The sequence below is a fragment of the Schistocerca serialis genome, chromosome 3 (genome assembly GCF_023864345.2).
Source record: "Schistocerca serialis cubense isolate TAMUIC-IGC-003099 chromosome 3, iqSchSeri2.2, whole genome shotgun sequence".
In the NCBI taxonomy this organism is placed as follows: Eukaryota; Metazoa; Arthropoda; class Insecta; order Orthoptera; family Acrididae; genus Schistocerca; species Schistocerca serialis.
In genome coordinates this window covers 992,874,320-993,378,567 of record NC_064640.1, presented here as the reverse complement: position 1 = coordinate 993,378,567, position 504,248 = coordinate 992,874,320, and the positions used below count along the sequence as shown (strand labels likewise).

Here is a 504,248-nt window from a genome sequence, read left to right as displayed (position 1 = left end):
TTTTAAGGGGATACCCCTCTTGGAAGAATGGATTTGATGAAAAAAGGCAGTTCAGCAGTAGACAAGAAAATAGTACATTGCACTAAAATGTATCTGTTTCTTATAGAAACATGACTACAAACAAATATTCTATCAGTTCTGTCATCAGCAGATATAATTAAAGAATTAAGATGCATCCTAGTAAACAGCAAATAGGAAAAATTACATTATTAATCAATGCTCAAGGCAAACCTATAAGTAGGAATGTCATCATAGCCTGTGGTCTTCTGCTGGAGACAATGCCCACATAGTGCGTCTCACTGACAGTTTTCCATTCTGTTGGTGTTCTGCAGTGCTGCTACATCACCTGTCTACATACAATAAACTGTTGATCCATTTTTCATGTGTCATAATAGATGATGAATGGATTGCAAATGTGAATACAAATTTAGAGGCTCCTACATTAGTCCGTAGTTTTACATATTGTGTAGTGAGACAAACATAATCCTGAGGAAGAATATATCCTAATATTATGGTCTGACATAGAACGATAACTGTCATTGAAACTTCTAAATATTGACGCAGGCTGATGACAAATATACAAGACCTACTCTCTCTACCTCAGTGCTGTAGCATATGCTCCACATTCTAGTATTGGTACAGAACACATTTATGAAGTTTAGGATGAAAAAATCTCCTCTTTTGTGCAGATCCATGAACCTATACATGTCCTTTTCCCCAAATATCAACAAAAGTTTGTGACTTGTCATATTTGCAAATAACATCAGTTAAGAAGGAAGTAAATTCTTCACTGCATTTAAGGTAACAGGAATTCCAATATGTACTGATGACTTATTTCTTTTTGGAGCTTCAGTATATGTTTGTTAGAAACACATTATCATAGAGCCAAAAGAACTGTATATTACACTAACTGAGTGTGTGAAAAATTACTCTAAGAACTTTAAACAATAACCAAGCAACCTATGGGCAACATTATGTTTCAATTAATACAACAAATAAAAATTATAAATGGACTTTCGTCTGTAAAAGGAAACAAAACAGGCAAAAGCAAAATTGGAGTTAGACTACCAGCTGTGTGTTGTTCAGGCTAGATATTTTCCCAAGGAACAAAAAAGCCATTGAAATTTTCTGGCAGATTAAAACTGTGCTGTACTACGACACTAACCTCATTAAAACTATGCTGGACTGGGCCACTAACCTGTTCCAGTCCAGCACACTGTTTTAATATCCCAGGAAGATTCATAACAATGCAAACATGATAGAGAGAGAGAGAGAGAGAGAGAGAGAGAGAGAGAGAGAGAGTGAGTTTGTGGGGGTGGCTGGTTGTAATCTCTCCAGAGTTTCTGTGCAAATCAAGGTTTTAAATTCCCGTGCATAGTGCTTCTTGACTGCAGTTAGCGTTGAAAATGGCAGGTTAGTCTACATTGCTCACACACCTATCAAAAATTACAGTTTGGTGGGGAAAGATGACTCCATAATTTGTGTTGCAGTAACTCTACACCACATTCCTGTTTTCACAACATGTACAGGGTCTTGAGGATTTTCAGAACTCCCACAATGATTGTTGAGCTCAGATACCCTGATAAATGCAGCTGTGTAACATCAGAATAAAAAGAGCATTTCAGAATCAGTCTGTCCATCAAGCGCAGACTGCAACAGCCAATCACTGTACCGACATACAGCAACAGTACCTGCATTGATTAGACAATGCATTACCACTAACTTGTAAGGTTTCACTTTGAGTTTGTGTACACTTGTATTAGCAAATGCTACTGGAACTGTAGTCTGAAGTAATAAAAGGCACAATGATTTTCTCAGATTTTTTTCCAAGGCCACTCCTAATAGTTCTAGTCCATTCTTCATTAAAACACTTGGTTTTTTACACATTTTTCATCTAACATATGTTTCATATGTTTATTTATTAGCCATTCAGCATGTTTACCATGCAATTGGCTTTGTCAGAATACATTTTACATATTCATAAAATTATAGTTGTTACCAATTTTTACATTATACATTACGCATATATATATACATATATCTTTTCAGTAGTTAGTAATTTTTACATTTTACACTCATCATCATTTTACATATACATAAATACATATAAACACATAAACTTCTCACTAATCAGAAGATTTCACCAGTAATCACTATACAGTTTACACTCAAGAATTTATTACACAGTTTTACGCATTTAGTTAATAATAGTTACATAATTTCATTGTTTATACATTCCTCCCAAATTACTTCCAAGATATTCTTTAATTGAGTAGTATGCTTTATTTTTTAACCATGTGTATAATACTTCCTTAAATTTAGACAGGGTGAGGGTTTTGACTGATTGTGGCAGTTTATTATACACACATCAGAAAAAGTTTTGCATCACCTAGGTTCCCAGAACTCCTGAAGAGAAATGCTGACTGTGGATACTGTATCACAGACACCGTCCCTTTGACTGTTTAGAGATGTCACTAAACCCACCCAAAGATGTAAACAACCATGCATGAGCAGCACCTGTTAGACGCAGGGGGTCTGACAGCCGATCAGTTCCCGTCATACTACCAGGTAGGAGGTACACGGCTCATGTTGTCTGTAGTTCAACCACACCCAGATGGTCAATACCACAATTTGATCACATCCGCATTGTTACTTTGTGCCAGGAAGGGCTCTCAACAAGGGAAGTGTCCAGGAGTCTCGGAGTGAACCAAAGTGATGTTGTTCGGACATGGAGGAGATACAGAGAGACAGGAACTGTTGATGACATGCCTCACTCAGGCTGTCCAAGGACTACTACAGCAGTGGATGATCGCCACCTACAGATTATGGCTTGGAGGAACCCTGACAGCAATGCCACCATGTTGAATAATGCTTTTCATGCAGCCATAGGACGTTGTGTAGAGTGCAATAGGCTGCATGATGCGTAACTTCACTCCCGATGTCCACAGCGAGGTCCATCTTTGCAACCATGACAACACACAGCTTGGAACAGATGGGCCCAACAGTATGCTGAATAGACTGCTCAGGATTGGCATCACGTTTTCTTCTCCGATGAGTGTCGCATATGCTTTCAACCAGACAACCATCGGAGACGAGTTTGGAGGCAACCCGGTCAGGCTGAACACCTTAGACACACTGTTCATTGAGTGCAGCAAGGTGGAGGTTCCCTGCTGTTTTGGGGTGGCATTATGTGGGACCAACGTACATCCCTGGTGGTCATGGAAGGCACCGTAACGTCTGTACGATACGTGAATGTCATCCTCTGACTGATAGTGCAACCATATCGGCAGCATATTGGTGAGGCATTCATATTCATGGATGATAATTTACACCCCCACTGTGCACATCTTGTGAATGACTTCCTTCAGGATTATGACATCGCTCGACTAGAGTGGCCACATGTTCTCCAGACATGAATCCTATTGACATGCCTGAGATAGATTGAAAAGGGCTGTTTATGGACGATGTGACCCACCAACCACTCCTGAGGGATCTATGCCAAATCGCCATTGAGGAGTGGGACAATCTGGAGCAACAGTACCTTGATGAACTTGTGGATAGTATGCCATGATGAATACAGGCATGCATCAATGCAAGAGGATGTGCTACTGGGTATTAGAGGTACCGGTGTGTAAAGCAATCTGGACCACCACCTCTGAAGGTCTCACTGTATGGTGGTACAACATGCAATTTGTGGTTTTCATGAGCAATAAAAAGCGTGAAAATGATGTTTATGTTGAACTCTATTCCAATTTTCTGTACAGGTCCGGGAACTCTTGGAACCGAGGTGATGCAAAACTTTTTTTGATGTGTGTATAACTTTAGACTTAGATGTTTGTGACTGTTGTGTGTCAGTGACAGCCTAGAATACACTATATCAAGCATGCTGTTGCTTCTAGTGCTGTGAAAATGCAAATTCATTCTCTGTGTAAATTGTTGTATATTTTCTTTTACGTATATTAAGTAAGCAGTTATACGTATAGAGACTTGGGAGGGTCATTATGTTTAATAGGCTGAAGTGATCCTTACAGGTTTCTCTTGGACCCAATCCTTGTATACATCTAATTGCTTTTTTCTGCCATCTGAATACACAGTTTGTACCTGTTGAATTACTCCATAACAGAATCCCACATTGTAGCTGTGACTGAAGGAGTGCATAGTAACAAAGCATCAATACATTTTTACTGACAGAATATCTTAGTTTATACAACAGGAATATCACGTGTGCTAGTTTGCCTGTCAGATAGCTTATATGGTCATCTGACGAGAGCCTTTGGTCTAATTTCAGTCCCAATAGTTTGACACTGTGATTTTCTTCTTTTCCTACCTTCAGATTAAAATAAATTTCGTCCATTTTTGTGTTGTTCATACATAACTGGTTAGCAATAGACCATATCCTACATTTTTCAAAACGTTCATTATTTTTGTCTGCCACCTCTTGCATACTCTCACCTGGGGAGATTATGGTCATATCATCAGCATATAAAACATTTTTGCAGGCTGTATAGTTCGAGAAGTGATAACATAGATAATAAAGAGGAAGGGTCCAAGAACGGAATTCCTCTCTTAATTTTCATTAGTTCTGATCTCTCATTGTTCACATACACTAACTGTTACCTGTTATTTAGGTATGATTTAATAAAATTAAGTGGTTTGCCTGCAATACCATAATATTCTAATGTTTTAACAATTAACTCATACGATACTGAATCAAATGCTTTGCTTAAGTCTTAAGTGTCACAAAGGTGGACAGTTTCCTTTCAAAAGCATTGTGGATTACAGTTATAATAATAGTAGTAATAATAATAATAATAATAATAATAATAATAATAATAATAATTTTATTGTCTTTAAGCCATTACAGCAATAGACAAAGTCGTACACATAATACAATACAGTACATGCTATAAAAGAACAGAATTGTTATTAACATTACAGTTTAATATCACAGGTTATGAAATCCTTATTATTGTAGAAAGGGTTTACAACTGTCCAGTCATAAAGTGTTTGTTTGTATTGTTGCTCTGGTAAATTTTGTATAGCTTGTGGAAGTTTGTTAACTAATTTGTGGCCCATAAGTTCACAACTGTTAACTGATTTTGACAGTCTGTGGTCGGGTGTATAGTTACAGCTGTTTGTCCTAGTTTTGTAACAATGTATATTTGCCCTGCATTTTACTTTAGGAAAGTTCTTTTCTTTGTCTTTAAATATGTCTGCTTGTGTCTGTATGTGTGTGGATGGTTGTGTGTGTGTGTGTGTGTGTGTGTGTGTGTGTGTGTGTGTGTGTGTGTGCGCGAGTGTATACCCGTCCTTTTTTCCCCCTAAGGTAAGTCTTTCCGCTCCCGGGATTGGAATGACTCCTTACCCTCTCCCTTAAAACCCACTTCCTTTCGTCTTTCCCTCTCCTTCCCTCTTTCCTGATGAGGCAACAGTTTGTTGCGAAAGCTTGAATTTTGTGTGTATGTTTGTGGTTGTTCGTGTGTCTGTCGACCTGCCAGCACTTTCATTTGGTAAGTCAAATCATCTTTGTTTTTATATATATATATATATATATATATATATATATATATATATATATATATATAAAAAACAAAGATGAGGTGACTTACCGAACAAAAGCGCTGGCAGGTCGATAGACACACAAACAAACACAAACATACACACAAAATTCAAGCTTTCGCAACAAACTGTTGCCTCATCAGGAAAGAGGGAAGGACCTTAGGGGGAAAAAAGGACAGGTATACACTCGTACACACGCACATATCCATCCACACATACAGACACAAGCAGACATATTTTCATAGTTACAGCTGTATGTCTGCTTGTGTCTGTATGTGTGGATGGATATGTGCGTGTGTACGAGTGTATACCTGTCCTTTTTTCCCCCTAAGGTAAGTCTTTCCGCTCCCGGGATTGGAATGACTCCTTACCCTCTCCCTTAAAACCCACTTCCTTTCGTCTTCCCCTCTCCTTCCCTCTTTCCTGATGAGGCAACAGTTTGTTGCGAAAGCTTGAATTTTGTGTGTATGTTTGTGTTTGTTTGTGTGTCTATCGACCTGCCAGCGCTTTTGTTCGGTAAGTCACCTCATCTTTGTTTTTATATATAATTTTTCCCACGTGGAATGTTTCCTTCCATTATATATAAAAACAAAGATTCTGTAACTTACCAAATGAAAGTGTTGGTACATTGATAGAGACAATAAAAAACACACACACACACACACACACACATATTTCAAGCTTTTGCAACCCACGGTTGCTTCATCAGGAAAGAGGGAAGGAGAGGGAAAGACGAAAGGATTTGGGTTTTAAGGGAGAGTGTAAGGAGTCATTCCAATCCCGGGAGCAGATATACTTACCTTAGGGGGAAAAAGGGACAGGTATACACTCACACACACACACATAATAAATATATAGGCTTATTACTGTCACGATTTTTTACTGAGTAAACAAAGGTTTACAATGAGCCTTGTATGGCAAGCCTGTAATTATCCTAATAGCTTTCTTTTGCAGCAACAGTATATCATGCACACCAGTGGAGTTTCCCCATAAAATAATACCATAGGATATGATGCTTTGGAAAAATGAGTAGTAAGATATTCTAACATAATTTTTAGGTACACAGTGCATTAATCGCTTTAGCAAATAGATTACCCTAGACAATTTATCACTAATATACTTAATATGTGGATTCCAAGAAAGTTTATCATCCAAATATATCATCGAAATATACCCCCAAAAATTTAACACAACTAGGATCATCTGATGGAAACTTGTCTTTTTAACTAAATGCCATCTGCTGGGTTTTGCTTTCATTAAGCAAGAACCCATTTGCTTTAAACCAGAGTGAAGCTTGCTCAATTGGCATTAAATGTCTTTTATGGTTGACTGATTAGTTCTAAATACAAACTGGCTGTCATTAAGTAATTTATTGCTCTCAAAATACATGTAAATGTGTGTGTGTGTGAGCAACTGTCAGTGATTTTGGCCAGTATAGGGACAATTGATATTATTCTATAGTTATCTGGTATTTCTCTGTCACTTTTTTTGTCTATGGGGTGTGTAACCGTAATTTTAAGGCAATCATCATCAAGGATTTTATTTGCAAGGTAGAGGTTAGAGGACTTCTAATTTCCTTCATTATAGCCTTTATTACAATGTTACTGAATCCATAGTAGTCTTCTGTTCTAGAGTTGTTCAGCTTGTTTACAGAGTTACTTATGCCTGTAGCAGTTATTCTACTCCAGTTAAATCTTTTAGCTGTTTTATTCTGTGATCACAAAAGAAATGTTTCCGCATCAGTTAAATTGTCACTTTTTGGTACATGACAATTTACTGAATTTATGAAGTGTTCATTGAGATTATCACAATTAACTGGGTTACTGATTTCTACCTTTCCCATGTTTATCTCACTTTTAACTATGTTCCAGGCAGATTTACATTTGTGTTTAGAATTTAAACTATACTCTTCATTTGCTTTCATTTTTGTTGCTTTTATTTCAGATTCATATATTTTTCTAAAGTTTAAATATCTATTCTTGTTTTCTTGACTGCTTTCAGTTTTGTCCTTCATTACGAGTAGAAGGATTCTGTTTTTACTGAGGTGCAGGGGTGTACCACTACATAGATGTAGTCTCTTCAGTTTCTTTATTACTCTATATGTCATTGAATCACTGGGAACATATACACTGGTAAATTTTTGTATGAAGGCAACATGGCATTCCGCATATCACCGTTGTTACACAGTTTAACATAAGAGACATTCATTGACCTTTTATGTGTACTATAGTGAACAGAAAATAAACACAAGAAAGAAAAAAAAACTCAATTACAAAATAAATGAGGCACAGCACATGCTGTCATCACCATCTGAGTCATAGGCCAGTGGTGACTGGAGCTTGTCTGTAGGGGTATCCCCTCCTGCACAATGTCAAAGACAGCATATGTGAAACACCCTGCACATAATACAATGGCTTTCACATACTTTCTAATATACTGGAATGTACTAACAAAAGTTCTCTGTATTTATTGTTTATGTGACTTAAGACATGCAATAACAAGTTTTACACCAGTGTAATTTCTAAGAAACAGGTGGAACAAGCATAACGAATATAGTACACTGTCACTCGAAATGTTCAACACAGTTTTTCACATGCATTTCATTAAGTACTAGTGAGCCCAACAATGCCTTAAAATAGCTAAATATGAATCAGATATAGGTCCTAATCTGCGTTAGTCCTGGGAATTGTGCCAAAACATAAATTTCAGCTCCTCATTGCAACTTCACCCAATTTGAAAGTGTGGAACCCGTAATTGTAATAAATCATCAATAATATGAATGATAAAGGCTCCTTGGTTTTTTTTTTTTTTTGTATTTATCATTTTTGAGGCTTTTTTTTTTTAATTTTTTGTACACAATTCAATTACAAAACTTCAGAGTGTGCTATATTTGTTGTTTTTTTTGATACTGTGTGGTAAGTCTATGAACTGGATGTCTGAACTACCAGTTTGTGAAAAGGTAACATACAACTGAAAATGAGAAAAATTTTTCAATTTTTTTAAATTCCCTGCTATCATAGTTAAAACTGACAGCAAGAAAGAAACTGAAACCACATATTTTCACAGTAAAGCACAGCATTTACTTTCTCACAATCAGGTGTAATAGAAAAACAGTACATTATTATTTAAAAAATATACAGCCTACACCTGTTAGATTGTTTATTAGAATACTGTGTTAAACTTTGAAGTAAATTGGTGAAGACCTTTTTGAAATTTTTGGGAACAATGTTTCCCCTCTATGTATTAGTATAGATACGAGATTATTGATGAGATTATAAATAATATTTTCCCCCTCCAAAAAGAAAAAAAAAATCTTTTCATCTCTGGGCCAGATGTGAAAGGTGTTAATCTAGGTGCAGTGAGTCATTCAGACTAGTCCCATACATGGTCAATCAGATTCGAGACCAGGAAGAATGCTCGCCATGGAATTGTACAGGAAATCAGATATTTCAGCTCTTCTCACACACTTAAGTTCAGCAGTATTTGCTCAGTGTGTAAATAGCGCGTCAGGTGATGAAAACTATGGGAAGTTGGATTACTTGGCAAACTTCTATTCATCAGTTTTATATGGAATAATTTTCTGACACAATTCCACAATTAGACACAAAGTATTCATTGTACAGAAACACTTTGAAGGAGTAATATCTGGTATCCAGTCTCAAGCCACCAGTGTCAGCTGTAGGAGTACAGCTGTGTAGTATCACAATTCAAGAGTTTGAGATATAGCAAAGCAAGGGTCACTACTCTTGCTACAATTCTAGTCCTTAAGTGCATAGTTTTTTCTTTTTTCCATTAAGTACAAGGAATAGTCAAACTAAAGCAAGACAGGTGGAAAAAAAGTAAGTAAACTGTTTATTGGCTCAAAAGTAATCATCATACCTGCTAATACATTTACCCCACTGTGAGACAAGACAATCAATGCCTTCATGGAAATATGTGTGCAGTTGAAACTTCCTGGCAGATTAAAACTGTGTGCCCGACTGAGACTCGAACTCGGGACCTTTGTCTTTCGCGGGCAAGTGCTCTACCATCTGAGCTACCGAAGCACTACTCACGCCCGGTCCTCACAGCTTTACTTCTGCCAGTATCTCGTCTCCTGTTACCGACAAAGTCATGCACCTCTTTGTCTGGTGTAAATCAACAGCCATGAATGTCTTTCCTCAAGGACTCCAAAAATATGGACTTTGCATGAAGACAGATCGGAATTGTATGGAGGATGTGTAAGAGCTTCCCAGCAAAACTTCTGCAGTGTACTTGAAACAACCTCAGCAACAGGTTGGCAGGCCCACATGTTGCCAAGGTCATTTTTGACTGTGCTGGAGAAGTTTTGCTGTGTAGCCCTTACACATCTTCCATACAGTCCCAAATCTCCACTCACATGAGTCCATATTTTTGGAGTCCTGAAGAGAGATATTTGTGACTGTCGATTTGCTTCGGATGAAGAGGTGCACACCTGTATAAAATCATGGTTCTTTAGGCAACCACAAACATTTTTCCTTGATGGCTTTGACTATCTTACCTCACAGTCAGATAAATGTATTAACAGTTAGAGTGATTACTTTTGAAATAATGACCAGTTTACTTACTTTTCTTCCATCTGTTCAAAAAAAATTGTTGTTGACTGAGTAATTTTGTTATTTCTAACAACAAAGGAGTAATTAGTTTATCTGAAAAAATTTGTTTAAAAGATTATTCAGAATTTTAAATTCCTGCAGAACAAATTGAGTTGAGATTTCCAATGAGCAAACAGCAAGTTTTTTATAAAATGTTGTACCTCAGTCGAAAGCCCTTATGCTCCTCATACTAGCAGACATTTTACTCTTTCCAAAAACTCCTATTTCAGAAAGTATTCATAATCAAAATTCTCACTTTCTGGGGTAATCTTAACTAGAGTTTATTTCCCAAAATTCAATATAATAATTTTTCTGATCTTGAAAATGCACACTTCTACCAGAAAACCTTGTTATTTTTCATTTTTTAGGCATTTTTTGTGAGATATGTGAATCCCTGCAGAGGCAGAAACAGGTTTCACAAGAGGGTCCATATATTTTTTACAATTTTCTCATTATGTAACCCATAGTTAAATAAAGCTAATATTTTGTCCAATATAATATTTTATCCTCTGACTTTGCTCTGTTTCCAATTATAAATCAAAATATAGTAGCAAATTTTAATAATTATTCATATACACATCTATAAATTGTTGTTGTTATGACCAGATGAAACTACAGGTGTCTGGCCATAGCTGTGAGTTCCTTGATTCCTCTGGGAGATGGTTCACTGGATCACTGGAACTATAATATATGAAATATTAGTTCACTTTATTACATGACTGAATAAAAAGTGTTACTTAACATGATGCAGTCCTTTGCCACATGAGTGATTGATAATTTACAACTGTCATTGTCTATTGAAGCATCACTTGATGCACTAATTAACAAACTGTTCTCTTAAAGTAAAATGTTCAACATTTACAAAAGCACATTTCCATCTGAGACTTGAATAACTCCTTAGTACTACTTGAAGATGTTGACCGCTTCTGCTGAGGTCAGAAACTGGGCACAACACTTTCTTGCTCAGCTCTATATTGACCTTCTTGTGAAGGCACTGTTGTGCTGAGAGAAAGAGAATGGGTGTGTCTTCTTTAGCATCTCCCATTGATCATTGTGGACTGCAGCAGAACATCGCTAATTTCTGTCGTATAGATGTGCATTGCTGACTGTGGTGAGGCACTACAATCTATGGACAATACCACAGTTGTGGAGGATAATATGTTAGTTACTTGGCACATAATAGCTAAACTACTAACACATTTATGTTGCTAACCTGGTAGTTATACTGACAACTTATATCTTTGTGAAACTCCTTTAAGTGAGTCTGTGGTACTCATTCAAATCATTATCTTGTAGCTCTGGCATCTCTGTCAGTCAGCAACAGATATACACAAAGTGAACAAATCTGTGTTGTTTATTTTGCTAATATCAAACAGTCACTGTAAATGAACCTAACTTCATGTTACATTTCCATCAGAATTGGATAGTGAAATTTTACTTAAAATATGTTGCCACTGTCAAATCCTTCATCATGCAATGGAAGTGCTGTGATGGATATACTGTACAAATTATCGTATACAAACTGATCATTGTAATATTATGGGGTTTCAATAAATGTGAAAAGGTGTCAAGCTAACTACTGCAGTGTTGTGTTCATCCTTTAAAAACTAGCCATTAAAACTAATTACAGCAAGACACCAGAAAGCAGCAGTACTACCAATGAGGCAAATCCAGGTTAGTCACATTCCAAGTTGTCTCATATATTATTAGAGTCTCCATTTGATATGAGATTCATTAAATAATACTGTTTAAATGGCACTTTAGATTTTTTGATGAATAAGCAGCTACAGTCCACTTCCAGTTAATGTGACACATTGCACATATATTACAAGTGACAAGTGCAATAGGAACATCAGCAGAATAATAGCAGACAAATGATCTGCTTGGGAAAACTGAATACTGACCAAAATGCATCACTGATCTACTGCCATACTGATTAATGCTCCAGCTACAAGAGTACAGCCTCTCCCAACACAACTACAAGTATTGTTGCACATAAACTGGAATAAGAACATGGAAACTGCATTGTCCACAATAAGTAGCATTTGCCATTCACTGTAATTTCCTATGGATGTTTTTGTATTGAACTAATGAAAGAGAGTATAAAATCACAAAATTACACCTTGGGATACTCAAGTGACATTTACTTCCTTACCCTCGAACAGACCAGCACCTACCCTACCAATCATTCCTGTAAATCATGTTGCCAAGAAATTTCACTGTCTTTACAAGTATCAAAGTGAACATCAGTGCTAAGCACCAGCATGTCCTGGAACTTCAACATTTGTCCAATGCCCCACATGTTACAAACATATATAGCTAATACATTTATGCATGAGGGGTGGCATTTCACCTCTTCTGTAATAATAATGAGCAGTTGTACTCCATGATATACTGGACATAATAGTTGTCCCATTATGAATGAGTGTGGTTTGCAAAGTAATACACAAACTGTTTTCTCCACTATTATTACCACCAGGAAGGACTGAGTTGGCAAACAATCAACCCCAGTAACATATGACAGAACAAACCACCTCCTGGTGGCAGCACTGTGTAATAATGAGCAAAGATGGTACTTGTGATACAGCCATCTATGTGTAAGAGGCAAAGATCTTAAGTTTCTTTTTTGTGGGTGAAAGGACTCAGTTCAGTTGGAATGTGTAGGATGTATGAGGAAAAATAAATGGGCCTCACCAATGTTTCAAGCCAATGCCCATTCTTTGTTGTCAGCCATGTCAGGCTTGCTAATGCATCACATTACATGTGAGCATTAATTGTAATATCATACAGCAGCCAAGACAGTAATCAGGCAATATAGAAGCCCACAAGATTCAATTACAAACCTTGAGAGGTAACCCACATTTTGTATAGTTGGTTGACTGGATGATTAAAGAGGCCAATCAGTCACTTTTCCCTCGAATAGACAAGTCTATGTGACTGTGCATCAGAGATGGCCTACCATGCAGAACCCTGGGGAAGAAAACCCCAAGGTCTATCAAAGGCCAACAAAGGCTAGATAAGGGACAAAAAAGAATAAAAGGAGACATAGGAAGAAAAGTGGGTGAGGTGTCCCATCTAGGGAGCAGCTGGAAATCCTTGAAGGCAGAGTGCAATGAGGGGCCATATATCAACCACTGTCCGCCACTTGCCAGAGGCATCCCTCTCAGAAATTGCCTTGGTGTGATTAGCAACAAGGACAAGGCAAGAAAAGCACAGATAGACAAAAGATGAACAAGTTGAACAGACCATGGAGATGGGGAAGGAAGAGTAAAAGGACAGGTAGAGTGAGGGCTGGAGTGGACTACCAAGTCTCGACAGTTGCAGCTGAGTCTTGGCAGAGGAGACAACAGAGTGTTCTGCCAACCCTTCAATGGCCTAATAAGGTAAAAGCCCCCTTCATGAAGACAATGTAAAACTAAGTCAGCCACTGAAGCATTGTCTCCCAATATCAGGGAGAGTAAGAGTCTGCCACAAGGCAGCTAGATTGGGACAGTTCAGCACAATGTCGACCTCACAACAGAGGAGATGACCACGAGTCAGCCAAAAATGGCCAATGTGGAGCCAGCAGAGCATGGTACAGTCCTTGTGAGAGGCCCATATGGATTTACAGTCTCATTTATCACCCATAGTTTGTTTGGTAAAGTCAGAGTGAGCCATTCCATATTCCAGATCCCTAAAACTTGACACTGTAATGTGAATCATATACCAGACCCCCAAAATCAAGACAGTATTATATCAGGGCTTTGTATAGCTGCAGAAGGGTAGTGCGATCTGCACCCCAGCTCGTGTTACTCAGGCAGCGAAATGTATTAAGGTGCAGCCAGCACTTTCACTTAAGCAGATGGAGTTGGGAAAGCCATGTCAACAAAGAGTTAAAGACCAGTCCTGAAAATGGCACATTGAGTATTTGGTTGTTAAGGTAAAGTTCTTGTTGTGGGTGAATGGTACGATGTTGACAGAAGTGCACAACATGAGTCTTGGTGGCTGAAACCTGAAAGCTGTGGGTGAGGACCCGTGATTGCACCTTTCATATGGCACCTGAGCAGTAGAAGAGGCAAAAGTCATCAGCATACAAAGAGGGCAAGACTGAGGATCCCACTACTGCTGCTTGACCATTGATGGCTACTAGGAAGAGAGGGACCCTCAGTACAGAGCCCAGCATGATCCCATTCTCTTGGATACAGGGAGAGCTGTGGGAGTCACCAACTTGAATGAACACACACACACACACACACACACACACACACACACACACACACACACACACACACACACAAAACAATGAGACAAGACGTTGTGGACAAAAAATTGAAAGCAGACCCCAGAGATCTCACTCATGAAAAACTGTTTGAATGGCAGACTCCAGGTAAACCAGATTATCAGTAATGGAACAGCCTTGGCGAAAACCACCTTGGGATGGAGCCAGAAGACTGCAGGGCTCAAGAAGCAAATATAGCCACCAGCTCACCATGTCATCAAGTAACTTACAGAGAACATTGGTGAGAATAATTGAGTGATAACTGTCCATCTCTAGAGGGTGTTTACCCATTTTCAGTACTGGGATGATGATGCTTTCTCACCATTGCAATGGGAACTCACCCTCCCTCCAGATGTTCTTAAGGAAAGAACATGGTATGATGCTGACAGTTCACTGACAGGTTCTTAAGGATTTGGTTGTGGGTGCGGTCTGGCCCTGGGGCTGTATCGGGGTAGGGGCTATAACAGTGACAAATTCCTAGTCACTGAACGGAGCATTATATGGCTCCAGGTGACATGTACTAGAAGATAATTGCTTTCACTCCACCTGCTGTTTTAGGACATGAAAGGCAGGTTGATAATGCTGCCACAGAGACTAGAGTATAATGCAGAGCAAAATGTTTGGTGTAGTGTCTGGGTCAGTGTAGACAGTGCCATTTGAGGTAATACTGGGTACACCTGCAGGTGTCTGGTACCCATACAGACATCTGATCGTTGTCCAAGCTTGTGAAGGAGAGGTACATGGTCCAATGGCTCAAACATACCATTCCCAGTACTCCTGCTTCCATCATTTTATTAAGTGAGTTGCTTAAAGGCAATGAGGTGCTCCTTAGATGGGTGCTGCTTATAGCATAGGAGAGCCTGCCTATGATCTCTAATGGCCTCTGCGATTTCTGATGATCACAAAGGTACTGTCTTTCACTGGGGCAGTCCTGAGGAACAGGGGATCATTAAAGCAGCTGCTGAAAGACTGACTGTAGTTACATTCTTGACTACTTCATAGATGTCTCCATGCAGGGGGGAGCCAAGGGTGATAGAGGAGGCAAAAGTACCCCAGTCAACTCTATTGAGTTGGTGTCCATGGTTGTGATGCTGAGGGAGGAACAGGATGATTGGGAACTGGCCACTAGCGCACAGGTCACCGTGGGCTCTCCAGTGGATGGTTGAGGGAAGACAAGAGCTACAGATGGAAAGGTCAATGGCATAGAAAGTTTCGTGCACCACACTGAAGAGTGTGGGGCTACCAGTATTTAAGAAGCAAAGGTCAAGTTGTGCCAGTGAGTTTTTGTGGTCTTTACTGTGGCCAGTGATAATCGTTCCACCCCACAAAGGGTTATGGGCATTGCAATCAGCCACAATTAGGAAAGGTGGGGACAGCTGATAAACCAATGCAAACAATATGTTCTGAGACACTTCACCATCATGAGCGAGGTAAACATTGCAGATAGTAATATCCTGAAATGCCCTTACCCAAGCCAGAGCCTTCAATGGGATATTAAGAGTCAGGAGTTTGCTATATAGAGTGTCTACAATGCATGTGCAAACTCCGCCTGACACACTATCATTACAGAGTATCCATGAAGAGCTGGAGTCTGCTTTACTGGAAACTAAGTCTCCTGAGGGGTGGTGCAGAAGGCAGGAGAAGTGCTTAAAAGATATCATTGCTCAGCCAAGACATGGGAAAAACCACTACAAATCCACTGCAGAACAATGTTGTTGTTGAACTGTGAGACCACAAAGCAACCAATGAGGCAGGTTATTCCGTAGGGTCACCTGTTGCCACTGGTTGGGTGGTTATCGTGTCAACACACATCAGTGCTAGGTTCAGTTGTGTGGTGCAATATGGGACCTCAGAAGCTGCTGGAATCTCTGCCTCAGCCCCAGGAGTGAAACCGGCAGGATCCGGTGGCGTGGGGGGCAGCGGAATTTCCTTCTTCTTGGAGGACTTCTTCTTACGTTATCTCTTCTTAGAGGATTTGCATGATTGCAAGGGCTTCTCTGAATTAGTTTCAGATAATGATGATGATCACAAAGGCCTGTGCCCAGCAGCCTGCAGCTCCTTCAGCCAGTGGCTGGTGTCTGGTTGTAGACTGGCAGAAACCTCCGAAGGAAATATCCCAAGGGACCCCTTCCTGGTGTGAGAAGCTGGAGGAAGGTGATTTGTCTCTAGCTGGGAGGTGGGTTCAATGTCCCTGGAGGGTGGGAAACCAATTATCTCAAAGTAGGTATGGAGGAAGCAGCAAGAGGAGGGCCCCCAACCATCAAGGGGGCAGGCATGATTGAGCAACCCTGAGGGCTCACTGTAGGAGACATGATGGGCAGGAGTACTGTTGCCAAAAGGGGTAACATCATTGTAGCTGTAGCATATGGCACTGTTATACATGCTGGGTGCAACCGCTCCCAATTCTTCTTGGCCTCTTCATTAGTTAGTTTGTCCAGAGTTTTATATTCTTGCATTTTCTTCTCTCTCTGGAAAATGGTGCAATCTGGTAAGCAGGGAGTATGGTGATTTCCACAGTTGACACAGATGGGGGAGGGGGGCGAGGGGCACAAGAAGCATTCGAATGCAGTGGTCATCCACAATCTCTACAAATGGGGCTAGCGTTGCAACGTGAAGACATGTGCCCAAATTTCAAACACTTGAAACACTGCATAGGGAAGCCAGTAGGTGGAGAACATGTGGTTTGACATCACATCAGTATACCATCACCTTGACCTTTTCAGGCAATGAATTGCCCTCAAAGGCCAAGATGAAGGCAGTAGTAGTAACCCTATTGTCCTATGGACACAACAAACAAAGTGTACACCCTGTCACTCCAAGTTGGTGCCTAATTCATCATCAGATTGCAAGAGTAGGTCTCAGTGGAAAATTATGCCTTGAATCATATCCAGATTACAATAGGGAGTGACAGTCACCAGAAAGTCAGCCAGATTGTTGTAAGTGAGTAGTGACTGTGGATGGGCAAGGGATGCTGTTTTGATCAAAACTGACCCACTTTTTGCTTTAGAGATGGCTACCATTTCCTCAAACTTGTCTTGTATGTTCCCCACAAAGAATAAGGGCTTTGTGACCAAGAAGGAATCCCCCAACAGTTCCTGTGCAAACTAATTATTGGGTGGGGTGGGGGGGGGGAGGGGGGTAAGTATTTTTCTTCTTGTCAATTAGCCCTACATTCCTCCCATGGGTGCCACCCAATTTCAGTAATGGCTACTCTGAGTCCCCATGCCCCACTCATGACTGGCACATACTTCTTGGCTTACATGGGAAGTTTCCAGCTCAGGCACCAACAGTGCAATCCCTGCACTACCACTGTGCAAGTACTTGACAACCCCCTGCCCCCCTCCCCCACAACAGGATGGCTACTGTGCTGGGCTTTTGAGTACTACCTTATTAAAGGGAAGGGTACAAAGACAGAAAGGCACAAAGGTGGAGCGTACACCGCACTGGGTGACCCTCCCTGCATGATCTGCACTTCTGGAAAATTTTGAAAATTGGTGGCAGGTCAAACTCAACAATGGGAACTATGTGTTTATTAAATAAAAAGTTGTAGAAAATGCCAGAAGCAGAAATTCAAGTCCCAAATCATAAACCAGGTTCAAGCAGGGTGTACACAATGAAAACCATCTGATGGAGAGGCAGTGGGGGTAAAGGGATAGTGGAAGTATAAGACTGTAGCACAAAAAGGAAGTAAAGCTGCAAAAGCTTGAGCCCCATGGTAGTCAAGCACATCTTGTATGTACAGTGTTTTTTTAACAAAAAAGCTGTAGTTTTCAGTGCCTATGGCAAGCTAGAGTTATAGTATAGGAGAGAGAGGCAGGAAGAGAGGGATGGTGCTGGACGGCTAGTGGCTCAGAGGGAGGCAGCCAGTTTGCCAGCTAGGAATGTTTGAGGGAGGGATGGCAGGTGCACAGGCTAGGCATGTGATGCATGGGTGTCAGAGTTCGCACAGAATGGTGCCCACTGAATGTGATGTGGGGACATGAATTGGGAGGGGATACAGGATGGAGGACAGGGAAATTGTAGAGTGGAGGTGGTGGTGACAATGGGTTACCAGAAACGGAGGCCAGGACAGTCATGGGAATGAAGGATGTGTTGCAGGGAAAACTCACAACTGTGTGGCTCAGGGAAGATGGTAGAGGAGGGAAGGATACAGATAGCCTGGACTGTGAAGCAGCCACTGAAATTTAGAATGTTATGCTTAGCTGCATGTTGCACCACCAGGTGGTGAACTCTGTTCTTGGAAAGTTTGGTGATGGATCCTGGTGGATAGCTGTTTGGTAGTCATAAAATGATTCAAATGGCTCTGAGCACTACGGGACTTAACATCTGAGGTCATCAGTGCCCTAGAACATAGAACTACTTAAACGTAACTAACCTAAAGGCATCACACACATCCCTGCTCAAGGCAGTATTCAAACCTGCGACCGTAGCAGTCGTGCGGTTCCGACTGAAGTGTCTAGAACTGCTAGGCCACAGCGGCCAGCTTGGTAGTCATACTGACATAATAAGCTGTGCAATGTTTGCAGCAGAGTTGACATATGAAATGGCCGATTTCACTGGTAGCTTGGCCTCTGATGAGGCAGAATAAGCCTGTGACAGGACTGGGTTGGTGGGTTGGGCAGGTCTTGCACATGGGTCTTCCACATGATTATGATCCCTGTGGCAAAGGGTTGGTAATGGGAGCAGCACAGGGATGTACAAGGATGTGTTGCAGGTTAGGTGGGCAGTGGGAAACCACTTTAGGGGGGTTGGAAGGATCTGGCATTTAGGCCTACTTTACTTTTTTTCAGCTCATAAATAACAAAAAAATAGTGTAGTATAAAATGTGTTAAATGATTTAGCTATATTTTTAAGTGTTCTATCTGTGTTGCAATGTGTGATAGTGTGGATGTTGCTTTAGGGAGTTGTATGAAAAGATTGTGGGTTGGCTCACTGGGGCTCTCCTCTGGAAATAATGGCTGTGCAAAAAAGATACAAGAATCAGTGTACGGGAGGCAAAGATTGGTGCCCATCAGGCTGAATTAAATTATGCAAAATTTGAACTAGACCATCAGAACTGGGTAAAGGTAACAAGTAATTGGTGAAAGGAGAACAGATATTCCACTACATTTCAGATAGCAGGATCCAATAAGTTTAACTTGTTACCTCAAGTTGGAGAGGAAGGGCCTCGTCTAGCTGTAGGTCACAGTAGGGTGCAGCAGACTTCTAGCAAAGAAGCAAAGTGTAGACAGATAACAAAATAGATTAGGAAGATAAGTCTTGTTGTCAGGTTATAGCCATGGTAGGCGTGTAGGCCAGACAGTACAGGGTATCGTGTCACAAGTACTGTGAAACAAAGTGCTAACCTTTGTCATGTTACAGAGGACATAGGGATTTTGTGTCAGGATTCTGACAAACAGGATCAGGCTATCATAACAGGTGGAGCATGGCTGAAGACACAAATTACACAAATTAAAAACCATGGAAACAAGTAGATTTTGTAGTAATCAGCTTGTAGAGTTGCGTGCTTGTGACCTGAGTGGAATACTAACAGCAACTTCACACACAAGTGTGAGTTTTGTGGAAGTCCTACAGCATCATGACAAGCCTGGGTCAACACCCCTGTGAGCCATGTGAATACAGAGTTGAGCAGACTGCTGTTTACTGAAATGAAATCTCATATAATTGCTGTGCCTTTTGCTTACAAATGCAAGATGAGGATATATTAGACAAGGCCTACAACTGAATAAGAAATAGAAATATGGGTTGGCTGAGTTTCTTGAAGAATATTTATGGGGGTCACTGTCACACATAGTGTAATCCTTGTGGTTACTGGAGCCAGAGGGGTACCTATTATTAGGTTAGAATTAGGATTCAGGTACCCTATTGTGAGAGAAGTTAAAATGACAGAAGAGCCCCACAGAATGCTTAATAATGAACTGAAAAGTAAGGTTAGCATATTTCATCAGAGTATTTGAGGACTGAGTAATATAGTAGAAGAGATTCTGGTCTGCAAAATTTAGAGGGCTCTGAATAGATAGATACTCTGTGCCTATCTGAGCACCACATACTCACAGGGATAGAGAAGTAAAACATAAAAAAGTACACTCTAGTGTCTTACTCATGTATAACTAATATGGGGAAAGTAGGAGTTGTTACATATATTAAAACAGAACACAAGCTAAAAAGCATGTGAACAAATAGATTTTGTAGTGTTGTGTGCTTGGGAATAAACACTGGAAAGCAGTACACTTTTAATCATAGCTGTATATAGATTCCCAATGGCAAATTTTGAACTGTTTATGAGGCATATGGATTCCTTACTATGATAACTGTTAGACAGCAGCAAGCAGTTAATAGTCTGTGGTAATTTCAATGTAGATTTTCTGAAGAATTCTGATAGAAAAAATAATCTGGAAATCTTATATGGATCCCAATATTTGATCTCAGTAATTAAATTTCCAACACAATTGGATAAAGACAGTAGCACTGTAACTGATGATAATGTTTTCTTTGATAATGCTCAAAGCAAGCGAATATCTGTATGCCCAGTAACAAACGCACACACTGATTTTGTTCCACAGTTAGTTAGGTACAAAAGATACTGTCTTAAAGTATACATCATCCTCATTGTAAATCAGAATAAATAATGACTCCAGGACAAACATTTTTAAGAGTAGTTTACAAGAGATGACTTGGGATAAACCTTATAGTGAACCAAATTTTGACATAAAATTTAATATACTCCATGACAGGCGCAGCTCGTAATTAAAGGCTCTGAGGCGGAGCCGACCCAAAATATATGTTAAAGTAAATTTCGTAAGAACGTATTACATAATTTAAATTATCAGGACAAATTTCGCATATTTCCCATTCCGATTAGAATAACGATGGTCAATGTTTTTGGAACTGTTTGTATTGATAGATGTTTTCCGAACGGTTAGTAGTGGAAATCTCATTCTGTAAACATCCCCTAGGCTGTGGCTAAGCCATGTCTCCGCAATATCCTTTCTTTCGGGAGTGCTAGTTCTGCAAGGTTCGCAGGAGAGCTTCTGTAAAGTTTGGAAGGTAGGAGACGATGTACTGGCAGAAGTAAAGCTGTGAGGATGGGGCGTGAGTCGTGCTTGGGTAGCTCAGTTGGTAGAGCACTTGCCCGCGAAAGGCAAAGGTCCCGAGTTCGAGTCTCGGTCCGGCACACAGTTTTAATCTGTCAGGAAGTTTCATGGAATAAACATGTTTTGAATCTTCAGAAACAACTTAGTTCATTGTATTTGCACTTTAAATCATTACAAATCTGGGGGGGGGGGGGGGGAGACAATTCAGTTTGTTGTCATATTCAGCATATTTTTGTTATTATGGAACAATGTTCTGCAGTAACTCATCTGTAAGAAATAACATCTCCATTGCTAAAAATTGTGCCGTAAAAATTATATGTAGTGCTTACCCATGATCACTTTGTAGACATAAGTTGAAGCAGTTGTGACATTCAACTACTGCTTCACAGTAATTTATTCTCTCATGTAGTTTATTGAAAACAATCCACTGCAGTTAAAGATGAACAATGATGTACATAATTACAATACTAGAATAAATTTTGATCACTTATGCAATGATACAAAATGTCTGCCAGACAGCAAAGTTGATTTTGAAAACAAACTCAAGACTCCTTGATGACTCCTCCTATTCTGCACAAGAATTTCTATGTGAACAGAGTGTAAAAGGTGGTGGGTAGAGGCTATCAGCTCACATGTGTATCTTTTTAAATAAAATAAAATGAAACCTAACTAACTGTGCACAGACAACAGAGTACCACAACCAAAATATTTTTAAACTTTCGAATAGTGGCATGTTGCTCAAAGATTTTTTAAGTACTGGAACTCAGTAGATTGCCTTTGATAGAGGCAAGATGGTCCACAGCTGTTGCAACTGGTCTTCAATATCCTGGATACTAGCACTGGAATGGAGTTCACCTCAGTGTTGGTCCCATACATGTTCTATTGGAGACAGATTTGGGGATCTTGCTGATCAGCATAATGTTGACAGTTTGTAGATAGACGTGCCACATGTGGATGAGCATTGTCCAATTGAAAAATGGCAGCACAATACTGTGCTTGAGAGGTAACATATGAGAATGCAGAATGTTCATGACATACCCAATTTGGAACCAGCTCTGACCTGAAGTCATACCTCTGGCTCCACACACCATGACACCAGGAATAACACCACTGTACCTCTCAAAACTATTGGAAGAATGGGTCCTGTGCCCAGGTCACTACCATACTCACTGACGATGGTCATCCAGAGCAGTGCAGAACAGTGCATCATTGCTGAACACAATGTGATGTCAGTCATCAGCACTCTATGCTTACCAGTCACAGCACGTCTCCAAATGCAGCTGATAGTGTTGTGGTGTTAATGGCAGCCTATGCGTGGGGCAGTAATTCCTTAGTCCAGCTGTTGTCACTCTGCAACCACTGGGGTCGGATGATGTAGAATGTTGCAGGGAGTCTATAACTTGTGTTCAGATGGGAGGTGCAGATGTGAAGAAGTTATGAGGTGCTTGATGCCCAATATGGAGATCCTCTCTCTTGCAGAGATCAGACGTAGTTGGCTGTAACCTTGAATATCAGTGTACCTACACTTTCATTCCCATGCAGTACAACATCAAGTCACTATCATACCTGAATGCCCCGCAGATCTGGATATTGCACAATTCGATGAGCTAGCCAAATGGAGACCCATAATAAGGTCTCATTCAAACACCATTGGGTGCTGATAATATGATCTTACATGAGTGTATGGCATCTCCATGTCCTTCACAGTGATCACTCAACATATGATGCCACGTATGCCTCTTGTGTACCCTACAAGAGATGGTAACAACTAGAGGTTGGTTGTTCATGAATGAGTGGGCCAAAAGGAATAGTTCAGTAAAGTGAACAAAAAGACTAAGGAACAACTTCTAAGGAATGGTCACTTAAAATTCACTTTGACCAGTCTCAATCCCACCTTGGTCTAGTTCCTCCATTTCTCATCCCCAAATCAGTCTCACTCAGCCAGTTTCGTTCTATTGTTGTGTAGACACCCACTTCAATTTTTTTATAATAATATACAAATTAAGTTTTATGTAATACATGTGTATTTTCCAGGCAACAAAAAGGTAAATCTGCTTATTTCTTCATTGTTTTGATCAACTGTAGACCACACATTTATCACAAGGCAAGTTGTTTCTTTGTTTTACTATTTAAACAAGCAGCCATTGCTTTTTTTGGTTCATAGACTATGTTTTGACCTGCTCAATTTAATGACTAGTTTTTAGATAATTTTTACTATTTTTTTTTAAATTGTAGAGTAATAAAGTTTACACAAATGTTGCAATTTCCATATTTCTTCCAAAAATAAAACATGACACCTAGGGAGGCTCTTATTTTTCACATACTTTTTTTTCTTTGTGATACCTCTTAGTTTGGTTTCTTTGCAGAGGAAAAAAAAAGAGTTGTGCATGATTTCAGCAGAGTTGAAAAATGGAAAACTGTACATGTAAAAAAATTGTAGAATGGCGTGAAATCATGTTTACTGTTCTTTATCTATTCTCCCAGTGTTATCCAGAGTATCTGAAAAAAAAATACCTGCAGTCCAGATAACAAATTTTATCATGAAACATGTTATTCACAAAAACCAATACCGATTCCAAAAAGGGGAAACGCACCATGAGCATAATTAATGAATTCATTGAAAAAAATCAACTCATCACTGGTAAAAGCAATAAAGTGGCAGGTATTTTCTGTGACCTTACAAAGGCATTTGATTCAGTGAATCACTCCACACTGCTTCATAGTGTTACAGCACCAGACAAAATGTTTTGCAATGGCTCAGGTCTTATCTGACAAACAGGAAGAAAAGAGTAATCAGATGCATCTCATTGGGATACAATTTCACAAGGAGTCCCTCAAGGCTCAATCTTAAGGCCAATCTTGTTTCTCTTTTACATAAATGATTTGTCTCTCAATATCAGTGCCCAAGCAGTCATGTTTGGCAATGACACTTGAGTACTTATTGAAAAAGAAAATGTGAGGGAATTTCTGGATAGTGTAACAAAGACATTAAACTTCCTGGATACATCGCTTCAACAAAATGGTGTTCAACTTAACATTTCAAAAACTGTTTATACAATTTCAAATCAAAAATCAGTGTCACCAGTATCATACATAAAAATCAAGTTATGGAAGAAGCTCAGGCCATCAAACTTTTACAAAAATCTAAGCTCGCAAGCACACACAGGTTATTTAGCTACTAAATTGAACAGCCTTACTGTTGTAGTGGACATGCTATCTGGTGTAAGAAACAAACAGCATGAAAGTGGAGTACCACAGTTACTTTGAATATATAATTAGATGGTTCAATTTTGTTGGGGGGGGGGATTTGTGTCACATGCCATGAATCCTACTACTTCCAAAACACTGCTTAAATGCTTAAAACTCTACCAACCGATACCCCAGTAAATGCGAACGTAAGTCTACCGTAAACCTACAGATAGGGATGTACTGAGCATGAAGATAGGTTCACTGAAGATAAAATTACATGATCTAATGGTAAAAATCTATTATTCAGTTGAGGAATTTATGTATAGTAAGATGATCATTTGAACAGTGTTGTGTATAATGTATACAGTAACGTATGGAAAATTGAAACACTAAGTAATTTTACATCATAAGAAAAAAAATTCAATAATATTGTTGCATTCAACATAAACCTGTGTTGGTAAAAATAGTGTTTGAGAATTATGAAACTATACGTACTGTATGGCAAAAATTAACATGTCTCCTTACAATACAATCCGATTTTATGTAAAATGTATGTAATGAGGTGAATAAAATACAAATATTTTTAATGCCAAAAATTATGTTCAGAAGTACCTTTTTAATGATTTTTTTTTACTTTAAACTTAATTATTAATACCATATTGTTGCATTAACTTTAATATTACACCCTATAAACCTAGTACTGTTTACTAGCTGTATGAGGCAAATATGATGAGAAAAATCATATTTTACATTATGCATACTTACTCTTCAATAAAGGGTTTTTTGTCACGAAAATTTACAACCATTAGTCTAATAACTAGGTGCCAAGTGTTTATAATATTTTCATTTTCATGCCACTGTGAAGAATCTCTCTTCAAGATCTGTTTAAAGATACTCTTATTTTACTACAAAGGAACTGTTCAGTCACATTAGTCATCTTTTGGAATTTCACCCATTCCTACTTGAATCCTTATATTTTTTTGTCTGTTGGTTCTGCTTAATGATTCAGTGTAGTGACTTTTCATTTTTGGCTAAGAAGATTAATGTGAGAGAACAGGAGACAGAAACAAATAGTTTTTCAGTTTTTGTAATACCACATTGTTGGAGGGATAAGGTAAAAAATGAGGTGCTTCTGAGCAGAATCAGAGAGGAAAATGATATGTGGAAGAGACTGACAAGGAGGAGGGACAGGATGATAGGACATCTATTAAGAACTCCAGGAATGACTTCTATGGTACTAGAGGGAGATGTAGAGGGCTAAAACTGTAGAGGAAGACAGAGAGTGGAATACATTCAGCAAGTAATTGAGGACATAGGCTGCAAGTGCTGGTAGCTTTAATGATGATCTGACATACACAGATAAAGTTTTGAAGGAATTCTGAAACCCAAATATGGTACTTTGGTGTCTGAAGTGGCACAAGGTCATGCTTTTACTTACATAATGGTAAGCAAAAGCATAAACAGAACAAACTATGCTCTCTTCTTGTGGTCATAGTTCAACTTCATCATGGAACAAATGTTTTCAGTACATATATTGGGTCTGCCATCCACCTTGCATGATGGATCCCCTTGGAGCACAGAAAGATAATGCACAAGACAGTTCTTCAAGAGGAGAGTTTGCAGCTAACTCAAAACTATCAATATAATCTTCTCATACATCTTATACCTGCTAGGTATACCTTTTTCCAAGATGTTTTTCATTGAAAACACATGCCACAAGCCATTCAACTTGAGTTTCAAGGACAACTTTTCCCTGCCTTTTCCATAGGAAGTTAAATGACCAGAACACGTGTAAAATTATCAGCATTGAACTAATAGTGAACTTTAATTTTGCTATTTTGAAATTCATTTGTGTGTAAAATATATCTTTTAAGTACATTAATAGGTACTGGTATTTAATTAATTGTTGAACTTCGTAGTCATTTCACTCTCGTCTGTTAATGACTGCCTGTGGTCGCTCAGATGTTGTCTTTCTCAAATAACTGATGATTGATTCCATGTAAGGACCTTGGTGCCCCTTTTGACTGGTGACTGAACTAAAACTGGCTATCATTTTTCACTGTAAAGATCTTTGAAGTAATAATGCTTGCTGTGCCATCTAGGGTTTAAGGAATGTTTCTATCCACTCAAGAAGTTTCAATGATCTCCGAGCATATTTATGTAATTGATCCTGTTACTGAAACAAAACTACTAATTTGTCTTTACCTCTGTGTTGGGAGTCATGATTTTTCCACAGAAATCTTCACTTCCCCCTCTGGTAGTATGGCACTTTGATGTGTAATTAGTTTACACACCCACACATTGAAAAAAAGAAAACTGTTAATGTTGGACTGACAGATAACATTTACTATCTGTTATTTCACACTAGTAAAGCAGAGATGAGTATATACTATTTTCTGTAAATGAATGGAAAATAGAGACGCTGTATGTGCTACGATTATGAGCTTGCCTCAAAAGTGAATGACAGCTGTGGTGGTGCATGCTGGGTCTCAAACAGGTTCTGTGATCTGTACTTCCATTCAGCCTGCTCTGGTCTCTCTACTTGGCTTGCAGTCACTGGCCTATGTTCAGCTACAATATTAGTGGTGTGCTGCTTGACACAGTTATTTCTAATAGATATCTAGCCATAACACTGCAAATTGACATGAAATGGAATGAGCACACAAGGTCAATTGTAGGGAGGGTAAATGGTTGACTTCATTTATTGGGAGAATTCTAGGAAAGTGTAGTTCATCTACAAAGGAGACTGTGCGCAAAATACTTGTGTGACCCATTCTTGAGTACTGCTCAAATGTTTGGGATCCCCACCCAATCGGATCAAAGGAAGATACTGAAGCAATTCAGAGGATTGCTGCTAGATTTGTTACCAGTAGGTTTTATCAGCTTGCGAGTAATACGGAAATGCTCTGTGAAATCAAATAGGGATCTCTGGAGCGAAGAAGACATTCATTTTGTGAAACACTAATGAGAAAGTTTAGAGAACTGGCATTTGCGGAAGACTAGAGGACACTGTTATTTCCACCAAAATACATTCGTGTATGGACTCTCGGGATAAATCAGTATTCATACAGAAGCATAAAGGAATTCCATTTGCAAATGGTACAGGAAAGTAAAAGAATGAAAGTGGCAGAGGGTACCCTCCACCATACACCATTTGGTGGTTTGCAGAATGTGTGTGTAAATCTACATGTAAAATTTGTGAAATATTATGATAACCTACATCATCAGTCACTACAGTGTTACATGCACTATACAAATGGTAGGTAAACAACTTGTCATCTGCTTACGTCTTAACCTCAGCGTAGTCATAAACAACATTTCAGCAATCACATCATTTAGGGCAAACCTATAGATAGCTAGCAAAGTGATGAGTACATCAACACAAATATTAGTTGGTATAACAGATGCAGACACATAGGCCGATAGGTATACTACTCACCTTTGAATGCATTAGTTGAGGTATTGTAAGTGAAAGGATCTATTGCTGTGTTCTGATTTTACCATTCCAAGAGATCAGTCAGCATTAAAGTCATGAATATGCAAAAACTGTTGAAACTTTGGCATACAAATTAGTTTTGGCAACATATACTAACACAAACACAGTTTGATATTTTCCTGAGCAAAGTGGCCTGAAAAGATATATCCAAACCTGTAGTGGAAATGTTATCAATAAGTAGATGACTGCATAAACACACTCATGTGGTACTCACATAACGTTGCAATGCCAAGTGATGGTTGTGGTGGCGGTGTCGTCTTCAGTCCATAGACTAGTGTGATACAGCTCCCTATAGCAGTCTATCCTGAGCGGCTTCACACCACACCACCAGATTGCCCTCTCATCTCTCCATAACTATTGTAACCCACATCCAACTGATCCCTTATTTTAGTCAAGTTGTGAAATTCCTGTAGCACCATATTTCAAGAGCTTCCATTATCTTCTTGTATGAACTGCTGTGGTTCTGCAGGTTTTTACTATGTCAAAAACCATTTGCATATAGTGTTTTGGTACTCCTTTATAGTTGACACAGGGTCACTGCTTGAATGCTGCTATCTTATTGCAATATGTCCAATTTGGCACACAGAGTAATAACTTCTGTGGCCTTTTACTGGAGACCGTTCTCTCTGGAAGATGAAAAAGATCAGGAAGTGGTCACTTGAGTGTAGACTCTGTTATACAGAGCCAGCAAGAGGTAAGGAACAGACTGAAAGTTCAGTAACGGAGAAAGATCCCATGTAGCGCTAATGTGTTTCGCTCCCCTTCTATTAAGGAAGCATATATATTTTCATAGTAAGAGAGTAATATCTTTGTTACTGGGAAAGTAGAGTTTGAGACCCAAAATCATTTCATCTTTTCACTTTCCTCACTCAGGTCATCCTTTCTGTGATCATCAAAACCCATTAGCACAGGTACAATAAACAGTTAAAATGTGTCTCCTGATGATACAAGTTTAGTAGACTTGTCTTTTTTCCATGTGTGTACTAAATCCATCAGTGTTGCATGCTGATGTATGGAAAGCATCTAATAGTAAGGTATGTCTTTGCCCTTGTCTCTCTGTCTCAGTAGTCTTAATGGAGTCATTAGCACTTACTACTTACTGGTGCCACTTTGGCACTACCGAGAGAGATATTAGCAATTACGTTGTTGCAAACAGACTCTCAATTAAAATCTTCCATATTAGCATCATGACCTCACTCTGTGTTGAGATCATACTGGTAACCTAACATGCTGATTACTTGCTTTCTAAGCCAAACAGTAGGTTAAATATCTTAGACTGCATGGCTTTAAATGTTTCTTGGCTCTGAATAATAAACTCACCTCATAACTTTTATTTCTTAGTCCTTTCCTTGTTCCACAAATACTAGGCAGTCCCAACTGCAGAGCAGATGGTTTTTGGGAATCCTGATGCCCATTTGCAATGGGGAAAGAGCAGATACTGAATCATGTGCAGCTTTTCTACATTTACCTTATATAATGTAAAGTTTACACAGAATATTTTTGTGCCAGTACTATGCATATCTGAAGTCCAAAATTCGATTAGATTCATAAAATTGCATTTTTAAGTGAATAAAATATGCTTGGGAACTGTGGGTTTGATGAAGGGAACTATTAATAATAGTTTTAACTTGGTCACTGCAAACCTTTACAAAAATATTGTAACACTATGAGAAATGCATGCTTTAATATAAATGCAGATGGCAGCCAAGCCTGCAGATGGTGGTGCTGCTGTATCTGAACATGAGTGGCACCTATACAATGCCCTCAGTATGTTGCAAGTGTCAATCATGGTCACAAGTGTTCTGTGTAGTTGTGAGTGCATTACATTGGAGCTAAGTGAACCTGAATGTGGGCAAATTGTTAGTGAAGCTTCTGTAACCAAAGTAGCTGAAGTGTTTGGTGTTTCAAGAGGAACCGAATCTATGATATAGGGAAATCAGAAAATCATTATCCACTAAGCTGAATTGGAGATGAAAGTGTGTTTTAAGTAATCATGATAGATGGGCATTGAAAAGGATTTTGACAAAAAATAAGAGGATGACAAGCTGCAAAAGTTACTGCAGAACTGAATGTCACACTTGTGAATCCTGTCAGCACCAAAACAACGTGAAGGGAGCTCTGTACAATGAGAATCATAGTGAGAGCTGGAATTCCAAAATCACACATCAGTGATGCAAATACTGGTAACAATACCAGAGAAGAAAAGTTGCTACTCACCATATAGCAGAGATGCTGAGTCACGATAGGCACAACAAAAAGAGTCACACAATTATAGCTTTTGGCCATTAAGGCCTTTGTCAGCAGTAGACGCGCGCGCGCACACACACACACACACACACACACACACACACACACACACACACACACACACCCGCGTGCACGCAAATGCAATTTGCACGCACGTCTGTGGTTTCAGTTCTCTGAGACTGCAGATGTGCATGCAAGTTGCGTTTGCATGAGTGTGTGTGTGCGTGTGTGTACGTGTGTCTACTGCTGAAAAAGGCTTTAATGGCCGAAAGGTATAATTGTGTGAATCTTTTTGTTGTGCCTATCGTGACTCAGCATCTCCGCTATATGGTGAGTAACAACTTTCCTTCTCTGGTATTGTTACATTCTTTCCTGGATTTTCCATTGTTTGAAATACTGGTAACAAGAAAACATGGTGATGGAGCCATGAAACCTGGACTGTGGAGCGATGGAAGAAAGTCATATGGTCAGATAAGTCTTGATTCACAATGTCTCCAACTTCTGGCTGAGTTTACATCTGATTTACACTATCCCAAGCTTATGATTCAGACTGCTTGCTGCCAAGAAACATGGTGGGGATTTAGTGATTACTTGGGCAGCTACATAGCGGTATTCCATGGGCCCTGTGGTTACTCTGCAATATTGCATCACTGCCAAGTACTGTCTGACAATTTTGGCTGATCATGTCCATACCATAGTACAATGCTCATTCCCCAATTGATGATGCTATGTTCCAGACGACAGTGTGCCCATTCACACAACTCACATTATATAGGACTGGTTTAATGAGTAAACGATGAATTGTCTCATCTCACCTGGCCACTGCAGTCACCAGATCTCAATGTTACTGAGCCTTTCTCATCTACTTTGAAGAGATGGGTGCACGATTGCCATCCACCTCCATCATTGTTACCTGAACTGTGCACTATTGTGCAGGAAGAATGGTACAAAATTGCCCTGAAAACCATACAAGACATGTATTTATGAAGTCTGAGATGACTGAAAGCTGTTTGGAATGCCAACGGTTTTCTTACACTGTATGAGGTGCATTCAAGTTCTAAGGCCTCCGATTTTTTTTCTCCGGACTGGAAAGAGATAGAAACATGCGCATTGTTTTAAAATGAGGCCATGTTCATTGTCAATATGTCCCATATATGGCAGCACCGTACGGCAGATGGAATTTTACCGCCAGCGGCGATAATGAGAACTGTTTTAAATACTTAAAATGGCGACGTTTTCCTTACTTGAACAGCGTGCAATCATTCGTTTTCTGAATTTGCAAGGTGTGAAACCAATTGAAATTCATCGACAGTTGAAGGAGACATGTGGTGATGGAGTTATGGATGTGTCGAAAGTGCGTTTGTGGGTGCGACAGTTTAATGAAGGCAGAACATCGTGTGACAACAAACCGAAACAACTTCAGGCTTGCACAAGCCGGTCTGACGACATGATCGAGAAAGTGGAGAGAATTGTTTTGGGGGATCGCTGAATGACTGTTGAACAGATCGCCTCCAGAGTTGGCATTTCTGTGGGTTCTGTGCACACAGTCCTGCATGACGAGCTGAAAATGCGAAAAGTGTCATCCAGGTGGGTGCCATGAATGCTGACAGACGACCACATGGCTGCCCATGTGGCATGTTGCCAAGCAATGTTGATACGCAACGACAGCATGAATGGGACTTTCTTTTTGTCGGTTGTGACAATGGATGAGACGTGGATGCCATTTTTCAATCCAGAAACAAAGCGCCAGTCAGCTCAATGGAAGCACACAGATTCACCGCCACCAAAAAAATTTCGGGTAACCGCCAGTGCTGAAAAAATGATGGTGTCCATGTTCTGGGACAGCAAGGGCATAATCCCTACCCATTGTGTTCCAAAGGGCACTACGGTAACAGGTGCATCCTACGAAAATGTTTTGAAGAACAAATTCCTACCTGCACTGCAACAAAAAACGTCCGGGAAGGGCTGCGCATGTGCTTTTTCACCAAGACAACGCACCTGCACATCGAGCTAACGTTACGCAACAGTTTCTTCGTGATAGCAACTTTGAAGTGATTCCTAATGCTCCCTACTCACCTGACCTGGCTCCTAGTGACTTTTGGCTTTTTCCAACAATGAAAGACACTCTCCGTGGCCGCACATTCACCAGCCGTGCTGCTATTGCCTCAGCGATTTTACAGTGGTCAAAGCAGACTCCTAAAGAAGCCTTCACCGCTGCCATGGAATCATGGCGTCAGCGTTGTGAAAAATGCGTACGTCTGCAGGGCGATTATGTCGAGAAGTAACGCCAGTTTCATCGATTTCGGGTGAGTAGTTAATTAGAAAAAAAATCGGAGGCCTTAGAACTTGAATGCACCTCGTATTAGCTGTGGTACTGTGTTGTCTTTATGATGTTTCCATATTTTTGTCCACTCCCTGCAGATCGGTACAACATGAAAGTAATTGTTTTAAACGTAATTTTTGTCATTTTGCTTGAGATGATATCAGTGAATATTCAGATGCTTCTGATGTCTGGGAAAGTTGCAAAGTCTCATAGGTCATTTTGTTATTCTTCTTCTTCACCAATAAATAAGTTGTGGTTTAAATCTTTTAAATTCCTCAGTTATACACTTAGGCAATTAAATAACTGAAATAAAACTGAGACTCACAGATTCTCTCACAGCAACAAAATATTTATTATGATGCTTTGTTCTGTGTCACTGAAGTACAATAAAAACAACAACATAAAAATTCAATGTTAAATAAACAGTTAATGATGAGAAACGTTTATTTCTCATAATGTAAGAACACAAATTCATATTACACCTTTTATTTAATATACTATACACAAACAAATATAACAGAGACATTGACATACGCAACTGACATCAGGCATGTCCCTGAAGAAATACTGGTTCTTTTATCACAGGTATAATGTGATCTAGGCCATAGTTTTCTTTAGGAAATCTTTGTTCTTTCATCTTCATTTGTCATCTTAATGGAATTACTTATGGCATATGAAAATATCTTTTCATCTGTATAATGCATTATGGCAAGAAAAATTTCAAGTTGCATACTTATCTCACATACATCAATCAATCCTATTTCTAATCACACAATCCTTTTAACAAATTATTGTCAGCCAGATAATTGAATAAGCAACAGTTATAGTTATTATTATGCAGAATATATGGGAAATAGACTACAAAGAAAGAAATCCAGTCTGAGCATTAGCATCACACAAAGACAAGCACTGTGATCACATGAAGATGATTAATGTCCATCCACTTCTTGAGATTCATCTAACAGTTCTGTAAACTGAAAATAAATATAAGACTACCGACACAACTGCACCTAGGCAGTGCCCCTGACACACAAAAATTGCAAATGAAACGCAGAAAGAGACAGAAAAACATAAATGTAATGACTTACACACAGTATATCAGATAACAAAAACAATAAAACACTAACTGAAACCACATGCAGAGCACATAAAGATTGTGCTCATAGCAGAATATTCAGAATCATCTTCTGATTAAGTAGATTCATCCAATTGTGAGTAGAGTAACTATGCATCTTGGCAGTTCTTGGATAATGAGAAATGTCTAAAAACATGTATGAGGTTAGATTAAAAAGAAGTTAAATAATGTCCACATATGTACTGCAACTCATCTTCAGCAGATGCATATCTACCTTGCTACATGAAAGCACTAAATGTATGTCGTATCCCCTGTTTTACCTGAACAAGACACAGCAACAACATTGGAACTCCGGGCAAGTAAACTATTGAAGAGATGTAGGAAAATTAGTTGATTGTTGTGGAAGAATGGACTAAGCCACACAAAACATCCTTCAGAAATTAAAAAAATTGAAAGGTTAAGCAAACTACTGCTTAAAAGCAAAGCTGAGTGAGTTATGGGGCACCTGACATAAGTAATGAGCATATCTGTATATTGTACAAGCATTTAAATAGCACACCATTTTTAAAAGATGGATTCCCTGGTTATACAGATGGAATACAAATATTGAAATGAGTAAAAGTAACAGCCCACCATTTAAATGAAGGATTGTGTGGTAGATATGCACATAAACATAGAATATAAGTACTGGAAATATTGCTAAGCTTTCGACCATGTAGCTGTGTGTCTGTGTGTGTGTGTGTGTGTGTGTGTGTGTGTGTGTGTGTGAGTTTTTCTGGCTAGGGAAAAGGGGGGGGACGGCGGTGTGAGCACATCTGCCTATCAACTGCTCAACTATATGGGGCATTGTACCCTTTACTCCTTCCATTATTTGCTCAGTCACGTGTCACACAAACAATGGAGCTAATGACCGCATTGTGTGTGTGTGTGTGTGTGTGTGTGTGTGTGTGTGTGTGTGTGTTTGTGTGTGAGACAGAGAGAGAGAGAGAGAGAGAGAGAGGGGGGCGGGGAGGGGGAGGGGGGGGGGGGGCGGCATCGAGCGGGGCCTGTATGAAAAGTATGGAAGTACAAACACACAATTTTCTGACTTCTCAATGTAAGACTCAAGTAGATCATTTGTTGTTTAACAACGTCGTAACTAGATACTTCAACTTGTGTGAAGAGTAACTATTTGACTGCAAGATAAAATGGAAGAATGATCATGAAATATTTTGTCAAAAATATTAAAACTTCTAAAACATTAACAATATTTAAATAAACAAAAACATTCTTTAAAACAATTTCTTCAAGACAATAAAGTGTTCAACAATTGGATCACAGCATTAAGCATGTAAAAAAAATTGGAATGTATATATCTTACCCAGTACAAAAACCAGTAATGACAAAATAGTTTTCACGTCTTTTGAGATCAAAAACCCCAGAGATTACATTTACTGAAGTTAGAAAGAAAATTGTGTTTTACTGGTTTGGTCAAGGTAATTGCACACATTTTTAGAAACATAAATTTGTCATCAACTACTGACTAGAAAGTTCTGAAGTAGTCTCATCTGATGATTTCCTCGTGTTCAACTCAGACTGGAAAGAATGTATCTTGAAATGAAGGCGTGACTCCAGAGAATACCCAGTATAGTTCTTCCTACAAACATTAGAAGTCATTACCAAGAGAGTGGGCCACTCAGACTCACTTTTTGTGAATAAAAAAGAAATTCATACACTTTTACATTGACAACTTTTGAAATGCATCTGGCATATTCTGTAACTTACTTTGCATCTTCCAATAATTGGGCTGCTCTAGAGAGATCATTTTGACTCCTGTACAGTAGTGCCAGTTCAACCATAGCATACGGTATAAGATAAAGATCTTCTTTTATTTTTTTCTCCAATGAAAGCACAATATTTAGGGATTCCTCTGCTTGAAGTGGGGTATTCATCAGTCGCAAACATGTTCCTTTCAACAATAAAACTAATGCTTTGTTGTCTGCATGATATTCGCCTTCTTCTGAAATTGAAAATGCCACAGCAGTTAGCATCAGTATTTGTTCAACAGAGGTATCAGTATAAACACTGAAATCAGCTGTACAGGGTTGTCTTTCATGAGCAACAAATAATACTCTACACGAACAATAAATTCAACTTTGTTTGATCACAGAGTACATTCAATGCAACAAAAACTGTCGTGTGACTGCATACTCTGTGTTTCATTACCTGTTAAGTTCTTGTTTTTACCAATTGACTGTACATGGCATTTGCTATCTGTGAACATTTAATGTGTCATATATTTTTATAAAAAGACAGGTTGTGCAGTATAATATCTATGTTATGGTGACATTTACTGTTTTGTAACATATCAAAGCATAATTACAGTGAATACAAAAATAGGATACAGGATTACATTCTAAAAATAAAAAATTCTTACAACCTTGTCATTTACAGAGTGAACATGAAATACTATTGACTGGAGGAGAGGATGGGTGGTGTAGTAGCAGAAGAAGGAAAAGGGGAGAGGGAGGAAAGGTAGTTATTGCAAAAGTATGGCCTCAATTATTGATCATATGGTATACCAGCAAATGCAATTACTTGTACTGAAAGTCAAAGGTGGCCTCACACTCAATCATATGAACACTGCCAAGAATGAAAGAATCTTGCATTGCCGTTCTGGCCGAGATTCTGACAGAATTTGTTTGGCATTATTTTCTTCTGAAATGTCAAGCATTTATCTTTAGTATGTATATTACAGTTATGAGTGAGTGTGCAGTGTAGTGTTGTACTTGTAATTTTACAGATTAGCATGGAATGGAAGAATGAGACAAGATTAAACCAACTGCTAACACAAACCCTATTCTTTATGGATAGCAGTAAATGGTCCATCAAGTGTAACACTCTAATCCGAATGTGGCACACTGTCAATAATGTCATATGTTCTCACTACATAAAATCTTCTGAGAGGTTTGGCACCTACACTAGGATTTTGGTACACAGCCTTCTGATCACAAACTTCACACCTTCATACCCAGTTAGGTTAAATATCAGTGACAAAATTTACTCCCACACCAGCATTTGAAATGGCTACCTCTGATTCAAATTCTGTGGCACCACAATGCATTAGTGACCACAGCTACTGATGTGCACGATTTTACTTAAAACAGCAGGTATATGCTTATATTTTTATATCATGCTGAGTACCAACATACATTACAGGTTTTGCTCAATGTGACACACATCTTCATTCACTAAAATGTGGCCTATGGGTTATGACTAGAGCTCGGTGCAACGAAAAGTGTGCTTCTGTATGTGCAATTGCATAAGAAAATTATTGTGTCAGAAATTCTTCTTTTAGTGCATCTGGACTGGATTATGACACCTGAATCATCGGCACAGAAAACTATTTTTCCATTTGCCAGTAAAAGATGACAGCTTGTTTGCATATATCAGGAGCAGGAGCAGATTCAAGATCAGATTCTGTGGAATACCAGTATTTATTTGTTCCTATTTAGCATTTAAACTGAGCTATCTATGAATAAAATTGTAGTGCAACAATTACTTTGAGTACTCTGACAGACATAAGTTCAATATTTTTCCAAGCAGATGCACAAATGAATGTGTGAGGATTTGCAGTCAAATGCCCTAGACAGATCACAGAAGTACCTGTAGGTGACAATCTGACATTTAAACATTTAATATGCATTGCCTGACACAAAAAGGAAATTCAGTCAATCGACAGCCCCTTTTTATCATCCTTGAAGAACAAAGACTTTAAACAAAAACCCTAAATCTCATCAAATGCTTAACAAAACACCCAAAGTAAAATTAATGGGTGAAGTGTTAGAACCATTTCTGATCCAAACCAGTGTTCAGCAGGGCGACAATCCATGTCCTCTTCTCTCCTCTCCCCGTTAATCAGGTTTTGAACAAAGTCATCCAAGAGTGGGAAAAGAAAAACTATTGGACCCCTGTATCAACTGGAAGATCTAAAAGACATCCAAATTTCTTTCCAATCTTTCACAGCTGATCTGGCAATATTAGCAGACTATGAGAAAACAGCAGTTAAAGAGATAGAAACTCTCATGTAATGTGTTGAAGGAAAGAGTTTGCCTTGAAATATCCTTCCAAAAAACGAAGTACATCTGCCTTCTCAAGACATTTCTACCATCGTGGCACCAGTTTCAATATGCCCTGTTCATAGAGGTCCATTTGGTTGGAGTACAGCCATTTGCAGACTGTGGGTTTCACTTCTGCATCTGTCACAAAGTGTTGGCCAGCCAGGAATTTCTTTATGGGACAATACTGATGAAAGTACAACGGTTGCATGATCCGGACTGAATGATGGATGCTGGAGCACCTCCCACCCAAATATGATGATTTTCTCACTAATAAGACCACCAACAAGGGGCAACTATTGTCAGGAAGAAGTTTGACACAGTTAGAATTAATGTTGAGGCATTTGTCACAGAGGGCATAACGAAATTTAACCAAAGTTTAATGTATGCTGCAGCATTCACAGTGGTCCCATGTTCAGCACAGTCCACCAATAACACACCATGTATATCCCAGAACACTGTCACAAGCACTTTCCTATCAGACTGACTCATTTTGAATTTTTTTCGTACTGAAGAATCAGCATATTTCCACTCCATAGAGGCCTGCTTGATTTTGGACGTGTAGCAGTAGGCCTGTGACTCATCACAAGTGGCGATTCCTTCCAGAAAGTCATGCCCTTCTGTGACATAATGCATTAAGTGATCCAAGCTTGTCATAATTCGCTGGTCCTTATGGTTGCCTGTCAAGGTTTCAGGCACCAAGTGAGCACTAATTTTATGTAATTTCAATGTGACATGAACAATATCGTACACGTGATAAGGTTTGCAGTTGCACACATCGGTCATTCAAAATTGCTGACATTCTGTGAGGTTGCAGCTGTTAACTGCTGCCCAGAGTGATGCAAATAACAAAGGGTCACACAAACCTCTTGGAAGAATGCACACAACCTGGAGACATTGCTACAGTCCACACAGTCATCCCCATACCTGCCACGCATGTTCCTGTGAATTTCACTCAGTTTATGGCCTTTGGCCCACAAATGCTGAACAACACTTCATTGCTCTTCACAAGTCGATGACAGTAACATGCACTTCAAGTTTGTTTTTTGGTTCAGGCTTCTCTCGGTAGAGCAGCATGTGACAACAAAATACTATCTGTAGCGCAAACATGAAACTATCAAACAATATTGTCATGAAATTTCAACATTCTGGCTGCAATACCATGGGAAAAGCAAAATTGCTGTGCATTACTTTCCGATCTTCCCTCATATGTATAAAAAGCTACAAATACAAAATCTTACAGTGTTCAGAGGAGATTATATCTATATGATAGCTTTGATGCTAGTGATGTTCAGAGATGGCATTCAAACTGCTCTGTGAGGAATACTGTTTTGGAGACATTGCTGCCCATTTACATTAATGCACAACTGGCACCTGTATGCTAATGACTGTCTAGCACACTCAAAACAACCAGGGGTTCACAAATAATGACTGCAGCTCTAGCCATATAGGTAACCAGTGCTTCCGGAGTATCTGGGTCTTGTAACCAAATGCTCCATCCCCCCCCCCCCCCCCAAATAAATAAATAAATAAATAAATCTATGAGGCAGTATGCAACTTCTGCAAAAACAATGTTCATCACACAACAGTTTGTATGCCATCTCTGAACATCACTAGCAACAAAACCTTCTTGGACTCTTAGCATGGGAATAGTGTTTTTGTGACATTTTTATCAGATAAAAAGGAGTGTGCACTGAGAAAACAGTAAAGGAAACCAAAGAAAAATTTTGAACAGGAGATAAAGTTCAGGGAAAAGACATAAAAAATTTGAGGTTTGCCAATGACATTCTAATTCTGTCAGAGACAGCAAAGGACTTGGAAGAGCAGTTGATCAGAATGGCCAGTGTCTTGAAAGGAGGAAATAAGATGATGATCAACAAAAGCCACACAAAGATAATGGAATGTAGTCCAGTTAAATCTGGTGATGCTGAGGGAATTAGATTAGGAAATGAGACACTTGTAGTAGTACTAGTAGTAGTAGTAGTAGTAGTAGTTGTTGTTGTTGTTGTTGCTGCTGCTGCTGTTGTTATTCAGGCAGCATAATAACTGATGATGACCAAAGTAGGGAGGATATAAAATGTAGACTTCCAATGGCAGGAAAGGATTTCTGAAGAAGAGAAATTTTTTAAAATTGAATACACATGTAAGTGTTAGGAAGTCTTTTCGAAAAGTATTTGTATGGAGTGTATCCATGTACGGAAGTAAAACATGGATGATAAATAGTTAGGCAAGAAGAGAATAGAAGCTTTTGAAATGTGATGCCACAGAAGAATGCTGAAGATTAGATGGGTAGATCATGTGACTAATGAGGAGGTACTGAACAGAATTTGGGAGAAAAGAAATTTGTGGCAAAACCTGACAAGAAGAAGGGACTGGTTGATAGGACACATTCCAAGACATCAAGGGATAACCACTTTAGTACTGGAGGGAGGTGTGGAGGGGTGCAAATCACAGAGGAAGACCAAGAGATGAATACAGTATGCAGATTCAGACACATGTAGGTTGCAGAAGTTATTCAGAGATGATGAGGCTTGCACAGCATGGAGTAGCATGGATAGCTGCACCAAACCACATTGAAGGCCACAAAAACTACACCTACAACAAAGAGAGAGTTTCTTTTTGTCTCCTCTAAAGCTCTAAAATATTGTATAAATAGTCCTTTTTGCACTCTATACATCTTGGCTACATAATAACATATATAAATACCCATTCTTAATTTACAGTAGTAGCGTCACTCCAGTCCTCATGGGTCCTTTCAGATGAAGGGAATGGAACTGTCCACAATAGCACTATGGCAAAACGTTTTTGATAAGCTTTTGTTGCTCCCCTATTTCAACAGTGGCTGAAATTGTTGTTGCTTTTCAAGCTGTTGGTGCTCTGGCTGCCTCTGTTAATATTCCAAGTTTCAAAATGGACTGTTCCATAATGAAGGTGAATTCAACCTAATTTCAGTTTCACACAAATAACAATGCTGGTCAGTTCCCAAAACCTTATTGACAAACTGTTCTGAAATAAGAATCAGAAATTGGTTCTGTGAAATTTAAAATCAATGAATGCGGATGCTGTGAAAGGATACAGTTCAGTTAGTTCTACTATGACAATTGGCTTTGGCACTTTTGATGAGAAACGGCTCATACAAACACTGAGTAGGAAATAGTTTCCACAAATACAAAGCACATATGTGTAACCTTCTTGTCCAGTGATCTTTTTTATTTCAAAGTCCAAGAATACAATAATGACCGAATAATGAAATAGTTCCTGTTGAGGATAAACATTTGTGAGCAGATACAATTGTGTGCTGGACTGGGATTTGAGTCTAGGTCTGTACCTTTTGTGACCAAATACTACCCAGTGTACTTCCAAGCATGCCAGCTCAAAGATTCAACACTTGACTATCTAGTTCCATAATTGCCAAGCTTCACACAGAATTTCCTGCTAGGCTAACAGAATAGTTCCTCCCAAAGAAAAGATACTGACAAGAGTCTAGAGAAATATACACATTCCCATCTTTGTAATCCAAAACACATCCAGAATGAGAAACTTGAGAGAAATTTAAACAACGGAAGGAATATTAGGGATTAATATGGTTCAAATGGCTCTGAGCACTATGGGACTTAACGTCTATGGTCATTAGTCCCCTAGAACTTAGAACTACTTAAACCTGACTAACCTAAGGACATCACACACATCCATGCCCAAGGCAGGATTCGAACCTGCGACTGTAGCGGTCACGCGGTTCCAGACTGAAGCGCCTAGAACTGCACGGCCACACCGGCCGGCTAGGGATTTATATCCTGTTGATTATATTGTCATCAGGGATGGTGCACAAGTTCAGACTAGATAAGGATGGGGCAGGAAACTATGACTATGACTAAGAGTATGACTATTTCAAAAGGAACATCTAGCACCCATCTTATGTGATTAAATTATAAATAATTTAAATTTATAGAAACAAATGGAAATGGCAAACAGCTCCTCCTAAAAAACAATCCCGTGCCATGACTGCCATTTCACTGTGTTTCAAAAACTGCCAACAGACCTGCTCAGTGTATAAAAAAACAGACTTAAAGAATTAATCTTGCTGAAAATGAATCTTTCATTCTGCAGCAGAATGTGCACCATTTTCAAACTTCCTCGTAAATTAAAATTTAATGCTGGACCAGGATGCATTACCAAACATCTTGTTTTTCATTAAGAATGATCTTACTGACTGTATCCAAGCACAATTCATAACCTGTCATTACAGACTTACTTCTGCCAGTATACAGCAGCTATTTCCCAAAGGCTTGCTTGCTGAAAAACCTTATAAAACATAAGTAGCTTAAATCACTAACTATGTAACAGAAATTATAGTATAAAAATTAAATAATTTATTGCAAAATAAATGTCACTATGGTAACATTTCTTCAGATAGAACATTTGGGATAAATGTAGTTGTGAGTCTTCTAATGTATGCAACTAGTAAACATGAAAACAGTCAAAAGGATATGCAAGGTGACAAAATTGTGAATGACATGAGTGGCAAGAATTTCAATAATGCACTTATTTTGTTTTGCTGCATGCCTTATTCTAATACCTGGCCAACAGATTTTTATATCTTAAAATTGTAAATAAATGTGGACCTAGCATTTACATACTAAAGCCATAAAATGCATTTGTAGAAATAAGGTTTAGATTTTGAATAATTTTATGAAGACTTTATAAAATTTTTGAACATGATACATACTGTTACAATTTTAATGGTTTGCCATTTTCAAGCATATATACTGAATGTCATGGCACACATTACCAACACTACAGGAGGACAGCAGAAACAATAATTATCAATGAAAGAAAATACACATTTTGATTAAAGGTGCAGGAACTGGAAGGAAAATAAACACATATTCAATGAAGGTTTGTAACTGCTATATAGTATGAGGAAGCTGTAAGCAATGGTACCTAAATCTGAAAACCTTACAGAAGAAAGGAAAAGTCACATAAAATTTTAACAAATGTTATTAACTTACCACGTGTTGATTCCAACTTTCTGAGTACTTTTTCAACTCGTTTATACACTGAATCTAACATTTCCCATTTTTTCCCAATTTGTTTGAACAGGTTCCACACATACATTAGTTCATAACCTGGAAGAACCAAGCTTTTCCCTTGAGAAAAATAGCGTTCCGACTTTTTGACTGCAAACTTCTCCATTGGCAATGATTTTCCAGCTATCCTCTGCTTCCATTGAGGTGCATGCCTTTATTACAAATATAAAATGGCAGGTAGTGCTTTAGTTTATCAAATTTTATGGCTATTCTGTAGCTTTTCCAATTATCATCTTTCAAATACAAGCACTATGAGTTAGAAATAGAAGGCACCATTGACATTCTTACCTCATAAGATATTCAATTTCAGTCTGTTCATCATCAGTGAGGTCATCACCTAGCATACACAACATTGCAGCTTTTTGATAAGCATAAATAGTTTTTGACCATTTACTTTCTTCAAACAATCGTCCAGCAAATTCGCTAGCTTCATGCCAGTTCTGTTTAACACTTAAAAAAATAAAAACACTAGTCATATATTTGAAAACTGAGAGATTGCTAAAAATGTTGTGTTATCTAAATGAGGATTACATATGAAATACATATATTAGTGTCTATCCTAATCTTGATCTCAAAAGTCTCACTTTTTGTACACACTAAAAAAACAATAAAAGTTTGTAAATTTAAGTTTGAGGTGTAAATTTCTATCATAAACTGAAACTTTTAGCACAGCAAACAGGGAAATTTCTGTTTCATTATCTCTCTTTCCAGCATAACTAATTTGAGCTTTTCCCCTTATGTTCTGTAAATATGTACTAAGGTATGTATTTACAGAACACAGTCTAAATTTTAATTGTATTGGTAAAGCCAATTTTCCCAAGTCCTACTTTGATTGTGTATAGCCATATGGTGGATAAATGTTGTGAAACGGTTTCTCTTGTTTAATAAATTTACCAAATATGAAAAGTGCTTCACTTGGCATAGAATATTTAGTTCCAGGCTTCTGAGTGATGGTGGCAGTTTTTTCCATTGGGGTGAAGATAGTAGCATGGTATAATGAAAACTAATCATTTATGTCAATGATTATGTAAAATACACAGTAGAGGTATGGAGACTGTGGAGCAGGATAGGAAGATCACTGCCCTTCAGGCTAAATTCCATAAGGCAACCAAAGACCTGAACATGTTATGGAGGAAGTTGTGTAAAGAAAGGTGTGAAATGGTAACGGGAAATTGAGAAAATAAGCAAAGAATTTTTCAGTTTTGACAGAAATGTCAAAAATAAATTTGAACTCTTGCTTCAATTTGGAAAGGATGAGCCTGAGTCCAATAGTGTAGACAGGATACAAAAAAACTTCAGTATAGATTTGAAAAGGAAGACTATAGGAAAGTCAATAAAGAGAAGAAGTTTTTTTTCTTAGAAAGATCTCAAGTTGTAAGTGTACAGCAACTATTTCAGAATGAACTATGCTCCAGATACCAGGACATAACTTTTTTACAACCTATTGCCAGTGAGGGTCAGGTGAAAGAGCATATACAGTCATCAGGTAAAGATTTAATGAAGAAAGAAGCTATGATTGTAGTGGATGGGTTGGGCAACAGTACTGACATTGATCCTATACTTTCTATAAGGTGTGATCTGGTAAACATTGTGTCAGCAGTCAGCTATTCTTATTGCATTAGAGTATTCAAGGACTGGAGAATAGGTATAACTAACTACTTACAGTAAAACCCCATATTAAAGAAACCGATTTTAAGGAAATCCCGATTTTAAGGAATACTTTTGTTGGTCCCAGCGATAACGCCATAAAAACAGTGTTCCTTAAATTCGGTTTTAACAAATCGTGCTTTCTTTTAAATCCCACTTTTAAGGAATAAGTATGTTACAATTCACAAATTAAAATACAGTCTGCAGGTGCACTTCTTGTTTTTGGACATTAAATCGTAATGTTAGGCTTTGATCATTTGCATTCTTAAAATTGATGTCCATGTTCGCATTCGGATATTGGTCTCATATCGATAGTTGTGAAGTTATCGAGATTAGTGAATGTTAAACTGATCATTTGAAAACACAATTCTTCCACACTACCACGCGCCAGCTGTTGTGTCTGATGCTATAAAGTGAAAGCGTTAAGTGTATACAGTAGTTGTGTAGTCTACTTACAATAGTGTTTTTGTACGTGTAATATGGCCAGCAAACAAAGAAAACTGATGATACAGCAGAAGCTAACAATTATTCGGGATTTTGAAGAGAATCGCAATACCTGTATGAAATTATACGACATCGCAAAGAAGTACGATTTGGCGCCATCATCTTTGTGTGGAATAATAAAAAATAAGGAGGCTTTATTAAATTTAGAAGCACTTGGTTCATGTTCATCAAAAAGGAAGAATATTCGTGAGTTGTCTTTCAAAGCTGTAGAAACTACTCTTTTAGACTGATTTCAGGGAATAAGAGCTGCAAATATTCTCATAGGTGGCAATGTGTTGCGTGAGAAGGCGCAAGAAATTGCACTGAGGATGGGATATGAGAACTTCATTGCATCTAACAGCTGGCTAGATCATTTTAAAAAATGTCACAATCTCTCAACCCAAAATTTAAGTGGAGAAAGTGCATCTGTGGACAATGAAAGTGTGGAGCATTGGAAAAGTTATACTTTGCCACGTCTGATTCAAGGGTATGATTCCAAAAATATTTTTAATGCCAATGAGACTGGTGTATTTTATAACCTCCTTCCATCTAATACACTTTCAATTAAGGGTGAAAAATGTCATGGGGGACAAAAAAGTAGAGAGAGAATGACAACATTATTGTGCGTGAACATTACAATGTATTCTGGCATATATTGAAGGATGTAACTGACACATTGAAGGAGATGCATTACGAGAAGAAAATAGCAACCTCAGACTACAAAATAAAGATAATATGGAATACAATGGTGGAGAAGACATGTCAAACCATAACTGAAGAGGAATAGATAGTTTTATGAACAAATGATACATTGATAACAAATATGCGTAGTGTGGCAAACACTTTTAAGAAGCACTTTATAAATGTCACTGATAAGACAGGGTTGTTAGGCTCAATAAATTCAGCCCTGGAGTACTTGACACCAACCTTCACAAATAACTGGGATAACATCTATATTATTTCCATTATACCAGAAGAGATCTTGCTATTGCAAAATCTTTAAAATATTCTGCTTGTTATCACAAACATCAACAAATAATAATAATATTTTTCTGAGTGTAGTTAACTCCAAAGTTATTTGTTCAACTAGTCACTTTCCACTGGGCTATTTCCTGATCAGAAAAAAAGGCATCAAACTTCTGAGTTCCACTTTAGCCAGAATTTTCAAATTTAAAAAAATAATTGTGAAGGGTATTCAAACATAATGCAAGAATGTAATTATTTCATTACAATAAATTACAGGTCATGAGAATATTCTGTGATTTGTCAAGTAATTTTGAATGCGTAAGTCCCCTTTAGTTTTTACTGCGCATATTAAATGCATTTTCATCATTAACAATAGCAGGTAATACAGATGATACTAACATTACAGTAAATAGCAAATCAAGTATAATTTTAGTTACAGCAGTTTATAAATCTGTCAGGACATTAGTAAATGATTTCTAGCCAATTCATCATCATTAAACGTTGAAGATATATGCAGTTCAGAACCTGTAAGGGGATTTCTAGCCAACATGCAAATAGGAGAGGTTGATAGTGTTAACTCATTATAATGTTTTAATCCCAAGAATTTAAGTTGGAAGGAGCATGAAACAGAACTAATAAAACATCTAAGCAAGGCTCTGTTTGTACTAGCCCCGTGTTGTCACACACAGGTTATTTAAAAATAAAAAGTTGGCATAATTAATTTTCTTTCATTCTATGTTGTCATACGGTAATAACATTTTTGTGTAACTCATCCAACCATGCTCAATTTATACAAGTCCAAAAGCATGTGATGTGGTGTGAATTAAAAAATGTTCGACAAAATCCTGTTTAAAGAAATCTGCATGCAAACTACTGCTCCTTGGAATAGTTATTCCTTAATGAAATTTATCACAAACAATATAGCTTTCAGACCATTTGCTCAATTCTCTGAGTCTATATTAGGGCAGAGAACAGTCTACAATAAGACAGTAACTTACTTGAGTCTACAGGGTCTACAAAGGTGTAAAATATACAGGAATATAAGTTTTCAGTAACTTGCCAGTAACCGTTGTAAGCCTTCTTACCAATAATGTATAGTTTAAGAAGAGCTTACACGATTTATAAAAGCACTTGCATATTATTAACAATATCACACAAAATTGTACCATGTAATATAGGCCTTCTGTGCATCCTCAGGCCAGTACTAAACTCTGTGTAAGGAACCACTGTACCTTTGTTTTTCTTTATTTTTATTATGCTTGGTTACATCAAGTCTACAAATTATCTTTTTTTTTGTTTTTTTTATGTTTGTGATACATTTTGTATTATTTTGTACATAATTATTACTTATTCCACACCCTTGGGGACCATTTCACTTAGGATCTATTCAAAGAATAATAATATGTATAAGTGTTTTTTGTTAAAGTGCATTTTTTATATGTTCCACATCCTTGAGGATTTCCTTACTATGGGGAACTATGCAAGATTCATTGTAGTCACCCTAATAAGGAAACAGCCTCATGAATAGCATTAGTTTTATCAGTTACATTTTTCTCACTTCCTTTATAACTATAAGAAATCAGTACATACAGATAACTGTGTAATGGATGTAAAAGTAAATCTACTCTCAAAGAAGTTCAGTAGACAGTGACGTGTCTCAAAGTCATGAATGGGACAGTGCCACTTGTGTCTTTTCAGTTTGTCAATATGCCTCGAAGGGTCATTTCAAGCCTATATGGCAAGAAAGCTGTCAGCACGGGAATTTTTCTGCTGAATTAGTGTATATCACAGCAACTTAATTTCAACAACCAACCCCTACAGTGAGACACAAAACACTGAAGATCTGTCTTGTAGTGTTTGTTCATGATCAACAACACTAGTTGTACCATCATATTATGGTTCGTAGATATACCGAGGAGAATGCAACAAAACTGTACTCTGTCCTTTGGATGTGTGTTGTCCCAGGAAGTATGCAAATGTTCCCACACAATTTATCTGACTTGTACAGATCCATTACAGACAACACAACAAATATTCTTGCACCATTAAGTGTGAAGGCAAGAGAACACCTGTAATGAGACCTGGATCAATGGCATTGGGTTCTCTTCACTGATGAGTGCAAGACTGGTCCGGCAGTGGAAGATTGTCACAAAAGAATGTCAAGGCAGACAGGTACCAATATGTGCCTCTTGCATGCAGTTCCATGGGTTAAGCAGAGAGGTGACTCTGGGCCAGGATTATGTATTAATGTCTGAGAACTCTCATCATTATAGAGGGCAATTGGAGCACTGTGCAGTATCAATAAAGGATACAGTGATACAGTCAATATTTCAGCAATACTTCATCTTTGAGGATGATAATCCATTAGTACACTGCACCCATCATTTTAATTGCTTCCGCCAGGAGGCAGGAAACAGCTGAATGGATGATAGATATATAGTATCCGCTAAAATGAACCCAACTGAGCAAGCTTCAGATCAGTTGAAACTTGCAGTGTGTCGTAATTGGAGCCCTCACACAATGGATGACCTTAGGAAGGCTGCTTCCTCAGAGTAGCACATGCTTGAGCAGCAATGTGGACAGTGTGCCAAGGAGGATCAAAACATGTTACAAGATACCAGGAGGAGTAACAAGGTACTGAATGTTACCCAGCAGTACATTTGTATTTTACAGATGTGCAAAGTAGTCCACTTTTGAATAACCTTCTTTCATTTTAGTTATTGTTTTTCTGAAAGTGCAACCATTTTTAGCCTCACACCAGCCTCTTGTATCTCCTCTTCAAGAAGTTAAAATATCTAACTGCTCCATCACAACACGTATAGTGTGCCCCAGGACGAGTGCTCAATATCCAGGGATATGACAGGTATGCTCATCTGAAGCAAAAAAAAAAAATTCATATGGACATATGTCCTATTCCAAATGGTTTCTATGATAGAACACATTTAATGTAGATTTGTTTTTGACTAGTGATTCGTATTCATGTGTCTTATGTACCTAAACTCTTTGAAGTATTATTCTAGCCCAATGTACCTTGTTGCTTTCAACCTCATTGCTAGGGATGTCTTCCTTATATTAAACTAGCCCGTTGGACACACAATTGTTCATTGTTGTGAGTAAAGAAATCTGAGTGACAGAGTGTATCACAGAAAAGCATCAGTTAGCTGTGTTTTTGCACATGCAAGCTAAAATGCCACACATCTACACTAATGAGGAGAGTATGAAGATCTGGTGTATGTTTATGGCTTCTTTGATGTGAGTGCTCTTGCTGCTTTCGAAGAATACTGTCAACACTTTCTGACACATCAAATTCCTGATCATAGAATGTTTACCAGATTTTTCAGCACAGTGCATGTAGTAACCAAAACCAACCGCGGGAACGCCTTGGGCTGTGGATCGGAGCCGCCAGGTGGGGAAGCCGCCGGCGGTGGAGCACGCACCACCGGGTAAACGCAAGGACGAGTCGGACGACAGACCAACGACAACCGACAACGACCGACTATGACTGACACAACAAGGAAGAGACAAACAATGGAGGCTTGTAGAAACCACAACACCAGTAAATCCACTCGGAACCAGAGCCAGGCAAATGTCAACAACGAGAAACGACCAGAACGCAGTACCGCTGATATAGAGATGCAATTCAGAGCGAGTACCAGACTGACTGGACTAGGGCAGAGTGGGTCCCTATATACGAAACTGGAGGGAGCGGCTATTGGCCGTGGTCTGCACGTGGTGTAGCGGTGGTGCCCTCACTGCGTGAGAGCCACTGCGTGGAAGAGCCGCCGCGGACGCGGAGCCCTCTATGGGCTGGCCACGTCCATTTGTTCTGGCGTGTGTTCGACTTCCGCGGCGGAAGGTACTAGAGTGCATGAAGCAGGTATTCTTCCAAAGTTCCCATTCCTCTTCTGAATGTGTAGTTCAACAATCTGTGCAGGAACAGCAACACATTGTTGAAATGGTGGAGTGGAGTCCTACCACCAGCGCACAGTGACTTTCTGTGTTATTAACACCACACAAAGATGTGTAAAGCGAACACTACATGCGGAAAACTTTTACCCATTTCACATACACTGTGTCCATTACCTTCATATTGGCAAAAATACGTCAAATTTTGAATCTTATCATTGGTTAAAAGAAAATAATCATTTTCTTCCATTAATACTATTTACAGATGAAATCACATTTACACTGAGTAAAATCAAGAATACACACAATAATCATCAATGGTCACAGAGCAATCCACACCCAACAGAGGAAACCTATGTTCAAGTTCACTTTCTGATCAATGTTTGATAAGTCATTATCGGTAACATGTTGATAGATCCAGTCATTTTAGAAGAGCAAATGGCAGAAAAGAATTACTTGCATTTTTTGAAAAATTTGTTTGGTGAACACCTTGATGACATTCTTTTGGCCACGTGGACTGCAACATACTTCCTGTTTGATGGGGTTGCTCCACATTTCACCAGATGTGGGAGGGAACGTCTCAACTGCATTTACCCTCATCTATGGATTGGTCATTGTAGTACAATGAACTGGCCACCAAGAGTGCAAGACCTTCCACCATTAGATTTTTGTTTATGGGGGCTGGATGCAGTCTGAGGTGGGCAAACAAAAGGTGAATATGCAAGAGGAACTGCTTGGTAACAGCATGGATGCTGCTGCCCTCATTAGGGAACACACAGAAGTGCTGAGACAAGCAACACATGTTCTGCCAAGAGTGCACAAGTGCAGTAAAGTTGATGGTGGGACATTCGAAAATTTATTGTGAATCGCACAACAGCTATAATGTGATGTGTGTAATAATGCTTAGAGGAGAATCTGTTAAAAATATGTGTTTTTCAATTGATACTTTGTAAATGTTTATTAACTGTTGTACATGTGTAAACCTGATAATGTACTGAATAATACAGAAAATGAATAACAATTATATTAAATATGTTCTATCTCTGAAACCATTTGCAATATGGCATATGTCCATTCAAAGTTTTTTGCTTCTAATGATAATTCCTGTCATATTCCTGAATACTGACTATTCCTCCTAGGAAATTCATCGTAAACAACCCATCATAATTTGAAAGGAACAGTGACATCCACATCCACTACATGAAGAAAAAATGACCTTCATTTTCCATTGTTAAAGCTGTCAGTGGCTCAGAAAGAAGTTCAACATCCAGCAACAAAAAGTTTTCATTATTTGCCCATTAATGTAAAGTGGGTGACAAGCAGCAAAGGCAATTTTAAATCTAACCTAAAATTACTTCTAGATTACTCTTCCTCTATGGACAAACTTCTGTTTAAAATCTGGTAGCTTATAATCTAAAAACACCTTTTTTCGTGTAGTTGCATGAATAGGAATGCTGAAACCAATAATGAAAAAAAAAAAAACTGTAAAGTGTCTGGTTCCTCACTATTTTTATAAAACAATCATTCCAATCATATATGAAACATGTAGCTAACTAACCAAAAAAACTACCTACCTACCTAACTTACTAACTGACAAAGGCACCACCTCTTATCCAATGAATCACAGTAATATCCTGGAAGGTCATCACCAATTGGCGACAGCACTACCTAAACCCTTGCTATGTAGATTTCATTTCAGAAAAAGTCCAACAGCACTTTCAGTGCCTGCTTAAATCAGTCACCTACCCTAGAAACAGTTACCTGACTGCATATCCTTCATCTACATCTACATCATTACTCTGCAGTTCACAATCCAGTTCCTGGCAGAGAGTTTATTGTGCCACCTTCAAGCTATTTCTCTAACATTTCACACTCTGACAGTGCACAGGAAAAATTAACACTTAAATCTTTCCAGGGGGGCTCTGATTTCTCCAATTTTATGATGATCATCATTTCTCCTGCTGTAGGTGGCTGCCAACAAACTATTTTTGCATTCGGAGGAGAAAGTCATGGATCGAAATTTCACAAGGAGATCATGCAGCAATGAAAAACACCTTCCACCCCAACCCTTCCTTACTCTTACAACCTCATACAACCTTCTTTTATATGGTTGGAAAATATGCAAACTCAACTAACCTGGACATTGTATCATTGCCCATTCTATATAAACACTCCACAAGCCAGTGCACGGTGCATGGTGGAGGGTACCTTACACCACTACTAGCCTTTTTCTTTGACTCACAAACAGAGTTAGGGAAAAATGACCATTTATATGCCTCTATACAAGTCAACCTCAAATGCCAGTTCTCTAAATTTTGTCAATAGTGCCTCGCAAAAAGAATGTCATCTTCCCACCCGGGATTCCCATTTGAGTTCACAAAGTGTGAGGTCTTCCAGAGATCGATATCCAACGTCAAAGTAGGTACCAACCACAAGAAAGGACGAGCACTGCAACAAATGAGGGACATTGGTGTACACACACCCTCCAGAAGTTTCATATGCCACCACTGCTGGAAGATTACCTATGTCAGAGTGCAGTGCCACTCAGTTGCTCCTACAACAGCAGCATCATGTTACTTCAGATCTGGCTGCAACCTAACAAAACCATTAGTCAGAACTGTATGTCAAAGTTCGTAGTCAATTGTATACTGAGATGAGACCATCATTCTGTATTTGTATCACATTATAAGTGATAATGTTCTGTAAAAATAACAAATACATAGTGACTTCCCTGTGGACGTGGCCTGTTTCCAATTGAAGTATTTGATATTTTTCAAACTTAAGTAAAATGATCTAATATTCAGCTGCCTGCAGAAGTAAATCTAGGCTAGCTACACTGTCGACGAGGAGGTCTGAAGTGTGTTTTTTTTGCTTGTCACTATACAAAGCATCTTCATAATACTCGCGTCCTGACTGAACCGACCAATAACAAACCATACAGCACACACTTGAACTGCTTTTATGTCTACTTGTAATATCTAGCCACTCACCTGGCAAATATCACCACGGAACATATCCACATTAGGTGTCCTGTGCTCAGCCAGACACATGCAGCAATCCCGGTTCCAATCATACACACCACGTGTTTACAAACAGTGACAGATAACAACAGCAACATGTCAGTCCGTGTACACACCAAACTCCAGCGAGTTCCACAAGAGGCACCCACATCACCCCAAAGCAGCACACACAACCACACTGTGAACACAGAACTGTGTTTTGTCCACATACCACGTGACTCGTGTCCGCATGTTGGGTGACCCTCATGGAAATCCTTCTATCAGATTATTTAAGATGCTGCACAACCACTAGCTGACAGCACTCATGCTCCAGGTTCAATGCTGGCGGTGCCCTACACTCATCTGTTGGTAGGTCTTCTACAGCTGTCTTCAGTGCCACCAAGACCACCAGTCCAGGGAGGCACAAGACTCCTGCCGAGACATTGACCAGCCTGCATCTGACTGAGCTAGACACCAGGCAGACCACCTTCTAGGATGTCAACTGAATACCAACCAGACACCAACCAAAGACACAGAGCTGGACAACAGCGAGACATTTTATCATTCTACCAGAAGTGGATATTAATTCTTGTTTCAGCTCTGAACTTTGAAATGTTCATTTGTATGTTTACTACTGAAGTGTTTTTTTTCATTGCAAGCTGTGGACCAACATTGTTGTGTTTGTCCCTGCCTCCTTGTAAGACCAAATGCATAAGAATGGTAGTGGTAATTGTTCGGCCTTACAGTGAATGCACCCCTCTGCTGGAACTCTCATTCCCACAGCTTTGCTAATTATGGAGACAGCAGTTGCACCATTTAAACCAGGACACCACTCAGTATATTCAGCAGTGTTTGGTGACAATGCCCCCAACACACAACACGCAGGACGGCACAGCTTCTGCAACACGAACAGCACTTGCTGTGGACCTCTGAGCTTCTTCGACGGGAACTCTGCCATCACGGTGCACTCCATGCTCAGGACTCCACACCAGCAACTGGGTTTTATTTCTTTGATACATTTGACTATCTCCTTCCCAATGTTTGTCACCCAGTTGCCTCTCATCCCTCTGCCTATGGCACCTGACTCCTCAGTCCCTGTTGGCCTCTCTCGCTCTATTGCATCCTTGGACTCAGATGCTCTCTGCCTCTGATACCATCTCCAGTTCTGAGGCATCATCCAGCCCCACTGCCCTCTCTGGCCCTACTGTCACCTCTGGCTCTGCCACCTCCTCTGCACCGCCTACTCCTGCACTGCCCTCCATGCTAGCCCTGGCACCACTACGGGTTCCCACATCACCAGTGCCCTTGCCGCTGGCCCAGGTCTCTCTCCCATTTCCAGTGCTGCCTGCCACTTGACACTCCCCTTCATTGGCCATGCCCTAGGGCTTTCTGTGCCTTCACCTCCTGTTCTCTTTGTGACTACACCTCCAGTCCAACAGTGGCATCACTGCTCACTTCCACCTGCGATAATCTGGGCCCGTCACCTTCTGACACCTCTCCTACTGTTCCACCTGTTGCCAAAGCTCCATGTCCACTTCCGGTTCCCTTCTTCCCCTTCCAGACCTCCTCTCTTCTCAGTAGGGATCTCACCTGTCTCGTGTTGCTGCCTTTTTCTCTGACAAGCACTTCTGTGTTAAACTGCCCGGTGCCACCCCGAGCTGATTGCTGCCATTTCCTGTCTTTTATTGTGGTGATCAGATGCGGCCTCACAGGCTTTCCTGCAAGACCTGTCTGTACCAGGATTCGCCACTCTCAGAAACAAGGCTGCCCTTTCCTGATGATGGCTCTGCCGGCTATTGCTTTCCATGTCTGCATCTCAGCCTTTCTGTTCCACCGTTCTGCCCGGTGGCTGTCCTCCACCGTCTGAGCCTGATGCTATTATGCTGCTTCATCGAGACGATGAAGCCAGGTTCAGCTCTCTTCTCGAGGGTGGCGTCCCACTCGGATCTCCACTGCAGCCTCGTGACGAGGTGTTCGTCAACATTTATAGGGCACTCATTGCTGCAGCCCACCTCATCAGCCACCCGTTCACCTCTCTCCCGTCGATCGTGAGCCTGACATAACATCCGTCCTCCTCTCCCTTCACTGCGAGGATCCAGCCGTGGCTGATCTCACAAGAGTGGTGCACCATATCGGTGAGCACCACAGTCCTCACCTATGTTCCTTCTGCTGCACCCACTGCTGCTCCCATGCCCCAGCTTTGCCACGACGCCACAGCCGCGGCTCGCCCTCTACACACAACACCACGCCGGGGGCCTGCCGCGCCCTCGCCATGGGACCGCACTGGGGGCCTGCCGTCCTCTTGCCACAGGACTGTGCAAGAGCCAAGAGGTAAAGCTTCCTCTAATCCAATCTGGTGGGGATACTACATACTCTAGCGGTAATCGAGAATGGGATGCACTAGTGTTCTATACCCTATCTCTTTTATACAATAGTTACATTTCTCCAAAATTCTCCCACTAAGGCGAAGTTGACCATTCACCTTCCCTACTATCATCCTTACACACTTGTTCTATTTCATAATGCTGTATTCGAACATTACTGGATTGTTTTTCCTACTCATCTGTATTAACTTACATGCTTCTACACATAGAGCAAGCTGCCATTCATTACAGCAACTAGAAATTTTGACTATGTCATCCTATAACGTTCTGCAGTCACTGAACAATCATACCTTCCCATACACCATAGCATCAGTGGTAAACAGTCACTCAGTCTGTAAGATAATTTACGTATATAGAGAATTAGAATGGTCTTACTGCAGTTCTCTGGAGCGTACCTGATGATACCCTTGTCTCTGGCAAATAGGATTCTATTACTTGAGAAATTCTGGATTCTATTACTTGAGAAATCTCAGAGCCACTCACAGAATGGGTTATCTGGGAATATAGGATCTACCTGTTGTCCCTCATCCGAGGTCCACAGAAAGCGAGGACAGGGCAAGCTGAGGTTTGCGTGAGAGATGCTTTTTAATTTGGGGACAAAAGTGTTTTGGTCTCAAAGAAATTTATTATATTCAAATTCAGAATATGTTCTAGGCTTCTGCAGCAAACCAACGTTAAGAATATTGGTCTGTAATTATATGGGTCTGCTCTTCTACACTTCTCACGAATGGGAGTCACCTGTGTTTTCTTCCAGTTGCCTGGGACTTTGCGCAGGGTGAGAAATTCGTGATATATGCAGGCTCAGTATGGGACAACTGTCGTAGTGCGCACTCTGTAAAACCAAACTCGTATTCCATCCAGGCCTGGTGACTTATTTGTTTGCAACTCTTTCAGTTGCTTCTCTAGGCCAGGGATGCCTATAACTACATTCTCCATACAGGAGTCTGTGTGATATGTTTGTACTATCCTCCTGCATGAATGATTTCTTAAACACAAAATTTAAAACTTTTATGTACAACCACAATTTTCTCAGGTTCTTGGAAATATCTTTTCCTAAGGTACAAAGATGGAAGCAGCTGTATGCTATGCGCATAAATCTTGTTACAGACGCACAAATCTCTATTAACTTTCGCCTGTTGATATTTGTGAATTCTTTTTGAACCAAGAGTGCAACAGTGTCTGCTTCCTCAGCATTTTCCAAATTTTATTATTAATGTGGTTCCACAGAGATTATTTGACTTTTTCAGTTTGCACCTTCTGTCAGTTGCCCTAGCCTCCCATTCTAAAGACATAAGTGTGACACCTCCATAGACACTCACTTAACACGCATATTTGCCACATTGTTGCTAGTGGAATCCTGATACGCAAATCATAAACTCCTTGTTTAGTTCATATTCATGGGCAATAGTTTTATTGACCATGCTCAAGAAATGCTGTTTCTATTCCTCCACAACCCCAACACCAAACCCATCTGGCATTTCAGTTTCACAGGATTCTCTTTTGCTCAATGACACATTTCTGGAAGTCCTACTCCACTTTTCAAATGGCTTATGAGAATGTGTGTTATGCACTAAACAAAGACTTCTGCTTGAATAGCTGCCACTCTTTCCAGATCAAATTTGCTCCATTCACTTTTAGCCTACTCAGTTTACTGAGTTTGCTAGTCCATCCTTACAGCACTCTTACTTTCAAATGGGCTACATGCACAAAAAAGAAAGAAGGATGATTAACAATGATGTGGTCATTAGGGACAGAACAGGCTCAGACTGTGGGAAGTAAACTGGATATGCCATTCCAAAGGAACCATCACGCCATTTGCAACATTAAGCAATTTAGGTTTGTGCCACATCTGTGTGGAAGACTCAGCTGCAAGACCAGTTCTATACAGCATCCTCCTCTTGAAGCAGACATGTCATGTGGGCACGATCACCAATCAGTTGGCCATGTACATGAATGGCCCAGCTACAGAGGATGCTGCATGGCACAACATGGTCAACTGCAATTGCTGTGTAACAGTGTACATGACAACTCACTGCACAGCTTTAGTTCTCAAAATGTATGCATTATATGTACTCACTACCTAAAAGAAGTAATGTGGCCCTTCATATGCAGATACCAATGCTATTACTCACTGTTTAGTACAAAGTCAAAAAGGAGATAAAGTAAGAAACAACCAAAGAGCACTAGTTCTAGGGAAAATACCAATATCATGAGTGAAAAAAAAATAATGAATTACGTAAGTAAATATAAGAAATGTTTTGGTTTCGTAAGTGTTAGACATACAGCACCTACAGCAGTAGGATTTACAACAGTTCTACTTTATACAGTGAACAAAGGGACAACATAACAACAGTGAAATTAACAGGAAATTTGTTATAGGGGACCAATGTTTTGCACACAGCTTACTAGGAACAGAATTAAATACATTATAATAACGATCTTTGTTTCACTGGATGAAAAAATGAAATGGAATGATCAGAATGCATCAAATGTACTGTCCAGACACTGTCAGTATGAACAACTGTTTAAAGGGGTGTTTACAATAGTGTCTAGGCTGGGCACTGTGCGTTGTCCTTTTTATACACATCTTTGCACGACACATTTTCCTCAATGATAAGTTACTGCAGATGGTGATGTCATAAGAAATTAGTGAATGAAAATAGGAGAAGTAAGGCAACTTTTGACATTTGTATACATGAAATCTGATATCTGTGATGTGAAAGTTTTAAGTTAAGAAGATCTGAAACTTCACACAAGATATTATAAAAATACAAAAATTGATACCTGTTTGTCCACATCAGTTCCCAGAAACACATATGATGAAACTGCACCCACATATTTTGGGATTTCCACGAAGAAATGTACCATTTTATAGCATCATCAATATTTGCCTTCATAAACTCAAGTCGACCTTTGAAGAAGAGGAACCAAGCTCCTTCAGGATACATCTAAATCACAATACTGTTAATTACACAATGATGTCACTGTTAACACATGTAAGTGGGAATAACTGGGATGCAACCAACCTTGAGTTGTGTACTCAAAATCTCATCACAAAAATCGAGGTCTCCATCAGTATGGCTCAGTACATAGAGTACAATTAGGTGATATCCTAAGAGTGTCATGACACACAAAACTTGGCGAATACTGTTATGCAGCTGGTACCCAGCCTGCAGTTCCCTGAGGCCTACTTCCTGATAAATGAATCAAAAACATTAAAATATTACACCACTAATAATTCATCTTATAAATTTTTCATACATTTAATCATGCAAACAAGTTGCAGTAAGTCTTGACACACATTATTACCCACAATGAATGGTAGAGATACTCACTAAACAACAAACAAGTAACAACAATTAAAGAAATAACAAATAACAATAAAACATTAATTCTAATAAAGATGCAACAATTTTGCAATCACCAGTTATTAATGAAAATAATTGTGATATATTTCACATCAGTGAAAAGATGACAAACATTTCAGATTGAACTTTAAAATTCCTCATATATGACAGTCTGTTCCTCTCATGGTAAAAATATTAGTGTTTCAATTCGGCAGTTATAATTATTTTTGTGTACTTATTGGTCCAATTTGATTAGCTGAATTTACTATATGTTTCACTCAAGCATCTCAGATGATGGCAATACTTCACAATAGATGACCCCCCTTATAACTTCACCACACCTACACATATACTTCAAAAGTCACTCTAAACTATGTGATGAAGTGTACATGGTGTACTAACATCTCTGGACCATTCTTTGTAATGCTCAATGATTGTGTACAAGAGTATTGATCACCTTAATGATATGTCCTTATGCCCTTATGCCACTACCATCGTAGATAACTTCTCAATGGATAATTCTGTTCTTGTTCCATCCCTATCGAGATTTCTTTTTTTTTTAAAAAAAGAAAGAAAGAAAAGTGAATAATTACATTAATTAATACTTAACATTTCTTTAAATTTTGTTGCATTTCTATCCATTCAAAAATTATTCAAATACACTATGTGATCAAAAGTATCTGGACATCCCAAAAACATATTTTTTTCATATTAGGTGCATTTTGCTACCACCTACTGCCACGTACTCCACATCAGCAACCTCAGCAGTCATTAGACATCATGAGAGAGCAGAATGGGGCACTCCGCAGAACTCACAGACTTTGAACGTGATCGGGTGATTGGGTGTCACTTGCGTTATACGTCTGTATGCTAGATTTCCACACTCCTAAACATCCCTAGGTCCACTGTTTCTGATGTAATAGTGAAGTAGAAACGTGAAGGAACACATACAGCATGAAAGCATACAGGCCAACCTCATGTGTTGACTGACAGAGACTGACGACAGTTGAAGAGGGTGGTAATGTGTAATACGCAGACATCTATCCAGACCATCACACAGGAACTCCAAACTGCATCTGCATCCACTACTGCATCTGCATCCACTACAAGTACTATGACAGTTAGGGAGGTAAGAAAACTTGTATTTCATGGTTGAGCAGCTGCTCATGAACCACACATCATGCCGGTAAATGCCAAATGACACCTCGCTTGGTGTAAGGAGCGTAAACATTGGACGACTGAACAACGGAAAAACATTGGGTGGAGTGACAAATCACGGTACACAACGTGTTAATCTGATGTCAGGGTGTGGGTATGGCAAATGCCTGGTGAACGTCATGTGCCAGCGTGTGTAGTGCCAACATTAAAATTCAGAGGCGGTGGTGTTATGATGTGGTCATGTTTTTCATGGAGGGGGGCTTGCACCCCTTGTTGTTTTGTGCCGCAAAATTGCAGAAAACTGATCTTTTAAGCGCCTTCTTGCTTCCCACTGTTGAAGAGCAAAATTCGGGGATAGCGATTGCATCTTTCAACACTATCAAGCACCTGTTCATAATGCACGGCCTGTGGTGGAGTGGTTACATGACAATAACATCCCTGTAATGGACTGGCCTGCACAGCGTCCTGACCTGAATCCTATAGAACACCTTTGGGATGTTTTGGAATGCTGACTTAGTGCCAGGCCTCATCGACCAACAGTGATACCTCTCCTCAGTGCAGCACTCCATGAAGAATGGGTTGCCATTCCCCAAGAAACCTTCTAGCACCTGACTGGACGTACGCCTGCGAGAGTGGAAGCTGTCATCAAGGCTAAGGGTGTGTCAACACCATATTGAATTCCAGCATTACCAATGGAGGGCGCCATGAACTTTTAAGTCATTTTCAGCCAAGTGTCAGGGATACTTTTGATCACATAGTCTAACTCATTGTGATCTGCTTGTCGACAGACACATTTCCTTCTGAACTCCATTGTTTACTACTTAAGGAATAAAAATTTCAGCCCTTTGTTTGTGCTGTTTGTACATTTTTAAGTTCTACCCATTGTGTGTCATTTTTCAGATTGATTTCTGAGAATGGTACATCATTTACTTTTCAACAACAGAATTTAACGTCTCTCAAAACTGCCTGTACACTGTTTGAGCACCTCCTCTATTTGGTAATTAGTGTTTTATTCTCTTAATTTATTATCTTCTATCGTGGATTTTATACTATTCCATAAAGTAGGAGAAGACATATTTCAATAGTTCTTAATGGCACAGTAAAACATAGACATTATAAAACACACAAATAGTAGGAAACACAACTACGATGATAATGAAATTGCAATAGAAGTACCTACCTTGTTACCTGAAAATCCGATGAACTCTAGGAGCTTAATTACACGAGCAGGCAGTAGAGATATCATCTGGAAAGACAGTAATATTCAATGAAACAGAGTCTGAATGCCAGCTGGTCTTTTAACACTTAACTGAAGTCACAGTAAAACCTCCCAACAATGATATTAAAAAAATTAAGTTTCATAGAAAAAGCCGCATGATTATGACTGTAGTTTTAATACCGAAAGAACAAGCAATAAGGAAGTCGACTGTTAGATCACTGTAAGGAAACAAATAAATCAACAACAGAGAACTACATAAAACATATATCTGGACGCCTGGATGTGACTGAACCCTGGATCCATGTCAATTAACCTAAAACATTATGTAAGTCCTGAACAACTGCAATAAGTTCTCACTTTTTCATGTTCTATTATCATTAAAAATAGAATCAAACAATTTGTAACTGCCTTGATTTGCAACACACCAATGATAATTTATTTCATGACATTACAGTGACCATATTTACTACTTCATTGCCAAAATGCCACAGCACATTTCTTTTGACAGTTCCTAGTTTTCATATCCTCAGTTCTGTAAATACATTTGACTTATGTAATTATGAATGTCTGACACTTACTCAGTTCTCTTTTCACACCTTTATCCTAAACTCTATCTCACTGCCTGTAAGACTCTGTAGGAGAAAACTTACTTTCTTGGTTCTGAATACTGAAAAAGGTCATTTTGATGTTTTAAGAAATTCTTTTTCCACTCTATACAGTAGCTCTTTTGTAATGCTTATAGGGCACTGGGGAGCTGGAAATTTGATGACTTCTCAGTTGCTCCACTGCCTTCTGCAGTGTGCAGGGATATGGAGACACAATGATGAGAAAATGCAACATGGATGAAAACTACTATAGATTTCACCAACATATTTAGCGGATATGGAATTCAAGAATTCAATGTTTTTTCCTTGGTCTCTTTAACAATGTGCCCCACTTTTGCTCTCAAAATTCAAAGGGATGTAACATTTTCTGCTGATGGGCTACACTTAAATTTGTATGTAACCAGATGCCTGTCTCTCAATACCCAGAAGCATTCTCAACTCCATTACAGGACAGTCTGTTTTCTAGTGTGATGACAAGATTTTTGTATGGCGTTTTTACAACTTTGCTAAATTACAATGCTAATTATAAAGCAAATCCTGGTCAGCACTTTGTTGCTTAAACGGAGCCATCAGGCTGTACAATGTCCTGAATGGCTGAGTAATTTCTGTTGTTGCCTTTTGATGATTACTCTGTTCTATGGATTGGTCCCAATGGAAAGACGTCACTGAAATGGAAATCTATGACTACTTCCCATCAAACATTATCTGCAAGAACAAGAGGAAAGATTATGATTATGATGATGATGATGATGATGATGATTGGTTTGCGCGGTGCTCACAGCACGGTTATCAGTCCCCATACAAAGTGCCAATCTTTACACAGTCCAATCTTGCCACGTTCATGAATAATGATGATGAAATGATCAGGACATTACAAACACCCAGTCCCCGGGCAGAGAAAATCCCCAACCCGACCGGGATAGAGGAGATATAAGTAGCAGAGTATAGCTCTTGTGTGTCATCTGGTCAAAATCCTGTAGGCATATTTCTTCTAGCTGAATGAGTGTGTCCCTCACTCATTCCCTAAGTCATATGGTAGAAGAGCACACAGCACATCAGTTAAGATAGTGAAGTCTCTTACAAGGTGAAAGGGGTGAAGATAGCCTTGAGAAGATCTTGCTGTACTTCTTTACATGGGGGATAATATGGAGGCAGGTATAAAAAACATACTGTTGAGTGACTACTGGGATCTCTGTGCCATGTGGTATTGGGCAAGAAGTATGTAGCAATGACAAACACAGCCACCCTCCCCAACTCTGACAACCTTTCCCGTCGATGGCCAACCATCATGTAGATGATGTAGCACCTTTGCACAAGTATATCAATAGATACAACATCTTCACTGCAGACACAATTGTGTCCCGCAGAGGGATCATTATCATAAATTCCAAGGTTATGTACCCAGAACTGTTGCCTATAATAACCTACCCCTGTTGTTAACCCTGAGGCAGATAAACTTTTCTGCAAGTCAAACACAAATGCTTGCTCAATAAAGCTCCTGGACATCTCTTGGCCCTAGACTTTTCCCCCCTCCTTTCTCCTCCTTGCTGCAAGTGGACACCACATTGCCTTTTCAATTCTTGTTATATTTGTAACTTCTTGTGTTTGCAATGCAGTTCTACTAGCTCTTCGACAAGTATCGTCTGCCGAGTGATGGAAATGCAGATTTAACTTTGCATTACAAATGTGCTGGGATATATGCAAGTACATTGTCTGAATAGTTTTCTCGCTGGCCACGGTGGCCGAGCGGTTCTAGGCGCTTCAGTCTGGAACCGCGCGACTGCTACAGTCGCAGGTTCGAATCCTGCCTCGGGCATGGATATGTGTGATGTCCTTAGGTTAAGTTAGGTTTAAGTAGTTCTAAGTTCTAGGGGACTAATGACCTCAGATCTTAAGTCCCATAGTGCTCAGAGCCATTTGAACCATTTTCTCACTTTTATACACAGATTCCTATACATTTTATATGATTGGTCTGAGGTACTTTTCAGATGTATCTGTATGACAGTAGTGTGATTTGTATGTAGGGAATTACTTTATGAAATTACCAATTATATCTTCTTATTCTGTACTAGTCTTCTAATGATGAAGGAGGAGGGGGTGGGCGGGGAGGGCGACATTCAGATCTTTAGTCGACATGGTGATCACTTTCATCACATTTTTCATCTTAAAGCTATGGTTATAGCTCCACTAAGAATTTATAATGTGTTCTGAATGTATTTCTTACATACAGCATGGTCAGCCCCATTTTGTCATCTTGAAATAAGGAAGTTCTTGACATATTCCAATGAGATGGATTTTCTCTTAGTATAACATATTTATGTCTGTCTGTTTTATTTGATCAGTTACGAAGATCTTTTTCATTTTCCAAGCCATTTTGCAGAGATATGCTGTACACTACTTAGCTGGAATAAACTTATTAGTCACTCATATATACTTCTCATCTCTCGCACATTTCAATATCCCCATACACTTTTCTGAACATGAAACTTCACTGTTCTTTTGCATACTTTCTCTTCCTATAGAAGGAATTGTTTCTTACTGTAGTAACTGCTGTCCTCTGATGGTTCGTAATCACTGCCTGCAACCACTACTGCTGCCACTTGAGTTCATTTCTGAATTTGAAAATCCAGCACACAACAGTAAACAAGACCGCACCACATATGCTTATCCCATACGTTAGTTTATTTGGTTACATGATAAACTGCTTGGGGCTAGCAAATCTACTTTTAAATATTCAACATTTTGTGAAGTTTGGACTTAGTTTCTCTCAAATTTCAACATGTCTTTCATAGAAAATCCAACTTCAGTCAGCATTCTCTTGCCTACTACCTGTCTGCTTCCATTGAGGGTTAAGGCCTTGACGTGTGTACAGGTATCTACATTACATTGAAAGTGCATATTTTGTAGTAGTTTCAGTACTACCTTATGGTGGCAGACCTATACAATACCATGTGCACATGGCAGAACAAATTCAAAATTTTTAATTTTGGACATTGGGCACTTATGGCTGTTATCCATCGAACTGTTCACACATAAACAAATGAAACATAAGAGGTGGGGGACATTCAAGTATGTGCATGAACATTTTCCAGTCCATAGGTATGCAAGCGGTTTGTCTGCAAAGCACATAACATAGTGAACTACCGATCCTGTTATCAACTGCTGCAAAAAGCCACACAATTCTTTAACATCAATGCTGTATTAAATTTTACTAAGGCATGGTGGCAACCTAGTGGAAGTCATTCACAAAATTCAACAGATTTCCAGGGTTGCATTGATGAGCATATTACTGTAGTACTGATTCTTGAGAATCCAGAATCACAGTGCTATTGAACCAGTGTGAACTCTGATCATACCAGACAGTCATACAACAACTTCTTGTATGTTCATCCTTATGATTGATTCTCTGCAGGACTTCAGCTGTTCACTTAAGTAAGAAAATGAAACAAACACCTGTAGCCATCATTTCAATATTATTTTATTATATTGCAACCAGTTCCGGTGACTCGATACACCATCTTCAGGCCTTAATTGGTGCTGAAGAGATGAACTCATACACTAGATCCCATCAGTGGCAAACAACTATGAACTAGCTGCCATAGAATACTGTGGAAGTGGTGATGTGTCTGTTGGTTGTAGGCACAAGATTGCTTTTACTGTATTCTGGGAGAGCAATTTAACAGACATCGGCCACTGATGGGATCGTGTGTATGGTTGAAATGCTCCCCCTCAGTGTCATTTCAGGCATGAAGATGGTGCATTGAGTCACCAAAGGTGGTTGCAATATAATAAAATAGCAACAACATGACTGCAGGTGTTTTAATTTTATTACATATAATACAACAGTCTTATAACTTGTGAACAAGGTAGGGGTAAGCAGTGAATTGGTTTCTTCAATTTTGGCTGAGCATATGCACTTGTGAAGAATGAATGTGAAATTTTTACCATGGCTGTCAACAATGGTGCAACCAAAACCAAACGTCCACCTGCAAACTGCTCGAGAGAACAAACACAGGCACCAAATACCTGATTCTGGTGTTGCAGCTGGACACTGATTTAGACAGTCTGGCTGTTAATACAGTGCTGCCACCAAGGTACAGTGGCATCTGGTGGGTCTTTCCACTCTCAGCTACTTACAAGGCATATGACCACAACACAACACTTCTCACTTGTTTATGCCTGAGTGCTTCACTTAACTTTCATACCTGTACTTTGCTGTAACAATTCTGATTAAATTTCTCAACTGTTTTATTCTTTTTGGACATTGTTCTGGTTGTGATCAACTCACTCACTGTAGACCTGTTTGTACAGTAAACATTTACTGGCTATGAGACACTTTACCTAACACTGTTACTAGCTATTGCTAGTTATATTGCTGTGTGTGCTGTTATCAACATTCAAAGTTACACTTTGTTCAGTAAAACTGTATTCATATAGGAACAAAAAAGTAGTAATGAAGTCGTTTGTATTCCTTACGTTGTAATAAAGCAAGACTGATCAAGATGTACTAAACTTTTTTGAGGAGGAATTCCATTAATAAGAGTTGCATTGCCAGCTACTGATGCAATTGAACCATACACAAACACGACAGCTACAGCAGGAGAAACTGCTGCTTCTACCAAGGTTTTCTTCATTTAATGAGACCAACAAAGTCTGAGACTTACAGACACTCTTTTTGATAGTATTTTGCAGTGTTCAAGTATTAAGTTTTGAGCTATCACATGCCTTTTTCTTGGCTATGATTGACTCATGGAGCTATCACCTCTTAAGGATTTGTTTTTGTGATATAAACTGTCACAATCACGTCAGATAACTGTGATGAAGCAAGCATCTTGTAGAAACCAAGACTGATGCCAAGTCGAGGGCCAAAAATGTAGTAGGAAGCAGATGTTATGACTGCAAGTAATGTGAACCAGTACTAATAGCATAGTGAGGTACCTGCTGTATTTGAGGGTCTGTGTAGACAGGCTTCAGTAACAAGATACAAACTTCTGATCCATCTGCTGGGTCAGATAAGTATTTCCTGCACATATGCCAACAGGTGTCTCCATGTAACATGTTTGCTGCAATCCATGAAGCTGAATTATCTAGTACACATACACTATTGCAATAACACACTGAGTAGGTTTCCTATAAATCTGGAGGGGTGGGATATTCAATTTCTCCTACTCTGTTCAACCAGCCCATTTGGGTGATAGTGACTGGTGTGCACCAGGTCGGGGGGAGGGGGGGGGGGGGAGACAGGGACGGGGCAGGTGTGTATCTATTGGTAGAGCACTTGCCCGCGAAAGGCAAAGGTCCCGAGTTCGAGTCTCAGTCAGGCACACAGTTTTAATCTGCCAGGAAGTTTCATATCAGCGCACACTCCGCTGCAGAGTGAAAATCTCATTCTGGAGGTGTGTATCTGTCCCAACAGCTGGTGGGGAATGGGGCATCAATCAGGGACTTTATTTCATGTAATGATGGGATTTCCAAAGCTAGAGGCATCCATTTTGCCTTGTTATGTTCCATGTAGTGGTGTAGGCATGGCAGGCATACTGTGGAGGCAGAGGCTGCACTCATCTGGGAGGCAGTAGCCTTGATCTGGGCTGGCTGGGAGGCATAGTTGGCAGTTGTCTCCATCTCAGGTGGCTTTTTATGCCATGATGAGGTCATGCCATGAGCATCAGCAAGTTGTTGCAGCCAGAGCCAATTTTGATGCCACTCAAGGTGCTCTTCTCTGGCCATGCTTCTCCAACTCCCCTCCCAACTCATGAACAGTGACAACCCCCTTGAGTCCACAGCCCAGACTACAGACACTGTACAGTTGTAAGGGCATGGCTACCATGACGGAGCTCACATGGTCGTGTAAAAAAGATCAAAATTGGCATGGTGCTTGTGCTCATGCTGCAGCTTGGTTGGACTTCTGCCATACATGAGGGTGGATTGACACGTATCAGGGTAGCATGTCAGGATTTCCTCAGAGGTCACAATTTTTATACTGTTCATTTGAGTTTTAAAAGTTCTGACTAACCTCTCTGCTTCTGACATAAATGCAGGGTGAAAAGGAGCAGTGGTCAGATGTTTTATACTATTCTTTTGGAAAAAGGAGTGGAATTCAGTCTATGATATTATCAATGCCACTTTGTTTACATTTTCATGAAGAAGTGAGATATTAGATATGTCACTGCTGGTAGAGCCTTAAGTTGTCATTCTAATTCTTTAGAAACCCATTAAACACAGAAATTTTGCTAAACACTTTCTCCGAAAATTATTTTGAGCAGTTAGTTCAGGAGCCTATATCAAGTGTAAATGGTTGCAGTAACATACAAGATCTCTTGACAACAAACAATCCCGAACAAGTAGTGTGTGTCATGATGGATAAAAGGATTAGTGACAAAAAGGTCATTGTAGTGGGACTGAATACCACCACATCCATATCCATTAAAAATAATTGCGAAATGCTCCCTTTGTCAGAAAAGTTCCAGGATGGTTTTTTTATTTTTTTTATTTCTGAGTATGCAAGACTAAAAAGGAAATTTTTTTTAATGTTACCAGGTATGTGTGTGTCTTTGAAATGACCTTCGCCGTGATTCCACACAAACTCACTAGGTGGCAGGGCTGGGCTTAACAATACACTTTTTTTGGGTTCTTGGCACATTACTTACAGTGACACGATGGATTGGATGATGATTGTGAGCAATGAGTGAACATAGAGTTTTGTATTAAGTTCAGGAAAACCACTTGTGAAACATGGGCAATGACTAGGCAAGACTATGACGGTGAGGCACTTTCAAGAGGTCATTTTTTTGAGTGGCACAAAAGATTTTGTGAATGCAGAAATTCAGTGCAAGAGGATCCCAGAGCTGGCCGCCCATCTACAGCACATACTGATGTGAATGTTGAGTGTGTAAGGCACTTATTGCAAGAAGACCATCATGCAGCTGTGCGTGCAACATGGAAAGAACTTAATATGAATCATGATGTGTGTCATGAGATTTCATGCATAGATTTAGGGAAATGGAAACTTAATGCAAAACTCATCCTTCACACACTAACAGACAAACAGAACCACTGGATAGAGCCAGAAGTAATCACACATTTCAGTTGGTTGGTTGGTTTGTTTGGGGAAGGAGACCAGACAGCGAGGTCATCGGTCTCATCGGATTAGGGAAGGATGGGGAAAGAAGTCGGCCGTGCCCTTTGAAAGGAACTATCCCGGCATTTGCCTGGAGTGATTTAGGGAACTCACGGAAAACCTAAATCAGGATGGCCGGACGCGGGATTGAACTGTCGTCCTCCCGAATGTGAGTCCAGTGTCTAACCACTGCACCACCCCGCTCGGTACACATTTCAGTCAAAGATTATTGCTACAAGTACGGCCCTCACATGAAGCATCAAAGTGCTGAATGGCACAGCCCTGGATCACCAGTCTTGAAAAAAAGTCAGACGGCAATGTTCGAGAACAAGATATGTTGATCACATTCTTTGATAGTAAACGATTAATTCACCATGAGTATATTCCTCCATGTCACACAGTGAACCAAACTCTTTACAGCGAGGTCATGAAACGTTTGCAACAAGCAATTTGACATCACCGCCCTGATTTGTGGCATTCTCAGGACTGGGACTTACTGCATGCCACTGCAAGACCCCATACTGCTTTATCTGTTATTGAGTATCTGGCCAGACATTTTGTTATTGCCATCCCACGCCCATCATATTCACCTGAGCTCTTGCCTTGTGATTTTTTCTTGTTTCCATGAGTGAAAAGGTGACTGAAAGGAAAGCTTCATCAGGATATCACAGACATCCAACAGGCTGTGACAAATAATCTTATAAACATTGCAGCTGAAAATTTCTTTGCTTGTTTCCAATAACTTCAGAAACATTGGCAACTGTGTATAGATAGTCAAGGGGACTACTTTGATAGGAGCTAGGATCATTATTTGCGGTAAGTGCTACTTTCTATTTTTAAAAAACCTGTCCTGGAACTTTTCTGACAACTAGATTATATGTATTTAAAAAAAGCGATAAAATTTATTTGACATCTTCCTAAGAGACAGTCTTCATTATTTCCAAACTAACTATGTACGTTTAGATCAGACGTGGCTTAAATTCAAAGAATTAATATTGTTGGCAATTAAAAGAAATTAATAAGAAAAAGAACAGATCCTCCATAGTACAAAAAAAAAAAAAGTCAGGACGCTATTGCAGAAGCAGAGTTAAAAGAATGCGAAACATAAATTGATGACATATCAATTGATGATGTTTTACAGAAGCTCAAAATTTACCAATGGACTTCAATGTATGATGTCTTTAATAGGGTCAATAATGAAACACTGTCAAAATCAGGTAGAAAATCCAAAGAGATTCTGATCATATGTAAAGTACACCAGTGACAAGTCACAATCAATACCTTGACTGCACAGTAGCAGTGGCAACTACAGAGTCATTAAAGCAGTTACCAAACAAGATTTTCTGAAATTCTTTTATCAAAGATGATGCAGTAAATACTTCAGAATTCAAATCAAGAACAACAGTCAACACAAATAACTTGGATGTAGATACCCTTCGTGTAGCAAAACAACTTAAGTCAATAAAGGCAAGTCCTTTGGTCCAGACTGAATAATAATTAGGTTCCTTTCGAAATATGCTGATGTAATAGTTCCATATTTAACTATCTTATCCAATCACCCGCTTGAGGAACAATCCATGCCTAAGGACTGGCAACATGCACGGATCACACCAAATAGAAGTAATCCACTGAATTATACATCCACATCACTGACATCAATTTGCAGTAAGATTTTGGAACATAAAAAAATAATACAAAATAAAAAAATTTTAGAAAATCTATTCACACATAGTCTGCATGGATTCAGAAAAATATCATTCTTGTGGCAAAAAAAGAAAGAAACTGGCCCTTTATTCACATAAAGTGATTAGTGCTATTGACAGAGGTACTCAAGTTGATTCCATATTTTTAGATTTCCAGAAGACTTTTGACACTGTTCGTCACAGTCAATTCTAGTCAAATTGTGCACTCATGAAGTATCATCTCAGTTGTGTTACTGGATACATGATTTCCCATTAGAAAGGACATAATTCACAGCTATTGATGGGAAGTCACTGAGTAACATAGAAGTGATAACCGGCATTCTCAAGAAAGTGTTGTAGGTGCCCCTGCTGTTTCTAATCTACATAAACTATCTGGAAGACACTGTGAACAGTCCTCAGATTAGTTTAAAAGTGCTGCTGTTGTTTACCTCTAGCAAAGTCAGAATATCACTAAGAAATACAAAATGATTTAGACAAGATACATGTGCGGTATGTGAAGTGGCAGTTGCCCCTAAACAATAAAAAGTGTTAAGTCCTCCACATGACTATTGGAAAGAATCTGTTAAATTTCAGTTACATGATAAATAGTACAAATTTAAAGGTTGTTGAATCAACTAAATACCTAGGGATTACAATAATGAACAATTTAAATTGGAATTATCACAAAGAAAATGTTGCAGGGGAAGGCAAACCAAAGATTGTGTTTTACTGGCAGAACACTTGGAAGATGCAGCAGATCTACTAAAGTGACTGCCTACATTACATTTTTCCATCCTCTTCTGGAGTATTGCTGCATGGTGAGTATTGCTACATGGTGCAGGATCCTTACCACATAGGATTGACAGTGGACATCAAAAAAGTTCAATGAAGGGCAGCCCATTTTGTAACATTGTGAAATATTGGAGAGGGTCATGGATACAATATGCGAGCTAGGGTTATTCACTGCAGCAAGATCTTCTCACAAAACTTAAATCACAAACTTTCTCCACCGAATGTGAAAATATTTTGTTGATTCCCACCTACATAAGAATACGATAGTAATAAAATAAGAGAAATCTGAGCTCACAGAGAAAGAATTAGACATTCTTCTTTTCCCCCCATTTGCTATCTGAGAGTGGAATGGTTGAGAAATAGCCCAAAAGTGGTTCTGTAAACCCCCACGAAACACTTAGACATGAATTGTAAAGCAACAATGTAGATTCTTTCATGCCCTGTTCTCAACCCCCTCCATCAATTATATTACTGCCAAAGGAGATTGTAAAAATGGAGCTCCACATGTTACACATTCTAAGAGTGGTAGTACACATTCCATCGAATCAGAAAACAGCCCCAGTAACGTAAATAGAAAATGACACACCATGTGTGTGGCAATGTACATTCCACTGAATCCAAACAACCGCCATTTGTGACTTCAATGGCATCAAGTGAGAGCTCATTGGAGGGCCGGATCGAGTCTATTGTGTTTTCTGATGAAACTGGTCCTGCCTCGGTGTCAGTGATGGCAGTGTGTTGGTTAGGAGGAGGCCAATTTAGGGCCTGCAACCAACCTTCATGTGTGCTAAGTAAGACACACACTAGACCTATCCGTGGAGCTATGGTCTGGGGCGCAATTTCTTATGAAAGCAGGAGCACTCTTGAGGTTCTCCCAAGCACCCAGACTGCAAGTTTGTATGTCAATCTGGTGATTCAACCTGTTGTCCTACCATCCATCAACAGCATTCCAGGGGGTGCTTTCCAACAGGATAATGCTTACCCACATACTGCTGCTGTAAACTAACATGGCTCCACAGTGTGCCAAAATGCTACCTTGGCCTGCTTGATCACCAGATCTGTCTCCAGTTGAGCACATATGGGACATCATTGGACAACAACTCCAGCGTCATCCACAAATAGCATTAACCACCCCTGTATTGACCAAGTGCAACAAGTACGTTTACAATGGCCTATCTCGTGCTTACATTAACCTGTGATCTTGCAATGTTACTCACTTAAATATGTTACCTAGAGAGATGCAGTCCCAAAATTTTGTTTCTCTATGTTACTTATTTTTTCCCCCATAAGTGAACCTCAATAAAAAAGTTTTATCACTAAAAGAATCAAAGAGAATGAAAGTATGAAAATGAAGAAACACATCAAAAAATAAGGCATATGGAGTAAACATCAATTGGGACAAAAAAGTGAAGACTGATGGCTGGAAGGAAGATATGACAACAATATTTTCATTTGGCTTGAGTATTGGTATTAATTTAGGACATAAAACAAGACAGAGAAAACAAAAGGTTTAAAATACATCAGAATATGAATCCTGTGCTTGCCGCTATGCTTTCACTCAGTGAAAGCTGTAATTAATTTGACTGGAAAAACCAAGAGACTGCCAATGGCAACACTAAATGTCAATTATAATGGCAACACTGTCTATTACAATGAGAAAAATTCAGGAGTTGACAAAGCTCTATTCTTTGATATACACAGCTGTCTCTCAGTTTTAGAATAAGTTTGTTCTCAACCTGATGCAAAACTATTCTTTCAGTTCTGTCCAGTTCTCCCCTGAAGGTAACACTACATTTGATTTATATTACAAAATGAACTTTCAGTTGATTTAGTCATGGGAAACATCCTAAAACAATATTTGAGACATCCTTTAAATTTGAGTATAAACTAATGGCATATTTCCTGAATGCATATTTAATTTATGATGACAAACTGGAGGCTATGTTGCTTGCTGTTATATCATGTTTCAGTTCAATGAAGTTACAAATATAAAGCACAGTTTATGGTTAATGAACTATATCTCAAGGTTTTTGGAGGCTGAAAGTAATAATGTACCAGAAAGCTCTGGTTACATTCCTACAAAGTAGCAAAATGGAATTGTGTCCTGAAATAACTCATTTCCCAAGGAAAAGTGTCTAGATTCACCTATTTTATGCCATGCATTAAAATGTTTAGGTGACCACTGTCTGAAGGAAATTGGAAATAGCGGATTACAAAATTTTTGGTTCAGAAGATTTTTTCCCTCTGCTTGGTGGGAGACTGCTCCCACAGCAAGTCGCTCAGTACAGGCCTAGGTTGCTTCTTCTTCTTCTTCTTCTTCTTCTTCTTCTTCTCCTCCTCCTCTCTTCAGTAGTGCTACAGCCCTTGGTTATCTTTGGCTTCTTCAACCATCTTCCTAAACATTTATTGGTTATTTGCTGCTCTTTTCCACCCCGGACTCCCATACTGATGAGATCCACTATTATGTCATCAATCCATCTTCTTCTAAGTCTCCCTTTCTGCCTAGCTGAATGAATCCCACCTTTCATCATTTTCTTTGGAATTCTATCCTCTGCCATTCTTCTCATGAGTCTTAGCCATCATATTCACCATTATTTCACAAATTTTATTATGTCTCTACCTTGTATTAACACTTGTAATTCGGAATTGTAGCATATTCTCCAGCCTTCTTCCTCCCTTATTGGACCATAGATTTTGCATAGTATTTTCCACTCAAAGGTTCATAGTGCATTTTTATCATGTTCTGTCACTGTCCGTTCTTCTAACCTGTATGTGACAGCTGGGTGGGCTAGGAAGTTACCTGCATATATCAGCAGTTTTGTTTTTCTTGTAACAAGGCTATTTCTGAACTGTTGCATATTTACAAAGTAAGCTCTGCTTCCTGCTTGTATTCTTCCCATTATAGCCTTTCCAATACTGTTGTCATTTGTTATTAGGTCTACCAAGTAGTTAAAAGGGGACACTCCTTTGAAGCATTTCCCATTGATGTTTAGGTCTTTAGGGGTTCTTCTGGTCACAGATTGTGACATTATCATATATTTTGTTTTGTTTTTATTTATTATGAGGTCAGTTTTTAAGGATTCTGTTTCAATTGCCAAGTATGTTTCTTTGAGTGTATTGATATTGCTTCCTACTATAGGAATGTCATCAGCGTATGCATATCAGGCTAGTTTTCATAAATATGGTGCCTCTTTTGTTGATTTTATTTACTACACAATGCAAGGTTATACTGAATAGGACAATGGAGAGACTATCACCTTTCTTCAAGCCTTTATTAAAGTCAAAGCTTTCACTTGCTCTTGTCTCTGTCATTGTCATTCTGATAACTCTTGTTAGTTTAGCACATATACCAACTTCTTCCAGTACTCTGTATAGGCCTTGCCAGTTTATGCTGTCAAAGGCTTGTTTGAAGTCAATGAATAAGAAATGCAGGTCTACATCATATTCATAGAACTTTTCCATCATTTGTCTTTTCACAAATATTTGATCAGCTATTCCTCTGTTTGGTCGAAAGCCACACTAGTGTTCCCCTAGTATGTCTTCTGCATACTTCTGTATCCTTTCACTTAATATAGCTATGAAGATCTTATAAGCTGTGCTTAGGAGTGTTATACTCTATAGTTTTCACATGCTGTTCTGTCCCCATTCTTATAAATGGGGATTATTCCAGTTTTCTACTTATCTGGCATAGTTTCTGTTTCCCATATATCTGATATTAATGTGTGCAGTTTCTTTATTACAGCCTCACAACCAATTTTTATTAATTCAGGGATTATGCTGTCTTCCCGAGGGGCTCGATTGTTTTTTGACTCGTGCAAAGCCTGTGAGGTCTCTTGTAGAGTTGGCTTTCTTGCCTAATTGGCATCATTGGCTACTTCCAGCTCCACTCTTCCCTCCTGTGCAGCTGTCTCTTCGTATTCTAGGTTGATGCTTATTGTATCTTTGACATACTCTGCCCTTCTTCTCACTATCTGTTCTTCCTCTCTTATCATTTTCCCATCTTTACTGGTTTGGTACCGCGTGCCACGGAATTTGAATCCGCGCCAGACGTCATGGACGTCTCTGCACCATCGCGCCGTAAGCTGTGGCGGCACACGCCTCCTGGCCCGCTTTTAGTGTGAGGGCACCACAGTGGAACACGTGGTCCCAGCGGCCAATAGCGGCGCCCCCGATAGCATACTTAAGTGCTGGCCTCGCGCTCAGCCAGCAGTCTGAGATTGCGTTGCATCTCAGGACATATAGTCTCAGATAGCGTATTGACTTTGTGTTTCTATTCCAGTGGACGTGGTCGTCTTGTTTGGCTCGCTACTCTGTTGTCTGTTCTTGTTGTGTCGTAAGGTCCTCCGTTGGTCGTGTCCGTCCTCTCCCGTTGTGTTGCTGTTCGCGGGCCACTCCGTGGGTCCCGCCACGTTTCTGTCACTACTACCTACTACCCCGCGACCCTTCCGGTCGCCATTACAACAACTGGAATATGCCATTATTCTTGGCTAGAACCTATTCTTTATTTTGCCTGCAGCATGACAGAACTATCTTATTTCACTTTCTTCCTTTAACTCTTCTAGTTCTTGAAATTTCTTCTTAGTCCACTCTCTTTTCTTTCTCTTACACAGTCTGTTAGCTCTTCCCTTTAATTCTCTATATTGTTCCACATTATTTCTGGTTTCTCTCTGCAGCACTTTTGTTCTTGCCCTATTCTTTTCCTCTATTCCTGACTTGCAATCTTCGTCAAACCATTCCTGGGTTCTTCCGTTCCTTCTTATGCCTATTATTTCTTCTGCAGCATCTTTAATGGTTTTTTCAATCCTGCTCCAACTTCTGCCTACTCTTACTGTGGTCTCTTAATTGCTCAACTTTCCGCTTCATGTTACTTGGAATTTTTCTACTTCATCAGGGATTTTCAGTGTGTCAGTATTCCATTTCATCATCTTTCCTATTCTGTTGCCATTTGTTAGGCCTAAGTCGATGGCCTGGGAGATTTCCCACAGTGGAGAAATGCTGAGGAACAGGTGCCTAGCAAAGGTTCACCTACAGACCTCGACCAGTGGGAGTGTAGGAGGATGATCACTTGATGCCTCAGAGGATGGAAGCACTGTGACAGGCTGAGACAGAGTGTCTCTCTCTCTCTCTCCCTCTCTCTCTCTCTCTCTCTCTCTCTCTCTCTGGCAAAGACAGAGAGAGGAACCATTGGTGGCTTGTTGAAGAGCCCATCTTGAGCTCCATCTTGAGCCATAGGGAGATTGATAAACTTGTCACCTCACACAGTAGGTTTCCAGAAGAGATAACTATTTGTAACTTTTGAAGTCAGCAATCAAATGCTGTGCATTGTATAGGAGGCACTGATGAGCAGATCAGTGGCATACACTGTTAATTTTAATGTTGTGCAGTACTTACCAAATTAAAGGCTCCAATTCCCATACGAACACCACTCTCAAAATGAACTTTATAGGATTCACTATTCCACTTTCTAGTATGCAGAATGTTTGCACACTCTCTGAAAACAAAGAAAGAATTTAAAAAAATTAAAATGGAATGACATAATAAATACAGAGAACGGATTATGGCAATAAGTAATTTCCTCATAAGCACATAAACTTTTGGGCATGCTACAGAGAAATGTGACGGAACAATTACTGTTCATATTGTTCATTTAGGACTCAATGGAAAATAACTGTGTGATGATACTGTTGAGCATGAGAAAGCAACAACCAAGAAACAGTTGTGCAAATATAACATCAGATACTTACATAATACACTGGCTCATTTTTCAAGACTGTAGGAAAGTGTTCACGTAAAATTCTTGCACCATCAATACTGGAACTCTGTTCCAGAGTGTGGGGTTGCTTACCAGGTTGGTGTAACTAGAGACACTGTGTGTACATCAATAAGGGCAATGCACATGATAACAGGATTTTTTGGTTTATGGGAGTGTGTTTTCAAATTGACAAAGAATCTGAATTATGTGGCACTCAAAGGCAGATACTAAGAAGCAGTTTAACTGATACTATTACACTAGAATAGCTCACATGAAGATAAATAAACAGTCATTTCTCACACATACCATAAATGAATACAACAGAAAGATATCATGACATACACTAAGTGATCAAAAGTATCCGGACACATGGCTGAAAATAACTTACAAGTTCCTGGCATCCTCCATCGGTAATGCTGGAATTCAGTATGATGTCGGCCCATGCTTAGCCTTAATGACAGCTTCCACTCTTGCAGGCACACATTCAATCAGGTGCTGGAAGGTTTCTTGGGGAATGGCAGCCCGTTCTTCACAGAGTGCTGCACTGAGGAGAGGTATCAATGTCGGTTGGTGAGGCCTGGCATGAAGTCAGTGTTCCAAAACATCCCAAAGGTGTTCTATAGGATTCAGGTCAGGACTCTGTACAGGCCAGTCCATCACAGGGATGTTATTGTCACGTAGCCACTCCACCACAAACCGTGCTTTGTGAACAGGTGCTCGATCATGTTGAAAGATGCAACTGCCATCCCCGAATTGCTCTTCAAAAGTGGGAAGCAAGAAGGTGCTTAAAACATTGATGTAGGCCTGTGCTGTGATATTGCCACACAAAACAACAAGGGGTACAAGCCCCCTCCACGAAGAACATGACCACACCATAACACCACCTCCTCCGAATTTTTCTGTTGGCTCTACGCACGCTGGCAGATGACGTTCACTGGGCATTCGCCATACCCACACCCTATCATCAGATCACCACATTGAGACTGGCCAATCATCCAATGTTTATGCTCCTTACACCAAGTGATGTGTGGTTTGGCATTTACAGGTTGTGTGACGTATGAGTAGGCGATCAACCACGAAATACAAGTTTTCTCACCTCCTGACTAACTGTCATAGTACTTGCAGTGGATCCTGATGCAATTTGGAATTCCTATGTTATGGTCTGTATAGGTGCCTGCCTATTACACATTACAACCCTCTTCAATTGTCGGCGGTCTCTGGCAGTCAACAGACGAGGTTGGCCTGTATGCTTTTGTGCTGTACGTGTCCCTTCACATTTCCACTTCACCATCACATCAGAAACAGTGGACCTAGGGATGTTTAGCAGTGTGGAAATCTCGTGTACATGTGTATGACACAAATAACACCAAATCACCTGATCATGTTCGAAGTCCATGTCTTGGTACTTTTGATCACGTAGTGTATATGATACATGCTGTGAACAAGTTAAAATTATTAATTATGAGTACGAGGTTACAATGTTCCAGTTACAGCCAGTTAACAGGTTCCAGAAACATTTAAAAGGTTCCACGTAGGCTGGAAGTATACTACCAGAACAATGTTTGCATTAGTGTAGTAGCATTTTGTCCGTGAACTGAGAAAATTATTGTTGGATGGCTTTGCTCCGGATTTTTCTTAGGTTACACACAGTTGTTTCACTATATAATGTTTCACCATAAATATTGCTCTGTTGAGTCATGTTACTTTTACCTCGCACGGAAATATTTTGCCACATATAACTACATTTCTATCTTTTATTCACTGTTGAGAACCACACGTAACTATGTACTTAATACATCTTGAATGTACAATTTTTATGCTTCACTATCCTATATATCACGTTAGCATTATGTGAGAGTACAACACTGCAGTGAAGGATGTACAACACACTTGGAGCTTTAAATGTCAAAGTTCCCACATTGGAAAGGTGTGGTACTGGTTGTGAAGTAAAAGAATTCTACACTCAGTATCCCCAATACCAACACCACCACATTAACGTTTCTCATTCTAGCCCCAAGTCACACCTTGCCTGGGTGGAGCTATTACCGAGTCATGGCTGCTGCACACAATGGCTGTAAAGGAATGTTCCAAAGGAATGAAGGCTTGCAGCTGCATGAAAAACATCTAGCCTGAGTTTTGTAACCCCACCTGAAGATGATAGCAATATGAGTAACAAAATTTATGTGAAGGTACAGATTCACTCTACACTCTACTGCCATATAACCTTCCCGTGGGGCCATGTAATGCAGTTACTGAATCAGAAGTTCACCTAGGTTTTTTTCCTTTTTTCTTACGGCATGAGAACAACTGAGGTCATAAGTGCCCATGTCAGGACCTTACAACATTAATAAGAAAAAGAAGTTAAAAGTGACTATACATTACGCCCAACTAATAGAAGGAAAGAAAGCTAAAAACAAGGACTTCCTCTTGGAGAAAGGTCCACAAAAAAATGCCACACAGACAGCGGAGATTCCAAATCAAAGACTAAATGTTCTTCGCCATATTGCTACAATGGATAAAAAGTAAAACACGGTCAACAGCCAGCATGTTGTTTGCTCAAATGGCTGATAACTCAGACTGCAAACATACACTAGAACATAAGTGATTTAGAAAAGGGCATTCGGTCAGGAAATGGCAAACTGTTTAAGGTTCATGACAATGAGCACAAAGGGGTGGGGAATCACTGTTTCAAAAAAGGTGATGGCTAAAAGACAGTGCCCAGTACGCAACCCAACTAAAATGATCTCCTCAGGGCGAGGGGGCTGAGAGGAGGCTGGCCAAGGCACTGGGAGAGGTTTAATATCCTGGAGCTTATTCCTGTGAAGATAAGACCTGTGGTGATTCCTAAGTGACACCATCTGCTGACAGAAGGCAACACAAACATCCAAAGGAATGGAAGAGCAGGCAGGCCAAGGTAGGAGGACTGCAGCCTTGGCAGCAGCGTCAGCAGCTTCATTTACCGTCAGACTGATGTGACCAGGAACGTCAGAGTGGTTCCCTCAACAGCAACCAAGTAGAAGCTTTTTGGACCCCTTGGATTAAGGCATGGACTGAGTACAGCACACACAGGCTAAAAAGTGCACTGAGAGAATCGGAGCAAAGACAATTAAAAATCCTGTGCCACTGGATGGACTGTGTGGCCTGATGGAGGGCGAAGAGCTATGCTGTAAATACTGAGCAACGTTCTGGAAGCCAATATCAAAAATGCTCAGTGTCAATGACAAAGGCGAGCCCGACACCATCATCAGTATTAGAGCCATCAGAGTACACGGAGGTGCTATAGCTATGTTGTGTGTGAAGTTGAGAAATTACAGAGATAAATTGAATCCAAAGAAGTTTCCTAGGGAAGAGAATGAAGGCCAAGATGAACACAGGCTGCTGCACAAAGCCAAAATAGTGAAGGGTCCACACCCATCAGGAACATGGCATGAAGCGTAAAGTTAAGCTGCCAGAGCACTAGCTGAAAGCGAACTCTGGGAGGTAACAGAGAAGAATGACACACCCCGTACTGGTGGTCATTGGAGTAATCAGAAAAGAAAGCACAGAATAGGTGGCTGGGCATGGCAGGCAAATGGCATATGTATCCACTGAGGAGAACATTGTGCTGGTATGACAGTGGTAGTTCGGTAGCTTCTGCAAAGAGACTCTCAACCAGGCTAGTTTAAATGTGGCCAGTGACCAAACATATTCCACAATGGTGGATTGTATTGAGATGGCGTGAGGTGGACGGATATGCAGATGAATAAAGGAAACACCCATAGTCTAGTTTCAAATAGACAATGGATTCATACACACAGAAGAGCACGGTCTGATCCGCTTCCCACGAAGTACTGCTTAGGACACACAGGACAATGAGGGACCTGGTACAGCGTGTGGCCAGGTAAGACATGTAGGAGGGCCAAGAAAGTTTTCTATAAAGCATGAGCCCCAGAAGTTTTTCAGTTCCAGCAAATGGAAGAGCAACAGATCCTAGATGTAAAGACAGTGGAAGAAACCCACTGTGCTGCCAAAAATTCATACAAACAGTTTTGTCAGTGGAAAAGCGAAAGCCACTGTTGATGCCCCAGGAATAACAATTACCAAGACGTCACTGAAGATGCCGCTAAAGGAGACAAGTCTGTGGAGAACTGCAACAGATCGCAAAGTTGTTGGTGAAAAGGGAGCCAGAGATGCCTAGTAGGAGACAGGCCATAATAGGGTTAATGGCTATAGCTAAGATGACACTCAGGATGGAGCCTTGAAGCACTCAATTCTCCTGGATACAGGTGTCTGACAAGTTCGAATCCACACGTACCGTGAAAACTCTGTCTTTTAAAAATTCCTGAAGGAAATGGGGCAGGTGGCATCAGAAGCCCCACATGTATAGACTATAGAGGATATCAGTCCTTCAGCATGTGCCATAGGCTTTCTCCAAATCAAAACACATGGCCACTGTCTGGTGTTTTGCAGAAAACTGTTCATGACACGGGTTGACAAAGAGATGAGATGGTTAACTGCAGAACGACATGTTCGAAATCCACACTGTGCAGTGGTCAGTAGACTGCGAGACTCAAGCCACCATACCAGCTGGCCATGAATCGTATGTCCCATCAACTCTCAAACACAGTTGGTGAGAGAAATGGGGCAGTAGCTAGAATGAAGGTGTTTGTCCTTACTGCACTTAGGTGTGGGTATGACAGTGGCTTCACACCAGCATCAGAGATACATGCTATCTGCCCAAATGCAACTGTACGTATGAAGGAAAGATTTGGTGGCTGTAGGAGTAGGAGACTGTGATGCTACTGTGATACTTGGCAATTTTACAACTGCAGCGCTGAATTAGAGGTAACAAGTATGCATGGCCACGTCGTTCATGGAGCAAGGTGTAGCAAGAATGGTACTGTACGTGCTGGATGGGAAAATGCAGGCTTTTCGACAAGCCAACAACTTGTGAGTGACATGGTGAGGTATTTTTTACTTGACCCGGATCTCCTGGATGGCCTGCTCATTGAGATACTTGGGACATTCATGAGATGAGGTGGCACGGTCACCGTTACAATTGATACAGTGGGGAGGAGGTGGGAAATCGTCCTCATGAGCATCCCTACCACAATTAACACATTTGGCCATGTTTTGACAGGGCATGTGCGTGTGGCTGTAATGTTGGCAACAGTAAAAAATACATTGGGTTTGGAATATAAGGTCAGACCGTGATGACTTCATGGCCTGTTTTGATTTTCAAGGAACACATTACTCAATCAAACATCAAAAAAAGAGCGGATGTAGGCACTGAGGTTGCATCAACCTCTTTCATTATCCTACAGACAGCAGTAATGCCCTGATTAGAGAGAGAGATAAGTTTGGATTTCTCCCTTGGTCAGACCATCAAGCAGCTGAGTGTAAATAACACCATGCAGAGAATTCAGCATTTGATGGACGTTGATACAGATAGGACAGCTGTGGAGGAGAGAAACTGTAAGCAGTTGTTGGGCTTAAAAAATCACAATTGGGCTTCAGAAGAAAAGTCTCATTACGTAAGTGAGAGGAGGATTTCGCAGGGCCTGCAATTGTATCAACCCCTTTCTGAATAATAAATGGATAACCGTAGCAAGGGATTGATGTCCTTCAGTATGAAATACCATGAGGACCCAAGGTGCAGCTGGGAGAGTCTTTGAATCTTTCACCTCATTCCGCTTACATTTAGTAAACATGGGCTGAGATGGTGATTGGCTCATTGTGAAAAAGTCCATCATGATTGCCAGCATCTCTGATGGCATGCTCCTTCCAAGGGCCCCTCCTCCTCTCAGAGGGGACTCGCCCACCTTAGTTGTACACAACTCCTGACATTTAGACCAACCGGCAACTGGGAAGGTAATACCTCTGGCAGTCACCCTTCCCCGGGCCTGGTCTGAACCAGGGGGTATGTGCAAACCCTACCTGTTGACCTGGGGCTGGGAATTACATGTTACTCATTCACCTGTTATGTGTCAAACGCATGGGGTGGCCTTTGAGAGTGCACAGGAAGAAAGAAGAAACAAAGAGAAACCTCAAAAACTGAAGCAGACAAAGGGGAGGAGATGGAAGGTGAGGACAGAAGGGAAAACACGAGGGACTGTTCCAATGCTGGGCTATCGAAACTGCAACAGGCATTGCTGAAAATATCCAAGATATGTTATCCAAGGGAGGGGAAAAAGAATAGCAGGAGGATGGGCATGCAGAACTCACCACAGAGTGGTGAGGCCCCTGGAGGTGCTCACCTAGCTGATGACCTCCATTTGAGTATTTGTCATACACAGAAGTTTGATGGTTATGGTTCTATACTGTTTTGGTCACACTTTGGACTGTTTATGCTTTGCACATGACAACTTTGGCTTTTGACTTTGGATTTGATCACACTCAAAACTTGTACAATGCACTTGCTTGCTCTCTCCATTAGATGCCCTATGGGATCTACACAATAAGCTACACATTATACTCTTATGTATTCAGCTGAACAGTCAGCTGAACTCTGTTGTTTCTTTAATGTTGATTTAGAACAGTTGTAGATCCAAGTCCAGAAATTTTGTTTATAGCTAGCATCATTACTTTACCTGATACTATAGATACTGAATCTATTACATGGAGAAGGCTGGATATTTTGACTGCTTTACAATACCCCACCCTTCTGAATTACAATTTTTCCCCACATTTCACCAATATAATATCCAATAATTTGTTTGTTTAAATAAATAGGCTGGGACTAGTGTTAATAACAGTTTTTGACAAAATGTGAAGACCAACAGTCTGTCTGTATAATAACGACATCCATGCTAAAATGAACCACTCCTGAAAGATGTTACTAAAGAATCTTTTTCCATGGAAATAATCAATCAATCTCTTTATTCATCCACTAACAATATACATTGTATGGATGTAGTCAATTACAATATAGTTTCTTATCTTTAATTTGTTTCAAAAACTTGGATAATAAATACAAATATTTAATATCATTATATATAAATAATATTACTTTTCCATATTCAGATATTCTTCAATGCTATAAATACGTGTTAGTCAAAATTGTTTAAGATCTACCTCGAATTTATGAAATTCTTTAATTTTCTTTATTGTAGAAGGCAATGCACTAAAAAGTATTCTGGACTGGTAGTTTACACTTTGTTGGTAGAGTGCTCCTTTGTGGGTGTCTCTGTGAAAATCATGCCTGTTCCTTGTTTCATGGTTATGAACCTGATTATTTAATGTAGAAAATTCCTGGTGAATTTTCAGAAAGCAAACAAATTCGTAGATGTATAAGCTAGGAAGAGTTATTATTTTAAATTCTTTAAATACACTCTTGGAAATTGAAATAAGAACACCGTGAATTCATTGTCCCAGGAAGGGGAAACTTTATTGACACATTCCTGGGGTCAGATACATCACATGATCACACTGACAGAACCACAGGCACATAGCCACAGGCAACAGAGCATGCACAATGTCGGCACTAGTACAGTGTATATCCACCTTTCGCAGCTATGCAGGCTGCTATTCTCCCATGGAGACGATCGTAGAGATGCTGGATGTAGTCCTGTGGAACGGCTTGCCATGCCATTTCCACCTGGCGCCTCAGTTGGACCTGCGTTCGTGCTGGACGTGCAGACCGCGTGAGACGACGCTTCATCCAGTCCCAAACATGCTCAATGGGGGACAGATCCGGAGATCTTGCTGGCCAGGGTAGTTGACTTACACCTTCTAGAGCACATTGGGTGGCACGGGATACATGCGGACGTGCATTGTCCTGTTGGAACAGCAAGTTCCCTTGCCGGTCTAGGAATGGTAGAACGATGGGTTCGATGATGGTTTGGATGTACCGTGCACTATTCAGTGTCCCCTCGACGATCACCAGTGGTGTACGGCCAGTGTAGGAGATCGCTCCCCACACCATGATGCCGGGTGTTGGCCCTGTGTGCCTCGGTCGTATGCAGTCCTGATTGTGGCGCTCACCTGCACGGCGCCAAACACGCATACGACCATCATTGGCACCAAGGCAGAAGCGACTCTCATCGCTGAAGACGACACGTCTCCATTCGTCCCTCCATTTACGCCTGTCGCGACACCACTGGAGGCGGGCTGCACGATGTTGGGGCGTGAGCGGAAGACGGCCTAACGGTGTGCGGGACCGTATCCCAGCTTCATGGAGACGGTTGCGAATGGTCCTCGCCGATACCCCAGGAGCAACAGTGTCCCTAATTTGCTGGGAAGTGGCGGTGCGGTCCCCTACGGCACTGCGTAGGATCCTACGGTCTTGGCGTGCATCCGTGCGTCGCTGCGGTCCGGTCCCAGGTCGACGGGCACGTGCACCTTCCGCCGACCACTGGCGACAACATCGATGTACTGTGGAGACCTCACGCCCCACGTGTTGAGCAATTTGGCGGTACGTCCACCCGGCCTCCCGCATGCCCACTATACGCCCTCGCTCAAAGTCCGTCAACTGCACATACGGTTCACGTCCACGCTGTCGCGGCATGCTACCAGTGTTAAAGACTGCGATGGACCTCCGTATGCCATGGCAAACTGGCTGACACTGACGGCAGCGGTGCACAAATGCTGCGCAGCTAGCGCCGTTCGACAGCCAACACCGCGGTTCCTGGTGTGTCCGCTGTGCCGTGCGTGTGATCATTGCTTGTACAGCCCTCTCGCAGTGTCCGGAGCAAGTATGGTGGGTCTGACACACCGGTGTCAATGTGTTCTTTTTTCCATTTCCAGGAGTGTATTTCCCTGCATGGCACTCTGCAGGGAAGCCCTTTCATTAGTCTAATAGCCCTTTTTGAAGTTTGAAAGCTTGTTTTGCCGCACCTGTATTTTCCCAGAAGTTCACACCATATCTAAGCAAACTGTTCATGTAAGCATAATAGGCACACAGCAATGATTCAGTGTTGCAGTATTCCCAAAGTATTCTTAGCACATAGCAGCATTTACTTAATTTTTTTTACTCAAAACTTCTAGATGCTTTTTCCATCTCAACTGCTCAGCCATCCATATACTGAGGAATTTTGTGTATGGAGCTCATGCAGTAACGTAGTTCGCTAACTAAGCTTTTACTCTTCTTCTAATGTCATCAGCGAACATCATCGTTTCTGCAACTGTCAGATGGTTTGGAAAATTGTTTATGTACACCAAGAACAACAAAGGGCCTAACACAGAACCCTGGGGCACTCCATAGCTAGTTTTTTTGAAATCTGAAAGATACACTTTGCCTTCATGACATATTTGTACTTTCTGTTGTCTATCAGAGAGATAAAACTTGAACCATTTGATGGCAAGTCCCCAGACCCCATAACATTCTAGTTTCATAAGCACTAAGTCATGGCTGATTAAATCAAATGCTTTAGATAAATCTAAGAATATTCCACAGCTTAATTTGTTCTTGTCCAAGGCATTTAGAACTATTTTCATGAATTGGAAGACTGCCGTTTCTGTGGATCTGTTCTTTGTAAACCCATTTTGAGCATTAGTCAGTATTTTACTTTAGAGAAACCTGGCAATAATGACACTGACCTACAATTATTTATGTCAGTTATACTATCCTTTTTGTGAAATGGCTTTATTATGGAGAGTTTTAGTTTTGATGGGAACACCCCTGTCCTGAAAGAAGTATTAATAATGTCAGTTAGGTGAGTATCTATACTGGTAGAACTATGTTCGATTACCTTGTCTGGAATTCCATCAATACCACAAGACATTTTATTTTTTGGTTTATTAATAGCATTTGTAACTTCACATTCTGTTACTGGGTACAGAAACATTGTCTTTTCACAAGTTGGTACTTTTATGTATTTATTGTTTGAATTGCACAGACGTTTAATTAAGTTCGGTGCTATGTTCACATAATGTTCATTGAATATATTGGCTACCTGTTGAGCATCTTCTATCACTTTACTCTCACTTTTAATTTTGAAATTATGGGTCTTGGTTTTACATTTTCCTATGCTATTGTTTATAACCTTTCACATCGATTTTGATTTATTGTTTCCATTATTAATGTATGAATCATTGCTTAGCCTTTTTGCTGCCTGTAAAACTTTCCTATAGACCCTTCTATATTTCCTATGGTACGGTTTTATTGTTGTATTTATTTTAGCATGTTTGCTTAGGTTTCTGATTTTTTAATCCCTTGTGTTACCCATGTGTTTGTCTTCTCACTGACTTTAATTCTTTTTAACGGGAATGCTACATTGTAGCAATATTTATAATCAGTGAGAAAACTGTCATACTTTTTGTCTCCATCATCAGTTTGTTCTATGCCCCACTGCACTCTTTTTAGCGTACTATTAAATACCCTTATCTTGTTTGCATTAATAAGTCTTCTTTGTACATATTTTTCAGTGGCTGTATTTCTTATTGTTCTCATTCCTTATCATCATTTTTAAAGCCATATGGTCAGAAAAGCCTGTATCTGTTGCTTCAACACTGTACTCACAGCTTTGTTTGTTGGTAAATATCTGATCAAGTGTTGTTTCTGACTCATCCCCATATCTGGTAATTTCCTGCACTGTAGGTTGCATGTTGTATGTGTTAAACAGATTTAATAATTGTACCTTGTTCTTATTACTTTTGTTAAAATTAATGTTAAAGTCACCAAGAACTAGTGTGCATTTTGACTTGCCTCTCAATTCATTTAAAAGATCATCTATATAATATAAGAATTGGGTAAAGTCACCTGATGGGGACCTATAGATGCAAGCACTGATAGTTTGACAGTCTGTAAGTTCACAAATACAACATTCAAAATCTTTTTCTGTGCACTTCACCTTGCTAAGTTTTACCTCCTTAGATTTAACATTACTTCTAACATAGATGCATACACCTCCACATTCATAAGTTTCCCTGCAAAAGCTACTTACTAAATCAAAATCTGGTATATTTGCTGCACAGATCTGAGTGCCCTGAAGCCAGTGCTCACTGATACACAGCACAGAAACCTCCTTAAGGTTACAGTTTAAAATTAATTCGAGCTCACACATTTTGTTGCCTAGTCCTTGTACGTTCTGATACAGCAAAGTCAAGCCACCTACATTTGGTGCACAGTTCACTTTAGTGTCCCCTTCAGGTTTCGACCAAGTCTGACACATTTCAGGCTTGGTCAGCCTTATATGTTTCCCTGAACTGGTTCTGGAATTTTGAGACATAAGTTCCAAATTGCTGATACAAGATAATTTGTTATTTACCATGCTAAGTATTTTCTGGGCCAGCAATGTCTTTCCTATTCCACTTAGGCCTTGACCATGTCTTGTATGACAAGTTCTCGAGCAGTTACAATTGTCAGAGGGTTCATGGTTACAACTGATACATTCCTTAATATCTAAAAGCATTACATTTTTAAACTGTTTGCAAATTGTTTCAAAATATTTGTTAGCTTTGGTTATTTCTCTGTTTACACATGATGCTTCAATTAAATCGTAATGATGAGGTATTTTAAATAATATAACATTTGTGTTTGTTAACCTGCCCAGTGTAGTCTTCGGAGCTGCTGTTGCTGCAGCTGTTTCATTATGGTATACATAATTGGAACCACCTATAAGAATTGCAAAGTCACTCCTTGACAAATTACGGCGATCTTCAGTGTTGGTGAGGATCTGGTTGAATCTTGCTCCAGGTTTCACCATGCCTTAAATTTTAATGATTTTTTTGGGTTGTCAGGGTCTTCATTTTTGTAGCCATCCCTCTTCCAAAACCATCAGAGTAGATTCTGATGTGTGTTGTTTCTTCTCTTCTTATTTATTGAGTCTGTGCTCCATCTTGTTCTTTGTATGTTGCATCTGATACATTGTTTGTTTTATTCAATTTCAAAACAGGTACCATAAAATCTGTGTTGCTGCAAGATTTTTTGCTGTGTTTCTTTTTTGACGATTTAAATACATCTGCGCTTTTTGTGCCGCAGTCCATGTTTTTCTGCTTCATGTGTTTGGCTTCAGACGTGATTTTGTGGACTTCATTATCTTCAGGTCCATTATAATCAGGTATGTTACATACTTCAGGCCTAATAGTTTTCAACCTACAATCGTCACAGATCCAGTTTTTTATGATTACCTCCTGTCCCTTTAGTGAGGGATCTACTTTTCCACATCTAAAATGAAATATGTTTCCACATTCCGTGCATTCAAAACCACTTCTCACAGTTTTCTGGCATTTTCGACAATGGTTACTGGTCCTGTCGCCTGTATTTTTACTAGTCAAATTTTCCGTTACCACATCACTGTACAATGGAGATTCGCACTGTTGTTTAAGTTCATCATTTTTTAGTTTTAACCCACGAATTTCATCCAATTTTTATGCGTTTCATCTTTGCAGCAATTCAAACAGTACTAAGTCTTTTGTTTTGAACTTACATTTGCACATTTATAGTGGTAAACTGTTTCACATTTTAGACACATTATTCCTTTGTTGGCGCGCTTTACACAATAGCAGTGGGAAGACATCCCATTTTCTTGCAGATGTTCCATGTTGGTCGTTGATGCTACACACACAAGTTCATCTTCGAATTTTCAGGTGTTCGCACTTGTTCTTTTGTTTAACTTTTTAAATAATATAGCACACCAGACAAGTGTATTAATGAGTAAGGCAACTGACTTATTTTACATAAAAGTAAGATTCCAAGAATATAATTCATGTTATGTGCAACTACATAGTTAAGCAACATAGCAAAAGGCAGAAAGATCTTGGTTGCAATGTGGATGGTGATGACTAAGGTTTCTACAATGATTGTGACGTACTGACACTAATCCTCGTGATGTGATTTTGCATAGTTAGTAGTACTATTCTATTTTTTTTTGTGAAACCTAGAGTTAAAAACTAAGTAATTATAAGCTTCTTTATTGTGGGACCTGCAGCATATATTATGTCACACTAGGACATTATGCAGAGAAATAGTGAACAGTATGCTACCTGATATTTTATTTTTGTATGTAAGCTTATTTTGGCTTTATTGCCTTCACCAGTACTTTTGCAAACAATCACATGTATTTATATTGTACATAATATATAATTTATAATTGTTTTCTACATTAGATGTTGTACTCGCGTCCTGACATTGTAAATGGACATATGTCAACTTTGAGTAAACTATTACTGCTGTCCGTAGCTGTTGGATGTAATATTTTTTCAGTAACATTTTGAATGAATATCCGATTATTTGATGTTGTATATATACCTTATAATATGTTTTTTTATTACTTTGACAGCTGTAGAAATTCAAGTTTGTGATTAATTGTTTACTCAAAGATATTTATGTTGTTGCAAGGCATGCATCTATAGAAATGTTACTGATGTGTTTACATCTCTGGTGTTTTGGTTATCCGTTATCCCTACATAAAATTTCAATAAAAATTTAAAAAATTTTGAAATATACATAGACACTAAGCATTATCCTCATGACACACTAAATGAACAAATCTATTTCAAGCACACACAATTTTTTTACAAAATGATACTGAAATTTTATAGATGGATAACGGATAACCAAAATGCCAGAGATTACAAACACATCATACCGGTTGCATAGATACATGACCTGCAACAACGTAAATATCTTTGAGTAAACAACTAACTGTCAAACTTGAATTTCTACAACTGTCAAAATAATAAACATATTATATGTACAACATCAAATCACTGGATAGCTTTACAACATTACTGAAAAATTACTACAGAGAACAATTATGGACAGCAGCAATAGTTTACTCAAAGCTGACATAAGTCCATTTACAATGTCAGGCCATGATTATAGCATCCACAGTAGTAGCAGTAGTAGTAATTAAAAAAAAAACCACGGTATATTATGTAAAATATAAATAAATGTGATTGGTTGCATAAGTACTGATGAAGGCAATAAAGACAAAATAAAGCTTATATACAAAACTAAAACATCAAGCAGCATACTGTTCACTTATTCTCTGTGTAAGTACTTATAGTTTGAAAAACATCTATATTTTTTAATATATTGTTAAGTAATTTAAATGCCTTTTTGGTAAATTTAGCTACAGTTTTATGAAAACTATACACAGTAAGACAAGTTGCCTGCCACAGAGAGTGAACACCTATGTCAGAATTTTTAAGTATAAAGAATTTGTTCTAATTCAGTGCAGACTGTAAATATTGTATGAAGAAGTACAAGTAGCATTAGTCCGAAACAAAATATATAATCTTTGCAATCATTGTACTGAGTCTTTCATACTGGACAATAATTTCCATATTCCTAGTTTTTATTCTGAGAAGGGTATGAGCTACAACACAGAAGCGTTTTATGAGTGTATGCAGGCCAACAGAAACTTAAGAACATTTTTCAGGTGAGTTATGAATATAAAAAAAGAGGTAAGTGCATGAACAGCTGGATGCTAATGCTCAATGCAGATTGAAATAACCACAGAATATCACCCATGACTTATGACTGCAACACAGAACCAAGCCAAAAACATTGTTGAGGACCTTTGATTATTTCCATGCTATTAAAGTCATTTTAATTCTCCATGACACTGTTAATCTAGAAAACTAATGAAGTTTGGCAGCTGGCACTTCAGTACCTTCATAAGTTTTGAAAACCCAAAGAAAAATATTTTTGTAGAAATCCTTTGCAGTGGACAAGGAGAGATCCAGTTGGGTAAAATGATTGTTCTGTCATAGACTTCAGGAATTTCCTGAAAAGAAGGCACTTTGTACCTCCAGTAGTATAAATGCGTTGGAAGATTAGTGAAATAGTAAATCTACAATAGAATTCTTAAATGACTGGTCACTTTCACCCAAGTGCACTTAATACATGCTAATGGTTTCTGCCATTTTTCAGATAATCACTGAAAATTTAGAATACAATAGCTTCTTTGCCACTTTATAACGGTAATCACTTTTTAGAACTGTTGGTATCTTTGACTAGCCACTTTTTATTTGGCGTGCTGATAAGTGTTAAGTAATTACGCTTTTCTGCAGTATGTACTATTTTATTACTGTAAAGTTGCATCACATAATGCCTGTACCACATGCATTTGTTCATTATAGCACATCAACACAAATCAAAACTTTAAACTTCCACCCACCAAGCACTCTTTTTAAATAAAAGTGAAAGCTTATATCACAGTGATAGCTTCATTACCAGACGAAAGCTATGGAAATCACGATATATCACTCAATTGTAAATAAAGAAAGAAAATAATATGTGCAGTCAACACCCCGACATTTCTTGCAAGCATATTGCCATCTGCACAACACTGTTCAAGCTTGTATGCCCATGGTGGAGTGCACCCAGCACTACAGGTGGACAGGGGCAGACAACAACACAGGCACGGGCAGTGAGGCAAGTGAGTCATAGCGTATTTAATCCTACTGCATTGGCAGAGTGCACCCAGACAAGCACACCCACACACCTCGTGCATGTGCAGAATGTGCACAACTGGGTTCACCTGGTGAGTAGCGTATACTAACGCCTGCTCTAGGGTGAACCGAGAGGTGCTTGAGAGTGCCTGTGCTCTGATCTACACAGAGAAGACTACGATTATGCAGTTCTCGCAATTTTTTAAAACTAAACTGAGGAAAGGATTGACATCAACATGTATTTCTTAACTGCACATTTCATCCATTGATAAGTAACGGGCATAATCTAGAAAATCATAGTGTAACAACAGCACTTCTTGAGGCAGCACCAATAGATTCAGTGTCATATTTCCCGGGATGTAGCCCAAATATTGAAAGACCAATACACTGAACTATAATCTTAGTCTGTGGACAATAAAATATGGCATTAAGTAAGTCTAGGAAGCAGAGGTTACACCTTTTTCAGAAGAATATGCTAGAAATGCTATTGCCCAGTGAGTTGGAGTACCATATGTGAAGAAGTAATTAATTGTTTAGTGTTTTCCTTTTGGGCAACACCTAGTGAGTCCTCTTCCTGAGGCATTGATGATGAATACTGAAGTGAGCTCCAAGCCACTGGCCATTCAAGTTAGGAATTTATCAATGAAGAATGGGTGAGGGTGGAGGAGGGGAGAGGGAGGAGATAAATTTTAAATTTCCGTGAGCAAAAAAATTAAAAAAATTAAATTTGTTTGTTTTTCTCTAATAATTCTGATAAATCCTGACAATGTATCTCATTGTTAATCATATCTACCTTCCACTAGCCTCAAAGTCAGACAATGATCAACATTTATCTGTTACATTAATTCTGAAATGAATTTCTTCTGATGAGCAGAGGCTGCAAACATTCATTTCACTTTTGGACTAATTATATCCCTTCAGCATCTAGGCAAGTTATGGAAAGTTGGTATCATAGGTAGGTCCCTTAACTGCATAGATTTGGGCTGCATTTCATTTTGGCAGATATAGATCTTACTGTACGTGTCTGCTCCATATTGTGACATGACACTTACAGTTCATTCGTGGAGCATTGTATCAATGCCAAATTATGAATAAATTTAACCTTCTAAATTATGTACACTGTGTCATAGATAGAAGCACTATATTGGTTAAAAGGAAATCGCTATCATTCTATAACTGTGAGAGGGTATTAGGCTATACCACCAGTGATAATATATGCACTGCCTGACAAAAAGAGTGAAGCATCCAGAAGGGGAGGAAGAAATGAAATGAAACTTCACTCACTGAGAGCTTTTGTTGTTGTTGTGGTCTTCAGTCCTGAGACTGGTTTGATGCAGCTCTCCATGCTACTCTATCCTGTGCAAGCTTTTTCATCTCCCAGTACCTACTGCAACCTACATCCTTCTGAATCTGCTTAGTGTATTCATCTCTTGGTCTCCCTCTACGATTTTTACCCTCCACGCTGCCCTCCAATACTAAATTGGTGATCCCTTGATGCCTCAGAACATGTCCTACCAACCGATCCCTTCTTCTGGTCAAGTTGTGCCACAAACTTCTCTTCTCCCCAATCCTATTCAATACTTCCTCATTACTTATGTGATCTACCCATCTAATCTTCAGCATTCTTCTGTAGCACCACATTTCAAAAGCTTCTATTCTCTTCTTGTCCAAACTATTTATCGTCCATGTTTCACTTCCATACATGGCTACACTCCATACGAATACTTTCAGAAATGACTTCCTGACACTTAAATCAATACTGGATGTTAACAAATTTCTCTTCTTCAGAAACGCTTTCCTTGCCATTGCCAGCCTACATTTTATGTCCTCTCTACTTCGACCATCATCAGTTATTTTACTTCCTAAATAGCAAAACTCCTTTACTACTTTAAGTGCCTCATTTCCTAATCTAATTCCCTCAGCATCACCCGACTTAATTAGACTACATTCCATTATCCTTGTTTTGCTTTTGTTGATGTTCATCTTATATCCTCCTTTCAAGACACTGTCCATTCCATTCAACTGCTCTTCCAAGTCCTTTGCTGTCTCTGACAGAATTACAATGTCATCGGCGAACCTCAAAGTTTTTATTTCTTCTCCATGAATTTTAATACCTACTCCGAATTTTTCTTTTGTTTCCTTTACTGCTTGCTCAATATACAGATTGAACAACATCGGGGAGAGGCTACAACCCTGTCTTACTCCCTTCCCAACCACTGCTTCCCTTTCATGTCCCTCGACTCTTATAACTGCCATTTGCTTTCTGTACAAATTGTAAATAGCCTTTCGCTCCCTGTATTTTACCCCTGCCACCTTTAGAATTTGAAAGAGAGTATTCCAGTCAACGTTGTCAAAAGCTTTCTCTAAGTCTACAAATGCTAGAAACGTAGGTTTGCCTTTCCTTAATCTTTCTTCTAAGATAAGTCGTAAGGTCAGTATTGCCTCACGTGTTCCAGTGTTTCTACGGAATCCAAACTGATCTTCCCCGAGGTTGGCTTCTACTAGTTTTTCCATTCGTCTGTAAAGAATTCGTGTTAGTATTTTGCAGCTGTGACTTATTAAGCTGATAGTTCGGTAATTTTCACATCTGTCAACACCTGCTTTCTTTGGGATTGGAATTATTATATTCTTCTTGAAGTCTGAGGGTATTTCGCCTGTTTCATACATCTTGCTCACCAGATGGTAGAGTTTTGTCAGGACTGGCTCTCCCACGGCCGTCAGTAGTTCCAATGGAATATTGTCTACTCCGGGGGCCTTGTTTCGACTCAGGTCTTTCAGTGCTCTGTCAAACTCTTCACGCAGTATCATATCTCCCATTTCATCTTCATCTACATCCTCTTCCATTTCCATAATATTGTCCTCAAGTACATCGCCCTTGTATAGACCCTCTATATACTCCTTCCACCTTTCTGCTTTCCCTTCTTTGCTTAGAACTGGGTTTCCATCTGAGCTCTTGATATTCATACAAGTTGTTCTCTTATCTCCAAAAGTCTCTTTAATTTTCCTGTAGGCGGTATCTATCTTACCCCTAGTGAGATAGGCCTCTACATCCTTACATTTGTCCTCTAGCCATCCCTGCTTAGCCATTTTGCACTTCCTGTCGATCTCATTTTTGAGACGTTTGTATTCCTTTTTGCCTGTTTCACTTACTGCATTTTTATATTTTCTCCTTTCATCAATTAAATTCAATATTTCTTCTGTTACCCAAGGATTTCTACTAGCCCTCGTCTTTTTACCTACTTGATCCTCTGCTGCCTTCACTACTTCATCCCTCAAAGCTACCCATTCTTCTTCTACTGTATTTATTTCCCCCATTCCTGTCAATTGCTCCCTTATGCTCTCCCTGAATCTCTGTACAACCTCTGGTTCTTTTAGTTTATCCAGGTCCCATCTCCTTAAATTCCCACCTTTTTGCAGTTTCTTCAGTTTTAATCTACAGGTCATAACCAATAGATTGTGGTCAGAGTCCACATCTGCCCCTGGAAATGTCTTACAATTTAAAACCTGGTTCCTAAATCTCTGTCTTACCATTATATAATCTATCTGATACCTTTTAGTATCTCCAGGGTTCTTCCATGTATACAACCTTCTTTCATGATTCTTAAACCAAGTGTTAGTTATGATTATGTTGTGCTCTGTGCAAAATTCTACCAGGCGGCTTCCTCTTTCATTTCTGTCCCCCAATCCATATTCACCTACTATGTTTCCTTCCCTCCCTTTTCCTACACTCGAATTCCAGTCACCCATGACTATTAAATTTTCGTCTCCCTTCACAATCTGAATAATTTCTTTTATTTCATCATACATTTCTTCAATTTCTTCGTCATCTGCAGAGCTAGTTGGCATATAAACTTGTACTACTGTAGTAGGTGAGGGCTTCGTATCTATCTTGGCCACAATAATGCGTTCACTATGCTGTTTGTAGTAGCTTACCCGCATTCCTATTTTCCTATTCATTATTAATCCTACTCCTGCATTACCCCTATTTGATTTTGTGTTTATAACCCTGTATTCACCTGACCAGAAGTCTTGTTCCTCCTGCCACCGAACTTCACTAATTCCCATTATATCTAACTTCAACCTATCCATTTCCCTTTTTAAATTTTCTAACCTACCTGCCCGATTAAGGGATCTGACATTCCACGCTCCGATCCGTAGAACGCCAGTTTTCTTTCTCCTGATAACGACATCCTCTTGAGTAGTCCCCGCCCGGAGATCCGAATGGGGGACTATTTTACCTCCGGAATATTTTACCCAAGAGGACGCCATCATCATGTAATCATACAGTAAAGCTGCATGCCCTCGGGAAAAATTACGGCTGTAGTTTCCCCTTGCTTTCAGCCGTTCGCAGTACCAGCACAGCAAGGCCGTTTTGGTTATTGTTACAAGGCCAGATCAGTCAATCATCCAGACTGTTGCCCTTGCAACTACTGAAAAGGCTGCTGCCCCTCTTCAGGAACCACACGTTTGTCTGGCCTCTCAACAGATACCCCTCCGTTGTGGTTGCACCTACGGTACGGCTATCTGTATCGCTGAGGCACGCAAGCCTCCCCACCAACGGCAAGGTCCATGGTTCATGGGGGGCTTATGTGACATTATTTCAGTGCTCACAAAATCTGAGTCAAATTTAAAAAGAAAATGGCAGTATAAGCCCACTTATCAGTATGATGATGCACTCCCTCTTGTCTAGATACATACACTGATTTGATTGAAAAGAGTGTCACGAAGCTATAGCATCCCACAACTGTTGTACTGATCCTCAATATCCACAATACAGTGACTCCGGAAAGGAGCTGACCTCCATGACGGTGCCACACACATTCTATGATGGTCCCACACATATTCTATCAGGCACAGATTTGTGGACCCTGCTGGTCACAGGACTACCTCGACATCAGGCAGCCAGTTCATAGACACATATGCCACATGTGGATGAACACTGTCTTCTTGAAAAATGGCACCACAAAACTGTCACATGATAGGTAACACACGAGGATGCTGATTGTCCGTGACATACTGTTGTGCCGTCAGAGTTCCCTCAATCACTACCACCCCTGACCTGAGGTCCTATCCCAGGGCTACCCACACCATGACACCACGAATAACACAACTGTGCCTCACCAAAATATTGGAAGAAAGGGACCTCTCCTCAGGTTGTGGACATACCTACAGATGATGAGCATACAGGATAGTGCAGAGCTGTGTTTCATCGCTGAATACAATGTGACACCATTCCTCAGCAGTCCATGCTTCCCATTACATTACCACTCCAAATGTAGCAATTTGTGTTGAGGTGTCAACAGCAGCCTTGGCATGGGTCAGTTATTCCCTAGTCCGATTGCTGTAATGCTGTAACGTTTGGATACAGTATTACTAGTGTCCTGCTTGACACAGTCATATCTGGGCGTAATGTTGCAAAGCAATATGAGGTGGAACAAGCATGTGAGAATTGTGGTCAGGAAGGCAAATGGCTGACTTCGGTTTACTGGGAGAATTTTAGGAAAGAATGATTCACCTGTAAAGGAGACTGCATATAGGACACTGGTGCGACCTATTCTTGAGTACTGCTCAAGTGTTTGGGATCCACACCAGGCTGGGCGGAGATGTTTTAGGAGCTCAAATTGGAATCCCTGGAAGGAAGGCAATGTTCTTCTCAATAAGGACTACTGAGAAAATTTAGAGAGCCGGCATTTGAAGCTGGCTCCTGTAAAATTCTATTGCCACCAGCATACATTGTGCATAAGAATCACGAAGGCAAGATACAAGAAATTAGGGCTCTTACGGAGGTATATAGACAGTTGATCTATTTGTGAGTGGAATGGGAAATAAAACGACAAGTAGTGGTACAGAGTACCCTCTGCCACACACCATACAGTGACTTGGAGAGTACCGATGTAGATATAGATGCTGCTTGTCTCTGACCAATGGTGCAGGATGACACAGAATATTGCAGGGAGTCATTTACTTGTTCTTGGAGGGTACGCATTGGCATGAAGGAGTTACAATATGCTTGGTGCACAACATAGTGTTGCCCTTATATTCACTGAAACAAATAAATGTGGATAAAATCTCTAAAATTGTTGCACACTCATACACTCAAACTGACCACTCAATCATTATCTCACATAAGCCAAAACAATGGGGCAAAAGTAAAAGTAGCTATACATGAGACTAAAACACAAGTAAAACAACAAAGGAGCTAAAAGAAATGCACAGGGAAGTTTCATTGGCTGACCACTTGTAAAAAAAAAGAGGGTGAGCCAGTCACCCTGTTCATGCATTAAAACCATTTCCCTAAAATCCACAAAACTTTAAAACTTGAACCATATTTATTTTAACATTACCTAAAATAGAGGACAGATCAATCAGCAAATCCGCTGTGGCCCACTAGTCAGAAAATAAAATACAGTCCAATAAAATAAAATGTGGTGCACAATGATCTGTACACCGCAAGCGCCACTCATTGAAAGGTCCTCTCGGCAGAGAAAGAAAACCCACATCGTAGGGCTGTGGTCTATGAGAAGATGAGTAAGGATGACCTCGTCCTGTCAATGTGACTAAAAGGAGGTATGCCGTGGCCATGTTGTGGGCTTTACTAGAAAGAGCTTATTGTCTGTCTCTTCCAGCCACCCATCCTCCCACCAATGCAAGACTCTGGATCTCAACATGCAGAGGGATAACACGCTGAAATAACTAAGGATCACAACACACCACCCTGGCTGCTAGACCTGCCCTTTCATTCCCCGCAATACCCACGTGCCCTGGTACCCAGCAGAAAGATAGCCTCAGCACAGAGGCTGGGTATGGGCTGGTCCTGTAAACACCTACAGTTAGCCTAAGCCCCCTCATGGTGGATAGCATCAATAATCTTCAGGCAAGATGGCCTTGCTGACCCATACACTGTGCAGTCATAGTCTAGCAATAGATGCACAAAAGCCCTATAAAACTGGAGCAGACATGCCCTGTCTGCTCCCCAAGGCCTGTGGCTAATGAACTTGACGTTATTCAGTGCCTTCAGGGTTCCAGCTAATGTCCAGCAGGTGGTAACCACAACAGTTTGGAGTAGAATGGTGTCTCTCATATGCAACTCAGGTACATCAAAAATATGATGAGAATGATTAAAATGAAACACACACACACACACACACACACACACACACACACACACACACCCCAACCACTCTCACCCCCCCCCCCCCCCTCTCTCTCTCTCTCTCTCTCTCTCTCTCTCTCTTTTTCTCTGCAGAAAACCGAAAACCTGTCTTTGTCTTTGCAGCCCACTCTGCCACATTGTAGGTTGCAACTGACAGGACACTGTTGCAGCACTGTAGGAGGAACAAGAAACAGCAAAATTGTCCACAATTAAGGAGCAAGGTAGTGGACTCCTTACCATTGACATGGTACTGTTTATGGCTATGGAAAAGAGGGTAACACTTAAAACACCGCTCTGAGGAACATCATTCTCCCACTCAAAATGATCTGACAGTGTGTCACCAACTCAGGTCCTACAAAATCACTGAGACAGGAAAGAAGATGGAGAGGTGGCCATGAAAGCCCCACTGATGCAGTTGCATGAGATTACTTTGTCTCAAAGTTGTGTTATATGCCTTGTTGATATCTAAGAATATGCCAATACAGTGATGTTTATGTAGGAAAGCCTGCTGAACAGCCAATTCTAGCAGGATCTGATTGTTGACAGTGGAACAAAATCTCTGGAATGCACACTGAGACCGGCTAAGGAGACGCCTGGTCTCTAACAACCAGACCACATGACGGATAACCATTTGCTTTACGGTCTTTCCTACACAGCTCGTTAATGCAATACTCCAATAACTACTAGGACACATGCAGTCCTTTCCTAGTTTGAGAAGATGTATCAAAATTACCTCTCCACGAGTTGGGGAAGTGACCTTCCTGCCATGTCAAATTAAAACATTTGAGAAGAATTTCCTTTGACACTGTAGGCAAATGTCGAAGCACGAAGTGCCAGATTAAGTTGTGACTGAGTGTCAAGTGTCTCAGACAGGGCAGATTCCAGCTCCCACATGGAGAAAGGGGAGTTGTAGAACTCAGAAGTGTTGGATCCCAATTCCAGCTTTTCCCTCTCTACAGTCACATGGTAGCAGCAAAATGTCAGTAGTTTTTGCAAAATACTCTGCCAGTGTCTGAGCGATGTCTCTGGGCATTGTTGGGAGACACCCTCGTTTCAGCACTGCTGCTATTGGTAAACAACTGTTTACCAGAAATCCTCTGGATGGCTTCCCATACATTCGCAGAACAGGTGGAACCATCGATACTGTCTAGGAACGCTTACCACGACCTTTTCTCGCTCTCCTAATTACACATTGAGCCTCGGATCTCACGACTCGGAAGGCTATGAGGTTGTCTGCTGTTGGGCAGCATTTAAAACATTGAAGTGCCACATGCCTGTCCCGGATTGCTGAATGGCAATCATCTGTCCACCAAGGTACAGGTTGCCTCATAAGATGACCTGAGGACTTTGGGATGGAGAAGTCATGGGCATGATGGATCACTTGTGTGATGTGGTCCACCCGTTCCTGGACACTTTCATGGTGTTCAAACACAGCCAGCTGGCTGAACAGAGTCCATTTAGTTCTGCTGACCATCCATTTCAGTGGCTTCTGTTCAACCAATCCTCCATTAAGTAGGCGGATCCACAGTGGGAAGTTGTCACTGGAATGAAGGTCATCAGTTGCTTCCCCCTGTGCTGAGCCTGCAAGGGCTCGAGTGCAGAAAGAGAGGTCAATGCTGAGGATGACACAGTAGCAACTGAGAAATAAGTGGGACTGCCTGTGTTGAGGATGCACAGCTCCTGAGGCATCGTGAAGTTCTCCAAGACTCAACCCCACGGAAAAGTATAGTTTGAGCCTCATAATACATTATGGAAATTGAAATCACCCAGTAGGAGAAATGGGCTGGGAAGTTGCTTAATAACGCCTGTGAAAGCCTCACAGTCTATTGCATCCTGTAGAGGTAGGTAAACTGAGCAGATAGCGATCTTCTGACTCACATGAACTGTGCAGCTACTGCTTGTAGGCCAGCAACCAAGGAACAGCAGAGGAGTGGTGTGTGTTATTGACAAGCATAGCAACTCCTTCCTTGGCTCTTTCCCCAGTCAAGTGATCCTTTCAATGGAGGATATAATCCCTTAGCACAGGGGCATCAGTGGCCTTGAAATGTGTTTCCTGTAAACAAAAGCACAGGGGTTGTTCCTGTGCCAGAAGTTGCAGTTCCTCCACACGATTCCTGAAATCATTCATGTTCCACTGTAGTATGGGAGCCATTTATCACAGGGGTTGAACTTTCACCCTGTCCTTCCACCGCGGCGGTGACCCCACAGTGGGTGGAGTTTGAGGCTTGGGGCAAGATGGGTGCCCCAGGTAGACTTCGTAGTCCATTTGCTCTGAAGCACTGCAACAATAGTGGAGGCAGTGCTGGATTTTTTTACCAGGCTCTGTCTTTGGACATACTGAAAAGTCCACAGTGGTGGCAACTGTTGCTTTATCTTATATTCTCGGGAGAACTATGGGCTCTGAAACAACTGCAGCTTCACATGTGCACTGACAAACACAGGTATTAGTGAAGATACTAGCAACCTACATTTGCATAGGTGCACTGGCTGTTGAAAGATACTTTTTAAGGGCTGAAGCAAATGATGTAGTGAATGTGGGAGGCTGCATGGCCTTCTAGATCTTCTTGGCCTCACCATATGGGATGCATTTTAATGTCTTTATCTCCTGTATCTTTCATTCTTCAAGGAAAACACTGCAATCCCTTCTCCAGACAGGGTGCTCCCCAGATCAATTTACACACTTCAGAGGGGAGAAGCAACTAACTCCATCACTGGCGGCCTTGCCACATTTCCCCACAAGTGGCTTCACCCTTACATCCTATGGGGATGCACCCAAAGTGCTGGCATTGAAAACCGCACACTGGGTTGGGGAATATGGCCATACACTTAGACAAAGGAAATCTGCCTTGATATGCTCTGGGAGTTTCATGCTACTGATGGTACAGTTGGAGTAATATTTTATGAGATCCCCATCCACCCTTTTCAATATATTGTGTTGCACATAAGCAATCCCTCCCTGAGCCCACTCATCCTTCAATTCATCCTTAGGAATGTTGACCAGATCTCTTATAGGTCACAACCCCTTTGCTATGTTTCAAGGTGATGTGGAGCTCTGTTCCTACAGTACACTCTCCAAAGCACTTAGCTTTCTGAAGGTTGGTGACTAGTTGGGAACTAGCAGTTTCAACCAACAGTGTTCCGTTATGCAATCACTTAACTGATTTCAGAGTACCTGCAATGCTCTACAAACCTTCACAAATATAAAAAGGTAAAACCTTATCAAAGCTGCCCTCTTTTCACTCCACAATCAAAAACACATTCTGACCAGCAACATGCATTCTGTTACTGTTGTGTCGGTAGCTGGGCCGACACCGTGAAGTTGAGATGGCTGAAAATGCACGCTAGACTAAAGCTGTAGCCGATAGGGCACGCAAGGCTAACGCAGACGGGCGTGAAGTCTGGAACATGAGAACTTATAAATGAATAAGAAGAAAAGTATGTAGATGCTTATTACTTATCTTTTTATTAGTCCTTGGAATACATCTCTCTTGAATACTTGTAAGCTATAGGCACTGATACAAATGGCGCCTTGCTAGTTCGTAGCCATTAACTTAGCTGATGGCTATTCTGTCTCTCGGCTAATGAGAGAGAAAGGCTTCGTACATCTGGTCGGTAGCTAAGTTCTCGTACAACTGGGGCGAGTGCTCTCTCGTATCACGAGACCTGCCTTGGTGGTGGCGCTAGGTCTGCGAGTACACAGTGGCGACACGCGGGTCCGACATGTACTAAATGGACCGCGGCCGATTTAAGCTACCACCTAGCAAGTGTGGTGTCTGGCGGTGACACCACAGTTACTGTATACTGAAGAACTCTGTACAATCCCTGGATCAGGATGATTGGCTATATGAGCCCTCTTCTTAGACTGGGTGTTAGTTGGGTGTTAGTACCTACCAGCAGCCCACCCTTTCTGCTCAGAAGAGAAGTAGTTAATTTCGAGGGTTCCATCTCAGTCCCATAAGCAGCTAGGGAAATAAGGGTCCATTCAGACAGAGCCTCATGTGCCTGTGTAAGGCTTATACAACTGAGGTGTGGCAATGTTCCCCGAGGTTGCCCACTATGACTGTTCCACCTCAACAGCCACGCATCTCATTGGTCCACAGCACAACTCAAGATTCAGGTTTTTTTTAGAGAGGTTTTAACCATTCTCGCGATCCAGGAGGTCAAGCCAAGATCCCCATCACCTGTGCCATACAACATGCCACTGATATGCTACACAGTGGTCACTGAAGCAGGCCCAGAGCTTGTGGTAACAGTGGACTGGCGGCGCTTACCAGTCCTGAGCTCAGGAACCCCAGGGACATCGAGCCTGTATCCAGAAAATGAATGCCGAGTCCCTGAGGGACCTTGTGATTTTCAGACATGGTTGATCACACATTGACAACAAGTATGTTTGTCCTCAAGTCCCCATACAGTCCCACATGGGCAAATGGAGACCCGTAATGAAGACCCTTTCGAACCCTGTCACTTGCTGATAATGCTGTCTCGCATGTGTACGTGACACGTATGTCCTTCACGGTCATCACTCACCATCCGATGCCATTCATGCCTTTACATATCCTGTCATACTTTTTAGCAACACGAAGGTAACATTGCCACTGTTCTATTTATCACACAGAACTTCAACTCTAATCATTTACATACACAGCAATGGTGTATTAGCATAAGAAGCTGCATTGATATCTGACCATGTCTTCAGGGTGTTTCACTTTTTTTCCCAGGCAATGTGTTAAGTAACTGATGATGACTTGACAAAAAACAATAAATAATTCATCTGTAAAACACTGTTATTTTGATATGTTAATATGATTTGAAAATATGATAATGTAGTGGGACATAACTGGTTAATTATGGCTTCTACTTTCTCTACACAGCGCAGATTCTAGTGCTATGAAAAACATATCTATTCAGCAAAATCAAGAACCATATTAAAAAGCTGTTATGTTACCAAAGATTAAGACTTACTTGTATGAGTTATAACAGGATCTTATTTTAATGCCTGCTTTGATAAAACTAACTAATGTTTCATCTTCTACAAATGTAAGCAATGACTTCAGCAGTAAAGCTTCTGCGTAACATAATTCAGCATGGACCTCTTCTGAAAATACCACAAAAGGCAGAAAATGAGTATTATAGTTTAAAATTATACACTAAAATCAAACAACACTGATAAGAACTAATTTATTAAATGAAAAATTAAGCAAAGACACACACCTGCTGTGTATAAATCATAATTAGGTTTCTTCACCATCTTTCCAATTGATTCAGTTATAGTATTCTTCCTGCGATACCTATTACACACTGCCATACACTGTTTCAACGCTTCTGATGCTTTCTCAATGTGTTGCTAGAAACAGAAAACCAATATAATTTCCACAAATCATCTACATTAACATGCCAGGTGTTATGTTTGTGGACAAAAGTGAAGGGGAATAAACTGTTCAAGATGCTGTTTGTTGAACAGTGAATGAAAGGAAACTTATATTTAGCTAATAGATGCGGCAGTAATGGAGAAGTGACAGAAACAAGCAAATAAAAAAATTAATTAGCTATAAATACAGTCACAAAGACACCATTATACTACAGCACTCTCTAAATATTGTAGCAGAACATTCAGTTTTTCTTACTTTGGCTGAACAATCAAATTCATACTTTATTTTTTATCCATCACTATTTTTATTTGGAGTAAAGCTATGCATGACAATGCCTGCATCCACACATGACAATGGGTCTGCTATTGCAAATGATGTTTATGAGGAGTAAGAATGGATGAAGAGTTACACTAACTTGGGGATAATGAAAATTTCTTTCATTATTTTTAAAATCTGGACATTACATAAGAAAATAAAAATTTTAGTACAGAATGAAATGTATTATTCAAAGGAAGAAAGAGCCATGTGGTATTATTGGCTGAGAGAACCTGAAGGGTTCTTCACCCACATAATTGAAAACGATTTCCTAGTTCTGCTCACAATGGTCTTGTTCCACATGGTGTACGAGAATTGTGTCTTAAATCTGTATGATGAGGGTAGGTGACTAATTGGTGTGTGTGTATGGTGTGGTGATGTGTTTGTTTCGTATGATAAGTGAAGAATTAAAGAGTGTGTGACACTGGATTTATTTCTCTGTAATTGACTTACATTCTAGTTTGTGGATGTTGTGCATCAGAAGCATAGTATCCTTCAATGGTCAGGATACAAATGGTTTTAATTTATAAGATTTGTTTATACAAATGATCAGTTTCAATACCATAGCCTATTGTAGTTTTAGTAGCCCCTTGAATGTACCAAGAATATTTGGTGACAGCTGGCAGGAAGCAGACATTGTTCACACTTTGTCAGTCTGGAGTGTACAGTGGTTTTATCATGACATTCTGGGAAAAAAGTCAAGAAGTGCAATTTGTCACGAACAGGTTGTCCGAGTTAAGTGAGCTGTGGTAAAGAGCCAAGTAAAAACCTTCTGCAGACTATGCAGACAACACAATTACACCTTAATTCCACATGATGGAAATTACAATTTTGAGGAGAAAGTGCACTTTCCATAAGCAATACTTTGCGTCATGCTATATTGCAGCTCCATAAAAATTCTCAACATTTACTATTTTATTTTTAGTTCAGATGGAATAAATGTAATCCTAGCTAATCACTTTTCTTCTTCTTACTATTCCAAATTACTAAAATGGACTAGCACGTTCAGCATCCCAGTAGGGAAAAAACTTTTAAACTGCTAAAAATAAAGTTCTGCAGCACCGGGCTCATATTTAAGATCAGTAACCCCACAAGCTGAATCTGTGGTGAGGGTCTACCAGATGCTATTTTTTGAGAACTGATCTGCAGAAATAGCATTTCAGAGTAGTTTTCAAATTGAGACATGTAACACAATATTTAAAGTTTATTATTTAATTGTATGAAATTTTGTTATACAATTAACAATTTAATGAAGTGATGTGATTAATAAAATGATCAGAAATGACTTTATTAAGTTATTCAAAATGATATATTAATATGAACAACAACTTTTTGAGGTAAGAAAAATTCAAGATTAATGTCCCTGCAAAAATCAGTATTTCAGCTTTAAAAATAACTTATTGTACCTTTAAACAAAAGTGCTTGTTAGGCAACTGTGATGTAACAAAAGGACTGCATCTCTCATGCAAATTTTACCTATATGTAATACAAATGCAATAATTTCCTGAATAATCAGCCTTAGAAAGTAAGTTTTAAATAATGCTAATGGCTAATTGGTTTGCACCTACATTTCAAATTGATTATGTACCTTACAAGATAAATCAGTTGTCCAAAAATGTCACTTGTTGCCTTGAAAGCTGTAAATGACTGCTACAGTGCACTACATTTGTAGAAGTACCTCAGTGTACCACAAGATATCTGTCTCGCAATAGCATTAGTGGTTTCATGTGAAAGGCATTGGTACTTCAAAATAAAATTAATAAAATGCTGATTCGAGGCAGAAACCACTGGTGCTCAAAAGATTAATTTGTATCAGCTGTCCACTGAATTCAGTCTAGTAAGCCCATATAAAATAATTGCATATATGTTATGAGAAGAATAAATTGTTACTCACCGTATCACAGAGATGTTGAGAGTCACAGACAGGCACAACAAAAAGAGTACTAAACATGTAAGCTTTTGGCCAGAAGGCCTTCTTCTGAAATAAACACACACACACACACACACACACACACACACACACACACACACACACACACACACAGATATATAGTTCAATTCACAAACTTGTGATCACTTTGTCTGGCTATCGAGACCAGACTGCGCAACTGTGAATGATGGGAGAAGCCATCTGGGTGGTGGGGGTTAAGAGGAGGCTGGAGAGCAGGGAACAGCTGGGAGATGGTAAAGTGCTGTATGCTGGGATGAAGTGGACAGAGGGTAGGGCAGTTAGGTGCAGATGAAGGGTGGAGGGAGAGGGGGTGGTTGTTCGGCAGAGAGTGGAGTGAAAAGGAGAGAAGTAAAAAGAAAGTGGGTGCACTTGTGGAAAAGAAGGGGATAGGTGGGTGAAGGACAATAACTAATGATGGTTGAGGCCAGGAGGGCTACAGGAACACAGAATATAATGCAGGGCAGGTTTCCACTTGTGCAATTCAGAAAAGCTGGTGTTGGTAGAAAGGATCCATATGGCACAGGCTGTGAAGCAGTCATTAAAATGAAGAATGTTGCATTGGACAGTATGGTCTGCAACTGGGTGGTTCCGCTGTTTCTTGGCCACAGTTTCTGGGCAGTCATTCATGTGGACAGACAGCTTACTGCTTGTCATCCCCATGTAGAAAGAATCACAGTGGTTGCAGCTTAATTTGTAGATCACATGAATAGTTTCACACGTATCCCTGCCTTTGATGAGAGTTGTGACCAAACTAGAATAGGTATTGGTGGGGGGATCTATGGAGCAGTCTTGCAGCTCTCTCTATTACAGGGACACGATCCATGAGGTAAGGAGCTGGGAAAGGGGGTTGTGTAGGGATGCACGAGGATATTGTGTAGGTTCAGTGTGAGGGGGGGGGGGGGTGGAATAACACTGTGGGAAGGTGGGGAGGGTAGTGGGGAGGACATTCTTCATTTCAGGGCACAACAAGAGGTAGTCTAAACCCTGGCAGATAATGTGATGAGGGGAATGCTTCTCTGTGGCCATATGGTGGGACTTTGGGAGGTAGTGGGTGACTGGAAAGATAAGGCACAGGAAATCTGTTTCTGTACAAGGCTGGGAGGGTAATTACGATTTGTGAAGGCCTCAGTGACACCCTTGATATATTTCGAGAGGGACTGCTCATCACTACAGCTGCAACAGCCACAGGTGGCTAGGCTGTATGGAAGGGACTTCTTGGTACGAAATGGATGGCAGCAGTTGAAGTTGATATATTGTTGGTAGTTGTTTGGTTTTATATGGACAAAAGTACTGATGTGGCCATCTTTGAGGTGGAGATCATCATCGAGGAATGTTTCTTGTTGGGCTGAGGAAGACCAGGTGAAGTGAATTGGGGAGAAGGTGTTGGGGTTCTGGAGGAAAGTGGATAGTGTCCTCACCTTCAATCCAGATCATGAAGATGTCACAAATGAATCTGAACCAGGTGAGAGATTTGGGATTCAGGGTGGTTAAGAAGGATTCCTCTAGATGGTCCATCAATAGCTTGACATAGGATGGTGCCATGCAGGTGCCCACTGCCGCACCCTGGATATGTGTGCAGGTGATGCCTTCACAGGTGAAGTAATTGAGATGAGGATGTTGTTGGTCATGGCGACGAAGAAGGAGGTTCTAGGTTCAGAATCAATCAGGCATTAGGAAAGGTAATGTTCAATAGTGGCTAGGTCATGAGCATTGGGGATGCTAGTGTAAAGGGAGGCGGCATCAACAGTGACAAGCAGGACACCACATGATAAAGAGACAGGAACTGTGGAGAGTCAGTGGTGAAAATGGTTGGTATCTTTTACGTAGGAGGGCTGGGTGTGAGTAATAGGCTAAAGGTGTTGGTCTACAAGAGCAGAGATTCTTTCAGTGGGGGCACAGTAACAGGCCACAACAGGGTGTCCTGGGAGGTTGGGTTTATGGCCTTGAGAAAGCATGTAGAATGTAGGAACAAGGATAGAGATAGACTCTGCAGAGAAGTTCTGGGATGGGATTAAGGATTTGAGGAGAGATTGGAGATCCTGCTGGATTTCTGGAATGGGTTTCTGGAAGGGTTTTAAGTGGATGAATCTGACAGCTGGTGAAGTCCTTCAGCCAGGCAATACTTAAGGCTCAAAACCACAGTTGTGGAGCCTTTGTCAGCAGATAGGATAATAAGTTCAGGATCAGATTTTAGGTGGTGGAGTGCAGTCCTTTCAGCAGATGTAAGGTTAGCTTGCAGTTTGGGGAATAATGATTAAATAAGATTCAAGGTTAAGAAATTCTAGAAAGTTAAAAGGGGGTGATCTGGGGACAGTGGGGGGGGGGGGGGGGGAGTGGATCACAGTTGCACAGTTGGAAGGAGGAGTGCACTGAGTCAGGCAGGGTTCAACATTGGTCTTAGGTTGGGTCTGTTTGGTAGGGTTGGTGGTTAAAAAGTTTTTGCACTGTAGGGATCAGGAAAAAAAGAGAGATGGCCTTTAATAAACCCAGCATGACTGATTTTGGGAGTGGGGCAAAAGGTAAGGCTTTTGCAAAAGGACTTTTACTTCTGTGGGGTTAAGGCTTGGGCAAAAGGTTCACAATTGAGTTTCGGGTCTGTTTAGGTTCTGGTTTCTTTATGTTGGTGAGAGTTATGGACTGCCCAAATCTGAACAGGTGGAGGTCATTGTTGAAGGAAGGATTGCAGCCAGAGATAGGTAATTTGGTGGCAAGGCCATTTGGGGCGACTATGAGCCAAACAACAACATAGGAACAGTATATGGGACTGAGTGCTGGCTAGGGATAAGAAAACTTTTCGGTATTTGTGCAAATGGAAGGAGCAAGGATCCATGGTTGAGGACAAAAACGTGTAAAAATACATAAATAATATAAAAATACATGAGAAAAAAATGTACAAAAATATGTGGGAAAAATAAAAAAAAAGCAGAACAGATTAAATATGGGGACACAAGATAAACCTGTGGGAGTAGAAGTATAGGGAAAGGCAAAAATGAACTGAAATCGACATGATAACACAATGAGGTCAAAGACTAAATAAAAAGATTGTAATGTGGACTGCACGTACGTGGGCGGATATGAATGAAGAAGAGGGACAGCAGAAGTGTCTACATCAGGTTAGATTAATGAGCGTGAACTGAAATAAAACAGGAGGTAGAATGGGGGTGTGGGGAGGGGTTGGTAGCCATCTTCCTCAATGTTAACATCTACCTCAAAGATGGCTATATCAGTACCTTTGTCCATAAGAAACCTACAAAATACCAGCAATACCTCCACTCTGACAGCTGCCACTCATTCCATACCCAGACGTCCCTTCCATACAGCCTAGCCACCTATGGCCATCGCATCTGTAGTGATGAGCAGCCCCTCTCAAAATATACCAAGAGTCGCACTGAGGCCTTTGGAGTCCATAATTACCCTCCCAGAAAGAGATCTCCCATGTCTTAACTCTCCAGCCACCCACCACCTCCCAAGGTCCCACCATCCAGCCACAGAGGAGCATTCCCCTCATGACTCAGTACCACCAAAGACAGAAGCAACTGAATCACATTCTCTGCCAGGCTTTTGACTACATTTCATCATACCCTGAAATGAGGAATGTCCTACACACTATCCTGCCCCCCCCCCCCTACAGTGGTATTCTGCCACCCACTGAATCTATAAAAGTCTCTCATCCATCCCTACACAACCCCTGCTCCCAAAACCTTACCTCATGTCTAATATCCCTGTAATAGACAAAGATGCAAGAGCTGTCCCATACATTCTCCCATGACCTCCTACTCCAGTCCAGTCACAAGCATCACCTATCCCATCAAAGGCAGAGCTACCTGTGAAACCAGTCATGTGATCTACAATCATGCCCAGAAAGAAACAACACCTTCAATGACTAGAGAGAGGATGTTCATATTTACGGGACATGTACATTAGTATGTTCTACAGAAATGATTAGCATTTCAGTCACCTTGGTTCAGCATGTGTCCTGTTGCTGAGTACGCACTGGATCCCCCATGGGCCCTGATAACTTGTTCCGTGCATGATGGCATTGATGAGTATAGGGTGTGAATGGCATCCTGTGGTATAGCCATCCATGCTGCATTACATGGTTACAAAGTTCATCTGTGGTGGTTGGCATTGGGTTACAGTGCTGCACTGATCATTTCACCATATCCCAAACATTTCTGATTCATGACAAGTCTGGTGATCTGGCAGGCCAGGGCAAAAGGCTGACACCTTGTGACACCAAGAAGGCATGTGTTTGTGCATCAAATGTGGCCATGCACTGTATTGTTGAAAAATGGTGTCTGTGGTGTTGTGCAGAAATAGTCTGGCTAAGGGTTGCAAGATGTCATTCACTTAAACCATACTGGTCATAGTACCCAGCACATGCACCAACTGTGATTTGTGATTGTACCCAACAGAACCCCACATCAAAAGGCCTTTAGTTGGCACTGTATGTCTTGTGTGAATGAAGTCACTATGATGCTGTTCCCTGTCTGTGGTGAACCAAAATGTGGCCATCAGTGGTGAACCAAAATGTGGCAATCATTTTCACACCAAAATAACTTGGATTTCTCCTATTTGATGCCATTCCTGTGCCCAGCAATATCATTCCATCCACCACTGCTGTCTAGCACGTTTGTCCATATTCGTCAAAGGTAGATGGAGAAGTGGAGAGTGCGCATGTAACTCGTGCTATGATAGACGGCAACAGACTGTCACCCCTGATAGTGTATGATGTATTACACTGTTCCATTGTTACACCAGAGCTGGGGAGGATGTAGATCTGTCTCACAATGCCATTCGGATGAGATGTCGACCTTGTCAGTGGGTGGTGCGACCTGACCCATCCCTGTCACGTTTTACAGTCTTCCGTCAGCCTCGAGCATGCGGGCCGATGCGGTTCAAATGCTAATCATTTCTGCAGAATATACTAATGTACATGACCTGTGAATATGAACATCTTATCTCTAGTCATTCAAGGTGTCCTGTTTTTTCTTAACTTAAGTGTACACGCTAAGCTGCAACCACTGCGCTTCGTTCTATGTGGGCATAACAACCAACAAACTGTCTATCCCCATGAATGGCCACTGACAAACTGGCTAATAAACAGCTGGATCATGCAGTTGCTGGGCATACTGCCCAATACAATGTTCTTCATTTTAATGAATGCCGCACAGCCTGTGCCATACGGATTCTTTCTACTGATGCCAGTTCTTCTGAATTGTGCAATATATCCTACATTTCCATAACCCTCCTGGCCTCAACCTTCGTTAGTCATTGTCCTTCACCCACCTACCCCCTTCCCCATTCCCATTCCACAGCCTTCTATTCCATAAGTGCACCCACAGTCCTTTTACTTCTCTCGTTTTCTACTCGCCCCTCCCCGTGCCCCCAACACCCACTTTCCATCTAACCTACTGACTGCACCTAGCTGCCCTACCCTCTCTCCACCTCATCCCTGCATACAGCACTTTAACTGTCCCCCCACCCATACGCTGCTCTTCCTCTCCCTCCCCTTCCCCTTCGTGCCCCTACCTCCTCTTTACCCCCACCACCCATATTGATTCTCCCATAATGCGCAGTTGCTCGCAGTCTGGACTTGGCAGCCAGACACAGAGGTCACGTCTGTGAGAGCTGTGTTTGCATGAATGTGTGACTTTACATTGTCTACTTCAGAAGAAAGCCTTCTGGCCAAAAGATAACATTTTTAGTACTCTTTTTGTTGTGCCTGTCTGTGACTCAACACCTTCGCTTTATGGCGAGTAGCAATCTATCATTTTCATACTATTGTCATTATTCCATCTTGTATTTTCTATTGTTGATTTTGCTTGTATGTTATTAATAATAATAAGGGATCTTGTGCCATGGCATTAAAACAAAGACTGTTTTATTTTAAATTTTGTGGTGTGGGTCCTTAGGCTGCAGCCTAGATAGCTCGCGCATGAATGTGGGCCTGGGTATCACCCTCGTGACTCATTTACCTTCTATATCTACATTTACATCTACATCTATTTGGATCCTATACAAATCACACTTCAGTGGCTGGCAGAGGGTTCATCAAACCACCTTCACAATAATTATCTATTATTCCAATCTCAAACAGTGTGCAGAGAAAATGAACACCTATATATTTCTGTGCGAGCTCTGATTTACCTTATTTTGTTATGATCATCATTTCTCCTTATGTAGGCCAGCATCAACAAAATATTTTCGTATACAGAGCAGAAAGTTGGAGAGATTGAAATTTGATGAGAAGATTCCACCGCAACAAAAAACGCCTTTGTTTTAATGATCTCCACACAAATCCTGTATCATGTCGGTGACACTCTCTCCCCTATTTCTCAATAATACAAAATGTGCTGCTCTTCATTGAACTTTCTCAAAGTACTCTGTTAATCCCATCTGGTAAGGACCCCACACTGCACAGTAGTACTCCAAAAAGAGGACAGGCAGTCTCTTTAGTAGATCTGTTGCACCTTTAAGTGTTCTGAGAATAAAACACACACTTTGGTTTGCCTTCCCCGTAACATTTCCTGTGTGTTCTTTCCAATTTAAGTTGTTCGTAATTGTAATTCTGACATATTTAGCTGAACTTATGATCTATAGATATGACTGATTTTTCATGTAACTGAAGTTTAATGGATTCCTTTTAGCACCCATGTGGATGACCTCAGACTTTTCATTATTTAGGGTAAACTGCCAATTTTTGCACCATACACATACCTTTTCTAAATTGTTTTGCAATTTGTTTACGTCCCCTAATGACTTTACAAGACGATTAATGACAGCAATACCTACAAACAACTTAAGACAGCTGCTCAGATTGTTTCCTAAATCATTTATATAGATAAGGAACAGCAAAGGGCCTATAAGACTGCCTTGGGGAACACCAGAAATCACTTCTGTCTTACTCAATGACTTTTTGTCAGTTACTATGAACTGTGACCTCTCTGACAGGAAATCATGAATCTAGTCACATAACTGAGACAATATTCCATAAGCACACAATTTTACTACAAGCCACTTGTGAGGTACAGTGCCAAAAACCTTCTGGAAATCTAGAAATATGGAATCAATTTGAAATTCCTTGTCAATAGTACTCAACACTCCATGTGAGTAAAGTGCTAGGTGTGTTCACAAGAACAATGTTTTCTAAATCAGTGTTGACTGTGTGTCAATGGGCCATTCTCTTTGAGGTAATTCATAGTGTTCGAACACAGTATATGTTCCAGAATCCTGTTGCATATCAATGTTAATTATATGGACCTGTAATTTAGTGGATTACTCCTACTGCCTTTCTTGAATATTGGGTACAGATCTTTTGTCGAGCGTGCGGTTGTTAAGTATCGAGCTATTGCATCAACATACTCTGAAAGGAACCTGGTTGGTATACAGTCTGGACTGGAAGACTTGCTTTTATTAAGTGATTTAAGTTGCTTCACTACTCTGAGTATATTTACTTCTAAGTTGCTCATGTTGGCAGCTGTTCTTGATTTGAATTCTGGAATATTTACTTTGTCTTCTTTGGTGAAGGAATTTTGGAAGGCTGTCGTTTAGTAACACTGCTTTAACAACACTGTCATCAATAGTATTTTCATTGCTATCATACAGAGAAGGCATTGATTGTGTCTTGCCTCTATTATACTTTATGTATGAACAGAATCTCTCGGGGTTTCTGCCAGGTTTTGAGACAAAGTTTTGTTGTGCAAACTATTATAAGCTTCTAGTATTGAAATCTGTGCTACATTCTGAGCTTCTGGAGAAGATCGCCAATCATGGGCATTTTGTGTTCATTCAAACTTGGCATGCTTTTTTTATTGTTTCTGCAACAGTGTTCTGACCCACTTTGTGTACTAAGAGCTCCACTGTTTGTTAATTTATTTGTTATTAATCACTCAACTGCTGTTGATACTATTTCTTTGAATTCAAGCCACATCTGGTCTACACTTACTGGTACATTGTTGATTTCGAAGAACTAGAGATTGTCCCTCAAGATGGCTCCAAGTGAATTTTTATCTGCTTTTTTTTTTAATAGGCATATTTTTCCTTTATTTTTGGAGGATTTGAGAGTTAAAATATTCAGTCTCGCTAAGGTAACCCTGTGTTCACTGATCCCTGTATCCATTTTGATGCTCGTTATTAGCTCAGGATTATTTGTTGCTAAGAGATCAAGTGTGTTTTCACAACCATTTACTATTCCGGTGGGTTCATGAAGCAACTGCTGGGAATAATTTTCAGGGAATGCATTTAGCACAATAATTTTCCAGATGGCAACTCTCGATACAGATGCACAGAAAAGAAGATTATGCCCATTTCACTGATTACTATGGCTATAGTAGTCTACTAAATCCTTTAACTAGGAAAGTACTTAGGCTAATCTGAGAACAAATTTGGAGATTTATAAAATAACTTGTCATCAATCTACAACAAGAGATGCATACATGGAAACTAAGATTTACTCAATTTATTGCATTACTATGGAAATTTGAGCACGCATTGCTCCAACTAATCAATGATTACTGAACTTAGCTTTAATAATTTCCACTCATTTAAAATTAAAAGCAGTTCTGACAATTGCAAAAAGAGCATATAAGCCAGTGTATTAAGATTGTCATCAAACGTTCAATGAACTAATCTTTATAAATCCTGCAACACCCAGGAATTATAAATCAAATTAATCCAAACATGAATTATAAATCAAATTAAGTGATTACGACCGTAAAGAGAGAGCACTATGTGCAATCCCAGCTGCACCTTTTACTAGAGTGTCCCTCAAGTAAGTGGAAATGTGAAAGCAACAGTCAGGATTCCTTATGATGGTGAAAAATTCAGATATCAGCAGGTGAGTAAGCTTGAATCAGGTAGAATATGTCCTCTAGGAAACAGGTTTGTCATACTGTGATATTTCAGTTTCTACAATGATGACCACACAAGTTATATGCACCAGTGGTGATCACAATCTGGCAACCTACAATGATGAGTAGTGTAACAGAAACACATCAAGTGTATTGGTTTCAGGTATCACCAGATACAACAAATGATATCAACACCAGTGTACTGAGGACAAGTTGAACAACAACCACTATAACAGGAAAGTTGTAGAGGCCAAGGTACTGTCCTGCTTAAGACAATACCACGCATCATACGAGGGCGGTTCAGAAAGTAACCTCCAATTGGTCACAGTGCGGGTTGTGGGGGGAGTAGTGACGCCATCTGTGCGTTCACGCACTCAACAGGTCAGTCGGCATCAAGCCGTGGTCGAGTGAACGTCGTACCTGCGCTAGTTTAGTTTTTGTGGCAGTTTGAAATGTGTGCTGCAATAGAAAACCCCGCCAAATGTGAAGTGCGTGCTGTCATAAGGTTTTTTACAGCCAAGGATATTCTGCAGCAGCTATTCATCGTGAGCTTTGTGCCGTGTACGGACCAAGAGTTATGAGTGAAGGAGTTGTCCGTGAATGGGTACGTTTATTTAAAAGTGGACGAGAAAACGTTCATGATGAAGAGAGGAGTGGTAGACCATCATTGGTGACTGACGAGCTCATTCAGACAGTTGATGCAAAAGTTCGTGAAAATCGACGTTTCTCAATGTCGGAGTTGTCTACTGGTTTTCCACATATTTCTAAGACTCTCTTGTACGAGATAGTGACAGGAAGATTGAGGTACCGTAAGTTTTGTGCACGATGGGTGCCCAAAATTCTTACCGACCACCACAAAACTCAAAGAATGGCCTCTGCATTAGACTTTCTGTCACGTTATGAGGACGAAGGAGAACCATTGTTAAACAGAATCGTGACCGGTGACGAAACCCGGATTAAGTACGTGAACCCTGAGACAAAAGAACAATCAAAGATGTGGGCACATTCAAATTCGCCTACCAAACCAAGAAAAGCCTCGCAAGATTTTTCTGCCAGAAAACTGATGGCAACGGTGTTTTGGGATGCCAAAGGGGTGTTGTTGGTTGAATTCATGGAACGTGGTACAACCATTAATCAAGACGTGTACTGTGAAACAATAAAAAAGTTACGACGGGCTATACAGAACAAACGCCGTGGTATGCTGACTTCCGGTATCGTTTTTTTGCACGATAACGCCCGTCCTCACTCTGCTCGCAGAACAACGGCCCTTCTTGAGTCCTTCAAGTGGGACGTTATCAACCATCCACCTTACAGCCCAGACCTGGCGCCAAGTGATTATCACCTCTTCATGCATTTGAAGAAATGGCTTGGGTCACAGCGGTTTGATGACGACGAAGAGCTCAAAGATGCAGTCACAGGCTGGCTCCAGGCACAAGCGGGTGATTTTTATGCAGAAGGAATTTCAAAGCTTGTGAAGAGATACGATAAGTGCCTCAATCGCTATGGAGACTACGTAGAAAAATAGTGCAAAGATGTAGTTGTAAGACGTATATATTAAAATATTTTTATTTAACTTGGTGTATTTTTTTAAATCAACCGGAGGTTACTTTCTGAACGGCCCTCATATTTTATCATGACAAGCCAGGCTAACTGTGGTGAGACATGTCCAAATCATCTTTGGAGAGTAAATGGTACCATCACTTCTCTGGCATGCACTTTCACCTAAAACATTACACATCAATGATTCCTGGTTCATGGTTAGTCAGTAGCTTGTTTGTCACAATCTACCAGCAACCACTGTTGCCAATTTGAAGACTTTAATACCAAACACATGTAAGGAGGTTTCCCAGGAACAAATCCAGGCCTTCTTTGATTCTATAGCATGTCATTTAGAAGCTCTGATTGCAGCATGTAAGGGCTTCACACTACAATGAATTTTCAGAAGCAAAGATATGTATAGTACTGTAATCCTACACTTTTCTTCATGCACCTAATCTAGTACAAACTCCATTTCAGTTACATTAAGTTTCTTGGTGCTGCAGTTTTCATAAATGTTAAGTGCTGATACAATTGACTTACTTGATAAAGAAAAGTAACTGTTATGATCGGCTTGAACATTACATTAAAGGATATAGGTATCTGACAGCATCATCATAATCTTATCACAGTTTGCCAATTTTTTTTTTTTTTTTTAAACCACATGCTTTAGAAGACAAAGACAATATTGCTGATTATCAAAGTTGATGCTTCTTGAGCCCTACTCCCTATGGTTCACATCTCTGCTGATGCTATAAATGTGAAATTTTTCCTATTTAAAACTCACAACTCACTCATACTATGCTGTTGATCATAAGTTTTCTTTTTTACCCTCTAGTAATATGATGTTCACATCTGTCAGTGTGGGGAAAAGGGGGAAGGTAGAGTTTTCAAGCTACACCATGGATTATATTCCACATTAAGCTCTAAATTCTCATATGACTGGTAAGATTAGCCATTTCCCAGACTGGAAGAAAGCAAGACTATATCATCTTCAAGAACACCATGTACGATGAAGCACTGCTGTGTTCAAACCAGCCATCAGGTTGAGAACAGCTTTATGTTTATTTCCACCAGACCACTATCAGCATCTTCCTCGCATACTGAAGAAATGCCTTTGTAAGAGGTCAATCAAAATGGTGTTGCACTTTCTGCTCTACATTATACATACATCAGATTAGAAAAGAAAATTTTCGAAGTCAGAAGTAATGACATTTCTAGCAGTTGCACAGTTAAGGTGTTTTACTGTTGTAACCTTTTGGCTTCTTCCCTTAGAAACAAATCTTTGTGTGTGTCATACATATGCTTTACGTTACAAGTGACTGTATCATCTTAAGAAGACATTTAGACAATGATGACATGTAAGTGCATACAGAATGTATTGTTTGGAGTAAAATTTAGATCAAAAAAGTTACACTATGTTTTACAATATGAATCACAAAGAATATGGAGTACTAAAACCTTATGTAAAACAGTGTGACAGCAATGGTCAGAGCATACTGTTTCAAGTAATCTACAGGACAGTACTTGACAAAAAGCACAGATAAAACCTGGACCCCAAGGAAATTTAATGAGCAGAAATAGAAAATATTTGTATTATAACCGAAGCAAATGCCAGAAAAGGAAATTCTGTTTTGCCTTTTCTTTCTAATTTATCAAATGGATGAGCAATAACATAGCCAAAAAGACAGATACCATGAGTCAAAATTAATGGTACCTAAATTTCATGTACATAATTTCTACATTATATAGCAGTAGCTCAGAACCTTTGATCAAGGGATGCACAGGAGGAAAGTATTAAATTTCATCTCATCTTGTTCTGTTGTCTCCACTAATCCAGAGACGCATTTGATTTTCCAGTTTGATTTTGCATTATCTCATTTCTAACAAGTATCTTTTTTTTTTTTTTACCTCCCGTAATGATATACTTAGTTTCAAAACCTAACATTTAATGCTTTTTTAATTTTACCATAATCTGCCGCTGCTGATGCTTTATGAGCAGAAGCAATTTTTCTGTCTTTATTTGATTGTAGTTTTCAGTTTGAAAATTATTTCCCTCAAAGAATTATGTCAATATTGTAACCAAGAAAAAATGTCTCTGAAGACAACAGTTACAGAGAAGGTTAATGAGGACTTAACAGTATGTGACAGTAGGATGTTTAGTGAAGACCATTAAAGAAGAACATGTAAAAGAAATAACTGGACAGCTGCCCACACATTAGCACTTTCAGTGACAATTGGGTGATGGCTTACTCGATCCTGCATCACCCATGCTACATTACTAAACCACAAATTTATTTTATTTAAGTATAGATATTTAACAGTGAAATTTTAACTCACGTGTTCAAAGGTCAGCATAGCCTCCAAAAATGTGAACACACTGTGCCCAACAGCATGATACATGCTGCTGTTTGCCCTGCACACATGAGCACAAATCTATTAGAAAAGATCATAACTGGCAGTTCATCAGTGAATATTTTACTTCTCTCTCTCTCTCTCTCTCTCTCTCTCTCTCTCTCTCTCTCTCTCCCTCACACACACACACACACACACACACACACACACATGGGGTGTCTCTCCTAAGAATCATCAGGTGAAATTTCTTTGGTGTTTCAGAAGGTATTTGCAATTTTGTTACTGTGTTGTGTAGCTGGAGTCAGCCCAAACAAATAGTGCTCATCGTATCTTTCAAGTGACATCCAGCGTCAACAGAAAACAAAGGTTTGTTTCTCGTTACAAACAAAATTATTTTTAAAGTGAAATTTTACGTGCCCATTGAATAGAGCACTACCAGATTAGTCTAGTGTGATATCTGTTTTATCAATATGTATTAACCAGTGGACAGGAATACACAATCCATAAATGTAAACAAACATCACTTTCGACACATAGTTATGTGTTTTTAAATGGCACATGTATGTTTTTTCTACTGAAATGAAAACTAGAGGCACAATTAGTGATGGCAGGATTTTTTTCACTGCTCTAAACCCCATACCTTCTGGAACACTTAAACTTCAAATAATGGAAATGGTGCCACAGTTTCTGCCGTAGCCCTATAACAGCGTAAGTCAGGTTGGCTGCACTGTCCTGAAGCCAGCTGTAGGCAACACTTGTTCTGCACATTTCGGCACAAACTGTGGTGCCATTGCCATCGTTTAAAGTCTATGGATTTCAGAAGGTATGAGGTTTAGAATAGTGAAAACAAGTTGGCCATCACTAATTGTACCTCTAGTATTCACTTCAGTAGAAAAAACATATATCTGACATTAGTAGTTAACTTTGTGTTGAAAGTGATTTTTGTTTACATTTATAGAGTGAGCATTCCTGCTCACTGTGCAAGCCTCTGACATAGGTGCATACATGGTCAATTGCTTTTTTTCACATTTTGTTTTGTTTTGTTTTGCAAATATATGTGAGGTGGCAAAGTTATGTAGGACACCCTGTATATAGACACACATACAGGGTGAGCCAGGAGGAAAGGCGCATGCTTCGAGGGGTGATATTATTTGTAATTCTGAGCAAAAAATTGACTTATGAACAATTCCGAATGGTTTCGAGATGGAACACCTTTAATGTCAGTTTTGTATGTCTTTCTTGAATACTCAAAAATGGCAGCCCACAGTAAAAATGTGTCACAGCACAAAACTGAACTACATTAAATTTCCAATAAGCAACTTGCATGAAGATAGTGGGAGAATACTGAAAATCTTGCACGATGTGCACGCACTGTAGCTCAGGTAGTGTTTGCAGGTCAATTTGAGGTAGATTCCGACTTGACAGACCACAAGTGTCCTATATCAGATTGTTCATCTCAAAACCTTGAAAACTATGACAATGTAATGAATAATGTAGAAAATTAGTAATGATGTACAGTCTTAGACATAAAAACTGACCGCCGGCCGGCATACGGACTAAGTCCGAATCGTTCTCTAAAGGTGGCCAATAAAACCGACCGCCACTGACAATGCTAAGTCCGCCCATCTGCACAATCTGGCAACACGGTAAGATGTGGAGGTGTCAGAAGGAAGTGTTGGCTACTTCCGAGATGTTGCCGTGTTGTTTGAGCCCGTGGTCTAGGGGTAATGCTCATACATTCTAAACTTAAGAATCGCGTGTTCGCACCCGAGTGTATTTGTTTTTTTAAACAACATTTTGACCCTCGTCTAAAGTCCGATAGAACATCTAACATAATTCGCTTCACATTCTACGCACCAGTAATAACAAATACTTCCAGAAACAATTCCACACAACAGCTCATGGCTGTGTCTGATCAGAGCAGCTTACACTCGAGCGTTTCCTCGTGGTGCACCGGCTACCGGTCACCGGCCAACTGCCACCCAACGCCTGAAATTGGGGGCCACCCAGGTGAACGTGGCGCAATGCTGTCAGTGTGTGTATCAGCTGTCATTTTCGAATTTGATGTTCTAATTATCATCATGCAGTTAAAGATAGGAGATCACATACTTTAAAACCATGAACTATGGTTAAGCGTTGTAAAAGAAAGGTGTAACATCTGCAACACAATATTTACTTTTGGTATAATAGTAGGGTAAATGCAGAGGAGGCAGCTCGAAAGATTTGAACTGTGTGTAGTGCAAGCGCTTTTGGGGTAAAATACGCCAAGAAAAAGATATTCTTGTTTTAACAAAGATCGTTCTGGCATGAATAATTTTCCACATTAAGGAAGTCTCAACAACTGATATAACTGATGGATTACCATTTAACTATCATGCGACATTTGCATTCAACACGCAACTTTCAGAAGTCAGGTGTAGGAGTATTGCATGCTCTAATCCGAAACAACAAAAATGAATACAGCGATTATCACTGCAGCTTTGCTCAATGAGCATTTCTATGCAATACTGTCACTGGTGACGAGTTATGATGCCTTTATCGTTAATTTCCTAAGAAGAGCTACGGTCGCAGGTCTGAATCCTGCCTCGCACATGGACGTGTGTTATGTCCTTAGGTTAGTTAGGTTTAAGTAGTTTTAAGTTCTAGGGGACTGATGACCTCAGATGTTAAGTCCCATAGCGCTCAGAGCCATTAGAACCATTTTTTCCTAAGAAGAAATGATGGTCTGAGTGCTATCAGCAGACTAAACTCCAGCAAAGTGTAGTGTGAACCTAATATTTTCCAACTGATAGCTCCAAAAGTGTGTTTTGCACTAAGAATCCTTCTCCAAGGATGTGTCAATCACAGCTGGAATTTGATGCCAACAATTGAGACACCTTTTGGGTGCAGTGCAAGAAAATCGACTGACAAAACTACATCACGTGTGCTACTGCACGATAATGCAATCTGTTGATTTGAGAAACAAAAGTATCCAGAAGATTGATAGGGAAGTCATGTCTCAGGCATTTGTTCCTCTGATCGCATACTCATAAAATTTTACCTTTCCTGCTCCTGATCGATCAACCACCAAGGCAACTCATTTCTAGACGAAAATGCTCTTCAAACTGCGCTGGTTTAACGAGATCATTTGACCCTGTAGGTTTCTACAGGTGTAGAATTTGTAAACTACTTTAGCATTGTCAGATTGTTTTAGATATTGTGAAAGAATATACTGTTGCTGATTAATTTCTTTCTAATAATTACTATTGCATTCAATAAACTAATGGAAAATGCAATTAAAATATTCACTGTGCTAATACAAATTAAATTCAATTTACTATAGAAACATTATGACGGCAGTCTATCTAAATAAAGCATTAAGTGTCTGTAAGATGATTGTGCCTATTTTAACACGAATTAGTAGGATATTACCGACTTCTGACTTCGAGAAGGTCTGTATTTACTTCATGTCCTGCAACACACTCAAGTGTTATGAAAATGTGGCAGTTCATAGATAAAACTATGTATTCACAACAATGAAAAATATGTCGGCAGAAAACAAACGTGGCATTATGAATTTTGCAGTACCATTGGGTCTTCATTCTGACATTATGGGGTACTGAAAGCAGCAAGACGAATTTTGCTCGAGCGTTGTCTTACTATTCCCTTATCGAGTTTTTATCTGCCTGCTTGTAGCTGTGCTACAAAAGAATTAAAAACCTGATGTTCAGCGAGTCTCGAATTGCGAATGGAAGCAGCTTGTAGTTGGTAGGCTGACACATTACCTCTGGGCTAGCGAAGAGGTGCAGGATATGGGGCTTACTTATTGACACAATGGCCAGTATGGCATATAAATCGGCACATAAGAGACAAGTTGTATTTCCCGTGTCGGACGACTTTCGTGGATTCAAAAGCATTAACTGATATCCTTATATCACATCTCGAGAGAAAATCCTCACATTATCCAATTGAAATAACACGATAATATCAAGCAAATTTAGTAGGATAGTTCTGTGCCATCAAGGAAGTAACTCATCGGTCACAGAGTTGCCAAACATATTCTGCGTTGTTGACAAGTTTCAGTTATACTACCAGGAAGGATACTAGCTGGTAGCTGACGTGTTCTGTGAGTGACCTCCGAAGTGACTATAACTTCGTCTCAAAGCTGTGGGTGGCAAGGGCTGGAATATCCTAATTATACGTCAATGAGTCTTATTCGGATTTCTGTAACTAGGTTGAAGGGCTAGAGTGTAATTACTTGCAATACATCGATGCACTGAGTGCAAGCGAAATGTCATAAATTAATACCTGCAACTATTATTTGTGTTTTACTGTCTTAATCGGACTGAAACCTTGAAAGTGTATTCACCAGACGCGATTCAAAATTTTGGAGCTTCTCCAGTGGTGGGTGATTTGGCAGCTTATCTTTGCTATACAATATTGCTACTGAGATCACTGTTATTGTCACATCTGCAAGAAGACAGGCATGACCTGGCTTGGTGTTGTCAGCTTTTCTGATGGCTGTTCTGCTGTTGCTCGAAACATAAACATTTAAGGTGAATTCAAATATTCCATATGGCAAAAATCTGATGTTTCTATTCAACATTCAAAAAGTAGCTCCAATAAATGGCATAAAAGCTCATATAACCAACAATTAATAACGCAGTCATAATTAGTAGAAACTGATAACCTCCATATCTTGTCTGATAGTTGTGAAAAACTATATTTTTATCTGCACAGCACCGCAGTATTTTCAATGTGGATTTCAGATAGATAATTTGTTTGGTGCCAAATCTGTGTGGTCTGAATTCTGCTTGGTATTCACCTAGTAGGGTTTGACTTGTTCTTGTGCACTTTGTAAGAGACACGTGGAGATGATTTTATGGGGGACTGAAAGGAGGGAAATTCCTCGCTAGTTATTCACATAAGATTTGTTCGTTTTTTGTGGAGTGGTTGTCTGGGAGGTTTTTACTTCACCAGATATCCTGAATGGCCTGTGTGATTTCCTGTAGTGTTTGTGCTCCATGTTTTTTCAGTATTCCTTCTCCTTCTCCTTCTCCTGTCGACTTTCCGTTCTTGCGTTTTTTGATGTGGAGCTGAATTTCTTCTTGTGTCGGTGGATAGGCATATGGTTTTTTGTATTTTTGGGATGTGTGTGGGAATCGTTCAGGTGTTCAGGGCATTTAAGGAGATCGGAAAACTAGTATGCCAGTTCTTCACAGTTTTCTTGGTTGGTGAGTGCGAGTTTTCCATTTTTTTCTTGAAGGTCAAATTTTGTGGTGAGGAACCTTTAATTTTGTTTGCAAAAGTTGTATAGAAATTTCTGCTGCTGTAGTTTCCGAAGTTGCCTTCAATTGATTTCCGCTTTTTGGAGGTGTAGTTGTGTTTGGTTTTTCTGATGGTTCTGTTTGTCTTTTGTGGATGTTGAGGAAGTGTTATATGGTTCCTGCTGATTTGTTGCTGTTGTATTTTTGGAAGGCGAGTCAGCGATTGATGATAGCTTGATCATAGTTTGAGTCCCACCATGAGTGTTTTGCCTTTTTTTAAGTGAGATTAATTCTTTGGCTTTTCTGGTAATTTTACTGTAGAAGTCAGTCCAGTTGTTCGTCGGTCTTTTTTCCCATTCTTCTGTGATATTGGTTTCTTCAATTTTGGATGTGTCGATTTTTTGGATGCTGAGATTTTTAGGTGAACTCTTTTCAGAGAGAATTTCACTCGAACTCGTGTGAGGTACTGGTCTGAGTCAATGTTCGCGCCTCGTTGGACTTCAGTGTCGTGGATGACTCTGTAGTGGGCGTAGAAAATGGCAACGTGATGGATCTGGTATTCACCAAGACGCTGAATCGGGGATCGCCATGTTTTCTGTTTTTTTAAGTGGGTAGAAACTGTTTTGAGGTTGAATTGTTGGCAAATATCTATCAGACGTATGCCATTGGTGTTAGTGTTTTGGTGTGCTGAATTTTTAGCGATGATTTTCCTACATTTTTTGTCTCAAATTGAGCGGTGAAGTCTCCCATTAGGTTTTTCACATCATCTTGGTGAATTTTATTCATGATTCTTTCAAGTGTGTTCCAGAATTTTTTGACATTTTCGGGGTTTTTCTTATTTTCGATGTTGGTGAGGGGAATGTGCATTGATGAGTGTATATTTTTTATTGGCGCTCTGAATGCTCATAGCCATAAGTCGATTGTTGATGGGTGTGATTTCTTTGACAGAGCTGATGATGGATCTGTGTACAAGACATGTCATGCTGACGATTGGTGCGCCTTTCACTTCCTTTTGTTGTGTTTTGCTCTTTATGATTCGATAATTTTCACGATGCACGGATTCATTGTCAGTCATGTTTCTTGAAGAGCAAGGATGAGAATTTTTTGTCGGTCGATTTCTGACGTGAGATTATGTAGTTTTCCTGTTTGGATTAATGTACTGATATTTAGTGTTCCAATTAATGTTTTCTGCTTGTAGGGAAGTTTACCAGAGATCTCCTATATTCTCTGCTGTGCTAGCCTGGGCTCCCCAGAATCCAGAAGTCCAGTTGCCGTTTTTATGTTCACGCTCAATCTGAATCAATACTATTAACATTAGAGAGACAAGCAACAATAAATATTGCATCAAATATAATGTAAAGTACTTTAATGCAATGGCTAGTTACTACAAACTGAATATTTACCCACCCCACGTCCTGCATATTGTGTTGAGTAAGTAAGATGTATTAACTCCTTAATATCATTAGCAGAGACAATGCGTTCTTGTTGTCGCGGCTTCTACATCTACATCTACATCCATACTCTGCAAGCCACCTGACGGTGTGTGGCGGAGGGTACCTTGAGTACCTCTATCGGTTCTCCCTTCTATTCCAGTCTCATATTGTTCGTGGAAAGAAGAATTGTCGGTATGCCTCTGTGTGGGCTCTAATCTCTCTGATTTTATCCTCATGGTCTCTTCGCGAGATATACATAGGAGGGAGCAATATACTGCTTGATTCCTCGGTGAAGGTATGTTCTCGAAACTTCAACAAAAGCCCGTACCGAGCTACTGAGCGTCTTTCCTGCAGAGTCTTCCACTGGAGTTTATCTATCATCTCCGTAACGCTTTCGCGATTACTAAATGATCCTGTAACGAAGCGCGCTGCTCTCCGTTGGATCTTCTCTATCTCTTCTATCAACCCTATCTGGTACGGATCCCACACTGCTGAGCAGTATTCAAGCACTGGGCGAACAAGCGTACTGTAACCTACTTCCTTTGTTTTTGGATTGCTTTTCCTTAGGATTCTTCCAATGAATCTCTGTCTGGCATCTGCTTTACCGACGATCAACATTATATGATCATTCCATTTTAAATCACTCCTAATGCGTACTCCCAGATAATTTATGGTATTAACTGCTTCCAGTTGCTGACCTGCTATTTTGTAGCTAAGTGATAAAGGATCTCTCTTTCTATGCATTCGCAGCACACTACACTTGTCTACATTGAGATTCAATTACCACTCCCTGCACCATGTGTCAATTCGCTGCAGATCCTCCTGCATTTCAGTACAATTTTCCATTGTTACAATCTCTCGATACACCACAGCAGCATCTGCAAAAGCCTCAGTGAACTTCCGATGTCATCCATCAGGTCATTTATGTATATTGTGAATAGCAACGGTCCGATGACACTCCCCTGCGGCACACCTGAAATCACTCTTACTTCGGAAGACTTCTCTCCATTGAGAATGACATGCTGCGTCCTGTTATCTAGGAACTCCTCAATCCAATCACACAATTGGTCTGATAGTCCATATGCTCTTACTTTGTTCATTAAACGACTGTGGGGAACTGTATCGAACGCCTTGCGGAAGTCAAGAAACACGGCATCTACTTGTGAATCCGTGTCTATGGGCCTCCGAGTCTCGTGGACGAATAGCGCGAGCTGGGTTTCACATGACCGTCTTTTTCGAAACCCATGCTAATTCCTACAGAGTAGATTTCTAGTCTCCAGAAAAGTCATTATACTCGAACACAATATGTGTTCCAAAATTCTACAACTGATCGACGTTAGAGATATAGGTCTATAGTTCTGCAGATATGTTCGACGTCCCTTCTTGAAAACGGGGATCACCTGTGTCCTTTTCCAATCCTTTGGAACGCTACGCTCTTCTAGAGACCTACGGTACACCGCTGCAAGAAGGGGGGCAAGTTCCTTTGCATACTCTGTGTAAAATCGAACTGGTATCCCATCAGGTCCAGAGGCCTTTCCTCTTTTGAGCAATTTTAATTGTTTCTCTATCCCTCTGTCATCTATTTTGATATCTACCATTTTGTCATCTGTGCAACAATCTAGAGAAGGAACTACAGTGCAGTCTTCCTCTGTGAAACAACTTTGGAAAAAGACATTTAGTATTTCGGCCTTTAGTCTGTCATCCTCTGTTTCAGTACCATTTTGGTCACAGAGTGTCTGGACATTTTGTTTTGATCCACCTACCACTTTGACATAAGACCAAAATTTCTTAGAATTTTCTGCCCAGTCAGTACATAGAACTTTACTTTCGAATTCATTGAACGCCTTTCGCATAGCCCTCCTCACACTACATTTCGCTTCGCGTAATTTTTGTTTGTCTGCAAGGCTTTCGCTATGTTTATGTTTGCTGTGAAGTTCCCTTTGCTTCCGCAGCAGTTTTCTAACTCGGTTGTTGTACCACGGTGGGTCTTTTCCATCTCTTACGATCTTGCTTGGCACATACTCATCTAACGCATAATGTACGATGGTTTTGAACTTTGTCCACTGATCCTCAACACTATCTGTACTTGAGACAAAACTTTTGTGTTGAGCCATCAGGTACTCTGAAATCTGCTTTTTGTCACTTTTGCTAAACAGAAAAATCTTCCTACCCTTTTTAATATTTCTATTTACGGCTGAAATCATCGATGCAGTAACCGCTTTATGATTGCTGATTCCCTGTTCCGCGTTAACTGTTTCAAATAGTTCAGGTCTGTTTGTCACCAGAAGGTCTAATATGTTATCGCCACGAGTCGGTTCTCTGTTTAACTGCTCAAGGTAGTTTTCAGATAAAGCACTTTAAAAAATTTCACTGGATTCTTTGTCCCTGCCACCCGTTATGAACATTTGAATCTCCCAGCCTATATCCGGCAAATTAAAATCTCCACCCGGAACTACACTCCTGGAAATGGAAAAAAGAACACATTGACACCGGTGTGTCAGACCCACCATACTTGCTCCGGACACTGCGAGAGGGCTGTACAAGCAATGATCACACGCACGGCACAGCGGACACACCAGGAACCGCGGTGTTGGCCGTCGAATGGCGCTAGCTGTGCAGCATTTGTGCACCGCCGCCGTCAGTGTCAGCCAGTTTGCCGTGGCATACGGAGCTCCATCACAGTCTTTAACACTGGTAGCATGCCGCGACAGCGTGGACGTGAACCGTATGTGCAGTTGACGGACTTTGAACGAGGGCGTATAGTGGGCATGCGGGAGGCCAGGTGGACGTACCGTCGAATTGCTCAACACGTGGGGCGTGAGGTCTCCACAGTACATCGATGTTGTCGCCAGTGGTCGGCGGAAGGTGCACGTGCCCGTCGACCTGGGACCTGACCGCAGCGACGCACGGATGCACGCCAAGACCGTAGGATCCTACGCAGTGCCGTAGGGGACCGCACCGCCACTTCCCAGCAAATTAGGGACACTGTTGCTCCTGGGGTATCGGCGAGGACCATTCGCAACCGTCTCCATGAAGCTGGGCTACGGTCCCGCACACCGTTAGGCCGTCTTCCGCTCACGCCCCAACATCGTGCAGCCCGCCTCCAGTGGTGTCGCGACAGGCGTGAATGGAGGGACGAATGGAGACGTGTCGTCTTCAGCGATGAGAGTCGCTTCTGCCTTGGTGCCAATGATGGTCGTATGCGTGTTTGGCGCCGTGCAGGTGAGCGCCACAATCAGGACTGCATACGACCGAGGCACGCAGGGCCAACACCCGGCATCATGGTGTGGGGAGCAATCTCCTACACTGGCCGTACACCACTGGTGATCGTCGATGGGACACTGAATAGTGCACGGTACATCCAAACCGTTATCGAACCCATCGTTCTACCATTCCTAGACCGGCAAGGGAACTTGCTGTTCCAACGAGGGAACTTGCTGTTCCAACAGGACAATGCACGTCCGCATGTATCCCGTGCCATCCAACGTGCTCTAGAAAGTGTAAGTCAACTACCCTGGCCAGCAAGATCTCCGGATCTGTCCCCCATTGAGCATGTTTGGGACTGGATGAAGCGTCGTCTCACGCGGTCTGCACGTCCAGCATGAACGCTGGTCCAACTGAGGTGCCAGGTGGAAATGGCATGGCAAGCCGTTCCACAGGACTACATCCAGCATCTCTACGATCGTCTCCATGGGAGAATAGCAGCCTGCATTGCTGCGAAAGGTGGATATACACTGTACTAGTGCCGACATTGTGCATGCTCTGTTGCCTGTGGCTATGTGCCTGTGGTTCTGTCAGTGTGATCATGTGATGTATCTGACCCCAGGAATGTGTCAATAAAGTTTCCCCTTCCTGGGACAATGAATTCATGGTGTTCTTATTTCAATTTCCAGGAGTGTATAACATGGTGGGGAAATCTACTCAAAATATTTTCCAAATTATCCTTCAGGTGCTCAGCCACAACAGCTGCTGAGCCAGAGGGCCTATAGAGACATCCAATTACCATGTCTGAGCCTGCTTTAACCGTGACCTTCACCCAAATCATTTCACATTTCGGATCTCCGTCAATTTCCTTCGATACAATTGCACTTCTTATCACTATAAACACGCCTCCCCCTTCACTGTCCAGCCTGTCTCTGCGGTATACATTCCAATCTCAGTTTAGGATTTCATTACTGTTTACGTCTGGTTTCAGCCAACTTTCTGTCACTAGTACTATATGGGCATTGTGACTGTTTAATAATGAGAGCAGTTCTGGGGTCTTTCTATAGATGCTCCTGCAGATTACTATTAGCACATTAATGTTGTTATTCCCTGTTGCATTTTGCCTACTCCTACCTTGCCACGTCTCAGGAGGCATCTTGTCAGGCCTAGGGACGGAATTCTCTAACCTAAAAAACCCCCATGTGCACTCCACACGTACTCCACTACCCTTGTAGCCACTTCCGGCGTGTAGTGCACGCCTGATCTATTCAGGGCTTTCGACAAGTGCAGCAATTAGGGGGACTATTGCCGCCGCAGTTTGTTTATGTTGGCTAAGTGTGGACACTACAGCAGATGCTTTGCTATAAACAGGAAGAGATCACCTTGGCTCTGACTGCAGTGAGCGGACATTACTGCCTGCACGTTCTTGTAGTAACCAATGCCGGTCATGGTGGCAGACCAGTTCTAAGTGCTTCAGTCTGCAACCACGCGACCGCTACAGTTGCAGGTTCCAATCCTGCCTCGGGCATGGATGTGTGTCTGAAGTCCTTAGGTTAGTTAGGTTCAAGTAGTTCTAAGTTCTAGGGGACTGATGACCTCAGATGTTAAGTCCCATAGTGCTCAGAGCCATTTGTACCATTTTTGAGTAAAAAACATGAGACTCAACTCATAGGTGCCATGGAGGAATTGGAACGGGTATCAGAATATTAACCAGTGATGAAATGTCCATTCCATTTGAATCCCAAGAAAACAGGAACCTTCTCACAAAGTAATTTGAAGTGATATCAAAATTTATGCAACACACAAAAATTAACTGCAAAGCTTCCATGCTCATATTACTAGCATACAAGGAAATAATACATCTTGGAAGCGTGTACTTCATTTCCTTCTCTCATATCAACGCCCTTGTTTTAGTATGAAGTGAGAAAATAAGCACAAAAAACTAAAGTTTCTGAGAAGCATGTAAGTCATTTCCTCTCCTCATATCATAGCTTGTGTTTTAGTATGAAGTGAAAAAATAAACAGTTTAGAGTTATGAAGCATAATATGACACCAGATTCTTATCATAGGACCTATCGGAAACACAAAAACCAGGGAGCTCTCCATTCTTTTGTCCAACAGTCCGTTTCCTTTCATGCATTATTACCGCTTGCAGATTCTTATTTAAGGGCTTGCGGGCATCAAGTTCTTCAGCAGAATGGGCCTTATGTTATTGTGCTAATTACGGTATGGAAAAAATGGAACAAAGACGAGTTTCCCTACAGCAGTGAAGATATTTGCACATGTCTGTATTCAGCAATGGCTGCCAGCTGCCCTGACACTTTACGGAATTGATGCGGCAGGCAACACAACTGCGAGTGCACTTCAGACTTCATTCGGTAAGTCGTCAGAAGACGGACGGAAACATCAAATTAACGTCACTTTCCGAGTCATATTCAATCCAAAATGAGGTGTTGTTAAAAGAGCTGAGTGTTCTAGCAATTACACTTTGATAATTCCCATGTGAGTATTCCGATAGCCAAAAGAACCCGTTAGTGTGAAATCATCGGGAACTACATTAATATGAAACTGAAAGAACTGTAGACAGTACGTGGCCTCTTCCCTTCATTGGGTAACCTCTTACCATTATTTAGGATTCTCTCTGTCCTAGGTGTAATGCAAACGGAACTTGACATTCATGAGGTGCTTTCCACTATTCTTGACAAACATCAGCAGCTTGTATTCACCGCGTGTATGATAATAATGGTACAGGTTGTCAGTGGATGTTGTGGTGTTATGCAGTCAAACTGCTTACAGTAATGGTAATAGTGGCACACATAATCTAGCGCTGACTACCTAAGTAAAGATAGTGTGGTGGCGTCGTCACTTCTCTTTATTTGGCATCAGCTTCACTAATCTGAATTAATGAACATAGTATTCCATTCACGAGCTGCTAATGATACAGTATGACTACAGAGATCATTATGCGGATATTAAATTAATTCTGCAGTGAACTGCTTGACAAATATTATCATCAGCTACGCGGCTGAAATGACTCACTACACAGGTACTCTACTTTGCACTTGGTTAAGTGATCAGCTCGCTGCAATTCTAATTCTACTGTTCGTAAATACTTGTATACTGACACTGACCATTCGTTATTTGACTAAATATGCTCTACAATCTGATATGCATGCATATGACAGGGGATAGCGCCATCACAAAAGAATGACTAAGGAATGGACGCCGCTGAAGCCCCGTTACGTTGATGGCAAGACAAATGTTCGCATATCACCTGTATTGCCTCAAAAAACAATTGTATCTTAAATAACAAAGGACAGATGTCCACACTGTCACAGGGTGTTGAAACACAGCAACGGCAGCACATTAAAATTTGTGCCTGACGAGGGTTCGAACCTGGACCTTCTGCTTACTAGGCAGACGCGTTGAGTATTGGGCTACCAGGACACAACGGCCAACCTGCCTGCAGGACCTATTTACACACGCTCCTCGTCAGACGCAAATTCCCATGTTTGCCGCATACCACATACACTGTACCCCTCTGTCCATTATTCCACTCGCTTGCAGCCACACTGTATTTTCACGAGGGTTTGGACGTGACGTGCATCTAGCACTAAAAAGTTTCGATGGCCCGTCAAGACCTGAATAATTACACACGATGTTTCAGGAGGAATAGTAAATGATATAGGAGGTGGTAGTATAGACAAACTGCAGAAAAAATTCCATATAACATGTGTCCAATTTTTATTGAGTACATACAGCTGGGTTCAATGCATTTTCGTTTCGTTTGTTGGTCCTTACCAGACCCCGTTGTCTACACTTCCCTGAAAATGAGCTTCCAGCATTATTGGATAAGGTTCCTTTGTCTACAAGAATGCGTATGCTCCTCCAGCATGATGGGGCTCCTGCATATTCTAGCCGTCAGGTGACAAATCTTCCAAACATAACATTTCCCGGATGATGAATCAGTAGATATGGGCACTTTTCTTGGCTACCAAGGTCCCTGGACCTTATCCCTTTGGATTTTTGCCCGTGGAGATGGTTGAAAGGCAAAGTCTACAAAGAAAAAGTAAACCCAATGCCGATTTGATCGTTCGTATTACGAATAGTGCAGCACTCATAAAAGAATACAAAGACAACCTCAGAAGAGCTACACTTGGTTTTATCAAGAGAAGTGCATTGAAGTTGGTGGGGGAATTTTTGAAAATCATCTTTGAACGTCCTCATTTTCCTTAGCTTTGAGTTTGTTAGGGTTACGTACTGACAGCTGTATCTCTGTACTCAATAAAAAGTACACACATTTATATGCAATTTTTTTATGTAATTCGTCTATACTACCACCTGCAAAAATATCTACTGTTCCTCCTGAAACACCCTGTATATGCATATAGAGCCTGGTTAGGCACAAGTTTTCATCTGCCGCCATAGCTGTGTTTTAACGCCCTGTGACAGCCAGGACATCCGTCCTTTGATATTTAATTGATTAACAAGGCTCTCTGTTTTGAATCTTAGCGTCTATTCTTTCCGACATGTCCAAAAGACCAGACACCGCTCGTGTGTTCTCTCTCTCTCTCTCTCTCTCTCTCTCACTCACTCACTCACTCACTCACACACACACACACACACACACACACACACACACACGAGATTCTATCTTAAGTCCTACTCGGAAAATGTTTGGCAGCTCAGTAATAGTGACGGACTGAGCTGAATTAACCTACTCATTTCATAGTTGTAATTTTCTGAGCAATTCATGCTTAATTAGTCACAGCAATTTGGAAAATTTACGTTTTTGAGATGGTTACTTTAGGCGTTAATTACAGTGTATCTCATAGTTTACTTTGTGGGAAACCTGCTTCTTTGTGCCCTAGCCTATATTACTGGAACGAGTGAATGGTCACATTCTTGACAGCTCACTGGATGTGCTACTGCAACTGTAGCCAAAGATCCAAATCCGCTGGAAAATTATATTTCAAGTCAGCTGGCTTTGCTCCTCCCCTACTATCACTGGAAATGAACACAACGAAATTAAGTATAGGAATCCTACGAAACCCTTGAGTTCTTCATACTGTGGTGCAGTGCAGATAAAAAACGTAGTTTTTCACAACTATCAGACAAGATATGGAGGTTATCACTTTCTACTAATTATGAATGCGTTATTAATTGTTGGTTCATATGAGCTTTTATGCCATTTATTGGAGCTACTTTTTGAATGTTGGACTGGGAACAATAGAAACATCAGATTTTTGCCATATGGAATATTTGAATTCACCTTAAATGTTTATGTTTCGAGCAACAGCAGAACAGCCATCAGAAAAGCTGACAACAACAAGCCAGGTCATGCCTGTCTTCTTGCAGATGTGACAATAACAGTGATCTCAGTAGCAATATTGTATAGCAAAGATAAGCTGCCAAATCACCCACCACTGGAGAAGCTCCAAAATTTTGAATCGCGTCTGGTGAATACACTTTCAAGGTTTCAGTCCGATTAAGACAGTAAAACACAAATAATAGTTGCAGGTATTAATTTATGACATTTCGCTTGCACTCAGTGCATCGATGTATTGCAAGTAATTACACTCTAGCCCTTCAACCTAGTTACAGAAATCCGAATAAGACTCATTGACGTATAATTAGGATATTTCAGCCCTTGCCACCCACAGCTTTGAGACGAAGTTATAGTCACTTCGGAGGTCACTCACAGAACACGTCAGCTACCAGCTAGTATCCTTCCTGGTAGTATAACTGAAACTTGTCAACAACGCAGAATATGTTTGGCAACTCTGTGACCGATGAGTTACTTCCTTGATGGCACAGAACTATCCTACTAAATTCGCTTGATATTATCGTGTTATTTCAATTGGATAATGTGAGGATTTTCTCTCGAGATGTGATATAAGGATATCAGTTAATGCTTTTGAATCCACGAAAGTCGTCCGACACGGGAAATACAACTTGTCTCTTATGTGCCGATTTATATGCCATACTGGCCATTGTGTCAATAAGTAAGCCCCATATCCTGCACCTCTTCGCTAGCCCAGAGGTAATGTGTCAGCCTACCAACTACAAGCTGCTTCCATTCGCAATTCGAGACTCGCTGAACATCAGGTTTTTAATTCTTTTGTAGCACAGCTACAAGCAGGCAGATAAAAACTCGATAAGGGAATAGTAAGACAACGCTCGAGCAAAATTCGTCTTGCTGCTTTCAGTACCCCATAATGTCAGAATGAAGACCCAATGGTACTGCAAAATTCATAATGCCACGTTTGTTTTCTGCCGACATATTTTTCATTGTTGTGAATACATAGTTTTATCTATGAACTGCCACATTTTCATAACACTTGAGTGTGTTGCAGGACATGAAGTAAATACAGACCTTCTCGAAGTCAGAAGTCGGTAATATCCTACTAATTCGTGTTAAAATAGGCACAATCATCTTACAGACACTTTGTGCTTTATTATGCTAGATTGCCGTTGTAATGTTTCTATAGTAAATTGAATTTGATATGTATCAGTATAGTGAATATTTTAATTGCATCTTCCATTAGTTTATTGAATACAATAGTAATTATTAGAAAGAAATTAATCAGCTACAGTATATTCTTTCACAATATCTAAAACAATCTGACAATGCTGAAAGTAGTTTACAAATGCCGGCCGGTGTGGCCGAGCTGTTCTAGGCACTTCTGTCTGGAACCGCGTGACTGCTATGGTCGCAGGATCGAATCCTGCCTCCAGCATGGATGTTCGTGATGTCCTTAGGTTGGTTAGGTTTAAGTAGTTGTAAGTTCTAGGGCACTGATGACCTCAAATGTTGAGTCCCATAGTGCTCAGAGCCATTTTTAGTTCTCCAATTCTATGCTTGTAGAAACCTGCAGGGTCAAACGATGCCATTAAACCAGTGTAGTTTGAAGAGCATTTTCGTGCAGAAATGAGTTGCCTTGGTGGTTGATCGATCAGGAGCAGGAAAGGTAAAATTTTATGAGTATGCGTTCAGAGGAACAAATGCCTGATAGATGACTTCCCTATCAATCTCCTGGATAGTTTTGTTTCTCAAATCAACGGAGTGTGTTATCATGCAGTAGCACACGTGATGCAGTTTTGTCAGTTAATTTTCTTGTGCTGCGACCAAACAGTGTCTAAGTTGTTGGAATTAAATTTTCAGATGTGATGGACACATTCCTGGTGAAGAATTCTTAATGAAAAATATTGCAGCTATCAGATGGAAAATATTATGTTCACACTACTCTTTGCTTGAGTTTATGTCTTTTTGTAGGACTCAGCCTTTCATTTCTTGTTAGGAAATTAACAATAAAGGCATCATAACTCGGCACCAGCAACAGTATTGCATAGGAATGCTCAATGAGCAATAATAATCACTCTGTTGATTTTTGTTGTTTCGAATTAGAGTGTGCAGTACTCCTACACCTGACTTCTGAAAGTTGCATGTTGAATGCAAATGTCGCATGATAGTTAAATGGTAATTCATCAGTTATATCAGTAGTCGAGACTTCCTTAATGCAGAAAATCATTCATGACAGAACTATCTTTGTTAAAAAAAGATTATCTTTTCTTGGCGTATTTTTCTCAAAAGCACTCGCGCTATACACAGTTCATATTTTGCGATCTGTCACCTCTGCATTTACCCCTCTATTATACCAAAAGTAAATATTGTGTTGCAGATGTTACACTTTTCTTCACATGCGAGCCAATTTTAACACGCTTAACCATAGTTCATGATTTTAAAGTATGTGATCTCCAATCTTTAACTGTGAGATGATAATTAGAAGTTCAAATTCGAAAATGACAGCTGATACACACAGTGACAGCATCGCGCTGCGTTCACCTGGGCGGCACCAGATTTCAGGCGGTGGGTGGCATCTGGCCAGTGCCCAGTAGCTGGTGCACCACGAGGAAACGCTCGAGTGTAAGCTGTTCTGATCATGACGCAGCCACAAGCTGTCCTGCGGAATTCTTTCTGGAAGTTTTTATTATTTCTGGTGCGTAGAATGTAAAGCGCAAATTATGTTAGACGTTCTATCGGACTTTAGACGAGGGCTGAAATATGGTTAAAAAAAAAAAAAAAAAAAAAAAGGTACACTCAGATGTGAACACGCGACTCTTAAGTTTAGAATGAACGAGCATTACCCCTACACCACAGGCTCAAACAACACGGGAACATCTCGGAAGTAGCGAACACTTCCTCCTGACACCTCCACACTTACCGTGTTGCCAGATTATGCAGATGGGCAGACTTAGCATTGGCAGTGGCAGTCGGTTTTATTGGCCACCTTAAGAGAACGATTCGGACTTAGTCTCTGTGCCGGCCAGCAGTCAGTTTTTATGTCTAAGACTGTACATTAAAAATGTTATGTCTTGGAAAATCATACAGAACAGGGCATATGTTGATAGGAAGTTTTTAGTTCGGAATCACCAGTACTATCATCCCCCACAGTATATACTCTCAACTCACCCTGTATATACTAAAAAAAAGAAAGGAAGAAGAAGAATAAGAAGAAGAAGAAGAAGAAGAAGAAGGAGAAGAAGAAGTAGAAGAAGAAGAAGAAGAGGTGCAAAGAATGGGAGACTAAGTCATGGCCTATGACATTACACACAAAGATACAAGCAGTATATGAGCCATAATCACATTCTCATATGGATAGAAACAGGAAATGCCGCTCACAGACATGGGGAAAGGACTTGTAATTTCTATTACAACCCTGTTGGATTAAAAAGGCACGAGTTACACACAGTTTGATTATAAAATCAGTTTTACCCATTATATACGATCATCATCAGATTACTGTTGCTCTAGTGGCAACAGTATAGGGCAGGCTGTTCCACCTAGAGTACCTACCTGTGGGCCCACAGACAAAGATGGGCAGGGGGAAGACAAGGAGGTGGACAAACAGCTGATGCACAGACATCTTGCAGCAAGGCCGTAACCTACGTCATTGTACTCCACTCGCCAAGTGCACGTGGGCAGGGATGGCCGAGAGGCCTGCATGTGCACAGAATTTGTGCAACATGACGGTCTGGCAGGTAGCCTACGCTATCTCTACCTGCCTGTGGCAGTGCTGAGTGGTGTCAGGTGGGTGCCCTTCCTTGATGGTATCACACTGGAACAGCCTGCTTTAAAGGGTTTAAAGTACCATTGGTCACCACAATGAAACACAAAGTGGCATGTGTATGATCCAATGCACACAAACTGGGGTACATTGGATCCAACATGTGTCACTTTGTGCCTGACTGTGGAACTTAGTATTTTCAACCCCCTCCTGTAACTCGTTGCCACTACTGAAATGATAATCTAATGATGATTGTGTCTGATGGGCAAAACCAGTTATAAAATCAAACTGATTGTGACTATTTTATCTGAATATTATTCACAATGGTCACTGTGTCCCCAGTAAGCCATGTCTGCATTTAGTTAACATGATAAGATTAAAAATTAGTCTTAAGATCTTGTACAAAAGTATGTTCCTACAGAAGAGAGGGGACTCCATTGCAGTGGTGGCAGCAGCAGCAGCAGCAGCAGCAGCAGCAGCAGGTCAAATAAACAAGATAGTCAAATAAAAAAAAAGGAAGTAAAGAAAAATGACAAAAGATTATAATATTGACAGATAATACTGAGCAGGCAGTGAGCTGAGTAAATTTGTGCAGTCTAGTACTTGAAGAAGTAACAAAGTTATGAATTAAAAGTGATACAACAATAATGAAAATGTGAAGTTGCATGACAAGTATAATAAACAATGAGCAGGAGAAACCATCAAAAGAGACATGAAAGGAATGAGGGAGGCAAGAAAACATGGTTTAACACTAGAGACAGAAGGGTGGCTAGAGAAACTGCCTGAGAAGGTAGGCAAAGTTAGTAATACATAAGAGGAGAAGGAAGTGGAGGTGTAGTAAGAGAGTCGTTGATGACAGAGTGGATGGGGAAACAATTAGTGAAGGTTGACATCTGGCGTGTTGAAGCAGGAAAACAATATTAAATGGTTCAAAATGGCTCTAAGCACTATGGGACTTAACATCTGAGGTCATCAGTCCCCTAGACTTACAACTACTTAAACCTAACTAAACTAAGGACATCACACACATCTATGCCCGAGGCAGGATTCGAACCTGTGACCGTAGCAGATGCGTGGTTCCAGACTGAAGCACCTAGAACTGCTCAGCCACAGCGGCCGGCTATTAACTGGTAAGTTCTACTTTTTTTTGTAGAAAAATGGGCTGGGATACGGCAGCAATGCTCTGATCACAGCAGATTTTCTACCACTAGTTTTCTGAGAATTATCCACATAGAGATTTTTCCTGTGGCCTAGCAATGAAATGAACAATTATGCTGTGATCACCCATACAAAGAAAACTATACATTGTTCACCTGTAAGTGAATCGCATGTATTATTTGCAGAAATATTTTTAGTTTTCTCCAGAAAGGTCGAGAACACCAGCAGGACAATTTTTGCATAATATATCAAGTACATTTCCTCTTCAGGATGTCACCAATGTGACTGACAAAATGACATTGTGGTCAGCATTGAACAGGATTTAAAGGCTGGCTGCTGTGATTTCAGCCACCAATGTGTGTGTGTGTGTGTGTGTGTGTGTGTGTGTGTGTGTGTGTGTGTGTGTGTGTGTGTGTTTTTCAATACAGCAATCAATTACCCCTGTACTTTTTGACAGTGATATTAAAAGTTGTGTTTATATTGAGAGAGCAAATATCACTATCTTTTGACCCACATGGGTGCTGTCAGTTTTAATGTGTCCTTCAAACGTGTGTGAACAACATTTTGGAATTAGATAAAATCACCTTTGGTAACACTGTAATTATTTGCTAAGACCAATTTATAGATGTTCTCTCACTGCCTACTATTATTTACATTTAAAAATTAATTTTTTTGGCAGGGTTAACATTTTATCTATTATGTGCCATCTTATATCAGTTTTTGCCAATGCCATCTATAAGGTGTCATAATATCTACATTGTCTAGCCCAAAGCAATTATTTCAGGACAGCAAACTGAAAAGAACTTTACAAATATTATGAATTTGTTTAATCAATTGTTAAGCATGATAACATTGCACTGTTTTCTGCTATTTAGTTACACATGTTTCTTAACATGTGGTTATCCCATGATAAAGACACTGCACAACATACCAAGGTTCCAGCGTTCTTCGTGCCTCATCAAACTTGTTATTGAAAAAATAATTTACAGCTATTCTAGCTTCATTTAGGGCAGACTCCAAGTCCATGCTACTGGACCTAGAACAAAAATGAAACATGAGGCGCTGAATTGTAATTTCGTTTCAGTACTATGCTACAACTTATTGCTTATCATTGTATGCTAGAAAATTCAATAACTTTGTGTTATATGTCAAAATAACAGTGGCAATACCTAGAGCTACAGTCTGAAGGCAATTTTCATGCAAAATTTGACTATTGCTCAATCTATTTGTGACTGCTTTAATTTTACAGATGAGTCCAGATAAATAGTTATTTAGTCATACAGTTATAACTCTAAAATAAGGAATCTTTTTTCAATCGAATATTGCCCAGTAACTCAAAAGCCATTTGGTCCTCTGTCAACAAATCTTGCTGTAAGATGTTAAGCAATAGCACAAAAATGTATGCCCAGTTACAAAGAGTGTAAAATATATCTAAATAATGAACCAGTTTGTGATAATGAGACTCCACTCTGTTGTGTCAAAAAATAAAGGCTTTAAGAATAAAATTCAGACCAGCTTATACAAATTCTTTGAACAAAGCTATCACAGCTATAGTTTAAAACTTATAAAAGTGTCTTTGACTGAAATTTTCTTTTAATTTTATGACTGGTTTTAAATGATATGATCATCAGAAATGTCTGTCATTCTAAACTATTACTTAAAACATAAAAAACTTGTAGCCAATATAGGTATCACAAAGAAATGTAAAGGCATAATAAAAGTCTGCTAGAACCCCCAATGCAGGTATCGAGAGCATCCAAGCTATTGTGGCGCATCCACTGAAGGTGCAACTGCACCAGGATGTAACAAAGGGCTGCTAGGGCATGTTGAGTATGAAAAAACTTCTTTTAGTGTCTTGCTTTTGGACACACAGACACCAATGATAAACTGATGGTCTGCCACTGCAATACCAGGAAGCACTGCTCTCTGATCAAGACCTCAATCACTGTATGAAAGGGTCAACAAGTTATTTACTAGACAATGCCAGGGCTTCATATGCTGATTAGCATTGACGCTTTATCAAATTCCGTATGTATTCTCCTCATGGTCTAGAAGTTGGCAAGGATGTTTGCTATTCAGGAGCAGCCAGAGTTCATTGTTACAGTTAATAGGCCTTAACAACACATTCCAGAAGTTTTAATTACTTTCCACATGGGAAGATCAAGGAGCTACCTGTTACATCATTCCATTCATAGTCCAATAATAGTGCAGAATGGACAATGGATTTTTCAAGTACCTCATGATCACAGCACAACGCCAGTCAACAGCAGCATCCCTGTAGAGCTCTTACATAACACCATATGACCTACACCTTCCACATCCAGAGGACCACCATCAGGCTGCTGCCTAAATACCTTTTTCTTTCTCTGGAAAGATGATGCTTCCATTTCAGCCAACATACAACTCTATCTGATGTTCATTTATATCAATGAGATGCACATAAGATATCTTTTAGCAGTCAAAATTGCAATAAAGTGGCTACGAATTGTCGTATGGGTACCAAACGTTATAGGAATGATGTCAGACTGTGCACTGCAGGATTTGCATTTTTAGTGGTGTTAATATCATGACTTTCCATTAGGCGCTGGTATCAGTATGGCGACATAGGTTTGAAACACGGGCAGCAGTGTGAATTACAGTCACAGTCAGTCAACATAAATCTGGGCAACGTGCGCAGGGCTTTATACTTGCAAAGCTGTTTTATCGAAACAACAGCAATACTGCCATCGCTCTTTGCAAGGATTGACACATTAAAGGAATACAGAGAGAATTTCTTTCTGCACCAGGTTTGAAGAACATGACTCAGATGTTCAAATTAACAGGTGATTTGGGAATTCTCTTTGGAGAGACTGACAGCCAATTGCACCATAAATTGTTGAAGTTAATGCTGGCATGACTGAGAATGCTGGATGCAATGTGTGATCCTCAAGCAGTGGATGAGTTGTGTCACAATAGCTGAAAATTCCATGGTTCATCATTCAAAAAGTCCCATGAACAATCGTGAAATAGTATCTCTGGTGCAGGTCCAGGTTGTCATGGACGCAGATGGTTCTTACACTGAGCAACTTTTGTAACCTGGAATGTAAGCATGGTGTGCAGTTAACAAGTATTACCCTCTCATGTGGAAACTAAAATATGTTCCTTTAAATGATTTAGTCATTATTTCTCTTCTGAACTTCCTTACAAATGTTCCCACAAATTTTCATTTTCCTATGATCACTCATTTTTCATGGGGTTCCTCTCAAGTAATGAAAGTTTAATTATAACCACCCTGACATAATGCATGATGTCTTTATCAGCATACATTATTTCTTGTTTTAATCTTTATTAAATATGTATATGGCTTACATTCACTTAATATACCATATACTTCAAAAAGTATGGAAGGAAGGAGATATCAAAGTTTAACATACCCCTGATTACAGGATCACTAGAGACAGAGTACAAACTTGGATTAGAGATGGATCGAGAATGAATTGCGAGGAAATAAAACACCTACAGCCTACTCATGTTTTTATTTTATTTTGTTTTGCTTTCTTGGGACCAGTTCCGGTGCTTCAATGCGCCATCTTCAGATTGTAATTGATGCAGAATGGGTTGATACGATCCCTATATGTATTGCATCAGTTGCCAGCATAACTGGATATGCAGATAATCTGAAAAATTGTGTGTCAGCACTTTAACCATCGACAGGAATTGATGGAGTGCTGACACGTCAGATTATCTGCACACACACACACACACACACACACACACACACACACACACACACACACACATATATATATATATATATATATATATATATAGTTTATATTTACCCGTTCCGCATCAATTACAACCTGAAGAAGGCGCATTGAAGTGCCAAAACTGGTTCCAACAAAATAAAATAAAATCATAAGCACAGCTGTAGGTGCTTTATTTTGTCACAATAGTAAACAGCCATCATCCCAAAGACCTCCTGCCAAAAGGATGGACATACAGACACAAAAATGAATTGATCATGTCTTTTTTAAAGGAAACATCCCACCATTAGCTGTAGGTGATTTAGGGAAACCACGTGCAACTTAAATCTGATGGCAAGTCAGGGATTTGAAATGCCCTCCTCTCAAATTTGAGTCCAATGCACCACTTTCATTTTGGAGATTCAGATGGAATATTTGGGTTTAAATTGTGTAAGACACCAGTTCTGTTGTGTGTATGCTCGTAAATGGTTTCCTCAATTGAACATTAGAAAATGCCAAAGGAAAAGATAGGAATTCCCAAAACGAAAGGTTTCCAAGTTTTTCAGTTCATAAAGTATGCATCTGTACTTAAATTTCACTGTGTGTTCCTTATTGAGTTTGATTGTGATCACCTGAGTGATGATATCACTTTGAAAGCAATCACTTAGGGACTGATGACCTTAGCAGTTCAGTCCCATAAGATTTCACACACATTTGAACACAAAGCAATCACTGTCTTTGTAAAACAAAGAGTATGGGGGTAACCAAGAGTGTCTGAACTGAACATTGAACATGTATGTGTCTTTTGTACATACTAATAATATATCTGTTTAAACAGATAACTGTCAATTAACAGTGTCAACGATTTATCGGTAATAAGTTTCAAGGAAATGCTAGTGACGTTGGTATCATTTAGAGTTGCTCCAAAGCCCACAGTCCCGGACTTGCACAAGTACAAAAACAAAATGTTGGTGCACAGAGGAAATTACGTCATATTCAGTGATGAATCAGTGTTTTATAAAGATGGAAGATGAAAGATCTGAGGTCATAAAATCCACAACAGAATACTGTGTGCAATAGTGACTCTTCAAAATTCATTGTTTTCTATGCCCTATATGAAGGATAAACTTATGGTCTGTTGAAGTATCTGATCAGACTTGTTTATGCTGATATGCTACAGCTAAGGCTATTGCTGTTTTCTCAATTGTAAGATTGATCAGAGAATTTAATTTGGCAATAAGGCAGAATACTTTCACACCAGCAGAACACTGCACATTGCCCACAACTGGATTGGTCTCTGGAGAATGAATGACAGGGTTGGTTTGTCATGACTTCCACATTTACCCAATCTGATACCATGTTGTTTCTTTCTTTTAGTGTTTGTTGAGGGTATTTGACTACTACCACCAGATGACATATTTAACTTGAGAAACTGAATGGAAGCATCTGTTTTATCAACTGCTCTAGACATACTGTTCTAGACATTCTGCTCAAGGTAAGGGAAAAGAAACTCTCCCACAAACTGGATGTGGGCTATTTTCGAATGATAGTTACATTGCACACTTTTGGGGTAACATAGAAAAGCTTTAAAACCCTAGTTCTCTTTTTGAAAGAGACTGTAGTCTGCAAAAGTTCATCTCTGCTTTATGCAAGTTTTGTGATCTATGAACAGAAGTAGGCAAGAAAAACTTCTGTTACTAAATTATTTTATTGCCAAGTTATTTTTTCTGTCTATAATTTTGATGTTTGAATTCATGGAATAAAAGTTTGAATGCACCATTGACTGAACTTCACAATTACACGTGACATGGCTCTGCTTTGTATTAACGAGCATATTTTACAATGCCCTCTTTCAGATCCCAATAATCTATCTAGTAATGCCTCTGATATCATTAACATGTTTATAGTGAAATCTGCTAGAGAAAAGAAATGCTTGCCTTTTAAAACCACACTCATATTACATTTCTGAGTTACAAGGGAAACAGTAGACACCTAAAAACACACAACACATTGATGCCACATCATCTTTTTAGTTTTTATTTAATCTTTCATTGGCTGATATCTCAAAGGAGTCAACATATCCTCCATCTTACTTGTTGCTGGTACATAGCAAGCAGTTAAACTATTTGTAGCACTAAAAAGAATTTTATGCTTACTACAGAATCCACATATGTAACAATATTATTAACTTTACTTTTCAATGGCGAATCAACATTAAGATAATTGAAGTTGTGTGCCTGGTTTACAATATACTGAGACACTCCTAGTATGTAGTTAAAAACATTTCATTTTACCACCACACTTGGAATCATGCAGACTGAGTTGCAGCACTGGCAATTTGATCGAGTCTCTAGACTGGGTAATTATTACTTGGATTGGGAGGTACAATTACAATTAACAAAGCTCCCAAGCTAATTGCTAGCCCCAAGAATCAGTTTCTTGTTTCAACAACACGATAACTGTTGTTATTTCGTATAATTTTGCTCAAATAAAAATAAATGCTTACCTTGATGCATTTGATTTCTCAAATGTAGGCAGTATGGAATATATCTTGTGTATTGTTGTGTCCAGTGCCATTTTTCTCCGAGACAGCTGCAGACCTAATTAACTAAGTCTCAACACTTATGATCTTTACAATTCCTAAACAGCTCAGTTTAAACAAGATATCAAAACAAAATAGTATATAATATAAGTAAGATGTATGTAGCAGTGCTTCACTTCTGAATTTTGGAAAATTTTAAGTGTTCTGGACTGCAGTATTGTCGATACTGATTACCATCACATTTAAAGCTGATGTAGTGATGTTGCTTGATGTTCTAATATCACCAAAAACACAGCCTGTATCAATACTGCAACATCTGCTAACAGATTCGTTAATGTGATGCAAAATAAAATATGTAGCAGTGTTACTGGAACAACTGAACAGCAAACTAATATTGTAAAAACCAGTAAATTAATCCATGATCACCGAAGATCAATTAGCCACATTATAAATACAACACACACTAAGTTGAAGTAAATTTCCCTGATTGAATGCAGATAACTACAAACCACAATATGGAATCAATAACAGAAAAATCGCTAAACATGCGCTAAAAGAGCTCGGAAAAAAATGGCACAGCATTGGTAAAAATATCAATGGGAGTATTAAGATTAGATTAGATTAGATTATTTTCTCCTAAGGTATGTACACGAATCTAAAACGTTCATATGTAGTTTGGCTTTGTGATAACAACTGAGATAAGATTATGTAACAACTTTTAAAGTTAACTAGGTTATTCCACTCTAAAACTGATAGCAGACCAATATATTTTATTCACCTGGTTTGTACATTACAGTTCATTAACAAGCACTGAAATGCACAAGAAGTTTCTGCTTGCACACAAACATAATTACAAAATTATTTTGTATTTCTAAATTCACAGCTTTTGACAATCAAAATAGGCAGTATCTTGTTTGAATCCACTTACAAATCAATTTTGCAGTATTATATATTCTCTTTCTCCATCACACATCCATAATGGTGAAATTTTTTTGCAGCATTTGCAGACATTCCAATAGTTAGTTGGCTACATTCCACTCAGAGATGCAATGCTGTCAAATTATGTAGTTTCTGAAGTATCTTTGTAAATAGTAACACAATATTTTATACTTAATATTAGAAGTATGTACTTTATTAAAACAGATCTAGGTGACCTAAAAATATACGATTTGACCAAAAGTTTCCAGACATCCCATAGAATATGTACATGTCGTGATGCATATCTTGGGTATATGACTACAAAGGTTATACACTATCATTTTACATGTATTTTATATCAGACTATGACAATGTAGAGAACTGAATATGTTTCAATGGGACATTGCTGTAGGGATCTATAAGTTTGTAGACTCTGACAGAATTTTCACATTTGCTGACAATGCTCCTATAGTACTTTCTGGATGTTTCTTCTTCAAATCTAATCATTGCTCTGGTAGTCACAAGAAATTTCCACACAAGGATACCAAGACTAGAGCATACTGTTAGAATCTTTGAACATGTATCATTGTCAAGTACGTGGTCCAGTCACATTAATGGAACCACCACCTATGTTCGATGTCAATGTGCAATAACCACTCACAGTTGGCAAGTGGCAGCACTACCACTGGACGGTACAAGAAGTTTGTGGAGGGAGGAGGTGGGGTGGGGGGGGGGGGAGGGAAGGGGGAAGAAGTAATGTGGAAAACAGTGCAGTCATTGTCATAATGTGGAAATAAAGCAATTTATCTGATGCTCAAAAGGTTATGATCACTGGCTTTTGGGCCACTGCAAAGTTTGCAAACTGTGCTGCTGCAGTTAAAGTATATCATGCATAACAAAATGGTGCTACACGGGTCATAGGGTTGAATCACAGTTGCAGAGATGTGTATGGGTGAGTATACATGCAACTGTAGAACAACGTATTGCCCAGATGAACAAGGTGCTGCCAACAGTGGCTCCTCACCAACCGTTCAGCAAACATTGGTGCGTATGGGCCTCCACAGCAGGCACCTAGTTCATACACCGATGCTCACTGCCATTCAGTGGCGATGACGGCTGAAAACTGCAAGCCGGTATTGAAACTGGTCATTGAAGTCATGACAGGTGGCCTTTTCGGATGGCGAATGGTCATTGGAGTGTACGACGTAGAACATCTGAAAGCAAACACACTGCAACAATTGCTGGAAAAGTTGAGGCCAGAGGAGGGAGCATAATTGCCTGGAAAATGTTTTCATGACACTCCCTGGGCACTCACCATTCTGGAAGGCACACTGGATCAATAAGAGTACGTGTCTATCCTCGGGGACCGTGTCCACCCCCACATGCAGTTTGTTTTTCTTCGGCACAGTGGCACCTACTAGCAGGACAATGCAGCGTGTCACACAGCTCGCACTTCATGTGCACGGTTCACAGAACACCAGTATAAGTTTACCATACTCCCTCGGTCATCGGACTCACTGGATTTAAACCCAATCGAGAAACTGTGAGACTCCCCTCTATCAGTCTGTAAGCACCGTGGATCCTCAACTGAGAAACCTAGTGCAGCTGGCCACAGCAATGGAGTCAGCACGGCTCCACATTTCTGTCGATACCTTCGAGGACCTCACTGACTCTCTTCCTGCATGTCTTGCAGCAGTACAGACCGCAAAATGTGGTTCGTCAGGCTTTTGATAGGTGATCACATTAATGTGGCTGGACACTTTATTTCAAATGACAGCTGCCTCAGGTCAGTTACTGAAGTCAGTGGTGGAACAATCTCTTCAGATAGCACTTACTTTCATGGTTGTCAAGTTGCCCAGCTGCATCACAAGAAAGAATTGTAAAATCACTTAAAATGGTGCAAAGTAATCATATTATTGGACTGTGATGCAGTAGAAGTAGTTTTATGAAGTAGTGAGTTATAGTATGGGATTTAACATTAAGATGGACATGTTCAGACTTTGAACAAGCCTGCCTACTGAGATTTCCTTTTTTTAAAGTTTGGTTATTGAGTCTGGCATTTTATGTGTAAGCATGATAATATTTCTATTCACAAAGCAAGGAGAATTACATAATTGTTTGTAGGAAATTGGATTAGATTTGCTGGAATAACTTGTTCAAAGACTTTTTGTAGCAAAAGGACATAAGCTTATATATTATTGATTATACAGGTGGGTCTTTAAGAGGAACAGTAATAGGTGGCATCAAGCTACTGATACTGTTTGTTGGTTTCATCCCGCAACGTAATGACAACGTGATGTGTGACAACATATGAGTGAAAGCAGAAAGGGAACAATAACAGCAACAATATTTATTTTGTCTGTATTATTTACTGGAATGTATGTTGTGGTGTCAGTCTGAGTGTAGTCCATCCCAATGTCTACGTTAGGTTAGGAGGGGACAGCCTGGCTCTGAGTTGCAAAGCCAACAAATGTGAACACAGAATCTTAATGTGGTGACATGCTGATCTGTAGTGTGGCCCAAGGTCTATGTTAGGATGAACACTGCCAGTTAAGTTGTGAGTTGGTGAAGCAGTATTGAATGCTTCAGTTAATCCAAAAGGTGTGTGCAGAACTATGTCCAAATAGTGTACTTAAACATCACACAACACAATTCGTGCACTGTCTGTCACACACAAATGGTTTATGACATTCAAAATATTTTTCACTTAATGGCAAGTTCAGTGCAAATCGGTTTGAATGTAGCTACTTGGAGGAAAAAACAATGACTTGTCTAGTAACAATGGCACACAAAAAGATTGAAAACACTGGCACGAGTTCTGCATAATTTTTTCTACAGTGTAGTGCTAATTACACGTTTTGCTGGATTAGTATCTTTAGTACTTTATCGGCGAGATACCAGAGTCAGAACTGAATCCTAGATTATCATTAGAATTTTATCCAGCTAGCTTTTCTGACGTTCATCTGCCTTGTGTGAGAGATGTGTTATACGGCAGATGCTGCCTGTATTGTGAGAAAAAAGCATTGCAAATTAAAATAAAGGGATGTTGAAGTTTATTGCTTCCAAAGCAATGAGTTATTTAAAACATGTATTTAATGGTACAACCTATACAGCTTGTGTCTACATTATTTGCATGCACTTCAAGCAACACTGTATGAGGAAAAGAGTCACACTGTGCATCACATTCCACATTAAACTACAGGATGCATAATCACTGGCTGAAAAAGATGGTTTGAAGGCCAGAAGAAGAGCAGAGCCCGACAATCACAGTATAAGCAAGTCTAATAAAGCATTTCTGTGTTCATAAAACTACAGTGGATTGATAACTGCTTGTTAACACTATGGTGTCAAAACAGACAGACTAAAAACACTATTTGCATACAATAATTATTCCACCTATATATGAAGACACAATGTGAATTAACTACTTTTGTAGGAACATATCCTCTCTCTCTCTCTCTCTCTCTCTCTCTCTCTCTCTGTCTCTCTCAGGACAGGACATCGTTTTTTCATAATACATACAACACCTCAAACTTAGCATGAATTTAATGCATTTTACAATAAATTTGGTCTTCTGTATATAAAATATTGCTTCTTTATAACCAATGCATTTTCTTAACCTGCAAAGTAATTGGGTCTCTGATGTAATACCAAATGAAAAAAAAAAGAAAAATGTTTTAAATAACTCATTGCTCTGGAAGCAATAAACTTCAACAACCCTTTATTTTAATTTGCAATGCTTTTTCTCACAATACAGGCAGCATCCGCTATATAACACATCTCTCACACAAGGTAGATGAACATCAGAAAAGTAATATAGCACTTTCTGCTAGCTACTTTAAACTAGATGACCGCTTAACTCCCACCGACTGTCTCGGTTGCTGTTTATGAGAAGTCTAGCATTCTCCTGTTATGTACTTTTCCTACCACCTGTTATTCCTACATATGTTCAAAATACCAATTTGAACACACAGTATCTCTTCAGTCATAGTCCATGTTTATCAAAAGTTAAGTTGTACATCCGTTTCTCATTAGAGTCCTCTTTTTGAAATGCTACAATCTTTTTTATGTTCCCACCCATTATCTAATCATAGTTTTCAAATCAAAAGTGAAACATGTTGTTCATTCTCTCTGAAGGGCATTGTTTAAAGATGAGAGCTCAGTTAAAACATTCACATTAGTGTTACTGAGTGGAGCTGACTTCTCCATTATCCTGTTTAACCACAAATGTCATCTGCACACCAATAAACTACAAAATTCACTATCTTGTAAAATATTCTATGTTACTATACTACCAGTTAAACTCAACTACAAGGAACAGTTACCCACAAACGCGGCTAGTGGCTCCGCCCCCACATCAACTGGTAATGGTAAAAAAAAAAAAAAAGGTTCGCACACATTATATAAATTTTTCAGAAATGTTCAAAAACAAAATGTAAACAAAGAACTAAAGCTCGCTACCACATTTATTTACATGTGTGTGTACAGCTGCTTACAACATTAAGCTATTGGGAAATGAAGGCTTTCAAGTTATCTTTTAGAGCAGGCTTCCTATCACTTTGAATGTTTTCACTTAAATCTGTTGAGAATTATAGAAATTAAAACCACTATTCTAGCAAATTAGTAAGCATTTACATGTATAAAGTACTGAAGACTGCGAACACCCAAGTTCTATGGATGCATCTCGGTAACACAATAAAAATGGCTTAAACTTTTTGAGTAGGGTGTTTTTATAGCAGTAAGTTTGAATTTTTAATCCATACCTTTCTGTATCTTTGGAAATTACACAGCAGAACTACTATTTGTGTACTCCTTAAAGACACCTGATGTGGTGGCTGATGGGGGCTAGCTCAACTGATACAAACCAAAGGTACTCATTCGGCACTGACAGCTTTCCCTCACTGTCAACCTAGCCTGACTGGTTAGCAGTGAGAGCTGAGTTGAGTATATTGTCTGCTTTTGTACACTGAAGTGAATATGACACATGGAAATAAAGACAAATAAAAAATGAGGCACCATGAAGACAACACAGAATGGTGACAATAATGCTAGTGTACACTGCATTGTACACTGGGCTAAGGCTGGTAGTGACCTGAAACAAGTGAACCATCAATTTACAAAAATGTAGGTAAGTCACCTCCTTCCTGTGTTTTCAAAAATTGTTGAAAAGGTAGCTTACAACAGAACACTAAACCACTTTTCTAAACACAACCTTTTAACAACCACTGAGTTCGGCTTCCTTCAAGGATGCTCTATGGACAGAGCAATGTAACTTCACAAACTCAGCAATGGTAGAAAAAAATTAGCCTGTTGGCATTTAATATGATCTTGCTAAAATTCTCATAACATTTTACTAGGAAAACTATAACATTATGGTGCTAAATGCTTTCCTCTTGTGTGGATGGAGTCATGTCCACAGAAAACAAAGGTTCATAGTTAAACCTGACAACTGGATAAAAATTAATTTTGCAGTGAGAGAAAACAAATACTGATAGAGGAAATAGAAAAGATACAAAGATGAGCAGTGTGTTTCATTACAGGTTCATTTTGTAATGGTGAAAGCATCATGCTAACTCCAGTGGCAAATGCTGTAAGACAAGTGTTCTGTACGATGTTGTGGTTTATTGTTTAAGTTCCGAAAGCGTACATCCCTGGAAGTGTCAGCCAACGTATTGCTCCCTCATATGTGTATCTCGTGAGTATTTGAGGACTTTTTCAAAGAAGTGTGATGTTTGGTAACTGTACATATTGAAAAAGTGCACGAAAACATCCATACTAAACACAGCCACAAGAATGGTGCAATAGGCTTATAACAGGTTCACTTCAAATAACTTGACTCACAGTCTTTTTTAGAGAGAAAGGGAGGGAGGGAATTGTGCAAATCCAGAAAAAATACAAATACCTTACATGTCCCAAAAGTAGATAATAGGTGGGTGGTATTCCTAGGGATACAGAGGGATAAATCAAGTTAGCACTAGATGGATGCATTAATCAAAAGCTTTGTTCTGCATATTTAGTGTTTAAAAATCACTCTCGTTGGGCTGACCTACTGATGGGATTACTAGTATACGTTCCCTTAAATCTGTCCTATGGCACAGTTTTCTGGGGAAATGTAATTAAGATTAAAAGTTTTTTTTTATCCTATAGAAGGACGCAGTAAGCCTAGTTACCCAAAATCAGCTTCTATTCCTTTTTTAAAAAAATAAGAAAACATCGCAAAGCCAAGAAAATGAGTGCCAAACATCAAGGCTTCTGAAAAGAGCTCTGCTTGAAGTTTATGAACTGGAAATACTCTCAAGTCATGCTATTGTATATAGATGATTTATTTATTTTAATTTCATTACTTCTGAATTGATCAGACAAATATGTGTCAAAACATTCAAAATGTGTACGTATTCTGTATTTGTACGAGTGGCTTTGTAGCTCTGTGTGTAAGTGTGAAACTATTACAAAATTATTTTTCTGTTCTCTCACAAATTTCATTTGTGGGAATAGTCAGTTTAGTTTTACTATGGTTCACATGACACATTAAACTGTAGGTTCCCCCAAATTGACTAAATGTGCTGGTTCACTGGATGAAGGTTTTAGTAAGGCATTGAAGTTCTAACCACACAGGAACTGTGATATTTAAACCAATATTTGGCTATACTGTGTAAAGCATCCGGTCATCCACTAAGAGAGTCTTCCTTGTGCAAAGCTAGTTGAATCCACAGAAACTTTCTTCTCATTGTTTGTTTCACTTTCTGTCTCCATCTGTTAAAATGATTTGTCTTTAAGGTCTTTCCTCATTACTTGAGATGAGTTTTATGAGACTCATGGTTATGTTGTGGTAATAGTTTATTTGCATGCCAATCCAGTTACTGTACAGGTTGTCGTCGTTATCATCAAGTTCATATCTATATTAACCTTTCATGTCACTGACTAATTTTTTATCCAAAATATCACTTAATTTTCCAGTCAACAGTTTGCTTTGATTAAAAACTGTGTCTCAGGTCCTCTCAACATGCATACTGTGAAACATACTTCATTGATTTTATACTTATTAGTCAGTTAAGTCTTGACTCATGTTTTTAGACGCATGTAAGAAAGGAAGTAATGTTATGCAATTTTGAAAATAAATAAACCTTTTTTAATGTTCTGTGTCATCACATGCAGTTGAAAAGTCAGAGTAATGCTAATATAAATAATTTTTAGCCTGAAGGACAGAAAATTATGTTTCAAAAGGAAAAAAAAGAGAGTTAACAATTTGAATGTCTGGCATTGACATGTGCATTCAGTAGTTTATTTTTTCTACATACTATAAATCCTCAGACTCAGTGGATCACAACTGTGCAGGGAACATTGAGTACATACTTATATGAACGCAGAGGACTTTAACACAGGTTACTACAGATCTCAGAGTCTTAGTCAAATTATATTTTTAAATTAAAATGCTACTGGCAATTTTTTCCAAAATACTTCAACACTTTCACTTTATTCAGAAGCAAAATGCGCACGCACGCAGATATATATTGTATATAAACAAAAGTACAACAAAACTTTGATTTATGTCTATGAAAATTAAATTTATTGTAAGGACGGACTATTATTTGTATGATTCAAGGAGCACAATAACGAAAAAAATTAAATGAGCAAAAATATATCTATTAAAGAAATTATATATGTAGTATCAGTAAATACTTACATAGGTGGAGTTTCATAGGCATCTTGGAACTGAAACATAAAATTATTTTCTCCTCTTATACAAATACTAAAGTACTTTAAAATTATACAAAAACATTCAAAAATCATGAGCGAAGTATATAACTGTTTAAGATAACTGAACAAGGGGCAAGAGATACACACACATTGCAAGTTATATACTTTTCCCTTAGGTCCATAACAAATACCTGTATTTTAAAATGTAAACTTTCTATCCAATTGTTTTTCAGGATGATTGCTCTGGTAAATTGTTTTCTGATCAAGGTTCCCAGTGGAATTTAGTACTTGGGATGTCAAGCATGATATCTTACTTGAAATACTGTATTTCATGTGTGGTGTAAATCATACATGCCCAAAAGACCCATCTAAAAAACATTCCGTTGCTGCAAATTATGCACTGCGTGTGTTTCATACCATGCAACTTGAAAGAAAAAAGATTTACTTAGGCACATATGGGCATTAATTTTATTTCCGTTTTAACATGACACACATTTCAACACAGAATATCACATGCCAAACTGGCCATAAATAAAATGAATTTGTAGTTATGGCTAGAAAAAAATATGAAGGCAACAAAGAAAATATTGTATGGACACTTATTTACAGTATATTACTCAATAGAGCAGAAACATGGCATAGTGGTGGGGGAGTCTATGACGATTATCAACCATGGGAAATGATTTTATGAAGGGAAGTTTTTAAATATCTATGCTTAAACAGAAGATTATTGAAATTCTACTGGAGTAGATAACACCTCTAAATTTGTTGACACAGTGCTGTGGTTCTATAACTGATGTACTCTGCCACATCTTGCAGTGCACGGAACTGTGCCCGACAGACTCAAATATGCTGTTGTGAATCCCCTCTTCAAGCGGGAGGGGGGGGGGGGGGGGGGGGGGGAGAACAGACGCTACACACTACAGGCCAGTTCATCTCCCAACTTTTTTTCCAAAGAAAGTAGAAAAGCTTGAGCACACCAGAATTTTGGAACATCCTGATAGATTTAATATTCTCGGAAAAAGACAGTTTGGTTTCCAAAAGTGTCAGTCAACTGGACAAGCAATCAATACTTTTACAAATAAAGCTCTAGAGTCTCTAAATGACAAAATGGTGAGAACATGATTATTCTGTGGTTTGTCAAAAGTCTATGAAACACTGTAAAATATCAAATATTATCACAGAAAGTTAACCTTTTAGGGATAAATGATATATCAAATAAGTGGTTACAGTCATGCCTCAAAGATAGGAAGCAGAAACTAGTATTAGACAGTCTAGACGATTTTTGTGGTGGTCTGATTTCATCAGAAGGGAGAAGCATCAAATGTGGAGTGGCACAAGAATCCATTCTTAGAACCTTTGCTGTCTCTGATATTTATAAATGACTTGCCACAATGTACAAAGCTACAGTGCCACTTTACTATTTTAACTAACTATATTCCATTCACAGCAACCACCAAAACTAAGGAGGAACTAACTGTTAAGTATGCCACACAGGCAATAGAAGAGTTGAAACGATGAAGTTCCTGGGTTGACTGCAGAGTAAACTGGTTCCATCATATAATAAACCTTGACAAGAGACTCAGCTCATTGATTTTTGCCATACTTATTACCTCTGAGTGTGGAGACTTAAACACTATGAAAGCAGCATACTCTGGATACTTCCATTCTCTAATGTCATATGGAATTATATTTTGGGGAAATCAGTCACTGGCAAAGAAAATATTTTTGGTCCAAAAACATATTCTAAGAACAATGAGTGGTGTAGTCTGTAGATGTAGAAACCTATTCCGAACAGCAAAAATTCTTACTACTACTTCTCAATTTACAGTTTCACTTATGTGTTTCATCAGTAAAAATAACGGGTTGTATAAAAGAAATGGTGAATATCATGACTGCAAAACAAGGATAAGACACAATGATTGTAAATGTCTGACAATGATGGAGAAGGATGTGCAGTACACTGGCATAATTTTATAATGCTCTCCATCCACATATGAAATGTATGTCTGATAACAAATCCACATTTAGGGATCCTCTCACCCTGGAATGGTCACTTTACAGCCTGGATACATTTCCTAGTCACAGTGTAAAAACATCTGGAAACTATAAATATACATGCATGACATAATATAAATTAAGATTGAACAATTATGTAGACACCGATATTCTTTTTTTTTTTTTTTTTTTAAAAAAAACTTGCAGTGTGTAATTTATGTGTAATACAAATGTGATCTAGTATTACTGTCATCTTCTTTGTACCATTACTATCTTTGTGTTGATTGTTTAGAAAGGTTGCATAAATTTTCATAATATAAGAAAATATACGAATTGACACACACTATGTCCTTGTGAGCTTATGACAGACAGATTGAAAGAGTAAGAAACAAATAAAAAAACAATAAATAAAAGAAATAAAAAAGATAATAGTATTAGAAAAAAGATACCCTTGAAGCAACAGAGAAGTGTTGGTTGAAATGGCCACATGGAAAAAATTGGCAAAGATTGATGGCCGTAGAAAATATGGTTGGTTTGTTTGTTTGTTTTGTTATAGGGCGCAAAAACAATTGTGTTCATATGTGCCCGAGTCCACACTATAGAACACAAAGACAGAGGGGAGTTAAAAAAACGACTATACATCAATCCCAACTGACATAAGAGAAGACAGCTAAAAACAGGGACATGGAGAAAGGGCTACAAAAGACACCATACAGAAACGGAGGTCCAAAACTAAATGGCCTATGCCATATTGCTTTGTCAGGAAGTGATGGGCAGTAAAAACTTGGGAGCAATGTGTACGAAGTGGTGGAGGAAGCACCACTTATCAAATGACGATGGCTAAAAAGGCAGTATCCAATACTCAATCTAGTTAAAATGACCTCCACCCGGCAGGAGGGCCGAGAGGAGGTCACCCACGCCACTGGGAGACGCTTAATAATCCGGAGCATATTCCCATGAAGGGAGAACCAATAGCAATGCCAAAGGGACACCACCTCCCGACAGACAGCAACACAGAGATTATCGGAGAGAATATAGGAACTAGCGGGCTGAGGTACAAGGCCTGCAGCCTTGGCAGCAGCGTCAGCAGCATCGTTTCCTGCCAGACCCACATGACCGGGAACCAACATAAACATCACAGTGGCTCCACCAAGAGTGAGCAATTGACAGTTTTCCTGGACCTGTTGCACTAAGGGATGGGCGGTGTACAGATCACATAGACTTTGAAGGGCCCTGAGGGAGTCTCAGCAGAGGACACAACTGAAGAGTCTGTGTTGCCAGATATACTCTGCAGCCTGATACAGGGTGGAGAGCTCGGCTGTAAATACTGAGCAGTGGGCCAGAAACCGATATCTAAAGACATGGGTGATAACGACACGAAGGCACACCTGTCACCACAGTCGGTCCGAGAGCCATCAGTGTACACAAACATACTATCGCGAAGTTCTACACGAATGTTGTGAAACTGAAGGCGATAGAGCAAGGCTGGAGTAGTGTCCTTAGGAAGCAAATGAAGGCAAAGGTTAACACGGGCTGCTTCACGAAGCCAAGGCGGTGAAGGGTTCACACCCACCGGGAAAGTTGCAGGTAGTGTGAAGTTGAGCCGCCGGAGCAAGTGCCGAAATTGGACTCCAGGAGGTAACAGAGAAGAGGAATGCACCCAATACTAGTGATCAAAGGAATCATTGAAGAAGGAGGCATAGGATCGGTGGCCACACACGGCAGACAAACGCCATGCATACCTGCTGAGGAGAAAGTAACGGTAGTAGTTCAGCAACTTCAGCATCGTTCTAGTGGAGAAGGCACCAGTGGCCAAACGGATGCCACAATGGTGGATAGTGTTGAGATGGTGTGTAAGAGGGACAGACATTAAGATGCATAAACAAAGCACCCATAGTCTAGTTTCGAATGGACAAGGGACCGATACAAACAGAGGATGGTGGTTCAATGTGCACACCGGGAAGTACCATTGAGGACACATAGGACACTGAGGGACTGCATACAGTGGGCTGCCGGGTAAGACACATGAGAGGACCAAGAGCATTTCCTATCGAGCATGAGCCCCAGGAATTTCGTAGTTGCAACAAATGGAAGAGCAACAAGCCCAAGATGTAAGGATGGTGGAAGAAACCAACTGCACCGTCAGAAATTCATACAGACTGTTTTGTCAGTGGAAAAATGAAAGCCACTGTCAATGCTCCAGGAGTAAAGATGATCAAGACATCGCTGAAGATGGTTGGTGGTGCACACTGACGACACAGAGGCTGCACGGGTGACGGTATAATGTGGTGACACTGTCGAAGAGGATCTTCGAGTCGGCGAAGGAGAAGACCATTTGCCTTGGTTGGACTTCTTCGAGCCTATCCAGTTAGCAGAGGAAGAATTAGGTGTCGGTTGGCTGGAGGGACGTAGGAAATTTTCATGGGAGTATTCCTTCTGTCCTTTTCAGCATGTTGGTTTTGCAGCTGGTGACTTTGCGCCTTGAAGCGATAGTTTGATGATTTGTTCCACAGCTGGATGAAGGGACGATGATGTTACCACGACACTGGCCTGCTTCACAACCTCAGAGCTGAATTTGAGGTCGCATGTCTGCTTGGCCATGTCCTTCATGAAACAAGATGTAGCAAGAACAGAACTTTAGGTGCCAGATGGTAGAACACATGGTTTATGACTAGCCAATAACTTGCAAGTGACTGGGTAAGGCACTTTTTCATTTGCCCAGATCTCCTGTACAGCCCACTCATCAAGACACGGGACAGTCCCGACAGGAGGCGGTGTGGCCGCCATTGCAGTTGATACAGCAGGGAGACGGAGGCGGACAATCATTCTCATGCACATCCCTACCACAGGTTACACATTTGGATGGGTGTCTACAAGACATTCTAGTGTGGTTGAAACGATGACACTGGCAGCAGAACACTGGGTTTGGAATGTATGGTTGGACTGTGATAATTTCATAGCCTGCTTTGACCTTGGACGGAAGCACCACTCTATCAAAGGTCAGAAAAAGAGTGCGGGTGGGCACTCAGGAAGAATCTAGCTTTTCATCACCTGATGGATGGCAATGACACCCTGATCGGAGAGGTAAGATTGGATTTCTGCCTCAATCAGACTGTCGAGCAGCCTAGTGTAAATAACACCAAGAGAAGAATTCAGAGTTCTACGGGCCTCAACACGAACAGGATAGCTGTGGAGAAGTGAGGCGGCAAGCAGTTGCTGTGCTTGAGAATCAGAAGAAGTCTCCAAAAGCAAAGTGCCATCCCGTAAATGAGACCAGGATTTCACAGGGCCAGCAATGGCATCAACACCTTTCTGAATAATAAATGGATTTACCATTTCGAAGGACTGACCGTCTTCAGTATGTGAAACCACGAGGAACTGTGGTGCAGCTGGAAGCGTCTTTGAATCGTTGGCCTCATTCCATTTACATTTTGTATATGTTGAGTGTGAAGGTGATTGGCTCACTGTGAGAAAATCCCCCACGATTGCCAGCATCTCCAACGGTGCACTCCTTCCAACCGGGGGCCCCCTTCACAAGGGCGCGCACCCACCTTAGGTGATTGTCCACACCATAAGTCACACCTCCTGAACACCTGACAGAGGGACCAGTCAGCAATTTCGGAAGGTAGCAGCTCAGGCAATCACCCCTCCCGGGATCTGGCCTGTACCTGGGGGTATGTGCGAACCCTACCTGTCGACCCGGGGCTAGGAATTATGCATTACCCAGTCAGATGTTACACGTCAGATGCACAGGCCATCAGGAGTGCACAGGGAGGAAGATGAAAAAGAGGAACCTCAAATGCTGAAGCAGACGAATGAGAGGAGAAGAGAAACCACGAAAGGAAAAGGGAATGAAAAACAGTGGTGAGACTGTTCTTATGTCAGTGACAGACAATGCGGAACATTCCCAATAACACCCCTGACATGGTCCTCAAAGGAGGAGAAGAGGAATAGCAAGAGCACAGGCAAGCAGCACAGAATGGAAAAGGCTGGGGCCCTGTGGTAGCCAAGCACGAACCCGCCAAAGAGTGGCAACCCCCTGGGGTGATGGAAAATATGGTAAAAATAGGCACAGGAGATGAGGAGGAGACTAACAAGGAGACTAAGAGAGGACTGGAAAAAGCTAGTAATGGAAGGAAGAGAAATATGGGGAGATCTCTGGCAAAACAATGATGCTTGGAGAAAAAAGGAGGATGCAAGAAATGACCAATAAGTCTGTAACAAACTAAAACAACTTTCTATTTGAGAAATTTTAAAGCAAATACACTTCACAAAAGAAAAATGATATTTTTTTAGCGTTGTAGACTACTAAAGTCTACAGTTCAATGGGCAGTTATTTATATGGGAAGTTAACATGAAATACTCTTGTACTAACATACACATTAGATATGGTATTAGAGTGGACTTGTTTAGAATAAATCTAATCATATCACAATGATTCAGAACAGAGACCTTGATACTGGTTAACTTTACACTGATATGGGAGTCAGTTCCAGTGGGAATGAGAAAAGCAATCACCTATGATCTACTCCAAGAAACAACTGCAGCATCCACCTCAAGTTATTTAAAGTAGCCACTATAAACATGTAGCTTGATAACTGAACAGGGATTTGAACCATTCTCCCACGAGTTAATCAATATGACACACCACATGTAACTGTAAAACCAAACATATTATACAATAAAATATTTGTATTCACAGGTCAATGGATAGACACAACTGACTACACAACATCCGTCAGTCAATGAAGTACTTTTTCCATAAACCAGTAATTTTTGGGGAAACTGGTTTTTTGAAAAGCTTAAATTCCTATTTATATATTTTAGAAGTAAAGAAGCCCACTCACCAAATAGAAGACATGTCAAGTAGTCATGAAGCACATAGAGGAGACTGTTGGGTAGAGGTTGGTGATGCAGGGGGTTAATGGAAATTGAAGCCAGGAGGATTACGGGGGCAAAGGATATGCTGCAACAGTAACTCCCATCTGCGTAGCTCAGGAACTATTCTGGTCCTGTCACAAGTTTATCCTATCCCATCAGAAGCAAGGTCACCTGGTTTTGGTTTGGTTTTGTTTAGCTTTAGGGCACAAGAAACAACTGGGGTCATATGCGCCCAAGTCAAAACTATACAACACGAAGACAGAGATGAGTTAAAAAACGACTATACGTCAGTCCCAACTGACATAAGAGATGACAGCTAAAAAACAGGCATGTGGAGAAAGAGCTAAAAAAAGACACCATACAGAAACGGAGGTCCAAAACTAAAAATTAAATGGACTTCACCATATTGCTTTGGCAGATGAAGAGTAAAATGCGGTCGGCAGCTCAAGAGTCATTTGCTAAAACGGCCGATAACTCAGATGGCAAACCCAAGCAGGAATGGTTAAAAAATGGGCATTCCGTCAGGAAGTGGTGGGCAGTTAGAACTTGGGCGCAATGTGTACAAAGTGATGGGGTTGCGCCACTTATCAAATGACAATGGCTAAAAAGGAAGTGCCCAATACGCAGCCTAGTTAAAATGACCTCCTCCTAGTGGGAGGGCCGAGAGGTGGTCATCCGAGCCTCTGAGAGAGGCTTAATAAGCCAGAGTTTATTCCCGTGAAGGGAGGACCATTGGTGATGCCAAAGGGACACCACTTCCCGACAGACGGCAACACAGAGATAATTGGAAGGAATATAGGAACAAGTGGGCTGAGGTACGAGAACTGCAGCCTTTGAAGCAGCGTCAGCAGCCTCGTTTCCTGGCAGATCGACATGACCGCAAACTCACATCACACTGGCTCCACCAAGAGTGAGCAAGTGAGTTTTCCTGGCCCCACTGCACTAAGGGATGGGCAGAGTACAGTGCACAGAGACTTTGAAGTCACTGAGTGAGTCTGAGCAGAGGACACATTTGAAAAGGCTGTGTCGCTGGATATATTACGTGGCCTGATACAGGGCGGAGACCTCAGCTTTAAATACTGAGCAGTGTGCTGGAAGCTAACATTGAAAGACTTGGCTGCCAATGATGAAAGCACACCTGACCCCAAAGTCAGTCCGAGAGCCATCAGCGTATACAGAGGTACTATCGCAAAGGTCGTGAAACTGAAGGTGACAGAGTGAGGCTGGAGTAGTGTCCTTAGGAAGCAAATGAAGGCCAAGGTTAACATGGGCCGCTTCATGAAGTCGAGGCAGTGGAGGGTTCACAGCCACTGGGAAAGTTGCAGGTAGTGTGAAGTTAAACCACAGTAGCAAGTGGCGAAAGTGGACTCCAGGAGGTAACAGAGAAGAAGGACACATCCCATACTGGCAATCCTTCGAAGAAGGAGGCATAGGATTGGTGGCCACACATGGCAGACAAATGACATGCATACCTGCTGAGGAGAAAGTCACAGCAGTAGGACAGTGGTAGTTCAGCAGCTTCAGCACACAGACTCTCAACCGGGCCAGTGCAAAAGGTGCCAGTGGCCAAATGGAAGCCACAATGGTGGATAGTGTTGAGATGGCATAAGAGGGATGGACATGCAGACGCATAAACAAAGCACTCACAGTCTAGATTCAAACTGACAAAGGACCAGTACAAATGGAACAGGGTGGTTAGATCTGCACCCCAGGAAGTACCACTGAGAACATGTAGTACATTGAGGGACCGCATACAGTGGGCTGCCAGGTAAGACACACAAGGGACCAAGAGCATTTCCTATCGAGCATGAGCCCCAGGAATTTTGTAGTATAACAAATGGAAGAGCAACACGCCCAAGACGTAAAGATGTATTGTCAGTGGAAAAACGAAAGCCACTGTCGATGTTCGACGAGTATAAATGAGTGAGACATCGCTGAAGACGTCGCTCATTGAAACAGGTCCATGGTGAAATGCAATAGATGGCAAAATCGTCAACAAAAAGGGAGCTGGAGATGCCCGGCAGGAGACAGGCCATTATATGTTTAATTGCAATAGCAAAGAGGACGACGCTTGGGACGGAACCCTGAGGCACACCATTTTCCTGAGTAAAGGTGTCCAACACAGCAGAACCAACACGCACCTTGAAAACTCAGTCTTTTAAAAATTCCTGAAAGAAACAGAGCAGGTGGCCACGGAAGCCCCACGTGTAAAGAGTACGGAGGATGCCCGCTCTCCAGCAGGTGTCATGGGCCTTCTCCAAATCGGAAAACACGGCCACAGTCTGGGATTTCTGCAGAAACCATTCATGATATGAGTGGACAAAGTAACGAGATGGTCAACTGCAGAACACCACGTTAGAAATCCACACCGTGCGTTCGTCAGTAAATTGCGAGACTTGAGCCACCATACCAGCCGGGCATTAATCATACGTTCCATCACTTCGAAAATGCAACCAGTAAGAGAGATGGGGCAATAGCTAACCTCACCAGGCTTAGGTATGGGTACGACGGCGACTTCATGTTGACGTCAAGAAATGTGCCCTCTGCCAGATGTGGTTATAAAATATTAAGCAGAAAGTGCTCACCCACAAGAGAAAGGTGCTGCAACATCTGAATGTGGATGGCGTCTGGCCCTGGAGCAGAGGATCAGGATGGACTGAGACCATAATCTAGCTCCTTCATAATAAAGGTGGCAATGTAGCACTCACGATTCGGATCAGAGAAGGGTATTGCCTGAGCCTCCTTCACTCGTTTCTGATGGAGGAAAGCAGGCTGATAGTGGGAAGAGCTCAAAATGTCCGAAAAATGGCGGCCCGAGGTGTTGGAGATAGCAATAGGGTTCACGAATACATCATCTGTTATTGTCAGGCTGGAAATTGGCAAATAGATCTTGATCCCAGAGAGCTGTCTGAAGTTGGTCCACACAACAGAGAAATGTGTGAAACTGTTAAAAGAACTAGTGAATGAAATCCAGGTGGCTCTTTTGATATCCTGAAGATTGCAATGACACTTTGCATGCATCTGTTTATAACAAATGCAGTTTGCCATTGTAGGATGACAGTTAAAAACGTGGAGAGCACGTCTCCCTGTGCAAATTGTGTTGCAGCATGCCTCAGTCCACCAAGGGACTGGGACACGATGTGGTAAAGAGTAAGTGTGAGGAATGGAATATTATGCAGCAGTAAGGATAATGTTTGTGAGATATTCCACCTGTTCATCACAACTGGGGAAATCTTGTTCTTTGAAGGTCGCCAGGAAGGAGGAAAGCTGCCAGTCGGCCTTAGTAAGCTGCCATTTGGGGGTGCACACAAATGGGGTATGAGTCAGCAAATGGATAGCACTTGGGTAATGGTCGCTCGAGCAGGTGTCAGAAAGACTGGGCCACTCAAGACGATGGGCAGTTTTTCAGTTCAAAAGGATAGGTCCAAATGGGAATAGGTGTGTGAGGAGTCGGAAAGAAAAGTGGGTGCACCAGTGTTAAGGCAGAAGAGGTTAAGTTGGTTAAGAAGGTCAGCCAAGAGGCCACCTTTCTGACAAGTCCTAGGAGAACCCGAAAGGGGATGATGCGCATTGAAGTCACTGAGTAGCAGAAATGGGGGAAGTAGCTGCCCAATTAGCTGAAGGAAGTCTGCCCTGGTGACACTGAATGATGGAGGGACATAAATGGTACAGAGGGAAAAAATCAGGTGGGGAAGGAAAAGGCGAACTGCAACAGCTTAAGGTGGGTGGTCAGGGAGATGGGTTGACTATGAATGTCATCCCGTATGAGCAGCACGACGCTCTCATGAGATGGAAATTCTGACGTCAGGAGGAAGGTCAAAATGAATCAGTAAGAAATGTGTCAAAGCAGTAGAGGGCACAATTTCGTTTCCTGAAGGCAGAGTACAAGGGGACACTGCAATGCTAAAAGCAGCCATAAATCCTCATTGCGGGACCAAAGGCCGCGAACTTTCCATTGGAGGAAAGTCACGATGAGGAAGAGATGTTGGGGTGTCACCTCAGCGGCTGCTGAGTGACAGCCTGAGAAGAGTCGCTACTACAGGGCACAGAAGCAGGAGGATCCTGGTCCATGGGGTCCACAGAAACATCGGCTTGCTTGTGCGGTCAGTCTGTGGGGTCCAATATGGAAAAACGGTTGGTAGTGCGCACCGGCGACACTGAGGCCGGCCAGGCTAATGTATCGTGTGGCAACACCGTCGATGAGGATCTTTGAGTCGCGATGGAGAAGACTGTTTCCCTTGGGGGGACTTCTTCAAGCCTTTCTGGTTAGAGGAACACTCGAATGTTGGCTGGCTGGAGGGATGCAAGAAGTGTTCACGTGAGTATTCCTTCTGTCCTTCCCGGCCAACCGGTTGCATAGATGGTGGCTTCACCCCTGAGGCGAGAGTTTGATGGCTTGTTGCACAGCTGGACAGGGAGATGGCGATGCTAGCTTGGCACTAGGTGACTTCACAACCTCAGAGCTGAACTGGAGGTCACACATCTGCAGGTCCATGTCCTTCATAGAGCGACGGGTAACAAGAACAGAACTATAGGTGCCAACACAGGAGAACACAGGGTTTGAGGCTAGCTAATAACTTGTGAGTGACTGGTAAGGTACTTTTTCCTTTACCTGGATCTCTTGGACAGCCTGCTCATCAAGATACATGGCACAATCCTGAGAGCAGGCAGCATGGCTGCCATTGCAGCTGATACAGTGGGGAGGAGGTGCTGGACAATTGCCCTCGTGCGCGTCCCTACCACAGGTGACACATTTGGCTTAATGGTGACAAGGTGTTTTAGTGTGGTTGAAATGATAACACTGGTAGCAGCGCATCAGGTTTGGAATGTACAGCCAGACTGTGATAATTTCATAGCCTGCTTTGATCTTGGACGGAAGCACTACTCTATCAAAGGTCAGAAAAAGAGTGTGTGTGGATACTAAGGAGGAATCTACCTTTTGCATTACACGATGGACAGCAATGACACCCTGATCAGAGGGGTAAGATTGGATTTTGGCCTCAGTTAGACAGTCGAGCAGCCTAGTGTAAATGACACCACGGGAAGTATTCAAAGTTCTGTGGGCCACAACACGAACAGGGTAGCTGCAGAGAAGCGAGGTGGCAAGCAGTTGTTGTGCTTGAGAATCAGAAGTAATCTCCAAAAGCAAAGTGCCATTCTGTAAACGAGACCAGGATTTAACAGGGCCAGCAATTGCATCAACACATTTCAGAACAATAAACGGATTTACTGTGGTGAAAGACTGACAGTCTTCAGTACATGAAACCATGAGGAATTGTGGTGCAGCAAGAAGGGTCTTTGAATCATTAGCCTCATTATGTTTTCATTTTACAGACATTGATTGTGAAGACGATTGGCTCATTGTGGGAAAATCCTGCACGATTGCCAGCGTCTGCAATGTCACACTCCTTACAACTGGGGCACGCGCCCACCTTAGGTGATTGTTCACACCTCAGGTCACACCTCCCGAACCATGATAGAGGGACCAATCAGCAATTTGGGAAGGTTGCAGCTCAGGCAATCACCCCTCCCTGGACCTGGCCTGTACTAGGGGGTACATGTGAACCCTACCTGTCAAGCCAGGGCTGGGAATTACGCGTTATCCGGTCACACGTTATGCGTGGGCCAGCCGTCAGAAGCGTACAGGAAGGAAGAAGAAAAAGAGGAACATCAAATGCCGAAGTGGAGCAATGAGAGGAGAAGGGAAACAAAGAAAGAAAAAGGGAGCAAGAAACAATGGTGAGACCGTTCTTACATCAGCAACGGACAATGCAGAACATTCCCAATACTCCACAGACATGTTCTACAAGAGACATGAAGCACGGAAGGGAAAAAATGCTGCTGCATAGGCTGGGGGCCCATGGTAGCCAAGCACGAACCTGCCAAAGAGTGGCGAGCTGCCTGGGGGGAGGTCACCTGTGAAAGCAGCCAGTCTTATACCTTCTTTGCTTCTATTTCTGCACTGTATTTTGTGTGTGGTGATGACCACCAACCAAGTTCCCACTAGAATGAACGGTCACTGCCACACTGTGGCCAAAGACAGAGAAAGAGTGTGAGTGTGTGTGTGTGTGTGTGTGTGTGTGTGTGTGTGTGTGCGCGCGGGGGGGGGGGGGATATGGTGAATGGTTAAACAATTTACATTGTGTCAAAACTTTCCTTACTACATTAATTACAGTTTTTCTTCTCCCTGAATTTTAATTCCTTGTACAAATTTCTCCTTGATTTCTACTTGCTTTATGAACAGGCTGAATAACATCTGAAAGAAGCTACAACCCTACCACACTCCCTTCTCGGCCACTGCTTCCCTTTCACATCCTCTGATTCTTATAATTGCAGTATGGTTTCTGTACAAGTTGTAAATGACCTTTTGCTCCAGGTGTTTAATGCATGCTAGCTTCAGAATTTCAGAGGAAGTATTCCAGTCAACACTGTCCAGACCTCTTTAAATCAAAAAATGCTGTGTATGTAAGAGATTGTGTTTCTTCAGTCCATCTTCTAAGATAAGTCATAGGGTCAATATTGCCTACATTTCTCCAGAACACATACTTCTCTTCCATGAGTTTGGTTTCTACCAGTTTTGCAATTCTTCTGTAGTGTTTTGTGTCAGTCTTTTGCAACCACGGATTTTTGAACTGACAGTTCAGTAATATTCAGACCTGTCAGCACATGGCCTCTTTGGAAATGGAATTATTGCAGTCTTCTTGAAGACTGGGGGTATTTTGCCTGTCTCATATCTTGTGCACTAGGTGGAACAGTTTTGTTACGGGCAGCTTGCCCCCGAAGATCTCAGTAATTTTGAGGGAATACCGTCTTCTCCAGGGGCCTCGTTTTGACTTGTGTCTTTAAGTTCTCTGTCAAATTCTTCTCACAGTATCCTGTCTCCCATCTCACATCATTTACTTCCATCTTCATTTACTTCCTCTTCCCCTTCTATAACACCACCATGAAGTTAGTTTCCCTTTTGCATTTTCTGTCAATCACATTTTTTTAGACATTTGTATTCTGTTTTGTCTGCTTCATTTGCTACAGTTTTGTTTATTTTCTCCTTTTGTCAATTCAATTCAGTATCTCCTGTGTTATTCAAAGATTTGTGTACTTGGTCTTGCCTTTTCACCCATTTGATCCTCTGCTGCCTTTACTATTTCACCTCTTAAAGCTACCCGCTTGTCCTGTATTGCATCCCTTTCTGCTGTTTAAGTCAACTGTTGCCTAATGCTTACTGAGAGTGCATCTTCTACATTTCCTACCTTTCTGCCATATCTCAAGTTTTAATCTGCAATTCATAAAAAATAAATTATGGCCAGAGTCCACATCTGCCACTTAAAGTTCAAAATCTGGTTTCAAAATCACTGTCTTATTATAATCATTATATCGGAAATCTTCCGACGTCTCCAGGTCTCTTCCATGTATACAGGAATCTTCTTACCTGGTTCGCAAAACTAATATTAGGGATTAAATTACAATCACTACAAAATTCTACCATGTAAGTACCTCCTCTTCATTCCTTTCCCTCTGTCCATTTTCTCCTATTTTCTCTTCTCTTCCTTTTCCTACTATTGAATTCCAGTCCACAATCACAATGACATTTTCCTCTGCCTTAACTATTAGAATAATTTCTCTTGTCTTACCTACACTCTTCCAATTACATCATCATCTGTGGAGCTAGTTGGCATATCAGCTTTTAATGCTGTGATGGGCATTGACTTCGCGTCTGTCTTGGCTATGATGAAGTGTTCACTATGGTGTTCATATCAGCCTACTGGCATTCATATTTTCTTATTCATTATTAAACCTACTCCTGCATTATCCCTATTTGATTTTGTATTTATAATCCTGTTTTCACCTGATCAGGAGTTCTGTTTTTCCTACTATCGTACTTCACTAATTGCCACTACATCTAAATTTAACCTATTGGTTTTCCTTTTTAAATTATCTACCCTGCCTAAATCTCCCCCACACACCACCACCACCACCGCCACCACCACCACCACCACCACCACCACCACCACAGGAAGCATGCAAGGGATAAGTCCCTGCAGTCACGCTATTCATCAGTGTCCTTGGTGACTCAGATGGACAGAGTGTCTGCCATGTAAGCAGGAGATCCTGGGTATGAGTCCCGTTTGGGGCACACATTTTCAGCTGTCACCATCAAGGTCTATCAACAACACCTGTCGGCAGCTGAGGGTTTCATTAATTATCATTTACTCTAGAGAAGTTGCACAGTCATCAATGGTATCTGTTCTTTCGAGAACAGTTACTATCTACATATGTAGTTAAATGGCTACCCGGCCATTGACCTTCATCTGTGCGAATGGACACAGGTTACTCAAACTCTTACAGGAATCATCACCCTAGTGTGCACGAGTAATGAGTGGATGGGCAAATATCTATTAGGTACATTACGTATGTAAATTGTGGACAGTTGGGAGTGTGGGTCTCACGGGAAGCGTGCAAGAGATAAGTCCCTGCAGTCGCACTATTCATCTGTGTCCTCAGTGGCTCAGGTGGACAGAGTGTCTGCCATGTAAGCAGGAGATCCCGGGTTCGAGTCCCAGTCGGGACACACATTTTCAGCTGCCCCATCAAGGTCCAGGAACTCTCTCTTCAGATGCACCTGAAGCTCCTTTTACACCTGAGGATTTCTCTCCGTTAAGAATTACATGCTGTGTTCTTAACAAATAGAACTTCTCTGTCTAATCACAAATCTGGTCTGATATTTTATATGCTCATTTTTGTCCATTAGTTGACAGTGCTGAACTGTACAGAACACCTTCTGGAAGTCCATAGACACAATATCAACCTAGTCACCATTATCTACTGGGTTATTCCATCCCAAGTGATCATGGGCCTCTTGCTCTTTGGGCTTCAATTTTCCAGAAGATTGCTGTGGGTGTAGACCTGTCCCAGAAATGAATCTGCGCAAAATTTTAAATCATGAGCTTAAGTGTATGAGAAACAGTGGTCTTCTTTTAGGATGGCTTTTCGAGGAATGTGCATGAAAATAAACAAAACCCAATGTTTGAAGCTCTTGTATTACAAGAAAAAAGCAAGCAGCAAACGCTTATTTTTAGGTCTTTCATAACTTTTAACTGTGAATCAGAGAAATAAAGTGTGACAGAATGTTAAGCATTTTGTGAGCCAGTATAATGCATGAAAGTGGCTGAAAAAAACTGCAAAGAAAAATGCACAGATTTTTTGACCCTTTTTGGGATCAGATATATCAGGAAGAAAAAATGGAAAGGAACTACAACTTGGCACATGATTCTATTAGCATTTCTTCCTGCTTAGCCAATTATTTTCGATTATACTCAATCACAAACACGGCACTGAATTTAAAATTACAACGAGGCAAGTCCAGATTTAAATGTTGCAAAAGAGTCCTTTCAGAAATTTCCCTTTCCAGTTCCACGGAAAAGAGCACAATTTTCTGCACTGGAAGCATCCTGTTGGATCTTACAGTCAGCTCAGCAAAGGTGCCACATATGAGGTTGAACTTCAAGAAAAGTCATGTGTAATATGTTAGGATTGCAATACGGTACAGGTTTCTGAACCCATAACTTTAAGACACTCAAGAATGACATCTGGTAGATTAATGCTGGTGTTACAACTAGTAAAGAAAACCATGGAAATTTGATAACTCAACCAGTTGAAAAGCACTAGTTGAGTAAGTTTCTGCACCTATACTGGTAGTGACCATGTATGGTCGCAAAGGCAAGAGGGGTATTATGTTGTTATCAAACATTGCTTATTCTGTTACATGTAGATGGCAGTGTTTGTTGATTTCTTCATCAAGGTTCCAAAGTATCAGTCGGGTTTTTTGCCATGGTTCTCACGCCGATATGTGGGTCTCTTCATGTTGGTTCCCAAGCTTTTTTTTTTTTTTTTTTTTTTTTTTTTTTTTTTTTTTTTTGTGATTTTAAGGCGCACAACTTCAACGGTAATTAGTGCCCAGACTACGTTAGGAATGCACCGCGAGTCACAAGTTTAAAACAGCAACGAAACGGAAAACACGATAAAAGACAGACTGACAGGCATAGGATTAAAAAAACAGCATAATCAAATGTCCTTAGAGAGGGTTGTCAAGTTGATAAAACGAAGAACACGAGCAGCTGCTCGTGGGTCATCTGCTAAAATGGCATCTAGAGTACATGGCAGGCCAAGATCAAGACGGAGTGTGTTAAAATCCGGACAGGACGTTAAAATGTGGCGGACCGTCAGCAATTGCCCACATGGGCAGAACGGCGCCGGCGCAGCCGTCAGCAGATGGCGATGGCTGAACCGGCAGTGTCCAATTCGCAACCGGGCCAAAACGACCTCCTCCCGCCGAGAAGGGCGTGAGGAGGACGTCCAAGCCGCGGGAAGAGGTTTCAAGGCCCAAAGCTTGTTGTCTGTAAGCGCAGCCCAATCGGCATGCCACAGCGATAAAATGTGCCGACAAATGACCCTGCTACAATCTGATGAAGGGACACAACAAGAAGCTGTCCAAGGCTGGAGGACCGCAGCCTTGGCCGCGGCATCTGCAGCTTCGTTCCCAGGAATACCAGCATGGCCAGGAACCCACATAAAGCTAACCGGAGAACTGACGTCCACCAGCTACTGAAGAGAGCGTTGGATCCGGTGCACGAAAGGGTGAACCGGGTACAGATCACTGAGGCTCTGGATGGCGCTCAGGGAATCGGAGCAGATGACATAAGCAGAACGTCGGTGGCGGCAGATGTAAAGAACAGCCTGGTAGAGGGCAAAGAGCTCAGCTGTGAAGACCGAACAATGGCCATGGAGCCGGTATTTGAAACTTTGTGCCCCGACAATAAAAGAACACCCGATCCCGTCATTGGTCTTAGAGCCATCTGTATAAATGAAGGTCATATTAATGAACTTCGAACGAAGTTCGACAAAACGGGATTGGTAGACCGAACGGGGGGTAACCTCCTTTGGGAGCGAGCCGAGGTCAAGGTGAACGCGAACCTGAGCCTGGAGCCAGGGTGGCGTGTGGCTCTCGCCCACTCGAAAGGTTGCAGGGAGTGAAAAATTAAGGTGTTGAAGGAGGCAACGAAAGCGAACTCCAGGGGGTATCAGGGCAGAGACATACAACCCGTATTGACGGTCGAGAGAGTCGTCAAAAAAGGAATGATAAGACGGGTGGTCGGGCATTCCCAGTAGCCGACAGGCATACCGACAAAGCAGTATATCGCGCCAGTAGGTGAGTGGCAATTCACCAGCGTCAGCATGAAGACTCTCAACGGGACTAGTATAAAACGCTCCGATCGCAAGTCGTAAACCCCGATGTTGTATGGAGTTGAGGCGGCGTAAGATGGATGGCCGTGCAGAAGAGTATACGAAGCTCCCATAATCCAGCTTGGAGCGGACGATCGACCGATATAGGCGAAGTAGGACGGTTCGATCCGCTCCCCACGACATACCACTGAGAACACGGAGGACATTTAGAGAACGGGTACAATGGGCAGCCAAATATGACACATGTGGAGACCAGCTAAGTTTCCTGTCAAATATAAGACCTAAAAATTTTGTTGTCTCCATGAATGGGAGAGCAACGGGACCGAGTCGTAAGGACGGTGGGAGAAACTCTTTGTAGCGCCAGAAGTTAATACAGACTGTCTTCTCGGCAGAAAAACTGAAGCCATTGGCGACACTCCAGGAGTAAAGACGGTCAAGAGAACGTTGAAGACAGCACTCCAGGAAACATGTACGCTGCGCGTTGCAATAGATGGTAAAATCGTCCACGAAAAGGGAGCCTGAAACATCAGCTGGGAGGCAATCCATTATTGGATTGTTCGCGATGGCGAAGAGAGCGACGCTCAAAACTGAGCCCTGTGGCACCCCATTCTCCTGGCGAAAGGTGTCTGACAGGACAGAACCCACACGTACCCTGAACTGTCGATCCATTAAAAAGGAACGAATAAAAAGAGGGAGGCGACCGCGAAGGCCCCATGTATGCATGGTGCGGAGAATGCCCGCCCTCCAACAGGTGTCGTAAGCCTTCTCCAAATCAAAGAACACAGCCGCGGTCAGGCGCTTCCGCAAGAAGTTATTCATAATGAAGGTCGACAAGGTAACCAGATGGTCAACAGCAGAGCGGCGCCTATGAAATCCACATTGTACATTGGTAAGTAGGCGACGAGACTCGAGCAGCCAAACCAAACGAGAGTTAACCATTCGCTCCATCACTTTACAGACACAGCTGGTAAGCAAGATGGGTCGATAACTGGAAGGCAAGTGCTTGTCCTTTCCCGGCTTAGGGATCGGGACAACAATAGACTCGCGCCAGCATGCGGGAACATGTCCCTCAATCCAGATGCGATGGTAAGTACGAAGAAGAAAACCTTTACCCACAGGAGAAAGGTTCTTCAGCATCTGAATATGAATAGAATCAGGCCCTGGAGCGGAGGACCGTGACCGGCCAAGTGCGTTTTCGAGTTCCCGCATGATGAATGGGGCATTATAACTTTCACGATTCGAGGAGCGGAAGTTAGGTGGCCCAGCCTCCTCTGCCTGTTTGCGGAGGAGGAAGGCAGGGTGGTAATGAGCGGAGCTCGAAACCTCTGCGAAAAACCGGCCGAAGGCATTGGAGACATCCTCAGGGGCCACAAGGACGTCATTCGCGACCGTCAAGCCAGAAACTGGTGAGTGGACCTTAGTGCCAGATAGCCGGCGCAGGCTACCCCAGACAACAGAAGAAGGAGTAAAACTGTTGAAGGTGCTTGTGAAAGCAGCCCAGCTGGCTTTCTTGCTTTCTTTAATAATACGACGACACTGTGCACGTAATTGTTTATAATTCATACAATTCGCCACTGTAGGGTGGCGTTTAAAGGTGCGTAAAGCACGTCGACGAGCACGTAAAGCGTCTCTACATGCTGTGGTCCACCAGGGGACTGGTACGCGAAGTGGAGAAGAAGTAGGGTGAGATGTGCGACCTGACGATGGCGGCTTGTGAAGGTTCGATCCTGAAAGGTCGCCCTGGAAGAGAAGAGCCCCCAGTCTGCTTTGGAGATGGTCCAACTAGATGAGCACGGAGAGGGGGTATGCTGCAGGAGATGGATAACACACGGGAAGTGGTCGCTCGAATATGTATCAGAAAGTGCATACCACTCAAACCGGCGTGCAAGTTGGGTAGTAAGTATAGAGAGGTCTAAATGGGAATAGGTGTGAGATGTGTCCGAAAGAAAAGTAGGGTCGCCAGTATTGAGGCAGACAAGATTGAGCTGGTTGAAAAGGTCTGCTAACAGGGAGCCCCTCGGGCAGGATGCTGGAGAGCCCCAAAGGGGATGGTGGGCATTGAAGTCTCCAGTTAACAAAAATGGTGCAGGTAGCTGAGCAATAATCTGCATCATGTCTGCCCTGGTAACGGCAGACGACGATGGAGTGTAAACGGTACAAATGGAAAATGTAAAAGTCGGGAGAGTAATTTGGATGGCAACTGCCTGCAGGCCAGTGTGCAACGTGATGGGATTGTAGTAAATATCATCCCGGACCAGCAACATAACCCCTCCATGAGCTGAGATACCTACCACAGGGGGTAGGTCAAAACGCACAGAGGTGTAATGTGCCAAGGCAATTTGATCGCATGGGCGTAGCTTCGTTTCCTGGAGGGCTACGACGAGCGGACGGTGCAAGCGGAGCAGCAACTTCAAGTCCTCTCGGTTGGAGCAAATGCTGTGAATATTCCAGTGAATAAGTGCCATCGTAAGAAGAAAAGGAAGATGAAAGAAGGGGTCACCTCGAAGGCCGCTGAGGGCCTGGCTTCGAGCGAGCACTGCCGCCGCTATCAGTAGGCGGACAGTCATCGTCCATTGGTTCTATAGGTTCATCGGCCATCTTGGTAAGATGGCCGGGAGGGGGAGCTTCCTCCGCCGGTGAACGGCCAGATGTTCAGCTACCAGCGGTGCGGCCAGGCAAAACGGATGACGGCCTGGGGCGGCAACCGCTGGGTGGCGCAGGAGAAGAAATGCGCCGTGGCGGAGAAGGAGAACTGTGTTTCCTATGAGCCTTCTTGGAAGGTAGTTTGGTGGAAGTACCGGTCGATGGCTGGGAGTTTGAGGTACGTAGGAAGTCTGCATGGGACGGTTCCTTCGTGAAGGCCTGTGCATCTGACTTCTGCGTCTTCGTCTTGGCAGAAGCTGATGGGAGTGCTTGTGTCTGAGGGGTGACGGGAGGAAGAGGAGACGTTGACCGCACGATCTTAGCACTGGCCGAACGGACGACCGTGGTGCTGAAGGTCAGATCGCATGTCTGGGTTGCCACCTCCCTGGTAGTCTGAGGAGAGGCGAGGACAGTACTGTATTTCCCCACTGGGAGCAGCGTGGGCTTCCTACTAGTGAATAGCTTGCGAGCAGCCGAGGTGGACACTTTCTCTTTGACCCGAATTTCTTGGATACAGCGTTCTTCCTTATAGACAGGACAGTCGCGGGAGGATGCTGCATGGTCACCCTGACAGTTCACACAATGAGGAGACGGAGGTGGACAGTCACCCTCATGGGCATCCCTGCCACAAGTGACACATTTAGCCGCATTGGAACAAGACTGTCGAGTGTGATTGAAACGCTGACACTGGTAGCAGCACGTAGGTGTCGGGACATAGGGGCGAACAGAAATAACCTCGTAGCCTGCTTTGATGCGCGATGGCAGCTTAATACTATCAAAGGTCAAGAAAAGTGTCCGGGGCGGTACAAGGTCATTGTTGACCTTTTTCATGACCCTATGGACAGCCGTCATGCCCTGCTCAGCGAGGAAAGACTGAATCTCCTCGTCAGTCAATCCGTCGAGGGATCTAGTATAGACCACACCACGAGACGAATTCAAAGTTCGGTGAGCCTCCACCCGGACAGGGAACGTGTACAGGAGTGTGGCTCGAAGCAGTTTCTGTGCCTGAAAGGCGCTCTCAGTTTCTAGTAACAAGGTACCATTACGCAACCTCGTACAAGACTTAACAGTACCGGCTATGGCATCTACGCCCTTCTGGATAACGAAAGGGTTGACAGAGGAAAAATCCTTTCCATCCTCAGATCGAGAAATGATGAGGAACTGTGGGGTAGGCGGTAGTACTTTTGGCACTGGTGGCTGGTCATGTTTCCGTTTGTGGGCAGAAGTCGAGACAGAAGAAGAGAAATCCATTGCGGAGGAATCCCCCATGATTGCCAGCGTCTCCAATGGCGCGCTCCTTCCTTATGGGGACCCTCTCAGAGGGCACTCCCGCCTTAGGTGAATGTTTACACCTCAGGTCACACCTCCCGAGAAACAGACGGAGGGACCAATCGGCATGGTCAGAAGGTATCAGCTCAGGCAATCACCCCTCCCTGGGCTTGGCCTTTACCAGGGGGTACGTGCGTGACTTACTTGTCTACCCAGGGCGGGGAATTACGCGTTACCCCGTCACCGGCTACGCGTGCGAACGCGTGGGGCGGCCTTCAGGCGCGCACAGGGAGGAAGGAAGAGAGAGAGGACAGACTGACTCAAGCGCCGAAGTGGAGACCAGAGAAGGCAAGGAGAAGAAGGCAAGGAGAAGAAGGAAAGGAGAAGAAGGCAAGGAGAAGAAGGCAAGGAGAAGAAGGCAAGGAGAAGAGTAAGGAAGACAGTGAGATGGAGAAGAACAAAGAAAGGAACCAACCAAAGAAGGAAGAAACGAGAAGTGAAAAACCAAAAAGACCACAAATATAGGTCGTGGGACCATCCGTCTCCGGACGCAGGCGCTAACTACCCCCTTGAGAGGGATGGACTCCTTTTAGTCGCCTCTTACATCAGGCAGGAAGACCTCGGGCCATTTCTAACCCCCGGACCCGCAGGGGGGTGGGGGGTTCCCAAGCTGGTGCTGTTTAAAACTACTGCTTCATGGGATTAAATTTTTCTTCAGTATGGTTCAATATGGCTTCTGCAAATTTTACTGATGTCCCCTTCTAGTTCTGAGGGTGCTGCAGTATTCACAATGATGTGCTGTTCGGGAATCCAATATTTATCTTTCAGGCTAACAGAATGATAAGCTGGACCGTATGGGTGCATGAATTTGACCAGGGAATCATGTTCTTCAATATAAACTTCACTTGTTACCAATCCACCAGTGACAGTTGTAAATGCAGCTGATTTATTGACCAGGAATAAGGCTTAAAAATGACATGAAAGCCACATTGGTGTCAGTTGACTGATAAACTGAAGCATCAAAAGAAGTTGTATCACTTAACAGAAGACCAATGTCTCAGGATTTTTTGTCAGATTGGTAGGTACAATTTTACTTTCGAATCTGTTGAATGCATGTTTCTCCTTAAGATAATTTCGAATTCACTCAGATTTCAATTTCCAACAATGTTTTCGTTATGTTTAGATTTGTAGTGGAGCTCTTTTCATTTCCCAGGCATATTTGCCTGTTGAACCACAGTGAATATTTCCCAACTTGACACAGAACCTGTATGTCTAACGCATAGTTTTTAACTCTTAGAATGAAGATTTGAGCACAAATAGACAAATGTTTGATATTGGCTGCTCAGATAATCTGAAATCTGTTTCCTGTCATATTTACTATGTGGAAATATCTTCACACCTTTCTTAACATTCCTACTGACACAAATATTCAGTGTTGTTACAATGGTTTTAAAATCACCGATGTCCTGTTGTATGACAACAGAGTCAAAAAGTTTGGGGGCTGTTTGTAACAAGAAGATCTAAGATGTTAACCTAACTAGTCAGTTCGAGCCACATGTGCTTTCGATATATAATCGAAAATACAGTTTAGCCTCTCTACCTGTAGCTAAGGAATGTATGGTTTAGTGTCCTGTCAGGAGGGGGGTGTGGGAGTGGCACACACAGTCTGCTGCATTGACTTAATGCCATCCCAGATTAGATCAGCCACAGTCAGTGCCAACCAATAACAGCAGGATGGCCATCCAATGGCAGCAGCTGGCCGTATGGCGGGACATTGGTGCTGCAAGCAACTGCCAGAATTGAAAGTCTGCACTGTCAGCCTGTCAATTTACATGCCTGAAAAACATGACACTCTACTCCAACAGGAGACAGCCTCGGTATTACATCTGCCATTTGGTATCTACAGAAATTGGAGGCAAGGTGGCATGGCTGAGCCACATGAACTTACTTGGTGAGCATCTTGTTATGAAGGCTATGCAAAAAGCTATTTGGAGTTATCTGCAGTGCTGTGGTGTTCTTATACTGTGTGTTTTAGGCTTCAGTTAAACCCACTGTTGCCAAGAAGCATTTACCAGTAGCTACATTCATGAATTTTGTTTTAATTCATGTGTATTTTAGTCTTTTGCCTTTGTGATCTGGGGATAATTCGTGATTAGTATGAGTGGTGCCAGTAATGTGTACCAGCATAGATAGAGGCAAATGCAATTTTCCTGTCTTAACCGAAGCCACATCTGGTTCAAATTATATTTGTACACCTTTATTCAAATTTTAAAAAGCAAACTATGTTTGTCACTGAGGGTTTCTGTCTGTTTATGTTACAAATTTTCCAGTTTATTGGGTTTGAGCCCAATCTGTAATTGAGGAGTATTACTCAGGCTGGCTCGGCTTTCGAGCACAGCGTTAAATACATTACAATTAGTTGAAGCTAGCTGGGCATCACTTCTTAAATTTGTTTACACATCTTTTTGCTCATTTGTCATGTAGTTTTATTTAATAGTGGCTCATTGTCTGGTCTAAGCTGATAACTAAATGTCCACTCATATAGTTTATTGGTATGCAACTCTTCTAATGGAAATGTTTTTCTCCCTGTTTTGGTTAGTACCGTGCTTGTTAATCTAGGTTGGAATAGAATCACCAGATAAAGGTGAAGCGTTTTGCTAGCTTCAGTTAAATTGCTCAATTCCCAATTCTAAAAGTTTACTGTTCATTTGTTTGCATTTACTGAAATTTCTTAGGACAAATAAAGATGTGCTAAGAAATACATTAACATCTGTAGTACCACTTTTGATAAATAAATGGCCTTTTCTTGTTATTTTTTTTATTTTTTTTTTGGTAACCAGGCACCTTACCAGTCCCAGCTCCTCACTAGCTACAGGATTTCATGATTCTCTGAGGAACCATTCGGATAAGGCATTTAGAACAATAGTATGAATCCCTGTCCCTCCCACCTACCCTAATAACTTGACACTCCCAGTTTGACATGGTAAGATGAAATTTCTCCCCAATACTATAATAAGCTTGGGAAGTTTACATGCAATCTTCTCCAAATTTTCCCTGAAATGTTTTGCCACTATGGCTCCCTACACTGAGGATCTATAATAACACCCAATTACTACATTTGATTGACCCTAACTCTTCTCTACAGCCAAATTATTTTGCATTTGCTACTGTTACTAACATCACTAGGTGTAATTATGTTATTTGCTACTCTAAACATGTCTCCACCACGTTTGTTCAGCTTTCCTTTGCAAAATAAATTATAATGAGCATTTAAAATTTCACTGCTATTCAATTTCTGGTTTCAGTCAGGTTTCCATTCCTAGCACTGTGAGAGATGATTACCAACATTAGTTCAAATAACTAATAAAAAAATCAACATTTTCTTTCTTCAATCTGCTATGAAGAATGCTGCTCCTTGTGATTAATGGGGCTAATACTCTCCTCTCTCTGAAATCAGTATGCAATTTATTGGGCCTGTGGAAGCGTTTCGATATCCTTAGAATGCCATGTGTGCACATCACACGTACCCTCTTAGTCTTAGTAGCTTACTGTGTGTAGCGCACACCTGGCCAATTAAAATGTGTTCTACAATTCTTTACACAGTACCAAACTTCAAGCAATCTGCATCCAAGATAGTTACAGAATTGTGTCAATGATTTAAAACCTCCAATTTGAAACAAACAACAGGATTTGTTTGGACATTTCAGCAAGATCAGCCTCAGCCCCCAATAGAAAAGGTATCCTATGCTGGCTCAGATATAGTCTCAGCAATGGACAAGATCTAAAATCTATTTGTAAGGTGTAAGAAGACAGCCATGAAGCCAATACCCAATTTTGCCTTACATTTAGAAATTGCAAATTTCACTACTGTTCACCATTAAACCTCAGGTGAGTGTTAACCAACCAAGTCAGTTCTATCTAAAGGTTCTGTAACATCAATGTTCCCAGGCAATGTCACAGGCACCAGATGTGCTAAAGCTTGTAGCCCTGAGCAGGAGACTGATGCTGCCAACTGCATCCAGCACAGCTTACAACTGTCTCCATCAAGTGGCCAACTCCTCCTGCATTTATAAACAACAAGCACAGTCCCTATCCACCTTAACCTGCAGTCTGGTATAAAACATGAAATACACTAATAACCCAAGCATTCACAATTAGTAATGCTGCTATACTGCTATGAGCTATTGCTACACCACACAGTAACACCAATGTGATCAAAATGTGTAAACACTTACTAAAAAATCGCTCAACACTGATAAATACACACATCAAAAAAAGTTTTGCATCAGCACGGTTCCCAGAACTCCCGAAGATAGATGTTGACTTTGGATATTGTATCACAGACACAGTCCCTTTGACTGTTCAGAGATGTCACTAAACCCGGCCAAAGATGTAAACAACCACGCATGAGTAGTGCCTAATAGACGGAGGGGGTCTGACGGCCGATCAGTTCCAGTGATTCCATCAGGAAGGAGGTAGATGGCTCATGTTGTCTGTAGTTCAACCATGCCTAGACAGTCAATACCACAGTTCGATCACGTCCGCATTGTTACTTTGAGCCAGCAAGGGCTCTCAACAAGGGAAGCACCCAGCCATCTAAGAGCGAACCAAATTGATGTTGTTGAGACATGGAAGAGATACAGAGAGACAGCAACTGTCGATGACATGCCTCGCTCAGGCCCCCGAGGGCTACTACTGCAGTGGATGACCTCTACCTACGGATTATGGCTCGGAGGAACCCTGACAGCAAAGCCACCATGTTGAATAACACTTTTTGCACAGCTACAAGACGTCGTGTTACAACTCAAACTGTGCGCAACAGGCTACATGATGCGCAACTTCACTCCAGATATCCATGGTGAGGTCCGTCTTTGCAACCACGACATCGTGCAGCACGGTACAGATGGGCCCAACAACATGCCAAAAGGACCACTCAGTATTGGCATCATGTTTTCTTCACCGATGAGTGTCGCATATGCCTTCAACCAAACAATCGTTGGAGATGTGTTTGGAGGCAACTCGGTCAGGCTGAGCACCTTGAATACACTGTCCAGTGAGTGCAGCAAGGTGGAGGTTCCCCGCTGTCTTGGGGTGGCATTATGTGGGGAAGACGTACTCCGCTGGTGGTCATGAGAGGCGCCGTAATGGCTGTACAATACAGGGCTATTACAAATGATTGAAGCGATTTCATAAATTCACTGTAGCTCCATTCATTGTCATATGGTCACGACACACTACAGATACGTAGAAAAACTCATAAAGTTTTGTTCGGCTGAAGCCACACTTCAGGTTTCTGCCGCCAGAGCGCTCGAGAGCGCAGTGAGACAAAATGGCGACAGGAGCTGAGAAAGCGTATGTCGTGCTTGAAATGCACTCACATCAGTCAGTCATAACAGTGCAACGACACTTCAGGACGAAGTTCAACAAAGATCCACCAACTGCTAACTCCATTCGGCGATGGTATGCGCAGTTTAAAGCTTCTGGATGCCTCTGTAAGGAGAAATCAACGGGTCGGCCTGCAGTGAGCGAAGAAACGGTTGAACGCGTGCGGGCAAGTTTCACGCGTAGCCCGCGGAAGTCGACGAATAAAGCAAGCAGGGAGCTAAACGTACCACAGCCGACGATTTGGAAAATCTTACGGAAAAGGCTAAAGCAGATGCCTTACTGTTTACAATTGCTACAAGCCCTGACACCCGATGATAAAGTCAAACGCTTTGAATTTTCGGCGCGGTTGCAACAGCTCATGGAAGAGGATGCGTTCAGTGCGAAACTTGTTTTCAGTGATGAAGCAACATTTTTTTCTTAATGGTGAAGTGAACAGACACAATGTGTGAATCTGGGCGGTAGAGAATCCTCACGCATTTGTGCAGCAAATTCGCAATTCACCAAAAGTTAACGTGTTTTATGCAATCTCACGGTTTAAAGTTTACGGCCCCTTTTTCTTCTGCGAAAAAAACGTTACGGGACACGTGTATCTGGACATGCTGGAAAATTGGCTCATGCCACAACTGGAGACCGACAGCGCCGACTTCATCTTTCAACAGGATGGTGCTCCACCGCACTTCCATCATGATGTTCGGCATTTCTTAAACAGGAGATTGGAAAACCGATGGATCGGTCGTGGTGGAGATCATGATCAGCAATTCATGTCATGGCCTCCACGCTCTCCCAACTTAACCCCATGCGATTTCTTTCTGTGGGGTTATGTGAAAGATTCAGTGTTTAAACCTCCTCTACCAAGAAACGTGCCAGAACTGCGAGCTCGCACCAACGATGCTTTCGAACTCATTGATGGGGACATGCTGCGCCGAGTGTGGGAGGAACTTGATTATCGGCTTGATATCTGCCGAATCACTAAAGGGGCACATATCGAACAATTGTGAATGCCTAAAAAAACTTTTTGAGTTTTTGTATGTGTGTGCAAAGCATTGTGAAAATATCTCAAATAATAAAGTTATTGTAGAGCTGTGAAATCGCTTCAATCATTTGTAATAACCCTGTATATGAATGTCATCCTCTGACCGATAGTGCAACCATATCGGCAGCATATTGGCAAGGCATTTGTCTTCATGGATGACAATTCGCACCCCCATCGTGCATATCTTGTTAATGACTTCCTTCACGATAACGACATTGCTCGAATAGAGTGGCCAGAATATTCTCCAGACATGAACCCTATCGAACATGCCTGGGATGGACTGAAAAGGGCTGTTTATGGACGAAGTGACTCTCTAAGGGATCTATGCCGAATCATCGATTGAGATGTGGGAAAATCTGGACCAATAGTGCCCTGATGAACTTGTGGATAGTATGCCACGATGAATACAGGCAGGCATCAATGCAAAAGGTAGTGGGTATTAGAGACATTGGTGTGTACAGTAATCTGGACCACCATCTCTAAAGGTCGCGCAGTATTGTGGTACAACATGCAATGTGCGGTTTTCATGAGCAATAAAAAGGGCAGAGATGGTGTTTATGTTGATCTCTATTTCTATTTTCTGTACAGGTTCCGGAACTCTCAGAACCAAGGTGATGCAAAACTTTTTTTGATATGTGTAAATACTTATTGTTCACATAATTTTATTTTTGTTTCAGCCCAACATTGAACATATGAAACTTAATTATAAATCATTTTTACAAAACAAATAAACCGAATTCATAGCACCTGAAAGTAGAAATTAAATTGTTTGTTGTGAAAGTTCCAGGTTTGAGTGCACAGACAAATTCTCAGTAATTTCAGCTATCACAAAACATGTGATTTGCATTGCACAAGGTTTCACATTAAATTTACTTACTTACTTTCTGTTCTGGTAGGTTACTACAACGAAATTTCATAATTTACTACTTGCCTCATCATCTCCATCAATATTTTCCATGTTGTCTTCACTGATGTTATTCAGCCTGGGATGGAAGAATTACACGTATCTACATGGAGAAGTAAACCTGAAACAGAAAAAAATATGATGACAAATTTGTAATACATAATATAAAACACCATGGACATTACTAAATTGATTAATGAATTACTGCCATACATTCATTTGACCAATGAAGGACAGGAACATACATTCAAAACAAATTAATGATAATGCTGAATCATATATTATGGAGAGATTCGCACAGAAAAAAAATCAGTATCCCTCTCAATACTTTTGTCACACTTCAGGGAAAAGGGCCACACCACAACTTCTGGACAATACACAACAATAGCCAAACCTATCAACTATATTCATTATTTTGAGTCAAGATATATATATATATATATCAATTTACACCTCATTTCAAACATCAGTACTGGCACGATTGCCTTTATAATTAGCACATTTTTATCTCTTGCTCATTCAACAATTCTTGTTATCTTTCATAGGTTTTTCTTTTCATATTTTTTTTGTAGATGCAGACTTTTTGAAGATTTTGCTTGTAAGCAAAGCATGTATCAAACACAATAGTCATATTTGCTGAATTGAAAAACTAGTTTGGTTCTCAATCTTAAATAGCTTCTTTTCTACCTTAAAGAACTTCTCTTTAGCGGTACTGAGGCAATCATCTGGAGATATTGCAGTGTTTAAGGTATTAGACATAATTTTAAAGAAAAAGAATTCCAATCCCTGCCTTGCCATTCCAATTATAGGTTTTCTGTAATTGTACTAAATCATTCAATGTTAACGCTAGCATCATTACATCGATATACTTATGGCGAATTTCTGCCCGATTCCCCAGTGGGAGACCCAGCAGTCAGACAGAAGACCTTGCCCAGTATAAGAATGGTAAAAAAGTCACTTCATTATTGGAAACTATATGCAAGACATGCGCAAAATAAAGTTTGAAAGTAGCTCTCAAAAAATTATGATATCTGTCATTTCATTTTTGTGCTTATTTCTAGGGGAACTGAGTTTTTCTCCACAGTGGGATTGCTCAGTTTATAATGAAAAATGGGCTTCTGACGTTCGGCACACGGCCTTACAAACAGTGTGTCATTCAAATTGAACGGAGCCAAATTGATCAAACAAATACTACCTACAAATGAAATCTGAACAGCATTTTAGGAACATAAAGGTGTGGTTTGATGAACTTCACGGAACTGGGAACACCAATGACATCTGATGTGTACTACCAAACACTTTCAGAAATGACTAATTAACTTTACTTTCCCTGTGGCTCTCTGTCTACAGCAAGCCGTTTAGCAGTGTTTTATGGCATCACTCTGCAAGACACTGGAGATGCTCGGAAATTCTTCCAGGCAGGAAGGAGGAGGATTAGGGTTCAACATCCTTTTGGCAACAAGACTGTCAGAGAAAGAACACGAGTGCAGATCGGGGTACGAGAGACAAGAACTTTGACTATGTTCTTTTCAGAGAAACCTTCCCGCTCTTCTTTTTCCTTACAGAATTTAGGGTAACCACATAAAGCCAGAATCTTGATGACCAGATGGGGATTTGGATTGCTATTCTTCTGAAAGCACGTCCAGTAGCTTCACTTGATGCCGCTAGACGTAGTAAGTTCATAAAACACATTGGCACAAATGTCTGATAATCAAGAACTTGGACAAGGGTTCTAAATGGGTACCTCAGAGACGAGGTCCACCACACAAGAATGCAACTTGAGCTATGGAGGCAGATATTTTTGGATTGGAAAACTGTGACCTGGAATGGCCTCAGTTCACAACAATGCAGACCTACACCCTGCACCTTACACTGTCCAGCGACTATCTAAGAAATTATTGAACCCACCACACCCCTATTACTGTCACTATTATTTCACAAAATTACTTTTCTCTTGAGAGTATTTTGATAGTAGTTAAGTGCTGAAAACTTCCATTCTGGTACAGCTAAAACTTTATCCAAATTGTTTACGAGTTGTTTGGCACCGGAAGCGCTAAGGGAATAAAGGTGATCAGGTACCGAGCACCGTGGGTTTCGAATCCGTGCCAGACGACATGGACCTCAATTTCACTAGAGGTCTCTCCAGCCGTCGCGCTCCTGGCCCGCTTATAATGTGAGGGCGCCATGCGGCCAATAGCGACGTACTCTATCATGTATTTAAGTGCCTGCCTCTCGCTCAGCAGGCAGCCTGACATTTGCGTTAGTGTATCGACATCTCGCCTACAGATAGCGTGTTTACATTACTTTGTTTCCGTGTACGAGCGGACATTGTGGATTCGTTTGGTTTCGCTTGTGACCACGTTGCTATTTGCGTGTTGTTGTTCGTTAGGTCTTGCCCGGTCGTCCGTTGTTGTTCGTGTCTGTCCCTCCCCATTCGTTCCGTTTGTTCACGGGCCGCTCCCATTTGGTCCCACTACGCTTTCATTCTCGGCGAGAGAGAGAGAGAGAGAGAGAGAACTGCACAATAAATTTGTGAGCAGAATACTTACGGAACTTTTTTGGCCAAGACAAGTCTCATAAGCAGATTTAAATACAGTTTCATAAGCAGATTTATGCTTATAAACAAAACAGCTCTGTACATAATCATGAAACAAGGAATTGCAATAATATTCACCTCTCTCATATCAGAACATCTGTCTCCCAGAAAAGTGTCCTACACAGTGCAACACAATCGTCTAATAACCTTCCATCCAGAATAAAAATGATAAGTACGGAAAGCCTGTTAAAAGAGGCCACCACCACCACCAACAACAACAACAACTAGAGCTACTTCTGATGAAACACAATTTCTACTCTTAATGCAGATACCACTTCTGTCTGAGGAACATAAAATCGCAAACAGGTGTAGTAAATGAATAAATGCGATCAAATCTATGCAGTGTCTAACTGTATTGTCTATAGGAATCACTTGTAGGATAACAACTACATATGTAGTAAATGTTACTAAGATTTAATGTGTAATCATGATTAATTTCTGTATATTCTTAAAGCATAAATGTGTTCGTATGTATTATTATCTAACTGTATTGTCTCTAGGACTCATTTGTGGGATATCAATTATACATGTAGTAAATGTTATTCAGATTGAATGTGAAATTATGGTTAATTTTTGTATTGTCCTTATGTGAAAAATTTGTAATGTTTATCTCTGCATAACATTTTTACTTGTCCTATATCTACACAAGATGTCAAAGGACCAAATAAAAATAAATAAATAAATTTAAATACACAGTTTGTCTCGATTGAGTCGACAATATCTCTAATTCGGTACATAGAGGTTATGCAAAAATTGTACTTCTTGTGCTAAAACATTTCATTCCCTCCAAAAGACAGTTGGCTGGCTGTAAATGGAAGTATAAGCAGCACCAAACCTGAACTCGCTGAGTATACGAGAGTGCGATTTGCACGATCATCGGTTTGGGCTGAGCTTCAGATGTCAGCAGACGACAGGAGCAAAAAAGCTGACTCGTCGATGCGTCAAAGAACCAGCCACCCGCTGACGAGGAAATTTTGAAGGCCGCGCGCAGTGTTACATATGTCAGTGTGGCGACGGCCGTATGTTGACTAGTGGCATGACTTCCGCTGCAAACAGTGAGCGCGGCACGTTTCAGTCGACTGGCTACAGCTCACAAAGAACAGTTTAGACCTGTTCTGCTATTGAAACAATGGTGAAATGCTTGAGAACCGTATGTTGTACATTAAACGCATTCGGCTTATGTGATTAGTATAAGTTCAAAGAGAAAAAAAAAAGGGTCAGCCTAAAATGCATGTTTTATGACAATATATTTCAATGTATGTCATACTTACGGTGAAAATGAAAAATTAAGCCTGAAGTTAACTTGCAGCAAACGCATGTAGAAGAACTGAAAATTCACCGGAAGTAAATGGCGAATCTTTTCGAACTGTTTGAGTGCCTTTAAGATTAGATACAACGACACTTCATACGTTCATAATATAAGTTTCGCAAACATGCGCGTAACGAACGGTGCTTTGATTTATAAAACTGAGTCGTGGGGTGGCACTGGCCTCAGTAGGCAATGGGTATTGCCACTCGAGTGACAATGGCGTCACACGGACAAAGAGGCAGGTTCGTTATATTTAACAATTCAGAAATAATCGTGGAGAAACTAAACTGTTTTGTGTACCTATTCGAGAGCACTCGGTATTACGAAGGCTATATATGATGTGATTTTGAAAAGATAATCTTTGAAATAACGATAATCATAAAATTATGTCAATAAGAAGTTTTACTTTGTTTCTCCCAGTCAGATTTAACAGAAAACATGTAAACGGCAACGGCACACATTTAGAGACTTCTTCCGACATATATCGATCAGAGCTGGATGACAGCGCATTTGAAACATTACAGAGATTGTTTCCTTATACTGATCATGAATTGATGGATATCACACCCTTTGCCTGCTGACAATGACGTGTGGCAAGAGATTTACTATTACTGCAAGATTCTAGTCACATTCGAGGGAAGTCTTTTCACCTCATTATTTGCGATTGATAAATGAATATGAATATATTGCCATCCTGCATCATAAAAATTGAATACACAGGCTGCAGCACATCGCGTCCCGACAAGAACAGTGACAAGTGAAAAAAAACTGCAATTTTTTTTTATCACAAAACGTACGTGTGAAGTGCCCTAACGTGCACGAAAAACGTCAGTCACATATCTATCTCGCAATTTGTCCACTTCAAAGCAGAAATGCCAACCAGTCTTGTAGGCGACTTCACGATGCGCCACGGCAAGAACAATGTCATTTCAGCGTTACTACTGGCAGGTGTCACGAACAGCGGCACATTCTGAGTTGTGAAACTTTTCATGTATAAGGTAATTTGAATGTACTTGTTAATTTAATTGATTATTGCAATTCCAGTGTTTATACAGTGTCTGTACATTACATTACAATGCTCTTCACAAGCCCGCCTGGTTGGCCGTGCGGTCTAACGCACGGCTGAAGGGCGGGAAGGAGTGCCTGGTCCCCGGCACGAATCCGCCCGGTGGATTTGTGTCGAGGTCCGGTGAACCGGCGGTCAGTCTGTGGATGGTTTATAGGCGGTTTTCCATCTGCGTCGGCGAATGCGGGCTGGTTCCCCTTATGATAAACTACAATAACTTAAACCGTGAGTGGTGAATTAGTTCTGGGGACGGTTCACTTGCAACTGGCCAGTGTTCCTCATTTCTTCAAACTGATTATGAATTTATACGTCTAACTGTGTGGCGGGACATGGTACGAGAAGGAGGATACGCCCATGCACAGATGCTTTGCATTAACGATCCGTAATTTGACAGCAGCGTCTAAACTCACTTGCTTCATGTTATGTAAGTTGAAGATGTTGGGTACTTTGACGCTGCAACAGACATATAAAATACTTTTCCACGGTCCAGTTATCACTACCGGTACCCTTAAGTTCTCAGCGAAATCAATATTGCAACGTCCCATAGCTCAAAGTAGCATACATTAATGCTTATGTAAGCATATGTACGAAATTTATTCACAATTACGAATTATTTTGACATCAACTGTATTAGGTATGGAAATATTGCCTACTGATGACACACAAAATTTGTACCAGATCGGAATCGCAGTTACGAATAAATTTCGTAACAGTAATACAGCTGCACATCGTCACTACTGTCTGCTCCTTCCGATGTGTGTCCACTCGTATGTCTGAAGGAACAAACACTGTGAAATTAGTAAGCTATAACTACTTTTATTTGGACCTAATTATGTGAGTCGATCAAAAAGTTTCCGTTTGAAGTCGTTTCTGCAGCGTGTATGCAACGTAGAACGAATCCGACGCGCGTATACAAGCACTCACATGTACGCAAGGGATTAGTGTGGCATTCGTGCTTGCGGTAAATGCGTGAACGTCAACTATGGCGACGTTATTACCAAATGCGTCCAAACAGTACCGACGTGCAGTAATCCTTTTCTTGGCTGCCGAAGGACAAACAACGGTATACATCCACCGGAAATGAAAAATGTGTATGGGGCAGTGATGTCATCAATCATCCCCTCGTCCCAAGAAATTCAAGAGCAAGCCATCTGCTGGAAAGGTGATGCTTACACTGTTCACTGTCCTCTGATCACCACGGCTTATTGATTTTAAGAAACCTGGTGTCTCCATCACTGGGGGACGGTACCCATGCGATTATCACCCTTTCCGTCCCTTAAGAAAGGTTTGAAGTATCGACGATTCCTGCCGCACGAGCATGTGTAGCAGGCAGTTACGGACTTCTTCGCGCAGCAGGACACGGTGTTGCCAAAATGGTATATTCAACCTGGTGCGTCGGTGGGATGATTGCCTCAATGCTGACGGCGATTTTGCCTCAATGCTGACGGCGATTTTGCCTGATTGGCATACCGATTCTGGAGTGTATGGTCTTCGAACATGAGCTTTTTGATCGCCCCTTATCCCTAGCAATACCGACATATTTCTTATTTCCCGTATCGCATTACCAAGGTGGGGGGGGGGGGGGTACTTTATGCCCACCCTAAAAAAAGTTAAAAAACAAAGTTCGTCGATTGTAGTTGGCTTATGTTACATAATTTCTGTAGAGGTGCTGATGTGTAAGTAGGATCCTCAACCCGAAAATACTGAATATGACATTCACAGTGGAAAGTGACATCACTATTGAATACTTCCATTTTTGGGTTAAGTTTAACTGAAAATTTTAAAACAGTAATGGAATCTGATAGAAGAATTCTTCAAAAACAAATATTTTTCTTCAAAATTTTAAGATATAAAATTACTGATTAAATTACAATATTTTCAAAAGGTGGGCATAAAGTACCCCCTCCCCCCTGGTACTGCGAGGGTTATACAATATTTTATACGTTTCCCACAGCTTCAAAGCATCAAAGACTCTGAACCTAAACAAAATAACGCATGGTAGATGAAATTCTCAAACATTATTGCAAAGCAAGACTAAGCCAACTGATGGTAGTGGCGTTCTGTTGAAAAGCGTCGAACTAATTAAATCAATAAATAGTTACAACTGGACTTGCATTCGGAAAGACGACGGTTCAGATCCCCGTCCGGCCATCTAGATTTAGGTTTTCATAAATCGCTCAAGGCCAATGCCGTGATTGTTCCTTTGAAAATGGCACGGTCGATTTCCTTCCCCATTCTAACCTAGTCAGAGCTTGTGCTCCATCTCTAAAGACCTAGCTGTCGACGGGACGTTGAACACTAATCCTCTCCTCCCCCAAATAGTTACTGAAATATAGAAATGAGCTTAATTCACTGTACTCTTTCTAAAATGTTACAACAGCACCCAGTCAGTCCAAGACGACACCGAAATATGTCACGGAGAAGCTACATTCTATTACAGTGTGACACGCAGTCAGGGGTAAGCCACACAACAGCATACACAGAGGCGCGCCGTCCTGACGTAAGAGATAAGCATGAGAGGGCAAAGGGTCATACGGAAGCATCCGAGAAAGAAGTTATCATGCCTCAATGGTAACTGGGAGCAGCTGCCCAAGGCCGAACACTCGCCTTCACTTGGCAGTTTATTCTGCTTCCTGCTGCATGCTACGCCAATCACCGACCACAGTAAAATTCCACAAAGAGAAGAGACATAATCGAGTCTACCTTCACGCTGCTGCAGCCTTCAAGTTGCTTTTTTACGACATCCCACACGACTTCCCAACGCATCCCGCCGCCTATATCGTGTGTGTGTGTGTGTGTGTGTGTGTAGCTACTTTCAGGCATCACCTCTCACCACGGACAGCGCAATGGGTGGCAGCTTTTACTTAACGACAGAGATCAGCGGCGTTCGCGTAGAGTTGCCACTGCTAAAAGACAAGCAACACTGCGTGAAAAACCGCAGAATTCAATGTGGGACGTAAGACGGACGTATCCGTTACGCGAGTTTCTTTGCCAATAGCGTGATATCGCCTGCAGCGCCTTTCCTGGGCTCGTGACCATATCGGTTGGACCTTAGACGACTGGTCAGAGTCCGCATTTCAATTGGTAACAGCTGATGGTAGGGTTCGAGTGTGGTGCATGCCAAACGAAGCCGTGGACTCAAGTTGTCAACAAGGCACTGTGCGGTGGGGGCTCGATAATGGTGTGGGCTGTGTTTACGTGGAATGGACTGGGTCCTCTGGTCCAACTGACACGATCATTGTCTGGAATCGGTTATGTTCGGCTACTTAGAGACCACTCGTAGCGATTCGTGGACTTCGTGTTCCAAAACAACGATCTCACGTCACTGGGCCACAATTTTTCGCGACTGGTTTGAAGAAAATTCTGGACAATCGAGCAAATGATTTGGTCACCCTGATCGCCCGACATAAATTCCACTGAACATTTATGGGACATAATCGAGAGGTCAGTTCGTGCACAAAATTCTGCACCAGCAACATTTTCGCAGTTATAGACGGCTATAGAGGCAGCATGGCCCAATATTTCTGCAAGGGGCTTTCAACGACTTGTTGAGTCCGTGCCACGTCGAGTTGCTGCACTATATCAGGAGGTATCCCATGGCTTTGATATTTTGTTCCTTAAGTAGCCCGAGAAACTCGCCATGCACAAGCTTTAAGAAGTGTAAAACTCGCTTGCAGAAACATAATGCATCTGTCAACCGGTCTAGACTCGTCTGTGTGCATTAAAGAATATGAGTACGCCTAAACGAAGACTGAAATAACTGTTTGTTATAAATACAGAAAGAAAGAAAAAATCCAGTTTACCGCTCCAAATCCCGGGGCCTCCTCGTGCAAGTGATGAGAAAGGAGAAGGCAGAGGAGTAATAAAGTCGTTTAAAATGAATTAGCTTACCTGGCCCGAGTAGTAGACCCATAAGTGGGCCCCTTGCCGGGGGGCCAACAGCGAAGTGCTCAACGGTAGGGAAGGCGGAGAGAATGAATTTCGGTACGGCGGAACTAGCGGAGGAAACATATAGGGTAGCGTTTAACAAAATCCTTTGCGTCATTATGGGAGGAAGGATAATTGGCCCCCATTTATCGATGGCAATCTAAATGGTGCAATGTATGCTGATTTCCTACGTAATGTTCTACCGACGTTACTACAAGATGTTTCACTGCATGACAGAACGGCGATGTACTTCCAACATAATGGATGTCCGGCACATAGCTCGCGTGCGGTATTGAGTAGCATATTTCATGACAGGTGGATTGGTCGTCGAAGCACCATACCATGGCCCGCACGTTCACCGGATCTGACGTCTCCGGGTTTCTTTCTGTGGGGAAAGTTGAAGGATATTTGCATTAGTGATACACCGACAACGCCTGACAACATGCGTCAGCGGATTGTCAATGCATGTGCGAACATTATGGAAGGCGAACTACTCTCTGTTGAGAGGAATGTCGTTACACGTATTGCCAAATGCATTGAGGTTGACGGACCTCATTTATTGCATTAATGTGGTATTTACAGGTAATCACGACAACAGCATGCGTTCTCAGAAATGATAAGTTCACAAAGGTACAAGTATCACAGTGGAACAACCGAAATAGAATGCTCAAACGTACCCACGTTCTGTATTTTAATTTTAAAAACCTACCTGTTACCAACTGTTCGTCTAAAATTGTGAGCCATATGTTTGTGACTATTACAGCGCCATCTATCACACAGCGAAAAAAGTGGTCCAACTAAAACATTCATATTTCTTAACGTACTAAACGAATATGTAGTAAAAACGGCGGTTCCCATTAAAAAAAAAAAAAAAAACCGCAGTTGATATCCGTTTCATCTATGGCAGCGCCATCTAGTGGACCAACCATAGCGCCATCTGGGTTCCCCCTTCAAACTAGACAAGTTTCGTTCTTTGTAGTTTTTTCGTTTGACGCTTATTTCGCTTGGCCCGGTCACTATCAATGGACCACCCTATATATATATATATATATATATATATATATATAATAAAGGTATAACATTGTGAAACCCAGTTGTAATTTTCAATTAATATAACGACCTTGTAATTTGACAAGAAGAAGTAGCATAGTAATCTTCTACGGACATCGGTAGATAAACGAAAAAATAATAATAATAAATAAATAAAAACAATAATCAAGTTTTGAACACGGATCGCAAAAGTGAGAAGGCGCGACGCTACGCACTGTGCCACCGCCGCAGTTGAACTCACTCCCTGTTCGAAGTAATATGAATTCGCTTATTTTGACTCCTCTTCCACACTGAGCGAAGCTTCTGGAAAATCAGGAGATGGCTCTAGCCGTGTTCTTCTCGTGAGTTTTATTTACAAACTCAATCCTGCATTTACAAGTACAACAATGAAGAGTTTTAGTAATCACAAATTTACCTCAGGAGCAACTAAATCCTCCGCCATCGGTGGTGTGACTAGACCATCGGATTCTGGAGAGACTTGGTTGAGATGTTGTATCCTAAAATCAGAGGAAATCTGACTCATCTGGACACCTCAGGATCAAAATCAAAACTCTCTTTGGCACAATCAACATCAGTTCATTCCTAAGGCCAGAAGAGCTCTGTAAATTGGCAAAACGCTTAAAGAAAAAAAATAAGTTTTTGGCTATGCAAAAAACAGGACTGCCAGATATAACACCAAGGATTTTGGAAATTACAGACTGTTCTATAGCAAAACAGACAAAAGAATTCTCAAAAATACAACATTCGCAGTATCATAAGACATGCTTAGTTCCGTAACAGCAGCAAAGCTGTGAGCAACACATTAATGAAAATTTCATTGAAAATTGGAGATTATATTTACACAGTAATCAATGAACATCCGCCGATCAACTTCGGAAATAAAACAAACCAAGAATAAAATAAGTACGTCATGGATGGTGATAGAAAATACGATCTCTAAAATCCCAAAAATCACTGAAATTTCTAATGGGTGATGCTAATGAACAAACAGGAAAAGACAGAATATTTAGGTAAACAACTACTGATTTCCCTGCACGCAAATGGACCAATTGAAATGGAAACAAACTGGTAGAGCTGTGTAGACATTTCAATCTTAAAATTATGTCAAACCGTTTTAAGGAAAAAAGACGTTAAGGGGAAAAAATAGCGATCACCCAACAAGAATATAAATGAATACCATAACTAATTATACACCAATCTCGTATCGACGTCACGGGCAGATTTATACACTGCTGGCCATTAAAATTGCTGCACCAAGAAGAAATGCAGGTGATAAAGGGGTATTCATTGGACAAATATATTATACTAGAACTGACATGTGATTACATTTTCACGCAATTTGGGTGCATAGATCCTGAGAAATCAGTACCCAAAACAGCCACCTCTGGCAGTAATAACGGCCTTGATACGCTTGGCATTGAGTCAAACAGAGCTTGGTTGGCTCTGAGCACTATGGGACTCAACATTTTAGGTCATAAGTCCCCTTGAACTTAGAACTACTTAAACCTAACTAACCTAAGGACATCACAGACACCCATGCCCGAGGCAGGATTCGAACCTGCGACCGTAGCAGTCCCGCAATTCCGGACTGCAGCGCCAGAACCGCTAGACCACCGCGGCCGGCTAAACAGAGCTTGGTTGGCGTGTATAGGTACAGCAGCCCATGCAGCTTCAACATGATACCACAGTTCATCAAGAGTAGTGACTGGCGTATTGAGACGAGCCAGTTGCTCGGCCACCATTTACCAGACGTTTTCAATTGGTAAGAGATCTGAAAAATGTGCTGGCCAGGGCAGCAGTCGAACATTTTCTGTATCCAGAAAGGCCCGTACAGGACCTGCCACATGCGGTCGTGCATTATCCTGCTGAAATGTAGGGGTTCGCAGGAATCGAATGAAGTGTAGAGCCACGGGTCGTAACACATCTGAAATGTAACGCGCACTGTTCAAAGTGCCGTCAATGCGAACAAGAGGTGACCGAGACGTGTAACCAATGGCACCCCATACCATCACACTGGGTGATACGCCAGTATGGCGATGACGAATACACGCTTCCAATGTGCGTTCACAGCGATATCGCCAAACAAGGATGTGACCATCATGATGCTGTAAACAGAACCTGGCTGGATTCGTCCGAAAAAATTACATTTTGACATTCGTGTACCCAGGTTCGTCGTTGAGTACACCATCGCAGGCGCTCCTGTCTGTGATGCAGCGTCAAGGGTAACCGCAGCCATGGTCTCCGAGCTGATGGTCCATGCTGCTGCAAACGTCGTCGAACTGTTCGTGCAGACGGTTGTTGTCTTGCAAAAGTCCCCATCTGTTGACTCAGGGATCGAGACGTGGCTGCACGATCCGTTATAACCATGCGGGTAAGAAGTCAGTCATCTCGACTGCTAGTGATACGAGGCCGCCGGCCGAAGTGGCCGTGCGGTTCTAGGCGCTGCAGTCTGGAACCGCGAGACCGCTACGGTCGCAGGTTCGAATCCTGCCTCGGGCATGGATGTGTGTGATGTCCTTGGTTAGGTTTAACTAGTTCTAAGTTCTAGGGGACTAATGACCTCAGAAGTTGAGTCCCATAGTGCTCATAGCCATTTGAACCATTTGATACGAGGCCGTTGGGATCCAGCACGGCGTTCCGTATTACCCTCCTGAACCCACCGATTCCATATTCTGCTAACAGTCACTGGATCTCGACCAACGCGAGCAGTAATGTCGGGATACGATAAATCGCAATCGCGATAGGCTACAATCCGACCTTTATCAAAGTCGGATACGTGATGGTACGCATTTCTCCTCCTTACACGAGGCATCACAACAACGTTTCACCAGGCCGGTCAACTGCTGTTTGTGTATGAGAAATCGGTTGGAAACTTTCCTCATGTCAGAACGTTGTAGGCATCGCCACCGGCGCCAACCTCGTGCGAATCCTCTGAAAAGCTAATCATTTGCATATCACAGCATCTTCTTACTGTCGGTTAAATTTTGTGTCTGTAGCACGTCATATTCGTGGTGTAGCAATTTTAATGGCCAGTAGTGTATGTTCAAGTTCGCAAAGGAGCGAATACTGACACAGATCGCTACCTAACCCAAGTGAAAATAAACTCTATGTCCTAAAAATTACGCGAAAGATTGTCAGTAGGTTTCTAAATTAGATACAACCAACATCGAACAACTGTTATTAACAAATGAACTCGACAAAATGCAAACACAACATTGGAGATATTTGAAACGTATGTCTATCAAAACTGCTTTCTGTACAAAGGTGGAAAAAACACTCTTGGTGCAATGAACATTGTGAACGCGCAGTAAAATTGCGTTACAAGACATTCAAACACGAAAAATAGGAACAAATGAGAAAACACACATGACTTGTTCCTGACAACTAAAAAAGAAGCTTCATAATTAGACAATCAAAAAGACAGATTGAGAACAGTCACTCCGTGAAATTAAAAAAAAAAAAAGAAAGAAGAAGCATATAAACGAAATTCGTTGTCACAAAATGGTAACATCTTTCAGACTTACTACATACATCTGTCACACTCATTTTAAACTGATCGAGGGTCATCGAAGAAATCCGAAAGAGAGCACGAAAAGTAACTGGGCATAACTGTGAGGTCCAAATTGTACTCTAGAAGGAACACACAAAGTAAGAGCAAATGAAGAAATGGAAGTATACCAACATTTATTCGGATATGAAAAGAACGCAGGCTAATATTTTATGGGCATATTAAAATAATGGAACCAACCAAATTCACTAGACAGGTTGTAGAATTCTAGTAAACCAGCGGTAAAGTTAAAATAAACAAAGAAACAATAAATAGATCGTTGGAGTTAAACGAGACCTGAAGGAAGCAGGAATAAGACAACTTTATGTAGCTGACGGAAAAAAAATTTAGGTAGGAAATTCACGACTGGACAGCTGGTCTGGCAGAAAACCCAAAAAGACTGCGACGGCTTGGTTTGATGAGCGGAAGACCATTCTTAGAGAATGTAAGTAATATGGGCACAAAGAAAAGGTAAAACAAAACCTAGAAAACGCCTATTGTTCATCGCGTAGCCCAGTAGGACCAAAACGTAAATAGTATTAATAGACAGAAACATGATGAAACTCTGTCACTGTAGTGTAATTTATTCCTTTCACATCTAGTTACCGAAGGCTACCTTCCATCATTAGGCGCACACTATTATAACAGATACACTACTGCTCAAAACAACGGATTTGTGGTTAAAACAGGGATTTAGTTTGGAATATTCTGTCATATCCCCATTCTGGTGATAAAACAAGTATAAAAATGCATTTCGCTGGTCGTTCGCCTACAGGGCTCTGATCAGTATGCACAACTACACTGACGTGTCTTTATTTAAGAGGTTCTATTCGAATAGGTCTCATTCCTTCTGCTGTCTGTGTATCAGTCGATTTGCATTATTTTATAGAACATTGTATGCTTCTAGCAATCTGTTTGTATACCTGATCGGGTTCGTGTCATATTGTCCCTAAATGGGATAGATGTAGCAGATTGGAACTGAACAACATGCTGTCATTGTAGCTCTGCATCAGGAAGGCTCAGATGACGACGACGACGACGACGACGACGACGACGACGACGATTATGATGATGATGATGATGATGAGTTGAGGTGAGGGGCACTCGACATCATAGTCATCAGCGTCGTGACGAAAAGTCAGGATGCTAATCTCATGGGTCGGGACGAAAGATGTCCCCACAGGTGAAGCAGTTTATAATGTCTTTTAGTAAGAGAATAGCAACACAGTACAGTGGTTTAGACGTAGCAGCTTTCAAGCTAACTGGAGCCAATACAAGTGTTTCGGGATCAGGATGACCCCGAGTAACATTGTGCAGGGAAGTAAACGTTAGAAAACTCGTACTGCACTTGGAAATCACAAGGAAGTAAATAGTATGCAAGCAGCTCCAGTCTCTGTCTCAACAGTGCAACGCCGTCTCCGTGAAAAAGGTTAAAAGGGGTGCATAGTGGCCAAAAAACCATTATTGCGAAAACAAAATTCGGTGAAACGATTGCAAGGGCACAGAAACATAAAAACTGGAACGTGAAGTAATGGTCCAGCATGTAATTCACGGACGAATCTCAATGTGAAGTATTTGGCAACCATCGTCGAATGTTGGTTCGTTGACTTCGTGGAGAACATATGAAGAGTCAGTGCGTAACACCAGCGGTGAAGCATGGTGTAGGGATATTTTGTGGGTGATAAAGTCTGTGACCTAGTCAGAATTACTTGAACGTTAGAGAAGGAAGGACATCATAGGATACGGATCAACACTGCAGCTCCACCTAGCAAGAGACTTCTTAGCAGTGAGTTTGTTCTGCAGGAGGACAATGATCCCAAACATGCTTCTAAATTGTGCAGAGTGTATGTCAGTAGAAAACAGAAATGTGGGGAAAAAGATCCGACCAAGACAGTCACCTGACTTGAATCCCATTCAACTACTATGGGATGAACTTGATAGGATGGTCAGAAATCTGAGGTCATCTAACGTTGAGATCAACAGAACAATTTACAGACGTGTTGAACTGCAACATCTACAAACACACAACAAAACCTTATTTCTAGAATGTCAAGCATTAGTGCAGCTGTTCTTTCGGCAAAGGATGGAGACTCTGAAGAGGCTAAAACGTGAAACACATAACACTGTACTTAATGATAAAGAATATATTTATTTTGTTGGTCTATTTAGTTTGTTCGATGTGTTTGTACATGGAAATAAATGCGTATAAAGCTTTTTTCATGGGTGATCGAAAACTTTTGACCGGTAGTGTGTATATTTCAATTTTCCAGCTGTAAGATAGGAGATCCGCACGAGTAAAGGAGCTATCAGGACACGGATTCCTATGAGACTGTTCTGACGTGTTTCCTGAAAATTGGTTTGAGCAGTTTCTCAGAGACCGATCCGTGAGGACAAAGTGTTAGACCTCCTAATACGCAACTGACCTGAACTTTTCGATGGTTTACGTAGATGAAGGAATCACGTCGAACTCCTCAAATCAGTTAAGACAGAGGAAGGAGTTAGTTATCATAATGCTGTAACAGCAGTAACGACTACGGATGTTGAAAGAAAATTTACGAAACGAAGGAAAATACTTGCTCAGCAAGTGTGACAAGAAACAGACTGAGCAATCAACGTCATACATTAACTTCTGAGGACGAAGACATGGAGTATCAGTGGATAAAATTAAGAAGTAGCGTGCAACAGGTTTTAGACACGTCTGTGCTGAGCATGAAGAATGGGAGCACCTCGCCGTGACTCAATAGTTGTGTTGCAAAGCTTCTTGAAAAGCAAAGTGTTTTATCATGCATTTAAGCAAAGCCAAACCCTTGTAGGCAAATGAAAGTCGAAAAAATCTAAATAGTAACGAGATCAATGCGAGAAACGTTCACTGAATTCGAACGTAAAATTTTGACTATCGTTGATACTCAATACTCTACGACGTCTTTTCTTTTAAATTAAATTACCGGAAGATTACTGACAGAAGGCTAAAATACTGAATTCAGTTTTTCGGAATTGTTTCGCTGCAGAAGTTCGTAATGTTTGCTCCACTAAAATTTGTCGAAATGACATATATTCTGTTAAATGATAATTGAACAGAAAATGAACTAAAATCGCACAGAGGAATAACAACTTGATGAGATACATTTCAGATTCCTTGCACGTGTGAAAAAAAAAATCTCTCTCCTAGCAGAAGTTTATCACAGTCGCTGGAGCAACGAAGGGTTCCAAGCGATTGCAGGAAAAAAGCGCGAGCATTCACATTTGCAAGAAAGGTCATCGCACAGATGCCCATAATTTTAGGTCTACTTCGCTGACGTAAATGTTAAGATCATTCAAAAAGAAACGAGCCGGAGATTGGTGTGGTGTCCCAAACTCGCTGCAAGAGGGACACGGGCGACACGCGCGTCACTATAGAGAGAACACGTACACGCATCTACCGTCCCACTGCACTCAGTCGTCCCGAAATCGGACAAATGGAGGCGTCAAAAGACGAGCAAAGGAGCGGAAGGTATGCGGGGAACGCAAATTCACCGAAGAAAGGCACGAGTACACGGAGAGCACTGCAGTTCCGACGCCTGTCACTAACCCGCCGGGCATCCACCTGCCGGACAACGATACCAGTAATGCGGTGTGGCGCTCCAGGTAGTGCGTCATCACCCAAAACATTCTCTCTTTCCTGGAATCGCGGGTAGCAATGCCTTGGCCCTTGGAACGGACATGCAGTGCTCTTCGCACACTTGTCATTCTTTGGTGAATTCCTTCCCTCGCACTCCTACCGCCACCAGTACACTCACTACATCCCTTTGCTCTTCTTCTTTTGAAGCCTCCATATCTCTGTTTCCAGCACGACTGACTGTCGATGAGTGCACGTTCTCGCTCTGTCGTCAGGTGGGTGTTCCTCTAGCAGCGAGACTGGAGCCTCCACACGCTTATACGAACCTCACCTCCTTCCGTAGACAATGCCATTACGGTCCCTTTAGCGATTTTCATTTTACAGCTTCCAGCTCGTTTCGGTTTGAAAGACCCTAATATGCTGGTCAATTAAGAAACAAGTTTTATGCTCGCGTATTATGACGTTTCAGGAGAAAGAAAATCTCACAGTGGTCGTCAAACTGCGGCCCGCATGCAGTCCGAATCGAGCACTAGCGCGGCTCGCGATTCTCAGCTGTATTCTATAATACTATGCATTTAGCAACTAATAGCCAAATCCAAAAACATCGACTAAAGGCGCCCGTACACGATCAAACGTGTTTGACAAAATCGCTCTTATCTAGCTACGGATTTGCCAAGCAAGCCCGCACACGTTCAAACAATGTTCGTCAGTTTAACCTCACTAAAGAACACGCTATTGATTTTCGTGTGTATTTTGACAGCGAGAATGGCCACAAATGCAGACAAAGGAGTCCTGCCATTGACATTGGAAATATCTTTGAAGACGAAGACGAAGAAAACAAGAAACTGGTCCAGGGAATGGATTAAAATGAGACATTTATCCACGAAAATCTGCTACAGGAAATATTGCTCTTAGAACCCAATGATTACAACTTCCTACGACTGGACAATGACTTTTAAAAACTTGTTAAAGGCCTTCTAAATGAACAAACTGGCTACTCTATTTCACTCTTACGTAACCACGGATGTGCCAAACAAGCCAGTACACGTACCAAAGAAAGCTTGTCAATATAACCTTACTTTTGAAGCACGCGCTTTTCTGTGTATGCTGCATTTTGACACTAGTGGGAATGGCTATAAATGCAGATAAAGCAATTCTAATATTGCCTCCGGCACTGTGTTTAAAGAAGAAGAAAACAAGACGCTGGTCCAGGTAATGGCTTAAAACGAGTAATAAACAACCGAAAACCCGCTACTGGAAATGTTACATTCAGAACCTGATGATTACATAAACATTCTGTAGATGGACAGTGAAACGTTTAATAACTTGTTTAACGTTACTTCGCTCTCACATTGAAAAAGAAGACACAAGTACGCTAAAATTTATTTTCGTCTACTTGGTCCTCTAACAACAGTTCATTAAAATACCACAACATGGAAACGTATAGCACACATCATCCAAGGAAGAACCGGCCCACCTCGATTTCTTTTGTTTCATTCCACTCCGCTTGCATGTTACTGTATGCGTAAAATAGTTATTTTGTTCATAACCTCTTCATGCATAATACACTGCTGGCCAATAAAATTGCTACACTAAGAAGAAATGCAGATGATAAACGGCTATTCATTGGACAAATATATTATACTTGAACTGACATGTGATTACATTTTCACGCAATTTGGGTGCATAGATCTTGAGAAATCAGTACCCAAAACAGCCACCTCTGGCCGTAATAACGGCCTTGATATGCCTTGGCATTGAGTCAAACACAGCTTGGATGGCGTGTACAGGTACAGCTGCCCATGCAGCTTCAACACGATACCACAGTTCATCAAGAGTAGTGACTGGCGTATTGTAACGAGCCAGTTGCTCGGCCACCATTGACCAGAAGTTTTCAGTTGGTGAGAGATCTGGAGAATGTGCTGACCAGGGTAGCAGTCGAACATTTTGTGTGTCCAGAAAGGCCCGTACAGGACCTGCCACATGCGGTCGTGCATTATCCTGCTGAAATGTAGGGTTTCGCAGGAATCGAATGAAAGGTAGAGCCACGGGTCGTAACACATCTGAAATGTAACGTGCGCTGTTCAAAGTGCCGCCAATGCGAACAAGAGGTGGCCGAGACGTGTAACCAATGGCACCCCATACCATCACACTGGGTGATACGCCAGTATGGCGATGACGAATACAGGCTTCTAATGTGCGTTCACCGCGATGTCGCCGAACACGGATGCGACCATCATGATGCTGTAAACGGATCCTGGATTCATTCGAAAAAATGACATTTTGCCATTCGTGCCCCCCGATTCGTCGTTGAGTACACCATCGCAGGCGCTCCTGTCTGTGATGCAGCGTCAAGGGTAACCGCATCCATGGTCTCCGAGCTGATGGTCCATGCTGCTGCAAACGTCGTCGAACTGTTCGTGCAGATAGTTGTTGTCTTGCAAACGTCCCCATCTGTTGACTCAGGGATCGAGACGTGGCTGCACGATCCGTTACAGCTATGCGGATAAGATGCCTGTCATCACGACTGCTAGTGATACGAGGCCGTTGGGATCCAGCACGGCGTTCCGTATTACCCTCCTGAACTCACCGATTCCATATTCTGCTAACTGTCATTGGATCTCGACCAACGCGAGCAGCAATGTCACGATACGATAAACCGCAATCGCGATAGGCTACAATCCGACATTTATCAAAGTCGGAAACGTGATGGTACGCATTTCTCCTCCTTACACGAGGCATCACGACAACGTTTCACCAGGCAGCGCCGGTCGACTGCTGTTTGTGTATGAGAAATCGGTTGGAAACTTTCCTCATGTCAGCACGTTGTAGGTGTCGCCACCGGCGCCAACCTTGTGTGAATGCTCTGAAAAGCTAATCATTTGCATATCACAGCATCTTCTTACTGTCGGTTAAATTTCGCGTCTGTAGCACGTCATATTTGTGGTGTAGCAATTTTAATGGCCAGTAGTGTATATGGATCGCAAAGATGTGATACCTCTACCATTTTAGTAACAGGGTGCAGTTTTCTTGCTTAGTAACAAACAAAAATACTTACAGAGACAGTAACATTTTAAGACCTGTTTAATTTTAACTGAAGTCGGTGAATTTGGCCGTGAGCTAAGGAAAGTTGCCCGCTTACCTCGGGGCTGAGGGGAAACTAGCGCGGCTATTGCAGGGTTATTGTATGTGAGAGGGGAATGTTTTTGCTGTTCATCTTCCAGTACCGACAACTCACAGGCGTGTTTGCCTCGTACCAATCAGCTGCCGTTCAGTATGAATGTAAATGCGCATTATAGCAACGGCCATCTTCAAATGTGGTAGATAATTATAGCATGGAATATGAAATTACATTAAGGGTGAAAATGACATTGAAAACATTTCGTAAACATTTATGAGGCTGTCTGGTATTGCATAAATGCAATTAAATGTAAGTACAAATACTGTTATTAATGAGTTAATCATCTACACACACAGACAAAGACAAGAACACTTCGTGAAGCAATTACTGTGTCACAACTTTGGGACCGCCGAGGGTGGCAGCAATCAAACATAATACTAGGTCGGGGAAGGGGGTGGGAGGCGAACTTATCATGCTCTTACTATAGCTAGTCTATTGGGAGATCATAACATATTTTTTTGTAGGTTACCAAGTTATAATAAGATCAGTGCTGCCCCAAAATGTCAGTATTGTCTTTGTTTGGAAAGAAAAGATCGACGAACACTGCTCTACAGGAATCAACATCGACTGCACAAACACATTCAGTGTTACTCAGCTCACTCTGTTAACATCACGAAATACGAAGAGCCTTGAACAGAGGCGCCCAGGTTACCACTGCGTTGTTTGACTCCCCGAAGGCATTCGAAACAGTTTCACACTCTCGCTTACTCAACAAAACACGATTTTTGCTAAATACATCCTGAGATCTACGTTACGATTATTTAGAAAATTTAGTATCGGTATGCCACGTTTACTTCAATGTCATGTTATTGGAGCAGAACAGTTGTGTTCTTTCAAGTGCGTTGGTACGAACACAGGACGTGGGTTGATCTGGAGGGTGGGTTAAACGAGCACGCAAAGAGATATGCTAAGTGTCATGCAGTAAGGACATTATCATAGAATAGAACCAGTCAATGGTTTGGATTTTTGTCACGGAACTATCACAAAACACTACGTAACAGCAGCCCATACGGCCCCTTACGAGGCAGTAATTGTAGAACATACGGATACATTTTGAATATGTATGTTGATAAGAGCTAGAGTTGGAAATTTCATATTACAGGTTTTTTTACGTGCTTAGGTGAGAGAAAGAGTTCAATGTGACGTCGTCGGCGTGGTTACGAGACTTCCCATTCTTTCCATCGCATAACAATGGTGGGAGCAAATTGGGCATCGCCTATTCAAAAATAATAATACTTTTATTTGCTTGGAGCGAATATCTGCTTAAATGCTGTCACTTCCGACGCCATGTCGGTAACAGGTGGTGCGTATATTGAATCTTTTGCATAGATTTATTGAACTAATTGGGCTTACCACCCGTGCATACGTGAAAACGTTTAGGGAGTTCGTTGTTAGCTGTCATAATCTTATTTTTAAAGGACATCAACTCCAGTTTCGGCCTTTGGGCCACTTTCAAGTGCAACTACAAAAGAATTTGCTTCGGCACATGTCAAGACTTTAAAAACATCTATACATATCGGATGATTTTTTACAGTCTGGCATGTGATAAAGTAAAATCTTTTACAGTACCACTTGGAAATGGTCCAAAGGCCGAAACTGTGATTGTGCAATAAATAATTTCTACGGTCAACGGCGAATATGATGTCCTTTAAAAGAATTCTACACGACAGTGAATCCCAACCATGAGAAGGTTCAAATGGTTCAAATGGCTCTGAGCACTATGGGACTCAACATCTGTGGTCATAAGTCCCCTATAACTTAGAACTACTTAAACCTAACTAACCTAACTACATCACACACATCCATGCCCGAGGAGAGCACTTGCCCGCGAAAGGCAAAGGTCCCGAGTTAGAGTCTCGGTCGGGCACACAGTTTTAATCTGCCAGGAAGTTTCAATAATTTTTTTTTAAAATTGTGGTCACAAACTTAACACTAGGAGGGAAAACAACATTCACTGTTCATATTTAAGGTGATTCTAGTCTACGAAAGAGACAAAATACGGAGCCATGAAAATATTGTAGCCGACTGCTGGGGCCGAGCGGTTCTAGGCGCTTCAGTCTGGCACCGCGCGACCGCTACGGTCGCAGGTTGGAATCCTGCCTCGGGCATGGATGTGTGTGTGATGTCCTTAGTTTAGTTAGGTTTAAGTAGTTCTAAGTTCTAGGGGACTGATGACCTCAGATGTTAAGTCCCATAGTGCTCAGAGCCATTTGAACCATTTGAAAATATTGTACCACGTTGATTCTGAATAAAAGGTGCAGACTAATAATAAAAGCAATGTTAGAAACAGGTGTACAGTTTATTGATGAAGTGTGAAAATTTGTGCTGGACTGGGACTCGAAGCCGGATTTCCCGCTTAAGAGAGTGGTTGTCGTAACTTCGGCTATCCGAGACCACCTCCCGGACCGACCGAAAATAAGATGTCAGCTGTTCGACGAGTGTCTTCGCAGACGGTCCAGTTGTAGTCATAAATGCCGTATTACTAGGAAGCTGCCACGAAGCGAAGAACACCTACATAGTCGCCGCTTGGTACTATGACTGGCAGTTGGCCAATAACAGGGAAGGAGAGTTGGGGGGAGATGAAGATACGCAAAAGATTAATAAAAAGAATAAATGCGTTGGTAACCCAGGATACAGAAGCATCTTTCAAAACTCTCCGTGAAAGACGTTTTGCACCAAGCAAAGATTTACTGTTTAAAATTTCGAGAGCATAAACCTACAGAAGATTCAATTTCTTGCAACAAAATCCAAGCGGTGTACGGGCAGCCGTTCCTGCTGACCACAGGAGGCGAATGGAAGGAATATACCATCTGACTGTGCTCGAGGACTGCGTCATGCTCATCTGTTCCACTCGCGAATTGTGTGCGGGAACAAAGAGTGCCTCTAAGTTTCTACAAAGGCTCGAATTTCTCCAATTTCGTGAAATATGTGAAAGGAAATGTGTTGCTGTGATTCTTATTGGTAAACGCGCACACGAGATTTTAACAATCAGCAACGTCTCTCGAGTAGCGTTTGCTACTGGAGTTGGAGATCGCCTCCGTCACACTTTACTGCTGGCTAAACGAACACATAACAAAACGAGCAATTTCTTGGATCTCTCCTGTTAATCCCATCAGACCGAAGCACACAACTATATGAAAATCTCCTGAACGTGGGTTGTGTGAGTTACTTCCTTCGAGGACGGCTAACATTCCCACAGAATGTTGATGTTGAATCTTTCTGGTCATTATTGTTCCTAGACCTAGTTTTAGATGGCCTTTCCTGCACAAATCACTCCAGACCCATACTCCTATATGTTAAAATGTTCAAATGTGTGTGAAATCTTATGGGACTTAACTGCTAAGGTGATCAGTCCCTAAGCTTACACACTACTTAATCTAAATTATCCAAAGGACAAAGACACACACATCCATCCCCGAGGGAGGACTCGAACCTCCGCCGGGACCAGCCGCACAGTCCATTCCTGTATGTTCCACGAGTCTACACTGCTGTGGTTTGTCCATCTATTTACTGCAATATGTCACAGTATTATGTGGCAGGGGTAAACATGCCAGTCCTTGTACCAAGCGACAAACTTCTACAGGTCCTGCATTTTACTTCAGATTAATAGTGTTGCGTAACATTGTTCACCAACAGCCTTGCTGAGTTCCCTACGTTATATATTATGTAACTGCTAAATACAACTGTCCTACAACAAACTGTATGATTTCAGGAAACCACAGAACAGGGCGTCAACCTGTCACTGTTATTTAGTATTTGATGTAAATTGTGGACGAAGAGAGCGAGCTGAGTTTACGACTGCATCTTGTGGAATCCATGTTGATTTCAATTGAGATTTTCGGATTCCAGAAGAGCCATAACAGGAGGGCATAAAACATGTTATTCGACCACAGTTTACCTTCCCCTATACAGATCTGTAGTTATGTATGGATGTACGTGTGTTTGTATGACGACCCTTCTTAGAAACAGATGATCTTCGACATTTTTTTTTTCTAATCGCATGTTCGCTTCGTTGCCCATGCGACCTACAATTAGCTGCTGCTAGAAGATAATATGTGCGAATATATAATCTGAAAGGTATACTCACCGTTCCACTCACACTTACTCTTTTGAGTGATTTTAGTTTATTTCTACTCCGCGAGCCTTTGTCACAATATTTTGTGATTTCGGTGTTCAAGCAACTATTGAAAGGAAGAATTTTGGTAAGATCGTCTTCATGGAAATAATTAAAGACGGAATTCGTTATTCTCTTAGTCTTCATCCGTTTCGCTGGCAGTGCTTTTAGTGATTGGATAGGTGTCCTTGATAGTTTGCTGACTTCACATAATATCAAAACTTAGAGCGATACTTTGTCAGATCGTTGGCCATTTATTTTCGAATTAACTGAAAGCTTCTCGCAATGACCTCTTTGTGGCACAAATGTGGAATCACGATGGATCGTTTCCCACAATCAGAAACCTTGCTCGGGACCTACTTGTGAAAGCGTATTGTACCATATTTTTGAAATTTATCCGTCGGTACTCGGCATTTTCAGCATCATAAATATATGTGTGATGTTTGTTACCATGTAATTAGCAGTCCGTTTCTTGCGGCACCTGCAACACAGAAATATTTTCCTACCTTTCGTAACACCCTTCAATACACGTACTTTCTTTGACGCTATAACAAACTTATAGTCATTGATTTCCTCGGTTATATTAACTGAATCGAAATGTTGGACTCTGACATCAGATCTAAGAAGTTACTCTCATAAGTCGGTTTCCCGACCAACAGCCTAAGAAAGACTTCGGATTAGTAGTTTGTTACAATGCCCAAACCACCTGTTCTACGAACGAGAATCTCCCAGTTTATACTTGGTGGGTTCTTGTTATCTTCTTATAACAATAGCGTAAATTTTGGTGTGATTATCCATTTTCCCCCCTAATGCGTTGTACCACTTAAGGCACTACAGCTGATAATCTATAAAAGCAGCAGACACCAATGTTTGACCCACGTTCTCTTCCCTGCTATTCATATGCAAATTCAGTCAGCTTTCTGTACCTCCTGCTACTCTGGTATTATTTGCATCAAGAACTAAAATACAGTTTGAGATATTACTTTAGATGCTCCTTTAGTTTACTAATGCCAAACTTACATATACTTTATCTGATCTACAAGTACAAATGATATTCTCTACCAGGTCACCTCTTCCAGTAAGGCACATAATAGGTCATCGGGAATATGCAGTCTCCAATAACCCACATGTGCACGCAACACGTGCGCTGCTAGCTGAGTAGCCGCATTTTGTATATAAGGCGGACATGATTTATTCAAAAGGAACCTACTTTTCCAAGCCGATAGCGGAGATAAAGAAATCCGCATATGCGTCAGAACCTGTGACTTAAATCCGACACGTGGTTCCAAGCCACAAAACCACGATCGGTTCTGGGACCGATGCTGCGAATAGTGAGATACGTGTCCAGTCCACGATCGAAACCAGTTGCCCTCGCCACTTCCGGCACACGTCTGAAGGAAATGAAGGTGCAGGCTTGACTGGTTGTGAGAACTCATCCCACCTACATCTACATACATACTCCGCAAGGCACCATACGATACAAGGTGGAGGGTCCCTTGTTTCACTGTTAGTCCTTCCGTTTCCTGTTCGACTTGCCGTGGAGTGAGGGGAAAAACAATTATCTCTATGCGCCCGTACGAGCCCTGATTTCTCTGATCCTGTCTTCGTGGTCCTTGCGTGAGATGTACTTTGTATGTTGGTGGCGGTAGGATCATTCTGCAGTCTGTCGCAAGCGCTGGTTCACTAAACTTTCTCAATAGTTTGTAGCGAAAAGAACGTCTTCTTCCTTCGCGAATTCCGATTTGAGTTCACAGAGTATTTCCGTAACATGTGTTGATCGAACCTAGCAGCAACGAATCTAACAGCACGCCTCTGAATTGCTTCGAGGTCTTCGTATCACCCGACCTAGTGGGGTTCTCAAACGCTAGAGCAGACCCACGAATGGGTTGTTCAAGTGTTCTGCACGCTATCTTCATTGTAGACGAGCTACACTTTGCTAAAATTCTTCCAATAAACCCAACTCTATCGTTCGAGTTCCCTATGACCGACATTACGTGCTCGTTCCATTTCGTGTCGCTTTCCAACGTTACGTCTAAATATTTAATCGACTTGAATGTGTTAACACATCAGTAATACTGTATTCGAACATTGCAAGATTGTATAGGTTAATTGCTGTCTTTTGCAATTGTAATAAGAGTCTAGTAAGACCATACGGGTTTTACTTTATTTTAAAGCATCTTCGGTAGCCAGGTTTTTTTGTTGTTTACTGGATTCTTCTTCGTCTTCCACTTGTATTTGTTGCGTTTTTACACACAGTACTTTCACTGCAGCTGAATATATTCACTTTTCTGTGTTGGAAAGTATCACTATCCTCTTGACGTTTCGCGTGTTCTGCAATAGTAAAACAAGACACACCAAACTGCGAGAGAATAGCGATACTTCTCAACACAAAAATGTGAAAATATTATGTGCAATGAAAGTGCTATGTGGAAAAACTCAACACATACACGTGGAAGATAAAGAATGCAGTAAACAACGAAAAACCTGACCACTGAAGATGCTTTAAAATAACGTGAAAAGCATCTTGTCTTAATAAAACTTATTACAGTTGTAAAAGACGGCAATAAACCTATACCACTCGTACATGGGCAACTGCGGAAAAAAAGGACGAAAAGCAAAGAAGAAAATCTGTATTACATGACTGATTTTCCTATTTCTCTGCATCAGCTGCTTTTTTCACATTAAAGGACAAGCTGCCAGTCATCACACCAAATAAAAGTTGCATCCAAGACATCTGGTATCATCCTACAGTCACTCAAAGACGACATTTTCCCGTACACTATCGCGTCGTTTAGCAAACAGCCACAGACGGCTGCTCACCCGAACCGTCACATCGTCTATGGTTCAAATGGCGCTGAGCACTATGGGACTTAACATCTATGGTCATCAGTCCCCTAGAACTTACAACTACTTAAACCTAACTAACCTAAGGACAGCACACAACACCCAGCCATCACGAGGCAGAGAAAATCCCTGATCCCGCCGGGAATCGAATCCGGGAACCCGGGCGTGGGAAGCGAGAACGCTACCGCACGACCACGAGATGCGAGCACAACGTCTATGTATACAGAAAAACAGCTGTCCTATCACGCTTCCCTGGGACACTCCTGACGATTCCTTTGTCTCCGATGAACGGCCACTGTCCGGGTAAAAATACTGGGTTATATTATCTAAAAATATTGTAGCCACTCACATATTTGATTCCCTATTCCGTATGGTCAGACCTTCGTTAACAATCTGCAAAGTGAAACTGCGTTAAAAGCTTTCCGGAAATCTAGGAATATGAAGTTTGCCTGTTGCATTTCTTCCATAGTTCTAAGGATATTGTGGGAAACACTTAACACCCAGTTCAAAATAGACTTCCTACCCAACATAGCTGTTGTTTTTCTGGAAGGCTCCACAGTTCACCTAATGTAGGAGTTCTCAACAAGCAGCATGTTTACCATCTGAAATTAAGAAAATCTTTCACAGTCCCGACAGAGAAGACGTACCGTCACGGTTCAGATATACAGGGCTATTACAAATGATTGAAGCGATTTCATAAATTCACTGTAGCTCCATTCATTGTCATATGGTCACGACACACTACAGATACGTAGAAAAACTCATAAAGTTTTGTTCGGCTGAAGCCACACTTCAGGTTTCTGCCGCCAGAGCGCTCGAGAGCGCAGTGAGACAAAATGGCGACAGGAGCTGAGAAAGCGTATGTCGTGCTTGAAATGCGCTCACATCAGTCAGTCATAACAGTGCAACGACACTTCATGACGAAGTTCAACAAAGATCCACCAACTGCTAACTCCATTCGGCGATGGTATGCGCAGTTTAAAGCTTCTGGATGCCTCTGTAAGGGGAAATCAACGGGTCGGCCTGCAGTGAGCGAAGAAACGGTTGAACGCGTGCGGGCAAGTTTCACGCGTAACCCGCGGAAGTCGACGAATGAAGCAAGCAGGGAGCTAAACGTACCACAGCAGACGGTTTGGAAAATCTTACGGAAAAGGCTAAAGCAGAAGCCTTACCGTTTACAATTGCTACAAGCCCTGACACCCGATGATAAAGTCAAACGCTTTGAATTTTCGGCGCGGTTGCAACAGCTCATGGAAGAGGATGCGTTCAGTGCGAAACTTGTTTTCAGTGATGAAGCAACATTTTTTTCTTAATGGTGAAGTGAACAGACACAATGTGCGAATCTGGGCGGTAGAGAATCCTCACACATTCGTGCAGCAAATTCGCAATTCACCAAAAGTTAACGTGTTTTGTGCAATCTCACGGTTTAAAGTTTACGGCCCCTTTTTCTTCTGCGAAAAAAACGTTACAGGACACGTGTATCTGAACATGCTGGAAAATTGGCTCATGCCACAACTGGAGACCGACAGCGCCGACTTCATCTTTCAACAGGATGGTGCTCCACCGCACTTCCATCATGATGTTCGGCATTTCTTAAACAAGAGATTGGAAAACCAATGGATCGGTCGTGGTGATCATGATCAGCAATTCATGTCATGGCCTCCACGCTCTCCCGACTTAACCCCATGCGATTTCTTTCTGTGGGGTTATGTGAAAGATTCAGTGTTTAAACCTCCTCTACCAAGAAACGTGCCAGAACTGCGAGCTCGCATCAACGATGCTTTCGAACTCATTGATGGGGACATGCTGCGCCGAGTGTGGGAGGAACTTGACTATCGGCTTGATGTCTGCCGAATCACTAAAGGGGCACATATCGAACATTTGTGAATGCCAAAAAAAACTTTTTGAGTTTTTGTATGTGTGTGCAAAGCATTGTGAAAATATCTCAAATAATAAAGTTATTGTAGAGCTGTGAAATCGCTTCAATCATTTGTAATAACCCTGTACTTGGCGCAACAGGCAACAACGCTCAACAGTTTTAAAGCGTACATAGAGAGAGCCGCGTGGCTCCACCAGTAGTTGCCATCTGTGTAGAGATCTGCGATTTTGCCGCTGTCCGACATCAATGCTACGATCAGGACGAATCTGTCACGTCAAGAGCATCGGGCGGTACAAGAGCGTAAGGAATCCCAGATGGCGCACTAGCAACCAATTACGACAGCCGCTCCTAGTGTCCCACATGCCCTATCGTGAATGCACACCAGGGCAATAGCCCGAAGCCTGGCTATTTTGACTGACGCAGTTTCCTGCTATTCGTGAACAGAGCCCAATTTCCCCTGCATTCGCACACAACAAGCACAGTGCCAAGCATCTTTTAAGAAGCTAACAACTATACCGGGTTTATCATAATTAACAACGAAAATTGACACGGGTGTACGTATGCAACAATAGAAGCAAAAACATTACTATAAATTTGGATCCGCAAACGAGGCGTTTGCAAGATAAACGCGAATGTATGCTCAAGAGCTGTCAATGTCTTCAGTACCAATTGCTGTCCTACCTGGAATAATATACACTGGTGGAAAAAATCACAACATCGAAACTGATTAAAGAAGAGTAATGAAATTTCGGTAATACATTTGTCTAGGGCCGGCAGCTGTGCCAGAGCGGTTCTAGGGGCTTCAGTCAGGAAGGTTAATGCTGTTGTGGATGTTTCGTGCGATGATGTCCCATATGGGTTCGATTGGAGACAGATTTGGTTATCGGGCAGGCCAAGGCAACATGTGGACACATTGTAGATCACGTTGGGTTACAACAGCGGTATGTGGGCGAGCGTTATCCTGCTAGAAAACACCCCCATTCCCCCGGAATTCTGTTCACGAATGCCAGAACAAAAGGTCAAATCACCAGACTGACGTACAAATTTGCAGTCAGGGTGCGTGGGATAACCACGAAGGTGCTCCTCCTGCCATACGAAATAGCATCCCAAACCATAGCTGCAGGTTAAGTGCAGTGCGCCCAGCACGCATACAGGTTGGTTGCACGCTTTCAACTGGCCTCCTCCTAATCAAAACACGGCCAGCAATGGCACCGAAGCAGCAGCAGCTTTCATCAGAAAACACAACAGACCTCCACCCTGACCTCCAATGAGCTCTCGCTTGACGCCACTGAAGCCGCAAATGGCAGTGGTTTAGGGTCAGTGGAAAGCACGCTACAGGGCTTCTGGCACCGACCTGTACTTGCAGTAATCGATTTGTAACAGCTTGTTGTGTCACTGTGGTGCCAACTGCTGCTGATGCAGTACAGTGCACCAGAGCCATCCGCCAAATCATCGCAGAAGGAACATCCAGCTTCTCCTGACCCTTTTACACGACCTCGTTCAAATTCAGCGAGGTATCGATTATGGCTTCTTTGTAGCCTTGGAGGCATTCTTGACTAACATCAACTCACTACGTCCAATCTCAAAGGTAACTAACATTCACGACCGTTATAGAATGCATCAGTCAAACATTAAATCGTACCTAGTTACGCACATTGCTAGTGTGTATTCGTCATCACCATACCGGCGTATCAACCGGCATGATGGTATGGAGTGCCATTGGTTACACGTCTCGGTCTCCTCTTGTTCGCACTGACGGCACTTTGAACAGTGGACGTTACATTTCAGATGTGTTACGACCCGTGGCTCTACCCTTCATTCGATCCCTGCGAAACCCTACATTTCAGCAGGATAATGCACGACCGCATGTTGCAGGTCCTGTACGGGCCTTTCTGGATACAGAAAATGTTCGACTGCTGCCCTGGCCAGCATATTCTTCACATCTCTCACCAACTGAAAACGTCTGTCAATGGTGGCCGAGCAACTGGCTCGTCACAATACGCCAGTCACTACTCTTGATGAACTGTGGTACTGTGTTGAAGCTGCACGAGCAGCTGTACCTGTACATGCCATCCAAGCTCTGTTTGACTTAATGCCCAGGCGTATCAAGGCCGTTATTACGGCCAGAGGCGGTTGTTCTGGGTACTGATTTCTCAGGATCTATGCACCCAAATTGCGTGAAAATGTAATCACATGTCAGTTCCAGTATATTTGTCCAATGAATACCCGTTTATCATCTGCATTTCTTCTTGGTGTAGCAATTTTAATGGCCAGTAGTGTATGTGTTTGTATTCCGATATGTGTAAAGGAAATGACTATGTCCAGTCATAAGGATGGTACAGATACTTCCATTTCCAGAGCCACAGCCTTCAACAGAGTGTATTTCCGATACCTCGCTCATTGTCGAATGTCGTTCAGCTGAGACCGCGATCGTAACATTTAGTTGAAAGTACAGGGATAAAATATATATGTGACCGATTTCTTAGGATAAACCTATCTGTACATGCTCGGTCTGCAGCGCCGATCATCTGTGCTGGTGTGATTCACATTTCCCGTTAACGGTAGCAGCTATCAGACTGGAGATGCCGGTTGGAGTGTAGGAATGTATATTAATGTTCAGCTGACTGCTTCTGCACATTTCCCGATTTTATTTGGTTGAGAGAAGATCGATTGTGGTGTGTGCATGTAGCGTGTGGAAGACACGTTTGCCAGTTCTCTGGACATGAGAAACACTTTAGTTGACCTTGTAAATTATAGGGGTGATTTGGAATCTACTACATCACCGACATCGGTATTCGAGAGTGGAAATATCAGTTTCCTCTATTTGTTTCGAGCTGCCGAGTAAAGGTCTTCGCAGACGGAATAAGTTTAAAGTTACTCAGTGGTCCAGAGCACGCTCCACATAGTTAAAGTTTCGGGTTTGTAGAGAAACAATTCCCAGTCCGCATCTTCGGAATTATGTTGCCTGAGCGATCGGTAGGATACTGCTGTGCGCAAACCAAGCGAAAATATATTTGTTCTCGTAATGCCCAGAGTCTGGAGATGGGTGTAGAAAAAAGCAAGGAGGGAAGCGGGTCCGGACCAGAAACAGTAAAGAGTTTGTGTCTAGAGGGAAATAGGCCAGTCTTTGCACAACAGTTCTGAGATTGACTTCGATCCACTGACAGCTTTCTGATGTAAAGGGGATGATTTTGTATGGTGGAGGATATGAATCGTATGTTTGTTACATTGACATGGTACACGGTGATATATTGCTGGGTTGTAGTTGTCGATGCAATATGGCGATCAATGTAAAATAGCTTTTTTTTCCACTGAAAGTCACGTCTGTAGAAAGAAAGAAAAGGCGGATGGTGCTTCCCTAGGACTGAAGGGAATCTTGGTATATAACCGGAGTGAGTGTAGGCATACCATAATTTTTTCGGGTGCTGTGCAGATATAAAAGATAACTGCACTGTTTGTGCAAAATGTGTATATATTGCACTGTAAAGTAACTGTGGCTTGTGTTGCGCAAAATATGTATATATTGCATTGTAAAGTTACTGTGGTTTATGTTGTGGCATAACAAGAGAAGGTGACTGTGTGAGGGACGTATAGATTCAGCACATCGATAACTGCGAGGATATGAGATTTTTTACGTGGAAAATTATATGCACTATAGATACTGAGATTCGTTCCAGAAGCACAGCCGTCAAAAGGAGATGTTACCTGCACATCGATCCCTGTCAGACTGTAGCAGCAATCGTAATATTTAGTTGTGGTTACACTGGTAAATATGTTCCTGGCTTCCAATATTCTTCTGAGTCTCGTATGTATTTGATGATCTGTAGACAACTTTGTGGATTTAACTGTCTACGCAATTTAGGAATCTGGGCAAAATAATTTTACCGCTGAAAGTCCCGTCTGCAGAAAGAAAGAAAAGGTGGATTGTGCTTCAATATTGACAGCATCAGTAATTCAGCGGGTGAATGCGACAAGAACCAATCATAATGCTTGATTCATTCACTTCTTTTTTGCTGGGATATTGGAGCCTCTACGTAGTGGTGGGAATGTTTGTGTGTGTTGGAAGCAAGTGTGTGTTGGAAGCAGGAAGGGTTACACGTGATGGACTGGGTACCACGTAAGGTCCTCGAGGAAGACTGCATTCGACCTTATTGTGCGCTATTTTCGTAAACAGGTTGTGTTAGGGCAAGAATTTCCGTGCATACAAGCTGAGACTTCAAGAAAGCGAGCATTACCTATTTCTGGGACACTATACAATTTCCGCGAGGTCGAATCGATTATTATTTTAGATAGTGATGTGGCTTCAGTATAACATTGGGAATGTTGCGCTTGTGAGGGTATGTAGCTACGCTGGGCAGTTAAGTACAGTTACACCCTTCTCTCATGTCGCGCTAGGAACAATGCGCCCTGTGCTACTCTGTCATCAACAGTAAAGACATGTGCTGCCCGGAGGCATTTCGCATATTGGAGCTGCGTGAGCGCACCTTGGAATTCTGTGATGTCAGTGTAACACTGACTGTATACCCGAAAATAGAGGCAGTTTTCACCAGCATCCGGTGGCGACTCGCGGTTATGACGGCGGACGCGCGCCCCCGTCCAGACGCATCAGCAATGGCGTCGAAGTGAACACGTATTTCGAGAGGAATTTCTCAGGTGTCAAGTATGAAAGGGATGTCGCCGCCTCATGCTTGAGGGCACCTGTGTGTAGTTTGACAGCTGACGGCCGAGTACTTCCCTGGGGCCGCTGCTAACCTCCTGTGCGGTCCAGTGGACAGGGGGTGGCGGAAGGGAATTTGTCACCGTATAGAGTAGGGTAAACATAGTCATGTGTAGGGGCTGTGGTTGTTGTGAGCGGACGCAAGGAGAATTGGCCACTCTTCGGGGGCAGGTGGAGGCTTTGTCTGTTAGGCTCATCGAGCTCGAGGCGCAGGCGTCGGCTCGTAGTGGCGTTGGGGCAACTGTGGTGAGACCTACGCCTACTTCGGTGGCCTTGGAATCACATGGAATCCCTGATGTCGCTGCGTCTTCCGGCAGTGAGCATCTTACCGGTCAGCCATCACTCCAGGGTGAATGGCGGACAGTGGTGCGCTCGCGCGTGCCTGGCCGAAAGGCGAAGGTGGGATCTGGCCGCGTGGCAGCTGCCTTACCCCTTTCCAACAGGTACGGGGTGCTTCCTAGTGGTGATGACATCGTTTCCGAGCCACCACAGGGTGCCTCGCCTGTTGGGCCAGTGGCCGATTCTCCGGCAAGGTCCCGACAGTCACAGAGGGCGGGCCTATTAGTTATAGGGAGCTCCAACGTTAGGCGGGTTATGGAGCCCCTCAGGAAAATAGCGGGTAGGTCGGGGAAGAATGCCAGTGTGCACTCGGTGTGCTTGCCGGGGGGTCTCGTCCGTAATGTGGAGGAGGCCCTTCCGGCAGCTATTGAACGCACTGGGTGTGACCGGCTGCAGATAGTAGCACATGTCGGAACGAATGACGCCTGCCGCTTGGGTTCTGAGGCCATCCTTGGTTCCTTTCGGCGGCTGGCTGATTTGGTGAAGACAACCAGCATCGCACGCGGAGTGCAAGCTGAGCTTAATATCTGCAGCATAGTGCCCAGAGTCGATCGCGGTCCTCTGGTTTGGAGCCGTGTGGAGGGTCTAAACCAGAGGCTCAGACGACTCTGCGACTATAATGGTTGCAAATTCATCGACCTCCGTTATTGGGTGGAGAACTGTAGGGCCCCCCTAGACAGGTCAGGCGTGCACTACACACCGGAAGCAGCTACTAGGGTAGCAGAGTACGTGTGGCGTGCACACGGGGGTTTTTTAGGTTAGAGGGACCCCCCCTTGGGCGAAACGATAAAATACCTGACGGCTTACCAGAGAGGACATTATCATCGTTGATAAAGAATGTCCGTCCTCAGAGACCAAAAACAGGAAAAGTTAACGTAATATTGGTAAACTGCAGGAGTATCCAGGGCAAGGTTCCTGAATTAGTATCTCTTATTGAAGGAAATAGTGCGCATATAGTATTAGGAACGGAAAGTTGGTTAAAACCGGAAGTGAACAGTAACGAAATCCTAGACACAGAATGGAATATATACCGCAAGGATAGGATAAACGCCAATGGTGGAGGAGTATTTATAGCAGTAAAGAATTCAATAATATCCAGTGAAGTTATTAGCGAATGCGAATGTGAAATAATCTGGGTTAAGTTAAGTATCAAAGGTGGGTCAGATATGATAGTCGGATGCTTCTATAGACCACCTGCATCAGCAACCGTAGTAGTTGAGCGCCTCAGAGAGAACCTGCAGAACGTCGTGAAGAAGTTTCGTGATCATACTATTGTAATAGGGGGAGACTTCAATCTACCAGGTATAGAATGGGATAGTCACACAATCAGAACTGGAGCCAGGGACAGAGACTCTTGTGACATTATCCTGACTGCCTTGTCCGAGAATTACTTCGAGCAGATAGTTAGAGAACCAACTCGTGAAGCTAACGTTTTAGACCTCATAGCAACAAATAGACCGGAACTTTTCGACTCCGTGAATGTAGAAGAGGGTATCAGTGATCATAAGTCAGTGGTTGCATCAATGACTACAAGTGTAATAAGAAATGCCAAGAAAGGAAGGAAAATATATTTGCTTAACAAGAGTGATAGGGCACAAATCGCAGAATATCTGAGTGACCACCATCAAACGTTCATTTCTGAGGAAGAGGATGTGGAACAAAAATGGAAAAAATTCAGAAACATCGTCCAGTACGCCTTAGATAAGTTCGTACCGACTAAGGTCCAAAGCGAGGGGAAAGATCCACCGTGGTATAACAATCATGTACGAAAGGTACTACGGAAACAAAGAAAGCTTCATCATAGGTTTAAGAGTAGTCGAATCATAGCTGATAAGGAAAAGCTGAACGAAGCGAAAAAGAGCGTAAAGAGAGCAATGAGAGAAGCATTCAACGAATTCGAACATAAAACATTGGCAAACAATCTAAACAAGAACCCTAAAAAGTTTTGGTCATATGTAAAATCGGTAAGCGGATCTAAATCCCCTATTCAGTCACTCGTTGACCACGATGGCACCGAAACAGAGGACGACCGAAGAAAGGCAGAAATACTGAATTCAGTGTTCCGAAACTGTTTCACTGCGGAAAACTGTAACACGGTCCCTGACTTCAGCCGTCGCACGGACGCCAAAATGGAAAATATTGAAATAAACGATATCGGAATTGAAAAACAACTGCTATCACTTAGTAGCGGAAAAGCATCCGGACCAGACGAGATACCCTTAAGATTCTACAGTGATTATGCTAAAGAACTTGCCCCCTTTCTATCAGCAATTTATCGTAGATCGCTGGAAGAACGTAAAGTACCTAGCGACTGGAAGAAAGCGCAGGTCGTTCCCATTTTCAAGAAGGGTCATAAATCAGATGCGAATAATTATAGGCCTATTTCGCTTACGTCAATCTGTTGTAGAATAATGGAACATGTTTTGTGTTCTCGTATTATGACGTTCTTAGATAATACAAATCTCCTTCATCATAACCAACATGGATTCCGCAAACAGAGATCATGTGAAACTCAGCTCGCCCTATTTTCCCAAGAAATTCACAGTGCCATAGACACTGGCGAGCAGATTGATGCCGTATTCCTGGACTTCAGGAAGGCATTTGATACGGTTCCGCACTTACGTTTAGTGAAAAAAATACGAGCTTACGGAATATCGGACCAGGTTTGTGATTGGATTCAGGATTTCCTAGAAGAAAGAACACAACATGTCATTCTTAACGGTTCAAAATCTGCAGATGTAGAGGTAATTTCGGGAGTACCGCAGGGAAGCGTGATAGGACCTTTATTGTTTACAATATACATAAATGACTTAGTTGACAACATCGGTAGCTCCGTGAGGCTATTTGCAGATGACACGGTTGTCTACAAGAAAGTAGCAACATCAGAAGACTCGTACGTACTCCAGGAGGACCTGCAGAGGATTAATGCATGGTGCGACAGCTGGCAGCTTTCCCTAAACGTAGATAAATGTAATATAATGCGCATACATAGGGGCAGAAATCCATTCCAGTACGATTATGCCATAGGTGGTAAATCATTGGAAGCGGTAACGACCGTAAAATACTTAGGAGTTACTATCCGGAGCGATCTGAAGTGGAATGATCACATAAAACAAATAGTGGGAAAAGCAGGCGCCAGGTTGAGATTCATAGGAAGAATTCTAAGAAAATGTGACTCATCGACGAAAGAAGTAGCTTACAAAACGCTTGTTCGTCCGATTCTTGAGTATTGCTCATCAGTATGGGACCCTTACCAGGTTGGATTAATAGAAGAGATAGACATGATCCAGCGAAAAGCAGCGCGATTCGTCATGGGGACATTTAGTCAGCGCGAGAGCGTTACGGAGATGCTGAACAAGCTCCAGTGGCGGACACTTCAAGAAAGGCGTTACGCAATGCGGAGAGGTTTATTATCGAAATTACGGGAGAGCACATTCCGGGAAGAGATGGGCAACATATTACTACCGCCCACATATATCTCGCGTAATGATCACAACGAAAAGATCCGAGAAATTAGAGCAAATACGGAGACTTACAAGCAGTCGTTCTTTCCACGCACAATTCGTGAATGGAACAGGGAAGGGGGGATCAGATAGTGGTACAATAAGTACCCTCCGCCACACACCGTAAGGTGGCTCGCGGAGTATAGATGTAGATGTAGAAGGTGCTTGTGCGCGTTGATTGCGTGTCTGTTGTATTACTTTGCGAGGGGTTCGGTAGGCTGTACTATGTGATATTTGGACAGTTTTGTACTTGATTTTGTGTCTGCACATCAGTGTACTGCATTATTTAGACGTTTGTATGCCTGTGCAGAAATTATTTCGGTAAATTAGGAGTTGTTTGTGTGTCTGGAGAGTGTTATTTAGAAGTAGTTTACAGGTCTGCAGGCTGTGTATTGTGACCCAAAGCACACCAGGGCGAGTGTTTTGTGTCATTGTGATTAATATACTCCACCCCTAAATAAATTGTTCCAAAATAAATAAAGTACACCCCTTCCTGTCTCCAGCAGCCCAGAACAGGCTGAGTCCTTTCCCTGTCAATTACTAGGAAGAGGTGGCGTCAGATGACTTAGGTTAGTGGAGGTAGCTCAAGTGACCTATATTCCTGCCAAAATTCGAACTTCCCATCAAAATCCGCCATCTTGGATAACGTCATCAGATGTCGTCACAGCCGCATTCTTGGATGACGGTACTTGGGGTGACACACCCCTAGTCCCTCTACTCCCATATACGCTCAATAATGATCCTGGCTGGGGAGTCTGGCGGCCAGGGGATGTGTTTAACTCAGGAAAGTGTTCCTGGAGCCACTCTGTAGCAATTCTGGATGTGTGGGTTGTCGCACTGTCCTGCTGGATTGTCCAACTCCGTCGGAATGCACAATGGACATGAATGGATGCAGGTAATCAGACACGATGCTTACATATGTGTCACCTGTCAGAGTCATATGTAGATGTATCAGGGGTCCCATATTACTCCAACTGCTCACACTTCACACCATTACAGAGCCTCCACCAGCTTGAATAGTCCTCTCTGCGGAGATGTAGGGTCCATGGATTTATGAGGTTGTGTCCATACCCGTACACGTCCATCCACTCGATACAATTTGGAAAGAGACGCGTCCGACCAGGCAACATGTTTTCAGTCATCAACAGTTCAATGTCGGTGTTGACGGGCCCAGGCGAGGAGTAAAGCTTTGTGTCGTGCAGTCATCAAGGATACACGAGTGGGCCCTTGGCTCAGAAAACCCATATCGATGGTGTTTCGTCGAACGGTTCGCACGCTGACACTTGCTGGTGGCCCAGCATTGAAATCTGCAGCAATTTGTGGGCCAGATGCAGTTCTGTCATGTTGAACGATTCTCTTCAGTCGTCGTTGGTCCCGGATCTTTTTCCGGCCGCAGCGGTGTCGGAGGTTTGATGTTTTACGGGATTCCTGATATCTACATCTACATCCATACTCCGCAAGCCACCTGACGGTGTGTGACGGAGGGTACCCTGAGTACCTCTATCGGTTCTCCCTTCTATTCCAGTCTCGTATTGTTCGTGGAAAGAAGGATTGTCGGTATGCTTCTGTGTGGGCTCTAATCTCTCTGATTTTATCCTCATGGTCTCTTCGCGAGATATACATAGGAGGGAGCAATATACTGCTTGATTCCTCGGTGAAGGTATGTTCTCGAAACTTCAACAAAAGCCCGTACCGAGCTACTGAGCGTCTCTCCTGCACAGTCTTCCACTGGAGTTTATCTATCATCTCTGTAACGCTTTCGCGATTACTAAATGATCCTGTAACGAAGCGCGCTGCTCTCCGTTGGATCTTCTCTATCTCTTCTATCAACCCTATCTGGTACGGATCCCACACTGTTGAGCAGTATTCAAGCAGTGGGTGAACAAGCGTACTGTAACCTATTTCCTTTGTTTTCGGATTGCATTTCCTTAGGATTCTTCCGATGAATCTCAGTCTGGCATCTGCTTTACCGACGATCAACTTTATATGATCATTCCATTTTAAATCACTCCCAATGCGTACTCCCAGATAATTTATGGAATTAACTGCTTCCAGTTGCTGACCTGCTATTTTGTAGCTAAATGATAAGGGAACTATCGTCCTACGTATTCGCAGCACATTACACTTGTCTACATTGAGATTCAATTGCCATTCCCTGCACCATGCGTCAATTCGATGCAGATCCTCCTGCATTTCAGTACAATTTTCCATTGTTACAACCTCTCGATACACAACAGCATCTGCAAAAAGCCTCAGTGAACTTCCGATGTCATCCACCAGGTCATTTATGTATATTGTGAATAGCAACGGTCCTATGACACTCCCCTGTGGCACACCTGAAGTCACTCTTACTTCGGAAGACTTCTCTCCATTGAGAATGACATGCCGCGTTCTGTTATCTAGGAACTCTTCAATCCAATCACACAATTGGTCTGATAGTCCATATGCTCTTACTTTGTTCATTAAACGACTGTGGGGAACTGTATCGAACGCCTTGCGGAAGTCAAGAAACACGGCATCTACCTGTGAACCCTTGTCTATGGCTCTCTGAGTCTCGTGGACGAATAGCGCGAGCTGGGTTTCACACGACCGTCTTTTTCGAAACCCATGCTAATTCCTACAGAGTAGGTTTTTAGTCTCCAGAAAAGTCATTATACTCGAACACAATATGTGTTCCAAAATTCTACAACTGATCGACGTTAGAGATATAGGTCTATAGTTCTGCACATCTGTTCGACGTCCCTTCTTGAAAACGGGGATGACATGTGCCCTTTTCCAATCCTTTGGAACGCTATGCTCTTCTAGATACCTACGGTACACCGCTGCAAGAAGGGGGGCAAGTTCCTTCGCGTACTCTGTGTAAAATCGAACTGGTATCCCATCAGGTCCAGCGGCCTTTCCTCTTTTGAGCGATTTTAATTGTTTCTCTATCCCTCCGTCGTCTATTTCGATATCTACCATTTTGTCATCTGTGCGACAATCTAGAGAAGGAACTACAGTGCAGTCTTCCTATATGAAACAGCTTTGGAAAAAGACATTTAGTATTTCGGCCTTTAGTCTGTCATCCTCTGTTTCAGTACCATTTTGGTCACAGAGTGTCTGGACATTTTGTTTTGATCCACCTACCGCTTTGACATAAGACCAAAATTTCTTAGGATTTTCTGCCAAGTCAGTACATAGAACTTTACTTTCGAATTCATTGAACGCCTTTCGCATAGCCCTCCTCACACTAAATTTCGCTTCGCGTAATTTTTGTTTGTCCGGACGGATTTGTCTATGTTTATGTTTTGCTGTGAAGTTCCCTTTGCTTCCGTAGCAGTTTCCTAACTCGGTTGTTGTACCACGGTGGCTCTTTTCCATCTCTTACGATCTTGCTTGGCACATACTCATGTAACGCGTATTGTACGATGGTTTTGAACTTTGTCCACTGATCCTCAACACTATCTGTACTTCAGACAAAACTTTTGTGTTGAGCCGTCAGGTGCTCTGAAATCTGCTTTTTGTCACTTTTGCTAAACAGAAAAATCTTCCTACCTTTTTTAATATTTCAATTTACGGCTGAAATCATCGATGCAGTAACCGCTTTATGATCGCTGATACCCTGTTCTGCGTTAACTGTTTCAAATAGTTCGGGTCTGTTTGTCACCAGAAGGTCTAATATGTTATCGCCACAAGTCGGTTCTCTGTCAGGGTGTCTACGTGGACAAGAAAAAAAATTCCCGGATTTTTCCCGGATTTCCCGGTTAAAAACACAATTTCTCCCGGATGAAATTACGTATAAAGCGGGTGAAAATACATCCGTGTTAAGTAACAGTATGCTTTCCCTCGGAGCTGTAAAACCTATCAGTCCTTTGAATCGTAAAGGTCTTATACCGGCGGAGGACGTAGCAGCACTTTAGGAAACGAAATCCAGGAAAAACAATGCGTTTGAAAAGTTGTTTGATGCGAGACAATATGCACAAAGTTTACTTTCGTATTGCGAAAGTATATACACAAATTCCACAAATTACAGCACGGTAGCTTCCGAAACTCTAAAATAGAGATTGCGTTGAGCGATGCACTTTTGTCAGCCAGTCATAGCTCATGTCACGTGATCTCGCTAGCGAATGACGGCAGTTATTCAGAGCACGAGGCCTACGAGAAAGACAGGCCGCGGCGCGAACGTTACGAAGGTAGGCCGAGCTCGCTCAAATCAGCAAAGTGCGTTTCTACACTGGTTAACTCGTAAGTAGATGTGTACGAACGAGAATTGCATCGTCTATTGGCATCCACTGTTATTAGTCCTACAATGATAGGAAGTCCGTACGCCTACTAACAGGCTCTAATTTGGCAATTAAAATCGTGCTAAAATGATTATCAGTTGCGTAGAAAAGTCGAGGTGTTCTGGTATGATGAGCGTGGTGTCACCGCCAGACACCACACTTGCTAGGTGGTAGTTTTAAATCGGCCGCGGTCCATTAGTACATGTCGGACCCGCGTGACGCCACTGTGTGATCGCAGACCGAGCGCCACCACAAGGTAGGTCTCGAAATACGGACTAGCACTCGCCCCAGTTGTACGGACGACATAGCCAGCGACTACACTGACGAAGCCTCGCTCATTTGCAGAGCAGATAGTTGGAATAGCCTTCAGCTAAGTCAGTGGTTACGACCTAGCAAGGCGCCATTAGTAACACTGCATGTATCTAAAGAGTCTCACTTGTATCGCCACAATCTCCAGATGTACCAAAAGGATGGATTAAAGTTAAGTATTCCAGAAGCTACGTACTTTTCTTTATAGCATTCATTACGTATCCTGTTTCAGACCTCACGCCATCCTGCTTTAACTTAGCGCGTGCCTTTCGGCTTCCTCTCATTGTGTCTAGGCTGTCTTGTCTAGATACAACAAAGAGGCTTGTGACATTGCTCACTAACACATTATGCACACTTTTTTGAAGGTCAATTACACTTTTTGGCATCGATTGCATAATTTTTTATCTATGAAAGAACAACATTAAATATGAAAACTAACTTTAAGCTCGGTCTTTTTTTAGTGTGTGTTACACGTTAATTCATATCAAATACAAATGTGCCGGTAAAATTTTAAATAGTGGCATAAATGACTTATCTTCTGGGCCCGACATTTTTCAAATGGCAGATCCTCAAAGTGTTACGTTTTGCATGAGAGTTATAACGCCCTGTGATTTAAGAAATTCACTGCACATTCTCACACGTAACATAAATCATCTTGCGTGGAAATTTACTTTGTAAGTACCCATCTCAAGCCACTATTCGTAATATTTTCTGGTGACCTGTTAGAAATGTAAAGAATTGTGAAGTGACGCACATCGAATACACATTAGTTGTTACAGACGTACTGCATAATCTTCGACCTAAAGCCTTTGACACTTTTCGGTGTCGGCAAACTGGTCTGTGCATTGTGTGGATTACCCATTTCTATACAACTAAACTTTTATTTTGGTGTTATTCTCTGATTTATGTTTCATTGCTGCAGTATTATTCAGCAGTAGTGGACTAAAGTTCTTTGTCAGCGTATCAGACCTTACACGTCAAACCTACAAAACTTTAACTGAAATCCAAAACAATGAAAAATCCCGGAATTCTAAAAAATTCCCGGGTTTTTCCCGGATTTGTCCCGGATGAAAAAATTCCCGGCCGAGAGTGAGAGACGAGGGGACTCATTGGAAACAAGCACCCCGAAATTCATTTACTTGCAAGTATTTGCAAATAATCAACAATAAAACGAAACCAATCGTTCCTTTTCAGGACCACCAAATCTTAAACGGGAATACGTTCATCTTTATTTGGCGAGTGGGTTAGTCTTTTCCTCAGTTAGTCTTTTACTTTGTTTACTCTGTGAGTTAATGAGTTCACTCGTTAGTAAGCAGGATGTTTGGTTAGTTAGTTAGCTAGTCAGATGATTTGTTTGATAATTAAAAGTTGTGTCGCCTCATGAGCACGAAGTAAACAAAACTTATTCGAATCTGAGGAAAAAATTAATACTTGGGTCAACATTTGTGAAATTCTAATTCCTCTCTCTCAAACCCCACCCTATGGATTTTCTTCAATTACAACGCCAACTACCAAGAACCAAAAGAAGTGTTTAAGACAAAATGTACGTAGTTTTTTATGTAGAATATGATTCTGCAATAAAAATGGGGGTACCCATTTGAAATTTTAAAGTTGCTTCCCGCCCCACCACCACGGGGCTGGGGTGGCGGGTTAATTTTAGCACCAGCAAATGTCCCCCTCGAAAATAATCAACTTTGGATTCTACACATTTTTCGTGTGAAGCTTATTTGTCGAGTTATTCTGATTTGTCAACTTAAAATTTACACCCTGTATAGGCGTTTCCGACTGCAGCGCCGTATTCTGCCTGTTTAGATACCTCTGTATTTGAATACGCATGCCTATACCAGTTTCTTTGGCGCTTCAGTGTAATTCAATTACTTTATTAGCTCGTTTGCCTGCATCGTAGCGCTGCGATGTTCTAATCGCACAACTATGGCGCTAAGGGCATCACATAGCCACATTACTAAAATGTCTGCAGAGAATGGAAACGATTTGTGGAGTCCATTATTCAATAACAAACACTAACAAAATCTGACAACGTTAAGTTACGTAAGAAATAATGTGAACTTAGCGCAACTGCAAGTACCCTGGAAACCGGAGGAGAGTAGAGAATACCAGAATGAAAAAATATCAGTGCAGATCCGTACTAAAAGAGTACAGAGGAAATATGGGTTGCCCATTAAGGCCGTGCATCATTTAAAAAAAATAATGCTGCTGGGAACTGTAGGGGGCGATCAAAAAGTGTCCGTCTGAGGGCGTTGCTGCAACGTATATGCAAAGTAGCGAGACTCTGATGAGGGTATGTAAGCACCGACATGTAGGTAAGGGACGAGTGTGGCACTGGCGTCTTTTCGACGTGCTTGCGGTAAATGTGTAAACGTGAACTACGGCGACGTTATTACCAAATGCATCCAATCGATACCAATGTACGTTTTTTCTTGGCCGCTGAAGAGCAAATACCGGCAGACACTCATCGGAGTATGAAGAATGTGCATGGGACAGCATATCTGGCGAAAACCACCGTTATGGAATGGTGGTGCTACTGCTGCTGCTTCATGACAACGCACGACCCCATATAGCAAAAGTAGTAACGCAGAAGTTACGCCAACTCAACTGGGAGACACTAACACCCGTCCTATAGCACTGACCTTCCTCATTAATTACTCGATTCACGCGTCTAGTTTTCAACATTCTTCAGTAGTTCGCAGTAGATACAGGTTGTACGGTGTTTCTATGAAGTCCCGCTATCATTTCAAAACATTGTAACTTGTACACTTTGAGATAAAGCATCGCGTTTTGTTGTAAAACGTTTAGCACCTCTCACAGTTCTTTTTCTGTTGCATCAGAATTTTAATGTGTGCTGTTGATGTTTCATTGATTCGTGCAGGAGTGGTAGCTATGTCACTGACTGATATAGCGTACACGTGATTCTTGACATAACCCACAAAAAGAAGTAGAATGGCGTCACACCTGGAGAGCGCGGGGGCCTTGCGATGGAACCATCATGACCCGTCCACTTGTGAGGAAACTTGAGTCAGCACATCCCGTAGTTCAGACTCCAATGTGGGGTGCACCATCACGATGGGCGCCTGCAGCTCTTCGATCTATAGTAACACAACTATTCTAGCATTTGCGGATAAACATACGTGTTATGGCCTTCTCTGAGAAGAAAAAATGGGCCTATCATTATATCGTGCGTTAGTCAAAACCGAAAATTAAGCTTCGGGCTATCACGGACGTATTCACATATGCTGTGCGAGTTTTCGGAGCTCCAAATCCTAATGTTGTCGTGATTCACAAATCCAGAACTATGGAACGTTGCTGCATATGAAAACAGGCACTTTGTCAGTATGTACGGAGGCCAGCGCGAAATACGCGAATGCATACCGCAGAGGACGATTGTTTGGTTGCAATGCATGGGCCATTTGCAGTTTGTATGCAGAAAGGAGTAACCGCTTATGTAACAGTTTGTAGACAGTTGATCTTGCTTCCGGCAATTCACGTGATGCACGACGAATTGAAATGCGACTTGCACTCTGTCGACATGTGCTCGAGACACTGCGGGAACTTCAACTCCGAGGAAGGTCTTTGGCACTGCATGTCTCTATAGTTTTTGACCGTCCTCATTATCGTTGTTTCTGTCGGTGGTGTCCTCCCACACTGACGTAGGTAATTCCGAAATACCGTTGTCACAGATTTGGACTCTGCATAGCAGATGACAAATTATACCTTCACCTAATCTGTTGCCATTTTGATGCGCTCTAAGTCAAACCGGCAACAAAGGAGGACAAAAAAAAATTTGAGAGGTGCTAATGTTTGACAACAAATCACGTTTCTCTAATATAAGGGCCGATTAAAACGTTTCCGCCCGAAGACCGTACAGTCCAGAATCGGTATTTCAATCAGACAAAATCGCTGTGAGCATTGAAGCAATCGTCCCACCGACGCACCAAGTCGAAGATACTCGTTTGGTAAAACACCGTGTCTTGCTGCGTGAAGGAGTCCGTAACTGTCCGCTGCACATCCTAGTTCGGCAGGACTCGCCGATCCTTCGAGCAGTTTTTTAAGGGACCGAAAGGGCAACAATCGCATGGCAAGAGATCAGCACCATAGGACAGGTGCTTGAAGGCCTCCCACTAGAGTTGGCCTAACTTCTGCGTTATGAGGACGTGCATTATCAGTACGATACCACAACGTTGGTTTTCGACAGACATGCTTCCTCCATACACATTCATTATTCTCTGATCGGTGTCTATCGGTGTTGTCCTTCGGCAACCAAGGAAAGAAATTTGTGGCACAGTTTGATTAAAAGAAGGGATCGGTTAATAGGACACACCCACAGGCATCAAGGAAACTTCTGCTGGATAATGGAAGGAAGTGTAAGAGATTTGGGTGGGGGGTTCTAATGGATGCAAGTTGCAGACGACGACGACTCCTATCAGAAGATAACGTCGCTTTTTGTTGGTGCTCTGAGCACACAGTTTAATAAATAATAATAATAATAATAATATCTGGGTAAGCTTTAAACATCGATAGTTTCTGGTGGAACAACAAACATGTGTCATTACACGACATGGTCCAATAATTCAAGGATTTCATATAGTTCATACGTTGGCGATTGTGGGCGGAATGTGAACTAGATGAAATCACGCTTGGACATCACTGTCAGCATGCCTCACCAGTGGCATTAATGTCTAACAAGGCAAATACAATATGTTCAATCACAAGCAATCTTATGTCATCAGAACTATCATTATTTGTATACATTTGATGTTACGTGTTAGCCCAAGAGCAAAGGGCAAATGAAAAATATTTAGGACATTGAGAAATTATCGTAATTTGCGTGTGTTACTAAGGATTGTAATCGATTACTTCTGCAGTATTACGAAAAGCGCGTAAATCCAAGATACACCTTTTATCTTCGAAAATTACAGGCTTTCTTCCAGTAAAACCTCCAATTCCGAAACGAAATTTGTGAGAAGGAACAAATGGTTCAAATGGCTCTGAGCACTATAGGACTTAACATATGAGGTCATCAGTCCCCTAGAACCACTTAACCCTAACCGACCTAAGGACATCACACACATCCATGCCCGAGGCAGGATTCGAACCTGCGACCGTAACAGCCGTGCGGTTCCGGACTGAAGCGCCTAGAACCGCTCGCGAGAAGGAAAGGAATCCTTAAACAGGCAACACACTCGAATTGAGAACTATATTAAACTATTGTTGTAACAGCAAGAACATTTCGTATCTGTGAGAGCATTTGCTGTATCTGCTGCTACAACTGCTGCCCCTTCGGCGGTGAACGTTGACCAGTACGTCAGCACGTTGGCAGCGCCAGATGGCCCCGTTTGGGATGCTGGCTTTCCACGGTGGCCGAATCGCTATGTCAGCGCAGACGTCGCACACCGTAAATTCCCACACACACACACACTTGCGAGGACAAGCACGGCGAGAAAGCCCTTCTGCATTTCTTTATCTGGCTTGTCTCGCACGCGAGGTCCGTTACCTAATGATACTGCGTTATCGCAATAAGTCTTCACATTGCAGAATGGAAAGTGTCTGTAAGGACGTCACTATTAATATTGGAATTGACAACTTACGTAAAGCTCGTGAAGAAGCTATTGATATTATTTGTTTTTTCAGCTCAGACGTCAACTGTATCTCGTTCTCTGTTCAGAGACGCAATTATCATTTTAGATAACAGTGAAACATTCCTTTCGTCCTCGTGCCCTTGTACGGGTGCTAAATACGGGGCTGCTGCTCCTGCTCAATCAATCCTGCGATAAAAACAATGACAACCTTATGACCATCAGTACTACCATTATCTGTATGCGTTCGGTGTTGGCCCACGGTGTTTTAGATCCGACACAACAGGCCACTGTTCCAGTTTAGATCGTATATTTGGTTCTTAGTAATCTCTTCGAAGTTGTGAGATCATTGAGAAAACTAGCCATGACAAAATTATTCCACTTGCTATGTACGATAAATGACAGGATGGAAATACCCTCAGACTTCAGGAAGAATGCAATAATTACAATTCCAAAGAAGGCAGGAGAGACAGATGTGAATACTATCGAATCATTAGTGTAGTACTTTACGGTTGCAAAATCACTGACACGAATTATTTACAAAAGAATGGAAAAACTGGTAGAGGCCTACCTCGGGGAGGATCAGTTTGGGTTTCAGAGAAATGTTGGAACATGCGAGGCAGTACTGACCCTACGACTTGCATTAGAAAATAGGCTGAAAAAGTCAAACCTACATTTATGTCATCTGTAGATTTAGAGATAGCTTTTGACAATATTGACTGGACTACTCTCTCTGAAATTTTGAAGATAACAGGGATGCAATAGAGGGAACGAAAGGTTACTAGCTATTTGTACAGAAACCATCTGCAGTTATAAAATTCGAAAGGGAAGCAGTGGCTGAGGAGAGAGAGAGAGAGAGAGAGAGAGAGAGAGAGAGAGAGAGAGAGAGAGAGAGAGAAGACAGGGTTATAGCCTATCCCCGAAATTACTCAGTCCGTACATTGAACAAGCTATGAGGGAAACAAAGAAGAAATTTGGAATTAGAATCAAAGTTAATGGAGAAGAAATAAAAACTTCGCGGTTCGCAGATGATGATTTAATTTTGTCAGAGACGACTAATGACTTGGAAGAGCGTTTGGACGGAATGGATAGTGTATCGAAAAGAGATAATATTAACATCAGTTCTGGAGTTCAGAAAAGAAGAGAATAAAAACTTTCGAAATGTGGTGTTATTGAAGAATGATGAAGATTAGATAGACTGAATAACAAATGATAATGCGCTGAATCGAATTGGGTAAAAAAGAAATTTACGACACAACTTGACTAAAACGAGGGGTCTATTGTTTGAACACATCCTGAGGCATCAAGGAACTGTTAACTTTGCACGCGAAAGAAGTGGAGAGGGGGTAGGTAGAAGCTGTAGGAGGGAGACCAAGACTTGAATACAATACGCAGGTTCAAATGAGTGTACGTTACGGTAGTTATGCAGCGATGAAGAGGCTTGCACGGACAAGTGCATAAAACCGGTCTTCGGACTGAAGACGACGACGACGACGACGACGACGACGAGACTGATGGTGTCCAACCACTGAAACTAAGTCTGGTACTTGCTTTACCCATGAGTGAAATAGCATGTTTACATCAAGCGTTACTCTCTGGTATTTGTATGATTTAACAGATTCCAGTTTTAATTCGGCGAGTGATGTTTCACAATAGCTAAAATATCCATTCGTATATATGAGGAGCAGACTGCAAATACTCGTTCAGCCGTCCTGGTTTCGCTACCTCGTGGTTTTCTTCCATTACTTGAGATAAATGCTAGGAAAGTTCCAACATACGCTGAAGTGACAAAAGTCTTGGGATACCTCCTGATATCGTGTCCGACCGCATTTTGCCCGGCGTATTGCAGCAACTCGACGTGGCATCGACTCAACGAGTCGTTTGAAGTCCCGTGCAGACATACTGAGCCATGCTGCCTCTATAGCTGTCCATAACTGCGGAACAGTTGCCGGTGCAGGATTTTGAGCACGAACTGATCTCTCGATTATGTCCAGTAAATTTTCGATAGGATTCAAGTCGGGCGATCGTTCGCTCGAATCGTCCAGAATTTTCTCCAAGCCAATCGCGAACAATTGTGACCTGCTAACATGGCGCATTGTTATCCATACAAATTTTATGGTTGTTTGGGAACATGAAGTCCGTGAATGGCTGCAAATAGTCTCCATATAGCCGATCATAACCATTTACAGTCAAATGGTTCTAATGGCTCTGAGCACTATGGGATTTAACAGCTGAGGTCATCAATCCCCTAGAACTTAGAACTACTTAACCCTAACTAACCTAAGGACATCACACACATCCATGCACCGTAGCGGTCGCGCCGTTCCAGACTGTAGCGCCTAGAACATTTACAGTCAATTATTGGTTCAGTTGTACCAGAGAGCCCAGTTCATTCCATTTAGACCATTACGGAGCCATCACAAGCTAGCACAGTGCCTTGTTGACAACTTGGGTCCACGGCTTCGTGGGGTCTGCGCCACAATCTAACCCTACCACCAACTCTTACCAACTCATCTGCCCAGATCACATTTTTCCAGTCGTCTAGGGTCCAACTGATACAAACACGAGGTCAGGAGATGCGCTGCAGGCGATGTCGTGCTGTTAGGAGAGGCACTCGCATCGGTCGTCTGCTGCCATAGCGCATTAACGCCAGCTTTCGCTGCACTGTCCTAACGGATACGTCCGTCGTACGTTTCACGTCGATTTCTGCGGTTATCTTAAGCAGTAGTGTTTGTCTGTTAGCACTGGCAACTTTATGCCAACGCCGCTGCTCTCGGTCGTTAAGTGAATGCCATCGGCCACTGCGTTGTCGGAGGCGAGAGGTAATGCTCAAAATGTGGTGTTCTCGGCACATTCTTGACACTGTGCTTGTAGGAATACTGAATTTCCTAATGATTTCTGAAATGGAATGTCCCATTTTTCTAGCTACAACTACCATTCTGCGTTCCTCTGTAAATTACCGACGTGCGGCCATAATTATGTCAGAAACTTTTTCATATGAATCGTCTGAGTACTAATGACAGCTCCGACAATGAACTGCCCTTTTCTACGTTGTGTATGCGAAACTACCGCCATCTGTACATGTACATATCCCTGTCCCATGATATGTCACCTCAGCGTACTTTCTCAGCCTTCCCTAATCCAGGCTTTAGTTGTCTCTAATAACACATTGACTCGCCGTTAAAACCTCATCTTTATTAGTTACTAATCTGCCTGTGGTAGTCAGAGTTTAGTCCATACTCTGTTTCCTTAAGCTCAGAATTTTACATTTCCTTGTATGTGCAGCTTGTCACCTATATTTGCACAATGTTGAAATATTAAAAATATTTGGACATTTATGTAACTGTTTCTTTTTTCGTTCCGAGATTCCTCAGCAATGTCGTTTCCTCCAAGAATGCTAGTCCTGCATGGTATGTAGGAGAAATTCTGTCAAGTTTGGAAGAGGTCCTGGCGGAACTAAAACTGTGAAGGCGGGGCGTGAGTTGTGGGTGGACATTTCAGTCTGTGGACATTTTCCGCGAAAGCCAAATGTCACAGGTTCGAGTTCCGGTCCGGCACACAGTTTTGATCGGCCAGGAAGTTTCATATCAGCGCACACACCGCTACGGAGTGAAAATTAATTCTGGGAACACTTCAACAGTCATAACTGGATCACATATGAAAGATGTGAGACAACAGCAAGCATCGCCTGCCAATCCGTTAATATGTAATATGGACAACAGTAGCACTATTAGATGTCCGAAGGTCTCCCTCTGCTTATTAAATTACTACGTAGCAACTAATGCAAGTTGCAATATCCACGTCGGATGACAATTATTTTGTCCACTCCTTGACCCCTCTCTATTCTAAACAGCACTGTAAGATTCTGGGATGAGTAAGGAGTTTTTTTTTTTTTAACTGGAATACAAAAGATAGAAAGTTAAGAGTTTTACGTTGTGTCGTCACCCATGTCATTACGGACAGGAGACAAGCTAGGTTACGATATACGATACTGTACTGCAGCGTCTGTGTTATTCCGGTGATGAAATGTTCCTGCGGGCATGTAAGCATGTCCGAAGCAACACGGCACTGCAGTACCGTATTTAACCGCCGACAGAGGGCAAGCGACTTTCAAGTAAAATGGCTCTGAGCACCATGGGACTTAACAGCTGGGGTCATCAGTCCCCTAGAACTTAGAACTACTTAAACCTAACTAACCTAAGGACATCACACACATCCATGCCCGAGGCAGGATTCGAACCTGCGACCGTAGCAGTCACGCGGTTCCGGACTGCGCGCCTAGAACCGCGAGACCACAGCGGCCGGCAGTAAAATGTCTCTCCTGTACAAGAATATAGGTAATGGATGTACGAGTACGGGTTGTAGACACATGGTTGACGTCATATGGAAGTTTGGGTGTAGCCGTGAGTCGTGCTCGGATAGCCAAATGGTAAGGCGACTGCTCGCGATAAGTGGGAAATCCGGGTTCGAGTTCCGGTACAAATTTTCACTGTCGTCATTCCGTCACACAAATGATGATTGTCCATATTTGCAACTGCGAATATATTTCATGTACAAGGTAGGGTGGATAAAGATTGGGAACGATACGGCAGTCAGTACGGCAGGGAGGGGGGGGGGGGGGGGAGATTTGAACACTGCTCCTCCAGAACACGAGCTTCACGTCTCAACCACTACGTAACTAGACGCGTTCGAAGAACAACAAAAATAAAAAAATTTAAATGGGTACATGCCATGCGGCTTTTCTAAGAAGTGATATTTGTTCTCGCTGTGACCAACTCTAGCCGTTATGATGTATGACCTTACTACAGGTGTTTCATTTTTGATGCACGTTATTTCTCGCTGTGACAATTATTAGCAGTTTGTGAGAAGATCGTATAATAAAACAGGCTGGACAAATCAAGTGAAGAATGCGTTAACATATTGTAGTACATCTTGAGGACAATATATGCGTGGGACAACCTGTAGCGCAACCGGTCAGTAATAATACAGAAGGAGCACAAGCCGGTCCGCTCACCTTGACACGTGGGGCCTTGCTCAAGTGCTGGAGTTCCAGAAGCCTCGGTATTCCGTGTTAAAAGTTCGTTTTTATACGATCAACTGTGGTGCAACGTAGCAGTAATAACGTGTACATGGCAACGGAGTGTTTCGAAGTGAAATTTAACGACAGTGGACTCGCTTTTACACAGCTGGAGGCATTCGAAGAAGATCAGGGCTAGGTCATTCATTCACGAGCAGTTAAAGCTAGATATGATTGCTACTTTATGCTAACACTTCGTTGGAATAAGCAGCTGAATACAACTCGACTGTGACAAGTCTTGTAAGCAGCAAAAAGGCGCAAATATCAACCCAGAGTTCTCTGGAGTAGTCTTCAGGAGAGCGGCCTTACGTGTGCGAAATCTGTCAATGCATGCGCATCACTAAAAACATGATCATCCAAAGATAATGGGCAGCGGGTCGTCACGGATGGAGTTTTACACTGAATGAAGCGTCTGTTCTCATACGTCGAGCCACGATTTAGTGTCCAACCTGCCAATCGTCGTGCGAGACTTGGGAGACAGCGTGGAACGCGAAACAAGACAGTTATTTGTGATACCTTCCATTAAGGTGATGACAAACTGGCAGTGTTGACGGTAACCGACACTCCTAAGCGTATGATCCTCCACATAGAGAACTGTTTCTTTAAACGGCTCGAATTTATAGGCCTTAGATCTCCCCGACATTTTACTCGATATTTTGTTGGTGCTATTTGAGGTTCTTTGTTTCAATGGAAGGCAATGTTCATCCCCAAAAAGCTAGTTTGCTAGGTGAAAAGTGTGGCTACCTGTCGAATGCAGGAGCTACCTCTCTCCCCGGTATAACTCTATCGAACAAATCTGCGACTCCTTTGGAAGATGTATGAGCGGCAAGTCTAACGAATTTATCGATACTCTCATTAAATCTATACAAATTAATAAATTGAAGGTCCCACCTCCCCCGCTACACCGTCTTTCTGCCCTTTTTTTTGTTCCTTGGGGCCTGCAGTGCAAAAATATGCCTTGTGGTGACACGATTACGACAATGATAAATCAGTTACACTGCTCTTCATGAGTTTTATTGCGTAAATCACAACGAGCTTATTTCGGCATATTACCATCGTCAGCTGTTCTTACGTGTAGTATCGATGCTGCCATATGCTGTCGTTGTTGGAATTTGTATTTAGACGATACCTTGACGTTCGTTGAAGACGTATCGTTATATTTGATTTTTAGATATAGGTCAGTTTTTGTGCGTTCAGGAAAAAAAAATTGTCCTCTCGTGTCTTGAGTCGTCTAGGCGTTTACAGCAGCACAAGCTATTGAATTACGGTATATCTGGATATATACACTGCTACCTATCATGCTGCAGTAATAGTATGACCCGATAGCTTAAAATTATCACGCCACCTAATGGCTTGCAACAACACAATTGTACTTCCTGTTCTCCCTTTACTTGTTACTCAGGACTTTCCCGCAATTGAGATTTAATGTAAGTTACAGTACTGGAAGTGTGTAACATTTCTCATAGAGCATATCCATGTACTCAAACGCATAGGAAACGTCGGAAAACAAGTTTTCTCGGTTAGGAGACACGGAAGTACGAAGAGGCAGACCAGTAGTTCTTTTGAACAAGAACATAAGAACAAATAGTATGTGAACTACTTAACAGAATCGTCCTGGCAGTCTTCCCAAGCGTTCGCTTATGACTGCAACTGAAAACCTGGGCCGCACCAGGATTCGAGCTAGGATCTACTGCTTATCGCGTGTGGTCAGCGTAACGAATGAAGCCACATGCATATATCTCCAGGACAAAAATTTAACCCTTTGAATAACATTTTTTTAGAGTGAGAAGAGATTGGAGTACGGTTATTTTATGTAATGTCATCTTCAGAAGTAACAATATGAAAAAATTATGTTTGTTCTTCCGGTATTTTGACGTAGAAGCTACAATGATCCAATGGTAATGAAATGAAAGCTCAATGTGTATTTTCATTTCTGATTGAATATATATATATCCAGAAAAGCACTTTGATCGTATTTATGCTTACAAAATTTCACCAGTGTCTCACGCGAGAATCACATCGATCCGCTTACCTGTGATACGGTGTGAAAGTTATTGAACAAAACAATTTGACAGATGGTACGGAGCAATAACATGCAGCAAATTCCCCCTGGTTCTCTGACAACCTATTGTAGGACACACACGTCCCAATGGTAGTAAAAGGGTTAAAGTTATTTATGTTTCCCTTCTCCTAATTTCGACATTTAAAAATGGATGTTCTCTCACAGGACACGTAAGAGAAGCTGCAATGGTGAAGAGGAAGGTTGTTAACATCTGTGGGATCATCATCAAAATAAATAAAATTCGTTCACTAACGCAGTTATCGTGATATTATCCATACAGTAAAAACTGAAAATTGATGAATCTGGTTCAAGTATCAAAAGCGATGAAGCACAAGTTCGGATAGGAGGACAGAGAATGAAACATAGGCAGTGTTCGTCTCAGAAGAACCATTCTGACATTTGCGGTTTAGATTTCGAGAAACCGGCGGAAACCTTAAGCTGGAAGGGCGGACGGAGATTTGAACCACCGCCCTCTGAAATGCGAGTCGAGAGTCTTCACCACTACAACACCTCTCTCGGTTGGTCCAAGACGGGTCTGGCAAAAACTTTCAAGAGTCACAATAGAAGAATAATATCGCGGTGACTGAGTTAGGGAACTGGTTTTTTGGCTTCCTTCCGCCGAATGATTCCAACGATCTTTTAAAGTGATTCAGAGAGTCCACGGAAAACCTTAATCAGTCCCACTCCTATCGAACCACATATTAACCACTGTGGTACCGCCGCGCGGGATTAGCCGAGCGGTCTCAGGCGCTGCAGTCATGGACTGTGCGGCTGATCCCGGCGGAGGTTCGAGTCCTCCCTCGGGCATGTGTATGTGTGTTTGTCCTTACGATAATTTAGGTTAAGTAGTGTGTAAGCTTAGGGACTGATGACCTTAGCAGTTAAGTCCCGTAAGATTTCACACACATTTGAACATCTGAACTGTGGTACCTCGCTCGGTCTCCGTTTTGGAGAATGAGATGACTGAATTAACAAGTAAAAATACATATTTCGTGAGGAAATAATAAACAGTTAATCAGGGGCAAATTACAAGGTTTAAATAAACCATTTGGCCATGGTTTCAGTGCTTAGAAAAACACCTTCTTCAGAAGGAAAGTAGTGACAACTGGATTACATGTTGTAGCAGAGGTGCGTTAAAATATGGCCGAAAGGTGTCATAAAATATAGAATTTCACCTCCATAATATGAAAAACATACACAACATGGTGGTAGTCATCGAGTAGTACTTCACCAACTTACAGCTAATCAGTCACAACAGCTGTACGTTGGTAAAGTACTACTCAGTGACGTACACCATGTTAAAATATTTTAAAGTACCTCTGCTACAACATGTAACCCAGTTGTCACTGCTTTCCTTCTGAAGAAGTCGTTTTTCTAAACACTGAAACCATGGTCAAGGGGGTTAAATAAACCTATTCTGCAACTGACTGGCTATTTATTATTTCTTCGTGGAGATCTTATCCTACGGTTACTGCTTCAACCATACACAAAATTTAAAAATAAGTACATAAATAAACTGGCGTGAATACAGTGTAGACGGAGGATAATTTTCGAGGTACTTGACAACAAACTTACAAAGGATGGATGAAGTGTTGTACTAACGACCAGATATAGTCTGTCAACTCATCGGCCAATATGTAAAAATTTCAAAAGATTGTCAAGCTAAGTTTTGTAAAATTAATAATTTGAAGTTTTTAATTATTAGCAGTCACATGACAACAACGGCATAATTTTAATTTTGTAAAGGGCCTTAAATCACACCGTAGTTTCCTTCGTTGTAAAAGTTATGTGAAATAGAGTCTTACCAACAAGAAAGCTTCTACATCCTTTTGCGCAAACGATTAGTGGGCTGTGGAGACGAGAATCACACCTCCGGCTCCTCAGGCTCGAAACTTCAGAGTACCGTTACAACTTGTTTCAACATGCCAACTATCCAAGTACGAAGTTAATAGCTGAGTTGTTAACCTCGCACTTACCTTCAGCGAAGTACAGTATTCAGTAATTGAAGTATCTGGAAAAAGGCGCTTTCTCGCGGCCAGACGAACTCTGCACGTTCCCGTACCTTGACGTGTAGCAAGTGAAACGGCCTGGAACTCGCCGTCTTCTTACTACGCGCGGCTGGGCAGGGAAGGCACGCACAGATTTTACGCGCAAGTCCGCTTGCTTCGCGGAAGGATACATTCGTCGCGCGATGATCAAAATACGTGCGTGTGCGCGCAGAGGCGCGTTTCACTGATGTGAGGAAGAGTGGGGGATGTGAGGGGACACGTCGGCCAGCCTGTATGTCTCTAATGGCGAGACTGTCTCCTCACGTCAAGTTCTTTCTAGTACTGGTGTAGTTTTGTTGTTATCATGTAAGTGAGGTTATTTTACACTCCTGTGAGAGTATTATACACTCCCCTCATTTTCGCAATCTTTAGTATTCGTACATGCACATAGAATGAGGTGACAAAAGCCAGGGATAGAGATACGCAATATCACGTAGTATCACGTACACAAGGTATAAAAGGGCAGTGCATTGGCGGAGTTGTCAGTTGTACTCAGGTGATTCATGTGAAAGGGTTTCCGACGTGGTTGTGACCACACGACGGGAATTAACAAATCCTGAACGCGGAATGGTAGAGCTAGAGGCATGGGACATTCCATTTCGGAAATAATTAGGAAATTCAATATTCCGAGACCCACAGCGTCAAGAGTGTGCCGAGAACACCACATTTCAGGCATTGTCTCTCACCGCGGACAAAGCGTGGACGACGGCCTTCACTTAACGACCGAGAGCAGCGGCGTTTGCGTACAGTTGTCACTGCTAACAGACAAGCAACACTGCGTGAAATAATCGCAGGAGTCAGTGTGAGACGTACGGCGAAATCTGTTGTTAATGGGGTATGGCAGCAGACGACCGACGCGAATACCTTTCCTAACAGCACGAAATCGCCCGCAGCGCCTCTCCTGTGCTTATGGCCATTTCTGTTTGACCCTAGACGACTAGAAAACCGTGGCCCGAACAGCTGAGGCCAGATTTCAGTTAGTAAGAGCTGAGGGTAGGGGTCGAGTGTGGCGCAAACCCCACCAAGCCATGGACCCAAGTTGTCAACAAGGCACTGTGCAAGCTGATGGTAGCTCCATAATGGTGTCGTCTGTGTATACATGGATCATTGCCTAGAAATGGGTATGTTCGGTTTATATCGAGACCATTTGCAGCCATTCAAAAATGGTTCAAATGGCTCTGAGCACTATGGGACTTAACAACTGAGGTCATCAGTCCCCTAGAACTTAGAACTACTTAAACCTAACTAACCTAAGGACATCACACACATCCGTGCCCGGGGCAGGATTCGAACCTGCGACCGTAGCGGTCGCGCAGTTCCAGACTGAAGCGCCTAGAAACGCTCGGCCAGACCTGTCGGCCATGCAGCCATTCATGGACTTCATATTCCCAACGATGGAATTTTTATGGATGACAATGGGCCATGTCAACGGGCCACAATTGTTCCCAATTGGTTTGAAGAACATTTTGGACAATTCGAGCGAACGGTTTGGCCACCCAGATCGCCCGACATGAACCTCATCGAACATTTATGGGTCATAATCGAGAGGTCAGTTCGTATACAAAATCCTAAACCGGCAGCACATTCGCAATTATGGGCGGCATGGCTTAGTATTTCTGCAGGAAGCTTCCAACGTCTCGTTGACTTCATGCCACGTCGAGTAGCTGTACTACACCGGGCAAAAGGAGATCCGGCACCATATTAGGAGGTATCCCATGAACTTTTCTCCTCAGTTCACTTCTTAGCGTTAAATATTTATTGTGAGTGCTAACTAGGTAAAGAATGGGTAAGAAACGTCCACGGAAGACCCTACCTGGAACGGTCTGGAGGCTTGAGACTTGAATCAAGGGGACTGTACCGCGCGAGCGTGCTGAGAGTCGTCCAAAACAGTTGGACGGAAATAACAGCAACGTTAAACAGAAACTACTGGGCATACTCAGGAAGCTGCTGCCATAACTAACAGGGAAAAGGGTTATGCAAAAGCGCTGTAGCGTGCTTACCGCGTATCAGCGTTTCACATGTTAAACGAGCACGATCAAATGACAAGATCTGTGTACTTATCTTCCTCAGGAAAGTCTAAATACTTCTCGTAATACACTCCTGGAAATTGAAATAAGAACACCGTGAATTCATTGCCCCAGGAAGGGGAAACTTTATTGACACATTCCTGGGGTCAGATACATCACATGATCACACTGACAGAACCACAGGCACATAGACACAGGCAACAGAGCATGCACAATGTCGGCACTAGTACAGTGTATATCCACCTTTCGCAGCAATGCAGGCTGCTATTCTCCCATGGAGAAGATCGTAGAGATGCTGGATGTAGTCCTGTGGAACGGCTTGCCATGCCATTTCCACCTGGCGCTTCAGTTGGACCAGCATTCCTGCTGGACGTGCAGACCGCGTGAGACGACGCTTCATCCAGTCCCAAACATGCTCAATGGGGGAAAGATCCGGAGATCTTGCTGGCCAGGGTAGTTGACTTACACCTTCTAGATCACGTTGGATGGCACGGGATACATGCGGACGTGCATTGTCCTGTTGGAACAGCAAGTTCCCTTGCCGGTCTAGGAATGGTAGAACGATGGGTTCGATGACGGTTTGGATGTACCGTGCACTATTCAGTGTCCTCTCGACGATCACCAGTGGTGTACGGCCAGTGTAGGAGATCGCTCCCCACACCATGATGCCGGGTGTTGGCCCTGTGTGCCTCGGTCGTATGCAGTCCTGATTGTGGCGCTCACCTGCACGTCGCCAAACACGCATACGACCATCATTGGCACCAAGGCAGAAGCGACTCTCATCGCTGAAGACGACACGTCTCCATTCGTCCCTCCATTCACGCCTGTCGCGACACCACTGGAGGCGGGCTGCACGATGTTGGGGCGTGAGCGGAAGACGGCCTAACGGTGTGCGGGACCGTAGCCCAGCTTCATGGAGACGGTTGCGAATGGTCCTCGCCGATACCCCAGGAGCAACAGTGTCCCTAATTTGCTGGGAAGTGGCGGTGCGGTCCCCTACGGCACTGCGTAGGATCCTACGGTCTTGGCGTGCATCCGTGCGTCGCTGCGGTCCGGTCCCAGGTCGACGGGCACGTGCACCTTCCGCCGACCACTGGCGACAACATCGATGTACTGTGGAGACCTCACGCCCCACGTGTTGAGCAATTCGGCGGTACGTCCACCCGGCCTCCCGCATGCCCGCTATACGCCCTCGCTCAAAGTCCGTCAACTGCACATACGGTTCACGTCCACGCTGTCGCGGCATGCTACCAGTGTTAAAGACTGCGATGGAGCTCCGTATGCCACGGCAAACTGGCTGACACTGACGGCGGCGGTGCACAAATGCTGCGCAGCTAGCGCCATTCGACGGCCAACACCGCGGTTCCTGGTGTGTCCGCTGTGCCGTGCGTGTGATCATTGCTTGTACAGCCCTCTCGCAGTGTCCGGAGCAAGTATGGTGGGTCTGACACACCGGTGTCAATGTGTTCTTTTTTCCATTTCCAGGAGTGTAGTTGGTTGACACGCAAAGCGTGCTGAAACTCAGAAGATTTAGTCGCTGTTGCTCAGACATCTCAAAAGTGATTCCTGACAAAGATGGCAGCGGCAAAGCGGAAACATATCGCGGACAAAAAATTCCTATTTGGGGTGAAACGCTTCGAAAAGTGACAAACCGTTACACGATGATAAGGAACGTCTGCATTTAGAAGAGTCTGATGTTTCGTGTGCGCCATGTGCTAGTGGTCCCTGAACAGTTTCATCTGTTTCGATGCAATTTCATAGCACCTGCTTACGAGTATACAGCAATTTTAATCATAATCATAAATCAACTGACAGGCAAAGAACACACAATTTGCACCATGACCAGATATCTGACACCACATGGGGCCTATCAATTGGGAGAGTCTTTGACACGGTCCGATCATATTAATGCGACCACCGCCACGTCCCACGTCACCGTGCAATAAACACTCACAGACGCCAGGTGGCAGAACAGGCAGTGGAGGGTATATAAATCGTGTCGCGGGACGCAGAAAACAGTGCATCACTGTCGTAATGCGGGAACAGAGCGATTTATTTGACGTCCGAGAGGGCACGACCGTCGGCTTGCGGCCCAAGGGTTGAAGCATTTCCGAAACGGCTAAGTTTGTAAACTTTTCGCGTGACGCCGTGGTTAAAGTATACCGTACATGACAAGCTGGCACTATCCAAAACCGGCGCCTTGGTCACTATTGTGCACCACGGGCCATAATTGGCAGGGTTTTATAAATTTTGTTTTAAATTGCAAAACCAACTAAGGTCAAATTCGCCCGTGTCAGAACCATAGAACACGAAAACGGAGTTAAAAGTGACTACACTTTAAGTCCAATCGATGGAAGGAAAGAGAGCTAAGAACAAGGCCTTCCTCTTGGAGAAAGGTCCACAAAATAAGCCGTAGAGAGAACGGAAGCTACCGAACTAAAGATTAAAAGTCCTTCACTACACTGTCATGACGGGTAAAAAGTAAAACGCGGTCATAATTTAGAGGAGTGAACGACGGCTGTGGCAGCTGTTGAGCAAGAGGATGCCAACAGTGTCCCTCGACGACCGTTGCTATGTATGGGCCTCCGCAACAGGAGCCTGGTTTACGCACCCACCTGCTTTTCATCGGCGACGAAAGCTGGATTTTCACGCCAGTACAGCACCCACGCGTCCACTGATTGGCGACAAGTGGAATTTTCAGATGAATTACGTTTTATACTCGATCGGAAAAATCGAACACGCTGCAACAATCGTCGGACAGGTCCAGGCTAGGGGAAGGAGCGTTTATGGTCTGTGTAATGTTTTCTGACAATCTCTGGGTGATCTCGTCATTATTGAAGACACAGTGTATCAACACAAGGCTGCATCTATCTTCAGGGACCACGTCCACCCCTACATGCAGTTTGTTTCTCCTAGGTAAGCTGGCTTCTACCAGCAGGACAATGCAACGTGTCTCACAGCTCGTAGTCTACGTGCGTGGCTCGAAGAGCAGCAGTTTCACGTTACTGTACTAACAAACCTAATCGAGAATTAGTGGGACAACCTCGCTCGGGCTGTTCACTCCACATTCCTGCCGGTACCCTCTACAACCTCATTCACGTCTCTCAGTGCTCCGTGCTGCGTTTACATCTACACGGATACCCTGCAAATCACATTTAAAGCCTGGCAGAGGGTTCATCGAACCACCTTAATAATAATTCTGTATTATTTCAATCTCGTACAGCGCAAAAAAGAACGAACACCTATATCTTTCCGTGTGAGCTCTGATTTCCCTTATTGTATTATGATGATCGTTTCTCCCTATGATGTAGGTCGGCGTCAACAAAATATTTTCGCATTCGGAGGAGAAAGTTGGTGACTGAAATTTCGTGAGAAGATTCCGCCATAACGAAAAAAGCCTTTGTTTTAATGATGTCTACCCAGAATCGTGTATCATTTCAGTGATAGACACTTTCTCGATGTACTCAGTTAATCTTATCGAGTAAGGATCTCATATAGAGCACCAGTAATCTGAAGAGAGGGCGGACAAGCGTTGTGTAGGCAGTCTCTTTAGTAGATCTTTCTAAGTGCCCTGTCTATAAAACGCAGTCTTTGGTTAGCCTTCCCCGCAACATTTTCTATGTGTTCCTTCCAATTTAAGTTGTACGTAATTGTAATTCCTAGGTAATTAATTGTGTTTACGGCCTTGAGGTTCGACTGATTTATCGTGTAATCGAAGTTTCACAGATTCCTCGTAGCACTCATTTGGATGACCTCACACTTTTCGTTATTTAGGGTCAACTGCCAATTTTTGCAGCATACATATCTTTTCTAAATCGTTTTGCAATTCGTTTTGATCTTCTGATGGCTTTACTAGTCGATAAACGATAGCACCATCTGCGAACAACCTAAGACGGCTGCTCAGATAGTCTCATAAATCGTTTATATAGATATGGAACAGCAAAGGGCCTATAACACTACCTTGGGGATCGTCAGAAATCAGTTCTGTTTTACGCGATGACTTTCCGTCAATTAGTACGAAGTGTGATCTCTCTGACAGGAAATCATGAATCCAGTCGCATAACTGAACGATATCCCGTAAGCACGCAATTTCAGAATGGAGTTATTCAGGTTTCTAACAGGTGATCACAGTAATGTGACTGGACATATTTTTTCTGTAAATGCATGTGCACATCATCCAGTAACCTAGAACAACGTGTAACTGATACAGCGTTTTTAACACTATTGCCTTACAAAACTTAAGATATTTCACACGACTAACTCGTTCTATTACAAATACTCAACAAACAAACCTAGAAATCTTACAAAACAACTAGTTGCAAGCTGTGGCGCATCAGTGCAGCGTAATGGTTAGCGTCGCTGGCCGGCGAGTTGCGGGTCGTCTGTTCAGACCTGACCACCAGCAAATTATTTGTTTTTAGCATTTATCATTTCTGGACGTTTCTTGAAATATCTGATGTTTGTAACGATCTATATTCTGAAATATTCGGTGTTTTTATAAATAGCTGCACTTTCTGTCCAGGAGGCCAGTCTTGTTCTGTCTGTGCGATGGTGTTAGTAATAAACGTGCTTTCAGTTGTAAGTGTTGTACCTCATTGACAACCCTGGCTTCGGATTATGATTTGATGGTGGTATCGTGAGACATTGTTTGATGGACACGCCAGGTACCTCAAAACATCTACATCACCGTGGCTCCAATAAGGCAACGTAAAATCCGTCGCCTACATGGACACGAACTGGAATACAAGCAGCACATCGTTCCCTGATCCGTATGCTCGGGACACGGATGCAGAAAGTCAGCTGCACATCAGGCATCAATCAGTGTTTTATGGAGATGCCGGTCAGGAACTGACGAAATGGCTCAAAGGATTCGACCGAGTCGCCAACTACAGCAAGTAGGATGAGATGATGTGTTTCGTAAATGTGTACTTTTACTTGGACAGCAATGGTTCTACAACACGATAGCTGGAACAAATTCCAGGTAGAACTGAAGGAAGCATTTGGTAACAATCAACAGCAAGTCTGCTAGCAGAAGAACAACCGAAGAGCACGGCCTAACGTCATGGCGAAACAACATAGGTGTACGTACAGAATGTTTCAGCGCCTTGGAACATTTCGAATTCGCATATGACCGAAGCCGAGAAATCTCACATTTGATGTAAGGAGTCGCCGAAGGCACGTACCAAACTTTTCTGGTAAAGGATGACGCAACAACAGAAGAATTCATCCTGTGGAGCCGGTGCATTGCGGAAATTCAATAGAAAAGAGTCGCACGTAAGAGGTATGATGGACTGCCGAATGTGGTCCCTACGGCAGCTGCCTTATACACTGTGCAGTAATGGAAAAGGTACAGCAGTTTAAGGCAGCCAGTAATTTCACGTAAGGATTACGGAGATAAATAGAAATTACGGCTCATATGGAGGCATACAGATAGTCGTTTTTCCTTCGCTCTATTTGCGAATATATCAGGATAGGATATACTACTTTAAGAAATACAGCAACCAGCCATTTTTATGCATTTTTACTTAAGCTAACACGCGTTTCGGGCTTTCACCGATCTTTAGCCAACGTAATATGTATTGGAATTTTCAGTCAGTACATCGACAACAAGTTGGCTGCTGCAGCTGCCCTATTGTACATGTGTACCATTCGCGAAGTGTAGTAGCTAAATAAAATTGTTATATTGCACAGGGTAGCTGTATCATGCAACTTTTTGTAGATGTTGTAATGAAGTACTGATTGAAGAGTCCAAAATGTATTACGCTAACTGAAGGTGGGCGAAAGCCTGAATAGCGTATTAAATAAAAATACATAAAAAACTGACTGGTTGCTGTATTTCTTAACTAATATAATCCACAGCCAAGGAGCTGTACAACCAGTAAAATGATAAATTATTCCCCATCCGCTGGAGGTTCGAGTCCTCCTTTGGGCACGGGTGTGTGTTGTTCTTAGCATAAGTTAGTTTAAGTAGTGTGTAAGTCTAGGGACCGATGACCACAGCAGTTTGGTCCCTTAGGAAATGACACACATTTGAACATTTTTGCGATAAATTATTATTAGGAAATGAATTGAAAAGTGGTGGTACAGAGTACCATTCGCCACGCGCTGTACAGCGGCTTGCGGAGCATCTGTCTAGATGTACATCTTCCCAGGCGCTGGGTCGTAACAACCTGCTCTTTGTCAAAGTGGTTTACTTCAGTGGATTTCCCCATTTGCGGCAAGCATCGTCGCTAGAATGATTCCTCAAGCGTCCCTGTTCCCCTAATATATTTTATTTGCCGCGTCATATTTCGGCTACTCAGTTATTATGTCAGTAAGTATCGCCACGCAACGTAACTGGTTACTCTTATTACAAAGTATTTAATACCACGTTTCATTCTTGAATAACATTACAATTAACATGTTTAAACGTTAACATAGATTGAGTACTACTTAAGTAAAAACTTTCTTTTCACGCCTCCTTGACATCATTTGTGGTTGGAGCTAACAAGGAGAAAGAACGAAAACCGCATACGAACAGCATAGTCTTTGAAAGCCGGCAAGCAGTCTTCCAAATACATTGACAGAAAAAAATCGCAATATAAAAAAGTAATTAATATAAAGTAATGAAATTTCAGGAATACCTTTGCTAGGTAACATTTATGTGATCGACATTGCAAGATTGCAAGTTAATGTAAGCGCGAGATAAGCCACTGCAAATGTGAAATCACATCAATAACTGGTGTAACTGCCAGAATGTTGAATGTACGCATGGAAACGTGCATGCATTATGTTGTACAGGTGCGGATATCAGTTTGTGAGACAGAGCTCCATGCCTGTTGCACTTGGTCGATCAGCACAGGGACGGTTAATGTTCTCTGTGAATAACACTGGAATTGTCCGATGATGTCCCATACGTGCTCGATTGGAGACAGATCTGGTGATCGAGCAGAACAAGGCAACATGTTGACACTCTGCAGAGTACGTTGGTTTATAACAGTGGTATGGACGCGAGCGTTATCCTGTTGGAAAACAACACCTGAAATGATGTTCACGAATAGCAGCACAAAAGGTCGAATCCCCTACAGTTTTGCGGTCACGGTGTGTGGGGTAACCACGAGAATACACTTGCTGTCTTACGATATCGCACCCAGACCCTCAACTGGTCTCCACCTAACCAAAACAGGCCATCACTGGCACCGTGGCAGAACCAGCTTTGATCAGAAAATACAACACACCTCGACCCTCCACTCCAATGAGCTCTCGTTTGACACCATTGGAGTCGCAATCGGCGGTGGTTTGGAGTCAGTGGAGTTCGCGCCACAGGATGTCTGTCTCTGAGCTGTCCTTGGAGCAACCCATTTTTAACAATTCGTTGTGTAATTGTGGTGCCAACTGCTGCTGCAGATGCAGTGCGAAGCACCAGAGCCATACGCCGAGCACGATGGTCTTCCTTCTCGCTAGTGCCACGTGGCCGTCCGGAGCCCCCGGTCTTCTTGCGACCGTACACTCCCGTGACCACCACTGTCAGCAATCGTCTCTAGTCGCTACATTCTGCGACAGAAGGAATAGCCAACTTCTCGTAACCATATTACACGACGAGTGTTTGATAACGGCGCCTTTGTCGCCTTGAAGGCATTCTTGGCTAACATCAACTCACCATGCCCACTCTCAAAGGTAAGTAACGCTCAGGACCGTTACAGCGTGCATTTAAAGCAAACCTGATCTGCATCCTCATAGTGGTGCTACCAGCGCCACTCTTATGCGACTGACACGAAATCTGAATAGAGAGCGCCTTTCAGATGTAGAAACATGCCCACTAACTTTCGTTTATGTTGCCAACTCCGTGGTGTAGGCATTTCTGTTCCCGTCAATGTATAAGTGGACTCGAAAGTCGCCTCGGAGCAAACAGTGCTGCTTCCAGCACCTACTGTAATGTTTTGATAAGCCTCAAAAATTAGTTTCTCCGTGTGCTGAGTCCGCAGTTGTTTGTTTAATTAATGACAAACTGCTCCATTTGCTTTTGAGAACTTCATTGAGTCCACAACAGGGTTGACCTTTACATTAGGTCATTTTCAATGGGCTTCTGAAAAAATTATGCTGTAGAGAAACAACTTCCAAATGATAAAAGTACAAGTCACATGGATTGAAAACGTTACGTGCCCAAAGAATCGTGAGGAATATGGCTGTGTCAAGATAATAAAGGCTGCATAAATTATTACATATCACGGTCTTTATAATCTTGAGACCCATATTGCTCATGATATTGGCCACGTAACATGTTAATTCTATCGTTTAGCCGTTGTTTCTCTAAAGCATAATTTTTTCAGAACTCCCTTGAAAATCGCCTGATATAAAGGCGATAGAAAATGGTTCAAATGGCTCTGAGCACTATGGGACTTAACTTCTGTGGTCATCAGTCCCCTAGAACTTAGAACTACTTAAACCTAACTAACCTAAGGACATCACACACATCCATGCCCGAGGCAGGATTCGAACCTGCGACCGTAGCAGCCCCGCGGTTCCGGACTGCGCGCCTAGAACCACTAGACCACCGCGGCCGGCAAAGGCGATAGATCCACGAGTAGTGCACTCAAAGTTTTCAACAGCAATTGGAGCGGTTTTTGTATTAAATAACTCTGAAAATTATTGCTCTCAATTTGGTTACAATACTTTCATTAGTGTCATCGTTATTAAAGCAATGCAGAACTCGGTAGGGAGTGATGCCCTATGTTATACAGGGTGAAAATTATATAAACTGATGAACTCGTTACTTTTTGTCCCCATTTCGGTGTCCCGTGCAACCTCTCAAACAAGTTTTAATTCTTTATTACAAAGAGACAATAACATTAATACAATTACTTTAATTAGACTAGAGATTTAAAAATGCCTCCATTAACTTGTAAACAGAGTTTACGCCGGTGGGTCATGTTCTGTCTAACAAGGTCAAAGACTACAGGAATGTCCTTAATTACTACTACTACTACTACTACTACTACTACTACTACTAGTTGTAGTAGTACTAGTACTATTCGCGCAACCAGATCCTCTTTCTTATTGAACAGAGGTTGCGTAAACAAAGCTGCACACCTCTCGTCACAGAATAAAGTCCAGAGGGGTCTGATGAGGGAATCGAGTAGGCTGCGGTACAGGACCAACACTGCCAATCCACTTTTCTGGAAACTGTCGGTTCAAAAATCGACGCACAGGAGAACTGCAATGTGGCGGCGCCCCGTCGCTCTGGAACCACATGTGCTGACTTGTAGCAAGTGGCACGTCATCCACCAACTCTGTCAATACTCTGGGGAAGAAGTTGTAATAATGCTTGTCATTGAATAGCCTAGGTAGGAGATATGGTCCAATTAAACATACACCAACAAAATCTGCCCACACATTCACGTGTAACCGCAACTGATGAGCGCGAGTAAATGTGGCATTTGGATTCATCTCACTTAAAACATGCGAATTTTGGACGTTGAAGACCCCATCACGGCCGAACAATGCTTACAACGTAGAGGACGGAAATTTAGGATGCATTTAACATTTTTACAGGTACCACTGGGAAAACCGTGCTCCGAGTGGATAACCACCTGTTTCCAGGTTGTGCTCACGCTGTGAGTGAAATGGATTAAAAATTGCTCATGAAGGACGTTTCTTACATCCACCCAATTAGTCACCATGTCATGCGCAATTGTACAAGTGCTAAGAGCGACTATGCCATTCACCGTATTAAAAAAATGCTCACAGGTAATTATGACATCAAAGAAGAATATTTGTTTTGGTGTCCCGTGCAACCTCCCAGAGTGTCTCGGTTTAAATAACTTTCACCTTCTATGTATCTCTCGTAAGCCTTACGAAGCTAACAACAACGAAAACAAGGACACAAATTTCTAATTTTTGCTTTAATTCTAATCTACACTATCCTAGATGGGCCGCGTCTCCAGTGTTCAAGAAGGAAATGGTAGCAACGGGTTTCTCGCGACGTAAATACTAAGTGTGGTTTGGTGACTTTATTCCTGAACAAGTCTCTCGACACACTTGTTTGGAAAGAACGGCAGCATCCGTTGAGTCGACACACGTGAGAAAAACGATCTGCATATGAGGTTCAGGTCCTTGTCTATCACTGAGAAAAACGTGAGTTACCAAAAATATGCATTTTCAACAACTTCTGCAAGAGTGGATGGCAGCCAGTGATGAGCTGAATATTTTAAAGCTCACGTTGAACGCTTGTCGCTTGGGAAACTATTCTTCCATTGCGGAAATGCGAAATGTCCATTTATCTGTGGTTTTTCCTATTTTGACTTAATAAAAATTTGAATTCATTAGATATTGTTATTGTAATAAAGATTATGGACTGTTATCAATTTCAGCCCACAAAAATTGGGTTTTTTGCGTCTTCTCAAATCATTCGATTGAAGAAAAGAAGAAGATTAAAGTTTAACGTACCGTTGACGACGAGGTAATGAAAGATGGAGCACAAGTTCGGTTTGGGTAAGGAAAGGCAAGGTAATCGGTTGCACGCTTTTCAAAAGGAACATTCCCGGGTCTGGCCTCATACGATCTAGGGAAACCGCTAGAGACCTATATGTGGATGACAAGGCGGGAAGTTGAACTGCAGTCCTTCCAACTGCTAGTCCAAAGTGTTACCACTGGAACACCTAGCTCAAATATTTCCAGGTGATCACTGGGATGGTTCATAACAAAAAGCTCCGGTCATTACTCATTATTATTTATTTCCACACTGGGCAAACAACAACACTTATTTCTTATTGTAATTAATTAACAGCTATATTTGTTTTGTAAATAAAAACCGACTTTTCTTGTTGCACTGTAATTTGTTTCTCCTAGATGCATTTGGTCTTTTTTTTTCACTCTAAGGGGGGGTATACAACGATACAGTTTTGTTTTGACATGTGTTATTTTTAGATTAAAAACTCGTTCTCGATTCCATTGAAGATGCCTTAGCGTAAAAAAGGAGGCAAACGCGTCTGGGAGAAAAATTACAGTGCAGCAAGAAAACACGGTTTTTATTTACAAAACAAATATTTCTGTTCTTGCTGCGGAGGATGGCCACGCAAAAGAAATCGTAATTCATAGGTAGTTGGTTGGTGGGTCGGAGGAAAGCAAGGGCATGTTACCTAAACGACTAATGAAAAATGTGTTCTTCAAATCTTTCTTCCTGTTGAAATGGTTTCACTTCTTATACAGGGTGTTACAAAAAGGTACGGCCAAACTTTCAGGAAACATTCCTCACACACAAAGAAAGAAAATGTTATGTGGACATGTGTCCGGAAACGCTTACTTTCCATCTTAGAGCTCATTTTGTTGTGGTTGGCAGAAGAGCCAACACCGTGTTACTAGAGGAAGCCGAAAGGCACGCGTTTTAGCTCACGCAGGCTGGCATGAGGTCTGGAACAGGACAAGGAAATTAGAATTTAGAAAAAACGGACGTAGCTGGTGGAGTACTTAACTTTAATCCATTAATGGTTAACGTCGCTATTGACGGTACATGATTCACAGTATCAATAGTAACTGGTAATGGCGCCTTGCTAGGTCGTAGCAAATGACGTAGCTGAAGACTATGCTAACTAGCGTCTCGGCAAATGAGAGCGTATTTTGTCAGTAAAAAGTCGGTTGTACAACTGGGGCGAGTGCTAGGAAGTCTCTCTAGACCTGCCGTGTGGCGGCGCTCGGTCTGCAGTCACTGATAGTGGCGACACGCGGGTCCGACGAATACTAACGGACCGCGGCCGATTTAAAGGCTACCACCTAGCAAGTGTGGTGTCTGGCGGTGACACCACACATTTTATTACTTCTCTTCAAATCACATTAATCATGGAATGGAAGCACACAGCAACAGAACGTACCAGCGTGACTTTAAATACATTGTTACAGGAAATGTTCAAAATGTCCTCCGTTAGCGAGGATACATGCATCCACCCTCCGTCGCATGGAATCCCTGATGCGCTGATGCAGCCCTGGAGAATGGCGTATTGTATCACAGCCGTCCGCAATACGAGCACGAAGAGTCTCTACATTTGGTACCGGGTTGCGTAGACAAGAGCTTTCAAATGCCCCCATAAATGAAGGTCAAGAGGGTTGAGGTCAGGAGAGCGTGGAGGCCATGGAATTGGTCCGCCTCTACCAATCCATCGGTCACCGAATCTGTTGTTGAGAAGCGTACGAACACTTCGATTGAAATGTGCAGGAGCTCCATCGTGCATGAACCACATGTTGTGTCGTACTTGTAAAGGCACGTGTTCTAGCAGCACAGGTAGAGTATCCCGTATGAAATCATGATAACGTGTTCCATTGAGCGTAGGTGGAAGAACATGGGGCCCAGACATCACCAACAATGCCTGCCCAAACGTTCACAGGAAATCTGTGTTGATGACGTGATTGCACAATTGCGTGCGGATTCTCGTCAGCCCACACATGTTGATTGTGAAAATTTACAATTAGATCACGTTGGAATGAAGCCTCATCAGTAACGAGAACATTTGCACTGAAATGAGGATTGACACATTGTTGGATGAACCATTCACAGAAGTGTACCCGTGGAGGCCAATCAGCTGCTGACAGTGCCTGCACACGATGTACATGGTACGGAAACAACTGGTTCTCCCGTAGCACTCTCCATACAGTGACGTGGTCAACGTGACCTTGTACAGCAGCAACTTCTCTGACGCTGACATTAGGGTTATCGCCAACTGCACGAAGATTTGCCTCGTCCATTGCAGGTGTCCTCGTCGTTCTAGCTCTTCCCCAGTCGCGAGTCATTGACTGGAATGTTCCGTGCTCCCTACGACGCCGATCAACTGCTTCGAACGTCTTCCTGTCGGGACACCTTCGTTCTGGAAATCTGTCTAGATACAAACGTACCGCGCCACGGCTATTGCCCTGTGCTAATCCATACATCAAATGGGCATCTGCCAACTCCGCATTTGTAAACATTGCACTGACTGCAAAACCACGTTCGTGATGAACACTGCCGGCCGGAGTGGCCGAGCGGTTCTGGGCGCTACAGTCTGGAACCGCGCGACCGCTACGGTCGCAGGTTCGAATCCTGCCTCGGGCATGGATGTGTGTGATGTCTTTAGGTTAGTTAGGTTTAAGTAGTTCTAAGTTCTAGGGGACTTATGACCACAGCAGTTGAGTCCCATAGTGCTCAGAGCCATTTGAACCATTTTTTGATGAATATTAACCTGTTGATGCCACGTACTGATGCGCTTGATGCTAGTACTGTACAGCAATGAATCGCATGTCAACACAAGCACCGAAGTCAACATTACCTTCCTTCAATTGGGCCAACTGGCGGTGAATCGAGGAAGTACAGTACATACTGACGAAACTAAAATGAGCTCTAACATGGAAATTAAGCGTTCCCGGACACATGTCCACATAACATCTTTTCTTTATTTGTGTGTGAGGAATGTTTCCTGAAAGTTTGGCCGTACCTTTTTGTAACACCCTTTATATGATCCGATCTGCCGGTGTAGATAGTTTACAAGGTGGGGGAGGGAAAGACTTTTCGGAAGATCTGTTTTTCATTTTCAAATCTGGAAGGAAAATTACGTTTTACTATCCAGTCGACGATTAGGTCATTAGTGACGCAGCACAAGCTCGGCATGGGGAATGATGCGGACAGAAGACGGCAATACCCGTCCGAAGGAACCATCCCGACATTAGCTTGAAATAATGTAGGGAAATTACGGAAACCGTCAGTTGTCAGATGAAGCTTTGAACTGTACTCGCCTTTAGTCCACGGAACAGGTTAAGGATGAGGTAAAGGTGAAGGATGTGTTTCATTGGGGCACTATGGTTCCATTTTTGCAGAGGAAACTGCTTAAAACTGAGATTAGAGTAGCTCACAAAGCAGCTTAACCCGTTGGTTAGGAAATAGAAATGTGTGACACGGATAGTTGGGCATATGACGGATCATAACTGCATACTTCGGCAGGACTGACACTCGATACAAACCTCTACAGAAAGTCTGTGGGGCTGCGGCAATGCGCTCGAGTCCACTATTACGGTAAACTGGAACCTAGCAGCCTGGCTAATGGCGCTGCGGACCTGTGCGAAGTTATGCAGTGCAATTCCTTTTCAGATGGAGTACGTCTGACAATTCTGTCGCCTCATTACCAAATACACGGACCAAGAATTGGTACCAATTTTAACAGTTTATAACTAGAGATCAAGAATAGAGTGCACAATTCTGAGATTGCAGATATGCGTGATACGGGTTTTTAGAAAGTGTGAGCTAAACACCACGCATCACACTCTAGTCTCGTGCACTGCAGATTGTTCACAGCCGCAGATGTTCAGCAAAGCTTACTAACCTAACACTTCAGCACGGAAAAAAATTCGCCGGACATAACGACGGTGAGACCTCGGTGGCCCACGGTGTGTATAATGCACTTTATCGCAGTAATGAAAAGACTGGCGCACGGAACTAATCCTAGTGGAGGAACAACGCAGGGAGGAAGGAAAATAACAGTTTAACGTCCCGTCGACGACGAGGTCATTAGAGACAGAACACACGCTCGGGCTGTGGGAATAAACCGGTAGCAGACTTTTCACAGAAACAATCACGGCATTTGCCTTAAGAGATTTAGAGAAAAAACGAAAATCATAAATCTGGATGGCCATACCGAGATCTGAATCGCCGTTCTCCCGATTGCGAGCTTTACCAGTGTGCTACCTCGCCCGGCACTTATTTCTGGAGAGTTCCGCTATCTTTCACGTATTGTTTACCGAAGACCGCTGTAATCTGATCAGCGAACAGCAACAGAGAGAAATTGTGGATGAAAACAGTTAACATACCTACACGGTCCAGTCACATTAATGTGACCGCCGCTTGTTCGACGTCTACGTGCAATAACCACTCCAGACGGCAGAACTAGCAGTGGAAGGTATACAGTGCAGTCACTGTCCTAATGCGGAATGCAGCTATTTATCTGACGTCCAAAACGGCACGATCACTGACTTTCGGGCGAAGGGATGAAGCACTTCCGAAAGGGCTAAGCTTGTAAAATATCTGCGTGCCGTCGTGGTTAAAATAACCGTGCACGGCAAAATAGCGCTATCCAAAACCGGCCTCGAGGCAACTGTGCTGCACCACGGTGTGGACATCGTCTGCGGAGACGTGTACGGGCTAATAGACGTGCAACGTTTGAGCAACTGAACCGAGGGGCTAGCAACAGTGTCTGATCAGTGACCGTTCAGCGAAAGTTGCAGGCGCCTGGTGCCTGCACCAACGATGACCGCTATTCGTCGGCGACTGAAGCTGGAATTTGCACGCCACCCCTACTGGGCGTCCACTGAGCGGCGACAGGTGGCCTTTTCAGCTGAATCCCTTTTATGCTCGGTCAGATAGATGGCCGTTGGCGTGTACAGTCCTGCAATAATGGTCGGAAGGGTCTACGCCGGGAGGGTTACAGTCTGGGGAATGCTTTCGTGGCGTTTTCTGGGTGATCTCGTCATTCTGGAAGGCAAAATGTACCACGTATCGTTGGGGACCACGTACACACGCAGTGTGTTCTCTCCTCGACACGATGGTATATACCAGCAGGACAATGCGCGTGTCACACAGCTTGCAGTGTACGTGCGTGGTTCGAAGAGTACCAGGATGAATTTACCGTACTCGTAGCCAATAAATTCCTCGGATTCAAACCCAATTGAGAATCTATGAGAGCACCTAGATCGGGCTGGGTCCTCAACCGTGAAACCTAACCGAGCTGGAGTCAGTACGGCTCCATATCCCAGAGCCTCACTGACTCTCTTCCTGCACGTGGTTATTCACGCTTTTCACAGGTAGTCACATTAATGTGAGGGGCTGTACAACGAAAACCACTGAAGGGATCGTAATGCCATTGTCTACGTAAGGACGTGAGGCCGAGGCCCAAAAGTCGCCGCTAAAGGTACGTGGGCGCTCACCTAAGTGACGACAGTGCGAGCACGTGCAACTGCCGATCTCTAGTGTTCAAAACAGAGATATGGAGGCTTCAAAACGAGAGCGACAAGGTGTAGTGCGTCTTCTGCGGGAGACGGGAATTCATCAAGGAATGGCACGAGTGTACGAAGTACGCTGCATGTCCTTTGCAACGGTCGAGGCGTGGTACACGCGATTCGAGCACAGACGGATGCCGTTGGCATACGACGCACGAACTGGAACGCCACACCGCATTACCAGTATCATTTCCCAGCAGGTATATGCCCCCGTTATTGAAGACCTGTGAGTTACAATGGCAGCCATTGCCCCGGAGGTCGGACTGAGCGTCGGAATTGCAACGAAGAGCATTCTCTGTGCACTCGTGCCATTCTTCGATGAATAATCGTTTGCCGCACTCCTTCCACTGTAAGGAAACGCACGTGTGTGTTTCCCGTGTCCCTCTAGCGGCGAGTTTGGGGCCTCAGCGTTCTTAAATCGACATTCCACCCCTTTCCGTCGGCAATACCGTACGACCCTTTCAGCGGTTTTCATTTTACAGCCTCCGGCTCGTTCCTTTTTGAATGAGCCTAATATTTACGTTAGCGAAGCACACCTAAAATTATGTGTGTCTGTTCAACGACCTTTCTTGCAAATGTGAATGGCTTCGCTTTTTTTTTTTTTTTTTTTCAATTTCTTGCAGTTCCAGCGACTACGGTAATTCACTGGTACAAAGAGAGTGGATATTTTCACATCTGTAAAGAATCATAAACGTATCTCATTAAGTCGCGCTGTTATTCGTCTGAGCGATTTTAGCTGATTTTCGATTAAATGATCATTCACCACACTATCTGTCATTTCGATATTCGTGCAGTATTTCAGAGGAGCAATTATATTACGACCTTCCATAGTGGAAATTTCGAAATACTGAATTCACTATTTCGGCCATCCGTATGTAATCTTCCGTTAACTTCATTTACAACCAGGATGTTTGAGTGAACGTTTCTCGCATTGACCATTTTACTTTTTGGCTTAAAGGCTTTTACTTTGCTGAAATGTGTCATTAAACTCTCGTCGCTTTTGTAGGAACTTTGTAACAACTATTGAACCACGGCGGGTTGTTCCCATCCATCGTTGCTCGCACATGCATCTCTAAAGCATATTGCACACTATTTCTGATTTTATTCGTTGGTACTCCATGTCTTTGTCCTCAGAAATGAATGTATGACGTCGACTGCTCAGATAATGTGCGACCTGTTTCTTTTCACACTTGCTAAACAATTGTTTTCCTGTCTTTCGTAAATTTCTTTTCAGCATCTGTTGTCGTTATTGCTGTATTAGCCTTATGATAACTAATTCCTTCTTCTATCCTAACTGATTTGAAGAGATCGATCCTGATTCCCTCCTCTAAGTTAACTAATTCGAAAAGTTCGCACTTGTTGCGAAAAACTAAACCGACCAACAAAATATATATTTTCTCTGTCTATCATTAAGTACAGTACAATATAGTTTAGATTTTAGCCTCTTCAAAGTATCCACCATTTGCCTCAGAACACTTGCACAAATTCTTGGCATTCTGGAAATAAGGTTTTGTTGTGTATTTGCAGATATTGCAGTCCAACACATACGTAACTTATTCCGTAGATCTCAACATTAGATGACCTCAGTTTTCTTACATCCCTGTCAACTTCATCCCGTAAGAGTTCAAGGATATTAAAGTCAGGCGATTGACTTAGCCAGATCTTATTCTTCAGTGTCACATTTCTGTTTTGTACTGACATACCATCTGAACAATTTAGAAGCATGTTTGAGATCATTTTCCTGCTGAAGAGCAAAACCACGACCAATAAGTATGTTGCCAGATGGAACTGCACTGTTAATCAGTATCCTGTAATATCCTTCCTTCGTTAACGTTCCATTAATTCTCAATGGAATACCGACTTTATCACTCACAAAACCTCCCCACATCATGACCGATCCTTCACTATGCTTCATCATTGGCGTCACACACTGACACTTTATGCGTTCCACGAAGTCAACGAACAAAGGTTGAACCATGGCTTTCAATACTTCAAACTTCAATTCGCCCGTGAATAAAACCTTGGACCACTGCTTCACGCTCCAGGTTTTATGTTGCTGTGCCCACTGCAGTCATTTCACCGTATTCTGTTTTCGTAATAATGCATCTTCTTCAACAATTTTTTATGGAGACGGCGTTACATTGTTGACACAGAGATTGGAGCTGCTCGCATACTATTTACAACCTAGCACAGCTGACTACGTCACTGGAGTCTGGATGGCTCTGTATCTCTGTCGGCACCTTTCGGAACCTCATTGACAGTCTTTCTGAACGTCCTCGTCACAAAAGGTGGTTATTCAGGCTGTTGACAGGTGGTCACGTTAATGTGACTGGACCGTGTAGTATCCTCATTCCTATAGACTAGAGAGTATGTGCGGTCAGTGGTGTCTTACGCTTCTTTGCAACTCGAATGCTGCGCATAAGCGAGAACCGAGCGGGAATGCATTTGAACTATGAATTCAATATGCACCAGATGGTCAGTAATGTATTGAATTGAACTGGGGACCCAGAATCGACGGAGAGGTTTCGTCCCCCCTGTAGCCCTCAGTGGTTCACAACCCCACAACAGGCTACAGCAGTCCACTCACCCCACCACCGCCCGACACCGAACCCAGGGTTATTGTGCGGTTCGGCCCCCAGTAGTGTTTAAATCTATGTACTCCTTTAACTAGCAAAGCTGCTTGAAGATGCTGCGAGTGATATTAACAAGTTCTATCCCCACCATGAAACATTGTTGGAGGTTTCTGTAGTGCAGAATATATCGCTGCTTATTCCCCAGCGCTGTCAACAGCTTCGGGATGGAACCATTTCGTGGGACTGGACACACTGGACAACGGCAAGTCGGTGTGCGCATCATGGAAATGGGCGGGATATGCTAGTTCTACCTACAGAACATATCCCTCCCCAGCATCCACAGACACATCATGGATCTTTTCCTTCCATCTGGTGAATTTCCCCTGCGGACATCCATCAGAGCCCTCCAAATGGTAGGCTTTGTTGCATGGCATTACATTCAGGTACAGGATATAACCTATATGGTCAGATGGCCTGATTCCTCACTCGTTCAAGTGTTCTTGCACTTAGCGAACCTGTGCGCGCACTGGCAAAGTCCGAAGTCCGCCGCACATTCCGCGTTCGAAACAGAGCAGCATGTCAACATCGATCCGGAGCCTAGATGAGAGGGATGAATATTGCTTTGCATCGTCACTCTGACTAGTAATAGAAATTACTCTACAAATGCACTGCTTCCGAGTACTTACAATAGATCTAATGTCTGCAGAAATTATAACTTCAAAGACATATTATTCCCTGTAAAACTCCAGCACCTACCAAAATTCGACAGGCAAAACCCTGATAACTCAGTTAACGTACACACCCTGAACGACGACAACGATGATGATGATGATGATGATGATGATGATAGCAAGTCAGAGGATGACCATGAGCACACTATGTAAAATAAAGAATCCAAATATCAAGTATAAAGTGGTTGGACCATTGTACTTTTCAAAATTCGCCTGTCAGGGACCCAAACGCGAAGATTTGTTGCTGTTCTTCGAGGGCAAGAAATGACACTATATGTGGATCAAAAAAATGACCCACATACTCCCCCGCCCCCAACACGAGTAAAAAGGCACTGCACAAGACATTTTTGCTTTACATGTCTCGACGTTTTTACCAAGAGAGAGTATTTTGAAGACACCTCATTGATTGCTTGAGCCAGGAACCAGTACTTGTAGAAACGTCTTCTGAGGATCCAAAGTTCTTAAAGTTTATTAACACTCACCACCAGGAACCATGACCCTTAATTGTATACTCTGGCTTTGAGTGCCTTATAGCTCCTGTGGCTCATTGTGAAGATGACCCCACTGTCTCTCAGACTACCTTCACAGAACGACATGTGTTGTATGCGGCAGCGTATCAAATGGTATGCTCCTATCACTCCAGTTGCAACAATTTCGAGTTATACACTGGGGATAATCATGCGAGAGAGTTGTTCGCTAAGCTCTAATACCTTGAATGGGTAGTTGATGGGATTTATCGCAACAACTTTCCATGACTGACTTGCAACAGAATGATGTCTTGTACGTGCAGGCAGCTGATTGTCGTATTTCTAGGCTGCTGTTGGATAGTGAAACGGAAATTCCAAATAGATACCATTGGCATCTAACTCACAATGCATGCAACTTGAGGTAACAACTGCCGCGGTACATACTCATCTTCTTGAACAATTTGAGCAGGTATGGTGGGCACTTTGTCATTCAGGTTTTGGACGATGCCAGTTTCAAGGGTGATTAGGTCAGTGCCATTTCTGATACCGCTGCAAAGTACATTTCGTTTTCCAAGAGATTCACGCCAAGAATATCGCCCCGCTTCCTGGATATGCTTTGCTTCATGTGCGCATCTCTTCATAAATTTGCCCCAAGACGATGTGTTAAGGGGATATTCATATCACTAGAGTCATATGTGGCGATGATGCAAAGTTTCAGCTTGAAGAAGGGGGTATTTCCTTACAAATACTCGGATTCGATGGCGAGACTCCATGAAACAGCATTGCCCAGCGTAACTGCATCCTCCAGGAAACTAACAGGCTCTGCCATAAGGGATTCGGAGTATGAGCACGTAGTGAATGTTTGGCAGGAGTTTGTCGTCGCTGATTTAGGAGAATATGCTAGATTATACGTGAACACCTATGTACACCTGTTTGCGGACATTTTCGAGAAATTGCAATACATGCTCGATCTTGCCTTTTACTTCACCATCCCAGAGTTTTCATGGGACGCAATGTTAAGAAGAAGCCATGTCAGCATTGTACTGCTGAGTGATGTTGACATGCTGCTCTTCTTCGAACGCGGGATTCGTGGGGGGACTTTGCCAGTACGTGCACAGATATGCCAATGCAAATAACCCGCGAATGAGTAGTAGTAGTAGTACAGGTCACATGACGCTAAAAGTTACAACCGATACCTGGGTGTAAACAGCCTCTACGGGTACACCTTGCAACAAAGCCTACCATTTGGAAGGTTCCAATGGAAATCGAAGAAGGAACTCGCAAGACTGAAAGAAAATATCCATGATGTGGTTACGGATGCTGGTGAGCGATATGTTCGGGAGATATATCTGGCACATCCTGTCCATTTGCATGTTGTGAACAGTGACTTGTCGTTATTTCCGGAGCGCCTAGTCCTGCGAAATGATTGCACCCCGAAGCTGTTGAAAACGCTTCGAAATGAAGAGCGTTATGCAAGTCAAACGAAGCGCGTTATGCAAGTCAAACCAGAAACCACCAGCAATGTCTCAGGTAGGGGATGGAACTTGCTAGTATTACCTGCAGTATTTCCTTCAAGCAGCATGGCACAAGAACTTACATCGATAGGCCAAATTTCAAGCAGGCCACCATCTTCAATGGAGAACTAGCTGCTGTGGAGGTGGCCAAGGTTTCAGTGCAGTCCAGTTTGCGAAGCCAAACTCCGTCCATCCCAAGTGACTATGTGGATACAGACAGCTTCATCTACTGGGTGAAAGGTCGCAATCCACATAAAGTCATTAAGTACAGTTACGAAGAATTCGACATGTCTGGATGTAAGGCCAATAATGTTTTGGAATAACGCCACAAGACAATAAGATTGTCGGCCTGATGAAAGACTATGAGAATAGTTTGGAGATTGTGGAGTTTCTAGGGTTCACGTAAAAAATGTGATCAGAAAGAAATAGTAAATACTGTATACAGAAACAAACTGGAAAACTTAGCATTTAAGTTCCATTAGCTTTAGCGTAATGTACCTGACAGTTTTAAGTCTAGAGAAAAATAAAAAATTACTTTGTAAACAAAACCGACTGTGTAAATACACTACAAATAAAATATTGTAAAAAATTATTGTAAAAAATTATTGTATAAAAAACATTGTGGGTTGTCATCAGAAATAAATTATTTTGTGAACAAAAGAAAAAACTTAACCAACCAAAACATTATTTTAAAAATATTCATCGCAAAAAAGAAATCGTTAATAATAGTAAACCACTGAATAATTTGTTATATCACTTATTATTTCCAAACCCTGCCATTACAGAATTATTGTTCGTATTAATTTGTCATAAGAAACATGAACCTCTCGCCATCATTAACAGATCTCGAAAGAAGAGGCCTACATGACTGATACTTATAAAGGGCCCAAGGGGGTGGAGGGGTTTCCCGCCATTTTAATGTGCTCCTCTTCGTGCAGGGGTTTCCCACTAATTTTACATCACGTGACTGGTGTCGAGTTACTAAGTCATGACCTCACACAACTGTCTAAGGTGCGTGGTTAGTGTGAGTGTTCCCCTGGATGGCGTTGATCAGTTCTCTAGGGCGAGGGGAGTGGGATGGGGGAGAGGGGTGACCTTGAAGGTACACTTAAGGAAAAAAATCGTATGCCAAGAAGGAGTTGTGCGACACAAACGAAAGCTGGTAGGAGTGTTTCTACATCTATTCAAATTTCTTGCCAGTTGCAAAACAGCGGCAATAGTAGCACCGCTATGGGGCTGCACATCAGGCTTACTTTAAATACATGCTGCAGAGATCGTGAGCGTTACGTACCTACGAGATTGGACTTGATGAGTTGTATTAGTCAAGAACGCCATTGTCAACACTGCACTAAGTTTGAACGAGGTCGTGTAATAGGGTTACAGGAAGCTAGATGTCCCTTCTGGGATACCGCAGAAAGACTTGGCAGGAATATAGTCACTATACACGATTGCCGGCAGCGGTAGTCAGGAGAATGTACGGTCGCAAGAATACCGGGTTCCAAACGGGCACGTGTCACTACCGAGAGGAAAGACTATCGTGTTCGGCGAATGGCACTGGCGCATCGTACTGCATCTGCAGCATCAATCTGAGCAGCAGTTCGCACCACAATGACGCAACGCACTGTTACAAATCGATTACTTCAAGGACAGCTCAGACACAGACGCCCTGTAGCGTGCATTCCAGTGACACCAAACCACTGCCATTTGCAACTTCAGTGGTGTCAATCGAAAGCTCATTGGAGGGCAAGGTGGAGATCTGTTGTGTTTTCTGACGAAAGCTGGTTCTGCCACGGTACCAGTGATGACCGTGTGTTGGCTAGGAAGAGGGCCTGCAACCTACTTGTCTGCGTGCTGAACACACTGCACCTATACTTGGAGCTATGCTCTGGGATGCGATTTCGTATGACAGCAAGAGTACTCTCATGGTTATCCCACGCACCCTGACTGCAAATTTGTATGTCAATCTGGTGATTCGACCGGTTGTTTAGCAATTCATGAACAGTATTCCAGGGGATGTTTATCAAAAGGATATAGTTGGCCCACATACCGCTCTACAGAGTCTCGCCATGTTGCCTTGGCCTGCTCGATCGCAGATCTGTCTCCAGTCGAGCACATATGACAACAACTCCAGTGTCATCCACAACCAGCATCAAGCGTCCCTGTATTGACCGACCAAGTGCAACAGGAATGGAACTAAACCCCACAAAATGACAATACAACACAATGCATGCACGTTTGCATGTTTGCATTCAATATTCGGGCAGTTAAACCGGTTATTAACGTACCAGCACTTCATGTCTGCAACGGGTTATCTCATGCCTACATTAACCTGTGATCTTGGAATGTTGATCACTTAAATATATTACCTAGACATGTGTATTCCTGAAATTACATTAATTTTTTTTTTTTTTTTGGTGTTGCAATTTTTTTCCATCAGTGTATATAGCTCAATTGTATAAACTGACACCAGAAGCCCTTATCAGTGACCTTAAGGTAAGATCGTTATCTGGCTTGGTACTGGCACTGACAACCTACTGCTTATTACCAGAAGCCTTTCCCTTTAAATTTAGGTATCTGCCCTTTTCAATCCCGTTAAATCTAGAAAGAAAAAATGGTTCAAATGGCTCTGAGCACTATGGGACTTAACATCTGTGGTCATCAGTCCCCTAGAACTTAGAACTACTTAAACCTAACTAACCTAAGGACATCACACACATCCATGCCCGAGGCAGGATTCGAACCTGCGACCGTAGCAGTGGCGCGGCTCCGGACTGAGCGTCTATCTAGAAAGAACCCTGCTTATCTACTCACGGGACAATCTTACAATAGAACAACGACTTTGTGGCATGTACATCACCAGTACGGTAGGTCATGATTATAGCGTGATCCGCTCATTTCTTGAAGCCGTTTTGGTGTTAGGGATCAGCCAACTCGTTGAGCAGCATCGTATTAACCCTCATAGGGATGCGTTTCGGGGAGTGTTTCATTTGACACTAGCGAGAAAGTTGTTACTTCAATGGGTGTCTTTAATACTTTCCCTTGAGCAATGTTTGCAATGGCAGAACAGACTGCAATATGCATGGCGTATACGGATCTTGTTGCAGAAGGGGCCTACTGAAGTGCATGACAGTATCCACAATGAGAAAACAAACTAAGGCTTTGACAAACTTGACGCAAAGAGAAGGCAGACTCGGAGGGCCGTAGTACGTCATGTGTGTTAAAACTCCTCCAAGTCTGAATGGGTACGGCGGTTGTGATATTAGATCAGTGAGAACCTCTCTACAGAACTTTGTGAGATAGAAATCAAATGTTACACAGAGTTACTGGAAGAAACACAGAGACCAGCTACTCTTTATATAGCTTTATTATGACTAGACGTGTTTCGGGCTTTCACAATCTTCAGTTGGCGTAATACATTTATATCTTCGCCAATACATCGTTTTTATCGACTGAATTTTGCACAATGAGCTGCTTTTTCATTATATAACTTGCCGCCCCTTTTTCTGTCTTTATATGCATAGCTCAAATACTTAAGTTCATTGATGCAGCATAGCAGTCGCTATGTGGTCGACCAATGCGACACACCCCAAATGGCAAATGCTGTGCTGCAAAAGTGAAACTAATCGTTTGTAACCTGCCACAAAAGCGGAAAAGGGGGCTACACATTACAAACCAAAGTGCATCTACCGATTAATTAAACGTAAATACCCACCTCAGGAAATGTGATAACGGTATCTAGTAGAGCGCTGCTGCGGCGTTCAAATTGCAGTCGATAAAAACGTTACAATGACGATGATACAATTTATTACGCCAACTGAAGAAGGGTAAAAAGTTCAAAATCAATCATAAATAAAGCTACATAAAAAATGGATGGTTGCTGTATTTCTTCATGCAATCCCATGCACAGCCACGGACCTCAAACACCATTAACACGAATGACCTAATGTTACAGCATAACACCCAACGCAGTTTTTATTTTTACAGCAGTTGCTAAGAAGATCTGCTGTGGCCGGAGGTACGGACAGGCATGTGTCGCTGAAACACGAGCGTTACTCTCATAGCCCTGTCCTGGTGCTATCGTATGCGTAGCCAGTCAAACACAGAAGAATCAGGTTACTGGGCACACAACGCGTAAAGCTATTGCCTATGCTAGAGATTCAATTCGTTTCGTGTGTTGTAAATTTACTGATTTGGTACTGGCGCCATTCTGTCACTGCAATTAGAAGTTATCTTTTTCGTAAATGTTGGCACATTGTTTCCTAAAGGTGTTTCTCTCTTTCTGTGGGACGGTACCGTCAATTGTGAGAGCATAGATTCTCTACTATTTGATAGCTGATTTTATGTAGTAGGTTTGCCAGGGAGGGTAATGGTACAAGAATACTCGCATTGCAAGATTTTCTTAAAAAAAGTGTTAATATCCTGTCTATGTAGAGAGATGTTCGTTGTTTCAAGTGACGTCTTCAGAAGAAAAGGGGATGAAAATTACGGTTTAGTGTCCCGTCACCGACTAAGTCATTAAACACGGATCCCAAGTCTGATAGGGAAAGAATGAAGATGGAAACCAAACGTCCATTTAAACGCAAGCAACGGACTTCGGGAAACCTAAGCCAGGGCATCTGGGCGGGGATTTCAGTCCTGTTCCTCCCATACGAGAGTGCAAAGTGACAACTGCTGCATCATCTCGCTCAGCGTTTCTTCATATCTGACACGAGCAATGTCGATAATGTCTGAGGTTGTAGTGCTATTTTCGTGCCTCAACATAAGATTTTTTGTTACATCCTTCAGCTCCTGGACCTTTTTTTTTTTTTGCTTCCAGGAATAAATAAAAAAACTTGGGAAATTTCCTAAACAATTCACGCAGCCATGAGGAAACGAGCATGATGTATCAGTGTCGTCATTTTTCCGTTCTCAAAAGTCGCTTGTACTTTGAAGTACTATACAACAATTCTGGCATTTAAATGCCTCGTTGGATTCAGAATAAATGGTCGTGGGTTTTGGTTGGCGAGTCGAGTTCTACCGTATGTATGAAAAATACAAGACTGAAGGTGGATCATCTCCCCTAGCGCGTGATTAAATGTCTTCGTGCTGCAGGGATTGGACAAACTAATAGGCTGACCCACGTAATGCGGTGTAAGGACAACGTTGGCTTTCTCCTGTCGATCAATGCGAATAAATCCTGAATGTTAGTCATGTGATTTTATACCACTGCTCGCGAAAAATGTAATCCAATTCCTTAAGCGATTCCTAAGTACGATAACTGACTCCTAATTATTTTCTTTTCTTAATGCAGACAAGAATAGCTCAATAATATTCTTACCCAGCGATGGCGGAGGTCAACGAATACATTTTCTTTTATCGTCATTGTCACTAAACAGATACTTTGGAGACTGAATAAGAGTGAAAGATCACTTTAATAGCATTTTATTATTACGTGCAATCAACATCGCAATTTTACTGCATAACCTACAGAAAAAACTACTTTCAGTCAGTGTTGGACATCCAGCTTGATGTTGCCGTGTGCAATAGAGGTACCATATTCAGGTGTACTTCAGTATAACACCAAGTCGAATCTAACAATCGCCACTGGCCGAAACTAGGTATTTGGGATAGTAATCGAACATTAATTGCGATCTCGACTGTGCATTATAATAAAACCGACAGTCCACGTTTAAATCCGAATGAATAGGCGCATTATGATCTTCGAAGCCAAAATCCCCTGCTGGAAAGAATAGCTATGCTGCTGAATATACATGGGCATGGCCACTAAAATAGAGTTGCAGATTACAGACCAAACTAGAAACCACTCCTTTCCGCGTGCCCATAGAACCTAGCGACAAATAAAATAGAAGATACGACTCCTCAAAGTGTTAGAGAATTTACACCATGTTTCACATCACGGTGTTTGCATCGCTTTCCTTGGAAAGCTGTTTTTTATACGGAAATTAAGGCCAGCAGACGGTTTCAAGACAGTTTTCTTCTCTTGTCTTCATCGACATGTTTATTCTTACATCAACTACTGTGGGCCGGCCGAAGTGGCCGAGCGGTTCTAGGCGCTACAGTATGGAACCGCGCGACCGCTTCGGACGCAGGTTCGAATCCTGCCTCGGGCATGGATGTGTGTGATGTCCTTAGGTTAGTTAGGTTTAACTAGTTCTAAGTTCTAGGGGACTGATGACCTCAGATGTTGAGTCCCATAGTGCTCAGAGCCATTTGGACCAACTACTGTGGTTAATAGGTGAAATTTCACCTTCGATTTTGTATATAGCTTTGACACTAGATAACTGCATCATACCTGCTCCTGCTGTCGTTGGCCATTTAGATGGTGCATCTGTATTAATGTGTCTTCATTGGAAGTCAGTCTGGTACCACATCGCTGTGAATCAACAGTATCACGTGGATAACAGACGTATTAGCGGCCCACAGCACTTACGCGGGTTTTACACATAGAAAATGTTGTGGGAAAGGCGAAACAAAGACTGCGTTTTATTGGGAGAATACTTAGAAGATGCAACAGCTCTCCTAAAGAGACTGCCTACACTATGCTTCTCCGTCCCCTTTTGGAGTAGAGCTGCGCGGTGTGGGTTCCTTACTAGGTAGGATTACCGGAGTACAAATAGAAAGTTCAAAGACAGGCAGTAAGTTCTGTATTATCGACAAATAGGGGAGGGTGTGTCAAAGGATGGGCATCACTAAAACAAAGGCGTTTCTGTTGCAGCGGCATCTCTTCAAGAAATTCCAATCACCAACTTTCTCTTCCGATGTGAAAATATTTTGCTGGCGCCGATCTACATAGGGAAAAACTATCATCGTAATGAAATAAGGGAAGTCAGAGATTTTTGGAAATTTGTGGTAAGTTCCTATGGGACCAAACTGCTGAGGTCATCGGTCCCTAGGCTTACACACTACATAATCTAACTTAAACTAACTTACACACAGACACACACCTATGCCCGAGGGAGGACTCGAATCTCCGACCGGGGGAGCTACGCGAACCGTGGCAAAGCGCCCTAGACCGGGCGGCGGAAATCAGAGGTCGCACAAAAGATATCGGTGTTTTGTTTCTCCGTGCTCTGTTCGAGAGAGGAATAAGAGAGAATTATTTTGAAGGTGGTTCGACGAACACTCTGCCAGGCCCTTGAGTGTGATTTGCAGAATACCCATGTAGATGTAGAATGTAGGTCACGAGATAGCAGTATACACATATACAGATGGCGGTAGTATCGTGTGCAAAACGTATAAAAGGTCAGTGTACTGGCGAAGCTGCCATTTGTACTCATGCAATTCATGTGAAAATGTTTCAAAAGTGATTATGGCCGGACAATGGGAACTAACAGACTAAACGCGCAATTGTAGTTGGAGATAGCCGCATGGGACATTCCATTTCTAAAATTGTCAGGAAATTCAATATTCCGAGACCCACAGTGTCAATCGTGTGGAGAGAATACCAAATTTAATGCATTACCTCTCACCACGGACAAGGCGGTGACCGACAGAGTTCACTTAACGACCGAGAGCAGCGGCGTTTGCGTAAAGTTCTCAGTGCTAACAAACAAACAACACCGCGTGAAATAACTGCAGAAATCAGTGTGGGACGTACAACGAACGTATCCGTTACGACAGTGTGGCGAAATTTGGTGTTGATGGGCTATAGCAGCAGACAACTGACTCGAGTGCCTTTGCTAATAACAATACATCGCTTGCAGCGCCTCTCCTGGGTTCCTGACCATATTGATTGGATCCTAGACGATTGGAACACCGTGGCCTGGTCAGATGATTCCCGATTTCAGATGAAGAGACCTGATGGTAGGGTTCAAGTGTGGCAAAGACTCCACGAAGCCACGGGCCGAAGTTGTCAACCAGACACTGCGCATGCTGGTGCTGGCTTCATTATGGTGCGGGGAGTGTGTAGATGGAATAGACTGGGCCCCCTGGTCCAACCGAACCGATCATTGATGGGAAATGGTTATGTTTGGCTACCTGGAGACCATTTGCAGCCGTTCATGGACTTCATGTTCCCAAAGAACGATGGAAGTTTTATGAACGACAATGCGCCATGGTACTGGAACACAGTTGTTGGGGTTTGGCTTGAAGAACGTTCTAGAGAATTAGATGATTGGTCGGTTGGCGGGAGGGGACAAACAGCTAGGTCATCAGTCCCATCGGATTAGGGAAGGATGGGAAAGGAAGTTGGTCGTGCCCTTTCAAAGGACCATCCCGGCATTTGCCTCGAGCGACTTAGGAAAATGCGGAAAACCTAAATCAGGATGGCCGGACGCGGTTTTGAACCGTCGTCCTCCCGAATGCGAATCCAGTGTGCTAACCACTACGCCACCTCGCTCAGTGGAGAATAGGAGCGAATGATTTGGTCACCCACTGAACATTTATGGAACGTAACTGAGAGGTTAGTTTGTGCACGAAATCATGCAATTATGGACGGCTATAGAGGCAGCTTGGCTCAGTGTTTCTGAGGGGGACTACAACGACTTGTTAGTTCGATGCCACGCCGAGCTGCTGAACTACACCGGGCGGAAGATCTGACACATTAGGAAGTATTCCATGACCTTTGTCACCTCAGCGTAATAGAGGGAATAATAAAGGATTGTTCCAATGCAGTAAAAAACATCTTAGAACACCCTGTCGGAATGTGATGTAAAAATATGGCATTCGTGTTATTTTGTCCACGTGCTCTATTTTGTCGACACCCTCAAATTCCCATTCTTTCTGTAGGTCTATTGTTGTGATGCGACCGTAAACTCAAAGGAAAAAAAAAATGTTAGTCACCCCTTAAAAGCCCAGATTAGTGACTTTGAATCGCTGTAGATAGTGCAGAACTGGCACGAGGTGGTCATAGGACCTTAAACTGCTGACACTAGTAATGACAGCGAAGTAGTGTACAACTGTCAGTCGGCTGCACGGCATCAGCGCATTAAGAAGGGCCGACGTAGGATGGCAGAAACAAGCTATCATATACGGGCGTGCCCATTATCACACCGTGAATGAAGTTGTCCTATTTTTTTGTGAATCAACGCGGACTGTCCAACGTGTCTACAAGGAATGGTGCACCATCCGCAGCCATGTTAACATGGAGTAAGTCCGATGATTGCAAGAAGATCCTAACAGACAGATGCCGGAGACGAGTGTCGCGCCTTCTCAATTACAGTCTGTTTAAAACCCGATAGGAATGCTGGGATGTTTCGTGCGTATTTTTCTACCACGACATGGGTCCACTTATTCAGGTTACCGTGCACATGAAACAGGACATTTATTTTAAAATTCAAGGTGACCAATGTTGCCACGTCTTCGTGATTAGTATGCTGTGGACACTCCCTTCTTCCAAGGTGACGAATAGTCGTGTTCCCAGGGCTGCATGCACGGATATGTGAAAATCGCACCTAGCCGGGAGTTGTCATCCACCGGAAATTATTCCTGTGCGGCACGGCCTACTTGCAGTCGGGAAGTCCTCGTCCACTCAAATGACTGACAGCTTGGCTGATCACTATCAGTGTGAGTCTAACCTTTTCATTTTCTCTCCGACGCAATCTCAAAATTTTCACGTATGGCCTGTATCGGCCACCGTCGTCCATCTCCAAAAACAATGTAAAACATACACTCCTGGAAATGGAAAAAAGAACACGTTGACACCGGTGTGTCAGACCCACCATACTTGCTCCGGACACTGCGAGAGGGCTGTACAAGCAATGATCACACGCACGGCACAGCGGACACACCAGGAACCGCGGTGTTGGCCGTCGAATGGCGCTAGCTGCGCAGCATTTGTGCACCGCCGCCGTCAGTGTCAGCCAGTTTGCCGTGGCATACGGAGCTCCATCGCAGTCTTTAACACTGGTAGCATGCCGCGACAGCGTGGACGTGAACCGTATGTGCAGTTGACGGACTTTGAGCGAGGGCGTATAGTGGGCATGCGGGAGGCCGGGTGGACGTACCGCCGAATTGCTCAACACGTGGGGCGTGAGGTCTCCACAGTACATCGATGTTGTCGCCAGTGGTCGGCGGAAGGTGCACGTGCCCGTCGACCTGGGACCGGACCGCAGCGACGCACGGATGCACGCCAAGACCGTAGGATCCTACGCAGTGCCGTAGGGGACCGCACCGCCACTTCCCAGCAAATTAGGGACACTGTTGCTCCTGGGGTATCGGCGAGGACCATTCGCAACCGTCTCCATGAAGCTGGGCTACGGTCCCGCACACCGTTAGGCCGTCTTCCGCTCACGCCCCAACATCGTGCAGCCCGCCTCCAGTGGTGTCGCGACAGGCGTGAATGGAGGGACGAATGGAGACGTGTCGTCTTCAGCGATGAGAGTCGCTTCTGCCTTGGTGCCAATGATGGTCGTATGCGTGTTTGGCGCCGTGCAGGTGAGCGCCACAATCAGGACTGCATACGACCGAGGCACACAGGGCCAACACCCGGCATCATGGTGTGGGGAGCGATCTCCTACACTGGCCGTACACCACTGGTGATCGTCGAGGGGACACTGAATAGTGCACGGTATATCCAAACCGTCATCGAACCCATCGTTCTACCATTCCTAGACCGGCAAGGGAACTTGCTGTTCCAACAGGACAATGCACGTCCGCATGTATCCCGTGCCATCCAACGTGATCTAGAAGGTGTAAGTCAACTACCCTGGCCAGCAAGATCTCCGGATCTTTCCCCCATTGAGCATGTTTGGGACTGGATGAAGCATCGTCTCACGCGGTCTGCACGTCCAGCAGGAATGCTGGTCCAACTGAAGCGCCAGGTGGAAATGGCATGGCAAGCCGTTCCACAGGACTACATCCAGCATCTCTACGATCTTCTCCATGGGAGAATAGCAGCCTGCATTGCTGCGAAAGGTGGATATACACTGTACTAGTGCCGACATTGTGCATGCTCTGTTGCCTGTGTCTATGTGCCTGTGGTTCTGTCAGTGTGATCATGTGATGTATCTGACGCCAGGAATGTGTCAATAAAGTTTCCCCTTCCTGGGACAATGAATTCACAGTGTTCTTATTTCAATTTCCAGGAGTGTATATACAAATTAAAAAATATATAATTTTAAAATCTTATCTGTTCTACTTGTCAAAAGGATATTTTATAATAAACAAAGTATGGCTCATAACTACGGACGGCTGTGGACCATATTTTACTTTATGTTTATTTTAAAGTATTCTTTGTGAAGTAGAAGTGGTTATATGTTTAAATTTTCTGTTTGTAAATTGGTTTTTCTGTTTTCGATTGTAGTCTCTGAAGATATAGTACTGAGAAAAAAATCATCTAACAGGAAAAAATAATCACTTCTCATAATAAGTAATGTAGCACTACGAATCTTATTAGATCACTAGTCCCCTTCACCTGTACACCACGTAAAAGTACGTTTACACGGACTGCAAAAATTGGCTACTGCTGATAATATAGGCCGGCAGTGTTGTCTGGCAATATCACGGCCACACGAATTAAAGCCAAATGTATGGCAACATACCGTTGCCCGGCAATGTTAGCGGCAAAACGTTTCCGGGCCAAATGTGTTTACGTGAGCCACGCTACGGCCGCGTAATGAACAAAAGCAAGATAGTGGATGTGAGTGGAGCTCTCCTACATTTGCATTCTACAAGGAAAAACAAAAGAAATAGGGCATCATGGATGCGTTCTTTTTTAAAGCAGAGGAACGGCTTCCGAAACATTAGCTTGTTAACTGATACTGGGAACATACCTTTTCCACAATGCTGAAATCCGATTTCGAATATATCGTTTAAAAGTAATTCGTCCGAGAATTGGTAAAACCGATACCACTATTATCTACTATAGACGAGTTGCAACCGTTCAGTTTTCGGCTAGTGGGGGCTGATACAGAGGTCTGATATTCCTCTTTCAAGAGCTGAAAAAATACATTTTTAAAAGTTTACACCAGAGCTGCTAGTTATTTAGTGTTGGCTGACAAGTTTCGGACTTTGCCTATTTTCAGATGCCACCTGTTACAGAGAATAAAATTTGTAATGAGTCGACGCGTCTAGTGTGGATAGTAAATGTAGCTAAATGGCTCTGAGCACTATGGGACTCAACTGCTGAGGTCATAAGTCCCCTAGAACTTAGAACTACTTAAACCTAACTAACCTAACTACATCACACACATCCATGCCCGAGGCAGGATTCGAACCTGCGACCGTAGCGGTCACGCGGTTCCAGACTGTAGCGCCTAGAACCGCTCGGCCACTCCGACCGGCTTAAATGTAGCCTATCAGTAATAGTATGGTTCAGATGGTAACTACTTACGTATTTTGTATTTAGGATGTGTTTGGTGTGGAAAGTTCTATTTATGCCATAACACTTACATGTATCTCAGATCTGCGTTAAAATATCTCTCAATTGTAGTTACATACTACTGTATTATGTTAACACATCTGCATAATATATATTTTCCGCCGCGCGGGATTAGTAGAACGGTCTATGGCGCTGCAGTCATGGACTGTGCGGCAGGTCCCGGCGGAGGTTCGAGTCCTCCCTCGGGCATGGGTGTGTGTGTGTGTGTGTGTGTGTGTGTGTGTGTGTGTGTGTGTGTGTGTGTGTGTGTGTGTGTGTGTCCTTAGGATAATTTAGGTTAAGTAGTGTGTAAGCTTAGGGGTTGGGTTGGGTTGTTTGGGGAAGGAGACCAGAACAGCGTGGTCATCGGTCTCATCGGATTAGGGAAGGACGGGAAAGGAAGTCGGCCGTGCCCTTTGAAAGGAACCATCGCGGCATTTGCCTGGAGTGATTTAGGGAAATCACGGAAAACCTAAATCAGGATGGCCGGACACGGGGTTGAACCGTCGCCTTCCGAATTGTAAGCTTAGGGACTGATGACCTTAGCAGTTAAGTCCCATAAGCTTTCACACACATTTGAACATTTATATTTTCCTTAATTGTTGTGCTTCATTAGCCAGCATGATGTGATTCACGTGACAATGATATTTTATATACAATGGAGAAGTTCCTCAATGAACTATACTGTGCGTCACGCTGGCTTATTTATCGTAAATACAGGGTGTTTCGAAATGAATATACGGTTTTTAAGGTTTTGTAGCATTTATTCCACTCAACTTACAATTATAAATAATACATCAAGTGAAAGATCAACTCAAACAGTTTTTCTTATAAGTGTTCAATCTGAGCACCATTCGTCACACATCGAGTTTTCAGGCGGGTTCTTCCCAATGTTGATCAGTATCTGGAGCAACTATTGCAAGACTGATGTTTCTGAAGTCGTGTAGCGGAGGCACATACTCGTACACATGATCCTTTACGACCACTAAAGGTAAATATCGCATGGCGTCAGATCGTGTATGAACGTGAAGAGTACAAAGTCGTCAAACCAACTGCGTGTTGAGGTCCATAAACTTTCCGCTGGGATATGGCACAAAAACCATAGTGTAGGGGAGTCTCGTTGCAACTGTACCATCTCGTGAGGATATGCTGAACCCAAGATGCGCACATTATATCTATACCACTTTCCACTTAGATGAAATGTCGACAGATCGCTGAAGACGACAAGATCCGGAAAATGTTCGCTGCTGTGCACCAACATTTCGTTGTCACTTAAACTGAAGTCTATAGGCTTTAGAGACTAGAAGGATGTAGTTGTAAGCGCCTCTTTAAAAGTCTCCACACAGACGTCACTAGAATTGCTAATTCACGACTAGCGTTCCAAACTGATTTTGCGTGAAAACTCTGACTCATTCAACACGTTTTTCAGCCACTCCTGGTCTTTCTATATTCTTTCTGTTGCGCACGGGTATACAAAGAAAACAGAGTTGCTCCTTCTGTTGGTGTATTATTTAATACTGTAAAGTGAACGTAATAAATGCTACAAAGTCTTAAAACTCGTATATTCATTTTGAAACACCATGTATTATCACAATTTTGACATGTTGATGCAACGAATTTTTTATGTCTTACACAATCTTTGATGTATTCAGTTTACTTCGTCATTGTATTAAGTTCAATGACTATATCCAGTGTAAGACCGTGTTCCATCACATCACAGTTGTACAATAAATATTTCATTTGTATTGCAATGAAATCTACATACAATAGTATCCTGCTGCTATAATTCTCACTGTATAGATTGCGATTCATATGCTTGATTAAGGTACTTTTGAAGGTTTCCATGAATCGTTTGTAGTCGCGTATTTGATGATTAATGCATGGTGGAGTGCCTTTCATGTGCGGATTAAGGGTCTATGGAAATTTTCTATGATTATTCTGCTGCGCGATTCTGCTTGTTTATTTAACATTTGTTCTGGGAGCTTAGTCTCGTGTACGTAGATTTGTACAGGTGTTTCTTCTAGCACGTCCACTAATTGGCCTCTGAAGACATCTGTAAAGTAGTTAAAATTCTCGCATATTTTCAATGGAATGTGTTTTATTCTGAGGTGCTTGCTGAAATTTGAAAGGTTATTTTCGCTTATGTTTATGTATCCTGCATATCTCGTTTTAAGTGGACCTGGAGTGTTACTCTTGATCAATAATGCGAAGGAAGTTGCGGTTTTGTATCAACACTGAATGACTTTAACTAAAGCTGTACAAGGAAATTTATTTAATTATCTGTTATAGTTTAAGAAACACGGCATTCTGTATAATAGACAATTCAATATTGAGGAATTTGGTGAACATAGCTCAAATCATTGTTAAGGTACATGTACCTAATGTCTTGAAGACGTAGTTTCGAGAAAATGAGGAAAGATTGTTCTCAGTGTTTTTGACTCACCGTATGCCCCGTTCAGAGAATTCCAGCAGCGAGCCATTTTTGGAGGTTCCCTGCTGTTTTGGGGTGACATTATCTGCGGCCGACGTACTCCGCTGGTGGTCATGGAAGGCGCCGTAACGGCTGTACGATACGTGAATGCCATCCTCCGACCGATAGTGCAACCATATCGGCAGCATATTGGCGAGGCATTCGTCTTCATGGACGACAATTCGCACCTCCATCGTGCACATCTTGTGAATGACTTCCTTCAGTATAACGACATCGCTCGACTAGAGTAGCCAGCATGTTCTCCAGACATGAACCCCATCGAGCATGCCTGAGATAGATTGAAAAGGGCTATTTGTGGACGACATGATCCACCAACCACTCTGAAGGATCTACGCCGAACCGCCGTTGAGGAGTGGGACAATCTGGGACAACAGTGCCTTGATGAACTTGTGGATAGTATCCCACGACAAATACAGGCATGCATCAATGCAAGAGGACGTGCTACTGAGTATCAGAGATACCGGTGTGCACAGCAATCTGGACCACCACCTCTGAAGGTCTCGCTGTATGGTGATGAAACATGCAATGTGTGGTTTTAATGAGCAATAAAAAGGGCGGAAATGATGTTTATGTTGATCTCTATTCCAATTTTCTGTAAAGGTTCCGGAACTCTCGGAACCGAGGTGATGCAGAACTTTTTTTGATGCATGTATATAAAAAATACAGTTTTTGAAAGGAGAGAAATTTGTCTTTCAGATGGTGACAAAAATATGTTTTCCAGTTATTTCACGTCCTGGTCCCCTTAAACGTCCGTCGGTCCAACGTAGGCTTTATTACATTCGTTGTATTCGTTTTTTAACTGCCAGAATAGTTATATGAACCGTATTATTTATGATACCTTTATTACCTACAATCAACGCACCCACTCGTAACAGATTTTGTTCTGTGTAAGAAGTGGCTTGTGAAAATGGACGAAGTCCGAAACTAGTCAACCAACACTAAATAATTAATTAGCCACTTTGTTGTAAATGTTTTTTCTACATTTTTGAGCTGCCAGACGCGACGCAGTGAAACATTTTACATCTTTAAAGTTCATTTGTCATCCATATGCTTCTTGGTAGCATGCATTTGCAATGCTTTCGTGGAACGACTCAAAGAATTTATTAAAGCAGTACAGCAGAGTTGAGCAGAATTATAGGGCGTGCAAAGTAATGTATAAAATCATCGCAATAAAATAATAACAGTTGGCAAACTGATGCCCATTTAAAACACGTGATAAAGCTTCAAAAACGTTCAGGCGTCTTAATAACCGATGTAGAATAAATTCCTGTTCAGTACTGCACATCATCTAAAACGATAGCAGTGAGAATGTCCTTTTTGAGAATTCGCTCTTTGTATATATTACTTTCTGTTTCTTTAGCACTAGTTGTATTTAGCACGTTCGTGGATTTCTCGTTGGTTGTCTCGTTTGCCCAATTTTACATACCTGTAGCTGCTTCTGTATTCTTGGAGCAGTGTTCGTGTACCTCATTAGACGAACCTAATCTCCAAAAACGAAACAATGCTGTTTCACGTGACTTGACACAGCAGCACTGTCGGCTGAGGAAGAAGACGCTGAGTGAAAGGTAAACATATACAGACAAGAACTGAGACGGATATGGCCTGGGCATTGACGCGTTGCAGAAATGTTTCTGGCAACACCATTGCAGCCACACATTGTCATAAAATAAGGCCTTCGGCACACCCACCTGCCGAGCGGCGATTCTGCGTCTGGGCGGAGATCGGACGAAGAGCCTTGACCTTTTCTGGGTGCGAATTTCAGGACACCGCAGGCACACGATCCTGGTTTGACGGTCGCTCAGGTGCCCCATCACGCTAAATTAGCCATTCTTCATCCCATATCGTGGCCGAATATTAAACAGCTGCCACAACAATTTATAGACCTAATGTAAATGAATTCTCAGCACCTCTAACAACTTTTTCTGTGAATAGTATTTAATGAGAACTGCATAAAACGTCAAGGGGAGGCAATCTTCGCGATCGTGAATGTCTTAGCACAACGCAGATGGTGTCGAGAAAGTAACGACTTAGATGAATGATTATTTAAATTGAGAGATACTGTAAGATCAATGTTCGTTTTTTTTTTTTTTTTGGTACCATAAGCTGGTATTTTCCTTACTGAAATTACGAACTTCCATGATAAAATAAAACGACAAATAAAAGCAACTGCCGGCCGCGGTGGTCTCGCGGTTCTAGGCGCGCAGTCCGGAACCGCGCGACTGCTACGGTCGCAGGTTCGAATCCTGCCTCGGGCATGGATGTGTGTGATGTCCTTAGGTTAGTTAGGTTTAAGTAGTTCTAAGTTCTAGGGGACTGATGACCACAGCTGTTAAGTCCCATAGTGCTCAGAGCCATTTGAACCATTTTTTTTAAAAGCAACTAGGGGTTTATGTACAGAGGAGGCACAAATAACTGAGGACTGGGCTGCCAAACTCCTACCACTGAGTCACTGGTAATGCTATGTGATAGCATTTGGTTATGATATAACAATGCTTTCAATTTTACTCACTGTAGCCGTAACTTCAACTTCACTACAAACGGAACAATGCTAAATTGGGCTAGGATCAGGGGTGCGACAGACCGACATTTTGGTGAACTATCCCTGTTTTCGGGGAAAATAGTTAATGGGAACCATAGACAACGTAAATTAAGATATCCAGACTAAGATTTACCCTGGCGCTCGTCCCAAATATGGAACAAGTACATTGTTTTAATTTCTGTGACAGCTCGCTCGCTGCGCACACTTATGTAAATACTTTAAGTCCGTAATCAGGCACAATTTTAGGGACATTTTCCTTCTCATCTTTATTACAGCAATGCTCCATTTCACGCTGTTTAGACGCGGCTGGATGAACTTACGAAGCCAGTTTACCCAAGCACGTCTGAACATCGTGAAATGGGGTATTGCTGTAATAAAAAAAAGCCATCCGTGATGAGGAAAAAACGTACCTAAATTAATGTGTACTTACGGACTTAATGCATTTACATAAACGTCCGCAGCCGATAACTTCAACAGTTTCTAGCACGTGTGGCTACGTTTGCAGCGGAAAACCCGCTAGAGTGACTTGATGTTTAACGACAGGTACAAAGCCTCTAAATGACAACTGCTGAATTGTGTGCATAATTTCGGCGACGCGTCGCAGCTCTGCAATTAAGCTGAGCATAGCTCTGTGCCGTATTACTGAGGTCCGTTCGTGTTTCCATCACTTTGATAACCGAGCCGTCAGAAGCCGCTTCAGTCGGACAGCAGATAGGACTGCTTTTAGTGGTACGTAGCAAGATTTTTCCCATATTCAGCAGCCTGAAGTACTCTGAAGCCTAAGAAAGCAAAGGTGTCAGACCAAATTCTGGTATTTAGCAGAGGTGTAGTAATAATGAGCGCAGCTCTGGGAACGACAACGAATCTGTGTAAAATCGTTTCTTAAATACGTCACAGAACTTGCCTGTTGTGCATAATAACGCTCACGAAGAAAGACTCCGGATGCATTCGCTTCAACTTTGCCCAGACTGTTGAGGCTGCAACATTTCTACATTGTCTTCCAGTGTTCGCCAGATGAAATCATATTGCTGTGACACACTGTCCAATAACTATCAAAGAAACGGTGTACATAAAAACTTTTGTGAATGGTATTTCCGCAAAGACGTTTCACATTTTTAGGGATACTGAAGGAAAAAAGAACTACATCACCTGAATGTTTTTGCTATAAACTATAACCGTCTTTGAATACCTACTGAAATAAAACAAGGAAACTTATCAAGATCCTAAGTTTTTTGGTAATAAATTTCATTCACGCTGTTAAGATTAAGCTAATAAAACGACTATACCTGCAGAACGACTTGCCTCCTCTTTTCACGCTAGAACGATGACGTTGCTATATGATCGGTTACATCCTGGCAAAAATCCCTCTAGCGAAATCACATACTGTTAAAATATATGAGGGAGATGAAAGCTTATCTGTGCGCTGTGTTTGACAGCTGAAATGTATAAAGCAAGTGATTTATCTGGGTCACAAAACAGAGATTATAATAACTTCTGGACAAAGGAAAGAGCACTGCAAAACGGCAAGTGTCTGTGGCGAAAGCGTATCCTAAGTGTGGGAACGACACCACTGTGAATAACCATAATGGAATTTGCTGAGCGTGATGTAGCATTTATGTTCAGTGTGAATATAGACTATCATTGTCTCTAGCCGCAAAACTACAAAGGATTAGGCCGTGTCCTACGTGAGCGACTTCTGGATACGCGACACTCCAGCGACAAGCAGCAGCATTGGGCGACCACGTCGCTTAGCCAACCATCTTTCTATAAAACGGCGTCCCTATACTGTAGCTGGAGAGTAAGGCTACAGAATTAGGTTTACTTAAGAAAATAAAGCGAAAAGGAATGCTGTGCATGGAATTTACAAAGGGAGGAATTTCCGTAGAGAATTTCATAAATATCATCAACTACGAAGATCACCAGACAAATTCTTCGAATACACGTGAATGAGCAGAGGAGCATTCGACTATCTCATCAATAAATTACATACGAATGTTTTTTTTTTTACATGACCAAAAACTTTTAACAGCCAATACATGCAAAGGAATGACTATTACATGACTAACTACACTAAATACAGAGATAAGACACAGATTGATGTCAGTTAAAGGCTTACTCTGGTGTAGGGGTAGCATATACAGTTTGTAATTAGGTATTAAGTAAAGGTCCTGGATTCGATTCTGCGCTGGTGTTATGTTTTTACTTACTCCGTTACAATTCTGTACACCAAATTTTATGTATACTGTTTACACTGCATCGCTAAGTATATTTATAAGGTCTTGCCAAAGAACTCGATCTTCACACCTATCCCAGTATATCACACAGATTTAATTCCTAATAAATTAGAATGAACCACGAAATTTTACAGATATTTGATGTTGCGAACGTAATTCATCAGCAGTCAATGTTAAGGCCTAACGTTCCAATTACTCTAAATAGTCTGTAAAAGTAAAGCTTACAAAAGTTTTTAAAACAAAGTCAAACGTTTTGTGTAATGATTTGTCTAAAAGTATGAAATAAAAAATATTTTTGGTACACCTCATTTTCTGTTCATGATTTCGAGCATCATTAAATGGCACATAAAACGTTTCTCTGATCTACTTATTTCTTTCACACAAATCATTTCATAAAATATTTGACCGATTTCTTTCATTTTTTTAGTTTCAAGTTTTATTAAGAGAGCATGACCTTACTGATTCCTCGTTTGCCTTCCTACCATACTTGATTCGAAGGAAGCCTTTTTGACATTTAAATACCGCACCAATGTATCTTGTTATGTGCAAAATAACTTGGTCTTGAACAGATGAAATTTTTAACACTTTATTTACATAGCTTGGAAGCAGCTTTTCGTGAAATATTTCAAATTTCCTCAACTTATTAATTAAGTTTTCGTTAGTTACCCTGATTACTTTCAAGCAGTTAAATATTTTCATGCCAAACTAGACCTCATGCTGGTCACTTTGATACCCCGTTTACCTGTTTCTCTCCCTTTGGCTGTGAAAATTTGGACAAAACCTCATGGTGTAAGTTATAGGAAGTCTTGTTTTGGGTCTGCTCACGCGTTCACAAAAACGTATAGAGTGTTAATCATATGATAAAATAGCCCTTTCTGCGTGCTATCATTTCCAAAATTCGTCGTTTCGATATCTTGAACCGTTTATGAGATACGACGATTTTTACTACCACTTGATTCCCGAAGCGCAGGAAAGGTTCGGACGCGCCGCGAACGACTCGTCCGCGGATATAACAACCAATATCTCAAGAATGAAAAGAGATATCATACCGGTCTCAACTTTAAACACAATTTCGATATATTGGTTACATTTCATACGCAATAATGTATGGCCTTAAGTGAGCTATACGGAAAGTCTACGCAATATGATTTTACCTCTGCAAATTCTTAAAAATTTCGTGCAGCCATGTACTCAATTTCGTGCAGCACAGTGGCTGTGACGAATAACGAAAATAAATTCATACCTTTATCATTTACTTTAAACTAAGATGCGGAAGAATCAAAAATTTTTCACCTAGTAGTTTCCTTAAAATCGGATGTTAAGTAATTCATAGCTGCTGTCGCGTCCGCTCCACTGCTTTGCTGAGAAGACACGTGGATGTCACTCTCTGTCGCGCTTGCTGCAGCGAGAAGATTCAAACACGTTTGAATTCAAACGTCGCCAGTTGCAGCAGGAGACAGGCAGCGACAAAGATGTCGCTCACGTAGAACACTTCTGTAATTACACCTGCGGTTGTGTTTTGTCGCCTGAAGCTGTCACTCGCTTCTGTCGCTCATGTAGGACACGGCCTTACTGCCCAAAAAAAACCACTGACAAAATAGACTATAGCTTAGGACAACAGTTCAGCGAATCCGGCTCCGCACGACGCTGCGTAGAAATCCGAGTATGGATCCACACTAACGGCGTTGCATTTGCAAAAAGACTTTGAAATTGCTTGAAAGTCTCTATAGTGGACTGCAGCAGGTTGGTTCTAGGTTAGCCTTCTCCAACGGGTCACAGAGGACGCGTAAAGATCGGCTTAAGCAGTGAGAACTGACAAAATCCAACCATTGCCTGAGGAGCACAAGATGGCGGAGGCAGAGTTTTAGTCTGGGGAATGTTTTATTTCAAAGGACTGTCGATTCCCCGATTTAACATCTGCTGAACCTATACCTGAACCTATATGTTCGCTATACAGTTACTCCACATCTCCTTTCGACAGCTGTAGGAAACACTGCCGATGACATGACCTGGAGCCCTATAACGACCTCACACGATCCCCCCCCCCTCTCTCTCTCTCTCTCTCTCTCTCTCTCTCTCTCCCCCCTTGTTGTGTGTGTGTGTGTGTGTGTGTGTGTGTGTGTGTGTGTACAGTCTGTTATGACCTGTCACGGAAGGGGCTTGAAACCCTAAACTTTCTGCTTCGGCAGTATACAGTGGATTACTACTTCAGACACGTTTGCATACGGCATTCGTTCTCTGAAACTTACTTGCTCTTTTATTCTTGAAAACATGTTAATATTCCCAAGGAAACACCACTCTTAACTCTTATTCCACAACTTTTTGTTGGGCTACACTCTTCAGACAGAGCAGTCATAAGAGTGAACTTTACTTTCTCTGTGATTGATGCAGACAGTGGTGTGCAGGCCTTGTCAAAGGTTCAATGCCGATGACCCTACCAACTGTCCTCCCCCGCAGTAATTAACTATTTGGATGTCAGGCTGTCAGACGCTTATCGGAGGTTTTCAGACGCCTCTGATTTCCTATCCATCACAAGTACTCATTAATCTTTATTTCTAGTGACATCAATACACAGTTCCAGTCAAAACATTGCCTAAACCAATATATTTCGAGTCTCCTCGATTCATTACGTAAACCCATGCAGATTAGATGGACTGCAACAACGGATTTATTAGCCTTAAAAATTATATATAGCACAAAAAAAAGCATACTTGGTGCCGCACCTTGAGCGAAATGTACCATCTGGCTCCGACAAGCAGTTCCTCTCATTGGTACGGAATGTTTTGAAATACCCGAATTACATACACTGAAGAGCCGAAACATTATGACCACCTGCTTAATAGCTTGTTTATCCTTATTTGGAACGAAATACATCCCTCATTCGGCGTATCAGGGTCCTACAGTTTGTTGATAGGTTTGTGGAAGTATGTGGCATTATATGTCTGCGAACAGGTCAATTCGCATCAATAACGGGCCGCTGATTTGCGTACACAGTGATGGCGCCCGGGAGCGACCACAGGATCTACAACATGCGAATTTGTGCGCAGAAATCAGCGTGATTTCACTGTAATGTTCCTCAAACCACTGTAGGGCGAATCTGGCTGCGAGAAACGGACAATTATACTGTTGAAAGATAACATCGCCGTCGGGAAAGACATCGAGCATGAAGAGATGCGGGTGGATTGCAGCAGTCAGCGTGTTTTCCATTACTGCCAAAGGTCCTAAGCACGCGCAGAAGAATGTTTCCCATAGCAGAACGCCGCTGCACGTTTCGAGCCGCCGCCCACCTCGATGACGGCGTTTGTGAAGACGACCATCGACCTAGTGTAGCAAAAACGTGAATCACCCGAAGAGACGACACGTTTCCATCGATCGACGGTCGAATCCCGGTAGTCCGTGCCCACTGCAATCGTAATTGACGATGTCGTTGCGGCAACATGCGAACACGTACGGAGGTCTGTTGCGGGAGCTCCATATTCAACAATTTACGATGAAAGGTGTGCTCTGAAACACTTTTGTGTGCAACTGCATTGTGCCCTTTCGGCAGAGATGCCACAGATCACCATCTATCCTATTTCCAGAGCAGATAAGTCTCCGAACCCCACGTGTTGTGAAGAGTCGTGGACATCCAACGATTTAGCGCCTTTACTGTCTTTCTACCTCTTTCTGTAGACGCTCACGACTGTAGCACGTGCACATTCGACCAGGTTCGCCGTTTTCGGGATACTCTTTCGCAGGCTCTGTGTAATAATAATCTGCCATTTGTCAAAGTCACTTATCTCAATGGATTCCCTATTTGCAGTCAATATCTTCGCCAGGGGGACCCACTGTCCGTGTCTGCTCCGCTTACATACTTTTGTTACTGCGTCGCGTGTCCGCAACGCCACCGAGCGGCATCCGACGTCGTCGTGGGCAGCGGTCATAGTGTAAATCTTAGCCATTCTGGACCAAACAACTTCTACAAAAGTACTCAGAAAGCAACTGTACAGAGGATGCCACAATATAAAGTAATTAGCACCAATATTAGTGACTTAGATAACATCCGCGTATGGTGCAAGAAAAAAAAAAGTGTTTGTTGACTACATACGGTTTTTCTTACGGTATTTTCACTCCCCCATCCATTTTCCCTCCTAACATTGCTACTTATCATCTTCGTCACACTTTTGGATGAGTTACGCTGACCTACACCAATCCCAGCGGTGCGTCTTTGAATTAGTTCGATATTTGCTATTAAGTCTACTTTATATGAGCTCCAAATACTGGAGCAGTGTTCTAGAGTAAATCTTCCACTCGATTTCCCAACTGATTACACGAGTTAGTTCAATTCCACATCACTTCATAGTATTACCACACTAGCTGCCATTAAAAATTCTAATCAGAAATTCACTGCAACAAGGGATGGCCATAAGTTGTGGGTTACTGTTTTCGATTACATTTCGCACAGATCGTCGGTGTTGGGAAAAAAAGGTTCACTCCAATACCTGCTTTTATCGCGACTTTTAAGGAAATTGACACGGATATTTTCAGCGCCACTAAAGTACTACTATCTACAACCAGTTGGTGAGCTGTTCCGGAGGATCAAAGGTATAAACTTTTAAGTCCACATCTCGAATCTGACGGAACGATTTTTCCAATGTAAAATATAAACTGATGAGCCAAGACATTATGAGTGAATGTCGCCTGGTGGCGTTGTGGGTACGTGACGGAGCAAGGAAAATACAGGGCTATTACAAATGATTGAAGCGATTTCATAAATTCACTGTAGCTCCATTCATTGACATATGGTCACGACACACTACAGATACGTAGAAAAACTCAAAGTTTCTTCAGGTTTCTGCCGCCAGAGCGCTCGAGAGCGCAGTGAGACAAAATGGCGACAGGAGCCGAGAAAGCGTATGTCGTGCTTGAAATGCACTCACATCAGTCAGTCATAACAGTGCAACGACACTTCAGAACGAAGTTCAACAAAGATCCACCAACTGCTAACTCCATTCGGCGATGGTATGCGCAGTTTAAAGCTTCTGGATGCGAAGTTCAACAGAGATCCACCAACTGCTAACTCCATTCGGCGATGGTATGCGCAGTTTAAAGCTTCTGGATGCCTCTGTAAGGGGAAATCAACGGGTCGGCCTGCAGTGAGCGAAGAAACGGTTGAACGCGTGCTGGCAAGTTTCACGCGTAGCCCGCGGAAGTCGACGAATAAAGCAAGCAGGGAGCTAAACGTACCACAGCCGACGGTTTGGAAAATCTTACGGAAAAGGCTAAAGCAGAAGCCTTACCGTTTACAATTGCTTCAAGCCCTGACACCCGATGACAAAGTCAAACGCTTTGAATTTTCGGCGCGGTTGCAACAGCTCATGGAAGAGGATGCGTTCAGTGCGAAACTTGTTTTCAGTGATGAAGCAACATTTTTTCTTAATGGTGAAGTGAACAGACACAATGTGCGAATCTGGGCGGTAGAGAATCCTCACGCATTCGTGCAGCAAATTCGCAATTCACCAAAAGTTAACGTGTTTTGTGCAATCTCACGGTTTAAAGTTTACGGCCCCCTTTTCTTCTGCGAAAAAAACGTTACAGGACACGTGTATCTGGACATGCTGGAAAATTGGCTCATGCCACAACTGGAGACCGACAGCGCCGACTTCATCTTTCAACAGGATGGTGCTCCACCGCACTTCCATCATGATGTTCGGCATTTCTTAAACAGGAGATTGGAAAACCAATGGATCGGTCGTGGTGGAGATCATGATCAGCAATTCATGTCGTGGCCTCCACGCTCTCCCGACTTAACCCCATGCGATTTCTTTCTGTGGGGTTATGTGAAAGATTCAGTGTTTAAACCTCCTCTACCAAGAAACGTGCCAGAGCTGCGAGCTCGCATCAACGATGCTTTCGAACTCATTGATGGGGACATGCTGCGCCGAGTGTGGGAGGAACTTGATTATCGGCTTGATGTCTGCCGAATCACTAAAGGGGCACATATCGAACATTTGTGAATGCCTAAAAAAACTTTGAGTTTTTGTATGTGTGTGCAAAGCATTGTGAAAATATCTCAAATAATAAAGTTATTGTAGAGCTGTGAAATCGCTTCAATCATTTGTAATAATCCTGTATATAATTGGAGCAGATACAAGTGGAGAGACAATGGGGAAATCCAATGACATAAACGACTTTGACAAAGCGTAGATTATTATGACATGGTGCTTGGGAGTTAGCGTATCACAACGGTGAAGCTGATCGGCTGCTCGCGTGCTATTGTCATGAACATCTACAGAAAGTGGTTGAAGGACGGTGAAACCACAAGTCGGTGACAAGGTGGTTGTACATAGAAACCACATCACAGAAAGAAAAAGAGAGAAAGAGAGAGAGAGAGAGAGAGAGAGAGAGAGAGAGAGAGAGAGAGAGAGTGTGTGTGTGTGTGTGTGTGTGTGTGTGTGTGTGTGTGTGTGGTGAGGGGGGGGGGGGGGTCGGAAGTTTGCCTGCTCTGTAAAGCAGGATATGCGGCTGTCTGTGTCAAATCTAAAAGAGGGCAATGCTGGCAGAGATGTTTAGGAAGGAAGAAAGATTATATTTCAACGATCCGTTGACATCGAGGTCCTTAGAGACGGAGCAAAAGCTGGAATGTTCTAAGGATGGAGAAGGAAATCGGCCGTGCCCTTGCACGGAAACTAGCCCGGCATGTGCCTGGAGCGATTTAGTGAACTCACGGAAAACCTAAATTTGAATGGCCGGACGCGGATTTGAACCGTCGTCCTCCCGAATGCAGCACTAGTCGTGTTTCGCAACACACCGCTCATCGCATACTGTTCAACAGTATTCCGTTATGGGGAACATCCTTCTGGGCTTCCGTGGGACCAGTGGTAGTAATTGAAAGCATCATGGCAGCTATAGACTACGAGAATATTATTGGAAACGATCATCATCATCCCATGCTTGATGTGTCCCCGACAGCGATGGTACCTTCCAGAAGGATAACTATCAGTGGCACAACGCGAGAATCGCGATACAGCGGTTTGAGAAGCTTGATCGGGAACTCACGTTGATGTGTTGTCCACAAAATTCGCCTGATCTGAATCCGACGGAACACATCTGAACGCACTCGGGCGCCATCTTCGTGCCCACAAACAACCGTCGCGTAATTTGCGTAAACTGCGGGACCTGTGTGTAGAAAAATGGCTCTGAGCACTATGCGACTTAACTTCTGAGGTCATCAGTCGCCTAGAACTTAGAACTAATTAAACCTAACTAACCGAAGGACGTCACACACACGCATGCCCGAGGCAGGATTCGAACCTGCGACCGTAGCGGTCGCTCGGTCTCAGACTGCAGCGCCTAGAACCGCACGGCCACTCCGGCCGGCCTGTGTGTAGACGTCTGGTCCAACATACCTCTGGAAACCTACCAAGGATTTGCCGAAACCATACAACGCATAATCGCTGCTGTACTGCGTTCCAAATGTGGGGCAAAATGACGTTAACAAGGCGGTCATAATATTTTAGCGTTTATGACGCGTCTCTCTCCCAAGAGCGGTTAGGCTGTTCACCAGATATCTGCAATGTTGTTTTTGCAATGTGTATATGGGGTCAAGCCAAGATTAATACTGTTCATCACATGTTTCATGCTAGGTCCAGTGTTAATGCAGAACGTCGGTTTGTAACTCTTCGTTTGGGTCATCTAAGGACCACGCACCAATTTCAATGCTTCCTTCTTTGTTGTTCTTTTTTTTCCTCCAGTATTCTTTCATCTTTTCACTATGTATCTTTTCTCTCACCTCGGACCATTTTGACCCTGTCTTCTTCTCCCTCCTGCTTTGGAATTCGTCCATTTTTAACTTTCCTCTTCAAAATGTACTTTACTATTCAAAAAATTCCGGAATACTCCTAATTTCGCGCCATTGGTGCGTTGGAGCGAAATGCGGTTGGCATCCCTGCACACACCTGTCTTTAGTGTGTACTGCCGGAAGTTTCACTGTTTGTCTGTTAGTTATTCTTCAGCGCTGTATTGAGTAGAACGTCGTGTTGCACGGTTTACAAATTTCGAGATGACAGAGTTAGGGGAGCAACGCATGTGCATTAAATTGTGCGTTCAACTCAAGAAAACCTTTACAGACACACCAAATGATGCAGAAGGCCTACGGTGATGAGCACTTAAGCCGTACTCGGTGTTATGAATGGTTCACACGGTTTAAAAATGGCCGGACCGAAGTTAAAGACGACTCTCATTCAGGACGTCTTTCGACGTCTACCGACGACGCTCCTGTCAGGAACATCAACGAAATTGTGCGTGCCAATCGAATACAGACTGTGCGAGACATTGCAGAAGAATATAACATTTCAGTTGGATCATGTCACGAAATCCTGACACACCATCTTGGAATGCATCGTGTTGTCGCCAAGTTCGTCCAACGGCTCATGAGTCAAGAGCAGAAGTACCTTCGCCTCACAATCTGTGAAGAGCTTTTGAATCACGCAAATGACAACGATATGTTCCTTAAGAGAATCATAACTGGTGATGAGACATGGGTCTACAGTTGTGTAATGGGTCGGGAAAGGTTCTCGAAGAAAAAAATTAAAAGCTCGTCGTGTCAGGTCGAAGCCATGCTGACAGTTTTCTTTGACTTTGAAGGATTAGTTCACCACGAATTCGTGCCACAGGTCAAACTGCTTATCGATGGTACTATCGGGTCGTGTTGCGACTCCTGCGAGAAAATGTGAGAAGGAACCGGCCTGAAATGTGGCGAGACAATTCATGGCTCTTCCATCAGGATAACGTACCCGCACATTCATCGCTGTTGGTGCGTGGCTGTTGCACAAAAAATGATATCACTGCGCTGCCTCATCCTCTGTGTTCTCCAGAAATGGCCCCTGCGGACTTGTTTTAATTTCCAAAGTTGAAAACCCCACTGAAAGGAGGAAGATTTGCAACGATAGACGAGATAAAAAAAATTCGCAGACGGCTCCTCGTGCGATCCAGCAAGAGGCGTACCAAGACTGCTTACTGAAGTCAAAACGGCGCTGGGAGCAGTGTATCAATTTTGGAGGAGAATATTTCGAAGGTGACCATGCACAATAAGTATAAGTTACGCGTAGAAAATTTTTTGTGGACAAAGTTCCGGAATCATCTGAACAGACCTCGTAAGTGGTATTTTATGTCCCTGCTTGACAGAACAATTCCAAATTGATCTTCTGCGATATTCTGTTTACCGATATGTATTAACAAAGGGAGCAAAATGTCAGGAATAAAGAGCACGCAGCGACCGCTACTGGATGGCAGTATCGGGGAGAGCGGCGTGGGACAGCCCATGAGCTGGGGCCATTCAGCAGCGTTAGTGGGGGACTGGTTATTCTTGACGTTTTACTATGCCTGGTAACACGTATAGTTCAAACTAAATGTTGCAATCGTTTGGGGCAGCTCTATCAAATAGCAACATAAAATTCCACTAATTTTGTTTTCCTTTCTTCTAACGTAAAACAAATCTATATTGCACTAGTCGTTACATAAAACAAGTGATTATTTGTTTGGACTAATTATATCCTACAATCTGAAAAAACAAAATTGCAAATATCTGAACAAACACCAGACAAAATGCACTCGACTTGTGACAGTCGCCAGAATTTTTTAAAAGCAGTATCAGCATTTCAAAATTATATATTTTTTGTGCATTTGATGTGAAATACCTTCCGAATCTTAACAAAATAACCCTTTTCATTGCCGTATTACCTTACAGATTACTCTGTAGTTCACCATTCGTTCACTTTACCTGCTCGTTCTATGTTCGTAGTAATTAGGTCTTGATCGACAGAATTCTATGCAGACTACCTCAAAAACTAAACATGGTCGAGCTGCAATGTGAGATGTGTTTCAATTTTTTATGCAGGGCATCCCTGCTGGTTTCATCCGAACAGTGAACCGCAATTGCTTTAGGCCATTCGGAAGTTCTCTACAGCTATTCAACGACAGATTACAAGTAACAACGACGTCGTCATACATGTAGTCTCATCTGTCAGTTTGAATTCAAAAAGAATATCAAATGCGTGAAGACGAGGGAAGTACATATGTTCACAAGATCGTTACTCTAGGAATTTTTACACGAATTTTGAACTATTTAGACAGGCCGACGCCCGAAAACTGAGTTGACTCATCTCCTGGAAACTTGTTTGTGAAATTTCAAGAACCAATTTTGGGGGATTCCCAACGATGCCACGAAATACCATACTTAAAGTTCAATTAGGGTGAATTGATATACGACCGCTTTTGTGAGGTCAAATTTTTTGTCCCGATACAGACAAGGGGTCTATATCAAAAACATTTTAAAAAATGTTGTACATGTTGCGCAATAGGCTGAGCCACACATCAAATTTATCTGCGGAACAGCTTTATTCATACAGTTTATGAAAGTGCCGGAAGTCGTAACTAGGTGAAGTGGTGGGGGCGGGAGGGGGAGGAGGGTGTTCAAATAGGCTGGAACACAGTATTATCAATAGCAAAAAAATGCTTCTGTTTGGACTGAAGAAGCTGATAGTTCTTGTGGACGGATGTTGGGAGGGGGGGGGGGGGCGAGGGGGGAAGGTGGTAATCGCGTATTCAATAACGACACCGTCGAACTCGTAAAACGCACCTTATTCTGAAGGCGCCGGAAGCAAGTCTATCACTACGCATCGAGCGAGTTGGCGCAGAGTTAACACATTAGAATCGTATTCGGGAGGACGGCAGTTCAAACCCCCGTCCCGTCATCCAGATAAAGGCAGTGATTTCTGTAAATCGTTTAGGGTGAACACTGGGATGATTTCTTTGAAAGGGCACAGCCGATATCCTTTCTCTTCTTTACCCAATAGGAACTTGATCCCCGTCTCCATGATCATCGTTGCCGACAAGATGTTAAAACCCCTGCCTATCAAGCTATCTGCCTTCCTTCCAACAGTACGACAGTCACAACGTCGATGATACGTATACAAGGCATCCATAATCCGGCCGAGACAAAACCAGCGACCTATAACAGTGAGAAAGGATTGAGCACTCCGCTCCCATGCTCCGCATCCCTCCTTCCGCCATCTTCCCTCTGCAGGAATGTCTAACGTGCATGACACGCAGTTCAGTGAGGGACAAGTGAAAGCTATGATAAGAATCCCACGATTTTGTTTTTCGGATGCCTCGCCGAAGTTTATGTTTAGTATCCACCATGGAATTAGAGCTACAGTAAATATAGAAATTTCAGATGTACAGCCGTGCTCAAAAGTATCCGAACGACCTGACTGCATTTCGCATGATTCGCATCCGTCCCGCATACCGCATCTGTCTAGCAGGTCCTCTAATCGCTTCTCGGTACAGTCGTTTGACTATTGAAAATGGTTCCAACTAGTCACCACTAGAAAACACAGCTCTGTATCGTAATAACTCAAGATGTAAAGTAATACCACGATACTACAAATATCAGGGAACACCTTATCATAGATAAGAATGTCCTTTAAAGTTTGTAAGCTCACATTTATTACAATAAATGACATACCTTAAATGTTACCACTGTCATTTTGACGTCAGATAGGTAATGCAAGCAGTAAGTTCGTCGTATTCATGATTTTCTCTTCAAAGTAACATACCGTTCTTATTATTTAACACAAAATGACATTAAAAAATTAAGTTATTCACGAGCAGCTAGTTGAGAATACGTATGAACTGCAAATGACACGACGAACCGTCTCGTTCTGCATATGGATTCAAACCCACGTCATGCAGACTAAGCAAAGATTTCGTGACTGACGGAAACTAACAGTCATTCCTGACTAGGCATACAGAAAGTGATAAACCTCCATTTTAGACAGTATCAGTTAGCAAATATCAACTTTAAATTACATAACGTAAACGCTTTTAATGGACGCGAATTCCTACCCAGCATCTATTGTCCTTGTTAACGAATTACGAGAGATGTTACATATTGCTTCTTCACAAGTAACTTACTTGAAATGCCGTGGGGTAAAGCTTTGTGTTGGACAGGGATTCGAACCCAGAACCTAATCGGATTGTTATCGAAGCACAATCAACTGTGACATATCGGATTTTGTCGGCAGTAGCTAGATGTTTTAACTGAAATGACGAGACTAAACATTAATTTTTTTCCTTCCCAGGACTCCAACCCGGCACCTATCGCTGTTATATTCTAGAGAAAACGAACATTAAATATGGTTTTGTTACACCAGCAGCGACATGTGAGCATGTTTGAACTAGAAATAATACGACGAAGAGTTCAGTGCTAGCTGGGAATCGATATCGTTGTTGACTACACACAAAGAGACGTCAGCTACCGAATTTTTCTGTACCAGCAACTCGGAATAACATCCTTGAACTTACAGTGATCTCGTAAATAGTTCTGTCTCACTGGGAGTCAAAAACGTCAGATATTGTTAGTGTTGACAACAAATAAAAATACATTAAAAATCAAAATTATTATCCACCAGCAGATAGGTGTTTTCATGCAAGAGCTTGATAATACATAATTAAAACTTGAGTCCCGGGGCAGGATTGGAAGCCATTCATGCACAATATGTGGAGATGTTGAGGAATCTGCAGTTCTGAACAAACAACAAATTGTAGTCGAGCTGTATTGTCAAGAAGGGATCAAATTCCGCGTTAAGGGCGGTATGAGTTGCATTCCCAGTTCAAAACTAATTTTACGGGCATACAGAAGCTCAAATAAAAGCTGGGATAAGTGTCCTGTGACCCTACATAGCGTCTGTTTCGTCACTAGAAATAAATAACTAGTATAAGAAAGGTTACTGGTGATAGAGTTTCTACATGTCGCCACTCCTGACTTCATTGTGGTTCAACCTAACGTCTGCTTGGTAGAGCAGGAATATTATGTTTAATGTGAATTTCAGACCACAATGCCATTATACCTTCTTCACTTGGCGTAGCCAGAAGAGAATAGAATCTCTCTCTCTCCCTATCAAAAATCATTGGCAGAATTTGTAATCGAACCCAGACCATAAGTATATGAAGCTATCATCAATCCAAAAGAGCACCAAACCCTCTTCTCTGTGACTCATTTTTCTATCGTAACGCCGTTGCGCCACACTGGATGAGAATTCTGACACACAGGCTCCCTGTAGTGGTTTGCAGCATGTTCAGTACATTCATTTACTTGGTTGATCGAATCGCCATGAACTAGCTGCCTCGGATACCCAGTGCATACGTTCAACTCTATTTTGTAATCACCGAAATGAAATCACGTAACTGCGTTCTACACAGAACTGCCAACAGTGTAGGATGCATAAATTTAAATAGGAAGTGTTCCTTTCCACTTGAGCTACTTTATTGCACTATCAGTTTGTTGAAAACGTCGTGCAGTGCAAAAGAAAAGCTGTAACTGTCTGTCTCTCAGAAGTCTAGATCCGGCCATATGCATTATCTCACAGCACTGTGGAATGCAGAAGTTCTGGAGGAATTATTATTGACTTCTGGTGCAGCTGCAGCTATGTGTGAGCTAGCAATGTAATGGCAAGCGTCGCACACCGTAAATAAGATGGCGCGAGTTTGAATACATTCACTGCTACATTTTTTAAAACGCAATTCTGCTGTGTGCTGAAGTTATCAATCTAATGGAACTTGGAACATAATCCCCTTCAGTTCTCAACTCAAAATTGTCGCATGCGGAAAAGGGCTAACTACTGCGACATTTGTTATTTTCAGGTTTAATACACGGCCAGGCAGCATATGCATCTCGAAACTTTTGTATTATGTATGGGGAGAGCGCACCGTGCCAAAATACGTCAGAAAAGTATTTTCTACGTTAGCTGTCGTGTGGTGGTGGCATTTCATTCTTCTTCAAACCTTGTTTGGCAGCTTCAACTCAGAACAAGTTTTCTACATGCATGTAATCAAGAAACTGCATGTGCATTGCCAGACTGTTTTCTATAACATCAGAGAATTCGCATATATCGTTGATGATTAATTTCTCTCTTCATGTTTACTATTATTTTAACAACACTAATAGAAACCTTATGAAAAATGTGCACTGTATTAAAAGAAATGAAATAAAACTACCAACGATAACCTTATGACGAAAGTCTATTATAATAAAACTGAGTATCTGTACACAAGCGTACCTCTATCGACACGAATTAGTAAAATACTACTCTTAGATTTCGATTGGGCCTGTGTTTAATTGGTATGCTGTGTCATACTCAAGAGGTATGCAAATGTGGCATTTCATAAATAAAATTATGTATTCCTAGAAACCCCAAATTTGCTTGTCAGCAGCGGAAAGAGGCGTTACCTGTTGTGCAGCATTGTAAGATTTTCACCACTGCACTATGAGCCGAAAGTATTTTCTTGCGATTACCTTATCGATGTTTAATCTGACTGCTGGTACAGAAAAATTCGGTAGCTGACGTCTCTTTGTGTGTAGTCAACAACGATATCGATTCCCAGCTAGCACTGAACTCTTCGTCGTATTATTTCTAGTTCAAACATGCTCACATGTCGCTGCTGGTGTAACAAAACCATATTTAATGTTCGTTTTCTCTAGAATATAACAGCGATAGGTGCCGGGTTGGAGTCCTGGGAAGGAAAAAAATTAATGTTTCGTCTCGTCATTTCAGTTAAAACATCTAGCTACTGCCGACAAAATCCGATATGTCACAGTTGATTGTGCTTCGATAACAATCCGATTAGGTTCTGGGTTCGAATCCCTGTCCAACACAAAGCTTTACCCCACGGCATTTCAAGTAAGTTACTTGTGAAGAAGCAATATGTAACATCTCTCGTAATTCGTTAACAAGGACAATAGATGCTGGGTAGGAATTCGCGTCCATTAAAAGCGTTTACGTTATGTAATTTAAAGTTGATATTTGCTAACTGATACTGTCTAAAATGGAGGTTTATCACTTTCTGTATGCCTAGTCAGGAATGACTGTTAGTTTCCGTCAGTCACGAAATCTTTGCTTAGTCTGCATGACGTGGGTTTGAATCCATATGCAGAACGAGACGGTTCGTTGTGTCATTTGCAGTTCATACATATTCTCAACTAGCTGCTCGTGAAGAACTTAAATTTTTAATGTCATTTTGTGTTAAATAATAAGAACGGTATGTTACTTTGAAGAGAAAATCATGAATACGACGAACTTACTGCTTGCATTACCTATCTGACGTAATAATGAGAGTGGTAACATTTAAGGTACGTAATTTACTGTAATAAATGTGAGCTTACAAACTTTTAAGGACAGTCTTATCTATGATAAGGTGTTCCCTGATATTTGTAGTATCGTGGTATTACTTTACATCTTGAGTTATTGCGATACAGAGCTGTGTTTTCTAGTGGTGACTAGTTGGAACCATTTTCAATAGTCAAACGACTGTACCGAGAAGCGATTAGAGGACCTGCTAGACAGATGCGGTATGCGGGACGCATGCAAATCAGGCGAAATGCAATTCAGGTCGTTCTGATACTTTTGAGCATGACTGTACGTGTATTGTGTACTCTTAGCTACAGGTTCCACAGAGTCTAGAGCATCATTAGTTGCGATAAGAAACAAAGTCATGCTGACCATGAGGATTGTAATTCACTTAATTATGTGGTGTGCTCAAGAAAGTACTGCCGCCGGCCGAAATGGCCGGGCGGTGCTAGGCGCTACAGTCTGGAGCCGCGCGACTGCTACGGTCGCAGGTTCGAATCCTGCCTCGGGCATGGATGTGTGTGATGTCCTTAGGTTAGTTAGGTTTAAGTAGTTCTAAGTTCTAGAGGACTGATGACCTCAGCAGTTAAGTCCCATAGTGCTCAGAACGATTTGAACCATTTTTGATAGGAATGCCTCGATGTTTTGATGAAAATCGCCGGAGAGTCACGAAAACCACAGTTACGCATCGTAGCTAAAATTTGGTGGTGCCGATAAATGCCATATTGTTAGTATATATAGAAAGCGACAATAAGATGCTGATGTTTTGAGACAGACTTGCAGTAAAATCAGGCGGTCAGTAGTGAACCGTCTCTCCTAAAGGCTGCTATGATTTCTGACTAAAGATCTATTGAACAAAAGACCCAATACAGCTGGTGGTTCACCATTCTCTTGAGTAGCTTGCGCAACATGTTAATGAAATTGATCGTTCTTCAGCTATCAGCATGGATTGTGGACAGGGACGACAACGCTGTCCTTTCACTAATGGAGGGCGAAATAGCCCCAAGCTAAATGCAATTAAAAACTGGGAGCGAGTGGTGTTCGTGAGCCTGATGTAAATGTTGAAACATTTCACTGTAAATCGCGTATTGTCCTGGGGTCGTAAGACGGCGTAGTTCCTAATTAAAGGAAAAATGACCGCATTCTTAACTGTCGTTTGTGCGTCCGAAAGGCGCACACGCACACACGCACACGCACGGGGAGGGGGGCAGGAAAGGGGGGCAGGGGGGAGAGGGGGGAAAGAGAGAGAGAGAGAGAGAGAGAGAGAGAGAGAGAGAGAGAGAGAGAGGGGGGGGGGGAAGGGGGGGAAGGGGGGAAGGGGGGAGAGAGGGGGGGAGAGAGGGGGGGAAGAGGGAGGGAGAGAGAGAGGGAGGAAGGGGGGAGGAAGGGGGGGGAGGGAGGGAGGGAGGGAGAGAGAGAGAGAGGTAAAATTCCGTGGTTCACATGTGACGTTTTCCTCAACATTATTTCCTGTTTTGCATAATCAAGAAGCGAGTTCTAGCGTGAAGCTGTTTGAAGGCTAACAAGTTCGTCGCGGACAGGTACCAATTACCGCTGTTGGAGAGCTTTCTCGCACCACGGTACTGGCCGGATGAAAGAAGAACCGTCGTTTCGGCAGCGCCGGTGATCGCTCCACTGACACCCTATAGAGCATCGTCTACGGACCGGGGTGAGGGCGTTAAATGCCAAATGCGCCCGCTGATATGGCTGTGTGAGATCATTAAGAAGTGGTCACTGCGGCGTAAGTCTTCGTGATGTTCATTATATCTGAGGAGATAGCCTGGTGGAGGACATCGTGTCTTTAGCTGAATACGTCCAGTGTGTTGCAGCGGAGAAGGGTAGGTGTTTGATCGTCAAGAAAACAGATCAAATTCGAAGAGGAGGTGTTTTATTAAACTCTTTTCGATCGCTTAACACTTCCGTATTAGGGGCTGTGGGCGATGAGATTCCCCAGAAGGAGAAACGGTTGACATTCTGTTCCTTGTGCCAATGGCTTCCAATTCGATATGAAGAGAGTACTTCTGACGTCCTTTCGAGGTCAGAACGGAACTTTTGGTACCTCTATCCTTTCCTCCCTTCCCTGCTCCATTCGTGAATGGGAAGAATTAATGCCGGTAAACCTTCGTATGTGCTCTAATTCTTTGGTTTCTGTCGTTGTGATAATACGGCGAGACGTATGCGGGAGGAGGTAACATGCTGCCCGACTCTTCCCGGAACGTACGCTCTCGGAATTTCGAGATTAAACCTCTTAGTGAGTCACTCATAATGCGTCTCTTGTAGCATCTGCCAAAGGAATTTTTCTTTACTATCTCCGTTATGCCTTAGCGCTGGCTAAGGATCTCGTGGCGAAGCGTGTTGCTCTTTGTTGTATCTTTTCTATTTCTTCTATTAATCCGGCCTGGTAAAGATCCCAGACAGATGAAGAACAATCGAGAATTGGTCGAACGAGAGTTCTATAAGATTCTTTTTGTGGATAACTTACATATCATTACGATTCTTATAGTGAATCTCAGCCGGACATAGTTATTTCTACAGCCCACATTCTACAGTCTACATTCCACTTCGCGTCGATCTCAATAATTACTCCTAGGTATTTTACGGTAGTTACAATTCCAGTGAATTGGCGTCAATAGTATAATCGAACAGTGGTGCATTTCTTTACCTATTTCTGCGCAATACAGTACATTTATTTATGTTCGGGGTCAACTGCAGGTCATCCTGTAAATCGGTAGCCTTGAGGCGCTGCTACATCCCTACAGCTAACTTGCGTCGTTTGCGAACCAGTACTGCACTTCCGGTATTCCTGACATTTGTGGATTTTGTTTGGTTAAAAACTACGTGTTAAAGTTGTGTCTGCAAGAAAATCCTGAATCCGATCACAATAAGTAAAATCCTATGGCAAAAAGGGCTGGTAGACCTCAAAGGGCCTAACTGGAAAAGTTTTCCCTATCCTTCGCATCCCCAAGTACCTTTCCTTTGCGAAGTGTAAGAAAGGTGTGCGCGCAAATGTATGTGTTAAGTGTAGGGGTGTGTGTGTGTGGGGGGGGGGGGGGGGGGGGAGTGGAGGAGAAGGGGGAGGATGAACGCCGGTGCCAATACACAGCCTACTCCTATTGAAGGGCACCAAGATTGACTAACTGATTTGATTGACTGTGGGGGGTGGGGTTCTGGGACTAAACAGCGAGATCATCAGTCTTGCAATTCAAATGTTGCATGCGGAAGAGAGAGGCGTCCGCATAAAGTGGGCGGATCGAGTCAGAGGGGTCAAACTATTTGCAAGGAAGCTAAAAACACACACAGTACAAGGCATAAAACGGTATGTCAAATCTAAAAACTGGAAAAACAGAAGAATAAAAAGGCGTTCTTAACATCGGGGAATGGTCGTGGGTCCCAGACCCAGAAAACACGAAGAGATGTCACAACCACAACAACCCTGTCCCTGTTCCAGGAGGAAAGCAAAGCCTTATCTATCCATCTATCAATCGCTTGAGCCTTGTCCCGCAGTGACGCAGGGTCAGCCATCATTAATCGGATCTGGCATGTCAATGTTTAAGGGGTGGCCAGATGCCCTTCCTGCCCGTACCCCCCAGGGTTGGAATTAGTGTACCCCAACTGTCTGCGTCGAATGTAATCCCTGGAATAGTGCGAATGTGTTCAAATGTCTGCGAGCCGTGTAACTGAGGCGGAACATGAGGACCAGCCCGGTATTCACCTAGCGAGATGTGGAAAACCGCCTAAAAACCACATCCAGGCTGGCCGGCGTGCCTACACGAGAAGCAGCGCGTTAGCACTCTTGGCTACCCTCACAGGTGAAAGCAAAGCCTTATAACTGAAAGTAGAAACCACTTCCCCGAAGGAAACTAAGATTATTGGAACACCTTGCGTTCTACCCCAAAGTACCGATATCCAAGATGGCGGCCATGACGTCAATCAACATGGAGGATTTTGGCGGGAAGTTTGAATTTTAGCGGGAAAGTGTCACGCCCCCCTCGCCTACAAAAATGGCGCGAAGTTCAAATTCCAACATGATAATACATCACACCACACTTATCTCTACTACGTAAAGAAAATGGCGGGAAAAAAGGATTTATCTTTATTATTTAACCAATTTCAAGCATGTGTGTTCTCCACTGGATCTGGACTCCAACTGGCTTAGTTCATATCGGTGCCCGACATCAGATCATGATGCAAGTACTGGTAATCAAGATCACTGCCCCCCAGTGTGTCCATCGCGATCTCCAGAGGTCAACTGACTTATTTCATACCGTGGCCACCAGAGGACACTACCGTGATGTCGGTTGATGACACCAAATCGTCCGTACTCTCTCGCGCCGAGCCACCAGCCCGTGGGCGACCGACCGCTTATGTCACACACCCTCGAGCGCCACCTCCATACACGCACCGTACGTAGTCTTCTGTAAATATGCTAACTAAACTAACATCCACATCGCGCATCTAACCTATCGATTACCTAAGTACTTAATTCCATTTCACTTTTAATCATATTCAATAAGTCAATTTACAAGTTCAATACTCAATGATCAAATGAGAAATTCCACATTTTCCCACTATCATCGTGTGTCCATTCATGACCTAGCACCCCCCACTCATAGAATGCTGCACTCCTATTGGCTACTGCATTAGTCACGTGATTCGACTTCATAGAACCCAGCACTTGGAATCAATTTTCACCAATGCCACACCCAATCAAATAGTTAAATTCTCAACCACGATCCTCAACGTAGCACCACGCCCCCTTACTGACCCATGTGGGCCAACGTACACTAACCTGTTTTAACGTGCACAGCACATGGCGTCATCCAAGATGGTGGGCAAAATGACGGGAAAACAGATGTGAACACAAGTCTTTATTTTGCAGGCGCTCCTCCACCACGAGATTTACTGTCCAACTGACATAGTACATATTACTGCCATCAGATCGAACTGCCATCCTTCCTATGACCTAATCGCAGATGGTGGTCTGTAGGGGCGAGAAGTATGCTAAAATTACTCAGGCTGCGCTAGGCTGCTGGGGAAAGTAAGGAAGAAGTCCACTCTATTTACTTTCGAACGTTTTATTTAGAGATCGAATATATTTATCACACTGAAGCGAAACACTCTACATCTTATGCTTGAGCTCACAATACACTGTCTGCAGACAGGCAAACAACTCCTAATTTATGCAAATAATTTAATTACAGCCATTCATACTCCTACTAAATAATTCACCACAGGTATGTCCAAATAACTCGTAGCACAGCCTACACACCTCCTCGCAAAATAATTCAATCAACGGCCGCAAGCACCCTCAGCCAACCCATGTTCAATAGAGCGCATAGACAAGCCCAACGACGTGGCTCGGCTGTCAGCTGTCAAACCACGCACACGCACCCGCAAGTGGCAACATCTCATTCATCATTTCTGAGAAGTTCCTATCCAAATACGTGTTTACCTACACGCCTATGATGAAGCGATCGGGCGGGAGCGAAGATATACTTACAGAGCACAAACGTTAGAATGTAGTTCTGTGCGCATTTGCAGTTGACACGGCCATCAGCTGTCAAAGCACACACAGACGTCCAGTTAGGGCCGCACAAAGTGAGGTCGCCGGAGCTCGGGTCCCGCGCGCTGCGTCACAGTCCCCGAGCTGGTGTCGTCGAAAACCGGTGAAAGTTGCATGCCTCTATACTGTCACCGTTATACTGACACCATAGCATTCCAAAGCAAGTTCTCCCACAAAGAATAAAAAGAAACAATGGAGATACAAGAGACGACACAGGACAACAAAGACACAGACAGAGAGCAGAAAAAAGGAAATAAAATCACATCGAGAGTGACAAGGGTTAGCTGACCACAGAAACGAAAGAGGAGAAGCCAACCACCAAGAAATGTACTAAAAACCCCAGGTTAAAATTGTTAGCCAAAGGTTAGACTAAACACAAAAAAGGACAAACACTTAGATCAAGCGATAGAAACCCCCTGCATGAATAAAACTCAAAACTAAATCTGCCATCGCAGCGTCTTCTGATAGAAGTGCAGGAAGCGTATCGGGCAGTGCAAACGTCTGCCTGAGCGGAGTTAAAAGCAGGCAGTCCAACAGGATGTTGACCACCGTCACAGCAGAGCTGCAGGGACATATAGGTGGGTCCTCACGGCACAATAAATAGCTGTGTATCACCCACGTGTGGTCAATGTGCAGCCGGCAGAGGACAACAGAGTCCTTGCGAGAGAACAGCAAGGAGGAGCGCCACACACTGGTAGCCTCCTTGATGGCCCTATGGAAGTGTGCACCATTCTTCACCCCAGGTGCGAAGTACCTTCTGCCACAAAACAGATTTGAGGTCACCTCCAAAAGGCCAATCTCCACTGGTGCACCGACAGCCTATTTGGCCAGAGTGTCAACACGTTCATTTCCCAGGATGCCGACATGACCCGAGGTACACACAAAGGCCACAGAGCGGCTGCAACGGGCAAGAGTATGGAGGGATTCCTGGATAGCCATCACCAGACGAGAGCGAGGCAAACACTGGTCGACAGCTCATTAACCACTCAGGGAGTCACAACAGATAACGAAGGACTCACCTGAGCAGGAGCGGATATACTCTAGGGCGCAAGAGATGGCTATCAGCTCAGTAGTGGGAACACTGCAGCCAGCCGGCAATGAGTGTTGTTCATAATGATCCTCTAGAGTAAGAGCATGACCGACACAACCAGCAAACATCGAACTGTCAGTATAGACAATGTCAGAGACTTGAAAAGCGGCCAGGATTGAAAGAAAGCGGCGGCAGAGGACCCCAGGACGGACTGAATCCTTCGGGCCCTGTGCCAAATGGAGCCGAAAGCGTGGGTGGGGCACACACCACGGGGGTATACGCAGAGGGGCATGGAAAAGAGGTGGAAGAGGGAAAAGGTCAAGCACAGAGAGAACAGCTTTGACGCAAACCGCGATCGTACACCCTGACCCGGGCAGCCATTCCGGAAGATGGACGACCGACTGAGGGAACAGGAGACGATAATTGGAATGCCTGGGCAAGCTACAAACATGTGTAGCATAAGCAACCAGCAATCGTTGGCGCCGGAATCGCAATGGAGGGACACCTGCCTCCACAAGTATGCTGTTGACAGGTCTTGTCTGGAAAGCTCCAGTGGTGAATCAGATCCCGCTGTGAAGGATGGGGTCCAGCAACTACAATGCAGCAGGCCCCCATCTGGTGTAGCTCAAGCAACGAAGAGTAATAAGATGCCACTAGCATGTCTGTTTAAGTTGTTGAATATGAGGGCGCCAAGTCAATCTGGTATCAAAAACCAATCCCAAAAACCGGTGCGTCTCCACCACAGCAAGAGGTTCACCGTGAAGATATAGCCGTGGCTTACAGTGACCAGTGCGTCGCTGGCAGAAATGCATAATGCAGGTCTTGGCAGCCGAAAACTGGAAGCCGTGCGCTACAGCCCAAGACTGCACCTTGTGGACAGTGTCGTGCAGCTGCCGTTCAGCAGCTGCAATGCCAGTGGAGCTAAAGTATAGGCAGAAGTTGTCAGCATACAAGGAAGCTGAGACAGACGTTCCCATCACCGCAGTGAGCCCATTAATTGCAGTTAAAAAGAGGCTGACACTTAAGACAGGTCCTTGAGGTACCCCATTCTCCTGAATTCGGGAGGAACTATGGGAGGTCGCTACTTGCACACGGAAGGAACGAAGTGACAGAAAATTTTGTATGAAAATCGGGAGCGGACCCCAAAGACCCCAAGCATGATGCATAGAGAGGATGTGATGTCGACATGTCATATCGTATGCCTTTCGCATATGAAAAAAAGACAGCAACCAGATGCTGACGGTGGACAAAGGCCGTACGGATGGCAGACTCCAGGCACACCAGATTATCGGCGGTAGATCGGCCTTTACGGAACCCATGCTGAGACGGAGCCAGAAGGCCCTGAGACTCAAGTAGCCAACTCAACCTTCGGCTCACCACGCATTCGAGCAACTTGCAAGGAACGTTAGTGAGGCTAATGGGGTGGTAGCTGTCCACCTCCAGTGGGTTCTTGCCAGGTTTCAACACAGGGATTACAATGCTTTCCCACCACTGTGACGGGAACTCACCCTCACTCAGATATGATTGAAAAGGTCTAGGAGGTGTTGCTGCCAGTCCACCGAAAGGTGTTTGAGCATCTGACAGTGGATGCGATCTGGCCCAAAAGCCGTATCAGGGCAAGCGGCTAGAGCACTTTGGAATTCCCACTCATTGAATAGAGCATTGTACGATTCAGGGTGGCACATGTGAAATGAAAGGCTCCGATGTTCCAACCGCTCTTTCAGGGAGCGGAAGGCCAGTGGGTAATTCACAGAAGTGGAACTCTGAGCAAAATGCTTCGCTAAGTGGTTTGCAATTTGTAGGAGTCAGTACAGACTGCTCCATTCAGTGAAAGTGCAAGTACATTGACGTGGAGCACGATAGTCCTAGACTCGCCTAATCTTGGCCCAAACCTGTGATGGAGAGGTACGTAGGCCAATGGTGGAGACATACCTTTCCCAGCACTCCTGCTTGCGTTGGCGAATGAGGCGGAAGGCTCGCACACGGAGCCGTTTAAAGGTGATGAGGTGCGCCAATGAGGGATGCCGCTTGTGTCGCTAGAGTGCCCACCTGCTATCTTTAATCGCCTCAGCGATCTCGGGCGACCACCAAGGGACCCAGAAGAACAGGGACTGGCAGATTCTGCAGCAGTAACGATGCCAGTGGTGACCGAGTAAATCACAGCATCAATGGCGTCATTGGAAAGTGGCTCAATAATGGCAATGGAGGTGAACAAGTCCCAGTCAGCCTTATTCATAGCCCATCTGCAGGGGCGCCCAGAAGAGTGACAGAAAGATCAGAAAGTAGTCACTACCGCACAAGTTGTCATGCACACTCCATTGGACAGATGGTAATAGGCTAGGGCTGCAGATCAAAAGGTCGATGACCAAGTACATGCCATGCGCCACACTGAAATGTGTGAAGGCACCAGTATTTAAAATAGAAAGGTCGAGCTGTGCCAATACCTGCTCAACGATGCTGCCCCTGATCCACCCCACAACAGGTTATGGGCGTTGAAGTCGGCCGGTAATAGAAACGGTGGAAGCAATTGGGCTATCAGCACAGCCAGGACATGCTGCGGGACATCACCATCCGGTGGAAGATAGAGACTGCAGACAGTAACAGCCTGAGGCGCCCACACCCAAACAGCGACAGCCCCTAAAGGTGTTTGTAGAGAGACAGACTCGCTGTAAAGAGAGTGAAGAACGTAGATGCAGATGCCACCAGATACCCTCTCATAAGATGCCCGATAGCCACGGAGGGCAGGGGGTTCGCGTAACTGGAAACCAAGTTTCCTGAAGGGCAATGCAGAGGAAAGGGTGAAGGCTGAGAAGTTGTCAGAGCTCAGCAAGATGGTGGAAAAAACTGCTGCAGTTCCATTGGATGATGACATTGTCCATGGCCGAGAAAGGCGTGAAGGGAACAAAGAGGCAGATTACGCCACTGGATCACCTGCTGCCACCGATTGAGTACCGATGGGAGTGACATCCATCATGGCTGAGGGACTAGCGAGATCTAGGTCCTCAGCGGATGCCAGAATCTCCACCGCATCTTCAGATGCGGAGCTTGTAGGTAGTGGTGGAGTGGGTGCCAACGCAATTTCCTTGGTCTTAAGGGTCTTTGATTTCGATTTCTCACGCTGTTCCTTTGGTTGCTCTTGCTGGGAGGGCTTCTTTGATTCAGTCTCCGGGACTGAAGAGGACCACGAAGCCCTACGATCAGCTACTTGGGGCTTCTTCAGCCCCTGGTGGGTGTCTGTTTTGCCACTGGTAGGAACCTGGGAAGGGAGTGACCCAAGGGATCACTTCCTACCGAGAGAAGCCGAAGAAGACTTATGCTTCTCAAGCTTAGAAGCTTAGAAGTGGGGACTGGTGTCCCCGGTGGCTGGGGGGGGGGGGGGGATGCTCCCAATGTAAGTGGTGTGGGAGCAACAGGGCTGGAAGTGTCCCCAATCATCAAGGGGGCAGGTGTGGTCCTTAGGCTCCGAGAGCTGTATGTGGTGCAATGGATGGAGCTGTAACAGGAGTGGCTGTGGCGGCATAAGATGACATCATGCACACGGGATGAAGACGTTCAAATTTCCGTTTAGTCTCAGTGTAGGTCACTTGGTCCAGGGTCTTCCATTATGTTCCGTTCCTTCTGTAGAATCTTACAGTCCGGCGAGCAAGGGGGATGGCGCTCTTCGCAGTTGAAACAGATGGGAGGTGGGGTACATGGAGTATCGGGATGGGATGCACGACCACAATCGCGACATATGGGTCTGGAACCACAGCGGGAAGACATATCGCCGAACTTCCAACACTTAAAGCACTGCATCGGGGGAGGGATATATGGCTTGACATCACAGCGTTAGACCATCACCTTCTCGGGTAATTTGTCACCCTCCAAGACCAAGATGAAGGCACCGGTGGCAACCTGATTATCCCTCAAACCCCGGTGGACGCGCTGGACGAAATGGACACCTCGTCGCTCTAAGTTGGCGCGCAGCTCATCATCGGACTGTAAAAGAAGGTCCCTGTGGAAGATAATGTCCTGGACCATATTTAAGTTTTTATGTGGGTGTGACAGTAAGAGAAACATACCCCAGCTCCTTACAAGTGAGTAATGCTCGTGAAACGGCAGAGGATGCTGTTTTTATCAAGACTGACCTGTACCACATTTCTGACAAGCCCTCCACCTTCCCGAACTTGGCCTCTAAATGCTCTACAAAGAACTGAGTCTTCATGGACAAAAAGGATTCCCCATCAGCTCTCGTACAGACTAGATGCTGGGAAGAATATGTCTCGCTGACATTCATAGCCTTTCGTTCCTCCCATGGTGTGGCCAGGGATGGCCATTGCCGGGTGTCCCGATGCCCCATGGAGATAGGCATCTACTCCCTGGCATACGTGGGGAGTTAATGGCACAGGCATCAGCAGAGCGATCCCTTTCTTGTCAGGGGGTTACAACCAACAGGGTACATGGTGGCCCCACCACAATGGACTGGCTACCGTGCTAGATATTAGGTGGCAAGTAGTCCATGGTCGTCGTCAGTGCACAAAGCGACACTGCAGAGCGCATGGCGTAAATCGCACCCATGAATGTATCCTCGCCCAAGAGATGGAGAGCGAGCGGCACTGCAATACAACAACGAATAAGCTGGCTACGGGTCTCAATGCACGATGGACACAATGCACCAAGTAAGGCGCCCTTCCCCAGTTGGCAAGCTCTTCCAAATAATTTTGAAATATGGTGGTCAAACCCCAGAGGGGACCTTCGCATAAGGGCTGAAATGTTTGAGACTCCTTTTAGTCGCCTCTTACGACAGGCATGTGTACCATGGGCCTATTCTTACGCCCGAACCCGCAAGGGGGCCACTCGTCTTTACCATTGAAAGCAGAATAGCACAGAGCATGTTGGCACACGCGTTCAGCCGCGCATACCCGCCCCCAGCTTGAATGATTCCAAGCCGTCTAAAACATTCTCAGTCCTATTCTGATGTCACAATGCTCTTAGATTAAAAAAAAAAAAATCAACCAATTCCAGCTCTTCGTAATTTTATAGTGCCCCAGAAATAGTTAACGCTCGCTTTCTTGTTGTCTCAGCTCGTATGCCCATAAATTACTACCCTAACAGAACGTGTTTACGAAAATATCGCCTAATCCAGTCTTCCTCCCGGATATAACGTGATAGACTTCCTGCTACCAATTAATGCAAATGTTCTCACCGCTCCTATATCCCACCACAATGAATCTAGCATTCTGATTCGCTCTTATTGAATTCACCAATCAAATTACTAACGCCGCCGGTATCGAAGCACCATGCACCTATTCTTTCTGGGGCTTTATATGCTTACTTTGCAGAAATTGCTAAATTACAGTGACACTTCCCTCAATCTATACGCCCCAACCTGTTCTTTCTTTCTACAGACGCTATTCTCAACGATAATAAACTGTTTTACACTGATCACCATTTTGCACCGACAGTTAAACCCGCAAAGTTGTCCACAGCTCGTAAAATTCATGCAAGACTCCCAAGAATATTCGAAACCAGGAAGATATTTACCAGAATAACTACAAGTAAATATTACAATTGCTGCTATAGTCGGACACCGATAGGGAAGCATCGTCGGCCTTTTCTGTCATTCTACAGACACGACAAACAGCGGTAACAAACTATTTTACACTGATCACCATATTGCACCAACAACCATACCTCGCAAAGTTGTCTACACGTCATCAAATACACACGAGACTCGCAAGGATATTGGACCGTGAAACCGATCTCCATTCCAGCAATATATCACCGAGTACCGTCTAGATCTAGTAAACATGCAATGCATATCCCCCACAATACAAAATCATCCCTTTTACATCAGCGAACCGAAGTCACTCTCAGAACTGATGTGCCAAGACAGGCTCCTTCCCCCATCGACACAAATGCCCTACTGTTTCTAGCCCGGACATGTCTGTTTGCTTGTCTTTCTACACCCATCTCCAGACTCGTCAGTTACAAGAACACACTTATTTTCACGATAATATTATTTCATTATCGCAGTACTTCTCGATATCAAGCACACAGCAGTAGCCTCCCGATCGCTCACACAACATAATTCCCAAGATATAGACTCGCAATTATTTCTCCACAAAGCCGAAACTTTAGCTATGAGGAGCGTTATCTAGACCACTCAATACGTAGAAACAAATAGAGTAAATTGATATTTGCACTCTCGAATACCGAAGTCGGTCATGTAACAGATTCCAGATGATCAATATTGTTTACAAGCCAACTAATGTCTTTCCCATGACTAGAGAACAAGCAAACGTGTGTCCAACACACCACAGTCTATCTTCCCGCAACTAAATAAAGGCGCCAAATGTGCAGAAGCGGTCGACCGAACAATTTACATGGGAGGGAATAACGCTCCACCGCAAACGCACAATCTTTCTTGATCACGAAAGCCGCCCAGCACATACTAAGTATTAGTTCGCTATTCGGTCGTCTAGCAGATGGTAAACTTAACTCAGATACATTCCTACACTCCAACAGGCCTCTGCATTCGGAAGTTTGCGACTGTTAACATGGGAACACGAATCAATACCACCACAGACTTTGCATACACGGACACATTCTAGTAAACCACTCACATAAATCTTCTACAATTATACCTACAATTAAATGTTATGATCGCGGTTTCACCTGAACGGTATTCGACAATGAGCGAAGTATCGGAAACACACTCTGTTGACCGTTGTAAACACACGTACTTTATAAACCTGGTGCCCAATGTGAACATATCACCCACCCACCACTAATACTAAGTATAATATTTTCTTGTCAATAACTGGATGCATGTGATACCAAATAATACTGACTGAAAATCAACGATGGGTGTGCATGTCTCTTACATTCTTCCTGCGAGTCATACCACCGTGTCATAGATTTAATCGAGCAGATGTTAAAAAGAAAAATGCCGATCCCAACAACTACTGCATTTTACTCTCACAAGCGCTCATCGCTCTACAGGTGTACCCAAGCATCCATATTAAAACCTATAACCGCTATACGAGTCGAGGTACGACATTAGCTCGGAATGAGGTGGTTTTTTCCAGACAAATACAGTGACGGTGATCGTAGAAATGTGTGTATTAACAGCCAACGATGCAACCTCGGGATAAACTCAATTCGGCTAAGGAACGTGGTATGCAAGCGCTATTTGCGACTCCATCACACTACACCCAAATACATAATTCATTAGTTTTTTCATCGCATTCTGTTTCGAGACCATATCAGAGGTTCCACGATATATCCGCCGAGTTATAGGCGATGACAGACAGTAGCAGTAGATGATGTGCTGATTGATGTCATAAGAAGAAAAATATACACTAACTTCTCAGATCACTAGCGTTACGCTATATGTTTGGAACTACGTCCATTCGAACACATGCTTGCATAGGCTCACACCCACAAGTCAGTCATATTTCACACACTCTCATATCTTTAAACGAGTCACCTTCCTCGAATCTGTCTGCTACAGTAAAATTGCAACCTTCTTTTAATCACACCCTACACATCTTGCAGTCGCACCCATTTCTACAGCTTTCCACAAGTGCTAGTCCCAATTTAAGTCAGAGAAAGACATACCCAACACCTTCTCCAACCCGTGTAGGAACAGATCGAACTGAGTTACTGCAACAGGACCGTGTTTTGGCACTCGGTGGAAATGCGCGCAAAGTGGTACATCCCCAAACTAGATACAAGTACTACAAATTCCCAACATGCTATCTTCCTTACTGTATACCCACCCCAACAGAGAAAAATTACTAACTATAAAAGCTCATTCTATTTTCAAGTCACCTAGGCATCGATGTGAGCGCAATGACGTATAGCTACGGTGGGCCTCCAGCGCAAAGAAAGAGATTTCACAATGCTTCCCCAGAATAGCGTAGTGTGCAGCCATCCAGGTATTCTTAAAGGTTTACCAAGTCCGATACCTCTAACTGCAGCTGGCTATGTGGACACGATCATATTAAATATACAGACACCGCATAGACCACTTTAAAGTTTCATCACCTATACTCTAAGCGAATTATCGTATGAGACGTTCACTCGGGTCCTGATTCAAACACTGTTTTCTAACACGCTTTTGTACATTGCCAAACATTTCGTTTTCTGCCACGGCTTCGAGGTCTGTGTCAGATTCTAAACTGACATTAAGACATTACTAAGAACAACCAGCGATCGATTTTTATACACGATGGAGCTCCAGACAGATGGAGCTCGAAGCATTTTTACGTAAATCAACCAAGCTATCAACTCCAAAGTATTGTTTTAGAGTCTAGGATCCGCACCCGGAAGGTAATCCTACGAGAGAGAACATAAACACACGCACACCTAAGACTACAACGTTCTGCACTTAAAAACTGGCTATAATGTTAGATCGCATACGTTTCCGACCTATCAGACACACATCCTTCTTCCCTGTTTCTCTATGGTGAACTATCTTATCGAATCGAAAATCATTTGCGTTGCATGATACGAGCACAATATAGCTTTGCGGAGACGTTTGGTGTGAACTGTTCACATCTGATCACAGTTCAGAAATTCTACAATGCCTGCATCAGGCCTATATATAAAATGATAGTTAGTAGTTGGGGGATACATCTTACAAGGAAACAGATAAACGCATAGCAACAGTGTCCGACATGTGAAAATTACAAGTCATTCCGTGACTAACTCTGTAAACAGTACATCAAATGTGTACACAGGGATTGCAGCGCATCACAAGCTCTTACCGCTAAGTTAGTTATGACCCTGAAGTCTCGATTTTACACCCAAGATGTGACAGGGGGATCGCATAAAATCAAAATTCGTTTACAGGAATGTGTCAAGTTTAATCACACATGAGATGGAAGTCATCTGATGACCGAGAGGTTTACCATTAACGATAGCAAGTAGACACTGCTTTAACCCACATACGGAACACGTAGCCGTATATGAGTAGAACGCAGGCTATGTCATGTGACTCATGCGTCCGGATAGAACACTGGAAAAAAAAAAAAAATTGATCTGCACCAACTTCTCCTTCTCTAGAATGAATTAGTCATCCATTAAATCGTACCTCGTTACAGCTTTTTCTCAATCAATCAACCCCTCCACTTATCCTATAACGGAGATGCAAGTACATTTAGAGGTGAATCTATCTCTGTACTCCTCAAAAGCACCAAATACAGTAGTCAACTGGCGTGTATCACTGATACCTCAATAAACATACAGGATAATACTGACTCAATGGGAAAAAATTGACTACCTCCCTGATTCCCCTTCGTTTCGATGTCAATTTTTCCTCGCGTTCCTCTTGTTGGCGCATACTTGATCCCTGTACAAACTGTTCGGAGCGAACCAGAAGATACTCAAGTAGTTCAATTTCCCCGCATTTTGGTGTATATTCGATCAATTTATACCTATTCCCTCGTCATTTTTCGCAATTCTATCAATTTTATGCCAGATCTGTCCATGCGATCACGACGTAATCGCTCGTTCTGGGTTCTAAAATTGCATGTAAATGTAACACAGCTGCCAACATCTAGCCCAAATGCACTGATCGGGAGGCATAATATAGCACTGTACTCGACTGTATCCAGTGATCTCAACATTCGAGGAGCGTTTGCTCTGTTTTCTGTATGTCTCTCTATATGCACGCCTCGCTGAAGGCTCTCAGAACCCATAGTAGACCTGATTTAGCGTTCGAATGTGGATCCGCTATGCGTAATGCCCGGAATGGTGTTCATATGCGGATCCACACTATGCCACGCATGGCAGTTGGATCCGTCATGTGCAATGTACGAAGCGATGTTGGGATGCAGACCCACAATATACCACATCCGAGTAAGCATTTGGGTGTGGATCTGCTGCGGACTATATATACGGAGCCATGTTCGGAGACAGATCCACCAGGTGCCATATCTGCGATAGGGTTCGCGGGTGGACCAACCACGCATTACGTTCGGACACGTATTCTATGTTCAAAGTTTGGTCCACCATCGGAGAGGACTGGGTCCTGGGAACCGTCAGCGAAGTAGAGAGGGCATGGTTTAGCTATGACACTGAAACTGGGGAAACATGCTGTCACATCATTGGCCGGTGCTGAATTTAGTGTAAAATACTTCGCACTATCAAGTCAGTTGCTTAATATTACAGTACACGGGTGGCGTCTTTTCCATCAGATCAGTGCATTGGTTACCACATAATGATTGAGTGACATCGCTTGTATGAGTTGGGGAAGAAGTTTTATGGATGGGTGACAACTACTGGGGGTTGCTAGCAGCTACACAGCAATCATGTACACGAGTGCAAAATTAGGAGTAAGTCGAAATGAAACACGCAGGGATCATCTATTCCATCACTGTGACATATGAGTTTAAATGTAGAGGTCATCAATCACTTTTGGACGGAAGTTTGGAAACTCACTACAACACTGCCAAACTCTTCTAGTTTCCTTATGTTGTAACTGTGTTTTATTTAAAAATCATCCAGTGTTATGCTATCCGCTGTAAGAATATGATTTACAAGGGGTGATATCTAGTTTTCTGTGAGAGGTCGTGGATCAGAGCGTCTTAATGTCAGTTTAGAATCTGACACAGACCTCGAAGTCGTAGTAGAAAACGAAATGTTTGGCAATGTACAAAAGCGTGTTAGAAAATAGTGTTTGAAACAGGAGCAGACGGAGCGTCGCATACAATAATTTGCTTAGAGTATATGGGATGAAACTTTAAAGTGGTCTATGCAGTGTCTGTATATTTAATATGATCGTGTCCACGTAGGCAGCTGCAGTTAGAGGTGTCGGACATAGTGAACCTTTAGGAATGCCTGGATGGCTGCACGCTACGCTATTCAGGGGAAGTATTGTGAAATCTCTTTCTTTGCGCTGGAGGCCCACCGTAGCTATACATCATTGCGCTCACATCGATGGCTAGGTGACTTGAAAATAGAATGAGCTTTTATAGTTAGTAATTTTTCTCTGCTGGGGTAGGTATACAGTAAGGAAGATAGCATGTTGGGAATCTGTAGTACTTGTATCTAGTTTGGGGATGTACCACTTTGCGCGCATTTCCACCGAATGCCAAAACACGGTCCTGTTGCAGTAACTCAGTTCGATCTGTTCCTACACGGGTTGGAGAAGGTGTTGGATATGTCTTTCTCTGACTTAAATTGGGACTAGCACTTGTGGAAAGCTGTAGAAATGGGTGCGACTGCAAGATGTGTAGGGTGTGATTAAAAGAATGTTGCAATTTTACTGTAGCAGACAGGTTCGAGGAAGGTGACTTGTTTAGAGATATGAGTGTGCGTGAAATATGATTGACTTGTGGGTGTGAGCCTATGCAAGCATGTGTTTGAATGGTCGTAATTTCTAACACATAGCGTAGTACCAGAAATCTGAGAAGTTAGTGTATATTTTTCTTCTTATGACCTCAATCAGCACATCATCTACTACTACTGTCTGTCATCGCCTATAACTCAGCGGATATATCGCGGAACCTCTGATATGGTCTCGAGACAGAACGCGATGAAAAAACTAATGAATTATGTCGTTTGGTGTGGTGTGATGGAGTCGCAAATAGCGCTTGCATAACACGTTCCTTAGCCGAATCACTTTCATAGTTCATTGAGTTTATTCCGAGGTTGCATCGTTGGCTGTTAATACACACATTTCTATAATCACCGTCACTGTATTTGTCGGGAAAACACCACCTCATTCAGAGGTAACGTCGTACCTCGATTAGTAAAAAGCGGTTATAGATTTTAACATGGATGCCTGGGTGCACCTGTAGAACGATGAGCGCTTGTGAGAGTAAAATGCAGTAGTTGTTGGGACCGGCATTTTTTCTTTAACATCTGCTCGATTATGTCTATGACATGGTGGTATCACTCGCAGGAAGGACTTAAGAGGCATGCACACCCATCGTTGATTTTCGGTCATTATTATTTGGTATCGTATGCATCCAGTTATTGACGAGGTAATATTATACTTAGTATTAGTGGTGGGTGGGTGATATGTTCACATTGGGCATCAGGTTTATAAATTATGTGTGTTTGAGTAAAAGGAAATGTCCAAGTGCTGTTGTAGGGAGGGTATGGATTTGACTTGAAGTACTGTGACAGCGAAGGGAATAGTATGTCTAGTCGTAAGGAAGGTACATGTATTTCCAGAGCTACAGCGGAGAACAGAGTGCTTTCCGATACTTCGCTCATTGTCGAATACCGTTCAGGTGAAACCACGATCTTAACATTTAATTGTAAGTATAATTGTAGAAGATTTATGTGAGTGGTTTACTAGAATGTGTCCGTGTATGCAAAGTCTGTGGTGGTATTGATTCCTGTTCCCATGTTAACAGTCGCAGTCTTCCGAATGCAGAGGCCTGTTGGAGTGTAGGAATGTATCTGAGTTAAGTTTACCATCTGCTAGACGACCGAATAGCGAACTAATACTTAGTATGTGTTGGGCGGCTTTCGTGATCAAGAAAGATTGTGCGTTTGCGGTGGAGCGTTATTCCCTCCCATGTAAATTGTTCGGTCGACCGCTTCTGCACATTTGGCGCCTTTATTTAGTTGCGGGAAGATAGACTGTGGTGTGTTGGACACACGTTTGCTTGTTCTCTAGACATGGGAAAGACATTAGTTGGCTTGTAAACAATATTGATCATCTGGAATCTGTTACATGACCGACTTCGGTATTCGAGAGTGCAAATATCAATTTACTCTATTTGTTTCTAGGTATTGAGTCGTCTAGATAACGCTCCTCATAGCTAAAGTTTCGGCTTTGTAGAGAAATAATTGCGAGTCTATATCTTGGGAATTATGTTGTGTGAGCGATCGGGAGGCTACTGCTGTGTGCTTGATATCGAGAAGTACTGCGATAATGAAATAATATTATCGTGAAAATAAGTGTGTTCTTGTAACTGACGAGTCTGGAGATGGGTGTAGAAAGGCAAGAAAACAGACAGGTCCGGGCTAGAAACAGTAGGGCATTTGTGTCGATGGGGGAAGGAGCCTGTCTTGGCACATCAGTTCTGAGAGTGACTTCGGTTCGCTGATGTAAAAGGGATGATTTTGTATTGTGGGGGATATGCATTGCATGTTTACTAGATCTAGACGGTACTCGGTGATATATTGCTGGAATGGAGATCGGTTTCACGGTCCAATATCCTTGCGAGTCTCGTGTGTATTTGATGACGTGTAGACAACTTTGCGAGGTATGGTTGTTGGTGCAATATGGTGATCAGTGTAAAATAGTTTGTTACCGCTGTTTGTCGTGTCTGTAGAATGACAGAAAAGGCTGACGATGCTTCCCTATAGGTGTCCGACTGTAGCAGCAATTGTAATATCCCGGGTTCGATTCCCGGCGGGGTCAGGGATTTTCTCTGCCTCGTGATGGCTGGGTGTTGTGTGATGTCCTTAGGTTAGTTAGGTTTAAGTAGTTCTAAGTTCTAGGGGACTGATGACCATAGATGTTAAGTCCCACAGTGCTCAGAGCCATTTGAATCATTTTGAATTGTAATATTTAATTGTAGTTATTCTGGTAAATATCTTCCTGATTTCCAATATTCTTGGGAGTCTTGCACGAATTTTATGATCTGTGGACAACTTTGCGGGTTTAACTGTCGGTGCAAAATGGTGATCAGTGTAAAACAGTTTATTACCGCTGAGTATAGCGTCTGTAGAAAGAACAGGTTGGGGGCGTATAGATTGAAGGAAGTGTCACTGTAATTTAGCAATTTCTGCAAAGTAAGCATATAAAGCCCCAGAAAGAATAGGTGCATGGTGCTTCGATACCGGCGGCGTTAGTAATTTGATTGGTGAATTCGATAAGAGCGAATCATTGTGGTGGGATATAGGAGCGGTGAGAACATTTGCATTAATTGGTAGCAGGAAGTCTATCACGTTATATCCGGGAGGAAGACTGGATTAGGCGATATTTTCGTAAACAGGTTCGGTTAGGGTAGGAATTTTCAGGCATACGAGCTGAGACAACAACAAAGCGAGCGTTAACTATTTCTGGGGCACTATAAAATCACGAAGAGCTGGAATTGGTTGATTTTTTTTTAATCAAAAAGCAACGTGACATAGGAATAGGATTTAAAATGTTTTAGATGACGCGGAGTTATTCAAGCTGGGGGGCGGGTATGCGCGGCTGAACGCATGTGCCAACTCACTCTGTGTTATTCTGCCTTCAATGGTAAAGAGAAGTGGGGCCTGGAGATGCCTCAAATATAAGACTGGCGTGAACGTGCTTTGGAATGCTATGGTGTCAGTATAACGGTGACAGTGTAGAGGCATGCAACTTTCACCGGTTTTCGACGACACCGGCTCGGGGACTGTGACGCAGCGCGCGGGACCCGAGCCCCGGCGACCTCACTTTGTGCGGCCCTAACTGGACGTCTGTGTGTGCTTTGACAGCTGATGGCCGTTTCAACTGCAAATGCGCACAGAACTACATTCTAACGTTTGCGCTCTGTAAGTATATCTTCGCTCCCGCCCGATCGCTTCATCATAGGCGTGTAGGTAAACACGTATTTGGATAGGAACTTCTCAGAAATGATGAATGAGATGTCGCCACTTGCGGGTGCGTGTGCGTGGTTTGACAGCTGACGGCCGAGCCACGTCGTTGGGCTTGTCTATGCGCTCTATTGAACATGGGTTGGCTGAGGGTGCTTGCGGCCGTTGATTGAATTATTTTGCGAGGAGGTGTGTAGGCTGTGCTACGAGTTATTTGGACATACCTGTGGTGAATTATTTAGTAGGAGTATGAATGGCTGTAATTAAATTATTTGCATAAATTAGGAGTTGTTTGCCTGTCTGCAGACAGTGTATTGTGAGCTCAAGCATAAGATGTAGAGTGTTTCGCTTCAGTGTGATAAATATATTCGATCTCTAAATAAAACGTTCGAAAGTAAATAGAGTGGTCTTCTTCCTTACTTTCCCCAGCAGCCTAGCGCAGCCTGAGTAATTTTAGCATAATTCTCGCCCCTACAGACCACCATCTGCGATTAGATCATAAGAGGGATGACAGTTCGATCTGATGGCAATAATGTGTACTATGTCAGTTGGACAGTAAATCTCGTGGTGGAGGAGCGCCTGCAAAATAAAGACTTGTGTTCACATCTGTTTTCCCGTCATTTTGCCCACCATCTTGGATGACGCCATGTGCTGTGCACGTTAAAACAGGTTAGTGTACGTTGGCCCACCAACATGGGTCAGTAAGGGGGCGTGGTGCTGCGTTGAGGATCGTGGTTGAGAATTTAACTATTTGATTCCACGTCCAGGTGGGTTTGGCATTGGTGAAAATTGATTCCAAGTGCTGGGTTCTATGAAGTCGAATCACGTGACTAATGCAGTAGCCAATAGGAGTGCAGCATTCTATGGGTGGGGGGTGCTAGGTCATGAATGAACACGCGATCATAGTGGGAAAATGTGGAACTTCTCATTTGATCATTGAGTATTGAACTTGTAAATTGACTATTGAATATGATTAAAAGTGAAATGGAATTAAGTACTTAGGTAAACGATAGGTTAGATGCGTGATGTGGGTGTTAGCATATTTACAGAAGACTATGTACAGTGCATGTGTGGAGGTGGCAGCTGAGGGTATGTGACGTAAGCGGTCGGACGCCTGCAGGCCGGTGGCGCGGCGCGAGAGAGAACGGAAGATTTCGTGTCATCATCTGACATCACGGTGGCGTCCTCTGGTGGTCATGATATGAAATAAGTCAGTTGGGCTCTGAAGCTCGCGGTGAACACACTGGGTGCAGTCATCTTGAATACCTGTACTTCTGTCATGATCTGACGTCAGGAGAGCGCCCTCTGGTGGCACCGATATGAACTAAGCCAGTTGGAGTCCAGATCCAGTGGGGAACACACATGCTTGAAATTGGTTAAATAATAAAGATACATCCTTTTTCCCGCAATTTTCTTTGCTTAGTAGAGGTAGTTGTGGTGTGATGTATTATCATGTTGGAATTTGTACTTCACGCCATTTTTCTGGGCGTGAGAGCTGTGGCACTTTCCCCCCCCAAAATTCAAACTTCCCGCCAAAATCCTCCATCTTGATTGACGTCATGGCCGCCATCTTGGATGAAGTCATCGCCACCATCTTGGATGACGGTACTTTGGGGTGAAACGCAGGTTGTTCCAATACAACTGAGGACCAGGTCAATGATCCATGAATCGTCTGCTAATATTAAAGACCAGGAATTTGGAAGGCTATACTTAGTACGACAGGCCAACACAAGGTGACATTCCACCAATGTATGGGATTAAAAAAAGAGGGCCACCAAGCTTCACATTTCCATCTGATGGACGGATCCCCACCAACAGCGTAGCATGCCCTCACTTCATGAGACACTGCAGAGAGGTATGGAATTTAATCCAGGAAATTGGCGCCAAGACTAATGATCAGGGACTTTACGCCATCACTGTTCCTGTCCCCTCTGCCTTAAAGGCAAAGAGAAAGTTGTCAACAGCGCGCAGTGTGCCCCAACCATCACTCAACGGCACGATCGTTGACCATCCAATCTCAAATTTGGTCTGATAGTAGGTAAGCTCGTATTTTGGTCACCAGACGACAGTGCAGAAATGTACAGAATGCCTTTCTGACGTATAATAAAAAACGGCATAAGCCCGGGCGTCGTTGCCTATGTACATTTTTACAGAGACGGTTTTCGTTCTCCAGAAACGATATAATGCGTGATCATAAAACATGTTCCATAATTCTACATGAGACTGACAGGGGCGATAGAAACCTATAATTATGTACCTCTGCACTGCGAGGATTGTTGAAAATGGGAATGATATGCGCTTTTTCTGGGCCATAGTACCCCGTCGTTGATCCAGCGACCTACGATAAAACTACCGCTAGAAGGTGAGCAAAGTTGTTTCGTGTAATCTCTGTAGTATTTCACACGTATATCACCGGGGGGGGGGGGGGGGGGCACGAGTGTGGAAGCAGGTGCCTGAAGGGGATGTGTCTTGGTTTTTTAACTTGCTACCGACTGAGGAACCATGCCAACATGCCTAGGCTCGATATCAGTTGGAGCGAGGATTTGGCAACTTCGGTCGGCGATACCTTCAGGCTGTAGCTGTTTTTTTTGTGCCGGTACTGTATATTGTGAATCTTTATATTATTTTAGTTCTGGACCAGAGCACAACGACACTGAAGGGTATCAGCGGTGGCGTTATGAGCATTTGCCTTGGACACTAATTTGTAGGGCACTTCTCAACAAAACATAGCTGATGTGTTAACCACTGCGCCACCACGCTACTGTAGGTATAATACGAGGGGACTTCAAAAAGTAAGTTACGCATGTTGTCCGGTCCGCGCTAAGACCGTTGCACAACAGGAGAGGCGCATCGTCAGAAGATAGTAAATGCTCTGCGTTTCCTGCTGACAGTTCGGCTGCAGTATGGATAACAGGTGCGTCAAGTTATGGGAATGAACTGGTGCGGCATCTGGAAATACGCGGGACAGTACCATTCTTGTGGAAACGTCTAAATTTTACACAGATTCACTGTAAAATTATGGCGGGTATTGAAACAAATACAATATCGTACACTATGTGATCAAAAGTATCCGGACACCTGGCTGAAAATGACTTACAAGTTCGTGACGCCCTCCATAGGCAATGCCGTAATTCAATATGGTGTTGGCCAACTCTTAGCCCTGATGACAGCTTCCACTCTCGCAGGCATACGTTTAGTCAGGCGCTGGAAAGTTTCTTGGGGAATGGCAGCCCATTCTTCACAGAGTGCTGCACTGAGGAGAGGTCTCTATGTCGGTCGGTGAGGCCTGGCACGAAGTTGGCGTTCCAAAAGATCCTAAAGCTGTTCTATAGAATTCAAGTCTCGACTCTGTGCAGGCTAGTCCATTACAGCGATATTATTGTCGTGTAACCATTCCGCCACAGGAAGTGCATTATAAACAGGTGCTCGATCGTGCTGAAAGATGCAACCGCCATCCTCGAATTGCTCTTCAACAGTGGAAAGCAAGAAGGTGCTGTAAACATAAATGTAGGGCTGAGCTGTGATAGTGCCACGCAAAACAACAAGGGGTGCAAGCCCCCTCCATGAAAAACACGACCACACCATAACACCACCGCCTCCGAAATTTTAATGTTGGCACTACACACACTGGCAGATGACATTCACCGGGCATTCGCCAAATCCACACCCTGCCATCGGATCGCCAGATTGTGTACCGTGATTCGTCATTCCACACAACGTTTTTCCACTGTTCAATCGACCGATGTTTACGCTTCTTACACCAAGCGAGGCGACGTTTAGCATTTACCGGCGTGATGTGTCTCTTATGAGCAGCCACTCGACCATGAAATCAAAGTTTTCTCACCTCCCGCCTAACTGTCATAGAACTTGCAGTGGATCCTGATGCAGTCTGGAATTCCTGTGTGATGGTCTGGATAGATGTCTGCCTATTACACATTACGACCCTCTTCAACTGTCGGCGGTCTCTGTCAGTCAACAGAGGTCGGCCAGTGCGCTTTTGTGCTGTACATGTCCCTTCAGGTTTCCACTTCACTATCACATAGGAAACAGTGGACCTAGGGATGTTTAGGAGTGTGGAAATCTCGCGTACAGGCATATGACGCAAGTGACAACACCTTAGCAGTGCGTGAGTTCTGCGGAGTGTCCTACTCTGCTCTCTCGCGATGCCTAATGACTACTGAGGTCGTTGATATGGAGTACCTGGCATTAGGTGGCAGCACAATGCACCTAATATGAAAAACTTATGTTTTTGGGGGTGTCCGGATACTTATGATCACACAGTGCATGTAGCCATAGTGAAATGGTGCAAACTATGACCGAGGCCGCACAGACGTGGGTGATGCTCGGCGGAAAGGCAGCCCATCGACACCGACCACGGACGACAATCTCCAGGCAATCGAGGAACTGATTCGCGGCAATCGCTAATTTTTCGACGACGAGGACCTTCAGACGGCGACTCTGGAATGACTCAGAGACCGGGGGGCGATTTCTATCGTCGACGAACTGAACGATTAGTAGGAAGTTCCCATCAGTGCTTACAGAGACTTGGTGCCTACGGTGAAAGACAGTGTCGCGTATCTGTGTCACTCTGAAGCGTATTGCAGTATTCAATTAATGTTACTTGGCCTGCCACAGTAATGCGTAACTTACTTTGTGAAGTCCCCTCGTACAGTGATAAGTGCACTCCGACACTCACTTGCACAATGAGCTGTAGAGATCCGATGGAAGTGTAGAAGCTGACAGTGTGGCAGTCTCTGCACAACTCCATGTGGAGGTGGCGCGATTTGTTATATAAGTTATCCTTGTCGGACTGGGCGTGTGCCTCGTGAGCGAGCGAACCCAGCACGCAAGTGTATGCTGTAACAGTGGAGGTTGCCTGGCAGCTCCTTTTCCTACACGACCTTGTTCTCGTTCCAGAACGAATTTTCACTCCGCGACGGAGTGTGCGCCGATCTGACACTTTCTGGCAGATTAAAACTGTGTGCCAGGCACCAACTCTGGCTCGGAACATTTGCCTATCGCGGCCAAGTATTCCACCGACTGAGCTATCCGAGGACGACTTGCGATCCGCCATCACAAGTTTACTTTCGCCAGTATATCATCTCCTACCTTCAAAACTTCACAGAATTGTCGTTCATATCTTGCCGCTCTAACACTACTGGTAAAAAGGATACTGCGGAGACACTGCTTAGCCACAGCCTACAGGGTGAAAGACAAGGTCTCAGGTTAGAGCCCCTGTTTGAAGCTGCTAGGTAGTTTTCATTACTACTTCTGCTGCTGCTCATCGGCACACGGTACAATACGTCGCAGTTGGCCCTGAGAACTGTCAAGATGACAGGGAACAAATTATCCCCTGAAGTGTAGCACGATTTGCTATGTAGTTCCCTTGTACGATATGTAAATGCTACACAAGAAAACATAATGGCGTCAAGTGGCAAGAGCAATCGTTGATTTTGGACGGAATGTCAGGAAGCAGGCAGACGAGACCTTTTCTACCTGTCGCTGTCTGGAAATTCCAAAGCTCCGACTGAAAAGGGGTTCGCCGCAAACTAACAGCACAAACTGAAGGCATTCCACCTTTCAGCACTGTACGTCTAGAAGAGATGGACAAAAATATAGAATACTAAATAGCCACAACATTACCATGCCTAATACGGTGTAGATATACGGCTGGTATTCAAAACAGCTTCCAGTCGTCTCGGAATGGATAAGTACAGGTTCTGTATGAATTTCAGGGGAGTCTTATATCATTCTTCCTACAAAATAGTGATACTTTCAGGCAACGATGGGGATCAATGATCACGCACCCTTCTCTCCAAAGTAGACCACAGATACAGAGATCTGATGACTGTGCTGGCTGGGGGACATGCGACAATCCATCCTTATATTCACAAAACTAGTCCTGGACGATGTGAGCTGTGTAAACAGGGGTCCAGTCGTCTTGAAACACAGCATCACCGTTGGGGAAACAAACATTGTACCCTGGGATGGACGTGGTCAGCCAAACTGGTCACATAATCCTTGGCAGTAATGCAACTTTGCAGAGCAGCCCTGGGGCCCATGGAATACTATTATATGACTGTCCAAATAACCACCGAACGCGGAACATGTTTCACTCTTGGGACGTAAACCAGGCTAGAAGCCAGAAACTGAAAAACAAGACTCGTGCAACTAAATGACATTCTTCGATTTCTTTACAGTCCAGGTTTTATTGTTTCGGCACCATGTTTTCCTGTTACAAGCACTTTCATCACTAATGTGTGGTTTTCAAATTACAACTCAAACTGAAATTCCCAGCTTATGGAGATCGCATCGTTTTGTTTTGGTGCTGGCAAGGTACGCGAGTACGACATTCAATTTTGCAGTGACTTCTACAGCTGTCGTCGTCTTACTTTTCGGCACAATCCTCTTCTACTTCTACATGGTTACTCTGCAATTCACACTTAAGTGCCTGGCACAGGGTTCATCGAACCGTTTTCATATTACTTCTCTACTATTCCACCCTCAAATGGCGCGTGGGAAAAAGGAAAACCTAAATCTTTCCGTTCGAGCTCTGATTTCTCTTATTTTATTATGATGATCATTTCTCCCTACGTAGGTGGGTGTCAACAAAATATTTTCGCATTCGCAAGAGAAAGTTGGTGATTGAAATTTCGTAAATAGATCTCGCCGGAAAAGAAAACGCCTTTGTTTCAGTGACTGCCACCCCAAACTCGCGTATCATATCAGTGACACTCTCACCCCCTATTGCGCGATAACACGAAACGAGCTGCTGTTCTTTGCACTTTTTCGGTGTCCTCAGTCAATCCTACCTGGTAAGGATCTCACACCGCGCAGCAACATTCCAGCAGAAGACGGACAATGCAATGTAGGCTGTCTCTTTAGTGGGTTTGCCGCATAATCTAAGTGTTCTGCCAACAAAGTGCAGTTTTTGTTTCGCCTTCTCCACAATATTATCTATGTGGTCTTCCCAATTTAAGTTGCTCGTAATTGTGATTCCTAGGTATTTAGTGGAATTGAAAGTCATTAGATTTGTGCGATTTATCGTATACCCAAAATTTATCGAATTTCTTTTAGTACCTATGTGGATGACCTCGCGCTTTTTTTTTGTTTAGCGCCAATTGCCACTTTTCGCACCATACAGAAATTCTCTCTAGGTCATTTTGTAATTGGAATTGATCGTCTGATGATTTTACCAGACGGTAAATTACAGCGTCATCTACATCTACATGATTACTCTGCAATTCACATTTAAGTGCTTGGCAGAGGGTTCATCGAATCACAATCATACTATCTCTCTACCATTCCACTTCCGAACAGCGCGCGGGAAAAACGAACACCTAAACCTTTCTGTTCGAGCTCTGATTTCTCTTATTTTATTTTGATGATCATTCCTATCTATGTAGGTTGGGCTCAACAAAATATTTTCGCATTCGGAAGAGAAAGTTGGTGACTGAAATTTCGTAAATAGATCTCGCCGCGACGAAAAACGTCTTTGCTTTAATGACTTCCATCCCAACGCGCGTATCATATTTGCCACACTCTCTCCCCTATTATGTGATAATACAAAACGAGCTGCCCTTTTTTGCACCCTTTCTATGTCCTCCGTCAATCCCACCTGGTAAGGATCCCACACCGCGCAGCAATATTCTAACAGAGGACGACCGAGTGTAGTGTACGCTGTCTCTTTAGTGGACTTGGTGCATCTTCTAAGTGTCCTGCCAATGAAACGCAACCTTTGGCTCGCCTTCCACACAATATTATCTATGTGGTCTTTCCAACTGAAGTTGTTCGTAATTTTAACACCCAGGTACTTAGTTGAATTGACAGCCTTGAGAATTTTACTATTTATCGAGTAATCGATTTCCAACGGATTTCTTTTTGAACTCATGTGGATCACCTCACACTTTTCGTTATTTAGCGTCAACTGCCACCTGCCACACCATACAGCATTTTTTTCTAAATCGCTCTGCAATTGATACTGGTCTTCGGATGACCTTACTAGACGGGAAATTACAGCATCATCTGCGAACAACCTAAGAGAACTGCTCAGATTGTCACCCAGGTCATTTATATAGATCAGGAACAGCAGAGGTCTCAGGACGCTTCCCTGGGGAACACCTGATATCACTTCAATCTGCAAACAATCTAAGGGGGCTGCTCAGATTATCACGTAGGTCATTTATGTAACTCAGGAACAGCAGAGGGCCTATGACACTACCTTGTGGAACGACAGATATCACTTCTGTTCTACTCGATGATTTACCGTCCATCACTACGAACAGTGACCACTCTGAGAGGAAATCACGAATCCAGTCACACAACTGAGACGATACTCCATATGCACGCAATTTGATTAATAGTTGCTTGTGAGGAACGGTATCAAAAGCCTTCCGGAAATCTAGGAATTTGGAATCGATCTGAGATCTCTTGTCGACAGCACTCATTACTCCATGGGAATAAAGAGCTAGCTGTGTTGCAAAACAACGATACTTTCTGAATCCGTGTTGGTTATGTATCAATAAACCATTTTCTTCAAGGTGATTCATAATGTTCGAGTACAGTAAATGCTCCAAAATCCTACTGCAAATCGCGGTCAGTGATATGGGTCTGTAATTCAATGGGTTACTCCTATTTCCTTTCTTGAATATTGGTGTGACCTGTACTACTTTCCAGTCTTTAGGAACATACCTTTCATGAAGTGGCTGCGTACTCTGAAAGGAACCTGATTGGTATACCATCTGGACCGAAAGACTTGCCTTTCTTAAGCGACCGTCCGTCATTATCAGTCAACATACCCTTCCGTTCGCGTTGTGACTTAGCGGTTGTATTTTCCCGCTTTCCCTGTAGACGCTGTATAAATCTTCGACATGACGCCTAGTGAAACACCAGACACTGCGGCTTCCTCGGTTACGGAAGCACCCATCACACGAGCACCAACTTAGTTCCGACACAATGCTCTCACAACTACACACAACACTGTTCTGATCACGACTGACGCTAGCAACATACTCGTAGTAAGGACACACAACGTATGCTGTTCTTGGTGGTCAAATAAACAGCGCAACGTGTAAGATTGGCTAGCATCTGCATTTATGTTCAAGCACACATTTCTCGCAGTGTTTCCATGTTTGTCTCCAACCCCTATACATCTGTGCGGTGTGTGACGGAGGATGCAGGATGTACCAAATAATTTACCTCTCCTCGCTCCATCCGTGGATGGTGCACGGTAGAAAAGACTGTCGGCATCTCTTTGTATAAACCCCAAGTTATCTAGTATTACGTTCGTGTTGATGACGTGACAAGCCTTGACATCGGCTCTCGCGGTTCTGAAAGTAATGCTGTGTCTGCAGCCCTAGGCAACTAATACACTTTCACTCTGTGCTCCTCTGCGTCGTCGTCCTCGTCGTACGACTTTCAGTTGCCCGAAGTCTCACACCTTCGCACCATCGATACCAACAATATGTTGTACGCCTGCGGGCCTATACATCCGACGTGCAATCACATTCCATTATGTTGGAATATTTAAGCGAAGTCGTACGACCCCTCAGTTACGTGCAATCGAGACGGAAAAGCCGTTTAGCTTCATTTACGAACACAAACTATTACGCCCAGAGTGATTCCAAATATTACTGCCCTGACCAGCAAAGAGCTGAATGGTTGGAAACTTCCTCAGAAATGAACTTGCTCTGTATGTGTTATTAACATACCTCCAAGTTAACAGGCGTATTTTGAAAGCTGATTTTATTACATGGCATTAGACTGTTATGCTGATTTAGTAAGATGATAATATAAATTATTCGCAGTGTTTTTAGCGTCAACGACACGGAGTATTTACAGTGATAAATTTCAAAATTACGTCGTTATTCATATCACTTTCCGAAAAAGTCTAAAATAGCGCTCTTAACAGTTTTGAATTCCAGCAATATGAAAAAAATATTACTTTTTTTTTTTTTACAAAAGTAATCTCTAGTATCACAATAAGCAACGAATACAAGATGAAATTTGCAAAAAGTAAATAATCAACTGTTTTAAGGAGGTGGTTCCACTTTGGAACCACCGGGATATACAGTTTCCACACGCCCATGATTTAATGTGATATATTTGAAAACAATCCCACACCTCGAAACTTCGATGAAATCATAGCGCCTAAGGCAATTACAGGTCTAAATAACAAGTAAAAATTGGTCTAAAATTTAATAAATTTATATCAGAAGTAAATACTGACCCCATGGTTCCATTTCAAAACCAGTAGTAAAAACTCAAATTTATGTTACAATAACTTTAGATATAAATACATTCACTGTCAGTGATCTCAGTATGACCAATAGAAAAAATATGTCAAAATCTCCTACAATCATGTAGCACAATCTCCGCGCCGACTGTTGCCTTGAACACTGTCAATGACTGTTATAATGAACTAAATTCGTAGAAGTACCACAGTATGCAACTAGATGTCTGTATTGCAATAGCATCGTCAGTTTCCATGTGAAAGACACTGGTACTTCAAACAGAAGATTAATAAAATGGTGGTTTGAGGCAGAAACCAGTGGTACTCAAACCGTTAAATAAGAGACACTGCAACATATCTTCATCAAGACACTTCACCAGGGAGTCTTTCACACTCTTGCACTGTTGTTGAACCGAATCAGTTCTCATGAACTACAGTTTTGAATTTATCTCTCTTAACCTATATCCTAACACCTTGGTTTCCACGTGGGTTGCATAGCTGTCTGACAATAACTAAGGACCCACACAGGCGGCTGTGTTGTCTGCAAACCCTTCCTTATCAATTATTACGTTATACAGTAAACATATAAATTTTATTCTAATATTCGCACGATAAGAGCTTTCTTCAAAAGCCTTCAATAACACCCGCAATTTGCTGGACATTACAGCAAACACACACTCTTAAAATTTTTTAGCCTCTGACACATGCTTGTTGAACTTCCTAACTTGGAATTACATACTTGTCAGAATGGAGTCACATTTTTCTATTTTTTTGTTCTAAAGCAGAAAGGGGGAAGAGTTTAACGTCCCGTCGACGACGAGGTCATTCGAGACGGAGCACAAGCCTGGATCGGGGAAGGGTGGGAAAAGAAACTGAACGTACCTTTTCCTAAAAGATAAGCGAATGAAAACGTAAACCTGAATAGCCGGACGGGAGTTTGAGCCAACTTCTTCCTGTATGTGAGTCCAGTGTCTTTCACCACTGCGCCACCTCGCTCGGCCAGTCAAGTTAACTGTAGAACCTATCACGACTGTTATTTACATAATCCCACGTATAGTGTCAATACAGTAAGTTGTCCTCTCCTTTTATGCAGCACCTTCGTCCAATACTTCTTCCTTTTTCTGCGCCCCTTAGTCTTCGTCTAAAAAAAGAGAATTGTAAAGGTAAGGGAACATGTACAATATGTTGTTTGTCAAGCATGGGACAGTCTGACGAATACGTGAGAGTAAGTCGTACTACTACGGCCGTACGATATCATAGCTAGTTTACATTCAGCCTTAAAACAAAGACTTTTTCCAACGATCCCTGTAGTAGTGGCCTCAAATGACTTATGGGGGGTGGGGGGGGGGGGGGGCGGAGAATCCCTTTTCGTCTTCGGTGCTTCTACAGGTCACGTTTAAACTCAGTCACTCAAAAGTAATCTGCCTTAATTGTTTATGCAGAGTTTCCATGTACTTCATCAAATCTGACAAGCAATTAAATCCTTAAAAATTAATTACACACATCAAAAAAAGTTTTGCATCACCTCGGTTTCGAGAGCTCCGGAACCTGTACGGACAATTGGATAGAGATCAACATAAACATCATTTCCGCCCTTTTTATTGCTCATGAAAGCCACACATTGCATGTTGTACCACCATATAGCGAGACCGTCAGAGGTGGTGGTCCAGATTGCTGTGCACACCGATATCTCTAATACCCAGTAGCACGTCCGCTTGCATTGATGCATGCCTGTATTCGTCGTGGCATACTATCACCAAGTTCATCAAGGCACTGTTGCTCCACATTGTCACACCCCTCAACGGCGATTCGGCGTAGATCCTTCAGAGTGGTTGGTGGATCACGTCGTCCATAAATAGCCCTTTTCAATCTATCTCAGGCATGTTCGATGGGGTTCATGTCTGGAGAACATGTTGGCTATTCTAGTCGAGCGATGTCGTTATCCTGAAGGAAGTCATTCACAAGATGTGCACGATGGAGGAGCGAATTGTCGTCCAAGAAGACGAATGCCTCGCCAATATGCTGCCGATATGGTGGCACTATCGGTCAGGGGAATGGCATTCACGTATCGTACAGCCGTTACGGCGCCTTCCATAACCACCAGCGGCGTACGTCGGCCGCCGATAATGCCACCCCAAAACAGCAGGGAATCTTCACCTTGCTCCACTCGCTGGACAGTGTGTCTAAGGCGTTCAGCCTGACAGGGTTGCCTCCAAACATGTCTCCTGCGATTGTCTGCTTGAATGCATATGCGACACTCATTGGTGAAGAAAACGTTATGTCAATCCTGAGCGGTCAATTCGGCATGTTGTTGGGCCCATCTCTACCGCTCTGCATGGTGTCGTGGTTGCAAAGATGGACCTTGTTGTGGGTTGGCAGGAGAGCCAACACCGTTTTATTAGAGGAAGCCGAAAGGCACGCGTTTTAGCTCACGCAGGCTGGCGTGAGGTCTGGAACAGGTCAAGGAAATTAGAATTTATAAAAACGGACGTAGCTGGTGGAATACTTAACTTTAATCCATTAATGATGAGCGTCGCTCTTGACTGTACATGATTCATAATATCGATAGTAACTGGTAATGGCGCCTTGCTAGGTCGTAGCAAATGACGTAGCTGAAGGCTACACTAACTATCGTCTCGGCAAATGAGAGCGTATTTTGTCAGTGAATCATCGCTAGCAAAGTCGGTTGTACAACTGGGGCGAGTGCTAGGAAGTCTCTCTAGACCTGCCGTGTGGCGGCGCTCAGTCTGCAATCACTGATAGTGGCGACACGCGGGTCCGACGTATACTAACGGACCGCGGCCGATTTAAAGGCTACCACCTAGCAAGTGTGGTGTCTTGCGGTGACACCACAGACCTCGCCATGGACGTCGGGAGTAAAGTTGCGCATCATGTAACCTATTGCGAACAGTTTGAGTCGTAACACGACGTCCTGTGGCTGCACGAAAAGCATTATTCAATATGGTGGCGTTGCTGTCACGGTTCCTATGAGCCATAATCCGTAGGTAGCGGTCATCCACTGCAGTAGTAGCCCTTGGGCGGCCTGAGCTAGGCATGTCATCGGCAGTTCCTGTCTCTCTGTATATCCTCCATGTCGGAACAACATCGCTTTGGTTAACTCCGAGACGCTTGGACACTTCCCTTGTTGAGAGCCCTTCCCGGCACAACGTAACAAGGTGGACGCGATCGAACCGCGGTACTGACCATCTAGGCATGGTTGAACTACAGACGACACGAGCCGTGTACCTCTTTCCTGGTGGAACGACTGGAACTGATCGGTTGTCGGACCCCCTCCATGTAATCGGCGCTGCTCATACATGGTTGTTTACATCTTTGGACTGGTTTAGTGGCATCTCTGAAGAGTCAAAGGGACTGTGTTGTGATACTATATCCACAGTGAACGTCTATCTTCAGCAGTTCCGGGAACTGGGGTTATGCAAAACTTTTTTTTATGTGTGTATTTAACAGCACGAATCTTTATATACGGAGGGTGTCCCACAATTTATGTTACACACTTATATAGCTGGCAGAGGGGACTTAGTAGTTGAAGTGTTACATGAGAACACAAGTCTGGAAACTTCTCCAACGACGGTACAGATCGTCGATGTTTTAGGTGCCAGCGCCTGTAAATGTATGTACATACAGGGTGATTCCATGATGATATTACAAATTGTCAAAGATGATTGAGAAGGATAAATGTATCATTTTGAGCTAAGGGTCCCTGTACCGGAAAGGAACGAGTTATAATCGCAACCAAACTGATACTTCTATCAATGAAATACATGCACCGGTACTATTGTTGCCAAGATCGTAGGGAAAGCAGCTTTCAGAGGTGACAGTTTGGACCAAAACAAGGAAAAAACGTCAAATAAACATGGGTTCTAAAATGCTTAGCTGAGGAGCTATGAGAACTTGCTCATGTTCGCTGGTGTGAAACATCTCCTGTATTAGACAAGTGCTCGTAGCTCATAAGGTGTGCATTTTACAGCCCATGTTTAATAAACTTTTTACCTTGTTTTGGTCCATACCACCACCTCTGAAAGCTGCCTACTCTACAATTTTATCAACAACAGTACCAGTACATGTATTCCAGTGTCAGAGGTATCAGAATGATTTTCGCCTGCAACTTTCGACTCGTTCGTTTCCGAATCAGGAACCCTTACCTCAAATTGATACATTGATACTTTATCATCCTTGAAAGTCTGTAGTATCATCATCATCATCATCATCATCATCATCATCATCATTATTATTATTATAGAATCACCCTGTATATACATTTATGGGCGCAGTTTCCGGAAAAGGGTCCTACGTAAAGCTTGAGCCATTAAGTCCCTTCTACAACCTCTACAAGAGTGTCACCCGAATTGTTAAACACCCTGTGTAATGTTCCGTAGCAGGTGTTATACTAGCCACTTCAGTTAGAAGTTCGCATTTATTTCCCACAACGTGACACATACAGTTCAAACTTCGTTTACGACGGTTAACTGAATCGTTCTTAGACCAATCAACGACAGCGTCTTACGACAAAATTCTCTGTCATTTTACAAACTTACCAAAATTTAACTGGTGTAGTAGTAATACACAGGGAGATTCTTATTAACGTTTAAAAAGCACCCGAATGAACGTAGACGCCGCTGCGACAATTAAAGACACACGAGGCCGCAAATTTCGGGAAATACCTCACAAGTTCGTAACAAATCTTGAACATATGACGTCACCAGCGCTTCGGCTTGTCGATCCTACACGAGCCGGTAGGGGCAGCGCTACACATCGCTGCAAATTTTTGTGATCTGCTGTAAAAGTAGGAGTTACAAAATTATTGTTCTCGCTGTAGCCACGCAAAAGCTGTCCTCATTGTGTGTTTCTTTTCTTTTGTCCCTTTTTGTTTACAGACATTTAGCAAAGAACACATAGATCATTTACTGGTGACGACGGAACTCGGAAACTTAAATTCGTTTACTTTTGACTCAACACATTAAGTTTTTGTTGTTCTGTACTTCACAATAAACTAGCGGAGACCCTTAAATAAAACAGAAAATCTTACCTCAATGTAGCCACATAACTGTCTAATGCAGTGAAAGAAAAAATACTGTCTTTCAGAAGCAAGGCTTGAACCCTGAGCCCCACGCGCTGAAGTAGCGCACTCAGGCCCGGAGCCACACTGACGTGGTGTTGGGATGACCACGTGCGACAGACCGATAGGCTCAACTGCTGCACTGCGCCGACGTCACATGTCAACATTTGTCATCCTCTTTTGGGGTATTTCCCGACATTTGAGGCCCCTTTTGTCTTAAATCATATGTCTCAGCCGTCTCTTCGGAGTTTTTTTAAACGTGAATAAGAATCACCCTCTGTAGTACGCTATCTTAACGTAATTAAATACCGAGCGAGGTGGTGCAATAGTTAACATACTGGACTCGCATTCGGGAGGACGACACTTCAAATTCGCATCCGGCCATCCTGATTTAGATTTTCCGTGATTTCCCTAAATCGCTTAACGCAAATGCTGGGATGATTCCTTTGAAAGGGCACTGACAACTTCCTTTCATCCTTCCCTGATCCAATGGGACCGGCGACCTTGCTGTTCGGTCCCCTCCCCTAGACCAACTAACTAACCAACGTAATTAATTGAAGCCAACTCATGTCACCTGAACTGGAACTGAAATAATAATACTGCATGTAGTGATGCCACAGTAATTGCGCTGCATAAAACACGTGCGTGTATTTCACTGTCGACAGTACTCATTTCCGAGTCATACTGTCCATAAAGAATTAAAATCTGGGAGCAACTCCACGATGGATTTCTAGGTAAAACCACCAGTGTGCTGACAACAGGGTTCACTTTGTGCCTCCATTTAAAACGCGTAATCGTCCATAAAAATATGCCTTTGTCAATGTTGGCCACGCTATATAGTTACACTGGAATAAAATATATAACTGTGATGCTGCACTGCCGCCCCCCTCCCCCCCCCCCCCCAAAAAAATGGTAGAAGAAACGAGGCTTCACAGGTTGATAGAGTATGTGATGTTATTCCAGTAATTACAAAATCAAATGTAATGTCTACAACTTGGCAGTATGAGTTCATTTATCAGCATGACGTCGTACTCCCTCTGGTCCTAATACGTGCATCGATTCGGTTAGGAGAGTGACAAAGCCGTTCTATTCTGAGGAAACTGGCCAACAACTGTTGTAACTCGTACTTGATAGCCTATATAAAGGTACTAGGACGATGATATATCTGGGGATCTTGTTGACCATAGGAGCACCTCAACATCAAGCAGATAGTTTACAGACACACATGCCATGTGTGGACGAGTATTGTCCTGTTTGTGTCGACCGTGTTCCCTCAATCACTACCAGTTGTGACCTGAAGTCATATCCGATGGCTCCTCCCACCATTGCACCAGGAGTAACACGGCTGTGCCTCTCCGAAACAGTTGAAAACTGGTAAAATAATAAACTCGCTGAAAAGTAAAAGCTCTTACGTAGTTGATGGCATTTCCAGCAAGGTACTTAAAGCTTGTTCCCCACAGATAAGTAGGATTCTCAGCCACGTATGTAATAGCTCTTTAGAGCAGGGTGTTTTCCCCGATAGACTGAAATATGCCATTGTAAAACCATTGCATAAAAAGGGGGATACGCCGGATGTCAACAACTACCGCCCAATCTCTCTTCTGACAGCTCTATCAAAAATTTTTGAGAAAGTAATGTATTCAAGAGTAGCCTCCCATATTTGTAAAAATAAAGTACTAACAAAATGTCAGTTTGGTTTTAGAAAGGCTTTTCACCAGAAAATGCTATATACGCTTTCACCGATCAAATATTAAATGCTCTGAATAACCGGACATCACCCATTGGTATTTTTTGTGATCTCTCAAAGGTGTTTGATTGTGTAAATCATGGAATTCTTTTAGATAAGCTAAATCATTATGGTTTGAGTGGGGCAGTGCGCAAATGGTTTAATTCATACTTAACTGGAAGAATGCAGAAAGTTGAAATAAGTGGTTCATGTAATGTTAAAACAACAGCTGATTTCTCTAACTGGGGGGCTATCAAGTATGGGGTCCCACAGGGTTCGGTCTTAGGTCCTTTACTGTTCTTGATATACATTAATGACTTACCATTCCACATTGATGAAGATGCAAAGTTAGTTCTGTTTGCTGATGATACAAGTATAATAACAACATCCAAAAACTAAGAACTAAGTGATGTAATTGTAAATGATGTTTTTCACAAAATTATTAAGTGGTTCTCAGCAAACGGACTCTTTTTAAATTTTGATAAAACACAGTATGTACAGTTCCGTACAGTAAATGGCACAACTCCAGTAATAAATATAGACTGTGAACATAAGTCTGTAGCTAAGGTAGAATTTTCAAAATTTTTAGGTGTGTCCACTGATGAGAGGTTAAACTGGAAGCAACACATTGATGGTCTGCTGAAACGTCTGAATTCAGCTATGTATGCTATTAGGGTTATTGCAAATTTTGGTGATAAGAATCTCAGTAAATTAGCTTACTATGCCTACTTTCATTCACTGCTTTCGTACGGCATATTCTGGGGTAATTCATCGTTGAGTAGAAAAGTATTCATTGCTCAAAAACGTGTAATCAGAATAATTGTTGGAGCCCACCCACGGTCAGTCTGCAGACATCTATTTAAGGATCTAGGGATCCTCACAGTATATATATATATATATATATATATATATATATTCACTTATGAAATTTGTTGATAATAATCCAACCCAGTTCAAAAGTAATAGCAGTGTGCATAGCTATAACACCAGGAGAAAGGATGATCTTCACTATGCAGGGTTAAATCTGACTTTGGCACAGAAAGGGGTAAATTACGCTGCCACAAAAGTCTTTGGTCACCTACCAAACAGCATCAAAAACCTGACAGACAGACAACAAACATTTAAAAATAAATTAAAAGAATTTCTAGATGGCAACTCCTCCTACTCATTGGCTGAATTTTTAGATATAAATTAAGGAAAAAAAACTGCTGCTAGTCTCCGATCAATGGTGCGGAATAACAACATTGCAAGTGGCTTATTTCTTGTACTCGGATAGCAGGCGCAGATATGAGATTATAATGTGCGTGGTACTCAGTAATGCGATCCTCCCTTTTAGCGGTCAGACGTCATCGCCTGGAACACTGACGACGTTCCCATGCTAACATCGCGATACTCTTACAAACGAATGTCCTACAAATCTGAATACTGCACGTTTCGACCAGCGGCCAAATGAGACCCACAATGGGGACACTTTCAAACTCTCGCTGGTACACGGCATCTCCGTGTAATTTATAGTGATCACTCAATATCTGACGCTGTTCAAATCACTTATACACGGTCTGTTCAAAAAAATCCCGAACTTTGTCCACAAAAAAATTTTCTACACTTACCTTTTACTTTGAGGGATGAAGTAGTGAAGGCAGCAGAGGATCAAGTAGGTAAAAAGACGAGGGCTAGTAGAAATCCTTGGGTAACAAAAGAAATATTGAATTTAATTGATGAAAGGAGAAAATATAAAAATGCAGTAAATGAAGCAGGCAAAAAGGAATACAAACGTCTCAAAAATGAGATCGACAGGAGGTGCAAAATGGCTAAGCAGGGATGGCTAGAGGACAAATGTAAGGATGTAGAGGCTTATCTCACTAGGGGTAAGATAGATACTGCCTACAGGAAAATTAAAAAGACCTTTGGAGAAAGGAGAACCACTTGTATGAATATCAAGAGCTCAGATGGAAACCCAGTTCTACGCAAAGGAGGGAAAGCAGAAAGGTGGAAGGAGTATATAGAGGGTCTATACAAGGGCGATGTACAATATTATGGAAATGGAAGAGGATGTAGATGAAGACGAAATGGGAGATGCGATACTCCGTGAAGAGTTTGACAGAGCACTGAAAGACCTGAGTCGAAACAAGGCCCCCGGAGTAGACAACATTCCATTGGAACCACTGACGGCCTTGGGAGAGCCAGTCATGACAAAACTCTACCATCTGGTGAGCAAGATGTATGAAACAGGCGAAATACCCTCAGACTTCAAGAAGAATATAATAATTCCAATCCCAAAGAAAGCAGGTGTTGACAGATGTGAAAATTACCGAACTATCATTTTAATAAGTCACAGCTGCAAAATACTAACGCGAATTCTTCACAGACGAATGGAAAACCTAGTAGAAGCCGACCTCGGGGAAAATCAGTTTGGATTCCGTAGAAATGTTGGGACACGTGAGGTAATACTGACCCTACGACTTATCTTAGAAGATAGATTAAGGAAGGGCAAACCTACGTTTCTAGCATTTGTAGACTTAGAGAAAGCTTTTGACAATGTTGACTGGAATACTCTATTTCAAATTCTGAAGGTGGCAGGGGTAAAATACAGGGAGCGAAAGGCTACTTACAATTTGTACAGAAACCAGATGGCAGTTATAAGAGTCGAGGGACATGAAAGGGAAGCAGTGGTTGGGAAGGGAGTGAGACAGGGTTGTAGCCTCTCCCCGATGTTATTCAATCTGTATATTGAGCAAGCAGTGAAGGAAACAAAAGAAAAATTCGGAGTAGGTATTAAAACCCATGGAGAAGAAATAAAAACTTTGAGGTTCGCCGATGACATTGCAATTCTGTCAGAGACAGCAAAGGACTTGGAAGAGCAGTTGAGCGGAATGGATAGGGTCTTGAAACGAGGATATAAGATGAACATCAACAAAAGCAAAACGAGGATAATGGAATGTAGTCGAATTAAATCGGGTGATGCTGAGGGAATTAGATTAGGAAATGAGACACTTAAAGCAGTAAAGGAGTTTTGCTATTTGGGGAGCAAAATAACTGATGATGGTCGAAGTAGAGAAGATATAAAATGTAGACTGGCAACGGCAAGGAAAGCGTTTCTGAAGAAGAGAAATTTGCTGACATCCAGTATAGATTTAAGTGTCAGGAAGTCATTTCTGAAAGTATTTGTATGGAGTGTAGCCATGTATGGAAGTGAAACATGGACGATAAATAGTTTGGACAAGAAGAGAATAGAAGCTTTTGAAATGTGGTGCTACAGAAGAATGCTGAAGATTAGATGGGTAGATCACATAACTAATGAGGAAGTATTGAATAGGATTGGGGAGAAGTTTGTGGCACAACTTGACCAGAAGAAGGGATCGGCTGGTAGGAAATGTTCTGAGGCATCAAGGGATCACCAATTTAGTATTGGAGGGCAGCGTGGAGGGTAAAAATCGTAGAGGGAGACCAAGAGATGAATACACTTAACATATTCAGAAGGATGTAGGTTGCAGTAGGTACTGGGAGATGAAGAAGCTTGCACAGGATAGAGTAGCATGGAGAGCTGCATCAAACCAGTCTCAGGACTGAAGACCACAACAACAACAACCTTTTACTTGTTTTGCATAATCGCCTTAGAATTACTCTCCTCCACACCGCTCCCAACGCCGTTTTCACACCCGGAAGCAGTCTAGGTACGCCTTTTGCTGGATCGCGCGCAGCGCAGTTTGCGAATTTTCTTTTAACTCGTCTGTCGTTGCAAATCTTTGTCCTTTCAACGTATCTACATCATGACTGCAGACCCACGTCTCATCAACAGTTATGATTTTAAGAAATATCTCTTTCTCATTCGCGTGATCCCAAAGCTGTTCACAGAACGCGAGGCGAAGGTCTTTCTGGTCTTGACTCGTGGGACGAACTTGGCGGCAACACGATGCTTAGATGACGTGTCAAGATTTCAAGACATGATCCAACTGAAATGATACATTCTTTTGCAATCTCTCGGACAGGCAGCTTCGATTGGCACACACAATTTCATTGACTTTCCTGACATGAGCGTCGTCGGTAGACGTCGAAGGATGTCCTAAGAAATGGTCACCTTTAACTTCCTTCCGGCCATTTTAAAACCGTGCAAACCGTTCTTCCCACAGAGTACGGCTTAAGCACTCATCTCCGTAGGCTTTCTGCAACATTTCGTGCGTCCCTGCAAAGGTTTTCTCGAGTTTCACGCAAAATTTAGTGCAGACGCTTTGTTCCACTGACTGACATCTTGAAACGCGCAAACTGTGCGATACAACGTCCTACTCAATACACCACTGAATAACAACTAACAGACATACAACAATGAAACTCCCGCCAGTTACACATTGAACGCAGGCGTGTGCAGGGATGCCAATCGCATTTCGCTCCAACATACCATGGGGCGAAATTAAGAACGTTCCGGAATTTTTGAATAAACCGCCTATACGAGGGCGTGCTGAAGAGTAGGGCCTCCGAATTTCTTAAGTGAAATCAAACAAACGTTACTAGCATTCTACAGCTTTTTCTTCGTGTGTACACATTAGCAGCTCCATGCTACTAGAAGGCTCCAAACTGTAGCTTGTGACATAGCGGTGTGTAACGTAACGATGTTGGTAAGCGAGAAATAGCGCGCTGTAATCGAGTTTCCTATTGGAAGAGTTCGTCCACACATCACCTTCAGCATGAAAATGCGAGACCACACACGATCGCTGCAACATATGTAACAATGCGACGTCTTGGGTTCACTGTTGTCGAGAATCCTGCATACAGTCTCTACGTGGCCGCATCAGATTTTCATCTGTTTCCAAAACTCAAAGAACGCCTCCGAGGACTTCACCTTGATAGTGATGAAGCGGTGCAAGCAAAGGTGAGGTTGTGGCTCCGTCAACAAAGTCAAACGTTCTACAGTGACAGTATCAACAAACTGGTCTCTCGTTGGGAGAAATGTGTTCGTCGCCAGGACAATTATGATGTGAAATATATACGAAGGCATGAAGAATAAAGGTTTTAATAGATTCCGTTTTATTTAAAAAGCTTTCAGGGTTTCACATAAACTCCGAGGCATTACTTTTCAGGACGCCCTCGTACCCTACCAAGTCTTGAAACAACATTAAATACAAACAACATTAACGTACCTTTGTAGCCTTTCTACCTGTCACAGAGAATTGCAGCTCAAATCGTTTACATACCAGCCAAGGGTGTGCATGTGTACGCATTTACATTAACATCTGATCACGTCTTCCGGAAGCTTCATCCCCCCCTCCCCCCCCCCCAGGCAGTGTACCTTTACTACGGCATTTCACAGACTGCGGCGTAAGGTGTGTTAGCTTAAGCCTCAGTTGATAGGGAGACTCTCTACACTGGTGTAATGTAGGGACTGAAACCTGACCATCAAAATAAACAACTATATGCCCACTATGTATATGAAGACACAAGGACCCCCCCTATATCTGTATTACATTATGGTGATCAAACACTGGAAAGTCACTACCGTTCAGTGTCTGAGTATGCATCTAGGAGGATCTGAATTGGAACTAGTTGTTGTAAAGGCAGATGCCAAATGAAGCAGCTAATAGAAATGCCGATGCTGAAGTAGATTCACCAGAAAAAGGTTAAGGAAAGAATTCACATACGTCAGAGGCAGCTTACAAAAATCCTTGATTTATTTGTAATTAGCTCTTGTCAATCTGGGGCCCTTACTAGGTAGTGTTAATGGAAATGGTAGAAAAAGACTGAAAGAGGGGTAGCGCTTTAGTCCAGGGCCCACTTCGCACATGACACATATATGCTCATTCAAACTCCATTGACAGATGCTACTAGTATGGTGTTGTACATTCCAATACAGAATGTTGCAATACGTCAAGCAACATAATACAGGGCACGAAATTATCACCAAGGAAAACTAAGAGACATGCAAACTCCCATGGAGACTTGCCTACAGTGATACTTTGTATGCATCATTTAGGAAAGGGGGAAATGATTGTGGTGCACGAAGCTTTTCACCCACTACCGCCGGATGTAGCCCGTGAGTGAAAATGTAGATGGATATCTCAAGAATTGCCGATGGAATTAAGTTTTGGTTTAAATCAAATAAAGGACTAAAAACAATGATTAAATACTATTTTCAAGACAAAAAAAAAATGACCCTGTTGCTAAGGAACAGAGATAATCTGGTTTCCAGTGGTGCCTTCATCTTGGCCATCGAGGATGACACCTTACCTGAGAAGGTCAAGGTGGTGGTCTACCACTGTGATGTCAAGCCATGTATCCCTCCCTCAATGCAGTGCTTTAAGTGCTGAAAGTTTCCCCATATGTCTTCTCGCTGTACTTCCAGCATCACATGTCGAGATTGTGGACGTTCATCACATCCCAATAATCCATGTGCCCCGCCTCCCATCTGTGTCAACTGCAGAGAGCATCATTCACCTTGCTTGCCAGACTGCAGGATTTTACAGAAAGAAGCCGGCCGGGGTGGCCGAGCGGTTCTAGGCGCTACAGTCTGGAACCGCGCGACCGCTACGGTCGCAGGTTCAAATCCTGCCTCGGGCATGGATGTTTGTGATTTCCTTAGGTTAGTTAGGTTTAAGTCATTCTAAGTTCTAGGGGACTGATGACCTCAAAAGTGAAGTCCCATAGGGCTCAGAGCCATGCACTGCACAAAATGAACACCTCACCACTCTACATTGGCATGCAGCTCGTCGTCAGACTGCAAAAGAAGCTCCCTATGGAAGATAATATCCTGGACCATATTTAATCTCTTATGTGGCGTGATGGTAACAGAAACGTCCCGCAACTTGTTACAAGTGAGTAAAGTCCGTGACTGGGCAGAGGATGCTGTTTTGATCAAGACTGACCCAGATTGAATTTTGGACAAGCCCTCCACCTCCCCAAACTTATCCTCTAAATGCTCTACAAAAAACTGTGGCTTCATTGAAACAAAGGAGTCCCCATCAGTTCTCGTACATACAAGGTACCGGGGTGAATAAGATTGGCTACCATCCTTATCCTGGCATTCCTCCAATGGAGTGACCTGGGAGGGGACTGATTTAGGGTTGTACTTTCTTGCATTGTACTGAGACTTGGAACGCTTAGAGACTGCTGGTGTGTGATCACCAGCAAGTGATGATGTGGTACACTTCATCGCACGTCATCCAGCATGATGCCACCCATTCCGACCAGGGGCCCTCCAAACATGCGGCACCTAGCTGCAGCAAAGGTCACCTGGCAGAATGGCCATTGTCGGGAGTCCTGATGCCCCAGGATGATGAGCACCTACTCCTTGGCATATGTGGGGAGTTAGTGGCGCAGGCATCAGCAGAGTGATCCCTGTGTTGTCAGGGAGCTACAACCAACAGGGTACATGGTGGCTCAACCAACAGGGTACATGGTGGCTCCACCACAACGGACTGGCTACTGTGCTGGATATGAGGTGCAAAGAAGTCCATGGTCATCATCAGTGCAAAAAGCAACACTGCATAGTACATGGTGGAAAAGGCACCCAGGAAGGCGTCCATGCCCAACAAATGGAGAATGAGCTGGACTGCAGTGTGACAATGAGAAAGTGGGCCAATGATCTCTAGGCACGATGGACACGATGCACCATGTAAGGTGCCCTTCCTCAATTAGCTCACTCTTTGGGAAAATTTTGAAAAATGGAGTTCAAACCCTACAAGGGAAAATCACATCAAGTCTGAAATGTGAGAGACTGCTTTTAGTCGCCTCTTATGACAGGCAGGAATACCTCAGGCCTATTCTGCAGGAGGAATAGGGCATCCTTCTAGACACATTCACAAACAATAAAACTTAATACGAGAATTGTTCAGTAAAGAATGATCATAATTTTATTTATAGTCATAATTTGTCATGCTAAAAGTTAATATTATGATATTCTGTAAGCTTAATGTGCAACAAACATGCTGTAGTAGTTTCCTTGTTGGACTCCTGGTTCCTGCCTGTGAGAGGCAGGCAAGGTCAGACACGTTTAGTATCGCCTACCGCTGCAATGGAGGTAACATGCGAGGAACAATATGCGGCTTTAATATTCTGCTTTTGTTTCAACAAATCTTCAGCTGAGGCCTATACAATGTTACAGGAGGCCTATGGAAAGTCTGTTCTTCCCTACAGCACAGCCCAAAGTGGGTTTGAAATGTTTAAAGAGGGAAGACAATCAACTTCAAAGCAAGGTGGATCCGGTGCTCCAGTTACTGCTCTTACAGAAGGAAACATCAACACTGATGCTGTCACTGTGAGAGAGGATCAATGAATTACCTTAAGATCACTTTCTGAAATACTGAACATTTCATTGGGAGCCACCTACACATTGGTGACAGAAAAATTACTCACAACACGCGTTTGTGCACAATGGATTACAGGACTGTTGATTCCTGAACAAAAGGACATTCGCATGCAGTTCTGCATACAGTTAAAGTTGATGTTAGAGGAAGATTTGGAGTGTCTTTCAAACGTAACCACTGCTGATGAAACTTGGTGACATCATTTTAATCCTGAGAGCAAACAGCAAAGCTCAGTGTGGGAATCTCCTTCATCACCAACCCACAAAAAAGCAGAACTGGTTGCTTCTACTGGGAAAGTTACAGTCATCTCATTCTTTGATCTCAATGGAATGGTTTATCAGCATGTTGTACCTGCACACACATCAATAACTGGACAATACTACAGGGATGTCCTATAAACATTGCAAATACGTATCAGGCACAAGAGACCACAGTTCCGTGAAGCAGGATGGATGCTGCACCACGATAATGCGCAGCCGCATATTGCCAATGTTGTTGCTGAATATCTTGCAGAAATCAACAAAGTGCATTCCTCACCCTCCCTATAGTCCAGATTTAGCCCACAGCGACTTTTCTATTCCCTAAAATGAAGAAAAGCCTTTGTGGGAGGCATTATCAATCATCAGAAGCAGTGGTGAAGGCTGTGGAGGAGATTTTTAAGGACCTCTCAAAAAAATGGTTTGCAGCATGTATTTGAAGACTGGCAGAAATGATGGGACAAGTGCATCACATTCATGGGAAACTACTTTGAGAAAGACCATCAAAATTATGAGGATGAGTAAAAGTATGTTGTCAAAAAACAAAAAATATGATCATTCTTTATTGAACAGCTCTCGTAATTTGTTAAAGATCTTTAAGTGCCTAGATCAAAAAGATAGGGACAGCAGCTTCCTCCCCCTCCCCCAAACAATAATAGAAAAATTGTGAAATGCATCTGCAGAACTCACAGCATGCCTCTCCGCACAGGCAGATGCATCGATCGGTATATGTTTAAAGAGCCAGAATATATCATGGATACTGACCAGTAACAAGAGTCCTCAGTGCTATTTGTCATGAAACTTTAAAACTATTTTGCCATTCACCACTCACCTCTTTGCAACTGAAAATTGGGTCTGGTGGATTTGGGTTCTAAAAGCTTCTAGTAGTATTGTATCCTCAATTCATAGCATTTTTCTCCTCAAGTTACATACCAACATCAAAAAATACTAATTATGTCAATCTAGAAATCATTCACATCTATCTGAACATTACCTGTGCGAGACTAAAATAATATGCATTAATATCAAATCTTATATAAAATATACAACAAATTTTTTAACAAATTTAACTGTGAGAAACTCTTTCTTGATGGTATTTGTCTGGAGTGCAGCCTTGTACAGAACTGACTTGCATGTGATAAACAATCTAGCAAAGAATAAAACAGAAGCTTGTGAAATTCGATGTTATAAAAGAATAATGCTGAAGATTTGATGGGTAGAAAGGATAACTAGTGAAAAGGTACTGAATAGAATCAGGTGGAAGAGCAGTTTATGGAAAATTTAAATGAAGGAGACATCCTGAGGCATCATAAAGAAATAATCAGTTAGGTGATGGGGAACTGTATGAGGAAAAAGTTGTAGATGGTGACCAAGCACTGACTACAGCAAACATGATTAAATGATTGAAAAAGTCATATAGAGCTGAAGGGACTCATACAGGAGGGACTAGTTGAAATAGCTGTATCAAATCATTCTTTGGACTGAAGACTACAACAACAAGAACAACAACGTGGATTTACTTTGTAGGAAATTGTTCTTATATTCCTCAAACCCTCCTTCTTTGACTTAACTAATATGTCATGTGGTATAACCAATGACCTGTCCTGACCAAACAAAAATGAAACAAAATTATAATCACTGTACTCTTTCAACAAAAATGTCAACTGAACTGCTTTTGACCACGTGCTCAATTCTGAACTAATTCTGTCATCTTATTTCTACGCAGGTGTTAAATGTACACTAAGTTCTCTTTTGAAGAGTTTTCCAAAAACACTTTATTAACAGATTAGCTAATTCAGCTTCAAATTCAGTTCACATGAGTTTCTACAGCTTAATACTTTCGTATTTTTCTACTGTCTCATCAACAACATGCCCGAACCTAAATCAGACTGTACGTTCAATGACTCTCACTGAAGGAAAGTCGCTATGTAGTATGATGCTTATTAGACACTGTGTAATCAGCTTTCAACAAAAGAAGAGCAACAGCATTCATGCCGTAGTTACCGATACTGACAGTGTCAGCAGGTTTTCATGTGTTTGAGCATTATACTTTTTAGCAGTGCTACATACCATGCTCGGATGTTTTATTTTTGATGGGGCATTTTACATCAAAGTCTCACAATTTACCTATATCACTGATTGACTTGCCATGGATTTTGTACTTTTCCACAGAGTTATATAAGTTTTTCATGAGTTTTCACTTTTTCAGTAGTGTTTTTATTTTAAAAATTTCACGTTCACTGGTTTATTTACTATGCCTGTTGCACTCACAATGTATTTAGTAATTACTCTTCCTTTGCGACGTGGCTCCTCCAGTTTTAATGCCCTGGACTTGCATTCAGCAGGATCAGGGTGTATTCCCCATCTGGCTATCCTGACCCGAACTTTCTATGGTTTCCCCTTGCTGCTAATGTGGATGGTTCCTTTGATTAGGCCATGTTATGTTCCTGACATATCTAGAGGTAAGAACATTATTTATATACGAGAGTTGGAACCTAAATAGTGGCAACTATTTATTCACAACCGATACAAAAGAGTTACATGTTTGCACCTGTTACTTCCCTTCAAAGTAGTCACCAGTGTTGTGTAGAACCCATTGCCAGCAATGTGGAAGGTGTAGTATACTCTTAGCAGAGCCTGTTCTGTTGATGGTGCGAATAGAGCGGTCTAAAGTTATGGTGATTCTTGTGTACGATTGTGACAGTGTTACCCTAACACATTATGTTCCTCCATGGCAAACTGTTGTTGGAGCATCACCTGTGGCCAGCTTTGCGAAAGAAGCTGCGACACTTTCTGCACAACCCACCCATCACTTTGTTGTACAATGTCGCGGGTGCATACAGCGCAAGCTGTGGCTGCTCTGTTCAGTCAATGGGACTGGGAGGTAATGTACCATCCACCATACTCCCCGGACTTAAGTCCCTGTGAGTTTGATTTGATTCCGAAGATGAAGGAACCATTTTGTTGAATTCGCTTCCGAATTGTTCCAGAGATTCGATAGGCAGTAGACCGCTCCATTTGCGCCATCAACAAAACAGGCTCTGCTAACGGTACTCTACGCTTTCCACATCGCTGGCAATGGGTTGTACACAACACTGGTGACTACATTGAAGGACAGTAACAATGATTCCTCATCCTAAGAACCAAGGGCATTGTAGACATATAACAAGGTGAACGACTGTCTGTTATACACTTCACATATCTGAAATATTTGATAAGCAATAACTTCTCAGCTGTTAAAAGTCTCCAGCCCTGATACAGTCTCTACTTTATGACCATTTACTAGAGCCACAGTAACCCAACCATTGCCATGTAGTAACCCAACCACTGCCATGTGCACTAGCGTCAACATTAGTAAGTGTAAAATTCAGCATGCATCCACAAAAACTGAAGGGCCAAGCAGAATAATTTGCGCACCTACTCCACTCTTCGTAGTAATAGTTATATTATCAATAGCTTTATACACTTACACTTACTAATGTAGACACTAGTGCACATGGTAATTGTTGGGTTACTATGGCTCTAGTTCGCGGTGGTAAAGTGGCGATTGTATCAGGGCTGGAGACTTTTACCAGCCGAGAAGTTATTACTTACCGCGCATTTCAGATATGTGAAGTGTATAACAGAGATTGTGGTACATCTTATTATATGTCTACAATGCCATTGATTCTTAGGACGAGGAATTGTCATAAAGTAAATGAGTCAGAGTCTGTGTCCGTATGGGTAAAAGGTGCACTGAATTGTGCTAAGATAGAAGTAGCTGTTGATGTCACGCATTATTATAGGAACTGAAATAAAGTACTTCTCCTTTCCTTATCTCCCATCCGAATTTTTTTAAAAATTAATAAATAAAATAATAAACATTACACGACAGCAAAAAAGAAACCTATTGGATCATGGTAAATGACGCATCCCAAGTCATCCAGATACTGGTCACCAAGGAACACTCACACCTCAGAAGGAGGAACCAAGCCATTTGGGGGGGGGGGGGAGGGGGGGGAGGGGGAAGGGAGGACATTACACTAGTGTACTATGCATGTGTTATGCAGCTGAGGTTTCGCATGGTGGTCTAGTTTTACAAGCTCCGCAGTACACTAAAATTACTTCCGCTCATTGCACAAGGGGCCAACCTCATTGGAGGTACGCTGAGCATATCTTTATTTTATATATTTTTATTTATCATATATATCTGACAAAATAGCCTACAGATGAGTAAATAAATAAATGGCTGATCAATAGGGCACTACTACTCTTTCTTTCTAACAAATCTTAGAACTCTGTTATTTCCCATGAGAAATGATACAGTTTAAGGATTGTATGGCTCACATTTAGGTTAGATTACAATATCAAAATTACACAATTATGGGATCATGGGGACAACCATACCATAAGAAACGGTAGGGGAAGAACAGGCCAATCTAGGTTCCTTTCCCTCTTACAAACTACTAGTTCATCTGAATATGTAGTAATAATAAAGTCAAAAACTCAGCCTGTGTGTATATAATCTAAGTACACTTATTAAATGCACAAGAAATGTATTAAATCAGACAGCACAACGTGCAAACTGGTCACATATTGGCTCAGTTTCAATGGAACCCAACGTCCTCAACATCTCACAGTCTGTTATGCAGCCACTTTCTGCACTGTATCCTATACACTATGGCAGTGTACAAAAGCTCAAAATGAACCAATAAATGACAATGACAAAATATAATCAATGAAACTTAAGTCATCAATTTCTAAGAACTGAAAAAGCAAGGAGCATGCTGTGTCACAAAGATGCTGAAACAACTGAACTGGCAGACACTTTAAGACAGATGAAAACTATCCAATGAAAACCAACTTAGAAAGCAACTTTAGGTGGTGAATCTAGGAATATATTACAACCCCCCCCCCCCCCCCCCCACACACACACACATATCACTCCCACAGGGATAGTGCAGACAAGATTAAACTAATTACAGCAAGCACACAGCCATTTAAGTAATCATTATTCCTACAGTGCATACATGAACTGAGTGGGAAAAAAGCTCTAATAGCTGGTACAATGGGATGGTCCTCCACCATGCAATTCACAGTGCACTGCAGGGTACAGGTGTTTATGTGAAACACACGATATTTATTTTGAAAACAGAAGTATCATGTACCATTACTACCCAGTTATGTCCTGAGGATCAAGAAAGTGATTTTTACCATTTAGGATACTTTCAGTTTTTAAGGTCGTATATGGTATACAAAATTTTGGTACCACATCTGCAAATGAATGGCACTGCCACCATAAAACTGTGCAATTACAAGATTACATCCTCATCAATTCTGCAGTCAAAACTTATCACATTTTTACAGTTACTGGAAAGCAGATCACTACATTTATCTACATCAAGAGCTAATTCCTAGTTCTTGTAAAAGGCCAAGGTCATGACATCTGACCAGACAGTTTTTTAAAGGTAAAAATATAAGGAAATTGTGCTTCATATTACATGGTATATTAGATATGTCGATACAATTTCACATACATGTTAAGTTTCTTTATTCTGCAGAATGTAATCACAATGTCTGGCTTGAGCACATTTATGAAGAGAGGTTTTTTTTTCTTTCAAGTAAATCACAAAATTATTAAAAGAAACACCTTACACTACGACAGAAAAATACAACATGCAACAAACAAAGACTGAAGAAATAAAAAATGCTCTCCACTACCTTACAAATTTTATGCTGTCTAATCTGGACTACGTAGGCCTACAACAATAACTGGGGTAGTTGATGGCTCTTGCTTTTAAATTACAGATGAAATAAGAAATGTAACATTGAACATTCAGTTAGTGAAAGTTGCTGTCTTCCCAACTTATATATTACGATTCTAGGATAGGTCATAAATGTTTTCTCTTTCATGTGCAGATTTAATGGAAAGAACAGTTAGTTATATAACAACCTGAGTAACAATGTTCTTCGGTATACGGTGGCCGGACTGTCACAACATCAAGGATATGACAACTTCATCCACAATCTAGGTATATTCAACAGAGCACATATCTTCCTACTAATTATAAGAGTTGATGATGTGCGACATATTACGAGTGTCACCAGCGATCAACTTACAAAAAGGGGAAATTCTATTCTTTTGGAAAAACTGCCATGCAATCAATTTCTCCGCGAGGGGCTTCTAGCAGGCGAAATCAGCAGTAACACAGATCAGATAGCCACAGATGAAGTATAAGACTGAGCAAGGAGTGTGATTGCGATTTTGTCAAACGTTCCACAATGTGTACTATGGTCGTTAATGCGGCAATAAATTACTCCCATAAGAATTGAAGTCAGTCGTTGTTTACTATAAAAAGGTGTTGTAACAAGAAAAATCCCCAAATATAGCAAAAAGTATGAAGCATTTTGTCCTGCTGTTTTGCTAGTCGAACTGACAACTTATTGATACTTAAAAAGCACTAATGATATAGTTCGTCACAACTATGCATGAGAAATAATTTTAAAAAAACTGTTGGAAAGAAGATGCACTTCATTTCTAAGCCAACGTTCTAACACCCGAATTACACTGACTCTACGAATATAAATGAAAAATGAGAGGAAACCGTAACAAAACAAGCGCGCGCTCGCAAACACACAAATCTACTCCTGTAAGTTATCGTCACTTCTACAACACTTACGAGTGCCGAAAATGAAACTTGTCTGCTACGATGCTCACCTGTTACGGTTGAAGAACTGCTTAATAAAGCGTCCCTCTTCTTGCATACGCAGTAACTGAATAAACACTTATAGTTCAGGAGCTAGAATTCCAACCCACTTCAGCAACTTGCACGTGTAGCAATAACATTAAACAGGTTATGAAAATTCAACCTTCACCTATTCCACACAGCAGAAAACATTGTTACGTAATTCCTCTGATCTTACCTATAGATGGCAGTATAAACAAACACAACCGTGCGTCGGTATAGGTCAACAGGGAAAAAGATGCAATTTGCGCGCGCACGCTGGCTAGTGGCTATTGTGTGTGAGTGAGTCGTTCAACATTTATGCGGATGTGTATGTAAGTGGGAGGGGTGGGGGGAAATGTCTGTAGCATATAACCGAAGATAGCGCAACTATCTAAGGTTAAAACATTCTGTGACAACAGAAAATAGGCTGGGTTCATTGTGGGTAAATTACCCGAATTAATGACTGTTTGGAATTAAAATAATCCCACAGCCTTTGCAATTTAACTTCGAGGTGTGGACTACTGAAGAGCAGTATGTAACCTCTGAAATGTTTAGTAGGGATAGCGGTTACCGTGGTTTCGGCATGTGAAACGTGTGCTATCGGTACGTTTAAATGCCTGTGTCGATGATTGCATGTATTTTTCATTTATTTAAACTGAAAGAAAATATGCTACGTTTAGCGTCTATGTCGCATAAATACGGATAAAGCCACCGAAGAACAAGAAAGCTGACATGAGACTAGCTGATTATTTCGGCTTTTGAAGATATAGATTTCAACAATTAAAGACTTAGAGGAAAGAGAGCGAATAGATACAGAAGAACCAGTAAAACGCAATGAGAGTATAACTTACAGTTTATAGTGAAGTGGAGTATTTGCAACAGTTGTGAAGTGCTGTTTGAAATGAATGTAAACTTTGATTGAGTTCATTTACTGGAGGGTGTAAATGTCGGTAAACCATACCAAGAGATAGTTATGGAAAACAGTGCTACTGGAAGAACATGAAAATTTATAAAATAAACTGAGGAGTCCGGGGTGTCGTATAAGAAACTCGAGGTGCCCTAGAAACCTACAGTTTCCGTGCAGTACTGCTGCAATGACAGTAACTAGGCCTTAAAAGTAAGTGTGGATGATGAAGATGTGAATGGAATGGAAAACAGTTTCCTGTTTGTTGGTTTATAAAGACCATGTTTGCGTTGTTACCGCAAGATATTAAGCATGACAGTATTTTATGGTAATAGGAATAAAGTACAGTATTCTCTAAATATTATACTGAAATGTTACGTGACAGCTTGGATTCTTTATTGAATACGATTAAATTTCCCAAATCCTTGCATTAGAATATGTACGTTGGTAGTTTAAACTGTGTGATACAAACCCCCGTAATGTTTTGCAAAGTTGAAGGAATGTGCATAAACGTACAATTTCGTCAAACAGTTGTGATGTTAACTGAAACCGAGGAAATTGTGTATTTATGAAAACTGGAAGACAACACTTCCCAGAAGCCTTTCAGTGTATCATCGTCCAGTGTGAAAATAGTATTACTTGTTTTGAGAGTCATAGTGCAGCTTAGCTTTAAGCTATTCCCATAACACTCAGCTGTGTTGCCTCCTCATGACTCTTAATATGTAAAATCTTGCAGGAATCTGTCTCGTAAGATTTGGCACAAATAAATGTCATGGTGAAGACATTGATGAGGGTAATTGACAGTCATTGAATAAATTCAAATTGTTGTTTATTTTTAAACAAGTTTGGCAAACTAACAGCCCACCATTTAAAAAAAAAAAAAAAAGTTCCACCGCATTGCTGTAACACAGTGGCATTGACCTTATACATGGGAGCAACAGAATTTTTGTTACCAGAATCATAATGATTTAGATTTCCCATGGTTTCACTAATCCCCCCCCTCCCTCCCACCCCCTGCTGGGTAATTTTCTTGAGGGCAATTTTGTTTCCTCAACATTGTAATGCTGTTGACGTATCCTTGTGACTTGGATGTTAGTGATACATTAAAATTTAACAGTCCTTCTTGATTTAGATCAACCAGAAGTTGTGATTCCATCCATCTGCTTTTTGTTAAGCAGATCATAACTGCAACATTGGTTTTCCAGTAGGGCCCCACATACACTGCCTCAAATGATTTGTCATACATATTAACAATTCAAGGACTATTTAGCACATGATTATCAAACAGAAACAAGCTCTGCTCAGAGGACTTTGCTAAAAATGGTTAGGGTGTGGTTATGTTTTCTGTAGCTACAGTTTCTGATTTTTGTGTTTGTATTTTCAGTTTTTTTTTAAAGGGTTAAACCTAGTAGGCTGCAGACATTCTAGATGTTGAATTCGATAAGTAATTGATTAATCTGGTTATACTAACAAAGCAAACTTTTACTGATGCTATGTACATTCATGTCACTAGCTCCATTGTTGTTCTGTGAGATTGCTGCTGCCACAGACGCCATGCAGTTGATTGATTGATTTTTGTTTGGTCCCATTTGATTACATTTTGTACAAAGTGTGTACTTGAAATATATAACAAGTCAACTGAAACCTATTTTCTTGCAATATTTAACCTATTTATTACAACTTATGTTGGTTTAGTGGTAAGGTCGGTTCCCAGGTGTTGCATATTAAAAAGAAATGCAGATGAGCAGAGGTTTCTGTTGACATATACATTCACATTACAAAATATCTACAGTGTAACTTAATGTCCCAGAATTTAACACCATGGTTCACACACAGTTTTTGTAATCTTGCAGATATAAAATTTAAGTAGGCCGACTCTACACTGTGCTTGTACACAAGATGTGATTCTGGTTATTTTACTTAAAGGATGTGGGGCCGAGATAGTATTGACAATTTGAGGAGGGGGAGGGGATTGCACATGCTGTAGCTTCCGGGCTCATAACGAGGGACCCAGGAGTGGGGTGGGGGTGATGGTTGGTTGTGTTGTTCTGAAAAATGGTTATCGGAAGCAGATTTCATCACAACTCTCAAAATATTTGAGGATTGCCTGGTACAGTTATGAACTCACAGTGACTGCCTATAGAAATGTGTTCCTTATATGTACTGTTAATGAGTGACCAAGCTAATACCATATTAAACTTTATACACCAAGTGTCTTCAGAAGAACACAAAAGGCAATGTCTCAAATGAATTCAGACTTAAGGGACGTGAAGAACATACCGTGTAAGTCTAGCAGCAGACACTTGTCTTATGCCAGTACCAGAAATTGTGGAGAGGCAACAAACAACCTGGCAATGTGAAAGCAAGTACCAGCTTGTGAGGATGATGAATTAGGGGTAGAATAATTGGCTCCCAAGAACAGTCTCACCCCCCCCCCCCCCCTCCTCTGTTTCCTTTCCCCCATTGATGTTTTCAGTTCAGATCATTGGATAGAAGAATGTTGTATGTAATGATGAATGGATATTGCACCATGTTTATATGTTTGTTTATTAGCCATTCAGCATGTGTACCATGCATACATTTCACACACACACACACACACACACACACACACACACACACACACCCCTACCTTTTTAGTAGTTAGTAATTTTTATATTTATTTTACATATATACATAAACTTCTTACTAATCAGAAGATAATCATTATATAGTTTACATTCAAGAATTAATTATACAGTTTTACACATTTAGTTAATGATAATTATATTGTTTCATTGTTTATACATTCCTTCCAAATTACTTCCAAGATATTCTTCAGTTGAGTATCGTGCTTTATTTTTAAACCATGTTTCTAGTACGTCCTTAAATTTAAAGTGGGTCGACAGAAGCGTCCGATCCAACGCTCGGCTTTGACCCGTGACGTAAGGGTGTTGTCGTGTGTGACGTCATGACGGCACGGAGTTTGGTTTGAGTGTGGCTGTCTCCAGTTCTGTTTTATCTTATTTTATTTACTTTTCTGATCTGTTCGTTCTATCTCGTGAGATTTTTTTTTTTAATTTAAAAACACTTATTACTAATTTTAATTATCTGTTTCCTCGAATTTCTGTTTTAGTTTATTATATTTATCTTTCTGATCTGTTCGTTCTATCCCGTGAGATTTTTTTTTAAAAAAAGACAAAAAACACTAATCAGCTACTGAAGCATCTTTATCTTCTTTGGGTTGCAGGGATTACGACCCCTGGGGAGGTGGGTGGGTATTCATGCATGGCTGTCTTCACTTACACGTTGTAGCTACGCGAGGTGTCGAAATTTGTTTATATTTAGTTTGCCCCCCACCCAAAACACCCCATTTCCCGCGCTTGTCCCGTTAGTGTCATTAGGCTTCTTGTGGAAAGTGTGTGTGTTTGTTTTTGTTTCCGCCATATTTGTGACGTCATGGGTCAAAGCAGACGGGTGGGATCGGACACTTCCGTATTTCCTTTAAAGTGCATGAGGTTTTTGACTGATTGTGGCATTTTATTATATAACTTTAGACTTAGGTGTTTGTGACTGTTGTGTGTCAGTGACAGCCTAGAATACAGTATATCAAGCATGCAGTTATTTCTAGTGCTATGTAAATTCATTCTCTGTGTAAATTGTGTATTTTCTTTTACATATATTAAGCAGTTATACATGTAGAGACTTGGGAGGGTCATTATGTTTAATAGGTTGAAGTGCTCCTTACGGATTTCTCTTGGACCCAATCCTTGTATACATCTAATTACTGTTTTTTTTCCCCTCCATTTGAATACACAGTTTGTGCCTGTTGAAGTACCCCATGACAGAATTCCTTGTTGTAGCTGTGACTAAAAGAATGCATAGTAGCAAATTATCAATAAACTTTTACTGACAGAATATCTTAGTTTACACAGCAGAATGTCTTAGTTTATACAGCAGGAATATCAATCGTGCAAATTCGCCTGTCAGGTAGCTTGTGTGGTCATCCTATGAGAGCCTTTGGTCTATTTTTAGCCCCAATAGTTTGACACTGTGATTCTCTTCTTTCCGTACCTTCAGATTAAAATAAATATCTTCTGTTTTGGTGTTGTTTATACATAAACTGTGTGTTCAAAAGTATCTGGACACCCCCAAAAACATACATTTTTCATATTAGATGCATTGTGCTGCCACCTATTGCCAGTTACTCCCTATCAGCAACCTCAGTAGTCATTAGACATCACGAGAGAGCAGAGTAGGACACTCCGCAGAACTCACGCACTTCTAACATGGTCAGGTGATTAGGTGTCACTTGCGTCATATGTCTGTATGCGAGATTTTCACACTCCTAAACATCCCTAGGTCCACTGTTTCCTATGTGATAGTGAAGTGGAAACGTGAAGGGAAATGTACAGTACGAAAGCGTACAGGCCGACCTCTTCTGTTGACTGACAGAGACCGCCGACAGTTGAAGAGGGTCGAAATGTGTACTAGGCAGACATCTATCCAAACCATCACACAGGAATTCCAAACTGCATCAAGATCCACTGCAAGTACTAGGACAGTTAGGCGGGAGGTGGGAGAACTTGGATTTCTTGGTCAAGTGGCTGCTCATAAGCCACACATCACGCCGGTAAATGCGAAAGGACACCTCGCTTGATGTAAGAAGTGTAAACATTGGGCAATTGAACAGTGGAAAAACGTTGTGTGGAATGACAAATCACAGTACACAATGTGGCGATCCAATGGCAGGGTTTGGGTATGACAGATGCCTGATGAATGTCATCTGCCAGCGTTTGTAGTGCCAACAGTAAAATTCGGAGCCAGTTGTATTATGGTTTGGCTGTTTTCTTCATGGAGGGGGCTTCAACCCTTGTTGTTCTGCATGGCAGTGATGTTTTAAGCACCTTCTTGCTTCCCACCGTTGAAGAGCAGTTCGGGGATAGTGATTGCATCTTTCAACACGATCGAGCACCTGTTCATAATGCACTGCCTGTGGTGGAGTGGTATCACGACAATAACATCCCTGAAATGGACTAGCCTGCACAGAGTTCTGACCTGAATCCTATAGAACACCCTTGTGATTTTTTGGAACGCTGACTTCGTGCCAGGTCTCACCGATCGACATCGATACCTCTCCTCAGTGCAGCACTCTGTGAAGAATGGGCTGCCATTCCCCAAGCAACCTTCCAGCATCTGATTGTAACATTTGCCTGCGAGAGTGGAAGCTGTCATCAAGGCTAAGGGTGGGCCCACGCCATACTGAATTCCAGCATTACTGATGGATGGTGTCACGAACTTGTAAGTCATTTTCAGCCAGGTTTCCGGATACGTTTGATCACATAGTGTAACTGCTTAGCAATAAACCACACGCTACATTTTTCAAAAAGTTCGTTATTTTTGTTTACCACCTCTTGCATACTCTCACCTGTGGAGATCACGGCCATATCAGCAGCGTATAAGACACTTTTGCAGGCTATATAGTCTGAGAAGTCGTTAACATAGACAATAAAAAGGAAGGGCTTAAGAACAGAGTCCTGTGGAATTCCTCTCTTAATTTTCATTAGTTCTGACCTTTCATTGTTCATATACACTAACTGTCACCTGTTATTTAGGTATGATTTGATCAAATTAAGTGGTCTGTCAGTGGTACCATAATATCCTAATTTTTCTAACAATTATCTCGTGTGATACTGAATAAAATGCTTTGCTTAAGTATATGAGTGTTGTACAGGTGGTCAGTTTCCTTTCAAACACATTGTGGATTTCAGTTATCAAGCTTTCAATAGCTTTCATGGTTGATTGATTAGTTCTAAATCCAAACTGTCTGTCATTAAGAAATTTATTGCTCTCAAAATACATGTAAATCTGTGTGTGTGTGTGTGTGTGTGTGTGTGTGTGTGTGTGTGAACAACTCTCAATGATTTTGGCCAGTAAAGGGACAATTGATATTGGTCTACAGTTATCTGGTATTTATCTCTCACCCTTTTTGTATATGGGGAGTGTAACTGTAATTTTAAGACAATCAGGGAAAATGCCATCATCAAGGATTTTATTTACAAGGTAGAGTAGAGGAGTTCTAATTTAATTAATTATGGCCTTTATTACAAAGTTACTGAATCCATAGTAGTCTTCTGTTCTAGAGTTGTTCAGCTTGTTTACAGAGTTATTTGTATCTGTTGCAGTTATTCTACTCCAATTAAATCTTTTAGTTGTTTTATTTTGTGATTGCAACAGAAAAGCTTCCACATCAGTTAAATCATCACTTTTTGGTACGTGGGCATTTACTGAGTTTATGAAGTGTTCATTGAGTGTTACAATTAATTGGGTTACTGATTTCTTCCTTTCCCATGTTTGTCTCACTTTTAGCTATGTTCCATGTAGCTTTAGTACATTTGTTTTTAGAATTTAAAATATACTCTTCATTTGCTTTCATTTTTGCTGCTTTAATTTTGGATTTGTATATTTTTCTTAAGTTTATATATCTATTCTTGTTTTCTTGACCCCTCTTCAATTTTGTTCCTCATCATGAGTAAAAGGATTCTGATTTTATTGAGGTGTGGGGTGTACCACTTTTTTGTATGTTGTGGTTTATGCATATTGCTGGGGTTATATCTCTTAGTAATGAGAGGGTAGTTTACTGTCTAATGTATTTTTTATATTGGATATGAATGCAGAAAAGCTTTAATTTATATCTTTGTTGATGGTTAGTATTCTTGCCCATTCTATTCTACTCAGTTCATTTCTCATTATTTCAGTTTTCTCATCCTTGAGAGCTCTATATGTAGTTAGCATCATGGTATCATCAAGTGTCAGATTTCCAGTTTTGAGCCGTATTCCATCATGGTCAGATAGTCCTAAATTGATGGTCTCCCACTCTACTTGATTCCTGCACACCTCGCTAATTATATTGTCAAGGCATTCCTCCATTCTGGCTGGTTTTCGATTTAAGCAGTGTTAATTTGTTGATCTTAAGATATTTAGGATGTGTACCACAGTTTTTCTCTTTACTCTTACATCTACAGGGTGATTCAAAAAGAATACCACAACTTTAAAAATGTGTATTTAATGAAAGAAACATAATATAACATTCTGTTATACATCATTACAAAGAGTATTTAAAAAGGTTTTTTTTTTTTTTTTTCACTCAAAAACAAGTTCAGAGATGTTCAATATGGCCCCCTCCAGACACTCGAGCAATATCAACCCGATACTCCGACTCGTTCCACACTCTCTGTAGCATATCAGGCGTAACAGTTTGGATAGCTGCTGTTATTTCTCGTTTCAAATCATCAATGGTGGCTGGGAGAGGTGGCCGAAACACCATATCCTTAACATACCCCCATAAGAAAAAATCTCAGGGGGTAAGATCAGGGCTTCTTGGAGGCCAGTGATGAAGTGCTCTGTCACGGGCTGCCTGGCAGCCGATCCATCGCCTCGGGTAGTTGACGTTCAGGTAGTTACGGACAGATAAGTGCCAATGTGGTGGCGCTCCATCCTGCTGAAATATGAATTGTTGTGCTTCTTGTTCGAGCTGAGGGAACAGCCAATTCTCTAACATCTCCAGATACTGTAGTCCAGCTTTCTGTTGAGCGGTCGCCATCTTAGCATCAACTGACGCTGATGCCTCGTCAGCAGCGCCTCAAGCGAACAAATGTACAACTAAATGAAACTTTATAGCTCCCTTAATTCGCCGACAGATAGTGCTTAGCTCTGCCTTTTGTCGTTGCAAAGTTTTAAATTCCTAAAGTTGTGGTATTCTTTTTGAATCACCCTGTATATTAATGTCTCCTGTGATAAATGTTTTATATTGCTTATATTTGGCAGTGAGTTAGATTAATTCAGATACTTTTTCTGTGAATCTCTCCTTATCAGTAGCTGGTGGTCAGTAAACTGTTGCAATCATGAGTTTATGAGTGTGTATAACCAAGACAGATGCTTCAAAAATTTCTTTAACAGACAGGGTTATGAGGTCTATGATTGAATATTTTAGATTCAAAATTTTATTGATACAAATGGACACTCCACCATGGGCATTGTTTGGTCTACAGTAGCTTGTTGCCAGTGAGTAGCTAAATGTTACAAATAAGCTTATTTCTGCACTTTTAATCCAGTGTTCATTCACACAGAGAATGCCGCACTTAATTTCTTACATGTAGTGCTGTAGTTCACAGACTTCGTATCTCAAGGATTGTACTTTTATTTGTAACAAAAGTAGTTCATTTTTGCTGCAAGGTGGCGCATTGCTTACATTGGGCTTAATTTGATTATTTACTTTAAGTGTGTTTTTTGTATTATGTTCTGAAGCTCTTTGTTTTGACCAAGTCTGACACATTTCAGGCTTGGTCAGCCTCATAAATTTCCTTGATCTGGTTCTGAGTTTTGAGACATGTTCCAAATTGTTGATACAGGATAATTTATTATTTACCACACTGAGTATTTTTTGGCCCAGCAGTGTCTTTACTAATCCACTTAGGCCTTGACCATGTCTTGTATGACAAGTTCTTGAGCAGTTACAATTGTCAGAGGGTTCATGGTTACAACTGATACATTCCTTAATATCTAAAAGCATTACATTTTTAAACTGTTTGCAGATTGTTTCAAAATACTTGTTAGCTTTGGTTATTTCTCTGTTTACACATGATGATTCAGTTAAATTGTAGTGATGAGGTAATTTAAATAATATAACATTTGTGTTTGTTAACTTGCCCAAAGTTTTCTTCAAAGCTGTTGTTGCTGCAGCTGTTTCATAACGGTATACATCATTGGAACCACCTATAAGAAATGCAAAGTCACTCTTTGACAGATTACTGCAATCTTCAGTGTTGGTGAGGATCTGGTTGAATCTTGCTCCAGGTTTCGCTATGCCTTCAATTTTAATGTGTTTTTAATTGTCAGGGTCTTTGTTTTTGTAGCCATCCCTTTTCTAGAATCATCAGAGTATATTCTGATGTGTGTTGTTTTTTCCCTTGGTATTTCTTGACACTCTGTTCCATCTTGTACTTTATCTGTTGCATTTGATACATTGTTTGTGTTACCCAAATTCAAAATGAGCACCTTCAAATCTGGGTTGCTGCATGATTTTTTGCTATAGTTTTGATTAGATGATTTAAATACATATGCACTTTTTGTGCCACAATCCATGTTGTTCTGTTTCTTTTATTTGGCGTGATTATGTGAATTTCAATATCTTCAAGTCCTTTATAATCGGGTATGTTACATATTTTTGGCCTAATAGTTTTCATCCTACATTCATCACATTTCCAGTTTTTTATAGTTATCTACTGTTTGTTTAGTGACGGATGTACTTTCCCACATCAAAAATGGAATATGTTTCCACATTCCGAGCACTCAACACTGCTTTTCACGGTTGTCTGGTATTTTCGACAATGTTGAATGGTCCTGTCGCCTATGTTACTAGTCAAATTTTCTATTACCACATCACTGTACAATGGATATTCACACCATTGTTTAAGTTCATCTTTTTTTAGCTTCAACCCACAAATGTCATGTAATAGAAACGTGATAAAATCGTCTTTAGTGTCTTTGCTGTTTACATTTTCATGCATTTTGTCTTTACAACAATTGAAACAGTACAAAGTCTTTCGTTTTGGACTTACATTTGCACACTTATAGTGCTAAACTGTTTCACATTTTAGACACGTTATTCCTTTGTCGGCATGTTTTTTCGTAATAGCAGTGGGAATATGTCCCATTTTCTTGCAAATATTCAGTGTCGGTCGTTGATGCTGCACACACAAGTTCATCTTCGTATTTTTCAGTGTTCACTCTTCTTCTTCTTCTTCTTCTTCTTCTTTTACTATTGACTTTTTTAATAATATAACAAGCCAGACAAGTATTATCACAATAAGTACTGATTTTGGGTTTTAAGGGAGAGGGTAAGGAGTCATTCCAATCCCGGGAGCGGAAAGACTTACCTTAGGGGGAAAAAAGGACAGGTATACACTCGCACACACGCACATATCCATCCACACATACAGACACAAGCAGACATATTTAAAGACTGCTTGTGTCTGTATGTGTGGATGGATATGTGCGTGTGTGCGAGTGTATACCTGTCCTTTTTTCCCCCTAAGGTAAGTCTTTCCGCTCCCGGGATTGGAATGACTCCTTACCCTCTCCCTTAAAACCCACTTCCTTTCGTCTTCCCCTCTCCTTCCCTCTTTCCTGATGAGGCAACAGTTTGTTGCGAAAGCTTGAATTTTGTGTGTATGTTTGTGTTTGTTTGTGTGTCTATCGGCCTGCCAGCGCTTTTGTTCGGTAAGTCACCTCATCTTTGTTTTTATATATAATTTTTCCCACGTGGAATGTTTCCTTCCATTATATTAAGTACTGATTTTTTCGCACACAATGCACTTTTCATCATAATTTGTAATTTTACTTACAAAGCTATTGCACTTGTCATTTTCATTCGGTGCCATCTTGAAGTTTACCCAGTACACAGGTTTATACTTGTTTTGTCCACATCCTTGTAAGATGCTATACAATTTCACCCACAGTGTTCGTACAATATTGTAGTTTTACAGTGGACACAAATCTGCAGGTATCAGCAGTTAAATGCAGTTTGTGTTGGATGGCCTGAGGACAGACATTGTAATGAACCTCAATTTATTTGTTCAAAACCCACAAACACTTTTGTATCTTGAACTGCAGTGGGCATGTAGCAGCATGTGAAAGCAGTGTTATGTTGATTGGCAAAATTCCTTCCTTCTTTTGTTTACTCATCCAGGGTTCATTTTAGAGTGATGCTGGATTTGTCATATAATAGAATGAAAATAAATATTGCAAAAAATATACATAAACACAAAATAAATAAGTATGCATTTTGAGGGTAGGACAGGTGATCAGCTGGGCCTTTGAAGAAGAACCATCCCAACATTTGCCTGAAATAATTTAGGATAATCTAAATCAATATGGCTGGACAGCGAAAAAATTCCATCTACAGAATGTGAGTTAATATTTTCAGATGAAGCCCATTTCAACCTGATCTGCTGTGTTAAGTATTCCACATACTATATTTCATCAGTGCAAGGAGTGTGCCACCTTCCTCAAATAATGACAGTGTCATTGCTTTCGTGGAATGTAGCTTTGCCCGACATTTTGTCCATTGCACATATCTGGGGTATGATTGAAGTTGAAGTACACTTATATTGTCAGCAACTCTTCTGTTGCATTCTGCTGTTGGCAATTTGTTGTTGATGATTGTAACCAGTTGGATCATAGTACATGGTAGTCAGTAAGAATCACTGAATCTAATTATTTCTTTCTGCAGAAGTTACAAATTGGCTACATTTGTTTTTGATATGGAGAGCAGGAAGAAAACTAAATGTGCTGGCAGACTGACCTTTAATATAGCCTGAGGCATAGGTTTTATTGGAGTGTGACAGTTTGCTTGTGAGTTGGTGAAGCCAACAAATCTCTACATGAAAATACAATTTCTGTAATAGATTCATGTGTAGCGCAGGTTCACCATTGCAATAACCTACTTGTGTGTCTTATTTCTGATGTTGCAGAAAATTCTTATGATGTGGTAAAGTTCTAACCCAATAGAACAAAATACCAGCTAACTTTATTTACTAACCATAGGAAATTATGTACACTGACAACTGCCTCATGAATCATCATATTCAATTTCAATCATTCATCACGTGAGTTGTTCCCAAAATCAGCACACAATGCAACATCCACAAACGTGATCTTCAAGCAACCACTGCTGATGCTATGTGGGCTTGCATAGAAGCTGTGTATATGCCCCAAGAAGAATTCCAGTCATTCCTTGGTTCAATCATGTGTTGTTTTAGAGTTTTTGGTTGGAGCATATGGGTGCTTCCCACCATACTGAATCTTCAGTATCAGTCATTGTTGTTATGATTTATGTATTGCCATTTCTTCATGTATGGTTTAATGCTTGTTTCAATCTCATGTATCTATCTTAGTATAGCAGTTTAATGTATATTGTTACATGTTGACTACATACTAATACGTAAGTGATTAGTTGCTTCTTTTCAAGAACTCATGTATAATATGGGAAATTGTATGGGAGAAACAATATTAATCTTCTTTTAGACATATTTTTACTGTTTGCTGGACTGTACACTTCACTATGCTGCCTATTAAGGCCGTATATTTCATTATCGTTGGAGCCAAAGTTGGAGGTAGTAGAAGCTTATCTGCTTATCAAGTGAAATATATTCTGCAATTTATATTTATTTTATATCTGACTCTAAATGATCCAAACTTCTTTTATATAATTTTGATTAGATTGCAGAAAACTTACGGCTTTTATCAGTTTCTCATCCTTGACTGCCACCACACTGTAATATTCTATCCTCTTTGTCACTGTTTTGTTGTTTGTGTTAGGAATGTTGTTACTTTCCTCACCCTGCCATTAACTACCACCTATTCAATTCTTACGCTCCTGTCCTTCCACCATGTTAGTCTGCCCTGTCTTATTTTTTCTGTCATGATTCATAAATGGCACTTTAATGCTTTCCATGTTTCAGGCTTCTGCATCGGTGTCTGCTACTTTCCCTTTGAGTACACTTTAAAATATGTGTAAATAATTATTTAATGGAATCAAAAAGGGGTTATGTCAGTTATCCGTTGCTGACAGCTGAGTTCGTGGTTGGCAATCACAAGATTGCCTGGTTTCCTACTACCTTTCTAATGATGCTGAGTTGAGTGGAATATGGAAGAAGACACAGATGCAAGATCTTTTTGGAAGAAAAATGCAAAAGCTGTTCCAGGAAGGTAAACAGTTCTAAGTGCAACATTATTGTTATCCATAAATTATATTGTTATTGCAAATGAAGCTTGTTTCAGTGTTTTCATTGATTAAAAATCTAAGCTAGGTGACACTTAACTTATTTGCCTTAAATGAGAGGAAGAGCTTTTGATTTGTTTCTCTGTCCTTTCCAGACTTGAGCTAAATCCTGTCTCACATGGAGTAAGGTCCCTCTTAAGTTTCTGCCTCTACATATATACTCTGCAAGCCAATATACAGTGTGTAGCAGATGGTACCCTTAAGACTACTAATCAATTCGGCTCCTGTTCCACTAGCAAATAGAGCAAGGGAAAAATGACTGTCTGTGGGCCTCCGTATGACTCGTCATTTTTCATATTTCATCTTCATATCCCTTACGAAAAATGTATGTTGGTGACAGTAGAATCATTTCTATAGTCACCTTCAGATGCTGGTTCTTTAAATTTTCTCAACAATAATGTACTTTGAAAAGAGCTTCACCTTCCCTCCAGTGATTCCCATCTCATTTCCTGAAGCACCTCTGTAACACTTGCATGTAATTCAAATGTGCTAGTAACAAATCCAGCAACCGTCTTTGAATTGCTTTGATGTCTTCCTTTAATCCGACCTGGCACGGATCATGGACACTAGAGTAGTACTCGAGAATAGGTCACACTAGCACCCTGTATGCAGTCTCCTTTACAGGTGAACCCAAAATTCTCTCACTAAACAGAAGTAGACCTACAACAATACTCTCATGTTCATTCCATTTCATATCACTCTGCAACGTTATGCCCAGATATTTAAACAACATGACTGTGTCAAGCAGGATACTACTAATGCTGTATCTGAACATTATGGATTTGTTTTTCCTACTTATCTGCATTAACTTAAATTTGTCTACATTTAGTGATGGCTGCCATTCATCACACCAACTAGAAATTATGTCCAAGTTATCTTCTGTTCTCCTGCAGTCACCCAACTTTGACACAATCCTGTACACTGCAGCATCATCAGCAAACAACCACAGATCACTGCTGACCCTGTCTGCCAGATCATTTGTGTGTGTAAAAAAATAATAGCGTTCCAATCGCACTTCCATGGGGCACTCCTGGGGGTATGAACACTCGCCATCGAGGACAACATACTGGGTTCTATTACTTAAGAAGTCTTCGAGCCATTCATATTGGGGAACCAATTCCATATGTTTGTACCTTCATTCACAGTCTGCAGTTGGGCACCATGTCAAATACTTTCCAGAAATTTAGAAATATGTTGCTCTTCTCCGTAATTCGCTGTATATTGTGTGAGAAAAGGGCAAACTGAGTTTTGCATGAGTGATGCTTGCTAGAACAATGCTGATTTTGGACATAAGCTTCTTGGTCTTAATAAAATTTGCTAGTTTGCTAGGTAGTATACTTGACTTTGCCTGCAGAGTGGGGAGAAAGCTAGGTCGCATGCCAAAGGTCTCACCTGGTGTAATACTTGATGTGGCAGGTAGCAGGCTTGCTAAACTGTGTCAACAGCAGTGCACAAAAGCCAACTCTCCAATGTTTCTCAAAATATTTTAAAGAAACTACTCAGTATTCAAGATGAACTGCTTATCATTTTGTAAATTGTAATAGTTATTGTGATGTTTCAAAAGTAAGTAAACTACTGCAAGAAATTCAAATAGTTTGCAATGAAAAATTGGGGTTGCTATTAGTTGCACTTGGTACATGTTAGGTCATACATTGGTGCTTATAAAGTGTAGCTAACATTTTGAATTATTCTTTAAATTTTGAAGCAAATCCTTTTCTATTCCCAGTCAAAAGAATATGGATTTTATGTAGCACCCTCGGTTCTGCTTACATGTGCCAACGATAAAGCCAGAAGTAATATCATAACATTCCTCGTATCTCATAAATGGTATGAGATATCAAAATGAGGTTTTGTCAAATGGTTGCTCCCTATGAGGAGAGTATTTATTGCAGTATGCAAGTAACTACAAATGTCCAGCTTGACTAGCCCGTAGCTCTCGACCAAGCCCAGTCTGTAATGCTCACACAGTGTGCCACATTTGTCTCTCCGCTGTAGCATTCATCTTATTTACATCTTGAAGGGTCATGAAGTTTGATGTAATCTATCAAAGTGTATAGGCTAACTAAAGCTTAAAGAGCTATTTGATTGCATTGTAGGCAGTCACATGTTCTTTTACATTTCCATACAAGAGATTGAACAAAATATAATGAAAAGATATATCCATTCCAATTGCAGCTACCACAAAATATCTCATCTATGTAACAGTCTCAAGAAGCAGGAAGCTTTTGTCTATTATAAACTCTCCGCATCAAATTCAGACTGAAAATAAAAATCAAATAAAATTTATTCATCCTGGACTTACATGAAAGAAAACTGTGTAATTTTACAGTAGGTATTTTACAAAAACCTTACCAGTCTATTCTACTATATAAAGACAAGACATTGTTTTATGTTGTTATCAAAAATCTTGAAGTTCTTCACTGATTTACTTCTCATTTTTGCACGATGCTCTAATAGACACTTGGATGGACAGATATACAGGGTGAAAAGTATTTAAACCGACAAACTCTGGGAGGTTGTAGGGGATATCAAAACAAATATTTTTCTGTAATGTCGTTTTTTCCTATGAGGATTATTTAAACCGGCGGAAGCCATATTACGCCCTTCAGTTGTAGGCAACTGCTATCCACCAATGTCGTAGTGCATTTTCTCTGTTTACTAATGGAGCGATACACCTGGAGTGAGTACACTGATATGGTTGGTGCGTACTACATAGCGCACCACAACAGACGAGCTGCACTGCGGGTTTATCAACAACAATATCCTAATTGCCATATCCCGCATCATACAACCATTGTCGCTGTGTACCAACATTTGCGCGAGACCAGGTCACTTAGCAGATTACCTTGACTGGGACGCCGTCGCACGGTAAGAATGCTGCAATTTGAGGAAGTTGTCTTGCAGCATGTGGAGTGGCATCCTTCAATCAGCACTCGTGCAATTGCATGTAACATGAGGACGAATCAGACGGATGTAAGAACAGTCCTTCGAGAGCAATTGTCATGTCCATTTCACTTACAGCGTGTCCACAACCTGGAACCAGTTGATTATCCACCCAGAGCACAGTTTTTGCAGTGGTACCTGGAACATTGTGAAATGCATCCTACATTTCCATCCTCCCTGTTGTTTAGTGATGAAGCAATGTTCGGGCGTGATGGAGTCTTCAACATGTACAATTCGCATGTTTGGAGTGAGGATAACCCACATGCAACAGTTACTAGCGCTCATCAAGTGCGGTTCTTCGTTAAAGTGTGGGTAGGTGTTGTTGGGGACTGTTTAATTGGGCCGTATCTGCTACCTAGGCCATTAAATGGCAGGCACTATTACAATTTTCTCGCCAGAGCTTTGCCAGAATTGCTGGAAGAAGTCCCGCTCCCTACAAGACAATGCATGTGGTGCTAACATGACGGAGTGCCGGCACATTTCAGTCGTTGTGTGCGTCGATTCCTGGACTGACGGTTCCCAGAAATGTGGATTGGCAGAGGTGGTCCTGTACCGTGGCCTGCTCGATCCCCAGATATGTCCCCTCAGGACTTTTTTGTGTGGGGAGAGAGGCGCAAACTTGTTTACGCAACTCCTGTTGCATCGGAAGAGGATCTGGTTGCCCGGATAGTAGCAGCAGCAGGAACAATTCAGGATTCCCCTGGGGTTTTTGCCCGTGTCAGACAGAACATGACCCAATGGTGTAACCTTTGTTTACATGTCAATGGAGGCATTTGTGAAAATCTACTGTAATTAAAATTGGGTTGTGTTGTCTCTTGGTCATTAAAAAAATAGTAAAGTGTTTGTTGGTTTAATTAATCTGCTGCCAGAGAAATCTTCCTCTGCCGGTTTTAATACTCCTCATAGGAAAAAATGACATTAGAGAAAATTATTAGTTTTGATGTCCCCTACAACCTCCCAGAGTTTGTCAGTTTAAATACTTTTCACCCTGTATAAAAAGGAGAAATGTTACAAAATACCTTGAAACATTTTTGACTGATTTACCTCAGATTTTTACACAATGCTTCAGTTTTCTTTCTTGCAGTCAGTTTTAGCTACGAAAGCAGGACATTTAAACCATTTGACAAATTGTTTTTCCCATGTATACCCTTTCAACTCATATATAATTTTAAATAAAATTTGGATACACAACAATGTGCTGTTTTTTTTTCTTCATCACAGTCAATTTTAACAGAAAACACCCCTTCACAGATTAAAACTGTGTGAAATGCTGTCGTTGAAGCTACTATCCTCACAGATGCAGCAGCTGGAGAGGTCTCTCCCATAGCTTGTATACCAATGATTCCAACTGATTTACCAACTCATCTTAAGCGACTTCAGATCCCAGTCAAGGTTTTGTTTGCAATAATAATAAACAAGACTCCAGGTCAGGGGGGGGGGGGCAGGAGGGGGGGAGGAGAGAGAGAGAGAGAGAGAGAGAGAGAGAGAGAGGGGGGGGGCAGATTAGGACGTATTTTCAGTTCTAATACATATGTAGCAATTGCAAAGCATTGCCAGGTCCACTAGTGATGTTTAAGAATTAAAACATCAAAGTTTAAGATTAGAATAAAATCTGTTGTGGAAATTTAACCAAGAACAGCATTCTGATATGTAGTTCCAATAAAGATTGTAGGTTGCCAATGCAACTATGTAGATCTGAAGATGATCCAGGGAGATTGAAACCAGTCATACTGTAAAAATGTGCGGCTGGGACTGAACAATAAATGATGCGTGTATATTTTTTCGTATTGATGCTGAATTCTCTCATGATGAATATGTAGGCAGTAGTTAACTGAGAACATATTGTCTAAAAATACTTCTCCCTCCTGATCTATTTCTTGCAAGTAATTTTTCTCTTCCACTAATTAAAAGTTCACACATTGACACATTTAGATAGTGTCTGTAGCTCTCTGTTGTTATGTCAATAGGTAAAAAAAGTAAATGAGTTGTACTGTGTTTGAAAGACTTTAAGAATTGGTGGGAACTGATGTAATTTGTCTGTCTGGATACGACACAGTTATATGGGTAGAATTTTTCTGTTGTAATACTGCACAATCACATGGATAGAGAATCCAAGCACAAATGCTTGTAAACAATACTTGTCTGTTAATGTTGTGAAATATGACACTTGTAATTGTATAAGTACCCAACTGGGAAATGGGTGGATTTTTTATGAATGGTTTTGACATTTTATTGTGTCATGTGAAATACAGAAATAAATGGTTGTTGATTGGTGAAGATTTTAATAAAAATTTCGTAACACAGTTTTGTAGAAAAAAGTGATTTTGAGATGCTAGCTATTTACAATTTAGCATCATTGATAATTTTTTTGTCAGTAAATGGAAACTAAAGAAACACATGATATCCTGTGGTAAATGGCTTGCCAAATCGTGATGTACAATTAATTACTTTACATATCTTTGATACATGTGCATTTGAGGGAAACATTTTGCATACAGTGAGTGTGAGTAATGGCTAAACTATAGATTTTGGAGAAATCTTAAAAATGTTGACCAGACTGAAGCTAAGTACGAGTCATAAATTTGAGATACTTCCTCGTAAATCAGTATTAGTTTTAGTAAACAGCTATGAAAGTTAAATTAAATGCTATGAGAGAAACCTTCAATTACTCCAGGTGTAACATACCGATTTTTCACACAACAATAAATAATTTATACTTTGTTTGATGGCACAGAAGGTATTGTTGAACTGAAACACTATGTACATGCAATGAAGTAGCATTTCCTAATGCATGTTAAAGAATGACTACTGCCAAACGTTTGTACAGCATTAATAATACACTGACTGGAAAAAAATGTCAACATGAAGAATAATTTATGTAGAGTAATGAAATTTTGGGAATACGTTTATCTAGGTAACATATTTAAGTGATTAACATTGCAAGCTCACAGGTTAATGTAAGTGCGAATAAGCCATTGCAATTTGAAATGTTGGTACATTAATAACCAGTGTAACTGCCAGAATGTGAATACAGACACGCATGCATTGTGTTGTACAGGTGCCTGATATAAGTTTGTGGGATGGACTGCCATGCATGTTGCACTTGGTCAGTCAATACAGGGATGGTTAATGCTGTTTGTGGAAGACACTGGAGTTGTCGTCTGATGATGTCCCATATGTGCTTGATTGGAGACAAGTCTGGTGGTGGAGCAGGCTAAGGCAACATGTTGGCACTTCGTAGAGCAGGATGGGTTATAACAGCAATATGTGGGTGAGCATTATCCTGTTGGAAAACAGCTCCTGGAATGCTGTTCACGAATGGCAGCTCAGCAGGTCAAATCACCAGATTGACGTACAAATTTGCTGTCTGGGTGTGTGCGATAGCCACCAAAGTACTCTTGCTGTCTTAAGAAATCGCACTGTAGAGTATAACTCAAGGTGTAGGTCCATTGTATTTAGCATGCATACAGGTTGGTTGCAAACCCTCAACTGACCTCTTCCTTGCCCAACATATTGTCATCACTGACACATAGGCAGAACAATCTCTCATTAGGAAATGCAACAGACCTCCAATGAGTTCTCACTTGACACCACTGAAGTCGCAAATGACAGTGGTTTGGGGTCAGTGGAATGCATGCTGCAGGGCATCTGGCTCAGAGCTGTCCTTTGAAGTAACCGATCTGTAACAATTCATTGCATCACTGTAGTGCCAGCTGCTGTGAACGTTGCTGCAGCAGATGCAGTATGATGTCCCAGAGCTATATCTCGAACATGATGGTCTTCCCTCTCGGTAGTGCTACGGGGCTGTCCGGAGTCCGATCTTCTTGCATCTGTACATTCTCATGACCACTGCTGCCAGCAATTGTGTGCAGTGGCTACATTTCTGCAAAACTTACCACAGCATAGCCAAAGAAACATCCAGCTTCTTGCAGCTCATTTACACAACCTCATTCAAACTCTGTGAGGTGTTGATAATTACATCTTTGTCACCTTAAAGGCATTTTTGGCTACCATCAACTCACCACCTCCAGTCTCTAAGGAAGTAACGCTCATGACCGTCACAGTATGTATTTAAAGCAAACCTAACTTGCATGCTCATAGTGGTGCTACTAGGACCACTTTCATGCAATTGGTGGTAATTTGAATAGCCATTATCTTTCAGATGTAGAAACATGCCTAACAACTTTTGTTTAACAACTGGTGTTTCCTCATTTCTTGTCCCTACAGCAAAGGGTATGCAAGAATGGTAAGTATGCTTCTTTAATAACACTGGTTTTATTATGCACAACTTATTTACAATTAAATCACAGAAAGTAATAGTTCCTGACTCTTTTGGAAATACACAAAATGAAAAACTTCTGGAGGTGGATACCTCGTGGCCAATACAAGACCATCTATGTTTGCCGAATAACTTTCACGTCAGTTCTGGAGAACACTGGTTGTAGGTACGACTGGGAAACACTCGGGTATGAACCACACTCTCATTGTACCTATATATTATCAGTTCATTCACCAAAAACATAATGACTGGTGAAATGGTAAGAGAAGACAGTCCTACATAAGGCAGATCAGAATGCTAGCCGAAAGTCATCAGTAGGTAACAACAAAGTCCGAATCACAGTCCAGGAGAAAACTGTATAGCACTGGGTTGTCATAAATAGGTACCGGAGAGCTTCCTGTGAATATTGTCTGGTTGACATATGAGAGTCTGGTGGTATGTGGCAGACCTTACATCTGCTGGGGGTGTTTTGCATTGTAACTTGGCGCCAGTTGATGTATCCTTCCACATTGCACCCAAGGGCCTCATCAGATTTATGTATAATTATATCAGGTACTCCATTTAATACTTCTGGCAGGATTACAAAAAGACAACTATTGGTAAGCATACATCTGTATCTGTACTCCGCAACCCACCTTACAGTGTGTGGGACAGAGTACTTTCTGTACTCCTATCACTCCCCCTTTTGATGTTCGTGTCTTACAGGGTGCATGAAAAGAACAAATGTTGGTAAGCCTCCTTATGAGCTTGAATCTCTTAGATTTTACCTTCATGGCCTTCTCATGAGAAGTACATAGGCAGAAGCTGTGTGTTGGTTAACCCTTCCAGGAACATATGCTATCAGATTTGTAATAGCAAATCGCACTGTAATGCAGAATGGTTGTCTTGTAGTGTCTGGTTTTAGATGAGCATCTCTCTCATGCTTTCGCTCTTACAGAATGAGCTTGGAGCAAAATGCACTATTCGTCTTTGGATCTTTGCTCTGTCAGTCATACCTGGTAAGGGTCCCACACTGAGGAACAGTACCTAAATATCTGTTGAACAAGGGTTTTTTAAGCTACTTCCTTCATGGGTGGCCAACACTTCTTGAGGATTCTTCCAAAGAATCTGTCTGACTTCTGCTTCTTGTATGATTAGTTTTAGCTCGTTGTTCCACTAACATTGCTCCGTATTCATTTGCAATACATAACTAATGTAATTCTTATTTAAGAAACAGAATGCAGCGTGTTACTCTAGGCTGTTGAAGTAATCTGCAGTGAGATGTCACTTCATATGGCTAGGATTAGCTATGATGTGTGTTGCACAAAAATCGGTCATAGTTGTGTATTACTCATTTGTGGTGTACACAAAACTACGTTTATGTCCAAAGATTTCCCTCCATTAAGACTGACATGCAATGGTCTGTTGCTAGGAACTCTTCAATCCACTTTGGTAAATTTAAATTGTGTTTGTAATATCACAGTGCAGAATCGTATCAGATGCCCAGTGATAGTCAAGGAAGACAGCATCAACTTATGCTCTGGTATCTGCTGCCTTCTGGGCCTTGTCGCTGAATAGAGCAAGGTGGGTTTTATATGATTGTGGCTCCATGCTGATGCTTACAGAGGAGATTTTGGATCTTCAGAAAGGTCATAATGTTGGTGTTACGGTCTGCAGTCTAAAGATGTTAGTCTGTCCTGGGCAAGCTTCTTCATTTCTGCATAATTGCTGCAGCCTATGTCCATTTAAACCTGTTTGCTGTAGTGAAGCATTGGACTCCATCTACAATTCCCCCCCCCCCCCCCCCCCCCTCTCTCTCTCTCTCTCTCTCTCTCTCTCTCTCTCTCTCTCTCTCTCTCTCTCTCTCTCTCTCTCTCTCTCTCTCTCTCTACCCACCACTACCAGACTGACAATTCCTAGATGCCTCAGGATGTTTCCTATCAACCAGTCCCTTCTTTTAGTCTAGTTGTTCTATAAATTTCTTGTCTCCCCAATTTGATACACCCATATAATCTTTAGCACTATCCTGCAGAACATTTCAAAATCTTCTGTTCTATTCTTGTCAGAATTGGTTGTTGTCCATGCTTCACTTCATAAGATCATAATTTGCAAGTATAAAATTTGATCCAGAATTCATGCAAGGCACGGAAAAGTTGTGACTCTAAAATATGTAATGTCCGTTACCACACGAAACTTCCTGGCAGATTAAAACTATGTGCTGGACTCAGAATTGAACTCGGAAGCTTTGCCTTTCACGGGCAAGTGCTCTACCACGAAGTTTCTTATCAGTGCACACTCCACTGCAAAGTAAAAATTTCATTGCAAGCCATGTCTTTGCAATATCCTTTCTTCTGGGACTGCTATGCTTGTGAGGTTTGCAGGAGAACTTCTGTAAAGTTAGAAATGTAGGAGATGAGGTACTAATGGAAGTAAAGCTGTGAGGATAGGTTTTGAGATGTGCTTGGGTAGCTCAGTCAGTGAACCACTTGCCCGCAAAAGGCAAAGGTCCTGAGATTGAGTCTCGGTCCAGCACACAGTTTTAATCTGCTAGGAAGTTTAATGTCAGTGCACACTCCACTGCAGAGTGAAAAATTCATTCATTTGTCATATATTTAAAACCTAATAAATTACGTGTGATTTCCCTGATAGATTAATGTGTGCTTTGGTTAGATGCCAATGCCAGAACAGGAATTCCAAAGAAGCCAATACCTACCATCCTTTGTCTCCCAGTATGTCATTTTCCCAAATTTTTTGTGAAAGGAATGTATGCAAAGGTTGTCGTTCACATTGCAATCATGGGGATGATATGGTAATTACAGTTTGAATGTCCAAAGACATATTCTACTTGGACAGCTATTTACTTATCTCTTCCCCTAGCACATAACATTTTTGAATCATCAGTTACCACCACGTAGCATCTTCTGAGACTTAAAGAGTTAATTAGTTGTTGCCCATAATGTTATAATAGAGAAATTATTTTTTGAATACATGTCTTGGTACTCAGTCTGTGCTGCTCATATGCTTTCTTTTCCTTTTTTCTTTTCTTTATTTTATTTTATTTTTACCTTCTTGAGATACGCGTTCATCCCCTTTTCTAGTTAAATTCATAGAAAATATTATAGTTTTAGCTAAGTGACAAGCATGTGCCGAAGGATCATGTGCTTGACAACTATACTAATTGGATTGTGAGAAAATTGCTGTAGCAGTGATGACTTTCTTGGTTCACTAGTCAAAATGATACTAAAGTTACAAAAATTGTAAAATAAACGTAAAATAATATTAAGGAGTCTGACATTCATTTTACGAGTTTTAAAAATTGCATTTAGTATTGTAGTATGATTAAATTTTTATGGTACTGTTGTGAAAATCTGGTTATGACATATTCCAGACCAAGCCCCAAAAGGGAGTCCAGACCACAGAGGCAGCGAGGTGCATCAAGCTCAACTTCATTCCAAGATTTCCAAGAAAGCGTCAGTGATGCATGGGATATAGGTGATGATGAATTTTGTGTTATATCAGGTTTGTTGAATTTTTTTTATACACCACAAACAAGTAAGAAGAGGCTGTATGCCTTGTTGCCAAGCCCTCCTCTTGGACAGCAGTTTGTCTGCTTGCATGTAAGTGACATTATTTATTGAAGAAGCTTTTCATTTGGCCTCATAATGATTATTGGATAATGTTCCTGATCCTTCTAAGATTCTTCTAAACAGAAAAATCTGTGGTGCTCCCCATAAATCAAATCTAGGACCTGTATGTTAAATGACATTTCCATCTGATTACTCATGTACAGGTATGCTGAATGATATTGTTTTTGTTTTAAAAATGCTTCTTTTATCTTATGTACTGCAATGACTGTGTGCACTTACAAAGGGACCACGCCTACACGTCATCACCAATTTCATCCAAATTTATGATATATGCAAGGATTGGTAAAAAAAAGTGACAGGAGCAGTAGTTCCATATAGAAAGTTCCATTTAAAAAAAAATAGCGTTTTTGGGTCAGGGGAGGCATCGGCCATTTATGTTAGCGGTTGGGACAGGGAGGCATCAGCCATTTATGTTAGCGGTTGGCACAGCAGAAATAGAGCAGAATGGTAATTCAAAGGTCATGGGATCTAGTCCCTATGAGGAAAATTTTATTTTCAATTTTTCAATTACTTACACTGCAAATAAACCATAGTAGTTCTCAGGATATTGTATTTATTAATATTTTCATAAAAGGAAATGCGAAGGAAATTTTGGAATTGCAAGTAAATGTATAGTTAGGGATTGTGAGGCATACTCAAGAACTTCGTATATGAAATTAAATATATAATTTTACAGTTGATGATTTGTACATGCTGGGACAGTATTCATCGTAAAAACAATGGTAACATTATTCAAAAAGATTTAGTGCTTGCAGCCGATCATCGTTAGCTTCCATCCACGATATTTCAACTGGACAACTGCCAGCCTTCCTCAGGTGAGCCATCGAAGGCTGACAAAGACGCCCTCCATTCCGCAATATATAGCGTGCAGCGAGTATTCTGCACATGCGTCAAAATCGTATTAACAGACTAACCACGCCACCTGCCAGCAGCGCCCTCGCTGGTGGAACTGCAGACCTCAGCTGTCTTCAGCGTTGTCAATTGCCGCGGTTATCAGAGTACTCTGACGTCTTCGTCTGGAGCAGATCTTAGAGATGATGGGGTTCCACGCATTATCTAGCTGGTAGCCATTGTCACTGTTCATAAGATTGTCTGTCATGCGAATTTCCACTGATTCTTTTATGACAGAGTCCCAAAAGGATGTTGCTGTGGCCAAAATTGTTGTCTTGTCATACTCCATTGAGTGTCCAGTGGAAATGCAATGCTCAGCAATTGCAGACTTGCTAGGTTGCAAAAGGCGAGTACAGCATTGATGTTCAGTGCAACGTTCTTCTACTGTTCGCAGCAATACCAGATCGTCTTTCACTGATCCCAGCAGGTCAGAAATCTTAGATGGTGGACGGAAAATCACTTTCACTTCGAAACGGTGGAGGATTCTTGCAATAGTGAAGAAAATGTTGCCAACAAAGGGAAGAAAAGCTAAAGATTTAGTAGGCGTGCTCTCTTCTTTCTCCACTCCCTGTTTCTTTGGCTTAATTGCAAGTGCCTTGCTAATTTGCCTTGTAGAATATCCATTCTGTTTGAAAACCCTCTTCAGGTGGGCAAGCTCTTCAGGCAAACTATCTGCATCTGACACTACATGAGCTCTGTGTACCAGTGTTTTAAGTACACTCATTGTTTGCGATGGGTGATGGCAGCTGGACGAATTTAAATACAAATCAGTATGTGTGGGCTTTCGATAAACTGAATGCCCCAGAGAGCCATCACTCTTCCATCTAACTACCACATCCAAGAAAGGGAGGCAACCATTTTCCTCTAATTCCATGGTAAACCAAATGTTCTCATGAATGGAGTTGAGGTGATCTAAAAACTCCATTAATTTTTCTTCTCCATGAGGCCACACTACGAAAGTGTCATCCACGTACCTGCAAAAAACAGTTGGTTTGAGGGCTGCTGATTCAAGTGCTCTCTCCTCTAAATCCTCCATAAAAAGGTTGGCCACCAAGGGAGACAAGGGGCTACCCATGGCGACGCCGTCAATCTGTTCAAAATATTCTTGGTTGAACATAAAATATGTTGAGGAGAGAGCATGGCGAAACAAAGCATTGATTCCCACCTGAAACTTATTGCCAATCAGTGCCAAGGAGTCTGCGAGGGGTACCTTTGTAAAAAGAGACACCACGTTAAAACTAACTAAAAGATCAGAAGTACTTAGACAGAGAGCACCCAGTCTGTTGATAAAATCGGCCGAGTTTCGTATGTGATGTGGACATTTGCGTACAAATGGCCTCAGCAAAGATTGGCTAAATCGTAAGTGGGGCCCCCAATATTGCTCACTACTCCGATGGACGTGGCAATTGACAACGCCGAAGACAGCTAAGTTCTGCAGTTCCACCAGCGAGGGCGCTGCTGGCGGGCGGTGTGGTTCATATGTTAATATGATTTTGACGCATGCGTGGAATATTCACTGCACACTGTATATTGCGGAACGGAGGGCATTTTCGTCAGTCTTCGATGACTCACTTGAAGATGGCTGGCAGTTGTCCAGTCAAAATATCGCGGATGGAAGCTAACGACGACCAGCTGCAAGCCCGAAATCTTTTTGAATATTTAGTTCGCCCGGAAAATTTTAAATTTCACATCAGATTGTAACATTATTTTTCCCGCCATTTTGCATATGTTGTATACATTGCATTTTTCATTTACATGATTGTTTTAAAAAGTTTCTATACAAAACAAACTGTTTGTATTCATAAAAGGTTCTCTCTTACTGCAGTTTCACAGTAAACCACACACAATGCATCATTTCGCGAAAAAAAGGCGAGGATATATGGTGATGTACAATGGAATAAACTTTGACACAGTCTTCTTGGGGTGTGATTTCTTTTTTCCTCTCAATGGGATAAGAGTAGTTTTGAAGCTTCTTGGTCAAATTCTTTAGCTGACAGTGAAATTGAACATCACAGTATTGTACTACTGTAATGGTTTTTTTTTTTTTTGGGGGGGGGGGGGAGGAGAAGATCACTTTAATACTGCTTGATGGCTATCCTTCATCATTTGGAAAAATCTTGTCATATAATTGTGGATTTGCTTGCCTGCCCCGTGAGTCAATTGACAGAAGAAAATTGTTCTCCTGCACATAGGGTTTCATCAAATAAAATTAGGCATTATCTTGGTTTATTTGCAGTGTAAGTAGCATAAAAGTTTCCGCTGAGGGACGCGATCTCATACTCATACTGCTGCCTGGAAATTATGCTAACATAAATTGCTCATTCCTCACCTGACCTGCACCAGAAATACTATTTTCTTCTAAATTATTGGCCATGTGGAGCTTTCATTTCTGGCCAAGTCTTGCATATAACATAAATTTGGATGAAATCTGCAATGACGAATTGGCATGGTCCCCTTGTTAGCAGAAATGTTGTGTTTGCATATTTACACTTGAATGCAAGCTTAAACTACTTTGGTAGGATTGTGTGTAAACTGTGAAACCGTAAATGAGAACTTGTTTTATCTAGATAACTAGCTGACTACCCAAAATATGCCGAGTAGGTATCTATTTCCATCTTTTGTTAGCCTATCTCCTCCTCCCCTCACTCTCTGACTCCCTAAGGGGGCACACGGTTCTTTCGTGAGTTCGTGCGTGGCACACATGGGGCCCCGAGCTATTGCAGTCAATTCTTCCTTCAATGGCTGCATTTCCTTCACCCTGCTCTCCCTCCATATCCTCGCTCCTTCGTCGTTTCCATCTCCTTCCCCTCTCTCGGTATTCTGATTTATGTCGACCTGGCTATCCACCTGGTTTCCTGTATTGGTTGCAGTTTTGTTCCTTTTGCCTGTTCTTTCATCCTTTTTGGCGTTTAGGTCCTGACTTGAGGTTTGACCTCCACTTCAAAATTTCCTGTTTTTAGTGTGAGCCAAATGGGGAAGAACTCCCTCCCTAGCATCTACGATGTGGATTCCTCTGCCCCCTCCCATCCCCTCTCCCTTTCCCACAGTAGCCCCCTTCCACTCTGCTAGGTCACCAGCATGTGTAGCCAGTCTATGTGGTGGGGCTGTTATGAACCCATATGGCTGACCCCCCCTGACAACACAGGGATCACACTACTGATACCTGAGCTGTTCCCTCCACATGTATGCCAAGGAGTGGTTGCTTATCTTCTTGGAGCATCGGAACTCCTGGCAATGGCTGCCATGCCAGATGGCCCTTGCTGTGGCTGGATGGTGCCCATGGGGAGAACCCCTAGTCGGAGTGGATGGTATCAGGGCAGATGCTTGGCACATGAAGCGTATCGAGCTGCAAAAATCTGCCCATTTTCAAATGGCCATCTCTTCGAATGGTGAAGGATCATTGAATGCTGCTTTGTATGACCCAGCAACCTTCCCTTCCCTGGCTGTACCATGGGAGGAGGGCCAGGCTCGCCATCTTGGGATGAAACCCTTTCCCCATTACCTCGTCTGTACTAGGACGGATGGGGACACATTCAGTGGCACAAAGCCATTGTTTTTCGTGGAAAATATCGAGGAAAATGTTGGTGAAGTGGAGTCTCTTAGTAAGATGTGGTCGCGCTCCCTGTTGACCAAAGCTGCTTCTGCCATCCAATCCGCAGCTGTTCATGCCTGTGATCATCTTAGCAGTGTCTTGGTGTCTATCACTCCTCACCCATCTCTGAATATGGACCAGGGAGCAATTTTTCATAGAGACCTCCTCTTGCAAACTAATCTGGAGCGGTGTGGCATTCATTTTGTTCAACGTGTGCAGAAGGGTCGCAAAGACAACCGTACCGATACTGGTGCCTTCATTCTGGCTTTCGAGGGGATACCCTCCCAGAGAAGATCAAGGTTATGTGCTACAGATGTGACGTGAAGCCGTACGTCCCTCCACCTATGAGGTGCTTTTGGTGCTTAAATTTTGGGCACGTCTTCCCACTGTATGGCGGACCCTTTGTGTGGTGACTGTGGCCTCCCACTCCATGAAGGAAGCCCCTGTGTTCCACCACCTGTGTGTGTCAATTGTGCTGACCGCCACTCCCCTCGCTCGCTGGATTGCTCGGCTTGCAAGAGAGACAAGAAGATCCAAGAATACAAGTCCCTGGATCGCCTGTCTTGTGCTGAGGCTCGCCAAAAGTATGAGAGACTCCATCCAGTGTCTCTATCTTCAACTTTTGCCTCTGTTACTCCATTTCTTCCTCCTACCTCGTCCTTACCCCAGCCCTGTCCCCCTCTCCTGTCCACCTCCCCTGCAGTTCCCATGACCTCCCATCAGGGAGCCTCTCCCCCTCCCAGGCCAAAGAAGTGTCCCCTTCTTCAGTATCTGACGGTGATTGGGCTCCCTCCTGGGACACCTCTCCTTGGTGTCTCTTAGGCCAGGAGATTCTTACCACCACTCGGCCATGAGGCGCACCATCTGTGCGCCCCCAGATCACCCGCTCTGGTTCTGGATCTTGCAGAAGCCTGTATCCCCCTATGCCCTGCCCTGCTCCACCTCAGAAAGAGAAGAAGAAGAAACATAAATCCCAAGACAAGATGCCCCCGATGGTGCCATCTCCCCCCTCACAACCTGAGTCTAATATCTTATTTATTGATGTCACACCATCCTTGTCGGTGACGACTACTGATAGTGACCTGACCTCCTCCTTGGCTTCTTCATGTTTACTTTGGACTCTCGCCACATGATCACCCAGTGGAATTGCAACAGATACCATCGTCACCTACCAGAAATGCAAGGTCTTGTCTCCTCCTATTCTGTGTTCTGTCTTGTTCTTCAAGAAACTCATTTTCATAATGACCACTCTCCAACATTTCATGGTTATCGGGCATCCTGTCGGAAACATGCTGGCCCCGGAGTAGTATCTGGTGGGATCTGCATTTTGGTTCGCTCCGATGTCATTAGTGACTGGATCCCCGTACGTACCAACTTGGAAGCGATAGTGGTTCAAGTGCAAAGGACTCTGGCTATCACCATTTGCAATGTCTACCTCCCTACAGGTAGGCCACTTCCTTACATTGCACTGTCTACCTTAATCCGGCAACTCCTGCCCTGTTTCTCCTCCTTGGTGACTTCAGTGCCTACCATCCACTGTGGGGGAGTGTCACTTCAACGTGTAGGGGTATCCTAATTGACCAATTTATCATGGACCTCGATTTGTGTGTCCTCAATGATGGTTCCCCTACCCACTTCAGTGCCACTCATGGCATCTTCTCTGCTATCAGTCTCACGATCTCCTTCCCTGCTCTCGTGGCTTCCCTACATTGGTCATCCCCTGATGACCTTTGTGACAGTGAACACTTTCTATTGATTCTATCATTCCCCTGCTGCTGCCAGTCAGACAGGCCCCCACATTGGGCATTCCGCCAGGCCAGTTGGCCTTTATATATGTTCAACTGTCCAGGGCCCGAACCTCCTAGGTGCTCTGTGCTCTGATCCATTGGTCCTCACAAAACACCTCGTGACACATTTTGCGATGGCTTCGTTGTTCTCTTCCTACCCTACTTCCTTTCTCTGGCAGAAACACAGAGTACAACAGACCCCCTTCTGCTTTGTCCTGCACTAAGTTGAGCTCTATAATGCGCCCTTCACTGAATGGAAATTGGTGCAGGCTCTTACCTCTTCATGAGACACAGCCCCAGGCCCAGATTTCATCCACAACCAGATGATCCAACACTTGGATGTTCCCCAGAGGCAACAGCTCCTCAGGGTCTTCAGCCACATTTGACTCACGAATGCTTTTCCGTCACAATGGTGGTGAGACAGTATAGTTATCCCTCTCCTTAAGCCTGGGGAAAACCCAATGTCTCGAGACAGCTACCACCCAATTAGCCTGATGAATGTACTTTGTTAACTGCTCGAAAGGATGGTCAGCTTCAGATTATGTTGGGTACTTGAATCTCGGGACCTGTGGGTTATACATTTTTGTCGTCAACCCACAGGACACACTGATCCAGAACTTTATTTAGGCAACCAGCTCCTCGATGTAGCACAGTCCCTTTCTTGGGCCTTATTTTTGATAACAAGGTGACATGGCTGCCCCAAATTTGCAACCTAAAGACTACATGTATGTGGAAGCGTAATTCTGTCTGCGTCCTGGCCCACACATCTTGGGGTGCAGACTGTTCCACGCTTCTTCATATTTACCGTGCTCTGATCTTGTCCAGTTTAGATTATGGTAGTCAGGTTTCTAGCTTAGCAGCTCCTTCCACTTTGAAACTCCTTGACCCTGTCCATCATTGTAGTGTGTGTTTGTGGCTATTGGTGCCTTTCGCACTAGTCTTATTGATAGTCTCCTCACAGAAGCGGGCATTCCCCCTCTACACCTCTGATGGAGCCAGCTCCTTGTTTCGTATGCAATCGCCATTCGCCAATTCCCTGACCATCCTGTGTACCCTGTGCTCTTCGCCAATGTGGGATGTCTCTCTTTTAACACCCGCGCACTGGTGGGATTGCCGGTTGGCATGAGTCTCACTTCCCTCTGTTGGGATCTCCATCTCCACTTACTGGACTGCACCCTGTGCCCTGTGTCTTTCCTCCCATAACCCCCCCCCCCCCCCCCCCCCCCTGGATGATGCTTAGACCACAGATTGGAGCAGATCTATTCCAGGATCTAAGGTCTCTCTCTGTCACTCCTGTGGTTTACCGGCGTCTTGTATGTGCCATCCTTGCAGAGTTCCAGGGTGCCACTATCTTTTACACTGATGGTTCTAAGACAATTGATAAGGTGGGATACGCTTTCAAGTTTCCTACTGGCTTTGAACACCATTTATTGCCGGCATCATGTAGTGTGTTCACAGCAGAGCTTCTAGCCATTCACAGGGCCCTCCTTGTTGATTCTCAGGCCTCCCCTCACAGTGTTTTAATTTGTTCAGACTCCATGAGCAGCCTGCAGGCTATCGACCAATGCTACTCTTGTCACCCTTTGGTATCTGCTATCCATGACCACCTCTCTGTCCTTGCGCGTGCTGCCTGTTCAGTCATCTTTCTCTGGGTCCCAAGAGAATGAACTGGTTGACCGTTTGGCTAGAGAAGCAGTTACTTACCCCCTTTCCCTTTTGTGATTCCAGCTGCGGATATACAAATCTATGTCAAATCTCTGTTTGCCCAAAAGTGGAATGCTATCTGGAGTGCTGCTGCTCATAGTAATAAACTCCACACAATCAAGGAGTCTACAGCAGTTTGGCGCTCTTTCTTCCACTGCCCTCAGAAGGAGTCCACTGTTTTATGCCGTTAATGCATTGGTCATATGCAGCTCACCCATTGTTTCCTCCCATATTACGACCCATCCCCACATGTAGTTGTGGAGACAGACTGACGATATCTCACATATTGGTGGATTGTCCCCTTCTTTCAGCCCTTAGTGTTAAGTATAGTCTTCCCTATTCTGTAAATTTGATATTAGCAGATGATCCATGGATGGTGGAACTGGTCCTCAGTTTCCTGTGTGAAAGTGGTTTTTATTTCCAGACGTAATTTCCAGATATAAAGTTCTACTTTAGTCTTGGAGCAGGGGTAGGTTGGTTGTGGTTGGGACTTCTTTTACAGTCTTCTCGGTCTGAGACCCCATGACCACCCCCATCTTTCCCAGTTTTTAGATTTGGTCCCACCTTTTATGCCTTTACTGTGTGTGTTTAATGATCACTATTTTATAATTTGACTCCTTTGACTGGATCCATCCACTTTAAGCAGACCCTCTTTCTTCTGTGACTCACTTTGGAATTGTGGGTTTGATGACCTCGTCGTATGGTCCCATAACCCCTCTCATTTAATCAGTCAATCAATCACTCAGTCTCAGACCATCTCCTCCTTTCTCCTCTCTTTCCATCTCCTCCTTTCTCCTCTCTTTCCATCTCCTCCTTTCTCCTCTCTTTCCATCTCCTCCTTTCTCCTCTCTTTCCATCTCCTCCTTTCTCCTCTCTTTCCATCTCCTCCTTCCACCTCTCTTTCCATCTGCTCTTCACCACCTCCTCTCACCATCATCAAGGTATCACCCCCACTCCAACACCAGGCTGGTGGCTCTTAAGCCCACAGCATTTCTTTCCAGATAAGTAACATATGTACCAAGTTTGGTTGAAATAGATCCGGATTTTTAAGAGGAGCTTTTTACATATGGCTTTGCCAGAATACATGCATGTCACATACATTTAACATGTTTCATGTACTAAAAGTAGTATGTGCAATCTGCATATCGTGTTTACTATTAAATTAATATTTAGTGCTGTGCTGTTTAGTGTTTAATTTGAAGGGCTATCTTTAAGGAATACAAGAATGCTGTAAACTTAACTGCTGTATGATATACACTCTGTTATTGCAGCTATGGGTTGGTTGTACCAATCAATATCGGATGACGATATCGATCCATTACATAATGATGACGTCATGTGTGATGTCGTCATAGTTGTGCATACAAAATTGAATTTGTTTTTATACTATTTTTGGAATGTTGATAATGATGACAGATCTGTAGTATAGTGTGATGTCTGTGTTAACAGTAGAAGGTGATAGTTTGGTAATAGAGTAGGTGAGCCCTACAAATGTGAATACAGAATCACATAGAGATTGGACAAAAATATTGAAGCACTGAGAAAAATGCATGCTTGAACACAAATGCAGCTGCTAGCCAAGCCTGCAGGTGGCATTATTGTATTTAACCACAAATGGCACCTGCGGCAATTCCATCAGTATGTTGCAAGTATCAGTCTTGGCCAGTGTCCTGTGTAGTTGCAGTTTGTTCAGATAGTTGGTGCTCATGTGGTGGGTGCTTCTGTAACCAACCAACTGAATTGTTTGGTGTTTTAAGAGATTTATACTGCATACAGGGAAAGTGGAAGAACATCATCCTCTAAGCCACGACACATACAAAATTGTGTGTTGAGTGACTGTAATGTACAGTCATTGAAGAGCATTGTGAAGAAAAGTAAGGTAGTGATAGCTGCAAAAGTTGCTGCAGAACTGAATGTGCACCCCAGAACCCTGTCAACACCAACATGAAGGGAGCTCCATAAGCTGCAAATTGCAAGACATGCTGGAATTCCAAAACCATACATCATTGTGTTGTGGGTTGGCAGGAGAGCCAACACCGGGTACTAGAGGAAGCCGAAAGGCATGTGTTTTAGCTCATGCAGGCTGGCGTGAGGTCTGGAACAGGACAAGGAAATTAGACTTTAGAAAAACAGACGTAGCTGGTGGAATACTTAACTTTAATCCATTAATGGTGAATGTCGCTGTTGACGGTACATGATTCACAGTATCAATAGTAACTGGTACTGGCGCCTTGCTAGGTCGTAGCAAATGACGTAGCTGAAGGCTATGCTAACTATCGTCTCAGCAAATGAGAGCATATTTTGTCAGTGAATCATCGCTAGCAAAGTCGGTTGTACAACTGGGGCGAGTGCTAGGAAGTCTCTCTAGACCTGCCGTGTGGCGGCGCTTGGTCTGCAATCACTGATAGTGGCGACACGCGGGTCCGACGTATACTAATGGACCGCGGCCGATTGAAAGGCTACCACCTAGCAAGTGTGGTGTCTGGCGGTGACACCACACATTGATGCAAATGTGATGCCGAATTCATAAAACCTGTACTAAGGAGCAGTGGTAGAAAGTAATTTGGTTGGATGATTCTTGTTTCACAGTTTCCAACTTATGACCAAGTTACATCTGGCATACCATCCCAAGCCAGTGATGCAGACTGCTTGCTTCTGAGAATGAAATATAGCAAGGATTCAGTGATGATTTGGGCAGCTTTATCATTGTATTCCATGAGCCCCATGGTTACTCTGCAAGGTTGCATTACTGCCAAAGATTGTATAACGATTTTGGCTGATCAGCTCCATCCCACGTGACAGTATTTATTCCCCAGTTGTGATGCTATGTTTCAAGGTGACAGAGGCCTGTTAATACAGCTTGCATCATCCAGGAATGGCTTTGTGAGCACAAGGATGAATTTTTGCATCTCCCCTGGCCACCACAGCCATCAGATCTCAGTATTACTTAGGCTTTGTGGTCTACTTTGGAGAAAAGGGTGCGTGGTCATTCACCTTCATCATTACCTGAACTAGGGCTCTGTCTTGCGGGAAGAATGGTTCACTGAAGTGCCAAAGAGACTGGTATAGGCATGCTTATTCAAATACAGAGATACGTAAACAGGCAGAACATTGGCGCTGTGGTCGGCAGTGCCTATGTAAGACGACAAGTCTCTGGCGCAGTTGTTAGATCGGTTACTGCTGCCACAATGGCAGGTTATGAGACTTAAGTGAGTTTGAATGTGGTGTTATAGTTGGCCCATGAGCGATGGGACACAGCATCTCAAAGGTAGTGATGAAATGGGGATTTTCCCATACGACCGTTTCACGAGTGTACCATGAACATCAGCAGTCTGGTAAAACATCAAATCTCCAACATCGCTGTGGCTAGAAAAAGATCCTGCGAGAATGGGACCAACGGTGACTGAAGAGAATCGTTCAATGTGACAGAAGTGCAACCCTTCCGCTAATTGCACAGATTTCAGTGCTGGGCCATCAGCAAGTGTCAATTTGTGAACCATCATCGATGTGGCTTTTGGAGCTGAAGGCCCATGCCTGTAGCCTTGATGACTGCATGATACAAAGCTTTATGCCTTGCCTTGGCCCGTCAACACAGACATTGGACTGTTGATGACTGGAAACATGTTGCCTATACCAACGAGTCTCATTTTAAATTGTATTGAGTGGGTAGACGTGTACGGGTATGGAGACAACCTCATGAATCCGTGGACCCTACGTCAGCAGGGGAGTGTTCAAGCTTGTCAAGGTCCTGTAATGGTGTGGGGTATGTGTAGTTGGAATGATAAGAGACCCCTGATACCTCTAGATACAACTGTGACAAGTGACACGTACGTAAGCATCCTGTCTGGTCACCTGCATCCCTTCATCCGACAGACTTGGGCATTCCATCAGGACAATGCGACACCCTACACATCCAGAATTGCAACAGAGTGGCTTCAGGAATGCTCTTCTGAGTTTAAACACTCCCACTGGCCACCAAACTCCCCAGACATGAACAGTATTGAGCATATCTGGGATGCCTTGAAATGTGCTGTTGAGAAGGGATCTCCACCCCATCATACTCTTAGGGATTTATGTACAGCCGTGCAGGATTCATGGTGCCAGTTCCCTCCAACACTACTTCTGACAATAGTCGAGTCCATGCCACATAGTGTTGCGGCACTTCTACTTTCTCTTGGGAGCCCTATATGATATTGGGCAGCTGTACCAGTTCCTTTGGCTCTTGAATGTATAGGCATGGTAATGTGTCGTATTTTTTGTGTTTTCATATTTTTGGTGCATACATACTGACCTGTAGTGTAGCAGCAGGTTTATGTTAAGCTGAAAGTAACAATTTGTTTGCGAATTGGCGAAGCCAACAAATCTGAAGTCATGAAAGTCACTATAATTTTTGCTATGGTGTTTAATTTATGCGTATTGGATTTCTGTGGGTAACTTACATCTGCTGTTTTGATGACATACCAGGTGTACAAGTATGAAATGCGGGTTTCAGACAACAGATGTCGCACCAATGCAGTTTGTGCAATATACATTTGACAGTGCACCATTTTGTTGTGTCATTAACAAGTGTCAGCTGCCCATGTGTGATAAATTGGAAAAGTGCGTGCGTAGTGTTGTGTTCAATATGTCGAAATTTATATGGAAGAAAGAGCATTCATGGACCGCATTAATTGTTTGTTTTGATTTGATGAAAACTGCCGCTGGATGATACCGATTATCTCAAGAAGCTTATGGTGAGCATGCTCCATCATAAGATACGTATGAATGATGGATCTGGTGTTCAAAAAAATGGTGACTTCGATGTTGCTGACAAGGAACATGGGAAACCACAAAAAATATGAAGATGTGACATTGGAAGCGTTGTTGAATGAAGATGATTCTCAAACACAGAATCAACTCACTGAGTAATTGGGCATTAATCAACAAAGTATTTTCGATTGGCTGCGAGAGATTGGAAAGATTCAGAAGACCGGTAGGTGGGTACCACATGAGTTGAATTACAGGCAAATGGAAAAGTGCAAAAACACATGTAGGATTTTGGTTGCTCGGTACAAAAGGAAGTCATTTTTGCATCACATAGTTACAGAGAATGAAAAGTGAATTCATTTTGAGAATCCCAAGTGCAATCAGTCATGGGTAGACCAAGGCACACCATGTTGGAAGCACTCGGCTAAGAAGTTCTACCCCATGCGGCTTACTCACCAGAATTGGCTCCTTCCGATTACCACTTGTTTGCGTTGATGGATCACGCACTTGCTGAGCAGCGCTTTGAGTTTTATGAAGGTGTGAAAAAATGGCTTTATGAATGGTTTGCAGCTAAAGTGGAAAATTTTTAGTGGTTACAAATTAGCCAAAAGCTGAGGAAAATGTATAACAAATGATGGAGCATATTTTGAATAAAGCACTATTTATCATTTTTCTGAATTTAATATGTTTCTTGAGATAAAAAGTCCGCATTTCATACTAGTACAACTCGTAATAGCTCAAAGGAGATGGCTGGTATCAGTAGATTGAGTATTTCTCCACCTAGTGCCAAGAAAGTTTAGAAATGGAATGTGCCATTAGTGCCGTCATTCCTCAACAATTGTGCCATTTGTTTGTAGACAAACAATGGTATACCAATGCTTAGAAGTGGAGACTTGTCAGATGAGTTATGAAATTTTGTCTGTTTTCTAGTCTTATTTAGATGACTTAATAAAGATATTTAACCAGTTGTTTCTCAACATTGTCAGATGTTCTGACTGGATTGTGGTTGTTGGTTTGATCTTGATGTCTGGGCTGCCAGATGCAATTGGTTTGACAACATCTCGTAGATCTTGCTACACATCTCAAAAAAAGGTTTGCATCACCTCGGTTCCGAGAGTTCCGGAACCTGTATAGAGAATTGGAATAAAGATCAACATAAACATCATTTTGCCCTTTTTATTGCTCATGAAAACCATACATTGCATGTTGTACCACCATACAGCGAGACCTTCAGAGGTGATGGTCCAGATGGCTTTCACACCGTTATCTCTAAGACCCAATACCATATCCTCTTGCATTGATGCATGCCTGTATTCGTCGAGGCATAGTATCTACAAGTTCATCAGGGCACTGTTGGTCCAGATTGTCCCACCCCTCAAAGGCAGTTCGGCGTAGATCCCTCAGAGTGGTTGGTGGGTCTCGTCGTCCGTAAACAGCCCATTTCTATCTGTCTCAGGCATGTTCAGTAGGGTTGATGTCTGGAGAACATGCTGGCCACTCTAGTCGAGCGATGTCGTTATTCTGAAGGAAGTCATTCACAAGATGTGCACGATGGGGTCCGAATTGTTGTCCTCAAAAAAGAATATCTTGCCAATATGCTGCTGGTATGGTTGCACTATCAGTTGGAGGATGGCATTCACATATCGTACAGCCATTACGGCATCTTCCATGACCACCAGCGGTGTACTGTGGCCCCACATATGCCACCCCAAAACAGCAATGAACCTGCTGCACTCGCTGGACGTTGTGTCTAAGGAGTTCAGCCTGACCGGGTTGCATCCAAACACGTCTCTGATGATTGTTTGGTTCAAGGCATATGCGACACTCATCGGTGAACAGAATGTGATGCCAATCCTGAGCGGTCCATTCGGCATGCTGTTGAGCCCATCTGTACTGCGCTGCATGGTGATGTGGTTGCAAAGATGGACTTCGCCAAGCATGTCGGGAGTGAAGTTGCGCATCATGCAGCCTATTGCGCACAGTTTGAGTCGTAACATGACGTCCTGTGGCTGCACGAAAAGTATTATTCAACATTGTGGCATTGCTGTCACGGTTCCTCTGAGCCATAATCCGTAGGTGGCGGGCATCCACTGCAGTACTAGCCCTTGGGCGGGCTGAGCAAGACATGTCTTAGACAGTTCCTGTCTCTCTGTATTGCCACCATGTCCAACATCGCTTTGGTTCACTCTGAGACACCTGGACGCTTCCCTTGTTGAGAGCCCTTCCTGGCACAAAGTAACAAGGTGGGCGCGATCGAACCGCGGTACTGACTGTCTAGGCGTGGTTGAACTACAGACAACACGAGCTATGTACCTCCTTCCTGGTGGGACAACTGGAACTGATCGGCTGTCGGACCCCCTCCGTGTAGTAGACGCTGCTCATACATGCTTGTTTTCATCTTTGGATGGGTTTAGTGACATCTCTGAACAATCAAAGGGACTGGGTCTGTGATACAATGTCCACAGTCAACATCTATCTTCAGGAGTTCTGGGAACTGGGATGATGCAAAACTTTTTCTGATGTGTGTATTTTATTCTTTCAGTTTTCTTCAACTGAACCAACTCTAACTTTGTGAGAACTTAGATATGCTTCATGGTACTTTTATTTTCCAGTGGCTGTCTCACAACACATCCCTATCTCTCTCCATTTTGTGCTTGTGATGTCTGCATGTGCACTTGAACTATAGTTGCTTGTGTGCTTTCGATTCTGATGATATTCATCCTGTTACTGAACATTTGACAGGAACTTGCCCTTAGCCCCGCCTCCCTATTGGTAATGAATCCCACTCCTTACAATGCCCTCAGCGGCATTTTAGCGAGAAGGAAGTACTTCTCCGATCGATTTATCACTAACCTGGTGTCTTGCTGCTTCAGTAGTCCCTCGTTGCACAGTAGTAGTGCTCAGGCGCCAGGTTTCATGTAGGCTGCGATCTTACTGAAGTGGAGTGTTTCGTGATGCCAATTGTTAAATGTCAACAACATTTTGTACTATACTCGTTTTAATAAAGAAAATACTTTGAAACACACTTCAAAGAATTTCCAATATGGTGTCTCTTGGCTACGCCATTATTCAACCCTTTACAACACATTAACACATTTCTCACTTTCCATACTCATGATATTGTAAGATCCTACTCCCGAATAGTCGGATCTTGTCCCTACTAAGATTGCACTACATTGCCTCCTATGATTTCATCACCAATGCTCCTTGCTGACACTTAATTGTCAAATGTACACACAGCCTGGCTGCTACTGAGCATTCCCAATCGCATAAATGTGCGTCATACTTAGCTTAAACATGTGAAGGGAATGCATGTATGCATTACATCCTGTGGTACCATTTTCTGTTGCTGTTGATATTCTCTCTCCATTTATCTCCAATGACTCCTATTGTATCTATACTGAGCCATTGCATTTCCATTTTCAGATTTTTTTTTTTCGCTTCCCTACGTCATCGGACTTCTGACATCCCATGCTCTGACTTGTAGTGCTTTTGTTGGTTTTTCAATATGATTCTCATGGTTACATCTCTCTTGGCAGTCCCCTCCAGGAGATCTGAATAGGAGACAAGTGCGAGATCTGAATGGGAGACAAGTGCAGAAATTATCATGACACTTCTTCAGTGCAGTTTGTTTTTCCTGTGGATTCTCATTATTTTTCTTTAATACAGTGGTTTCCATTGCCTTCTGCATCCTCATGTCATAGAAAATTGCTGCTTCTTCTGCCTTTATGAGCAGTTCCACACCACAAGGGCAAAAGGCTGCCACGAACTCTATCTGCATCTCCACCTTCTTTAACAAGGCTGTTGGCAGAAATTTGGTGACTACTTGCACCAGAAGTCTTCAGCTGTTGCTGCTGATGATTGTTCTTCAAAATCTAAGCTGTGACTAGGATCAGAATTGTGACCCCAGGGCCTTTTGATTAGTAGTCAGAGACACTGCCCCAAGACAGTGGTCTATTACTGCCATTTATAGCTTACAATAGTCACATTAGAGGGCATGCAAAATTAAAAATCAGTTGATAAGACAATATAATCTTTATAACAAAAGATGAGAGATTTTTCAGTGGTCGTGGTTCATCTGAATCTAATTATTAATAATAATGTGCAGGGTGTATACGCTCCAAGACAACCGGGAAATCAGGAAAAACCCAGGGAATTTTTTCATCTGGGAGAAAACTGGGACTTTTTTAGAATTCCAGGAATTTTTCATTGTTTTAGTTTTCAGTTAAATTTTTGTAGTTTGGACTGGTAAGAACTGATGCTCCAACAAAGAATTTTACTGTGGCCTGCTACTGCAAAATAATACTGCAGCAATAAAACATAAACGAGGAAAAAAAACTTAAGTTGCAGAGGAAATGTACAATTTACAACAACAAAACACAGTCTACACACAAACGTCTGCCAACAGCAAAATGTGTCAAAAGCTTTAGGATGAAGATGATGCAATACTTCATAACAACAAACTGCTTCCGATGGGCGCGATGTCACAACAGTTTATATTAGGTTCGTTTGAGCAGTTGCCAGTGGGCTTATGCACATGCACAGTTGAGTTGCATATGAGCAGTACCTTCTCCAAGTTCTGGCTAGTTGAAGTGCAGCTGTAGCAACAAGCAGCCAGATGCTACCCGAAAAATTTTTCTGGTGCGTCCAAGCTGCCAGATTCGTGCATGCGCAGAGAAGTCTGAGTTGTTGTTTGATTAGGGGGCAGTCTCCACGTGAACTGTGTTTACGTTTAGTGGTTTTGCTGTTTCCTGTTGGTTTACAGCTCTCACATCAAACGAAAACAAAACAGATTTCTGTGGCCACGAGCTATAAAGTGAATTAAAATACATTCACATAATTATGGAAGGTTAAAATATGTTGTTAGTTTCAGTTTTCTGATTTTATTATATTTCCAGGTTTTTCGTAGTTGCACATTATTGCCTTGCAGAACAATGAATTTATTTTTATCGGTTTGCTAAAAAAATTTGCCTTCAATTAATCTTTTCTGCAGAGGCAGTCAATTTATTTGAAACACTATTACTAGTGTTAGTTGTTTGCAGAATTTCATCTACACTTTATCTTCTGGGACGTATGGCATTATGCCATAATAAAGAACTAAACATGAGATAATACAGTACAGGTACTCCAAGAAAACCACACTGGAAAGTTTCATATGAGGTTGGGGCCTACTTTTTTGTGAATCTGGAAATACAAATGTGCCCTTTAAGTCAAATTATGCCTTTTCGTATAGTTTACAAAATTCCGATGCTCTTGGAATATCCTCTGATGTCCTGTTTCAGTAATGACATAATGTAAGATCTCTTGATGCTATATACATACGAATATGCGAAATCCCCAAGATTGTCGGTCTTTTACAGAAGCTCAAAATTTAGTGCGGACTTCAATGTGGGATGCTTATAACACTTTCCACAATGAAACTTTGTCTCGAAACTTGGCAGAAAATCCAAAGAGATTCTGGTCATATGTGAAGTATGTTAGCAGCAAAAAATAATCAATGCCTCCTCTGCGCGATAGCAATGGAGTTACTATCAAAGACAGTGCTGCCAAAGCAGAGGTACTAAACACAGCCTTCCGAAATGCCTTCATGAAAGAAGATGAAGTAAATATTCCAGAGTTCGAATCAAGAACAGCTGCCAACATGAGTAACATAGAAGTAAATATCCTCGGAGTAGTAAAACAACTTAAATCACTTAATAAAAGCAAGTCTTCTGGTCCAGACTGTATACCAATTAGGTTCCTTTCAGAGTATGCTGATATGTTAGCTCCATACTTGACAATCATATACAATCGTTTGCTCGACGAAAGATGCGTACACAAAGACCGGAAAGTTGCATAGGTCACACCAATATTCAAGACAGGTGGTAGGAGTTAGCCACGTAATTACAGGCCCATTTCATTAACATCGATATGCAGCAGGATTCTGGAACATATATAGTGTTCGAACATTATGAATTACCTCGAAGAAAACTGTCTATTGATACGCAGTCAACATGGGTTTAGAAAACATTGTTCTCGTGAAATACAAATTGCTCTTTATTCACATGAAATGTTCAGTGCTATTGATAAGGGATTTCAGATCAATTCCGTATTTCTGGATTTCCAGAAGGCTTTTGACACGGTACCACACAAGTGGCTCATAGTGAAATTGCGTGCTTATGGAATATCGTCTCAGTTATGTGAGTGGATTTGTGACTTCCTGTCAGAGAGATCACAGTTCGTAGTAATTGACGGGAAGTCATTGAGTAAATCAGAAGTGATTTCTGGCCTTCCACAAGGTAGTGTTATAGGCCCTTTGTTGTTCCTTATCTATATAAACAATTTGGGAGACAATTTGAGCAGCCATCTTAGTTTGGTCGCAGATGACGCTGTCGTTTATCGACCAATAAAGTCATCAGAAGATCAAAACAAATTGCAAAACAATTTAGAAAAGGTATCTGAATGGTTTGAAAATTGGCAGTTGACTCTAAATAACGAAAAGTGTGAGGTCATCCACATGATTGCTAAAAGGAATCTGTTAAACTTCGGTTACACGGTAAATCAGTCAAATATAAAAGCCGTAAATTCAACTAAATACCTAGGAATTACAATTACGGACAACTTAAATTGGAAGGAACACACGGAAATTGTTGTGGGGGAAGACTGTGTTTTATTGGCAGGACACTTATAAAATGTAACAGCTCTACTAAGGAGACTACGTACGCTACGCTTGTCCATCCTCTTTTAGAATACTACTGTGCGGTGTGGGATCCTTACCAGATAGGACTGATAGAGTACATCGAAAAAGTTCAAAGTAGGGCAGCACGTTTTGTATTATCACGAAATATGGGAGAGAGTGTCACTGAAATGATACAGAATTTGGGCTGAACATCATTAAAAGAAAGGCGTTTTTCATTGTGATAGAATCTTCTCACAAAATTCCAATCACCAACTTTCTCCTCCGAATGCAAAAATATTTTGTTGACACTGACATACATAGGGAGAAACGATCACCACGATAAAATAAGGGAAATCAGAACTTGTACTGAAAGATGTTCGCGTTCGTTCTTTTCGCCCGCTATATGAGATTGGAATAATAGAGAATTGTGAAGGTGGTTCGATGAACCCTCTGCCAAGCACTTAAATGTGATTTGCAGAGTATCCATGTATGCGTAGATGTAGATGATGTATGTGGGCTGCCTACGTCATTGTAGGTGCGCAGGCCCAGTAACGCCATTTTCTGGCTCTCTGACAACTGCTGAAACGAATTGTAATAGGTCACAGTAAAAATAATGCGGTTAGTGGTTTGAAAAGTGTTACTTTCAAAGTACATTTTATTTTATGCAATACAAGTTATGTTACATGTGTGAACATGTTTTGAATTTCTTAAATCACAGAGCATTTGATTCTCATTTAAAGCTTAACACTTTGAGGGCCAGTCACTTAGAAGAATTTCAAGCTTAGAAGACCAGACATTTACGCCATTACTTAAAATTTTACTGGCACATTTGTGTGATGTATCGACAGAAAGACAAATATTATATGTGAAAGCTTAGTTTTTCTTGTAGTTACACTATGTACTTTAATTGAAACCATTAACTTTTCCTATTTTAGTGTTCGCGGTACTTAACAGTGATGTTACTATAGGCTGAATAGGCCTACATCATGTGCCCTATGCTCTGAATCACTACATTTACATGCGACACATCTTCGGAAGGACAAAAACAGTATTTGGGAAATCTGTCATGTTTATGTGTTAAGGTCTGAAGCGGATTTGCTAACCCAGTTAACTATGGCACCTGGAAAACAGTTGATATAGTTTATGATTTAGTCAGTACAATCGCAATTTCTCTTCAGTTAGACGAGATGTAAACAGCTTCAGTCTAATATTTCTACTACACTATACAAAAAGCCGCTCCATCAATATTAGGTGAAATTTTCAGAAAACAAGACAAAACCTGACAGTCCAAGCACATTTCTGTACTGGTTCCGTTTACATGGGAGCGTAAATTGATTGCGGACTTGGGAAACTGTCAACAGGAAGCGGATTTCCAGAATTGATTTTGCAGTGTTTACATGACCACCCAGAAGCTGTATTCGGTTTACAAAATCCGCTTTTGGGAGCCCCATATAAACGCGATGAATATCTGCTGTCATCGGGTGATGAGATTTCGTGACTTGAACTATAATTGACTAACAAAAGCGCATCGCAATCTCGGTTTCAGTGCTTCAAAAACTAACGTTAGGTGTTTGGTGGAATTCGACTATGTACTTTTGTAATATGAAAATATGCAGCGTACGTGTTGCTACAAATCAAAGATTTTTCAAAAATGCATTTTTTCCCGGGGTTTGCTTCCTAAAGTGGCGGGAGGTTCGACACCAGTTTATAAAACCTTAACCATTCAAAGGATTGATAAGTTTTACAAATCTGAGGGAAAGTATACTGTCACGTAACATGGAAAAAGTGTATTTTCACCTGGGAGAAAGTGTATTTTTTAACCGGCAAATCTGAGAAAAATCCGGGAATTTTTTTCCTTGTCCAAGTATACACCTTGATGTAGCTTCCTGCTTCCTAAGAATATACCTCAGAGCAAGTTGAATAAAGAGCAAGCTACTGTATACTGGCATTTCTCTGGAGCATACTAGTGATTGGCTTATTAAAAATGCCAAATTCTTTATTTGCAAGACCAAAAGCATTTTTTGAAGTTCCATGAGTTTTAAAATGCCTGTAGTTAAAAATAGCTTCCTCATTTCCATAAAATGAAACCATATGTATGTGTAAAACTAAAATAATGTTGTTACTGACAAAAACATAGGTCATAATGTCTGGCAACTTCCAAGGAGAAAAGGAATTGTATCACCATTTCTGACTATTTTTTCCCAGTATTACTTTTGTTAAAAATTCAGCTGTCACCTTTATTTCCAGTATCTGTGTATAAACTGATAGTCTTATCGGTGATACATCTACGATAATTGAGAAAACTTCTTTTCAACAGATCTATAGGTCACCAGGGAAGAAAGATGTCCATACTCCATCACAGATTGGTCATGACTCATGCTAAGATACATCTTAAATAAACTGCTTGATAAAAATTACATCACAATGCAACTGCTGTGAATATGCCCTGAAGTAACTTTAGACATCAGCCACTTCATAAGAATTTTACATTTATGCTGTATTGTGACTGTGGTGGTGGTGGTGGTGGTGGTGGTGGTGGTGGGCGGTAGTATTAGTAATTCTGTGTTCCATACCTTAGTAGTTCTGCATTTTATGGGTGTCTTAATATGAATTTGTTCTTCATTTTCCAGATGTAAAGATTTCTAAACGAGTGGCACAATCAGCTGCAATGACAGTGATTAACAGTCATCGCCATACTTCCTCCGAAGCAGCATTTGCTGATATTTCTCCACATACGCAGAATTTCAAATCTGAGGGAAATGTGCTTACCTTTTCTGCAAAAAGAGGTAAGATCTCTATAAAAAAATCTCCAGTGTATCAAAGAAAAAGTCAGTCGAGAAAACCAATTTTATGAGACAGAATTGTTGGCCATCTGTTTCCTTCAATAGGCAAAATGTGTAGCACTACCCATCTCTGTATCCAAGATTGCTGATACATGTGTGTGTGGTGGCATTTGACTCTGAAGTAACCTGGTCCGAATCCTGGTGGTGGATGAAATTTTCACTGCCAGTATGTGGTCAGGAAATGGGGGAGAGGTGGTAGTGTAAAGTTCCTGGTCACCAGTCTTTGCACCAATGTCCTGGATTAAATTCCAAACCCCTCTGCATTGTCTCATGAAGTGCTGATGGTTATCCTTCTGTCAGATGCAGATGTTAAGTTCGGCAGCCCCCTAGGTGTTATTAGAGAGGAGTAGGCTATGTGCTAGTGCCGAGTTTCACCACACTCTTCACTGATCATCATTGTACAACACAAACATGACACTATACTACACACACATCCATGAAATTCACGTACACTCAACAAATAAATGTACAACACAACTCTCATATAACCACAAGGAAAGAGACCAGTGTGCGTGGAGGAAGAACACCCTTTCCTACAGATGGATGAACACACCTCGTGGGATATCCCAGCCAACAGTACCGAATGATGTTTACATTTGTGTGTTCAGTACTGCCGGTAGATGCATATGAAAGTAAAAGTGAGACATTTCGTAGCTTTGGGAACCATAGTTTCTTCCTCAGGGAGGAGAGATGGTTAGGTTTTCGAAAGTTAAAAAGGAAAGGCATGTCACTTAGGTCCCAGTATGAGAGGTGCCCATCTGTAGTGAGGGCAAGGATAGACAAAGATCAAGGGAGAAGCATCAGTGAGAGTAGGTCAGAGATGGTGCATTAGTAACTAAAGTGTGAACTTTAGTCCTGAGATAAGGTCAGAGTGAGAGGTAAAGGTAGACTAGGGGGAAAAGGGATGAATAGTGCAATCAATAATTAAGACAGGAAAAAAGTAGTCATAGAGGGTGGGATGTATAAATGGAAATTAAGTCCAATAGAATGTAGAGGTATGGGGATGTGTTGGAGGGCAAATTCGCATCCCTGGAGTTCAGGAAAACTAGTATCAGGTGGGAGGATATGAATCACTCAGGTCCCTTCAGTTATACTGTTGAGCATGTTTAGCAACTAGGTACTGGGTGTCCTCAAGGCAGACAGTTCTTCTTTGCCCATTCATACTCTTAGCCAATTTGACTCAACAGACCTGAGTGCTTGCTACACCACATGGGCTATTTAGATCTGCCCACCTGATACTAGTTACCCTGAACTTTGGAGACAGGAGCTTGCCCTCCAACATACCGTATTTACTCGAACCTAAGCCGCACATTTTTTCCGGTTTTTTTAATCCAAAAAACCGCCTGTGGCTTACAATCGAGTGCAAAGTAAGCGGAAGTTCTGAAAAATGTTGGTAGGCGCTGTCGCAACTGACTTCTGCTGTTGAATACATGTAACGCTACACAGTCATGCTTTGCAGGCACAAAGATAAATACTGGCGCCAAAACCTCTGCATCAGTAAATAATCCTTTTTTTAAAAAAGGTAGAAGACAAGCTTTTTTCTCCGCCGTGAGTTTTGACCCCTGCATTGCATTGTAAGTAAGCACTGCAGTAACAACAAATAGCAGTCTCTTGCCATTGTTTCACCAATGAGACAATTCCTCCCTTTTTATTGTAAGTGGCGGTAGCGCACACAAAAGCAAGCCATGCCGCGAGTGGCGACAGGTCGTAAACACTCATTATAATGAATGCGACAAACAGTGCATGACACAGTACAATAATGCATTTTCAGCTTAGAGTGACGTAAACACCTGTAACAAAGAGAACGGCACTTATTAAATCAAAGCAAAATAAGCAATCGATTCAAACCAGACAAAGCACGTGAAAAAGGAAGGGTACCCGTATAAATACAGACGAAGCGCCAGACTCATAGCATTGGCTACCTGGTAAAGCTTAACTGCTAAGCTTACGACTCGAACCAAACTACTATAGCTTTATCTTCATCCATTCGACCTAAATTGTGTCTCATGTTACAATGCACCAACTTTGTTTCGATTTGGAGGTGTGGTCTAAAACTTGTCTCTCCCCTTGAATTTCGAGTCTCAAATTTTAGGTACAGCTTAGATTTGGGATAGTTTTTTTTTTTCCTTGATTTCGAGTCTCATTTTTCAGGTGCGGCTTAGATTCGAGTAAATACGGTATCTGTTCATCCTGACACATTCTTGTACTAAATCTTCTTTAACACACACACCCACGCAGTATGAGAATTGTGAAGGTGTTTTATGATGAATGTGTAAATAATCGACCCTCCTTTATATGTATAACGTGACCCCGACCACTTCAGTTGCAGTATGTCAGTGATGGTGTAAACCTGTCTGCCCCACTGCTAGTTTTCACTGAGAAGTAACAATGAGCAGTGAGACTGCAATTCATCATAGATTTTCATCACAATACGGGGACAGTGTGTGTGTCACATAAAACTCTTTATTTGTCTGTTAAGTGGTTTGAAAGTGCCCAGACGAGTATGACATGTGAAGAGGAACAGGATGACTGTCAATGTCCACCATTGTCCAAAAGATTCAGTAAGCCCAAGAGATGATTTTAGTTGACATGTGAGTTACTATCAGTATAGTGGCATCCTTTTGGACATCAGTCATGGTTCTTCCTAACATATCCTCCACGACCAACTCCGCGTCTGTAAGGTTTCTGCATGACAGGTACCGAGATGACTTCCTAATGAACTTGAGATCACATGTGTTGACTTCAGCTTGATCATTCCTACAGGGAAGGTGGTCCATTTTTGACTAGGATAGTTATCAGTGATGGAACATGAGTGCACCATTGTGAGCTAGGATCAAACTGCCAGATTATGGATTGGAAAAAGAGAGGTTATACTAACTATTTTTTGGGATGCAGACGGGCATATGCTGCAAGAGTAGGGGAGAGTGTTGTGTCTTGGTACACTTTTCAGACTTTTGCCTCTAGTGAGCCCTGTACTAGAAGTTTAATATATTCCATTTGTAAATGACTGCACTCACTTATTAAGTACTGCAGTCTTTTTGTGAAATCACAAAAGTTACTCCAGAAAATTAAGGCTGTTCCAGATACAACAACATGTTCTGAGGTACAATTTGATCGTGTATCTATGAACAAATATTCTACTGAAACTTAAAACCATCGCAATCAAGGAACAAATATTCTATTAAAATTTAAAAGCATTGCAATCAAAAAAATCTTGTCAGTACTATATTTGTCTGTTTGTTACATTATTACTCTACTGCAAACCAATAATCAGTAAGTAAAATCAGTTTAAGCAGAAACATTGTCAAAAACCAGTTACAAGTTAAATACATTTTGAGGTGGAAACTATTGAAATGTAACACACATTTCCATTTTAAAGACAGGTAAAATTGTTTGGACATTAAAGAAAGTCAGTTTGGAAGTATCCTGTGTTCCATGGTAAAAGATGTTTTCATGTTTCAAGGTACAAGGTGGTACATGATTTGCAGAGTATGGCTTAACTGTCCACATGTTATATAAGTAGCTCTAAAAATACATATTATTTTACTCTCCATAAAATTCTGTACCTAAAGAATTAACAGTACATTCCAAATAGTTTTAATGTACTATACAGTACTTAAATGTGTAGTATGCAGAACATTTACAAATGCTGCACGAAACAAAACCTCATATCTAACAAAAATAAAATTTGTAGAAAATTGCAGAAACTGCTTAGACTGAACTACTGACCAGAAAACATCATGTGGGTCTAGGTACACTATCCTATTAAGTTCAACACTATCCCCTACATAACAGAGGGAAAAGCCATCTACAAAGAGTTTTACAGTGAATTGTCAGAAAAGAGCCCAATCCCGCGATTAACAGCAAACAATGAGGTCTGTTCTCATAGAAAGTATTGCTGTTCTACAACAAACCCACATGCACAGGGCTCACTGCATTGTTGAAACCATCAAGAAATCTGGTTTTGAACTGCTGGGACATCATCTTTACTGCCCAGATCTAGCATCCTCCAACTTTTGTCAAGTTGGGCCACTCAAGGATATGCTATGAGGTCATAGTGTTTCTTCAGATGTGGAAGTGCAGAAATCGGTGCAAAAATTACTTTGCTACCAACCGAAAACCTTCTCGGTGAGAATATGTTAGCTTGTGGACTGCTGGACACTGCATTGAAAAGAAAGGAGAATATGTTGAAAAATAATGTATATGTCAAACCGCAATTTTTTTTGTAAATACATTGTAAAATGAAATTTGTAGGCAATTTTTGACTCACCATCGTAATTCCTTATTGCATTATATGTTTCTCTTAGTCCGAATCTTACTTCTCACTCGGACCTAATCATCTCTGGACTGAAGCTGACACCGTACTGACTAATGTCCACCTCTGACCTATTATCCCTAACATTTTCCCTGCGTCTTTGTTTATCCTTGTCTTCCCTATAGATGGGCCCCTCTCACCCTGGGGTGTGAGTAATCTGTCGTTCCTTTTAACCTTCATCAACCTATCCCTCTCTCCCCTTTGAGTGAAGAACTCGTAGGTCCAAAATTTAGGATGTGTATAACTTTCACTTTTATATGTCTGTCAGTAGTAATACAAATTTTGCCTCCTGAAGGTAAGCAGTGGCCAGAAAAAATTATCCTACTACCTTTGTTTTGTTATGTGTCTTGATCTACTATTGTATAAAATCTCTTATATAACATCGTATTGAGTTTTACAAGTGTAACTTAAACTGGACTGTGTACACCAAGGAGGGAATCTGCTAGAAATTCTTTAATTTCTAAAATGAAGTCTATTTTTAAATGTTGCTTTTTCAAAACATGAGACCATAGGTATCATACTTGAATGACAAAATATCTTCTGTTCATTTTAAACAGATTGGGTTTGATACCCTTTATACTGTTGCATTCTACACTGCAGAGCCAAAGAAACTGATAAACCTGCCTAATATCATGTAGGGGCCCCCGCAAGCAAGCAGAAGTGCCACAACATGATGTGGCATGCATCAGCTAATGTCTGAATTAGTGCTGGCTGGAATCGACACTATGAATCCTGCAGCACTGTCCATAAATCCTAAGAGTACGAGGGGGTGGAGATCTCTGAACAGCACGTTGCAAGGCATCCTGGATATGCTCAATAATGTTTGTCTGAGGAGTTTGGTGGCCAGCGGAAGTGTTCAAAGTCAGAAGAGTGTTCATGGAGCCTCTATGTAGCAGTCCTCGACATGTGGGGTGTCACATTGTCCTGCTGGAATTGCCCAAGTCTGTCGGAATGTACAGTGTACATGAATGGATGCAGGTGATCAGACAGGATGCTTACGTACATGTCACCTGTCAGAGGCATATCTAGACGTATCAGGGGTCCCATATCACTCCCAACTGTACACAGCCCACACCATTACAGGGCCTCCACCGTCTTGAACACTCCCCTGCTGAGATGAAGGGTCCATGGCTTCATGTGGTTGTCTCCATACCCGTACTCGTCCATCTGCTCAATACAATTTGAACCAAGACTCGTCCGACCAGGCAACATGTTTCCAGTCATTAACAGTCCAATGTCAGCGTTGGCAGGCCCAGGCGAGGTGTTGTGCAGTCATCAAGGGTACATGTTTTGTTGAATGGTTTGCACGCTGACACATGTTGAGGGCCCAGCATTGAAATCTACAGCAATTTGCCGAAGGGTTGCAGTTCTTCTCTTCAGTCATCATTGGTCCTGTTCCTGCAGGATCCATTTCTGGGCGCAGTGATGTCGGAGATTTGATGTTGTACCAGATTCCTGATATTCACGGTACACTTGTGAAATGGTCGTTCAGGAAAATCCCCACTTCATCGCTACCTCTGAGATGCTGTGTCCCATCGCTCGTGTGCCGACTATAACACCGCATTCAAAGTCACTTAAATCTTGATAACCTGCCTTTGTAGCAGCAGTAACTGATCTAACAACTGCGCCAGACACTTGTTCTCTTATGTAAGTGTTACTGACTGCAGCACTGTATTCTGCCTGTTTACATATCTCTGTGTTTGAATATGCATGCCTATACCAATTTATTTGGTGCTTCAGTGTATTTGTTAATTTGACAAAATGACTGAAAAATAGGAAATATCTGTAGCTTATGTCTTCACAGGATAATGTGTGTGGTGTGAACTCTTATTTTTATGTGAAGTTTTCATAAGTGTTAATCATACTGCTTCATTCAGCAAAACCTGTTGTGTACCACCAGAAAAATTATTTGGTCTTTGAAGGAGAAAAAAGCAATCTTCAAACTGCAATAAAACAGATAGTGCTCATTGCATTACTGTGACATCACCATGCTATACAGCTGTTGGCTGCAGGTGGAAAACAAACAGCCGATATGTTGTAATCTGGCAGTTTTCACTGTATTTCACAATTTTCAGTTTATTTCACCATGTAGGCCATAAATTTTTGCTATTTTCGAATTGAACATAAAAGGAAAGAACTCTCAAAACTGCATTTTTAAGGTATAATTTGTGGCCATAGCGTGTTGGGAAATGGCTCAATTACCTCAGATATCATTTGCAAAGTGACAGTCTTTTCAGTTACGTACACCACAGTATTACTAATGGCAGAACCCACTTTTTTTCCTAATTGGTCTATTATATGACATCAAATTTTGAAATTTCTTTCTTGTCAGTTTATGGGTCTGCGGTTTGGTTATGGCAGTTGATGTTGTGAATGTTGGTAAAATTGCTACCTAGGAGGAGAAGAATGAAATTCTTGCTCTGACTTCAATTTATAGCTTCTGTGCCTGTTTATACTTAATAATCCCGTACCTTAGGAACTTTGAATGTTTCTTAGGCGAAGGTCTGTAAACTCAAAGGAGACACAGCAGCTCATTTAACTGGTATAGGGTGGTGATGGTACTCAGAGTTAATGGTATTCATATTTTTGGCAGGACTGTTCCATCATATCAGCAGAAACTACTACTGGCATGACAACATCAGCACAAGTCAGAGCCAATATTGCACCCAGAATTCCAGTTAGGACCGCCAAGAACTGTTTGCTGGAAGTTGGCCTGTGAGCAAGGATTCCACCTGCCAGGAATGCCTTCACACCACATCACTGTACAGCCCATCTGCGATAGTGCAGCAACAAATTCAGGGTGGAAGTCTCCTCGTGTGAGCTGGCTCACACTCACACATCAGCAGTGAGCAGTTGGCCAGCTCTCGGCAAGTAGTGGAATGGGAAAGGTGTGGGGGGGGGGGGGGGGGTGAGAGGTGATTGAAACAAGGCCACTCGGCACAAGAAACTGTTGTCAAGAAGTCTATTCTATGGCTGCTAATAGTTCTATGGAGATGTATTGCTTTATAGTGGCTAATTAATGCCCTCGTGGCACGTTTATTTCCTGAAACAGTTGCATTGATGAGAAATGACAATGATTCAATAGTTCCATTTCATTTAATTGGTGAGGGAAATAATATGAGGTAGTGATATTTTTTTTTCTATGGATGCCGCCTTATGATGATGAATGTCGTTTTCAGACAAAGTTTAAATTGTCATCCACATGTATTTCACAGCTCTTTTGTTCACACATTAAACATGAAAAAACTGCATATGGATGAATACTACTAATTTTGCTTTTCACTAAAGTGTCGGTGTCTGGGACCTCTTTCCGAGCAATCCAAATTTGAACATAGCTTTTAAACTGAAGTGTGTCAGTGAGTTTCTGTGCATAGTTTTCAATCTCTTCACTGTGGGAAAAAGTTTCTTTCACAGTTATGTAGGTCCAGACATCAACATAAGTAGCTAAGAACTTGTGAAATTTTGGAAATTTGTCTTGAAGAAACTTTTTGTACAAGTCTGTAAAACTTATCTTATTATAAAACTTAACACTCAACTGCCTGTCACATTGCAGATCTGTAAGTTGTAATTGTAGCCAGGCACCCAGCACTGACATCTTGTAAATTGATATGGGTGTGTCTGATCTTCACTTTGAAGTTTCTAACCCAGCTGTAAGGCTGCTTTTTATTAATTTTAGAAGAGCTACTGTCACTTTTAAGCACTGCATCATTAAGTACGAGTATATATGCTTGTGTTTAAAACTACGGCGAAGTTAACATATTGTCATTCCTCTGAAGACAGAGCACAGTTTGCAGTTCCTCTGTGCTACATAGTGATATTTGACAGCCACATTTTCCTTCAAGTGCTCACTACCAAGGCAGCCAGTTAGCATGAGCACTCGTGTCTGCCTAACTGTCTCCGGAACAGACGTGCTATAGAATACGTTGCCTGTACACATCTGACATTTGTTGAACTTAGCCTTAACAATGCAGGATACATCCAGGGCATCTACTTTCTATTGTTATACCTGTGAAATTGGCAAGATGTGGACACGAAGCAAGGTAGTAGCAGTGCAAATATTATTTTTTGCAACATGCATCCCCAGCTGTTCATCATGTCTCTGGGCTGGCACGAGCCTGAGACCTGTTTCTCATTGTACATGTCTGGGATACGATGAGTAGGTGTCAGATTCAGTTGGCATTGCTGTCAATTTGACCGTTCGATGACAACAGGTGGACGTAGAATGGAACACTGTGTCCCGAGATGACATCCCAGAGCTTCATGATCGCACCTGTGTACCATTTTGGGACTGCATTTTAGCTAGAGGAGACTATACAAGTTAGTTACATTGTCCAATATGCATCCAAAGATGTCTGTGACAGTAAGTCATCAGGCTAGAAGTTGGCAGTCAAGGGAGTCATGAATTAAACGCTTGTAGGAATAAATGTCGTGCTGTTGCGTTTGTTGCTCTCTAAAGGAAACAAAGTACTCCCTGATATCACATGCATTGCAAGGAAAAAAAAAATAGAAAAGTGTCTCCAAACTATTATAATTATATGAACTTGTGCACGCGGATATAACCAAGTTGATGTTGACACATTTCTGGAAAAGTCTTATTTATTCACAAAGTTGATTTTCATGTGGTGGCTTTTCCAAGATACGTAATACTCAAATCTAATTGACAGATACTCCTCGTGATATAGAATGGAGCTGTCAATAGCAATCTTTCAGCAAATCTTTGGTTCCATATTAGTACATGCAAGTTTATTTAACTTCATGTGTCACAACTTCGGTATTCACATGAAACCATCTAGTCTTTTTAATGCAGAAGTTGCAAGAACTGTTGGAAGATGATGTGGGTTTGGTTACAGTATTGTTCTTTCTGGGACCACTTAAAGCATGGGGTGCACAAGACAGAAGTAGCAAAAACTGTTTAGTTACAATAAAGCACACACCATGTGTGTACATCAGTTCATGAAGATACTGACATATTTTGGTGAGAGTGCATTTCTGTAGGATAAGTGGGAACATATCTACAGATTAGACAGAAACATTCCAAACTCCTTTTTGTGAATGTTTACTTTTCTGTCAGAGGATTGCTTTCATATATAGGTTCGTGTCTGTACTTTTGTTTCCTGTTTCTCACAATAGCAGCTGTTCCTCATTATATCACACATTTAAAAAATGTTGTGAAAAGAAGATAACGCCTAGTTAGTTTCCTTTAAATATTTTAATTTGAAAATGCAAAAAAATCCACTATTTAATGTGTTGTAATATAGTAATTATTGCCATTTCTTACATTTTCTCTTAGAGTTGCAAATTTGCATTTACCACCTGCTTGTGCAGTGCTGTGTACTATATCAGTTGCCACACATCAGTAGCGATCAGGAAATTCAGCATTTGTACAAAATAGTATGATTCCAAAGCTCAGTCCTACAAACAAAAAGTGGTGATATTAATTATTCATTTACCTGTTGGATTAAGAAAAAATGTTGGGTGGATTCTCATATGCAAATTCACTCCTCATTACTGCAAGAAAGTTTTCTTGTACAATACTATGCAGTCTAATATGCTGATGAGCCATTAAATTCTGACCACCAGATTAGTAGTGTATTGGTCCACCTTTGGAGTGCAATAGGGCTGCAGATCTGCAATAGGGCCGTCCTTCATAGGTTTCTGGAACTATGTTCACTGATATTAAACTTCCTGGCAGATTAAAACTATGTGCCAGGCTGAGACTTGAACTCTGGACCTTTGCCTTGTGTGGGCAAGTGCTCTACTTACTGAGCTATCCAAGCACAACTCACAACCCATCCTCACAGCTTTACTTTTGCTAGTACCTCGCCTCGTTCCGGCACCCAGTTTTAATTTGTCAGGACGTTTCATATCAGTGCACACTCTGCTCCAGAGTGAAAATTTCACTCTGGAAACATCTCCCAATCTGTAGCTAAGCCATGTCTCCGCAATATCCTTCTTTCCAGGAGTGTTAGTCTTGCAAGGTTCGCAGGAGAGCTTCTGTGAAGTTTAGAAGGTAGGATATGAAGTACTGATATAAGTAAAGCTGTGAGGATGGGTTGTGAGTCATGCTCAGGTAGCTCGGTCAGTAGAGCACTTGCCTGTGAAAGGCAAAGGTCCCGAGTTTAAGTCTCAGTCCGGCACACTGCTTTAATTTGCCAGGAAGTTTCACATAGAGAATTTTTTTCCCTCCACAGAAAAAGACAATGGTCATCCCCAATTTTTGCCTTGGGTCAGTCCGAGTAACTGTCAGGCTTGTGATGACTCCATCAGTAATGGGATGATTTATCAAAACACGCATATGTAAACACAAAAAATTAAAATTTATGTACTACAAATTGAAACTAGTGAGTTGTGCTTTAAGCAAACATCAGCGCATCTGTGAGGTACGGAGAGACTTGTATGCATAAACAGGGTAATTGTTTTGCATGAAAAACCTACTGCAGTTACAAAATACCTTGTGATAATAGGAAAAATAAGTTTATGTTTTAAATGTGTAAATTATTGTATTGTTTAGCATCCTCGCTGTCACCTGTGCGAAGTTCACAACAACAACAACAACAACAACACCAGCAGGAGCAGCAGCAGCAGCAGCAGCAGCAACAACAACAACAACAACAACAAAGTTCTATGCTGCCACAACACTGTTCTCCAACAGTGTCTCGTAACTATCCTGGAAGACCACGACCCTTGCTTTCAAGTCAGGGTCGCTCAAAGATTTGTCTTTCCTCTAAGGAAGGTGTGTTCGTCAGCTTAAGTTCTTTTTAAACTTGTCAATATTGTAATTGTCCAGTTATTTTTCATCTTTTTCTTTTGCTTCAAGCAGTTGTTTGCAGTACTGTAGGACATGTCAGTGTACAATTTCCTTGTCAGGCTTACATACATTTAGCGAGTTTGCCTTTGCACTGTCCTTGCTCCACACCCTGTTACCGCTGCCCTTTCCCTTACTTGGAGTATTCTGTTATTATAGTCTTAACATTTGTCTGGAGAGCTGTAATTGTCTAAATTACCTATACTAGTGAGTATGGCATTACTTGCATTTTTAAACTGTAATGTATTTTCCTATTTCATATGACTCCATACTGCAGTAATAATTTTCAGTTGTAATACAGGCTGTTTCTAAAAAAATTCACCCAATTTCACAAGACTGTGTCTTGTAAGTGACTGAAGGTAGAAATTTTGGCTGAATTTTAATTTGTGCATAGGACTGCAAGGTCTTTGTTTTCAAAAGAATCAATTGATTTACAAGGGTATATCTTTTACATGTTTGCGCATCTAGGAATACATTTTACATTTATGTTTAGGATTAAGGTTTTCATTTACCTTTCACAAAAAGTTCACTGTCCCCTCCACTAGATGCAAGTCAACATACAGATGATAGTCAAACTCTCACTATACTTTTTTGAACATTTCTAAAGTTACTGTGTTCACCACTATTGTTATGAGGTGTTGAGTTCATCAAAAGTTGTTGGAAAGGGAGGCACATAGGTGGAGTCTTTTAAAAATCCACACCAAAAATCGAATACCATGAGAACAGGTGATGTTGGAAGCCAGTGGTGCAATATGCATTGTTTGCTCAGTGACACAGCTCATTTTTAAGAAATGTTCTGACATGCAGGTGTCATTGTGTTGGTACTCTCTTCTGTTGAAAAATGGAACTTTCAGCATGTTCTCGCAGTTTTAGAAACAGCCAGATCTCAAGTATGTTCAGGTATGTGAGCTGTGTAACTGTATTTTCTGCAAAAGTGAATGTATTGTTAGTCTTTCTTCAGGAAACAGCTATAAATTTCTGAAACTTCGTAGAGTCTTTCTTGTGCTCAACTAAATGTGATAGCTGTGTTCTCCATATTCTTACATTGTGGTTGTTCCCTTCATCACTTAAAGGGCATGTACGCTCATCACTGTACACTAAACATGGAGGGAAATTGTTATTGCCCATCTCCATACCTAGAATGTATTTACAAAACCATACACATAGTTGTCAATCATTGCCATGAAAGGGTTGCAGCAACTGAATACTGTTGTTGTTGTTGTGGTGGTCTTCAGTCCTGAGACTGGTTTGATGCAGCTCTCCATGCTACTCTATCCTGTGCAAGCTTCTTCATCTCCCAGTACCCACTGCAACCTACATCCTTCTGAATCTGCTTAGTGTATTGATCTCTTGCTCTCACTCTATGATTTTTACCCTCCACGCTGCCCTCCAATGCTAAATTTGTGATCCCTTGATGCCTCAAAACATGTCCTACCAACCGATCCCTTCTTCTGGTCAAGTTGTGCCACAAACTTCTCTTCTCCCCAATCCTATTCAATACCTCCTCATTAGTTACGTGATCTACCCACCTTATCTTCAGCATTCTTCTGTAGCACCACATTTCGAAAGCTTCTATTCTCTTCTTGTCCAAACTGGTTATCGTCCATGTTTCACTTCCATACATGGCTACACTCCATACAAATACTTTCAGAAACGACTTCCTGACACTTAAATCTATACTCGATGTTAACAAATTTCTCTTCTTCAGAAACGATTTCTTTGCCATTGCCAGTCTACATTTTACATCCTCTCTACTTCGACCATCATCAGTTATTTTGCTCCCTAAATGGCAAAACTCCTTTACTACTTTAAGTGTCTCATTTCCTAATCTAGTCCCCTCAGCATCACCCGATTTAATTTGACTACATTCCATTATCCTCGTTTTGCTTTTGTTGATGTTCATCTTATAGCCTCCTTTCAAGACACTGTCCATTCTGTTCAACTGCTCTTCCAAGTCCTTTGCTGTCTCTGACAGAATTATAATGTCATCGGCGAACCTCAAAGTTTTTACTTCTTCTCCATGAATTTTAATACCTACTCCGAATTTTTCTTTTGTTTCCTTTACTGCTTGCTCAATATACAGATTGAATAACATCGGGGAGAGGCTACAACCCTGTCTCACTCCTTTCCCAGCCACTGCTTCCCTTTCATGTCCCTCAACTCTTATAACTGCCATCTGGTTTCTGTACAAATTGTAAATAGCCTTTTGCTCCCTGTATTTTACCCCTGCCACCTTCAGAATTTGAAAGAGAGTATTCCAGTTAACGTTGTCAAAAGCTTTCTCTAAGTCTACAAATGCTAGAAACGTGGGTTTGCCTTTTCTTAATCTTTCTTCTAAGATAGGTCGTAAGGTTAGTATTGCCTCACGTGTTCCAACATTTCTACGGAATCCAAACTGATCTTCCCCGAGGTCCGCTTCTACCAGTTTTTCCAATCGTCTGTAAAGAATTCGCGTTAGTATTTTGCAGCTGTGACTTATTAAACTGATAGTTCGGTAATTTTCACATCTGTCAACACCTGCTTTCTTTGGGATTGGAATTATTATATTCTTCTTGAAGTCTGTGGGTATTTCGCCTGTCTCATACATCTTGCTCACCAGATGGTAGAGTTTTGTCATGACTGGCTCTCCCAAGGCCATCAGTAGTTCTAATGGAATGTTGTCTACTCCCGGGGCCTTGTTTCGACTCAGGTCTTTCAGTGCTCTGTCAAACTCTTCACGCAGTATCTTATCTCCCATTTCATCTTCATCTACATCCTCTTCCATTTCCATAATATTGTCCTCAAGTACATCGCCCTTGTATAAACCCTCTATATACTCCTTCCACCTTTCTGCCTTCCCTTCTTTGCTTAGAACTGGGTTGCCATCTGAGCTCTTGATATTCATACAAGTGGTTCTCTTCTCTCCAAAGGTCTCTTTAATTTTCCTGTAGGCAGTATCTATCTTACCCCTAGTGAGACAAGCCTCTACATCCTTACATTTGTCCTCTAGCCATCCCTGCTTAGCCATTTTGCACTTCCTGTCGATCTCATTTTTGAGACGTTTGTATTCCTTTACTGCATTTTTACTTCATTTACTGCATTTTTATATTTTCTCCTTTCATCAATTAAATTCAATATTTCTTGTGTTACCCAAGGATTTCTATTAGCCCTCGTCTTTTTACCTACTTGATCCTCTGCTGCCTTCACTACTTCATCTCTCAGAGCTACCCATTCTTCTTCTACTGTATTTCTTTCCCCCATTCCTGTCAATTGTTCCCCTATGCTCTCCCTGAAACTCTCTACAACCTCTGGTTCTTTCAGTTTATCCAGGTCCCATCTCCTTAAATTCCCACCTTTTTGCAGTTTCTTCAGTTTCAATCTGCAGTTAATAACCAATAGATTGTGGTCAGAATCCACATCTGCCCCTGGAAATGTCTTACAATTTAAAACCTGGTTCCTAAATCTCTGTCTTACCATTATATAATCTATCTGATACCTTTTAGTATCTCCAGGACTCTTCCAGGTATACAACCTTCTTTTATGATTCTTGAACCAAGTGTTAGCTATGATTAAGTTATGCTCTGTGCAAAATTTTACAAGGCGGCTTCCTCTTTCATTTCTTCCCCCCAATCCATATTCACCTACTATGTTTCCTTCTCTCCCTTTTCCTACTGACGAATTCCAGTCACCCATGACTTAAATTTTCGTCTCCCTTCACTACCTGAATAATTTCTTTTATCTCGTCATACATTTCATCAATTTCTTCATCATCTGCAGAGCTAGTTGGCATATAAACTTGTACTACTGTAGTAGGCATGGGCTTTGTGTCTATCTTGGCCACAATAATTCGTTCACTATACTGTTTGTAGTAGCTTACCCGCACTCCTATTTTTTTATTCATTATTAAACCTACTCCTGCTTTACCCCTATTTGATTTTGTATTTATAACCCTGTAATCACCTGACCAAAAGTCTTGTTCCTCCTGCCACCGAACTTCACTAATTCCCACTATATCTAACTTTAACCTATCCATTTCCCTTTTTAAATTTTCTAACCTACCTGCCCGATTAAGGGATCTGACATTCCACGCTCCGATCCATAGAATGCCAGTTTTCTTTCTCCTGATAACGACGTCCTCTCGAGTAGTCCCCGCCCGGAGATCCGAATGGGGGACTATCTTACCTCCGGAATATTTTACCCAAGAGGACGCCATCATCATTTAATCATACAGTAAAGCTGCATGTCCTCGGGAAAAATTACGGCTGTAGTTTCCCCTTGCTTTCAGCCGTTCGCAGTACCAGCACAGCAAGGCCGTTTTGGTTAATGTTACAAGGCCAGATCAGTCAATCATCCAGACTGTTGCCCCTGCAACTACTGAAAAGGCTGCTGCCCCTCTTCAGGAACCACATGTTTGTCTGGCCTCTCAACAGTTACCCCTCCGCTGTGGTTGCATCTACGGTACGACCATCTGTATCGCTGAGGCACGCAAGCCTCACCACCAACGGCAAGGTCCATGGTTCATGGGGGGGAACTGAATACTGTAAGGCCCGAAACATAAATGTCATTGCAGAACATGCCAGACTGACACAAGTAATGACCAATTCTAAAATCATGCAACACAGTTGTAACATAATTTCACCTGTTGCAACTGAGGACATAGAACACCTTTTGTTGCTGTGTTTCCACCATCTCGAACACATTGGGTGCCCTCCGCCACACACCGTTGGGTGGCTTGCGGAGTATCAATGTAGATGTAGATGTAGATTGGGTAATGAACAAGAGAGTGAACTAACTGCATGAAGGACACCCTAGCAGCAACTGTATGAACCAAAAACTTACAATTGGTACATGGGTACACTTATAGTTTCTAGCTATTCAACAGTGCCTGTCAGCCTAAGGTTATGTGGCAATTTTTACTGGATTATACACCATCTCTAATGGCCATGTCACCCAGATATGCAGGAATATAATGGTACATGCTTTCTTTTATAGTTTTAAGTATTTCATCAGTATTCTCTCAATGCAAGTAAAAAAATTGTTCCAGTTGTTGAATGATGTGATTATTATAGAATTGATATCCTTTCAATATTTCTGTCGTAAAACAATTTCCAGCATCTCATTTTGTAGTCCTCTTTCTGCTATTCCTTCAGTCCTGCTTGACCTGAAGCTAATGGTCGTGTGTAATTTTTGTTATCAGATTTCTTGTGATTTTAGTCTCGCTTTGATCAGATGAAAGAGAATGTATGTGTTGTGTTACAATGCCTCAGAACTCTTCAAAATAGGACCCACCTGCATCATTACATTTTTGCCAGCACGATTTCCAAGTGTTGTAGGCACCCTAGAAGGTCTGGGATGAATATCCTTTGGGGCATGGATAAGAGCAACTTTCACATTGTCATTGGTCTCGAAATGGTCCTTTCAAGGGTGTCCTGAGCCAAGGAAACGTAACTTTGCCAGAACAAGATTGCAACTAGGGGGCTGGGGGAGCATTGCCACATTGTCTTTGATGAGATAATCCCTCATCAAGAATGCTGGGTGTGACTGGGCACATTGTCTTGGTGGAGCTTCCAGGAACAGACTATGTAGGGTCTGATATGCAAATCTATCTTTCTTTCCAGCCATTTGAGCTCTTCAACATACAAAGTAGCATTGATAGTGTGTCTGGCAGGTATAAACACATGGTGGACAAAATCACTACCATATGAAGAGACAGTGAGCATTGTCTTCACTTTGGATCTGCTCATGCACAGAAATGTACCACTTGGAGCTCTCTCTCTTCATTTAAGGGCCGTATTTCTGCTCAGTTCATGAAGTTCTTCACAAGTAAGCACTCACTTGGACTTGTGGTAGTTGGTCAGAATTTTTGAGGCCAGTTTTGCATAAACTTTCTTCATGTTCAGTTGTTTGGTTACAGTCTCCCCAGGGTCTGATCTATTGGACAAACACTCATTCTACAACATGTATTAGAAAGTTCACGCACACGAGTTATACTGTCTTCACCTTTCAACACTGAAGAGCATCCAGAGCAACTTCCACTGTAGATGTTATCCTGGCATTCCAGAAACATGTTGTGCCACAGAAATATCTGCCATGTTGACAGACATTCATTTACAACTGCCTCTTCAGTTATTGGAAATGTTTCAGCAGTAGACTTCCCAAGTTTCATGCTGAATTTGACTGCATGCAAGTGAACAAAGCAGATCACCTAACAGGTTTGCATTAGGGACACATCTTGACACTCTGGGAGCCCAGAGTGGTGTTGGTTGAGTTGGGAAGCTAACAAACCCCATCTACTAGTTGACGGATAGGCCATGATCTGACCAGTAGGAGTGTTAAAATAGAGCTGATGACATTGCTTTCCAGACAAACCTTTTACTTCCAAATGTGTGTGCATTTGAGAGCATCTGCAGTCATTTCCCCATAATAAACTGAGTGGGGCTCTGAACTCAATTTACTATCGACTGGTTAGTGCAGCTTTCTTGTGTATTACTGCGTGGGGCTTTAACTGGGACCATTGGGCTCAGTAACACTCAGAGGTGAACCACTTCTTTTCGAAAACAAAAGTTATTTGCCTAATTTCCATTTGGAATTGGAAAGTTGGGTCACCTAAAATATCATTGGTATTATTCTGTTCAAGTATTTGTAATGTGTTGTAAATATAATCTTGATTGATTGTGTTTACTACTGCATTACTCTTCTCAGCTTTTCTGTCATAACGTGTGTGCTGTAATTTCCTGTTGATGACAATAGAGCAGATTTAACTTTGCATTTGATTTTTGGCTTTATGGCAAAGTATCAACCTGCTCAGTGGAAGTGCTACACGAGTTGCAATGTACTGTATTTACTCGAATCTAAGCCGCACTTTTTTTCCGGTTTTTGTAATCCAAAAAACCGCCTGAGGCTTAGAATCGAGTGCGAAGTAAGCGGAAGTTCTGTAAAATGTTGGTAGGTGCCGCCACAAGTAACTTCTGCCGTCGAATATGTGTAGTGCTACACAGGCATGCTTTACAGGCACAAAGATAAATACTGGCACCAGTATCAGTATCAACCTGCTCAGTGGAAGTGCTACACGAGTTGCAATGTACTGTATTTACTCGAATCTAAGCCGCACTTTTTTTCCGGCATCAGGAAAAAAAAAGGGGGGGGGGTGGAAGACGAGCTTTTTTCTCCGCCCCGAGTTTCGACCACTGCATTTTCATATATTATCCAACGAAGTAAATACAAATTCCATATTGTTCACCTTCGAATGTAGCAGCCTTTCATTGTACTACGAAAATCCAGCTGGCAAGACTGCTTGGGATGTTTGTCAATATGGCCAACTCAACGTTCTGAATTTTTTCCTACCTGTGACAAGAGATGGTTGCTAATAGGAACTTTTGTGAATTGTGAATCACATGCAGTATTCTCTTCACCATAAGAATAATACGAATATAAACATTTTGCCATGTATTCTTTCGTGTTTGCTGCCATCTCATTTGAATCCTGTCTGCCTAATAAACTACGAAACTAGAGAGAGACAACAGCAAACGCGGAAGAATGTACACCTCATGCCATGTTTATATTTGTATTATTCTTATGCCGAATAGTGATACAGTCAGAAATGAAGCACGACAACTGACTAGATTTTTAAATCTAAGATGACTCTAATTTCTGTGCAGAATGTAATGTACTAAAGAGGCGTCTGCAAAGATTTTCAAATGCACAGAATTTTTCGCTAAACTGTCCTTCACAACGTCTTCTATCACACGCAGTCTATTATTTGGTTCTTGTTGATCATTATCAAAGAAAGCAGCAGTGTAAGTAACAACAAATAGCAGTCTCTTGCCATTGTTTCGCTAATGAGACGATTGCTCTCTCTCTCTCTCTCTCTCTCTCTTTTTTTTTTTTTTTTTTGGAAGCGGCGTCCGCACGCACGAAAGCAAGCCATGTCACGAGCGGTGACAGGTCATAAACACTCATTATCAGTATACAACAAACAATGCATGACACAGTACAATAATGCATTTTCAGCTTAGAGTGACGTAAACACCTATAACAAAGAGAACGGCACTTATCAGATCAAAGATAAATAAGCAATCAGTTCAAACTAGATGAAGCATGTGAAAAAGGAAGGATACCCGTATAAATACGGACGGAGCGCCTGACGCATAGCAATGGCTACCTAGTAAAGCTTAACTGCTAAGCTTACAACTCGAACCAAACTACTGTAGCTGTATCATCATACATTTGACCTAAATTGTGTCTCATATTACAATGGGCCAATTTTGTTTCGATTTGGAAGTGCAGCCTAAAACTTTTCTCTCCCCTTGAATTTCGAGTCTCAGATTTCAGGTGCGGCTTAGATTTGGGATAATTCTTTTTCCTTGATATCGAGTCTCATTTTTCAGGTGCAGTTTAGATTCGAGTGCGGCTTAGATTCGAGTAAATACGGTAGAGGGAGCAAATTAAGTCTTTTGTTATTTACTCATTCCAGGTCAGGCTGAATACAGTTTTATTTGCTTGATGCTATTCATAATGCTTTCTGCACTTTCATGTCTAATGCTGATGTTTCAAAATGAACAATAATTTTTGTGTTAAATCTTATCTGTGACCATAGTGGCAGAGTATACTAACTAGTTTTAAACATAAGGCATTGTATAATTTTAGGGCACAGTACTTCTCATTGAGTGCAAACACAATGTGTTAAGTGATGTAAAAGTTATATAACAGTGAGAAATAACAAAGAGAAAATTTTGGATATAAAATAAGAAGGTAAAAGAAGAAAAATAAGGTAGTACTTTCAATCATACTAAAATACAGTTTCATCAGCAAACAAGAATTATGCAGTAATAATGTCGACAGTTTAAGATTATACTTACTCTGAATGTGTAAAACAGTGGTGTGAAAACAGAATTCTGTAACCAGTCACAAATGATTTTATAACTATTGTGCTACTAGTTTCAAAATCTCGTTCATAACTTTCTGTTTTACACTTCTGTTCTGTATTTGCTGCAAGTCATATGGCTTGGTGTATTCTAGCAATGAAAAGTCATTGCTTCCTATCCTAACATCAGATGGATACAAAGCTAAATTTTGTTGAGAAAATGTAGACCAAATGTGTTACATGGTATTAATGAAATAATTCACGAGTGGTTACAGATTTCAGTGTTTTGTTTTTTTACACTTGCAATAATGCAGTAACTTAGCGTACTTAATGGTACGCAAGCTCACTAGACAAAATAGTAGTAGTAACTCCCTTATAACAGCACAATGGTCACTTTAGAGTGCTGTAGATGGTGTAGAATGGGTATCAGGCTCTCACGCGACCCACCACCACTGATTCAGTCTTTGTTGTGAAGTGCTGAGTATGTGCCAGCCAGTTGTATGGAATCAACAGAGTAAAATGGGTCAGTGTGCAAATGTGACAGAATGACAGAAAGTAGCTCACATGTTAGGACCACCCCATGACCACACGGTCTGTACTAATTTGCCCGATTTGTCAGTGTATCAATGTGAATTGTCGAACGTGTCGACGAGGAATGTCGTACCACTCACAGGTATGTAACATGGCATAAGGAGAATGGTAAAAAGATCCCAACTGACGGGATCAGAGATAACTGTCATGCTTTGTCAGTGACAGTCGGTTTCAAAGCTGACAGGAATTGTAGCTGTCAGTTAATGTAGGTTAGTGTCAACCAGTTTGGGGTCAGGTACATTGCAAAAAGCCATAGCTTACAGTTGCACATGAAGCTGTGCGTCTTCAGTGGGCCAAAAAAGCCAAAAAACTGGGCAGTAGCTGACTGGAGGTGCATAGTGTGTTCCTCTTTTAAAATTATGCGACATGTCAAGCTCACTAATAGCCCGCTGAGGCATTTAATGAGCAGTGTGTGAAGAGTGTAATTTTTGTCAGATATGGTTTTGTGCTGATTTTAGGCTGTTTGTTGTACCATGACTAAGTCTCACTCATTCAGGTTACTGTAAAAGTGAACTGGGATGTTTATTTTAACATTGTCAGTTAACAAATTCATGATGAATGTGCTGTGGACACATTTGTTTTCCAAGGTTTCAACAGCCATATTCACAGGGTTGTACGCATACATTGATTTGATGAATATTAGGGCACCCTATCATATCCCAGCTGGCCCTCAAATTCACTCAATTCTTAATACCATAGAAAATATCTGGCACTATTTGAAACATCAGTTGAAACAAAACAGTCAGAATTCTCTAAATTTGGTAACTTCACAGGATCTGTAAGGGACAGTCAAATGAAAATGAGACCGATGGGAAAGAAGTAAGTAAACTGTTTATTATTTCAAAAGTGAGTGCTATAACTGTGAATACATTTATCCCACTGTGAGATATGATGGGCAATGCCTTCATGGAAAGAAGTTTGCAGTTGTCTACAGAATGAAGATTGTACCCAGGTGTGCACCTCTTCATCTGAAGCAAATCGATGGTCACATATTTCTTTTGTCAGAGCTCCAAAATTATTGAAATTGCATGAGAGGGGCATTGGGAATGTACAGAGGGTGTGTAAGGGCTTCCTAGCAAAACTTCTGCATTGTAATTGAAATAACAGGCATGCCAACTCCAGGAAACTTGTGATACATTTTTCATTGACTGCAAGGGCTGGCTAAGGTAGGGTTTGGCAAGCATGAAGACAAGCAGTAGAAACTCTCGCCATCTACATCTACATCTACTTCTACATATATACTCTGCTAGCCACCAAGTGGTGTGTGGTGGAGGGCACAATTCGCACCAAAGTCATATTTCCCCCCCATCTGTTCCACTCGCGGATCATGCGAGGGAAAAACGACTGTCTGAACACCTCAGTACAAGCTCTAATTTCCTTTATCTTTGAATAGTGATCATTGCACGATTTGAAAGTTGGAGGTGGTAATATATGCTCTACATCCTCGGTGAAGATCAGATTTCGGAATTCAGTGAGCAACTCCTTTCGCTTAGTGTGCCATCTATCTGCAAGTGTGTCCCACTTCAAACTTTCTGTGAGATTTGGAATTCTCTTGTGATGGCTAAATGTACCAGTCACGAATCTTGCCACTCATCTTTGACCTTCTCTATCTCTTGAATCAGACCCAACTGGTAAAGGTCCCATACAGACAAACAATACTCTTAAGACTGGACGAACTAACGTATTGTAAGCTATTTCCTTTCTTGAAAGACCGCATCGCTTCAGGATTCTACCAATAAACCGCAATCTAGAGTTCACTTCGCCCGTTACTTGTGTAATCTGATCATTCCATTTGAGATCATTTCGAATAGTCACACCCAGATACTTGACGGATGTTACCCCTTCAGGAGACTGGGCATTTATTTTGTACTTGTACATTAATGAGGATTTTCGCCTTGTTGTACGCAGTAGGTTATACTTACAAATATTGAGAGATAACTGCCAGTCATTACACCACTTATTTATTTTCTGCAAATCCTCATTGATTTGTTCACAACTTTTGTGTGATACTACTTTCCTGTAGGCTACAGCATCATCGGCAAACAGTCTAATGCTGCTGTCAATACCATCAACCAGATCGTTTATGTAAATCATAAAAAGCAGTGGACCTATTACACTACCCTGGGGCACACCTGAAGTTACGCTTGTTTCTGTTGAAGTCACCCCATTCATGACAACATACTGCTCTCTGTCTGTTAGAAAACTTTCTGTCTAACTGCATACGTCATCAGATAGACCGTTAACACGCACTTTATGGAGCAAGCCACGGTGCGGAACTGAGTCGAATGCCTTTCGAAAGTCGAGAAATAAGGCATCAACCTGGGAGCCAGTATCTAGAGCCTGTTGTATATCATGCACAAAGAGGGCCAGCTGTGTCTCGCATGACCACTGTTTCCTAAAACCGTGCTGGTTTCTGCAGATGAGCTTCTCAGAGTCCACAAAGGTCATTATGTCTGAAGAAAAAATATGTTCCATGATTCTACAACAAATCGATGTCAGTAAAACTGGCTGGTAACTATGTGCATCCGATTTTCTACCCTTTTTATAGATTGCTATGACGTGGGCCTTCTTCCAGTCCCGTGGAACTTTCCCTGTTCCAATGATCTCTTATAGATGATGGTTAAGAATGGTGCTATATTTGTAGCGTAGTCAACATATAGTCTTACCAGGATACCGTCTGGGCCAGATGCCTTCCTGGCGTCTAAGAACCTTAACTGTTTTACAATCCCAGATACACTAAACATTATGTCAGCCATCCTTGCGTTTGTTCGATAATTGAAAGGGGGAATGGTGCTGCAGTTCTCTACCGTAAACGAGTTTTTGAAAGCTAAGTTTAGAAATTCGGCCTTCTGTTTATCATCATCAGTTACATTACCCCTACTGTCAGCAAGAGAAGGTATTGAATTATTTGTAGCTAATATGTGTCTAATATGTTCCCATCTGGAGTTGGTTTTCCAACCAATTGCTCAAGGTTGTATGTTGAGAGCGTTCCTAGAATAACTTCACACAAGTCTTTGCTTCTGCCCCCTGTGCTAAACGTGTAATTTTCCCAGTCAATGGATGCCAGATTAAAGTATCCACCTATAACTAATGGATGCCATGTGCAGGTGGGCATTATCGGGCTGAATTGTAAGCTCAGGATTGCTTGCCATTAAGGGCAACAAAATGGGGCATAGAATATCATTGACATACCGCTGTGCTGTAAGGGTGCCACAGATGACAACCAAAAGCACTCTGTTAGGAAAAGAAATGGCACCCCAGAACATCACTCCTGGTTGTGAAGCTATATATTGGGTGATAATCAGGTTGGTATCTCACCTGTCAAGGGCGACTAGACACATCGTAGCTGATTGTTGAAGCTCAGTTCGGAATGAGACTCATCACTGAAGACAACTCTACTCCAGTAAATGAGAAACCAAGCCCGAGACATTTCTGTAGATGACTCAGTCAATGATGGGATACCGACCTGATTGTAGCCTGCCATATGGCCTGACAACCAGGAGTGATGGTCTGAGGTGCCATTTCTTTTCACAGCAGCACCGCTTTGGTTTTCATCTGCAACACCCTTACAGCACACTGGTATGTAGATGATATTCTATACTACATTTTGTTGTCCCTGATGTCAAGCTATCTTGGGCTTGCAATTCAGCAAGATAATGCGCCTGCCTGCACACGGCCAGAGTTTCTGCTGCTTGTCTTCATTCTTGCCAAACCCTACCTTAGCCGGAAAGGTTGCCAGATCTCTTCCCAATTCCCAGTTGAGAATTTTTGGAGCATTGTCTGCAGGGCCCTGGAACCATCTCAGGATTTTGATTTTCTAACACACCAGTTGGGTAGAATTTGGCATGATATCGCTCAGGAGGACTTCCAACAACTCTATCAGTCAATGCCAAACTGAATAACTGCTTACCAGAAGGCTAGAGGTGGGGACCAATGTATTACTGACGTGCTGAATGTGTGTAGTTCTTTCTCTTGATTAAACTATCCAGTTTTTCTGAAATCATGTGTTTGTCTGTACATGTACATTACATCTACCGATTTCTGTCCCATGTGGATAATTCCTTCATGGTGTCTCTTCTTCTTCTTCTTCTTCTCCCCCCCCCCCCCTTTTTTTTAAAAAAAAAGGGGGGGGGTGAGTGTGTGTTTCCATGAAGGCATTGGCCATCTTGTTTCACAGTGGGATAAATGTATTAAAAGTTATTGGGATTATTTCTGAAATAATTAAGTTAACTTACCCCTTTTACATCTGGTTTTTGCATGGCCATCCTTGTGACTGATGGTCTGGAGGACTTTGGCAGTTCACTTATGTAAAAGAAAAAAAAAAGAAAAAAGAAACAGCTGCAGACATCAGTTTTATGTTATTTTATTATATGGCAACCAGTTTCAGCGACTCAGTACACTATCTTTAAGCATGTATGCATAAACAATAATGATAGCATCATCAACTTACCAACCATGCAAATACAAAGACTGTTTATAAACACCGGCCGGTGTGGCCGTGCGGTTCTAGGCGCTTCGGTCTGGAACCGCATGACCGCTACGGTCGCAGGTTCAAATCCTGCCTCGGGCATGGATGTGTGTGATGTTCTTAGGTTGGTTAGGTTTAAGTAGTTCTAAGTTCTAGGGGACTGATGACCACAGGTGTTAAGTCCCATAGTGCTCAGAGCCATTTGAACTTTTTTTTTTTTTTTTTTTTTTTTTTTTATAAACAGAATAGAAGTCAAGGATACACTATGTTTGTGAATGTACAGTAATAATTTGATACAAACCAACACACACATCCATTGTCACGTACCTAAAATAGAATTATATGTAGTATACCATGATGAATTTCCACTCTATACATTGTACAAATGTACTATTTATTAATAAAATAACTAGTCAAATATTCCATGATTAAAAACTGGTAAGTTAGGTGATACACTAAACTGCAAAATCATGAAGTAAACTACAAAAATAACTGTACAAAATTATAGATGTATGAAAGAAACAACAACAACATCAGAAATAAATAAACCAAATAAATATTAATCTACGTGTGCAAGTAGTCTTTGCATGGACAGCATCAATGGTATCTGAGTGTCAGTGTAGGTAAATCTATAAAAATGGCAGTAGAAATATGTCTACATGTCACATTGAAATTATGAAATGCAGAGGTGAAAACTGTGTATGGGCATATTTTTGTCATATGCAAAAAATGAATGTCCAAGAACGTGTCAAAAACCAAATAGAGAAAACCACCTATGTCATACCATACACAGAATGTACAAAACTCAAAATAATATTCAGAACAAACAGCATTTATACAGTTACATGCAAGTAGTATTTGCAGAAGGACAGTGTCAACAAAATCTAAGTCACTATAGGTATAACTATCAAAATGACAATATAAATATATTTATATGTCATGTCACAATTGTAAAATATTGAGGTGGAAACCATAGTGGAGCAGTCTTAAATCATATGTATAAAATGAGTGTCCATAACATGTCAGAATACCAAATGTAGATAAGCACCTATGTCATAACATCTATAGAATATATGAAAAATCCCCATAAGATACTATTCAAGGCGAAGAACATTATGTGTGAATGCATCCATGTATCGTGTACTGCCATAAAACAAAAATCAAATGAGAAGTACCATCTAAATCATGTAGATGTCAGAAACTAATAATGTACGTTCACATAACATATAGTATCCATAAACCATATGATAAGTTACCAGTAATAGCAAAGATGAAAAAACCCAATCCAGACAAAGCGGTCAACAACCACAAAACACAAAAATATATGTGATCTATCCAGATACCCTATATTGAATGCAGTGAAATATGGCGTGGATATGTGAAGAAGATAATACTCATGTCATCAAACAAATCTTGGAATAAGTATATGGAACCAACATACACTACTGGGTAATGTCACAAAAGATGTAATGGTGTAAGACAAACACTTACACCAACCTATGTACAACATGTGCAACCAGGTAAAAAACTAGTCAGTAAAATTATAGTATAAATTTTACATTTACCTTGTGTTTATTTTACTGGCCCTTATAATAATCAATGAGTGGCTTCAGCTGGACATTACATACCTGGAAAAACCTGTGAGTCCTTGACCATGCTGAATTAAGGCAATTATCAAGGTTATAGATGGTTTTATAGGGTACTAGCATGATGTCTCCTGGGCTAACTAATTTTTTGTCCAATATGTTTACATATGAGCAAGACGTTTAAGAGGTGGTTGATGACAACCATGTAAATGTGTGCAGACTCAGTCTTGTTACAAGTAGCTTCACTTAAAAGAAGTACGTGATGATAAAGGAAATACCGTGTAACTGGTATTAACTATAACTATAGTCTGTTTAAAATTACTTGATAGTTGACAACTGTCATTCGGCACTGCAGTGTTGCCACATCGGCTACCACTCAGTTAAAGGTGACATACCAACACAGCAGATCACTTCACAGGTGCTGAAATGCTGTTCGTGTAATGCAGAGCGATGTTGGAAGATGCTGCCATCAGGTATGGTGGGAACATGAGATGCTCTATCCACAACTGATTTTAAATGTCCAATGGCTGAACTGTAGCAGAAAACACGTTTTGTAGCCCTGAACTTACACTCATTTACTAAGATAATACCAACTCCTTGATATGCAATGTATCTGAGAACATATTGGTCAGGATCCTGCGGAAGAACCATTAATGACTCTCACTTTGCTTACAGCATTTAAAGCTGACATACATGAGCAAACTCAAGACAAAGAAAAATAAAATTCAGTTTCGGCATGAAAAGCGAAATGTAACATATTGCTTTTGCTGCACAAGTTGGTGCAATACCGAGTGATGAGCAGTCCTTGTTGGAAACCATTTGCAGATTATATTTGACACTGACAGATTCCAAATGAAAAGAAAAGACAGAAAGAAAAATAACAGCAAATAAAAAAGTCAATAGGATGATGAAAATGATGCAACAAAAGATTAAAGATAAAAAAATACACCGAAACCATTTAATTGAAAATAATAGAGTATTCTTGATGAAGACTTAAAAATTTTTAAAAATTGTCACCAGAAGGGATTTGAACCCACCACATTTTGCTTCTCAAGCTGCTACATTACAACTGTGCTACAGAAGAACTTTGGGTTACGTTGTTATAAGTGGTTATGTGTAGAACCAGTTGCAGTAATCATTTGCTGCCTTCAAAAAGTTGAAATGTGCATTATTTTGTCACTGTTGTTTTGTGTGTTTTTATTGTTTGTGATTAAATGTGAAACAAAAGAGAAGTACCCAGGATTTGGGATCCAAACACAACAAGAAGAAGAAAAAAGAAGAAAACAGACAAGGGATTGGAAGTTTGCTGTGGCAGTTTGGCAGTGGTTGAACAGTTCAGGCGTGACGTTGAGTACACTTTTTGGAAGAAGATACCTCCAACATGCGAAGTGTCAACTATCAAGTAATTTTAGTCAGGCTATAGTAATACATACTGAAGTAAGTTTCCATTCCTTTTTTCCCCTCCATACAACTCTTTGCATTTATTTAATGATGTGTATTAATCATCTGTGGAGTGGTTACTTTCAATTACTGATGCATGGTGGGCTATTGTTGTGTGCCTTGCCCTGTGTCCATTTCCCTCTTTTTGGAAAACCAGCCACAGTGTGATAGTATATCATATTTTCACTGGATGTTTTTGTACTACAATCAGATTTAAAGTCATATAATTGGCCTTCCTTATCCAATCAATTATGTATATTCTATAAGCAGAGTTTCTTGTTTCTATCTAAGTGTTACAGGGGGAAATAAAATGAATTTCGTATGCTTTTCGTGCCCCCACTGTGCCACTTCCCTAATTTTGGAACCGTCCAACCCATTATTTTGTGTCTCTTACTGAACTTTGACTTATTATAATTTTCAGTCAGTTATCCCATTTTGGAACCATGAAGCCCATAATTTTGTATCTCTTATCAAAATGTGTTACTTGGTCCCTAATTAACAATTGGAAAATTAAAAGTGTCACCTCCTGTATCCATCTCTGTCTGTCTCTCTTTGTCTGACACATGTTTGCTACTCCATCTGTCCATCTATTGCAGCTAAGTCTTTTTCTCAGTAGAAAGAACTAGAAGCAAATTAATAGTTGACTTGTAAATTGCCGGTCAGAGTGGAACTATAGTGTTCAAATGGAATAGTAATTTGTTCGAAAAGTATCCTGTGTGTAAAATAATTTTTTCATGAAGAATACAGCATTGGTTCTAGTTATGCTTGTTGTGTACAGATACATCACTAGACTGTAATACAACCTTCACATAATTAAAGCTCTCCTGTAAAATTTGTGGATATAAATGCAAAAGTATTGACATACATAACATGCTTTTGGTGGTTGTGAAATATTGTGTGTTTTTAATTTTGTCCGTGGATAATGAGTGTGTGAAAAAAACTTTCTGAAGTTGTTTGTTCCAAAAGTAAGTGTTTTGAGATTGTAATAGAATTTAAAAATAAATTTGGAAGTTGTTGATAGAAAGAAACAGAATAACTTATGAAACTAAAGGACTTGCAGCTGAAATTAAATTTGTGTCTTCTGTAGTAATTAAGAGTAACCAAATTTTCATCAAATTGGTGTTACAAAAAGTGTATGAAAACAATTTCTTTTTCAGTGCTACCTCTTCAACAGTTTGTTTTCTTTCTCAGTTTGTATTTGCCTTATTATTCGGTTGTTTTACAGGCTCAGATTCAGAAGGAAGTAAGTTAGAAAGGTTTCAACCATTACTGGAAAGTTCTCTTTTGAATTTAGAAGACCTTAGACACCTTAGTTGGTCTGGCATTCCAGTAAAAGTGAGACCAATCACGTGGCGCCTCCTATCTGTAAGTACAATTTAAAGGATATAAACTACTGATAATATTACTTTGTTCAGTATTTTGAATGTTATTATTCCAGGACGTACTTATCTCAGATTAATAAAAATAAAATTACCTTAAAATGTTTTCCCTATTTTTCTGATATCCATTTATCATCATCTTGCAGGTTCCTGCCACTGGCAAGGTCTGCTTGGAACACAAGCCTCTCCATCTTCTCATGCCTTCCAGCCACCTCTGTCATTGCTCTTGCGCAGTCTTCCTTTTTCTGAATGGTTTCTTCTTTCTCTTTTAACCATTTTTCTCTTGGTCTTTGCCTGGTCTATTGCCTTCCATGTCTGTCTTGTGTATCTTCCTATGCTTCCTCTGCCCTACAATTATCTGCACATACCGATACCGTTTTCCTACAAACAGATATTCATTGTGTATTATCCCTTTAACACTTTCATTTATCTTCTTTTCCATTTTTTGTTACACCTACCTGTAGAGCAAGGAAAAAGTCATTTTATTTTATGACCAAATTCAGTACTATTTTTTAATCAATTTCGGTGTTAATTCTTAGCAAATTTTGCTGTTATTTTTATGCAATTTCACGGTTTTTTTGCCAACATAGATGTTTTTCCCCTCAGATTCATAACTTTTTTCATGGAAAGATGACAGGTTTCACAATATTTAAAAAAATCACTGATTTCACAATATTTTGTAACACTTGTCAAATTCATGTGATATTACTAAAAACCAACAATTTCACACTATTTTTCGCATTATCATTTTTGCAAAATTTTCCTCTCCCTTCCAATCTGTCATCCCACAAACTAAATTTAACTTGCGTCCACCTTCCTTTTTTCTTCCCTTGCCTTCATGATCCAAGTTCCTGCAGTACATGTCATTATTGCTATTTAATATATCTAGTATATCACCTTCTTTATTTGCTTCAGACCAGTTCTCTGCTTCAGCCATCCTGTTCTCTCTCCTCCCATTCTAATGCATTGTAAACTTCCCTGGCACAGTTCTTCTATCCTCAGAAATGTCTGCTTCTCTACCCCTTTCCTTTCTTGTGTCTCCCCAACTTTACTTCTGAAAGCAATGTCATATGCTTTCTCTGATTCCAAGAGACCTTTGTGCTGTTCTTTTTTGTATCCTACTCTTCATAGATAAAATGCAATTTATGATCGGACTGGTGGCAGCATGGTGGCCGGTCGAACAAACAAGCAGTTCATGAGGTCGATGGTGGCGGAGTTCACGAAGTGAACAACTAGTCATAAACGAAGTCCAGAGCGTAGCGAGCGTCATCGTAGTGTGCACAAACAGTCCAGGGAGCAATGTGGATCAAAATGCAGTATAGGCAAGGCCAGTCACTATAGTAATTGATTGTGCATATGAAAGGCATCAAGGAACTAGCGAGACAGACATGCAAGTTGGTCCGCAGTATTTACTACTACACTCACAACAGTGGACAGGCCCATGTGATATGTCTGTGGTTGTGGCGGAGTATAATGCCTGATACTCTGACCCGCTCTCCATATCCATACTCTGGTTGGTTGGTTGGTTGGTTGGCTGGCTGACTGGGTAACCCAGATCACTGTCAGATACTACGTTCTTGCAGATGTCTCACTGCAAATATGAGTTCAACTATGGACCTTCCCCCCAAGTCAGAGGTTTCCTTTACCAGGATACAGGTTGGCTGGCAGCTTTTCTAGGAGCTCTTTGCGGTGTGGGGGAGTAGCCATGTATGTGAAAAACGGCATCCCATTTGAGTCAATTGATGTTTCAAAGTACTGCACTGAAAAGGTGTTTGAATGTTGTAAAGGTGTGGTTAAATTTAATGGAGCTAAACTTCTAACTGTTGTTATTTATAGATCCCCAGACTCTGATTTCACAACATTTTTGCTAAAGCTAGAGGAGGTTCTTGGTTCACTTTATAGGAAATACAAAAAGTTAGTTATATGTGGTGACTTCAATATTAATTGTATAAGTGATTGTGCAAGGAACTGGATGCTGGTAGACCTCCTTAATTTATATAATCTTATGCAAACCGTATTCTTTCCAACGAGAGTGGAAGGGAACAGTAGAACAACCATAGACAACATTACTAGAAGGGCATTCTGTGAGCAAAAAGGTGAATGGCCTTTCAGATCATGATGCACAAATTTTAACTGTAAAAGATTTTTGTGCTGCAACAGATGTTAAATATAGTTATCAACTGTGTGGGAAAGCTGATCCAGTTGCTGTAGAGACCTTTGTAACCTTGTCAAGGAACAAGAGTGGCAAGATGTTTATAGCGCTGACACAGTAGACGATAAATATAATGCTTTTCTCAAGACTTTTCTCATGCTCTTTGAAAGTTGCTTTCCGTTAGAACGTTCAAAACAGGGTACTAGCACAAACAGGCAGCCTGGGTGGCTGACTAGAGGGACAAGAATATCTTGTAGAACAAAGTGGCAATTATATCAAAACGTTAGAAACAGTCAAAATCTAAATGCAGCAGCCCATTACAAACAGTATTGTAAGGTGCTTAAAAATGTTATTAGGAAGGCAAAAAGTAAGTGGTATGCAGATAGAATATCTAAGTCTCAGGATAAAATTAAAACCATATGGTCAGTCGTAAAGGAAGTGGTTGGTCTGCAGAGACAGGTCGAGGATGTAGAATCAGTGCGTAGTGGGAATGTCCGTGTTACTGATAAGTCGCATATATGTACAGTATTTAATAATCACTTTCTGAATATAGCAGGTGAACTAAATAGAAACCTAGTCCCAACAGGGAATCATATAGCACTCTTAGAAAAAGTGTTCCGAGACTGTTACCTGAAATGCTCCTCCATGATACTGACAAGAGGGAGATTGACTTAATAATTAAATCACTAAAGACCAAGAACTCTCATGGATATGACATGGTTTCTAGCAGAATACTGAAGTATTGTTCTGTGTATGTTAGCCCAGTACTTAGCCATATCTGTAACTTTTCCTTTAGGAGTGGTCAGTTTCCTGACTGATTAAAGTACTCTGTAGTGAAGCCACTTTATAAAAGAAGGGAGACAGGGATAATGTTGACAACTTTAGACCTATTTCCATGCCATCGGTGTTTGCTGAAGTTATCGAAAAGGTTGTATATACAAGGTTACTGGAGCATTTAAATTCACATAATTTGCTGTCAAATGTACAGTTTGGTTTTAGAAATGGTTTAAGAACTGAAAATGCTATATTCTCTTTTCTCTGTGAGGTTTTGGACGGATTAAATAAAAGGTTGCGAACGCTAGGTGTTTTCTTTGATTTAACGAAGGCTTTTTACTGTGTTGACCACACAATATTACTGCAAAAGTTGGACCATTATAAAACAAGGGGAGTAGCTTACAATTGGTTCACCTCTTACTTTAAGAACAGAAAGCAGAAGGTAATTCTCCGCAATATTGAGAGTGGTAGTAATGTTCAGTCGCAATGGGGCACTGTTAAGTGGGGCGTTCCCCAAGGGTCGGTGCTGGGGCCACTGCTGTTTCTTATTTATATAAATGATATGCCTTCTAGTATTACAGGTGATTCAAAAATATTTCTGTTTGCTGATGACACCAGCTTGGTAGTGAAGGATCTTGTGTGTAATATTGAAACAGTATCAAATAATGTAGTTCATGAAATAAGTTCGTGGCTTGTGGAAAACAATTTGATGCTAAATCACAGTAAGACTCATTTTTTACAGTTTCTAACTCACAATTCAACAAGAACCGATATTTTGATCAGACAGAATGGGCATATTATAAGCGAGATGGAACAGTTCAAGTTCCTAGGCGTTCGGATAGATAGTAAGCTGTTGTGGAAAGCCCATGTCCAGGATCTTTTGCAGAAACTAAATGCTGCTTTATTTACCATTAGAACAGTATATGAAATAAGTGACAGTTCAACACGAAAAGTAGTACTTCGCATATTTTCATACACTTATGTCATATGGTATTATTTTTTGAGGTGATTCTTCTGATTCAAAAAGGGTATTTTTGGCTCAAAAACGGGCTGTTCGAGCTATATGTGGTGTAAGTTCGAGAACCTCTTGTCGACCCCTATTCAATAGTCTGGGAATTCTGACATTGCCCTCACAGTATATATTTTCTTTAATGTCGTTTGTTGTTAGCAATATTAGCCTATTCCCAAGAGTTAGCAGGTTTCACTCAGTTAATACTAGGCAGAAATCAAAACTGTATGTGGAATGCACTTCCTTGACTCTTTTGCAGAAAGGAGTGCAGTATTTTGCTGCATCCATTTTGCAATAAGCTACCACAAGAACTCAAAAATCTTAGCAGTAGCCCAAAGTCTTTTAATTATAAACTGAAGAGTTTCCTCATGGCTCACTCCTTCTATTCTGTCTAGGAGTTCCTGGAAGGGCTAAAAATTAAGCAAATTCCAGTGCTACATTGTTGATTTTCTTTATTTAAACTTACGACTTGTCGCCTGAATATTTTTTTATATTTCATTTTATCTGTTTCTACTATCGTGTTACAATTTCATGTATTGACTCGTTCCATGACCATGGAGATTTCTCCTTAATTTGGTCCCACGGAACAATAAATAAATATTCACCCTTCTTTAATAGTTCTTAAAATGGGTGTTAGCAATTATAAAATTGTGCTCTGGCCAGCTTCCCCTTTCATTCCTTTCCCAACAGCCTGTTAGTGTAATATTTTTCCTTCTCTATGTTGGCTAGCTCTAAATACAGAAACATGTAAGTTAATGCAGGTGAGTAGGAAAAAGACACCTATAATGTTAGCGTACGGCATTAGTAGTGTGCTGCTTGACACAGTCACATTGGTTAAATATCCAGGTGTAATGTTGCAAAGCAGTATGAAATGGAGTGAGCATATAAGTATTGTAGTAGACCACGTATAGGACACTCTTGTGACCCATTGTTGAGTAGTGTTAGTGTGTTTGGTATCTGCACCAGCTCAGATTAATGGAAGGCATTGAAGCAATTCAGAGACGGGATGCCCTAATAAGGAGACATATAGACAGTTGTTTTTTCCCTTGCACTATTAGTGAGTGCATATGGTGGCTTGCAGGGTATGTATGTAGATGTAGATCAGTCACGGGCAACCTTTGATGACCTGCGGGCTGGCTTCACATACATATTTTTGCTCGGGGCTGCCTTGTCACATGATGTGACAGCAGTGCTTGTAACACATAAAGTCAAAACTAATGGGTCTGTGATGTTAATGTTAATGGGATAACGCACTGATATGAATGACATCCCTTTCCCAACAAGCCAACCCAACAAATTATGACTCGAAAATAAGTAGGTTTATATTTGTCCGATCTTCATGTTTTCATTTATTTGCGTGTCATAAACAATGTGTCTTTACCTATGACTTATTGCAATAGCTGGCATAAAACTTCCATTGGAAAATTCTGCAACACCATTAGTAAAGAAACTATGCTCATGACATGTAAATAAATGAAATTATTTGAAGATGGGATGCCAGGCATCTTAAAATGTCGTCATGGAGAAATAAAGTAACTGGTTGCAGCTAATTTATTATAAATTACCCACAATTTCAACAGCTGTAGTGTTCTAACGTGTCCACAACAGACAAGAGAATTAATTACTAATTGTTTATATGAGAAAGAACTGTAAGCTTTTGAACTGAATGTCAGTTTGTCAGACTGATCATTGTCCTCACAAACTCGGTACACGTTGGTAATACTGAATATTTCGGGTGGCATCAGTACTGTTCCTCGATATTTATAGCTTTAACAATAAAATAACACTCGCCCTCAGGCCGGCATTATATTGATGTATTGACAATAGTATTGAACGTTTGAGGGCCTCCTGACTTCGGTGTAAAATTTGTATCATTGCTAATGGTGCGCACAAATCGTATGTTGTTTACACTGCACAAAAAGGACAAAACTGCTCACAGAAATGACAGCAGAGGCTTAAGGCTGTACAGTCAATAAAACAAGAAAAAGACAGTACTCACGTGACGCGATAGCAGCACGTGTAATATACAAGTTTGAAGACATCTGGTGATATGCAGGTTTGCAGATAACATATTTGGACTCATCCCTAAGGTTTTCAAGAGAACATGCACATTATCATACAAAGTGAAATCCAAAAAACGGCCACACAGCCAAAAGGAAACTCACCTGGCTTGACAGCAGCTTGCCCAGAGAATAAGGTGGAATTTTGTCATCCATGACTCTGACAATACACGAAACCCCATCTTCAGATGTTTATATTTATTTTTTGCACCATACTTTAACTCAGTATCTTGGTTCCTTACAATTCATCATAATAACTCATACCCCAAAATAAAACTTCTAAAGTTCATGTAATTGCACAGAAACCCGTGAGAAACATGGCGACATTGTCAAAATCCAATTTGCTGATCACACAAATGTTTCTATCAGACATTATGAAAGCTGAAAAGTTACACTTAATAAATGTATTTACAGTAGTTCATTGATTTAAAGAAATATTCAACGACAGAATAATGTGAGCTCTGAGTTTGAATTTTTAATACAAGATTGTTGATATCTAGATTTATGTCACTGATACTGAGTCTTTAGGTATTTTCCAGGTTGTCGTCTGTTAACTTTGTACGTGTGTTGCATCATTTATTTGTCTTCATCAGAGAAAAAGTTGTTCACACTTCTGTGCACTTCCAAAAGACAAATTTTCCTTCTTGCAAAGGAGCGCTTCGGTCAAAAAAGTTTTACAAAATTCAACTAGGTTTACTACTTCGAATTTAAAGACAGATCTTCCTGAAGTTGAATAAGTTCCATTTGAAAGATTTCAGGGGCCTTTTCTTCATCACATGTTTTTGGGTTAGCAAATGTAGCAAACATGCTGTCTGCATTCCTGAAATCAGGAAACCGTGTGGTAAACTGAACTAATAATGATTTCAGCTCATCAGCATAAATAACATAATCAATATTTTTGTGAGTTGACACTGTAGGAAAGTGGTAACATTTTCCAGCTCTCATTTGCATTTCCCACAAGTGCATCTCGTCTGTAAAGTTTCAGATGGCTGTATAATTGATAAATTAAATGCCCTTGTTTCTGGAGTTTGTAATTTAAGTCCTTTAAATGAGCTGTGATGTGAACCAGAAATACTAAATCACAGATCCATTGGGGATCATTTACTTCAGCCAGTGGTTTCCCTTTGATAGCCATAAAATCAGCTATTTCTTGGTGAAAATAATAAAAACGTTTTAGCGTTTTGCCCTTACTCAGCCATCTCACTTCATAATGGTAAGCTAAATCTTCATGTTCGGAGCACAGGTTGTCCAAATACTGCTTGAATTGGTGGTGATTTAGTGCATGAGACTTAATGAAATTGATGCTGTGGTAACCACATCCATTACCTGTTTCATTTTCATTGATTTAGCACACAAATTTTGTTGGTGAATAATGCAGTGAATAATTGTTTAACTTTCTTTGTCAATATTTTGTTCAGAAGATTTTTCATCTAATATGTCAATAAAACTTTTTTGTGAACTGACCATTGCAAGTGCTTCATTAGAACAAACTCCAGTGAGTTGACTCCACTGCAGGTTGAAGGTTTCAATGATTTTTTCAACTTCATGAAAAACATCTTCAACAGTAGTGGTTCCTTTTAATGGCTGTAATGCTAATAATTCTTTCATTATTTTGAAGCCCACGTCTACACCACAAACAAAAATCGCTAATTGAGCCGTGTGTAACAAATCAGTGCTCTCGTCCAAAGCAATGGAAAATGCTTCGAATGTGGCAGCACCATCACACAAACTTTTTTACTGTCACCAACCATCATCTCAGTTCATTGAACCACTGCTCGTTGTGACAAACGTATTTGTTCAAACACTTTTTCTTACCAGGACTTAGTACATCTGCAATCTGCATCATGAATTTGCTTTCAGAAAAAGGCTTTATTGACTTCACAATGTTTCTGCTCACTATAAAACTAGAGTTAAACAAATTTTTGCACTGTGCCCTCAGTTTGGTAAACATTTGCTGTTGCTTGTCCAAATTGGAAATTAATAACTTAATTTTGTCGTTCCACAGTTGCCCTGTAAGCTGTTGTTGAGCAGTGTGTTTTGTAGAAAAGTGCCTTTTCATGTTATATTTTTTCACCACAGATGATGATTCACTACACTACGAGCAAACAGGTTGATTGATGTACATAGTGAAGAGTCCATTTTTGCTGGAATTGACGACATTCAGCATTTACTTTCCTCTTCTTAAAGCCAGACATTACGTGAATAAACTCGACACTCGGAGACACTTGCATGAAATTAAGAAACAACTAACATAGAACTCCATGTACAAACTGACAACAGTGAACTTGTTTGTTCAGTGGAACGTGCTGCCGATGCTGAAGTTAACACATTTCGTGGGCAGTCGGTAGTTTTAGTGGCATTGTTGCCTACTAAAAGTGTTTGCACTGGATCAATGTTTAGCGCAGACGTAGGCCGTAAATAATGTGCGCATTTGACTGCTGTGCTGCAGCAGCATAGGAGGCTGCACTGTACTGTGCTACACATGCAAGGTGCTAATGAGGTATCAGCTGCTTCCACAGTGACAGCTGATGCAGCAACAGCCAGTCGCTGAGGCCAGCTCTTGCCTGTGTGGCATCCCTTGTCTTGTAAACACTGGTCATCTGCCATGGCCTGAGATGTGTCACCAGGCTGTGTTCCATTTGGCCAAGTCTTTAAGCAAGGCTTTCACTGGTCTGCATCGTGAGCGACTCACCCGTGAAGTGGATATAGATGTAGAAGTCCTGGTCCAGCCTGCAATTTTAATCTACCAGGAAGTTTCAAATCATGACTGTAGTTTCCCCTTGCTTCCAGCTGTCCACATTACCAACATAGGAAGCCACTATTGCTTAATATTACGAGGCCAGATAAGTCAATCATCTGGATCAGGCACAGCTGATAGTTACAGGCTCTAAGACTGAGCTGCCCCAAAATATATAGTTAGATACATCCCTCAATAATGGATTATGAATTTAAATTATAAAGAAATGTTGACATTGGCTGATATATTTCGAACACACATTAGTTAAGGCTGTGCCTTTAAATGCTAGTCAAGCTGCATGTAGCAGAGCTTTGGGAGAATGACTTCTACAAAGTACAGCTCTTATGGTCCTCTTGAAGGCTCTGTCACTTCAGCTTAGCTGCCCTTTGTCACGTCTATGCCATGTAAATGTCACAAGCAGAACTAGGGAGACACTTTATTACGCTTGATTGAGGCCCGTATTTGGTGGGTTTTGTCCGTGGCTTTATATTATAACTTTTATGTCCTAGGACTAAATGTTCCTTCAAAGCTCTAGCATGTTGACGGTCTCCCAAAGAATATCTTGAGACTTTCTTATTAATTTAATATAAGTATGTTCTGTGATATTAGACTTTATATACATATAAGAGCCCTCTTTCTCTTGAGAGAGCTTGTTCCATTGTGTGAATGTGCTGGAAAATATGGGCCCATGAAGATTTTTTCCTGTGTCACTGCTTGATTCCATCATGATGCGTTATTTATTTATTCACCCAAAAATCACAATCGCAGCACAAGACTTGTGATCTCATGGAAACATCACTCTATTGTTGCGCGAACTCATAAGTGTTACAGATTGAACATACACAAAACATTAAATGTTTCAGGTTTAGAATTGAGAACACGAAAATGTTAGGTATGCAGCAAAGCTAACATACACAATATTAAATATCTCTCCAAAATGCATCTTTTAGTACAGTTTGTTGTGATAAAAGTGTTGGGAAATGTGATGGTGGATAAATATACTACCTATAGATTGTATCTTGAAGTTATCTTTTGGTGTTATTTAAGAGTTGGTTATGAAACAAAAAGAATTTTGGTGTTATTTAGTAATTGACTGAAAGAGAAGCAAGATAAAATTGTAACCTTTTGGCTAGAGTGCAATATTGTGCCCCTACCCCCTACTCCCCCCTGCACCAACGAGGTGTAGTGTAGCCTGAGGTCTAGATTAGTTCTGGTCGATAAATGTTTCAGCCTTCCTCGGTATGGAAACCATGAGCCGCGCCCGATTTAGACTTTTATCCCAGCAGCTAGTGGAGAGGCTGCTGCCTCTCATTAGGAACAGTATTTTAGTCTGGAGGGCTGTAGATGTCCGTCAAATCTGGTACGCTTATCTGTACTATTGTTCCCCAAAGTGTCAAACTTTTAGTGCACTACAGTAGAACCCCTCTAATCCGTCGTCTTCGGGACTGGGACCATGGTCGGAAGGAAAAAAAAGTCGCATTATCCGAAAAATCTAATATTTATTTCAAAAAATATAAAAAGACATTAATTATAAAAAATTAAACGATTTAAGAACTAAAAGACGTCTACAGCAATATAAAAAGATGTTTTTTACACAGTGTTAAACAACATATTAACTAAAAAACGTCTGCACACACTATAATATGTATTGGTCTGAAATGATTATACTGTATGCATTGTTTTTACAGTAAAAACGAAAACAGATTACTTGAAAAAAAAAAAAGGTCAGTGATACATTTTTGTTTAGCAGATGTTATTCTAGATTTAGCTGCAGTGTCCCTCCATTTTTTTATCCACAAAACGTCCATTGGAGCTGAAGTTGGATTCTGCTCGATGTATTGAAGGGCGATGTCAAAAGCGTTTTTTGCATTGTTGTGTGAAATCCGGGTGGGGGCTTCGTCTTCGCCCGTCCGCGTCCTCATTCACAGTTTCCTGGCTAACAGCGGCAACAATCTGGTCCTCACTGAGCGCTTCACAAGTGTCACAGTCTTTGTCACATTCGTTGAGCCACTCTTCAACTTCATTGGCAGGGACGTTCGGCTCCAGAGTTTGTAGATCCTTAACGATTTCCGGTGCGTCGTTGTTTTGCTCATCTTCGGTATGCTCATTTTCAGTCATAACTTGTGGCCAAAGCTTACGCCACGATTTCCGCAGTGTGTCAGGTTTCAGTTCATCCCATGTTGCAGCGATTGTGCAGATAGCATCTTTGATGTTCAGGGATTTCATTGCCTCAAGTAAGTTACGACCTCCTTCAGATTTTTCCAAGATTTAGCTGATATACTTTCTGCGATATCGCCCTTTTAACCATTCAATAATGCTCTGATCCATTGTTTGGATGAGTAAGGTCACATTAGGAGGCAGAAAGAGATCTTTTATGTCCCCTTTCCCTAAATCTTCCTCAGATGGACGTAATGGTCCAACAGTAGTAGAGCGTGAACAGGCAGATTTTTTTTTTTTTTTGCTTCTTTTTCGACCGATGGCACACACTCGTCGAAAAACCAGGATTTAAAAAGGTTGCAGTTCATCGAAGCAGATTTTTGATTGCGGTAATAAACCGGCAAGGAAGATACGTTTATATTTTTGAATGCCCTTGGCTTCTTAGATTTGCCAATGACGAAGAAGGGCAGCATGTGGGTACCATCTGCGTTGCTACAAGGAATGACTGTTATTCTGTCTTTTGTAAGTTTCGTTTCTACCACGGATTCATTTGGAGCTGCGAGCGTTTTTGTTGGCAACATTTTAAAGTTCAGCCCTGTCTCGTCGATGTTATACACTTGGCAGGGTAACAGTTCATTTTCTTCTACAATTTCTTTAAACTTAACAGAAAAGTCCTTAGCAGCTGCGGCATCGGCAGATAGTTTTTCACCGGAAATAGAAACAAATCGGACACCATGACGAGTTTTCCAATGATCAATCCAGCCTTCACTAGCAGCAAATTTACTTTCGGCATCCAGTTTTTTGTGCAAAACTATCGCTTTTTCTTTGAGACTTGGCCCGGATATTGGAGTTCCTTTCCTTCTTTCTTGACAAAACCACATCCACAATGCGTTACCAAGCAAGTTCAAGTTTAGGCTTTTTTAATAATTTGCGATTCTTCGGAGTGTTTTCACCATAAATCGTAAATGTATAGGATTCAATGTCTTTCCAATTCTTCTTCCAATCCTTAATTGTCGTAACACCTACATTCAATTCCTTTGCAATTTTTTGGAGCGATTCTACTTCGTCCAGTCTTTGTAGCACTGCTAATTTTTCATTTAGTGAAAGAGTTACGTGTATACGTTTGAATCCAGACATGTTAAAAAACAAACAACTGTACACACAATGAATCTACAGTAATAAGTACTGTAGAGAACACGAAATAAAGCAAACGACGACGTTTTTTAATCCCAACAAAGGATAAAACTGCACAATAACTTACAGTATAACAATATGCACAGCAATAGACACCGCAACAATGGCACGACAGGCATCCAGTCAGTACAAGTCGGCACAGGCTCGCGAGCCTGAGCGTGGTCGGACTAACCGGAGTGACGGACCATCCAAGGTCGGATGAGAGGGATTCTACTGTACTTGAGTTCTTCCTTTTTTTTGTGCATTTAAGTTAATATTATCAAAATTAATGTCATACTTGTACACTCATGTTCAGAAAAAACAGTACACCTTGAATGACTATTCACAAGATGTGTTCATTAGTATGTTCTGTAGAAATTATTAGTATTTGAACCATGTCGGCCCTCGGGTTCAAGGTCAACATCGATATTGCGATGCAACATTACCTACCTATAAACTGTGCCTGCGGCTCTTGTTGTCGCTATAAACTGAAAGTAATGCATCAGTGTGACTTGAGCAGACATGCAGGATGTGTCACAGATGTATCTGTGGACCCTGCTGTCAAATCAGTGGGTTTGAAAGATGGTAGATCATTAGCATGAGAGAATGTGATGCATCCATCTCGGAAATTGCTGCTCGTGTGGGACCTAGTGTTTCAGCAGTGCAACGGGTGTATGCAGAATGTTTCACGGAAGACCATAGAACATGACAAGATGGGTCAAGTCACACCACTCGACCAACCCCGAGAAGTTCGGTACCTCATCCGAATGGCATTGCAGGACAGATCTGCTTCCTCCTTGCCTCTGACGCAACAGTATAACACATCATACACTATCAGGGATGACAGTTTGTCACCATTTATTAAGGCATAGGTCACCTGCACGTCGTCAACTTCTCTGATCACCTTTGACGAATGTGCAGAAACATGCTAGATGGCAATGGTGTGTGGAATGACGTCACTGGCGACAGGAATGGCATAGGGTAGTGTTTTCAAATGAATCCAGGTTCTGTTTGTTTGAAAATGATGGCTGCATTTTGGTTCACTGCAGACAGGGAGAGCAGCATCACAGTGACTTCATTCACACAAGACATAGAATGCCAACTCAAAGCCTTGTGGTGTGAGATGCTATTGAGAACAATCACAAATCACACCTGATGTGTGTACAGGGCACTGTGACCAGTGTGACCTATATGAATGATATCCTGCAACCCATAGCCATGCCCTTTGTGCACAACACCCCATACATCATTTTCCCACAAGATTATGCATGACTACATGTTGCTGCACGAACATATGTGGTGTCACAGGATGTCGGCCTTTTCCTCTGACCCGCCAGGTCATCAGAGATTTCATCCTTATGGCAGTCTCCTTATATGTTCAGATTGTCTTGTCATCTTGGCTGGATGCTTTAAATACTTTAAACTATCAAATTATCCTGTTACAAAGAAAGGGTCATATGAATTATTCTGCTGGATGCCAGTGCTTGCGTCCTGTTATCTCAGTGCTGAAAGAATTTGAGTCACTATTGCTTTTATTTGTTTGTTGCTGTATTTATTAAACCCGTTGTCTTGTTATCTAAAACGGGTTGCACTCTACACGTTTTCTTCGATAAATTCTTCTTTGGCAGTGTTGAATTCAAAATAGAGATGCTGTGGACCATGGCTGTTCCCAGTTAACAGAGGAGTCCTGCCTTGATTCAGAGACACATGCTGTAGCTTTAGCCCTTCCCAGATGTCTGGGAAGGTTTTGTAGAGCCAATAACCCTTATCAGATAAGTCACAATTGCTTTGGCAGGTATTCATCCACTAGTGCCTTAGCAGGACTTTCTTTGCAGATTCCGTTAGAGATTTACATCTGGATGTTGTCCAGCTTGCCCTTCTTGATAAAATATGAAGTAGATAAATACGTGGTGGTAATATTTATTGTATTTATTGGGAATGTGCCTAAAACTGCAAGCAGTGACTGTACTACAGTGCTTCCATATTGTACAGTAAACCTTATTAGGATGCTCCTCTGCACCTTCTACAACAGCGGTTCCCAGCCTTGGGTTAATTACCTCTAGAGGGGTAAAATGAAATTTTCTGAGGGTTAAAAATTAAAAGAAACAAAACTAAATTATTTTCAAAAGATCATTACTATTATCACAATTTTGTAAGACTCTAATATTGAATATATATGTTATCAATGTTTACTTTTTCTCAATTAGTGGTATTAATGCAGAGGAGGTTACAGGTTCCTCACATGGTCCACCCACTACACACACATTGTGCTTTGTCCTGTACATCACTGATGGCAACACAGCAGTAACTACAGAAGGGCTACTATACTATTGTACACAATTTTATTGTTATTATTATTATTATTATTATTATTATTATTATTAGAGTGTTTAGACACAAAACATTAACAGCCCAAAGTTGTCAAATTTCTGCCAGTTCAGAAGTAAGGAGGGCAGTAGTGAAGTGATTTATGAACAGTAACTATAGTGGACGCATCTGAATTTATTTGGTTTAAAAATGGGGTCTCAGTATGCAGGTCAAGCACCACAATGGGGAAAATTAGTGCAAAGGAAGCATGTTTTCTAACAAATGTTTAACCTCACTGTGGACTGTTAGCTTTCTTTTCTGAGGAGGAGTTGTGGGTAGCCCCCCCTTCCCCCCCCCCTTACACACACACACACACACACACACACACACACACACACACACTAAGTATCATTCATTTTTCATCATTTTAAAAATAAAAGTAACTTAGTGAAAATGTGGGGGAGGGGGGGACAATAGAGGGCAGGCAGGGGAGGGGGGAGGTACTAGCTGATGTCTGATTGCACTCAGAGGTAATGATCTAAGAAAGGTTGGGAATCACTGTTCTTCAAGATATTTCTACATCAAGCTTAACAGAACTGTTGTGCCCACACACTACCTATGAAACTGGGCATGGTCATCACTGTAAAAGTAAGGGCCAGGAGTTCAATAAAAAATCATTGCCATCTATGAAACCAACCACCTTTTCACCGTAAGCTTTATTTGAGCCTGACAATGCCTGACCTTACCCTGTCTCTTGTGTATAGCTTTTTTTTTCCAACAATGCTTTATTTGGTGAGAAGACAGCAGCAGTCTCATGTTATCTAGCCGTGGTTTGTCTACTTTATGGTAGTAGAATGAACATAGTACATATTTAAAAATTTTGTGTGACACCAGAATTGCACTTACGATCAGCTGATACTTAAAATTTCTCGTGATGTACAAATTAACTAATTCTGTTTTTGTTTTTTTTTTTTTCTTCCACGTGTGTGTGTGTGTGTGTGTGTGTGTGTGTGTGTGTGTGTGTGTGTGTATAGGAGAGAAAACCTTAATTAGCTGTAGTAGTTTATCATCATCGTCATTTCTTTTGGGCCTTTGTCCTGCTTTAACGTGGGGTAGGCCGAGTCACTACGGATTTGGCAATGTTAGTGGCAGAAGATGGCTGGATGCCCTTCCTGTCACCACCCTGAACCCCCCCCCCCCAGTACAGAATTAGTGTACCCCAGCTGTCTGCATCTAGTGTAAGCCATGAAATAGTGCAAACATTTTCAAATTTGTGTGAGTCATGTAACTGTGGTGGAACGTGGGGACCAGCCCAGTATTCACCTAGCGGGATGTGGGAAACTGCCTAAAAGCCACACCCAGGCTGGCTGGCATACCAGCCCTCATCGTTAATCTGCCAGATGGATTCGATCCGGGACTGGCGTGCCTAACCGAGTCGAGGAAGCGGCGCATTTGGCGTCTCGGCTACCCTGGCAGGTCTAGCTGTAGTAATTTATGTAGTACAAATATTAGTAATTATGGGGATGTGAATAACACTATTACTGGGTGTCCTAATTATAAATTTCATTGTCATGTAGAAAGTGGTGGTGTTAGAAATACTGACTTCAACAAATGCTGATTTCTGCACTGAATTTTGCTTGTATAGCTCTAACAATTTCATAAATTATCTTGTGAGATATAGCTGCTTGTCCCACTTCTTGGGGTATTACATTGTTCATAGGTGGCAGTGTGCAAGCTGTAATCAGTGCTTTTTTTCTGACTATTAAAAATACACTGATCAAAAGTATGTGGACACTTGTTTGTAATGCAGTTCAGCTAGCTCAATGGCTGTGCGTATGGAGTTAAAGGGAATGGGGTACAATGGTTGAGCAGCTCCTGATAAGCCACATATTTCTGTAGTTTATGCAAAGCAATCATGAGGTCGTGTAAGAAGTGATGCTACTGGACAGTGGATGACTGGAAATGAGTGATTGAAAGTGATGGAGTTTGGGTTTGGCATCTGCTTGAAGGATGTTACCAGCCATCTTGGGTAGTACCGACAGTAAAGTATGGAGGTGGTGGTGTTGTGGTGCAGGGATGTTTTTTGTAGTTATGGTGTGGTCGCACTATTAATATTACGAAAATGCTAAATGTGGAAGAATATGAATGCATTTAATAACGTAGTGTACTGCGCACAGTGGAGGAACAGTTCAAAGATTACGATTGTTTGTAATGAGATGATAATGCTACCTGTCATAAAAAAGCATCTGTGAGGCAATGCCTTGTGGACAATAACATTCCTAAAAGGGACTGGCCTGCTCAGAGTCCCCACCTGAATCCAATGGAACACTGTTGGGATGAGTTAGAAAGTTGACTTCACTCCAGACCCCAGCTTCCAACATCACTACCTTCTCCTTATGGCTCTTCAGCAAGAATGGGCTGCCATCCCTATACAGACATTCAGACACCTTGTTGAAAGTGTCCCCAGCAGAGTTGAAGCTGGCATAAAGGTGAAGGTGGACACACCGCATCTTAATGTTCAGTAATAGTTGGCTGCATACTTTGGATCAAATAGTACAGTTTTGCCAACTATCTCCAGCTTGCATTCTAGATTGTCAGTCTTGCTCAGTTAATTTAAGAATATTTTCTTCTGGTGGTGTGCATTCTTCTAATATAGAAAGGTTTGTACTGAAATCATCTTCTGAAGTTCTCGGATTGCTTGTGTTTTTTTCGGAATATGTCTGTGATTTCGCTATGTAATGTTGTTCCATAATATTCTCTGCTTGTATGTTAAGATTTTGTTGCTAACTTCTCCTTCTATTTATATATTCTTGTGCCTCAGTAGTCATATAGCAACTGTTTTAACAACTATTTCGTACTTTGTAATTACGTTGACCACTCAGTGGCAGGCAGGAGTCCATAATTACATTTGTAAATAACACTTTCAGTATTTGTCAACAAAGGACTTGCAGAGTTCACAAGCACAGTGGCTATGTATTATAAATAGCTGGAAACTGAAAGCATTCATTTGATGAAATTGTGGCATTTGTACCTATGATTTATGAGCCACAGTTATATATTGAGCATTTCTTAATTTCAGTTGTCTTAGACATTCTCATTTTGAAATTAATTATTCTCTGTTGCAGGGTTATTTACCAGCAAGCTTAGAACGAAGGCAGCAAGTGTTGGAACGCAAACGAATAGACTACTGGAATCTTGTGAAACAGTATTATAACACAGAGAGAGATGAAACTTACCAAGATACATACAGGCAGGTTGGGTACAATTGAATGTTTTTATTCAGTAGTAGTGTAGTTGTTTTAGAGCTCATTGTGATGTCATTAGAATTAGCTGTTGTGCTGTAAGTGGCAAAAGAAATATGTATGTTTTGTTATGATGATACCGAGCCAGATTTAAAAATTGTTTCATAATTTTTATTGAGCATTTGTTTGTGGGCTAGGTGGAATGAGTCTTGTGACCAGAAATCAGTATTAGTTGTTGTGGCACAAAAATTGCTGTCTATAAATATAGGTTGTGGGATTAGTAAAAATAAATGTTACTGCATACCTCCATTTCCTCTTAAATCTGTGAGGGATGAGTTTGTTTTCAAGGAATTGATTTGCCATGGTAAACAAGCAAGTCAACAGAAATTCTTGATTTTCCACCTTGACATTACTACTACTTTGCTATTATTGTTCTTGCTCTTTAACAGTGTATCCCAGAATAATTAAATCATCAACTTTGACTTTCAAGTGCTGGGACTCATATTTCACACAGTAACCTTATGTTTCATGCCCAGTTAAATTAGAGTTAGCATCTGTCTTGGGAAAACAAAGTGCTCCTGTCAACATGGTGAGTGGAATGGTTTTCTAATTTCACATGATTGGGATGTTTTCTGAACTTGCATTTGCCTTTGGCATGACAGTTGAACACTTGGGAGGATGGCACTTCAAACCCTTGTCTGGTCATCCAAATATAGATTTTCCATGATTTCCCTAAGTCACTTAACAGAGGGGCCGTGATGGCTCCTTTGAAAGCAGACAGCAGATCTCTTTCCCCATCCTTTAATCCAAGCTGGTTCTGCCCCTAACAACCTTGCTGTTGACAAGGAACTGAGCTGTGTATTTCTTCTTCCTGGTGTTGCCATAAATTGGTTAATGTTAAGTGCAAGTCTCAGTAGCAGATACTGTCATGAAGTCAGAATGTACAAGACTGTAAATAAAGATGTCGTATGACAATAGGATTTTGTAACAGGGTGTGGGTTACTATAGCAGAACTGTGTCTGGTTCTGATTACCACATGAATCTAGTGTTTTAATATCTAAAAGATTTTTTGATGAACACAATACTAATTGACAACCAGTTTCAGGCTAAGAAGTGCCCAAGTAGTGTCATGCTACGTGAATGCTTATTCTGTTCCTTTCACCAAATGGTTCCGAGTAACAATAGACAGAATGTATATGCTCCGGGACAACCAGGAAATCTGGGAAAAACCCGTGAATTTTTTCATCCGGGAGAAAACCAGGAAAAATATAGGAATTTTTAGAATTTTTCATTGTTTTAGTTTTGAGTTAAATTTTTGTAATATTGACTGGTAAAAACTGGTACGCTAACAAAGAATATTACTGTATCCCGCTACAGCAAAATAATACTGCAACAGTAAAACATAAATGAGAGGAGAAAAAAATAAAACTTTAGTTGCAAAAGAAATGTGCCCTTCACAACATCCCACCTTCCAACAGCAAAATGTGTCAAAGGCCTTAGGACGAAGACTATGCAATATTTCTTAACAACAAATTACTTCTGATGAGTGTGAAATCAAAACTGTTTACGTTAGGTTCGTTCAAGCAGTTGCCAGTGGGCTCATGCGCATTCATCGTTCAGTCGCATATGAGCAGTACCTTCTCCTGCTTCTGGCTACTTGAAGGCAGATGCTAAGTGGAAAAATTCTTCTGGAGCGCCCAAACTGCCAGATTCGTGCATGTGCTGAGCAGTCTTAGTTGTAGTGACCTATGTTTATGTTTATTGATTTTGCTGTTTCCTCTTAGTTTACCAGCTCCCACATCAAATGAAAATAAAACAGATTTCTGTGGCTGGGAGATACGAAGTGAATGAAAATACATTCACATAATTACGGAAAGCTGAAATCTATTATTAGTTTCATGTTTTCTGGTTTTATGTTATTTCTGTGTTTTTGGCACTCGAGCAGTCTTGCAGAATGATGAAGTTATTTTTGTCGGTTTTCTAAAGAAATTTGGCTATAATTAATGTTTTCCGCTGAGGTAGTCAATTTATTTGAAAGGAAGTGTTTCATTCCACAGTATGGCTAGTTCCAACTGTCTGCTGAATTTCAAGTGCACGTTTTCATCTTCTGGCAAGTACGGCTTTTTGCCATAATAAACAACCAAATGTGAGATAGTGCAGTTCTGGTACTCCAAGACATTTGCATCCTGAAAACCACAGTGAAAAGCTTAGTATGAGGTTTGTGCCTACATCATTGTGAATATGGACATACAAATGTGCACTTCAAGACAAATTATATATTTTAGTATGGTTTACAAAATTCTGTTGCTCTTGGAGTATCCTCTGGTCTTCTGTTTCTTTTATGATGTAATGTAAGATCTCGTAATGCTTTATATGTACGAATTTATGGGCTTCCTACGTCATTGTAGCTGCGCACACGTGGTAATGCCTTCTTTCTGGCACTCTCTGTCAACTACCGAAACAAACCTATTTCTAACAGGTTTCGGGGAAAATATTGCGGATGGTGGTTCGAAAAGCGTTACTTTCAAAGTAAATTTTCTTTTATGTAATATGAAATTTGTTACACATGGGAATGTGAAATGAATTTCATAAATCACAGAACATTTGACTCTCATTTAAAGCTTATCGCTTTTAGGACCAGCCACTTGAAGAATTTTGAGCCCAGAAGAGCAGACATTTATATCATTATTTTAAATTTTACTGGCACATTTGTGTGGTGTATCTTAAACTGTAACACTCGCTAAAAAAAGACTAGTATTACATGCAAAAGCTTAACTTCTCTTGTAGCTTATTAATGTTCAAGATCAATATTATATGTGAAACCTTAGCTTTTTTTTAGCTACACTACATATGTTAACTTAGGCCATTAGCTTTTCCTATTTGTGTGTTCGCTTAACTTTAGTGTTGTTGCTACTGGCTGACAACATCACATTATATACTCTGAATGTCTGCTGTCATTGGCTGATGAGGTCACATGACATGAACAATGATTGGCTTACAAAAGGGCATCGCAATCTTGATTTCAATGCTTTAGATACTAACTTGCTGTGCTTGGTGGAATTCAAATTTATAGTTTCGTAATTACGAAAACATGAAGTGTACATGTCGCTGCCCCCCCCCCCCCCCCCCCTCTCCGCGCACCCTAAAGTGGCGGCAGGAAGAGCTACACCAGAGTATAAAATGTTAACCATTCAAAGGACTGATAAGTTTTAAAGTTCTGTGGAAAAGTATATTGCTACTTAACACGGAAAAAGTGTATTTTCCCACGGAAAAAAATTATTTTTTAGCGGGAAATCCGGGATTTTTTTTACTTTTCCGCATCTACACCCTGCATAGAATACTTTTAATTGACTGACGAATAAGAAAATAGCAGAGTAGTTGTGTAAAAGTGTTGTGAAATTCTTATCGAACTTTGCACGTACAATGAGAGCCCAGTTCACTGTCCATTTATTGCCTTGTGCAGGACTATTGTATCTGGAGGCTCTGGCACTATATGGCTGATTATCTCTCAAAGGTTTAGGTGCATATTTTGTGCATGAAATGAGGACATTAGAATATTCTTAAAACCTCACTCTTGCTACTCATTAACACTTCTTGTTTGACATAATTATCTTTTTCACATCAGAGAAGCTACAGTTAAACTTTTGATGTGTGAAACAGGCTGTGTTGCAGTTCAACTAAATTTTAAAACCAGATCTTGGGCTCCTTTAAAATCTCCATACTGTTTATAAAATTTGATGTGGTGATCCTAAATAGCACAGTACCCTGCCTGCCTGGAATGCTCTCAAGAGCTACTGTGGTACAACTGTGGTTTGCACCTTTAATGAACCAAGACGAATTATATCACCACCAAAGAAATGTAAATCGCATCCGAACAAACAAAATAAACAAAAATAAATTAAAAATTTGGTCCATATCTTTGCACAGGACCCAACAATATGACATAAAAATCGTAATTACGCAGCTGAAGGACTCCAGTCAAGTATGCGTATGAGGTCTTAGATTCATGTTACTTTGCAGGAGTGTGTAGAGAACATGGAGCCACCAAAGTAAATGTATTGAAATACTGATATAAAAATATAGTGCCAAAGAAGTACATGTAGAGGATAGAGAGAACACTAACAATCACATAGAGGTCCGGGGTGGGTGGCTTCTATAGTGGCAGGGTTGAGTTCAGGTGATGGGCTGTCGTCAGGATGTTGTCTAATGGTGGCTCAAGAGAACATCATTACAGTTGCACACATTACAAGCTACAGTCTTCGTACCATCATCCTGTAGTAGCAATGCTCCCTCGGTGTGTGCTGTCAGCAGTGAAGTCAGTGGTGCTGATACAACTGCCAGTGGCATGGCTGGTGGTCAAGATAGAATGCTGACGTTTGGCATCCATAGTAGAATGTGCACTGTCCCGTCACGAGTCCACACCTGTGCAGATGCTGAAACCCATCATGATTCTTGCAGAGGAAGACAGCCAGGCTCTCCATGATGGTGTCTGCTCTTATGAGTGGAGGTGTACAGTATCTGTTTGCGTGCACAAATATATGTGGTTGGGTAGCTGCACTGCCCCGATCATGAACAGTTGCCCTCCAAGACAGAAATCCGGCTGTGGCTAAAGGTAGCCCAGAGGTGATGAGTCGATGGAAGTGGACTTAAAACATGCAATAGCCCTATCACTAGTGGAGCCTAAGTCTTGTAGTGGCAACTTATAAGAATTGTCACCCCATCATCTGACATGGATTTCCCTTCGTAGTTGGTGCTGCCAGGGTGCAATGCCTTAATATTGTAGCAGCCATTTTCATTGTGCCTGTATGTGATTCAGTGCCTCTTCTATATGATGAGTAGCAATCTATCCTCTTCGTATTATTGTTATTCCACCCAGAAATTTCCATTGTTTGAGGTAAATGATGACTGCATGGAATGAAATTTTCACTCTGCAGCACACAGTTTTAATCTGCCAGGAAGTTTCATATCAGTGCACACTCTGCTGCGGAGTGAAAATATCACTCTGGAAACATCCCCTAGGCTGTGGCTAAGCCATGTCTCCGCAATATCCTTTCTTTCAGGAGTGCTAGTTCGGCAAGGTTTGCAGGAGAGCTTCTGTAAAGTTTGGAAGGTGGGAGACGAGGTACTGGCGAAAGTACAGCTGTGAGGACGGGGCGTGAGTTGTGCTTGGGTAGCTCAGTTGGTAGAGCACTTACCCGCGAAAGTCAAAGGTCCCGAGTTCGAGTCTCGGTCCGGCACACAGTTTTAAACTTCCAGGAAGTTTCATATCAGCGCACACTCCGCTGCCGAGTGAAAATCTCATTCTAGAACCTGGATTCATCTGAAAAAATGACGGTTTGCCATTTGTGCACCCAGGTTTGTCGTTGAGTACACCATCGCAGGCGCTCCTGTCTGTGATACAATGTCAAGGGTAACTGCAGCCATGGTCTCCATGCTGCTGCAAGCAGCATCGAACTGTTTGTGCAGATGGTTGTTGTCTTGCAAACGTCTCCATCTGTTGACTCAGGGATTGAGACGTGGCTGCGCGATCCGTTACAGCCATGCGGATAAGATGCATGTCATCTCGACTGCTAGTGATACAAGGCCATTGGGATCCAGCACAGCATTCCGTATTACCCTCCTGAACCCACCAATTCCATATTCTGCTAACAGTCATTGGATCTCGACCAACGCAAGCAGCAATGTCCCAATACGATAAACCGCAATCGCGATAGGCTACAATCTGACCTTTATCAAAGTCGGAAACGTGATGGTACACATTTCTCCTCCTTACACGAGGCATGACAACAACGTTTCACCAGGCAATGCCGGTCAACTGCTGTTATGTGTATGAGAAATCGGTTGGAAACTTTCCTCATGTCAGCACATTGTAGATGTCGCCACCGGTGCCAACCTTTTGAGAATGATCTGAAAAGCTAATCATTTAAATATCACAGCAGCTTCTTCCTGTCTGTTAAATTTCACGTCTGTAGCACGTCATCTTCGTGATGTAGCAATTTTAATGGCCAGTAGTGTAATTTGTGGCAGTATTTCACTGGTGGCTGTTTCCCCCAGTTGGAGCATTGTCTCCTTCAGTTCTACCATATGTCACCAAAGTTCAGTTATGGCTTGATGCTTGAACAGAAAATCTAGCCCCAGTATTGTGCAGTAATGTTCACGTACATGAGGTATGACTACCACGCACTCCTGAGATTGTTCTGCCCCAACCTGAAAATGTAATATTGCTAAGCCCAATGAGTTCACGTCATTATCCCCCACCTCATAAAGTATAGTGCAGTGCATTTAACCTTTTCCTACCTATGAGGTCCAAGCGCACCACTGACACATACACACTTGTGTCCAATAAAAATGCATGCTTCTTACCCCTATCTTGTTCTCCACCTTGCATATGTTTCTTCAGCAATGAAATTTAATGGGAACGCCATCTCTCAGACTTGGTGTTCCCGTTTGTATTTAACGCCTGAACATTTCGCCCCTGCCGATTCTGCACCTTACTTCTGCAAACTCGTTGCTGGTCACATAGTGACTGATGGCATTGCCACTATAGGTTCCCTGCACACCCACATCTGTACCACTTTGTCAGTAGATATAACTGTTGCTCAATAACACTCCAGCATTTAAGTCTCTTACGGTACTTGCCTGAACCCTCCTAGACACATCATGCAGCAGGCATCTTTAGTAAAGCACTTGGAGCCTATGCTCCGCTTTCTGGAGAATAATCTTATTTGCTTCACTTTTCTTATCCTGTCACTGAAAGTTACCACTGACTCACTGTGCTTCTGTGACATTCTACTCAGCTGCCCCAAAAAGCCTCATGCTAGTCTGTTCCCTGCAGCATTGCTTGAGCCTTTGTCCAGATTGTTCAAACATCAGTGCCGTTTTCAGTTATTCATTTCAACACACGAATTCTTTTGCCTCCTCATCAATTGCAACATATGATTCGTAATAGCTCATCATCTGTCCAAAACCCAATCTTTGCTGCTGCCTTCAGATCAACCAGAAATGACAATACGTTCTCAGTTGTCTTGCCAGAAAAGGGAGTAATCAAACTAGTGGCAGCTGGATCCACTGGTAAAAGAGTGTGATGCCCCACCTTCTTTCATAGCAAACATTTGACTGTGCACCTGATTTGTCCACAGATAATTGTGCTGCCTAATTTATTAATGACTCAACACCCCCTCCCTTGATGCACTCTGTATCCTGGACTCTGTCATTGTGGAAGCTTAATCCCTAGTACACAAAAAAGTATAACAAAATAACACTGCCGGCCGTGGTGGCCGTGCGGTTCTAGGCGCTTCAGTCCGGAACCGCGTGACTGCTACGGTCGCAGGTTCGAATCCTGCCTCGGGCATGGATGTGTGTGATGTGCCTAGGTTAGTTAGGTTTAAGTAGTTCTAAGTTGGAGGGGACTGATGACCTAAGATGTTAAATCCCATAGTGCTCAGAGCCATTTGTGAACCATTTTTTGAAAACAACGCTGGGACAATGCCCAAGCACAGTCATAGAATATTAGCTTACACATTATGTCTGATCATGAGCCAAATTGACTCGCTACACTGCCCAGCAGTATGGCCACAATGGTGGCACGTGAAACACTCCACTGATACCGATTCAGCGTATGGTGCTCTAATAACTTGCACTGCGAGCACCTTACTGGTTGGAAATATCACTGCCTGGGGTTACCATGAAATTGTGACAAATCAGTTGGTTCCTCCACCTTCATAAATACTCTCAGTTTACAATGATCATCCGACATAGATCCCATCGTCTGTAAGTGAGAGTGGGAGAAGAAAACAAAACAGTTGTCCACCCGTGCCACTGTAACTCTCAGATGCTAACCGCTGTGGCTGCTACGTGATGCTGGGTCTGGCTGCTAGTGTTCGTCTCGGAAATTCTTCTGACACCAGGGTTGGGTGGGCTCTACAGCTGCGGGGTCAAGTTGAGGCAGTGGGTTGTCATCGAGATGTTGTCCAGTGGTGCCACCAGTAAGTGGCTGCCCTCCTAGGCAGAAGTCCAGGTGCAGTTAGCCCCAGCTGTCCCACCAACTGATCAGCACCAAGTCCAAGGGAGTGGACTCGGAACATACAGCAGGCTCGTCAGTGGTGGAATCCGGCTCTTATCGTGGCTGCCTGCAAACCCGTTCTGCCTTGTTGCCCGGCATGGATCTTTCCTCGTAGTTAGTGCACGATGGGTATTTATACAGATTCGGTGCCCACATTGTTGATATGCTGAGTTTTGGACCCTGGCCACCAATGTGGAAATCTGATGGTAGTATTGCTGCATCTGATGGAATGGTGGTTTGATCTGTGGCCTGCTTGTAACAGCTGTGGCAGAGTTGCTTTTTAACTTTGTAGCACCCAAAAGTGTTGGTGGCATTACAGTCTGAGAGTTTAACATGACTGTTTAAAGCATTCCATTTGGGCCACAGTGACTGCTGCATTCCCCCAGACATTGTAAAGTTTATCGACTTCTTTGTGTGGCTTCTGCTTACGAGAGGGAGGATTCAGGCAGATTGCTATATGTTTCAGAAATACTGTTATAGATTTTAAAATCATCATCATCAATTTCAGAACGAGATTCTTTGAGCAGCCTCTGAATTTCTCCCTCAGTCAAACTGTCTCCATTTTACAACAAACTTCCGCAATCAAGACAACTAAGGAAGCACACCGCAACAGTGAATGTGCAGGAACTGGTTATGCCTTTAATATGTTTTTCAAGTCATGTAGCACTTTGTAATAGTACTAAAAGAGCAAACACCTGACTTCAGGACATCACTGCTCGGCAATAATGCATAGTGAAGTAAACAATCAGGAAAACAGCACTCGGAGATTCTTCCGCAACGCACCCTCTGTTTCTACGGGCAGCGACTAGAATGTATTAAAGATGTATATGGTTGCTAACATGTAAGAAATGTTACAAGAAAGTAGCCGCAAGTAAGGGATTAGAAAGAAGTAATTATTAATTGGAATATTTTAAAATTAAAGTGACATTGGCTTATATACATGTGGTTGTAGGAATTGTAAATAAATTAAACTAGGTTAGCGTCAACAAACGAGAGGAAGGTTCTGACGACAAGGCTGAATTAGTTAAAGACAGTAATGTTGAAATCAAAGCAACCAGCTTTTTCAAAATCATTCTTCAGGCTTCACCCATTTTTTGAATGCTTCACGGAAACAAGAAAACAATAATGGCTTGTAGTGGCACTCATAGTTCAACACCAGAAAATGCATCTTTTGTGCCTAAAAGAAAAAGTAGGCTAAAGAATAAAATTTTGGCATTCAGAATATCAGGATCGGGTATAGAGGAACTGTTACAATACAGTTGAGTAAAAAGATTTAATTGCTACAGTGATATGGTAGTTATACCTCATTGTTTGAATATGAACAAGTTATGGTTTGGTGTTGCTCAGTTCATTCCAAACTTGATGCAGTGTGAAAGATTGTTGGCACAGGAACTTTGATACTCGGTTTTGTAATTTCATCTTGTGAAATTCCATTTATTGTATTATTTACAAAAATTGTTTGGGCGGATATTCATTAGTGTCTGGTGGTTTTGAAATGAGACTGCTGTCACCAACAAAACAGCAGGACAATAATCTGGCAGATAATAAGCTTTCTTTACTATTGTTGCACTAGTTTCAAACTGTTGGACAGTCACCTTAACTTACCCACCAACAAACAGGGTGCACTTGGTTTACATTATATATGTGTGTATAATTTGAAATGCAGCATATCATTTTTATACAGTAATTATGTGTTGTGACTCTTCAGGCTTTCCCGGCGGATATGTTGTAAATTGTCTTCACGGGTGTGCCTCCGGATGACGTGCAAATCCCACAATATTTCCTCGGAGCAACTGTCCGACATCATCAGGTGGTTGAACCTCACTGGTGGCTAGGTACTACTGACAAGATCCGCATGTCGACGCCGCTGTATATAGAGCACGCACGTGAAGATTGCGCAGGCGTGGGAACCACGCATGTGCAAAAATTTGCAGATAGATGGCGCCAGACTCTTAACACCCTCTGCCGGGAAACGCAGAGCGGCCGTTCTGTGCATGCGCTGATGCTGTGTTTACTAACATGCTACCAAAGTTATGACGGGTCTATTATCGAAAGCTCTTTGCTTTCTCGTCGTGATTTAACAGCAGCCAATGCAGGGTTATAGGCTGTACTCAATTGAAATCCCGCATCCTTGTTGATAAGGTTGTCAGCTGTACGGATATGTATTGCTTCCTTAATGACGCAATCCCAGAAAGAGGATGCTGGGGATAAAACTTCCGTCTTTTCATAAATCATGTGGTGTCCTGTGTTCAGACAGTGTTCTTTAATTGCCGACTTCTCCGGTTGGCGTAGGCGTGTATGATACTGATGTTCATCGCAATGTTCTTGTACTGTGCGACATGCCTGACCTATATATGCCGCCCCACACTGACAAGGAATCTTGTACACACAACGTTTCCTCAGAACGAGATCATCCTTAACCGAACCTAACAGGTTTCTTAGTTTTGCAGATGGTTGGAAAACACACTTGATGTCATATCTTTTGAGGACTCTTCCAATTCTTGACGACATGGCACCAAAGTACGGCAAGAAGGCCAAGGTGGTGGGTGTCTTCGTATCTTCATTCTGCTCCATAGATTGAACTCGCTTGGGCCTGAATGCATTACGTATCTGTCTCTCAGAATAACAAGTTTGAGGAGGACATAGTGGCACTATTTAAACATGTGCTTACTTCAACATACAGCCCCCCTTCTCCTGTGGTGGCCAATTATTTTATGGAGGGCTTTGAAGATAAAGCACTACAGTCAGCCACTCTCAAACCCTCTTGTTTTCTGCGGTATGTTGACGATACGTTTGTGGTGTGGCCACACGGACTGGATATTCTACCTACATTTCTTCATCATTTAAATTCGCTCCATCCGAATATTAACTTCACTATGGAAGTGGAAAACGATGGCACTTTACCTTTTCTTGATGTTTTGGTACGAAGGAAAGCAGATAGAACCTTGGGACGCAGCGTATACTGCAAGCCAACGCATACAGATCTATATTTTCAGGCCACAACTGCCATCATCCAGCACAATGCGGTAGTGCATTGCATACGCTAGTTCATAGAGCGCGTGTGGTATCTGACTCTGAAAGCCTGCCGAATGAGATGGAACATTTGAAACAGTCTTCCATCAAAACGGTTATTCTGAGAGACAGATGCGTAATACATTCAGGCCCAAGCAAGTTCAATCTATGGAGCAGAATGAAGATACGAAGACACCCACCACCTTGGCCTCTTGCCGTACTTTGGTGCCATGTCCTCAAGAATTGGAAGAGTGCTCAAAAGATATGACATCAAGTGTGTTTTCCGACCATCTGCAAGACTAAGGAACCTGTTAGGTTCAGTTAAGGATGATCTCGGTCAGAGGAAATGTGGTGTGTACAAGATTTCTTGTCAGTGTGGGGCGGCATATATAGGTCAGGCATGTCACACAGTACAAGAACATTGCGATGAACATCAGCGTCATACACGCCTATGCCAACTGGAGTATTCGGCAATTGCAGAACACTGTCTGAACACAAGACATCACATGATTTATGAAAAGACGGAAGTTTTATCCCCAGCATCCTCTTTTCTGGGATTGCGTCACTAAGGAAGCAATACATATCCGTACAGCTGATAACATTATCAACAGGGATGCGGGATTTCAATTGAGTACAGCCTATAACCCTGCATTGGCTGCTGTTAAATCACGACGAGAAAGCAAAGAGCTTTCGATAATAGACCCGTCATAACTTTGGTAGCATGTTAGTAAACACAGCATCAGCGCATGCACAGAACGGCCGCTCTGCGTTTCCCGGCAGAGGGTGTTAAGAGTCTGGCGCCATCTATCTGCAAATTTTTTGCGCACGCGTGGTTCCCGTGCCTGCGCAATCTTCACGCGCGTGCTCTATATACAGCAGCATCGACATGCGGATCTTGTCAGTCGTACCTAGCCACCAGTGAGGTTCAACCACTTGATGATGTTGGACAGTTGCTTCGAGGAAATATTGTGGGATTTGCACAACGTCATCCGGCGGCACACGTATGAAGACTATTTAAATAATTATGTGTTATTTGGAATTCTTTCTCTATGTGTGAGAGCTTAATAAAATCACGGAGCACATTGAATTAACTTTGTAAGTCAACTAACACGGTTTTCCATTGTAGCTTATATCAGGTTACCATATGGTAGAACACAAAATGACCAGATTGCGCTGCCAGTTATGTTGTCGAACCAAATACGAAATGAGTAAAGTCATTGTGTTACGTGTAGAGCTTTTATGAAATCCGTGGCTCATTTGAGAAACAGGCTTATTAGCTACTTAAGATTTGTCCAGCTCATCATCCTACAAACAGGACACATACAATGCCAGATAAAAAGTTCGTGAACAGTCAAAAGCAAGCATGAAACTAATGTGACTTTTTTGAAATCGGAATGAGCTCTGTGTTAGATGAGTTGAAAATAGTTCATTATATTAATAATCATTGCAGGTATATAAATTAAGGACATCATTTATATAACTTTTATCAAAATATTTGTTTCCCATTTTGTGAAAAACTTAAACAAGAATCCTGTGATTATATAAGACAACAAATTTTAACTTTTTGCTTTCGACAAAAGGCCAAAATAGTTGATTTACATGGATCTGGGTTTGTTAAAGTTGAAAATGACAATTAAAAATCAAGATCAGCTCAGGTTTGGAAGTTACTGAAACTTTTATGTTCTTTACATATTATAATGCGACATAGTCAATCAAGCTAGCAGTGGGCAACACACATTTACTTACAAATTATTTGACAGTGGTTTTGATGTTAATTTGATGCACTCATCACAAATATGTCCATTTTTTCTAGAATGATTCTAGTCTTTTTAGATGCAGGGTGTTGAGGCTCATATTTTTACCAAAATATTGATACATATATTTTTCAAATTTTGTTAAAAAATTTTAATAATGATGAAAATATCTAAATGGATTTAAACAATTTAAGGGGTGCTGAATCCATATAACACATTATTTTTGTCAGATAGGCCCTAGTTTGTTTTAGATATTTGGAAGGCTATGTCACTGAAACATACGAGCAATGCAAAGTTTTAAAGTCTACCCTATTCACAAATCATGTTGAAAAATAAGTGCTTCAGACTAAGTACACGAAAAGCTACAGTCAGTTTAAGTCACTATTAACAGCTACCTTGTGTACAACACACACTTCTCCTTACCTGTCACTTACGGGGAAGATGTAGAGAAATATGCCAACACTGAAGCACTGAATCTTCCATGGTATCGATATTCCATTACAGAAACATGTTGGTAAAATCTATTGCCATATTTATCACTAAACACGCTTCAGTCTTCAAGAAAAATGTTGATATGTGAGTGAATGAAGTGCATTTTGAGTGATACATTGCAGTGCAGTCTCTCATGGGCACATAACATGGTCATAGGCACATACAAGGGTGGTTTGAAATGTTGTCGGAATGGAATAGAAAAAAAGTACTTACAACACTGAAACTTTTTATTTTTATTTTTCAATGTAATCTCCTTGTAGATTAATGCACGTGGTCCAACGGTGTCCCAGTGCCTTGATTCCATCTCGAAAGAAAGTTTCCTCTAGGCCTGCTAAATAGTTGTCAACTCTGGCTATCAGCTCTTCGTTTGAAGTGAATCTTCGTCCACCAGGAAAAATTTTCAGTTTTGGGAAGAGATGTCTACTTCGCAACAGTTGAATATGAAGGAACAGAGTCCCCCAGTGTATTCTGGAAATTGGCATGAATGTTCTTCACTTTCGTACCTTTCTTTACAAAGTACTTAATTGCTGCTCGAATCTCGATTTCCCCCCCATCCCCCCTTTTTCTTTTCTTTTCTTTCTCCCCATCTTCGCAAATCACTACGGAGGAACAACAACAGAGCCACATCACCACCACAGCTCTCTTCTGAGAGCACTGACGTGGCATCTGTTTACAGGCAACAATCCAATGAATATCACGTGAACATCTCGTTGTGCTAGCGCTGACCTCTCATGGTGATTCTGAGAACTTTTCAATCCACTCTCTTACATGGTCAGTCACAAGTTCAATGTAATTTTCAGCCCTCCTATTGACCAGAAACAATGTCATACCGTTCTGAAACTATTGCCACACGTTTAGCACATCAAGACTTTTCGTCATGGCCAGTCCTGTTTGTAACATAAGTCCTTAGCACGATTGTCCCACTCACAAATGTAGCAACAGTACTTAGTGTACCCACCGTGTAGGCCCACAAGCATACCAGTGACTTTTAAATCAGCACATATGAGCCACTGTTGCTTATCAGAGTTAGTGTTGTGTAAAATATCTCTCAGCATGATGTAACTTCCCTTTGCTAACGCTGCATATTCCACTGGAATGGAAGGAAGCATGTTGCCATCATGTAACAGTGTGGCTTTCAAACTAGTTTTTGAACCACTTATGAAAAGTCTTCTGTAGTCTTGTTTGTATAAGATATTGAATTCTTGCATCAGAGCTTCAATATATGTACACTATGTCATTATATTGGTTGTGTCAAAAAATCTTTCGAGTGGTTTTTGACATCAGCAAATAGTATGAGTGTGTGCTGAAAAGTAATGCCTCTGAATTTTTTATGTGAAAACTCTTAAAGCTTTATAAGTAGAACAAACATTACTAACAATCTACAGCTTTTTCTTCGCGTTTGCGTATTTGCAGCCCTCTGCTGATAGAGGGCTCCGAATTATAGCATGTAACATGACGGTGTGTAACATAACTATGTTGATATACAGGAAATTACATGCTGTAATAGACTTTCGAACTCGAGGGGTTCGTCCACACCCAAGTGCAGTGACATCTGCAGGAGTTCAACACCTCAGGTTCGCTGTCGTTGATCATTCTCCATACAGTCTTGATTTGACCCCAACTGATTTTCATCTGTTTCCGGAACTTAAAGAACACCTTTGAGGACTTCACTTTGATGGTGGTGAAGTGGTACAAAGAAAGGTGAGGTTACGGCTGTGGCTCCATAAACAGTGACCTCTACAGTGAGAATACCAACAAATGGGTGTCTCGTCAGGAGAAATGTGTCCATTGCCAGGGTGACTGTCGTGAGAAGTAAATATGTAGACATGAAGAATAAAGATGTAGAATGTTAATAACATTTGTTTTATTTAAAAAGTTTTAAGAGTTTTCACATTATAAATTCATACTTTTCAGCACTCACTTGTACATACTCAAGCTGTATCTTCCACAAAATTCCACTCTCTGAAGCAAGAAGCTAATAGTTTGGCTTCATATTTTGGAAGGTTCAAGTCTTTAACAAGATCATTGAATTCAGCTTATGTGATTTTTTTGCATTTCATGTTGGTTTAAAGGTGGAATTGTTAGATGTGGAACAATGACATGTATCTGACTGGTCTTCATTTCTTCACTGTCACTATAAAAGTTCATTGTTGTGGCTGCTGCAGGGTATAGAACTCGTAAGACCCACTCCATGAGGCACTAGTCTCATTGCAATTGGTATATTAGGATACTGCATTATACTCTTTTCTTTTTTTTTTCTTGTTAAATCCTATATTGAGTGGAGGCAATGAGCAGTAGTAGCCAGTTACGTGGTTTGTAGGTTCGCGCCTAATGGCTGGCACTGCAGAATTCATGAAAACTTTTTTGCTTTTATCCTTGCACTTAGACTTGATGAACATGACATATAACAAACATGAGGAGCCCATGTTTTTGATTAGTCTCCTACATGGCACCCAAAGTATAGGAAATAAGCTTCTTTCACTGCTTAAGCTGGCTGTGGTGGCTGAGCAGTACTAGGCGTTTCAGTCCAGAACAGAGAGACTGCTACGGTCGCAGGTTCGAATCCTGCCTCTGGCATGGATGTGTGTGACGTCCTTAGGTTAGTTAAGTTTAAGTAGTTCTAAGTTCTAGGGGACTGATGACCTCAGATGTTAAGTCCCATAGTGCTCAGAGCCATCATTCCCTGCTTCTGACAATGTTATCGTCCTTTGTCCAAAAATTGCATCTCCACATGTGCAACAAAAATTGTTGGGGTTACTAACACACCTGTGGGGTATAACAGCAATTTTTATTCCACACAGTAACTCAGAAACTCACGCAAAAGTCACAATACACGCTGGAGCATTCCGGAAGGCAAGGAGTGTCATCAGACTGTTAGCTAGAAACAAAACACTGATGTAATATCAGATGGAGCACGTGTTCACCAGTCGATATATCTGAGGATGTGGTCAAGGTCATTGCCTCACATTACCATTTGCGTCTCTTAAAGCTGCATGAAACACAGCATTCACATGTGAATTGAGTGGTATTCTTGATATAACAAGAAAACGAAAGCTAAAAAACAGAAATAAGCATGTAACATACATCATATATCATGAAAATGGGAGCTAAAAAACAAAAATTGTCATTTTTTAATTCATCATACCAAAATCTATAAAGATTTGGTATTTTTCTTCATGTAAAAATTTGATTGTTGAAGAATGTAATCCTTAAATAAGGTTGTTTCTGGCTTAACTGTAACAAACTAGCATTGCCTATTCACTTTCAGTTATACACTAACATCTTTGCAAGCATCTGAACCATCAGAACATTCGTGATCATTGAGTATTGTGGTGATCCACAGTCTTGTCAGAGCTTACAGCTTCCTATGTAGGCAGAGTGTCATTGGTGCCTGAACTGAACCGGCACCGACAGCAGTTGTAAAACTATAGTGTATATCTAATATATATACCACTATAACAGTATACAGATTTCATGGGAACGTAGTATACTAAACATAGTATTAGAAGAAAAATTTGTCTTCAGAATTGGAAAAAAAAAAATGCATGAAACTCTGAGCTTTAATAAGGAAAGAACTGTTATGAAAGTGGTTGCTGAGCTTTACATGAATCTATAAAATACAATGATAGTGAAAAGAGTGTAGTAAAAATGGCACCAAGTGTCATTGATTGAACTGATGTTGCCAAACCTCTTATAAACCAAGTGAACACAAAGAAAAGGCTTCAGTGGTGTAAGGAGCTGGAAAATGCGCTTCCTACCACAAGCAACTTGTACTGCTTTTGTGCTTTTGACAAGTATGGGTGTTTGTGTCCCGTACCCCCCCCCCCCCCCCCCCCAACCACCTCCACCCCTCCGAAGCACAAGACATATTTACGTATGTGTGATACCATGGAAATGCACAATGTGGACTGCTTACATTCAGCTGCAATCCACATTGAAGGTACTTTTAAGTTCCGCATGTTTATAATGTGGTTTTAACTTGGTTTTGTGCTCATATCTTCACGCACAATGCTAGTAATGCCCAAAATTAATTTGATGAGCATGAAATGAAACAACAGTTTTCTTTCTGCTCTGGGAAAACATGTAAGAACTTGTTGCCATGTCTCCAGAATAAGTGGGGAAAATTGGACCATTTTGGTGCGAAGAATGTTGTACTGTCATACAGTGTTTATATACACTGAGCTGCAGGAGAAGTTATGCTGCTTTTTAGACCGTAAAGTGGCCTTCTCCTATTAAAAGTACAATACAATTTTTACAACCCCTGTATACCCCGTATTGAGTTTATGTATATATGAAATAAAGTAAAAAAGTTATTTCTTTGTGTGTCGTTCAAGCCTGAAAAAGTTTTATGTCCTGTTTATAATTAATTCATCTTCTGTATACATATCTTGTGAGTTTAACAGCTAAATGCCTGACTACTTTATATATTTTTTTTCTTTTTACCGTGATTTTTGTATGTTGTAAAAAGAAAGTCTTTCTGTGGTTCAGGTACCATACCAGTCAGTAGGGTCTGATATAAATGGCTAAGTGAGGTCCAACAAAAGTCAGTAACACACAAAGGTGTAGAATCTCCAATAGACCTGTTAAAGCACTGTGATGTTCAAACCAAACTTTGGGTTTATGATTTTTTTACTTTTTAAAGGAAAATATCGTGGCTTCTTTTACAATGTATTGATATTTTTAAGTTAATTCTTCCAATCTACCTGTAAACAAATCTGTTGTGTTACACCTTTCACAAATACACATTAGGGTGCTGATATTTGCCACAACAGTTAAACAGAAAAAAGTAATTTAAACACATTTAATCAGCATTTACAGTATTTGGAAAATGAAAAGTGCTGTTTCAATTATCCAGCCTCCAAGGAAACTGTGTAATAGTGACTTACCAAGCAGACTAACAAAAAAGATAAATACATGTGTTTTATTTTAATGGTATGTATGAAACTCAATTCTTTTTGATGTGGTATTTCTACATTTTATCATCTTTCTAGATTCATATAGACATCCCTCGCATGAGCCCACTGATTGCCTTGTTTCAACAAAAGACTGTTCAAGAAATGTTTGAAAGAATATTGTTTATCTGGGCAATTCGACATCCAGCATCTGGTTATGTTCAGGGCATAAATGATTTAGTCACACCATTTTATGTAGTTTTCCTGCAGGAAGTGATACCAGAAGGTGAGAGAACTTTTTTGATGGTTGTATACATATATATATGTTCATTCACTGTTGCTTCAAGGGCTACACTTTGTTAAGTTTTTAAGCATGAATTTGCATGTAGGGCTACCAAAATACATATGTTTCTGAATAGTATGTTCATGTTGTCCAAAACACTAAAAGCTTTGAGAGCATTATAAGAACTTATAAAAAAAAATTGTATTGCTAAGCTTGACCTCATAACTGCCTATAGTAGAGATGGTAGACTATGTAATGTCCATCGATCAGTCTGTAAAATAGAAACCTGACAAGTTATTTCCATGGTACATATGTTTCTGTTGTACTGAGTTTCACCTACTTCATGTATGTTATGTAAACCTGGGATTAACATTAATTTGGCATGAATAAAAGTTGCATTATTCTCTTATTTTTCCAAAATACTGCATAACTATTTGTTATTTTATTAGTCACACCTGTTTTTTGTGAACTTATCATTTCTCTTTTGCAAATCATTGCTTGCAGTGGAGAGAAAAGTTATCGGAGGCCTCTTCCAAATTTTTGCAGATATGTAGAGAATTTTTAGAGAAAGTATTTAACTTTTAATCTCTCATCATACTAAACTATCTTCATTGTCTTTTTGAAACCAGATAATTCTTGTTTATCAGTATTGAATAGCATAACTAAGTTGAATGTAGGGCCTGTCAACTAATTAGCGATTCCTTTGAATCTGTGGATGTATTTAATTTGATAATATTAGGCATTGCTTTTAAAGCATGGTCACTTTGTTAGTTTAAATTGTTCTAGAGCTATTTACATACATCATGTAAAACATAATCTTTTTGGCTTTGTGTTTAGTTTTTATCCTATACTGCTGGTACAAATAAAATCTGTCTATAATAAAGCTGATACTCTGAATTGCATTACAAGAGGATGTCATGTTTATATAAATGACAAAAGATTCCTTTAAAAGAGAGTAAAATAATGTAGTGTGTAAAAGGTTATACTTTTGTTCCCATTTATTATTTTTATTTTTCATTTCCCATGAGTACGTGAACAGCTATATTTGTTCCCATGAAAAACAACCTTATACTGTACTGCTCTATTAGCTAAGCACACACTTCACTCAGTTGAGCTATAGCTACAACTTTTGATTTTCTGTAAATTTATTTGACAACCTGAGGTGTAATTGTTGTTTAATTTTTGTAGACAGTGATATTGACAACTATGATGTTGAAAGTTTGCCACAAGGTCATAGAGACATAATAGAAGCAGACTCATTTTGGTGCCTTTCAAAATTTCTGGATGGCATCCAGGATAATTACATTTTTGCACAACTTGGTATTCAGCATAAAGTCAATCAACTCAAGGAGCTTATTCAACGAATTGATGGTAAGTATAGAAATATAATCAATGTTAGAAGTCACTGAATTTATAAACAATGCTTGTAGTTCTACAGATACCTCAGTTTGTCAGTTGCATATCTTTCCACTATCTAGAGGTGGTATTTTATTTCCTACAATAATATTTTATTTGAAAAGGTAATTTATCATAATTCTTTTGGTGTCATTGTGTTTTGTGCTTAAGTGGTATCTTTTAATCTTTCCTGTTGTGGGGTGTTGGATTTGGTTGGAGCATATCTCTAGGATGCACATGATCTAATTCTCATGACCAACATACTGAGGAACCATCCCAAATGATCTTACAAATTAATTAAAAATAAGGATACTCCTGTGCAATAGAAAGTGTTTTATTTAAATGAATATTAATAGGCACGGACAAATTAAGCATGAAGCAAATGAGTCCCACACCACTCATATAGACATATATGAGGGAGCTTTTAGCTATGACTGGAAACAAATGGTCACTATAACCATTTGATTTATTATCTTTAAACATGAGAATTACCCACCGATGTTTATAAAGAACTGTTGACAAGTGGACAAGGGGTAATAACACTGAAGTGTAACCTTGGCACAAGTGGGTGGAGAGAATAAAACTTACGTCAATAGTTCGTGGACAAGATGAGTGACTGCATAAATTATTAGCTGAAAGTACATGGAAAGATTGGAGCAAACCCCATAAGACTGCCAAAAATCTGCATTGAGAGCAATAAGCTGGATTTGTGACTTCAAGATCACAGAAGACAGCAAATTAACTTTGTGTCATAGCGACGACTGCACGTGTGACGATAGCCCATCTTACCAAAGCATGCAGAACATGACTAAAGTAACTGCCGGCAAAAGCAGCTGGAGAAGATGATTTCTGTCCTCTCTTTGTATTTAGTACTTGAGTACGGACATCCTTCCAGAGGCAGCAAGGCTCGTTTCACCAGTCATCTCTCATGTCCTAACCTGAAGTTGTAACTCTAAAGTGTACTCTTACAAATCCTACAGTGAAGTCACAACTTTACAAAGACCTAAAACAAAGTGTTTATTCTTCCAAATTTTAAAGCCAAGTGTTCTCCTTCTGGCTGCTCTGGAACTGTACTGTTTTTCCTCAGAGCAAGAACTCGCTGGCCAATGTTGGCAAAGTTTCAGACTGCTGACCAGTACAACTCAAGTGCAGAGAGAGAGAGAGAGAGAGAGAGAGAGAGAGAGAGAGAGAGAGAGAGAGAGAGGTAAGTTTGTTTTTCAAGAAAATAGCATTCTCACTGGCAATCTCATTAAATGTTTTTACAGCTTAATTAAAAAAGCTATCAGTACATGCTGAAAACTTAAAGCAGACTAGTTTGCTGTTTCAAACTCCGATACTTCATTATTATCTTTTATTGTTGTGTAGTATTTTTGTTTTGAGCTACATACTATTGATAAAAATAGAATTTGACTATATTCTTATTATCCACCTTCAGTTATAAATAAATAACGAAGGAACTTCAACAGCACAAAGAGAGGTCTTAAAACATGGATTGTACAATATATTGCAGTATGGTGGAAATCATCCCTATAACAGAAGTACAAGGAGCAGATATTCGAGTTCCGTGAGATGAATGAGAAGCTACAATTGTAGCCGGGAAACAGAGCTGAAGTAAAAACATATTGTAGCAGAGGATTTGATAAGTTAAGAGCAAGTTAAAAAAAAAATATTTTATCAGAGAAATGAAAAAGTCATATATTTGTGCTGTCATATTTTTCAAGAAATTAAGAGTACGTCAGTAGCACATAGAAACGAAACCCTGTCATGAACTACAACAAAAAAAGAAAAGAAAGAAAGAAAATACTAAGAGTTTAATTTGGTAGCATTCCCAAGAGGTGATTGACCCTTTCCACTGTGTAATGCAGACACAGGGCATCTCCATGTACTCGTATTTAAATCACTGCTGCCCAGGTGGCAAGTGCATCACAGAGAATTATGCAAGTCTTTGTGGAAACAATGAGGGGCCACTGACCAACAATTAGGATATACAGCAAAACAAAACATGTGCTTTCATTCAAATGCATTTACACAAGCATTACAAAACAAAAATTTTCAATGTGTGATATTATTTGAAACTCTTCAGAGTGGGCTGTTTCCATCATTTTGCTCAAATTGTATTGAAATGAATCTCTGTCACCATCAAAATCATTGTCATGAAACTCATTTTCACTCTCACTTTCATTTAGACATTCCTCTAAAAGCACAGCAATCTCTTTCTCTGAAAGGACTGTGCATGAATAACTATCCATATTGTGCCTACTAACTTTAAACATAATAATTATAAACTCTCTCTCTCTCTCTCTCTCTCTCTCTCTCTCTCTCTCTCTCTCAACACCACTGCTACAGTTCGACACCGAGATAATGCAGGCTTCTCCAGGTAGCAGCACCATGCAGCATAGTACAGTCTGATTTCCGACTGGAGCATGTAAGAGCTATGAAAATTCATGTTGAATGAGGCTCAGCATCAGAGCGGAAACCGAAATTTGCAGTGTAGCGCACCACTCACATTTGGAGTGGAAAGGGTTGATATTCAAATGATGGCGTGTCAATGCAATAAAATTCTCCTGGGTTTTCTTGCCACTTTTCTAGCAGCAAGAAACCCAACAGGAGTTACTGCAATGACATGCCAAAAAAAACTTTCATTTGCACTAAAAGTATCATCCAGGGGAAACGACAGTGATGTGGTGAAGAACCAAAAATTATACTTTCACTAACTCATACCAACAATCAAAGGTTAAGAATTTGACTAGACTGTTTAGTGTAACTCTCAAACTCATTTGCTTCATGAAGTTATGGTGAATTAACTTGCAATTAAGTAAGCTAATTTTTTTCACCGTTAAGTCCCAAGAGGATGTATTCAAGTTTCATAGAAAATCATAGTAGACTCAAATGCTTTTCTTGTTTCATCTGATGAAACTTGATGCTGGTAGACAGAGTTTGGTATGATTGAAGTCAATAGTGGACTAAAGGAGACTAGCTGTTTTTTCCACAACTAACTGAAGCTTCTGCTCAGAGATTTATGCAAGAAGACACTAGCAAAAGCTCATAAAATATTGTGTACATCTGAACTTCAGCAAAAAGTTGTTGCATTGATCTCATTTTGTATTGGCAATTGGCTGTCCCCATGCCCTGATTTCCTGTGGTGATAAAGTGACTGCAAACTCTGGCAATAATTTGGAAGTTATTGTAGTGGTGTTGGTAACTTAATGTACACTGTCCACTCACAGTAACGTGACCACCTGACCTGAATAACCACCTTTTGCAGCACGTAGCACTGTTAGATGTGCAGGAAGAGAGTCGGTAAGGTTCTGGAAGGTACTGACACGGATGAGAAGCTGTGCTGACTCCAGTGCCGTGACCACCTGTGGTAGATTTCTCGGTTGAGGATCCATATTACGAACAGCCCAATCAAGGTGGACCCACAGATTCTCGATTAGGTTTAAATCCGAGAAGCTTGGTGACCGTGGGAGTATGGTAAACTCATCCTTGTGCTCTTTGAACCTCAAAAGTACACTGCAAGCTGTGTGATACATTGTATTGTCCTGCTGGTAGATATCATTGTGCCAAGGAAAAACAAATTGCATGTAGGGGTGTACATGGTCCCCAAGGGTAGATGTGTACTTGTGCTGACCCATTGTGCCTTCCAGAATATTGAGATCACCCAGGGAAAACACTCCAACCTTGACCCTTACGACAATTGTTACAGGGTGTATCTTTTCGGACGTTTCGTGCTATACTCGCCATTGGTCATCTGTCCGATGAAGCATAAAATTTGATTCACCTGAAAAGGCCACCTGTCACCACTCGGTGTACATTTAGTTCTACATCTACATATGTGCTCTGCAAGCAGCTCATTGTATGGTGCGTGGCAGGGGGTACTCTGTACCACTACTCGTCATTTCCTTTTCTCTTCCACTCTTGAATAGAGTGAGGATAAAATGACTGTCTGTATGCCTCCATATGAGCCCTAATCTCTCTAATCTTATCTTCACGGTCCTTACATGAAATGTACATTGGCACAATAGTTGCAGTATTGGCGTGGAAATTCCAGCCATCATCACTGATAAGCAGCAGTCAGCATGGGTGCACGAACATGAACCAGGTACCAGCTGTGGATTCCTATATGCAACAATGTTCTCTGAAAGATTGTTGAGTAGACACTGTTGGTAGCCCATTGGTTTATGTGGACAGTCAGTTGCTCAACAGTTGCACGTCTATTCGCCCGACACATCTATACTTCTGTCATCTATGGCTTGTGGTTACCTCGGCAGCAGTTTTGGATATGGCGATTTTGCCATCCGTGGTATACTTTAACTGTGGCTCCGTGTGAACAATTTACAAACTTACCTGGTTTGATTGATAGTGCTTCCACCCTTGGCCTGAAAGTCGATGATCTTGCCCTTTTGGATGTCAGATAAATCGCTCCATTTCCCAATTACGATGACAACTGCACTGTGTCCCTCATCCCCCCGACATGCTTTATATACCCTCCACTTCTAGTACTGCCACCTGCTGTCAGTGATTGGTTATTGCACATAGACGTCGAACATAGGTGGTGGTCACATTGATGCGACTGGACTGGGTACAAATGCTGAAAGTGTACTCAGTTTTTAATTTAAATAAAAGATGTGTACGATTTCTTGTGAGGAACTTAGTTGAAATAAAAATGCACAGTGGTTCTACAAACAAAAACAAAGATGTCCTTCAAGACATAATGGATAGCACAAAGCTTTCCCCTTGCTTCAAAATCATTTCATTGCATTAAACCTGGAACTGATGAAAGTACATTGAAACAAAACTGTTTCAGCTATTTTCCATCATTCTTCCATATCATGCAAAATAAGTAAATGTTGTGTAATTATTTGTAATGTACTTAGTATAAAATTTAAAATAAGCATATAATTGAGTAATCTTTTGCAGCTGACCAGCATCTGTTCAGATGCGAAAAGTTATTGTAAGATGATGATCAGAAACAGATCAAGAGCCACAATAGGGCTGACTATCTGAACATGAAACTACTGTTGATTGCTGTAAAAGTTGTTTGTGATTAATTCTGAACACAAAATTATTATTTATGAATATATGTCATGCCTAATCAGCAACAACAGAAGTTGAGAAAAATTATGTTTGTAGTAAAATAATTTAAACAAAAGTGAAAACTGTCTGCATTTAGGAAATACCATAGCACTTGGTAAGATACATACCTGGAAAGAACTTATCAGTAGTCTTCACAGAAACAAAGTCTAGGAGTCTATGAATTTGACCTCTTACATGCAACCTAATTTCTGTAGAATAGCTCGTATTTATCTTATAGAGCTGAGTGACAGAAGTTTTCAGATAGATGATGATTTGAGTCTGTTAGGAATTGAGATAAATATTAGGACAAGCTGTAGGACACTTGCTGAAGGACACTTCAGGATTGCATTTTCACAGCATTTTCTGTTCTAAAGTGTAAAAAAGGAGTGAAGGAGTTTAGTTTGTTTATTATGGTTTTGTATTACGCTAGAAGTTGGGAAACTTTGCTTCTGCGTTATTGATGATAAAGTAATTTTTAAAAAGTTATATCATCAGTATTAAAATTTTGTCTGTGTTGATAATCATTTTCACAAAATGTCTTCACTGTTGCCACTAATAAGCATTTATGTTTCTACAGACAGATCAGTTTATTTTGGGTTTATACTCGTATTTAAATACTGTGCAGTGTTCGTTAAACAGCACACGTTCCATAACTATAGACCAACAAATATTGATTTTTCAGGCCAGCTGCATAGGCATCTCCAGAATCATGGAGTGGATTATTTACAGTTTTCTTTCCGGTGGATGAACAATCTGTTGACCCGTGAACTGCCATTACACTGTACAATTCGCCTATGGGATACATATCTAGCAGAGTCTGATGGATTTGCCTCGTTCCAGTTATATGTGTGTGCTGCATTTCTCTTGCATTGGAGAAGAGAACTCTTGCTTGAAAGAGATTTCCAGGTATTATTATTACTAATACATCTGCTAAGTCAGTTACTGTACATAATGTCCTATTATTGGCTTACAATTATTCTGTTTCATCTCTTACTGCCAGCAGGCAACAATACAGGAAATAATGTCTTGAACAAATACATAATTGTACTGCAGTGTTTACAGTGTACAGTCTTATTTAAATTAGCAGTTACCATAAATAATGCATATTTTTAAAAACAATAATTATATATTTATCCTGTGAAGATAAGGACCAAACGGTCCAGTCTTGCTTCTAACAAAGCATTGAACATATTTACCCTATGTTCATTACAACACACAAGTTATAAGAAAATAAGTCTTACATTCTATATGAGATATAACACTTAGAAATAACTATGACATAAGTAGTGGAAACAGTAGTTAGTAGCTATAGTAGAATGAACACCGTTATATTAGTTAATGACAAGTATAAGAATAGAAAGACGAATAGTTAGATTTAACCTGAGAGCACTGGCAGGTATGACCAGCAGAGAAGAGGGAGAGAAAGAGGAACATGATAGAACATTAATTATAAAGTGAGGGGAAAAGGAAATGGTGTGACAAGATTAAGAAACAAAAAGAGAACATAAAATCTTCCGCTTTACTCTTTAGCACAATATGTTAATTTTTGGGTAAAAAATTATGAGGTTGACAAAAGGAAATGCTTCAGCTTTTTCTTAATTGTGAAAGGGCATTACATTATTCATAGAATGCAGGATAATTAACAACAGAGGAGGACTTCGCAAATGTTTTTGTTTCATGAATGGCCACTGCTAGTAAACTTGATAAGTGTGAGGCTTTGTGTTGCAATTATGATGATATGACAGGTACTTTGTTTCTGATGTGAAATACCAGGAATCTTGCACTGTAAGAAGCTGATGAAGTAGATATGATAGTCACATAACTTGTCTGGCTGCAATCATAGTAACAGGGTGGGTGAGGCACTGAGATGGTCAAATAAATGGACTTTGCAGAAGTAACACACACAGTCATTTATGGTTGGGGCTAAGTGTTTCCTTAGTTTGCACTATGCACACCATGTTAGATTACAGTGTAGTAGTGGAGATTTGATGGAATGAGTCGTTTCACAAGTTTACATTTTGTGTCCTGTGAAAATACTTCACAAAATTTCTGGACAGTGTAGAGGCAATGGGAAATCTTTGGGCATGTTACGATGCTATTTTTTGCGCTCAGTTGAGGTACTCATCCAGTCATTTACAATTTTCTGATATTATTCAGAATTAATTAATTAATTAATTGCTGATGGGACTTACATTCAAGTCTGGCTGTTAAATGAAGGTGGAAGTCTTCAGCATAGAAATGGTGATGTTTACGGGTGGGCAGAATAGATCTACCATCTTGATTTACATGGCTGCTATGCAGATCACACTTAAGTGCCATGCAGAGGGTTCATTGAACCATCTTTACAATAATTCTCTATTGTTCTACTCTCGGACAGCACATGGAAAAAATGAACACCTATATCTTTCCGTGCGAGCACTGATTTTGCTTATTTTTTTGATGATGATTGTCTCCCTTATGTAAATCGGTGTCAACAAAATGTTTTCGCATTCGAAGGAGAAAGTTTGTGATTGCAATTTCGTAAGAAGATACCAGCCACAACGAGAAATGCCTTTGTTTTAATAATGTCCAACCCAAACTCTGATCCATGTCCATGAAACTCTATCTCCCCTGTTTCTCAGTAATACAAAACATGCTGCCCTTCTTTGAAATTTCTTGATGTACTCCATTAATCCTATATGGTAAGGATCCCACACTGTGCAGCAGTACTCCAAAACAGGATGGACAAGTGTAGTATAGGCAGTCTCTTTAGGAGATTTGTTGCATCTTCTAAGTATTCTGCCAATAAATGCAGTCTTTGGTTCGCCTTCCCCACAACATTTTCTGCGTGTTCTTTCCAATTTAAGGTGTTTGTAATTGGAATTGCTAGGTATTTAGTGGAATTTACAGCCTTTACATTTGATTGATTTATTGTGTAACTGAAGTTTAACGGAGTCTTTTTAGAACTCATGTGATATACATCTACATCAGTACTCTGCAAACCATCTGACTGTGTGTGTGGAGAGTACTTCTGGTACCACTAACTGAAACCCCCTCCCCCCTCTCCTCCCTTCACTGTTCCACTAGTGTATGGCTCCTGGGAAGAATGTATTGGATCTAATTTCTTGAATTTTTTCATTGTGGTCATTTCATGATACGAGATGTCATTGACATACTAGGAGAACAATAGTAGGTCCAAGACTGAGCCTTGTTGCTTGGAACACCTCCGTAACATCCTTGTTAAACCCTACAATATTCCCAGACTACCTTCTCTACCCAGCGGTTCCTACCCCTGTAACCGACCCCGCTGCAAAACCTGCCCCATGCATCCGCCCACAACCACCTACTCCAGCCCCGCTACTGGTAAAACATACACAATTCAAGGCAGGGCTACGTGTGAAACTACACATGTCATTTATCAACTGACGTGCCTGCACTGCACAGCCTTTTACATCGGCATGACAACAACCAAACTGGCTGAGCGAATGAACGGACACAGACGAACTGTCCGCCTAGGAGATGCCCAATACCCAGTAGCGGAGCATGCCCTCCAGCATAATTCTAGGGACCTAGGAACCTGCTACACCGTATGTGCCATTTGGCTTCTCCCACCCAACACTAGTCCCTCTGAACTGCGGAGATGGGAACTTGCACTCTAACACATCCTTTCATCCCGCCATCCCCCTGGACTGAACCTACGTTAAACAACCTCACTCCCATTCACTCTTCAGTCTTCTCCTCTTTCCCTTTCCTCTTTAGCCATTCATGCATCTTTTCATCCTACATAGTTGTGTTTATCTTTATACTTTACTTCTGTATGCATCCTCTTTGGTTTGAAGCTGGCACAGTACTTACAGTAGAATATCTTTGGCTTCCCTCTGGCAGACATTTGATAATATAATATTGTATTTAAAAGTTCAGTGACTTAGTCTGAGAGTATGGTGACATGTAAGTAGATTGTAGCACTTGGATATAGCTTTCTGAACTTTTAGTTTCCCTTAAAGGCCTTTGGCTCATACACTGTGCAAAATGTCCAAAGGGAAGTGCCGTTATGAATGTGTCACGTATGGAAACACTAAGCAAAGCAGGAAGCCAGTAAAACAGAACAATTATTTTACATTTGAGAGTAGCTTCAAACATGAAGAAATTTTTGTAACTTTCAGTTAAATCCAAGATGTCTAAATTAGGACCAAGCGAGGTGACACAGTGGTTAACCACTGTTTCCAAGCAACTTAGAGTCCTGGTCTGGCATACTGCTTTTTAATGTGCCAGGTAGTTTCAAATTGGTGCTGCACACTCACTGCAAAGTGAAAATTCTTTGTGCAAACTTATTCAGAAGTAACCGTCCTGTCATTTATTTTGTATTTATTATTCTGTTTCCATGGTACCATTGAAGTTTAAGATCTGTAATCATGGAATGAGTCTGTAGACAACACCGTGCATATAAAATTCCCCGAATCAGCTTCATAATGAAGATACCATTATGTACACTTGGAAGCACAAAAATTAGTGGTGGGAAAAGGAGCCACAGTCAAAGTCTGATACAGGACTGATATGAATGAAAGGCAGTACACTACTTTTTTAGGTTACATTGAGACCATATGGAAGAAGAGTTAACTTGAAATATTATGCAAAAATTATTATGTCTGTATTCTAAACCTATTCAAAGAAGGCGCGAAGGCTTTTGAGTAAATAAAATATGCTGTTAAAAGTTATAGATACAGTAGGTATATTTGAAGAAGCTCACATTTATGTCGTAAGCTTCTTTTATTGTGGACAATTTTCCTTTGAACTTAGTGTTATTTGAGGCCATCTCTGCCAATACATTGTGAAAATCTATCCAGATGTAATGTCAGATGCAATATTTTTAAAAACTCCACAATATTTGAATGAAGCAGTTTTTCATCATAGATCAAGAGAGGTGATGCAGCTGCTGAGTTTTCCAAAATGAAGATTTATATAGTAACAAGTGTGAATTGCACAGACTTCACTAGGGAGAGCTGACAGTTGACGGAAACGTGTCAAAGAATTGTGCCCACAAGTTTCGTTCAAGTGAATAAATACACAGCTTAACAGAAAAAAAGTGAAGCACCCAAAATACGCGGTTGGACGTCGATGTAACTTTGTATACATACACACCACCAGCCAGTATGTAGATGATTGCAGTTGCATTTCTCTGTGATGGGTAGAACAGCCATCAGAGTGCATTAGTGTTGTCCCAGTGTAGTGTTATTACCAGGTCTGGTAGGCTACATAAGGGGCATGAACATCATCAGATGTTGAGTGGCCATGGTAAAGAACATGTAGGTGCTGTGAACGCCTGTAAGACAGCGTTATCATTACCTGACAGAGTTTGAAAGGGCCACATTGTTGTTGTCTTGGTCTCATTTTGCCTTCTGGTTGAATTGTACAATATCACAATTTGTGACACATTTGAATGTGATAAGAGCCCAATGTTGGATTGCAAGGAAATGAGAGGGCTGGCATACTGGTCATCAAGGTTCTAGTTGACCATTTCTGACCACAATAAGGGAGGATCATTATATTGTGCACTAAGCACATCGTAATCCCTGTGCCTAACATCTGAAAACATATACAGGACTGCCTGGAATATTATGTGTCATCCCACGGTGTTGGATGGAGACCAGCAGTGGCCGAACTGGGATCTGTCTCATACATAGGCTGTCATTAACACCACAATACAAATGGCTGCATTTGTAGTGGTGCCATGACCGAGAAGCACTGACTGCTGACGAGTGGTGTCGTGTTGTGTTCAGTGATGAATCGCGTTTCTGCACAACGCCAGAAGACCGTCGTTGGCGAGTATGGTGGTGACTTGGGAAGAGGTCCCATCTTTCAATTGCTTTGGAGAGGCACAGTGATATTACTCCTCGTGTCATGGTGTGAAGAGCCATTGGGTATGACATCTGTCGGACAGATAATTGGTATGACATGGACATCTTATGTCCTTGTGTGTTTGTTATATCTCATGTGACAGTACTGTGGTGCCATTTTAAACAGAACAATGCTCGTCCACACGTGGCATGTGGCTCTATGAACTGCCTGTGTGATGTTGAAGTACTGTCATGACTAGCAAGATCTCCAGATCTGTCCATGTGTGGGATCAGCTTGGACTCAACTCAGTCCCAGTGCTCATATCCAGTATACCACAAGGACCTTATTACAACAGTTGAGTTGTGGCTTGCCTCATGGCATCAGTGGGGTGCAACATCATACTGCCAAGTTCTTTGTAAATGTGTTCTCTTTAATAACATCACATACCTTTCTGACTTGGGAAGTTTCATTTTGTTTTCTCCTCCCCTTCTGGGTGCTTCAGTTTTTTTGCGGTATAGCTGTTGGTCAGGCTGATAAAGTCTTCAGGTGTATGTTGTGGCCACGATACTTCATACTCCATTGTTGTCATATCTTCTGTTTGTGTCAGTGACTGCAGTTCTAAGCTCCAAATTTAAAAATTTTTTTTTACTAAAGTATGTATGGATCAAATTATCAGAGATGCATATCATAACTGATTCTTTGCTTATGAAGTTCTTTTATGAAGCAGAAACTTAGAGAATCTTTTTATTTTTGTATTTCTTACTTTGTCTTATGTTAAGATCATCTTGAACAGTGGCAGACCTTTTCAAATTGTTCTGACCAAGCATAGCATTTGTGTTCCTTGCACATTACTTTTACTTATGTTACTTATATTGGAATATGTGCAGGGTTGGGAGAGGGGGAAAGAGAAGCAGTGCTATACCTCCCAAGGGAAGATGCTTGATAAGCAATAGTAAGACACCACCTCGGTGGAGCGAACTGCCGACATGTTGGCTTGCACTGCCCTATGTAGCAGGGGTGAGGAGGAATTTGTGCCGATCCAGTTCCGCACATGTGACTCGGCAGAGGAAATAGATCCCTGGCACGGAGGACCTCTGGTGGCATTTGTACTGCTGTCTGTTGTCCTTGTTGTGGTCGACGTAGTCTGGGGAGGCAATGCCGTCGGTATATGCAACCCCTTGATGCTTCAGTGTCTGAGGTGTTGCCAATCCCTTTGGGTGAATGTTGTGTACATGGCAAGCAGTGTATTGTGTTAGTAGTACCAGTGTTCATTCATTAAATTGTGAAAATTGCAACACCACAGAGGATTCACGTGCCTGAAATGAATATTATACCACAGATTAGGTTTCTGAGAATGCAAATTAGAAAACAGTTCGTGACCTCTGACTCTGAAAATTCAATCTGGTGTGTGATCTCAATATGCTGAACCCAAGCATGTATAAATTGTTGTATGGAAATGGGAAGTGCCCGGGTATTTTACTGGAAAATCTTTTTCCGTGCTGTTTGAATGCAGTCCATAAAGTATGAACAGTGGTTGCCAGAGGACTTTGTCAAACAAGTTGCTGACCAACATTATCCCAGACATGTTTAATGGAAAATATCCCAAATGAACTGACAGTCTAGAGGAATGGTACATCGGTTCTTTGAAGGTTGGTACATAACTTGCCAGGCATTGTCAAGTGTTGCTCTGGTAAAATAAAATATATTGAATTGCTGGAAGGTGTGGCATTACTTCAGGCTGTAAGACACCAGATGTCTAATATCAGTGGAGGAAATTTTATTTGCGTGGCTGCATGCCCAAAATTTAATGGAATATTCATTACGCCGCAAGAAGTTTAAAATGACTTATATACTGTCTTACGATTTGGGGCTGAGGCTTTAATCTTTCTGCAGATACACAAGAACGTTTCATTGAGTATCACACCCTAAAATACAGCAGAGATGTTATAAAGTTAAAACCTTATATTTTTGAAGAAAGTGGGAGAAACACCAAAATCTTAATCTTATATTTCACTGAAGTTTGAGCGAAGCTAAATTTGTTGTTAGGTAACAAGAACAGCACAAACAGATCCAGTGTGAAAAACCAAACTAACAGCAAGTAGTTACATAGCAAACAGTGTAGGAATCAAAATGGTAAGCGACATATATTGCAGCTGGAAGATAGCAGGCTAGATGGAGGTCGAAAATATTAATGAATTACATCTTATTAACATTGTAACTGGAAGGATGCATCCCTTTAAATGAAACCTAAATCATAAGGGATTACACTTTATTTTGATAGTGTCCAATTCATTGGGTGCATAGGTGCAACACTATTAATCAGTCATGACAGCCTGTGTGCCAGTGACAATCTTACAGTTTGTAGGACGCTGTGAGTATCTCGTCGATTCTGCACTCGGGGATAATTCTCCTCTTCTGCCCTTGTTATTGCATGATTTAGTAATTTAGAACTAATCTTAATAAAATGAGGTGGCTTGGGAAGTTGGAAGTTAGCCGCAAATAAAAAGATCAAACTTATAATGAACAACCAATTTTAATTAAGAGGCACACGGTTCTCTCTGAATATGCATCTCACATTAGCAAGGGCTTGATAATTACAGTTGTATTTCACGATGAGAGCACACGAGAAACATCTGTATTTGGCAAACGCATTGACTCGTGCTCCTTTAAAGATACTTCAGTGATCCATGTTAATCATTATCTTTAGCACAGAATTGGTACTCACTACAGAAAAAAAGCTATGCATACCTGCGTGTCAGAAAGAAAAGACATTACTGATGGTTGACAGCCATTCAAAATAAATTTGCTGAATGGGAATATCTTGGCATCTGATCACATGGCCCTTCAGCCATCTGTGTGACTGAATAATGAAGACAAAACATCAGAAATCCTCACAAATTCAAAGCCATGTGCTGGAATCACTTGCTCATTATGTTGAAGCAACATTTTGACTCGAGAATGTGGACCCACTGTCATTCTGAAGATCATCACAATCAAAAATTGTACTTGCACACACAGTTAATAGTTGCTCCGTACCTGACAAATTACTTTCATGTAATTAGAGCAAAATAATGGCCTGCCACTATTCGGATGCTGTTTCTAATACTTGGAGCAATGTCCGGAAAGCATTTGTAGTTTGAAAAATACAATCAATACTAACACAGAAATGAACATTTTTACTGGAGGGTTCACATATGTGATCTAGCTCCAAAGCTGTGTGAAAGCAAATTGTAGCTACGAGTGCGCCAACACTGGAGCTGGAACTCTTTCCCACAAGACATATGCTTCTGACCTGTGAGTTGTATTAGACGTACTCAATTTCACAAATGAATGTATGTACACTCATGCTAATAGAGGAAACAAACCGATTACAGTCTGTCATCCATATGTTTGTAAAGTAAATAGTTCATAAACTGAAGAGTTACAATGCATAGCAGATCAGCAAGGGGCATTGTCCTTCAACATAGTTGTTTCTATCCGATTTCCCACGCAAATGACACGCCCATCCAACCAACACCCACATTAACTACAGAAGCTTTGCCACTAGATCGACAAGTGTCTTCTGTACATAACCTCTATGTAAATGACTGGCTGATGTTATTTCATTTGCTCTCTTTTACTTCAGTTTAATTAAAACATAAATAGTTTATTCATGTCACCTTCTTGGTGGTTGAATTCTTATATTTCAATTTAGGTGAAGCGTTTTCCATTATTATTATTATTATTATTATTATTATTATTAGCAAAATGTTATTTACGACTTTCATTTAAAGTAATTGGAAGTTAGAGGGGGAGTCATTTATACAATACTATGTAACATAGTTGCTATGTTATATAGCAAACTAACGTGACTGTGATGAGGATCACACTTGAATAGTGAGTAGCACCATGCATTTCTCATGTGGATACTGCATAAACTGTTGGTGTAGCAGTATAATCTATGCTGGCCAGCACATTCATTGCCTTTTTTCTGTTGCTCTCCAGCAGGGACTCAGCAGAGCCACACTGAATAGATATGTATATTTTTTTGTGACAACTAATAATTCTAATATCCATCCTGACAACTAAGTTCCTACCACAAGTGTGCTTTCCAAGTGGTGAAGACATCTGCAGCTATGCACTTCACACTTCCTGCTACATGCTGATGAGTAATCATAAGAAGAATGAAGGTAAAATATTGCAACTTGGTGCAAAGAACCCATGAGTGTGTTAATTGACGGTATGAACTGAAGCTGTGTAAGTAAAGATTATCACAACAGGAACGAACATCACACATCATTAAACAAAATCCGTTGTACATTAATAGTGTTGGCCACAAATAACAGTGGAACAAATTAAAAAGCAAATAAAATCTCTGCATGCATGCTACTGCTAAGAGAGACATGCAATTGAGACCTTGAAGAGAAATAGTGCAGACAGTGATGATATTTATGTACCAGAAGTATAGTTTTTTGACAGTCTTTGATTCAACAGTAGCATGGAATGTTAGAGTAGCTGATAACTTCTTGGAAAAAGTAATTAGTTTTGCTGATGAGATCACAGCCAAAAATCCAACACAGTTGACAGAAAAGGCAAATGCAGCCCTCAAAGATGTTCACAAGTGTTCACTGAAAAATAAAGTAACTTTAAATGTAAAGAAAACTAATTGTATCTACTTCCAGTTGAATAAAAGACACAATAATGGTACATTAACAATTAATGATGATGTAATAGAATGTGTGATGGATACCAAATTTTTAGGGTTGAAGGCAGATAGTCAGTTTAAATGGACAGAACATGTAAAAGCTTTAACAAAAAGACTATCCACAGCATGTTATGCTCTATGAATACTTACACCAGTGTGAAATATTTCATGCCTCAAAATGACATATTGTGGAGACATACACTCAATCCTCAGTTATGGAATTATGTTTTGGAGAATAAGTGATGGGGATATTCAGTGTGCCTTCAAGGTCCAGAAAAGAGCTGTACGGATAACAACAAATAGCAGCAGTAGGGCACATTGTACTGATTTATTAAAAAAAAAAACTAGAAATTCTGACTGTCCCATGCGAATACATTTTCCAGACTGTAATGTATGTAAGGAAAAATTTTAATCTGTATGCTACAAACAGCTAAAGTACATGACAGTGAAATTAGATCCAGCCAGTACTTATACCTAAACAGGAAACCAAGTCCAAAACACAGAACAGTTTGCTGTATAATGGCTTAAAACTGTAAAACAGGCCGCCACAGGAAATAAAAGGTGTAAACGAACTTGATATCTTTAGCCAAAAGCTAAAAACATATTTATCAAGTAAAAGTTGTTACAAGGTAAATGAGTATTTAGAATAATTGTAGATAGCCATTTGGTAGACACAGATACCACATGTTGTTTGTTGTGGTCTTCAGTCCTGAGACTGGTTTGATGCAGCTCTCCATGCTACTCTATCCTGTGCAAGCTTCTTCATCTCCCAGTACCTACTGCAACCTACATCCTTCTGAATCTGCTTAGTGTATTCATCTCTTGGTCTCCCTCTACGATTTTTACCCTCCACGCTGCGCTCAAATACTAAACTGGTGATCCCTTGATGCCTCAGAACATGTCCTACCAACCGATCCCTTCTTCTAGTCAGATTGTGCCACAAACTTCTCTTCTCCGCAATCCTATTCAATGCTTCCTCATTAGTTATGTGATCTACCCATCTAACCTTCAGCATTCTTCTGTCACACCACATTTTGAAAGCTTTTATTCTCTTCTTGTCCAAACTATTTATCGTCCATGTTTCACTTCCATACATGGCTACACTCCATACAAATACTTTCAGAAACAACTTACTGACATTTAAATCTATACGCGATGTTAACAAATTTCTCTTCTTCAGAAATACTTTCCTTGCCATTGCCAGTCTACATTTTATATCCTCTCTACTTCGAACATCATCAGTTATTTTGCTCCCCAAATAGCAAAACTCCTTTACTACTTTAAGTGTCTCATTTCCTAATCTAATACCCTCAGCATCACCCGACTTAATTCGACTACATTCCATTATCCTTGTTTTGCTTTTGTTGATGTTAATCTTATATCCTCCTTTCAAGACACTATCCATCCCGTTCAACTGCTCTTCCAAGTCCTTTGCTGTCTCTGACAGAATTCCAATGTCATCAGCGAACCTCAAAGTTTTTATTTCTTCTCCATGGATTTTAATACCTACTCCGAATTTTTCTTTTGTTTCCTTCACTGCTTGCTCAATATACAGATTGAATAATATCGGGGAGAGGCTACAACCCTGTCTCACTCCCTTCCCAACCACTGCTTCCCTTTCATGTCCCTCGACTCTTATAACTGCCATCTGGTTTCTGTACAAATTGTAAATAGTTTTTCGCTCCCTGTATTTTACCCCGGCCACCTTCAGAATTTGAAGGAGAGTATTGCAGTCAACATTGTCAAAAGCTTTCTCTAAGTCTACAAATGCTAGAAACATAGGTTTGCCTTTCCTTAATCTATCTTCTAAGATAAGTCGTAGGGTCAGTATTGCCTCACGTGTTCCAATATTTCTACGGAATCTAAACTGATCTTCCCCGAGGTCGGCTTCTACTAGTTTTTCCATTCGTCTGTAAAGAATTCGTGTTAGTATTTTGCAGCCGTGACTGATAGTTCGGTAATTTTCACATCTGTCAGCACTTGCTTTCTTTGAGATTGGAATTATTATATACTTCTTGAAGTCTGAGGGTATTTTGCCTGTCTCATACATCTTGCTCACCAGATGGTAGAGTTTTGTCAGGATTGGCTCTCCCAAGGCTGTCAGTAGTTCTAATGGCATGTTGTCTACTCCTGGAGCTTTGTTTCGACTCAGGCCTTTCAGTGCTCTGTCAAACTCTTCACGCAGTATCATATCTCCCATTTCATCTTCATCTACATCCTCTTCCATTTCCATAATATTGTCCTCAAGTACATCGCCCTTGCATAGACCCTCTATATACTTCTTCCACCTTTCTGCTTTCCCTTCTTTGCTTAGAACTGGGTTTCCATTGATATTCATACAAGTGGCTCTCTTTTCTCCAAAGGTCTCTTTAATTTTCCTGTAGGTGGTATCTATCTTAACCCTATTGGGATAAGCCTCTACATCCTTACATTTATCCTCTAGCCATTTTGTACTTCCTGTTGATCTCATTTTTGAGACTTTTGTATTCCTTTTTGCCTGCTTCATTTACTGCATTTTTATATTTTCTCCTTTCATCAATTAAATTCAATATTTCTTCTGTTACCCAAGGATTTCTACTAGCACTCATCTTTTTACCTACTTGATCCTCTGCTGCCTTCACTATTTCATCCCTCAAAGCTACCCATTCTTCTTCTACTGTATTTCGTTCCCCCGTTCTTGTCAATTGTTCCCTTATGCTCTTCCTGAAAGTCTGTACAACCTCTGGTTTAGTCAGTTTATCCAGGTCCCATCTCCTTATATTCCCACCTTTTTGCAGTTTCTTCAGTTTTAATCTACAGTTCATAACCAATAGATTGTGGTCAGAGTCCACATCTGCCCCTGGAAATGTCTTACAATTTAAAACCTGGTTCCTAAATCTCTGTTTTATCATTATATAATCTATCTGAAACCTGTCAGTATCTCCAGGGTTCTTCCATGTATACAGTCTTCTTTTATGATTCTTGAACCAAGTGTTAGCTATGATTAAGTTGCGCTCTGTACAAAATTCTATCAGGCGGCTTCCTCTTTCGTTTCTTAGTCCCAATCCGTATTCACCTACTACGTTTCCTTCTCTCCCTTTTCCTACTGACGAATTCCAGTCACCCATGACTATTAAATTTTCATCTTCCTTCACTATCTGAATAATTTCTTTTATTTCATCATACATTTCTTCAATTTCTTCATCATCTGCAGAGCTAGTTGGCATATAAACTTGTACTATTGTGGTAGGCGTGGGCTTCATATCTATCTTGGCCGCAATAATACGTTCACTATGCTGTTTGTAGTAGCTTACCCGCATTCCTATTTTCCTATTCATTATTAAACCTACTCCTGCATTACCCCTATTTGATTTTGTGTTTATTTCCCTGTAGTCACCTGACCAGAAGTCTTGTTCCTCCTGCCACCGAACTTCACTAGTTCCCACTATATCTAACTTTAACCTATCCATTTCCCTTTTTAAATTTTCTAACCTACCTGCCCGATTAAGGGATCTGACATTCCATGCTCCGATCCATAGAACACCAGCTTTCTTTCTCCTGATAACGATGTCCTCTTGAGTAGTCCCTGCCCGTAGATCCGAATGGGGGACTATTTTACCTCCGGAATGTTTTTCCCAAGAGGATGCCATCATCATTTAACCATACAGTAAATCTGCATGCCCTCGGGAAAAATTACGGCTGTAGTTTCCCCGTGCTTTCAGCCGTTCACAGTACCAGCACAGCAAGGCCGTTTTGGTTAGTGTTACAAGGCCAGATCAGTCAATCATCCAGACTGTTGCCCCTGCAACTACTGAAAAGGTTGCTGCCTGCCCCTCTTCAGGAACCACACGTTCGTCTGGCCTCTCAACAGATACCCCTCCATTTTGGTTGCACCTACAGTATGGCTATCTGTATCGCTGAGGCACGCAAGCCTCCCCACCAACGGCAAGGTCCACGGTTCATAGGCCTATATAAAGTGACTGTCTATGGCATAATTATAAATGCTGGAAGAATTGACCTGCAAAAATTGTAAGAATTGAATTGTAAACATTGTAAGAACCCACGTAGTTTTAGTTCGTAAGACAGAATTGACGACATCCATACAATTTGTATTGTTGTACGGATGAATAAACAAATCAATCAATCTTTTCTCATCACAGTGCCCTGCTCCATAAATTTCTGTTGCACAATGTCCAGTAGGAATCAATAATTATCATCGCTCATCTTCAGTTAATTTCAAAATGAGTATTCATCATCTAAAAGAAGTTATTTTCGAAGAAATGTTGAGCTTCTCCTTTCCTTCCATCTGCTCATCCCGTTTTCACCCATAGTTACAGTGTTGTTCTTTTGATGTGCACTGCTGTGCAATATAATGCAGCAACCATGGAAAAAGTAAGAATTACTGATATCCTTGCAGCACCCGATACTGTGACAGCTTGCTCTGTGCATGCAGTAGAGTTTACTGGCATGAGATTTGTGGCAAATCTAACCACATGTGACTTCCCTTGCGCTTTATCGTGTGCCTTGGTGCACACTTTAACAGATGTGTAATGGACAATAAAGGATTTATATTGCATGATAAATTTGGAAAAAACACTGTTTTGTGTATTAAATATTGCAGTATCATGGTGACAACTGAGAATAAATAGGAAAAAGCATGGGAAGATATAAATACCCATATTTACCCAAAATAGTTCTTTAATGATGGCTCCAAGGGATGGGATTCAGATCCTGTGCCGTATTCTTGTGCTGTCTGCTGGTGCCATTGATGATTTTTTTCTTACAGGTTAAAGGGGTTGTCCTCATTTTGTGAATGGCATGCTGCAAGACGAAGGTATCACTCAAATGACGTTGCCAGAGTGCTCCCCAATCATAAACATGCATTTACCTGTAGTGTGTGGTGTGTGTGGAAAGGGGGAGGGGGAGGATGGACTTACATGCTCTCACTTGTTTATGGGTATTTCTGCACACAAAGATCAGTGTCCCAGCCATCAGTCATTTAGTCACGGTTACTTGTTGTTGCATTTTAATTGTTGTAGACTAGTTATTTTTCATTTTTAAATGCAATCATTCAATGCCACTGAACATAAAATACGATATTTTTAATCCTACATGGTCATTGTTTATTGCCATATTTATCTCCATTCTAGGGCCTTATGTTGATGCTGCAGAATTTGCCTACACAGAATTGGACCCATGCTGAAATAGGAATGCTAGTGGCAGAAGCATACCGACTGAAATTTACCTTTGCAGATGCACCAAATCATCTTCAAAGTGGAGAAAGATGACATCCGGATCCTGTGAACTTGCATCGTGTCAATTATGTTTTATATTATTTGTAGGGATGAAAGAAGGTTGCTGGAGAAATATTTTATTTGGTTTGGCTTTTATATTGCACTGCTTTGTATATTCTTGTTGATAATCGGCTGTTATGGTATTTTGCCAAAATATGTTTATAGATTTAGTTGCAGTCAGTATGTGGAACATATTCACCAGGAGTCCTCGAGAGCAAAGTAGTCTGTATGTGTGTGTGGGGGGGGCATGCAAGGTTTTTTTTCTTCCCCTCCCAAGCTCTTGTTAGCCCCTTGTTTAGTGAGTATTAATTGAGAAAATTCTTGGGTTGCCTGTTTTTAGATCCAGTTTCCCCAACGTATGGGTCTGATTATGCTTTATTGTTTTAATTATCTGCAGTTTCATACTGTTAATGATGCAGTCATTCACTAAAACATCACATGTGAATTAGGCTAAGGATAAAAATTGTGTACTGAGTTGTATTTTGTGAACAAGAAATATCTGACATTTATTCTTTCATGATAAAATTAGATGGGTATTTATCAATTCTTTCAAACTGATATGATATTAGATGGGTATTTTCATTGTTCTCACAGAAGAAAGAGTAAATGCTTCTGTTCACACTTTCAGAAAATGAAACTGATGGATGTTTGATACATGGTGCTTGTTCTCCGTTTTGTGTTAAAGGCAGAGGGAAATTGAACTCAAATTTAAACAAGATATATGTTACAGAACAAGCAATGAAAGTATCAAATCATATAGTTATTTAAAAAAATATTTCATATAATCTTGAAATTTGTGGTTTTTTCCCAGAGTAATGATTCATAAATATTTCACTGTCCCTTGTTTTTCGAGTGACTTATTTTATAATTTTTTTGATGAAGGAATAGTGTTCTGTTTTGAAATAATGTGAAACTTATATGAACTGAAATAAGTATTTCTTTTAATATGACTTGAAAAGACTCTGTATTTTAAATATGCTTATGGAAGACACTTGGTGTCCGGAATACAGTTCCATTGCCATGATTTTTATGTACAAGTTCTTTGGAAGACTTTTTAAGTATTTCAGATCGTGAGATTAGTGGATTGAGTTTAGGTGGCTCAAGTACCTGTCTTTTTTTAATCTTCATATTTATGTTTTCATGTGAACTTATATCCAGCTTAGTTCTTCATATCATGATACTACATATAAACCTTTTTATTTATGTATCAAGAATTTGTCAAAAAGCTTAATTGTTTTTAGTGCATAATGACTTTCACTCCACTGCTGTAGTTACATTGAAAAAGTGTGGTGTACCAGCAAAAGCAGTGTGTTGTTTTGTTAATAAATCTGCATGTTTTAACAGTGATCAAGTAGACTGATCAGATGAGTACTCTTTTTATATTCGTAAGGAATTAAGTGGCTCTGAAATTTTTTGCTTGTATCAACATAGTGATCCGTACAAAAGATTTGTCGTCAAGCTGACGTTTATCAACTGTAAGAAACTTAATATCATTGGGATACATTATATAATATTAGTAAATGAAAATACCCATAATTTACAAAGATGATGATGAATAAGAAGTCGGTTACACTGTAATTTTAGCAAAGTAATTAAGATATATTTGAGTTTCCTAAATGAGTTATTTAAGAGGAGCAAATAGAAAGATAGTGTCATAAAGAAGGAAAACACACTTGAGTTTTGGAACATTCATTTTCATTATGTCTTAAATAGATAATGACAGAAGAGAGAACCATCAAAAAGTTTTCAATAAAACTTTCTTCATAAGCCATAACAAACTCCTCAAGTATGATGGGAATATTCATTTCCTAGTATTCTTTTGAATCTTCTGCCATGAAGATGATATGTAGATAATGATCTGAGAAAATTTGAGTGTTCTCATAATATTTGTAATAGATAGGCATTCATAAGGAATCTGATTATGTTATCTTGTGTTACATGTTATTTTCCAGTGTCAGAAAGAAGGTAAAACTGCTTGAAATTACTTTATATGTTATGTTTCCATGTTATTGAATCAACAGGCATGACAAACATCTACTAGGGTAGCCTTTTCAGCCAGTCAGTGTGGTTTTTCAAGACTTCTGCATACTCAATAGCTTTTTTGCTAAAAATGTGGTATCTAAAAGAAGGAATGGGGGAGCAGTAACATACCATAACAGTCAGTCTTTGACCTGTTGACAGATTTGTCTTTGGGACAATTTGGAGCTCAGTGTTATCATGTCACACTACTTCACCACTGCTGTAGTAACATCAACTTAGGCTTGCAAGTGCTGCACCCGTTTCCCCTTTACACACACACACACACACACACACACACACACACACACACACACACACACACAAGCTGTAGGCTGAGCTACAATGTTGATGTTCTGCTTTTTTATGTATGTACCAACTGCTCAGTGCTTGCCTTATATGTCGTTTTTTTTATCCCAGTTGATTCTATGTCCTTTTTTTTTTTTTTTTTACTCAGGACTAATAATTACCATATTCAGTGAAACTAAATATGAAAAGTGTAAAGTATATATACTTTTACTGAAGAATGTTGTAGAGGGGAGACTTAATTTAAATCAGACTTAAGCAAACTTCTTATTGTGTGTGTTGACACAATGTGAAGGTGTACTGGCTGAGTTGTAGTATAGGTGGAAAGTAACATGGCAAAACTTCGGTGTTTCATACAACTTTTCGACATCTGGATAAAACATTGAGCATTTGATCTGCTACAGTACTTGTTTCCTGCACATCTTTCTATCTTTTGCTGAGATTTTAATGGAGCCTCATTTCCGTTTGATCCACTGTTGGCTTTATATTTAAAACTGTACACAAAGAACTCTTCATTTTATATATTTTCTGTGTGGCAATTAATTTTAGTTTTTTTTCCCTATTTCGCTTTTTCAAGATAAGTTCACAGAAGACATTAGTTCAGTAAGAAAATGCTTTGTAATAGGTGGTAGATAGCGCTCTGAAAAAGTAAGCGATGTGAGATCTGGTGTTATTGTGCACAATACCTTTAATCACAACTACAGAAGTAATTTAGTGTTATGCTAGACATTAAATAATTGCTTTGCTATTTAACTATCAAACACTTGAATTCTGATGAAAGAGCTATACTGCTGTACAGGATCCTGTCAGAAGTGCTTTAATAGCTATCCACAGAAATGAACAGTTAATTTCACATCAGCAGCTTTATTGTGACAGAAAGCTGCTATGTTAGAGCAGCAGGCCTGTGGTTGAAGATTTAAGAACAATATAATTAGACTTAAATAATTGGTACTACTTGGTTACTGGCAGTGGGCCACTGTTATCAAGTATGTGATGAGTATTAGTGACATGCAATATATTTTTGTCAGTCATGTGGATGGCAGTACATGGAAACCGAATAAATGCCCATTCAGTTATGGCAGTCAACTTTTGTAACTTCATTTGCTACAGTTTTCTTTAAACATCACTGATACTTCAGCTTGCCTTAATGGTTAAGTTGGCCCTACCCCAAAATTCACAGACTAAAGAAGTTAGAGGACCGCTATTCACTTTGTCTTTTAAGACTATAGTGAATAATAATAACCACTAAATCATGAAATTCATCAGTAACAGGAGCAACAGCTGCAGTCAGTAACAGTACTACAGGCATTGGTGATAAAGTTAAGGAAAAAATGGAAATAAAGGACAAAATACAATATATTTAAATGTATTACATTGTGACGAAGAACAAATGTTTAAATGTACATACGAATGACTGCAAGAGAATAAACCAAATATAAATAGTTCCAAATAGGTGCTAGAAATGGCTGCAAGTGAAATTACAGCTGTGCATCAAATTTCTACATATAACCAACCATCAAATCACTTACAACTACTACATACTGGAAGGTAATAGAGCTGGGTATTGTGCACGGTAGTTGGTGGCTTTGTAAATTGGTTACACTTGAAAGAATGCTGTTGCTGCTGCTCATATGAACCATAAACGTTAATCCTGTTAGGACATCATGGACATGTCTTTAGGAATTAGCTTTGCAAAAGCCACATGAAAACTACAGAATAGTGCTAGCGACATTAGTGACGTCACTGCAGCAGAGCAAAGTTTTCTATCTAACAAAGAACCTTGATAGAAATAACTTTACAGCTTTCAAAGGTACCTGCTATTCTATTAAATGTGACCTCAGCACATGGATGTCAGAATACTGTTAATAAAATGAAAATTTTTCCTAATGATCATACTTTTGAACAGATTTCATCATATGCATATCTCCCGCCCCCCTCACCACTCTCTCTCTCTCTCTCTCTCTCTCTCTTTCTCTCTCTTTCTCTCTCTAATTCACACACACACACACACTGTGTGTGTGTGGGGGGGGGGGGGGTCCTGTGTGGGAGTATGCTTACCTCCTTACAATACAATAAAATAAATCTCATTGTTACAAATATAATATATTGCAAATTAGTGTCTACATGCTCTGTCAGCAGCAAAGTAAAAAATACAGATGGTTACTGGGGGAAGCAACATAAGGAATGAGTGGCATATGGGTTGGTTACTAATAATGTGATGTTCAGTGTTAAGTGATAAGAGCATTCCACAACAAGAGACTCATTTAAAAATTTGTATGTATTGACTAGTGAATGAATATATAGGAGAAAACCATGTATGGAACAGAGCTAACCTGTCAGGTGTCAACTTTATGTTCTGTGATAGAATTATTAACAATAAACACTCACTGTGACTCATCGCAGGCAAATCTAGAACAGCTTTAATGTCTGTTAATAACATATTTATAGCTGTCAAGCAGCCTAGCTGATATTAATGAAATAACCCATGAACAAGATAACATAAATCCACAATATAAATTATGTCGCTGGCCATGATGGCATAAAACCTGTGAAACTGTATGCTATAAAATAGAGGTGTCTGTTATGAAATATCAAAATATGGCCATTCTCAAGATGCATTGTAGGAGTAGGAACCCTACCCTGTCAGAATAGGAAATCATAAGAGGAAACATGTTAATATGTTGGATCATGGGATATGGGAGGCACGGTTGAGGACCTAAGGTTTTAGCACCTCATTTATTGCATACTCATGTGTCAATATTGTATTTATAAATGTTTTAAGCCACTGTTTGTCATTATAATACGTGTAAGAAAAACTTATTTCTTACATTACTTGTACTGGGAGTGTGTGTGAGGCAAACTGCAGGAATTTTATGCAGGAGTAACTGTTACATGAAATGTTTTGAGCAAAACAAATCTGCCATCATAAACTTGGTCTTTTAACTATATGTTAAAATTTAAATAATATTTATTATATGGAATTAGCACCTGTGTATTAATGGAAATGTATTCCAGACAGTATAGTCACAATTTTGTTATTTTTCACTTGTTGAAACATGCAAATAGTATTATATGAATTTGTATTTCATGTGGTGGGCGTAAAAAGTTGTTGACTGCCGTTATCTGTTAAACATTAAATGTCAGTTGTTGTGCTTATGTATGTTCTACCATGGACAATTAAAATAATTTAGAACATACAATGTAGTGTTGTTATAACTGCACATCTTTTTTGCTACCTCTTGTGTGATATACTTACAGTTTTAAGTTTAAAATCCTTCATTCATTACAAGTATGAACAAATGGATGCCAAACAATAACATATTAAACAAGGTGACGATATTAATTTTGATATAAAAGTAGCTTCTTCTGATATCTGGGAAGTCACTTATCAGGATATATATATAAGTCATTATTCTCATCATTTTCTGTTGGTAGTGACTGGTGGCTTACATGATACGGTAGCTGAATGTACACTTGATAGCACAAAATTTGACCGACAGAAATGACAGCCAGAGTTAGTCCAGTACAGCACCAATGCGAATGAGATGCAACGTGCCATGTTTTTCTATTTACCGTTGGAAAGTGTAGAGGAGGAAATATTATATAAAAAATTATGGGAAACTGATCTTGTCAGTGTTCCAGATCTGTTTCAAGAAGAAACAAAAGCTTTTCTGCAAATGGACTATGTTGGTATTGTTTATAGATAGAGTGCAAGTTAACTGAATAGATAGAAGTTCCTAAATTGTCACTGTAGCTGAATAAATATAATGTATTCTTTATATGTACAGCCTTTCATTTTTGAATCCATGGTGTTCCTTCCCCCTGATGTAAGAGGCACGTCCTTCTGGTTCAACTGTTTGTTGTCTATGAAGCCCTATGCTGTATTATATGAAACACACTTTGATGATGCCACAGAAGATGCAATGGAATTTTTGCTATCAGAGTCACTTCTAGTGGAGAATGACATTCCTGGTACTGAACAGTTAAATTTACAACTACTATGTGACACAAATAGGTGAGAATCATTCACACAGTTCCATTGATATTACACAGCAATAGATTGACAGTTTATTGTGGCAAGTTAGGTCTACAAGTGTATGATTGGTTCTATAATTGCCAATGACAGCGCACGAGCAAAGTAAAATACCTGCTTCATGTCACCTTCAGTCGACCCACATTATTCGTGTGCCATGCCTCATAATGAAAAGGCTATACATGACTGTGTCATTGCTCTTGTGGAGAAAGGGGCACATACACTATGTGATCAAAAGTATCCGGACACCCCCAAAAACATATGTTTTTCATATTAGGTGCATTGTGCTGCCACCTACTGCCAGGTACTCCGTTATCAGTGACCTCGCTGGTTATTAGACATTGTGAGAGAGCAGAATGGGATGCTCTGCAGAACTCGCAGACTTCGAGTGTGGTCAGGTGATTGGGTGTCACTTGTGTCATACGTCTGTACCCAAGATTTCCACGCTCCTAAAAATTCCTAGATCCACAGTTTCCAATGTGATAGTGAAGTGGAAATGTGAAGGGACACATACAGCACAAAAGTGTACAGGCTAACCTCGTCTGTTGAGTGACAGAAACCGCCGACACAAGGGTCGTAATGTGTAATAGGCAGACATCTATCTAGACCATCACACAGGAATTCCAAACTGCATTAGGATCCACTGCAAGTACTATGACAGTTAGGCGGGAGATGAGAAAACATGGATTTCATGGTCAAGTAGCTACTCATAAGCCATACATCATGCCGGTAAATGCCAAACAACGCCTTGTGTGGTATAAGGAGCATAAACATTGGATGATTGAACAGTGGAAAAATGTTGTGTGGAGTGACGAATCATGGTACACAATGTGGTGATTTGGTGGCAGGGTGTAGGTATGGCAAATAGCCGGTGAACGTCATCTGCCAGTGTGTGTAGTGCCAACAGTAAAATTCGGAGGTGGTGGTGGTATGGTGTGGTTGTGTTTCTCATGGAGGGGGCTTGCACCCCTTGTTGTTTTGCGTGGCACTATAACAACACAGACGTACATTAATGTTTTAAGCATCTTCTTGCTTCACACTGTTGAAGAGCAAAATTCGGGGATGGCTATTGCATCTTTCAACATGATTGAGCACTTGTTCATAATGCACGGCCTATGGTGGAATGGTTGCATGACAATAACATCTCTGTAATGGACTGACCTGCACAGTGTCCTGACCTGAATCCTATAGAACATCTTTGGAATTTTTTGGAATGTCAACTTTGTGCCAGGCCTCACCATCCGACATTGATACCTCTCCTCAGTGCAGCATTCCATGAAGAATGGACTGTCATTCCCCAAGAAACCTTCCAGAACCTTATTGGATGTATGCATGTGAGAGTGGAAGCTGTCATCAAGGCTAAGGGTGGGCCAACACCATATTGAATTCCAGCATTACCGATGGAGGGCACCAGAATCTTGTAAGTCATTTTCAGCCAGGTGTACGGATACTTTTGATCATATAGTGTATGGCAGCCCAGAGGGCACTGTGTGATGACAGATAAAATGTTATTGAGATATTGAAGAATTCAGTAGATGTTTGGGAACACCTGTCCAGGATAATGGACTTGTCAACACCTTATGGCAAAATCCTTTTTTAGACACAGTGCTGTTGAAACATACTACTCCGTTTCCCAGGTTGGTGGATATGGTTTGGCACCAGCTTAGGGGGACCAGACTACTTAGCAAATATGCAGCTATCCAAGAGATGCTCTGTGATGATAATGTACTCCGCTGATTAGCATTTGCTAAGAACTGTGTCAATTTTGACTGGCAGAAAATGATATTTTTTGACAAATCAACACTGTTCTCGAGGAATGATGTTCCAGTACTAGTATAAAGTCTGCAAGATGCCCATTTCTACCACAGCTACAACCATGAATCATCTCGCAGTGGTAATGTGTTTGTATCAGTTTTGTGCCAGATGTTTTTCTGTGGAACTGAAATGTTTTACAGGATAAATGGTCAATTTGTTGCTGTCCAGTGTGACCTTATTATGGCCCCATCAGTGCGACAACTATATCTTGAGGGAGAAATCTGCTTCCAGCAGTACCAGTCTTCTATACACGTCACTGATGATGCAGGAGTGGTTTGCAACACAGAATGAGATTTCTTGTCTAAGTTGACTTCCTCCTGCATCGACATGCTACCCACTATGAAGTGCACGGCAGAATGTACGTCTCATTCTGTTGATTATTAGGGTTTCTTCCCGTTCCATTCACATATGGAGCACGGGAAGAATGATTGTTTAAATACTTCTTTGGATGCTGTAATCAATCTTATCTTGTACTCACACTCCTTACGGGAGCAATATGTAGGGGCTTGTATCACATTCCTAACATCATCATTTAAAGCCGGTTGTTGAAACTTTGTAAGTAGGCTTTTGTGATATAGTTTATATCTATCTTCAAGAGTCTGTCACTACAGTTTCTTCTTCATTTCAGTAAAACACTCCCATAGATGAAACAAATCTGTGACAATTCAAGCTGCCCTTATTTGTATATGTCCAATATCACCTGTCTGTCCCATTTGGTATGGGTCCTGCACGCTTAAGCAGTATTGTAAGATGGGATGCACGAGTGATTTGTGAGCAATCTCCTTTGGAGACTGATTGCATTTCCCCAGTATTCTACCAATAACCAAAGTCTGCACTTGCTTTACAGATGACTGAGCCTATATGATCATTCCATTTCAACACTCTTGTTTTGTGACGTGCACATTTTACATTTCCAAGCATTTAAAGCAAGTTACCCATCTGCACCACTTTCTGAAATCTTATAAAGATCTGAGTGAATATTTACGCAGCTTGTTTCAGACAGTACTTCATTATAGGTAACTGCATCATCTGCGAAGAGTCTGAGGTTACTATCAATATTGTCTGCAAGGTCATTAATATACGACATGAGCAGTAAGTGTCCCAAGACATCTCTCTGAGGTACACCTGAAGTTACTTCTACATTTGTCAATGACTCTCCATCAAAGATAACTTCCTGTGACCTCCCAACCAAAAAATCCTCAATCCAGTCACAAAATTTGCTTGATACCTCATACTATCAGACTGTTGATAATCAGCACAGATGTGATACTGAGTCAAATACTTTTCAGATATCGAGAAATAGAGCTTTTACGTGACTACCTCAATCCAAGTCAGTCATGTGAGAAAAGTGTGAGTTGTGTTTCCAGAACACATGCTGGTTAACACAGAGGTCATTCTCTTCGAGATTCTGCTTTATGGTTGAGCTCAGAATATGTTCAAAGATTGTACAATAAATCGATGCCAAGGAGATTGGGCAACAGTTTTGTGAGTCTTCTTGTCGAAGGGTGTGACCTGTGCTTTCTTGCATCTACTGGGCACAGTTTTTTTGTTTGAGAGATCTACAGCAGATTGTAGTTAAAAGAAGGCTAACTTAGCCACAAATTCAATATAAAATTCGATAGGGATTCCATCAGGCTCAGGAGTTTCATTAAGTTTTAATAATTTCAGCTGTTTCTCAGTGCCACTTACACTAATATCTATTTCACTCATCTTTTCAGTGATACAAGAATTAAATTAGGACAACACTTCTACGTTTTTCTTTGCAAAGAAACATTTCAAAACAAAAACAAATATTTCTGCACCAGACCTATACCCTATCGAAAACATGCGCAGAGATCAAACAGACCACGCGAGAAAACTGGTCGGACATTTTGCCAAGAACCTGTGATGATCTCTGGAATGTCACCTTAGCTGCCCGGGAGGTGGTGGCAGGAAATGAGAGATTCGTTACTCATCTCAAAGACTCCTTTCCTTGCAGATTTCAGTCAGTCATTGAAGTTCATGGCTTCTGTACTGGATATTAAGTGATAAAGAAGCCACCTGCTGTATGCTTTTGAGAACTGAAAATATCTTAAGAAGAACCATGAACTCTTGTTCATTCTGTTAATTTTGTGATCTCTATTGATTAACGCGTTGATGGCTACGAGGCTTCCACCCGGGCTGGTGGTGAAACAACCATCTCTATGCTTATGGCAGTCAATGTGTTAAACAAATTAACTGAATAAGGCAAAAGGTGTTAATTCTTCTACTGTGCTCACAATTACAAATGTTCTTGTATGGGCAGATCTGTACACCTACCACGTGATTGGCTCCTGTGTAATTTGATGGGAAATTCAAATTTTAGCCATGACCATTTTTTGTGCTATAAGGTGTACCATTTTAATATCTGTAGATACCAACCAAGAGATAAGGTCAGAAATAATTTCAAATTTGAATTAAATGATGTGACAGCACCAAGAAGAAAAAAATTCTGCTGTGGAATGTGGCATGCAGTTGCAACACGTCTTTCCTTCAACTTTACAGATCTAGAAAATTAGAAGCTAAAGTTAGCTTCATTGGATTACGTAGATTGCTTTGAGTCCCAAAAATTCTAATATCAGAATGAACAGTTGCACAATACTGGATAACTATTTACATTTCTTAGAAATTAGATACTTCTGGAAATAAATGTAAGACATGATCTTATTAGTGTGTAATGCTCCTGGTGAAGCTGGAACGCATATTAGTTCAGGAATAGAGAGAGAGAGAGAGAGAGAGAGAGAGAGAGAGAGAGAGAGAGAGTGTGTGTGTGTGTGTGTGTGTGTGTGTTTTGGCATAATGCAAACCTGAATGTAATATGTGATTCAAGAACAGTCTTTAGTATTTTGGATGTGTACCTGGTCACTGCCATTCAGTTTATCTCTTGGAGTATATCTTTGAAAGTCACAAGTGATTTTATGCATTATTAATCAGACTGTACGTGACTTGTGGCTAGTGATCTGTATTTACAAATCTGACTTAGCATTTTGTAATTGTTTGCAGCAGTTTAAGTTAAAGAGAAATTCCATAGATATTTTGTTTATTAAATAATAGAAGCTTCGTGGGTGGAATATGAAGAATGGTACGGGTAGAGGCAATCGGTGGATCCAGGAAGCAATGAACAGTAGATAGGCACGTATATAAGAAGTTGAACATTATAGATCAGCTTTCAGGCTCGAATTTGTCTTGTTTCGAGTGTGTGCATGTGCAACTGAATGCTAAATATATTCTAATTTACTGCTGAATGTTTTCTCTCAAAAGTGAGATTTAAGTCTCCACTTGCACCATTTGTGTTCAAAAAAATTTTTAGAGATGGTTCTCATCTGGTAGACAACTTCTGTGCTGCTTGAGGGCTGTTTATTTAATCCCATACAGTTTTGAGGAAATACCAAGTGTTACCTTATGTATTCTGTTGACAGAAATGGAAACATTGACATGGCAACAAGTCTTGCTAATTTCATGAGCAAATGACACCACAATTACTCTCCTGAAAAACAAATGTGGTCAATGAGATGCTAAATGGAAGATGGTGCAAATTAACATGAGCCATCTGCTTACATGCCAATCACCAAAACCAAGCAGATACAGCAGTTAAGGCACTGGACTCACATCTGGGGGTAGTATGGATCATGTTCCCTTATGGCCACCCAGAAGTAGGTTCCCCTAAATTGATTAAGGTGAGTTCTGGGGGTTGTATTCTTTGAAGGAGAGTCAGCAGATTTCCTCGTCCATTGTACAATGCCAGTTAGTGGTCCATCTCCCCCAGTGAACTTGTCACTTATGAGATGTTAAACCTTATCCTTTTTTTTCCAAACATCAAAGTACTACGGTCCCGCACGTTAAATCACAGTGTACGCTATTCTACAGTAAATTGTGGAATATACTACCTTGAAGCCAATGCGTTCACATTCTTTAGGAAAATTATAATCATGCATACAAATCTGCCTTGAGAAGAGACCAAACAAACCCAGCGAGGTGCCGAAGGAAATCGTGGAAACGGAAGCGACGAATTCAGGTACCTGGAAAGGACCGAACTTCCAGCTTCGTGACCTGTACACACATTTTGCCGCCCGCAGTTTCCGTGAGAAGATATGGCAAAATGTATCATATTGTGACCCCAGTCAGGACTGCATCGGTCAACTATGCACCAAGCCATGCCCAAAACACCTTTCGTATAGTGTGAAAGCAGAATTTCACAACAAAGCACATCGGCAAAAGACTGGTCAAAATGTAACTGAAATAAAACCGTGTGTACACATTGTGTTTAATAAACTTATTAATTATAATCACACATACTTTTAATCTCCCGGTGTTTTCTAGGAAATTGTGTACAACCTTTTTGAACGGGATTATCCCGAATTTGTCTCTCGTGCTACAGTGCAGTCCACTATCTCATTTGTTTTCCCGAGCGAGGTGGCACAGTGGTTAGCACACTGGACTTGCATTTAGGAGAACAGTGGATGAAACCCATGTCTGACCATCCCGATTTAGGTTGTCTGTGATTTCCCTAAATCGCTTCAGGTAGATAACGGGACGGTTCCTTCGAAAGGGCAAGGCCGATTTCCTTCCCCGTTCTTCCTTAGTCCGATCTCGTGCTCTGTCTCTAATGACCTTGTTGTCAATGGGATGTTAAACACAAATCTCTTCCTCTTCTTCTCATTTGTTCAGGTATGTGTATTGATATTGTGCTACCATATGTGGAGACGGCTGTTCCACTAGAGGTCTTTGAGCCTGGTAGTTTAGCTTTGTATCCACAGAATGAATAAGCTACATAGTGGGTTGGAAATTTTGTACCCTAAATTTTAAGACCTCTATATTAGTCATGCAATTGTAGAATTATGAGTGCACGGATATAGGTTGTTTTTATTTGGCCAAACAGAGCTGTGTACCCCATGTATTATAGCTGCCTGTATAATAAAAGTGACATCAAAACTGTACATTTGTGATTACCACCAAGAATGTTGTAACACAATGTAAAGTAGGCAGAGACCATTTCATATGAGTCAGTAGTGATTACAAGAGAATAATATTGACTAATGACTCATCATTCACTTTATTTCCAGTAACAAGTGTGATTTATGTGGAGTGAACATCAAAACAATGAATTGTGCTCAACTGTGTATTTGCTACTGTTTCATGGAGTTTGTTTGAAAATATTGCAGTTGACCAGTTGATACACTGCAGGGAAATATTGTGAATAAAGGTTATGTAGCAGTTTAAATGACCAAGTCTATCCTACAGGGTGTTTCAAAAATGACCGGTATATTTGAAACGGTAATAAAAACTAAACGAGCAGCGATAGAAAATACACCGTTTGTTGCAATATGCTTGGGACAACAGTACATTTTCAGGCAGACAAACTTTCGAAATTACAGTAGTTACAATTGTCAACAACAGATGGCGCTGCGGTCTGGGAAACTCTATAGTACAATATTTTCCACATATCCACCATGCGTAGAAATAATATGGCGTAGTCTCTGAATGAAATTACCCGAAACCTTTGACAACGTGTCTGGCGGAATGGCTTCACATGCAGATGAGATGTACTGCTTCAGCTGTTCAATTGTTTCTGGATTCTGGCGGTACACCTGGTCTTTCAAGTGTCCCCACAGAAAGAAGTCACAGGGGTTCATGTCTGGCGAATAGGGAGGCCAATCCATGCCGCCTCCTGTATGTTTCGGATAGCCCAAAGCAATCACACGATCATCGAAATATTCATTCAGGAAATTAAAGACGTCGGCCGTGCGATGTGGCCGGGCACCATCTTGCATAAACCACGAGGTGTTCGCAGTGTCAAATGGTTCAAATGGCTCTGAGCACTATGGGACTTAACATCTATGGTCATCAGTCCCCTAGAACTTAGAACTACTTAAACCTAACTAACCTAAGGACAGCACACAACACCCAGTCATCACGAGGCAGAGAAAATCCCTGACCCCACCGGGAATCGAACCCGGGAACCCGGGCGTGGGAAGCGAGAACGCTACCGCACGACCACGAGCTGCGGACGTTCGCAGTGTCGTCTAAGGCAGTTTGTACCGCCACAAATTCACAAAGAATGTCCAGATAGCGTGATGCAGTAATCATTTCGGATCTGAAAAATGGGCCAATGATTCCTTTGGAAGAAATGGCGGCCCAGACCAGTACTTTTTGAGGATGCAGGGACGATGGGACTGCAACATGGGGCTTTTTGGTTCCCCATATGCGCCAGTTCTGTTTATTGACGAAGCCGTCCAGGTAAAAATAAGCTTCGTCAGTAAACCAAATGCTGCGCACATGCATATCACCGTCATCAATCCTGTGCACTATATCGTTAGCGAATGTCTCTCGTGCAGCAATGGTAGCGGCACTGAGGGGTTGCTGCATTTGAATTTTGTATGGATAGAGGTGTAAACTCTGGCGCATGAGACGATACGTGGACGTTGGCGTCATTTGGACCACAGCTGCAACACGGCGAATGGAAACCCGAGGCCGCTGTTGGATCACCTGCTGCACTAGCTGCGCGTTGCCCTCTGTGGTTGCCATACGCGGTCGCCCTACCTTTCCAGCACGTTCATCCGTCACGTTCCCAGTCCGTTGAAATTTTTCAAACAGATCCTTTATTGTATCGCTTTTCGGTCCTTTGGTTACATTAAACCTCCGTTGAAAGCTTCGTCTTGTTGCAACAACACTGTGTTCTAGGCGGTGGAATTCCAACACCAGAAAAATCCTCTGTTCTAAGGAATAAACCATGTTGTCCACAGCACACTTGCACGTTGTGAACAGCACACGCTTACAGCAGAAAGACGACGTACAGAATGGCGCACCCACAGACTGTGTTGTCTTCTATATCTTTCACATCACTTGCAGCGCCATCTGTTGTTGAAAATTGTAACTACTGTAATTTCGAAAGTTTGTCCGCCTGAAAATGTACTGTTGTCCCAAGCATATTGCAACAAACGGTGTATTTCTATCGCTGCTCGTTTAGTTTTTATTGCCGTTTCAAATATACCGGTCATTTTTGAAACACCGTGTATGATACAGTGTTGTTGCCTGGTGAGATGGAATGCCCCAATTACACTGATAGTTTACATATGTTAAAGAGCAATTTTTGTCTCTTTCAGAGTAGAGATGACTGCAGATTTCCTCTTGTATCATTGATAATGAAGCTGAGGGATGTAAAATGTGACCAAACTTATCTGAAATAATTCATTGCATTGAATCACAGCTGGATGATGGATAAATATGCTGTACTGCTGCATTATATTTGTTCTTTTATGTATTTCCTCGATTTTGACATGTTCATATGTGTTCCATATGCACACCACATAGAATTTTCATTAGCACCAATACGTATTACAAATAAAAAAAATGTATCAAATGGCACTTTATGAGGCATCTTAGAGTCTGCTTTTCTTTCACTTCATAAACAGATTGCTGCCTCTGTCATGTGAAAACTGTTAACCACCATTCATTCAGTTTGAATATACACTGTGTGACAAAGAAAGTGAAGCACCTAGAAGGCACGGTCAGATATCAGTGTGTATTAGTACCCGTGCGTCATTGGCATGTAAATTGGTATGTAAATTATTAGAGTTACAGTTTTCTGTGATAGGTAGAATGGTCACCAGAATGCATTAGTGTTCTTCACGTTTGGTTTTGTTACCAGGTCCAATAGGGTATATAAAGGGCAGGCACAGCACAGATGCTGAGTAATAACCGTGAAAGACACAGAGATGCCATGTAGTTGCGTAAGACGGCGTTATCAACATCGGGCCAAATTTTAAAAGGGACCTCGTAGTGGGTCTCCATTTGACTGGCTAGTTGAATTGTGCAGTATTCAGACTTGTGGGGCATTTGGATGTGACAGTGGCCCAAAGATGGACCGCATTGGAATGTGAGGGCAGGCATTCTCATCGTCAAGGTTCCAGTTGACAGTATCTGACCACCGTAAGGGAGGACCACTGTATTTCGCAGCAAACATTTCGTATCATCTGTCATCTGAGAACAAATAATGGACTACTTGCAACATTCTGTGTCTTTCTGCACCACGGTTTGAAGACTAGCAGCAGCCAGACTGGAAATTACTATTGCACACACAAGCTGCCACTAACACCACAACGCAAATGTTTGTGCTCGGAGTAGTGCTGTGACTGGGAAGCACGGACTGCTGAAAATGGTGTCATATTGTTTTCAATGACAAATCACCACTCTGCACTATCCTGGATGAGCACGGTTGGGGAGTATGGCGGTAACCGAGGGGCAGTTCCCATTCTTCCGATGTTCTGGAGAACCACATTGGTGGTACGTGTAGTGTCATAGTGTAGGGAGCCATCGGGGCATGACTTCAGGTCGGGGCTGGTAGTGACCGAGGGAACTGTGTAGGCACAAAGGTACAGTACGAACACCCTGCAACCTCACTTGTTACCTCTCATGTGACATATTGTGGTGCTGTTTTTCGACAGGATAATGCTTGTTCACACGTGGCATTGTCTCTATGAACTGTCTGTGTGATGTTGAAGTACTCGTGTGGCCAGCAAAATCCCAATATCTGCTCCTGATAGAACGTGTTTGGAACCATCCGGCATTCAGGTTATCGAGCTGCATTTACAATAGTTGTGGGCCAGCTTGCCTCAGGAAAAAATACATTGGCTTTTTGACAGCCTCTCCAAGCAAATCAATGTATGAATTTAGGCCAGACGACGTGCAACAACATACTGAAAAGGGGCTCATACTACCAAGTTTTTTTTATAAATTTGACCCGATTTCACTTTTTTATCA

General features: G+C 41.4%; 2 protein-coding genes across 9 annotated transcripts; one reads left to right on the top strand and one right to left on the bottom strand.

Moving 5' to 3' along the window:
* Positions 1-34,774: 34,774 nt before the first annotated feature.
* Positions 34,775-353,051, bottom strand: LOC126471441 (tetratricopeptide repeat protein 39B-like). 6 transcript variants are annotated; one of them, XM_050099614.1, is made up of 15 exons: positions 352,927-353,051; positions 184,315-184,408; positions 154,923-154,951; positions 140,985-141,089; positions 119,930-120,005; positions 104,778-104,910; positions 104,529-104,661; positions 76,735-76,834; positions 61,109-61,174; positions 58,450-58,617; positions 58,208-58,371; positions 43,327-43,488; positions 42,961-43,190; positions 35,619-35,853; positions 34,775-35,490 (listed from the first exon to the last, which is right to left on the bottom strand). In XM_050099614.1, the coding sequence occupies exons 2-15, from the start codon at positions 184,339-184,341 to the stop codon at positions 35,370-35,372; spliced, it is 1,749 nt and encodes a 582-aa protein (XP_049955571.1). In that variant the 5' UTR covers positions 184,342-184,408; positions 352,927-353,051; the 3' UTR covers positions 34,775-35,369. The 6 variants fall into 6 exon arrangements, with proteins under 6 accessions (XP_049955571.1, XP_049955569.1, XP_049955574.1 ...); XM_050099612.1 differs by lacking the exon at positions 352,927-353,051 and adding an exon at positions 352,721-352,920; XM_050099617.1 differs by lacking the exon at positions 352,927-353,051 and adding an exon at positions 351,956-351,974.
* A 14-nt stretch (positions 353,052-353,065) lies between these two features.
* Positions 353,066-492,822, top strand: LOC126471442 (TBC1 domain family member 22B). 3 transcript variants are annotated; one of them, XM_050099620.1, is made up of 11 exons: positions 353,066-353,333; positions 366,138-366,384; positions 377,047-377,177; positions 399,314-399,469; positions 410,353-410,574; positions 428,799-428,938; positions 446,447-446,575; positions 464,875-465,061; positions 466,247-466,429; positions 472,212-472,435; positions 487,157-492,822. In XM_050099620.1, the coding sequence occupies exons 2-11, from the start codon at positions 366,323-366,325 to the stop codon at positions 487,292-487,294; spliced, it is 1,572 nt and encodes a 523-aa protein (XP_049955577.1). In that variant the 5' UTR covers positions 353,066-353,333; positions 366,138-366,322; the 3' UTR covers positions 487,295-492,822. The 3 variants fall into 3 exon arrangements, with proteins under 3 accessions (XP_049955577.1, XP_049955578.1, XP_049955576.1); XM_050099621.1 differs by having other exon boundaries at positions 353,066-353,847; positions 377,047-377,150; XM_050099619.1 differs by having other exon boundaries at positions 353,066-353,847.
* Positions 492,823-504,248: the final 11,426 nt, after the last annotated feature.

Excerpts from the sequence above, each read along its gene's own strand:
- LOC126471441 (XM_050099614.1), bottom strand. The coding sequence starts at position 184,341 with ATGGAAAATATTGATGGAGATGATGAG. Across the intron at positions 35,854-42,960 it reads AAAGTTGGAATCAACACGTG|AAGAAGGCGAATATCATGCA; the intron begins GTAAGTTAATAA and ends TTTCAATTTCAG. Across the intron at positions 35,491-35,618 it reads CAATTATTGGAAGATGCAAA|GAAGAACTATACTGGGTATT; the intron begins GTAAGTTACAGA and ends TAATGTTTGTAG.
- LOC126471442 (XM_050099620.1), top strand. The coding sequence starts at position 366,323 with ATGGAAGAAGACACAGATGCAAGATCTTTTTGGAAGAAAAATGCAAAA. Across the intron at positions 399,470-410,352 it reads TACCTTTTCTGCAAAAAGAG|CATCCTCGCTGTCACCTGTG; the intron begins GTAAGATCTCTA and ends TGTATTGTTTAG. Across the intron at positions 410,575-428,798 it reads TTGTCTTTCCTCTAAGGAAG|GCTCAGATTCAGAAGGAAGT; the intron begins GTGTGTTCGTCA and ends GTTGTTTTACAG.